The sequence below is a fragment of the Narcine bancroftii genome, chromosome 7 (genome assembly GCF_036971445.1).
Source record: "Narcine bancroftii isolate sNarBan1 chromosome 7, sNarBan1.hap1, whole genome shotgun sequence".
Lineage (NCBI taxonomy): Eukaryota > Metazoa > Chordata > Chondrichthyes > Torpediniformes > Narcinidae > Narcine > Narcine bancroftii.
Window position 1 is genome coordinate 80,090,076 of NC_091475.1, and position 460,910 is coordinate 80,550,985.

Consider the following 460,910-nt stretch of genomic DNA (forward strand, 5'->3'; position numbering starts at 1 on the left):
CTTTGTCCATTCCTGGAAGTATGAGTGAGGGGGAAGAGATTTAACAGAAACATGAGTGGTAACATTTTTACACAGAAGGTGGTAGGTGTATGGAACGGGCTGCCAGAGGAGGTGGTTGAGGCATGAACCATCGCAATGATTAAGACACATTTGGACAGAGGCATGGACAGAATGGGTTTGGATGAATATGTGATAAGTGTGGGCAGGACATTTTGGTTGGCATCAGCAAGTTGGGCTGAAAGGCCTGTTCCACGCTCTATGAAGTGGTATACAGACAGATGGGGTGGGCAATGGGAAGGCCTCTAAAATGAATATAAATAGATATTAACAAATAGAAAAAATCTATTCATGGGCTTGGCTGGGTTAGAAGGAACACTTCTCTCAAAGACCCAGTACATTGTGCACCTCGGCACAGGTACCAAGCTCTATGAGCCCACACCTCCCTCCAGTGTAAAGTCCTTTCCAGGAGGCATTAGACAGGGAGGTAGATTTGATCCATATGGGGAAGTGTAAAACCTGGCAATGAGAAGGTGATCTTCATAAAAGGCCAACATGTCTGTACCTGAATACAGCAGAAGCCAGGTCATCACAGTTCATCACCGGGGTTACTGACTCCTCATCCACTTCCAGATGAAGGGAACTAATGGAAAATCTATTTTTAAATTCATTTGATGTGGTCTTCTCAGGCTGAGCCAGCATCTAATTGCCCATCCCTAATTGCTCTTGATAAGATGCAGGGGAGGTGCCTTCTTGAATATCCACAGTCTTTTAGGTGATGGTGAACCACAAAGTGGTTTGAGATGGAATTCCAGGAATCCCAGTGATGGCAAAGGGAGTTCCAGTTCATTATCATCTGACTGTACATTTACAACCAGACAAAACAGCATTTCTCTAGAACTAGGGGTGGGTAATTTTTTAATTTGTAATTTAGACATACAGCATGGTAACAGGCCATTCCGGCCCATGAGCATGTACTGAGGGTGTAGGTTAATTGGGTGGCATGGACTCATGAGCTGAAATGGCCTGTTACCATGTTGTATGATTAAATTAAAAATTAAAAGGTTTACCACCCATGATCTAGTCCATGGTATACATACACAATACACAGCAGATAGTAATCACATATTTTACATACAATTATTTGTGTGTGTGTGCATGCATGCGCAAGAGGATGCTTGGGGTACGGGTGAAGTCTGGGCCTGATGTCCCGTTCAGCCAGGGAAAGTGCATACATAATAGATCGCCTCTCCTTTTTCAGTGTAGTGATCCCCAGTTGACAATCTCCAGTCAACTGTAGTGAAGGCTGACTTCCAGGTGAATCTTCAGTCAAGGCTTGAAGATTCTAGTTTCCCCCCAGACCCCTCTCCAGAAGTGCTTTGGGAAAACCTAAAAACTACCATCCTGCAGACCTCTGAAGAAGTCCTAGAGTTTTCCACTAAGAACAAAGACTGGTTCAATGAAAACAACCAGGAGATCCAAGAATTGCCGGTGAAGAAGAGATCCAGGTGCACCTTGCTCAACTGTCTTGTCTTGATGAGAAAGCAGTCTTCCACCCTGTATGCAGTGATCTCCAGCACAAGTTTTGAGAGATTCAGAACATGTGGTGGATCAACCTTGCAGAGAGAACTCAAATACCAGTGACTCCAGAGGGTTTTATGAACTCCTGAAGGTGGTGTTCGGCCCTTTGCATCAGGTCCAGAGTCCCTTGCACAATGCAGATGGCCAGACACTCTACACAGACAAGGCATTCATTCTGAACCGGTGGTTGGAACATTTCCAGACTTTCTTCAGCACCAACTGCATGGTCCACGACTCAGAAATTCATTGTATCCCACAACATCTAGAGAAAACAGAACTGGACAATATTCCAACCCTAGAAAAGACTGGCAAGGCCATGGAGCAGCTGAAAAGTGGTAAGGTGACAGGAATCGATGGAATCCCACCAGAGATTTGGAAGCATGGAGGCCCAGTGTTACCAAACTTTGCTGCTGGGAACAAGGCAACTATCACAGGACCTCCGTGATGCAGTCATCAGCACCCTGTACAAGAACAAGGGAATAAAGTCTGACTGCTCCAACTACCGGGGAATAACTCTGCTCTCCGCCACTGGAAAAATTATTGTAAGAGTACTCCTAAACAGACTGGTGGACATCATTGCTGAAGAACATCTCCCAGAGAGTCAATGTGGCTTCAGAGCCAACAGGAGCACAATCGACATGGTATTTGTTCTTAGGCATCTCCAAGAGAAGTGTTGGGAACAGAACAAGGAACTGTACGTGACGTTTGTCAACCTTACAAAAGCGTTTGACACTGTGAGCAGGAAAGATTGGTGGCAGATCGTGGAATGACTGGGATGTCCCCCAAAGTTCCTCAGCACGGTCATCCAGCTACATGAAGATCAGCATGGCCAGGTCAGAAACAACAACAACCTCCGAGAGCCCTTCTCAATAGGTAACAGTGTAAAGCAAGGCTGAGTCCTCGCGCCGACTCTCTTCACCACCTTCTTCGGTATGATGCTCCAAAGAGCCATAGAAGAACTTGTTGACAAGCACAGTTTCTACATCTGATATCGCACTGATGGCTGCCCACTCAACACGAAGACATTGGAGCAACTCGTTCAAGAGCTACTCTTCGCCGACGATGCTTGTTGCTTATTCAGAGACAGCTCTGCAGCATATAACATCTTGCTTTGTGAAGGCTGCCGAGCTCTTCGGACTGGGGGTCAGTTTGAAGAGGACAGAAGTTCTCCATCAGCCCACACCTCAGGAGGAGTACCACCCTCTCTGCATTACTATCAGCAAGGCTGAGCTGAAGACAGTCACCATCCTGTACGGCTCTAGGACTTCTTCAGAGTTCTGCAGGATGGTAGTTTTTAGGTTTTCCCAAAGCACTTCTGGAGAAGGGTCTGTGGGGAAACTACAAGCCTCGACTGAAGACTCACCTGGAAGTCAGCCTTTATTTCAGTTGACTGGAGATTGTCAACTGGAAATCACTACACTGTCACCACCTACAACTCCTTGAGCACTTCCACCAGCCCTGCCTCCATACCATCATTAACAACCATTGGAGTGACTTAATCACCAACATTGAAGACCTCAAACAGGGGGAAATTACCAGCATTGAGACCATGCTGATGAAGACACAGTTAAGCTGGCTGGGCACATCTTTAGGATGGAGGATCATTGCCTGCCCAAGATTGTGTATTATGGTGAACTCTCCACTGGCTACCGTAACAGAGGGGCTCTGAAAAAGAGGTACAAGGACTCTCTGAAGAAATCTTGTGGGAAGAAATCCTGTCACATTGACACTTTGCAAGTGGTCTAATCTAGCCTCCAATCACGTGGCCTGGTGGCACACCATTCACCAGTCTGTCTCCTCCTTCAAGAACGCACGCTGAGCTGGCCTTGAGGACAAAAGGAGATGGAAGAAGATCTTTGACTCAGCAGCACCAAACCCTGAACAGAATTACCCTTGCAGCCGTTGTGGCCTGGCATATCTATCCCACATTGGCCTCGTCAGTCACCTGCAGCAGACTTGGACAGCCCCCATCCTAAATCTTCGTTCGTGAAGTCAAGCCATATAAAAATATATATCACAAACATTCATATAAATATTTTGGAATTAATTACATGATATAGGATCTTAGAACCATAGAACATGGCAGCACAGAAACAGGTCCTTTGGCCTATCTAGTCTGCACCAAACTAATATTTTGCCTAGACCCATTTACCTGCACCCAGACCATCGCCTTCCATACCCCTCCCATCATGTCCCTGTCCAAATTTTTCTTAAGTGTCGAAATCAAGCCTGCATTCACCACTTCAGCCGGCAATTTTTTCCACACTTTCACCACTCCCTTATGCCAAGATGCCAAGATAAATATTTCACCTTTCACCCTTAACCCACGTCCTCTCGTTCTTCTCACCCAACCTCAGTGGGAAAAGCCAAGTCAGGATGGAGGGCAACTTCCAGGTGGTGATGTTCCCCAGCTTTTGCTGCTCTTGTCCTTCCAGCTGGTGATGGTAGTGGGTTTGATAGGTGCTGCGTAAAGGATCTTGGTGGGTTGCTGCAATGCATCTTGTAGATGATGCAAACTACTAGCATGGGAAGAAAGTATATTAGTTTTCTTCCATATTTTAGAGTGTTTTATGGCATTATTCACAATCACAGCCAGTCATGGGTCACACATTATGAGAAGAGATCTTTCAGCCCAACTTGCCCATGCTAACCAAAATGTCCTACCCACAATGGTCCCCTCCACCTGCATTTGGCTCCTCACCTAAACCCATCCTATTCATGTATCCATCCAAATATTTCTGCCTCAACCACCTCCTCCGGCAGCCCGTTCAAGACACCCACCACCCTCAGTAAAAAAGTTAACTCTCACGATCCTGTTTAAACTCTTCCCCTTATCTTAAAGCTTGTCTCTGATCCTCTGCTTACCAATGTCCTCTGGCTACCAATTCCCAGAAGACTCTCTGAGTTCACCCTATCTATTGCTCTCATGATCTTGTACATGATTATGTCTTTGTGCTTTTTAATTTTCTATGGAGAAGGGATGCAAAGATGGACAGGTTGGTAGACCAGTGCTGTGATGTTAGAACAGGCCAGCTGAATGGAGGAGGGCATTCTGCAGCCTCCTGATGTGCCTCATAACTGGTTGTTTCTCCTGATGCCTCCATCTGCACATGAGGTACAAACAGTGAACACCACAGGAACAGGCTATTCGATCTTTCTGTTCTGTGGTAGGTTAACCTGCTCTGCCTTCCCTTCCCAAATCTTCAATCCTTTTCTCCCTCGTGGGCTCACCCCCTTAAAGTCAGCTATGCTTTTCACCTTAACCCTTCCCTCACGGAGCAAGTTCCACACTCATCCCAGTCCCTGAAGAAAGTTTCTCCTGAATCCTGATCCCATTTAACAGAGATTGAATTATGTTGAAGACTCCTAGTTTTGGGGTTCCTTGTGTGGAAATCTTCCCTCTAAGTCTGTTTAATCAAATAATCTTGACTTGTCAGCCATGATGTGGTGGGCAGAGCAGACTCTATGGGCTGAATGGCCTCATTCTACTCCCACATCTTATGGTATTGAATAGTAAGATTTCTACCCTTTTCCCCACAGGCTCTGGCTTTCCATCGCAACACCAACCTTGTGGGTGCTGTGGCATCTTTCCCAGTCTCACTAAAGAGGGCAACCCTTCCTGCTCCCATTGTGATCTAAATGCTGGTTGGGTGAAGGCAAGTGCAGGGACAATTGAGGCCTAACGGATTCCATTTCACTTCTGTATCATGGGTTGGCTAAGATGGAATATGGAACAGAAATTGGCAAGTGTTGGTGAAGTTACTGGACAAGCAACCACTAGCTCTGGGCAATTGATCCAGGAATGTGGATTGAAATCCCACCACTGCAGTCAAGGAATTAAAATGAGTGTAGTTAAATAATTCAGGAATTGAGGGAGAAAAATACATCTCAGTCACCACAAAACTATCAGATTATTGTTCAAAACCATCTGATTCACCATTTCCTCGAACCTGGGGCACTGGTGCTATAATTGCATTGCACCAACCACTTCACTAACTGTGCCACCCTTACCCACTATGTGGCCCCAAGACCCACCAAGATATTTTCTTAGCTTGGGGACAGTTAAGGATAGACAATAAACATCTGTACCACCAGAGCCTTTGAATAAATGACTCACCATAGTATTCAGGATTAAATAAAAGACTCAAAGAGTCATTCAGCTCAGAAGAAGGCCTGTTAATCCATCATGTCTGCACTGACCATCAGTCACCAATTTACACTAATTCCATTTTATTGCCTCACATTCTCATCAACATCACCCTAAACTCCCTCAGGTTTGACCCCTCTCCCATGCACCTGAGGGGGCAATTTACAGTGGCCAATTAATCAGCCCACCTGGATGTAGGGGGGAAACTGGAGCACGCAGGGAAGGGACCAGCATGGCCAATGGGAAATAGTTGCAAACTCCACAAGAACAGTGCTGGAGGCCCAGATTGAACCCCTAGCATTCTAACTCTGAGGCAGCAGCTCCACCCATTGCAGCAGTGTGCTGCTCAGATCTTTGAGCATTCAATATCACATGGCCAGCCATTTTTTTTTACCTCCTGTGGTAAAGCATAGAATTAGAAGGGTCTCACTCAGAACCACACTTCCCAATGCTGGGAAAGAGTGATTTCCCCTCCCTCTTCTCTGCTTTCATGGAGCATTTGACCACAGGTTGGATTAGCCACTCTCAACCTTTTTTCAGCTATGCCGCCCCTGCCCTTAGCATTCTGCTCAAAGTTTATGGGCCCTTTTCCCAGTGAAGCAGTCAAGTTTTGGTTCCTCCTCTACTTCTTTCCTACCGACTATATAAAAAAAATTGTTACTTGAGGTGAAAAGAAAACAAGGCTTTTACTTAAATGTGCTTTCCCCCCCCTCCCTCCCCACCACCCCACCCCCCCACCCCTCCAAGGGGCCTGTTGAGAATGGCTGGGCTAGGTTATATTGAAAGGGCTTGGTCCCAACCATCTGATGTTTTGCTCTTCCAGCAGCATCCCCCGCAAAGCGCATCTCCAGCTCCATCCTGTTAATTTAATGAGAAGCATTTCTTCCTTTGACTGAATGTTCTTTGAGTCGCAATGTCGAGGCAAAGAGCCCATCCCAATAATCAGGATGAATTCTTCTCTCAGGAAAGCTCTATTGCCTTAATGCATCAATTTCAAAGTGACTAAATCCGTCATAAAAATGAATTTGGTTTTCTGTGCTGGTACATTAGCTCCAGATCTCAAGGACATTTCCAACTTTAAAAGGAAACACCTCACACTTTTCTGTTTAATGGATCTGATGTACAATGTCCTCAATTTATTGTATTAACCTTGTGGGGACTGAATAAATGCTTAGAGTACAAGAGTTTCACAGCATAGAAACAGACCCGCAGGCCCACCTTGTCCGAACCAAACAACATGCCCTCCTGCTTTAGACCCACTCACCCGCATTAGAGCCAGACACCTCTAACCCCCTCCTATCTGTGTAATTATTCAAGAGCTTCTTGAAGGAAACTATCATTGCTTGCCTCCCCACTTTGTCTGGCAGCTCGTTCCACGTGCCCACCATCCTCTGAGAACTGTCCCTTCATGACCCTTATAAATCCCATTTCTTCACCTTCCCTCATCTTAGATTCTCCTACTGTTGGGCACTATCAGCTGCCCCAATAATTGCAATGACAAAGACTTGAGGGTAACGATAGGCTTTATTGCATAGAAGACTAGGGAAGTGCAGGGAAGGAAAAGGTGGCCCGACCTTTATGGCCTGGATCCCAGGGGAGTAGTCCAGGTAAGAGTGTCATCAGGGTGTGGGCCAGCCTGAGCCAATTAGCATACACAATCCATACCATTACACCTACCCTAGGAAACAAACTATCATTATTGGTCTTGTATATATAGATAAATATTTATATATATATATATATATATATATATATATGTCCCTCTTAGTTTTAGAGAAGTCAACAATTTTTAGAGCTATGAAGAAAGAGCAGGAGCATGGATATTTTTTCACAAGCTGGAAGGCTCCACAAGGTTTGACCTCCAACTTATTAATACGTAGTCATGATTCAGAGGTAGAACTGCTGGGTGAGGTCTCCCTCAAGAGGACGAGCACAGAAATTCAGGCTGACACTTCAACTTCTTTGAGAGGGGTGTGGCCTGTCCAATGTGTAGTCAAACCAAGACAAACTCAACAACTGATGGAAATCAAAAAATGTTGGGGCTTGGACATAAAAGCAGATAATGCTGGAAACACTCAGCAGATCAGCCAGTGTCTGTGAGGGAGAAACATAGAGATGTCTCATGAAGGTCGGAGACCTGAAATGTTGACACTGATTCTATCTCCACAGATGCTCCCAGGCCTGCTGAGTATTTTCAGTATAATCTTCTCCTATTTCAGGTCTAAGCTGAACTAAAGATTGACCAATTAATCAATGCTGGAGGCAAGAGATCATTAGGCTAAAATGCCCGTCACCTTAAGGCCATCAGTTAAAAACAGATCATAAATGCAGTGTGTCTTTGCTGTGTATCGGATAGCTGCCTTATCCCCTGTAGCATAAAAATGAGTACACTCCAAAGTTTTTGGTTGCTGGATGAAATGGCTGAAATCCAAGAGTAACATCAGAAAGATGGATTCTAAAAAAGGAACTTGCCACTGAAAGTATGTAATTGTTCTTAATAAATAGAATGTGTTAAAAGAGATTGTCCTTGTAAGATGCATTATTTTGAAATAACCCAAGAAGAGTTTATGCACAATGTTGCATCATTTATGATCCAGCTGGCAACATACTTTTGTCACCTAGTTTTTACAGAGTTACTGTTAATGAGGAAAATTACCTTTTCATCTGCTATTGTGAAGTGAATCAATTTCTTGGAATTGCTTACAAACCAAAGAGGCTCACAAAAGGTGTAAAAGTGCCATTCATTTTATTTCAAAGTGTAAGTAAAGCTTTATAAAGCAGTGCTTAAAGATAGAGAATATTAGGAAGCTCTAAATGTTGCTTGAATTAGCCTCTGTATGAAGCCATGTTTACTGCAATAGTCATTTGTAGACCAATTAAAACTTCCAGCCACTTGTGGGTTTACTGTCAACAGTATTTCCTCCTAATTAACTATTCAGTCATTTAGTCAAATCTGAGGAACATATTGTGTTTGTGACCTCAATTCCTAAGTGTTTGCTTTGCATACAAGGAAACTGTTCACTGCTCTATCTGTAGATTATAAGTTACTGAAGCTAGGCATTAAAATGTGTCACTCCCGATAGTAATATGCTTGTCAGATTCCCGGGCTAATAACTATTTATTATTAAAGGTCAGCTTGCCACTTATGCTGGTGTGTTAATGATGAAACAGTATCTTCTGCTGGTACGTTGCAAGGAACAGTCCTAAAATGGAAGCATTAGCAAGTGAAAATGTTTTTTTTGGTAAGTGCATTTCAAGATATCCATAATCTTCTGTGGTAGTAACTAAGCCACCTGTGGTGTTCCTGATGAACCTTCAGCTCTCTGATCCAATCCAGATCTCACAAGCATTCCCTGTCCATTCAGCCCAGCAGTCACAGATTCCGCAGTTGCACACGCCATTCCCTGCAACGAGACAGCACCAGTGTTGCAATTAAATCACAGAGCAGTGACTCCAAAAGCAGTGTACCGGAAATCCAAAATCCAACAAAGGGAAATGCGGGGTCACAGATGCTGTCTGACCTGATAGGTAATTTGCAGTGTTTCAAATTATGAATTCATTTCATATTTTTTAAAATATCTCCATTTGTGGCTTATTAGCCCTGTATTCACAAAATGTCATGTCATTGAAACCCAGGGAGCAGTAGCAGAGACAATAAGCGATTGAACCAGTAATCCAGAGGACTTGATTGTTATCCAGATACACGTTCAAATCCCATCACAGCAGCTGTGGAAGTTCAACTCTGCTATGTCAAACAAATGACAAATAAAAACAATGTTGGAGTAATTCAGCCATCTGTACCTGGTCTCACTCAAATATAACTCCAGAGACACTGCAAGAGGACGCTTAATGGTTTGCTGAAATAGCCCTTTCAGGATAAGGCAATTAGGGATGGTCTTCCAGCACAAGGAATGCTGGCAAATAGCTTATTCAAGGCTGGAGGAGTACATGCAGGACCTACTGAGGGTTGGCGCAGACCAGGGCATTGTGGGGAAGGACCACCGTATAGGATCCTTCTGCTACTGGGCATTGAAGGGCTGAGACCAAAGGGGAAAACCCCCTCAAACAACAGAGGGAGGAGTACTACAAGGTGCAACAGATGTGGCCAGTACTATTTAACAAATTAGAGAATGAATGTAACAATGTACAGCTATGGAATGTATGACTATTACAGGTTAGGACTTTATTCTCTGGAGCATAGAAGAATGGGGGAGATTTGATAGAAGGATACAAAATTAAGAAGGGTATATATGAATAATGTAAGCAGGCTTTTTCCAGAGGTTGGGTGAGACAAGAACTAGAGGACATGGGTTAAGGGTGAAAGGTGGCCTGTTTCAAGGGAAAATTAGGGGGAACTTCATCACACAGAGAGTGGTGAGAGAGCGCATGGAACGAGCTGCCAGGGAGGTGGTGAAAGCAGGCATGATTTTGACATTTAAGAATTTGAATGGGTACCTGGATGGGAGGGGTGTGGAGGGCTATGGTCTGGGTGCAGGTCAATAGAACGAGGCAGAATAATAGTTTGGCACAGACTGAAGGGCCTTTTTCTGTGCTGCAGTGTTCAATTGACACAAAGGATTCAAAAAGACTTTGCTCAGTTTTTTTTTTGTGTATAGTTTTATTGTGAAAATAATCACGTTGCTCTCCATTGCAGGAAAAATCTTCGCTAGGATTCTACTAAATAGAATAATACCTAGTGTCGCCGAGAATATTCTCCCAGAATCACAGTGCGGCTTTCGCGCAAACAGAGGAACTACTGACATGGTCTTTGCCCTCAGACAGCTCCAAGAAAAGTGCAGAGAACAAAACAAAGGACTCTACATCACCTTTGTTGACCTCACCAAAGCCTTCGACACCGTGAGCAGGAAAGGGCTTTGGCAAATACTAGAGCGCTTCGGATGTCCCCCAAAGTTCCTCAACATGATTATCCAACTGCATGAAAACCAACAAGGTCGGGTCAGATACAGCAATGAGCTCTCTGAACCCTTCTCCATTAACAATGGCGTGAAGCAAGGCTGTGTTCTCGCACCAACCCTCTTTTCAATCTTCTTCAGCATGATGCTGAACCAAGCCATGAAAGACCCCAACAATGAAGACGCTGTTTACATCCGGTACTGCACGGATGGCAGTCTCTTCAATCTGAGTCGCCTGCAAGCTCACACCAAGACACAAGAGAAACTTGTCCGTGAACTACTCTTTGCAGACGATGCCGCTTTAGTTGCCCATTCAGAGCCAGCTCTTCAGCGCTTGACGTCCTGCTTTGCGGAAACTGCCAAAATGTTTGGCCTGGAAGTCAGCCTGAAGAAAACTGAGGTCCTCCATCAGCCAGCTCCCCACCATGACTACCAGCCCCCCCACATCTCCATCGGGCACACAAAACTCAAAACAGTCAACCAGTTTACCTATCTCAGCTGCACCATTTCATCAGATGCAAGGATCGACAATGAGATAGACAACAGACTCGCCAAGGCAAATAGCGCCTTTGGAAGACTACACAAAAGAGTCTGGAAAAACAACCAACTGAAAAACCTCACAAAGATAAGCGTATACAGAGCCGTTGTCATACCCACACTCCTGTTCGGCTCCGAATCATGGGTCCTCTACCGGCACCACCTACGGCTCCTAGAACGCTTCCACCAGCGTTGTTTCCGCTCCATCCTCAACATCCATTGGAGCGCTTTCATCCCTAACGTCGAAGTACTCGAGATGGCAGAGGTCGACAGCATCGAGTCCACGCTGCTGAAGATCCAGCTGCGCTGGATGGGTCACGTCTCCAGAATGGAGGACCATCGCCTTCCCAAGATCGTGTTATATGGCGAGCTCTCCACTGGCCACCATGACAGAGGTGCACCAAAGAAAAGGTACAAGGACTGCCTAAAGAAATCTCTTGGTGCCTGCCATATTGACCACCGCCAGTGGGCTGATAACGCCTCAAACCGTGCATCATGGCGCCTCACAGTTTGGCGGGCAGCAACCTCCTTTGAAGAAGACCGCAGAACCCACCTCACTGACAAAAGGCAAAGGAGGAAAAACCCAACACCTAACCCCAACCAACCAATTTTCCCTCGCAACCGCTGCAACCGTGTCTGCCTGTCCCGCATCGGACTTGTCAGTCACAAACGAGCCTGCAGCTGACGTGGACTTTTTACCCCCTCCATAAATCTTCGTCCGCGAAGCCAAGCCAAAGAAAAAAAAAAGAGTTTCATAGCTGAGAAGATGGCAGCAAATGACAATTGAAGAATGAAAATAAAATGCAGAAATATGATCAAGCCCTTCTACATATTTGGGCTGAGAATTGTATAGGACAGGAACAGTCTCTTCAGCTCCTAATCTAGCCATGATTTTCCACATATGCATATATCCTATCCTTACTGTAAGTAATAGATTTATATCTTGACGAATATGTTTTGCTGTAGGGGGTTGTGCATGAGCACAGGGAGAAGAACTGTGACAGCAAGCTGTAAGCTCGTTTAGCACAACTGATTTACTTTGAAGTTCACGCCGCAGCCTTTAAGGCCCTCAGGAGGGTGCCCCTCAGGTAGCAAAACTCACGTGATGCTGATACGAGTATTTCTGGTCTGTATCAGAAGGGAAGGTCTCGCGACGCCATTTTTGCCACGGCTGCTCCGCTGACCACGCGTGACAAGTGGGACTGGCTCACTGCTGCAAATATGTGTGCTGCCATACAATGCCCCTCCCCCCTCCCAAGAACCGGTGCCGGTGGACTCACTGCACATCATGGGTGAGGTCTTCTGCTTCGCTGGTCAACCCCTATGTGTTAGTGATGGGACCATTACCAGCTGTGACAAGTCTAAGTGTGCTGGTTTGAGGCAGTCCAGGGTGAAAAGTTCCTCTTTGCCCCCAATGTCAAGAGTTAATGTGGAGGTATTCCTCTGAAGTACTTTGTAGGGTCCTCATAGGGACACTGAAGAGGTGGCCTGTGTCAGCCCCTGCAAATGAACACATGGTCACAGGTGTCTAAGCCTGCAGGGTAAGCGGAAGGAGGGTGGCAGTGTCATGATGATGGTGGTGGTGCAAGTGATCCCAATTTATCTCTCAGTCTTTCCAATATAATGATGGTGCCAATGTCCTGCCCTGGTGGTGAAGAGAGGAACTGGCCCAGGACTGCTAGGGGTTCACCATAGACCAACTCTGCTGAGGAGGTTCTCAAGTTGTCCTTTGGCACTATGCCAATACCAAGGAGGACCATTAAGTTCGTCCACCCAGTTTGGCCTCTCCAGCCTTCCCATGAGGGTACCAAATGGAGGGGGGGAGGCCCATGGACTATCGGACTGGTGGACAATACCAAGTTCCTCCTTCTTTGGCGAGGTTGAGCTTGTCGGGAGCCAGACGTCAGGCGTGGGAATGTACTGGTGGCCGTGTGGTGTTGGACACTGAGCTTCGGCATGGTAACAGTGAACTGGGGATCCAATATGGAAGGATAGCTGGCAAGGAGGTGGCTGTATTGGCCATGCAAAATCTCCATAGAGGCAAGCTGGGTGGCTGGCTCATTTAACCTGCCGAAGGGTAGTCTCTGAGTGGACCATTTGTCTGCCCTGGAGATCTACCAGCAGGCAGTGTTCCCGCAAGAAATCTACTCCCAGAAGAGTCTTGTCCACGGATACCAGTGTGAATGATCAATTGAAAGTGGTTTCGCCAAAACCTTTAATGTGCCTCTTGCTAAAACCTTTAATGGTGGTGTTGTTGGCTGTGCACAGGGTGGGGCCGTGAGGTCTTGTGCGTGTCTTGAGCGACGTAAGGGGAACGACGCTTATCTCCAACCCATGTCCACAAGGAATCTGCGGCCTGAGATCCTGTCCCAGACATGGAGTAGGTATTCGGCTGGCCAGCTACCATGGCCACTAACAGTGGCTGGCCCTGTCATTTCCCTGAAATGAATACCGTTGGCAGAACCTGTGTGCTCCTGCACCTCACCGTTGGTGGTAGAAGCACCACTTTGGGTTGGGCTTCTCTGTTCATGGGCGGGCCAGTTCTGGCCCACATGTTAGGCTGGTCTAGAGCACTGGCTTTGTAACGTGGTTGATTGTCCCTGCGGGCTCGCGTTTCGAGTGGTAAAAGATGTCTGCCCGTGCCGCACCTTACGTGGGTCGCTGAAGTCCTCACCAGTCAGCATCAGCTTAATGTCTTTGGGCATTTGCTCAAGTAACGCCTTCTTGAACATGAGGCAGGGCCTGTGTCCCTCTGCCAGGGTAAGCATCTTGTCCATGAGAGCAGATGGTGTTCTGTCCCCTAGGCCATCCAGGTGGAGGAGCCTGGCAGCCCTTTCGTGTCTTGAAAGCCCGCAAGTGTTAATAAGGAAGTTCTTTAGAGCCATGTACTTATCTTCCTCTGGCAGTGCCTGGATGAGGTCATGGACTGATGAGGAGGCCTCCTGGTCCAGCGAGCTGATGACATGGAAGCATTTTGTCAAATCTGAGGTAATCTACTTAATCTGGAATTGGGCCTATGCTTGGTCGAACCAAGTGCAGGGCCTGTTCGTCTAGAAAGTTGGCAGCTTTAACACAATGGTGCCTAGAGCTGCGGGGTCCATTGTGCTGATTCTTCAGAACGTTGAGACTCGTCGGGGTCACCAATGTAAAGGGTTGTGCTTGAGTGCACTGAGAACTGAGACACCAGACTGTTAGCTCGTTTGGCATAACTGATATATTTTGAAGTTCACGCTGGAGCCTTTAAGGCCATCCAGAGCCCGCCATTCGCGTACTGGAATTCATATCATGCTGACATAAGCGTGTATGCGTACCTCTGGTCTGTAGCAGAAGAGAAGGACCCGCAACGCCATCTTTGCCACTGCTACTCAGCTGACAAGCGGGGCTGGTTCGCTGCTGCAAATATATGCGCCTCTACTTTTAACCTGAACATAAGAACTAAGAGTTGGAGTATGCCTGCTCCCCCATTCAGTTGGGTCAGGGCTGATCTGCTTGTAGCCTCCTGTCTGTCCAACTTCCACAGGTGTACTCTGGGAAGTATGCAGCCTGGCTTGGGAATTTGACTGCTTAGGAATGCAGAAGGCTCTGGAAGGTAGCAAACATAACCAGGACCATCATGGGCACTGCAGACATCAATATGAGGCGCTGCCTCAAGAAGAGAGAAAACATCATAAAGGACCCCCAACACTGGTCACAACCTCTTCTCACAGTTACCTTCTGGCAGATGGTATAGAAGCCTGAAAACCAGCACCTTGAGGTTCAAGCACAGTTTTTATCCAACAGCTATCACACTCTTAAACCTCCCCTTGTTACACTAATTGGGAACTTTTGTATATTATATTATATTATATAAAATAATGTCTTTCATGACAGTAAATGTTGATTCTGGTTGTTCTGACACCACAAAAGAGCTGCATGCACTATTATGAGTCACTTTTATTTCTTCCTCTAAGACAACTGTCAATATTTATTAAATCTGTATCTTTTTGCTTTTGACTTTTTTACTCAATGTAATGATTACTGCAGTCTTTTTTTTAATGATGTACCTGTTCAGCTGCAGAATATATGAATTGTACAATATATATGACAATAAACTTATTTTTGTCCAATTTCCTGCCTAACTCCTTGTTTGTCAAAAATGCATCTGCCGTGACCTTTAAAATATTCAGATTGTCCTTCACTCCCCTTTCAGGGAGTGAGTTCCAAAGACCCATATCTCTCTGAAAGGCAATATGTTCCCTTCATTCTGTAGTGGGCACCCTTATTTATAAACACTCAACACCCCTCATGGTCTTCTCTATTTCAATCAACTCCCCTCTCACTATCCAACTGATTCATGCTTAGCCTGTATAACTATCTCCCATTAGACAACCAACTCATTCCATGTATTAATCCTGTAAAGTTTCTCTGAACTGTGTCTAATACATTAACGTTCCTCCTTAATCAACTGTCACCTCTCACCCGTGAACTCTCTGTCCTCATCTCCAGAAAAAAACTATCCACAGACATCTATTACGAAGCCACAACTCTCACAGCTCGTTGAACAAGAAAATATGCAGGTGCTGGAGGTAAGTGCAAAACACAAATGTCAGCAGGTCACGCAGCATCCATTAGAGGTAAAAGGTAACCAACATTTCAGGCCTGAGCCCTTTGTCATGTCTAAACAAAAGCAGGCAGGTGCCTGAATAAAATGGTGTGGGGAGGGAGGAAGGAGAAGGGAGAGGAGCACAGACTAACAGGTAAGAGGTAATAGGTGGATACAGATGGGAGGGTAGAAAAAAAAGCGGAAAAGTGATGGGGAATAGATCTCTGATAGGAGAAGCAAGGCAAGGGGGTGGGGAGCTAGAGGAAAGAAGATGGAGGAACAGGGAAGAAAGAGAGAGACTCAGGGGAGAGGGCTAGCCGAAATTAAAGAAATTGATGTCACCTGGTTGGAGAATGCCCAGACAGAATATAAGGTGTTGTTCCTCCAATTTTCAGGTAGCCTTGGTTTGGCAGTGCCCGAGACCATAGACAGATAGTGAATGTGGAATTGAAATGGTTGTCCACTGGGGGGTTCTTGGTGTTGCAGCAGACAGAGCGAAGATGCTAAAGGAAATGATCTCCCAGTCTGTGTCCCGTCTCTCTGATGTGAGGACACAGCGGGAACAATTGATGAGCTCTGCAGATTCACAAGTGAAGTGTTATTTCACTTGGAAGGACTGTTTGGGGGGGGGCATATGGCGGTGAGAGGGGAGGTGTAGAAGCAAGTGCAGCATTTCTATTCAACAAAATTATCTCACAGCCTGCATCCAGTTTCACAGCTACCTGGATTTTTCCTTTTCCCACCCTGTCTCCTGTAAGGATACCATTCCTTTTCCCCAATTCCACCACCTCCATCACCTCCCCTCCAGGACATCAATCCAGGACCTCTTTAACAAAAGTGAATTCCCCTTCACCGTCATTGATAAGGTCCATACCAATATTTCTTCCATTTTTTTGTACTGCTGGCTTCACCCCACATCCCCCCAGGCAGATCCTCTGGTCCTCACTTTCCATCCCATCAGCCTCTGACAATTCCCACTGCCAGCCACATCTTCCTCTCCCCATCCCTTTTCACTTTTCACAGGGACAAATCTCTCTCCAACACCCCCCTGGTCTGCTCTTTCCTCCCCACCTACCCTTACATCCCCCTTAGTCCCTTCCCGCCAAAACCATAAAAAGTGCAAAACTTGTCCTTACATCTCCCCACCTCAACTCCATCCAGGGACACAAACAGATCTTCCACGTGAGGCAGAGCTTTACCTGCATATTGTCCAACCTGATCTATTGCATTCCTCTACATCGATGAAACCAAACATAGATTAGGTGACCACTTCATTGTACACCTATGCTCTGTGTGTGGGTCTCGAGCCCCCATCCATTCCTACAGTGACATGGTTGTCCTCTGCCTCATCCATTCCAGGGCGAGGCTAAACATAAACTTGAGGAAAAAACATTGTATTCCTCCTGGACAGTCAAATTTAATGGCATGAACATTCTGATTTTTCTTATTTTTGGTAGCCTCCACCCCATCTGATTCAACTGTTCCTATCTCTACATACTCCTGCACATAATTATATTTCTCTTCTTTCTAACTTGCCCTCCCCCTCCCCCCATTCCTAATAGTCTCTCCTTCGACTTGTCTCTCCACCTCTCACACCTTCTGCCTCAGGGCCCTGCCTCATCTTTTATAATATCACCCTCTTCCCTCTAGTCTTGATAAAGGGTCCAGGGTCGAAACATTGACTGACCATTTCTACCCATAGATACTGCCTGACCCACTGAGATCTTCCAGCAATTCTTTGTCTGCTCAAGATTCCAGCATCTGCAGATTTTCTTGTTTCACTGCACACCGTACGTCAGATGTAGTCTTGCCAATGCCCTCTATAGTTGGAAAATCACCTCCCTACTTTGGTATTCAATTCCCCTTGCAATGAACAGCAACATTCTGTTAGTTTCCTAATTACTAGCTGTCCCTGCACACTTAACCTTTTGTGAATCATGCATTAGAATATGTACATTTCTCTGTGGATCACACCTCTATAATTGCTCATGCTTCGATAACATGCTTTCCAAAACTTTTCTGCCAGAATAGACAGATATAGTCTTGACAAAAAAGGGGGTGAGTGCTTATTACAGGTAGTCAGGAAGGTGAGGTTGAAGCTATGATCAGGAGATTCACGATTTTGTACTCTGACAGAATTTTTCCCGACCGCTTGAATCTCCTTTTAGCCTGCTATAGCCTCTTTATGCACTCTTTGAAATTCCCTTTTCCATTTATCATCAGGTCATCAACAAACTTGGCAACCATGCTTTCAGTGTCATTGATATAATTCTTGCAGAGATGAGGCCCCACTTTCACTCATTACACCTTCCTAATCAGAAAAAGACCCAGTTACACCATCTCCCTGTTTCCAGCGAGCTGGACAATCTACACCCCTATCTGTTCAGACCCACATCATGGGTTTTCCACAATGAGCTTTGGTGCCACTCTCAAATGCCTCCTGAAGATCTAATTGTAGTACACCGCTCTTATCAAAGGTTCCCAACCTAACCTGCACTTTTTATTCATGCTCCCTCACTTCTGCTCATTAAACAATCCCCAGTCCAAGTTACATGCAGTTTAAATACATCATCTTCACTGCTTTCTCCTCACTGATGCTGCCAGTTAAACCCTCGTTAATAAATTTGTCAAACATGGTGGCTTCAATACCATTATTTCCTCAGTGCTGGTCAAGAAGTTAAAAACTCTAGGCCTCTGTACCCCCCTCTGCAACTAGATCCTTGACTTTCTCATTGGAAGACCACGGTCAGTACAAATTGGAAACAACTTCTCCTCCTCACTGATCATCAACACAGGTGCACCCAAGCCCACTGCTCTACTCGTTATACACTCATGTGTGGCCAGGCACAATTCCAATGCCATCTACAAGTTTGCCAATGTCACCACAGTTGTCAGCAGAATCACAAATGGCAATGAGGAAGTGTACAGGAGGGAGATAGATCAGCTCGTTGAATGGTGTAATGACAACAACAACCTTGTGCTCAACATCAGCAAATCCAAGGAGATGATCGTGGACTTCAGGAGAAGGTCAGGGGAACACGACCCACTTTTCATCAAGGGCTCAGTGGTGGAGAGGGTCAAGAACTAAAAATTCCTGGGTATCAACATCTCTGAGGATCTGTCCTGCAGCTTCCACATTGATGCAATCACAAAGAAGGCTCGCCAGCAGCTATACTTTGTGATTTGGTATGTCACCAAAGACTCTCATAAACTTCTACAGGTGTACTGTGGAGAGCATTCTGGCTGGTTCCATCACTGCCTGGTATGGAGGCACCAACTCTCAGGACAAGAATAAACTCCAGAGGGTTGTTAACTCGGCCTGCGACATCACAGGCACCAGATTTCACTCCATTGAGGACATCTAAATGAGGTAGTGTCTTAAAAAAGTATCTCTATCCTCAAAGACCCCCACCATCCAGGCCATGCCCTCTTCACTCTGCTACCATCATGGAAAAGATACAGGATCCTAAAGACGAGCACTCAGTGGCACAAGGACAGTTTCTTCCCCGCTGCCATCAGATTCCTGAATAATCAATGAACCAAAGACAAGGCCTTACTTTTCATGCACTTTTATTGTTCTTATTTTTTTTAAGTAATATTGTAAGATGGTTATAATATGAATGTTTACACTATGACGCTGCCACAAAACACAGAATTTCGTGACTTGTTCATGACAATAAATCCTGATTCTGATTCTAAATCTATGTTGACACTGCTCTATTCTATTATTCATTTCAACGCCCTGTTAGCCCTTCTTTTGTAATAAATTCCAGCATTTCCCAACTTCCGATGTCAAGCCAACTGATTTATACCTCCCTGGGACATTTGTTTAAGTGGTGGGGGTGGGAGGGGAGCTTAAAGATATATCAAGAAAGCTTTTTTACAGGGATGGGTGCCTAGAAGGGACTGCCAAGGGAAGCGGTGGAAGGAAAGAGGATAATAGCATTTAAGAAGCTTCCTGATGATTCACAGATTAGCATACAGGGAATGTTGGTGGTATGTATTATCTGCAAGTGCTGAAGTTTTTAGCTGAAATTTTGGCATCATGTTTGGTGCAGACATTGTGGGCCAAACAGCCTGATCCTGTGCTGTACAACTCTATTTCCTCAGCTAGTCTTCTGAAACAATGCAATTACATTTGCAAACATTTGTGATTTTCTGTGGGAACCATTTTGGAATCTATGGAATTTTGGAAAATGACTGGAATTCAAAACAGTGATCTGGAGTATGTTTGGACGAGTGGAGGCAGACATTTTGTGAGACTGTATGACAACTAGCATTTTAGGACCTGGAATAACGAAGCCAGTGTTTGACTGATCGGGTTTGAATGGGTCAAATTTAGGGCCAGGGCATAGGAAACATATGCTCAGGCTGGCACCAGGGAGATAAAACCTTGCAGTCTTGACAACTCCAGAGATCACCCATTGTGTAAGTAACTTACCCCCACATTGGAAATGTGGAGATTTTATTGGCAACAAGAGAAACAACTAGCCAGCGAAGACTCCTGTTCTCGGGTATCACCTTTTGTATTCTTTGTTTGTTTAGTGGAAAATCAGAGAAAATTCAGTGGGTGTGGGAACAGATTCTTGGTTTTGTCTGGCCTTGCATGCTTGTTGTTAACTGTATTAATGAAGGAATTATTTAAGACAGATTCTCCCTGTAGCAAAGCAATCATTATTGTTGTGGGAACAAAAAACAACACTGGGAATTACAGGCCAGTGAGCCTAACATCTATGGTTGGTAAGTTACCAGAGAGCATTCAGAGGGAGAAGATATGAATGCACTTGGATGCACAAGAGCTGATTAGGGATAGTCAGCATGGTTTTCTATCTGGGAGGTCATGTCTCACAAATCTAATTGAGTTTTTTTGAAGATATGACCAAAAAGGCAGATGAGGGGAGAATTGTAGATTATACATGGATTTCAGTAAAGCATCCAATAAGGTTCTGTACATTAGGTTAGATTGAAGGTTAGATCACATAGGATCTAAGGTGAGGTAGCAAAGTGGATAGAAAATTGGCTTCGTGGTAGAAAGCAGAGGATGATGGTAGAAGGTTGCTTTACAGACTGGAGACTTGTGACTTGTTGCGTGCCTCAGGGTTCAGTGCTGGCTCTCACTGATTTAGATTAAAATGTACATTGAAAGTTTATGGATGACACTAAAGTGTCTGGAATTGTAGATAGCGAAGACGGTTGCCAAACAAGTAGGATTTTGTCTGGTTGGACAGATAGACAGAGGAATGGTTGATGGAATTTAATACACAGAAATGTGAGGTGTTGATTTTGGGAGGTCTAACGTGGGTAGGTCTTACACAGTGATTGGTAGAGATCTGGGGAATGTTGTAGAGCAGAGTGTAGTACAGGTAGATAATACCTTGAAAGTGGAGTCACAGGTGGATAGAATGGTCAAAAAGACTTTTTGCATTTTGCAGATGTAAAAGATGTTGGTGAGGCCCCATTTGAGAATTGTGTTCATTTTTGGTCATTGTGCTACAAGAAAGATGTTGTCAAGCTGGATGGGGTGCAGTGAAGTTGAACAGGATTTTTCCAGGACTCAGAGGCCTGAGCTATAGAGAGAGGTGGAGCAGGCTAGGGCTTTATTCCTTAGAGGGCAGAAAGATGAGGGGTGATCTCTTAAAGGTGTACAAAATCATGAAAGAAATAGATCAGATGAATGCAGAGAATCTTTTGCCAAGAGCAGGAGAATCAGTAGCGAGGACAAAGGTTTATAGTGAGGGGGAGGAGAGATTTAACATGAACCTAAGGGGTACTTTCTACACAGAGGGTGGTGGGTGGATGAAATAGACTGCAAGAGGAGATGGTTGAGATTGGGACCATTGCAATGTTTTAAAAAAAATTGGGCTGCTATATAGATAAGATGGATTTAGAGGGATACGGGCTGAACATAAGCAGGTGGGACTTGTGTGGGTGGGACATTTTGGTCGATGTGGTCATGTTAGTCCAAAGGACCTATTTCCATGCTGTATGAATCTATAACAGCAAATTAAACACAATATCTCTACAGCCACCTCTTTCAAAAACTTGGAATACACTTTATCAGATCTTAGGTTTTTATTGGTTTGCAGGCCCAATAACTTCTCTCATCTTATTAACTTTTACAAATACTAAATTCTTTCAGCTTCTCATTCAATCTGATGTCATCCATTATTTCTGGGAGGGTTTATCGTCTGTCACGAAGTCCAAAATATTTAGAACATAGAATATAGAACATTATAGTACAGTACAGACCCGCCAGCCCACGATGTTGTGCTGACTGATTATATAACCCAAAAATTTTTTTTAAAAACTAAACCAACTCTAGCTCATAACCCTCTATTTTCCTTTAATCCATGTGTCTGTCTCAGAGTCTCTTAAATGCCCCTGTTGATCCAGCCTCCATCATCACCTCTGGCAAGGCATTCCAAGCACTCACTACTCTCTGGATTTTTAAAAAAATCCCTGTTGTCTCTTCTAAACTTTCCTCCCTTCACTTTGTACAGATAGTATTTCTAGTGTTTACTACTCCCACCTTGGGAAAAAGTGCTGACTGTCTAACTTATCTATGCCTCTCATAATCTTGCAGACCTTCTTTAAGTTATCTTTCACCTTTTTCTCTCTGAAGAGAAAAGCCTTAGCTCTGGTCATCTTGCCTCATAATATATATTTTTCAATCCAGGTAACATCCTGGTAAATCTCCTCTGCATCTCTCCATAGCTTCCACATATTTCCTGTAATGACATGACCAGAACTGAACACAATATTCTAACTTTTAGATTTATAGAGTTGCAACATTACCTCATGACTCCTGAACTCAATCCATTGATTAATGAAGCCCACCATACCATAGGCCTTCTTAACTGTCCTGTGCAACAACCTTAAGAGGTCTATAGATTTGGACCTCAAGGTCCCTCTGTTCTTCCACACTGTTAAGTACCCTATCATTAGCCATGTGCAGTACTCTGCCTTCAAGTCTGACCTACCAAAATGCATCACCTCGCATTTACCTGGATTGAACTCCATCTGTCACTTTTCTACTCAACTCCACATTCTGTCTATATCCTGTTATAACCTACGACAGACTTCAACACTATCGAAAACATCTTCAGCCTTCATATGATCTGCAAACTTACTGACCCCATCCCTCTACCTTCTTCATCCAGGACATTTATAAAAATCATAAGAGCATGGGTTCCAGAGCAGATCCCTGCTGAACTCCACTAGTCACTGACCTCCAAGCAGAATACTACCCATCCATTAATACTCTTTGCTTTCTACAGCAAGCCAATTCTGTATCCACACAGTCAAGGTACCATGGATCCCACGCCTCATGACTTTCTGAATGAGTTTCCCATGGGGGACCTTATCAAGTGCATTACTAAAATCAATATACAGTAAATCTCCTGGTAACTGGCACTGATGGTGATTGGGAGATGACAGAGAAGTATATTTTCTGGTTGCTTGAGACTGAGTGATGCTTGATTGGTGAGTTAACGGGGAGGTGCGCCAATTTTAAACTTTCATAATTTTTCCCTCAATTTGTTTTTCCCAGTTGCTTGAGGCTGCTGGTGCTTGAATTCTGGATAACATAGGCTTTACCGTACACCACATCTACTGCTCTACCTTCATTATGCTGTCTTTCTCATCTGGTCCCTGGGACAAGATATACCCCAGGTTACTATAGGAAGAGAGGGAAGACTTCCCTGCCATAACACCATATGATTGAGGAGTAGAAATAGGCTATTCAGTCCATTGTGTCTTCTCCACATTCAAATCATGATTGATGTATTTTTATTTTCAATTCCATTCTCCTATCTTCTCCCCATAACCTTTGGCATCCTTACAAATCTACCCTTGCTTTTAATTTACCCAATGACTTGACCTCCACAGCCGTCTGTGGAAATGGATTGCACAGATTCACCACCCTCTGGCTGAAGAAACATCTCCTCATCTCTGTCCTGAAGGAAAGTTCTTTTATTCTAAGGCTGTGCCCTCTGGTCTGAGATTCTCCCACTACAGGAAACATTGTCTCCAAATCCACTCTATCCAGCCCTTTCAATATTCATTAGTTTTCTTTGAGATCCCCCTCACCCTTCTAAACTCCTGTGATAACATGACCAGAGCCATCAAACACTTTTCACATGTTAACCCTCTCTCATCACCGGATTATTCTCGTAAACCTTCTCTGGACCCTTCCTTAGATATGGGACCCAGAACTGCTCACAATTCTCTCAATGTGGTCTGACCAATGCTATATAAAGCTTCAGCATTATATTCTTGCTTGTATACTCTATTCCCTATTCACCAATGTATTTTCTTCTATCTCAGTGTGTGAAGGACAAACATTAACTTTTGCTGTTTTTTTTCTTTTAATATCGATATGGAAAATTTCAAATCAGTTTTTACTTTTCTTACTTGACTACTCTTGCATTCGAGTTTTTGTTTCGTATTTTTTGACCATAGATGGGAAATTTTAAGAGGGCATCTGACTAGTTAGACAAGTGTGCTTTTCCAACACTAGGTGCTGTCCTTAAAAGTTCCACTTTCATGACTGCAGCACAGAATCAGACCATTTGACCCAACAAGTCTGCATCAACCATCCATCAATCACCAGTTTATACTGAAGCTGCACTGATCCCATTTTACTACCGCTACATATTCATCAATGATCTGATTCCACCTTTCCCCTTTCACATTGAGGCCACCTTATAGCAGCAAATTAACGCACATGTCTTTGAAGAAACCAGACCACCCAGTGGGAAACCCATGTGGTCACATGGAGAATGTGCAAACTCTGCAGAGACAGAAGTCAAGATTGATCCTAGGTCTCTGGAATTGCGAGTCAGCACCCCTGTCAGATGATCCACTGCACCATCCCTGTTGTGTAGAAGACTTACTGAAGTAAGTATGTGCGCCATTTCAAAGTAATCTGAAACCCATTCTGTATAAAATACCAGTTAAAGATCATTACAGCCACAGCTTCCAAGGATGTGTGCGTGAAGAATACCAACTCTCCAGGAAAGTTGCATTATAATTGAAATCAATAAAGAATTGGCAATCGAGTTCCAGCCAGCATTTTGGTTCCAATGAATTTTTAATTTGATGTCCTTAAATAGTTAACTAAATTTTCAATTTTCTTGTTGAAATGTCACATATGGCCACCTCCAAAATTATGCAATCAATTTATTGCAAATTGCACTATACCATTAAAGCCCTTCTTCAACAGAATATTCTGTAATTATGCAATTTTTCATCAGTAATTTACTTCCCTTTGCCTCCCAGGATTTTAAAAGGCCTTGCCACCTCCTACATAGTTTCCTAAAGGATTAACAGAAAGTGCAGGGAAGTCAGTTATTTGGACAAGTATCCGAAAGATCACAGGCATTGGGGATACTGTATGAAGCGGCAATGGATCAAATTGATGAGCTGACATTGCACAAACTAACAAACCAAACTAAGTGGTTTCTTCATGAGTAAAAATTTTCCCCGAATTTCCTTCAAACTTAAGTTTACATATGAACTTAAGTCAACATCAGTGATAAATTGAGGGAAATATATGCTCTTGTGACTGACTCCTGATCTCCTTCAACCTACAAAAGACATCTCTCAAAGACTTGTTTATCTTTTCAATGAGGACCCCTTCAATTCAGGGTAAAATCTACATCAGCATTTTCAGGATCTTAGGCTATCCCAATGACTTATTCTGTCCTACCTGTCATTAGTAGTTTGTATGTTCTCCCCATGACCTGTGTAGGTTTTCCCTACGGTGCCATGATTTTTTTTCTCACCCTCCAAACTGTATGAGATTTGGTAGGTTAATTGGGTGCAATTGGGCAGCACGGATTTCATGGGTCAGAAGGGCCTTCTATTGTGCTGTATCCTTTAAAATTTTATTTAAAATTCTATTATGTCCAGATGCAGGATCAGTTTAAGATCTTTTTCCTCCGACAGTGTAGCTAGCCTTTCGTACATCATTCGATCTTTGGTTTAGATCCTTATGCACAAGTTTTTAGGTGGACCCTTGGAATTGTAGCCTCCACACCATCAACTAAAGAACAGCCAGGACAGCAGAACGTGGGCTTCTGGGTTCTGCAGTTAGTTTGAATGGGGCCACAAATATTCCATGAACATGTCAAACACTAGAACAAAAAATTGCTGGAGGGACTCAGCAGTTCAGGCAGCATCCATGGAAAAGAGTAAGCAGTTGATGTTTTGGACTGAAAACCTTTCACTCAGGGGTGCCAAGATCAGGCAAATAATGGTGGGGGTGTGGGGGGAAGAGGGGAGGAGCACAGGCTTACAGGAGACAGTGGGAGGGGGGAGTAGGGAAAGGAGCTGTGAGATGATTGGGGGATGGGGCAAAGGATTGAGAAAGGCACTTGGTGATAGGATGAAGGAAAGGAAGGGGTGGGAGGATGAAAGGTGATGGGCAGGAGAAGGAGTCAGAGGGATGTGGGTGAGCTATGGGAGGGGAACATAAAGGAGGAAAAGAGTTACTGGAAATTGGTGGTCAATATTGATACCACCTGATTGGAGACTGCCAAGGCGAAATATAAGATGTTGTTCTTCCATATTATGTGTGGCCTCAACCTAACAGTACATGAGGTCATGAAAAAGACTCATGAAATTTAGGACTCTATTTTATCTCTGAGAAGCAGGAACAGATCTTTCTGCATCTTTTAATGAATTAATGCAGTCTTGGAATTAGTTCCATTAAGAACTGGAAATTGTTTATTCCATGCTCAGTTATTTAAATGTTTGAGATTGGAATTACTTTATCTGCCCTCCTCAAGTGCCTGACTCTTTTCCATTCAGAGCTAAATAATGCTGCTTTAACTTACTGATGGGTGGTGCCAAAGTGGTTAGGAAATTCCAATTTAAACATCTGATGACAAAAACAGAAGATATGGGATTGCTAATCATGTTCTGAGAGGAAATTACAGGCAAATTGTTCGTTTATCTTTACAACTATGGTGTCAGACGTTTTGGAAAAAATATCGGGCATGACACTGGCACAGTTGGTGTAGCAGTTAGCTTAATGCTATTACAGCGGCAGTAACCTGGGTTCAAATCCATAGGCTATCTATAAGGAGTTTGTACATTCTTGTATGTTCTCCCTGTGACTGCATGGGTTCTCTCTGGGTGCTCCAGTTTCAACTCATGTTCAAAAAATGCACAGAATTGGTAGATTAAATGGGCAGCATGGGTTTCATTGGGCTGTATCATTAAAAGTAACATTTTTAAAAACTTAAAATTGTCTGAAGATCTAATTAGTATCCAGACTGGTATCAAAGTGATGGGATAGTATTTAATTCTTTCCCACCCCATCTCCCTAATATGTCTTAAAGCTGACTCTCTTGACTGTTATAAAAGTTTCATGATGCTAAAAGTTATCTTTATATGCAAATTCGACAAAGGCACCTATCAATAAACAGCTCCATTCCCTTGAGCCCAAGTTCATACCTCAACCAGGATATAGATCATCAAACCATATTGTTATGCACTGACCGACTTCTGTGCCTCCCAAATTACAAAACTACAGAGGATATTTCAAGGACTCTGGGATTCCTACTCTTGTTAAAAGTACTTTAAAGGTGTGCCTTGATCCAGAATGCATTGAAAATCAGATCAAATCTGCCAAGGACGTTGCTTCCTCGTAACTCCACCCCGGCATTCAAAGACTATAAACATTTTTTTTAAATTGGTAAAAGAATGTTTTTAAAATATTGGGTCACAAAATGCTTTTTTTAAATCAAAAAGAAATTTCTATAAATTGCCATCTACTTTCCTGTTGCCCTTCTGCTCTACACTAAACTGAGAGTGACATAGTTTGAATGAGAGAGCTCAGACCTCCAGAGTCCAGCCAGTGGCCAATCAATTCCACACACCATTCCCACACCATGGCCTCATGTACTGCCAGTCTGAGGCCACCCACAAATTGGAAGAGCAACACTTTATATTGTCTTGGCATTCTTCAACCAGATGGAATTAACGTGGGCTTCTCCAAATCTGTTGACCTTTCCTCCAACTCTCCATCCCTTTCCCTTCCTTCTTCTATCAGAGAGCTCCCCTTCTTAGCCCTCTAACCCTCTCCTCATCTCTCTTCTGCTTCTACCCTCCCAGCTGTATCCACCTATGCTCTTACCTGTTTGCCTGTGCTTCTCTCCCCCCCCCCCCCCACTTCCCTTTAATCCCTCCTCCTCCACCTCCCCTCATCTTTTTAATCAGGCATCCAACTGTTTTTTTCCAGATTCCTGACAAAGGGTCCAGGCCCAAAATATTGAATATGCTTTACTTCTTTATGAATGCTGCATCACCTGCTGTGTTTCTCCAGCTGGTAACCCAATACTGCACGTAACACAGTACAAGTGTTGATAAAGGGCCCCATGATTCTGCTCTGTCAATGGTTCCAGTCAGGTGCTCATCCAGCAGGGCCCCGATCTTCTGCCTTCATGACTCTCAGGAGGTTGGGGTGGTGAGTATTTGATTGGCACACCACTGCCAACATTTGGCAGTAGGTTCCAGCATATTATAGCAGTACATTTACACCCTGATAATTCACAGTTTGACAAGTGGAGATGAGGAGAAAAGCATTTGCTCATCTTTTTAAGGAAAGGCCAAGACTGTGAAGACTCAGTGGGTCAGGCAGCATCAGTGGGCAGAGGGGCAGAGTCAGGGTGAAGACCTATCTTCTGACTGCTTTACCTTCACATTTTTAACTTTTTAAAATATTTGATTTTGAATACACCACAGTAACAGGACATTTTGGCTCACAAGTCCATGCCACCCATTTTACACTAATTAACCTACACCCTTGGTATGTTTTGAATGGTGGGAGGAAACTGGAGCCCCTAGGGAAAACCTACACAGACACTATCCTTAGAGACAGCGCAGCATTTGAACCCCTGTTCCGATCACTGGTGCTGTACAGGCATTGCACTAACCACTACATCAACCATTCCGTCCAATTCACAATTGATTTGAGCTCAACTACATTCACCAATTCTAATTTTTTTGTGAAGAGTTTTAGTCATTTGATGCTTCAGAGGCTATCAAGTTAAAATTGGATTTTTAGCTCCTGCCATCTTCAGAAAAAAAACCCAATAGCAGCAGTACATTGGTACTTGGTATCAGATGAAGCAGGCTATTTGATTGCTCTATAACTGATCGGTGAAATCTCATGCAGGTTATATCTAAATATTTGGATCTCATTTTCAGGAGGGTGATGGCATAAGTATTCCTGATTTGCAACCCTAAGCTATAGTTGGCAGAAACACAGATGTATTTAAATGGACTTCTTTTCATTGCAATAATGATTGCAGACTAACTTAGAACATAAGAAGAGAAGGAAAAAGAAGCAATTTCCTCCGACCATGCAGTAAATAACGGCCAATGGGAGCTGTTGCCTGGAGTCCTTCACTCCCCCTTTATCCAAACATCAGACAATCAATGACTCCAATCCAGAGTAAAGAATTCCAAAGATTCATCACAGAAGGAGTTCCTCGCCATCTATATCTGAAATGGACAACCCCTTATTCTGAAACAGTAAGAGAATTAGGCCATTCATCCAATCAATTCTGTTCTGATATTCAAAACTAAAGGCAACTCTTTGCCTTTGCGGAAGGCAAAAGTTGAACATCATGTATATTACATTTTATGCACTAACTATGTGACAATAAAAAAAGGAATCTAGAAATCACGGCTCATTTATTTTTCCCCTAACCCTAACCCTAACCATTCTCCTGTCTTCTCCCATTGCATTTGACACCCTTACTAATCAACAATGTTTCAACCTCCACTTTAAATCTACCCAGTGATTTGGACTCTGTGGCAATGAATTCCATAGATTCACCACCATTTATCTGAAGGCATTCAGATCAGGCGATTCAGAGACATGCAGCAAGACCAGGAACAACCTTTTGAAGGTACAGGTACATGATTCTTTATCCTGACTTCTAAAATCCGGAAAGCTCTAAAATCCAGTAAGTGGGGAGAGAGGTGCCCAGCACTTGGGGGAGGCAGCCGAGGATTGGTGCTTGGGGGAGGCGGCTGGGCGGCTGATGCTTGGGGGAGGCAGCTGAGGGACCGGAGCTTGGGGGAGGCGGCCGGGGACTGGCACATGGGGGAGATGGCCGAGGGACCAGTGCTTGGGGGAGGTGGCCGGTGCTTGGGGGAGCTGGCCGAGGGACTGGCACTTGGGGGAGGCAGCCAAGGGACCAGTGCTTGGGGGAGGTGGCTGGATGGCCGGCGCTTGAGGAAGGCAGCCTGGCTGCTGAGGGACCAGCGCTTGGGGGAGACAGCCGGGTGACTGGAAGGGGGTGGGGGTGGATATGGCAGCACAACTCAGGTGGGCTTTCTGAAATCTGTAAAAATCCGAAATTCGGAACACACTGTCCCGCATGGGTTCCGGATAAAGGATCGTGTACCTGTATTACAATACAATCCATCTCAGGCAGATGTTCAGCAGCTGTGATAGGGATGTCACAACATCACATCCTATCAGGTGAAATGAGGTTGTATCTTTAACTGCAATATCTTTTCCACATGAGCTCAGTGCCTTCTGCTTGTGCTTCGAGAGCGAGAACCATGATGTCCCCTCATGAGTCTGAACAGCCCTAGCATCTCTTTGCTTCCAGGTCTGAGGCCGACATGAAAGGAACCTTCAGGAGGATGTTAAACAGGAATGTCAGTAGATGTTGGGGTCAAGTGCAGGAGGGTGAATCCTCAGGAAGTGACTGGTCCAGGTGTGCCTCCCACGTCCTTAACACCTGTGTGAGTCAACTGGCTGAAGTTGGTACAGACATTTTCATCCTCTCACTGCTACAGTCTGAGGTCCCTACCTGCTTCAAACAGACATCCATCATACTGGCGCCCAGGAAGAGCAAGGTCACCTGCTCAATAACCATCAGCCAGTGGCACTTATTTATGACTACCACGATGAAGTGCTTTGAGAGGTTCTTTTTAGAGAATCCATTGATGTTTCAGGAAGGAACTGGGCCCATTTCAGCTCACCTATCACCATAACAGGTCAACTTTGCATATTATCTCACTGACCCTCCACTCTGCAACACATCATCTAGACCACAGGCACACTTATGTCAGGCTGTTGTTCATTGACTACATTTCTGCTTTTAACACCATCATATAGCAATACATAATCAAACTCAGGAAACTGGGACTCTGTTCATCGCTTAGTAACTGGATCCTCGACTTTCTCATCAGCAGACCATCACCTCTTCTTTGCTGACCATCAACACAAGGCCCTCCCCCACACCCCACCCCAGCTGTGTGCTCAGTACCCTGCTCTATTCCTTCTACACTCATGACTGCGCAGCCAAGTTCAGCTCCAATGCAATCAATAAGTTCACTGAACACATCATCATTGTTGACTGAATAACAGGAAATGATGAGTCAAAATACAGGAGGAAGATCGAGAACATGGTTGTGCAAAGCCAGAACATCAATTTTGTTCTCGCAAGGCCAAAGACTTTACTGTGGACTTTAGACAGGAAAGGGCAAAGACCATGCACCTGTCTTCACTGATGGGACAGTGATTGACACTGTTAGTTCCTTCAGGTTCATGAGAGTCCACAGATTGAAAGTCCTCTCTTGTAGCCAGCACATCGAGGCAACCTTGAAGAAGGCGCATCAACACCTCTCCTTTCCATGAAGTCTGAGGAGATTTGGCATATCCTCCAATACTCTCAAATCTCTATGGGTGTACTGAGGAAATTACCGTATATTAGCTGCTTCCATCATTGACTTGTTTGTAAACTCAAGTGCCCAGGAACACAGAGGGCTACTGGAAGTAACAAACCAAGCTAAGTGCATCACAGGCACTGACCTTCCATCCATTGAAGATATCTACGTGAGAAACTGTCACAAGAAAGCAGCCAATATTATAAAAGACCCCCATCATCCTGGTCACAACCTCCTCTCACTGCTACGTTTGGGAAAAAGGTACAGAAGCCTGAAGACCAGTTCAAGAATAGTTTCTTTCCAACAGCTCTCAGGTTCTTGAGCCTCCCTGTACTACCCTAACCTGAACCATAGACTACTCCAGGATCACCAAAAGATCAGTCTGAAATGTTGAAACATCACTTTTTTCTTGCGCTGTCTACAACTGTGAATATTTATTGATCTATCCTTTAATATTTATGATCTGTTTTTCTATCTTAGAATATTATGGTAAGTTAATATGTGCTACTGTTGTGGGTGTGTCTTTCATTCCTGTGAGGCTGAAGCAAGTTGGAATTTTGGTGTATCTGTATTTATGTATATGACAGTAAACTCTTCACTCATTAAAAAAGAATGTAGACAAAAAGGTTGAGACAAAGACCGGATTGAGGGGAAGCTAGATAAATGCACAAAGGAGAGGAATGGGTCGGAGGGTGGTGTGGGACAGTCAAATGACTTCTGTTTCCATGGTTGGTAGTGCTGCAGAATTGAAACCTTCTGCTTCTTGCAAGTTCCAAAACTGTGATTGTTCAATTCTTGTTTGAATGAAGGGTACAGACCAAGGCAGTAGATGGCGTAATGGTGAGGATCTGTACAGAGAAACTCGGGAAAACAGAAGCAGAGGCCATTTTGCCCCTCATGATAAATGTTGGTCTCAATCCCTCTTCTGTGCCCTTTGCCCAGAATGTTCAATTGCTTGATCATTCAAGTATTTATCTACCTTCACCTGAAGTACATTTAACAATCTGGACACAGCAATGCCAAGGCGAGAGAATGCTAAAGAATGACCATCATCTGAGAGAAGGAATTTTGATATCCAATGGTTTAAAATGATCAGTCTCCTATCTTGTAGTTATGACTTTCCCACATGAGAAAGAATCTCAACATCTACCCTGTCAAGCACCCTGTGGTTCTTACATAGAGAAGGTCCTCCTGTAAAGAATTATGAGAAGGGAGCTTCTGCTGTGGTAAGGGTCAACAAAGAGCTAATGTCTTAGTAGATTAAACAGTTCACAACTGCAAAGCATAGTTTGACTGGAATGGGACGGGAGTATTAAGTAAGAGATATGGTGTATCAAAAAGTTGCTGGGTTGTAAATCACAGAAACTGTAAAGTACAACAGTAGCAAAAACATTAGACTTCCAATAGTAAAAAAACATGTAAAACTACATGTAGGCATCTGTCTAAGGGACGATATAAGCTGTGTACTCTGAGTGGGGATCAGTGCAAAGTATGAGTTACATTGTTTCCTCTTTTTTGTACTCCTTACTCCCACGAGCATAATACAATAAAGTTTGTTGTACACTCTTTGATTCTGTTGTAGTTTTATAACAGTGTGGGTCAATTTCAACATTGGCAACATCAGCAGGATCTGGTAAGGACACCTTGATACCTCCAGACTGAATAAGTGGCAGATGGCGTTCGGCAGGCTGAAGGGAGAAATAAAGGTGCCTTCAGGTCTCTTGTGTTTGACTCCTACATCAGCCTCCATGGACACTATGGTGCCTCATCCAAGGTAGATCCTGGTTCCCTGCCGAGATCCGAAAAAGAACCAGAAAACATAAGAAGGAAGCATATAGGCTAGTAAACATTCATATGGAAGAATAATAAGAGTTTGTTTGGATTAAAAATTTGTTTGGAATAAGTTCATTTGGAAGATTACAGTAGCACTACAGGGTTCGTTTGGAATACGTATGAAGCAAGCAGAGTCTGGGTTAAATTTAAAATTTGACTGGTGGCAGAGAAGGCCGGGATAAATCGTAATTCGTACAGCAGACTTATGATAAAATGGGACAAGCGTTAGATAAAAGCGATGGGAATACCCCAGTGCAACAAATATGTTATTTGCACTCAAAATGTCAAAAGGAATATCGACAATTGTCAGCAGCATTAACAAAAAGGTTAGGCAACAAGAAGTGGCCAATCAGTGGTATGTGGTCTGTGAGGGTAATAGAGAAAGCAAAATAGTTATTGTAGAAAAAACATGTAGAAAATGAATGGAAGAAATGGATAAGAGAATGGAAGGAGAAGGACTAAAGGAATGGCAGAGGGCAAAGGAACTTCACTGGAGGGACAATGCAAGTAGAAAAGGGATAGAGGAATGTACAAAGGTGGGTGGACCCGAAGGTTGAGAAATATATGACAATGCTAGTTGATCAATAAAATGCCCAAGTATAATAGGAATGAGGTGACCCTGTGGACTTGTTGTCAGACATGGCAGAATGATGAGGATTAGGATTCCCTGTGGACAAGACCACCCCCAGCCGTCACAACCCCTGGCACAGCCACCAACCCCCCAAGACTCAGAAAAAATACTTTGAGCCCTGCCTTTGACTAGTTATGATGAAGGAGAAGCAAAAGTAGCTGAACGTGTAAAAATGAAGCCCAGACCTAGCAGAAGGCTGTAATGTGTCTGAAACAAAGATAGATCTGCTTCTCTATAGCTTTGAAGAATTAAATTGACAGATTAAGTAAGATCACAGGTCGACAATCAATTCAACGTAAAAGCCAATTCATGCAGCAGCTCCACAGCTTTTAACATTAAAGTGACAATCAAGAAATGGTGTTCCACTCATTCAGCAGTTACAGTCTGAACAAAATGCAGAACAAAGAGAATCAGAGAAGAAAAACTGTGCATTGAAAGAGCAGTTGAAATCGTGGCAGCAACTGTAGCATGACTCCTCATCGAGTTAATCTGGAAAAGCGAAAAAACTAAAGCATGAGGAGCTCAAGATTCAGCAAATTCCTTATCCTCCTCCAAAAGACATTAGAGCAGGTCCAGGAGAAAGCACAGGAAATATCTTTGGTGAGCCTGTGCCATTAAAAGAGGACCAGATTATTTAGATCACATCAAAAAGTCAATGAGTTTCCAAACAATGAAGAAACAGCTTGAAGGTTATCAATATCGGGCATTTGACCAATTTGAAGAAGATTTTAAAATTTGACTGTGAACATCTGCTAAGGACACAATATTTTACCGTACAGCAATTAAGCTAAGAGGGCAAGGAGGTGCAGTACTGAAATATGCTCGCAAGCAGGCAGAGAAAATTAGTTTTGATTATGAACCAGGGATGCATGTATCTAAACCAGTGTCACCAGAAAATATGGGTCAGCTTTTCTGGGAAGAAATAGATTGGCTGCTGGTGTCCGAAAACTGATCACACATCCCATTATCCCCTAAAGAGATACCAGTAGAGGCTGTAGCCTTCCATTACCCACTCTCTGCATCACAAGCTGAATTCTTTGCTCTAATGCGTGCCTGCATTAAAAGAAAGGATATACCCCTTAACATTTACACAGACCCACGATATGCGTTTGGAGTTGCCCATGATTTTGGTGCGTTGTGGCAGCATCATGGATTTTTGACCTCCTCAGGTGCCCCTATTAAATATGCAACATTTGTGTCTAACTTGTTGGCTTCTCTGTCCCAACCTTCCCACCTGGCAATAATTAAGTGTGATATGCCCACTAAAGCCCAGCAGCTCATTCCCTTAGGGAATGCCCATGCGGATGCTCCTGCTATCCATTCGACTCCTTACTATCTATTCAGGTGGAGATGAACAACTGTTGAATAGACCAACCCTGTCTGACATGGGGAGTGCATTAAAACTTCAGGGCGATGTTCCTGCAAATCAAATTGAACAATGGAAGGGGTGCACCAAAAATCCTGAGACTCGGCTATGGATCACCCCTGCTGGATAAGTTTGTGTACCTGATGCATTTTCACCTGTGTTGCTTAATTATATACATGCAATGACACATTTGGGTAAGCAGGAGTGGCACCTCAAATGTGGTGGCACCCTAATTTGAGAAAAGAGGCACAGGAATGTATTATCTGTCAGAAAAATAATCCTGGTAAAGCAATTAAGTGCCCTTTGGGTAGAGCACAAATGCCTATGGGACTGTTTGAGTGTATACAGACTGATTTGCCTAGAGTACACAGCTATAAGTACTGACTTGTTATTATTGATCTTTTTAGTAGATGGATAGAGGCAACGCCAACAGTAAAGGCCACAGCAGGAATATAATTCGGTAGGAATTATATTACAGGAAATAATACCTTGATTTGGACTCCCGACTTTTATTAACTTAAACAAGGGACCGCACTTTACTACTGAAGTAAATGAGGAACTATGCCAGCATATCAGAATAAAACAACAATTTCACTGCACCCATCACCCACAGGCAGCTGGAATTGTGGAAAGAGCAAATGGAACATTGAAAAAATAAGTTGGCCAAACTAACTAAAGAAGCGGGGCTAAACTGGTTGAAAGTTCTCCCTCTGGCCCTTTTTGAAATTAGAATTACACCACACTCTAGCACAGGACTAACCCCGGTGGAAATATTGTTTAGAAAACTGCTGTGTTCACCTTGGGCAGCAGATAAAAAAGACATACATGCCCTTAGTGAAAGTATTATTAATTATCTACAAGAACTAATTGAAATTCTTTAGGCTTTGCATTCGCAGGTACGTAACACTCAGAGAAAAAAGGACAACATAGAAAGACCGAAAATCCAGCCCAGAGATTACATTCTGATAAGGAATTGGAAGGGGAAAAAGTAGGCACCCAGGTGGAAGGGCCCTTTCCAAGTATTACTCACCACTGAAGTAGTGGCCTTACAAAACCAATCAGCTTTAGATTTACTTTTGGCAAAAAGAAAAAGTGTATATCATGGCTATTGTGATTTATGGTGTGAAAAAAAAAGTTAAAAAAAAAAGCCAAGTCATGCAATGAGGTGTTTCAAACAGCAGTGAAACAAAATGAACATATTTTCAGTTTCACCAGTAATAATTTGTGGAAATGCCTTGCTGGATTATCTATGTTTTCATTGTCTTCACACACACTCGTACTATCGTTTAGAATCCATCTGGAAATGTTTAGAATAGCAGCGATTCTAGATGGGAATAGTATCACAATGTAAAGTTTTACAGTTATTTTTTTCAATCCACCACCAGTGAAATCTGTCACACGAGTCAGCGCTGGAGACTTATTGGGCAAATAATCAAATGCAGATTTGTAAAAAGTTACATCTTTGTCATTGAACTGGATGAAAAAAGGCATCAGCTGGACAGGGGTTACAATTTTCACTGGTGCAGAGATTCTGCTTTTTGTGCAGTAGCATTTCAAAAATCCGGATGTCAGAAATACAGACCATCTGAGAATCTGGACTTTATGAAATCACAAACATTTAAAAATTTAATGGGCTTTTTTTGTGCATGCAAGCATGGCACAGATGCACAGCGGCATTTTTATTTTTATTTAAAATTGCTGGATTTGATAAATGAAGTGTGCTGTATTTGTTAATGAATAAACTATCAAATTTTACCTGAAAAAAAAAAGATTTACTTTTGGCAGAAAAAGGAGGAACATGTGCAGTAGTAGGACAGGAATCTTGTAGTTATATCCCCGACATTTCAGAAAATATTACCTATTTAGCAAACCACATCAATGAACGGTTACATAAAGTGCAGCAAATAGGAAAACAATTCCACAATTACAACCCCCCTGCGACCATCTTGGTGGCCTTTTTAAAGGAAAGTGGACAACATTCATCCAGAGATTATGCGTCCTCCTACTGGTTGTGTTGCTTTTGGTATTCTTTTGCATGATTCATCCATGTCTTAAAACTAACTTGTTATAAGTAGTTATCAAGAAATGATAAAAGGAGGGAATGTAAAGAATTGTGGAAAGGGGGCTTCTGCTGTAGGACAAAGAATTAATGGTTTTGTAGATTAAGTAATCCACACCTTCAAAGCATAGTATGAATGAATTGGGATGGGAGTATTAAGAGATATGGTGTATCAAATAGTTGCTGGGTTGTAAATCACAGAAACTGCGAAGGACAGAAGTAGCAAAAACATTAGATTGGCAATAGTAAAAAAGGTAAAACTGCATATTGGCATCTGTCTACAGACTATGTAAGTTGTACAAGGATGCTGAGTACTCTGAGTGGGGATCAGTGCAAGTACAAGTCACACTGTTCACTCTTTCTTTGTATCCCTCACTCCCGCTAGCGTAATACAATAAAGTTTGTTGAACACTTTCTAGTTCTGCCTGCTGTTTTATTACAGGGCGTGGGTTGACTTCAACACTCCCTCGTTCTAAGCTCCAAGGAATTCAGACACAATCTGTCCAGAACAACTCTCCAGAAATGAACCTGGCAGATCTCCTATGCACTGCCTCCATTCCACTATATACTTTTCTTTTTTGGTATGGGGATGAAAGCTGAGTGGCCTCACCAAACAAACCTCTCTATTCCTAAATTCTCACCCTTCCCCAAAGAAAGCAAGTGAAATAAGAACATCTGCAGATGCTGTGGTCCTGCTATACATCAAAGTGCTTGAGAAACTCAGGAGCTCATGCAGAAATAAAGACAAACATGCCATTTGTCTTCTGAGTGTCTTGTTGGGCGTGCCTGTCAATGTTGCAATTCATTCATGAGAAGACATTTTCCCACATTTGCCAGACTTTTGATGTTGATTAATAGAACAAGCTTGAGGGGAGAATGCCCCACACATTTCCAAGTGTTACAGAGCATTGTTTTTTTTAATTCTCCAGGAAATTAATGGCCACCTCCTCCATTTCTACATTTATCTCTTTCAACCTGGAAAATGAAAGGGAGATTTTCATTCTAAATATCATTTTCATGTACAGGAAATCTACTATCTGAAATAATAGCCGTGCAAAACAAATTTGTGACTCACTATGAAGGATGATCAATTAAATATAGGCTAATGATCCTGACTCCCAGAAAATGATCTATAAGTAAATAGGTTCATGCATGCAAAGTATCTCAATAAGGTGTGTAAAAATATGGCAGATTTTTCAATGTCACAGCTGCACGCAGAAAGTGGACATAGAGAGGATGTTTCTTTTACGAAGGGGGAGTTTGGACTAGAGATCACAGCCTCAGAATGAAAAAAATGTTACCCAGAAGGTGGTAAGTCTGTAGAATTCATTGCTGTGGACAGCTGTGGCAGTCAAGTCATTGGGTATATTTAAGACAGAGGTAGATATGTTTTTGATTAGGAAGTGTATCAAGAGTATAGGGGAGAAGACGGGAGAATGGGGCTGAAAAGGATAGTAAATCAGCCATGATGGAATGGAGTGGCAGATATGATGAGCCAAATGGTCTAATTCCGCTCTTAAATCTTACGGACTAAACCAGCCATTCTCAACCGTTTTTTTGGCTATGGTATTCTAAAGACTCTGCTCAAATTTATGGCTCCTCCTTTCCTGTGAAGCAGTCAAGTTTAATTGGTTTCTTCCACACTTCTCTCCTACCAACTACATAAAAATTATCAAAAATATTTTATGATTTTTGTCCATGGCCTCCCTTAAATGTGCTGTGGCCCCAGGGGGGCTGAACAGCCTCCATTGAGAATAGCTGATCTAACAGAGCAATTTTAGTGTATTCCTTCAGTTGATGATATATTGATGGTGGGGTTGTTGAAGGGTTCACTTATTACCTCAAATATGAGAGAGAGATTACGAGTCTCAGAGACTGATCAAACTGAGTCGCTTTTGTCTTTTAAAAGAGAGGTCTGAGCACTTACCAGTAACAGTGAAAGGTTTGGAAAGTTAAAACTAGAATCTTCTGCATGTGATGAACCCTGAAAATACAGCAAAAAACCTAATTACAGAGATTCAGGTAAGTGTAGGAGGAAGCAGGGGCAGAAATACTACCAATGCCCTACGATAAATTGGAAGGATGTGGTCGTACTGGAGTGGGTGCAGAGAAGACTGACCAGGATGTTACTTGGTGACTGAGGGTCTTTCACTGAGAAGGTGAGATTGGATATACTGTGTTTATTCTCTCTGGAGAGGAGGTGGCTGAGAGAGCCATAGTTGATCTAAGGCAAGAGGGAGAGGTTTAAGATCAAAGGTTGAAGATTCAGATGGGATCTGAGGGAGGATTTTTCCTCAAAAAGAATGAACATAGAACATAACAGCACAGTATATGCCCTTCAGCCCACAGTTAGGTTGACTCATGTAAACCTACTTCACAGCATCTAATCCTTCCTCACATCACAACCTATAATGCTCTATTTTTCTTCCATCTATGTGTCTGTCTAAGAGTACTTTCAATGTCCCTATTGTACCAGCCTCCACCATCACAGCCAGCAGTGCATTCCAGGCACCCACCACTCTCTGTGCAAAAGATTTACCTCTAACATCTCCCCTAAACTTTTCTCCATTCACCTAAAACATATATCCTCTAGTATTGGGCATTGCTGCCATTGGGGAAAAAAGGTGCTGGCTATCCACTCTATCTATGCCTCTCATAATCTGATACACCTTTATCATCCTTCATCGTTCCAAAGAGAAAAACCCTAGCTCTGTCAACTGCTTCAGAATGCATGTGCTCCAATCTAGGCAACATCCTGGTAAATCTCCTCTATACCCTCTCCAAAGCATCTAGATCTTCCCTGTAATAAGCAAACCAATGTTTTGTGCCTGCCTGAAATATTGGTTAACCTTTACTTCCTGTGGATGCTGCATGACCTGCTGAGTTTCTCTAACGTATTTGTATATTGCACTCAATCCAAACATCTGCAAATGCTCTTGTTTAATGTAATGTGATTAAATTGATTAAATACAGGTTATAGAAAATGTACTCATTAAATGCCGTTAAATTAAAGAAAGAAAATACTTATAAACCACTATAAACCAATAATGGGAACCCCAAATTATACCTATATGTATATGTACACATGAAACATCTCTCTCTCTCTCTCTATCTCTCTCTCTCTCTTTCTCCAGCTAGTACTGTGGATGCTACAGGCCAGGAGCTAATTTACAAACACACAAAGGAATACCTTGTTGTCCTCATTAATTATGGCACCAGCCTCTGCTTCTTTATCTCCCATTATTTTCAGCGCAGAAACAAAACTAAAAGACAGACATCACATCTGTGCCGAAAATAATTAGATTAACCTTGAGGTTCTGTATAATCTCAAAGTATGACTACGTTCTAAACTAAGCAGCCACCATTTTATGTCAGACAGCTTTTTGTGTTCCAAGGAGAAATCAAACTGTAAAGCTTTTTCCAAACTAAATCAGAAGCATCAGAACGAGTAGTTAAATCACCAAGGTGTAGAATGCTACAGACCAAGTGCGGGTTAGTAAAATGAGTGAAGCTGGTCACTTGGGTCTGTCTGAACATGGTGGATTGAATAGCCTGTTTCAGGACCGTGTATGCAGTGACATTGTCTTTCGATTCTCTGCATTAACTGCAGAGCCCACACTGGATCATTTCAGTTGTTCCCCGTAACACCGTCTTGAAGGTCTGCTCGCCAGCTGTTGGATGCTGTACTGTCCAGTGGAATGCCAACTGTGACACCAATGATCACGCTCTCACCTCCAAGTCTGAGGGAGTGCTACACTGCTGGAGGAGCTGTTGTTGGGACAAGTAGACAAGAGGCTGCCATTTCCTCTCCCTGATGGAGGTGAATCATCCCATGCCAATGTCCAGAGCCAAAATCTATTCCCCAATAAAAACCAATAAAAATCAATGGTCACGTTGTTGTTTTTCAGAGCTTTCTGTGCACAAATTCCTTCTCCTTCAGGCGCTGTGAAGCATCTTCGTAATCCCTGTAATGGTAAAAGGTGTACAGAATTGCAGTTGTTTTCTCCAGTTCACCACAGGTTAAGGCTGAAACTACTGTGATGTAATTAATGTGCAGTAAAATTTCACCCTCTTTAACACAGTGAAGGTTCTGGAGAGAGAGAGAAAGATGCTCCAAAAGATTGCTGGCAAGGATAGCACAGAATTTCAGCCAACTTGTGCTTCACACCAACTGTAACTCAGCCTCTTGAACCTTTCCAAGTTCACACTCATGCTGTCTGGGATGAGAGATGCATCTGCCACATCCCACCAGCTGTCATGTGCTCTGCTGGTGAAGTCTCAGCAGATATCAATGACATATCCTCAGGGCAGAAAACTCTCCGTGTTATATACCCACAGAGGGGAAATGAAGGTTACTCTTAGCCGAGTTATAGAGAGATACAGCATGGGGAAATAGCTCCTTCAGCCCACCATCCATACTAACCATCCACCACCCATCCATACTAATCCTGCATCTTCCCCTCACGTTCCCATCAACTCCCCCACAGTGAACCCCTCGCCTACATACCAGGGAATAACTACAGAGGACAATTGATCCACCAACCAGCATATCATGATGATGTGGGAGGCCACCCAAAGGAATCCCACAAATTCACAAGCAGAACCTACAAACTCCACGCAGTCAGCACCGGAGGTCAGGATTGAATGGGTGTCTGACGCTATGACACAATGACTCTACAAGCTACACCCTGGGATGCTCACAATGAGCCTCTGTGCTTAAACCATATAACCATATAACCATATAACCATTTACGGAGCGGCATCTTAGAGGAAAGTGAGAAAGACTAATCCCTATGTTGGTAAGGTCATACCTGGAGTGCTGCAACTGTTTAGGTTTTATTAATTTAATTTTCATTTTGCGATACAGCATGGTAACAGGCCCTTCCAGCCCAGAAGCCTGCACTGCCCAAATATACCCATGTAATCATATGTCTTTGGAACATGGAAGGAAACCAGAGCACCCAGAGGAAACCCACATAGGTCACAGGGAGAACAAACAAACTCCTTACAGACAGAGGCAGATTCGAACCCAGGTCTCTGACGCTATAATAGCACTATACTAACTGCTACTCTAACTGGACCACACTAAATTAATAAATTAATTAAGGAAGGATATACTGCCTCAGGGAGAATCCAGAAGTGATGAAGTTGGCTAATTCCAGGAAGATTCAGAATCTGAATAATGTGGTGAAACCATCTTCACTGGGTCTGTATTCCATGGAGATTAGAAGAATGATGGGTGATCTTATTGAAACCTATAAAAGAGATTCACAGGGGAGCGTCTGAGATGTTTCCACGAGCGGAGACATATGTTACAAAGGGATTTAATTTAAAACAAGAGGTGCATGGAAATATCTTATTTCAAAGGGTGGCGAATCCCTGGAGCTATCTGCACCATAGAGTGGTGAAGGTCAGATTAATTAAAGAGGCGAATATATTTTTTGAAAAATTGGGGAATAGAGGATCATAAGAATGTGGCACAGAGAAGGAGCAGAGGGAGATCAGCCAGAATCATACTGTGGGCCTGAGTGTAATTGAGTTCATCTTCCTGATTGTAATTGAGCCATCTTCAAGGGCTCAGGGCTAACCTGGAGAAACACGGTTGGACTGCAAGGATGGATGCCTTGCTTGAACTTCATCTCAGCTAAAATCTATGTCTGACACCAAACTGAGTGGGAAAGCAGAGGATGCTGAGGGCTTGCAGAGAGATATAAATAGGCTGCGAGTGGATGGGGTCCAATGTTGGTAGATGTGACGTCATCCACTTTGGAAGATAAAATAGAAGATCAAATTATTGTGTAAATAGCAAATGATTGTAGCATGATGTTGTTCAGAGGGATTTGTACATTGAATCACAAAAGGTTGGTTTGCAGGTGCAATAAGTAATCAAGAAGCAAATGGCCTTCATTCCTAGAGGAATTGAATTTAAGAATAGGAAGGTTCTGTTGCAACTGTACAGGGCATTAGTGAGGCCACACCTGGAGTACTGTATGCGGTTCTGGTCTCCTTACTTATATACTGGCTTTGGAGGTGGTGCAGAGGAGGTTCACCAGGCTGATCCTGGAGATAAAGGGGTAAGCCTATAGAGGCAGGAAAAGTATTTTCACTGGGAGGTGAGAATAGAACTTGGGAACATATCCTCAGGTTTTGGGGAGTAGGTTCAAGATGGAGATGAGGGGTGGAGAATCTGGGCAATTTTCTGCCCAAGAAAGCAGTAGAGGCTACTTCATGAAACATATTTAAAACATGGATGGATTTTTGCATAGTAGACAAATTAAGGGTTACGGGGAAAAGGCAAGTAGGTGGAGCTGAGACCACAGCCAGATCAGCCATAATCATACTGAATGGTGGAGCAGGCTCAATGGGCTAGATGGCTGACCTGTTTTATATGTATATTATATGCATATTATAATCTCTTGGTGCCTGCCACATTGACCACCGCCAGTGGGCTGATATCGCCTCAAACCGTGCATCTTGGCGCCTCACAGTTTGGCGGGCAGCAACCTCCTTTGAAGAAGACCGCAGAGCCCACCTCACTGACAAAAGGCAAAGGAGGAAAAACCCAACACCCAACCCCAACCAACCAATTTTCCCCTGCAGCCGCTGCAACCGTGTCTGCCTGTCCCGCATCGGACTTGTCAGCCACAAACGAGCCTGCAGCTGACGTGGACTTTTTTACCCCCTCCATAAATCTTCATCCGCGAAGCCAAGCCAAAGATATTCCTACATTCTTACAATTCTACTTTCCATTTCAGGACACCCTGCCATTCCCACAGTACTGGTGCAGCCTAGACAAGCAGAATATTAACTTCATGAAAATCAAAAAAAGTGTATAGGCTGTGCAGTGAACTGGAATTCACTGTCTATGTGTTGTCCTAATGGCTGGCTCCTCCCTTAGCTCCACCCTCACCTACCCCAATATAAACCCTGGTTTTCCCACCTTACCTCAGAGTCACTGAGGACTGTTGTGTCTCCCAGCCATTGATTGTAAGCTATTAAAATCATGTTTGTGCTTTTTTGAGTGCAGTCATGTTACAATTTTAATAGCTTAACTTTGAAGCAGGAAGGAAGCCATGTTGAAGCCAGGCATGATCCAGGTCGACCCTCTGTCCCCTGAGGCCCCAGAGGAATTCACTTTCTGGCTGGAGTGCTTCCAGTTCTACCTGACAGCCCCATAAGACGTCTTCAACTCCGATAGTCTACGGAGATCTGCACTTCTCTCTCAAGTTTGCCTCAAGGCATTCGCTGTCATCAGGGACTGTGCAACTTACGAGTCTGCCATAGAAGGCTTAAAGGCCTGTTATATGAGGTCTCAGATCGACGTGCTGGCGAGGCACCAACTGTCTCAACATTGGCAATATCCAGATGAGTCACTGGACGATTATGTTCTTGAGCTGTGGGCCCTGACCAGAAAATGCCAATATGAAGCAGTCACGGCCCAGGTGAGAGAGGAAGAACAAATACAGGACACTCTTGTGGCAGCAGTGAGGTCGAGATACGTGAGGCAGTGACTGCTGGAGTTGGGGAATAAAGACTTGGCCAGCACCCTAGAGCTGGCGGAAGCACTCGAACAGGCCCAAGTGGGAGCTGACGATCACACGGGTGAAAGCAGTGCCTTTTCAGAGGACCAGGTCATTGGGGCGCCGGCGACCCCCGCAGCCTCAGCGCCAACCGCTGCGGCTACGCATGACCAGGGATGCTACTTCTGTGGACAGGTACAGCATCCTTGTGCCTGATGCCCCACGAAGGTCGCCGTGTGCTCAGGATGCATTAAACGAGGGCACTGGATGAAGGTCTGCTGGGCCAAGAAGAACTCAAAGAGGGCGACTGTGTGTTCGACCCCTGAATCGGTGCTCGACCCATACCCGAGTCCCAAAATGCCGGCCTCAGCCTCTCCGTGCTGTTTGCCGCCAGCATCTTGCTGCACCTTGTGGCAAGACCCGCCACTGGAAGTAAAGCTTTGCAAGAAGCAACGGCGGCCATCTTGTTGTGCCTTGAGGTTGACGCCACTTAGTCCTCCTCAGATCGAGATGGAGGTCAGACATCTTGCTGCGCCTCGTGGTTGATGACATCTTGTCTGTCCATGGGCCAAGAGGAGAGAGTTGACTTCGGCATGGGGAACAATGGGGTTTCTGGAGCACTGGCATTGGTCATCCTGGATCAGGCAATACCTCACCAATTGAATAACTCGACGATGGAGGTAAGGTTAAACAGACACCTGACTGATTGCTTGGTAGATGCTGACTTCACTGAGAGCTTTATAAACTCTGCGACTGCTTTGCGGTACAATTTAGAAGTGTATCAGATAGACTATCATATTTACCTAACTTCGCACTCGCACTCTGTCACGATCCAGGGGTGTTGTATAGTGCATCTAACTGTAAAAAGGGGGGAATTTTGTAAGTTCTGATTGTATGTACTGAAGGATTGTGTGCTCATCCGTTGCTGGGCCTGGGACTTCCTGTGTCACCGTAAAAGCGTGACCATGGAGTACTCGGCCCCACACTTCCTCCAATCAGTGTGGAACAGAGGGTCCGAGAAGCCAGACGCCACATGCGGTCTCTCCTCCCTAAATATTGATCTCCCCATTGTTTCCGAACCTGACTCCTGATCGCAAACCAATAGCCACAAAGAGTAGGCGATACAGTGCAGGGGATCAGGAATTTATTAGAGCTGAGACACAACAGCTGCTCAAAGAAAATATCATTGAGCCTAGCAACATCCCAGGTGGTAGTTGTGAAAGGGAAAGAAAAGTCCAAGATAGTGATTGACTATAGCCAAACAATTAATTGTTTCACACTCCTGGACACATACCCCTTCCCTCGAATTTCTAACATAGTAAACGAAATTGCACAGTACCTGGTCTATTCAACCATCCACCTGAAAGCTACATACCATTAGTTACCAATCCGTTTCAAGGACTGCCCCTACACAGCATTTGAGACAGACGGAGGGCTTTATCAGTTCTGGAGAGTCCATTTTGGTATCACTAATGGGGTCTTGGTCTTCCAGAGATAGATGGACAAAATAGTCTAAATGTTTGAAAATGGTCAAAATGTTTGAAGGCCAATTTCCCTTAGCTGAACAATGTCACTATTTGTAGACACTCTCTTGAAGACCATGATGCCAACCTCCAGAAGTTTCTCCACACGGTCAAATCCCTGAATCTCACGTACAACTCCAATAAGTACTTGTTCCGGACTAAACGTCTGGTGATCGTGGCCTATGTGGTGGAGAATGGCATTATTGGCCCTGACCCCAGTATGATGTTAGATCTCCTGATCCTGAAGACCATGAAGGCCTTAAGGAGATGCCTGGGCTTTTTTTCCTACTATGTCCAGTGGGTCTCTCACTATGCGGAGAAGGTCAACCCCCTCTTAAAATCCACCTCCTTCCCATTATTGGCTGAAGCCCAGGCGGCTTTTGACTACGTTCAGAGCTACATCACAAAGGCCACCATGCATGTGGTGGATGAGAATGCACCCATCCAGGTGGAAAGCGATGCCTCTGACATAGCAGACCGGTTGTTTTTTTTCCCCGCACCTTACAAGGCCATGAGCTTCGGAAACCATCATGGAGAAAGAGGCTTAGGCCACTGTAGAGGCCATCAGGCACTGGAGGCATTACCAGGCCAGCAGAAAATTTACACTGCTTACCGACCAGCGATCAGTGGCATTTATGTTTAATAATGCAAAAAGAGGCAAAATAATGAACGATAAGATTGCCAGGGGGAGATCGAACTTTCCACCTATAATTATGACATAGCAGACAGGCCAGGTACTCTCAATGAACCTCCAGATGCCCCGTCAAGAAGAAGCTGTGCCTCTGAACACACTGGCCAGTTGTAGTCATTGCACAATGAGCTTTGCCACCGGGCATCACTCGCATGGCTCATTTCGTCAAGGCACGCAACCTTCCCTAAACATCTGGCGATCGTGGCCTATGTGGTGGAGAATGATGTCATTGCGCATGACCCCGATCGACATCAGGGAAATGACCAGGTCCTGCCTGGTCTGTTCGGAGTGCAAGCCGCACTTCTACTGCCCTGACAAAGTGCACCTGATAAAGGCATCCCACCCCTTCAAACAACTCAGTGTCGATTTCAAGGGTCCCCTCCCTTCCACCAATTGAAACGTGTACTTTCTCGACATCATTGACAAGTATTCATGTTTTCCGTTCACCATCCTCTGCCCAGACATGATCACCACCATGGTTATCAGGGCCTTGCACTCTATTTTCACCCTGTTTGGGTATCCCAGCTATATCCATAGCCACCAGGGATCATCATTTATGAACGAAGAGCTATGCTCGTAAGAGGCATTGCCTCAAGCAGGACAACTAACTACAATCCCTGGGGTTCAGACATGTTGAAAAGGAGAATGTGACTGTAAGGAAGGCCAGGAAATCGGCTCTCTGCTCCACAGGCCTTTCAGACTCACACTGGCGAGAAGTCTTACCCACAGCGCTCAACTCCATAAGGTCGCTCCTCTGCCCTGCAACCAACGTAACTCCTCATGAACTTATGTTCACGTTCCAGAGGAAATCCACATCCAGGACCACTCTCCCAGCTTGGCCTATGGCACCAGGGCCAGTCCTGCTAAGAAATCACATGAGGAAGAGCAACACAGACCCCCTGATCAAGAAGGTGCACCTGCTGCATTGCAACCCAACGTATGCCTACGTGGAATACCCTAATGGCAGAGAGAATACTGGCTCGATCGGAGACCTGGCATCCACTGGAACTAAGGATCCGATGCCTCAAACGAGCCAGGAATTACCAAGTACCCCAACCAGGGTTCTGGTCGTCTCTGCTCGGGAAGTGGTCCAATCCATTCTGTGATCAGAGTCGGAGGCCTCAAGACCCAGTTACCCTGTACCACAGGGGGTCCAGGAAGTTCAGGAAGCTCAAAGTCCTCCGGTACTGAGGCACTCAACCAGAATAACCTGACCCCCTGACAGACTCAACTGGTAAATATTTGTAAATTATTAGTTTATTTTTTGAAAGAATGGTCTCTGTTTTCACCCGCAGGTTCTATTCTGAAGGAAGGGGGTGAATGCAGTGAACTGGAATTCACTGTCTGTGTGTTGTTCTGATGGCTGGCTCCTCCCCTGACTCCACCCTCACCTACCCCAATATAAACCCTGGTTTTCCCACCTTACCTCAGATTCACCTGAGGACTATTGTGTCTACTGGGCATTAATTGTAAGCTAGTAAAAGTGTGTTTGTACTCCTCACATATCTCTGAGAGCAAACAGTCACGTTACAGGCTGGAATTCTAAATTTAAAAGAAAAAAGATGTAAATACCTATCAAGTCAGGCCACAGCTGTTGGGTGAGGAATAGAGTCAACAGTTCAGGTAAGATAACTCTTCATTGGAATGCAACTTTAAAAAGTCTCAAACATGCTGGCAAATTCCCACCAGATCAAGCTTCTCCACATCGTTGACCCTCCAGTTTCTGACCCTCCCCATTTCTAACCATCCCCCTCTGGTCCTCACCTCTTCTGATCCTCCAACCCTTGATCCCTCCCTTCTCTGATTCTCCCCTTCTCTGACCATCCTTTCGATCTCTGTCTGACCTCTCCATCTCAGACTATCCTCACTCTGACCATCCTCCTCCACTCCTGACCCACCTCTCTGACCTTCTCCACCTTGATCCTCCCCATCTCTGACCACCCTTCCACTCCTGACTCTCCCCACCCCCAATCCTCCCCATCCCTGACCCTTCCACCTTTGACCCTTCCATTCTCTGACCCTTCCCATCCCTGGCCCTCCTCATCACTGACTACCCTCCTCACTTCTGAATCTCTCTACCTGACCCTCCCTCTCTGATCCTCCTCACTCCTGATCCTCCCCATCCCTGACCCTCACTGCTCCTTGATCCTCCTTGTCTCCTGTCCCTCACCATCTCTGACCCTCTCCACCCCTGACCAAACCCATCTCTGACCACCCTCTCCATCTCTGACCACTCTTTTCACCTGTCACTCTCTCCTTCCCACCTTATCCTCCCCATCCTTGCTCCTCCTCATCTCTGACTACTGTCTCCATCTCTGATCAAGCACCTCTTCCAACTGTCCTGAGTTTCCACATTCCCCAAATTCAGATATTTCCTACTCTCCCAGCTGTAACCTCCTTCCACTGGTGGCCATGGGTTAGGAAAGTAGCAACATTCCCTACAGCCTTTCTCAGCATGCACTGAGGTTGGGGCACCTCTATCTAGACTCTGCTCACTGCTGTGGCTGCCCATCATTTCTGTGCCCTTCTCAAGAACAATCACAGATTTATAATGATTGAGCAACACCTGCTTTTTTGGGGGAGTTCCACCCTTCAAACTCCCTCTGAGTGAGGAAGAGTTCTCCATATCCTTGTGTGGACTGGCTTTAAGCTTACCAGACATCTTGAGAGAACGATGCTACAGAGATGGTGTTGAAGGAAGAGAAGGCCAGAGAGCTCCAGACTCTGACTCCAGGGATTACCTGTGCAAATGACACCTTGATATTCATCACACTGCCGGTCGTCGCATTCACAGAACTCGCCGGAAATGTACCACTGCTGGGGAGAGCCACACATACACCTCCCACAGTGGCAGGAACCTGGGAAGGGTTTGAAATATAAGGTCAGTGAGATCCAATACCAGTGCCACGAGTGTCCGTGCTTTGACCCCACCCACCATTGTCCCAATCAGCTGAGGTCCGGCAGCAACTGAGAACCTGACCATCTGCCGAGGCATTTGAGAGGTGTGCTCGAACTGAAGTACAATGGCAGGAAGGTGGGTGGCCAGGGGAATGAAGTGAAGGGGATCAGCAGAACCAGAAGATGGGGAGTGAAGTATAAAATCCTACGGCAGGCCCTTTGGCCAACCTCATCCACGATGACCATGATGCCCACCTACCCTAATCCCATTTGCCCACAAAAGGCTCAATACGATACACAAGGCTTGATATGAGAGATACCCTCAATTGTCCTCCTATGCCCTGGGATAAAAGGTACCAGCTATCTATCCTATCTGTGCCACTCATCATTTTAGAAACTTTATTTTCTTAGTCTTTAATATAATACTTGGTGGTTGGTGTGTTGTGGAGCAAACGAAAAATGAAAACCACACAGAAGCTATGGGTTGAACCACTTCTTTAATGGAACTCTCCGAGAGCTTACCCAGCCTGACTCCCGTGACCCTTTGTGGCCCATCTCCCCCCCCACTGAGACCACTGTGATGTCAGCCCAGTGCGAGCCTGCACCTCCGTGATCCAGTTCACTTGTGGATCAGTGCAGCCTTGACCTTTATTTGTTTTTTCTCTGTTTTAATTTTAGTATTAAATATGCTTATTATCATTCAACATGGATAAAGTAGGGATGGGGTTTAGATTTCTCTCTAATTGGAATAAAATTATTAATATGTTTATAAATTGTGGATATGTTTTATGATTCCTGTATCTTCTTTTTTAATGATTGATTCTGTTATTTACACTTAACACTCCACAATTGCTTTTTGTACTTTAATGTTTTTTTTCTGCTTTAAAATCAACCTAATAAAAATATTTTAAAAAGAAAAAGAAACAAACTTCTATCAGATAAACCCTCTTCCTCCTGCATTCTAATCTCTCTTTATAATGATAATCCTCTATTCTAGGCAATATCTCTTCTGCTCTCTCTGTTACACTGCATCTTTCCAGTGTTGCTGTGCTCTGGGGAGTGCTGCCTGAAAGGGCATGGAAGTAGGTTCAACAGAAACTTCGCAAGGAGAAATGTGTTCAAAAGGGAAATGATGGTGTGTGAGTGAGAGAGAGGGAGAGAGTATGAGAATATTCACAGTCTCTTCACCAGGTTGTGGGCATGGTACTATCCCCAGCAACACTAGCTGTAACACCAAGGATCACACACTCACCTCCAAGGGAGCAATAAAACAGGGACATTTAAAGGTCCCTTAGATAATCACATGGATATAAGAAAGATGAAGGGTTAAGGGCTGTGAGCAAGGGAAGGTTAGATTGATGGGGGAATATATTTATATAAGTCGGTAAAACATTGTGATGCACTGTTCTATGTTCTAAGGGAACGCTGCACTTGAGAGAAACTTTCGTTGGAACTAGAAGATAATCAGCTGCCATTGCAATATCCAGAGCCAAAATCTATTTCCCAGTAAAGATCATTAATGACCAACTGTTTGTGGGAGCTTACTGTGCACAAATCCTTGATCCTTCAGGGGCTATGAACCATCTTGGTAATCCTGTAATGGTAAAAACTTTGAAGAAATGTAGTCATTACTTATCATTACTATTGCTTCAGATTAGCCTACCTTTCTACTGCTGTCGGGCTGGGATTTGAACGCATGTCGGTGCTAATCTCCCAGTAACGTAGCCCTAATAAAACTACTGCACACTGATATAATGCACAGTTCTTTCAGAGAGACAATGTAGGGCCTTGGCACAACAGTGGAGGGGAGGGGGAGGGGAGAAGGAATGCTCTTTTTTTGGCGAGTGAGTCTGCAATACCAACGCGAAAAGGAAGAATAATCCTGTCTCACCTTTTCCAGAGCAGATTAATCCATCGGGAGACTCGCACAGACTCCTGCTCTGCAGCTTCATCAAGCTGCAGGCTCTGGGGTGCTCACAGTGTTTCCCGAACCAGTCATCATCGCAGATACACCGACCACATGAGCAGATGCCATTCCCTGTCAGGAGGTATAACCCAAATCAGTGACTGTTAGGGACAAAGCCAGGATGGGTGTGGGGGAGAAAACTATCATCTGCTGCAAGCATTGGATATGTGTGGGAATATCAGCTCCTGTAAGATGCAGCCGTGTGGAGATGTCAGCACTGGATCAGCCCATAAAATCAGTGGAAGTTCACCCCAAGTATATTCCTCAATGGTTAAATTTAAGTGTAACTGAGTACATTAACTTCAAGAGAAACTAGTGCTCGTTAAAACTACCACACTGTAACATTTTGAGAAATGTCCATTATCCCAAGTCTTCCAAATTGGTTTCTTTATTGACTTATCAAGTATATCCATCTGGGGCCCTTTAATGTTGTCTAGTCAAAGGTAGCTAACAGCTTCAATGAGTTCTGTCACCTCACCATTTCTAAATACTGTTACTGATAACAGGGCTCTTAACTTTAATATCCAATGAACTGTCAAATTAATCCTCTGCAGTGTACACAGTGACCAGACAGGATATTGCTTGTCCAATTTAAGATGTAGACACTGTCCAGGACGCACAGAATATTTTAGTGAACACCTCAACTGCATCTATTGGACAATGAAAGAGATATTTGTTGTGCCTGGTACAAAAGTTAACTGTGAAAGCTTGGAGACAATGAAAGCAACATAATATTCAGCTCCATACATAGAACATAGAACGTTAAAGCACAGTAAGGTCCATTGGCCCACCATGTTGTGCCAACCTACTGTATATAAAGTCAAGTTTATTGTCATCTGAGTGAATAAATACAACCCGCCGAAACAACATTCTCTGGTCTCAGTTTAAAAAAACATGCAGACCCACAACCAGTCAAAACACACATACAGAAAAACAATACATATGAAGGACAAGTATTCATATATGCACCAAACAAAAAAACTAAACTCTCCCTACCTCACAACCCAGTATTTTTCTTTCATTAATTTGCCTGTCTCTGAAATGCCTCTATTGTTGGAGTCTCCACCGCCAACCTTGGCAATGCATTTCAAGCATCGACAACTCTCTGTGTAAAAAACAGATATCTCTGATATCTCCCCACAATTTTCTTCCCTTCTCTTTGTAAAGATGTCCTCTGGTGTTTTTTTTGTCCCGTCCTGAAGAAGAGATGCTGACTGTCTACCTCATCCATGCCTCTCAAGTGTCCTCTCATCCTTTGATCCAAAGAGAAAATCCTCAGCTTTGCTAACCTTGCCTTGAAAGACATATTATCCAATCCAGGCAACACCCTGGTAAATCTCCTCTGCAGCATCTCCATAGCTTCCAAATTCTTCCTGTAATAAAGTGACCAGAACTGAATATATTATTCAAAATATTGTGATGTTTCTTTTATTGTAATAAAGAAATGGTACTTTTAAAATAACTATACTTTTTTAACTTTAGAACTATAGAGCTGTAGAACTTATGACCTTGTGGAAGCATTCACCTTGATTCCAACAAGCTGCAACAAACTAGTCTCTCACTCCCACTAGTGGTCAGGAGAATCATTTGCACTCTATCATTACATCCCCTTTCCTTGAGATGTTTCTTTTTCTTTGGCTTGGCTTCGCGGACGAAGATTTATGGAGGGGGTAAAAAGTCCACGTCAGCTGCAGGCTCGTTTGTGGCTGACAAGTCCGATGCGGGACAGGCAGACACGATTGCAGCGGTTGCAAGGGAAAATTGGTTGGTTGGGGTTGGGTGTTGGGTTTTTCCTCCTTTGCCTTTTGTCAGTGAGGTGGGCTCTGCGGTCTTCTTCAAAGGAGATTGCTGCCCGCCAAACTGTGAGGCGCCAAGATGCACGGTTTGAGGCGTTATCAGCCCACTGGCGGTGGTCAATGTGGCAGGCACCAAGAGATTTCTTTAGGCAGTCCTTGTACCTTTTCTTTGGTGCACCTCTGTCACGGTGGCCAGTGGAGAGCTCGCCATATAACACGATCTTGGGAAGGCGATGGTCCTCCATTCTGGAGACGTGACCCATCCAGCGCAGCTGGATCTTCAGCAGCGTGGATTCGATGCTGTCGACCTCTGCCATCTCGAGTACTTCGACGTTAGGGGTGTAAGCGCTCCAATGGATGTTGAGGATGGAGCGGAGACAACGCTGGTGGAAGCGTTCTAGGAGCCGTAGGTGGTGCCGGTAGAGGACCCTTGATTCGGAGCCGAACAGGAGTGTGGGTATGACAACGGCTCTGTATACGCTTATCTTTGTGAGGTTTTTCAGTTGGTTGTTTTTCCAGACTCTTTTGTGTAGTCTTCCAAAGGCGCTATTTGCCTTGGCGAGTCTGTTGTCTATCTCATTGTCGATCCTTGCATCTGATGAAATGGTGCAGCCGAGATAGGTAAACTGGTTGACCGTTTTGAGTTTTGTGTGCCCGATGGAGATGTGGGGGGGCTGGTAGTCATGGTGGGGAGCTGGCTGATGGAGGACCTCAGTTTTCTTCAGGCTGACTTCCAGGCCAAACATTTTGGCAGTTTCCGCAAAGCAGGACGTCAAGCGCTGAAAAGCTGGCTCTGAATGGGCAACTAAAGCGGCATCATCTGCAAAGAGTAGTTCACGGACAAGTTTCTCTTGTGTCTTGGTGTGAGCTTGCAGGCGCCTCAGATTGAAGAGACTGCCATCCGTGCGGTACCGGATGTAAACAGCGTCTTCATTGTTGGGGTCTTTCATGGCTTGGTTCAGCATCATGCTGAAGAAGATTGAAAAGAGGGTTGGTGCGAGAACACAGCCTTGCTTCACGCCATTGTTAATGGAGAAGGGTTCAGAGAGCTCATTGCTGTATCTGACCCGACCTTGTTGGTTTTCGTGCAGTTGGATAATCATGTTGAGGAACTTTGGGGGACATCCGATGCGCTCTAGTATTTGCCAAAGCCCTTTCCTGCTCACGGTGTCGAAGGCTTTGGTGAGGTCAACAAAGGTGATGTAGAGTCCTTTGTTTTGTTCTCTGCACTTTTCTTGGAGCTGTCTGAGGGCAAAGATCATGTCAGTAGTTCCTCTGTTTGCGCGAAAGCCGCACTGTGATTCTGGGAGAATATTCTCGGCGACACTAGGTATTATTCTATTTAGTAGAATCCTAGCGAAGATTTAATCTAACAACATAACACACTAATACACTAATACACTATTCATTTGAATTTATAGTTCAACGCAAATGTAAACACACACATAAGCAGCACAAACTTTTTAAGTGTGCATTTCTTTTTCTTTTAGAGATTAGGTCAGGTGCTTTGATAACACGTGTGGATCCTCTTAACTCAGGTGCTTGTGTCGGCTCTGCTGGTTCACTACTGTCTAGCACTGGTGGTGCTTCCTCTGTTGCTGTGCAGGCTGGATCTTCTGCATTTATCTGTACCTGCAGTGTCTCTTTTTTTTAATATTTTATTTATAACTTTTCAAACTCTGCCAATAATCCATAATAATAAAAACACACTACATTTTCCAATTATATACAAGCTTCACCGTTGAGTCCAATTCCACTACCCCCCCCCCCCCCATTCTGCCCCCTTATCTCAATTAATACATCCAGAGACAAAATTAAATAGACAATTACCCTAAAAAGAAAGACCGCAATAAGTTAGTCCTCGGCCCCTATTCCTGTAGAATTTTACAGTGTCCCTTTAACTTCCTGACAAATTAGGGACATAAGGACCAAAAAGTAAAATAAAACAATTAGACACAAAAAATTCCTACGAGACAGTAAAAACAAACTCACTGAAAGAACAGAGATTGAAAGATCGGGACCCAACCACCAGCCTCTAGGTCTTTGAATTTTCATGACTCAACCTGATTAAGATGATCCCCCTCCCCAACCCCCAAAGGAGAGGGTAGGACAGAGTGACAAAACACAAGGAACTACACTATATATTTTCCCCCATGTGATGCAGGTACGGTTGCTAAATTTAAAGGAAGGTGTCGTATTCCCCCCTTAAGTTGTTGGTAATTTTCTCGAGGGGAACAAAGCTCTGCATTTCCGCATTCCAGCACACAATGCCTAGTTGAGGGTCTGACTTCTAAGCAACCGCTATGCACTTTCTGGCCATCGCCAAAGCAATCAACAAAGATTGGATCTAAAATTTGGACAGCTTCATCGTAAGCTTTATGTCCATGATGTTTCCCAATGAAAACAACTCTGGGTCCTGTGGAAATTCTTTATCTATGATTTTTTTCTAGGACTTGGCCCAGTTCTACCCAAAAGGACCTCACCTTGGAGCATGACCAGGTTGAGTGCACAAAGGTTCCTGTCTCTATGCTGCATCTAAAACATCAATCTATAATTTCTAGTTTAGCCTTGTTCAATTTCTGCGATGAATTGTACAACTGGTTGGTGTTGAAAATTATACTGCACCAGCCTGTATCTAGTATTAATAATTGAGGTCATGCTGTCATGACACAGGTCTGAACAGCACCGTTCATCAATCGTTACACCTAAGTCTGACTCCCGCCTTTGCCTCGATTTATGAAGACCCGGCTTCGGGCTTTATGCTTGAAGTAAAAAATACATTGACGTAATAAACTTACGCATGTTCCCCTTTCGAATCAGGGCCTCCTTGCCACTGCACACCGGTAGGACCATAGCTAGACCTAATTTGTCCCTTAAAAAAGACCTTAACTGAAGATAGCAAAAGAATGTCCAGTTTAACAATTTATTTTTAAGTTGTTCAAATGACATAAGATGCCCCAGCTCATAACAGTCCTCAATACACTTGATCCCTTTCTGGCACCAGGTGTCCAGGATCTTGTTACCTATTGTCAATGTTATTAAACCAATCTGACTCAGGGGTGCTTTTGATGACAACTCCATTTTAACCCCAATGCATTGATTAAACTTGTTCCACACATAATGAATACGCTTTAATAAGAGGGCGTCTTCATTGCCAGATTAACAATTTAGAGTCCCATTTATAAATAAAGTCTTCTACTATCTTCTTGCCTATCGTGTGTAGACCAATTTGTGCCCAGGAGAGTATATCTCCTCCCTCAAAGAGTGAGGTGCCTATACCTCAACTGTGGTGCCCAATAAGTCTAGTAATCTCAGTCCACCCAGACTGTAATCCCAGGACAATATCTGCATGGAGACCCTGCCCATTCTCCTGTTCCAAATGAACCCACTTACCTGTGAATTAATATTCTGAAAGAATCTCTGGAAGAGGTACTGAAGCCTTGGAAACATGCTCATCCTGATATAATTGACCCTGCCCACCAATGTGATAGGCATGGTCATCCATCTGTTTAGGTCCTCCTCAATTTTTTTGAGCAAAGGGTTATAATTTAGCTTGTATAAATTTTGTAGATTATTGTCCACCCTGACTCCCAGGTTCTTTATTCCCTTTTGTGGCCACTTCCATTGACTGTTCTCTTTGAATTGACTATAGTTCCCTTTTGTAAGTGGCATAATTTCACTCTTGTCCCAATTAATCTTGTACCTGGAGATTTTCCCATAATATTCCAGAGTAAAGTGAAGGTTGGAGAGTGAGCTTGCTGGGTCTGTCAGATATATCAACATGTCATCAGCAAATAGGTTGATTTTGTGTTATTCCCAACCCACTCTGAACCCCTTGATGTCCGGATCTCATCGTAAGGCTTCAGCCAATGGTTCTATTGCCAAAATGAATAGAGCTGGAGACAATAGACACCCCTGTCTACTAGATCTCAGTAGTGGGAAGGCTGGAGATATTACCCATTGGTCACAACTTTAGCTTTGGGCATGTGGTGGAGCTCCCTGACCCAATTTATAAAGTTGGGCCTAGCCCCGATTTCTCCAGTACCTTAAACAGGAAGTCCCACTCTAGCCTATCAAATGCCTTTTCAGTATCAAGGGCCATGGTTACACTTGTGTCATCTCTTAACTGTTCCAAATGTATGATGCTCAACAGTCTGCTTATGTTATCTGCAGCCTGCCTCTTTTGTACAAAGTCCACTTTGTCTACATTTGTTAGCTTCAGCAAATGTTTCACCAATCTATTTTCCAGAAACTTCACAAACATTTTATAGTCAGTATTCAGCATTGAAATAGGTCTATAAAAGGACGGTTTCAATGGGTCCCTATTTCTTTTAAGAATCAGCATAATAATTGCCATTGAGAAAGATTCTGGGAGGGTATGGGCTTCAACTACCTGATCCACCACCTCCATGAAGATGGGCATCAAGAGATCTTTGAATTCCCTGTAAATTTCAGGGGGGGGGACCCATCCTCCTCTGGAGATTTGCCAGCTTGCAACAGATTCAATGCATTTCCTATTTCCTCTTCTGTGAAGGGGACATTCCTGATCTTCCTGACCTTAATTTGGTAACTCCAATTTTGACAGGAAATCATCTATTTTCTCAGTGAATCTGATTTATCCAATTTTTTTTCATAAAATTGTCTGAAGGCTTCATTTATCTCCTTCGGCTTATATGAGATCCTATCATCCCCTGACTGGACCCCATTAATCATTCTTGAGGTCTGCTCTGCCCTCAGCTGCCAGGAGAGGACTCTATGGGGTCATTCTGCCTCGATCTTAATAAGACCTTCTCTGTCACATATGTTTGGAGTGCTTAAGTTTTTTATTTGTGAAAGCCTTTTATCCTTGACCATCGTCTTTGCCCTTTTTCTCTTTTTAGCTGTTTTGGGGATTCATTCCGAGGCATCCTATTTATCCCAGATACAATTCCTCTCCCTCACCAATGCGTCCAATTCATCTTCCATCCTATTTATTTTGTCCTCATTTGTGTCCACTCTGTTCTCTACCTCTGCCATTCTTACAGTTAGGCCTGAGAGGGCACCCTGCACCTTGTCCAGTTTGTTGGCCATGTCCTGGGCTCTTCTGTCCACGGCATGGAACAGTCTCTCCTCCATGAGACCCAAGGCCTCCAATACATTGCATAAGGAGGGCTTCATGCACTCCTTTTCTCTTTGTCTTGCGAACAAGTCTTTTCCAGGACTCCTGGCCTCATGGCTAGCTTTTTCATGATGCTGTTGCTGCCTCCATCACCACTGCTGTCTCCAATGTCACTGTTCCCATTATTAGTGCTTGCTGCATCTCCCGACCTGACGCTGGATCTCCTTAAGCCCACTGCTTCCTGACTCGACTTGGTTCCCACGCTTCCCAGTCACTCCGTCCTGCTGCTGCTGCTCCAGCTGGCTGCAATGCATGTGTCATACCTGACGCAAATGCGCCTAACCTGGAGCTTTTGCAGCGGAAGGGGGCCCCGTGCCTGCCCCCCCCCACCCCCACTCCTACCACACTGCTAGCTGCTCCTCGGGGCAACTGCCATCTGTTGGTCGGACCAGGGTAGCATTACTTCCTCTCCCTTGTTCGGTCTTACCTGGACCTCAGCACTGCTGTGGGGCGGGCTGCACAGGCTGCGTGTTATCCTCCACAGTGGGCCTTGAGGTGACTCTGCATTTTCCCCACCATGAGGCACCTCAGGTCGATCTCCTAGCATCGTAGCTGATTCCTTGCTGCTCTTGCTGGCAGTTTTATTTCTTTTTGTCATCTTGATGTCCTGATATCCTGCAATGTCTCTTGAATTTTCAGCAGGCTCTTTCATTCCTTCTCAGTATTTGACCTTCCTCTGTTCTGATGGTGTAGGATCTTGGATTTACTACCACCAGAACAGTGGCCTTCTTGTCCCAGGTGTTGGAATCTTTGAGTTTCACTGTGTCATGTGGTGCCAGTGGCCCTAAGCCTACTGCTGACTTGTCATCTTTTGCTTTTTGTGTCTAAGGCAGACACTTTTGTTTCCATTTGACATCTTTGACATCTCTGTACTTGTTTGGGTCTGCAGAGTAGGGAAGTGTGGTGCATTGTCCACGTCCCATGAGAAGCTCAGCAGGTAACATGGCACATGCAAGTAGTGAAGCTCTGTAGCTCAACAGAGCTAGATAAGGATCTGAGCCACTGTCTTGTGCTTTCTTGAGCAACTGTTTAACAATGTGAACTCCGTTCTCTGCTTTATCGCTTCACTTTGGATGTACAGAACTTGAAGTCACATGTCGAAAATCATACCCTTCAGCAAAGTTCTGGAATTCTCTACAGTTTTAGTATGGTCCATTGTCACTGTAGACAATTTGAGGAATTCCATGTCTTGAAAAGATCGTTTTCATATATTTGATCACACAAGCAGCAGACGTATTAGGAAGCAGCGCAATCTCCAGGTAGTTCGATAGATAATCAATAACCAACAAGTAATTATCTCCATCCACGTGGAGCAGATCAGTCCTAACTTTCTGCCATTGCTCTGTTGGAACATCAGTTATGATTATGGGTTCCTTTGCCTGCTTTGTGTGATGTTTCAAACAGGTCTCACAGCTGGAAACCATCCTGTCAAGGTCAGCAGTTCTGGCCCTCCTCTTGGATTTTTCATTTCTATTTTTCTCATGCACTCTTTTCAGCATCTTTGTTGCAGTTGATTGATGAATGATAATCCTGCTCTGTCTGAGTAGAAGCCCATTGACAACACTCAGCTCAGCTCTGATGTTGTAATATGGCTGACATTCACCACTGGGCCACCCTTCATTCAGATTCTTGATAACCTTCTGTAGAACTGTGTCCTTTTCTGTTTCACCTGCATTTCATGTCAGATACAGGAAGAGATTGAGTGATCAGATTCACATGAAGATGTCTCTGTGGAACTCTCATTACGTACTTCACTCTCCATTTTTTCCCTGGATAATGCATCAGCTAAACAATAAGTTGCCCTGGAGTATACACCAATTCAAAGTCATAATGTTGTAGCTTCTTTGGATTCTCGAAGACATTGCACTGAGATTTTTCTTGATTATCACTATTAATGGCTTGTGGTCTGTCTCTGTCATGAACGTTGGTAGGCTATACATGTAACTGTGGAATTTTTTGAGTCCATAAACTAGACCTAGACACTCTTTCTCGATCTGTGCACATCAACATTCAGATGTTGTCATCATCCTTGATGTGTATGCTACTGGCTTCCAATCTTCTCCCACAGCCTGATATAGTACAGCACCTATTCCATCTTTTGAAGTATGCATAGATATTTTCATCCTTCTGGATGTGTCAAAGAATGTCAAAAGTACTGGTTTTGTAGTTGGAATAGTCTTCTGTTGTCCCCATTCTTCCTCGTGGTTGTCTGTCCACTTGAATTCACATTTGTCCTGTAACAATATCTTTAGGTACATTGTTTTGGAAGTCAGGTTTGGTATTAATTTACCAATGAAATTGATAATTCCCAGCACTCTCAATACCCCTTTTTTTGTCAGTGGATCTGGGCATCTCTAAAATTGCTTTCACCTTGCACTTATCTGACTCCACACCTGCCTCTGACATTTTATCTCCCAGAAAGATGATTTTATTCACACCACACTGATATTTTTCTCTGTTTAACTTTTTAATCCATAATTATGGATGCTTTGTAGCTCTTTGATGAGCCTGTTATTGTGTTGTCCTTGTGTGGATCCCCATAGAATCATGTCATCCATGTACACACGTACCCCATTTATGCCTTCTATGATGTGCTCCATTGTCCTGTGGAGTTGAGGAAATTCCAAAAGGCATCCTCAGACAGGAGTATCAGCCAAATGGTGAATTTTGTGCTATCATTATTCAATTTTATTTTCCAGAAGCCATGTGGTGCATCCAATTTAGTGAAAACTTTGCACCGGCCATCTCACTTGTAATTTCATCCCTGGTCGGAATCTGATAATGTTCTCTCTTTATATTGGCATTCAAGTGGTTTGGGTCCAAACACATGCATTTGTCACTGTTCTTCTTTTTGACACACACCATTGAATTCATCCATTCTGTGGGCTCCTCCACTTTCTTTATGACCCCTAGTGACATAATTCTGTCGAGTTCCTGCTTGAGCTTTTCTTTTAGTGGCGCTGGAACTCATCTTGGTCCATGCACTATTGGCTGTGCATTCTCCTTTAACTATATCTTATAGTGAACAGTAGATTCCAGACACCTTGAAGATGTCTGGAAATTGATCTAGTATTTCCTCTATGCTGTTCTGTGCATTAGCACTGTTAATGTGGTACATCCTCTTGACTAGACTTAAGTTTTCTCATGCTTTGTCACCAAGGAGAGATTCATGTTCATCTGGGACCACTGCGAACCAAAGCTGGTGCTCTTTATCTTTAACTTTCACCTTGAGTTTACATGTACCTTTTGTGTTGATGCTCTGTCCATTGAAGGTTTTGAGCTGTAAAGGATTTGCATAGATGTATGGCTTTATCTTCAGTGCCCTGATGTCATGCTTACAGATCAAACTGACCTTTGCCCCTGTTTCCAGCTTGAAAGGAATATTTGTTCCATTTGTATGTAATGACACAGTCCACATCCTGCTCGACTCTATTCACACTTGGCAGTTCAGTGTCATCTGTTGGTTTATAGTCTTTCTGCACTATTATGCCATTGAAGAGTGTTTCACTGAGCGCAGTTTCTTCTATAGTGTGTACAGTTTCACTTCTGTTTTGTTTCCCTTTGGAGAAACATTGTTTTGCATAATGATTCTGCCCTTTGCACTTATTACAAGCTTTTCCATGGGCTGAGCATAGTTTTAGTGCATGTTGAGTGCCACATCTTTTACAAATAAATGTCTCTCCATCTTTTTGTTGTTTCCTATATCTCATTTTTTTGTTTGTGTATGTGGACACACACTGTGGCTATGGCTACACCTTCATTTTCACTTGCTTTTTCACTCTCACCGAACTTTTTCGTATGCTGCAGAGCTATTTCATTGGCGTTGCACATCTTCACAGCTCCAGCCAAGGTAAGCTCTGTCTCTCGCAGCAACCTCTCTCTCACTTTCTTATCAATAATCCTGAACACAATTTGATCACGGATCATTGAATCTTGCAGTGATCCAAAATTGCATGTTCTTGCTTTTAATTTTGTCCATTAAAAAAGTATCAAAGCTCTCTCCCTGTAGGTGTGTGTGCAAGCAAAACATGCATCTCTGGAACGTTTCATTTTCCTTTGGTGAACAATATTCATCAAATGTCTTGATAACCTTGTCGATCTTGCCCTGGTCTTTATTAGCTATAGAACTATCGAGCTATAGAACTCATGACCCGGTGGAGGCATTCATCTCGAATCCAATGAGCTGCAACAAACTAGTCTCTGACTCCCTCTAGTGGTCAGGAGGATCACTAGCACTCTATCACTCCAAGTGTGATTTCACCAAAGATTTATAGAGCTGCAACATTATCTCCTGACTTCTGAACTCAATCCACCAACAAATGAAGCCCAGCATACCATAGGCCTTCTTAACTATCCTATCAACCTGCACAGTGACCTTGGGAGATCTAGGGATTTGAACCCTAAGGTCCCGCTGTTCTTCCACACTGTTAAGTGTCCTACCATTAACCATGCACTCTGCCTTCAACTTTGACATTCCAATATATATAATCTCACACTTATCCGGATTTAATTTAATCTGTAATATTTTTGCCCAACTCTGCACCCTGTCTATATCCTGTTGTAACCTATAACAACCTTCAACACTTTCCACAACACCTCCAACCTTCATATTACCCATTAATGTATTGTCCCTCCTTTCACTTCTTCATCCAAGTCATTTATAAAAATCACAAAGAGAAGTGATCCCAGAACAGACCACTGTAGTCACTGACCTCCAGGCAGAATACTTTCCACTACTATGCTCTTCTTTCTACAGGCAAGCCAATTCTGAATCCAGACAGGCAAGGTTACATGGATCCCATGCCTCATTACTTTCTGAACAAGTCTCCCTTGCCATTTCCCTGGAACTCACAGGGCGACCGGCACCGGCGGGCCTTGGTGCCCCATCTTTGGTGGTAGGAACACCATCTCTCCTTGGACTCATCCCTGCCTCTTGCCTGCTGCTCCTATCTCAGGTCTGCCTTGGTCTGGCTGTGAGACTTTGAGACGATCCCCATGGTAGCCGAGCATTTCTGTTTCTGCTTCCACAGAATATCTGCCCGTGCTGCGACTTTCTGGGAGTCACTGAAATCTGTGTCAGCCAGAAGCAGTTGGATGTCCCCAGGCAGCTGCTCCAAGAATGGCTGCTTGATGCACGGTTCATGGTCTCCCAAGAGGGCCAGCATCTCATTCATGAGCACTGACAGGGATCTGTCCCCAAGCCCATCTGCGAGAGTCCGAAGGTATTGGTTAATAGCTCTTTGAAGGCAGTGTAAGTGCCTTCCGATGGTGGCCTGTGTATGAAGTTGGCCACTCCGTCTGCAGTCTCTGGATCTAGGATGCTGACCACATGGTAGTACCGTGTGGTCTCAGATGTGATGCCCCAAATCTGGAACTGAGCCTCAGACTGGTCGAACCACACATTGGGTTGAACTGTCCAGAAGGTCGGGAGCTTGAGGCCGACTGTGCTGATCGCTGCTTCTCTATCCATCGTTGGGTTTAGATCCTGTCTAAACCATCGGGGTCACCAATTGTAGCCATCTGCTACGAAGAAACACACACTCGCAGTGTGGGAAGTTAAGCTCTGACTTTATTGAGGCTGGAAAGGTTCCTTTTATACAGTTGGAGTTCCCACCGTTTGATTGATTGGCTGACATCAGCCGCATGAATAACAAAAACGGGAACATTCTTGCATATGAATAGCCTTTTTCCCTGGCCTGGTGTTGCTTTGTTAGCTGGGTAGCCTGGCCAGTGCCATTTTAGGGCTGCTGGTCTTGTACCGTCTCAGCTTCCAACCGCGCTGGTTCGCGATGCTGGGGTTGCGTTAGTGAGTTACGCTGCTGTTTATTACCTTGCACTGTGCCAGCCCGATCTCTGCGGTTGTGGGCCGCCACAGTTTAATCCATATATCACACTCCACTAACTGACCTTGTAACTATGCTAATGCTGTTTTTAGAAATGGAAAAAGGCCCATGGATATTTACACATACAAGTTCTTATCTTACATACCTGAGTTAATCCCAAATGTCTCCTGACCTGGGCCAAGTCTTGTAAACTTGGTGCTCTCTGACCTATCCCAGCTCCCTGGACAGCCATGCTCAGTTTTAAAAGATAACCCCCTTGCTCTGTTTTCAAATCTCTTTGGGGCTTACTCATCTCAGGGCAGCAGAGTTAGCTTAGCGTTTAGTACGACTCTATTACAGTTCAAATGTTCAAATCCGCCACTGACCGTAAGAAGTTTGTACATTCTCCCCATGGCCTGCATGTTTTTTCCAGGTGCTCCAGATTCTTCCCACATTGCAAAGACACACGAGATTAGTAGGTTCATTGGGTGTCATTGCGTGATACAGGTTCCATGGACCAGATTTGCCTTCTACCATGCGATATCATTGTGACCTTCTCCTGTGCTCCTCCCATTCTGCCTGTTCATCTTAGATTCCCATCACTCCCCCAATGGCAGCTGTGCCTTCAGCTACTTGAGCCCACCCACCCCCCACTCTGCCTCTCTTTGACTGAATATTTGACCACCTACCCAGGTATTCCCTGTGCATTAATTATAGTTTCTATGACACCCAGTGGGGTGTTCTGCTGCATTAACTTACTATATAAATGCCATCTACTTCTGTTGTTTTCACCCAAACCATACATTAATGAAAACAGCTTTATTCTTTTCTTCATTTCCAGCCAAGTTATTTCTTATCTTATATTTCATATTTATGTTGACACCGTAGGCAGCTGTTCGGCACTTTGGGTCCATGCTGGCCTCCATGTAAGCCCCTACCATTTTGTTATTTTTCCCTGTAATCCAGCAAATTATTTTCTATATATCATGCCCGTTAACTGCCCTTTAATTACTTTTGCTATTCAGGGCAATGTACAGTGTCTAATGATCCCAGAAGCATATCGAAAGGATGTGGGAGGAAACTGGAGCTCCCTGGGGAGCTGATGCAATCTCAAAGAGATTTGTACAAACTCTGCATGGATGGCAACAGAGGTCAAGCTTGAACTCAGGTCAGTAGAGTTGTGACTAACTGGTGCTCCAAAGTAAATTAAATCAAATTACTCCACCTTCCCCGTAATTTGCTAAACAACATAAAATATAACATCACGGCACATCAAGCTTATGTACTGCAAGGTAAAAAATCGATTGTTAAACACAGTTAGTGCTTCACTGCGCATATATTTAAAGAGTGAACTGAATTTGCTTTACTCATCACACGTATGAGACATGACACACGTTTTATGTCCCTGCTGCTATCCTGAGAAGGAATGGAATTGGCCCAGAGGGAGGGCAGCAAAGATTCAACAGACTGGCTTTGTTTTTTGAGGAGAGATCGAGTAGATGGGAACTGAATTCTCTGCAGAGAGGCGATGAGATCTAATTGAAGCTCACAAAATTAAGGGTGGCACTGTTAGTGCAATGGTTAGTGCCACACTATTACAGCACTAGCGACTTGGCATCAAATCTGCTACTGTCTATAAGGAGTTTGTACGTTCTCCCCATGACTGCGAGGATTTTCTCCAGGTGCTCTGGTTTCCTCCCACCTTCCAAAAATGTACGGGATTCATACGTTAATTGGGCACCTGGGTGTATTTGGCGAGCACAGGCTCGAGTGCCAAAAGGGCCTCTCGCCGTGCTGTGTCTCTTAAGTTTAAAAAAGAACTTAAATCCTTACAGAGGCAGACATGCACAAAAGAGGTTCCCCCTGCTATGAGGAGTCTCAGTCTCAGAGAAAGGGATAGGCCATTTAGGGGTGAGATTATGGGAAATTTCTTCAAGCAGAACCTTTGGAATTTGCTACCTCAGAGGGCTTTGTGTGTTCAGTCCAACATTTTTCTGGATATTCAAGGGATATGGGGAAAGAGCAGGAAAATGATTCTGAAGATCAGCCCTGATCTTTATGAATAGTGGGAAGGACCGAGGAGCCTCCTGCTCCAATTCCTTACGCCCCTTTGTCAGACTATATTTATAGTGACACATGGAATGGCAACCACTGTGGGGAGGAAGCAGTGGGCCCTATGAGGGATCCACCATACATCCTGCCTCTTTGGACTTGGATTGTGGTCAGCCACCATGAACCAGTGTCTTGTGGCATGGAGTCAAAACAACAACCTCTGTCTCAACATCAATAAGATGAAGGAGATGATCACTGACTTCAGGAGAGGGGGAAGAGGCCATACTTCTGAATACATCAATGGTGCTGTGAAAAGAGAAGATATCTTCAGGTTCTTAGGAATAAATATGTCCAACGGCCTGATGGCTTTGGGAACGAAACTGATGGTCAAGAACACATCAAAGCCTCTACTTTCTTCGAAGACTATGGGAGTTTGACATGTTCCCATATCCCTCAAAGACTTTTATAAGTACACCTTCAAAAGTCGACATGCTGAATCCTTCCCGGCATGAGCTGCTCTGCTGAAAATCAGAAGCTGCAGAAGGTAGTGAATGCAGTGAATGCAGTTCAGAACTTCCCTCCCCACCATGGTCTCCATCTACATCTCCCCACTGCCTAGGAAAGGCAGCCAATGCACTGAAGGACCCATCCCACCCCAGACACACTCCCTTCTCCCTCCTCCCCTAAGGAAGAAGGCTCGAGTGAGAAAGCATGCACCAGACAGTTTTGTCCCCAAAGCCATCAAGTTCCTGAATGAACCCCAAAACAGTGCTACTGTGTTCCACCTGCTTCATACCAAACGATTTTTTTTCATTGTAACTCTATTCTCTGTAAATTTTGTTCTCATTCTTTGACTTTCTATGGATGTATTGTAAGACTGCTCATAGAAGAAACTTTCTCACTGTATTAGGTATAAGGTGACAAATAATCTTACTGCTCACAGGTGGGAGATCCAGAACGACAGGTTCCACATTACCAAAAGAAATTAACCCACTCACCACCGCAGATGATTCCCTCACTGTCCTCACACTGCCGATCATCACACTCGCAGAGTTTTCCGTGGACTCGGTCATCCCCAGGGGGGAAACAGAAGCACTGCCCACACATGCATTTTCCTGCAGGAAGATCAGTCTCAGGGTTAGCTTCCTTGAAGACAGAAATGTGAGACCAACACTGATAGCATGGTTGACAGGTTGTGGTGAGGCAAAGCTAAGAATCACCGCAGTTCCAACCTCCCTGGGAACACAGGAGCTTAATCCGTGAGTTGCCCATTAAACTCCCTGCTTCAAATGCAGACTGGTATTTAATAGCATAAGGAACCTTCTTTGCCTAGTTCCAGTGTATCCTGCCAGTGGAAATAGCCTCTCTGCTTCTACCTTATCTATTCCTTTCATAATATTATATACTTCTGTAAGATTCCTCCCCCCAATCCTTCTAAATTCTAAATAAAAGGGTGGCACAATTGGTGTAGCGGTTAGCGCAATCCCTTTACAGCGCCAGCGATCGGGTCCGAGGTTCATGTCTTCGTTGTCTGTAAGGAGTTTGTTTGTTCTCGCAATGTCTGCATGGGATTTCCCCAGGGGCTCCGGTTTCCTCCCACTGTTCGATATTTTCTGGGGGTGTAAATTAATTGAGTGTAAATTGGGTGGCACAGACTCGTGGGCCAAAATGGCCTGTTTTTTTTTATTTAAAATTTAAATTCCTGTATTTATTGTTTATCATTACCAATTAAACTTTAGAGCTCACAGCATGCATAACTAAATATATGAATCACATTATTACTGTTGAAAATTTTTAAAAAGTCAAACTCTTATTTTTGGTACTCTCTTTCCATCGGTGTTTCTCTCACTTTGGTCTTCATCTACACCTATTTCATCCAATCTCCATCACCATTGATTCTGATTGGTGAAGGAGTTCCGTGTGACAGTTTGTGAGCACCCCTTCTTGTAGACTTAGCTCCAATAAGGCCAATGGAGAACCCAGAAGCAGACAAAGAATTGCTGGAGGCACTCAGCAGGTCAGATATGGGTAGGAATGGTTACCTCAGTGGTCAGGGTCTGAATTCTTCATCAAAACTAAAATAAAATTATTAAAATAACATAGATAAAGGGGAAAGAAGCTGGAGGAAGGGTCTAGAAGTGATAGGACAGAAGGTGTGGAAGGTGCAGGCAGTAGAGAGAGAGAGAGAGAGAGAGAGAGAGAGAGACCATTGGGAAGTGGAGAGAATTGGGGAGAATGAAAAGTTGGAGACAGAGAAAAAAATAAAGTGCAGGAGTAGATAAAGAAGAGTTTGGAACAGTGGAATCAAATGAGGTGGCAGGTTACCTAAAATTAGAAAAATAAATGTTCATTGCATTGGATTTAAGGAGGAATATGATGTGTTTTTCTTCAAGTTTATGTTTAGTCTCACCCTGACAATGGATGAGGCCAAGACAGACATCTCACTGTACCGATAGGTGGGGGAGATGGAATTATTAGCGACAGGATGCTCAAGTTTAGACCTACACACAGAGCATAGGTGTTCGGCGAAGTAAATAATGAGTCCATTGGTTTAGTTTATGTTAATGATTGTATAATCATTCGCCTCCAGTCAGACCGCTGTGGGCGAATCCACAAACACTCAGTGACTCTGAAGGGACTCTCTTTTGCCTCTCTTTTTCTCTTACAGTAAGGGGCAGCAGGTGACACTTATAGCAAATATTTGCCTTTCGTCGGCAGAAGGCAATTTTGTGTAATATTACATGTTCTGTACGATTGATTACCTGACAATAAAGAAATCTTGAATATTGAATAAATTAGACCCCAAAATCTTGGTAGAACCCCAATTCTTTGAAACAGTGGCCAGGAGATCTCAGTGTAACATCTCATCCAAAAGACAACACTTCTGATAGAGTGGAATTCCTTCAATACTCCACCAGAATTGACAGCCTGGGTTTTGTTCTCAAATCTCTCGAGTGCAGGTCTCACTCACAAATCTGGGTCGGAATGCAACCCCCTGAGATAGTATTGATGAAGGGTCCACACCCAAAAAGTTGACGGATCATTTCTTCCCATGGATGCAGTCTGACTTGTGAGTCCTCTAGCAATTCATTAACCCCTTTTCCACTGAAACTTTGTCCCAAGAATTGACAGCCAATTTACTGGTTAAGGGTCCAGTGGAAAAGAAACAATCAGTACGTTGGCATCACATGACATAAAATCTCGTTGAGGATTGACAGCCTCGGCCCCTGCTTATATCTCTGGCATCAGCTGATGCTAGTGTGATGATAAAACCAGTGGACAAAGGACAAGATGTAGCCTTGAACTATTGTTGAAGGTAGACTCTCCTATCCCTGGGGATGATTTGTGGTCAGTGGGAAAGCAGTTTGTGTCCCAGTTAAAAGTAGCCCAGTGGAAACAGCAAAAATGGCTTCTTTAACCATGGCACTGCACATCCAATTAATTGGGATGTCAATGGAAAAAGGGCAAGTGTCTGCTCTGAGGTAAAAATCGATCAACAAAGCCAAGAGCTTTGCCTCCGTGTTCTGAGCTCCACTTAAACCAAATGGCGAATCTGCAGATGCGGTTGATTTGAAGGAGGATCACATCTGGAGACAGTGAGTTACTGTGATAGCTGTTAACATGAGTTGTTACAATCAGTCAAGAAGGCAGTGATGAAGAGCTCCATTCTGTGTCGACCTTGTAAGTGTCTCTCAGTCCCTGACATCATTAAAACATTCAGAAGATGAAATGCTTGGTATTTGGCTCAGCCTTGGATCTCAGTAATTCACTAATGAAGCATCTCTTTATGGTCAGTGTTATTGCAGAGAGTTTTGGCATGGCTCTTAAACTTTGCCCTTTCTTGGGTTTGCTGACACTCTGTCACAGTAGTTACCTCACCATGCCGGAAATGATTTAAGAAGAATCATTTAGAGAGATAGCAGGGTAACAGGTCCTTCTGACCCATGAGCCCACATAGCCCATGTGACCATTTTTGGAACATGGAAGGAAACCGGAGCACCCGAAGGAAACCCGAAGGAGAGCAAACAAACTCCATACAGATAGTGGTGGATTTGATCCTGAGTCGCTGGCACTGTAATAGTGGTAACCATGCCACCCTTTAGACTAATGGTAGAACAAAGTAAATTAGGACAACTAGCTCTGCAGGAGAGATTCAACCAGAGACCATGGAGAGCAGGGGATCAGCAGAAAAACCAGATGGAAGGGGAGGAGGGTTATCTTTATGCATCAAGCTGCTGTGTTCTGGAAGTGGATTCAACAGGAGAGTGGAGGGTTAATGGAGAAAGATGCAGAACTGTCACGGGCTTGATTAGCCATACACCCTCCCTCTGGACAGCAAGGTTCCATTAAAATCTCACAATCACATTTTGTGGCTGCCTTGTTGAGTACTATTTTACAAATAAATGTTGAGAAGCCAGACTCAGAATGAGGGGAGCAACAGCCCATATAGTCTCCCACTGAAGGATGAAATGTTGTGAGGCTTTAGTCTTGGCCATCAGTGGGATAAAAAAAATGGTTGACATTTTAGGCCAAAGTCCTTCATCAAAACCTGGAGTAGGTGCTGGTTTTCAGGTTTCTGTACCTTCTCCCTGAAGGTAGCAGCGAGAAGAGGTTGTTACCAGGGTGACGGGGGTCCTTTATAGTGTTAAACATTAAACATTTAAACACTACAGCACTGTAAAGGCCCTTCAGCCCTCCATGTTGTGCTGAACCATATAAAAGTGCTGAACCTTCCCTACCCTATAACCCTCTACTTTCCTTTTGTCCATGTGCCTATCTAATAGTCTTTTAAAGGCCCCTATTGTTTCAGCCTTTACCACCACTCCAGGCAAGGCATTCCAGGCCTCAACAACTTTCTGTGTAAAATATTAAACCCTGATATTTCCCCTATACATTTCTCCCTTAATCTTAGACATATGTCCTCTAGTGGTAGTTGCTCCCACCCTAGGAAACAGGTATTGTCTTTTTAACCTATCTATGCCTCTCATAGTTTTGTAGACCTCGATTAAGTACCCTCTCATCCTTCTACGCTCCAAAGAGAAAAGTCCCAGCTTTGCCAATCTTGCCTCATAAGACATGCCCTCCAATCCAGGCAACATCCTGGTAAATCTTCTCTGCACCTTTTCCATAGACTCCACATCCTTCCTATAATGGGGCAACCAGAACTAGACACAATACTCCAAATGTGGTCTCACCAGATACTTATAAAGCTGCAACATGACTTCTCTACTCTTATACACCATTCCCCTATCAATGAAGCCCAGAATCCCATAGGCTTTTTTGGTCATTGTTGGGTGCATTCTTGAAGCAGTGTTTCACGTAGATGCAGTCAATGGATGGGGTCAGCGCCTGAGATGGGCTTAACTCGTTTGTCACTCTTTTGTCTGCAGTCAAATCTCAAGGTGGCCTCATTCCCTCACACTTCAGCATTAAAGATTCCAATGAATTATTCCTCAGAGGTCTAAGAGTTCTCCTTGGTAACAGCCAAGAACTTCTCTATTGTGTGATCTAGGGATTTATTACATCTCATGAGTTCTGGTCCATGAAAGCTTGACTACTGAACTCAAAGGGTTAAGGTGTGGTCAAAGGGAAGCTGTAATGGGGGGAGGGGTGGTGATATTTCTTTAGGCCCTTTACCTCTATATTCCCTGTCCATTGCTGGTCTCATCACATGGAACTAGGAGCCATTTACTCTGATGTAGAGGTGATGATATAGTATTGCTCTGACCTTGGAAATAGGAAATAGGATTATTATTAAAATGATAAAATATTGCAGCATGCTGCAATTCCCAGAGAGAATTGGGAATGCTTGTGCATGAATCATAAAAGGTTGGTTTGTGAGTACAACAGGTAAGGAAGAAGTTAATGGAATATTGGCCTTCATTGCTGGACAGATTGAATTCAAGAGTAGAGGTTCTGCTGCAATTGTACAGCATAAAAGTCAGGCCACACCTGGAGTACTGCATGCAGATTTGGTCTCCTCATTTGAGAAAAGATATATTGGCTTTGGAGGTGGTGCAGAGGAGGGTCACAAGGTTGATTTTGGAGATGTGGGGCTTGGCCTCTGAGGAGAGATTGAGTTGCCTAGGACTATACTCATTGGAGTTTGGAAGGATGAACAGCGATCTTATAGAAACATACAATTATGAAAGGAATAGATAAGATAGAAGCAAGGAGGTTGTTTCCACTGGGAGTAAGACGTCATTGCCTCAAGATTTGGATGAGAAGATTTAGGATGGCGATGAGGAGGAACTTTTTTTTCCCGAAGACTCATTGATATGTGGAGTTCTCTGCCCAAGGAAACAGTATAAGCTACCTCATTAAAGGCATTCAAAACACAGAAAGATAGATTGTTGAATAGTGGGGAATTTAGGGTAATGGGGAACAGGCAGGTAAGTGGAGCAGTCAGTCAGTCCAGCTGTGGTCTTATTGAATGGAGGAGCTGGATGGCCATCTGCTGCTCCTATTTCCTATGGTCTTGCCTATGGTAGATAGTAAGTCAAGCTGTAAACCTGAGGTGGATCCAGATGTAATCCCAACAACATTGGCTTGAAATCCTACCTCAGATTAGCTCCCTCTGAAACACGGGGAGGATTTTGATAACCTGGGCTCCTGTCAATGCGTCACCAGACAATTTTTATCAGAATCACAACCCTTACCCAGGCAACTTGTCATCACTTAACACATGAAACAAACCAATTATAAACCAATTTACTCCTTAGCAACCATTGACGGTCAAGAGCAATTGCCATTTATCAGAAAAATAGAGGTATCATTTCATTTGAATTTCCTTTTACCAAACTGAAAAGTTGCATGCTATTATAAGGCTATGAGTCATGTTATCATTTGGCATATGGAAATTTGTACCAAACAGAACTGTCCGGACTATTATTGAAACACTGACTCAGTGTATGAAAGCAGTTTCACTGAGCCAGGAAACATACAATGGGCTGAATGGTCATCTTTTGGTTTGCAGGGCCCATTTCAGGTCTTTCATGATTAGAAATAGTAACTAAATACTAGAGAGATTGGAAGGGAGTAGAATAATAATCAGAGTGACCTTCAGTATTGGGAAAGAGGGACCAGATTGGGGGATGGAGGAGGGTGAGGGGTTAGAAAGCTGGTAATCTGTGAAAGACTGATTGGTTTGAACAAACTAGAATATATTGATTCCATCTATGAAAGAGAGTAGTGAATCTGTGGAATTCTCTACTCATGGAGTGGCTGCCTTGTTAAATGCATTTAAGACACAGATGGACAGAATTTTGAATAGTGGGGGAATTAAAGGTCACGGAGAACAGGCGGGTAAGTGAGGCTGAGACCATGGCCAGATCAACCACGATCTTATTAAATGGTGGAGCAGGCTTGACGGGCCAGAATATTGATTCCAAGAAAAGGATCTGGTTCGGACGGAGCACCAGCTAAGTATTGAAAACCTGTGCTGACCAACTTGTCAGTGTATTCACAGATATCTTCAACATCTCACTCTGGCAGGGTGTGGTCCCCACCTGTTTTAAACAGGCCTCAATCATACCTGTGCCCAGGAATATTGCAGTAATCTGCCTAAATGACCACAAACCAGTGGGACTCACATCCACAGGGATGAAGTGTTTTGAGAGGCTGGTGTTGAAGCATATCAGCTTGTGTCTGAGCAGCCACATGAATCCATTCCAATTTTCCTACAGGTCGACAGCAAATGCCATCTCACTGGCTTGGCACAAATCAATGGAACACCTGGATAGCAATGACGCACACATCAGGATGTCCTTTATCGAATACAGGGCGGCATACAACATCTGCATCACTTCAAAATTGATCTGCTAACTCCAAGAGCTGGGGATCAACACTCCACTGTGTAATTGGATCCTGGATTTCCTCATGTCAGTCAGTGAAGATTGGTTAAGAACATCTCCTCCACAATCTCTATCTGTACTGAAGCACCACAGGGCTGCGTTCTTAGCCCCTTGCTCTATTCACTTTACATGCATGACGGTGTGGCTCAGTACAACAATAACACCATCTACACACCACCATTATGGCAGCACAGTTAGTTAGCAGCTTGTGCGACACTGTTACAGTACCAGCAATTGGGACGGGGTTTTAATCCAGCACTGTCTATAAGGAGTTTGTATGATCTCCCCATGTCTTCTTGGATTTCCTCCGGCTCCTCCCCCACTCAATAATCTTGATGGGACCTCAGCAACACCTTATACATGACCTACAAATATCCATACTCAACACTCTGTCCTGGAGTACGGTGACCACACTTGCTAACCACTGGGCCCCTCAAGTCTGCTACACCATTCAAGATTATCAAGACTAATTCACCCCAGATTTCCCTGATCATTCAATAATTTAAGTCTTCTTTTTAAATATCCCTAGTCATCTAAGCTCCACCTTTGGGGTTAAGAATTACGAAGATTTGAACAGTGAATCTGACACCTCAAAGTTAAAATCATTAATAAAAAACAATTTTCAATGAAATTTTAATATAATGAAAATGATGTGGTATTATAAGTTAGGCAGGGGGAAGAACAAGGTGTGATTCTGAGATTATTAATCCAATACCTAAGTAAAGTTTATCGAAAAGCCTCATATCCCAGAAGTTTGAATTACTTTGTTAACTGCAAAAAGAATATCAGAAATAGAAGCTAGAGGACGCCAATCAAGCCTCGAACATGCTCCATCTTTCAATAAGATCACATGGCACCACTTGTCTGCACTGATGGTATAATCCCCGATTCCCTGAATAACCAAAGTCAATCTCTAGCTGGAGTATAATTGGCTGGGTATTTCACGGCCACTTGGGTACAAAAGCCATGGCATAAAGACATGAAATAGGAGCAGGAGTTGGCCACCTGGCCCATCGATTCTGCATCGCCATTTAATGCGATTAAGCCTCATCTGGTTATGGACTTAGCTTCACTTACCCGCCCGTCTCCATTAATTCCCCTAATGTTCAGAAATCTATCTGTTTAATGAGACAGCCTCTTCTACTTCCTTGGGCAGAGAATTCCACATAAACACTGGGAAAAGCAGATCTTCTTCGACCCCATCCTAAATCTACACCCATGAACTTTAAGACAATGTCCCCTAGTTCTAGTCTCACCTGACAATGGAAACTACCTTATCCATACCTTTCATAATTATATGTTTCTATAAGATCCTCTCGCATTGTTCTGAGCTCTGATGAGTATAATCCCAGGCTCCTCATCTGCAGAACCAACATGGTCAACTTTCTCTGCACTGCCTCCAAAGACAATACATCTTTTCTCATGTAAGGAGACCAGTAATTATCAGAGTCTGGCAAAAAAAAAAAATCAAAGTCACTTCTTGAAAGTATTGATAGATTAAGGGAAAGGTGATGTGTGAGTCTTCCTGTAGCATTCTCTCATGCCTGGCAGATGGCTATGGGTAGAGAGCTGGCAGAAGGAGCCAGGTGTCTCTGCCAGGTACTGCAAAAATGTTGGAGAGGTTTTGGGGAACAAACTGTGTGGAGTTCCAGAGAACTCAAGATAAAATCTGGGAAATAGTAATGTCTAAATGACTAATGATATCTAAAACAATCCCAATTTTAATTTTGAAGATATTTAAAACTATTGCCTTTCATTGCAACCTTCAGAATAATATGTGCTAAAATAATGAAATAAATTTGAATTATAACTAGTTAATGGTTACTATTAATTCCAGCCAGTAAGTCACAGCCAGTGCTAATTTACTGCCTCATTAGTGTTGCTCTAACTACTATCAGGAGTCCCTGACTCCAGACATCCTATGGTTCGCCATACCAACACCTCAGGAATAAAGTTACCAGGGGAACTTAGCATTGACACAGCCACAAATCCATCTGCCTTGTCTATTTTCACACCTTGCCTCCTTTGACTGCCTGTCTCATTCTATCCAAGGGGAAGGGCACAGGGGGTAATTGGAGAAATGTGCAAATGGGCTTCCAGTGGTCTGTGTGATTTGGGGCCACAGAAAGCAGCCAGATTATCAAAATCAAGATCAAAGAGACATCCAAAGAAGAGCCACACTGTCACTGGGGATAGTACCAAGGATATGGCACGCTATTGGGTATAGCACAGAGGGAGAGTCACGCTGTGGGAGAGGCAGTACTGAGAGTTCCACACTACTAAAGGGACAGGAAAGTGTTACATTTTGGGAGGTGGGTCTTTCAGATGAGACATGAACAGAGCTTCTCCTGCTGTGTCAGGAGGAGGGTGAGATTCTGATGCACATTTTGATGAAAGGTCGAGGAGTATGACAGGCATTAATATTAGGTACTAAGATATTTTGAGAATTGAAGGATATAGGATAGTCTAATGGTTTTCAAACCTTTTTCCACTAACATACCACCCTAAGTAATCCCTATGCCATCAGTGCTCTGTGATTAGTAAAGGAGACTTAAAGTGGCATGTGGGTGGAAATAAAAAGTTTGAACACCACTGTTTAATCGTCCCTAATTGACTCGTTATGTGCACGGTTTCATAACTCCAAAGGAAATGGGCCAATGACAATATTTCTCAAGCAAAATATTTCAGTAACAAGGGGGTCTGGAGCAGTGATCCTCAACCTTCCTGTCCCACTCACACACCACCTTAAGCAATCCCTGCCTAATCACAGAGCACCGATGGCATAGGGATTACTTAAAGTGGAATGTGAGTGGAAAGAAAAAGGTTGAAAAGCTTTGGGTTAACACAAGGAAAATGGGACTGAGGGAAAGAAACCAGTCAGAATCATTAAATGGAGGAACAGGATGAAGGGCTGAATGGCCTACTACTGCTCTTGTTTCCCAAAGCCCTAGTTAATATTTATTTCTCCAAGGAAAATGGGACCGAGGGAAAGAAACCAGTCAGAATCATTAAATGGAGGAACAGGATGAAGGGCTGAATGGCCTACTACTGCTCTTGTTTCCCAAAGCCCTCATTAATATTTATCTCTCCACCAAGATCTGAATTGCAATTGGTGGGACCATGTAGTGCTTCAGCCTGTTCCTGGTGACAGCAGCGAACAAAATGAAGCGAGGCACTAAGGCCAGGGTAGACTGGCTGGCATCGTTCAGTCTCCAGCAGGATGGCTCCCTGCCCCACCTTTGGTTTATAATTAATGGCTAGATTAGAAGTGTGAGGGTGTAACTGAAGTCTTGCGGCAATGTATGAGGGTGAGGTGACTCATCCTCTGCTTTCTCAGCCCTGCGTCCTGTGAGATTGAAGATTATGTATGATCATTACAGCCTACAGATACACGGGCAACATACTATTTATCTGCTGGAAGTCTATCCTTTTGTTTGACAGATTTGCAGCTTGTCTCCTTCATACCAGCAGCTGACTACCCGTTGAGGGAGATGAAAACAAAAATTACAATCTTTACACTGTGCATCAAGGGTGCAGTTTCAGGGCTCCGCTGGAGAGCATGTCCTCAGTAATTACTCTGTGCAGGAGTGTCGGTGAGTTGCTGCCACTAAATCAGCAGTCCGTCGATGAAGGTCAGGTCAAAGGTCAGGAAAATAGTTTGCACACAATTTAAAATGTTTCCAAGCCATTTTGATCTCGTCCTTGTGTTCCTGGACCAGTTTTTGTGCTTACACTTACACACACACACACACACACACACACACACACACACACACACGCACACACACACACACACACGCATACACACACACGCACGCACGCACACACACACACACACACAAGCAGACTCTCTCTCTCACACACAGACATACACAACAAAAAGACTCTCACCTGCACACACTCACACAAACATTCCTAAAACATACACTCTCATGCATGACCCACTCACCAACACACTCAAATCTACACTTACATGCATGTTCACGCATGTGCACACTCACCCACAAGCACACTCACTTGTATTCCAGTTATGCACACTGATGTACACATTTCATACACACATTTATATTCACACTGATATGTTCTCACACGGTTAAACTCATTCACACATACATCCATAATCATGTATACACACATCATGCATATGCTCAGGCACCCACACATACCCACATATAAACAAAACACACACATACTCTCACACACCTACACAAACACAGACACAAACACTCACTCAAAATCACATGCACTCTCACACATACAAACACATATACTGCTGCACACGCCTGCACTTACAGAAGGTAAACACAATATTCGCAAACACAGTCTCTCTCTCTCTCGCACACACACAGAGTAATTAATTATCATTTGTCAGCAATCACTAACAAATCTTGCCTTTGTGTCGAACCAGGGAAGCTGGTGAAGCATCAGCCGTGGTGATGCTTGTTAATATGGCTCCCAATATGAAACACTTCAGCTCCTATCTGTTTTCATCAACACCTCCCACTTGAGCATCTCGTCCAACCTGGCTTTCGAACACAAGACTGGGAGAGTGGTACACAGTCAAAGTGCTACTGTTGGGCAAGATCTGAGACTGCTGCTCTCAGTGGCCACATTTTAATCACTGCTCCAATTTTGCTTCTTGCACTGTTCTGAATATAATTGCTCCATCATTGACTAGGATTCTTCAACAGCCTGGAGTTAAACAGGAAAGTCTGCAGATGCTGTATTTGCAGTGTAATACGCAAAAGTGCTGGGGAATCTCAGCGGGTCACACAGCATCAATAGGAAGTAAAGGGTAACCTGCAGTTGGCCCTGAGCCCTTTGTCAACCTGAATAAAAACATGGGGGGGGGGGGGAGAAGAGAGGAGGGAGGGAGGGGAAGGGAGAGGAGTACAGAGCACCAAGTAAGAGGTAGGAGGGTAGAAGAGAAAAAAAGCTGAGAAGTGACGGGCAGGGATAGCTCCCTGAATGGAAAGTGAAGGGAAGGGAAGAGGGTGGAGAGCTAGAAGAAAGGAGACAGGGGTCAGGAAAAGAGAGAGTCTCGGGGGAGGGGTTTAATGATGTGGAAAAGTCAATGTAAATGCTGTCTCTGCCCAGCTGGACGTTTAGGTGTTGTTTCCCCAAATTTCCATGTAGCCTCAATTTGGCAGTGCAGGAGGCTATGGATGACATGTCAGTGTGGAAATGGTATGTGGAATTAAAATGATTGGCTATGGGATGTCCCTGTTATTGCAACAGACAGACAGAAGGTCCTCAACAAAATGATCTACCTGTTGACTTCCAGTTTCTTCTATGTAGAGGAGGTCAGAATGGGAATACTGGATGTAGTAAATGGCCCATGAAGATTCACAAGTGAAGTGTGGCTTTTTTCCCATAACCCTTAATTTCCCTACTTTGCAAAAATCTATACAATTCTATCTTAAATATATTTAATGAGGCACATGTTACTGTTCCCTTTGGCAGAGAATTCCACAGATTTACTGCTCTCTGGGAAAATTTTCCTCATCTCTGTACTCAACCAAGGCTATGTCCCCTAGTTCCAGTCTCACTTACCAGTGGAAACAATTTTCTTGCCTTGATCTAAAATTTCCCTCTCGTTCTTCTAAATTCCAGCAAGAATAACCCCTGGTGACTCAATCTTTCCTTATAGAGTAACCCTCTCATCTTCGGAATCAACCTGGTGAATCTCCTCTGCGCCACCTCCAAAGCCAAGTAAGGAGTGTGGTGGTACACCACAGGTCTACTGCAGGGGACAAAATAGCCTGGGGACAAGACAACACCTGGCCGCTGTCAATCAGCTGACCTGAATAGACCAAGCCCCACCCAGTCGGGTGTCAATTACCCTCCGGGATATAAGCCCGATCTGGCCCTTCAAAGGCACTCTCCTCACAGCTGGCTCTGTGGAAGTTTATGTCGAATAAAGCCTGTTGTACAGACTTTAGGTTTTGTGTTTGCACACCATAAGGAGACTAGAACTGCATGCATTGCTCCACATGCAGCTGCGCCAGTACCCTTTAGAGTTGCATCAGAACCTTTCTGCTCTTAAATTCAATCCCTCCAACCACGAAAGCCAACATTCCATTTGCTTTCTTGGCCAGCTGTTGCACCTAAAAATCGATCTTTAGCAATTCGTGCACAAGCACTCCCAAGTCCCTCTGCACAACAGAATTCTGCAATCTTTCACCATTTAAATAATAATTTGATTTTCTATATTTTCTTCCAAAGTGAATGACCTTCTTTCACACAGCCAAAATCAATTCTCACCTGTCCTCTTAACATATCCAATTAACATTTTGTCTGTTGATCTGAACTGCTCTCCCTCCCAATCTTCCCCCCCTCTCTCTCCCCAGTCTTTATTCAGATACCTGCCTGCTTTTTGTTTTGAAGTGCTGAGGCCCAAAACATCGGTAATATTTCTTCACCTCCTGTGGATGCTGTGAGACCAGCTGAGTTCCTCCAGCATTTCAGTGTGCTTCTACTACAATCACAGTTTCTCCAGACTATCATGATTCACTACAACCTCACATTGACCAACATTGTACTCCATCTGACAGACCCTGGCCCACTTACTGCACCTATCTATATCTCTCGGTAGGCTCTCTGCATCCTCTGCAGTTTTTTTTTTCCAATGAATATAGTGCCATCAGCAAACTCTAATACACGACACTCAATCCCCTCTTTCAAATCATTAATGTACATCCTGAATAGTTATGTGCCCAGCTCTGACCTATGTGGAACTCCACTCACCACTGATTACCATCCAGTGTTTCTCTGGGTTGGAGCTGGGCCTGTAACTATTCATGAAGTACATTAATGATCTGAAAGAGGGAATCGAGTGTAGTTATCCTAACCCTTTGTCTTCTATTAGATTACCAAACCGCTATCCATACTAATACATTACTCCCAACACCTTATGTCACATGTACATTTTTTGATGCAGCAACTTATCAAACTTCTTCTGGATACAACATTCGTATGTTCCCTTCTATCCAGTAAATTCAATGAATCTGTCAAACAGGACCTGCCCTTCCTGAATCCATGCTGCATCTGCCTGACGGAACAATTTCTATCCAGATGTCTCACTATTTCTTTCTTAATTATAGCTTCAAGCATTTTTTCAACATCCTTTTTTAAACAGTGGTGTGACATTTGCTGTCTTCCAATCCATCAGAACTTGGCTAGAATCCATGGAACTTTGGTATTATTTCCTATAATTTTTATGCATTACAGGGGCATTATCCATTTTTAGACCCACTAGTTTGTTCAGCACTACTTCTTTAGTGACAGCAATTGTACTAAGGTTCTCCCCTCCCATTGCATTCTAAACATCTCTCTTGGACACGTGAGACTTCTATGAAGACCGATACAAAATACAGGTAGTCCCTGACTTATAACCATAATTGGGACTGAAGGATTGGTCGTAACTCGGATTGGACATAAGTCAGATTCATACACTGTGCATGGCTTAACGAGGTCTTAAAGCAATTTAAAAAAAAAGATTTTCAACAAATGAACCTTTAATGAAGAATCTCAACATATGTACAGTACTTTTAATACAAAATATGTACCTGTACAGTAGTTTTAATAAAGATTGTCCACCTTTGAACTTTAATCAGAAGTCTCTTCATCTGAACGCGATCCCATCACTGCACTTGTACTGGTAATTGGCTGTGGCTCCTCACAGTCTTCTTCTTCTTCATGGCTTGATGGGCAGGGCGTTGATGAAGGACATTTGAGGGACATGCCTTAATTCATTTGCACTGTATGTCTTTTTTTCATCAGCACTTGCTGCTTCACCTGAGACTCATACATTCTGCAAGGTGTACCTTCTTTTAAATCTACTAAACTAGCCATGACTTGTGGTGAAGTTCTCAATGTAATCCTCTCTCACTTGCTGCTTCAATGCCTCAAAAAGACTTCTAGCCTTCGTCTGAATCATCCTTAAATTCAGTGACATGCATTACTGAATCAGGTCTTCCAACTACACCATTAATAACTTCTCCATTTTGTGAATGGGTTTCTTAGTTAAATTGTGCTCTTCAAACTTACAGATCCTCTTTCAGCCAGCTTCCATGACAGAAGGCCCTTGCAGCCCATATTCTCTCTTTATCCTTTAAAATCGTTGACACGGTGGAATGCAACAACTGTCTTCTTCTTTGGCTTGGCTTCGCGGATGAAGATTTATGGAGGGGGTAAATGTCCACGTCAGCTGCAGGCTCGTTTGTGGCTGACAAGTCCGATGCGGGACAGGCAGACACGATTGCAGCGGTTGCAGGGGAAAATTGGTTGGTTGGGGTTGGGTGTTGGGTTTTTCCTCCTTTGTCTTTTGTCAGTGAGGTGGGCTCTGCGGTCTTCTTCAAAGGAGGTTGCTGCCCGCCGAACTGTGAGGCGCCAAGATGCACGGTTTGAGGGGATATCAGCCCACTGGCGGTCGTCAATGTGGCAGGCACCAAGAGATTTCTTTAGGCAGTCCTTGTACCTCTTCTTTGGTGCACCTCTGTCTTGGTGGCCAGTGGAGAGCTCGCCATATAACACGATCCTGGGGAGGCGATGGTCCTCCATTCTGGAGACGTGACCTACCCAGCGCAGTTGGATCTTCAACAGCGTGGATTCGATGCTGTCGGCCTCTGCCATCTCGAGTACTTCGATGTTAGGGATGAAGTCGCTCCAATGAATGTTGAGGATGGAGCGGAGACAACGCTGGTGGAAGCGTTCTAGGAGCCGTAGGTGATGCCGGTAGAGGACCCATGATTCGGAGCCGAACAGGAGTGTGGGTATGACAACGGCTCTGTATACGCTTATCTTTGTGAGGTTTTTCAGTTGGTTGTTTTTCCAGACTCTTTTGTGTAGTCTTCCAAAGGCGCTATTTGCCTTGGCGAGTCTGTTGTCTATCTCGTTGTCGATCCTTGCATCTGATGAAATGGTGCAGCCGAGATAGGTAAACTGGTTGACCGTTTTGGGTTTTGTGTGCCCGATGGAGATGTGGGGGGGGGCTGGTAGTCATGGTGGGGAGCTGGCTGATGGAGGAACTCAGTTTTCTTCAGGCTGACTTCCAGGCCAAACATTTTGGCAGTTTCCGCAAAACAGGACGTCAAGCGCTGAAGAGCTGGCTCTGAATGGGCAACTAAAGCGGCATCGTTTGCAAAGAGTAGTTCACGGACAAGTTTCTCTTGTGTCTTGGTGTGAGCTTGCAGGCGCCTCAGATTGAAGAGACTGCCATCCGTGCGGTACCGGATGTAAACAGCTGTAGACTGCATGCAACATCATTGACCTTTCTACCTTAGACATGTTGGTTAATGACTTTCATTTTTACCTCCAAAGTTATGGTTAGCCCTGCGCAAATGCGTATTTTTAAAAAAGTTTGGTTCTCTGTGTGAGTGGTCGTAACTCACATAGGTTGGAAGTTGAGAACTACCTGTAGTCGTTCAAGTCATCTGCCATTTCTGCATCATCCAGTGTGTATTCACCCATTTTCATCTTCCAAAGATCTCTTTCCACGTTAACCACCCTTTTCCACTTTATACAATGATGAAAACTTTTACAATCTGTTTTTTATGTTGTACTACTTTTCTTTCATAATTTATCTTCTCTTTTTTATTGCTTTGCTTAGTGGTCCTTTGTTTGTTTTTAAAGTTTTCCCAATCCCACTACCTTTGCTGACTCTGTACAATTGAGCTTTTAATTCAATACCTTCTTTTATTTCTTGCTGCACACAACAAATCAATGTCTGAGACTGAAAGTATCCTGATTCAGGAATTATCAAATGATTTCTCTCTCATTCTGTAGCTTAACTCCAATCATAGAACAAACAAAAAAGAAGAGGAAGGTGTCCGATTTAATTTCAAAAAATATATACATATTGAAATTTAAATACCTTTCTGACCCACAAGTCCATGCTGCCCAAATAAGCACATCTGACCAATTAATCTACTAACCATGTAAATCCTTAGAACGTGGGAGGAAACTGGAGCAGCAGGAGGAAACTCACAAAGACTTTGGGAGAACGTACAAACTCATTGCACACAGCAGTATTTGAGCCTGGCTCTCTGGCACTGTGACAGCGTGGTCTAACCTTGCAGCCAGAGACAAATAGCAGAGGATGGTTTCGATCCATCTGGGGTATGGGTCTGCACCACTCTGCTAGTAAACTTTTTCCCTGATGGGGAACTGAACCCAGGCAAGGATACGAACCACTAGATTAACGAAGAATGGACTTAGCAAGGGAATTCCAGAGCTTGGAGCCTGGGCAGCTGAGAGCACAGTGGAACCATTTGGGCAGAAGACATAAAACATGCTCCAAGCTAGGCTGAAAATTAACCATGTGATTTTGCTTGCATAATGCACTCAAGTATTCTCAATATTACCAGGACACATACAAGCCTGAGATAATAATTTCCATCAGTAATCAGCCTGTGCTCACCTGTGGAATGCCTCTCTGAGGAAATTGGCTCAATAATTACTCACTTGTCAAGATTTCCAATTCACCAAGACAGCTCCAAACATAATGAGGATTTTCTTTTCGAGAAGTAAGCAGAGGAAGCTAACAAATAACATCAGCAAGTGTTAGGTTTTCTACATATTCGCTTTGGCACTGGTGAATAAGAATTCATTGGGCAATTTTGAGTCTGTCACTGTGTTTTGTAACCCAGGGGATAATTGTTCAAAGCCTGTCAGAATAAGAAGGAAATTAGAAAACATTGAACCATAACAATGGACCATTCCAATCTGAAATGTCCCCCTCCCCTCTTTCTTTACACCCCTCAATTTTTTTCTCCAATGAGTTTTAGAAGGTTCTGGAGCAATCTCCTTCCAATTCTTTCATGTTCCAGATCATAAAAGCTTCAGTGAAACCATTTCTCCCCATTTTTCCTCTGGTTCTTCTGCAGACCCTTGTCTCCTCACCCTAGTCACTATATTCTTGCTCCCTGAAAGAGTTTATTCCTTCACTGCCCCTGATGTGACCTCCTCAACATCAGCCAGACCAAGGGCAGACAAGGAAAATGGTCTGCAGAACACTTGTGTTCTGTCCACAATTGTCCCAGCCACAACCCATTCGACTCCTTTTCCGATGCCCACTCCGACCTGTCTATTCTGGGCCTCCCCACTGCCAGAGAGTGGCTCATTACAAATCAGAAGAACAACACCAGGGTAACAAACCAGGTCAATTTTTACTGACGTCCATAAGTCAAGTTTGTCCTTGGAAATACACTAAAATCTCTTGATATCGACCATTTTTCCACAATACTTCAATAAATCACGTCAAAACTACGTCTGATAAAAAAAAAAGAACAATTCCTAAAAGCAGAGAAAGAGGAACATAGTTTTGCCATTCCTGGAAATGAAACCACACAAGCATATCAAATATTTCAATTTAATAGTGTTATGGGAGAGGTTCTTAACTCAAGGGTGTCCCTAGGTCGAAGCAGATTTTACCTAGGGTTGGCTTTATTATACCTGAAATCATCAATACTGTTATTATTTCTGTTGCTCCACACTTTTACATGCACTCGCCCCTAGCCCCTGTGTTCACTGATCTATGCAAGTTCTCAGTTCATCTTTTTAATTTTATTTTAATTTTAACGATATTCCATGACAGAAGACCCTTGCAGCCCATGACACCTCTTATACCCAATTAGCCTGCCAACTCTGCACGTCTTTGGAGGGTGGGAGGAAACATGAGCACCTGGAGAAAACCCACACAGGTCACCGTGGAGACAAACTCCTTACATTCAGCACCGGATTGCTGGCACTGTAATAGTGTTGTGCTAAGAAATACCTCTGTATTGCTTTCATATTCATTCTTGCTCTCAAATCCTTCCCTGCTCTTGCCCCTGTAAGCTCCTCCAATTCCCCCCTCCCCCACCATCCCCCCACAAGATCTCTGAATTCCTGCAAATCCAATCACTGGGTCTTCTCTGATATAATTGTTCCACCTCTGGAGCCTGTGCCTTCAGCTGCCTTGAATTCCTTCCCGAGATATATACATTTAGATTTACAAAATCATGAGAGGAAGTAGGGGAATCGGTAACCAGAGGACATAAGTTTAAGGTGAGGGGAAGAGATTTACCAGGACCTGAGGGGTAACTTTTCCCAACAAAAGGTCGTGGGGTTTGAAACAAGCTGTTGGAGGAGATGATTCAGGCAAGACTATTGCAACATTTGAGAAACATTTGGACTGGCATATGGATAAGACGGGTTTAGAGGGACAGGTGCCAATGTAGGCAAGTGGGACTAGAGCAAGCGGGTCGTTCTGGTCCGCATGGGCATATTGGGCTGAAGGGCCTGTTTCCATGCTATAGGATTCCATGATTGTGTGACTCCTTTAAGCCACCCCACAAAACTGACGAGTAGTGCATGCAATAACAGTCCTGTGAAACACGTTCAGGCTTCGGTTTATGTCTCTCTTAAATCTTGAACAACAAAACAGGTAAAACACCAACATAGAGACTCTGGATCCATGACTTCCTTTGGACCCTTGTTTCCCAATGGGATTCACCAATGTCACCCTCCACTCCCCCTCATGCCCAGCTCCTCCTTCAACAGGGTATTTCCTTCATTGCTGGCAGATTGCCTATGTTGCTATTGGTGACCCAATTTTGTACATACTCCAACAGTAATTCTTCACGCTTCTCAAAAATATAAAAACAGACTTTAAAAGACATTTGAACAGGTAAGAGGGTAGGAAAGGCTGAGAGGGATTTTGGTCAAACACAGGTAAGCGGGTCTAGCTCAATTAGGCATCCTGGTGAGCATGGATGAGTTGTTTCCTGGCTGTCGGACTCCTTAACTCCTCAACTTCAATTGACCAGCAGGAAGAAGATTCAGCACTTCAACCCAGTCCCTTCATTCATTGAGGTCACTATATATCTAAACAATTACTTGAATCACCAAGGCATAGGAATAATGTACATATGCACCAAAATTCTTACTTGCTGCAGCTGAACAGATACTTAGTAAAATATATATGGTAATATATCAAATTAAATTAAAAAGAGACAATAAGTGCAAATGATGGATACATAATAAAATTGACAGTTACCACAGTGCAAGAGAAGTGGTGCTACGATATTGCAGACTTTGATTCTGTGATTAGTGTAATCATGGAAGTTCAAGCACCTGATGGCTGTAGGAAAGATTCTCAATACCTCTTTGTAAATTTTCAAGAATTTCCCAGCCCATATCATTCCCCAACCATGACCCCAACCATCTACCAAGTCTATTACTTTGATTACCTTGCAAGAGATTTCCCCATGGCCATTGATTTCAGTGAACAGGCTAGAACAGAGGGACTTGAGGGTAATTTATCTCCGCAGGAGTTGATGGAGTCTGGAACTTATTGCCTGAGAGAGTGAAGCAGGTAGAAACATGCTCAGGAAGGTGAGCATTCAGCTTGTAGCTATGGTCTGAGGACTAGGAGTGGGATGGTGGTTCTTTGTCAGAGATATAAGAGATTACATATGCTGGAATTAGAAGCAAAGACAAGCTGATGGAAGAACGTTTCAGGCCAGGAAGCATCTGTAGAGGGAGATGAATGGCTGATGTTTCAGGTCAAGATCCTGCAACAAGATTGAGAGCAGAGGGGAGATAAATTGAGAAGGAGGGGTGTGGGGGTGGATAAGGGGGAGAATGATTGGCAGATAGAACTAGGTGGGCGAGGGGATCGGAAAGGTCATCCAAGGGAGAAGAACCTAGTTATGTGAGTGATGGATAGTTATAATTAGATGAGAGGTTAACAACTGGCTCTATCCGCTAGTATGAAAGCAGAGGACTGAATGGCCTCAATTCCTTCATGCAGTGAGCTTCTGAATCTGTGATAAAATTGAAATTAAAACATGTTAAAACAGATTCCATATGCAAAAGAATTTGTGAAGTAGTCTAAGACACAGGAAAACAGAGCTTGCTTCAGAGTAGAAAAGGAAATAATATTGACTCCCAAGGCCAGGTGAAGATGGTGTGGCTTCAGCAAATGTGTAGTTACCCAAGCTCTGTACATTATGAACACTCTCAATGGTAATCTTGCACGACTGGTAACACAGCTTAGCCTGGAAACCACAGAGACAGAACAAGGGCCACTGTCATGGAAACCAGCTCATTGCTGAGAATGTAAATAAAGCAAGTCTGAAGAAAGTAAACATTCTGTCACCCAAAGTATGAGGGAGTGTGCAGGAGACTGGCTGCAGAAGATCCAGGTTTCCATTGGAATTTTATCACATACACGGATGTGATTGGAAGCTGTGCACCCTCCTGGAAATTCATTCCTGATCTGCTGTGGGAATGAGCCCCTGGGTACATTTGAACAGGATACGCGTTGTGATGGTGATCGATGCACAATGGAGAGCTGATGTCACCTGAGCAGGCACAATGACCGATAGAACATCATAAAAGTACCCTCTTAACCCTGGGCAGAAGGTACCCGAAGATCAGCACCTCCAGGTTCAACGACAGTTTCATTCCAATAGTTATTAGGCTCTTGAGCCTGCCCATACTATCATAACCCAAATCATAGACCTCTCCGGGACCACTAAAAGATCTGTCTGTACTATTGAAACATCCTTTTTTTTCTTGCAGTAGCTGCAACTGTGAATGTTTATTTATCTGTCCTTATTTATTGTCTCTTGGCATTAGTGGAAACTTAATTTATACTGTTGTGCCTTGTGTATCTTACATGCCTGTGTGGCTGTAGCAAGGAAGGCACTTGTTTCATCATCCAGATTGCTGGATTATTCAGATCATAGATAGGGAGTCAGAGGCACTGGTCTGCTTTGTTTCCCCTCATCTGTTTCTACCTATCACCTGCTACCACCCTCCCTCTCAAAATTCCCATTTTCCACCCCTACTTGGCCCCATTATCTTCCCTTCTCTCCCGACCTAGTTCCACTTACCAACCACTGCCTTATCCCTCCCTCTCATCTTTTTATACCAGCTCTCAGTCAATATATTGACCATCCCTCTACCTCCACAGCTGCTGTCTGGCCAGCTGTGTCTCACAAGCAGTTTGTTTTTGCTGCCTTCCTTGCTATCTGTTTCATTCGCCTGCATAACCTGAGGCTCCGTGTCCCTCATCAAGTCTCTCCTCATTCACCTCCCACTCCACCCTACTCCTCAATCTTCAAACTGGCCCAAAATAAAATAAAAAAACACTGGAAGCACTCAGCAGGTCAAGAAACTTCTGTGGCGAGAAAAATAATTAACATTTCAGGCCAAAGACCCTTCATCAGAACTGGAATTGAGAGAGAAGCAAATTAGTTTCAAGTGGCTGAGGTCAGTGGTCAGAGATGGTAGGACAAAGGGAATATCTCCAATAGAGTGGGAGAAGGATGTCATGGTGATAAGATGTTGGTGAAGCTGTGTGGTTGATAGAGAGAGGGAACACAAAGAAAGGGAGATGAAAAAGCTGTGAAATGCAGAGGAAATGTTCAATGGATCAGACAGCATAAGAGAAGGGAGACAAAATTAAGTTTATGTTACTGATGGATGACTGACATCAGACCTGGTGAGTTCTGATACAGAGGTAGCGAGCTACCTGAAATTGTTGAGTTTGATATTGTGCAATAAAGGCTGCAATGTGCCTCGGCAGGAGATAAAGGAACTCTTTCTTAAGATGATATTGGTCCTCATTTTCATCCTGTGGAAGGATAGGTCAGGGTGGGAGAGGACAGAAGAATTAAAGTATCAGGCAACTCAGAGTGCAGGGATGCTCCTGCAGGTAAAAACATGGATGCTACTCAAAACATCACCCACCCTGAATTTAGTTTCTCCAGTGTGAGGCAAGTCAGATAGTGAGCTCTGGATTCAGTACCCTGGAATGTAAGAAGTGCAGGTGAATTGCTGCATCACCCACAAGGACTGGATCTGAGGTTAGTGGAAGGGAAGGGGTGAAAGAGCAAACATTGCATTTTCTGCGGTTAGTGGGAAAATGCCGTGAGAATGGGGTTGGATATTAGAGATGGGAAAGTGGTCCAGGGAGTGACAAAAGGGCAGATGTGGTAGAATTATTCATACACATTATTTATTTTATATTACATTTTTATGTCTATATGTGATTTGCACTGGGGTCTGGAGAAACACTGTTTTGCCTGTTAAAAAAAAGAGGGAGTACTACAATAAATATAAAAAAACAGGGAAAAAAGAAGATGTTTGGGTGCTATATTGAATGTAAAAAAGAATCTTAAGAAAGAAATTAGAAAAGCTAAAAGAAGGTATGAGGTGGCGATAGAAAGCGGTGAAAATAAATCCAAAGGGTTTCTACAAATATGTAAATAGCAAAAGGAAAGTGAGAGATAAAATTGGTCCAATAGAGAATCAGAAAGGACAAATGTGTGTGGAGCCAAAAGAGATGGGGGAGGTCTTGAACAATTTCTTTTCCTCAGTATTTACTGAGGAGAAGAATATTGAACTGTGCAGGATAAAGGAAGCAAAGGGAGACTATAGGGTTTAAGAAAGAGGTAGTACTGGAGCTTTTGAAACATAAAGGTGGATAAGTCTCCAGATCCTGACAGGATTTTCCCCAGGACCTTGAGAGAAGTTAATGAGGAAATAGCAGAGGCTCTGGCAGTGATTTTTCAAATGTCATTAGAGACAGGTATAGTGCCAGAGGATTGGCATGTTGCACATGTGGTTCCTTTGTTTAAAAAGAGTTTGAGGAGCAAGCCTAGCAATTATCGCCCTGTAAGTTTGATGTCTATGGTAGGTAAATTGATGGAAAGCATTCTTATAGATAGTATATATAAGTAAATGGAGGGACAGGGTCTGATCAGGGACACAACACGGATTTGTGCATGGAAGGTTGTGTTTGATCATTCTTGTTGAATGTTTTGAAGAGGTGACTAGGAATGTTGATGAGGGCAGAGCAGTGGATGTTGTCTATATGGACTTCAGTAAGGCCTTAGATAAGGTTCCGCATGGAAGGTTAGTTAGGAAGGCTAAGTCCTTGGGTATTAATTTGGAGATAGTCAAATGGATTCAACAGTGGCTGGAAGGAAGGTGCCAGAAAGTAATAGGAAATAATTGTTTGTCAGGATGGAGGCTGGTGACAGGCAGTGTACCTCAGGGTTCGGTAATGGGACTGTTGCTGTTTGTCATATATATTAATGATCTGGAGGATGGGGTGGTAAATTGGAATAGTAAATAATCAGATGATACTAAAATAGGGGGAATTGTGGATGATGAAGATGGTTTTCAAAGATTGCAGAGGGATTTAAACTGCTTAGAGGAGTGGGCAGAAAGATGGCAGATGGAGTTTAATGCTGATAAGTGTGAGGTGCTTCATTTTGGAAAGAATAATCAAAGCAAGACATATGTCATAAATGGGAGGGCATTGAAGAATGCAGTGGAGCAGAAAGATCTAGGAATAACAGTGCATTTTTCCCTCAAGGGAGGAGTGCATATGGATAGGGTGGTAAAGAAGGCCTTTAGTATGCTTGCCTATATAAATCAGTACATAGAATATAGTTGTGAAGTAATGATGAAGCTGTACAAGGAATTGGTGAGGCCAAATTTAGAGTACTGTGTGCAGTTCTGGTCACCGATTTATAGGAAGGATATTAACAAGATAGAGAGAGTGCAGAGAAGATTTACAAAAATGTTGCCTGGGTTTCAGCATCTGGAATACAAGGAAAGATTGAGCAAATTAGGTCTTTATTCTTTGGAACGTAGAAGGTTGAGAGGGCATTTGATAGAGGTGTTTAAGATAATGAGAGGGATAGATAGAGTTGATGTGGAAAGGCTTTTCCCATTGAGAGTAGGAGAGATAGATACAAGAGGCCATGGGTTGAGAGTTGATGGGCAAAGGTTTAGGAGTAACATGAGGGGGAACTTCTTTAATCAGAGAGTGGTTACTGTGTGGAATGGGCTTCCAGGAAAGGTGGTGGAGGTAGGGTCAATTTTGTCATTTAAGAAAAGTTGGATAAGTATATGGATGGGAGGGGGATGGAGAGATATGGGCAGAGTGCTGGTAAGTGAGATTAAAGGAGGGTACTTTGATCAGTGCAGACTAGAAGGGCCAAATTGGCCTGTTTCTGTGCTGTAATTGTTATATGGTTATATGTACAGTCAGTTGATAATAAACTTGAACATGACATAGTGAAAGTTGTGACACCAGATCCTCTGGCTACCCTGTCTTATTGCAGTTTCCAGCACCTGTGGATGCAAGGAGCTCCTCTCCAAATTTCTCCTCAATCCCCTGACTTCCTTTCCAAATCAACATCATCCCCACCCCCCCACCCCCAGTCCCCAGTCTGTCCTCCATTGCCCAGTTTTATAACCAGATCCATTTCAGTGATCCCAGCTCTGGCAGGGAAGAGACAAGGAATGCTACAAACCAAATGTGGAACCTAAACCATGAAATATAGCACATTCAGCCCACAATGTTGGACCTGCCTATGTAAACTTAGTCCACAACAATCTAACCCTTCCCTACCTCACCCCATAGCCTATTTTTCTTACAACCATGTGCCCATCTAAGTGTCTTATGAATGTCTGTATTATACCATTCTCCTCCACCTCCCATGGCAATGCATTCCAGGCACCCATCATTCTGTGTGTAAAAAAAAACTACCTTTGACATCTCTACTAAACTTTCCTCCACTCATCTTAAACAGATGTCCTCTGGTATTTGCTCTTGTCATCAGGAAAAAGACACTGGCTGTTCACCTTATCTAAGTCCCCTCCTAATCTTATATTCCGCTATTAAGTCACCTCTCATCCTTCGACGTTCCAAAGAGAAAATCCCTAGTTATGTCAACCTTGCTTTATAAGACACATTCTCCAATCTAATTAACGTCCTGGTAATTCACCTCTCCATCCTCTCCAAAGCATCTACTTCCTTTCTGAAATGAGGCTTGAGGATTTAAAGGTGTAAAAAAATGATTTTGGGTTTGTTGCTGACATTTATTTACTTTGCTCAGTTCAGAGTATTTTTTGGTCTTTATGTTCCGTAAATTCAGTGCTCTGGTTGTTAAAAAAAAATCTTCAGTGAAGAGGAGTATTAACTCTTGCATTCCTAAAAGCGCAACTGAAATGAATTCAGAAATGCCTGGTCACAGTGCCTCACTGCGGCTTATGCAGGGTCGTAGCTAGAGGTCTGAGCTCTCAGTTAGACAGCCACATTTAGAGTAAGATTAGCAACGTGCAACGAAGATGCTGGAGGAACTCAGTGGGTCAGGGAGCATCCATGGAAAGCAATAAACGGTCGACATTTCAGCCTAAACCTATCCATTCTCCTCTCGGAGAGCACCATTCTCAGCCCTCTGTTTCTTTCCCATCCCCACCCCTTTTTCCCCCCTCCCAGCTGTATTCTCTGCCAATTGTGCTCTACCCCCTCCCACCAACCCCCACCCCGGCATGGTTTTTGCTACTCCTGATGAAAGGCCCTTGGCCCTAAGAATTAACTGTTCATTGTCTTCCATGAATGCTGCCTGACCTGCTGAGTTTCTCCAGCACTTTGTTGCATTTGCTGGAGTAAGATTAGTCTGTGTAAATTCTGCGCAGCTGACATAAAGTGTTAATGGCGACAGCAAAAGTAAATAAAAAGAAATAGATTTTCAAAGGTTTTTTGGGGTAGTTTTATTGCTCAAAAAACAAAAAAAAATCAACCCTGAGTTTTTCCCACTCAATGGACCAGAATCTTCAGGCTTGACTGAGTGTGGCGTTCAAATCTGACCCAATCACAGCAGTCCAAACCAATGTAGAACTTCCACAGGCCCACCCAGATCTCCATTTTATTCCTACATCCCAGAGACTTGCAGGTTGGTGGGCTAATTGCCTGCTGCAAATTGTCTCCCATGTGTGTGGGAGAGGAGGAGAATAATGGGGCAGATGATGGGAGGGTGGGGTGAACAGATAACAGGGTGTAACATCACTGATTTCAAGCGAGGAGTACAAACACATTTTAGTAGCTTACAATCAATGGCTGGTAGACACAATAGTCCTCAGGTGGATCTGAAGTAAGGCAGGAAAACCAGGGTTTATATTGGGGTAGGTGAGGGTGGAGCCAAGGGAGGAGCCAGACATCTGAAAAATACACAGACAGTGAATTCCAGTAGAACCTGTGAGTGAAAAACAGAGACAATTCTTTCAAAAAAAAACTAAGAGTTTACAAATATTTACAAGTCTGGTCGAGCGCCGCAATACTGGAGGGCTTTAGACTTCTTGAACTTCCTAGAACCCCTGTGGTACAGGGTCAGTGGGTCTTGAGGCCTCCAGCTCTGGTTGTGAAGTGGATTGGACCACTTCCTGAGCAGTGTCCTCCGGAACCCTGACTGGGGTATTCAGTTGTTCCTGGCACACTTGAGGCATTGGACTCAGTACCAGTCAGGTGCCAGGACTCTGATGGTGTCAGAGTCGAGATGGTGTCCTCTATGCCATCAGGGTATGCCACGTAGGCATACGTTGGGTTGGCGTACTGCAGTGTATCCTCACGATCAGGGGGTCTGTCTTGCTCCACCTCGCGTGCTTTCTCAGCAGGACTAGCCCCGGTGCCATTAACCAAGCCGGGAGAGTAGTCCCAGATGTGGATTTCCGCTGGAACGAAAACATAAGCTCATGAAGAGTTGCGTTGGTTGCCATGCAGAGGAGCGACCTTAAGGAGTGGAGTGCCAATTTTACAGCATTCCAACTTGTCCATTCCCCCGGGAATTGTAGCTGGTTGTCCTACTTGAGGCAATGCCTCTTATGAGCAGATACTGCCGTAGCTCTTCGCCATGATGAGTCTCGGTTGCTGGGATACCCAAACAGGGTGAAAATAGAGTATAAGGCCCAAATGACCGTGGTGGTGGTCATGTCTGGGCAGGGGATGGTGAATGGAAATCGTGGGTACTCATTGATGATGTTGAGAAAGTACACGTTTCCATTGGTGGAAGGGAGGGGACCCTTGATATCGAAACTGAGTCGTTCGAAGGGGCAGGATGGGGCGGTATAAGTGCGGTTTGCACTCTGTGCAGACCTGGCAGGACCTGGTCATTTCCCTGATGTCCTCATTGATGTAGGGCATGTTGTGTGCCTTGACAAAATGAGCCAAGCAAGTGATGGCAGGGTGGCAAAGCTCATCGTGCAGTGACCGCAACTGACTAGTATGTGCAGAGGCACAGTTTTCTCGACAGGGCATCTGGAGGTTCATTGAGAGTACCTGGCCTATACGCTACATCATAATTATAGGTGGAGAGTTTGATCTCCAGCTGGCGATCTTATCATTCATTATTTTACCCTTTTTTACATTATTAAACATAAATGCCACTGATCGCTAGTCGGTAAGCAGTGTAAATTTTCTTCTGGCCTGGTAATGCCTCCAGTGCCTGATGGTCTCTACAATGGCTTGAGTCTCTTTCTCCATTGATGGGTTCCGAAGCTCATGACCTTGCAGGAGAAAAAGGCAATCGGCCGACTGGCCTGCTTAAGGATAGCAGTCAGAGCTACGTCAGAGGCATCGCTTTCCACCTGGAATGGTGCATCCATCACATGCATGGTGGACTTTGCAATGTACCTCCAAACATAGTCGAAAGTTGCCTGGGTTTCGGCCAATAATGGTAAGGAGATGGATTTTAAGAGGGGGCAGACCTTCTTTACATACTAAGGGACCCACTGGGTTTAGTAGAGGAAGAAGCCCAAGCATCTCAAGGTCTTCATGGTCTTCGGGATTGGGAGGTCTAACAGGCTACACATTTGATTGGGGTCAGAGCCAATGCCATCATTCTCCACCACTTAGCCCAGGATCACCAGACATTTCATCCGGAATATGCACTTATTGGAGTTGTACATGAGATTTAGGGATTTGGCCATGTGGAGAAACTTCTGGAGGTTGGCATCAGAGTCTTCCAGAGAGTGTCCACAAATGGTGACGTTGTTGAGATAAGGGAAGGTGGGCGTCAACCATTTTGTCCATCTGTCCTTGAAAGACTGAGTCTCCATTAGTGATACCAAAATGGACCCTCTGGAACTAATAAGGTCATCCCTCTGCCCCAAATGCTGTGTTGGGGCAGTCTTCAGAACTGATCAGTAACTGTTAGTATGCAACTTTCAGGTCAATGGCCGAATAGACAAGATACTGCGTAATTTTGTTTACCATGTCCAAAATTTGAGGGCGTGGCTATGTGTCCAGGAATGTGAAATGATTAATTGCTTGGCTATAGTCAGTCACTAGCCTAGACTTTTCTTCCCCTTTCACGACTACCACCTGGGCTCTCCATGGGCTGTTGCTAGGGTCAATGATATTTTCTTTGAGCAGCCACTGTTCTCGGCTCTAATAAATTCCCGATCCCCCACACCGTATCACATGTTCTTTGTAGCTATTGATTTGCAATCAGGAGTCAGGTTCAGAAACAGTGGGGGGATTAATATTAGGGTGGAGAGACCGCATGTGGCGTCTGGCTTTTGGGACCCTCCATTCCACACCGTAATGAGAGGAAGTGGGCCAGAGTACTCCATGGTCACGCTTTTAAGGTGACACAGGAAATCCAGGTCTAGCAACACAGGAGAACACAAATCTTTCAGTACACACAATTGGAACTTACAAAATTACCCCCCCCCCCCTTTTACAGTTAGATGTACTATATAATACCCCTGGATCGTCGCAGAGTGCGAGTGTGTAGCTAGGAAAATACAATAATGCGTCAGGTACACTTTTAAGTTGTACCACAGAGCCGTCGCAGAGTTTATAAAGCTCTCCGTGGAGCAGTGCTGACCAAGCAATCAGTCAAGTGTCCATTTACCCTCACCTCCATCATCGAGTTATTCAATTGATGAGGTATAGCCTGATCCAGGATGACCAATGCTAGTGCTCCGGAAACCGGATCACTCCCCATGCTGATGTTGACTCTCCTCTTGGCCCGTGGGAAGACAAAATGGCCTCGATCACGAGGCGTGGCAAGATGGCCACCCTCCATCTTGATCCAACAAAGGACTAGGTGGTGTCAACCTTGAGGCGCAGCAAGATGGCCAGCGTAGCTTCCCATGATGCTTTATATCCGGTGAAGGGTTTCGCTACGAGGTGCAGCATGATGCTGGCGGCGAGCAGCATGGAGAGGCACAAGGTGAACAACAATTCAGGGATTGCACATGCAGTCGCCCTCTTAGGGTTCCCATTAGCCCTGCAGACCTTCATCCAGTGTCCTCACTTACCGCAACCTGAACACACAGAGTCCTTCATAGGGCAACGGACACAGGGGTGCTGTGCCTGTTCACAGAAGTAGCATCCCTGGTCGCACTTGGCCGCATCAGTTCCTGAGCCTGCAGGGGTCACTGGTGCCCCAATAAGGTGGTCCTCTGAAATGGCGCTGCTCTCTTCCGTGAGGTCATCAGCTCCTAGTTGGTACTTTGTATCAACTCGGGGAATCAAGCGCCGAGTCCCTTTGGGTCCTGCGAGCCCTTAGAGGGCCTGCGACTGCAAGGCTGTGACAGCCACAGTGAACACAGATGACGTGATCAGAGACATCTACGCTGTGGGCATAAAATCCAGTTACATCCATCAGATACTGATAGACCAAGGTGAACTCAATTTTCAGAAGACAGTTGAGCGAGCAGGCATGCTAGAGGTGGCCCTCCAAAATATGGAGAAGTACTCTGCCAACAACATGGCTGCCTCGTGGTTACCAAGGGCACCGCCCTCTTGGGAAGTGGGAGGGCCACAGGACAGCAGAACACCATCAGGTCCTGCCAGTGACCTGACTAGGACATCTTGGAACCGAATATCCGAACTCTCCAATATGTTTACGGAGCCCAACATCGAGTCAACACTGGCCTCCATCATACTAGACCAGGAGAGCCCTCACCAACTCATCATATCAATGATGGACCTCAGGGTAAATGGCCATGTGACAAGCTGTCTGTTCAATAGTGGAAGCATGAAGAGCTTCATCCACCCCGACACGGTGCAGTACTACACCCTCGCTGTAAGGCCAATAAAGCATAAAGTCTCCTTGGCCTCAAAGTCCTAAATGACAGATGTTCGCAGCTACTGCGTAGTGACTCTGATGGTACAGGACACAGACTACAAAGGACATCTACTCCTCGTGATGCCACAGCTTTGCTCTGCTGTACTGCTGGGGCTGGACTTTCAGTGCCACCTTAAGAGTGTCACAATGGAGTACGACAAGCTCCATCCCTACTTCACTGTGTGTAACCAGCAGATCTTAAACTGCCGACTGCGCTCCACCCACAGAAACCCCCTGGCTTTTCCTCCCATCATTTCCAACCAGCAACCACTTGATTGCCCACTACGTGCAACTTCTGGCATTTCAGTCCTCAAGATCACCACTGTTCGCTAACATTAACTCCAACTATAAGCCCGTGGCCACAAAAAGTAAGCGATACAGTTCTGGAGACAGGGCCTTTATCAGGTCAGAGGTACAGCGGCTTCTGAATGAGGGGGATCAGTGAAGGCAGTACCAGCCCCTGGAGAGCCCAAGTAGCAGTAGTTACGAATGGGGTGAAACACAGAATGGTCCTCGACTACAGTCAGACAATTAACAGATATACACAGCTGGACACGTACTCTCTCCCCCACATATCCGACATGACAAACCAAATTATCCAATATTGGGTATTTTCCATCATCAATTTAAAGTCAACATATCACCAGCTCCCTATCCGCCCAGACGGCTGCCAATGCCCTGCCTTTAAGACAGATACCATTTCCTGAGGGTGCCCTTTGGAGTCACCAACGAGGTATTGGTCTTCCAACGGGAGATGGACTGCATGGTAGACCAGTACAAGTTGCATGCTACTTTTCCATAGCTGGACAACGTCACCACTTGTGGCCATGTCATGACGCCAATCTCCAAATATTTCTCTAGACCGCCAAACTCCTTATCCTTACATACAATAAGGCATTGTCATCCTTGGCTGCAACGTAGAGAATGGAGTAATTGGCCCTGATCCCAACCGCATGTGCCCTCTGTTGGAACTCTCCCTTCCCCACAGCCTAAAGGGCCTGAAAAGGTGCCAAAGCCGCAATGCGCACAGCAGACGAATCCACCCATTTCAGGTGGAGAGCGATGCATCTGACTTCGCCCTGGCTGCCACCCTTAACCAGGCGGACAGACCCGTAGTCTTTTTCTCCCACACCCTCCAGGGCCCTGAAATCCAATACTCCTCAGTGGAGAAGGAGGCCCAGGTCATTGTTGATGCAGTATGGCACTGGAGACACTACCTTGCCAGCAAATGATTTACCCTGCTGAATGACCAACATGCAGCTGCTTTCAAATTCAACAACCAGCAGTGAGGTAAAATCCAAAATGATAAGATATTGAGTGGGAGAATTGAACGTTCCACCTACAATTATGATATCTTGCAGTGGCCCAGAAAATTCGATAAACCTCCAGATATTCTTTCCTGCTGAACATGTGGCAGTGCACAAATAAACTGCTACAGGCCCTCCACGATTACCTCTGCTACCCTGAGGTCACCAGGTTCTACCACTTTGTCAAAGCCCATAATCTACCTTACTCTACTAAGGAGATCAGGACCATGACCAGATATTGCCAGGTCTGATAAAGGCCACCCACTCCTTTGAATGCCTGAGCATCGATTTCAAGAGGTCCCTCCCCTTCTCTGACCGCAACATGTACCTGTCCGGACATGACCACTGCTAATCATCAAGGCCTTGCGCAATCTATAGCAAGAGTACCCTGTTTAAGTACTCTTGCTATATCCATAGTGACTGGCGGTCCTTTTTTATTATTGACGAGCTGCGTCAGTACCTGCTGGCCAGAAACATTGCTACAAGCAGGACCACCAGCTACAATTCCGAGGGAATGGGCAGGTGTAAAGGGAGAATGCTACCATCTGGAAGGCCATCCTCCTTGCCCTGAGGTCTAGAGGCCTTCTAGTTTCCCACGGGCAAGATGTCCTCCCCATGCACTCCAGTCAATCAGATCACTCCTCTGCACCACCACCAATGCCAATCCACGTGAAAAGATGTTTTCCTTCACCATGAAGTCTGCCTCAAGGACCACATTGCTATCCTGGTTAACATCCCCAGGGCTAGTCCTACTCTGGAAGCATGTGAAGAGCCATAAGTCTGACCCACTGGTCAAAAGGGTCCATCTCCTCCAAGTCAACCCCCAATATGCTCTTGGCTCATGATTTTGGCTGTGATAGTACAGATTCTATCACCAATGTGTATATGTACAGATTGTAGTGTAGGATGACTGTGATTGGCTGAGAGTGTAGCCACACCTACTGGCAGGTCTTAAAGGATTGCTCCTAGCCAGACCAGTTCATTCTGGACTGGTCAACCTACTTGTGATATGCTCCAGTCTTTTAGTTAATAAAAGCCTTGGTTTGGATCAACAAGCCTTTGGTTTTTTCGACGCACTCTACAGTGGTGTACCCCTGATGGGCGTGAGGATACAGTCTCCGTTCAGGACCTGGTGCCCTCAGGAGTCCCCAAGACCATTACCGAACACCCTGCACTCCCTTATCTATCACTATGCACGATGCACCAGTGTCACGGCATGTTACCTCTGCCCCAGTGGAGGATATGTCAGTTCTGGCGTGATGCATACACCAAACAATCGCTGACAACAATGTACAGGTGTCCCACACCAACCAAGGTTCCTGCACTGAAGCTGCCACTATGAGGGTAACAACGGCAGACCAGACCACCTGAAAGACTTAATCTGTTAGAACTTTTTAATCATTTCACCCCACCAGACTCTTTATAAAAACAAGGAGTGAATGTGGTCAACCACATATGTTTGGATGTGCTGTATATACGTATGGATGTACTAGGACATGGCCCTTGCTGACTGTGCCTAAGGCTCCTCCCACTGACCCCTGAATAAAGGCGACTGTGCCACAGACCCTCCTCAGTTCAGGGCAGTCAACCATCATGGATGGTCATCCATTCTGTTGTGAATAACAGCCTATCAGTATCTCTACATCTTCTAGTCGTTGAAGTTATTGATAGTGTATCAGTTCCCTGGAGAAAGTCCTGAACTGGGCCAGCACAATCCTGGCCAAAATAACTCCAAAAATTTTATCAGAAGAGTATGTCCAACAAAGCTGATGTGACACAGAGTCAGATCTCATCAGGTGGACATAACACCACCAGTCAGCATCAACCAACACCAACCAATCACTGGGACATCCCTCTCTGCAGTTATTGGTGAGGCACAGAGTGTGTAAATCCCTCATGACACTAGACTGGGGCTGCAGAGATACTCCCTTCCTCTAGCTACCCTCAGAATCTGAAGGCAGTGGGGTTGTCACACTCAGAGGGTGCCAGATTTTGGGTCAGTTGTCAGCCCAAGTGAAGGATCCCCTGACTATGCCTGTAACAATACTCATCCTTAACTCACAACTAACTGCACACATAATGGGTGGGACAGTTACCGTAGTGGTTAACACAACACTATCAAAGTGCCAGTAACCCGGATTTGAATTTAGCACTGTCTGTAAGGAGTTTGTACGTTCTTCCCCATGCCTGTTCAGGTTTCCACTGGGTGATCCAGTTTCCTCCTGCTTTCCAAAGATGGACAGGGCTAATGGGTCATGTGGTGCATTTGGGTGGTGCAGGTTTGTGGACTGGAAAGGCCCTATTACTGTGCCGTATCTCCAAATTAGTTTTTTTAAAAGCTTAATTTTAACACATTGCTGTAGGTGGTACATTAATTGGCTGCGTTCCACACTGATCCCACTAGCAGCTGCAGTATTGCTTGGGATATCCCATGGATTGGCGTGGAAGAGCAAGACAGCCACTCCTAGGCAGGACTGAGGGAGCTCCACTGTGCCCAAGATTGCATCTTTCAGATCTGCCTTCTGATGTAAAAATGGAAGAACTTTGGGGTTGTTTGGAGAGAGACTTCTTCAGCAGTCAATATTAACCCCCACCCCACCCAGTCAACATTGATTGAAAAGAATGATCTGACCACTGTAACTTGCTGATTGGAGGATTCGCGTGAGCTTGTCATGCAGAGATGTGTGGCTGCATTCCCTATCTCCCCACAATGATCACCAGGACCTCTTCATCGCCTGTGGAGATCTTTGCTACTGAGTGAGATCATGATAAGTGTTCGAGAAACACAAGTTCCTTCATTCCAGCATTAGCATCTGTTTAAAGATGGTCTCCCGGGGAGGATGAGATCTTGTCAACGTCACACCTTCCCTGAAGGAGCTGAATGTCCCCAAAATGCAATCCAAGGAATGTCTGCAAACTAATGTTGAAAGGGCTGGATAGTGTGGATGATGATGTTTCCAGTAGTGGATCAGAGAGCACAGCCTCAGAATAAAAGGAACTTCCTTTAGAACAGAGATGAAGAGAAATTTCTGTAGCCAGAAGGTAGTGAATCTGTGGAATTTGTTGCCACAGACGGCTGTGGAGGATGTCGTTGGATAGCTTTAAAGCAGAGGTTGATAGGTTTTTGATAAGTAAGGAGGTCAAAGGTTATGGGGAGAAGGCAGAAGAGAGGAAACATACATCAGCCATGATTCAAATGGTGGAAAAGACTCGACCTAATTCTGCTACTATGCAGACATGTATTCTGTTCTGGTGATGAGGCAAGGATGGAGTGTTGGGAAACTCTGGCTGTGCACCACCAACACATCTGGTGGAATTTTGTAGATTAAAGCAAATATGATTATGGTAATGAGCTTATTGTCAGCCACAAGTGCAATGTACACACATGCACCATGATTCTTACTTGCTGCAGCCGAACAATTACTAGTAAAAAGCAACTCCAATAGAAAACATTAAATTACCATATGGAAGGAAATATTAAAGTTAGGCTTAAATAGGGCTCAAAGAATTATTGAGGACCACACAATATATCTGACCCACTACGATTAAGAAGGAGGTACAGGAACATCAAAATCAGGACTGCCAGGCTGGGAAATAGCTTCTTCCTGCAGGTTGATGAACGGTTTGATGAATGGTTTCCTGTAACCTTGGGTTTCTTACGCATGAAACAAGTAAATTATTCAAAACATTTCTTATTTATTTTATATTATGTCTTTATGTCCATGTGATTATTATTTTTATGTGCTCTGTATTATGTGTCTACTTGTGTGCAACGTGGTCCGGAGAATTCCTGTTTCATCTGGTTGCACAGGTACAATCAGATGATAATAAACTAACTTAAACTTGAAAAGAGAGATAATAAATATTTATATTTGAAGTAGTTAAAACACAGAAATGCTGGAGGAACTGAGCCCTTCCTAGTGAAAGAAAAAAAGTAGAATTTCGATAGTGAAGACAGGTCATTTTGTGGTGCCAGAATGGTTTAAGTTTAGGGTAGTATGGGGAGATTGAAGAGCCTGATAGCTGTTGGAAATAAACTGGAGGACCTGGCCTTCAGGCTCCTATACCTTCTGCCTGAAGGTAGCTGTGAAAAGAGGTGGTGAACAGGGTGATTTTAGGTGATGTTGGATGAATTCAAAAGAACAAAACAGAAAGAGCAATCACCCACCTCTGCCTGAACAGGGCAAATTAGCATTCCTCTGGCATCTCTGCAAACTTTTCTCAGGTGACATGGGGCAAGAGATGGGGTGGTCGCACGTTCTTCCTGTCCAGCCTTCCCAGCAGTTACATTTCCCACAGTTGCATTGTCCATGACCTTGAGTGTAAAGAGGAAACATCAGAGGTTGTGGAAAAACAGTGATACCTACTTCCCAAACGACCTGGTACTTGGAATCCAAAGCAAAGTGCAATCTGCTGGAGAAACTCAGCGGGTTGAGCAGGATCAGTGAGAGTAAAAAAAGATGGGTGGCGTTTCAAGCTAGAACTCTTACCCCATGCTGCATTCTTCCAGCAGATTGTGTTTGGCTACAGATTCCAGTGTCTGTAATTGCCTGTGTGTCTCTAATTACATTCTCCCCGTAACCACGTGGGCTTCCTTCAGGTGCTCTGGTTTCCTGCCACTCTCCAAAATGTATGGAGTTTGTAGGTTAACTGATGTATTTGGGTGGCACAGGTTTGTGGGCCAGAAGGGCCTATTACTGTATTGTGTGTCGAGATTTTAAAAAAAACATGCAGTTCATGGGGAGAATGTACAAACTCTTTACAAATGGTGGGGGATTTGAAGCCAGGGTCACTGGTGCTGTGATAGCATTGCCCTTTCTACTACGCTAACTGTGGATATGGAGTCAACGGAGGAGAGGCTGGTTTGCAGTCACTGGAGAGAGGGCAGAGAGGAGAACCATGAGAGGACGTCCATCAGGAAAGGATGACAGAACTGGGACTCTCATCTCTTGACCAGTGAAAACCTTGTGGCTCACCTGTGAGCATTTTTTAGGTTTGGATGCAGAGAGAATGCATGTAAAAGTGTAGAATTGGAGGCCATCAATATGACGTGGTCAGCAAGAAATACAATCAGGAGGTCAAAACAAACCTCACCCCAATGAGCAGTGAGGATGGAAGTCTCACTGCCACAGGAAGAGCTTAAGGTGAATGGCACAGGTACCTTTAAGGGGAGGCTGGACTGGTGCAGGAGGGAGAAGATAATGGAAGGTCATGCTGATAGATTTAGGTGAAAAAAGGCAATGAAGCTCAATGCTAGCATGTGCTGTTTGGGCTGAACAGCCTGTTTCTGTGCTGTGCATCGATAGAATGTGGGTAATCTGCAAATGGTAGTGGTTCCTTACCTGAGCAGTAACTGTCGGAGTATCTGTCATGCACAGCATGACAGTTCCTCTCATCGCACTCACATGTCTCCCCATGAATATCACCATACTCCCCGCTGGGATCCAGGTCGTAGCACACACATGCACCACAGATACAGTTCCCTGAGGAAAGACACACAGCAGGAGGAACCGTTGAACTGTGTCCCACCACAACCACAATATGCAATCCACGCTCAGTGGTTCCAAATTAGATTTATTATGCAGTCACTAAGATAAAATGTACTTTCTCACCCTCCCATCACAGTCTCTTGTTGACAAGACATTAATTACTCATAATTAAGAAACATTAGCAAATCATCTCATTGCAACATAGATCCCTGAAGGAAACAAGTTAGAGGTAATGTTTCCATCTGTAACCCCATGTTCCTAAGTGAGTCACCATGTGGCTCTCTTCAAGCTTCTTCTTCAAATTCTGCATTTATTGCAACTGACACATTGGCCTCAAAGAAATAAGGATCTGCAACCTTGTCACTCCCCGTCATCTTTCCCCAGGTCTCTTTCTCTCTCCCCCTCTCCTTTTCCTTTTGACTCCTTTCACGGAGCCAAAATCATTTCTTGCCTCTCCTCTCGTCATATCCAATTAACATCTTTTGTTGGTCTTGTCTCTTCCCCCAGTCAATCTTCAGTCTTTATTCTGATGCCTTCCTCTCCTTTGCTTATTCCTCGAAGAAGGCCTCAGGCTCAAACGTCGGTAATATATCTTTACCTCCTATGGACGTTGCAAGACTGGCCGAGTTCCTCCAGCATTTCTGTGTGTTTCTGCTACAAACACTTTTGTGTTTTATTACTATGTTCTCCTCCAGAGAGTCATGTCCCTGAGTGTCTTTGTACTCCACATAAACTTCCTTCTCTCCCTGCAGCCCAGCTGATACCACTGCTCCAGCGTGTCACCACTACAGCTGATTTAAATTAAACCCAGCCAATGCACAAAGTGCCCTTGATCGGCTTTCATTAAGGAAAAGCCATCATCAAAACTGCCATTCCCAGTTTCCCACTTTCTCCAGAGCATCTCACACACTGCCCAGGTTCTAGAGAATCTGACCTGCCACCTTCTCATCACTGTGAACTTAAAAATCCTAGGTACGTGTAAGACTGTGAAGGAATCCAGTCACAAAAGCCAACTATTGAATGAGTCAAAAGATAGGTATTGATGTGACTCCATCCTTATCTCTACCGTTCTTCTTTCTCTCCCTGTCCTTCCTCCTCTGTTTATCTTCCTTCTCCTTTCTCTACTTTCCTCTCTCACACCATCTCCTCTCTCTCCTCCTCCTGTCTCTGTCTCTTTTGTTGCTCTCCCTCTGCCCCCCCCCCTCCTTCTGCCCTCGCTCTATTTGCACTACTCTCACCCCCTTCCTCTCTCTCACCCCCTCTATGGACAGTCACCACTCTTACTCTCTGCTTCTGCGCCTCACTTTCCTTGCAGCTCTTTCTCCCTCTCCCCTTATCAGTCAGCCTCTTCCTCTCATTGCTTGCTTTCTTTCCACCTCCCTCTCTTGTTTGTTCCCCCTACCTCTTCCTCTCACCTATCTCTCTCTCCCTCACTCTCATTCCTCCTTTCTTCTGCTCGCGTTGTCTCTCTCCCCCTCTCCCTCCCTCTCTAAGTCAACACTCTTTCCCCTCTCCCTCCCCTCTATCACCACTTTTCTCTCTCCCCTCCCTCTGCTGCTCTTACCCCCCTCTGCCCCTTGGTCTCCATTCCGCCTGCCTCTCTCTCCATCCTCGTTACCACTTTCTCCATCTTACCCTCTCCCTCACTCTCTTTCCACCTCACTCTTCCTCTTACTCTCTTATTTTCTTTCCATTTTTCTGCAACCCTTTGCCTTTAGCTCCTGATTTTTAAAGAAAGGCAGCAAATCAGCAAATAAAAGACTTGCATCACAGCCTCCCAATGTCTTCCAGTTCAGTTGTGATAAGAGATTATAGGACCAGCAAGAAGATGGCAGGCTCGCTCACTGAAGGAAATGTTTGCTCTTACCCAATCACATTATTAATTGCAGAAACATCATTTGAACTAGTTTCTCGTATTTTTCACATGCATCTTCTGCACTTGAAATGTTTTGAACACAAACCTCGATTACTACAGGTCTGACCACCTGGTGATGTGCACTTCCTCTTGCTCTCCCACGGGGTAATGTCACACTCATAGTCGCATTTATCGCCATGCCAACCGGGCATGCAGTAGCAGTTGCCACAGTAACACGCTCCATGGCCTTAAACCACAAGAAATATCGGGTGAAAGCAAATAAATCTTCATCTTGAGGACATTTCAGCAATTTGTTTTGTCCTTAATTAATTTTTTTGGCAATTATTTTTTTTGCAAGGAGTTTGCAATAGACACTCAGGTGCCTTCTGAAGCAGATAAACTAATCTTAACGCTGAGTATTAACGTGTCTGTAGCAGGGGCTAGAACGAACTGAAGGTAGACTCTCAGTCTTCAACTTCCCGACACATGCCCAAATAATGACTTGACACAAATGAACGGGCATTCTTGCTCAAACTAAATTGAGTCCAAGGTGGATAAAAATAAGCATGTTCAACAAGATATTTAAATATTCTCTTAAGAACCCCAGGTGTTTTCAAAAAGTATATCCTGGTGAAGCAATATTTATATATTTCTAGGTCAGCTTGACCAAAGTGACCTCTTCTGAAGTCTGGAATTCTATTTAGGATGGGTTAGGGTTACGGTAGTGCGAGCCTGTGTGTGTGCGTATGTGTGCCCACTGTCGTCCAGAGAAACACTATTTCATCTGCATGTAAATGTACAGTCTGATGATTATTAATTTGAACTTGAAAATTATTTCATCTCTAATTCATAGCCTTTAATCCAATGTGATTCATATCTGAATTGAGCCTAGTGGTGAAAAGGGCAGAAAGTTCAAAAACAGAGGCAAGAATTTAATGAAAGACATGCAATGCTTCAAAACAACACAATTTTGTTGACAGATGGTGAAAGGTCAGGAAGAAAGGCAGCAACTTCATATCAATCAGGATTTAAATAGCATTGTGTCAAAGAACACATTGCATTAATTTTCTTTCAACAAAAGAACCCAATTAAACCTATCTTCTATCATTTTATTCATTTAATACAAGTTTGTATATTTATGCACAGGTTATGGAAATCATTGATGATGCCAACATTTATTGTTCATCCCCAATTGCCCCAGAACTGAAGTTAAAATACATTGTTATACCTGGAGTCATATCTAGGCCGAATCATGGAAGGATAGAGAATGTCCTTCCCTGAAGGACACTGGTGAACCAAATGACATTTCACAACAATCAGGGGGATTTTTGGTTATTGTGACTATCTTATTTTATTTTCTAGGTTGGTTTAAAAAACTTAATTAGAAATTTGCCAGTTCCGATGTTGGGATTCGAACCCATGCCTCTGGATTAATAGTCGAGAATGCAAGAGTTCCATCAGGCAACATATCTGAAGTCTCAGTCTTACTATTGGCAAATGTGGTGAACTTTAAAATGGATGATGTTGGTGTATACCTCCACAGATCTCGCCGGTTTCATCGTCAATGCAATTTTCATCATTGCACTCACAAAACTTCCCGTATATGAAGTTGTCATTCCCAGAATTATTGCAGGTACAGGTTCCACAATGACAGGTGCCTATAAAACATCAACAGCAATGTTAATTACATGATTGTCAAATCAAACACAATTTGTTTCATTATAAAACACACAAGCAATGTTAAACACTACATAGATGAAAGAACTGGAGACACATAGACTGCAGAACTGGAGATACACAGACTGCAGAACTGGATACACATAGACTGCAGAACTGGATACACATAGACTGCAGAAATGGAGATACACAGACTGCAGAACTGGATACACATAGACTGCAGAACTGGAGATACACAGACTGCAGAATTGGGGAAACACAGACTGCAGAACTGGGTACACGTAGACTGCAGAACTGTAGATACACAGAGTGCTGAACTGGGACACACAGACTGCAGAACTGGAGATACACAGACTGCAGAACTGGAGATACACAGACTGCAGAACAGAAGATACACAGACTGCAGAACAGGAGACACAGACTGCAGAGCTGGAGATACACAGACTGCAGAACTAGAGAGAAGGGGGCCCTTCAAGTTCATGCTCAGGTGCTCGAAAGACCATGTAGCTTTTACCAGATGCATCCTATCTGGTTGGTTGAAGTTGGTAGAAGCACAGACCCAGAAGTCGCGAGTCATGTCTCTGACATCCCTGATGGAGTACGGCAGATTACGAGATTTGATGAAGTGGAAAAATCTCGTGATACCGTGGTGACAGATATAATTGGGAGAGATTTGAGGCAGTCTATTTGTGCACTGGCACATGTCCTTCGGGACAGGGCATCTGGGGGCTTGTTGAGCTTCCCCAGCCAATACACAATATAGTAGTTATAGTTGGAGAGTTCAATCCTCTACCTCAAAATTTTATCATTCTTTATCTTACCCCACTATGCTGTTTGTTGTTAAACATGAATGCCACGGCCCATCAGTCCATGAGCAGGGTAAAACATCTGCTGGCCAGGTAATATCTCCAGTGCTGTATTGCCTCAAGCAGGGGGCGCATGTGGTCGGGGCCAAGGCCAATGACTCCATTCTCCATAACATTGCCAAGGATCACCAGACGGGTAGCGCGGAAAACACATTTATCCCTTTTGTAGGTTAGATTGAAGTGTTTGACAGTTGTGAGGAATTTCTGGAGGTTGATGTCAAGATCTTGCAGGTTGTGGCTGCAAATTGTGACATTATCCAGGTAGGGGAAAGTGGCGCACAGGTCCACCATCCAGTCCATCTCCCGCTGGAAGACGGAGGCACCATTGGTAACACCAAAGGGCACCCTGAGGAAGTGGAAAGGTGGTGTATTTGCAATCCTCTGAGCAGATGGGGAGCTGGTAGTAGGTGGATTTCAGATTGATCGTGTAGAACACATGATATTGGGCAATTTGATTGACCATGTCCTCAATGCGAGGAGGGGATATGTATCCAACTGTGTATAGCAGTTAATGATCTGGGTATAATCAATCACCATTATGTGTTTACTTCCACTCTTGACCACCAGTACGAGCTTTCCTCGGGCTAGTACTGGCCTCAATGATGCCCTCATTCAAGAACTGCTGCACTTCCGCCTTAATAAATGTCCTGTCCCCTTCACTGTATGGGGGTAAGGTACACGAACAGCGGTGGGTGATCGATATGGAGAGTAGACAGACCATGTGTTGGTTGGGCTGGTGAGGTAGAGGGAGCAGGACGGCCAGCTGACAAACTGCGGGTTGCTAACTGTGAGTGGGGGGGAGGGGGGAGGAGAGGACCATCATATTGCAACATTACGCTCTTGAGGTGGCACAGAAAGTCCAACCCCAGCAGCACTGGCACGCAGAACTGTGGCACGATGAAGAGTTTAAAGACCTTGTAAGTCAGGCCCTGTGCAGTCAGTGTCATGGGTGTGTAGCTGCAGATCTCAGCTGAGAGGAGCTTTGAGGCCAGGGTGACTTTATAGCTTACTGGCCTTACTTTAAGGTAGTAACACTGCACTGTATTAGGGTGGATAAAACTTTCAGTGCTCCCTCTATCTTGTCACCTGATTGTTGATTGGATGTCCATCATAGACCAGGAGAGTTGATGCGGATTGTTTTGATCCAGTACCACGGAGGCCAGTGTCGGTTCATGGTCAGGTCTGTGCTGACTCATAGTCTGGGAGCATAATGGTGGCACCCATGTGGTGGCGTTGCAGAACAATAGGCTTTTATTTACAATAAACGAAGGTCATCCTGTGCTTTGACCCAGGCTTTCTGGGCAGGGGTTATGGTGTTGGAGCCTTTCTACAGGGTCAAGGGGGAGGAGCCACAGGTACAGTCACAGGATGGGGTGGAGCCAGATAAATGAGTGTACAGCAGTTCATCACAGGGCACAGATTGCAGAACAGGAGACACAAACTGCAGAACTGGGGACGCACAGACTGCAGAACTGGGGATGCACAGACTGCAGAACTGGGGACGCACAGACTGCAGAACTGGGGACGCACAGACTGCAGAACAGGAGATACACAGATTGCAGAACTGCAAACACAAAGACTGCAGAACTGGGGACGCACAGATGGCAGAACAGGAGATACAGACTGCAGAACTGGGGACACACAGATTGCAGAACTGGAGATACAGACTGCAGAATAGGGGACACAGACTGCAAAACAAGAGATATATAGACTGCTATATGAATGATGAAGTGATCCGATCCAAAATGTGGACCATTCTTTTTCACCCACTGATGCTGCTCAACCCGTTGTGTTCCTTCAGTGGATTGTGTTTGGCTTTGCACTCTGCTGCTCACCCCTATTTTACTCTTACCTGCTTCCTCAGTTCGTGGTGGAGTGAAATGTTTATGGTGCTTACTATCCAACAAGTCAAACCGTGCATAAGTACAGCAAATAAAAAACATTACCAGGTAGAGTTACAGAGAGAGATCAAATAGAATAAGCCCAGGACAACCTTCTTTTACAAATGTGAGATTTGCTGAGCAATCTGATAATAATGGGAAATAAACAGTCCTTGTGACCTCACATTTGTGAACCTTCTTCCTGATGGGATGGGTGTGAAGAGAGTATGGGTGAAGTGGGGTGAGTCTTTTAATACACTGGCTATTTTCCCAAGGCAGATGGAAGTGTAGGGAAGGGGTGTGAGTTTGTGATGGCCTGAACCATGTTCACCACTCTCTGCAATATCTTACGATCTTGGGTGGAACAGTTGCTGTCCCACACTGTGATGCACCCTCAAACCTTCAACATGCGCCACTAAAACAGTTCAGTATTTCTTAGAGCTTTCTGTACATAAAATGGCAGATGCATTTTCTGCAGTACAATGTGTACAGGAAGACCATTACCTTCCAAACACACCCCTCCCCCACTTGGAAAAATTAACATCTACCCTCCACTGTCACTGGGTCTAAATCCTGGAACTCCTTCCCAAATGCATTGCTGGAGTACCCTCACCAGAAGGACTGCAGTAGTTCAAGAAGGTAATTCATTCTCAGCTTCTCAAGGATAATTCGGGAATGGACAATAAATGCTGGCCCTGTCAATAGGCCTTAACATCCAGTAGAGACTTTAAAATGGAGGAACACATGCATGCTGGAATCTGAAGCCAAATACAATCAGTTGGAAGAACACAGCAGGTCCAGCAGCATTAGTGGGAGTAAAAAGAATGATCAGCGTTTTGAGTTAAACTTCTTCACCTGAAAAAAATTTAGATGAAGCTGTTGGTTCCCTTTCATTACATTTCATCAGCTTTGCTGAACAACGAGGTTGTTCCATGAATAAGCAAAGGCAATGGACCCAGGACCCCAACACCTGCTCCCTCCCCCCTCCGCACTAATGACCCTTATACCCGTCTCACTCACAATCTGTTTTGCATTGACTATCTGCAGAAATGTCAGGTCTTCCTCCAGAACATGCATCACATCTTGCAATTCCAGGCTCAATTATTGGCGTAAGGTGATGGGCCTAAATGGTCGACATGGCTAGCGCTGGTGACCTGTGGTCGAATTCAGCGCTCTCTACATTTTCCCTGTGTCCACGTGGATTTCCTCTGGGTGTGCTGGTTTTCTCCCACATTCCAAAAAAATGCATGGGTGTAATTGAGTGACACGGGCTTGTCGGCCGAAAGGGCGTGTTATCATTCTGTGTCTCCAAACTTAAAAATGAATGCCTACGGGCAAATATTGTTAAATCCTCAATCCTGTCAGCAACATTAAGAATTAATGATCCTCTGCTTCTGAAATTCACTCCCCTAATATCAAAGGAACTCTGACTTGGAGGGAATGTACTATACACTTGTGTGCTACCTGTGCAATACACCAATGTGCTGGAGAAACTCAGCACGTCACGCAACATCCATAGAAAGTAAAAGGTAACCAACGTTTTGGGCTTGGGCCGTTTGTCAGGTGTAAGGAAAAACAGACACCTGAATAAAAACATGGAGGGTGGGGAGGAGGGAGGAAGAGTAGAAGAGAAAAAAAGCTGAGAAAGTGATTGGAGGAGAGGCTACCCTTTACTTCCTATGGATGTTGCATGATCTGCTGAGTCTCGCTGACACTTTTGTGAATTGCACCCAGCATCTGCAGATTTTCTTGTTTAATCCTGTGTGTTTATTATCTAGGGATAAACTGAGACAAATGTTTTGTCATTGCATACGTCACCTAGGTCCCTCTGAAATCTCTCACATTTACTCAAGTTACTAAGCATGACATTGCATATTGTTTATGATTTGCCAAAAAATTATATGAATAATTATTATCACTGATTATCAGGGTTTTTAGCTGCTCTCAATTAATGTTTCACACCAAACCATCGATAAATTTTTCCATTCTTTGATCTCCTAGGAGCACCCAAATTTATCCCAAATCTCATTTGAGGAGTAGACATAGAACCAACCTCTAATGTCAGTAATTGTCTTTGATAATGCTTTCTTTCTTTCTGCAACCCTGGACCCAATGAAGGGTCATTTGTGCTCTAATCTCAAGGATTTTGATACTTTCTATACAGATTAAGAGTTAAATTTTAGTTGGTGCAATAACATTGTTGATGCAACACATTGAGTAATGAATAATGAGTTTATTGTCAAACTCATGGTACAATGCACTGTACATACAGTATGCACAAAAATTCTTGCTTGCTTGCAGTCGAACAGAAGAAAAACTACAATAGTACACATTACATTAAAAAGAGATCATAAATATATAGATAGATAATAAATACTTGCAGTTACCACAGTGCAAGAAAAAAGTGGTGTTACTCTATTGTAGAGTGGAGTCAGAACAGTTAGATTAAAAACAGCTCTTGAACCTGGAGGTGCTGGATTTCAGGCTTCTGTACCTTCTGCCCAAAAGTAGCAGTGAGAAGAGGTTATGACCATCGTGATGAGGGTCCTTCATAATGTTGGCTGCCCTCCTGAAGCAGCACCTCACATAGATATCTATAATGGATGGGAGGTCGGAGTCTGCAAAGAACTTGGCTATGTTTGCTACCTTCCGAAGTCTTCTGCATTCTGGGCATTTGAATGCCCAAACCAAAGTGTGATGAAAGCAGCCAGTATATTTCCCAAAGTGCATCTGTTGAAGTTTAAGGTGCTTCAGGAAGCAAACTGTTTTATCAGGGCTCATGCAGGAATAGAACTATGGGATTTTTAAAATTAATTTTTGGGCAACTGAGCATCACCAGCAAGGTACCGTCTGGGGAAGGTGCTCCCACAGTGCTGTTGAGGAGAGAGTCCCAGAGCTTAGACCCAGTGATATGAAGAACCAGTGATATGTTTCCAGGTCAGGATGACAGAGGGGAACTTGCAGGCAGTGGTTTTTCCAGTGAAAGAAATCCATCAGAACTCCATGAGATTTTGAGAATAGGCTGTGTAATGTTAGTGATCATGGTTGCGTTGCAACTAGTAATGCCTTACTATTGGATAAGACTTGGTTACCAGCAGGGGGCTGACACACAGTATGCAGATCTGTAATGGAAGCTTGCAGCCTCATGGCCTGCCTCATGGTACTGTTTATATCAACTTTAAAGGGTTTTCCTTCATTCATGTGTTGTCTTAAGAACTCGCACATATGAATACAAGATGAAACATGGTGTCAGAAGTGGGATGAAAGAAATTAAAAGGAAATACTTTAAAAGGTAAAATCTAAAATCAGCAATTGATCAGTAAAGAGAAGCTAACAGAGTGAAACATGGAAGGTTTACATCCACCAGCGAAATTTCAGCTGACAGGTAATGTGGCTGAAAATTGGTACAGATTTAAACAGCCATTTTGGATTGTATTTAGTGGACGGGAAAAATGATAAAGTGAAAGCATCAGTTTTCTTACATGTCATGTGTGATGAATCCCTGGAGGTGTATAATAGCTTCATATTTGCTGCTGAAGGAGACAAAATGAAACTGGAAAAAATAATGGAACAGTTTGAAGCATACTGCATACCTAAATATAACATGACATTCGAGAGGCACAGATTTTTCACATGTATACAGAAAACAGAAGAAAGTATTGATCAGTATGTGAGTGAATTGAGAAACAAGCAAAACGAGTGAATTTGGTGGAAGTGACCGACTTGCTGATAAAAGACAGAATTGAGTGTGGTATTCCAAATGAGAGTCTAAAGGAAAGACTGCTAAGAGAGCAAAATCTAGACCTGGAAAAAGCCACAGCACTTATAGAGCTGCAGAAACTGTAAAAACTTGGACAAAAGAGCTGTTCCGTGAAACTAGCTGCAACGTGGATGCAGTGAGCAAGAACAGACATAAATTGTTTGACAAAAAGTGCGCCAAAGTGGAAAGAGAGGATTGGTCAGTGAAAAAAAATGAAAGGGACAATCAAAAGCCATGTCATCGATGTGGTACACAACATCTACCAAAAAAGGGTCCAGTATATGGCAAAACATGCTATATGTGCAACAAAAGCAACCATTATGCCTGTTGCTATAGGAACCAAGTGCATCAAAGCAAGATTCATGCAGTAAATGAAAGGGAGATCAAGGAATTCGATGTAGATATTGTGAGTGAAAACAAGAAAGAAAACAGAGACTGGATGTTGAGATTAAAAGTGAATGACATATAAATTTCAGTTAAATTGGATACTAGAGCTCAAATTAATGTAATATCAGAGACTGATTTTAAGAAGATTAAACCCAGACCAAAGAAACAAAAGTGAAGATGACAGGATTTTCAGGTACTGATATACCAGTGCAAGGAGAATGCATGGTCAAAGTGAAACACAAGGACAAAGAGCACATGCAAGCATTCATCGTGGTACCAAAGGATATACAGGCCATTCTAGGTTTAACAGCCTGTGAGAAAATGAACCTGGTAAAAAGAGTCCTTGTTGTGGAAAGTGAAGGAGAGACGGTCTATGATGAACTCATGAAAGAGTACAATGATCTGTTTCAGGGTCTAGGCTGCCTTCGAGGAGAACACATGATCAGAGTGGATAAATGTGTGCCACCGATAATATATCCATGCAGAAAATTTCCATTTGCACTTCAAAAGCAACTAAAAGCAGAGTTGGATAGGATGAAAAGCCTGAATGTGATTCAGAAGATAGATGAGCCAACAGAGTGGGTGAGTACAGTCTTCGTTGTGGGGAAAAAGAATGGAAAGCTTAGAATTTGCTTGGATCCAAGAGATTTAAACAGAGCAATAAAGAGAAAACACTTTAAGCTTCTGACACTTGAGGAAATCATGTCACAGTTTGAAAATGTAAAGTTTTTCAACAAGTTAGATAATCATCAGGATTTTGGCAGTTGAAATTGGATGAAGCATGTTCAAGACTGCACGTTCAATAGTCCATTTGGCAGATACAGATTCCTAAGGTGACCATTCGGAATTGCCTCAGCTCCTGAAGTGTATCACAGAACTATCCATATGGTCTATGAGCACCTGGACGGAGTTGATACCTCAATGCATGACATCATAGTCTGGGGAACCACAAGAATGCAGCATGATGAGAGACTAAGGAAACTTCTGGAAGCAACAAGGAAAGCAAACCTGAAGCTGAATAGAGAGAAATGCTAGCTCGGTGTGACAGAACTAACATTTGTAGGAGATATTATTGGCAGATCCCAGAAAAGTGTCCGCCATTGGGAACATGCCAAAGCCACAATGCAAAAAGGACATACAGAGGTTTAATGGAATGGTGAACTATATGAGTAAATTCATATCCAACCTCTCAGAAAAGATGGCTCCATTGAGAAGACAAACAGAAAAGAACATTGAATGGGAGTGGATTCATGAGCATGAAAAGTCATGAAGGGAACGAAAGAAACTGCACACAGAGGAACCAGTTCTGAGGTTTTACGGCCCAGCAAGACCCATCAAGATATCATCAGACGCATCGCATAGTGGGCTCGGTGCAATTCTTCTGCAAAATTATGATGACTGGCAACCCATTGCATACGCATCATGCTCAACGACAGATGCGGAGATCAATATCCTCAAATTGAAAAGGAGCTGCTCACCATCACATACGCCTGTGAAAGATTTCATCAGTTTGTGTCAGGACAAGCAATCAGTGTAGAGACTGACCATAAGCCCTTGAATGCATTGTTGCAAAAGCCATTAAATGAATGTTCACTTAGAATACAAAGAATGATGATTAGGTTGCAACGCTATGCACTGAATGTAGCGTACACTCCAGGTAAGCTAATGTACACAGCAGACACGTTGTCTAGAGCTGTTGACATGAGAGACCCCGCAAACACCAAAATGGATGAAGGCATGAATGCCTTCATGGACATGATCACGTGCACTGCCCATATCAGATGCAAAAATGGAGCTCATAAAGTCAGAGACAAACAAAGATGAAACACTGGGACAACTGAGAAAAAAACATCATGGATGGATGGCCCAACATGAAGCAGGATTACTCACCTGATATTTGAGAGTACTGGAACTGCAGTGCAGAATTATCAGTGGTTGAAGACATCATCTATAAAGGAAGTAAAATCCTTATCCCAAAGTGTCTGAGAAAAGAGATGCTAAAAAGGAATTGAAAAGTGTAAGAAAAGAGCACGAGAGGTGATGTACTGGCCAAGAATCAACAATGATAAAACAAATGAAGTGTCAAATTGTACAATATGTCGGAAATATCCAGCAAGCAAACCTGTAGAACCACTAAAACCACCATACAGACCTTACCAGAAGGTAGACACTGTCCTATTCAAATGTCAAAGGAAGGATTATCTTGTAGTCACAGACTATTACTCCCTGTATCCAGAGGTGTGTAGACTGAACACCATCATTGTAGATGCTGTAATAACAGGTATGAAAGCCATATTCTTCAGATATGGCAAGGCAAGCAAGGTCTTCACAAGACAATCGACCCCTGTTTTGCAATTTAAAGTTCCGAGAGTTTGACAAAGAGTGTGACTTTGTACACACCACGTCAAGTCCTCATTTTCCACAGTCCAATGGTCTAGTAGAAAAATCAGTTCAGACAGTGAAAAGACTGATGAACAAGGCAAAAGACAGTAGAACAGACTTCTATCAGAGCATACTAGTATACCGCACAACACCGCTCGAGTGTGGTATGTCACCAGCACAACTCCTTATGGGACGTAGGCTAAGATCAAACCTACCCATTCAAGAGAACCTCCTAAAAACAAAAGGGGGAGAAAGTGAGGAAATTCAAAGAACAACAGGAAGAAAGGCAAAAGTATTACTTTGACAGAGGAACAAAAAATCCTACCAGACTCTATACTGGTGACCAAGTAAGGCTAAAAGACAATACCGACTTATGGTCTCAGAATGGAACTGTCCTTAGTGAAGTCCAACCAAGATTATACACCATTCAGACAGATGAAGGTGCTGTTCTGTGAAGAAATCGTTGAGATCTTCAAATAGTACCAGCCACAGTAGATGGAAAGACGGATACTGTTGAACAACCTGAATACACAGCTGAGAAGACATTGTCTGAGGCAACAACTCAAATTCAAGGACAATCAATCAGGAGATTGTCAAGACACGTGAGGCCTCAGAAGAGACTTATTGAGCAAACTTAAAGACTCCTGTAATAGAATAAAGTAGTGCTATCTTATTTGCTCTTCAAGTTTTAGTGTATGTAAACGTGAACACACAAACCAAGTTTAAAAAATGTTAACAATGTTGATAATAATGAAAATGTAAGTTCTCGGTGTTAAAGTTAAAACTGCAGAGTTATACAAAGAAAACATGTTAGTTAAAAGTAAGTTACTTTTGTTTTAAGAAAGGGAGATGTAATGATAGTGATCATGTTTGCAAGGCCACTAGCAAGGCCTTGTTTATAGTTCCTGTTTGATTAGACTTGGCTGCCAGCAGGGGGCTGACAAAGAGCAAGACACAGCTTGCAAGATCTGTAATGGAGGCTTGCAGCCTCATGGTGCTGTTTACAACAACTTTAAAGTAAAGACCCTTTTCCTTCATCCCTGTGTTGTCTAAGAACTCACACATATGAATACAAGATGAAACAGGTTGTTCATGAAAGGATGTGCCAAAGTCTGATGGCCAATGTAATAAATGTTTCACATCACAAGTGGTCAATAATACAAGAAGGATATTTGACAGGAACCTTGAGGAATCGTTTGTCTGCTTGATTTTTCCAGTGAGCACAGAATGCATGTAAGGCTTTGCAAAGTGATTCCAATATCTAACGTGAGCCAAAGCAAGTACTGGAGGGATGGGGATTTGTTTTCTTTGTGAATAGTAAGATTACTTGGATGCAAATCAAAAAACTTCATTTGCTAGAAATCTGAAATAAAAATAGAAAATTCCAGAAATACTCAACAGGTCAGGCAGCGCCTATGGACAGAAAAAATGGAAACAATTTGGTTTTTAACTTTCTGCCAAATGCCTGACTTAAAACATTGCTTCCCTCTTCACAAACGTTATCTGACTTGCTGAAATATTCTTGTTTTTATTTCAGATTTCCTGTGCCTGTATTTTTATTTTACTTCTAGTCAATATTTCAGGTCTGAGATTCTTCGCCTGAAGATTTTGATGTTGCACATAAAGAAAGACATGTTTAAAGTATGATTAATGTATATAAAAAGGGTGGCGTGGTTAGCACAACACTATTACTCCATCAGCGACCTGAGTTGAAATGCACCTCTGTCTGTCAGGACTTTGTAAATTCTCCCCATGACCCCATGGGTTTCCTCCAGGTTCTCTGGTTTTCTCTCACCTTCCAAAAATTGTATGTAGTTAGAAGGTTAATTGATATGTTTGGACAGCATGGGCTCATGGGCTAGAAGGATTTGTAACCATTCTGTATCTCTATGAATGAAAATGAGATGCTGTTCTCACCTGCGTTGGAACATATCAACCCATCTGCATTCCGACACATTTCATTGCTTCTCCTCCTTGGAATACTGCATGTTTTCGGATATTGACATGCATTCCCAAACCAGCTGCGGTTACATCTGCATTTTCCACAGTCGCATTTCCCGTGACCTGGTCACAGCAGGACAGAAACAAGATGGTGGTCAACATTTCTCAGAGTTGAGACATATCTCCAGAAATTGGTCCAAAAAACCCTTTCAATCACATTCAAGTACCCCGGGGTCCAGTGTTACACTGAGCAAAATATAATTCCCAATTTAAAAGTGAGAGGGAATTGCACCTTTGTTAAAATAAAGAGAAGAATGCTAAATTCATGCTAATCATAATTTAGTGGATCAACTTGACCAAAAACATCACAAGGGAAGAACATCTTCTTCAGTAACACCCAGTCTCAGGACATTATAGAGAGCCTTACAGAGGCAGTCTCTGGGTTACATTAGGGTCTTTATGTGGTGCGCTGTCGGTCAGAAGCAAACACACAAAACCAAAGACTGTACAACAGGCTTTATTAGACGTAAACTTCCACAGAGCCAGCTGTGAGATTGTACTGCTGTAAGATCTGAGAGTGACTTCAAAAGTGCCAGCTCAGGCTTATAGCCCAGAGGGTGATTGACACCCAACCGGGTGGGGCTTGGTCCATTCAGGTCAGCTGATTGACGGCCGGCCAGGTGTTGCCTTGTCCCCATGCTCTTCTGCAGGTAGAGGTTGCTCCCTGCAGTAGGCCAGTGGTATACCACCACACTTTATTCTTGAGTTTTTCATGGTTTCTCTGTAAATCAGATTCTAGTATTTTCTACCCATATTGCATTGCTCCACAAATAATTATTTCATTTCATTGAATAATTACCATGACATCACCCGTACATATTGAAGAGTGCAAGAACAACCACCTAAGTCGCAACAAGGACAAGATGAAGGGCCTGATGGTGGACTTCAAAAGGAAAAGGGTCAATCACTCTCCATTACATATCAATGGCTCCATCGTGGAGAGCACAAAGTTTATTGGTGTGCATGTAAAGGATGAGCTATCCTGGACCCACATCACCTCTTCATTACTCAGGAAGGAGCAACACTGCCTACACTTCTTAAGAAGGTTGAGGAGGGCAAGGCTACCATTCATATCTTGACAATCTTTTACAGGACCACAATTAAGAGTGTCCTGTCAGGCTGCATCATTGTGGTATGGTATTTCAAAGCATCAGACCAGAAGTCAATATTATCATGGGTGAGAAGAATATACTCTCAAGGATTATTAAAACAGTCGAGGTGATCACTAGTGTCTCCCTTTCCTCTATTGGTAACATTTAGCAGGAGAGTTGCTTAAATAGAGCTCAAAGAATTATTAAGGACCCTTTCCATCCAGCAAACAGGATCTTTATCCTAAGACTATCAAGAAGGATTATTGGATCATCCACATCAGGCTGCCAGGCTGAGATATAGCTTCTTCCCGCAGGCTATTAGTCTGATGAAAAGTATTCTATAACTGAGTAAATCATTCCAAAATATTTATATATATTTATTGTAAATTATGTCTTCATGTATATATGTGATTATTTTGTGCTGTGTATTGTGTGCTTATGTGTGTGCACTGTAGTCTGGAGAGGGGCTGCTTCGTCTTGTTGCATAAGTACAGTCAAATGACAATAATTTGAATATATACTGAATTCAGTGATTAATGAACCATGGAACCAGAGAACATTACAGCACAGAATCAGGCCCTGCTGGCCTTCTAGTTTGTGCCAAATCATTTTTTTCACCTAGTCCCTCTGACCTGCACCCATTCTATAGCCCTCCATACCTCTCCAATCAATATATCTGTCAAAATTCTTCTTAAATGTTAAAATTGAGCCCACATTCACCACCTCAGCTGGCAGTTTGTTCCACAGTCCCACTGCTCTCTGTGTGTAGAAGTTTCCCCTCATGTTCCCCATAAACTTTTCCCCTTTCACTCTTAACCCATGTCTTCTGGTTTGTATCTCACCTACCCTCAGTGAAAAAAGGCTATCTACGTTTACTCTGTCTATCCCCCTCATAATTTAAAAAACCCATCAAATCTCCCCTTATTATTCTATACTCCAGGGAATGAAGTCCTAACCCATTTAACTTTTCCTTGTAACTCAGTTCCTGAAGTATGGGTGACATCATAGTAAATCTTCTTGCATTCTTTCTATCTTATTGATATCTTACCTGTATAGTTAGGTGACCAAAACTCCACAAAATACTCCAAATTTGGTCTCACCAATTTCTTATACAACTTTACCATAACATCCTCGTTCCTATACTCAATACTTTGATTCATGAAGGCCAATATGCCAAAATCTCTCTTTACAACCCTATCCATCTGTGACACCACTTTCAGGGAATTATGTATCTATATTCCCGATCCCTCTGTTCTACCGCATTCCTCAGTGCCCTACCATTTACTAGTATGTCCTTTCTTGGTTTTTCCTTCCAAAATGCAACATCTCACACTTAAAATCCATCTGCCATTTTCAGCCCATATTTCCTCCTGGTCCAGATCCCTCTGCAAGCTTTGAAAACCTTCTTCGCTGTCTGCAGTGCCTCCAATCTTAGGGTCATCTGCAAACTTGCTGATCCAATTAACCATATTATCATCCAGATCTTTGATATTGATGACAAACAACAATGGCCCCATCAGCGATCCATGAGGCCTCCAGTCTGAGACACAATCATCCACCAGTACTCTGGCTTCTCCCATTCAGCCATTGTTGAATCCAGTTCACTACTTCACCATGAATACCTTGAATCTGAACCTTCCTAACTAGCCACCCATGTGGGACATTGTCAAAGGCATTACAAAAGTCCACATGGACAACATCTACAGCCTTTCCTTCATTAACTTTCCTGGTAACCTCCTCGAAAAACTCTATAAGATTGGTTAAACTTGATCTACTATGTTGACTATCCCTATTCAGTTTCTGGCTATATAAATAATTGTATATCCAATCTCTTGGAACACCTCCAATAATTTACCTACTACTGACATCAGCGAATCGGCCTATAATTTCCAGGGTTACTATTGGATCCTTTTTTAAACAACAGAACATGTAAGCTACCCTTCAATCCACTGGCACCATACCCGTGGCTAAGGACATTTAAAATATTTCTGGCAGAGCCCCTGCAATTTCAACACTAGCATCCCTCAAGGTCCGAGGGATTATCTTGTCAGGCTCTTGGAATTCTGCATGTTTTCAGATATTGGCATGCAGATCCACCCTTATTTGCTTTAAGACAGCAAGCATTTCCTCTTCTTTAACCTGTATAGATTCCATGACCACACTGCTTGTTTTCCTTACTTCCCATGACCTGTCCCTGTTTCCTGAGTGAATACTGATGAAAAAATTCAAATGATCTCCCCCATACAAAGCTGACCAGTCTGATCTTCAAGGGGACCAATTTTGTCCTTACTATCATTTTACTCTTAATATACCTGTAGAAACCCTTAGGATTTTCCTTCACATTGTCTGCCAAAACAACCTCGTCTTCTTTTAGCCTTCCTGATTTCTTTCTTAAGGTTAATCTTGTATTTTTTATTCTCCTCAAGTACCTCCTTTGCTCCACTGCCTATACCTGCTATACACCTTTCTCTTCTTCCAAACCAGATCCTCAATATCTCTCGAAAACTTAGTTGCTATGCTTGCTAGCCTTGTCTTTAATCCTGACTGGAACATATAAACTCTGTACTCTCAATATTTCACCTTTGAAAGTCCTCCTCTTACCTCGCACATCCTTGCCTAAAAACAACTTATCCCAATCCACGCATTTTAAATCATTTTTCAATTCCTCAGAATTGGCCTTTCTCTCATTTAGAATCTCATCCCAAGTTTGAGTCCTATCTTTCTCCATAATTAACTTGAAACTAATGGCATTATGTTCACTAGACCCAAAATGTTCCCCTACACATACTTCGAACACCTCTCCTTTCTCGTTCCCTAATATGAGATCCAGTATTGCACTCTCTCCAATTGGTACCTCTATATATTGATTTAGAAACTTTCCTGAACACATTTGTCAAACTCCAAGCCATCCAGTTCTTTTACCGTATGGGAGTCCCAGTCAATATGTGGAAAATTAAAATCTACTATCACAGCCTTATGTTTTCTCAGCTGTCTGCTATCTCTCAACAGATTTGCTCCTCCAATTCTCGTTGATTATTGGGTGGTCTACACTACATCCCTATGAGTGTGGTCATACCTTTCCCATTCCTCAGCTCCACCCACATAGCCTGAGTAGACAAGCCTTCTGGTCTGTCCTGCCTGAGCACACCGTGATATTTTCCCTGACAAGCAATGCCACTCCTCCCTTTTCATTCCAGCCCCCACCCCACTGTTCTATCATGTCTAAAGCAACAGAAGCCCTGAACATTGAGCTGCCAGTCCTGCACCTCCTGCAATCAAGTTTCACTAATGGCCACAATATCATAATTCCATGTACCAATCCATGTTCTAGGCTCATCTGCCTTTCCTATAATACTCCTGGCATTGAAATAGATGCACCTGAGAATATTTCCACCTTGTACAACCTGTTGACTTCAACCTAGCGCCTAACTCCCTGAACTCTCCTTGTAGGACCTCCTCCCCTTCCTACCCATGTTATTGATCCCTATCTGGGCCACGACATCTGGCTACCCTCCCTCCCTCCTGAGAATGCCATGAACTTGATCTGAGATATCTCGGACCCTGACACCAGAGAGGCAAAATACTATTGGGGATACTCAATCTCTTCCACAGAACCTCTTCATCTATCTCCCAAACAATGGAATCCCCTATCATTACAACAACATGAATTTTTTTATTATTATTTTTATTAATTGCTTGAAAAATGCTTTCAAAGTGTATGAGAGAATTCACATAAAGCCAGATTTGCTTGTCAGATCATTCCTCAGCTGAGGAGCCCCTGACCTTTGTGCAAAGCATTCCCTGTTGTCAGAGGCACTTTCACTCTGCAGATCCAATCAACTACCTCACTGGTCAGGAGCTGATGAACATTGGTCCAGGTCAAGGGAGAACTAAAGGTGGAGTATGGTTAATGGCAGGATTCTTTATTCTGTAGAAGAACAGAGGGTCCTTAGGGTCCAAATCTATAAATCTCTCAAGGTTGTTTGGGTAATTAAGAAGGTTTATATGCTGGGATTCACTAGTTGGGAGATTGAATTCAAGAAACATGAGGTAATTTGGCAGTTCTATAAAATTCTGGTTGGACCACACTTGGAATATTGTGTTCAGTTCTGGTCGCCACATTACATGAGGGATGTGGAAGCTTTGGAGAGACGGCAGAGGAGATTTATCAGGACGTAACCGGGATTGGAGAATGAGGCAGGGTTAACAGAGCTTGGGCTTTTTCTTTGGAGCAAAGAAGGTGTCTTAATAGAGGTCTATAAGATTATGAGAGGGTAACAGCACCAAACATCAGAGGGCATCTGTATAAGGTGAGCGGAGGAGTGTTGATGGGAGGAAAGTTGAGGGGAGATGTCATGGGTAATGTTTTTGTAAAGAGAGTAGTGGGGCCTGGAATGGATTGCCAGGGGTTCTGGTGGAGGCTGGTACAATAGGGACATTTAAAAGACATTCAGACAGCCAAACGGATGCATGAAAAATAGAGGATTATAGGTTTTAGGTAGAAAAAGTTGGCGCATTGGGCCTGTACTATACTATAATGTTCCAAATCCTACTCTTCTTCAAAGTCCTGACCCCTCAGATTGTTTACCAAGCCAACAGCATAGTTGGAACTTTCATGCTCTATGGCACTTTCTCAGTTCTACTGCATCGACTTTGGTTCTGAAATCTCCGGTGGGTGACTGAGAGGTCCCTTGACAGCACTCAGAGTTTTGTTTCTCAGAGTTAAGAGATATTTCAAATTATTAATCCACTAAACCGGGTGGCTTGTTTAGTGTATCGGTTAGCGCAACGTGCCAGTGACCTAGGCTCCAATCTGGCACTATCTGCAAGGAGTTTTTACTTTACATGGGTTTCTACCAGGTTCTCCCATTTCCTCTCATATTCCAAAGAAGTACAGAGTTAGTAGATAATTGGACACATGAGTGTATTTGGACAGTGCAGACTCATTGGCCAGAGGGGCCAGTTAATGTGTCTGTAAATTAAAATCAAATGTTAACCACATGTAGAGAGAGTGCTGTCTTCTATGGGAAGTCTGACAAGGCCAAGCTCTTTAAGAGTCATAAAGTGAGGAAAAAGGCCCTTTGGCCCAATTTGCCCAAGCTGACAAAGTTTCCCATTCATGCTAATCCAACCTATCTGCATTCCATCCATCCTATCCATGTGTCTGTCCAATATTTTTCTTAAATATTGCAATAGTTCCTGCCTCAGCCACCACCCCTGTAGCCTGTTCCATACACCCACCACATTCTGTGTAAAAAAATAACCCCCATGTTCCTATTAAATCTCTCCCCTCTCATTAAACCCATGTCCTCTGGTTACCAATTCCCTTACCCTGTGAAAAAACTGTGCATTCACCCCTTTCTTTCAGTTCCAGCTTATTCCAGGAATGGGAGAAGTTCAGCCACTGCCCCCATTACAGATCCAGTGAGAGAGAGGCAAGCCTGAATCTTCACTCTGTCCTTCTCCAGTCACTGAGTGGGGTGTAGGCATCACTGGCAAGGCCAACACATATGACCCAATCCAAACTGCTCTTGATTCTATAATAATCCCCAAACCCATCACGAATCTATCCATCTGAAATCTTCAACTAATACTGGATAATGAAACGCCTGGAAGAAAGAGTTCCCAACAACCTTCTCTGTGTGTGGGGAAGGTCTTTGTGATGTTACCTGGAGGGGGTGCTCAAATTCTCCAGACTCACAGAGAAAACCATTTCTCCCTCCCCACCCAAATCGTTCTAATAACGACCTGACACATTAATTAGGCGCCCCTCAAGTTGCAGACCATCCAATCCTCTCACAACTCCATACAACCTGTTGAGCAGATAAAATATTGCTGGAGGAACTCAGCAGGACAGGCAGCATCCACAGATAGAAATGATCAGTAAATGTTTTGGGTCTGGATTCATTCTGTTGCATCTGCATCTCTGACTTGTGAAAAGATGGTTATGTTGAACCATAGTACACTTCAGCAGAGAAACAGGCACTTTGGCCCATCTAGTCCAAGTCAAACTATTATTTTTCCTAATCCCATCAGCCTGTACCCAGACAATAGCCCTCCATACCATCTCATCCATGTACCTACCCACATTTCTTTTAAATGTTGAAATCTAACCCGCATCCAAATCTCCACTGCTAGCTCGTTCCACACTTTAACCATTCTCTGTGTGAAGATTCCTCCTAATGTTCCCTTTAAACATTTCACCTTTCGCAACCTCACTTGCATGTACCATCATCAATACATTTTATAATTTTGTATACCTCTATAAAATCTCCTCTCATTCTCCAGGGAATAAAGTCCTAACCTTATTCACTTAGGAATAAAGTCCTAACCTTATTCACTTAGGAATAAAGTCCAATGACAATAATTCTGCCCTTGTATCTGTGTATCTCCCTGACCTGGCATTCGAAACCAACCATTTCCAACATCTTTTGGATCAAGTGACAGAATAACTTTCTTTTGGTATTTTTAACTATTAGATTAAGACTAATTACAATACTCTGCCTTTCACTGGGAAATTTACAAGCAATAATCGCAAAATAATGAAGAAGCTCAAAAGGCTCTTTTTCAAAAATCATCATTTGCTGCTTCATTAAGCCTGACAATGAAGATTAGTTGCACTGTGATTATGACGTGCACATCTTAAACAGACTCATTGCTAAGGATGAATCAAATGAAAGACTACAACAGTGATCTTGAAGAAAACAGTTTTTCTTAATAGCCCTACAAATAATAAATTCTGTGACGTTTCTATGAGAAACATCAAAGAATGTGCAGGGCTCAGTAATGTCCCATTATTCTAACCGCTGTACAATATAATTAACAGCACTAGTATTCTGTAAGCAAATATCAAATGTATGTCTCATGCACAGCAAATGCATGGCCCCAGATCTCCCTGGTGTGATGCCAGAAATGTCAGAATCTGCCTGTTCAAGTAAGTGAGATGAATGGGAAAAAATTGCAAATGTGAGAAATGGAAATGGTCAAGGAGAGGCTGATTCTTCAGAACACCTCACTCAGATTTAAGCATTTTCTAGCTTTCATTTCAGATTTCCAGCATTTCTTGCTTTAGATAAACAACAAAATCTGCAGATGCTGGCGTCTAGTGCTGGGAATACTCAACAGGCCACGCAACAGCTATTGGAAGCAAAAGACAACACTTCATCTGTGAATTTACTGCATCTGATGCCCCATTGTGGCCGCCTCTGCATCTCAGGGAGACTGGATACGGACTGGGAGGTCATTTTGTTGAGCACCTTTGCTCTATCAGTGAAACAGCAAGGATATTCCAGTGGCCAACCATTTTAATTCCACACACTATTGTCACACTCACATGTCTGTCCATTGCCTCATATCCTGCTAAATTAAGGCTACCTGCAATTTGGAGGAACACCACCTTATCTGGGCACCCTCCAACCAGATGGCATAAATATTGACTTCCCCATTTTCTGTTAACACCCCCCCTCCTCCAGTCTCTCTCTTTTCCCCATCTCTCTATGTCCCTTCCCTCAGTTCCCCACTCCTTCTTTTCCTACCCCTGTAAGCGAGCTATCTTTCTTAGAGATCTACCCATTTAGCCCTCTGCTCTCTCCCCATCACTCTTCAGCTAGCCCGTGCTCTTCACTTTCCCCCCCCCCCACCCCCCACAAAACCTTTATATTCAGGCATATGCCTGACTTTAAACATTCCTGTTGATTGCTTTTTTACTTCTTATGGATGCTGCGTAACCTGCTGAGTTTTTCCAGAACTTTTATACAGTGCACGTCTTATTTCAGGTATGCTCCAAATAAAGGTCCAGCATGAGTCCATCTCTTTGTTTCACAGAAGTAGTTCACCCACTGCATGATTGTACCTACTCGATGTCCTGAGAGTCTCTGGGTCACAGAGTTGTTCAGCACAGAAACAGGCCCTTCAGCCCTCTGAGTCCATGCCAATCAACATGCTGATCTATGCTAATCCCATGCCTGCATTAATTCCTTGTCCCTCTAGCCCGACTCATTCAAGTACCTTTCCCACTGCTTCTTCAATGTTGTCACTGTTTTTGCCATCCGTACTATGGGAAACAGACACAGACTATCTATCCTATTTATGCCTTGCATAGATGTACCTTATAACATAAAAGATGTGACTCAGCCCCTCAGAGCAAAGCCATTCTCCCACTAATTATCCCTGCAAAATATTCCACTGAAAACCACTGTATGTATATTTAACTGACTGGGCATGCCCATTGGCTGACTGTACCCGTGGCTCATCCCACAGACTCCTGAATAAAGATGACTGTTTCACAGCCCCCTTCCCTGTCAGGATAGTGGACCAGCATGGGCGTGCCTCCATTCTATAGCCTGTCAGTTTTACATAACTTCTATTCTTTAGGAGTTATTGATGGTACATCACCCTGCACATTCACATGAACTTCCACCAGATTCTGTTCTCCACCTGCACACTCGACGCAATTTACAAGGCCAAATTAACCCATCAACTCGTATATCTCTGGGTTATGGGTGGAAACTAGAGCACCTGGAGAAAACCCTGTGTTCACAAGAAGAACATGCAAATTTCAGAAAGACAACACCTAAGTTCAGGATTGAACCTTGGTCTCTGGCAAAGTGAGACATCACCTCTGCCTGCTGCACCACAACATGTTGGGCAAAATGAAATGAAAATTCTCCTATTTTTAATAGACTCCAAAATGATGTCCTTGCACTGTGTTTAGTGAATCTTTCTCTGTACCCTGCACCTCTACATTTCTTGCTGGATTGCACCAATCCATGTGCATTTCTCGACTTTCTGTTACCTTGTTGGACAGCACCCTGATCCGTGTGCATTTCTCTACTCCCTGTTACCTTGCTGATAGCACTGATGGTGTACATTTCTCTGTTCCCTGATACCTTGTGGGACAGCACCAATCTTTTTGCATTTCTCTATACCCCATTACCTTGTTGGATAGGACCAATCCCTATGCATTCAGCCCTTCAAGGTTTTTTCAAAATTAAGATCTATATTTTAACTTTCACGTCACCATTCTTGGTCTCACAAACATTATTCCTTTCCCAACAAAAATATATCTATAAAAACACAATGCTGGAGAAACAGTGTACTTCATGTAGCAAAGATAAAAATATATAAACATTGTTTTGGGCTTGAGCCCTTCATGAAGGTATGAGCAAAATATGGGCAGGCACCTGAATAAGATGGTGGTGGGGGGGAGGAGGAGCAGGAGAATGAGCATAGGCCCCTAAATGTTTCAGTGTTCAATTAATCACCAAACTCTAACAATTTACAGACTTTCTGAATTGCAGATTTCTACTGCCCAATGCCAAGGAAAGAGCTTTCTGACAACATCATTAAAAGTTGGGCTCAAACATTAACATTCTGTCCCCTTTGTTCCGGACACCTCTTTAAAAGCAACAGAATCTTCATCTCTACAAAATCTTATTAAATGGCAGAGCAGTCACAATAGCAGATGGCCAGCTCCTGCTCTCACTTATGTTGTTATTATCAAATTCTTGGAAGTTCTCAGTTGGATCATCCCTTGCATGCTAATTCCAGAGATATACTGTAGGTGAGTGGGTAAGTAGATGAATTAAAGTACAATGTGGTACACCTTGGAGATTTACCCTGTTCCTGGAATTTGGTCTCATGCTATTTTTAGAATGGATTTCAGAAGCCATTCAAACCCCAAGGTGTCAGGGACTGGATTTGTCTAATTCACCCAATATCTTAAGCCATGTAAGTAAAATACAAAAAACAGGAGCCTTTCTGCTCTAATAGAGAACTAGTCTAGATAGGAAGAAAGAGTCCTTCTGAGCAAAAAAAGTAGACTTCAGAGGGGCTTGGACAGGTGGGGAGAACGGGTAAAGAAGTTGTAGGTGGAATACATCATCAGGAAGTGTGTTGTCATGCACGTTGGTAGAAGGATAAAAAGTAGACTATTTTCTAATTGGGGAGAGATTTCAGAAAGCAGAGGTCCAAAAGGACTTAAGAGTTTGTATCTTTTCCCCGAGTCTGAGTGGGTTTTCTGCTGGGGCTCCAGTTTCCTCCTATTCTTCAAAAATGTTCCAGAGTTTTAGGTTCATTGGGTGTAATTTGACAGCACAGGCTTGTGGGAAATGGCCTGTTTCTGTACTATACGTCTAAATTTACATTTAAAAAATTTTTTTAAAAGTTAACTTTCAGGTTGAACCAGTATTGAGGAAGACAATTGCAACTCAAGCATTCATTTTGAGAAGACTAGAATATAAAGGCAAAGATGCAATCCTCGGGCTTTACAAGGTGTTAGTCAGACCACATTTGGAGTATTGTGTGCAGTTTTTGGCCCCATAGATAAAGGGGGAACATCACATGTGCTGACATTGGAGAGGGTCCAGTGGAGGTTTACAAGAATGATCCTGGTGATGAAAGAGTTAATGTAGGAGTGGTATTTGATGGTTCTGAAGTTCAGAAGGATGAGGGAAGATCTCATTGAAACCTGCCGAATACAAAATGGATGTTGAGAAGATATTTCCAGTATTGGGAGAGTCTAGGATCAGAATAGAAGAATGTGCCTTTGGAACAGAGATGAGGAAAGTTTCCCAAAAAAAAGGTAGTGTATGTTTGGAATTTGTTGCTATAGATAGCTGTGGAGGCCAAGTCAATGGGTATACTTAAAGCAGAGCATAATAGTTTCTTGATTAGTAAGGGAATCAAAGGTTATGGGGAGAGGGCAAGAGAATGGGGTTGAGAGGAAAAATACCTTAACCATGATATGAATGGTGAGCAAACTTGATTTGCTGAAAGGCCTAATTCTGCTCCTATATATTATAATCTTACCCCTTCAAGTTATTTGTTGTTTACTTGCAAAGTACGAATTAGAAGTAGGAGTAGACCATTGATCCTCAAGCCCACTCAGTTATCGTGACGACAATACTATGCAGCAGCCTTTCACCCACTTGTGCATTAGGAGTCTATCTACCTCTGGCCTGGAATGTCCATAATTTCTGTGATCTAAGAGCAAATGCACGAAAGACTCACACTTCTCTGAGAGGAAAACCTTTGCCTCATCTCTGTAAAAACACCACGATAGAGAAACTCAACAGGTCAAACAGTGTAGATACATAACCAATGTTTTGAGTTTGAGCCCTTCATCAACTCACCTTGATGAAGGGTTCAAGCCTAAAGCTTTTGTTATGTTTCTTTATCTTTGCTCTATAAAACACAGTGTTTGACCAGCTGAGTTTTTCCACCATTGTGTTTTAACTTCAATCACCATGTTTGCAGACTTCATGTTCTACTTCTACACTCATTAACAAAATCTACTCGCTGCTCATTAAACTGACAGGAGGACACTTACTTCTGTCTTCTATGTCGAGCACTGTCTTGTCAACAGATTTTAACAGAAAGGCTTGGAGGAAAACCTGTTCATGGGAACTTGCCAATTCTAGTGAAAAGTCTGAGACATCAATGAGACACAGTCTTCACCCTGTTGGAATAGACTTTGTTTTGATAATCTAACACATCTGGATGTTTAAAGAGAAAACATTTGTACCATCCAAGCCTGCAAAGGAGATGTCAATCCATTGGATGTATGATTAACTGTCAGATTTACTATATTCCCTAACAACCCCTTGCCTCTTTGCAGTTTGTTTACAATATAGACACTACAACAGATGTGTGACAAACTCCCAATACACTTATAAAACACACAAGTAAGGCCATTTTAGGGGAGATGTCAGAGGTAAGTTTTTTTACATAGAATGGTGGGTGCCTGGAATGCATTGCTAGGGGGTGGTGGTGGAGACTAATGCAATGGGGATATTCAAAAATCTCTTTAATGGATGTAAGAAAAAAGGATATGGTTAGATATTCAGATTATCAAACTTCTGCAGGTGCACTGAGGAAAGTATGCTGGCTGGTTACATCACTGTCTGGTTTGGTAATTTGACTACCCAGACAGTGAAGATAGCCAGGTCCATCACGGGCTCTGACCTTCCAGCCATTGTAATAAGAAGACAGCTAACATCATTAAGGATCTCCATTAACCATATCACAACCTCTTCTCACTGCTACCTTTGGGCAAAAGGTACAGAAGCCAGAAGGTCAGAACTTTGAGCTTCAAAAATAGTTTCTTTCCAACAGCTTTCAGACCCTTGAACCTGCCATTGGTCCACTGTCTGCACTATTGCAAGTCACTTTTTTTTGCTTTAGGATTATTTATTTTCTATCCTATGTATTTATTATCTCAATTTAATTGAATTAGTTTACTATTATAGTTTTTCTGTACAAGTACCTGTTCGGCTGCAGCAAGTAAGAATTTCAGGGCATATATAAAATGTACAATGTGCATGACAAGACTCATTATCATCTCTCATCATCAGATTGATGTGGGGTAGGTTTATGTGGGCTTGTACAGATGCTGAAAACTGGAATAAGAATCCAGTGGGTTGACCAGCATCTGTGGTAGCAAAAGGAATTATCAGTATTTTAGGTTAAGACACTTTGTCCAAACTATTTCTTTGGAGTGTTGGTGGCTGAGGGGAGAAGTTTACAAAATTATGAGAGTCATTGAGGATAGACAGTCAGAATCTTTCTCTGAAGGTAGAAATCTCACCTACCAGAGGAGAAGTGTTTAAAGTTGGGGGGAGGGGGGTGGCGGGAGGGGTGGAAAAGGTGGGGGAATGTTTAATGATGTGTGTGTATATATTTTACACAGAGTGGTAGTTGCCTGGAAGGAATGAATTACCAGAATGGTGGTGGAAGGAGTCACAACACTGGTATTTAAGACTTTTAGATAAATCCTTGAATAGGGAATAGAGGGGTATGGATCCTGTGTAGGAGGAAGTTTAATTCACCATTATGTCCAGCCCGGACATGGTGGATTGAAGAGCTTGTTCCTGTGCTATTCTACCTTCTATCTAGACTCTCCTTATCATTCAAGCCCTCTAGCTCTCCATCCTTGTGAATCTTTTCATGCCCTTTCCAACAATGACATACTTCCTATCACAGGGTGACCAGAACTGCATGCAATACTCCAATGTCTTATTCAGCTATAACAAGATGTCTCAACTCCTGTACCTAATTCCCTATATGCTGTAGGCATGAGTGCCAGGCGTCTGTTTCAAAACCCCTTACCTGTGTTGCCACTTCCATTACTCCCCCACCCCCACACCCCCATCCCCCCAGTCTCTCTGTTCTACAACACAACACTCTCCACCGTCCTGTCATTCAATGTCCAGCCTTGGCTTGACTTACCAAGGTGTAAGACCTCACACTTGGCCTGGTCAACAAAGCATTTAACATTTTCTGTAAGAGAGAATCGAACAAACAGGCACAAGGGTGTGTGCTTGCTGATTAAAAGGTAGACCCCTTTGAACCTTGCACCTTGCTGTCCTCTGGACTCCTGCTGTGCAACTATCAGCTACTTTGTTTCCTCGCATTCAAAATCTAAAAGCATTTAATTGGCTGCAAAGTGGTTTAAGATGTGAAAGACAGCAGAAATAAAGGTTCAAACAGCAAAAATGTGGGTGATAGTTGGAGGAGGTACCATTCAAAACCATTGACAATATAAATAAGCAGAATTCAATAACTTTCTGGTAAGACTGATTTTAATGATTTGCTGATAAAAGTAAAATGTATTACATCTGAAGGTGTTTCTCAGTTGCTAAAATTACTTTTTCTCTTAAAATTCATGGTGAATGTGAAGGCAAACAAGAGTTCTGACCCTAAACGCCAACTGTCTATTGCCTTCCATGGATACTGCCTGACCGAGCTTTGGATCAACTCGAAAACAGCAATTATTCTTCATCAACTATGGCTCGGCCTTCAATACCATTATTCCCTCAGTGCTGGTCAAGAAGCTACAAACTCTAGGCCTCTGTAAGTGCACCTCCCCACCCCCCCACCCCCGGAAACTGGATCCTTGACTTTCTCATTGAAAGAGCACACTCAGTTCGAATTGGAAATAATGTCTCCTCCTCACTGATCATCAACACAGGCGCACCCCAAGGATGCGAGCTTAGCATCCATGACTGTGTGGCCAGGCACAATTCTAATGGTAACTACAAGTTTGCCGATTACACCACAGTTGTCGGCAGAATCACAAATGGCAATGAGGAGGGATAAGGGGTTTTGAAACAGACGCCTGGCACTCATGCCTACAGCATATAGGGAATTAGATACAGGAGTTGAGACATCTTGTTATAGCTGAATAAGACATTAGAGTATTGCATGCAGTTCTGGTCACCCTGTGACAGGAGGGAGATAGATCAGCTCGTTGAATGGTGTAATGACAATAACCTTGCACTCAACAACAACAAAACCAAGGAGATGATTCCCTGACTTCAGGAGGAAGTCAACCCACTTTTTATTAAGCGCTCAGTAGTGGAGAGAATCAAGAACTTCAAATTTCAGGGTGTCAACATCTGAGGTTCTGTCCTGAAGCCTCCATGTTGATGTAATCACAAAGAAGGCTTACCAGCGGCTATACTTTATGATTTGGTATGTCACCGAAGACGCTCATAAACTTCTACAGGTGTACCATGGGGAGCATTCTGGCTGGTTGCATCACTGCCTGATATGGAAGTGCCAACGCCAAGTCTCAGGACAAAAATAAACACCAGAGGGTTGTTAACTCGGCCTGTGACATCACAAGCACCAGACTTCACTCCATCAAGGACGTCTACATGAGGTGGTGTCTTAAAAAAAGCAGCCTCTATCCTCAAAGACTCCCACCACTCAGGCCACGCCCTCCTCACTCTGCTACAAAAGGTAGAGGAGCCTAAAGACGAGCACTCAGCAGCACAAGGACAGCTTCTTCCCCGCTCCCATCAGATTCCTGAATAATCGATGATCCAAAGACATTGCCTTACTTTTCATGCACTTTTTTTTATAGTAATGTAGTAAGATGGTTATAATATGAATGTTTACACGATGATGCTGTTGCAAAACACTAATTTTCACGACTTGTTCCTGAATTCTGATTCTGATTCTGTTGAGTTCCTCCAGCTCTTTGCAGGCAATTCCTGGGCTGCTAAAGTTTAAACCTGGATGAGATTTTATGACCTTTATAACAATTGATCAAGCTCTATCAATTTTCATACAAGGCGGCGATCTTTCTGTGATGTCTAATTGCATAATCTCCATAATTAAATTTTAAATTGCCTGAAACACATTCATTAAGATTTAAATATAAGGAAAAGACTTTGCTGCCTGAAATGTTAATTTGCTATATGGTCATTCAGAAAGATTTAAATGTTACTGATATTTTTCACCTGAAATTAGGTTTAGTAAATGAGATGATAGCTCTCTCAATTCTTGTTTGTGTAATTAGAATTATGCAGATTCATCTCAGCGAGTGCTTTGTGAGGGTGGATCACAGTCTAGATTTCTTCCACGACCAGACGGTAAGGGGCTGAGTCCCTCAAACAATGGAAGGGACAATAATGACAAGGAACCACATTAGTAGCAATGGTGCAATGTACAAATCAGAGGATTAGCCTGATAATATTCAACTCCATCGGGCACACAAAACTCAAAACGGTTAACCAGTTTACCTATCTCGGCTGCACCATTTCATCGGATGCAAGGATCGACAACGAGATAGACAACAGACTCGCCAAGGCAAATAGCGCCTTTGGAAGACTACACAAAAGAGTCTGGAAAAACAACCAACTGAAAAACCTCACAAAGATTAGCGTATACAGAGCCGTTGTCATACCCACACTCCTGTTCGGCTCCGAATCATGGGTCCTCTACCGGCATCACCTACGGCTCCTAGAACGCTTCCACCAGCGTTGTCTCCGCTCCATCTTCAACATTCATTGGAGCGACTTCATCTCCAACATCTAAGTACTCGAGATGGCAGAGGCCGACAGCATCGAATCCACGCTGCTGAAGATCAAACTGCGCTGAGTAGGTCACGTCTCCAGAATGGAGGACCATCGCCTTCCCAAGATCGTGTCATATGGCGAGCTCTCCACTGGCCACCGAGACAGAGGTGCACCAAAGAAGAGGTACAAGGACTGCCTAAAGAAAGCTCTTGGTGCCTGCCACATTGACCATCGCCAGTGGGCTGATATCACCTCAAACTGTGCATCTTGGCGCCCCACAGTTCGGCAGGCAGCAACCTCCTTTGAAGAAGACCGCAGAGCCCACCTCACTGTCAAAAGACAAAGGAGGAAAAACCCAACACCCAACCCCAACCAACCAATTTTCCCCTGCAACTGCTGCAACCGTGTCTGCCTGTCCCGCATCAGACTTGTCAGCCACAAACGAGCCTGCAGCTGACGTGGACATTACCCCTCCATAAATCTTCATCCGCGAAGCCAAGCCAAAGAAGAAGATATGAATGTGACATGAAGGATGTGAAAAGACTTTGCACAGTTTTCCTTTGTGCATTGTTTTATTGTAAATAAAGTTTTTTTTTAAGTTTTCTGTTCATGTGAATTAAAATAATGAAAAGAGGCTCCCTAATGTTTCTTTTATTGTAATAAAAAACTTAGGTTCTTTTATAACAACTATACTTTATTAGCTTTAGACTCAAGATCATGTGGAGGCATCCATCTTGAAGCCAATAAAAGCAGTAACAACTAGTGTCTGACTCCTTCTAGTGGTCAGGAGGATTTCTATCACCCTATCACTAGTCTCCAACTCTCTATAGTGCTCGGGAGGATCTCTAGCACTCTATCACTGCATCTCCTTTCCTTGAGATGTTTAATCTAACAACATGACACATTAATACAGTATTCATTTCAATTCAAAGTTCAACACAAATATAAACACAACATCAGCAGCACAAACTTTCAAGTGTGCAGCTCTTTTTCTTTTAGAGATTCAGTCTGTCAGATGCTTCGATAACAGTCGTGGATCTTCTTAACACAGGTGCTTGTGTCGGCTCTGCTAGTCCACTTCTGTCTCACACTGATGGTGTTTCCTATGTTCCTGTGCAGGCTGGATCTTTTGCATTTGTCTGTTCCTGCAGTGTCTCTTGCATTTTCAGCAGGCTCTTTCGATTCCTCCTCAGTATTTGACCGTCCTCTGTTCTGACAGTGAAGGATCTTGGATTTACTTCCTCCAGAACAGTGGCCTTTCTGTCCCAAGTGTTGGACTCTCTGAGTCTCACTGTGTCACATTGTGTCAGTGGCCCTAAGCTTCTTGCTGACTTATCATAGTTTGCTTTTTGTCTCCATTGCAAATGCTTCTGTTTTTGTTTGACATCTTCGACATCTCTATTCTTGTTTTGGTCTGCAGAGTAGGGAAGTGTGGTGCATAGTCTGCGACCCATCAGAAGCTCAGCGGTTGACATGTCACGTTCAAGTAGCGAAGCTCTGTAACTTAATAGAGCGAGATATGGATCTGAGCTACTGTCTAGTAATTTTTTGAGCAACTGTTTAACTATGTGAATTACTTTCTCTGCTTTACCGTTTGACTATGAATGTAGAGGACTTGAAGTCACATGTCGAAAATCATACCCTTCTGCGAAGTTCTAGAATTTTCCACAGCTGCGGCATGGCCCATTGTCACTGTAGACAATTTGAGGTATTCTATGTCTTACAAAGATCAAATTCCTATATTTCATCAAACATGTTAGGAAGCAGTGCAATCTTCAAATAGTTCGATAGTAATTCTTTCCATCCATGTGCAACAGATCAGTCCCAATTTTCTGCCATAGATCTGCGGTAAGTCAGTTATTATTATGAGTTCCTTTGCCTGCTTTGCATGATGTTTCAAACAGGTCTCACAGCTGGAAACCATCCTGTCAATGTCCGCATTTATCCCTGGCCAATAAACATCAGTTCTGGCCCTCCTCCTCCACTTTTCCATTCCAAGGTGCTCCTCAAGCACCCTTTTCAGCATCTCTTGTTGCAGTGATTGAGGAACGATAATTCTGCTCTGTCTGAGCAAAAGCCCATTGACAACACTCAACTCAGCTCTGATGTTGTAATATGGTTGACATTCACCTCTTGGCCACCCTTCATTCAGATTCTTGATGACCTTCTGTAGAACTAAGTCCTTTTCTGTTTCAGCTGCGATCTGCTTGGATTTCATGTCAGATACGGGAAGAGATTCAGTGATCAGGTTCACGTGGAGATTCACATCTGTCTCAGTGGAACTCTTATTATGTGCTTCACTCTGTGTTTGAGCAGTACAGGCTTTGCATGGATGTATGGCTTTATCTTCAATGCCTTGATGTCACACTCACAGAATCAAATTGACTTTTGCCCGTGTCCAGCTTGAAAGGAATATTTGTTCCATTTGTATGTAATGACACAGTCCGCTTCTCCTGCTCGACTCTGTTTACACTTAGCTGTTCAGTGTCTGTCAGTTTATCATCCTCCTGCAATACTATGTCCATGAAGAGTGTTTCACTGAGCGCAGTTTCTTCTACAGTGTATATGCTTCCACTTCTGTTTTGTTTCCCTTTGGAGAAGCATTGCTTGATATAATGATTCTGCCCTTTGCACTTATTACAGACTTTTCCATAGGCTGGGCATTGTTTTGATGCATGTTGAGTGCCACATCATTTACAAATAAATGTCTCTTCATCTTTTTGTTGTTTCCTTTATCTCATTTTTTGATTATGTGTGTGGACACACACTGTGGCTACGGCTATGCCTTTATTTTGCATTAACATTGAACTTCTTTGCATGCTGCAGAGCTAAATCATTGGTGTGGCATATCTTCACATTGTCTCCCGTAGCAACCACTCTCTCACTTTCTTATCAATAATCCAAAACACAATTTGATCCCGGGTCATTGAATCTTGCAGCAATCCAAAATGGCATGTTCTTGATATTAATTTCAAGAATTACAAGTCTGTTAAAAAAGTTCTCTCCATGCACCTCTCAAATGTTTCATTTTTCTTTGGTGAACAGTGTTTATCAAACATCTCGATAATCTTGGCTTGGTCAGCTGCCTCGGCAAAAACAAACATGTTGCAAACCTCTGGTGCTCGAGATCTTGCACAGTAAGTAGAAGTGCAATCTTCTTTGCATCAGATTTGCGATTGAGTCCAATGGCTTCTAAGTACATCATGAATCTTTGTTTGAACAACCTCCACTCGTGGTTGACATTTCCAGTCCAATTTAGAGCATCAGGAATATTTTCACTCTCCATATCTCTGCTGATAATGATTGATACACACCCTGCACACTCTTGGTGTTTCTTCCACTCCTAGTTCCATGTGATGTTTCTTTTATTGTAATAAAGAAACAGGTTCTTTTATAACAACTATACTTTATTAGCTATAGACTCAAGACCATATGGAGACATCCATCTTGAATCCAACTGAAACTGCAACAATTAGTGACCGACTCCCTCTAATGGTCGGGAGGATCTCTAGCACTCTATCACTACATCTAACATAACTGCTTTTGTGTGGGTATGAAAATCTCTGTGTATCTGATTATGCATGTGTGGGTGTGAATGTCTGCATGCATCTCAGTTTATGTGTGTTTGTGTGTGTGTGTGTATCTGTGTGACAGAGAGTGTTGGTGTGTGTGAGTGTATATGTGTATGTGCGCACGCACATGGTGAGTGTGCGTGTGTCTGCCTATGTGTGTGGTGCATGTGTGCATGTGTTTTTGTGTGTAGGTGTGTGTGAAAGTGTGGGTATATGTGGGTGTGTGTGTGTACATGTATTGTCAGTGCACGGGTGAGTATGTGTTTGTGTGCATGCGTGGCTGGGTATGTGTGATAGAGAGAGAGGGAAAGAGATTGTTTTTGTGTGTGTGTGAGAGAGAGGGAATGAGATTGAGTGTGTGTGTGTGTGTGTGTGTGTGTGTGTGTGTGTGTGTGTGTGTGTGTGGTGTGTGTGTGTGAGTGTGTGCGTGCGTGTGCATGTGCACGCGTGCGCACATTTAATCCTGTTTCTTCTTCATGCTAAAAGTGAAAGAAATATAATAATGCAAGCACAACATGATTGACAGATAAAAGGATACAATTACCATGAAGCTGTTTGGCAAAATTCGACTTATTTTCCCAATGAAAGCTGCTTTAAACACAATAACTTTTCTGTTAGTTCATTTTGCAATTAACCAAATGTCAGACCCACAGGCTACCTCTGCCTCCAATGCAGTCTCTGTCTCCAGAGAGGATAGAAGGCTTTGTGTCTGTCTGCAGGAAACGATTTATTGTATCTGTTTCTGACCTTTAGTTGGGGCTAATGTGGTTGTACAATGTGCTTCCTGTCACTGAGATCAGGTAGAATTAGAATGATGTCAGCCAGTCTTCATAATACTTCCAGGATCAGTCATATTAAAGCTAGATGATGTTTGCCTGTTGCAAAAAGTAGCTTTCTACGGCCTCTGTGACCTTGAACCAAAGAGCGAGGATAGAGCCGAGAAACCAATGGGGGGGAGACAGAGTGGTGACCTTCAACCACCTGGTTACATCAATTCTGTACTGTTCCCATTTCCCCACATTCTCATCAACTCCCCACTCCCCCTTAATTTTACTCCTCTAAGTGTAAATAGGGTGGCACGTTAACATAGCAGTTAGCTCAACACTATCACAACATCAGTGACCTGGGTTCGAATCCGGCGCTGGCTGTAAGGAGTTTGTACATTCTCCCCATGTCTGAATGGGTTTTCTCCAAATGCTCTGGTTTCTTCCCACATTCCAAAAAGGTACAGGGTTTTACAGTTAATTGCCCACATTGGTGTAATTGGGCATCGTGGGCTTGTGGGTTGGAAGTGGCTGTATCTTTATATTTAAAGTTAAATCAATTTAAAATTAAATTATAGTGGCCAATTAAACCACCAAGCCACACACATTTGGGATGTGGGGGAATATCAAGGATGGGCAATAAATGCTAACCTTTTCAGTGAAATAATCCCTAGACAAAAATTAAACCTAAAACTGAACTAGATGTTTTAATCCCGAGATCTCATGTCTGCATCAGAACTACTTCTGTTTTTTCCCCACTCTTCCATCACCTGACTCTGACAATCTGCAATCTTCTGTTTCTTTCAGTTACAAAGTTTAACAAAGTTAAATTTGGTTAATAAAGTTAGCAGTTTAATCTCTTTGGCTTGGCTTCGCGGACGAAGATTTATGGAGGGGGTAAATGTCCACGTCAGCTGAAGGCTCGATTGTGGCTAACAAGTCCGATGCGGGACAGGCAGACACGGTTGCAGTGGTTGCAGGGGAAAATTGGTTGGTTGGGGTTGGGTGTTGGGTTTTTCCTCCTTTGTCTTTTGTCAGTGAGGCGGGCTCTGCGGTCTTCTTCAAAGGAGGTTGCTGCCCACCGAACTGTGAGGCGCCAAGATGCACGGTTTGAGGCAATAACAGCCCACTGGCGGTGGTCAATGTGGCAGGCACCAAGAGATTTCTTTAGGCAGTCCTTGTACCTCTTCTTTGCACCTCTGTCATGGTGACCAGTGGAGAGCTCGTCATATAACACGATCTTGGGAAGGCGATGGTCCTCCATTCTGGAGACGTGACCCACCCAGCGCAGCTGGATCTTCAGCAGCGTGGACTCGATGCTGTCAGCCTCTGCCATCTCAAGTACTTCGATGTTAGGGATGAAGTCGCTCCAATGAAAGTTGAGGATGGAGCGGAGACAACGATGGTGGAAGCGTTCTAGGAGCCGTAGGTGATGCTGGTAGAGGACCCATGATTCGGAGCCGAACAGGAGTGTGGGTATGACAACGGCTCTGTATACGCTTATCTTTGTGAGGTTTTTCAGTTGGTTGTTTTTCCAGACTCTTTTGTGTAGTCTTCCAAAGGCGCTATTTGCCTTGGCGAGTCTGTTGTCTATCTCATTGTCGATCCTTGCATCTGATGAAATGGTGCAGCCGAGATAGGTAAACTGGTTGACCGATTTGAGTTTTGTGTGCCCGATGGAGATGTGGGGGGGCTGGTAGTCATGGTGGGGAGCTGGCTGATGAAGGACCTCCGTTTTCTTCAGGCTGACTTCCAGGCCAAACATTTTGGCAGTTTCCGCAAAACAAGGCGTCAAGCGCTGAAGAGCTGGCTCTGAATGGGCAACTAAAGCGGCATCGTCTGCAAAGAGTAGTTCACGGACAAGTTTCTCTTGAGTCTTGGTGTGAGCTTGCAGGCTCCTCAGATTGAAGAGACTGCCATCCGTGCGGTACCGGATGTAAACAGCGTCTTCATTGTTGGGGTCTTTCATGGCTTGGTTCAGCATCATGCTGAAGAAGATTGAAAAGAGGGTTGGTGCGAGAACACAGCCTTGCTTCATGCCATTGTTAATGGAGAAGGGTTCAGAGAGCTCATTGCTGTATCTAACCCGACCTTGTTGGTTTTCGTGCAGTTGGATAACCATGTTGAGGAACTCTGGGGGGCATCCGATGCGCTCTAGTATTTGCCAAAGCCCTTTCCTGCTCACGGTGTCGAAGGCTTTGGTGAGGTCAACAAAGGTGATGTAGAGTCCTTTGTTTTGTTCTCTGCACTTTTCTTGGAGCTGTCTGAGGGCAAAGATCATGTCAGTAGTTCCTCTGTTTGCGCAAAAGCCGCACTGTGATTCTGGGAGAATATTCTCGGCGACACTAGGTATTATTCTATTTAGGAGAATCCTAGCAAAGATTTTGCCTGCAATGGAGAGCAGCGTGATTCCCCTGTAGTTTGAGCAGTCTGATTTCTCGTCTTTGTTTTTGTGCAGGGTGATGATGATGGCATCACGAAGGTCCTGAGGCAGTTTTCCTTGGTCCCAACAAAGCTTGAAAAACTCATGCAGTTTGACATGCAGAGTTTTGCCGCCAGCCTTCCAGACCTCTGGGGGGATTCCATCCATATCTGCTGCTTTGCCACTTTTCAGTTGTTCAATTGCACAGGGAGCAGTTTAATAACCCCCATCTAAACTGCAGTCTCGAACACCATGGTTTATCAAAGTCAACCCACACGGCGTAGAGTGCGTCGAAAGAATCAAAGGCTTGTTGATCCAAACCAAGGCTTTTATTAACTAGAAGACTGGAGCATATGACATGTAGGTCGACCAGTCCAGAATGACCTGGTCTGGCTAGGAGCAACCCTTCAAGACCTGCCAGTAGGCATGGCTATGCTCTCAGACAATCACAGTCATCCTACACTTCTTTCTTTTTCTTCTTCTTTGGCTTGGCTTCGCGGACGAAGATTTATGGAGGGGGTAAAAAGTCCACGTCAGCTGCAGGCTCGTTTGTGGCTGACAAGTCCAATGCGGGACAGGCAGACACGGTTGCAGCGGTTGCAGGGGAAAATTGGTTGGTTGGGGTTGGGTGTTGGGTTTTTCCTCCTTTGCCTTTTGTCAGTGAGGTGGGCTCTGCGGTCTTCTTCAAAGGAGGTTGCTGCCCGCCAAACTGTGAGGCGCCAAGATGCACGGTTTGAGGCGTTATCAGCCCACTGGCGGTGGTCAATGTGGCAGGCACCAAGAGATTTCTTTAGGCAGTCCTTGTACCTTTTCTTTGGTGCACCTCTGTCACGGTGGCCAGTGGAGAGCTCGCCATATAACATGATCTTGGGAAGGCGATGGTCCTCCATTCTGGAGACGTGACCCATCCAGCGCAGCTGGATCTTCAGCAGCGTGGATTCGATGCTGTCGACCTCTGCCATCTCGAGTACTTCGACGTTAGGGATGAAAGCGCTCCAATGGATGTTGAGGATGGAGCGGAGACAACGCTGGTGGAAGCGTTCTAGGAGCCGTAGGTGGTGCCGGTAGAGGACCCATGATTCGGAGCCGAACAGGAGTGTGGGTATGACAACGGCTCTGTATACGCTTATCTTTGTGAGGTTTTTCAGTTGGTTGTTTTTCCAGACTCTTTTGTGTAGTCTTCCAAAGGCGCTATTTGCCTTGGCGAGTCTGTTGTCTATCTCATTGTCGATCCTTGCATCTGATGACATGGTGCAGCTGAGATAGGTAAACTGGTTGACCGTTTTGAGTTTTGTGTGCCCGATGGAGATGTGGGGGGGCTGGTAGTCATGGTGGGGAGCTGGCTGATGGAGGACCTCAGTTTTCTTCAGGCTGACTTCCAGGCCAAACATTTTGGCAGTTTCCGCAAAGCAGGACGTCAAGCGCTGAAGAGCTGGCTCTGAATGGGCAACTAAAGCGGCATCGTCTGCAAAGAGTAGTTCACGGACAAGTTTCTCTTGTGTCTTGGTGTGAGCTTGCAGGCGCCTCAGATTGAAGAGACTGCCATCCGTGTGGTAAACAGCGTCTTCATTGTTGGGGTCTTTCATGGCTTGGTTCAGCATCATGCTGAAGAAGATTGAAAAGCGGGTTGGTGCGAGAACACAGCCTTGCTTCACGCCATTGTTAATGGAGAAGGGTTCAGAGAGCTCATTGCTGTATCTGACCCGACCTTGTTGGTTTTCGTGCAGTTGGATAATCATGTTGAGGAACTTTGGGGGACATCCGATGCGCTCTAGTATTTGCCAAAGCCCTTTCCTGCTCACGGTGTCGAAGGCTTTGGTGAGGTCAACAAAGGTGATGTAGAGTCCTTTGTTTTGTTCTCTGCACTTTTCTTGGAGCTGTCTGAGGGCAAAGACCATGTCAGTAGTTCCTCTGTTTGCGCGAAAGCCGCACTGTGATTCTGGGAGAATATTCTCGGCGACACTAGGTATTATTCTATTTAGTAGAATCCTAGCGAAGATTTTGCCTGCAATGGAGAGCAACGTGATTCCCCTGTAGTTTGAGCAGTCTGATTTCTCGCCTTTGTTTTTGTACAGGGTGATGATGGTGGCATCACGAAGATCCTGAGGCAGTTTTCCTTGGTCCCAACAAAGCTTGAAAAACTCATGCAGTTTGGCATGCAGAGTTTTGCCGCCAGCCTTCCAGACCTCTGGGGGGATTCCATCCATACCTGCTGCTTTGCCACTTTTCAGTTGTTCGATTGCCTTATATGTCTCATCCAGGGTGAGAACCTCATCCAGCTCTAGCCTTAGGGGCTGTTGACGGAACTGGAGCAGGGCGGAATCTTGGACTGAGCGGTTGGCACTGAAAAGAGATTGGAAGTGTTCTGACCATCGGTTGAGGATGGAGATCTTGTCGCTGAGGAGAACTTTGCCGTCTGAGCTGCGCAGCGGGCTTTGGACTTGGGGTGAGGGGCCGTACACAGCCTTTAGAGCCTCGTAGAAACCCCTGAAGTCGCCAATGTCTGCGCTGAGCTGGGTTCGTTTGGCGAGGCTAGTCCACCACTCATTTTGGATCTCCCGGAGTTTGCGCTGAAGATGGCTGCATGTGCGACGGAAGGCTTGTTTCTTCTCTGGACAGGACGGCTTTGTAAGGTGAGCCTGGTGGGCAGCTCGCTTCTTTGCCAGTAGCTCCTGGATTTCCTGGCTGTTTTCGTCAAACCAGTCCTTGTTTTTCCTGGAGGAGAAGCCCAGTACCTCTTCAGTGGATTGCAGTATGGTAGTCTTCAACTGATCCCAGAGGGTTTCAGGAGACGGGTCCGTGAGGCGGGTTGCATCGTCGAGCTTTGCTTTGAGGTTTGCCTGGAAGTTTCCTCTCGCTTCGTCTGACTGCAGGTTTCCAACATTGAACCTCTTTCTGGGGGCTTTATTGTTCCTGGGCTTTGGCTTGAAGTGAAGGTTGAGCTTCCAGCAAACCAGCCGGTGGTCAGTGTGGCATTCCGCGCTAGGCATGATCCTGGTGTGGAGCACATCTCGTTTGTCACTTTCTCGCACCAGGATGTAGTCCAGGAGGTGCCAGTGTTTGGATCGGGGATGCATCCAGGTGGTCTTAAGGCTGTCCCTCTGCTGAAAAAGGGTGTTTGTAATGACAAGCCGCTGTTCTGCGCAGAGCTCCAACAGGAAGCGCCCATTGTCGTTGCACTTGCCGACGCCATGCTTGCCCAGGATTCCTGGCCAGGTTTCTGAGTCTTTGCCGACACGAGCGTTGAAGTCGCCCAGGATGACAACCTTGTCGGCTGTAGGGGTGCGTTGGATGAGGTTGCGCAGGTCGGTGTAGAACTTGTCCTTTTCTGCTGGTTCCGCCTGGAGGGTTGGAGCATAGACACTGATGAGGGTGATGTGATGCTTGTTTTGAAGGGGGAGTCGCATGGACATGATTCGGTCCGAGAGGCCTGTCGGAAGGTTTTCGAGTTTGGAGGCAATGAAGCTCTTGACCATGAAGCCTACACCGGATAGGCGTCGTTCATCCTACACTACAATCTGTACATATACACATTGGTGATAGAATCTGTACTATCACACACAGCTCACTCTGTTCTTAAGGGTCCAATGTGGTCCCCATGAGTCCAGTGTCTGCCTCAGTCACTGGCATCTTCTCTCTGCCATTGGGAGATGGAGCAGGGGAAAAGGATGAACAGGTGGTGTCTTTTAGTGACCCATCAAGTACAGGGAGAGCTGAATGGTCCTATCACTTTAGGATTCAATATCAAGATAATAAGCAGTTACCTGCTGCTAATGGAGAGCAGGATCACGGTCCAAGTCAGATTTCTATGGTTACAGATCTATACACTGTCAGTGCCATAGAACTTAAATAGAACATTGAACATTACAGCACAGTACAGGCCCTTCAACCCATGATGTTGTACCAACCTATATAAACCTAGTTCACATCAGTCTACTTCTTCCCAATCACACATCTATTTTCCTCATATCCATGTACTTGTTTCCACCACCACCCCCAGCAGTGCATTTCAGGGACCTAACACTCTGAGTATAAAACACCTCTGATGTCTCCGTGAACTTTATTTCAGTCACCTTAAACAGATGTCCTCTTGTATTTGCTATTGTTGTCCCAGGTAAAAAAAAAGGGGCTAGCTGTCCACCTTATCCTATGAAATCACCTTTCATTCTTTTTCACTCCATTGAGAAAAGACCTAGGTCTGTCAACTTTGCTTCATATGACATTTTCCAATCCATTCAACATTCTGGTCAATATCATCTGCACCCTCTCCATAGAACCACACCTTCCCTATAATAATGTCATTAGAACTGAACACAATACTCCAAATCGCAGAAAGTTAGGTTGCAGGTGCAGCAGGTTATTAAGAGGGAAAATGGAATGTTGGCCTTCATCACTAGAGGAATTGAATCCAGGAGTAGGGAGGTAATGTTGCAACTGTATAAGGTACTGGTGAGACCGCACCTGGAGTACTGTGTCCAGTTCTGGTCTCCATATTTGAGGAAGGATATACTGGCTTTGGAGACGGTCCAGAGGAGGTTTACTAGGTTGATCCCTGGGATGAAGGGGTTGACTTATGATGAAAGATTAAATCGTCTAGGATTGTATTTGCTCGAGTTCAGAAGAATGAGAGGAGATCTTATAGAAACATATAGGATTATGAAGGGTATGGATAGGATAGATGTAGGAAGGTTTTTTGAGCTGGCCGGGGAAACTAAAACGAGAGGACACAGTCTCAAGATTCGGGGGAGTAGATTTAGGACAGAGATGAGGAAAAATAGTTTTTCCCAGAGAGTAGTGAATGTTTGGAATTCTCTAACCAGAGAAGTGGTTGAGGCTGCCTCATTAAACATATTTAAAATTCGGTTAGATAAATTTTTACATGATAGAGAAATTAGGGGATATGGGGAGAAGGCAGGTAGGTGGAGTTAGGTTATAAATTAGATCAGCCATGATCGTATTGAATGGCGGAGCAGGCTCGATGGGCCATTTTTGGCCTACTCCTGTTCCTGCTTCCTACGTTCTTATGTTCCTAAATAAGTCATTGCTTCATCATGATATATCAGTCCCTTCCCCTGCACAACAGTGAGGGTGACACAAAGTCCATGCACAAAAACATAAAATAAACAATTATTTCCCCATTTAATGAACAGCATACCATATTTCACCCCTCCCACCCCCACCACCAACATCAAAAAAAGTGTTCTCTTTTCATTATTGCCACTCTGCCCCTACAACCAACAACATCCATGGCACTCGCTTGATATTCACTTTGGGCCGTCTCACCTTTCTCTGGAGATCCCACCATCACAGAAGCCAGTCTCTCAGCCAAAATGATTCACCCTGCAGAATATCAAGAGATGACTAAGAATGCAGGAAGCAGCAAAGGCTGAGGGACCACAGGACATCCCAATTGAAGTACTGATGGCTTGTGCTCCAGAGATAACCGCACCTCTTGCCAGTTCACTTACAACACTGGTGTCTACCCACAATATGTTAAGTTGCTCACGTGTCCTGGAAGATAAATCCAATTAAACTCACTCTAGCTTTGTGGTTACTTTTGCAAATTATATGAGGGGTAGTTAGTGTTGAGGAAGTAGGAAGTCTCCAGAGGGACTTGGATAGGTTGGGAGAACGGGCAAAGAAGTGTCAGATGGAATACTGCATAGGGAAGTGTATGAATCTTGATTGAAGGATTAAAGGCATACACAATTTTCAAAATAGGGAGAGGATTCAGAAAGTGGGGGTCCAAAGGGACTTGTGATCCTAGTGCAGGATTCCTTGAAGGTTAACTTGTAGGTTGAGAGGTGACTTAATTGAGGTATATAAGATTATAAGTTGTGTAGATAAGGTGGACAGCCAGTTCCTTTTTCCTGGAATGACAGTAGCAAATACCAGAGGACATCTGTTTAAAGTGAGTGAGGAAAGTTTCAAGGAAATGTCAGAAGCTTTTTACACAGAAAATGGTGAGTGCTTGGAATGGATTGTCTGGGGTGGTGGTGGAGGCTGGTAAAATAGGGACATTGAAAGACTCGAAGACAGTCACATGGATGTAAGAAAAATATAGGGTTATGGGTGTGAGGTCAGAAAAAATTAGAATGTTGTGGAATAGGTTTACATAGGTCGTCATAACATTGTGGATTGTAGGGCCTGTACTGAGCTGCAATGTTCATTTCGATATGACTAGAATTAAAAGCAAAGATGTTAAGCCAAGGCTTTCCAAGGTGTTAGTCAGTCTGCATTTGAAGTACTTTAAGCAGTTTTAGGCTTCATATCTTAGGAAGGATGTGCTGTTATTGGAGAAGGTCCAGAATGATCCTGGGGATAAGGAAAGTTTGATGGATCTGGGTCTGCACTCATTGGAGTTTACAAAGATGGGGGGGGGGGGGGTGGTGGTTGTGGAAGGATCATATTGAAACCTACAGAATATTGAAAGGGCTGGATAGAGTAGATTAGAGCGGATGTATGGAGGATGTTTCCAATAGTGGAAGAGTCTAGAACCAGAGGGCACAGCTCAGAATAAAAGGATGTCTAGAACAGAAATGAGAAGAAACTTCTTCAGCCAGAGGATGGTGAATCTGCGGAACTCCTTGCCACAGATGGCTTGTGGAGACCAAATCATTGGGTACATTTAAAGCAGAGGTTGAGGATCCTTGAATACAATGGCAGTCAAAGATTATGGGGAGAAATCTGCTCCTATGGGTTATGGTCTTATGGCTCCAACACAATTCATTCAACCATCATCATAGGAGAAATCACAGAGCATCCAAAACTGAAGGGATGTATGGGGCAGGAGGAGATTACAGGGAGAGAGAGGTTGAGTGGGATAGTGGAGAGGGTGGGGGGTGGGGGGGTGAAATACCTCAGGTGATTTTAAAACAAGGAGCAGAATTTTAAACTCAAGTGTTTGCTTGAAGAGTAATTGGAGGATCAAGGGGAGTGAGAGGCAAAGGCCACAAAATGGAGATCAATGTTTTAGATAATCTCACATGTATGGAGATGAGAATAAGGGAGAATGCCCAATAGTAATGAAAATGTTTATTGTCGTACACATTATACAAAGCGGCTCTCTTTTGCTTCTCTTTCTCCTATCATTAGTAGCATCGGGCAATGCTCATGGTGACTCTGCATTACGGCAGGCAAAAGTTGAGGTACGTCTGCAGATGCTGTGATTGTAGTAAAACACAGAAATGCTGGAGGAACTCAGCAGGACTCGCAGCGCACATATATAACCGATGATTCGGGCTTGATTCCTTCTTCAAGGTATGAGTAGCAGTGTCTGTATTAGAAGGCTGAGGAAAAGGGAAAATTGCGAGGGGGAGGAGTACCAACCAACAGACAAAAGGTGTTCATTGGGTATAAGAGAACTGGAGAAAGGAAAAGTGAGAATTCATTGGGGGAGGGGGGTTTGCTTTTGGCTCTGTGAAAGGAAACAGAGGGAAAAGGGAAGGGAGAGGGAGACAGATCTGGAGGAAGGGAGACAAAGGGATGGATGGAGGGGGGAAGGGCCTATGGAAACCAGAGAAGTCAATATTAATGCCAGCTGGTTGGAGGGTGCCGAGATGGAATATGAGGTGCTGTTCCTCCAAATTGGTCTCAGTTTGGCAGTGCATGAGACCATGGACAGACATTTTGACAAGGGAATGGGGGAGGGAATTGAAATGGGTGGCCACAGAGAGACAGGGCCGAGGTGCTCAACAAAGCAATCTTCCAGTCTACATTCAGTTTTGCCAATGCAGAGGAGACCTTAATGGGAGCACCAGATGTAGTAGATGACCCCTGTAGATTCACAACTGAAGTGTTGACTTGTTTCACTTGAGGTATATCATGTATATTACTTCTTTAATGTAGTATTACTTGACAATAAAAGGAACCTACTTTTCTGATGTACTCAGCACCAAAATTCTTATTTGCTGCAGTTGAACACATACTTCGCAAAAAGGAAAGTAGAATAGTACACATTGAATTAAATTAAAAATCGATCATACATAAGAAAAATAGATAGATAATAAATGTACACAGTTATGATCATGAAAGAAAATTACAATGTGCAGAGAGCCATCTTTGTGGTGTCGAAGTATTTGATCATTAGTGTCTAATCACAGCACTACACTAAAGGCAATTGTATTCATTGGTCATAGACTAACAAAGCACAAAGCAGGGATCCAGCAACTGAAGGAGTACAGTTTTGTTGGGAGCTAGTCCCTTCAATTAAAAAAAACTGGCTGGCAACTTTGCTCTCGTTAACATTTTTAATAGAGGATTGAAGGAGATGGCACGGACATTGGATCTGGGGATTAAGTCTGGTACAGTTTTAGGCTAATTTATGATAGGATGGAAAGGCCAGCATTTATTGTCATTCCTTGATTTCTATTGAGAAGGTGGGAATGTGCCATCCTCTTCAATAGTTAGGGCAGTGGTTCTCAACCTTTTTTGCTCTAGGCCCCACTTTAATTTTTCAAAAAAACTTACGCCCCACCATTAGCAGAAAAAAGTTATATATTCAAAGGTAGTTTTAATTAAATCATTTACTGCAAGTGTATCTCAATGCAATTAAGGTCGGGAATACACCAGAACACACATTTCATATTCAACTATTACTTCAATATGTCAACCATCTCAAACACACATTCAACAATTGTTATCATTTCAGTGGGAACCTTGCCCCTGATGCTGGCTGCAGATTTTTTTGATTCGAGGGACTAATTTTGTTAGTTTCAACCTGAAATCTCCACGTTTTGTGATTTCCAGTCGTTTTCTCTTAGCTTGTAGCAAATCATTAACAACACTGAAGCCACATTCTACTAAATAAGACAATAGAAAATGTATCAATAGTTCCCTTGCTAAAGTAGTCGAGTTTGGGTATTTTTTTAAATCTCGTTAGACAGCCACATCATGGTTCCTTTCACTTTGAACAGAGTTTTCACAGATTCATCATGTTGCAACTCAGATAACTCCTCTTGGTATTGCACTGGAACGTCAGATAAGTCCACCAGCATTTTTCCTACCAAGAGGGAAAATCCATTGCCTTTAAATCACAAAATATATCATTGAAGTCGCTAACCAACATTTTCAAATGATCGTCAATCACGTTTGTAGCATTAGTTACCTCACACTTATGCAACCAATAGAACTGACTGAAATTTCTTGCAGAAATATTCCTTTGGCATAATTCTAGAAGTGTCATGAATCCAAATATTTTTGTTTTTGCATCAATGAGCATCATACTTGGAGTTGCTTGTTCAATGTACTTAGTTTCTCAAAAATGTCCGTCAAGTAACTCACAAAAGCTTTGCCATCTGTTGTTGGCAAGAGCTTCATTTCAGGTTTGTCCTTCAAAGTCTCACCGAGGAGATCAAACAGTTCCATAAACCTTTTGAAGCAGTTTCCCTTTGACAACCACCTTATTTCAGTGTGAAGCAATAATCTCACATGTTCTGTATTTTTATCGTCACAAAACTGCTTAAACAGACATTCTCCTTTGGCATTAGCTTTGATGGCATTGATACACTTGATCACAGAATGCAGTATCTCGTGTAGAACAGGGGAAACTTCTTGGCAACTAAGTTTTCTCAGTGGATAACACAATGCACAACCAACATGTTCGGATTTTCATCCTTCATTCATTTTAAACATCCTGTTTTTTTACCCATCACAGCAGGTGCACCATCTACAGCACAAGATACAATGTTTCCTTTTGGTATTTCATTTTCATCCAAATAATTTTTGAACTTGCTGTACATATCAACTGCAGTAGTGATTCACAAAACATCTCTTCCTGATCATTATATCTCACGTATGCCAATAACAGAGCCTCACCGTCCTGTACGGTAGATCCATCCAATTGTATTGAAAACTTTTGCGATTTCAACTTATCAATAAGCTGTCTTTCAACATCTTAACCCATATCATTTATTCTGTTGCAGAGAGTACTATTGCTCAATGACATTCCTCAGACATCTTTGTCATCCTTTTGCAGAACTGTTTTGAGAAACAGTGATATTCCAGGTTCAATCAGTTCCTCCCCAATCGTATGATTCTCCTGATGTTTTGCCATCAGCAGAGAAATTTCATACCCAGCTTCAAGGGTACGATTCGGGGCTGTAGTTTGCACACCGAATAATGAAGTGATCTATTTTCACATTTTGCTTTCAGTGATTTAAAATATTCCGATTTTGAATTGACATGGTTGGGATGTTTTACCCTCAAATGAACTTAAGACTACCTGCTTTCATTGATTCATTTGTCAAAGTCTGTTGGCATAATAGGCAAAAAGGTGCACATTCATCATGTACAGCAGGTATAAACCCAAACTTCAAGAACTCCACTGAATATTGACAAACCTTTTTCTTGCTTGGTCTGCTCATTTTGAATATACAACAGCACAAGCTCTCTGAAACAGATTAATACAACAGCACGAGCTCCCTGAAAAAGATTAATACAACAGCACGAGCTCACCGAAACAGATTAATACAACAGCGCGAGCTCCCCAAAACGGATTAACACAACAACGAGCTCCCCGAAATGGATTAATACAACAGCGTGAGCTCCCCGAAACAGATTAATACAACAGCGCGAGCTTCCTGAAACAGATTCATCAATATTTTATTATGTATTATAATTGAAAAATGTAATAAAATTAATGATCGAATCAAAGGAAGAATACTGACCCTAAAAAAAATGAAAGAAAACACTAGAGCGGTTTCTGACATTATTACTTGCAGAGGGCATCAAAACTACGCTAGCCTCATACTTTGCTTTCTGGAATCCCCGTTTTTTTCTGATTTTGGCATCCCCCCCAGACTGGTGCCTGGGGCAGACTCCCCCGCACCCCCCCACCCCATCAATACGTTAGTGCACGAAGATACATCCAGATACAGGTTTCACTCACAACTGAACTGAAAAAGTAAAGGGGTATGGACGGAGACATGATTGTTGAGATAATTTGGAACCCTCGTTGCCAATGAGATAATTTGTGACGGATAATAATAAGACCAGCCAGAAAAAAATATAATGATAATGTTAACCAAGGACAACAACACTTAAAAAAAAGATAAACAACGGAGAAACAACTGAGAAACATCGGAAGAACAAAAACATGTAATGAAAATAAAATGAACAAAGTGATTTTACTTGGAAGTTACCACAATTGTGTTATACCAACAGTGTTACCAAGTCACATCTTTCACACCAATATAATAAGTTTATTTTTTCAACCAACTCCCTAATTATTTCCCAAAATATTCCTACGCCACACTAAAATATTCTTAAGCCTCACCAAAATATTCCCATGTCCCCAACTTGAGAATCTATGGGTTAATGTTCCAAACATGGTGTTGGCCTGGATGTAAGAATGTAAGAACAATAACATATATCCAGGGAAATGTATACATTGCAGGGAGAGAAATCAGTTAGGATTTATGATTGGAACAGGTGCAGCAGCTGGTAGAGCTGCTCCCTCTCAGTGTCAGAGACCCTGTAACCATGTGGGTTTTGTCTGGATTCTCCAGGTTTGTCTCTGGGGGAGGGAAGGGGCAGGAAAGTGGGAACAAGCAAAGAGCAGATACAATAGGATTGGGGGAAGGCATGAATAGAAATTGGAAAAATTCAATATTCACCCTGTTGGATATGAGGCTCTCCAGGCAGAATCTGATATATTGCTCTTCAAGCGAATATTCCCCCCCCCCCCCAGCCCCCACCACATATTTTTTGTTAGATCTTCTTCCCACTTTAGGCTCAAAAGAAGGGTCTACCCATGGAGGTGAGCAGACCGTTGCCTCCCTCAGTCTTCTCTTTGTTTACTTCAGACACCCACGTCTGCAGTCTTTATGTTCCTCTGAAAGCTTCTGTTTGCTTTGGAATCACATTCTGATTCACAGCCACACTGCTGAGAACAAAATTGCTCAGCAACGCACTGCAGCATGAGTGACACACAACTGATGCTTCATGTCAAGAGAGAAAACTTGGTGGAAGTGCTCTGCAAAAAGCCTCTCTAATCACAGCATCATCTTTACAGCATGCAATTACATTCAAGAAACCATAACAACTAAATATAACCCAACACCACAATGCTGTTAGTGAGAGTAGTTTTAATGGATTCTTCAGATTTCAGCTCTTGAAAGGTTATCCTTACAACTTAAAGCAATTTTGACAGTTACCACAGTGAAAAATTTGTCAACCACCTTCTTGTCATTTCAATTTTTAACAATGAAAAGCAGAGCAGGACACAGACTTTTCCATATTATGTGATAGGTGTGAGGCACAGGAGAGGATGCAGGAAGATGATTTACAGGGATGATTGCTATTGAAGGAGACAGACTGGGTGCTTGTAATGTGAAGAGTTGCCAGGAGACCTAGCAAAGGCCTTTAAAGACTCCAAAGTAACTCAATGGGGCATCACCATTTTATTTAGAGATAATACATGGTAAAAGGCCCTTCTGAACCATGAGCCCACACCGTCCAATTACAACCACGTGACCAATTAATGCGCTAAACCCTTTGGACTTTGGAAGGAAATCAGAACACCTGAAGGAAACACACTCGGTCATGGATGAACCTACAAACTCCTTACACACAGTGCCAAATCCGAACCTGGGTCACCGACACTTTAATAGCATTGTGCTAACTGCTACATTGACTGTACCAGCATTAAGGAGTTGGAAGACAAGGTCCGTAAAACTCAAGGGGAGGAGTCAGAAGAAAGTGTATGAACAAGTGCTTGACAGGCAAGTTCCATGATGTGAACAAAGTGTCAGATGACCGCTGTCTTCAACACAACTCATTTCCTGACACCACTGAAAAGATTCAAGGAATAAATCAAGAGCTTCATACAAACTTCTGGAGGAACCTTGTGGATTAGGTAGCATCTATGAGACACAGGGATGGTTGACATTTACTTCAAGGCCCTGCCTCAGAAGTACAATGTGATTATTATACCTTCAACAATTCTTCAATGCCATGATCATTACTCATGTCTTGTAACTCAAAAAGGAGAACATTCTGCTTGTGCTGTCCCAAGTTTAATTTAGCTGATGCTAAATTAACCCAACTCCACTGCTTGGAGCACCAAAAAAGGGGAAGAGGGACAAAGAGATTCAGGGGAAATAAAGCCCATACATCTAATGTCCAGAGAGCTTCTTTTCTGTGCTGGTTAGAGGCTTTTTACATTACTACAATGACTGCTCTTTTTGATAACCCTTGGATGAGAAAGGAAATGAGAGAATTCAAAATTGTTGTTTTATCAGGAGAAAAATTTCCGACATCTTCTGTTTCAAATAGTGCTGGTCTCCATCCCCAGCGACACCAAAGTGTGGATCAGATGTTTCCTCTTCCAATCAAATGATCATTGATTTATCATGGGGTTACAGCAGAGAAACAGGCCCATCATCCCACTATCCATAGCATCACCAAACAGAGCCAAGCAAGAAAGACTGCAGATGCTGGGTTTTAGTGCATATACAAATGTGCTGGAGAAACTCAGCAGGTAACGTAGCATCCACTGGAAATAAAGGGTAACCAACATTTTGGGCCTGAGCCCTTCATCAGGAATAAGGAAAAATAGGTGGAATGTCAGAATAAAAAGGTTGGGAGAGGGGAAAAGAGAAGAGGGGGGAGAGGGGAGGAGCACAGGCTAACAGGTAAGAGGGCATAGAATGATAGAGGTAGGTTGAAGTTTCCCTTCAAAGAAACTGAGGTGACAGCAGGAGAGGGTAGAGGACAAAGAAAGGTGGCTCTCTTCTAGGCAAAGGGAGAAGAAGGAAAGGAGACAGAGGGGTAGAGAAAAAAGAGATCAGGAGGGGGTTAACAGAAATTGGAGATGTCGATGTTAATGCTCTCTGGTTGGAGAGTGCCAAGATGGAAAATAAGGTGTTGTTCTTCCAGTATGCTGTTGGCCTCATTCTGGCAGTACATGAGGCTCTGAGATTTTACACTAATCCTTCACTGATACTATTTTGCATTCTTTCCACATTCCCCACCCACTACCCCCTAAAGTCCACCACTAATCTATACGCCTGAAACAATCTACTATGGTCCATTAATTCCACCCTCCTCAGCACAACCCCAAAAAGTCTTTGGGAGGAAACCAGAGCGTCCAGGAGAAACCCACAAGCAGGCTCCATGCATACAGTGGTCGAGGTCAGGATCAAACCCTGATTTCAGCAGCTGTGAGGAAGCAGATCTTACATGTCTATGTCATTAGTACATGTTGGTTCCAATGACACAGACAGGAAAAGAGAGGGGGTCCTGAAGGAAGATTACAGGGTGCTAGGAAGAAAATTGAAAAGCAGGACCTCCAAGGCAGTGAACTCAGGATTGTCGCCTGTGCCACGTGCTAATGAAGGCAAGAATAGCAGAATTAAGCAGATGAATGCATGGCTAGGAGACTAGTGCAGGGGACAGGGTTTCAAGTTCTTGGATCATTAGGATATATTTTGGGGGAGGTATGACCTATACAAAAAGGATAGGATACGCTTGAACTCAAAGGGTACCAATATCAACCATACATGGAACACAACAGAGAGGGCTTACCGTGGACCTCCACCCCCTAAAATGATAAAATGAGAAGAAGACAAAATGATCTGATCCAGTGGGTAAAAGTAGATGACAACTTTCTTGTTTATTTTCATTGTGTGATGACATTGTTTAATGGTTTTATTGTATTGTATATGTTGAACGTTTAATGGGTTTGGAAGGGGGTGGGAAGGAGGGAGGGAAGGTGGGGGGGGGGGAAGGGGAGAAAATGCCACTGTGTATATTTAAGAGGGAAATGTTTGTATGTATTTTGATTGATATGGTTCATAGTGTGAAAATTTAAAAATAATTTAAAATGGTACCAATATCCTGGCAGGGATGTTTAATATAGCTTTTAGGGAGGGTTTAAACTAAGTTGGCAGGGGGAAGGGAATCAGAGTGTTCGGGTTGAGAAAGAGGAAAATAGGAAAAAGTCAAAGATACTGTGCAACAAAGACGACAAAAAGGACAGGCAGGTGAAAAGACGGGATAATTTGTTGCACCATAGAAAAACAGCAAAATTGGTAACAGATGCTGGTCTAAGGGTACTGTATTCAAATGCATGTATTTTTAGAAATAAAGTAGATGACCTTGTTGTACAGATACAGATTAAAAGATATGACACTGTGAACATCATTGAGACATGGCTTAATGATGGATGTGATGGGAGCTGAATATTGAAGGGTGCACAGGTAGGTAGAGAGGGTGGCATGGGCCTGTTGGTAAGAAATGATATTAAATTACTAGAAAGAAGGGACATTGGGTCAGAAGTGATAGAATCCTTATGGGTTGAGTTTAAAAAATGACAAGGGTAAAAGGACCCTAATATATACGCACCCAAACAGCAGTCGAGAGGTGGAATACAAGTTACAGCTGGAAATAGAAAAAGCGTGTCAGAAGGAAAATGTCAAAATAATTATGGAGGATTTTAACATGAAAAGGGATTTAGAAAGACAGGAAGGTACTGGATCTCAGGAGAGAGTTTGGAGAATATCTACTGGATAGCCTTTGGGAGCAACTTGTCGATAAGCCCACCAGGAGATCAGTGGTTTTGAATTGGGTGCTGTGTAATGAGCCTGAGGTGATTAGGGAATTAAAGATAATAGAACCCTTAGGAAGTAGTGATCATAACATGAATGAGTTCAGTTTCAAATTTGAAAAGGAGAAGCTGATATCAGGTGTGTGCAACAAAGGTATGAGAGAGGAACTGCCACAGGTAAAAGTAAACTAGATGGGGGGGATGGCAGTGCAGAATTGGATGATATTTCTACAAGAAATAAGGAAAGTGCAGGATAGATATATTCCAAGAAAAAAGAAAATTATGAATGGAAAAATGGCACAATTGTGGGTAATAAGTGAAGTTAAGGTTAAAATAAAAGCAAAATGGAGGGCATAAAAGGAAGCAAAAATTATTGAGAAAACAGAAGACTGGGAAACTTTAAAAAATTTACAGAAAGTCATTTGGAAAGAAAATATGACATACAAAAGGATATTAAGAGTTTTTTAAAAATATACGAAGAGTAAAACAGAGACATGGGTAGATATTGGACCAATTGAAAATGATACTGGAGAAATTATAATGGGTAACAAAGAAATGGCAGAATGTAGTTCTGCTGTTTAAGAAAGGAGGGAGGCAGAAAAAGGAAAACTACAGGCCTGTTAGTCTGACATCAGTAGTTGGAAAGTTATTGGAGTTGATCCTCAAGGACAAGGTTATGAAATACCTCGAGGTACATGACATAATAGGTCCAAGCCTGACCATGGTTTCATGAAGGGAAGATCCTGCCTGACCAACCTATTGGAATTTTTTGAGATAATCTCAAGTAGGGTGGACAATGGAGAGGCTGTGCATGTCCTGTATTTGGATTTTCAAAAGGCCTTTGATAAGGTGCCGCATAAGAAGCTGCTTAATAAGACGAGAGCCCATGGAATTACAGGATAGATATAAGGTTGGGTGGAGAATTGGCTGATGGGCAGAAAGCAAAGGGTGGGAATAAAGGGATCCTGTTCTGATTGGTTACTGGTTACTAGTGGTGCTCTGCAGGGGTCGGTGTTGGGGCAGCAATTTATACTGATGATTTAGATTATGGATTGAATAGTTTTGTGGCTAAGTTTGCAGATGACACCAAGATAGTTGTTTGGGTAAGAAGAGTTGAAGAAATCAAAAGGAGGCAGGGAGACTTGGGCAGCTTAGGAGAAGTAGGTAAAGAAACGGCAAATGAGAGGAAGTTGACAAATAAAGTACAGAAGAATACCATGTTGAGAAATTCACGGTTGTACATTTTGGACAAAGAAATAAACTGGCAGATTATTATTTAGATGGGGAGAAAATTCAAAATTCTGAAGTCCAGAAGGACTTGGGGGTCCTCGTGCAGGATAACTTCAAGAAGAATAGTGTACAAGAGTAAGGAGTGTTGATGAGGCTCTATGGGGCACTGTTGAGACCTCATTTGGAAGACTGTGTGCAGTTTTGGGCCCCTTTTCTTAGAAGGGAGAGAGTTCAGAGAAGATTTACAAGGATGATTCCTGGAATGCAAGGACTAACATATGAGGAGCATTTATAGGCTCTTGGACTGTATTCATTGGAGTATAGAAGAATGAGAAGGGATCATGGAAAAATTTAGAATGTTGAAAGGATTGGAGAGAATAGATGTGAATATGATGTTTCCTTTGGTGGGTGAATCTAGGACAAGAGGACACAACCTTAGAATTAGAGGGTACTCATTTAAAACTGAGATGAGGAGAACTTTCTTTAGCCAGAAGATCATGGATTTGTGGAATTTGTTGCCACATACAGCTGTGAAGGCCCGATCATTGGGGGAGTTTAAAGAGGAGATTGATAGGTATCTAATTAGCCATGGCATCAAGGACTATGGGGAAAAGGGTTGAAATTGAAACTAAATGTGAGAATGGTGGTGTGGCAAAGCAGATTCAATGGGCCGAATGGCCTACTTCTGCTCCTTTAAATATTTTGAAAAAAATGAGCATACTTACCTCTGGTCTGTCCCGATGTGGTTGTTTACACAAGGGCACTTTTAGGGCACTTTTACACAGCCTTCTTGTGTTGTGGAGTTTGTCAGAGGGGGAGCATAGTATTCATTAGGCCTGTTTCTTATGGAGTAGCTGCAATCAATTTACACTGCAGCTGCTCCATAAAAATGTTGGGGTATAAGTGTAAAAATTATGGGATGGAATTTGCATTAAAAATTCTGTCAAGACATTCTTAACACTGCTACTGGAGTAGAAATTTTCCTCTGTTCAGTGTCTGTGTAAAAGACCCTAAAGAAACACGCCTAGCTGGAACTTACCTGGAAAACGGAACATGCAAGAGTTCACAAAATCTGATCTACATGACAATTACAGCTGAAAAAATGAGAGAACAGGGAAGGGGTAAAATTTTGTTTTTGATTTCAAAGACTGATTCAATGATCTGATTTTAAAGTTGAAACTCATTTTGTAGAAATGCAATTTTTAAAAAAACTAGTCAGAAAAGAACATCTGAAGGTGTAATTATCTTTTTTTTTTACAAAGGACAAAACACCATCTTTCATTGTCTGCTTTTCTTCATTCTATGGGAACAAGGAATTAGAATTTATTTTACAAAAAGCATAAATTGCAGAAATTAAATTTAAAAAACTCCCCGGAGCAGCCAATAGGTGGTATGTGAGTGGGAAGGGAATGCTGAGAATCACTGTTCTAGACCCAACTGTTACTGAAATATTTTGCTTGAGAAAAATTGTCATTGGCCCATTTCCTTTGGAGTTATGAAACCGTGCACATAAAGAGTCAATTAGGTACGATTAAAACAGTGGTTTTCAAACTTTTTCTTTCGACCCACATACTACCTTAAGCAATCCCTTACTAATCATAGATCACCTATGGCATACGGTATACTTAAAGTGGTATGTGAGTGGAAATAAAAAAGTTGAGAACCACTGCATCTAGCACAGTCAGGGATGGACCCAACTGTGGCTATGGCTTTGGACGCAGAGAAGGCCTTTGACAGACTGGAATGGGACTTTCTGTCAAAGAACTGGAGAAATTTGGACTGGAAAAATCATTCATTAATTGGGTAAAAATGCTCTACCATAAACCCCAAGCTAAAATTATAACAAATGTGCAGGTGTCTCCAGTATTCACGCTGGGTAGATCTAGTAGGCAGGGTTGTCCACTGTCCCCAGCATTGTTTACATTAACTATTGAACTGCTGGCAGAAGCCATCTGACAGGATCCAAAAATAAAGGAATTTAAGGTGGGCCAGGAGGAGCACAAAATCCATTTAATTGCGGATGATGTGCTAGCATATTTGACTGACTCGGAGGGATCATTGACCAAGGACCACACTGGAAGATTATAGCAAGATCTCTGGGTACAAGATAAATTTGGATAAAAGTGAAATCATGCCCTTGACAGAGGGGGATTACAGTCAGTATCAACAAGGAACCCAGTTTAAATGGCTGCAAGAGGGAATTAAATATTTGGGGATAAATGTAGATAAGGATTTGAATAATTTACATAAACTCAGTTATCTCCTTTTGCTCCAGCTGATTGAGGAGGATTTGGATAGATGGAAAACCCTGCCAATAACTTTGATGGGCAAGGTTAATTGTGTTAAAATGAAAGTGATACCAAGACTGCAATATCTGTTTCAGTCCTTGCCCATTCCATTGCACCAGGGCTTCTTTAAGGCATTCAGTGGATGTGTCAGGAAGTTTTGGTGGTTAGGGTCTCCCTGAAAACAAATGGGGTTACGAACTGGGAGATTTGAAATTACCAGACTTCAAAAAATACTATTGGGCAGCCCAGTTGAGGTTTATTACTTCTTTCTGTGAAGGAGGTGATACTCCTTCCTGGGCACAAATTGGATTGCACACAGTAGGAGAAAAGATAGCAGGGGAGTTAATATATGTGGAACACTAAATTGATATCAAGAGAAATAGATAATCCCATATCAAAACATGTATTTCAGACATGGCAAAAAATAAATCAATGCATCGGGCTAAAGTGAGGTTGTCTCCTAAAATGCCCTTGTCTCAGACAAATTAATACCTAGGACTCTGGATAATAAGATCCTGGACACCTGGTGCCAGGGGGATCAGGTGTATTAAGGATTGTAATGAACGAAGGAAACTCGTGTAATTTGAACAGATGAGGAATAAGTATGATTTGTCGAATAAAACCTTCTTCTGCTATCTTCAGTTAAGATCTTTCTTAAGGAATAATTTGGAACCATCTATAGCCCTACCCATGTGTAGTGAGATGGAGATTCTAATTACACATAAATTTATTTCTATGATGTATTTCCTATTCCAAAGTAAGGGCCCAAAGCTGAGCTTACATAATACAAGGGAAAGGTGAGAGACGGACTTGGGCACAACAATCCATGAGCGGTGCTGGTCAGACTTGTGTCTGGACAGCATGAGAGCAGTAATTATGCCAGGAGCTACAGGTTGGTGCAATGTAATTTCTTGCATCAACTGTACCTCACACCACAAAAATTACAAATCCAAATAACAAATGTCAGAAATGTGCTTTAGGTGTGGTGTGAAGATTGGAACCTTTGTTCATCCAACCTGGCTGTGTACAAAGGTGAGATCCTTCTGGGAGGACCTGGGGGACATTCTGAAAAAAATTACAAAGTTGGATTTTCCACAGGATCTGGAATTGTATCTTCTGGGAAACATAATCAATGTGAATTTTAAACTGAGTACCAAATTTAGTTTGTGAAGGTCTTGGCAGTAACCAGGAAGTGTATGACAGACACGTGGAAGTCAGACTCCCAACTAAATATTACTTAATGGAATATAGAAATGAAGAGTTGTATTGCCCTGGATAAAATTACGTATATTTTAAGGAGAAAATATGACACATTTATTGGGGTATGGCAGTCTCATCTTCAGTATATAGGTTCGCAGATAGAGCTACACCCTTTCCAAATAGAAGAAAGGTTAAAATCCGTACTAATAGTGGATTAAAGTGGGTCGTGGTGCAGATGACATGCGCTTGTTTCATATCTTCTTCATTTTACTTTATGTTACTCTGGGTTTATATTTGATTCCTTTAAGGGTCGGTGACTCTGTAGATTTTTGGTTCTTTATGTTTGTTGAATTTACATAATCTTCTCCTTGTTGTATTAGGGTATAGGAGGGAAGGGAGATGGGTGAGGGGGGAATGGACTCTGAATGTAATTTAATATAACATTGTTGAGAAGGTTTTGGATTTGTGTAAGTCTTGAAAAATCAAAAATAAAATATTCAAATAAAACAATGGGCCAAGAAATATTGGAAAATCTGCTTTGGTTATCCCAGATTTGGGGGAAAATGTTGATGTGCTGAAGACCTTGCCAGCAATTCAGCATTGGAGAATCAACTGGGCTCTTTATGGCAAAAGAGAATTTGGACAATGACATAGGAACAGAAGAAATAGGAGCAAGAATCAGCTATCTGGCCCGTCAAGCTTGTTCCACCATTCATTAAGATCATGGCTGATCTGGCTGTAGACTCAGCTCCATCTACCCGCCTGTTTCACATAACACCCTACTATTCAAAAATCTATGTAACTATGAATTAAATGTATTTAATAAGGCAGCGTCTACTGCTTCTTTGGGCAGAGAAGCAGTGTCTCCTCGTTTTCGCCCAATATCTACTTCCTCCACTCTTGAGGTTGTGTCCTCCTGTTTGAACTACATTTGAAATTATATCCTTTGTGCACTGTGAAAAAGGGAAGTTCATTGAAACAGTGCCAAAAACTTCAAAGTAGAAGAAGATGCAGCCATTCAGCCCCTCTCCCCTATCCCATTCAGTGAGATCTTGGCTAATCAACAAGTAAACATTGATGGAATCTGTGTATTATGCACATGATAACAAAGGAACCTTGACTACGCAGAGGGAGTAAAACACAGAACTGCTGGAGAAACTCAGCAAGTATCCCAGTGTAATAAGAGGGAAAGATAATATAACCTACATTTCAAGCCTGGGTACTTCTTCAAGGTACAAGTAAAAAGCAGGCAGGCGCCTGAATTGAAAGGCTGGGGAGAAGGAAAGAAAGGCAGAGGGAGGAGCACAGACCGACAAACAAAAGATGTTAATTAGATATGGATAACAGGACAGGTGAGACCACAGTGTCTGCAGACTTTTGTGTTTCACTCCATTCAGTTGCTCCACTGCAAACTATCTTCTAGGGATGCCTACCCTGAAAAAGTTCTCCTTCTCTCTCCGAAGGGAGTTCTGTGAGAGTTTCTCTAACTGCTCCCCATCTTCACTCCCTGCTGCTCACAAGCTCTATGGCCATGATCTTACCCAGACCTCTTTCTTTCCTTCTCCCCATCCTTTTAATTCAGGTGCCTGCCTGCTTTCAACTCATCCCTTGATGGCTCAGGCTCGAAACATCAAATATATATCTTTATCTCCTATGGATGCTGCAAGACCTGCTGAATTCTGTGTTTTTACTCTAAACACAGTGTTCTGCAGATTTTCGTGTTCACACTCTACACAGAGGAAGCACCAAAGAGGAGTGTCACCAAGATATCAAGTTATCATTCAGGTGGGAATTGTGGGAGTTACTTCTACTCAGAGGTGCGGAATTCATTGCTGGCAAGGGTGGTGGATCAAGAACCCCTCACTGTATTTACCAGTGCAAGTTGAACCTTTGAGAGTTGGCATACAGACAAAGAAGTTTAGAGTGGGAATAACCTAAACCTCGTTGCATCATTCCCTGTTTCAGAAACTCAAGTGCCTGGGATGCAGAGGTTGTAGGAAATGACAAACATATCTATCACAAGCTCTAACCTCTCATCCATTGCAGATATCTGAGGCACTGTCTCAACAAGGCAGCCAACATCATAAAGGACTCTCATCACCCTGGTCACAACCTCTTCTCACTGCTACCTTCGGGTAGAAGGTTCGGAAGCCTGAAGTCCAGCACCTCTAGTTTCAAGAATGGTTTTTATCACCCAACAGATATTGAACTCTTGAACCTCCCCATACTACGCTAATCCTAACCATAAACTACTCTAAAACCACCAAACAATCTGTCTATACTATCAAAATGTCTTTTTTTCTTGCATTAACTAAACTGTAAATATTTATTTATCTATTATTTTACATTTATTATCTCTTTTTCTTTGCCTATTGTGTCATTTTTAGATTATTGTAGTTGGTGTATTCTATGTACCTGTGTGGCTACAGCAAATAAGAATTGTAGTGTATCTGTACAGTATATAAACAGAAACTCAATCATCATGAACAGCTCCAGTTCAGGATGGAATGAACAAGATGGGCTGAATTGCCTTCATTTGTGCTGTTAATGTCTGTAATACAGAAACATTTTGAAGTGGAGATTGACAGGTTCTTGATTAGTAAGGGTGCTAATATGGAGAGGGCAGAAGAATACTTCAGCCATGATTCAATTGACAGAGCAACTCGATGGACTGAATGACCTAATTCTGCACCATTGTCTTGTGGTCTCATATGGAGGTGAGCTGGTGTTTTAGTGAGGTTAACAGCCTGCCAAATTATAGGCAACCTTTCCCTTTTAACATTCGATAAAGGTAGGCACCACTCATTAGAAGATCTGCAAATTCTGGCCTTAAGCTGCTTATCTTTTGATGCAGACTTCACACCAGCAGCAGACAACATACCCAGAGATAGGAAAACTCCCAGGTGGTCTCTCTATCATCACACCGGAACCTATTTGTTCATTTTATCAATCACACAAGAGACTCTGGACTAATAGCAAATGTTCTCAGTAGGCAAAGCAGAATACATTATCGGGAAATGTGCACAATCAGACACAGGCCAAGAGACGAGAGCAAATCTTGATGAAATATGGATTTAACAGCAGGTTTCCGAGGCTGAGGTAGCTTTTAACAATGTTCCATACAATAAACTGTAAAACCCTGGGCTCTGATGAAAGCGTGCCATCTGGAACTCAACATGGATTATAACGCAAATCATGAAAGGGAAACTCCATCACAACTCACTGCGGCAGCTGTGTCCAATCAACATACTACATAGAAACAGATTTAATCCATCACTACGCTGCAGAAAATTAGGGCTAGGGTGGATTCCCAGCTGCGTTGGCGGTTGCTGCATTGTCTAATAATTCTATATTCTTTGTTCTCACAGGCTCGACAGATAAACCTTAACAAATGGAGCAAAGAAATTACAAGATGACTTAGATCATTGGAAAGACTACCACTAACACTGATAGGAATGGTAAATTGCATTAAAATGAATATCTTCCCAAGGATGCAATACTTATTTCAGTTGTTACCAATTCACCTAACAGAGAAATTCTTCAAGGAGCTAAAGAAAATAATAAGGAAATTCTTATGGAAAGGGGGGAAACCGAGGATAGCGCTAGATAAATTAACAGAATGGTACAAACAAGGGGGCTTACAGCTACCAAACTTTAAGAATTATTATAGAGCAGTACAATTAAGATACCTATCAGATTTTTATCAAACAAGGAAAAAACCAGATTGGACCAGATTAGAGCTAGATAAAATAGGGGAGAAGGTACCTGAACATATACTATATAAGTGGGATGAAAAGCTGGTGCAACATAGGAATTCACCAATACTGCACCATCTGCTCAACATTTGGAAGAAGATTCACGTAGAAAGGAAAAACACAAATTACCAACTACCAAAATTAATATTGACACAATATCAACTAATCCCTTTCACAAAAGATAACCTTTCCTTTAGAGAATGGGAGAGAAAAGGGATCAAAAGAATAGAAAATTGTTTTTTGGGAAATAATTTATTATTATTTTTTGAACAAATGAAGTACAAATATGGTATAACTCACGGTTTGCAGACCACCAACTGAAACCCTACTTGAAGGACAAATTGGGAAGCAGGCTGAGGTTACCAGAAGGAAGCAGTTTTGAATATGTGATCACAGACACAATGATAATTAAAAGATTTATAACAAACATGAACATCAAACTGCAAGAGAAAGAGAACGATTAAATAAGCTGTAAACCCAAACAAAAGTGGGAACAAGATCTAAACATAAAGATAAAGAATGAAACATGGGAAAAACTATGCTCTAGAACTATGAGAAATACAATAAACATGAGGTTACGCATGATATAATATAATTGGTTACACAGGCTATACACCATGCCCCAAAAGTTAAATAAATGGGACCCAACAGTATCAGATAGATGTTTTCGCTGCAAGAAGGAAACGGGAACAACAGTACATGCAATTTGGGCATGTGAGAAAGTGGAAAAGTTTTGGGAAGATCTAAATCAGGAATTAAATAAAATCACAAAAAATAACATACCAAAAAATCCAGACATCTTTCTTCTAAGTAATGTAAGAAGTAAAGAACTTGGCCTCGATTTGGATGAAGCACAAAAAAGATTTATTATGATAGCTTTAGCTGTAGCAAAAAAATGTATAATGTCAACCTGGAAATCAGAAGATAGCCTGAGAATACAGCAATGGTACATAGAAATGAATAAATGTATTCCATTGGAAAAAATAACATATAATTTAAGAAATAACATCATAGTATTCGAACAGATTTGGGAACTGTACATGGAACATAACAGAGAGGTCCTACCGCGGACCTCCACCTCCTAAAATGACAGAATGAAAAGACGATGAAATGAACTGACCCAGTATGTAAAAGTGGATGACACAATTTTCTTGTTTATTTTCATTGTGTGATGACATTGTTTAATGGGTTTAATGTTTTGTATATGTTGAACGTTTAGTGGGTGGGGAGGGGGGTGGGAACAAGGGAGGGGAGGGGGGGAAAAGGGGAGAAAATGACACTGTGTATATTCAAGAGGGAAATGTTTGTGTGTATTTTGGTCAGTATGGTTCATAGTGTGAAAAATAAAAAATTTTAAAAAAACAAATGCTGCAGAGCTGAGTTCGTTGACAGAGAGGCTTTGAATGGTACAGTCGCCATGGCCACTGCAGAGGGTTGATGAGGAACCGAGTTTGGTCTGGAGTTAGTCAGAGCGTTCATCATTGGGCCTAGTGTCAGGTGACAAGCTGCCAAAACTCCCTGCCCAGTGAGTGACTGAAAAGCTAGAGGGGACCCATGGAAAGGAGGCTGACTGTCACAGATAGGGGAAGCAAGTCTGGATGACTGAGAAAGAGGACCCTTCAGGTCCTTTCCTCTCTCCCTACTTCGATCTTGGGATGTAGACTATTTTTAAAATTAATTTAGACATACAGCACAGTAACATGCTCTTCGGGCCCATGAACCCATGCCACCAAAATACTCCAATTAACCTACAAACCCCATATATTTTGGCCTTACTTGAAAGGTAGTTGTTGAGAGGGATCCACTACTAGGAGAGTCACCATCAAGGGGACACAGCTACAAGATAAGTAGGCAATCATTTATAATTAGGATGCCAAGAAGCCTCTTCCATCTCAGCAATCTCCAGCCAGATGGCATCAATGTCAACTTCTCCAACTTTTGTTAACACCCTTCTCTCTTTTCCTCATTCCTCTGCCTCCCATCCACCAGCTCTGAACCCCCTTCTCCAATCAGAGAGGATCTTCCTCAGCCCTCTGTCCCCCCATCATCTCTCTTCTCCTTCCCCCTTCTACCTGTATTCACCTATCACCTGCCAGCCTTGAATCCTCCCCTTTCCCCTTCTCTCCCTCCCTCCTCCATCTACTTATTCAGGTGTCTGTTCAATACACCTGAAGAAGGGCTCAGGCCCAAAATGTTAACTGTTTACTTCTTCCCATGGATTCTGCCTGACCTGCGGAGTTTCTCCAGCACTTTAGTGTATTGCACTAGTTCCCCAGCAGATGCAGGCTTCTCGCTTACCTGTATCTAATAATATTCTGTCCTTCATCAATTACAGGACACTTTGTTCTCACACCTGAGATACCTTATTGCTCAAGATGCAATCAAACAAATCACTGCATGGATAAAATTAATTGTGACAGGCTTTCAGTCTAATTATAGCAATATGGACACTCAGCATCTTTATGTTATGTGATTGCAGCTTGTATTTTATTGGTAAAACCGTTCTCAATGCTCTCCAACCTTAAACTGTCTGACTCTTTAAGCAGAGAATAAATCAAATACAAAGGAGCAGCTGAATATTTTTCAATGTTGATCAGCAAAAGCAGCTCATAAAAAATAACGAGACTGATGAATAATGGCAGGGTATCACTACGAGTTCACAACAACTTCCATTTGTCAAATGTAGCAAAACAATCCAAGGGCCTTTATAGGAGAGCTGTCAGACAATAACGGAAGCAAGGAGATATCAGAGCTTGTGACCAAAAGCTCAGTCAATGAGGCAAGTATTAAGGAGTGCCTCAGAAGGAGAGAGATGAGCCATGAGGTTCAGGAAAGGAATTCAAGAGCTCAGGAGCCCAAACAACAGAGCTCCCTGTATTAGACAGGGGAGGTTCTCCCATGCTTGGATCACCTGCTGATTCTAGCCACAAAGCCGGTGTCCCAAGGCCACAAAGTAATTACAGCCCACTCTCCCCAATGTTTCTGCACCCACCCTTCCACCCCCTACCTCCCATATATTGCCCCATCCTCCCTCTTGCACTTATTCAGATTCCTCTGGTTATCAAAGCATTTCATCTCGCATTTAGCCACAATTTCACCAGCACTTTTTTGTCCATTTCTGGTTGTGCCTGATTTGAGGGGGAGTTCAGACAATCACAGTGATGGGATGGACCAGGTCAGGACTGCAGACTTCCCTTCAGAAAGAATATTATCAATGACAATAAGTTTATTGTCATGCACATTGTACAATGTACATTTGCACCAAAATTCTTACTTGCTGCAGCCAAGCACACACTTCTTTGGAAAAAAATTATAAAAATATGAAAACAAAATATACTAAATAAATTTAAAGGGCAATATATACACTTATAAAAATTAAAATAGCAAACTAATCAAATTAAATTAAAAGAGTCAATAAATACATAAGATAGATAATAAATATTCACATTTATCCTTGTGCAAAATAAAAGTGATTTGCAAGAGTGCAGACAGTCCTTTTGTGGTGTCAGAGCATCCCTGATTAGTGTAATAAGAGAAGGGGGCTTCAAGAGCCTGATAGCTGTTGAAAATAAATTGTTCTTGAATCTAGAGGAGCTGGTCTTCAGACTTCTGTACTTTCTGCCAAAAGATAACAATGGGAAGAGGTTATGACCAGGGTGATGGGGGTCCATTATGATGTGAGCTGCCTTCTTGAGGCAGTAGATGGGAGGTCAGAGGTGGTGATAGACTTGTCTACATTTGCTCCTTTCTGCAGCCATCTGCATTCCTGGACAGTTGAATTCCCAAAATAGGCTGTGATGCAACCTGTTAGTACACTTTCCACAGTGCACCTGTTAATATTTGAATGAGCTTGCGAGGGGATTCAAATCCATATTTCAGGTGACAGATTGGTTACCCAGTTACCTCCAACGTCACATCTGAGGAAGGAAATTCCATCCTAAGGAAGTGGTAGAATTGGGGACAATTGTAACATTTAAAAGATATATTTGGACAAGTTTAGAGGGATATGGGCCAAACACAAGCAAATGGGATTAGGCATCTCACCTGCAACACCTCTAGTTTTGGTGCTTGAAGGTGAGCTATCATTTCCTCCAATGGCAATGTAGGCAAAATGAGCAATATGAAATAGTTTGATTTCAGATAAATCTCGAGACAGCATGCTATGAGAAAGAATGGAAAAATCCAACTTATCACTGTAATTGTATTGCACAGTTTGTTTACATGTTTACATTGTGTACGGTTTTAAAGTACTACCAGTAAGTGGTCATTCTGTCGCGCCCGCAGGAAAAAAAGAATCTTATGGTTGTATGTGATGTCATGTATGTACTCCTGACAATAAATCTGAAGAGAGGGTGCATATGTTGTGTCATGAGTGGTGGAGGAGGTTCAGAGGGAATATAACTGAGGTGCATAAAAAGTCAATGTCAATGAGAGTTTATTGTCATACACACAACTACAATGTACAGCCACATTGAAATTCTTACTTGACGCAGACAAACAGGTACAAAAGGTGCACCAATGATAATAAAGTTACCACAAAAAACAAAAATACAGTAACCGTCGTGAGTACAAAGAAAGATGATGGTGATGCTAAGAGTTTCTTTTCATGCACAGATATACCACAATTCTAACTTGCTGCACCCACACAGGTACATAGGATACACCAGCTCCAAGAATATAAAAATTACCACAATATGTAAAGACAGAAAAAGAGAATAATAAATATAAAATAATAGATATATGAATATTCACAGCAGTAATGCAAGAAAAAGAATGACACTTTTGATAATGCAGACAGATCTTTGATGGTCTTGGAGTAGTATGTGGTTAGGTTTAGGGAGGTTCAAAAGACTGGTAATTGTTGACAGAGGCATCACTACGGTTGGTGTCACCCTCCTCCCATACCAGACCATATAGAATCCTTAGTAATGTTTTTTTGTACTAATGTAACTTGTAAATCGTAATTCTCAAATATCACTGAATGCAACGGCAAAATTAGTTACATTATTAGAAACTGAGTGGACACCTTTTTTGATTTTTCTCCTCCTTTTCCTTTAATTACTACTTCATTCTCAAAAAAAGCTATTAATATAGACTTTCAAATACCAATTACCACAATATTGTAGCTAAAACATCCAAACATTTGACAAAAGCAGCGACTATAAAAACACCAGCAACAACGAAAACAACAGCACATGCAGATGAAACTATGTGATTCAAAACATCATTGTAATTAGGTAATAATGACAGCTCCGAGCAGAGTGCATTAGAAGGTTCAAAAAGTAAATTAGCATAAAGTTGTTGGTGTGCCTTTTCACATTTGTTTCAATGTGCTTTCTTCAGGAGAAGTCCTTCAATACTTGGATTTGTAGGAACCCTCACCATTTACTTTCCATCAATGCAGAGAGGTGCATGGTCCCTCAGTCTCTCCTTCCTATTGACCACAATAGGCTCTTTGGTCTTGGTGACTTTGAAAGCAACGTCATTGTTCTGGCACCAGCCAACCAGATTCTCAGTCTCCATTCTCTTTTCTGACCCATTTAAAATGATGAGAGGCATAGAGAGGGTAGATTGCAAGAAACTTTTCCCCGTTTCAGAGGTAGATAAAATTACAGGCTATAGGTTTAAGGCTAGGGAGAAGAAATTCAGAGGTAATATGAGGGGAACCTCCTTCATTCAGACAATGAGAGTATGGATGCCGCTGAATCAATGACAGCATTTAAGGAGTGTCCAGAAGAGCATTTGAATTACTTAGGCAGAGGGTTATGAAAGGAATGCTGGGAGATGGGATTAATGCAGGAGGATTCCCACTGATTAGCATGGATACTGGCCTGTTTTCATGCTGTCCTGTTCTATGAAAACCCTACAAGTAATTTCATAGGCAGTGAGGAGATGGTTGGGTTACAGGTGAGGCAGCAATGAAAGGAGCCACCTGCACTGGCAGCTGGGACAAAATCCTGCAGGAGGTGGAAATGTTTCAGAGTTGTGTGTGAGTCATCTGCAAACTGGATCCATTCCGAGCCATTAAGATTCAAGACTCTGTGTGGGGTTTCCTTTCAGTTTATCATTCACCGACAGCACCAAACAGCTCGAGAAGTTAAACAAGAAAGTCTGCAGATAAAACTCAGCAGGTCATACAGCATTCATAGCAAGTAAAAGGTAACCAACAATTCAGTCCTTGACAAAAGGCTCAGGCCCAAAACATTGGTTGCCCTTTAGTTCCTATAGATGCAACATGACCTGTTGAGGTTCTCCAACATTTTTGTGTATTGCACCAAGCAGCTCAAACCACGAAGCCCCAGCTATCCTGGACTTTAGAGAATCTAAGTTCCATCAGGTATTGGGGGCAGGGTACTATAGAGTCATTCATTAAAATCAGGAAAATTCTAACTCCAGATTACATCATATATTTTCTTGGTACATTGAGAGAAGCCATTCACCCCTCTGAGTCTATGTTGGCTTTTTTCTTATCAATCCCATCTATCCCATTTTCCCACATATGGCATCACTGTTGGAGTCACTGTAGCAACAGCACTGCCACTGGTGTGGACCCACGGGGAGCAAAGGAGAGGAGATGCAGGGTCCAGCTGCTCAACCGACTGCTGTCGGTTCTGCGCGGACTTTGAATGGCCTGTTGAGGAAGCCTATTAATTGGCAGTGAGAAATGGAGAACTGGAGCAGGGCATCAGAGGACGGAAATACCAACCCGTGTGAAAGGGAGAAGCAGAGGAGATGGCCTGTGGGGACAGTGATCACAGTGGCAGACCAGTGAGGGGGCTCTGCGGCTGAGGGACCAGTGCATGTGGTGGGCTGCTGAAGACTCAAGGCGAAGAGCCCGCAGAAGCTGTGGGATGCTGAAGACTGCTGTCAGGAGACTCGCGTTGGGCTGTGGACTGCTGGAGAAGGGCTTGAACAGGCTGGAGGGGTACCAGGTATATGCGAGGAGGTGCTGAGGGCTCTGACCGTGTCAGAGGTTTGGATGTGGAGCTCAGGTTGTCAATGGTTTGGATTTGACTCTATGTAGGGGCTGTGTAAGTGCTGGAGGCATATCCTTGGAGACTCGATGATTCTAGGGAGACTTACTTTTGCTTCTCTCTCTCTCTCTGACTGTAAGTCTGACTGTAAGAACTGTAAGAGTTGCTTAGGCAATTTCTGTCGGTAACTACTCTGTCTGCTTTGCAACAGGTAAAAAGAAATTTCATGTAATATGACCCTGTTTTATTACTATGATAATAAATTGAATATTGAATATTTTCCTGTAATGTATTCTCCCTCACAGGGTCATCAATTCCACCCCACCCCTCCAATATTTCTACTTGGTGACACTGTGGGGAAAGTTATAGCAGCCAATTAACCTACGCACCCACCTGTCTTTGGGATGTGGGAGGAAACTAGAGCACCCCACATGATCAGAGGGAGATTGTACACAGACAGCACCCAAGGTCAGAAATGGTCCCTCGAAAGACAGCATCTCTGTCCACTGTACTACTGTGCCACCTGATGAGAGACAGATAGGCAGCCATTCATTTTAAGACTAGTTCAACTTCACTGGCTACCTCCTTTGGAGAAAAGACTCGAGACCTATTCTGCACCAAATGTGACTTCAGTCCCAAAATGACTTCAGTTAATAAAAATCCAGGTGAATTTAAAATAGAAAAATGCTGGGAACTCTTTTTTACAGTACTGAATGGTCCCACACCTAAAACTTTAACTATTTCTCTCTCCACAGATGCCGCTTGACCTTCTGAGTGTTTTCGGCACTATTGTTTTTCCAGTTGACTCAAGCTGATCCCCTAATGATAATATTGTCAGACACGTGGTACAATGTACATATGCACATTTCTTACTTGCTCTAGGCAAATAAGTATATTTAACTTTTAGTTTAGGGATACAGCACAGTAACAGGCCCTTCTACCTCATCTTCTGAATGTATTATTTTTCTAGATGCTGATAAAACATTTAATAGGATCGAGTAGAGACATCTTTTTTGTGTATTGGAGAAATTCAAAATAGGTTTCCAAATTATTAATTGGAATAAATAATATATTCATATTTAATTAAATCTAAACCTCAAACTATTTCAGGGAACCAGACAGGGTTGTCCTTTAAGTCCACTCTTATTTAATTTGGCTTTGGAGCCACGAGCATTGGCTTTTCAGCAATCAGTTAATATTTCAGGAATCTTTAGAGATCCATAAAGTATCTCTTTTCACTGGTTACCTTTATTCAATCCTGACCATTCAATTCCAAGGATCTTATCACTTCTCAATCAATTTGGTCAATTCTCAGGTTACAAATTGAATTTGCAGAAGAGTGAATTATTCCCTTTGGATTCTTCATGCTCTTTTGATTTTGATAATTAGAAACCAATTTAATTATTTAGGTAATATTTCCTCTTTTATATGGAAAAATAAGCACCCTGTGTGAAAAAAAATCTTCCTTCAAAATTCTAAAGGAAATGGATGCTTGACATTACCTAATTTGAGATTCTATAACTGGGAAGGGAACATTAGATAAATTGTTCTTTGGATACATCATAATGAATTTTCAGGTGCCTCAAGATGGACTGATTTTGAGATGAAATCCATTAAAAGACACTCTCTTATCACAATATTTAGAGCACATTTGCCTTACTCGCTCTCCAAACTAACTAATAATTTGGTAGTTAGACATACTTTGCGAATTTGGTTCAAATTTAGAAAGCACTTTGGTTATTGTTTCATCTTGTATTTGTATGTGTGGGTTCTTAGACAACACATGGATGAAGGAAAAGGTTCTTTACTTTAAAGTTAATTTAAACAGCACCATGAGGCTGCAAGACTTAATTACATACTGCACTCTACTGCTCTGTGTCAGCCCCCTGCAGGCAACCAAGTCTAATCAAACAGGAATTATAATCAAGGCCTTGCTAGTGGCCTTGCAAACATGATCACTATTATTACATCTCCCTTTCTTAAAACAAAAGCAGCTTACTTTTAACTAACATGTTTTCTTTCTATAACTCTGCAATTTTAACTTTAACACCAGGAACTTACATTTTCATTATTATCAACATTGTTAACATTTTTTAAACTTGTTTTGTGTGTTCACATTTACATACACTAAAACTTGAAGAGCGAATAAGATAGCACTAGTTCATTCTATAACAGGAGTCTTTATATTTGTTCTCTGAGTCTCTTAGGAGGATTCACATGTCTTGATGATCTCTTGATTGATTGTTATTGAATCTGAGTTGTTGCCTCAGATGATGTCTTCTCAGCTGTGTAGTCAGGTTATTTAACAGTATTCATTTTTCCATCTTCTGTGGCTGGTATCATTTGAAGGTCTCAGTGATTTCTTCACAGAACAGCACCTTCATCTGTCTGAATGGTGTATGATCTTGGTTGGACTTCACTAAAGACAGTTCCCTTCTGAGTCCATAAGTTTGTTTTGTCTTTTAGCCTTACTTAGTCTCCAGTGTGGAGTTCCGGTAGGTTTTTTATTCCTCTGGCAAAGTAATATTTTTTATTTTCTTTCTGTTGTTCTTAGAATTTCCTCACCTGGGAAGACCCTTTGTTTTTAGGTATTAAATCTTTCTTGGACTTGTGTATAGATCAAAATTTTGCCTCTTTCAACCAATTACTATCAGAATGGTCACCCTTATCTATTACAATGATGGGTTGGTTGTATTCATTCAATTAAAATGAACATTTTGCCTAAACTTCTCTATCTTTTTCAAGCATTACCTATTTTTATTCCTACATCTTTTTTCATTTTTTCCCCATCAGCTCTTGTCCATTGAAGAAATCTATGTGAGGCACTGCTTCAAGCAACAAGCCAACATCATAGAGGACCCTCATCACCCTGGTCACAACCTCTTCCCGCTGCTACCTTCGGGCAGAAGGTACAAAAACCTGAAGTCTAGCACCTTGAGGTTCAAGAACAGCTTCTTTCCAACAGCTATCAGGCTCTTGAACCACTTCACCACACTAATCAGGAACTACTTTTTTGCTTCCCCCTCTCACCTATCACCTTCCAGCTGTGCTCCAGCTGCTCCTACACATTTATTCAGGCCTACACCCTGCTCTTTTATTCCTCATGGATTTTCATCTTGAAACATCGACTGTCTATTACTTTCCACAGATGCTGCCTAACCCATTGAGTTGCTTCAGCATCTGATCAAGTGATTCATGCCCTGAAGCACTTGAGTACCAATGAGATTCCTCTGCATCCATTACTAGAATGCAGGATACATAGCATGCTATTTACACACACCAAACTCCCTCAAACAGCATTGATCATCTGTTTACATCAATAGTTGTGTGATAGATGTGGCCTCAGAACCGCAGAGATCCCTCCAGTTTGGAATAGTGGTGTGGGATTTGCCAAAGGTTCAACATCTAAAAGTCAGCAATGAAAAACGCATGCTAAAGCCTTCACTTTCTATGAAGTCTACAAATTTTCACAACTGTACAGATATATATATATATATATAGATATATATATATCTCTTCTTTGGCTTGGCTTCGCGGACGAAGATTTATGGAGGGGGTAAAAAGTCCACGTCAGCTGCAGGCTCGTTTGTGGCTGACAAGTCCGATGCGGGACAGGCAGACACGATTGCAGCGGTTGCAGGGGAAAATTGGTTGGTTGGGGTTGGGTGTTGGGTTTTCCTCCTTTGTCTTTTGTCAGTGAGGTGGGCTCTGCGGTCTTCTTCAAAGGAGGTTGCTGCCCGCCAAACTGTGAGGCGCCAAGATGCACGGTTTGAGGCGTTATCAGCCCACTGGCGGTGGTCAATGTGGCAGGCACCAAGAGATTTCTTTAGGCAGTCCTTGTACCTTTTCTTTGGTGCACCTCTGTCACGGTGGCCAGTGGAGAGCTCGCCATATAACACGATCTTGGGAAGGCGATGGTCCTCCATTCTGGAGACGTGACCCATCCAGCGCAGCTGGATCTTCAGCAGCGTGGACTCGATGCTGTCGATCTCTGCCATCTCGATATATATATATATCTATATATATAGATATATATATATATCTCTTGGTGCCTGCCACATTGACCACCGCCAGTGGGCTGATATCGCCTCAAACCGTGCATCTTGGCGCCTCACAGTTCGGCGGGCAGCAACCTCCTTTGAAGAAGACCGCAGAGCCCACCTCACTGACAAAAGGCAAAGGAGGAAAAACCCAACACCCAACCCCAACCAACCAATTTTCCCCTGCAACCGCTGCAACCGTGTCTGCCTGTCCCGCATCGGACTTGTCAGCCACAAACGACCCTGCAGTTGACGTGGACATTTACTCCTCTATAAATCTTCATCTTCAAAGCCAAGCCAAAGAGAGAAGATATATATATATATATATATACATACTGACTGGATGTATCACAGGCTGGTTTGGAAACTCAAGTGCCCAGAAATGCAAAAAGTGGCGAACCTTAGAAAGAAGGGACAGAAACCAGAATATCAGTCCTCTTGTTTCAGGAACAGTCTTCTCCAACAGCTTTCAGGCTTTTGAACTTTTCCATATGACTCTAACACTAACCATAAACTACTCTGGGACCACCTAAAAATCTCTCTTCATAATTGAATTGTCACCTTATATTCTGGTACCAGTCTGATATGGGGACATTAATACTCTTGAGTGGAAAGTTCTGCAAAGGTCCCCAGGACATCCAAGGAAAAATTCTCACCACCATCAAGTACATCTATAGGGAACGCTGCTGTCGAAGAGCAGCAGCAATCATCAAGGATCCATACCATGCAGCACACACTCTGTTCTCACTACTACCATTAAGAAAGAGGAAGGGTGCCACAAGACCAACACCACCAGCTGCTACCCCTCCACCATTTGACTCCTAAACAACAAACACAATCAGAGACTCATTTAAGGACTCTTACTTTGGTACTTTGTTTTTCTCCCGTCCGCCTTGTACCTTCAGGCTCTGCCCCTTTCTGTTACATCCCCAGAACCTATCTCCTCTCACGGCACTTCACCACCCCCAAATGATAGAACAACTTCCTACTGCCAATGAACCAACTGTGGATTCAATCTCCTGCTTTCCCTTGGATCCCAGAGGATTTGAACATTTAGACCAGCCTGGCTCCCGGGGCAAGATATTGTTGAATTACTGGCCAGTCCTCCACTTAGGTATATTCCACCATGGCCCCACTTTGATTCATCTCTGCCTTTCCAAATGAAAGTTCACTCTGTCTCTGGAAATAGGTTCATAATTTTCTGAGCACTGGAATCACACACTCGCATCTTGTTTCATTCAGTGCACATATTCCTCACCTTTCACACCATGGGGTGTTCTCATCTGCCACTCCTCCAGCCCCATTGTCTGCAGCCAGAGAAGAGTGAACCCCCCCCCCCACTGGTCCGATACCCACCCCCCTGATAAACCAGTGCAGCCTGCCATTCAACCACTGACTTAACATCTGGTAAGTGTTGTGGTCGCTCCCCCTAACATTAGATCCTGCCCATCACGCTGAGTAGTGGCGCCCCTCAGGACTGTGTGCTCAGCCCACTACTGTTCATGCTGCTGACTCACGACTGCTCTGCCAGATTCAGTTCCAACAGAATCATCATATCTGCAGATGATGTAATAGTAGTTGACCTTATCATCAACAATGATGAGTTACATTACAGAGAGGGCATTGAAAGGCTCATAAAATGGTGCAAGAGCAACAATTGAGTCTCAATGGGAACAAGAGGAGATGATTGTGGACTGCATGAGGGCAAAGATCGACACTCTCCATTATACATCAATGGTTCCATCATGGAAAGAATGGAGAGCACAAAGTTCCTTGGTGAATATATAAGGGATAACCTGTCCTGACTTACAACACATTCACATTGGTCAGTAAGGCACAGAAACGCCTACACTTCCAAAGGAAGCTGAGGAGGGCATTTTGACAATCTTTTTACAGGAGCACATTTGAGAATTTCCTGTCTGGCTACATCATTGTGTGGTAAGGTAACTGCAAAGCATCAGTTCAGAGTCTCTCATTAAAAGAAATGAGAGGATCATTGGGGGCTCCCTTTCCTCTATTGACAACATTTACTGGGAGCATTGTCTTAAATAGCTCAAGGAATTATAGAAGACCCTTTCCATCCAGCACCCAGTATCTTCATCTTCAGGACTATCAGGCTAGAGAATAATTTCTTCTCACAGGATTTAGAAAACCTATATAAACTGAACTAACCCCTATGCTTGAAAAGACCGAAAAAGATCTGATGAGGTGGAGGGATTTGCCCATTACTCTAATGGGAAGGGGTAACTGAATAAAAATGAAGGTGATGCCAGGTCTTCAATACCTCTTCCAATCATTGCCAATTCTACTCCCACAATTATTTTTTTAAATGCTGAATGGCAACATACGGAAATTTATTTGGAATAGGAAAGAAAATGACATAGGACTACAGCCCAGTAGGGTTAAAATTTCCTGATCTTTGAAGAGAGGGAGACACCCACTTGAGTGCGAATGGGATTACATGCAATGGGGGACGAGACAGTGAAAGATTTCATACACAAATGGGACCCCAAATCAATAACAAAAAAAAACGAGCAAATCAAAATTTGGCACGAAAATATTGAAAGCACAGGGGAAAAAAATGAAATTTTCACCTAAAAATACCCCTCTATATGATGGGCTCAGTTTAGTGGTGGAACACTCCAGCATGTCAAATTCCCCATACAAGTCAAATGATGACCTGCAAACACTACTGAAGAACCCAGAATTGATTGCCATCCACATCAGAACATCACTGAACAATTTAATCAGCTCAGGCAGAATCTGAAGAAATAGAAACAGTTACTGATTTCTGATGACAGGTCGTCAACCTGAAATATTTGCTCTTTCTCTTCCCTTGGAGACGCTGCCTGCCCTGCTGAGTGTTGCTCTCCAATTTTATTTTGAATTTCCTGCACCTGCACACTTTTGGCTTGTTTATTATTGGGAATTCAGATTCCTGCCCCGAGGAGTGGAAGGGATGAGGCAGTTACCCCCACAGAAGGGGTCAAGGTGGAGATCAGAGGTGAAGCTGGTTCGAGACACAAAGGGGAGAGGGTGATGGGGTGACATGGAGAGGAGAAAGAAGACTAGTGCCCAGCAGAAAAAAAGCAGCATAGAGAAGAAGGGATGAATGACCTGTAATTTTAACAAGATGTCTGAATCTTTAAATGTTTACATCAATAAGGAAATTGGATGGGAACTAATAAGGCACCTGTACAAAAGTAGTATTATAAATAGTTGTAATCTGTGTTACTTCTGGAAGCAGAAGGAATCTCTATTAAAGGCCCAGCACTCCTGTGAATTCTCCTAAAATACAACGGTTGCAAATACCTTCACACGCACTGTGTAGTACTGGAAGGGAATCCGCAGGAACTATCAGTAGCAGTCCAGACCTCTTCTTGTGGGAGGAGTTCTTCATTCTCCAGATCAACAGGCTGATAATAAATACCCAGTTAAAGAATCATCAAGGCATGCAACATGAAACAGGCCCCTCGGCCCAACTCACCCATGTTGGTCAAGTTGTCATCCCAGGCTAGTCCCATTCACCTGCACTTAATCCATCTCCTTTTGAGATCTTCCTATCTGTAAACCTGCCTGGATGTCTCTTGAATGTCGACATTGTACCCAATTCTCTTGCTTCCTCTTGAGCTTGTTCTGGACACAGATCTCCATCTAAGTGGGAAAATGTACCCTCTGGTCTCCTTTAATCTCTCCCATCTCACCTTAAACCTGTGCCCTCCAGTTCTGGAATGATCTACCCTTCACTTTATTTATGCCTCTCATAATCTTATAAACCTCTCTAAGATCACCCCTCAGTCTATCCAACCTTTTCCTATAACTCAAGACCTCCAACATTACAGTGAATTAAAATCCAGGAGTTCCTACATTTATTTTCATTACGAAGCTTTGTTTCAAACTGTTGTTAAAACTCAATCGCCCAGCGTAACAGAAAGCAAAGCATGCTTTGGAAAATGATGGACACTCTCAATGTTATATATTGCAACATCAGCAAGAGACATTCACAGAGCACCTTGAATGTGGTATTGACCAAGAATTATTTCAGCAATATTTGGTGGGGGGAGAAGGGGTGAGCAAAAGTTTGGTTGCAGAGGAAGATTTTGGCATTGTCTGAGAGGCAGAGGAATATCCGTAGCTCGGGGTCCACGCAGCTGAAGACGTGGAGTGATTAACCTCAGGCATGAACTAGAGAGGCCAGAAATGAAGGAAAGTGGAGACGTCTGATGGTTTTCTAGAGTAAGAGAATCTAGGATGAGGTGAAAGTAAAAGATGAGGGGAGTCTGGGATTTAGAAGGGATGTGAGGAGACAGTTCATCACAGAGAAGGTGATGGGCATGTGGTATGAGCTGCCAGACAAAGTGATGTGGTGGGGGCAGGTATGTTATTTTTCTATACTGATAGGAGGGAATTGGAAGAGTCTGGGCATAATGTGGGCAAGTGGGATTAAAGCATGTTGTTCAACCCAAAGCCATGTTTAGAATAGCTGGGGACCCTGGCAGAGCTAGTGAGTCAAGACAAGACCTAAATATTATCCTGGAGTGTTGGCCACTACCAGTTGCCCCAATAATCACAAGGACAAAGACTGAGGGGAACGATAGGCTTTATTGTTCAGAAAACTTGAGCTGGCCCAGATCCAAACTAGGGAAGTGCAGGGAAAAGCGAGGTGGCCCAACCTTTATGGCCTGGGTCCCAGGGGAGGAGCCCAGGTGAGTGTGTCATCAGGGGGCGGGCCAGCTCGAGCCAATTAGCACACACAATCATACCATTACGTGGAGAAAATGAAAAATTTTTGTAATTGCTTTACAGGCATCAAAATTGCAATGCGAGACATGTCAGAGAGGATGACAGAATTTAAGGACACTGTTGAAGATTTAATGCAATGAATGGCCCCAAGTGGAAACTGATTTGGCAAAACCACAAGAAAGTTAAAAGCTATGGAAGAAAATGAAAAGAAATGGGATTTGGACAGACAAGGTATGCTGGACAAGATCGACCACATGGAGAATTTCAGCAGAGATAACAATGTCCGAATTATTAGGTTAAAAGAGGGGATCAAAGGGAGAGACCTGGTGAACTTCTTTGAAACATGGATGCCACAAGTGCTGGGAGAAAATAAATTCAAAGAAAATTACATATAGAACCCTTAGACCCTGTGATAGTACAGATCTATCACCAATGTATATAGTGTATATAGTTGCAGTATCTAGATTGTGCTTGCAGCAATTGGCTGAGAGCTAAGCCACGCCTACTGTCTGGGCCTTAAAGGGTTGTGTCCTGAGCCAGTTCGCATCATTCCGGACTGGTCGGCCACCTGTGAAGAGCTCCTATCTTTTGCTAATAAAAGCCTTAGTTTGGATCAACAAGTCTTTGGTTCTTTCGACGAGCTCTACAGACCCAGAAGAGCCGGTGATCAACAACCACAACCGGTCCTGGTAAGACTTTTGAGTTACTGGGAACAGCAGACAATACTGGGAGCAGCATATGAATACTCTTAAGCAAAATAATGGTCTGCCTGAGATTGAAAAAGTGCTATTCTTTCATGATTTTAGTCCTACTTTGATTAACCAAAGAAAGTAGTTTCACAATGTAAAAAGACAACTGTGTTCTAAAAATTTGAAATACTCTATGATATACCACTCGACTCTGAGGGTTGAAGTAGTGGAAGGTAATCAGCGATTTTTCAAGACTAAGAACAAGGTAGAATTTTTTTTTTAAATGAAGATTATGAAAAGATTAAGGTTACCAAATAAGAAGACCGAGAAAAATGTTTACAATGGGACGAAGTAAAAGTTATATTTTTGAACCATCTTGTATTTATTGTTTGAAAGGAAACATTATCGAAATGAACACAGAGAGCTCAAAAAAACGAGCAAAAACTTGGTAAAAGCAATTACAGGGTGGAGACTCTGGTCGAAGGGGGAATAATGGTGCCGGGAGAGGAGCATTTTTACATGATGGCGCAAAAAGGAGGAGTTCTTCTTCCTCGGAAGATTCCACGGGCTTTTTTCACGGGCTTTTTTCACGGGCTTTTTTCACGGGCTTTTTTCACGGGCTTTTTTCACGGGCTTTTTTCACGGGCTTTTTTCACGGGCTTTTTTCATGGGTTTTCAGGGTTTTCTGTTTACATCACTGTAAGGGCAGGGATATTATATGTGTTTCTTAAAGGGGAAAGATCACTATCATTTAAACAACCAAAAAAGGTTTCACTGATAAACAATATTTGTTTAGAAATTGGTATGGATAGAATGTTAAAGTTTATTAGTCTTAATTTTAATGGGCTAAACAAGCCAATGAGGAGTAAGCGGGTCTTGGCACACTTAAAAAAAATTTAAGGCAGATGTAGTCTTTCTACAAGAAAGACATTTTACAAAATCAGAACATGCCAAATTAAAAAGAGGATGGGTGGGACAAGTAATATCATCTTCATTTGACTCAAAGGCAAGAGGAGTAGCAATTTTAATAAATAAGGATACACTATTAATAATACTAGACATATTGCCTAACCAAACCGGAAGATTTGTACTGGCACATTGTAAAATTTATGCAGAATCATGGGCGTTCATGAATATATATGCACCAAATTATGACGATGAAGCCTTTATGAAGGATACTTTTTTAAAAGCAGCAGAGGGGAAACAAAATATATTGGTTGTGGGAAACTTTAATTTCTGTTTGGATCCAGTATTGGATAAATCAGCAAGAATGGTAACAAGGGCAAAAGCTACAAAAATGACACTATCATTTATGAATGATTTAAATTTGATTGATATATGGAGGCAACTTAACCCTGTAGAAAGGGACTATCGTTCTAGGGTACATGACTCTCATACAAGGATTAATTTGTTTTTAATGTCTGCCCAGTTAAAAAGTAGAGTGATAAAAATGGAATATTTGGCAAGACTTCTATCATATCACTCACCATTAATCTTAACTATTGCAATAATGGAAAAACAAGAAAATATATATAGATGTTGTCTCAATGCCACACCGTTGAGAAGGAAAGACTATTGTGAGTTTATTAAGAGACAGATAGAACTGTTTTGTGAAACTAATCTCCCTTCCACTGATAATAGCTTTTTAACAACATGGGACATGCTTAAAGCTTACTTGAGAGGACAAGCTATTTCTTATACAAAAAAAATCTCAAAAGAGAATATAATACAAAATTGGATGATCTGGGGAAAGATATAACAAAACTGGAAAAAGAATATCAAAGATAATAGATTTAAATGAAAGACAGATGGAATCAAATATTTACAAATAATGACAAATAATAATTTACAGAATTTATACAAATTAAATTACACTCCTCTTTTTAGAAAAATTAGAGAAAGGGCTACAGAAATTGAAAGATCTGTCAATTACTCTAGTGGGAAGAGTAAATTACATTAAATGAATGTGATGCCAAGATTGCAGTATAATTTTCAGTCACTGCCTATTGCACTACCGAAAAAAAAAAAAAAAAAAAATTCTTTAAATTATTAAATAATTATAAGGCAATTCCTATGGAATTATAAGGCACCAAGAACTTCACTGGAAAAATTAACATGGGACTATAAACTGGGAGGACTAGGCTTCTGGATTTTAGGAAGTATTATTTATCAGCACAAGCTACATTTCTTTCATTCTTCTTTGAAGAAGATACCACTGTCCCTGTGATAGTACAGATTCTATCACCAATGTATATATGTACAGATTGTAGTGAGGGATGACTGTGATTGGCTGAGAGCATAGCTACTGACAGGTCTTAAAGGATTGCTCCTAGCCAGACCAGGTCATTCTGGACTGGTCAACCTAGATGTGATATGCTCCAGTCTTTTAGTTAATAAAAGCCTTGGTTTGGATCAACAAGCCTTTGATTCTTTCGACACGCTCTACAGTCCCCACCTCTTGGATCCGAATAGGATTGTATTCAATAAGATAGGGGACAGTGAAGGACTTTATTTATAAGTGGCATGTTAAGTCAATAACAAAAAAGACAGATAATACATATGATCAGAATATGGCAAGAAATTAATGAGTGTATTGGAAAAAAAAGGAGGAATCTCACTATTATGTAAAAATATGTTGCTGCCCACAAATCTGGGCAACAGGATACTAAACTCCTAGTATGACAAAGGAATAAAATATATTAATGATTGCTATGCAGAGAGACTTCTTATGTCTTTTGAACAACTAAGACATAAATATGAGCTAATGGAACTTTCTTCTGTTTTCTACAGCTAAGATCGTACCTGAGAGAAAGATGGGGGCCAATGTTGGTCCCACCTGAAATTAGTGAAATAGAACAAATGATCTGGCTGGGGAATACATCTAAATTTATAACAAAAATGTATTATGCTCTCCAGAGTGAAAGTGCAAAACAAGGTTTACAGAGATCAAGAGAGAGATGGGAGTCAGACCAAGGTGTTGCAACATCAGAAAGATGCTGGTCTGACTAGTGTTTGGATAGTATGACATCAATTATAAATGCAAGATACGGATTAGTTCAATAGAACTTCCTCCACCAACTATATCTTACACCACAGAAGTTGCATCAAAACCTGAAATATCAGAGATGTGTTTTAGATGTGGGACAGAAACAGGAATGTTTTTACATGCAATATGTGTGAAGGTGAGACCTTTTTGAATATTAAATAAACCATAAAGGATAAAAGATAAAGAATAAAAATTAAAATTAAAGCTAAAAATTAAAACACATCTTCTGTGCCACAACCTCAATTCACCCTCTCCTATATTTACCTGGTGGGATGGTTTGTTTCTTATCTCATTACTCAAGGGGGGTAGGGAGGAAGGCGGGTGGATATAGATCATGTCTGCACACCTATGTGCATCAGATAAGGCTGCCACACTTGAATGAACGTGTCATACTTCTTTCTCAAGTTATAAGTAATATTCTCCAGAGGAATGCAACTCTGCATTTTCATATTCCATCATGCAATACTAAGTTGAGAGTCAGACTTCCACACCACTGCTATACACTTCCTGGCTATTGACAAAGCGACCTTTGCAAATTGAATTTGGTGATTGAATAATCTAAACTGCACTTCACTAATATCTCCCAGAAGGAATAATTCCGGATCCTGTGGAAAGTCCACTTTTGTAAATTTTATCAGAATGCCCCCTAGGTCTAGCCAGAAGGATCTTACTTTCGTACACAGCCAGGTGGAGTGGACAAAGGTTCCTATCTCTACACCTAATCTAAAGCATATTTCCAAAATTTCTGACTTTGATTTTTGTGATGTGAGGTACAACTGATGCTGGAAGTTGTACTGTACAGGCTTGTTTCTGGCATTGACAATTCCTATCAAGCTATTCATACATAAGTCTTCCCACCAAGGTTCATTAATTGTTTTCCCAAGTCTGACTCCCATCTTCCCCTTGACTGGTGTAGTCCTGGCTTCGGGCCCTCACCTGAATAAGAAATACATCCGAGAAATAAATTTAAATGCATTCCCCTGTTAAATTAGAATCTCCACAGCACTGCACTCTGGTAGAGTCATTTAATGCCCCTTTAATGCTCCTTATGAAGGTGGTGGATCAGGCAGCGGAAACACATACCCTCCCAGAGTCTTTTTCGACAGAAATTATCACAGTGATCCCATAAAAAGATGAGGATCCATTGAAGTCTGCCTTTTACAGGCTTATGTCACTATTGAACGCAGATTTTAAAATTATAGCAAAAGCATTGAACAATAGGTTGGCAAAATATTTACCAAAATTAACAAATCCAGTTCAGGCTGGATTAATTCAATAAAAGCAAACTGCAGATAACGTAGCTAGGTAACTTAATATAATACATCTGGTGCAGTTGGGGGATGGCTGTATCTTTGGAAATGGAGATGACCTTCGACAGATTGGAATGGGTCTTCCTGTTTAAAGTAATGGAGAAATTTGGACTGGGACAAATATTTATAAATTGGATGAGAACATTGTATCACAAAACCAAGGCCAAAATGATTACAAATGGGCAGATGTCTCCAATGTTCTCACTAAGGAGATCTAGTAGGCAAGGCTTCCCTCTGTCGCCAACTCTGTTTATATTGGCCATTGAGCCACTGTGGAAACCATTCAGTGGAATCCTGACATAAAGGGGTTTAAGGAGGGTAGGTGGAACACAAAATCAATCTATTTGCTGACAATGTGTTAGTATATTTGATGGACCCTGGGGCATCATTGGCCAAATTGAAGACCACGCAGGAGGATTATGGGAAGGTCTTGGGAAACAATGTAAATTATAGACCTTACCATCAGGGAACCCAATTTAAGTGGTCACAGGAAGGCATCAAGTACCTGGGTATAAGAGTGGACAAAGACTTATGCAATGTATATGTTAAATTATCTCCCTTTGCTTGGAAGATTGAGGAGGACTTGGTTAGATGGCGAGCTCTGCCCATAACATTAGTGGGCAGAGTAGATTGTATAAGAATGAAGGTGACGCCAAGACTGCAATATCTTTTTCAAATGCTGCTCATTCCATTGCCCCAGTGCTTCTTCAAGATGCTCAATTAATGTGTCAGAAACTTTTTGTGGAGTGCGAAGGTGGCTAAAGTCTCCATGGAAAAAATTAACATGGGAATATAAATTAGGAGGTTTAAAACTGTCAGATTAAAATAAATATTATTGGGGTCCCAAGTGAGGTTTATTGCCTTACTGTTTGAGGGAGGTGGCCCCCTTCTTGGGCACAAATTGGACTAAATGTGATAGGGGAAAGGATAGCAGGAGAGTTTATATACAAATAGAACATCAAATCAATTTGAAAAAAACATAACCTCATGTTAAAATATGTATTACAGACTTGGAAAAAAATACATCAATGTATTGGATTGAAGGTGGGGTTGTTTCCCAATACACCCTTGACCCAGAACAATTTAATACCCAAGACACTGGGCGACAGGATCCTGGACACCTGGTGCCAGAAAGGGATCAGGTGTATTGAGGATTGTTATAATCAGGGGTAGTTAATGTCATTCAAACAGTTGAGGATCAAATTTGGATTATCCATCAGAACATTCTTCTTTTTCCTGCAATTAAAATCTTTTTTAAGAGACAAATTAGGACCAAGGTGAAACCTTTTTGGCAGGATATTGCTGAAATATTAACAAGGATAACAGGGAGAGCATTCGCGGACAACCCAGAGCTTTATCTTTTAGGTAACTTTATTGAAATAATCAATAAATTAACTAAATTCCAAATTTCATTTGTTAAAATATCTTCAGCAGTGGCTAAGCAATATATTGCAATTACTTAGAAATCTGACTCCCCTCTTCATATAGCATGATGTACTGCTGAGATAAATAGTTGCATACCTATGGAAAAAATTAAATATAATTTAAAGAACAAATATAACATATTTGTTAAGCTATGGCAGCCATATTTGGATCATACAGAGGCCCAATTATAACTATAATAATAAAATGGACAATAATAGATCCTGCTAAGGTATCCTGCATGCGACTTTCCCATATAGATTTTTATAGTCAATAGAAATGTGAAACCTGACTGTGTGCAGATTTATATTATGAAAGGGGGGATGGGCTGTTTTGTTGGTTTTTAGAAAAAAAGCTTAATATATATATATTGATACTGGAGTTTATTATGAATATTTGTGAAAAAAGATTCAAAAAAACAAATGCTGAGTTCATCAGTGTGTGGTGGTCAGTGTGCCAATGAGAGCGCTCCGTGTGTTCCCCAGCTGTAATCCGTGACTGAACTGTCAGGTGACCCAGATCCAGGCATGACCAAGGCAAGGCCATGAGAGGCAATAACGAACCAGGGACTGAGCACCAGGTGATTCTCACAGACACTGGCCACCTGAGACAGGGCCCACATTCCATCATGGGAGAATAACAAGCAACAGTGCATCCCTTCCTGATTAGCTCAGTATGTTCTCCACTCACTTCGAGCAGGAGACCAGCAGCACAAACCCCCTCAACCTCAGACATACTCTTACCCATGGTTACTGCTGCAGATATCAGATTGGCCATTGGAGAATGAATTTCCAAAAGCAACAGGTCCAGATGGAGTACCTGATGTGTCCTCCATCTATAAATTTGCAGATGACATCACTATTGAAGGCAGGACCTCTAACAATGATGTCTAAATCCTGAGGGAGGTAGAGGAACTTGTGGCTTTGTTTCAAGGACAACATCTCCCTCAATGTCAGCCACACTAAGGAGAGAATTATAGACTGCAGGAAGACCTCACTCGCTGGTCTGCATCATTAAAGCTCAGGTGGAGATAGTGGACAGCTTTAATTTCTGAGGGTAAACATCTCCACTGATCTGTCCTGGTTTACCCAGGTTGATGCAATGGCCAAGAAAGAGCATCAGTCCCCCTACTTCCTCAGAAATCTGAAAATATTTGGCATGTCAAACAACTTCTACAGATGCACCATTGAAAGCACCCAGTCAAGGTGCATATCTGCTTGGGGCAGGAACTGCTCTGCCCAAGACTCCAACCAACTGCAGAGAGTGATGAATGAGGCTCAGACCATCATACAAATCCCTTGCCTTTGATACACTTTCTGTAAAAGTCATATTACCCATGAATGAGATTATTGTATAAGAAAACCAGACTGATTGACTGGAAGAAGGTCCACCCCTTTAGGAAAGGAATCCTGCCCTCCATACCATGGGCATTTAGCTGGTGGAACCTTACACGCTTCCTGTCTAGGCTCATACAGTATGCGACTCCAGACCTCACCAATTTGTTGGGCTCCAAACTACCCCTGAAACAACTCCATAAGGTTTGAAGCACCAACAACAATAAATCCCAACCTTCTCTGCACATTTGAATTTGAAGAATGAACATTTAAAATTGTAAGAATAGCCCCTCAATGATTTACATCAATTTAATTGAACGAGATAGCCACTTCCTTGGCTGTTCCTATCAACGGCAGTGCTATAATTGGCAGACTCTAACTACAAGTTTTGTGTACCCTAGTTTATCCCTCACAACATCCCTAAAAATATTGTCTGGTCATTAGTGGCTCAGTGGTCTCAAGATTGCACAACACAGAAACAGACCCTTTGACTCACTGTGTTTCATGCTATCCATCAACCACTCAGTTTCAGTGTTCCCATTTTATTCTCCCCCACATTCTTGCCAACACTCTCCCAGGTTCCACCACTCACCTACACACTAGATGGCAACTTGCGACAGCCAATTAACTTACCAACCCACTCATTTGTGTGATGTGGGAGGAAACCAGAGCTTCCTGGTTGGGGGGTGGAGTTGAAGGCAGAACCCATGCCACCATGGGGAGAATATGCAAACCTCATGCCTGAGATGAGGACTGAATTAAGTTCACCGGACCGGCAAAGCAGCTACAAGCCAAAGTCCTCAAGCAAATGGAATCTTGTCGTGCATGAATTGACCACTGTCTTTTCAACATTGCTTCAGGATTGCATTTTTCGTCCTCTTCATTCTAATGCTCATTGTGCAAAAATGAAAGGGATGCTAAAATCCTATCCATTCTTTCCCCACACAGATCTATCTAAATTTGGAGAGTTTGAGTTGCCTGAACAAGCAGATGGAGTACCAGTTCTTGGGGGTTCATCATTGCCTACTTGGTTGATTAATTGTTACTATGCTCCACCTATTCACCGACCCACAGCCAATCAAAAAGCAAAGAAAAAAACTACTATGACTTTATTGGATGACTTTTGGCTATCAGTCAGTCAATGTCAACTTCTGCCAACAAATCTTGATGCAAATGGAATGAAACTTGGTTATAGAAACTGAAAAATAACTTTATTCCTTTCTCCTCATCTCTCCTGAGCTTTACCAGGAGCTTGCTGTTAATTCCTGGAGAATTGAAAGCAGTTCCGCACGTTGGTAAACTGAACTAAAAAGGTACAACTCACGATTGTTCCTGCTTTGAAAGAAAGCTTAAAAATGATTTGCTGGCCAACAAATTAGTCCTCCTGCTTGGAAAACTGAGGTAGAGTTCCATCAGGATACAGTGCCCTCCATAATGTTTGGGGCAAAGGCTCTTTTTCCCTTTATTTGCCCCTATGCTCCACAGTTTAAAATTTTGAATCAAATGTAGAAGGGAGTCAGATTTCCAAGTAATTGCAATATATTGCTTAGCCACTACTGAAGATATTTTAACAAATGAAATTTGGAATTTAGTTAATTTATTGATAGTAAAATAGTCATATTTAGTACTTTATTGTATGTCCCTTGCATGAGTCTGTGATACATAAACATCATCAGGTGCTGTGTATCTTCTTTGATGATGCTCTGCCAGGCCTCTACTGCTGCCATCTTCAGCTCCTGCTTGTTTTGGGGACCACAGATAAGTAGGTTGGTAAGTTAATTGGCTGTCACAAGTTGCCCTCAAGATTTATCTTTAGCATATCAATTGGATTTAGATCAGATGACTGACTCGGCCATTCAAAAATTTTCCAGATTTTAACTTTGAAAAACTCCTTTGTTGCTTTAGTAGTTCATTTGGGATCATTGTTTTGCTGTCGGACAAAGCACCGTTCAATGGGTTTGGAGGTATTTGCTCTAACTTGAGCAGATACACCTCATTTTGCTACTGTCATCAGCAGTTACATCATCAATGAAGATAAGTGCACCAGTACCTGGAGCAGCACATAGAAAAATTATATTATTGTGGAGTAGGTTTCCATAGGTCAGCACAACATCTTGGGCCGAAGGCCTACACTTTGCTGTAATGTTCTATGTTTTACTGCAGAGTGGCGCTCACTTCAAAAATAACACACAGACATCTGCTGTTACTTGTGGAGTCAGGAACCATACATCTGTATGCATCTTTGAGCAAGTTGGTTTTGGCAGCTTCTCAACAATAGGAACAAAAACGTCCAGTTGGAAAGCTTTCTGTGGTTGCTTGATCTATTGCAAAACTTTCACACATCTGCAGCAAGTTTGCTGAAATATTATTCCAAGTCGAGAGGTACAGAAGAGAGTTTCTTCTATTTAAACACAAGGATGATACCAGAAAGATTGAATTTGTTGAATCATGTGGGATCCATGAAGGTATAGACTGACTTTCAACTTTTTATTACACCATAAAAGTTAATTTGACCCAGCTCTTAGAGGAACCATCCACATAGTCGCATTCACCCCTCTCCCTGACTCTCTCACTTTCCCTATACCTCTCTCCTTTTCTCCACCCCCACCCCTTCCCTCTCCATTCAGCAAGCTACTCCTCTCCTAATCATCTCAGCTTTTTTCTCTTCTGCCCTCCACTCATCCTCACCTATGACCTCTTGCCTGTTGGTCTGTGCTCCTTCACCTTCCTCTCCCCTCCTCCTCCTTTATTTAGGCACCTGCCTGCTTTTTCCTTAATGCTTTGACGAAGGGCTCAGACCCAAAATATTGGTTATATCTATTTGCTTCCAATATATACAGTGTGATCTGCTGAGTTTCTCCAACATTTTTGTGTTTTGTATCCCTACTACATTCTTTTTTCTTTGGCTTGGCTTCGCGGACGAAGATTTATGGAGGGGTAAATGTCCATGTCAGCTGCAGGCTCGTTTGTGGCTGACAAGTCCGATGCGGGACAGGCAGACACCTTTCTCATATGCCTGTCATTTCCCCGTTCATTCTTTGCTCTGCTGCCTGAAACAATTTACAGCAACTAATTTTTAACCTTCCATGTGTTTGGGATGAGGGAGCACCTAAGGCAAAATATTGATAGAGTGAATGTGGAGATGATGTTCCTAGCAGTGGAATAGTGTCAGACTGGAGGGTGCAGCTCAGAATAAAAGGATGGCCTTTTAGTACAGAGAGGAGAAGAATTTCTTCAGCCAGAGGGAATTTGTTGCCACAGATGGTGGTAAAGGGCATGTATCTGGGTAGATTTAAAACACAAGTTGTGATTAATAATGGTGTCAAAGGTTATGGGGAGAAGGCAGGCGAATGGGTTTGAGAGGAAAAAAAAATACATCAACCATGATCTGAATGGCAGAATAGACTCAAAGGAGCAGAATTCACCCATTTGATATTTGGCTTAAAGTCTTATGGCCTCACAAACATCTGGGGACTGGGGGCTAAGTTGGGAGAGCTGTCCCACAGACACCTCTCATTATCTCCTTCACAGAACCTTACCTTACAACCACAAGACGAACAAATGCTGGATACAGCAGATTGGGCAATATCTCTGGGAAAAGATGTAAATCAAACATGGTTTGAATTTGCAGAAAAGGAGGAGGGATGGAGAGAACAAAGAGAAAGTGTGTAAATAAATGCAGACCCAGAAGCCCTGAATGGCACATGAATAGAGGTGATGGTGGCTAAGATACAATGATAGCTTGCATTTGTCCAATTTAGTGTCTACAATCACTGTTCTCTGCACCAGAGGAAGCAAATACAGTTTGGGTGAGTCCTTTGCAGAACACTTCCTTTCATTCAGTAAGTCTCTGCCAGTTGCCTGTCCCTTCAGGACATCACCCTCCTCTTTGACCTTATACACTGTCCAATGAAGCCCACAGCAGCCCTCTGAATCAGTGTCTCAATCCCATGGCTTTTTAGAATATTGCATTCAACAACTTTAGATAACAAGTCTTCTCACTTTAGATCAGAGCTGAGTATGTGTGGGAGCTGGTGAGGTAATGCTGAGGGAGACCCAGATGGTCAAAGCAGCTATACTATGGTTCACTGCAAGTGGGAAGCGCATGTAAAAAATGCCACACTGTCATAGCAGAGCTATATAGAGAGGAAGAATAAAGGAGGTGCTGCACATTTGCAGGGGATGTGCTGAGGGAATATTGCACTGTGGGGTGGGGGGGGGTAATGTGCGAAGGAGTGTCACACTGTGGGAAGGGGAAGTACTGGGAGGGCAGTCGATGGCATGGGGAGAGTTGACTGCTTGACTTTCAGGGATATGCTTGGGCCCATGTGGTGTTGGAGTGGTTATGTGTTGTCTGAGGGGATGGTGTCCTTGTTCAGGGAACAGTGAGCCCCCCAGGAAATCATGTGTGTGGTTGATGATAAAAATCATGTTTTAATTTGATGTGTAATATTGTGTAATAGAGAGGTGGTCAAAATTACTGCTTCTCACAGTTTTGTTGCCACATGTTATGGTAGTTTTTGGCTTTCGTTGTAGCTCTATGTGTCTTTTCTGTTTATAATGTTGTAGTTTGAATAAAGTTTGTATATTTCAATAAAAAAGGGAAGTACTGGGGAATATCACACGATTATTGGATTGACTGATATATTGCAGTGCAGTACTGAGGGATCACTGAGGGAGAGCTGCAATGTCAGAGCATCAACGATAAATGTGTACTTTCAGAGGGTAGTTCTGTTGAGAGATACTGCTGGAGGATCATTGCACTGTCAAGGCACAGGATGATGTGAGTGGTCTTCACATGGTGAGTTGCTAGGATCTGGAACCAGCCGGGTGAAAGTATAGTGGGATCAGATTCAGAATCCGAAGGGACTGAGAGCATTACTAGAATGTGGATAGGAAAGGTTAAATTGGGGAAAGGACCAAAAGCAGGTAAATGGGATAGGCTCAGGTAGGCAACTTGGTCGGTATGGATGAGTTGGCCCGACCAACTAGCTGGAGTGTTCACGGATATTTTCAACCTCTCATTGTGGCAGTCAGAGGTTCCCACCAGCTTCAAAAGGGAATCAATCATCCCAGAACCCGAGTAGCATGGGCTGCCTCAATGACCACTGCACAGTAGCACTAACTTCTACTGTGATGAAATGCTTTGAGAGGCTGGTCATGGCCAGGATCAGCATACACCCAAGTAAAGATCTGGACCCCCTGAAATTCTCCCATCATCACAATGGCTCCTCAGCAGATACAATATCACTGACTATCCGTGCAGCTCTTGGTTACCTCAAAACAGCAATTCATACATACGGCTGCTCTTCATAGGCAAGAGCTTAGCCTTCAACACCATTATTCCCTCAGTGCTGGTCAAGAAACTCTAGGCCTCTGTCCCCACCTCTGCAACTGGATCATTGACTTTCTCATCAGAAGACCACAGTCAGTACAAAATGGAAACAATGCCTCCTCCTCACTGATCATCAATGCAAGTGCACCCCAAAATGTGTAATTAGCCCATTGCTCTACTCGTTATACACCCATGACTGTGTGGCTGGGCACAATTCCAAATCCATCTACAAATTTTTCAATGACACCACAGTTGTCAGCAGAATCACAAATGGCAATGAGGAAGTGTACAGGAGGGAGGTATTCAGCTCGTTGAATGGTGTATCAAAGACAACCTTGCGCTCAACGTCAGCAAAACCAAGATGATTGTGGACTTCAGGAGGAAGTCAGGGGAACACGACCCTGTCCTCATCAAGGGCTCGGTAGTGGAGAAAGACAAGAACTTCAAATTCCTGGGTGTCATCATCTCCGAAAATCTGACCTGGAGCCTCCACATTGATGCAATCACAAAGAAGGCTTGCCAGCAGCTATACTTTGTGAAGTGCCTGAGGCAGTTCAGTATGTCAGTTAAGACTCCCGTAAACTTCTACAGTAGTTCACGGACAAGTTTCTCTTGTGTCTTGGTGTGAGCTTTCAGGCGCCTCAGATTGAAGAGACTGCCATCCGTGCGGTACCGGATGTAAACAGCGTCTTCATTGTTGGGGTCTTTCATGGCTTGGTTCAGCATCATGCTGAAGAAGATTGAAAAGAGGGTTGGTGCGAGAACACAGCCTTGCTTCACGCCATTGTTAATGGAGAAGGGTTCAGAGAGCTCATTGCTGTATCTGACCCGACCTTGTTGGTTTTCGTGCAGTTGGATAATCATGTTGAGGAACTTTGGGGGGCATCCGATGCGCTCTAGTATTTGCCAAAGCCCTTTCCTGCTCACGGTGTCGAAGGCTTTGGTGAGGTCAACAAAGGTGATGTAGAGTCCTTTGTTTTGTTCTCTGCACTACTCTTTGCAGATGATGCCGCTTTAGTTGCCCATTCAGAGCCAGCTCTTCAGCGCTTGACGTCCTGCTTTGCGGAAACTGCCAAAATGTTTGGCCTGGAAGTCAGCCTGAAGAAAACTGAGGTCCTCCATCAGCCAGCTCCCCACCATGACTACCAGTCCCCCCACATCTCCATCGGGCACACAAAACTCAAAACGGTCAACCAGTTTACCTATCTCGGCTGCACCATATCATCAGATGCAAGGATCGACAATGAGATAGACAACAGACTCGCCAAGGCAAATAGCGCCTTTGGAAGACTACACAAAAGAGTCTGGAAAAACAACCAACTGAAAAACCTCACAAAGATAAGCGTATACAGAGCCGTTGTCATACCCACACTCCTGTTCGGCTCCGAATCATGGGTCCTCTACCGGCACCACCTACGGCTCCTAGAACGCTTCCACCAGCGTTGTCTCCGCTCCATCCTCAACATCCATTGGAGCGCTTACACCCCTAACGTCGAAGTACTCGAGATGGCAGAGGTCGACAGCATCGAGTCCACGCTGCTGAAGATCCAGCTGCGCTGGATGGGTCACGTCTCCAGAATGGAGGACCATCGCCTTCCCAAGATCGTGTTATATGGCGAGCTCTCCACTGGCCACCGTGACAGAGGTGCACCAAAGAAAAGGTACAAGGACTGCCTAAAGAAATCTCTTGGTGCCTGCCACATTGACCACCGCCAGTGGGCTGATAACGCCTCAAACCGTGCATCTTGGCACCTCACAGTTTGGCGGGCAGCAACCTCCTTTGAAGAAGACCGCAGAGCCCACCTCACTGACAAAAGGCAAAGGAGGAAAAACCCAACACCCAACCCCAACCAACCAATTTTCCCTTGCAACCGCTGCAATCGTGTCTGCCTGTCCCGCATCGGACTTGTCAGCCACAAACGAGCCTGCAGCTGACGTGGACTTTTTACTTTTTACCCCCTCCATAAATCTTCGTCCGCGAAGCCAAGCCAAAGAAGAGAAGAAACTTCTACAGGTATATCCTGGAGAGAGCATTCTGGCTGGTTGCATTAATGCCTGCTATGGAGACACCAACTCTTAGGACAAGAATAAACTCCAGAGGGTTGTTAACTTGGGCTGCGACATCACAGACACTAGACTTCACTCCATCAAGGACGTCGACATGAAGTGGTGTCTTAAAAAAGCAGCTCTATCCTCATACCCCCACCACCTAGGCCATGCCCTCTTCACTCTGCTATAGGTATAGGAGCCTAAAGATGAGCACTCAGTGGCACAAGGACAGCTTCTTCCCCACTGCCATCAGATTCCTGAATGATCGATGAACCAAAGACACTGCCTTACTTTTCGTGCACCTTTATTTTTTTTTATATATGTAGTATTGTTGTAAGATGGTTATAGTACGCATGTTTGCACTATGATGCGGCAGCAAAGCACCGAATTTCATGACTTGTTCATGACAATAAATTCTGATTCTGAATGGCCTGTTTCTGTGCTCCATGACTTGGAGTTAGATTTGTGAACAGCTGAGCCTGCAGCTTGATCCTTGAAGTTCTTCACCAGTGACAAATTCCAAAACCAAAACTGACTTGTTTACTCCTCCTGAGCTTTCTAGTTATCATCCAATTCTCAGAGAAAAGCAGGCTGTAGAGCTCGTCGAAAGAACCAAAGACTTGTTGATCCAAACCAAGGCTTTTATTAGCAAAAGACAGGAGCTCTTCACAGGTGGCCAACCAGTCCGGAATGATCCGACCTGGCTAGGGACACAACCCTTTAAGGCCCAGACAGTAGGCGTGGCTAAGCTCTCAGCCAATCGCTGTAAGCACAGTCATTACATACTCTAGATACTGTAACTATATACATTGGTGATAGGTCTGTACTATCACACAGGCAAGCGAGACAAATAGCACAGGCTTTTTGGGTTGAATGGCATCAACCCCCTTCCCTCCCCTGTACGATATGGCTCTATAATGGAAGGGTGAGCTGGCTCATTCTCTGACTTTCTACATGCCAGCAGATATACCATTCCCTTGATGAATTCTTGATGCTAGGAGTTGGATGAAGAAAGTTCCTCCAGAGGAGGTGAGGAAACGAAGCCTGAAGCTGTCATCCCTGCTCCCCACACCAGGCTGTCTGGACCTGAGCATATTCCTCTCACTCTGTCCCAGAATGAGAGGGCAAAATTCCATCTGCACTTCACAAACAGTAGCTTCACAATGCCAACAGACAATACAAGGACAGAACCTTATAATTTAACAAAGCAGTCCCGTTAGCAATGACAATTCACTCTGTTATGAGTGTGTGATTACCATCATTATTTCTGTGGTCGGTTAGGGTAAAAGCCATAATCTCAAGGTAACTGGGTTCTAAAACCACCAAGTGAAACAACAAACAGCTGGCAAATCACATCCAGGATATAATTAAATTACACTCCTCAACCATGTTTCTATTCTGTCCATGACTCAGGATAATATTAATAGTTCACGCAACACAGCTCAACATACATTAGTAAGAAAAACAGAGGTCATTAACCCGTATCTCACAATTAACCAGATCTAAAGTGGGTTAACCTCCACTGACAGTATAATTTTCTCAGAAGCATGGAGGGCTTTGACAAGGAAACTCTAGAGAATTAAGGCATCTGGGTTCCTGGAGGGCATCAGACTTAAGACCATGAAGGGAACATTGAGAGGGATTTAAGCATTTGATTACTTCAGAAACTCTGCTTATGGAAGGTCAAGTGAAAAGGAAAGAGGGGAACTGTGAGGGGAAAGGGGGAGAGAAAATGAAAGACAAAAGGAGGGGAAAGAAATGACAGCACTCACCAATGGGATATTGCAAACTTCAAGGGCAATCTTTGAGTATTGTGGATAAAGTTTGTATATTTCAATAAAAAAGGGAAGTACTGGGGAATATCACACGATTATTGGATTGACTGATATATTGCAGTGCAGTATTTTTTTCCTTGCAATTTTCCCTTGCAACCGTGTCTGCCTGTCCCACATCGGACTTGCCAGCCACAAACAAGCCTGCAGCTTCGTCCACGAAGCCAAGCCAAAGAAGACTGAGGGATCACTGAGGGAGTGCTTCAATGTCAGAGCATCAACGATGAATGTGTACTTTTAGAGGGTAGTTCTGTTGAGAGATACTGCTGGAGGATCATTGCACTGTCAAGGCACAGGATGATGTGAGTGATCTTCACACGGTGAGTTGCTAGGATCTGGAACCAGGCGGGTGAAAATATAGTGGGATCAGATTCAAAGGGGACAATCAGAAGGGACTGAGGGCGTTACTAGAATGTGGATAGGAAAGGTTAAAGAGGGGAAGGACCAAAAGCAGGTAAATGGGATAGGCTCAGGTAGGCAACTTGGTCGGTATGGATGAGTTGGCCCGACCAACTAGCTGGAGGGTTCACAGATATTTTCAACCTCTCATTGTGGCAGTCAGAGGTTCCCACCAGCTTCAAAAGGGAATCAATCATCCCAGAACCCAAGAAGAGTAGCATGGGCTGCCTCAATGACCACTGCACAGTAGCACTAACTTCTACTGTGATGAAATGCTTTGAGAGGCTGGTCATGGCCAGGATCAGCATGTACCCAAGTAAAGATCTGGACCCCCTGCAATTCTCCCATCATCACAATGGCTCCTCAGCAGATGCAATATTGCTGTATCTCCACGCAGCTCTTGGTTACCTCAAAACAGCAATTCATACATACGGCTGCTCTTCATAGGCTAGAGCTTAGCCTTCAGCACCATTATTCCCTTAGTGCTGGTCAAGAAACTCATGGACATAAGCAATTGAGGCTAGAAGGTACGTGGATCACCTTCACTTTGATTGCTTGAAACATAGAAACATAGAAGATAGGAGCAGGAGTAGGTCATTCGACCCTTCGAGCCTGCTCCTCCATTCAACGAGATCATGGCTGATCTTAAAGTTCAGTACCCCGTCCCCGCCTTCTCTCCGTAACCTTTAATACCCTTATACTGAAGAAATATATCTAATTCCCTCTTAAATATATTTAATGAACCTGCCTCTACTGCCCTCTGTGGCAATGAATTCCACAGATTCACCACCCTCTGGGTAAAGAAATTCTCTTCATCTCAGTCCTAAATGGTTTGCCTATTATCCTCAAACCATGGCCCCGGGTTCGGGATTTTCCCATCATTGGAAACATCCCATCTGCATCCATTCTGTCCAGTCCTGCCAGAATTTTATATGTCTCTATGAGATCCCCTCTCAATCTTCTAAACTCCAGCGAGTACAATCCCAATTTGCGCAATCTTTCCTCATAAGTCATTCCTGCCATTCCAGGTATCAGCCTGGCGAATCGCCTCTGCACTCCCTCCATTGCAAGAACATCCTTCCTTAGATAAGGTGACCAAAACTGCACACAATACTCCAGGTGTGGTCTCACCAAGGCCCTGTACAGCTGCAGTAAGGTATCCTTGTTCCTATACTCAAACCCTCTTGATATGAAGGCCAGCATACCATTTGCCTTTTTAACCACCTGCTGTATCTGCATGCTCACCTTCAGAGACTGGTGTACAAGTACCCCCTAGGTCTCTCTGCACTTCCCCATCTCTTAATCTATTGCCAGTCAAATAGTCATCTGCCCTCCGGTTTGTATTACCAAAGTGGATAACCTCACATTTATCCACATTGTAGTGCATTTGCCATGTATCTGCCCAGTCCCTCAATTTATCCAAATCACACTGGAGCTTCCTGACCCCCTCTTCCGTGCACACAACCCCTCCTAGCTTAGTGTCATCTGCAAATTTGGAGATATTACATCCAATCCCCTCATCCAGATCATTAATGTAAATTGTGAACAGCTGGGGTCCCAGTACAGATCCCTGTGGTACCCCACTGGTCACCGCCTGCCACTCAGAAAATGAGCCATTTATCCCAACTCTCTGTCTTCTACCTGCCAGCCAGTTCTCAATCCACATCAATACTTTGCCCCCAATCCCATGAGCCTTGATTTTGGAAGTCAGTCGTTTATGCGGGACCTTATCGAAGGCCTTTTGGAAGTCCAGGTACACCACATCCATTGGCTCTCCCCCATCTATTTTACTTGTCACCATCTCAAAGAATTCCAATAGATTTGTCAAGCACCATTTACCTTTTGTAAATCCATTTTGACTCCGTCCGATCCCTTCTCTGCTAGTTATATGCTCCACTATTACATCCTTAATAATGGATTCCATCATTTTGCACACTACTGACGTAAGGCTCACCAGCCTATAATTCCCTGCTTTTTCCCTACCCCCCTTTTTAAATAGTGAGGTAACATTAGCTACCCTCCAATCCATGGGTACTGATCCTGAGTCTATCGAGTTCTGGAAAATAATTCTTAAAGTATCTGCTATCTGAATGGCCACTTCCTTAAGTACCCTAGGATGTAGATTATCAGGCCCTTGGGATTTATCTGCCTTCAATCCCATCAATTTCCCCAAGACCATGTCCTTAGAGATACTGATCTCATGATGTTTTACCTTACATCCCTTGCATTAGTCTCTATGCTTCCCAACATCCTTAGGAGGTTATTTGAATCCCCTCTTGTAAAAACAGAACTAAAGTAAGAATTTAATTGGTCTGCCATTTCCTTATTCCCCATTATATATTCCCCTGATTCTGACTGCAAGGGACCTACTCTGGATTTCACCAGTGAAGAGCAAGGATGTATAAAAGGAGAAACTAGTGATTGAAACAAAATACTATGGATTCTGGAATCATAATGGAGGGAGATGGAGAACACGTGGGAGGATGCTAGTGTCAAACAGATGAGGGGGCCAAATGGCCTGTTTCAGTGCTGAAAAGATTTGGAACACACATAGAATACACCAGTTAATAGCTCCCTGGAACTGGCAAACAAGAGGTCAGCACTTGAATTCCCACTCAACACACTATACACCCACTCTGTGTCTCTCTGTAACCAACATCTTTCCTCCTCAGTGATGTTCTTCACTCATATCTTGAGGAAGGGATCAGGCCTGAAATGTCAGTAATACATCTTTACCTCCTATGGACACTACGAGATCGGCGGAGTTCCTCCAGCATCTCTCTGCTTTTAACCACCTCCCTCCCCTTCCCCACCACTGTCCCTGGGTAACCAACCCCTTCCACACCACTGTCCCTGGGTAACCAACCCCCTTCCCCACCACTGTCCCTGGGTAACCAACCCCCTTCCCCACCACTGTCCCTGGGTAACCAACCCCCTTCCCCACCACTGTCCCTGGGTAACCAACCCCCCTTCCCCACCACTATCCCTGGGTAACCAACCCCCCTTCCCCACCACTGTTGAATCATTCAAACTACCCTGGCTAGGTACCACTTACCTGGCTCATCAAGTGCACTATAAGACACAGTGGGGGAAGGGGAAGTTCATCACTTGTTTCCCCCATCTCCAGCTCCCTTTTACCTCAAACTATCCTGTTTGGCCCATCCAACAAATCAAACCTCCTGTTACCTTCCTGCACCCCTTCAAAGTGAATGGAATCCATATCATCCACACTGGTGATAACAAGCCCAGTTAGAGTCTGCTTTGCCCATCACTAATGGCTGAACAAAAGATTAGCATTGCCTTAAGGCAACTCTATTTCAGTTCCTGTGATCTGGGTTCGAATCCTCTGCTGCCTATTAAGGGTTTGCATGTTCTCCCTATGCCCACATAGATTTCCTCCAGGTGGTCCTTTTTCCTCCGCGTTCTAAGGACGTACACAGTTAGTTGGTCATATTGGTGTATTTAGGCAGTGTGGGCTCATGGACTAGAAAGGCATGTTACCATGAGCATAATTAGGTGGGTTATTTACCTTAAATTTTTAATTTAATCATGCTCAGGTCATGTTTAAATTTAGAGTAGATTAAATGTTCAATTTCTGATTTGAATTTAAATTTTCAAACATTCTGGGACCCTTTTGAATTAATTGTATAATCTTTGATTTGTTATGAAAGTAGAACTGTTGATTAATGAGGTAATTTATCAATCTGATAAGAATTCTGTCTTTTTTTGGCTGTCTTTCTTGGTTGTGGGTTTAGATTTTCCTTTCTTTTTTATAATAAAATATCAATATAATCTGTTTTATTAAAATGAGGGTAACTTGGATGATATATGATTTAAGTGTAATGCATCTTTTGACTCTTAACATGTATCTGTATGTACTCTGTACTTTTAGATGTTAAATTTTAATGTTAATAAAAATATTGAAAAAGAAAAAAATTCAATTAAAATAAACTGCACATCTCGATATTGTTTACCAAGTCCAATGGAAATTTTGTCCAGATGACAAGCCTAGAATTCCTGAGAACTGCTATAATTGTGGGAAGACAGGCAATCGGCTTTGTGATGGAGAGCAGGTTTGAAAGTATTTACCTCCACAGACTTTCCCATTGTATCTCTCGCAGACCCAGTCCTGGCACTCACATCGAGAACCGTAGAATCTCCCTGACTCAATGATGGGGCAGACACATCGTCCACAGTCACACCATCCTCGGCCGCTGCAGGTCAGACCATCCAGAGACCGGCACTGGCGTTCAGATTCCCTCACGGAGAGCTGACAGGGACTGGAGTAGGGTCATCCCATCACATAACCAGCAAGAGAAAAGTGACAAGTTAAACACCAGATTCTCCAAATTCCATGACAGTCAGTTAAATAATCTAAAAGCTAAAAAGTTTACAATATCTACTTGCTATGAATAATCCTATTAACAGTGCACACAAGTGTTGGAGGAACTCACCAGGTCATGTAGCATGGATGGAAAGCAACAGGCTGTCGACATTCCATAATTGTATTATTAGACAAGGACCTTATTCCTGAGCATAGAAGAATGAGGGGAGATTTGATAGAGGTATTTAAAATTATGAGGGGATAGACAGAGTAAATGTAGAAAGTTTTTTTTTCACTAAGGGTAGGTGAGATACAAACCAGAGGACATGGGTTAAGGGTGAAAGGGGAAAAAAGTTTAGGGGGAACATGAGGGAGAACTTCTTCACAGAGTGGTGGGAATGTGGAATGAGCTGCCAGCTGAGGTGGTGAAGATGGGCTTAATTTTAACATTCAAGAAGAATTTGGACAGGTACATGGATGGGAGAAGTATGGAGGGCTATGGACTTAATGCTCCAGAGAGACTAGGCAAAAATGGTTCAGCACTGACTAAAAGGGCCAAAGGGCCTTTTTCTATGTTATAGTGCATTATTATTACATTTTTCTTATCCTTTTCAGCATTATCAACAATGGCACATTGGCAATTAAGTAGAATCTCTGTGATAGAGGGAACCTGGCAGCCAATTTGTACGAGTGAGATGTCACAAACAGTAAAGTGCTTAGGATCAAGTTGTCTGCTTTAGAGATGCTCATGGAGGACAAATATTGACCTCAGGACTGGTGATTGTTTGCAGAATGGGATCCATATAGTCCACTAGGGAGACAGTGCTCTCCATTTCATACACATCAAACATCTGCACTTCTGACTATGGAGACCACCCTCAGCACAGCCATGAGATCATCAGCCTCCTTGTGTATGACTCCCAGGCACCTGCCACAATGGATAAGAGTGCTGCTTCAGAGACACAGATCAGACCATCCCAAGACCTGACCATCGCATCGTAGAAAGAATGTGACTGTGCTTGAGGAGGGGAAGCGGAGGAAATTTCCAATATTGTCTGGGATGGAGCATTTTGAGGAGAAATTGGGTGGGTTGGGTTTGTTTTTTTAAAAATTACATTTGGAAATTCAGCACAGTAACAGGTCCTTCCAGCCCATGACCCATTGCTGCCAAAATCCACCAATAAACCTACAAACCCTGTAGACTTTTGGAGGTTGGGAGGAAACCAGAACATCCCAAGGAAACCCACATAGACACAGGGAGAACATACAAACTCCTTACAGACAGTGCCAGATTCAAACCTGGGTTGCAGGCACTGTAATAGCATTGCACTAACCACTACGTTAACCATGCCACCCATTGAAGGAAGATAAATGGTGATCTGATAGAGGCTGAGGGGTTAGAATTTGAAATGCCCCTTGTAATGATATGGTTTATTGTATGTACTGGCCAGTACAGGCACAGGCTGGCCCACCCTCCTGATGACATCCTCTCCTAGACTCCTCCCTGGACTCCTCCCCTGTGACCCAGGCCATAAAGGTCGAGTCACCTCTTCCTTTCCGGCACTTCCCTAGCTTGGACCGAGGCCAGCAAATTTTGTGTGTAATAAAGCCTATCATTCCCCTCAGTCTTTTTCTCTGTGATTACTGGCGAAACTGGTAGTGCCCAACACCCCTCATGGGATTTGGTGAAGACAGAGACTCACACATTTTCAAAGCATCCAGACCAGCCAATCTCATCTTTGTTTTAGCTGTGGCCTCCTCAGGACTCTGCTCAAAGTTTATGGGCTCCCTTCCCTGTGAAGCAGTCAAGTTTAGTTGGTTTCTTCAGTACTTCTCTCTTACCGACTAGGTAAAAAATATTTTATGATTTTAGTCTGTGGCCCCACAGCAGTTTGTGGCAACAAATTCTGCAGATTCATTACTTTCTGCTGAAGAGATTTCTCCTCATCTCTTTTCTAAAGGAACTCCTAGTCTGAGGCTATGCCCTCCAATCCTAGACTCTCACTGATGGAAACCTCTTCCCTTCTCCTCCTCTCTGCCTTCTGTAGGGACCACTCTCCGTAACTCCCTCGTGCACTCATCCCTCTCCATCAATCACCTCCCCAGCACTTTTTCGTGTCTGCAGGAGGTGCCACACTTGTACTCACACCTCCTCACTCATCACAGTCCGGAGCCTCAAGCAGGCCTTTCAAATGAAGCAACACTTCACTTATGTATCTGCAAGATTGATTTACTGCATGTGGTGTTCCCTTTGTGGCCTTCTCTACATCAGAGAGACTGGGAGAAGATTGGGAGATCACTTCGCTGAGCACCTTCGCTCCGTCTGCAACAGTGTCAGAGACCTCCCAGTGGCTAACCATTTCAGTTCTGTGTTACACTCCCACACTCTCATGTCTGTTCATGGACTCTTGTACTATCCCATCAAGACCACCTGTAAATTGGAGGAGCAGCACCTGATTTTCTGTCTAGGCACTCTCCAGCTGGATGGCATTAACATTTATTTTGTTTCTGCTCCCCTTCCCCCTGTCAGCTCCCCACCCCCTTCCCTCTCTATTCACCTAGCCATCCCTCCTCCCATTGCTTGCTACTGTGTCCTTCCTCCCTCCCTCCTCCACCTATTACCTCTTGGCTTTGCGACCACGCCTCCCCTTCTTCACCCCCCCCCCCCCCCCACCTATTATTCGGACAGATGCGACATTTTACCATGCCTTGATGAAGGGCGCAAGACTGAAACATCAGTTATGCAATTTTATCTTTGCTACATAAAGGACACTTTATTTCTCCAGCATTGTGTTTTACTTCAACTACAGTATCTGCAGACTTTCTAACATCTTCACCACGTCCTCTCTATCCCACCATTTCAATAGTCAGTAAGTTTTGATGAGATCCCTGCTCATTCTTCTAAACTCCAGTGAGTACAGGCCCAGAGGCATCAAACACTCCTCATAGTGTTAACTCTCTCATCTCTGAGATCATTCTCATAAACCTCTTCTGGACTCTCTCCAGTGGTAGCACATCCTTCCTGAGATTATGGAATCCAAAACTGCTCACAATACTCCAAATGCAATCTGACCAATGCCTTATAAACCCTCAGAATTACATCCTTGCCTTCATATTCTAGTCCTCTTGAAATTAATGCTAACATTGCATTTGCCTTCTTTACCTTCAAGTTGACCTTCTGTAATCATTCTAGCCATTTTGAAAGATTATTGCTAATGTATTCACAAAATCTTTTCAGGAGTCTTGCATGAGGACTCCCAAGTCCCTTTGGACCTCTACTTTCTGAATTCTTTCCTCATTTAGAAAATAGTCTGTGACTTTAATCCTTCCACTAAAGTGCATGTCCATACACTTTCCTATGCTGTGTTCCATCTGTCACTTCTTTACCCATTCTCTGAACCCGTGCAAGTCCCTCTGCAAACTTTCTGCTTCCTCAAAACTAGCCACTCATCCACAAACCTGACCACAAAGCTATAAATTTCATCATTTAAATCACTTACATGTAGCGTGAAAAGTAGCAGAGCCAACACCAACCCCTGTGGAACACCTCTAGCCAGTAAAGGTTCCTTTTATTCCCACTCTGCCTTCTGCCAGTCAGCCAACCTTCTATCTATGCTAGTATCTTTCCCATAATACTATAGACTCTTATCTGTTTTCACGGCTTCGTGTGCGGCCCCTAGTCAAAGGCCTTCTGAATATCTGAATAAACAACATCTGCTGACTCTTCTTTGTTTGCCCTGCTTGTTACTTCCTCAAACAACCAACAGATTTGTAATGCAGGATTGCCCCTGAAGGAAAACATGCCTCTTAAAGTCTATTTTTGCCTTGTGCTTTCAAATCCCAAAACCTCATCCTTGATAAAGGACTCCAGAATCTTGCCCACCACTGAAGTTCAACTGGCTGTCTTTTGCCACCTCCATTTTTAAAGCGTGGTGATGTTCCAATCCTCTGTAATCATTCTAGCCATTCCTGAAAGATTATTCCAAATGTATTCACAATTTTTTTTCACAACCCCCTTTACAGAACCGTGGGTGTGGGCCATCCAGTCCAGATGACGTCTCCACCTTCAGCTTCCCAAGCACCTTCTCTTCAGTAACAATGACTACATTCACTTCTGACCCCTGATGCTCTTGAATTTCTGGCACATCACTGGTGTCTTCCACAGTGAAGACTGATGCAAAAATACCTATTCAATTCACTCATCATTTCTTTGTTCCCCATTACTACTCCTCCAGCATCATTTTCCTTTTTAAAATACTTTGAATTTAATATATAAACTTGTATACAAAATTCAATGAGATATATGACCAGTCATCTCATATACATGTAAAGAAAGTCAGAAAGAATAATATAACAGTGTTAGCTAGTTGCCTATTCATATGAAAAACAAAGCAATTAAAACATAGCCTTAATGTACATAATTAAACCCATTTACTAAATTATTTGCATTAAAAAAGAAAAAGAAAGCCGATAAAACTAATACTAATCTTCCTCCTCCCTCTAATATAATACTAAAGGAAGTTTGGAATCAAATAGCAACCTCCAGGCATCAGATGGCAAACTCCCAGACTCTTCAGAGCTCTTAATTCTTCCAGTCATAACAGTATTCCAAGAACGGGCTCAACATCTTTACAAATTGAAATTTTGTATCTAATTTTCTCCAAGCTTAAGTAACCCCTGGGTAGGTGAGGAATCATTCTTCCATTTCAATAAAATTGCTCATCTGGTCATCAGGGTAGTAAAAGCTAAAACTTTTCCCTGAGTTGCAGACAGAGCTACATCTGATTTAAACAGGGCAAGGCTCTATTTTGATTTTTAAAAAATCATGGATAAAGTTTGGAAAATGTCTTTCCAAATACCCTCTAAATTTTGGCATTCCCAAAACATGTGGATCAGTAAAGCATCATTTTCCACTCTTGCCTCTCTGTTATATATCTGAAAATACTTTTGGTGTCCTATTTTATATTATTAGCCAGCTTACCTGCATATCTCACTATTGCTTCATTTATTAACTTCTGTTAGTTTTTAAAAACTATCAAATCCTTGGGCTTTCCAATATGCTTTGCACTATCTTTTGCCTTTGTGCTGTCTTTGACTTACCTTATCATCCAGTTTCATTGAAGTTCATTTTAGAATGCTTCTTCTTCTATGTGATGAATTCATCCTACAGCTTTTGAATTATTCCTAGAAACTCCTGCTCCCTCATCTTCCCTGCGTGAGACCCCTTCCTGTCAACCTTGACCAGCTCCTCTCCCATGTCACCGTAGTTACCTTCATTCAACTGTAACACCAACAAATCTGACTTTAGCTTCTTCCTCTCAAACTGCAGAGTGAATTCTATCTTCTTGTGATCATTAATTCCTCAGGGTTTTTGTTGCCTTAAGATCCTGAATCAAACCCAGTTCATTGCTTAGAACCAAATCCAGAATCGCCTTTTCCACAATGGGCTCAACTAAAAGCTGCTCTAAAAAGCCATCTCGTAGGCATTTCACAAATTTCTTCTCTTGGAATCCAGCACCAACCTGTTTTCCACAGTCTTCCTGCATATTAAAATCCCCCATGACCACTGTAACAGCCCCATTTTTACATGTCTTCTCTATAATTAAAAAAACTAAAAATGCTGGAGGAACCAGCAGACATCACTGCATTCACAGGAGGTGAAGATACAGTATATAACTGACATTTCGGGGCTGAGCCCTTCCTCAAGATATGAGTAAAAGCCACAGTGGAATGACGTTGCTGTAACAGCAGCGCTGCCGTTGGTGTAGACCCATGGAGAGGAGGGATGGGAGGCAGTGTTCCTCCACAGGGTCCAGTCTGACTATCGTCAGCTCCATGCAGTGTTTAAATGGCCTGTTAAAGGAGCTGATGGTGGTATTACTGAAAATCTTGCATCCTCGGGGTCTATGCCCAAGATGGTGGTACCTAAGATCGAGGGGTTGCAGACTCCAGAAAAGCAGAGAACTGGCGCATGGCACTGGAAAACAGGGTGAACATCTAAGGAGAAGCAGAGGAGGAAACCGACAGGAAGATGACCACGGTGGTGGATCAGTGAGGGGCTCTGTGGCTGAGGAACACACAGGCAGTGGTTCATGACTCGAGGAGAGGAACCAAGCAGGCTGGGTGAATTGCTGGAGACTGGCTGAAGAGGTATCAGAATCGGGATGCAAGAGGGTGCCAAGTGCACTGTAGGGTTCATAATCGTGGTGGAGGTTCAGATCTGAAGCTTGGGTTGCCAATGGTTTGGACTGTGGCTGTGGAGGCTGCAGAGGCGCTGGAGGCAAATGCATGGACACTCAAGGATTCTAAGGGGGACTCTTTTTTTGCTTCTCTTTCTCTGACTGAAAGAGGTGCTTCAGGCAATTTCTGCCAATGGCAAAAAGGCAAATTTGTGTCATATAACACTGTTTTTATAATATGACAATAAACTGAATCTTGTAATTCCTGTTTAATTTGTTCCCCACATCCTGGCTGCTATTTGGAGTCCTGTATGTAACTTCCATTAGGGATGTTTTAATCTTGCAGTTTCTCAACTCAACCCACAAGGAATCTACATCTTCTGATCTGATGTCCTTTCTCATTGAGGAATTGAAATGATTTTTTTCATTATCAGAGCCACCCCCTCTCTATCCTTGCCTGTCTTTTTGATAGGATGTGCTCCTTGGATGTTCAGTTCCCAGCTGTGATCCTCCTTCAGCCAAGTCTCCATTTTGCCAACAATGTCATCCCTGCTTATTTCTAACTGCATTTAAGCTCATCTACCTAGTTTCATATATTGTACTGCATGCATGTAAATGCAAAACCTGCAGTCAGCACCCTTCTCACATTTGTCTCCGTCCTCCCTGCATTGAAATTCTTATCCAGTTCTACATTTGTCCTATTTATTTTTTTCTGGAGACTTCAATTATCTATCCTGTGTTCTCCTTTACCAATCATTTGCATCTCTCAACCATTTTAGTTAGTTTAAAGCTCTATCATTAACAAAGGCACTAGATCTTAACGACCCTCTGAAACAGCACAGAAAGGCTCCCAGTTCCAGTAACAGGGTCCTGGAAAGATTGCTGGCCCACTCACTAACACTGACAGAGTCATACAGTGAGGTAATAGGCATTTAGACCCAAACTACCCATGCCAACCAAATGACCCAGCCATACCAGTTCCACCTGCATTTGGCCCATGTCCCTCAAAACCCATCCTATCCACATATCCATGTTGCAATAGTACCTGCCTCAACCACCTCCTCTGGCAGCTTGTTCCATACATCCACTACCCTCCGAGTAAAAAAAAGTTCTGAAATACAGAATTACTTCAGATTTAAGGTAATTAATTGTGGTGTTAGTGCACAAAAACAAGAAGTAGCTTGGGTGGATGTTACTACCAACTGATGAAATAGTTTAATGAAACATAGATTTGTAAATGTATAACTTTTTTTGCTTACATTTTATGCACTCATCAGTATTTGTGTTTTACTATTAAATTGACTGATTATTTCAAAAGATCTGATTGGTAATTTTCAGAGTTATTTATTCTTGTTGCCCCCTTGATGTTGAGGGTAGGAATTAAATAAATCATTGAAAACAGATTTGTGGCTACTGGTTTGTTTAGGAAGGGTTTGGATGGCTTTAGACCCAACCTACCCATGCCAACCAAATGTCCCAGCCATACCAGTTCCACCTGCATTTGGCCCATGTCCCTCAAAACCTATCCTATCCACATATCCATGTTGCAATATTACAGTATATGAAACTAGGTAGATGAGCTTAAATGCAGTTAGAAATAAGCAGGGATGACATTGTCTGGCTGGGATTGGAGGTGGAGCAGGCTAGTGGTTTATTCATCCTAGAGGATGAGGGTGATTTCAGAGACATGTATAAAATCATGAGAGGAACAGATCAGGTGAACGCAGAGTCTCTTGCCCAGAATAAAGGGAATTGGTAACAAGAGGACATAGGTTTAAGGTGAGGGGGGAGAGATTTAACAGGAACCTGAGGGCATCTTTTTACACAGAGAGTGAAGGCTGCTGGAGGAGGTGGTTGAAGCAGATATTATTGCAAAGTTTAAGAAGAGCTGCATGGATAGGATGAGTTTAGAGGGATATGTGTCAAATATAGGAAAGTGGAACCAGTGTGAGTGGGTCATTTTGGTCAGTGTGGGCAAGTTGGGCCAAAGGGCCTGTTTCCACACTGTTTGACTTGAATAGGTGGGGTGTGGAAGTGAAGAAAAGAGTGGAGCAGAAGGATAATAAAAAATAAATTATAACAATAATTAATGTCATACACATTGCATAATGTAAATATGCACCAAAATTCTCTCTTTATAAACAGAACTGCAAAAAGTAACTAGAAAACAACTACAATAGTATCCTTAATGTAATTACAAAGACAATAAATAAACAGAAAAATAGATAATTAAAAATTTTCAGTTACCCTTGTGCAAAAAAGTGACTTGGCAATAGTGCAGACAGTCCTATTATGGTGTTGGAGCAGGGAGGTTCAAGAGTCTGATAGCTATACACGAGTAGAAAATGTTTAGAAGGATATGGGACATATGAAGGAAAATAAATGGGACTAGCTTGGGGCAACAACTTGGTCGGCATGGACGGGTTCAACCAAAGGACCAGTTTCTGTGCTGTAAAACTCTACCTTGTCATTTTGTTTTGTTGACCAGTGGTCAATCAACATGTTAGGTTTGGTTTTTGCATTGGTAATTCTTTTACAAGTGACAATTTTCTCCACCAGGTGAAATGAAATGCAACCAGTTTGGGTTCTGTAATTTTTTAAACTTTGGCATACAGCACAAATCCATGCTGCTCAGCTTACACCCCATTAACCTGCACCCCCCCCCACCCCCACCCCCACCCCCGTACATTTGTGAATGGTGAGAGGAAACCGGAGAACCCGGAGAAAGCCCACACAGACACGGGGAGAACGTAAAAACTCCTTACAGACAGCGAGGGATTTGAACCCCAGTCCTGTCCTGATTGCTGGCACTGTAAAGGCATTGTATTAACCACTATCAACCCTTTGTCTAATTTTGCCTCATTTGCTTTCAGCAAGAAGCCTCAATGTCACCTACTCAAGGGCAGTCAAGGAAGAGCAATGAATCCTGACTCTGGGGTCAAAATTACATCCCAAGGAGAAACCTGTGCCAGACCCATTAGCCAGGGTCAATTTTTGGCTTCCTGTTCTTGAGGTCCAATAAGTTATTGAACCTCAAGAACATGTCCAATACATGTAGTAATAAATTAATAGATTGTAAATTAGAGTGGTATTTTACCATGAAGCCAAAACTGTTTAGTTATCTTTACAAGATGTAGTTTCCTCTGTCATTGGTGAATCTGTCCCTTGTATATCTCATTCACTCTGAGCCTTATCCTTTAAGCCAACAGTGAAGATCTTTACTGACAGCCCAAAATGCATACGCATGATATTTTAAAAATGAATTAATTCCAAACACACACAACTCTTAAAAATCTGACCTGATATGCTCAATACCTATTCTAATACCTGTCAAAAGTAGATTCAAACTTTGAAGACTGGAATGCTCCTGCTGATCGATTGAAGGAATGCTGTAGCAATCAAATACCCAAGATGATATAATAAGCCTGTCTCAATCATCAACATGGACAAAGAAGATGGATTTATGGCTTTGATTGATAACAAATAAATGCTGCTGAAACACAATCTAAACTCAGTCTTAGAAAACAAAATTGGCCAATAACACTGTGCAATCAGAAACTGTCAATCGTGGAGTGGACAAAGAGGTGATGTTCAGACCCATGTATTCCTAAACAAATTTGAAAGTTTGGATCTTTGTTGCAGCAGTCTGCAGCACCAGTTCATTTAAAGAATCCCTACATAGCAGACTGGAGAAATTTCTCTGATCCTGAATGCTTGCAACCCCAATAAAAAGATCCTGGCAGAAGTTTATAAATACAGAAAACAATTGCAGCAGGAACTGAACTCACCTTGTTGGATCCAGGAGGTATCCAGGGATGCACACGGCAATCAGCAAGACGACAGGAATTACCAGGACGTCGGCATGCATGTTTAAGCTGAAAGTGACAAAATTAAAGTTTTATTGCATGAGGTTTTCTCGTACATTCTGTAGAGAGTAATCTGCAAATTGTGAAGTCAGTTTCAGCTAATTCACGACTGCCTCCAAACTTTTATCAGCCTACTGCTCGCCTCTTGCAAGTGTATTTGATTAGTTCAGACTGTGTGCGTTAGCAAGGTAGATTTCTTAGAGCCAAAAGAAGCAAATTCCAGAGACTTTGCTGCAGTAATTGGAAACATTTGCAGAACCAGATGCTAGTTGCTTCCAGTCAGCAATATGGGAGTTATCAGCAATATGGAAAAATCGGGTTAGCTGATTCTTCTTTTAACAACTTGGCTGGGGAAAAGGAACATGATTCTGGCCTGCTATTAGTCATCAGGAGGATAAATTATTATCATAAGGTTTCCATCGGTGCCTTAATTGTCCTCCCTCCCCTTCCCTTCCCCCCATCTGCAAGATCCACTCAAAGCAACACTCTCACACCAATCTACACCAATTTAAGTGAGCAAAGGCTGCTTACTGAAATTTTGGAAGTGCTTAAAATTCTACTCTCTTCCCTTGCAGGGAGTTAGAAGGCCCCTGGAATTCTCAGCAGTGGGCTTTCATCCCTGGCACCTAGGAGAGAGACTAGCCTTTGACTGCTGCATTTATCCAGCTACCCTTCTTTACCCTCTCCCCCAATCACTTCTCAGTTTCTTCTTTGCCCTCTCCCCCAATCATTTCTCAGCTTCTTCTTTGCCCTCTCCCCCAATCACTTCTCAGCTTCTTCTTTGCCCTCTTCCCCAATCACTTTTCAGTTTCGTTCTCTTTCATCCATTGCCTGTACATTGACCCCTTCCTTCCTCACCCCTACCGTTTTATTCAGGTGACAAAGGGCCGAGACCCAAAATCTTGGCTAGCTTTTAATTGGTTGCTGCGTGACCTGCTGAGATTCTCCAGCATGTTTGTATATTGCACTCGGCCACAACATCTATAGATTTCCTTGTTCAATGCCAGGGTTTGCAATACCAGTTGTACCTACTCGCACCTCACGGGTCAACAGGGAGGAATTACAACTTAAGTCACAAATTCTCTCACAGTTCAGCACGTGAAATTGTGAAGTCAAACATCAGCAACAAAATCAGGGACACTTCTCACCAGCATTTCATCTATTCTTTGCTCTACTCTGTTGCAATAAAAGTGATTAACTTGAAACCTGTGAATTTGCAGGGGTGATTTATTTCATCAGGTGCTCCCTACAATCAGGGAAAATGGAAGCACAATGGAAGATTGTTTGGTTGACCATCATCATTATCTATTTCAAGAGCAAGGACCTACCAGTGGCCAACCATTTCAATTCCACACACTATTCCCACACGGACAAGGTTCCGTGTCCTTCCAAATCAAGGGCACCTGCAAATAGGTGCAGCAACATTTTATATTCAGTCTGGGCACTCTCCAACCAGACAGCATCAACAGTGACCTCTCCACTTTCTGTTTACCCCCTCCCCCATGTTTCTCTCTTCCTCCCTTCTTTACTTTCTACCAGAGTGCTACCCTTCTTAGCCTATATCACTTCTACCCTCCCACCCGTATCCACCTCTTACTTGTTAGCCTGGGGTCCCTCGTCCCTTCCCCTTTTTATTCAGGTGCCCGTCTGTTTTGCTTCTATTTGACAAGGGGCAAAGGAATCTGCAAAAACAGATAGGCAACTGATAAATGTCCCAGGTCCTTTACTTCCTATGGATACTGCATCCTCTAGTTTTGGACATACCGTGTTAGCAGGTTAATTAGAGATAATTGGGCAGCTCGAGTTTCTACTGTGTTGTTTCATTAAAATTCAAAATAATTAAATTTATCCAGGACACAAAACCTCACTTGATAGTCATCCCAGCCCACTCATTATGCAAAGATAACAGACAAGTAAGATTTAAGTTAAGTCGTTAACAAACTATAACTTGGGTCATGTTTATTGGCTGATGCTCTTGCGAAAGGCAACTCCAGCTTCAGGAACTTGTGGTCACTGATGAAGGACCAGGTAAGGCTCTCGCAATCGCACCTGCCATTGACCGGAAGTCCCTCCCCTTCTCGCTGGAAACCGGGGCAGTTCCGGTGCCAAGTTTGCTGATGGACGTGCGGAGAAGAGAGGTAAGGTTGCAGGATTGCTGCTTCAGGTGGTCTCCGCGAGCTCGGAGGGAGGTGGTGAGGCCAGTCGTCCGTCGGCGCCGGGTCTGCGGTACCATTGGAGACAGGAGCGACCTTGCGAAGCACAGCGGAGGGAACTGTTGCTTCTGATGAGCTGCAAAGGCGGTGAGGGCTGCAGCATCCGCGGACCGGACGGGAGAGGCTGCGGATCCTCCCGGCATCAAATGCTCTGCATCACTCGGCAAAAGCCCATCGACAGGCCCGGACCCGCAGCCCTTCGGTTTTAATTTCTGATCATCATCATCATCAAAATGCGATTCACCTTTCTTGCCCCAGCAACACTCTCTAGCCAGTGGTCCAAACCCGGCTGCTTTCGTTATCCTGCATGTTAAATACGTGTTGCACGAAAACTCAGCGCAGGAAATTGCATACATTTAGGTTTTAGTCTGCTGCAGTTTAATTCTTCCATCTGAGCCAGGCTCCTGATTGACCAGAGTGGAGACTCTGATTGACCGCTCCCTGGTTTCACTGTTGACCACCCACGTACTCTGCTCTTCATGAACATTGGCAGCTCATTGAAAGCCCCGAGGTCTATCACAGGGACCTCTGAATCACATCCCTGGCTCTGGGTGGTCAATCAGGGTCCATGTCCTTTTAAAACTTCTACTGTTTGTGAGGCATTGCCTCAAGAAGGCAGCCAACATCGTAAAGGACCCTGGTCCCAATCTCATGTCAGTTACCTTTGGGCAGAAGGTACTGAAGCCTTAAAAACCGGCACCTCTCGATTCGAGAACAGTTTTTATCTGACAGCTATCAGGCTGTTGAACCTCCCTGTGCTAGCCTAAACTATACTCTACCATAAACTATTCCAGTATGACTGAAATCTGCACTACTGTAATGTCAAGTTTTTGCATGAACTGCAACTGTGAATATTACTTTTATTTTCTGTCTGTCTTGCATTTGCAATCATTTAATTTTTTGCTATTGTAGTTCGTGTATTTTGTGCACCAGATTGTGACAAGGAAGAATTTTGATGCCTCTGTACAAACAAGACAGTTTTCTGTATGGAAATCTCTTCCTCAAAGGGTGGTGAAACAGGGCCTTGTAGTATTTTTCAACGTAGATACATTGACAATTAGCAATGGGTTGTCCTGGGGAGGTAGGAATGTGTTGAGGTTGCTCTTTTCTTCCCCCTCTCTTCAAGCAGAAGATTCAACGGCACTTTAATGATCAGATTCTTGAACAGTCTTTTCATTAGTAAAAGATGATGCTTTGCAATGTTTAAATGTACATTTCTTTTTTATGCTATACCCTGCACTTTTGTTGTTAGACTTTTTATCCTTGCACCATCAGTTGCACTATATAGATAGAGGTTGACTTGCCCAGATAAAGTGCAAATAATGTTCTTCACTGCATTTCTGCCCTTATGACAAAAAAAATGGTCTTCTCAAGCAGGTCCTGCCATGAAAATTGTCTGATCTCGTCTCCTTTACTTACCTCAAAATCATTCAGCCTTAGCTATACTCAGACCACCCCTACTTCCCCTCCCCTCCTTGCACTCTGGAGAGGAAATTCTGGAATTCAACCCACTCTTATCCTAGTCCTGAGTGGTTTCTCCCTGGTTCTGGGTGGTCAACTTTAGCCAGGATTTTGTTTCACTTTGATCCATTGGTGTCTGGGGCAGGATCATTATTATTCTGAGGTGAGGGAAAGCTCTTAATTGGATGTTGTCACAAAGCTGAATGTGATAGCATTTTAAAAATTGTCAACTAAGCAGTTAACAATTTTAATTTTAATTGTGAATTAAAAGTGTGGAAAGCAAGTGTTAATTGTAGTCGTGAGTTTTTTTTCCCTCTGGAAGTGCTCGTTGTTCGTCTTTGATTAGAGTTGAGAAGGATGTACAAAGGCTGCCCCTCACTCCAGATTCTGATGTAAAGGCTATAAGACATAGGAATGAATTTAGGCCATTGGCCCATTGAGTCTATCCCACCATTCCAAGATGGCTGATTTACTATCCATTTCAAGCCCATTCTCCTAACTTCTCCCCATAACCCTTGATTTCCTTCCTAATCAAGCACCTACCCTCCATCGTTTTAATTATACCCAACAGCAGCCTCCACAGCCATCCGCAGCAAGAAATTCCACAGATTCACCACCCTCTGGATGAAGAAATTCCTCCTCACCTCTGCTCTAAAGGGATGTTGTTATATTCTGAGGCTGTGCCCTCTGGTCCCAGACTCCCCCACCATAGGAAACACCCTCTTCACGTCCACTCTGATTTAACTGTGCTTTGCGTTTTAGAAATTACTGCTTGGAGGAAGTGTACGTCAAAGATGTTGAAACGGAAGCAGAGTTCGAGAGTGGAGTCTCAGCCAGTGACGGACTTTGGTCCAGATGAAATGCTGACAGACAATGCAGACATTCTGTGGATTAACAAACCGGTGAGTTGGCCTTGACCCAGCCTTCTCCCCCTAATCCTGAAGGATTAATCCTTGGTTCTGAGTCACGTCCCTGGCTCTGGGTGGTCGATCAGGGGCCATGTCCCGAGCTGCGTGAGATCTGCTGCTCCCCCCTGTGGCATTGTGCAGGCTCTTGCCCCGTGACTTCCTCCCTGACTCACACTCAGTGTTCCTTTCACAGAGGATCACCTTGCAGTGATTTTTTTTTATTCAAGGTGCTATGCAAATGCATATATTGATTCTTAAGGTTTTCTTCTGTGTTAATCCTGGACATCCTTGAACCCAGTGCCAAGGTCACCATTTTTAATGTTAAATAATCCCCACCTCTGGTTCCACTGTTTCCATCTCCTCTTTACCTATTGAGTGGCCATCTGTTATATGTGGATTGTGGTTTTTGTATTTGGAAGGTATCAGGTTTGGTGGGTTCACAGAGAGATGAGTCTGGACACAAGTGTTACAGTCACAGGTAACTTTAATGAACACACAGGAGTTAAACAGGGGAGGAGGTCAAAAGATACTCAATTAGTATATTACTAAACAACTATATAGAAATTCACACCAGACCCAGGTTGGACTCTGATACCAATGGCCACCTATCTTCTACACTCTCACAGACAGGGACTTCAGCAGACACTCCTGGTCCTTGTACCTCAGGGTGTGGCTCAGTGTTAAGTAATATGCTGTTACTAAGACAGGGATTTTAATGCACACTCCTTGTTCCCTGTACCAATGGGGGGGATAGGGGAGCAGATGTCTGCAAGCATTGACCTATTGCAGTACTACCTGTTAGGTAAAAACATCATGAGCTGGGAATGTAGAGGGAATCACCCAGTGCTGGGCCGTAACAAGATGCAGTTGTGACCTTGTACTCTCAAGATAAGAGTGGGGATGACAAATTGATGTGCAGGAGGCTAGCAGAGAGGGACAGCAACAGTTTATTCATTGGACGGTATTATTCAATGGTATGATAATTTACTAAGTACGTATCCTAAGGTATATAAAAAACACCCCTTGCTGATAACGGCAGAATGCGCCTTCTCCAACTAACACTGTTAGTTGCAAGTGTTACAATCCGGCAATAAAGAACAAAGAACCTTGATTTCGACTCAGTCTGGTGTTTGACTCACTCATTCATGAACAAAGCAGACCTAACATACCGCCTGCTTAAGTAGTGCATACCTTACCCACGACACTTCCAGCGATGTCCACAGTAGTGACATGATGTCGAGGGAGAGAGAGGGAGAGAGAGGGAGAGAGGGAGAGAGAGGGAGAGAGAGGGAGAGAGAGGGAGAGAGAGGGAGAGAGAGGGAGAGAGAGGGAGAGATGGAGAGAGAGGGGGAGAGGGAGGGGGGAGAGGGAGGGGGGGAGAGGGAGGGGGGGAGAGGGAGGGGGGAGAGGGAGGGGGGGAGAGGGAGGGAGGGTGAGGGAGGGAGGGTGAGGGAGGGTGAGGGAGGGAGGGTGAGGGAGGGAGGGTGAGGGAGGGGGGGTGAGGGAGGGGGGGTGAGGGAGGGGGTGAGAGGGAGGGGGGGAGAGGGAGGGGGGAGAGGGAGGGGGGAGAGGGAGGGAGAGGGAGGGGGGGAGAGGGAGGGGGGAGAGGGAGGGGGGAGAGGGAGGGGGGGAGAGGGAGGGAGGGTGAGGGAGGGAGGGTGAGGGAGGGTGAGGGAGGGAGGGTGAGGGAGGGAGGGTGAGGGAGGGGGGGTGAGGGAGGGGGGGTGAGGGAGGGGGGGAGAGGGAGGGGGGGAGAGGGAGGGGGGAGAGGGAGGGGGGAGAGGGAGGGAGAGGGAGGGGGGGAGAGGGAGGGGGGAGAGGGAGGGGGGAGAGGGAGGGGGGAGAGGGAGGGGGGAGAGGGAGGGGGGGAGGGAGAGGGGGGGAGGGAGAGGGGGGGAGGGAGAGGGGGGAGGGAGAGGGGGGGAGGGAGAGGGGGGAGGGAGAGGGGGGAGGGAGAGGGGGGGAGGGAGAGGGGGGAGGGAGAGGGGGGGAGGGAGAGGGGGGGAGGGAGAGGGGGGGAGGGAGAGGGGGGGAGGGAGAGGGGGGGAGGGAGAGGGGGGGAGGGAGAGGGGGGGGGAGGGAGAGGGGGAGAGGGAGAGGGGGGGGGAGGGAGAGGGGGGGAGAGGGAGAGGGGGGGGGAGGGAGAGGGGGGGGGAGGGAGAGGGGGGGGGAGGGAGAGGGGGGGGGAGGGAGAGGGGGAGAGGGAGGGGGGAGAGGGAGGGGGGAGAGGGAGGGGGGAGAGGGAGGGGGGAGAGGGAGGGGGGAGAGGGAGGGGGGAGAGGGAGGGGGGAGAGGGAGGGGGGAGAGGGAGGGGGGAGAGGGAGGGGGGAGAGGGAGGGGGGAGGGGGAGGGGGGAGGGGGGAGGGGGGAGGGGGAGGGGGGGAGGGGGGAGGGGGGAGGGGGGAGGAGGGAGGGGGGAGGAGGGAGGGGGGAGGGGGGAGGGGGGAGGAGGGAGGGGGGAGGGGGGAGGAGGGAGGGGGGAGGGGGGAGGGGGGAGGAGGGAGGGGGGAGGGGGGAGGGGGGAGGGGGGAGGAGGGAGGGGGGAGGAGGGAGGGGGGAGAGGGAGGGGGGGGAGGGAGAGAGAGCTGGGGGGGAATGTTGGAAGGGAGGAAAGAAAGAGAGTTGAATAATGTGGCCTCTTACTGTGAACATACACTTCCTGAAGGCTACACTGTTGTTTGGCTTTAAGTGAACAGTGAATAAATAAATGCCCCCACCTCCTTGGGTTGCAATTCTGCCCAATGTAGTCCAACTGGCTCGTACCGTCTTGGTTGATCTTAAGTTGGTGCACGATGTTGTAATAAAGGGTCTACCAGCCAGAATATTAACATTAGTTCTTCTATGAATGCTGCCCTGCTGATTGATTTTATATAACCTGATTGGGTTGGAAAACTTACTAAGACGATAAATCCTTGGTTAAACATCACTAAGGGTGCTGGGTGTTTCTGGGATCACACTTGAAGAGAAACATCAAGAGCTTGGAGATATAGTGGAGAAGGTTTACTGGCAGGGTCCCAGGGCTGAACGACTTTTGGGCTGTGGTGAGACTAAGGTCACTGAGAGCATAAGGTATGCTCTCCAATCCAGGCAACATCCTTGGAAATCTCTCTCACTCTCTATAGCAACCACATCTCTCCTGTAATGAGGTGACTAGAACGGAACATTATATTTCAAGTGGGGTCTAACCAATGTCTTGTATAGCTGTAATGTTGCCTCACAACTTTTTGAACTTGATCCCACTGTTAATGCAGGCCTTCTTGACAACGCTATCAACCCGTGCTACAGCTTCGTTTGTCCTATTGACATGGACTTCTCAGTTCGTCCCCACTACTCCAAGTCTTTCCATTAATATTGTATTCTGCCTACCAAAATTAACCACCTCACACTTTTCCGGGTTAAACTCCATATGCCACTTCTCAACTCAACCCTGCATCTTATCAATTTCCTTTTGTAACTTCTGCCGACTATCCACAACACTGCCTATGTTCATGTCATCTGCAAACTAACCCACCCTTCAACTTCGTCATCCAATCATCCAAGTGTTTCTTGTCTAACACCAGCTAGTGTCTCCCCTTTTCCCCCCCCCCCCCCCCCCCCGCCCAACCCCAACCATTCCCCTGTAATTCCAGTGGCTCCCAATTCTGACGAAGCTATTCAGGAGAATATGTGTAGCAGAGAGGCCACACCTGGAATACGGTATACAGTTTGGTCTCCTCGCTTGAGAAAGGATATGCTGGCTTTGAAGGTGGTGCAGAGGAGATTTACTAGTGATTCAATCTCACTTCATAAACTAACCCCCTTCAATCTCTCTTCATAAACTAACCCCCTCTGGAATCAACATGGTGAACCTCCTCTGCAGCACCTACAACATCAGTATATAATTTATAAGGGGACCAAGACTGCATGCAGCTCTCCAATTTCATCAGTGGTCTGTACAGTTGCAGCAGAACCTCCGTCTTCTTAAATTCCATCCCTGTAGCTATATGCAAACCAGTGAATTAGGCAATATGTGTAAAAGTACATCTTCTGCAAATAGCAGGGCTGGGGAGAGCTGGACCAGATGTTACCATAGATAGGCCATAGATTCAAGAGATGCCTTCTTCCAAAGCTCCCAATGCATATCACAGCCAGTCGAAACATTTGCCAAAATTGAGTCGCTTTTGTACGAATTGTGACAGGCAGGTAAATAACGGGGCTTGTAATTTGAGGCTTTGACTCGCAATCCAGAAACACAAGTTAACTTCCCAGCTGGAAGATATAGACCCTTTGAGCCCATGCTGCCCAAATACACCCATGTAACCAAATGACCCTATCCATCTTTGGAATGTGGGAGGAAACCGGAGCACCTGGAACTGGGGAGAAGCTTGTACACTCCTTACAGATGGCAAAGTTCAAACCCGGTCACTGGCACTGTAATAGCATTATGCTAACTGTGATGCTAAGTTAATAGTTAAGGGGTAAAAAGATGGGGAGTCATGTGATGCGTAGGACGTAGGATCCTAAAAACTCACAGGAAAATAGAAGAAAATGATTATTTAGCTAAAATAAACAGATTCAGAAACAAAGGAAGATGAGAATAGTCCATTTACTTTTTAAAGTGCCTTTGAAGAAAGGAATTGTTGCTGGAGCAGATGAAGGAGTTGTTCCTGGAGATGAAAAGTGGCTCTGACACAGAGAAATCCCAGATCTGGAGTGACAACTAAGGCCCATCAGAGAGTTGAGTCGCTGGGAGTAGCAGCAAGTGTGACCAGCTTTTCAGCTGGTGAAGATGGCGTCAGGCCGAAGAAAACAGATCCTTTAAGTAAGGTCAGAATCCCGAGTTTGAGTGAGATGATTGATTTCAGTGGTGAATTAGCAAGCATTGTAGAACAAGAACAGACAAGGTTTGGAGATGTTGCTTCAGTCTATGAAAATGTTAAACAAGTTAAATATAAAACTAAGACTATGCAAAATGATAAAGAGAACTCTGATGGTGAATTGCAACAGATGGTGTGGGAAATGTGGGATTATATCAAAATAGATTATTTAAGATCTGAGGTTAAAAATATGAATGAAAAATACGAACAGTTATCAACACATATGATGGAAGTACAAGAACAACAGAATGAGGAAAATCAGAATATTATGAAGGTTTACAAAAAGGGTAAACCTAAAGGAGAAGCTGAAAAATTTGAAGTCTGAAGTTGAGGAAGAAATTGTTGAGAGGAAGATAAATTTGGAAAAAATTGATAAGATGGAAAATTTTAGTAGAAGAAGCAACATTAAGATTGTTGGTTTGAAGGAAGGAGAAGAAAAACATGACATGATTCAGTTTCTCCAAGGATGGACACCTAAGGTTCTGGGGGTAAATCAATTTGAAGGTCCAATTGAAATTGAAAAAACACATTGAGCCCTAAACCACGACCGCAATCAGATGAGCAAGCTCGCTTCATAGTAATTAAGTGTTCAAAATATCGAGACAAGGAAAAGATCCTAGCCTTAGCAGCAAAAAAAAGTAAGAATAAAGAAAAGTCCACTTGAATATCATGGTTCGAAGATTTTCTTTGATCTGGATATTACTACACAGCTGTTGGTTAAGAGGAGACAGTTTAATGAACTCAAGAGAAGCCTTTAGGAAAATCCAGTGACGATTAAAATTGTATTACTGGATGGCAAAAATATTTTTTTTTACGGATTACAAACAGGCATCAGATTTTGTGGAAACTTTGCCTTCTAACGGGCCGAGTAAATGAGAAGGAATTATTTGCAATGAGACAATGGACTAGTAAATTAGAGATTCTGCTTTGATGTAATACCTGGGAGGTGAAGGGTGCCGGAGTCCATCGGCTGCTGTTTATAGGCTAGTTTGTGGCAATGAGCCACATCCCGTACAAGGGGGGGGGGGGAGGTGCTTTTTTCCTTAGTGCCAATGTTGGGGGGGGGGGGTTGGGGGGAGAAAGGAGAGGTAGTTCCACTATTGTATATATCTATGAAAAGAGTTGTATTGATTTTTTTTCTTTAGAGAATTAATTCAATACTGAATTTAAATTGGATGTTGTAGAGATGTAAGATTTTTAATGGATATATGATTAATTAGGATTATTGTTAGATATTTTGGAATTTAACATTTAGAATCGATTTAAAATATGAAGTCCAATTGAAATTGATGCAATATTTGGGAGGTGAAATGTGCCAGAGTCTGTCGTCCGCTGTTTAATTGCTGGTTTGTGGCCATGAGTCGCATCTTATATGATAGAGGGGGGTGGTGCTAGATTCCTTAGTGCTGTAGAGGGAGTTTTATTATTTTTAAATATACGTTTATGAATGGAATTATATTGATTACATTGATGTTTTATTTTACTTTAGAGAATTGATTCAATACGGAATCTAAATTAGATGATGGAAGAGATATGAGATTCTTAATAGATATATGATTAATTAGAAGTAATATTAGATATATTGAAATTTAACATTTAGAATTGATTTATAACATAAGATTTGCGTGTTTGGATATGTTATAATGTGTTGGCTTATGTAATCTCTTTTTTAAAAAAAAATCTACTCCATTTTTTTCTTTTGTGCTTTCTTTTTGGGGGAGTGGGATTAAAAACAAAATCATGTATCATTTTGCATTGGTTTTATGTATTGTTCAAAATGATGAAATAAATGTTTGTAATTAATAAAAAAAAAGAAAAGAAGTGAGAAGATATTAAAGCTTAAAAAAATCAATTAAAAATTCAGGAGGAGAAAAAAAGAGGTAAAAAGATGTGTTCATTAATGTTGAGCACCAAACCACTGGGATGTTGCAACAATAAGTTTGGGACACCATTGTCCTTCAGGGAAGAATCTCCTTTGTCCATTCCCAGACTGATCTCCCAAATTGGAACAGCCCTCCAAAATGACTACACAGACTGTGCTAATACTGACCATTAAAGCTATTTTTAAAAGTGAGATTTAGAGCGGACAGAAAAGCAAAATACAGCTAGCTGGAAATCTGAAATAAGATCATGGAAGTGGAAAAGAACTGGTGAGGTCACTGTGCAAACAAGTTGACTGCTTAGCTGTCTAATGGCAGCAGAGTTCCTTCAGTGGCTTGGACGTAAATTATTATTCCCAGTATTGCAGATCAGTGGTTGGCAGGCAGTGGGATCAGCATTTGTGTGAGTGCACGTGTGATGTACATTGAAACCTTTGCAAACAGGCAGTCCTGAAAATAAAGTGTTTATGAGTAGATCACATTACAACTGAACAAGATGTTGGTGAGACCACACTTAGAGCATTGTGTGCAGTTCTGGTTGCATCGCTATCGAAAGGATGTCATTAAGCTGGAAAGGGTGCAGAAATGATCCACCAGGTTGTCGACTGGAGTGGAGAGCTCGAGTTACAAGGGGAGACTGGAAGTGTAGGAAGCTGACCGGTGACTTTTATAACATCATAAGAGCATGGTTAATGTGAATATTCACAATTTATTCCCACATGCTTGTCTCTGTGTCCACCATCCCTTCAGGCAAGAGTTTAAGAATAGAAGTTCCATTCTATTATTAAACTCTTGTCCTCTGTTTTAGGACCACTCTGGTGTGGAGAAGAGATTTCCTTCTATCTGTACTACCTATGCTTTTTATTACTTTGTATACTTGTGTCAGGTCCTTCCCCAGTTCTTGTTCCTGGCTCACAGTCTTTTCAACTCAATGTATGTTGGTGGCAGTGCTATCACCTCCAACAAAAGGTTGTGGGTTAAATTCCCACACTAAATACTTAAGAACAGATCATCCCGTGTAACAGGGCAACAGCCCAGCAGTGCCATTAGCACGAGACATTAAATCATGGCCCAGCTTTGTGGCAACATCGGAGATCCCATGACACTATTTTGAGGAGCAGGAAACTTTCTCCTGGGGTTAAACAAGAAAATTTGAAGAGGCTGAGGTCAAGTGCAACACACATATATACTGAAGAAACTTAGCAGATGACACAACAGCCAGAGGGAGTAAAGGTTAACCATCATTTTATACCTGGGCCATTCATCAGAAGTACAAAAGAAACAGGCAGATGCCTAAACTAAAAAGTTGGGTTGGAGGAGTGAAGAGAAGAAGGATCCCAGGCTAACAATAACAAGTAAGAGGTGATAATGAAACAGGTGGGAGGGTAAGAAAGAGAAAAGCTGAGAAGTGATTGTGTAGAGAGCAGAGGGTTAAGAAGGTTCGCTCTCTGATAAGAGAAGAAGGGAAGGGTGTGGAGAGTTAGAGGAAGGGAGAGAGAGGGATAGGGTAAGAGAATGACTGGGAGAAATTGGAAAAGCCAATGTTAATGCCATCTGGTTGGAGTGTGCCCAGACAAAATATAAGGTGTGTCCACTAGATTTTGCAGTAAGAGGTTGATGTGGGAATGGAGTGTGGAATTAAAATGATTGGCCACTGGGATGTCCATGTTATTGTAATAGACAGAGTGAAGGTATTCAATAAAACGATCTCCCACTCTGCATTTGATGTAGAAGAGGCTACATTGGGAGTGCTGGATGCAATAAATGACACTGGCAAATTCACATGAAGTGGAGTTTCTCTAGCAAAGTTGTGTGTTGCACCTTTTACCTGAGATCGTTATTTAACCCTCAATAGATTGAAGCAGGAAGGATAGTCACTTATCACAGTTCTGTTTCGGGGATCTTACTGGGCACAGCTTGGCCGATGTGTTTTCCTGTTCCAAGAGCCAACTACACCAGTGTATGAAATGCATGTTGGGGAGATGGGAAGGGGCTGGTTTAAACTCCCTTGTTGGAAGGAAGGGGTCGGAACTGACCTGTGCTTCTTCTTGTGCAGTGGGTCCACTCTCTTCTGCGGGTTTGCGCCATCATCAGTGTGATTTCCGTCTGCATGAACACACCCAAGACCTTTGAGCACTACCCACCGCTTCAGTACGTAACATTCGCCCTGGACACTCTGCTCATGTTTTTGTATTCTTCGGAGATGATTGCAAAGATGCATATTCGAGGCATAGTCAAGGTATGATCACCTATGATTGTGATAATGTGTTTATTGCCATACACACTATACAATGTACATATGCACTGACCTCCTTACTTGCTGTAGCCAAACAGCTTTTAAAAAAATATAATATAGTAGTAATATAATAGTTCCAGCAATGAAGGAACAGAGATAAATCCTCATTTTGGAGTGCTCTGAGATATGGACGTGTTTATGTTCCCCCAGAGTAACTCCGTTCTCCAGTAGAACTGACAGAGCAAGATGACATTTGAAGAAAACTGATTTTTTTTTTATCCTCCCTATAATCTACTTCAATTTTTTTTAAAATTACCAAATGATACAATGCGGGATTCCTTGAATGTGCCATGGAGATAGATAGGATGGTGGAAAAATGTGTTTGGCTCACAATGTGTTCATTCGCCGAGTGGGATGTTGTTGCAATGGTACAAAACAAATGCTGGAGAAATTCAGTAGGTCACAGCATACATTTCAGGCCTGGGCCCTTCTTCGAGTGCTGAAAAATCAGGCACCTGAATAAAAAGGTGGGGGGGGGGGAAGGAAGGGAGAATGAAGAGGCACAGGCTAACTGGTAAGAGCTAATAGGTGGATGCAGGGGGAGAAGTTAGAAGCAGCTGAGAAGTGATGGGGAGAGGGCTAAGAAAGACTGCTGTCTGATAGGAGAAATCAGGAAGGGGAGAGAGTGGGGAGCTAGAGGAAGGGAGAGAAAAAGATGGGGGAAGAGGTTAATGGAAATTGGAGGTCAATATTGATGCCATCTGGTTGGAGACTGCTGAAACAGAATACAAGATTTGGGGGTAGCCTCGGTTTAGCAGTGCATGAGGCCATGGACAGATGTGATTGTGTACTAATGGGGTGTGGAATTAAAGTGGATGGCCATTGTGAGGTCCTTGTAGCGGACAGAACAAAGGTTCTCAATGAAACCGTGCCCAAGTCTAGACTCCCCAATGTAGAGGAGGCAGTATTGGGTACAGAAAATACAGAAGATTTACAGGTGTGCGGCAAATGACAGTAACTTGCCTCTTTCCTGTTAGCCTGTGCTCCTCCCTCTTCTCCTGCCTATTAGCTACCCCATCTTTTTATTAAAGTCTATGCTTAATTTTTGTTTTTTTTTCTGAAACTCCAGACCAAAATGTTGTCTGTCTTTTACTTCCAATGGATGCTACTTGACTTGCTGAGTTCCAGCTCTTTTGTGTACTGCACTTGACCCCAGCACCTGCAGATTTTCTTGTTTACTTCCAGTTATAAAAAGATTGGTTAAGCCACACTGTGTAATTGTGGTAGACCATAAGACATGGGGGCAGAAATAGGCTATTTTGCCCAGTGAGTCTGCCCCGCCATTCAATCATGAGTTGATCTATTCTCTCATTCAACCTTCTCCCCATAACCTTTGATGCCCTGGCTAATCAAGAACTCTGCCTTAAATACACTCAATGACTTGGCCTCCATGACTGCCTTTGGCCACAAATCCTTAAGATTCACCACCCTCTGGCCAAAGAAATTTCTCCATATCTCTGTTCGAAGTGGATGCCCTTTAATCCTGAAGTTGTGCCTTCTTGTTCTGGACTCTCCCACCTTGGAAAATAACCTTTCTACATCTCCTCTGTCCATGCCTTTCAGCATTCAAAATATTTCAATGAGATCCACCTTCAATAGACAATAGACAATAGGAGCTGGAGTAGGCCATTTGGCCCGTTGGGCCAGCACCGCCATTTTAGAACATGGCTGATCATTTCCATCAGTACCCCTTTCCAGCCTTATCCCCATAACCCTTAACTCCGTTACCCACAAGAGTCTTATCTAACTCTCTTTTGAACATAGTCAGCGAATCCGCCTCTACCACCCTCTGTGGCAGAGCATTCCACAGATTCACACTTCTCTGGGTAAAAAAATGCTTTCTCATCTCCGTCCTAAAGGGCCTACCCTGTATTCTTAAACTATGCCCTCTAGTCCTCGTCTCCCCCATCATCTCCTAAATTCCCATAATTACAAGACCTATCAAACATAGCTCATATGATAACCCTTTCATCCCCAGAATTGTTCTTGTGAAACTCCTCTGCACCTTTTCGAACATCAGCAAATTCTTTCTTAAATGAGGAGCTAAGTGAGGTCTCACCTGCCTTATAAAGCCTCAACATCACACTCCTGCTCTTGTATCCTATTCCTCTTGAAATTAATGCTAGCATTGCATTTGCCTTCTTTACCACTGACTCAATCTTCAGGTTATCATGCACAAAGATTCCTAAGCCCTTTTGCATCTGGGAATTTTCAGTTTTCTCCCATTTGGAAAATAGAGTGCCCATTTTATTTCTTCTACCAAAGTGCATGACCATACATTTTCCAACATTGGGTATTACTGGCCACTTCTCTGTCCACTCCTAATCTGTCTATGTCCTTCTGCAGTCTCTCTGTTTCCTCAACACTACCTGCTCCTCCACCTATCATCCATTCCATTTCAACCATTGTAGCAACAGATCTTCAGCAGATGCCATCTCACTGGCTCTACACAATTTATGGAACACCTGGACAGCAAAGATGCATGTATCAGGATGCTCTTTATCAACTACAGTTTGGCATTCAACATCATCATCCCCTCAAAACTGATCAGCAAACTCCAAGGCCTGGGCATCAATACTCCACTGTGTAATTGGATCCTGGATTTCTTCACCTCCAGACCGCAATTAGTGAAGATTGGTAAGAACATCTCCCCCATGATCTTCACCAGAGCACCACACAGCTGCGTACTTAGCCACCTCCTCTAACTGTTATACACCTATGACTGTGGCATGTTTTGAGAACAACACCATTACAAATTCACAGTAATGGGTTGTATAAAAAGATGTGATGGGTTAGCATGCAGGAGGGAGATTGAAAACTTAGCTGGATGGTACACCAACAACCATCTCTCATTCAGTGTGACCAAAACCAAGGAGCTGATTGTTGAGTTCAGGAAAGGAAAACGGGAGATGTACGATCCAGTGATCATGGGAGTCCAAGATGGAGAGGATGAAAGTAGTTGGGCGTCACTACCTCAGAGGATCTTTCCTGGACCCAACACACTATTCACATCATGAAGAAAGCTCATCAGTGCCTCTACTTCCTCAGGTTTTCGGAAGTTTCTACAGATATGTGGTGGAAAGTGTGCTGACTGGCTGCATCATGGACTGGTATGGGGACACTAATATCCCTGAACGTAAAACTCTGCAAGAGGTAGTGGACACAGCCCAGGACCTCACCATCAAGAACATGTACAAGGAATGCTGTCGTTAGGCAGCAAGGATCCACATCACCCAGCACATGCTCTGTTCTCGCTGCTACCATCAAGAAAGGGCCACAAGACTTGCACCATCACATTCAGGGACATCTACTACCTCTCCACAATCAGACTCCTCAACAATAAACTCAATCAGGGACTCATTAAAGGACTCTTACTATTGATTTTTTTTTCTCTGTATTGCTCGGGCAGTTTATTTACATTTGCAGTACAACTCCGGTTATCCAAAATGCTCATTCGAATTTTTTTTAGACCCGGAAGTGACGTCTGTTCGGCTCAGAAAAATCATAAATCCTCATTTATCTGAAAATTTTCAAAGCTGAAAGACCTTATTTTATTCAGGTTGTTTTTTTGGTGAGAATTAAATATTTTAATGCTTAAAAAGCCTTCCCTTGTTTTTTTTTTTTGTTTTTTTTTTTGTTTAAACACTGTTACAAGTGATTTGCTGTTGCTACTATGCTGTTTTTAAAAAATGACCAGTTTTCTGACAAAACTGTTTACCCGACATAGGCCCAGTCCTGACCATTTTGAATAATGGAGTTGGACTACATTTGTTTGCGTGTATGTTGAGTACAGTTTTTTTGCACTATCAGTAGGTGGTAATTCTGCCTCATCCACAGGAAAAAGAATCCAAAGGTTGTATATAATGTCATGTTATGTATGTACTCTGACAATAAATCTGAATCTAATCATCTGCAAACTTGGCCACAAAACCATTCATTTCTTAATCTAAACCAGTGATGTACAACAGTAGCCCAGTTAAAGGAAATATATGATTAAACTAGAAAGAATCCACAAGGATGTTGCCTGGATTGGAGGACTTGAGTTGTCAAGAGAATTTGGATAGTCCAGCTCTTTTTCCCTTGGAGCAAAAGAGACTGCAGGTGACGGTCGAGGAATGTAAAATTAGGAGAGGCATTGACACGGTAGCTCATCAGTTTGTTTTCCAGGGAAGGGTGTCTGATAACCGAGGGGCCTAGTTTAAGATGAGAGGCAGGAGGTTCAAAGGGGATGTGAGGGGTAAATGTTTTTCATGAATAGTTGGTATCTGGAATGAGCTGCCAGAGAAGGCAGGAACAGTGGAACAGTACTTGAATGAGCTGGGCTTGAGGGACATGGAAATAATCCAGGCAAGTAGGATTTGTACACATAGGCATATTGGTCGGTATGGACCCAGTGGGTCCATGACTGTGGCTCTACACTGGAATCATCATTCACAGTCATTGCATTGCACACAAAGTTTCTATTGCATTCCTTTACCTCCAAATACATTCCTTGAGGAGCAAAGAGTGAAGGGTCCTGTAATGCTCATTCCAAGACTATTTATGTGCACATTATACCTGTTCCATTGAGAAGGGTTCATATGCGAGCAATCCAGCAAGTAAACTCACACATTCATACTGCTCTACCAAGTAATTGGCAAGGATATATTGTTACAGGGAAAGATCAATAAGTACATGGCAAGGGAAGCGTAGTAGCACTGTTGTGGAGTTCATTCAGAAACCTGATGGCTACAGGGAGGAAACTCTTTATGGCTATTCATGTGCACTTTTGGACCTTGAAGCCTTCTCTCCAGTTAGAGAAAAGAGTGTGTGGGGTATGATGGGCTTTTCAAAATATTGGCTACCTTTCCTAGGCAGCAAGAAGTGTGGATGGAGTTATATGGAGGGAAATGTGTGTTATATTTCGAGCTCCATTCTCCACCATTCTGATCTTGGATCCAGCAAGTGTGTTTTTGATGGTGCACCTATAGAAGTTGTTAAGGAACATGCTGAGTCTCCTCCTTCCAAGGAAGTCGAGGCATTGGTGCAGTTTCTTGACTGTCACATTGACATGGATCTCTAGGTCAGGTCACTGGAAATCTCAAACTATCGACTGTCTCCACTACAGCACTGTTGATGAGGATACCCCCTGTGATCAGTTACTTTGTTGTACTAATGCTGTGAGGGAGGTTTTTACCTTGGAAACTAGCTGCTTTGTGTCGATTGGCAGGGAGTCCTCTTCTCCCGCCCCCCCCCCCCCCCCCCCCCCCCCATCCCACTTCCACACACTGGGTTCTTTGCAGTGGTTTTCCTGAGCTTTGGAGCATCCCTCAGCTTGTGGTTCCAGTGTGGAATGTGCCCATCAGCAGCACTGGCTTGGGACCACCTCCCACCCACTTGCACAGACAGACCCCGGCCTCTCCTCAGCTTGGGATCCTTCGACAACAGTTGGTGTTTGTTGTTACTCTACAGAAGTGCTAGAGAAACTCAGCAGATCCTGCAATGTCCATAGGAGCCAAAGATATTTAACCAGTGTTTCCAGCCTGAGCCCCTCGTCAACATATAAGCAAAAAGTAGGCAGGCCCCTGAATTAAAAAAAAAGCGGGGGGAGGAGGGAAGAAGGGGCAGGGAGAGGAGGGAAGAAGGGGCAGGGAGAGGAGGGAAGAAGGGGCAGGGAGAGGAGGGAAGAAGGGGCAGGGAGAGGAGGGAAGAAGGGGCAGGGAGAGGAGGGAAGAAGGGGCAGGGAGAGGAGGGAAGAAGGGGCAGGGAGAGAAGCACAGGCCAACAGGCAAGAGATAAGGAGAGAAGGGCAGGTGAGAAAAGCTGAGAATTAATCAGGGGAGGGTTAGCTCTGAATGCAGAGCTAAAGGAAAGGAGACAGGGATAGGGAAAAGGAAGATGAAGGGACCTAATGTAAACTGGATAAGTTGATGTTAATGTCATCTGGCTGGAGGGTGCCCAGATGATATATGAGGTGTTGGTCTTCCAATTTGCGAGTGATCCCAGTCTGGCAGTGCACAAGATCGTGGACAAGCATATCAGCATGGGAAGAGAGCAGGGAACTGAAATGGTTGGCCACTGGAAGATTCCCTCTGTTACAGCAGACCGGGCAAAGGTACTCAATGAAGCAATATCCCAGTTTGCATCCAGCCTGTCCGATGTAGAGGAGGACACAACGGGAGCACCAGATGCAGTAGATGACCCCTACCCATTTACAAATGAAGTTGCTTCACTGGGAAGGGCTGTTTAGGGCCCCGAATGGTTGTGAGGAAAGAGGTGTAGACACAAATGTAGAATTTCTAGTGGTCACAGGGTTAGGTACCAAGGGGGCAATTGATAGGAAAGAATAAGTGGATTAGGGAATCACAGAGAGAGCGGTCCCTGTGGAAGGCGGAGAGGGGAAGATGTGTCTAGTGGTGGGATCATGTTGTGGGGGTTGAAATGAGAGGATGATATGTGGGTGGAGACTGGTGGGTGGTAGGTGAGGACAAAGGGAATCCTTGTTGCATCTGGGAGCATAGGGGGCCAGGGCAGATGTGAGGGGAAATGGGGGGGGAAGTCACATTTTTTCAGGGAGCCCACGCTGCACCCAGTGGTGTGCTCCCTTTGGTGACCATTCTGCATCTTGGCAAGTGCATGTTCAGGAGAGGCAGGGGTCACTGTTAATGAAGGTAGCTCTGAACTTGCTTTTTTCACCACCACCCCTCCCCCCACATCCCTGAAAATGGCAAACTCTAGACATCTGCTGGTCAAAGCTGATAGCTCTCCCATTGTAGTGTTTGAGTTTATTTTTCACATTATACCTGGTGCAGTGAGGTGGCTTCTGGGAGCAGTTTGACCAGTCGATTCTAAAATTTAAAATTCATCAGAAAATTCTTATAAAGTAGAATTTTTTAAAAAAGTTAAGAGATAAAGCATGGAAACAGGCTTCAATGAGCCCATACCGCCCAAATACACCCATGTGACCTACTGACCCCATATATCTTTGAAACGAGGGAGGAAACCAGAGCACCCAAAAGAAACCCTCACAGTCTTGGAGAGAACATGAGGGAGCCCAGTACATCACGGTCAAAACTTTCCCTATCATCGAGGACATATACAGGGAGCAGAAGCAATCATCAAGGATCCACATCACCTAGGACATGCTCTGTTCACACTGCTGCAATTCAGAAAGAGGTATAGGTGCCACAAGACTCACACCACCAGGTACAGGAACAGTTGCTAGCCCTCAACTATCAGACTTCTAAACAACAGACCTGTGCAGGAACTCAAATTTAAGGACATTTACTTTGCACATTATTACTGAATATTAATTTTTTTTTCTGTATTGTACAGTCAGTTTGTATACATTTCTTTGTTTACATTTTTCTCATTTGAATACATATCTTCCTTCTTGGATACAATTCAGATTTACCAGTAAGTAAAAATTCTGCCTGACTCACAGGAAAAAGGATCTCAGGGTTGTATATGATGTCATGTATGTACTCTGACAATAAATTTGAACTTTAAACTCCTTACAGATAGCGATGGATTTGAGCCCGGGCCGCCGGTACTGCGATAGCATTGCACAAACCATGAACAAGAGACAACTCTTTCCCCAACACCATTCCCACTCCCTTGACTTCTCTGGAATTCATCAAACAAACTCTACTGTTGTGGTACCTTCCCGTTTTATAGATGTGCAATTGAAATGATCCTGTCCGGGTCATCACTGCAGGAACTGCCCTGCCCAACCAAAACCACAGGAAATGAGAGTTAACTAAGAAAGTCTGCCGATGCTGGCGTCAAGTGCAATACACAAATGTGCTGGAGAAACTCAGCAGGTCACGCAGTATCCATGGGATGTAAAGGACAGGACCCAAAACATTGGCTGCCCTTTACTTCCCATGGATGCTGTGTAACCGGCTGAGTTTCTTGAGCAGATTTGTGTATTGCACAGAAAATAAGAGTTGTGAACCATCACATAAACCACCCTCCACTGACAGTCTCAGCTTTCTGCTGTTTCAGCATAGTATCCAATGTACTAAGGACTAATTCTACCCCAGTCACACTCTCTTCTCTTCTCATCCCACCCCTCCTCTCAGGCAGAAGATGCATGAGTTAATTGATAAAAATGTAATACATTTGCAACATGGTAGAGCCAATTTTGGTCATTGAAACCCATGCCACCCAATTACACCTACCAACCCCATCCATCTTTGGAATGTGGGAGGAAACTGGAGCACCTGGAGAAAATACAACCACAGGAAGAATGTGCAAACTCCACACGGAAGTGCCGGATTCAACCCCCTGTGCTGCCAAGTGTCAAGGACCGGTTTCCCCCTGCTGTTATTAAATCAGCCTTCACTGTGGAAGACATTAGGAGTGTACCTGACTTTCAAGGGTGTCAGAGAAGAGATGTGAGTGCAGTCACAATCACCAGAGAGAAGGTGCTTGGGAAGCTGAATGGTCTAAAAGTAGGTAAGTCTCCCAGACCAGATGGAATGCACCCCCAGGTTCTGAAAGAAGTAACTATAGAGATTGTGGAGGCAATAATAATGATCTTCCAAGAATCAATAGATTCTGTTATGGTTTCAGAGGACTGGAAAATGTTAAAGGTCATTCTCCTATTTAAAAAGGGAGGGGGGGCTGCAGAAAGGAAATTATAGTCCTGTTAGCCTAACATAGGTGGTTGAGAAGTTGTTGGAATCAATTGTCAAGGATGTTACAGAGTACCTGGGGTGGGTGGGGGGGAGCAACCATGCCCCCCACCTCTGAAATTTGGGCAAAACAGTGGAGAAAATTTGGACAAAGCTGGGGATACAGAAACCTGAATGATTCAGGTCTCTGTCTCCTCGGCTTTGCCCAATCTCACCTTCCCTCTTTACCTCACAACTGCAGACTTAGTTTATAGTTGACAGCATCCTGGGCTTTATTCTTTTACACGTGCATGAGTGACGTCAATGAATTTGAGAACCGGGGCTGGCAGATAGGATGAGCTGGCACCAGGCAGAGTTCGGCCACAGGGGCTTCATGGTGGGGTGCCTGGCTCCATGCCTCAGACCCGGTGCCCAGGGTGAGTGAGCACCTCGATGATGGCTCCCCTGCTTGGCCACCAGCTCCCCCTGTTCAGCAACTCCTCCCCCAGCCCGTTCAGCACCTTCCCTCCCCGCCCACCACCACCTACACCCCTGCTCAGCACACCCCGGCAGTTGGTTTGCAGAGGATGCAGTTGCCTTTGTCCGGACCCAGAGATGAGATGCGAGGCTTGGGAGCCGTGCAGGCCCCATGTAAAATTTTAGGCAAATCAATCCTTATACCCCCTTAACCAAAGAGTCTCCATAAGCTTATGCCTGGAGGTGCATATATGGTCTCCTTTAAGGGAAAATCTTGACAAACCTATGACAATTTTTTTGAGGAAACCACAAGCAGACTTGTCACAGGAGAAGCAATGGATGTTGTACAGTTGGATTTTCAAAAAGCCTTTGACAAGGTGCCACACATGAGGCTGCTTAACAACATGTGAGCCCATGGAATTACAGGAAAAATACTAGCATGCATAGAGCATTGGGTGACTGATAAGAAACAGAGAGTGGGAATAAAGAGATCTTATTCCGGTTGCCTAACAGTTACCAGTGGTGTCCTGCAGGGGTCAGTGTTGGGGCCACTTCGTTTACATTGTATGTTAATGATTTGACTGCAGAATAAATGTCTTTGTGGATAAGTTTGCAGATGATACAAAGATAGGTGGGGGAAGATAGGATGAATAAGTGGAGAGGCTACAGAGAGACTTGGATAGTTTAGGAGAACGGGCAAAAAGGTGGCAAATAAAATGCAATGTTGGAAAGCGTATCATAATACACTTGGGTAGAAGGAATAAAAAGGCAGACTAATATTTGGATGAGGAGAAAATTAAAAATTCTGAGGTATAAATAGACTTGCTAAATAATCTCCACGTTGAGATGGTGGTGAAGAAAGTGAATGCAGTGTTGGCATGAATAGGATACAAGAGCAGGGATGTGATGTTGAGGCTTTATAAGGCACTGGTGAGGCCTCACTTGGAGTGCAAGGTATGGATTTGGGCTCTGTTTGAGAAAAGTTGTGCTAGCATTGGAGAGGGTTCAGAGAAAATTCACAAGGATGATTTATGGAATGAAGGGATTAGTATATGAGGAACATTTGACAGCTCTTGAACTGTTCTCTTTGGATGAGGGGAGACCTCATAGAAGCATTTCAAATGTTGAAAGGCCTGGGTTGAGTAGATGAGAAAAGTTGTTTCCTGTGGTAGGGAAGTCTAGGATAGGAGGGCACACTTTCAGGGTTGAAGGGTGCCTATTTAAAACCGTGATGTGGAGGAATTTCTTCAGCCAAGGAGTGAACTTCTGAAATATGCTACCATGTGGGCAGCCCTAGAGGCCAGGTCTTTGGGTGTATTTAAGGCAGTGGTTGATAGCTATCTGAATAGTCAGGATATTAAAGGTTATGGGGAGAAAGCAGTGAGAGGGGCTGAATGTGAGAATGGATCAGCTCATGATGGAATGACTAAGCAGACTCAATGGGCTGAATGGCCTACTTCTGTTCATATATCTTATTGTCTTATGAATGAACCTCACAATAAAATGATACTGCCTTTGCATGGTTACAACTGAACATTTTCTCTGTAACACGATACTCTGCGATTTTGTTTTATTTGTCCCCAAGGATAGATTGACTTCTCTGAACAACATGCAAAATAATTCTTCACTGTCCACTGACAATAAACAATTTAATTCACCAGTGATGGAACTTGTTCAAAACCCGCAACTGAGGAAGAGTGGAGAGGATTGCTAATCGTCTGATCAACAGTCACTCAAGGAGGCTGAATTATGACCAGATGGGGTGTTTTGCTTGCATTAGATTTGTCTGTGATCTTTTTGTCACTAAATATTTCTGCAAACTACAAAACTCACGAGCTACAATTTTTCAGCAAAGAATTGGAAAAAAAGGAGTCACCTTGTCCACTCTTCTTGATAAATCCCACCTGTTACCCCAGCCACGTTGCTGAAACAGATTGTTATTTTAAACAGGTGCTCCAGTAGCCAATAGATTGACTGTGATGCCCTGTTGACCAATGAGTCTATTTTCACCCAGGACTGATTGTTGACAACCCTTTTTCTTTCTCTTTCCCCCTACCTCCCCACAGGGCGATAACTCGTATGTGAAAGATCGCTGGTGTGTGTTTGATGGGTTCATGGTCTTCTGTCTCTGGGTGTCCCTGGTTTTACAGGTGTGGTTCAATGTTAACTGTTCATTCATAAAAGTTGCTTTCTGTTGCTATGAACTTCCTGATCCCTCCAACCCTTTGGTTTTCAGGTCTTTGAAATAGCTCAGATAGTTGATCAGATGTCCCCACTCAGCATGCTCCGGATTCCGAGACCTCTGATCATGATTCGTGCATTTCGCATCTACTTTCGATTCGAACTTCCCCGCACAAGGATCACAAATATTTTGAAGTAAGAACAAAAGATTTGCATTTTTTTTCCATTGACGTCCCAAACCAGGTTACAACACTTTGGTCCCTATGGTAGGGCAGAGATCTGGCGGCTTAGTTTGCATCTTATAGAGCTGCTGCCTCGTGGATTTCATTCTGATCTCGGGTGCTGTTTATATGGAGTTTGCGTGTTCTTACCTGTGACAGTGAGGTATCCTGGGTATTCTGAAGTCCTCCCATATCCCAAAGGTGTTCTGGTTGGTAGATTAATTGGATCACTGTAAGTTACTCCCAGTGAATGGTTGAGTGGTAGGATCTGAGGGAGGGGCAGAATTGATGGGAATGTGGGGAGGATAAAATGGGATCAATGTAAATGAATGCATCATGGTTGGGGTGGATTTGGGATGAAGGCAGAAATTTGGTCACTATAAGTAGTGGGGGACTACTGGGGGAAATCCTTACACCTCTTTCGTTCAAGTTTATTGTCATCTGACTGTACATATTCAACCAGATGAAACAGCATTTCTCCAGACCACACACAATACACATAAATATTTAGATGTAAAATAATAAGACATAAATATTTTGATATTATTTATTCACTCTTCATCAATCTCACAGCCTGTGTGAAGATTCTGTTTCCTACCCTGGCAATCCTGATCTTGATGCCCTTATACTTTCCTCCTGATTGAAGTAGGTCAAAGATACTGTGTGCTGGATGGAAAGGGCTGTCACTAATTCTTTGAGCCCTATCTAAGCAACGCTCCAGTTGAATGTGGTCAATCGAAGAAAGGGAGACCCAGTGATCTTCTTGGCCATTTTGAAGATTCTTTGTATAAACTTCCAGTCCAAGGTTTTGCAGCTACCATACCACACAGTGATGCAATAAACTCATTCCTGCTCTGGGAATTGGTTACGACCACCACCTCAGATACTTGAGCTCCACTCCCTGAAGAGGCCTCGACCCTGGACCAAGCATTTGGAGATGACTGGATCACAGTGGTCACCCGTTTAAAATTTTATTTTAGTATAGAGATACAGCCAAGGGGTAACAGGCCATTCAACTCATGAGTCCAAATAACCAAATGTGACCAATTAATCTAGTTACTCTTTATAAACATGGGAGAAACCAGAGCACCTACAGGAAACCCATGCAGACACAGAAAATGTGCAAACTCAAATCCGGGTCACTAGTGCTATAATCGCATTGTGCTAGCTGATACACTAACCATGCGATATGTGTTGGGTTTTTTTTGTTCAGCCCATTACTGTTGGGAAAAACAGGGTCTTTTATCACCAATGTGGATGATATGGGTTCCATTCACTTCCATCAGATATGGGAAGGCAACAGTAGGTCTGATATGTTTGGTGGGCCATTTGGGAAAATTCGGAAGTGCTGGAGATGGGGGAGCAAACTCATTGCAGACAGTGAAAGATTTAAACCCAGATCGCTGACACTGTTCTAGCATTGCATTTACTGTGCCGCTCTACTCTCTTGTTAATACTGCCTATTTTCCTTGTGTTCCTTTTGCTCTAGGCGATCAGGTGAACAAATCTGGAGTGTCTCCATCTTCCTCCTCTTCTTTCTACTCTTGTATGGAATTTTGGGTGTTCAGATGTTTGGTACCTTCACCTACCATTGTGTGACGAACGACACTCAACCTGGGTGAGGAGACTATGATATGTGGCTGTTCCAGGCTATAAACAGTCCAAGATCTGACAAGTCCCAAGTTGTTACTTGCTTCCATGTTGGGTCTGTAGAATTGATAGTTAAATAACTTTTTACTTTAAATGAAATTTACGCTTTCTCTACTTTCATAAGGTCGTGCGAGGTACATTTTTGTAAGATTGCTCAAGGCCATTCTTCCTTTGTCTCTATTTGCCTCTGTCCCGATGGATCCCTCCTCCGAACTTCACCTTATCCCTCTGGGAGGGAGTTCCACATTCTCTTCATCCTTTGTGTGAAGTGGTATTTCTCCTGAATTCCCAGTGTATTTGACTAATTTATACTGGAAGCTTTTGGTGACCTTATCCTCACCAGTGAGTATTCAAGGACTGCAGTGCTTTCCAAATATTCCATCATTTGAAAGCCCTCAATTAGTTACCTCTGATCCAGAGGGTTCTCGGCTAGAGTGGGGTAATATTTGTGCTGAAAATTCTTCCACCCTCTATCATGTCAGAACTACGAGACCGAGATGTCTTTAAAACAGATCAGAAAGACATAAGGTGTTTTCATGTTCAATGACCATAAATATCAGAGTAATCAATAAATCCCATCAAGACAACAAGGATGCGGGAAGGTGGAACTTGCTCCCAGTGGGAGCTCCCAGCTGGTTAACAAGGGGGAGGGGGAGGGGAAGAGTTGGGAGGAAGCACAACCACTGCTTTGCTAGGTAAATTGGACTCCCTACTCTTTGTCTTGCACCTGGCTCACAAACCATTTTCCTGCTTGTCCCTGGCTCCACTTACGAATAAACTCAGCAAGGAATTTCTAAATAATTGGGAGCATGGAAAGAATGTGGAATCTGCTGTCTCTGGAATGTTTTAAAGTGAAAAACAAAGATGGATTTGAGGGGAAGCTGAATAAATGTACAAGGGAGAGTTGGGAGGAGACTAGCGAGGGATAATAGCTTGGACATGGGGGAATCCTCAGTCCGCCCTGACTAGGGTTGGTGGTTACCTGGAAGTAAAACTGAGATAAATGATGCTGGGGTCCAGTGCCATAAGCAAACCTGCTGGGAGAACTCAGCAAGTGGCACAGGATACAGGTGGGAAGGGATGAACAGCTGAAAAAGTGATGGGGGAGGGACAGAGCTGAGAAGGATACTCTCTGATGGGAGGGGGTAGAGAGATGGAGGAAGGGAGATTCAGAGGAAGGGAAAAAAAGAGACGAAGGGAGGGGTAACTAAAAATTGGGGAAGTCAACATTGCCATCTGGCTGGAGACTGCCAAGATGGAATACAAGATGTTGTTCCTCCAATTGATGAATGTTATTCTGCAGTTATGAAGTTGGTGAAGGAGGATGTTGAAATCTGTGTTCTCTGAATTTTGCAGGAATGTGACCTGGAATAATTTGGCTATCCCAGACACCCACTGTTCACCAGACGGAGAAGGTTACCAATGTCCCCTGGGTTTTAAGTGTATGGATCTGGAAGAACTTGGACTGACCAGACAGGAACTGGGATACAGTGGATTCAATGAACTTGGTCAGTCCTGAGCTTTATTACATGGTTCTCTGGTAACTGATGAGCTTTTCTAATCTGGCTTTCTATCCGAATGCAGAAGATGGTTTTTATTGCCATGAAAGGTTCTGCATTTAAGGAATGATGAAAAAAACTTTTTTATTGATTAATTGGGGAGTTTTGCTTCTCTTACCTTAGTAGAGACTAGTGACATCTCTTTGCATGCCTTTATGGGCAATCATTGTGGATTACCCTCATACCTATTACCTTGTACTCCTTCCTTTTCCAACCTTCTCCCCCCACCAACATTTTTATACAAGTGTCCACCTGTGTTGCTTATAAATGAGAAAGGGCCCAGGCCTGAAATATTGGTCATTGGTTATCCATCACTTCTGATGATGCTGTGTGACCTGCTGAGTTTCTCCAGCACGTTTGTGTACTGCAGTTGACCATCTTCCTCCCCAGATGATGCCAGACCCACTGATCCCTTCAGCAGCTTGTTCTTTGGTGTTATTCAGAAAGCAAATAATTTACACAGAACATGGTTGAATGACAACATTTCCCTGCACATTGGAACCAAAACTGGTCAGGTTAAGTTGATATTAAATGCCAAAGCATAATTATTTTTAAAATTAAAATATATGATGGTATCCTCCAATAGACTCAATGAAGTGACTGCCCGAGTCATGTCACTAAGCTGCTTGTAGCTCCTTGATGTACGTAAATTGGCTAATATAATAGCAGGTTATAAGTTGGGGTGGTGTGGTTAGTACAACGCTATTACAGTGCCAATGACCTGGGTTTGAATCCGCTGCTGTCTGTAAAGAGTTTGTAAGTTCTCCCTGAGATTGAGTTTCCTCTAGGCTCTCTAGTTTCCTCCCACACTCCAACAACATATTGGATTAATAGGTTTAATACTTGTGGGCTGAAGGGTCTGTATTTCTAAAATTTAAAAGTGATTCAAGGCTTACAGGTGAGCTTGTGGCAAATGCTATAGAAATGTAAGCCTTCCTTTATAAGTTCCATGTACCAAGATGCAGTGAGAAAGTTTGTGAGCAGTCCAGCTAGACATCAAATGAAATACAGTATGGAATTGGAGAGTTACAGAGAGAAATCTGTTGTTATGGAGCAAAGGCAGCAAAGCTGTGAATGCTAGATTCATTCAGGAGTCTGATAACAGTGGGAAAGAAACGGTTGTTTGAACTCACACTCGAGCATCATCTTCCCAATGGGATGGTGGTTGAGGGAGTGTGGCTGGGACATGATGAGTCTTTTAATATGTTGTCTCCTTTTCCAAGGCAGTGGGAATTATAGATGGAGGGGAGAGAAGTGGTGTGTGTGATGGACCAAGACACATTCACAACCCTCTGCAGTTTCTTGCAGTCTCAGACAGAACAGTTCCGGTCCTACACAGTGATGCACCCTGACAGGATTCTTTCAGTGGTGCATCTGTAGAAGTTGTTAATGGATGCTGGTGACATGTCAAACTTCTTCAGGCTGCTGAGTAAGTGGAGGCGCTGATGCTTTCATGGCCATTGCATTGATGTCAATGGACCAAAACAGGGTACTTATTCTCTTCAATTGAGAGATTCTTCGGCTATTGTTGGAAACTGTGTTAGTGCAGTCACATGTTAAATGGACAATCTGTGCATCCTCTCGTTCAGTCTTTTTTTTTATTGTAATTTTTTATTTTTCACACTGTGAACCATATCAACCAAAATATGTACAAATGTTTCTCATTAAGTTTACACAGTGGCATTTTCTCCCTTTTTTCCCCCTTTCCCTCCCTCCCCTCTTCCCACCCCCCACCAAAACCCATAAATATTCAACTTCTTCTTTCTTCTTTGGTTTGGCTTCGCGGACGAAGATTTATGGAGGGGGTAAAAAGTCCACGTCAGCTGCAGGCTCGTTTGTGGCTGACAAGTCCGATGCGGGACAGGCAGACACGGTTGCAGCAGTTGCAGGGGAAAATTGGTTGGTTGGGGTTGGGTGTTGGGTTTTTCCTCCTTTGCCTTTTGTCAGTGAGGTGGGCTCTGCGGTCTTCTTATATTCAACTTATATTAATGCAATAAACCATAAAACAATACACAAAGGAAAATAAATAAGAAAAATGCATCATCTATTTGTTACAGACTGAATCTAGTCGTTTTGTCTTCTTAACATTTTCTTTTTGTGTGATGGGGGTCCTAGGCAAGCTCTCTCTGTTATGTTCCATGTATTGTTCCCAAATTTGTTCAAACAATGTGACTTTATTTTTTAAATTATATGTTATTTTTTCCAATGGAATACATTTATTCATTTTCATGTACCATTTCTGTATTCTTATGCTCTCTTCCGTTTTCCAAGTTGACATTATATATTTTTTTGCTACTGCTAAGGCTATCATAATGAATTTTTTTTGGTGCTTTATCCAATTTGAGGCCTAATTCTTTGCTTCTTATGTTACTTAAAAGAAAGATCTTTGGATTTTTTGGTATGTTATTTCTTGTAATTTTATTTAATACCTGATTTAGTTTTTCCCAAAACGTATTCACTTTCGTACATGCCCAAATTGCATGTACTGTTGCTCCCATTTCCTTCTTACAGCGAAAACATCTATCTGATTATGTTGAATCCCATTCTTTTAATTTTTGAGGAGAGATATATACCCTGTGTAACCATTTATCCTGTATCATGTGTAACCTTGTGTTTATTGTATTCTTCATAGTTCCAGAACATAACTTTTCCCATGGTTCATTTTTTATCTTTATGTTTAAATCCTTTTCCCATTTCTGTTTAAGTTTATAATTTATTTCATCATTTTCCTTATCTTGCAGCTTAATGTACATGTTCATTATAAATCTTTTAATTATCATTGTGTCTGTAATCATATATTCAAAGCTGCTTCCTTCTGGTAATCTCAATCTGTTTCCCAATTTATCCTTTAAATAAACTTTCAACTGATGATATGCAAACATTATACCATGACTTATTCCATATTTGTACTTCAACTGTTCAAATGTTAATAAATTATTTCCCAAAAAACAATTTTCTATTCTTTTGATTCCTTTTCTCTCCCATTCGCTAAAGGAAAGGTTATCTATTGTAAAAGGGATTAATGGATTTTGCGTCAATAATAATTTTGGTATATGGTAATTCATTTTTTTTCCTTTCTAAGTGGATCTTCTTCCATGTATTAAGTAAATGGTACAATACTGGTGAGCTTTTATATTGCACCAACTTTTCATCCCACTTATACAGTATATGTTCCGGTACCTTTTCCCCTATTTTATCTAGTTCTATCTTAGTCCAGTCTGGTTTTTCCCTTGTTTGGTAAAAATCTGAAAAATACCTTAATTGTGCGGCTCTATAATAATTTCTAAAGTTTGGTAACTGCAAACCACCTTGGTTATATCTCTCTGTTAATTTATCTAACACTACCCTTTGTTTCCTCTCTTTCCACAAGAATTTCTTTATTATTCTCTTTAGTTCATTAAAAAAAAATCTGTTAAGGGAATTGGTAACGTTTGAAATAAGTATTATATCCTTGGGAACACGTTCATTTTAATGCAGTTTACCCTCCCTATCAATGGTAGCGGTAATTTTTTTCAATGTTCTAAGTCTTCCTGCAATTTTTTTATTAGTGGCTGATAATTTAATTTGTACAAGTGGCTTAAGTTGTTATCTAACCTGATACCTAGGTATCGAATTGCTTGTGTTTGCCATTTAAATGGTGATTCTTATTTAAATTCTGTATAATCCGTGTTACTCATTGGCATCACTTCACTTTTATTTGCGTTGATCTTGTACCCTGACATTTCTCCATATTCCTTCAATTTCTTATGTAATTCTTTTATTGATATCTCTGGTTCTGTTAGGTATACAATTGTCATCTGCAAATAAGCTGATTTTATACTCCTCCTTTATTTTTATCCCTTTTATTTTATTTTCTATTCTTATCAGTTCTGCCAAAGGTTATATTGCTAAGGCGAACAATGAGGGGGATAATGGACATCCCTGTCTAGTTCACCTACTTAATTTAAATTGATTCAATACATATCCATTTACTGCTACTGTAAGGTAAAACATCATGAGATGGGAATGTGTAGGGAGTTACCCTGTACAGGGCAGTAACAAGAAGGGGAGGTGTCCTTGTACTCCTGTTAGGTAAAACATCATGAGATGGGAATGTACAGGGCTGTAACAAGATGTAAATGCATCCTTGTACTTACAAGATAAGAGAGACATTGATGGATTGAGAGGCATGAAGCTAGCAGGGAAAGGATAGCAACAGTTTTAGTCATTGGACAAGTAATGATATGATGATGTTCTAAGCATGTATCCAAGGGTATAAAAAATCACCATTTTGCTGATAACGGCAGAATGCATTCTCCGACTAACTTTGTTAGTCGCAAGTGTTACAATCCGGTAATAAAGAACAAAGAACCCTGATTTCGACTCAGCCTGGTGTTTGTCTCACTCATTCATGAACAAAGCAGACCTAACACTACCTTCGCCAACGGTCCATTATACAATGCTTTAATCCAATTAATATATTTTTCTGGTCAATTGAACTTCTGTAATACTTTAAATAATTAGTTCCACTCTACTATGTCAAAGGCCACTGTTGGTTTCTTATTTCCTTGATCTGCATGAATTAGATTAATAAGTTTACAGACATTATCCGCTATTCGTCTTTTAGTAAATCCAGTTTGATTTTGTTTTACTATTTTTGGTACGCAATCGGCTAATCTGTTTGCTAATAATTTCACTATTATTTTATAATCTGAGATAAGTAGGGATATTGGTCTATATGATGCTGGTGTTAATGGATCCTTCCCTTCTTTGGTATTACTGTAATTATTGCTCTCTTGCATGAATCTGGCAAGTTTTGTGTTTCTTCTACCTGGTTCATTATTTCCAGGAGAGGAGAAATTAATAACTCTTTTAAATGTTTTACAAAATTCTATTGGAAATCCATCCTCTCCTGATGTTTTATTGTTCAGCAGCTTTTTTAATATATCCTGTACTTCCTCTATTTCAAATGGTTTTATTAGTTTGTTTTGTTCCTCTTCTTGCAATTTCGGCAGTTCAATTTTAGCTAAATATTCCTCTATTTTATCATCTTTCCCATCGTTCTCAGTTTGATATAATTGTTCATAAAATTCCTTAAAGTTTTCATTGATCTCTGTTGGGTATATGTAATTTGTTTGTCCTTTTTCCATGATGCCAATACAGTTCTTTTAGCTTGTTCTGTTTTAAATTGCCAGACTAATATTTTATGTTTTTTTTTTCTCCCAGTTCATAATACTTTTGCTTTATTTTCATTATGTTCTTCTCCACCTTGTACGTTTTTAATGTTTCAGTTTTTTTTTGTCCACCAATTCTCTCCTTTTCATTATATCATCCCTTTTTACTAATTCCTTTTCTGTACTTACTATCTCCCTTTCCAACTGCTCTATTTCCCGATTGTAATCCTTTTCATCTTAGTTACATAACTTATTATCTGTCCTCCGTTGAAGGCTTTCATTGTATCCCATAATATAAATTTGTCTTTCACCGATTCCATGTTTATTTCAAAATATGTTTTAATTTGGCATTCAATAAACTCCCTAAATTCCTGCCTTTTAAGTAGCATGGAGTTTAACCTCCATCTATATGTTCTTGGTGGGATGTCCTCCAGTTCTATTGCTAATAATAGGGGGAATGATGTGATAGTAGTCTAGCTTTATACTCAGCTTTCATAACTCTCCCTTGAATATTGGCCGACAACAAAAACATATCAATACTTGAGTATGTTTTGTGCCTACTCGTAATATGAATATTCCTTCTCTCTTGGGTGTTGCGTCCTCCATAAGTTTCATTTCCTGCATTGATTTAACCATAAATTTGGCTACTTTATTCTTTTTGCTTGTCTCTTGTCCCAGTTTTATCCAACATTGGATCCAAGTTAAGGTTAAAATCCCCTCCTATCAATATATTTCCTTGTGTGTCTGCAATCTTCAAAATAAATCCTGCATAAACGAGGATCTTCCTCGTTAGGTGCATATATATTGAGCAAATTCCAAAATTCTGAGTATATCTGACATTTTATCATTACATACCTCCCTGCTGGACCTATTATTTCCTCCTCTATTTTGATTGGTACATTTTTGTTAACTAATATGGCTATACCTCTAGCTTTTGAATTATAGGATGCTGCCGCTACGTGTCCTACCCAGTCTCTCTTTAATTTGTTTTGTTCCACTTCAGTTAGATGCATTTCCTGCACAAATGCTATATCTATTTTTTCCTTCTTCAATAAATTTAGTAGCCTCTTCCTTTTAATTTGGTTATGTTTTCCATTAATGTTTATAGCCTTCCCTGTGCCCGGACCGGGGCCGCTGCCTCCTTCTTTCTGCCCGGACTGGGGCCTCCGCCTGCTTCGCTCTGCCGAGGCCGGGGCCACTGCCTCCCCCTCGCTTCTGCCCGGACCGGGGCCTCTGCCTGCCTCACTCTACCGAGGCCTGGGCCGCCACCTCCCCCTCGCTTTTGCCCGGATCGGGGCCGCCGCCGCCTACCTTCTGCTCAGACCGGGGTCGCCGCCTCTTACCCTCTGCCACAGCCGGGGCCACCGCCGCCTACCCTCTGCCTGGGCCGGGGCCTCCGCTCAATGAGGCAGCATAGCTACTAGACAAAGCTCTAGACAAATAATGATATATATAGTGTTATTAATTATGCACGGCTTCTGAGCGCCGATCCTCCTAGGCCTTGACTTTCAGAGTCAGCTTAGGAGCGTGATTATGGCGTTCGGAGGTCCCAACCACCATTGACAGTTTGGATTGCGACCAGGTATGGTCTGACCTAGGAGGGGAGGAGGCAGACCCCTCCAGCCCGGGTAAGAAACCTGCATAGGAGAAGGCCACTCTGATATAAAACCTACGACCCAAGGACCTCGCTGCCACGTCCCAGCTTCCATCGCGCATGCAGCCATCTTCAGCGCAAACTCTGGGAGATCCAAAATGAGTGATGGACTAGCCTCGCCAAACGAACCCAGCTCAGCGTCGACATTGGCGACTTGAGGGGTTTTTACAAGGCTCTAAAGGCTGTGTACGGCCCCTCACCCCAAGTCCAAAGCTCACTGCGCAGGTCAGACGGCAAAGTCCTCCTCAGCGACAAGATCTCCATCCTCTACCGATGGTCAGAACACTTCCAATCTCTTTTCAATGCCAACCGCTCAGTCCAAGAATCCGCCCTGCTCCAGCTCCCTCAACAGCCCTTAAGGCTAGAGCTGGATGAGGTCCTCAGCTGGATGAGGTCCTCACCCAGGAAGAGACATATAAGGCAATTGAACAACTGAAAAGTGGCAAAGCAGCAGGTATGGATGGAATCCCCCACCCCCCCCAGAGGTCTGGAAGGCTGGCGTCAAAACTCTGCATGCCAATCTGCATGAGTTTTTCAAGCTCTGCTGGGACCAAGGAAAGCTGCCTCAGGACCTTTGTGATGCCATCATCATCACCTTGTACAAAAACAAAGGCGAGAAATCAGACTGCTCAAACTACAGGGGAATCATGCTGCTCTCCATTGCAGGCAAAATCTTTGCTAGGATTCTCCTAAATAGAATAATACCTAGTGTCGCCGAAAATGTTCTCCCAGAATCACAGTGCGGCTTTCGCGCAAACAGAGGAACTACTGACATGGGCTTTGCCCTCAGACAGCTTCAAGAAAAGTGTAGAGAACAAAACATCACCTTTGTTGACCTCACCAAAGCCTTCGACACCGTGAGTAGGAAAGGGCTTTGGCAAATACTAGAGCGCCTCGGATGCCCCCCAAAGTTCCTCAACATGGTTATCCAACTGCACGAAAACCAACAAGGTCGGGTCAGATACAGCAATGAGCTCTCTGAACATTTCTCCTTTAACAATGGTGTGAAGCAAGGCTGCGTTCTCGCACCAACCCTCTTTTCAATCTTCTTCAGCATGATGCTGAAACAAGCCATGAAAGACCTCAATAATGAAGACGCTGTTTACATCCAGTACTGCACAGATGGCAGTCTCTTCAATCTGAGACGCCTGCAAGCTCACACCAAGACACAAGAGCAACTTGTCCGTGAACTACTCTTTGCAGTCGATGCCGCTTTAGTTGCCCATTCAGAGCCAGCTCTTCAGCGCTTGACGTCCTGTTTTGTGGAAACTGCCAAAATGTTTGGCCTGGAAGTCAGCCTGAAGAAAACTGAGATCCTCCATCAGCCAGCTCCCCACCATAACTACCAGCCCCCCCCACATCTCCATCGGGCACACAAAACTCAAAACGGTCAACAAGTTTACCTATTTCGGTTGTACCATTTCATCGGATGCAAGGATCGACAACGAGATAGACAACAGACTCGCCAAGGCAAATAGCACCTTTCGAAGACTACACAAAAGAGTCTGGAAAAATAACCAACTGAAAAACCTCACAAAGATTAGCAGAAACAGACCCGTTGTCATACCCACACTCCTGTTCGGCTCCGAATCATGGGTCCTCTACCGGCATCACCTACGGCTCCTAGAACGCTTCCACTAGCGTTGTCTCCGCTCCATCCTCAACATTCATTGGAGCGACTTCATCACCAACATCTAAGTACTCGAGATGGCAGAGGCTGACAGCATCGATTCCACACTGCTGAAGATCCAACTGCACTGGGTAGGTCACGTCTCCAGAATGGAGGACCATCGTCTTCCCAAAATCGTGTTATATGGCGAGCTCTCCACTGGCCACCGAGACAGAGGTGCACCAAAGAAGAGGTACAAGGACTGCCTAAAGAAATCTCTTGGTGCCTGCCACATTGACCATCGCCAGTGGGCTGATATCGCCTCAAACCGTGCATCTTGGCACCTCACAGTTCGTCGGACAGCAACCTCCTTTGAAGAAGACCGCAGAGCCCACCTCACTGACAAAAGACAAAGGAGGAAAAACCCAACATCCAACTAAATTCTAATGATAACCATTCTTTTAATGATCTAATTTGTTTTTCAAAAAAAGCTTTATCTATATTCTGTCCATCTGTTTTACCTTCTATTTCTCTATGAAGATCTTAGTCTTCTTCTTCCTCTTCTTCTGTATCTGCACCTGTGTTTGTGTCTTTTCTGTTTTTCCTGATGAGCTGCTTTTATCTCTTTGTTGGGCCTCCTCTTGCTGGGCCTCTTGCTGTTGGTCCTCCCATCCTGGGCTGCTCGCCTGTCGGCCCTGTCGTTGATCCTCTTGTCGGTCACCCCTCCATCTTTCTCCCTCGTCTGTTTCCTTGATCCCTCCTCTGCTGCCCTCCTCATCCTCCAGCTGAGCGCCCTGGTGTCGGGCGTTTCTCAGCTCTTCGTGCTGTGGCTGCCCGCTCCTCTGCTGAGCCCCCATCCCATCGGTGTCCTCTTTTACCTTTGATTGCGCAGTTGCGCGCTTTTGTTTGGCTCTGAGAGCCATTTTTGAAGTCCACCGGCTGGGAGGTCGTGACTCTGCAGGGCAGGCACTGACCTCAGGGATCGGGCGTTCTTCGCCACCACAGCTCCCTGTTCCATCGTGCAGGTAAGGCCTTCTTTCTTCTCTGGCAACTTTTCTACTTTTTTTTCAGTTGTTTTTACTTTCTCCTTCTTGCATGCCATCCTCTTTCTTTTCTCTGTAACTTTATCTTCTATTTCTTATATTTTGTTTTTGTTGTGCTTTGTCTTCTCCTAACTTTTTTCCTATTTTTCTGGAGAGGGGTGGTTTTCCCGACCGGCCACTACTCCATCACGTGACTCCTCCCCTCTCAGTCTTGATCAAACCAAGACACAACTTGCAGTTGATGAAGAGTCCTTCACCTGAAAAGTTATCTGTTTCACTCTCCACAGATGTTACCTGACCTGCTGAATATTACCAGCAGTTCAGTTTTTGTAGATGTTGGAATCTTTATGCAGGATCTTGTGCTGAAATGTCAACATCTCTCTTTCTCCCCCTCACCCACCACAGATGCAGCTCACCCCCGCTGAATTCCTCCGGCACTCCTTATTTTAGATTTCCAGCATCTGCAGTATTTTGATTTTGTTTCCTCGCCCTGCCCCTCACCCCCTCTCCAGCCCTCATTTACAACTAACTGGCTGCTTTGATCTTGGAAGCATTTTCGTTCACCACTTTACATCCAGTCTGCAGGCATTGAATGAATTGTAAAATTCACCATTCTTGTAGCTTGGTTTTTCAACTTTATCTGCGTTGATGTGTAATCCAGCTGTGCTGTCTATCCATTTGGAAAATTTCCTCATCCAGACTTTTCTTCTTGTATTTACGCCAAGTTATTGTGGAACAAGATTTGGATTCCACAGTGTTTCCATTTAGTATATTGTGTTATCGGATAGTGAACCTCCCCCTTGTATTTGCTCTCGTGGCTCTGGTTATCCTGGATTAATTCCATTTGACACGATTCGAGGATTCCAACATCAGCAGTGAAATTTCCAACAAACATTCTGCTATAAATTCTTCTTGCAAATCTAGTCTTGGGTGGAGTTCTATTTCAAATACCATGACCACTGTGCTTGTTGAACTGGTATTGAAACTTCTGTACAAAAGTCCTATTTTTGACTTATTCTTGCTTCATTCTTGGGACCCAGAGAGTGGTGTCTGTTGTGACAGGTCCAGTCACCTTCGTCAGGGAACTGTGGGTGGTGTAAATGGGACCATTTTGAAGAAGCGTAGCGAAACCTCTCCCAAATACTGATCAATGTCACTAAAACATATTAATTACTGTTATTGACCTTGCTGAGCCTCGAGTGGGCAGTCATTTCTACTAATAACACCCACTGCAAATGCGATTGGAGGTTCTGGAGTGGGTCTTAAACCAGTAATGGAGTGAGGCAGTGGAGCTGTATCCATATGGCAGTGAGAACCTTTTGGCATTTCTTGGTGTGTGACTGCTCTGAGCCCTCTAATTGGCTCTGTTTAGGGCATAGAGCAGGATTGCATTGATCCTAAACCATCACTTCTCCCTACATGGTTGACATAGTTGAGCAGACCACATTCCTTGCTAATTCCCAGCCCAGTATCACTGCCTCAATCATGTATGCCTGCCGTCTGCTAACATGGCTATTGCAAGGCTTTCCCAGTTACCCAACTTGCCCTGTTACCAGGGGGTTGTTTGGATGCTCAACTATCCCTTCCTCACCCACATTGTTCTCCAATTGTTCGTTGATTGGAGAACACTTTTTAAAATTTTTTTAAAATTTTTCACACTATGAACCATACTGACCAAAATACACACAAACCTTTCCCTCTTGAATATACAGTGTCATTTTCTCCCCTTTTCCCCCTCCCTTCCCTCCCTCCTTCACCCCCCCTCCCCACCCACTCAACATTCAACATATATGATACATTAAGCCCATTAAACAATGTCATCACCCAATGAAAATAAACAAGAAATTGTGTCATCTACTTTTACATACTTGGTCAGTTCATTTCGTCTTCTCCTTCTGTCATTTTAGGTGGTGGAGGTCTGTGGTAGGACTTCTCTGTTGTGTTCCATGTACGGTTCCCAAATTTGTTCGAATACTGTGATGTTATTTCTTAAATTATAGGTTATTTTGTCCAATGGAATACATTTATTCATTTCTATGTACCATTGCTGTATTCTCAGGCTATCTTCTAATTTCCAGGTTATGGAGTAGGTTTACATTTTTTTGCTTCAGCTAAGGCTATCATAATAAATCTTTTTTGTGCTCCACCCAAATCGAGTCCAAGTTCTTTACTTATATTACTTAGAAGAAAGATCTCTGGATTTTTTGGTATGTTGCTTTTTGTAATTTGTGAATAGAAAATTGTTTTTCGGGAAATAAATTATTATCTTCTGAACAAATGAACTGCAAATATGGTATAACTCACGGTACAATGTTTGCATACCACCAACTGAAAACCTATTTGAAGGACAAATTAGGAAGCAGGCTGAGGTTACCTGAAGGAAGCAATTTTGAATATGTGATTACAGACACAATGATAATTAAAAGATTTATAACAAACATGTACATCAAACTGCAAGAGAAAGAGAACGAGGAAACAAGCTGTAAACCCAACCAAAAATGGGAACAAGATCTAAACAAAGATAAAGAATAAGACATGGGAGAAGCTATGTTCTGGAACTATCGGAAAAACAATAAACACGAGGTTACGCATGATACAATATAACTGGTTACACAGGCTATACACCACATCCAAAAAGTTAAATAAATGGGACCCAACAGGATCAGATAGATGTTTTCACTGTAAGAAGGAAATGGGAACAACAGTACATGCAATTTGGGCATGTGAGAAAGTGGAAACGTTTTGGGAAGATCTAAATCAGGCATTAAATAAAATCACAAAAAGCAACATACCAAAAAATCCAGAAAACACTTCTTCATGAAACAAAGTTAACAGAGCTAGGGATTTTCTCTTTGGAGTGGTGGAGAATGACAGGTGACTTCATAAGGATCTTTCAGGTGGCCAGAATACGTGAATGTAAAGCCACCTAAAATACTCAAATGAGGCTGTCAGTAAGCCACCTAAAAGTGGAGAACCCGGCCCCGAGGAACACTTACCTAATGCTCCTCGGGGAGGTATATTCTCCAGCTTGGAACGTTCCCCCCAAGGCATCTGAAGGCAGCAAGGCAAAGCGGCTAGCAGCTTTCAGGTGCCTAGCAACAGGAAGGCAGTTGGCAATCAGGTGGCGACCTGCTGACAGTCACCCTCCCCTCTGGTAACAGCTACCCTCCCCGCTGCTGACACCTACGCTGCTGCTGCAGACCGGGGACAGTGTGGGACAGGAGTTACCATGCAGACCAAGGTCAGTGTGGGGCAGTGTGGGTCAGGAGTCACCGTGCGGACCGGGGACAGTGTGGGTCAGGAGTCACCGTGCGGACCGGGGACAGTGTGGGTCAGGAGTCACCGTGCGGACCGGGGACAGTGTGGGGCAGGAGTCACCGTGCGGACTGGGGACAGTGTAGGATAGGAGTCCCCGCTGCCGACACCTACCCTCTCCGCTGCCTGATGGTCCCCTGGCGTGGGACTACGGGGCTGGGGCGGCTGGCGTGGGACTTTGGGCCCCTGACGTCCCATGCCGACCACTCCAGCCCCATAGTCCTGCGCCGGGGGGGGCTGTCAGGCAGCGGAGAGACGAATTGGCGTTTGCTCCGTGGCACCTCTCCCCACTTTGGACCTTTCAGGTGGCAGAACACCGCCTTCAGTGCTGCCACTTGAACATCCCTTCGCAGAGAGCCGCAGCCTCTCCGGAGCCTCATTCTCCTTGTGATTCCACATAAAAGTGGCTATAGTTATGAGAGGCCTGGATAGGACTAGAAAAACCAGCAACTTTTTCATGGGGATTCGATAGAAAATACCAGAAGATATCTGTTTAAAATGTGTAGTTTAGGAGAGATATCAGAGGTTTTTTTTACTCAAGAGTAGTGGGTGCCTAGATTGCATTGCCAGGGGTAGTGGTGGAAGCTAGAACAACAGCGACATTCAAAAAAGACATACAGATACATGGATATAAGAAAAATAGAGAGTTATGGGTGTGGGGAAGGGAAGGGTTAGATTGTTGTGGAATAGGTTTACAATATCATGGGCTGAGTTTCTCATTGTGTGTTCTAATGTTCTATGAATTTATTGTCATGAAGAAGTCACGAAATTTCATTGTTTTGCAGCAGTATCATGGTACAAGTATAAACCACCTTACAAAATAAATATAAATAGTGCAAGAAAAAGTCGAAAGGTCATGCATTAATCCCAGCCTCTCTTCTTTGACTGCCTTGTCTAGCATCCACACCTGTATCACCCATGTGATACAGTAAACCTCCTAGCCGTGATGTGTCCCTTTCCCTTCTCACCCCCCCCCTCCCCAACCATTCTTGAGCTCTAGTTCTACATATTGCCCATTGGCCTTCAGAAAATCGGTGAGATTGTGGAGTGGGAGAAGAGCCACTCTTATAATGGGCCCAGTGCTGACTCTCTCAACCATTTTACTGCATCATTGTTTGTATTTAAAGCTGGTTGGTTTCTTTGAACGGTCATGAACTTGCGGCTGAGAACAGATCCTACTTGTGCCTCTTGACAGCAATGCCCTGCCTTCAGAAGAGAGCATCTTAAAGCAGGGTTGCTATAGCTACTCTTATGTTACTATTTTGTTTCATGTTAAGGACGCAAGAAGTTTGAGAGTACATCTAATGTTGGATCCTTATCAGCTTCCAGTGAAAATAACATTGCACAACTCCCTGCCTGGATTTTGGCTCCACCACGTTATTAACTCCCGAGCCTTAGACCACATCTGAATGCTGAATGAAGATTTAGTTCTGTGTTCAACTCTTCGTTTCTTTGCTGGTCACCAATAGCCAACGTTTAACCTTAGGAAGATGTGACAAAAGGTTTCTCCTAATGCACATCTGGTCCACCTCGTTTGCACATCAGACCCTTGAGTTTTGTAATGCTTTCCCTCCTCAATGTCATGTTTTTCATTCCATTCAGGAATGGACATTCTGTGGGGAATAGTGAGAATTTTATGATCAGTGCACATGTTGAATGAGTACAATGTTTCTCGAGAACTAAAGAACCAGATGTCTTTTTTCAGTTGAACAGAAAGTTGGCAAAGCTATTGAGCAATATTTTCACTTTGAATTCCGGTTTTATTTCTTTTCCTCCCTCCTGTTTTATAGAACATACGAGCATCATAGTGCTGTGTGGGTGCTGTATTTTTCGATGTGTCATCTCTCTTTCCCATTGTTAACCCAAAGCCCCATCTGATATAAATATCCATATGGTTGATGAAGAGTAATGCCTGGTACCATGCACCCTTGATCACCATTATCAAACCAGATGATGTCACCCTCATTGTGGTAGAGTTGAGGGAGCTTGCTATGTCCAAATTAGTAGCCTCATTTCCTATTTTAGGACATAGAACAGGCCTTTCTGGCTGTGCTGAATATGATGTCCTAATCAAACTAAAACTCTGCTGCTTGCACCTGACAGGTATCCATCCATTTCCTTCATATTGACGTTTCCATCTAGAAGCCTTTTAAAAACTGCTATTGTATCTGCTTACACCATTACTCCTGGAATCACGTTCCAGACACCCACCACCCTCTGTGTAAAATATTTGCCCCACACATCTCTCCCCCTCCTTAAACATATCCTCGTGTGTGCTTTTACCCTGATGAAAAGATTCCGATGGTCCACCCGATCAATCCCTCTTATAATTTTATACACCTCCCTAGTGATTTGTTCTTCGAAAGCTTCTTGGAGTGGTTGTACAGTGCTGTGGTTCAAAAGGTTATTGATAATGGATTATTTTGTTCCTGAAACCTTTTAGTAAAGTGGCACAGCTCACAACTTCCCAGGTTCCATCCTGACCTTGGGCTATGTCTGTGTGGAGTTTAAATGTCCTCCCTTTGTCTGCATGGCTTTCCTTTCATATTAGGTCTGTCAATTGCCAACCACCCCCCCCCCCCCACCCCAAATGTCTCGGGTTGTATTTGAGTGATGGATTCTTTGGAGAGAGTTGATGAGAATGTGGAGAGAATAATTTTTTAAAAAATTATGATTAATGTATCTGGGTGGTTGATGGTCAGCATGGACTCATTGGGCTGAAGAGCTTGTTTCCACTTAAAAAGCATGGTATAGGAAGTATGGTATTAAGGTGGATAGAAAATTGGTTGATGGACAGGAAGCAAAGAGTTGGTATAAATGGGTTCTTTTCAGAATGGCGGCCAGTGACTAGTGGGGAACCACGGGGCTCCGTGCTGGGGCCACAATTGTTTACAATATATATCAACGACTTTGATATGGGAATAGATAGCAATATCTCAAAATTTGCAGACAACAAAAAGTTGGGTAGCGGGGTTGATGTGTTGAGGACACTAGGAGGGTGCAGAGTGATTTGGACAAGTTAGGCGAGAGGGCCAAGACATGGCAGATTCAATATAATGTGGATAAATGCGAGGTTATCCACTTTGGAGGTAAGAACAGGAAAAAGGACTATTATCTAAATGGTATCTGTTTAGGAAAATGGGAGATGCAGAGAGACTTGGTTGTTGCTGTGCATCAGTCATTGAAAGTAGGCAAGTAGGTGCAGCAGGCGGTGAGGAAGGCGAATGCTATGTTGGGATTCATAGGAAGAGGATTTGAGTACAGGAGTACGGAGATCCTGCTACAGCCACACAGGGCCTTGGTGAGACCACATCTGGAGTACTGCGTGTAGTTTTGGTCTTATCTGAGGAAGGACATCCTCGCCATAGAGGGGGTGAGGAGAAGATTCACTAGAATGATACCAGGAATGGAAGGACTTGCGTATGAAGAAAGGTTGGATAAACTAGGCTTGTATTCTTTGGAATATAGAAGATTGAGGAGGGAAGCTTATAGAAACATAAAATTCTTAAAGGGTTTAGACAGACTAGATGCAGGTAGGTTGTTTCCAATGCTGGGAAAAACCAGAACCAGGGGTCACAGTTTAAGGGGGATGTTTTTAAGGACTGAGATGAGGAAAAATTTCTTCTCTCAGGGTGGTAGATCTGTGGAATTCTTGGCCACAGGAAGTAGTTGAGGCCGGTTCCTTGTCAATATTTAAGAGTAGGTTAGATTTGGGCCTTATGGCTAAGGGATCAAGTGGTATGGAGAGAAGGCAGGAACTGGGTACTGATCAGCCATGATCATATTGAATGGCGGTGTTGGCTTGAAGGGCCAAATGGCCTACTCCTGCACCTATTTTTCTATGTTTCTATGATGTGCATCTCCAAGTGTCCAATCATTTACAATAATAAAATGAAAGCTTGAAATTGTTCAAAGAAACCTAGCTCAGTGATGATATGGGTAGTTGACAGTAACAGCAATATGCAGTATTTATTATTGGTGCTGCGCTCTGGGAATGCACATTGCAGTCACCCCTCTATAAGTACGTCCATTCATTTAAATAGCCATGTACATGACAGGAGTAAGCCAAGTTGTAAAGATGTCCTTCTGAGTTGAACAGCAGAGAGAATTTAAAGGATAAATAAGAAACTGGGGAAAGATCCTCTATGGAGATACTGGATCAGTTATGCAGCATTTGCAGTTAAGAGAGCTGACCTTGAAGGGGAGGAGAGAGGAGGTCCTTAATGGGATGGAAGACAGGAGAGGAGAAGTGACATGGGTCTGATAATGGGGAAAGCAAAGGATGACGGGGAAAGAGGGCCAGAGAAAGAGAGAAACCGCTGTCTGAAACTTGCTCACGGAGTGTTGGATTAATGGACCAGAAAATGGTTAATTTGCAGAGTTTGATGGCCCTTCAGCCCAACCTGTCCATGCTGTCCAAGTTATCATCTGGCTGTCAATATGTAAGCAGACAAAACAGTGTTACATCCACATATGCACACCTTCTCTTTACTGTTTGGGACAAATATACTTTTTTCCTTTATTTGCCCCTGTGCTTCAAGGTTTTAAATTTGTAATCAAACAATCACGTGATTAAAGTGCATAGTTTTGATTTTTTTTTTCAGTTTATTTGTATGAATATTGATTTGACCATGTAGAATTTACAGCACTCTTTATACATAGTTCCTCTTTTTCAGGGCACCATAATATTTGGGACATTTGGCTTCACAGGTGTTTGTGAGTACTCTGGCATATTTAATTGCTTCATTGGTGCAGGTATAAGAGACCTAGGCTTGCTTCTAAGCTTTTGATCACTTTGGGAGTCTGTAGTTGCCATTTTTCAACATGAGGACCAGGGTTGTGCCAATGAAAGTCAAAAAAGTCACTATGAGGCTGACAGAACAAAAATGAAAGAGCAAGAGACACCACCCAATCCTTAGGATTACCAAAATCAACTGTTTGGATCATCATTAAGAAGAAGACGCATTCTGGTGAGCTCAGTAATCGCAAATGGACTGTTAGGCCAAGGAGGACCTCCATTGCTGATGTCAGAAGAATTCTCATCGTAATGAAGAAAAATTCCCCAAACGCCTGCCAACAGATCAGAAAAACTCTTTAGGAGGCAGGTGGGGATGTGTCAATGATGACTGTCTGCAGGAGACTTCATGAACAGAAATACAGAGGCTACACTGCAAGATACAAACCACTAGTTAGCCCAGAAGTAGGATGGCCATATTACAGTTGACAAGAAGTATTTAAAAGAGGCTGAAGAATTCTTGAAAAAGGTTTTGTGGACAGATGAGACCAAGATTAACCTGTATCAGGGTGATTGCGAGAGCAAAATGTGGAGGCATTAAGGAACTGCTCAAGGTCCAAAGCTTAGCACCTCATCTGTGAAACACGATAGTGGGGTGTTATGTTATAGACACACACACATCTTCATTGATGATGTAACTGCTGATGACAGTAGCAAAATTCTGAGGTGTAGAGAAACATCTTTTCAAGTTTTCCTCCAAACTCATTGGGTGGGGCTTCATCCTAAAGCAAGACAATAATCCCAAACATACTGCTAAAATAACAAAGGAGTTTTTCAAAGCTTAAAAACTGGAAAATTCTTGAATGGGTGACTGACTTACCATATAACCATATAACCACTTACAGCACAGAACAGGCCAGTTCGGCCCTACTAGTCCATGCCGTAACAAATCCCCACCCTCCTCGTCCCACTGACCAGCACCCGGTTCATACCCCTCCAGTCCTCTCCTATCCATGTAACTATCCAGTCTTTCCTTAAATGTAACCAATGATCCCGCCTCAACTACATCTGCCAGAAGCTCATTCCACATCCCTACCACCCTTTGCGTAAAGAAATTTCCCCTCATGTTCCCCTTATAATTTTCCCCCTTCAATCTTAAACCATGCCCTCTAGTTTGAATCTCCCCCACTCTTAATTGAAAAAGCCTATCCACATTTACTCTGTCTGTCCCTTTTAAAATCTTAAACACCTCAATCAAGTCCCCTCTCAAACTTCTACGCTCCTAAGAAAAAAGCCCCAGTCTGCACAACCTTTCCCTGTAACTCAAACCTTGAAATCCTGTCAACATTCTCGTGAACCTTCTCTGCACTCTCTCTATTTTGTTTATATCTTTCCTACAATTTGGCGACCAAAACTATACACAGTACTCCAAATTTGGCCTCATCAATGCCTTGTACAATTTCATCATAACCTCCCTACTCTTGAATTCAATACTCCGATTTATGAAGGCCAACATTCCAAATACCTTCTTCACCACACCATCTACCTGAGTATCAGCCTTGAGGGTACTATTTACCACAACTCCTAAATCCCTTTGTTGCTCTGCACATCTCAATAGCCTACCATTTAATGCATATGACCTATTTAGATTTGCCTTTCCAAAATGTAACACCTCACACTTATCTGTATTAAATTCCATCAGCCATATCTCAGCCCACACCTCCAGCCTTCCTAAATCACCTTTTAATCTACGGTAATCTTCCTCACTGTCCACAACACCACCAATCTTTGTATCATCCGCAAACTTGCTTATCCAATTCTCCACCCCTACTTCCAGATCGTTAATATATATAACAAACAATAGTGGACCGAGGACCGATCCCTGAGGAACTCCACTAGTCACCGGCCTCCAATTGGACAAACAATTTTCTACCACGACTCTCTGACACTTCCCATCCAACCATTGTTGACTTAGTCAATCTAAATCCAATTGAGCATGCTTTGCATATGCTGAAGGGAAAACTTGAGGGGGAAGCCCTCGAAACAAGCAGGAACTGAAGGTGACTGCAGTAGAGGCCTGCAGAGAATCACCAGAGAAGATAACTCAGCATTTGGTGATGTCTGTGAATTACAGACTTCAAGCAGTCATTGCATGCAAGGGACATGCGACAAAGTGCTAAACATGACTGCTTTAATATACATACCATTGCTATGACCCAAATATTATGAGTCATTCCCCTGAAATGAGGGGACTATGTATTAAAAGTGCTGTAATTTTGACATGATCAAACCAAAATGTACACAAAACCCTTGAATAAAATCTGGAATGTGCACTTTAATCACATGTGAATTGATGGATCACAAATTTAAAACTGGAGCACAGGGGCAAATAAAGGAAAATAATGTCTTTGTTCCAAACATTATTGAGGGCACTGTAAAGATAATCGTAAAGGCTCCATTATTGTCACTTAATTGTACATTTGGAATGTAACATACATGAAATTCTTTGACTTTTATCTACTGCAAGGCAGACAAGAGAGTCGCCACTTTATCCAGCACCCCTCACAGGAACCTACAGCATCTGGTGTTCCTAGGCACTTTCCCCTCCAAGTACTGACTAGGCCTGAGCCTGCTTAACTTCCAAGAGCAGATAATCTCATGCATAATCAGGCTATTGGGCTTCTGCTCAGGCTATTAAGCTTCTGCTAATAATTTAAAATAAGTATAAATATTTGGGAATGATTTAATCGGTTACATAATACTTGTTACGACTTACGAAAGCACTTTTAATACATAGTCCCCTCATTTCAGGGGAATGACTCATAATATTTGGGTCATAGCTATGGTATGTATATTAAAGTAGTCATGTTTAGCACTTTGTTACATAATACTTGGAGGCTAAGTTAGGTGTTTGTATCTGAGATGCATTTTTAATTGTTTCCAATACAAGTTCAATTGTATTTAAATCCTTTATTTATAACACACAAAACTTGCAACCACCTTCTTTGTTCTATGAAAAGTCTTTAAGTAACGTTGATTTTTTTTTTGAATATTTTATTTTGGATTTTACAGACTCATAAAGCAATTCAAACAGCCCATCATACGATCTTTTTCAACGTTCATGTAATGTACACAATCTATTTATTCCCCCCCCCCCCACCTTGCCCCAAACATACAGTTTATACAAATGCTAGTGAGGTTCACAGCCCCCACCAAAACCTAAGAAAAAACAACCTGCCTAACTAAATTACACTGGTAATAAATAAAAAGAAAAGACTAAAAAAAAATCAAAATGTTAATAAAAACAAACTAAAAAAATGCATGTCGCCTGTCCTATGTCCCACTTCCTTAACTCCACTCCTTTCCCTGATGGGACACATTTTTATAGTGTTCATAATTCGAAGGGAAGGGAAAATAGTCAATCTGCGTGTCCATGTATTGCAAATAGGGTTGTCACACTTTAACAAATGTGTTGTAGTGGCCCGCAGCCATCACCGCAGGCCGACACAAAAGGCACCGTTCAAACACTGCAATCGAGTGGGCTGCATGAGGCATCAGCGGCCTGTTCCCATAGGCTGCTGAAAAACGGGCTCTGTCAACCAATCACCAGCAACAGATCACAAAAAGGCCAATCGGCACCCAGGGCAGCACAAACCACACCTGTAGACGACACTGCAGCAAAACATGCTGATCCCACCAATCAGAACCTGAAGGAGCACGGGTTATGCCTGTCAGTCACATGGCAGCCAGGGTCTGCCTGACCATATATTTAAAGAAAATTAAAAGCAAGATCAATCTTTAACTTGTTTCTATTAATTTAACCCCTTCTCATTCTAAGTGCAGGTGTATATAATGTGTAAATGTTCAGGAAAGTTCTTTGCTTTAATAGTCCAATTATTCACTTCTCAGTTCTCTAAGTTCATCGGTATCAGGCAATTCTTGTACTGTGAACAGAATTTAACATTTATGAATTTTCACCAAGCTCTGGTGCTTAAAGTTAAATGGTTACTGCTCAGGAAGATTCTTGTTGGTTTCAGAGAGAGATTTGTTGCTCATTGGACATACACACAAACTGATTTCCTCCATTCAATCACTTCAATGTCTTGCCGAAGAAACTTGCCCCATCATGGGTTTTCCAAATGATGACCTCTTCTTCCAAGTCACCACAGAGTTCCTCTTGTTTCCCTTATTTCAGGAGAAACACTCTAGCCAGCCATTTCCTCTTGAAAGGACTACAAGGGTTTTCAACAGGCTTAACTCAGAACTCACAACCCGTCTTCAAAATGCGGTCTTTCAGCAAGCCTGCCAGCTTACCATTTTGGAGCCTCAACTGCTACTGTAGAACTGACTTCTCTCTCCTTTCGTTAAGAAGAATTATGTTTGTTTTTTTCCTCTCTCTGCATGTAAAAACCAAAAACCTCTCCCAAGGCTCCAAACCTAATCTTTAAAAGATCTTATCAATACTCCTGAGCCTGGTCTTTATTGCCCATATGCAGTAGATCGGTGTTCTTCATTGCTTCTGCAAAGCCAAACGGAGCTTCAATGTCTAGCTTCGGCAAAGCTCTTGCATTTTAAATGAGATGTCTTTTGTGAAGTGTTAATCTGTGAAGTGACCTACACTAAACCCCTCACGATCTATTTCTTTTAAAGTCATTTATCCATAACCATAATAATATAACCTGTAACACTCTTATGTAAAGAAACATACAACTCCCGTAGTCTCCACATTTTCAATATTTATAATCCATTCTTTCCCTGAATCTGTTTCCCCTTTACTGTATATTTTGGCATATAAGTCAACCCTAATTTTTCAGCCTAATTTTAAGGGTTTTATCAACACATCCAGCATGTGTTGACCACCATTTTTCAGGCTGTCCAAACCTCCCAGGAACAATGCAAATTTTTTTTAAAAACACCCCAATCGCAAGTAACAAAGTTGTAAATTAAGTAAGTAAATAAAAACCCTCGACCTACTGGGCAGGAGCAGCGATGTTCAACGGAGTTGGAACGGTGACATTATGCTTCTGGCGGCAGTAGAAACCTCTGCCTACCTGGAGCTGAAGTATTGACATCATGCTTCCGGCAGGAGCAGCCTACCAGGCAAGAGCGGTGACAGCGACCTCAGGATCCCAGGTAGGAGCGGTTATAGCAGCACCTGGCAGTGGGGAGGTGCTTCCACCAACAACTTCTACTCCAAATTGACGTCAATCTAGTTCTTTTGGGGAATTTAAGGTCGCAAAAGTATATCCGGTGTATAAGTCGACCCCCCGCCCCCCAAGTAATTTTTTAGGGTTTCATGACTTCAAATTATACGCCAAAATATACAGTGCGTATTTTTAGTCTCGTAGTGTTGGCAGGGTTCTTACAATGTTCTTTGGGTCCTTAAAAAAAACCTTTTTTCCCTTCCCACCATTACTACCTTCACCATTGCCGGGTGAAGGAGTGTAAATCAATTCCCTTTTGTTTCAAACTTTTTTTTTACTGAATCAAACTCCCTCCTCTACTTCAACATCACCCCACTTATGTCCAGATAGAATAAGACCTGTCCATATTCCTAAGTGGTTGATTCTTAATAACAAAATAATGGTATAAAGGTTAACCAGCTTAATGATATTTAACATTGCTCAATGACATTTAACGTTTTAATGATGTTCATCATTCTTTAATGTATAGGGTGCTTAACTTTCTTTAACGATGCTTAAAGGTTGCTTAAACATAGTTCAATGCTATTAACTGTGTTTTACGGTCAACAGAAATTGTTGACACCTAACTCACCCTCCTCAAATCTCCAACTGACCATTCGCGCAGGGGAACCTATATTTAAACTCCCACTAGCGCAATGAACACTGTGCGAGTGTAATCATGCTCCTCTGGCACCATAAATGGTGCTGGCCTTCGCGCATGCACTTGCCGGCAAAAGCCCAGTTATCAACATGGCCACGTATGGCCTACTAACCTCCAGGACGCTGCCAACGCCTGCAGGGACGAACAGGACACCACTCAACAACAGATAAAGAGAGAACCTTTGTCTCTTACATCGGCCCCTAATTATTATAATAAGACACTATGGCTATAATTATAATAATTAGGATCATAAAGAAGTAAATACATAGAATATATAAATATAATAAACAATTAACTATGTAGCATTCGAAATGTTACACAGGGTTTATTTTATCATCTTTACCCCCACTCTGCAGTCATTGTAATGGGCAAAGTACAAACACAAAATTCCAACAAAATAAAGTCAGTTTGTACTTATTACAGTTCCTCCATCTTCTTTAGAATCCTTGAGTTATAAACGTCTACCAGTAAATCTCGGATCTTCCTCAGAAGGAATAGTCACGGCTCCCCTTTTGAGTTTACCATGAGGTACATAAGCATGTCATTTGGATTTCTATCTTTTTCCAGCATTCCACTTCTCATAGTAAGAATTTGAACTTTCAGAACTAGATTTTGAAGATTTATCTGATTGTCTCGATTTCAATGAATGAGTCTTCTTAACCTTCCCTCCAAACGGTTTTCTCATCTTTTTCTTCCATTCCTGCAGTTGGTCATAGATAAGGTCAAATTTGAACGACATTTGTTCTTCAAACTCATCAATGGTTACAGCATATGTAGAATACTTCTGTAAAGAAATAGACTGGTTCCACTTTTGACTCCTACAGATTTCTTTAACTAGAACTGCAGCCTTTTCAACATCTCTGACTTCGATTGCCTTTTCCTGCAATTTCAGATCCAATTTTACAATTTCCAATTCAATCTTATTTTCTGATGGTTTATTTTGAAGCCTTTCACATCTTGATAAAACTGAATCTCTTTCCTCTTTAACTATATTCATTTCTTCACCAGTTATTCTTCTGTTCTCTGGCGGCTTGCAAATTCTATGACCTATTGAATCTCTATTCTTGTCATCTGTTCTCTGGACCTTTCCTTTGGTCAATTTCAAAACTGAAGAATCATTGGATTCATTTTCATCCTTTTGAAATCCAGTTTTGTGTCCAAATACAAAGTTTAAAATCTTTCTGTTCACTGTTTTCGTGATTATCCAATATTTCCAAGTCCTCTTTCAACATTTCATTCCCTGAAGGCAGTTTTTGTCACCTTGTCAGTTGCATGCTGCTTCATTCCATCAGTGCAATTTTCTGCATTGCCAGTTTTGCAGCATGTTGTGAGATTGTCTGCTGGAGCCTCTGGGCTACAGAAGCTACTTTCAGATTTGTTCTCAGTCATTTATTTCAGTCCTGCCTCAGATTCAATTATACACGAAAAAAAAATCACCAGTAGTATTTGCAACACCTAATACCCAATTTTTGTCTATTGTTGATAAAAAAATAATTCCTTCAGTATTGGTTAAGGTGCCTTTGATTTATTTTCACATTGACCTGATTTCTTTCGTCCAGAAGTGAATTTCTTATTTACGGTCCTTTGCTATTCTCATAACTCATCAAGTTTCACAACCGAAGTTCTGTTGACATTTGTCGCTAACTGTTCCTGAGCAATATCATTCTTTCTTTCGAATGATCCACTGATTGTCCATTCAAGTATAGTTCCAATAGTGTATGGTCCATCTCTCTCACTCGGTATTACTTCTATTGGTTCCCGAGCCTTTGGTACAGTTAAACCAATTACTTCAGAGCTATCTTCCAGCATATAAACCTTCCTCATATATGACTACCAATCCACATCATCTTGATGTGGGATGTTTCCTTTATACACAGACATAGTCGACTGTGTGTATATGTCTGGAAGATCACAAACATCGGCACTGTGTATTCAGCACCCTCTAACCCTGAAACCATCTTAGTTTCAATTACCCTTTTTTTTCTTTGGATTCCAATAAAATCTTTGTCTTTTTTCCTTCAAGATTAAGCCTTTTTCATAAGCCTCACAGTGTAAAATGATGCAGTGTTTCCTGAATGAAGAAGTACATGTGTATGTACCATTGCATACCTGTTATTAGCCTTGACTTGAACAGTTAGGAGTTTGCAGTTATCCTTACCGGTCCCAGTAAGACTACTTGTCGGAACTGAGGCTAACACTTTTTTTTCTGCTTCCTTTGTTTCTGTTTGCTCGTTTTCTGTTCCTTTGGTGAATATCCAGCATTCTAGGATGCTTCAAATTACATATGTTACATATAAGTCACTTCTTGCAATTTTTACTGATGTGCCCTTCGCACATATATCCAAAACATAAACCTTTTTCCTTTAAAAAAGCAATCTTCTCATTACATTCCTTCTTTTCCAATTGTGAACACATTTCCAAAGCATATCCACCTTCACAAAACAAACAGCTCTTCTCAGCAGGCAAACTCTCCTTGGTATTTCCAAATACTCGTACAGTTGTGATCCGCACGTGCCATTCAAGGAACTCCACAATATCCTCAAAGGTAGCATCCCTTCTACATTTTGTCTGAACTTTGCAAACTCTTGTTCTCCACAAATCCTTCAGCCTATAAGGTAATTTACTTGTGATGATCAACATATTAGAAAGTAAGTCAAGCTCACACATGCGGTTGGTATCTTCCATGGCATTTACAACATCCTCTCAGAAAGAGGGCATATGCTTGTAAAGCCTTTGCATCCTCCAATTTTATTGATGACCATGAAAGAACCTTATCGATACAGGCCCTTGCATTTTACACTCATTGTCAAAATGATCTTGTAGTAATGCCTTCACCTTAGTGAATCCCCTTTCTGGATCCATATGCAGGCAACTCCTTACCAGTTGCTTTGGCTGTCGTACTGTTCCAGGTAATAAAGATGATCTCTGGCGTTTTTATTCTTACTTTCTATATTATGATTTAATGAATGATTGATACTGAAGTGGATTTCTGTTAAAGATTTGATTCTTATTCTTGGGTAAAGAATAGAATATATATTGTTGTTGCATCAATAAAGTATTTTCCTTTTGCTTTGCCATGATTGACAATATATTTTTTTCACCGTGGGTTCTGTAGCTGAAAATGTCACCTGTCTTTGTTCATCCAGATTTTTATGTCCTGACAGTGGTGATTAGAAATTCTGGCTGATAATTATTGGTGTTTAAGCTCCAGCAACACCTTGACTTCACCTGGTTTGTTCGGGTCCATACACATTTCGTAACCATAACACCGGCTCTTCTTTGGTATTAAATATTTTCCTTTCCTGTTGTCCTTCCTCAAAACATGAGTCTAAGACGTTAAACGCTTTAGATAGTTTACTTCGAGCACCAGATATCTCTGAGCCTTCTGGTACCCTTGACCTGGTCTCATTAATGGCCATTTTTTTCTCAGTTCCATTTTTTTCCTTTTGCTTCCTTAGCTGCACCTCTTTCTTCCGTAGCTGTTCCTCTTCTTTTTGTAGTTGCTCTTCCTCAAGTTCTTCTAAGGCATATTTATTCTTAAGCCATTCTTATTCTGCTTCAAGAGTAGCCATTTCAGCCCATACTTTTGCACGTGTGGATGCAGCACTTGAAACATTTGAACTTGCTCGATAACCCCTCTTGCTTCTCCTGCTGCCAGTATTTGATGCACTATCAGTTGATCGTATATCATCCTCTATTTCAGAGGCTGCCTTGATATCTGAATCCTTTTCCAATGCGATCCGTACATACTCTTCCCTTTCGTCCTCTTCTTTAATTGCCATCTTTAGTCTAGCGATGAAAGCATTTTAGTCACCTGTTGTATCTAGCCCCCTTTGGCATAGTTCTTTCTTAAGATCTGCATTCTTCCAGGTTTCAATACATTGCTCCTCAACAGCAGTCCCGGCAGTAGCTGCGGCCATTTTATTCTTCGTGTTCCATTTCCTTCAAGTTCAAGCACCAAGCATGCACATCACAAGCCAATTCCACAGAACCTAATGGACTAACAGCAGCAAATCTATACTGTGTTCAAACCTTGCCACAATAAACAGAAGGAGTCCACAGACGTAAGCTTATCGCTTCTAATGGCTGTAATGTGCTGCTATTAACAAGCGAGTTTCCACCGCAGTATCAATGATTTTCAAAAAATGGCTTCATCTTGTGTCAACAAAATTCTCTTCCAAATTAGGTTTCATATTTTTTCTGGCCACTAGGGTGGATGGATGTGGATTGCAAACTACAAGGCAACTCTACTTTTCTAAGATGGCCACCATATTATTTTCAATATAATTCCAAAACAGGAGGAATTTTCTATCTTCTATCCTTCTTTTTTCCATTTCAACAATTCATTTATGTCGACTTAGTACAACAAAATTTCTGTTGATTTAATGTTGCAACTTCATTCCAATAAAATATAGTCAACTTAGAGGCTACGTTAGGTGTTTGTATCTGCGATGCATTTTCAATTGTTTCCAATACAAGTTCAGTTGCATTTAAATCCTTTATTTATAACCCACAAAATTTGTAACCACCTTCTTTATTGTTCTATGAAAAATCTTTAAGTAACATTCTAAGTAGTTGATTCTTTATAACAAAATATTGGTATAAAAATTAACGTGGCTAACGACCCTTAACAATCTTTAACGATATTCAATGTGGTTCAACTATGCTCAATGTTGCTTAAACATTTTTCAATGTTATTAAACATGTTTTAACATTGTTCAGTGTTATTAAACGTGTTTTAACAGTCAACAGAAATTGTCAACGCTTAACTCAAATCTCCAACTGACCATTTGTGCAGGGGAACCTATATTTAAACTCCCACCCGCGTGTGTTCCTTTGTGCATGCGCTGGTCCTGGCTCCAACGGTTCACTGCTGGGGCCGAGTCAACTTTGCATATGCAACCATGCTCCACCAGCACCATAAACGTTGTTGTCCTTCATGCATGCGCCTGCCGGCAAACACACAGTTATCAGCATGGCTGCGCATGGACGCCGCCAACACCTGCGGGGACCAACAGGGACCGCCCAACAACAGGTAAGATGTGACCCTTTGGCTCTTACAAGTGGTAACACATCCCTCAAAGATATAGAGCAGGTACATCAATTCAGGAAGGATGCCGTCAGTGGCCTTAAAACCATCGACAGAACCACACTACCTGACAAGTTGAATCTCTGGTGTATGGAGTTTGGGCTGTATGAAGTTCCAGTCTCAAACATGGAAAAGATAGAGAGACTGATCAACTCTCACGTAAGGAAGTGGCTTGATCTTCCCAGGTGCCTTAGCAGCATAGGGCTTTACAGCAAAGAAGTCCTAGAGCTTCCCATTTCCAGTCTTTCAGAGGAATATAAGTGTGCCAAAGTAAGACTGGAGATAATGATAACAGAGGTGAGTGATCCATTTGTCGCTCAAGCTATCGTCATCCTGGATGCTGGGAAGAAATGGATTCCACCAGAAGCAAAGGCAGCATCAAGCATAGGGAGATCGTCGGCCGAGTGCAGCAAGGGAGGAATGGTCTTGGAGCCAGTACATCAGCCTGGAACAAGGCTAGTCCATCTCAGAGACATAGGCTTGTGTCGCAGGAGAAACATTGGCAGGAGACGACGGCAAGATACACAAGGCCATCGCTCAGGCAAAGCAAGGGCAATGGATGAAATGGGAGGGAGTGGAGAAAAGGAAGATTTCCCGGAAAGAGCTATGGGAAATTGAGACATTCAGAGTGAGGTTCACCATCAGGGCTGCGTATGATGTCTTTCCATCTGCCACAAATCTCAGCCAGTGGTATGGAGAGGACCCTAAATGCTCCCTCTGCCTGATTTCAGCAACATTAAAACATATTTTGGTGGGTTGCAAGACCAGCCTCATTCAAGACTGATATACCTGGCGTAACAATCGGGTACTATGGTGTCTTGCAGCAGTACTGGAAAATCGGCAGACGAATATCAATGCTCTACCTCCCCTTTATCCTGCTGGCCATTAACAGCATTTTAAGGTGAAGGTCAAGCTAGAACTGCCACATCAAGATCAGACTTCAGGTGGTTAGGAGCGACATGTGATTAGAATATGGTGGCAGACTTAGGCCAGAGGCTCTGCTTCTCAAATAAAATCGTGGAAACAAACCTCAGACCCAGCCTTGTGCTGTGGTTGGCCTCACTCCATCTTGTTTACATTATCGAGCTTATGGTGCCCTGGGAGGATACAGTGGAGGAGGCCTATGAGCACAAGAAACTGAGGTAAGCTGAGCTTGCAGCTGATGTGCAACAACTTAGCTGGAAGCCAAGGGTCCAACCGGTTGAAGTCGGCTGCAGAGGATTTGAGGCTACATCGACATCAAGGCTACTCCGAGAGTTGGGAGTGCAAGGAAAGATACACTGACAAGCAGTCAAAGATCTCTCCAGAGCTGTTGAAAAGGGTAGTCAATGGCTCTGGATGAGGAGAAAGGATTGAGTGAGTGAATGACATCCAGGGGGTGAGCTTGAGATTCACTACTGAACCTTCCGGAGGTGTCGTGGGTCTATCAGCGAAACACTGAGGATGGAGGGCACCCACTTGATTACCCAGAAGATTCTACCACTCAGTTGCTACCCCACAGAGTCTAGGCAACAAGTCTCAGGAATGCAATAAGGGATATTAATATATAGTCCTACATAACATCCATTCCTGTATTAAATCATCTCTCATCCTTCATTGCTCCAAAGAGAAAAGCCCTAGTTCTGTCAACCTTCAAATTTCAATTTATTGTCTGAATACATTCATGACATCATATACAACCTGAGATTATTTTTCTCTTGCAGGCTATGCAGAATTTCTACTTATCGGTAACTGTAAACTGTGCCCAAGAAAAAAAAAAGTTACATATACAAAAGAGAGAAATGTAAATGAACTGCAATACAGAAAAAAATATTCAGTAATAAATAATGTGCAAAGTAAGAGCCCTTAAATGAGTCTCTGATTGAGGTTATTGTTGAGTCTGATGATGGAGGGGTAGCAACTGTTCTTGAACCTAGTAGTGGGAGGCTTGTGGCACCTATACCTCTTTCTTGATGGCAGCTGTGAGAACAGAGCGTGTCCTGAATGGTGTGGTTCCTTGACGATTGCTGCTGGGCTCTGACAGCAGAGCTCCACATAGATCTGCAAATTCCTCAGCACGTGGAGATGCTGATGGGCTTTCTTTAAAATGACATGAGAATGTTAGGTCTGAGAAAGGTCTTTTGAGTTAATAGGCTTTTTCAGGTGTATTCTACGCTAAGAATGTGCCTGAAGAAGCAGAAACGGCCCTTTAAATTGCCGTCCAGGTGGCAGCGTTTAAAGCGCAACGCTGGCCACCTGAAGGACACGGCTGCACAGGATGCGGCTCTGAGCACACTCCGGCTCCTGCCCAGTGTCAGCTGTGATCAGCAGCCTGATCCTTTAACATCCGCTTTCAGCCAGCTGCATTCAGGTGGCTGGGTGAGCCACTGAGCTGAACTGATTATCCCTCTCGGAGGAGGGTTACGTAGCTCGCCCGTTGATCAGCGCCTCCTGCACATTCAGGTGGCCTCAAAACAGCCGCATATTGCCTAAACATGCGACTTTACATGCGGGGCAATTGGCCACCTGAAAGTGCCTCGTGATTCTAAAGAATTTTAATTTGCCCACCCTCTCCACCTTTGAACCTCCAATGTTCACTGGATCATGCACCTCTGGTTTTCCCTTCCTAAAGTCTACAATCAGCTCCTTGGTTTTGGTGACATTGAGCGAGAGGTTGTTGATGGTGCGCCATTCAGACAAGGTTTCAGTCTCCTTCCTGTACGCTGACTCGTTCTCTCTTTTTATGCAGGTATCATCAGCAGATTTGTAAATAGTGTTGTTGTCGTACCAAGCCCCACAGACTTTTGGGTAAAGTGAATAGAGCGGGGTGTAAGTACACAACCCTGTGGTGGTCCAGTGCTGATGGAGATTGGGGTGGAGGTGTTCTTACAAGTGGTAACACATCCCTCAAAGATATAGAGCAGGTACATCACTGATTGTGATGTTGTGGTGAGGAAATCTAGGATCTAATTAGACAGTAAGCCGTTGAGGCCCAGGTCTTGGAGTTTGCTGATTTGTTTTGAGGGGATGATGGTGTTGAATGTAAAATTGTAGTCAATAAAGAGCATCCTGATAAATACATATAACCACTTACAGCACAGAACAGGCCAGTTCGGCCCTACTAGTTCATGCCGTAGCAAATCCCCACCCTCCTAGTCCCACTGACCAGCACCCGGTCCATACCCCTCTAGTCCCCTCCTATCCATGTAACGATCCAGTCTTTCCTTAAATGTAACCGATGATCCCGCCTTGACCACGTCTGCCGGAAGCTCATTCCACATCCCCACCACCCTCTGCGTAAAGAAATTTCCCCTCATGTTCCCCTTATAATTTTCCCCCTTCAATCTTAAACCATGTCCTCTAGTTTGAATCTCCCCCTTTCTTAATTGAAAAAGCCTATCCACATTTACTCTGTCTGTCCCTTTTAAAATCTTAAACACCTCTATCAAGTCCCCTCTCAATCTTCTACGCTCCAGAGAAAAAAGCCCCAGTCTGCACAACCTTTCCCTGTAACTCAGACCCTGAAGTTCTGTCAACATTCTCGTGAGACATCGCGTGAGAAGTTCATATTGCTTCAACATCAGTCTCTCCATACACTTCATCACTGTGGATGTGAGTGCCACAGGCCAGCAGTCATTTTGGCAGGTTGTCACTCTCTTCTTGGGCACCAGTACAAATGTGGCCAGTTTGAAACAGGTGAATACCACACCCGGTCAGAGTGAGATGTTGAAGATCTGACGTATACATTTTAGAACTGCGGAGTAGGAGCTTAGCCCTCTCATTTGTACTGAGTAAAAGCCTGTAATGATTATAGGCAGGAAATGTGGAGCTCAATACAGACCTATTGAGAGAGATGGAGGTGGATTTTTTAAATCTAATATGTGCTCTTCAAACCCTTTAACCCAAAGGGCTGAATTGTTAATTTTTGCTTTTACAAAGAGATAGTGAATATCTGTTTTGCATGCCACCCAGGCAGATCAATATATCCTTGCATACAGCCTGTAATGCAAAATAAAGCAAAGATGTGATAGAGAAAAGTCTAAGTTAAGACTGCTTCTTCAGGACTGGATTTTTTTTTACAAATGAGAGGTCAGTTTTAGAGTTTGATAACAGCATGGAGGAAACTGCCCTTGAATCTGGCCTATTGTGTTTTCAGACCCCTGTATGTCGTTGGGGTGGGGGTGGCGTGTGTGTGAAGGGAGGATAGTTGATTTGATTTTTTTTACTGCAGTGAGATCTCTCTGGAAGGGGAAGCAGTAAAAGATTTAACAGAAACTTGGGGAAAACTTTAGAGAAATTTTAGCAGGAATGTGTGGGAAAAGAGCAGGAGAGTGGGATTGCCTGGAACCTGGATGGGCAGAATGGCCTCCTCCTGCCTTGTACAATGTTTCTATTTCCCTGACATAAAAATCATTTCACAAAATCCCTCCCTGGTTTTCGCCCACAGTTCTGTGATCTTGTGACCCGTCTCAGAGCTGCTGCCTCACATCTCCAGTGATCAACGTTGGATCCTGACCTCTGAGTTTTCAGTTCTCCCATGTGCTCTGATTTTCTTCTATATTCCCAAATAGTGTTTGGGATAACTATTATCCTAGAGCTGTTGAAGTTAAATTCCATCTGCCCTTCCTTGACCCACCTTCCCAGTTTGTCTAAATCCCTCCATGATCACTGGTTTTAGATACCCTTACTATGGGAATCCTAAGTGGGCCATGTACCCTGTCTTTGATCCTCATTGTTTCTTGCTACTTCTCATCATCATGGGAAATCCGACCCAGACTATCCAAACTTTCCCTGTAACAAGCCCTCCAATTCAGCCAACATTGTGTGGAGGCACAGGAGTCTGTAGATGCTGGACTCTAGAGCAAAAGAAAACAAAAACAACCCATTAGAGGAACTCATTGGGTTGAGCAGCATCTGTGGTGTTTCAGGTCAAGAACATGCCTCTTGCCCTCTTGTGAATTGTTTCTCTCTCTCCCTCTCCCCTCCCCCCCTCACACTTTCTCTCTCTCTCTCTCTTTTCTTCTCTCTCTCTCTCTCTCTCTCTCTCTCTCTCTCTCTCTCGCTTAGGAGTATTTGTTCTGTATTATCCTCCGAGTAGCACTTAATACAACGATAACGTGATGGCCCTACTCTTGCACTCATTCAATCAACTCATGAAGGCGAGTGGACAAATACCTTCTTCACCAAGCCATCTTACCATGTTGATGTGTTCAAGGACTTTTACCACTAAGAACTTTTATAAACACTGTCCAAATCTCTGCCCTTCACTGTGGTCTTGGCCTGGTTTAACTTCCCAAAAGGTATCACTTTGCACTTGTCTGAATTAAATTCCCTTTGTCGTTCTTTTGCCCTCATTCCCAATTGCTCTTGATCTTGTTGCAACCTGAGACAATCTTCAACACTCCACTATACAGCCAATATTTGTTTCACTGACAAACTTGCTAACCATGCGATCTACTTATTGACATTAAACTCTTCTGGTAACTCTGTCCAGTCTTGCAACCTGTCAGTTTATCCATGATGGGAGATGAGGTATTTCACACCTGGAGGAGACATTGGAACTAGGAGATATAGCCTCAGGATTTAGGGGAGGAGATTTAGGATGAAACTGCAGAGGAACTGCATTTCCCGAAGGGGAGTGAATCTGTTCAATTCTCTGCCCAAGGAAGCAGTAGAGGCAGCCTCATTTAATGTCATTTAGATTTTTGTATATTAGGGGAATTGAGGGTCATAGGGATGGATGGCAAAGTGGAACTGAGTCCATGGCCAGATCAGCTATGATCTTATTTGATGGTGGAGTTGGCTCGACAGGCCAGATGACCAACTCCTGTTTCTGTTGAATAGAACATTGCAGCGCACCCTTTGGCCTATATCAACAAACTTAACAATCTAAACCTTTCTTACCTCACACCCATAACCCTCTATTTTTATTGCACCCATGTGTCTGTCTCAGAATATCCCTATTGTACCTGCTTCCTGCACCTCCCCTGACAAGGCATTCCAGGCACCCATCACTCTGTGTTTAAAACCATACTTCTGATATATCCCCTGTTACAAGATCAAACCAGCAACCACAAAGAAGGCATATCACACAGGGGTAAAGATGAACAATAACTTTATTTACAAAAAATTAATCTTCAAACTTTAATTCAAAAAATCCCCCCCCCCCTTTATAACAATGCCCACTGGTTACTATGCAAATTTCTATAACAGTGTAAAATTAATAAATTCCCCAGCCTAAATATAACGTATGTAAACAAAGTCTGTTATATTTCCAACCAGCCCACAGAAAAACTTAGACACAAAACAAGCATAAAACACACAAGACTCACAAAACTTCGATCTCAACCGAAGCAAAGATCATAAACAAAATCAGTTTGTTTGGTAAACTGAAGCCAAAGATCTTAGAGAGAGAGAGAGAGCACAAAATTTGAAGTTGTCTTGTGTTGCTTGCAGAGAGAGGAACCACTGGCTTGGTCCAGATCCTTCTGGCTGCCTTCGGAATGATCATCCTTTTTTGAAATCCCAACATTCTAAACTGTCCTCCAGACCATGACTCATGCTCTGGGCAACCTTCCACTCCACAGCACCACCCAGTGGTGGTTTATCATCCAAGTCCAGAAATGTTTTCCATTTTCTGCACATGCTCAGTCCATCTCCTACTCTCTCAGCAGTCCACCTTCACCTTGGCTCTCTAAGGCAAACTGTCACTTTTTAACATAAAACCACACAACACATAGGCCAATACACAACACAGAACTCTGTAACACCTCCCCTGCTAAAAAAAAAAAATTGGTCCACAAGAACAAATTTTTAACAATTAATGGAAGTATTACATAAATAAAATAAACACCACTTTTTTTTAACAATAAGTATGTGATTAGATTCATATCTACCCAGATTAACATCTTGACAAACAATCTGCTATTACATTATCTTATCTTACACACCTTTATGTGTGTAATAATTAAATCATACTCTTGTAACATTAAGCTCCAGTTCACTAACCGTCTGTTCTTATTTTTCATTTTAGGCAGAAAAACTAATGGATTATGATCAGTATATATTATTAATGGTTTTTGAGTAGTACAAATATACACATCAAAATGTTGCAACGCTAAAACAAGTGCTAATAACTCCTTTTCAATGGTTGAATAATTTTGTTGATGGTCATTAAACTTTTTCGAGAAGTACGAAATAGGATGTTCTACTCCATCACCATCCTTCTTCTGTAACAGTACAGCACCAACCACTTCGTCACTGGCGTCCACGGCTAACAAGAATGGCTTTTCAAAGTTAGGGGACCAAAGTATAGGCTGATGGCATAAAATGGCCTTTTAACTTCAGAAACGCTTCCTGGCATGCATCTGACCAGATAATTTTTTTCTTTCCAAGTAATTTTGTTAATGGGAGTGCAATTTTTGCAAAGTTTTTACAAAATCTATGATAGTAGCCAATCATACCTAGAAATCTCTGAAGAGCTTTCTTATTACCGGGGATAGGGAATGCAGTGATAGCCAATACTTCCGCTCCAACCGGTGCCACCTGTCCCTGTCCTACCATATAGCCCAGATAAATTACAGTGGCATGTCCAAACTCACTCTTGTGCAAATTCACTGTGAGGTGTGCTTCCACCAGTCTCTGAAATAACTGCTCTAATTCAAGCATGTGTTCTTCCCATGTATCTGTACTAATTACTAAATCATCAATATAGGCTCCTGTGTGCTCTAAACCTGAATTACTGCATTAATCATTCTCTGAAATTTGCCAGGTGAATTTTTCATCCCAAAAGGCATAGCATTATACTCATACAATCCTGAAGGTGTAACAAATGCAGAAATCTCCTTACCTTTCTCTGTCAAAGAAACACCCCAGTATCCTTTTAAGAAATCAATCTTTGTAAGAAATTTAGCCTTCCCCACTTTATCTATGCAATCATCTATTCTGGGGATAGGGAACGCATCAGTATTTGTCACCATGTTTACCTTTCAATAATCTGTACAAAACCTAATTAAGCCATCTGGTTTATGCACCAGAACACAGGGTGAACTCCAATTTGAACTTAATTTTCAGATAATGTCATTTTTGAGCATATAATCCACCTCTTGATCCAACAACCTGCTCTTTTCCTGATTAACTTGGTAAGGATGCTGCTTAATAGGCTTAGCATCACTGACCACATCATGACAAGCCACAGAAGGTCTTCTTGGAACATCTGGGAATATATCCTTAAATTTCATAAGTAATGTCTTCATTTCTTCCCTTTCTGATTTAGTCAAATGCATTAACTTGGTGTCTAAGTTTTGCAAAACTATAGAATTTTCCAGCCTGGGGCTTATCACTTCCTGTGCTCCATGTCCTTCCACGAAACTTAGCTCCTCCTTACTTTCCTCTATAACTAGCACCTTGGTTGGAATCTTAGTCTCTTCCTCAGTCATTTTCTCAACGTAAGGTTTAAACATGTTCATGTGACAGACCTGTGTCTCTCTTTGACGATCAGGCATCTCATTGACATAGGTGACCTGGTTAATTTTTGATTTCATCTTATATGGTCCTGAAAACTGAGCTCTCAAAGGGTTTGACTGCATTGGAAACAAAACCAATACTTTGTCGCCAGGTTTAATGTCCCTAATATTTGCTTTTTGATCATACCGAATTTCCATTTTTCCCTGAACAGTTTTTAAATTTTTCCTTGCCATCTTGCAAACCTGATGTAATCTGTTTTTAAATTTGAAAACATAATCCAACAGATTTGATTGTATATCATTATGTATCCACTGTTCCTTTAACAATAATAATGGACCCCTGACTTCATGACCAAACACCAACTCAAATGGACTAAAGCCAAGAGACTCCTGAGTTGCCTCTCTAACAGCAAACAATAACAAATGATTCCTTCATCCCAATCCTTATTATTTTCCACGCAATAAGCCCTCATTATATTTTTCACAGTTAAATGGAACCTTTCCAAGGCCCCTTGACTTCAGGATGATAGGCAGACGACACAATTTGATGGGCTCCCAATTCATACACCACCTGTTGAAATATTCCAGACATAAAATTACTCCCTTGGTCAGATTGAATTTCATTTGGTAGGCTAAACAGTGTGAAATATTTTAGCATAGCCTTCACAATTGTCTTTGCTTTAATGTTTCTCGGGGGAATAGCACATGAGTGTTAACAAATATTCATTTCCCGCTTTGGTTTTTGGCAATGGGCCAACAAAATCCACTATCACTTTTGGGAAGAGCTCCCCAAAAGCAGGGATGGGTTGTAAAGGTGCCACTGGTGGTCCTTGATTAGGCTTGCCCACCTGTGACAGGTTCTACAAAAGTTCACAACATCCTTTCTTAATTTTGGCCAATAAAACTGTTTCTTTATCTTTTCTACCGTCTTCTTCACTCCAAGATGACCTCCTAAAGGTGCACTATGAGCCAACTTTAATATTTCATTCCTGTAAGTTTTGGGAATTTCAACTTGCCTTATTACCACCCAATTTTCACTGGCAGGTATCACTTGTGGTCTCCACTTTCTCATCAATATTCCATCTTGAACAAAGTAACCTACTGGCACAGTTTCAATTTCCTGGTTAGACAGAATCTTATCTCTTATCCCAGCAAGATCAGGATCATGCTTTTGTCTAGCTATTAATTCTTCTCTTGACAACAGCAAAGCTGGATCCTTCGGTTTGCCCTCAATGCTTGCCTCCACTACATCAAAGACTTTCTCTACCTCTACCTTTTTTCTAGACATGGCTCTAGTAATAGCACATGCAGGGTAGATTTCCAAATCCTTTTCGGACTCATAAACCAATGGTTTTCTTGTGAGTTTCATCTTAGGTATGAGTTTACCCTCTGCTAAATAATTTCCTAACAAAAGAGAAACTCCATCCATCGGCAGACTTGATCTTATCCCTATCGTAACCGGGCTGTTAACTAAGTCTGATTTCATCACTATTCTATGCAAAGGTATAGACTCTGCTTCACCACCAATGCCTTTAATTAAATTCACATCTCCAGTATCGGTCTCCTCATCAAAATTCAAAACGTTGCTTAATACAAGCGATTGGGCTGCTCCAGTATCCCGCAGGATTTTAACTGGCACTTCATTGGATCCTTCTTTAACCGAAATGAAACCTTCAGTCATGAATGGTTTAAAAATATCCTAACTTTCTCACTCTGAACACAGGCAGTTGGTACCACCCCTTTGTCTTTCTTCCTTTTCAGTACAGGACAATTTGCTATTATGTGCCCTAGCTTCTTACAATAGTGGCAAACAACACTCGAAAAATTTTCCTTCACCCATTTCTCTTCCTCTAACCTCACTTCTAGATTTTCTTTCTACTCTACTTGGATTATCAGCAGTATTCCTTTGAATTCGTAATCAGCTGCTTGTACTGTGAGACACGAATATCCCTGTTGGACTTAACCTTTAAGAACACTTTGTAGCAGAAGTGACCGCTGGTCTGGTGGCCATTTTAAATTTACAGCTACTTTCTCAAAATGCTGAAAATACTGGTCTATTTCAGCTTCCTCAAATGGAGGAACTAACCTCACTTCTCTACTGACCAGAAACCTCTCCTCCTGATCAGCACACGTACTTTGGGCTTCTCCCTCTCCTTGCATTAGGGTCAGCTTTAATTTAGCTAGCTCTAGCTCATGTTTCCATTCTTTCTCTCTCTCCTCCCTTATGGCTACTCTCTCCTCCCTTGCGGCTGCCCTTTCCTTCATTTCTGCCTGCCTTACTGCTTCCCATTCGGCTTTACTTTCTGCCTCTCTTTTTTCCTCTAACTCTAGTTTTCTCAAAGCCTACTTTACTTCCTCTGAAGTTTTCTCCTTTGGAAACTGTTCTAATGCAGCTTCTTCAAATACCCCCTTCCCTACAGAGTGCTTAACAATCTTTCGGGCAATTTCCTTTTTTTTCATCCCAGTTCTTACTGTAAGAAGTTTTAACTTGCCAACTATAACCATCAGTTCTGACTTTTTAGCCATTTTTAAATTAACCACTGAAGGGTTCGCTATGAATTGGTCAATATTCATAGTTGATGGTTTTTCTGCTGGTGATTTATACACTCACCGTTTATTTTTAATTTCAAGCTGGAACTTGAGTTAAACACAGACGATTGATAACTAAGCACAAGTCAATCGCCCCTAAAGCTTCCAAATTGGTGTGATCCCGGATGATGTCTATGTTATAACTATGTTATAAGATCAAACCAGCAACCACAAAGAAGGCATATCACACAGGGGTAAAGATGAACAATTACTTTATTTTCAAAAAATTCATCTTCAAACTTTAATTCAAAATCCCCCCTTTTATAACGATGCCCACTGGTTACTATGCAAATCTCTATAACAGTGTAAAACTAATAAATTCCCCAGCCTAAATATAACATATGTAATCAAAGTCTAAGTTATATTTCCAACCAGCCCACAGAAAAACTTAGACACAAAACAAACACAAAACACACAAGACTCACAAAACTTCGATCTCAACCGAAGCAAAGATCATAAACAAAATTCAGTTTGTTTTTTAAACTGAAGCCAAAAGATCTTTGAGAGAGAGAGAGCACAAAATTTGAAGTTGTCTTGTGTTGCTTGCAGAGAGAAGAACCACTGGCTTGGTCCGGATCCTTCTGGCTGCCTTCGGAATGTTCATCCCTTTTTGAAATCCCAACATTCTAAACTGTCCTCCAGACCATGACTCCTGCTCTGGGCCTTCTTCCACTCCACAGCACCACCCAGTGGTAGTTTATCATCCAAGTCCAGAATTTTTTTCCATTTTCTGCACATGCTCAGTTTGTCTCCCACTCTCTCAGCAGTCCACCTTCACCTTGGCTCTCTAAGGCAAACTGTCACTTTTTAATATAAAACCACACAACACTGAACACCCCTTAGTCTTCATTTCCTCACCTTACGCAGATGTCTTCTGATATTTGCTAGTGTCACCCCAGGAAAAAGGGTGCCTGCTGTCCACCCTGTCTATTTCTCCCATAATCTTGTGGACCTCTAGTAATTCATCTCTCATCCTTTGCTCCAAAGAAAAAATCCCAAGCTCTATTAATTTTGCCTCATAACACATGCTCTCCAATTCAGGCAACATTCTAGTAAATCACTTCTGCACCTTCTCTAAAGCTTCCACATCCTTTCTTAAATTAGGTGACCCAAACTGAACACAATACTACATATGTGGTCAAACTAGAGTTGTATAGAACTGCAACATTATCTCATAGCTCTTGAACTCAATCCCCAACTAATGAAGGCCAGCATTCCATAAGATTTCTTAACTACTCTATCGATTTGTTCCTCAGATTGATTTCTTTGATCATTGCTGTCTTACAGTAGGTTGTTTTGTCTCCTGTCACCAGGCACCAGTATATTCACGGTATACGAGGCTGCTTCACAGGAAGGCTGGGTCTTCTTCATGTACCGTGCCATTGACAGCTTTCCTCGCTGGCGATCCTACTTCTACTTCATCACCTTGATCTTCTTCCTCGCCTGGCTGGTTAAGGTGTGTCCTGCTCAACATGTGTACGTGGGGGTTGTTCACCGTCTGCTCCATGGGGGCACTGATCTCAGCGAGGAGGTGGGGTGTTTTTAATTTAATTTTTTAAAAATATATAGATGTAGGTCAGTAACAGGCCCTTCTGGCCCATGAGACTTAATTATTACTAACCTCCTAAGTCTTTGGAGGATGGGAAGAAGCCAGAGTACCTGGAGAAAACTGCAGGGAAATCATGCAAACTCCTTACAGATAACAGTAGATTCGAACCCGGGTTGCTGGTAATAGTGTTACACTAACTGCAATGCCCTTAATCTGGGTTAATCCCAAGCGTTTCATCTTCATGCCCACTGGAAGACTCCCTGTGCGTGCTCCTTGTTAAGTCCCTACAGCCAAACGGAGGAGTGGGAGCTGTCCAAAGTACACATATCTGGATCAGGTGTGCAGGTTCTGGCCACTAGCCTAGCACTGACAGTAATGGAAGCCAATTTCACTCTAGATCTTCAGTTCCCTCCGGGATCCAAACCCAGCGGATCCTTCAGTGCTATTACACAGACCATTCAGAGAGTGAAGGGAGTTGAAGCTAAACAAGATCCTCACCCACCCAATTTCACTGCCTCCTACTGGCACTGTTGATAATAGCACTCCCAATAAACTTCCTGGTACCTATGTCCAATGCTGTCTGTGGTCGATCACCAGTGAGCAGGGAGGGGTGGAGAACAAGAGACAGAGATCTGAGGACTAGGATAGGGGAGGTCATAGTCACACAGACATACACATTCTTAAATTATGCCACTGGATCGTTATAGCAAAGAATATTCAACTGGTCCCTTCAAAAGCACTGACGCTTATTCAGTAGTAATAATTATAACTCTGATGGATTACCTTGCAATTAATTTTCTTTAATCAGGCAGCAGTTCTGATAATTATCTGGACTTCAGTGGTTGGTGAGCATGCTAGGATATTCTGGGATTCATATTCATGGTCAGCATGAATGCGTAAAGAATCTCGCAGCCATTCAGTTCAGAGGCTGTTCAGCCCATTGAGTCTCTGCTGGATTTGTGAGTAATCTTTGCAAGCATTTCTGATGGGCCTCTACTTCTCTTGTTGTAGACCTGTTCAGTATCCTTTGGAATGTTGCGTTGGATCTATGGCTATCACCCACCTGGGCAATGTTAAAATACCAATTCATGAACTATCAGTACTCAGCCCCCTCCACCATGACTTGTCTTTTTTAAGAAATGCATCACAGTAACAGGCCCTTCCGGCCCATGAGCCCATGCTGCCCAAATATACCTGTGACCAATTAACCTATGAACCCCATAAATCTTTGGGATGTGGGATGAAACCTACGCAGTCACGGGAAGAACCTACAAACTCCTTACAGGCCACTGGTGCTGTAATAACATTGAGCTAACTGCTGCCCTTGTGGACTGAGAATTAAAAGCTAATGAACTAATGGAAATCAGTGCCGAAACAAAAGGAGACTATTCAGTCCCTTCAACCTGTCCCACCATTCAGTATGGAATGTCTGCCCCCCACCCCAACCTTGATTCCCTGACTTCTGATTCTCCAAACCCAACAGACTTAAGTCATACCTTTAACTTGTTTAACTAACCATTAGCCCTCAGCGTTTTGACCACAAGAGCTCCAGATTCCCACTGACCTGTGCCCCCTCTGAACAGCCGGGCTTGAGCTTGTTGCTGGGGGATGTGTTCAGGATGTCAGGAATATCTGGAAGTGTACAGAGAGGAGTGGACTTTGTCCAGCAGAATTTTCCCAGTCCTGTTAAAAGGTGCTGAGGAAACTCAGCAGGTCATGCAGCATCCATAGGAAGTAAAGTTTCCTTTCCTCCCGCTCCCCACCCCCGCTTCCTTCTCCCATCAGTGAACTACCCGAGATCTCCCCCTATCACTTCTCAGATTTTTTCTCTTCTATCCTCCCATTGTTTGATTGAGATAATTAGAATGTTAACAGGCCCTTCCAATCCATTGAGATCGCACTGCCCAAATACACCCACGTGACCAATCAACCTATCAACCCCATATGTCTTTGGAAACTGGAGGAGCTGGAAGAAACCCAAGAAGGTCACAGGGAGAATGTACAAGCTCCTTACGGTGGCGGAATCAAACGCTGTTGTTGTCACTGTAATAGCATTGTGCTAACTGTGTGCCACCTAGGATCTCTTAGTTATTAGCTTGTACTCCTCCTCCTCCCCTTCCTCCCTTCTCTCCTCCTCCCTCACCTTTTTATTCAGGCTCCTGCCTGTTTTTGCTGCACTGCTGCTCATGGGCTCACACTTCCTGTTTGCAGAATGTCTTCATCGCCGTCATCATCGAGACCTTTGCAGAGATCAGAGTTCAGTTCCAGCAGATGTGGGGTCCACGGAGCAACACCACCTCCACCACCACCACACAGGTAACTGTGTCCTGGGACTACTTCGTGAGCTGATGTGAACTACCCCTCTCCGTTTCATTTCAATATTTTTATTGCCATTAAAGTTGAAATTCCACTTTAAAAAATACAGAGTACATAAGAAGAATGCAAGCTAAAGGGAGGTTCTTCCTTTTGTAGTGGACAGAGAATAGGGGCTCAACAAAATAATCTCCAAATCTGCGTCCAGTCTCCCCAATGTAGAGGAGGCCTCATCAGGAGCACCAGTGCAGTAAATGACCCCGAAAGATTCACATGTGAAGTGTTGCTTCATTTGGAAGGCATAGGGAGGGTGGGTAGAAGGGAGGAAGAAGGGGGAGAGGAGTAGAAGGGAAGAGGGGATAGAGGAGGTAGAAGGGAGAGGTGGTATAGATGAGAGGTGGGTAGAGGAGGGGTAGAAGAGGGAGGCATAAAAGGGAGAGGTTGGAAAAGAAGAAGGGAATGGGAGAGGAGAAGGGAGGTAGGGTAAAGAAGGAATGGGAAAAGGGGAGGGATGCAGAAGGGAGAAAGAGAGGGTGGGGAGGGAGACAAGGGGCAGGTGGAAAGGGAGGGGAATGGGAGGAGGAGAAGAGGAGAGAGTGGAGGTGAGAAGGGAGAGGATGGGGAGGATAGGGGAGAGAAGAAAGGAGGGGGAGGGAGGAAAGAGGAGAGGATGATGAGAAAGAGAGTGGGTGGAAAGGAGGGGAGAGGAGAAGGGAGAGGTGGGGAGGGGTGGAGAAGGGAGAGGGGCTAGAGAAGAAGGGCAGGGGAAGAGGAGAAGGGCTAGGGGGAGGTGGAGAAGGGCGAAGAGGGAATGGATTTTTTCAATGGAGGTTAGATTGGTGTTCAGATTCAAATCACGAATGTTATGCAGAATTATAGCAATGACGGTGAGCTGTATTTAATGACCGAGAATATGATCTGTGACTTATCACACTCTAACCGGACAGATGATGAATGGTGGATCTGTTTTGTCTTGATCTTGTTGGCTTTGCTGTATTACTACCCAGAATCCAGATTATTCATGTGACTGCAATGTCAGACACAAGAGCTGCCTAAATACCACATGGGGGGGGGAGGGGGGGAAGGGGCAATATGCAGAGATCCATTTAAATCCCCTATAACGATTCAGAAAGCAATTATCTTTTCCCTTTGATAATGACTGGCCTGCTCTAGGCCATTAACTGTTGCAGATCATATATGCTGTTGGAGATGGAAGTTCTCATACATCATCCCACTCCAATCTCCAGCTCTGCTCTAGGTCTCCCATCTCCACAGGAATAACTAGAAGCAGAGATGGCTTCACATGCACAACCTCTTAGGCAGAAAAAGAGGAGGGCATTTTTGAAGCCCTTTCCTTTCAGGAAGTTCCAGCCTCCTCTATGTTTGGACTTCTGCAATTTCAGATATGGCGCAGGTCCCACGGACTAATTTGAGAACGATTGAGGGATCAGCGGTGGCATCAGAGAAAATGTAGCTCTTCAGCAAAGTGCCATGAGACATTTGACATTCATGGAGGGAGCCTTGGTTTAATGTCCAATGATCCTTCCCACCAGCCTGACTCCCACACTTCTGCTGTTCCCACTCCAAAATTGACTGAGAGCACTGAAGCACAGTAAAATAATGGTTCAGATAATTATTCCATGATTAATTGTCTCCTCCTATGGTATATGATTCATTGTCATTCCAATATTAGCTCTTGAAAGTGTGTTCCAAGTACATTTATAGTCAGAAAGAGAGAGAGTGAGTGAGAATGGAAATAGGTCATTTAGCCCACTGAGTCTGCCCCAATCATCAGTCTCCTATTGATATTCTAGTTCGGGGTGGCCAAACTTTTTTGGTTGTGGGAAATATATAAGGAGTCATGGGCCAACAGTATTAAGCCCAGCAGTTTTAACCAGTTACACTGCAAGAAAAACTGTGTTTTTATACCAGAAAACCACTATGCCATCGAAAATTAATTCTCTGTTAAAATAACTATACGACACTACTGAACAGTTTAATTGTTGACATTACAGTAGTCTATTGATGTGCTCACAGGCATTTCTGTACCTGCTGCTCTTTAATTGAAATGAATGCAATAAAACTCTTTAAAATTCTCATTTTAAAAAACAGTTCAAAATAAAAAGCTGGGTGCAAAATATGAATAGGTGAAAAAATCAAGAAACAGACAAGGCAGTCCCCCAACATTTCTCCACAACTCTCAGTGAATACAGTTTATGGCCCAAGTTTCCACCTTAATGATTATGATGCAATGTGTAAATCTATTAAAGTTAACAGATTCCTCGCAAATCAAACAAATACACTTTCCCTTGACTTCTGTGAAAAAGTATTCATTTTCCCACCATGTCTCAAATTTTTGGCACACCCATGCTATTTTCCATCTTTGTGATTCTGCCATGTTTAATCAGCTAAGATAAGTGTTTTTTATTTACTGAGGTAAACGTTTACATCAATGAAACGATCAGTCTAGTCGTTGTTCAAAATGGCAGCGACATCTAGTGTTGAAACTAAGAAGTGCAATGTACATTCCACGCATTTTATTGTTAGAGACCAGGTTCCATTTTATTTTGGGCCACAGACCAGATTTAGCCCAGGGGCCGTAGTTTGGCCACCCCCCTATTTTAGCCCTATCCTGACCCATTTATTCTCCCCACAAGCAAAAAAAACCTGCTGGTGGGAGAACTCAGCATCATCTGTGGAATGAGATGGTCCATCAATTTTTTTTCCAAAAATAAACTTTATTCACAATAAATTATTTATTGTGAAAACCATTTAAAGTCTTTTCCCATCCTTAGTGTCATATCCATACATTTCCATCAATGTACATTATTATCTTTCTTCTTTGGCTTGGCTTCGCGGACAAAGATTTATGGAGGGGGTAAAAAGTCCACGTCAGCTGCAGGCTCGTTTGTGGCTGACAAGTCCGATGCGGGACAGGCAGACACGGATGCAGCGGTTGCAGGGGAAAATTGGTTGGTTGGGGTTGGGTGTTGGGTTTTTCCTCCTTTGCCTTTTGTCAGTGAGGTGGGCTCTGCGGTCTTCTTCAAAGGAGGTTGCTGCCCGCCAAACTGTGAGGCGCCAAGATGCACGGTTTGAGGCGTTATCAGCCCACTGGCAGTGGTCAATGTGACAGGCACCAAGAGATTTCTTTAGGCAGTCCTTGTACCTTTTCTTTGGTGCACCTCTGTCACGGTGGCCAGTGGAGAGCTCGCCATATAACACGATCTTGGGAAGGCGATGGTCCTCCATTCTGGAGACGTGACCCATCCAGCACAGCTGGATCTTCAGCAGCGTGGACTCGATGCTGTCGACCTCTGCCATCTCGAGTACTTCGACGTTAGGGATGAAAGCGCTCCAATGGATGTTGAGGATGGAGCGGAGACAACGCTGGTGGAAGCGTTCTAGGAGCCGTAGGTGGTGCCGGTAGAGGACCCATGATTCGGAGCCGAACAGGAGTGTGGGTATGACAACGGCTCTGTATACGCTTATCTTTGTGAGGTTTTTCAGTTGGTTATTTTTCCAGACTCTTTTGTGTAGTCTTCCAAAGGCGCTATTTGCCTTGGCGAGTCTGTTGTCTATCTCATTGTCGATCCTTGCATCTGATGAAATGGTGCAGCCGAGATAGGTAAACTGGCTGACCGTTTTGAGTTTTGTGTGCCCGATGGAGATGTGGGGGGGCTGGTAGTCATGGTGGGGAGCTGGCTGATGGAGGACCTCAGTTTTCTTCAGGCTGACTTCCAGGCCAAACATTTTGGCAGTTTCCGCAAAGCAGGACGTCAAGCGCTGAAGAGCTGGCTCTGAATGGGCAATTAAAGCGGCATTGTCTGCAAAGAGTAGTTCACGGACAAGTTTCTCTTGTGTCTTGGTGTGAGCTTGCAGGCGCCTCAGATTGAAGAGACTGCCATCCGTGCGGTACCGGATGTAAACAGCGTCTTCATTGTTGGGGTCTTTCATGGCTTGGTTCAGCATCATGCTGAAGAATTATTATACATGTTCTCTAATTACACTTTTGCCATCACTGTGACCCATTGTTATTACTTACCCCTCTGATGTTTGAGGGGCTTCCCCTCAGTCTCAGCCCCTCAATGCTGGTGACAGAAAGACTCTAGACTGTGGTCCTCCCATTCTCAAACCTATAGTCATTAAGTTAATTGGTCACATGGGTATATTTCCTTTCTTCGTGGGCTGGAAGGGACTTTTACCATGCTGTATCTCTAATTTTTAAAATGAAATCAGATAAGGGATCTCGAGCCGAAGCATCAGCCGTGCATTTCCCCACCACGGATGTTGCTTTTTCCGCTGAGTCCCTCCAGATTCTAGCGTCTGTCTATATATCTCGTCTTTATTCTCTCCACATTCTTTACCAGTTGCCCCGGGTTCTCCTGCTCACCACCACATTTGGGGTGATTTACTGTGGCGCATTGACCTGCCACCTTGTGCTTTTTCAGGAGACACCAGAGTACCTAGGGATGATCCACGCAGGTCACCAGGAGAATGTGCAAATCTTTGCCCTGGAGGCTGAGATCGAACCTGGGTTGCTGGAAGTGTGAGGTTCCACTAGCATCACTGTCCTGCCCCTCTTCCAGTCCTGTTACTTCTGGGAACCCTTCCTGATTTTGACTGGCTCCATAAAATCTCACCTTAACCTTCACTGTTCTGATGACAACTTCTCCACTGCTCCCTGGGAAATGGTGTCCCTTGGACCACTCCAGAGCACCCTCTCTGCCCCAATTGTCCTGCACAGGGCTGTGTTTTAACAGTTGTCGAATCCATACTCTGAGGGGATTTTCAGTGGAGTGGAAAGTACACAAAGTGCTGTAAGAACTCAGCAGGTCACAAAGCATTCATGCAAAGCAAGGACCAGTCGAAATTCCAGGCCTGAGCCTTTTGTCAGGTGATATCTGAGGAAGACTCTCACCTGAAGAAAGGCTCAGGCCTAAAACATTGATTGTCTTTTAAATCCTATGAGTTTATCCAACACTTTTGTGTGCTGCATTGGGCCAAAGCATCTGCTGACCTCCTGTTTATCTTCAGTGGTGTCATATTCTCTTGTCTTTGCAGATGTTCCATGAAGATTCCACTGGTGGCTGGCAGCTCATAGCAGTGGATGTCAACAGGCCTCAGGGCAGAGCTCCTGCCTACCTACAGGTAAATTGGGGCATGGGTAGGGAGAGTGTTTGGAGGAAGGGAATGTATGGTTCTCTTCAAGCCAGTATGCCCATCCATGAGCCTCACCATTTGGACGTGACCTTCAGTGTCCTTGAAAAGCCCTTCTCTTGCCAAAGCTTAACCAAGCCACACCAAGCTATGGGGAGGGTGGGGGTGGGGGGGGGGGGGCAGGTGGTCAAGGACTCACACTCAGAAGGAAGTGTTGATGAGCAGCATAAAGGGGAAGAGAGGCAGTGAAGGGAATCAGAGAGCTCCAATACTCCCACTGTGATGTCAACAAAGATCTGTATAATTGCAGCAAGATTTCCTGAGTGAGCTATCAAAGAAAAGCTTCCCTTTGTAATTTAAGTGCAGGATAAGATAAAGTGGTGAGGCAAAATGAAGGCATTCACATCAGTAAGGTTAGAAGCAGAATAAGGTAAATTGGCATGGTTTGTGAAAATATTCTCTTGGGCAGCTGTGCTGTTATATTCAATTGACATGTTTTGGAACAAGAGGAATAGCCTGTGACATCGAACAACCTGAATGAATCTAATTTATTCTTGGAAGGAAACTCTACTCAACTGATTATGCATTGCCACTTCACGTTGCTTTTAAATTAAATTGGCTTTAAAAAGCATTAGGATATAAGTGAGTTGCTCTTTTTTTTGTTTGCTGCATTCATTATGTACCATTAGAATCCTCACTGCAATTCCCGCAGCCAGCGTTGCAATCTGCTCTTCAAGAATGGCACCCCATGGATTCTCTCCGCTGATGTTTGCTGACCTGCTGCACAATTGGCTGCTCGCATTCCCAATTTTGCTGTGGCCACAATATTCTGGAATGTTTCCTGGTGTGCTCCTGATGGATGGTCACAACTTGTCTCTGTTAATTTGGCATCTCGTGCAATGTCCTGCATTATATTGAATTGGAGGCATGAGAGTGGCCTGCTAACAACATGGAAACAGACCTTTCAGCCTGACTTGTCCATACCAGCCAAGTCTGAGATAGACCCATTGGCCCATATCCTTCTAATCCTTCTCTATCCGTGTCCCAGTCTAAATGTCATAATTGTACCCCCCTCTACCACTTCCTCTGGCAGCTCGTTCCGTATACCCACCACCATCTGTGTGGAACAGAATGAATATAGGAGTTCAGATATTAAGTTGTACAAGACATTGGTGAGTCAAATTTGAAATATTGTGTGGTGCTTTGGTCACCTAACTACAAGAAAGATATCAATCAGATTGAAAGAGTCTGGAGAAGCTGTTGTTGGGACATGAAGTAACTAGGTTAGGATTTTATTCTCTGGAGTATCAGAAAATGAGGTGAGATTTGATAGAGGTGTAGAAAATTATGAGGAATATTGATAGAGTAAATGTAAAAGCTGGCCTTTTCAAGTGAGGTTGGGTGAGACAAAAATAAATGAAAGGATATGGGTTAATGGTGATAGGAGAAATGTTTAAAGGGAACTTCTTCACCAAGATAATGTCCTTGGTTTGACTGCAGTGATTTCCTGAGCAACTTTTGAGGCAGTCGCAGCATGAGCAAGGGAGGTGCAAATAAAGCAATTTTCACCCTGTGCTCCAGGCATTGTGCTACAATCTCCACACTACCTATGTCTCCCCTGTCCTCTGTCACAATATGTGCCCTTGGAAGTCCTCTTTTAGTTCCCAGCTGCCATGAGGTCAGAGGGTTGCAGGCCACCTGCATCCATGAAGTACCTTTTAATAAACAGATGTGCTGAGATAAATGGGGGACCCTCTTTGTACATTACAAGATCCAACAAGCTGCAAGGTAGCAGACCATTGGGTATAGGAGCAGAATTGGTTCTTTCGCCCCATTGAGTCTTCTCTTCCATTTAAATCATGTCCAATGTGTTTTTCCTCTCAACCTCATTCTTCTGACCTCCCCATAACCTTTGTTGTCTTTACTAATCAAGAATCTATCAATTGCTTTAAAGTAGAAACTCAGCAGGTCAGACAGTGCACTCTATATTCAGGGCTTGGGCCCTTCATCGAGGTATGAAGAGAAAAGTGAGGGTAAAATGACAGGTTTGTTACATAATGAGAGGGAGAACAGGATGGACAGAGGTGATGTTCCAACCTACAGGAATTGCCAGAACTAGAAACCCCAGATAAATTCAACTAGGAAGTCAGGGACGCTTGAGTGAGAAGAACATGGAACTCTCTCCCTTGTGGAGAACTCAGGATAAACAGCAGTGATGGCTTTAAGAGTAATCTGGATAAACAGAAGAGAGACAGAGGAATAAGAATTCAGGGTTATGGAACAAGGTCGATGTAGAACAGTCACTTCAATAACCAATTGGTGTGTGACTTTGATGTTATTGCCTCTACAATCTTACCTTGATGAAAGGTTCAAGCCCGAAACATTGATTATGTATCTTTATCTTTGCTATATAAAGAACACTGTTTGACCAGCTGAGTTTCTCCAGCATTGAGTTTTTATTTCAACCACTATGTCTGCAGACTATCGTGTTTTACTTCTAACCTCAGCTTAAAATTTACATGATGACTTGATCTCCAGAGCCGCAGATGGTAATAATGATCAGTTGATTTTAGTAGATCACCGGTGTGCACTGTACTCGATTTCTGCTCTTTGCAATTGCACCCACAGAGAACACGCCATTTAGCTTGGCTTCTGAGAGTTGGCGCCTCTGGCAATACAACACTCCCTCATCTGAGTGCAGTGTCAGCCTGGATTTTACGCTCAGGTCTCTGGAGTGGAATGTGAACCCACGGCTTCCTGACTCGAGGTGTTGAGGGTGGCTCCCTTAAACACAACTGGTCTGGCGGTGAGGGGGAAGGGTCAGACAGTGAGCAAGAACTAGGTCCGGCCTTCCATAGGACAGCTGCCCATTCTGTGCCCAAGCGTGTTGAAGCATTTTGTTGCTATGGATCACAGTAATTAGCTTGTCAACGTTTACTGTCTCTTGAAGTATTCTTCTCCAAGTATCACAGCAAGACACGATTCATTTGATGGACTTGAATACCTAATGAACATCAACTCATTAGGAATGCAACTCTAGTAGTTTCACTTAATCTAAATGAAAGTATTTATTCAGCAGCGATAATGTTTCATCTTTAAAGCCTCCTGGAACATTTTTATAAATATAGAATCTGAACTTCAGCTTTACTTGAAGCCTTATGCCATTTTGATATACAGGTATTGTACTTTTATTTCTGGTAATTTGTTTTGAATCCTGGCCAATATCAGAGGACATCAGTTTAAGGTGAGTGAAAGGAAGTTTAGGGGAGATGTCAGGGGCAAGATTTTTACTCAGAGACTGGTGGCTTCCTGGAATGCATTGACGCGGGTGGTGGTGGAGACTGGTGCAATTAGGGACTTTAAAACAATTTTAGACATGCATGTGGATGTAAGAACAATGGATGGTTATGGGTGTGAGGGAGGGAAGGGTTATATTTTTATAGAGTAGGTTCACATGGGCTGGCACAATATTGTGGGCTAAAGGCCCTGTACTGTGATGTAATGTTCTATGTCCAAACTAAAGACCGTCACTAAATGTAATGTTTGCTGTATAAATTAAACCCGTAAATTTGATGGTCGCACATATAATTGTGCTGGCTTTCTGAAAGAGTCTCCGGTTAGTTTCTCTTCACTTTCCTTGTGGACCCTTTCCCAAATTCCTGTTGAATCAGTTCCTCTGCAGGAACTGCTCTACCCAAACACCGCAAGAAAGTGCAGAGAGTGTGGAGACTGCAGCTCAGGCTGTTGCACACACTGACTCTATCTATACCCCCTGCTGTCTTGGGAAATCCTTGTCACACTCTCTTCTCCCCCTCAACCCCACAACGGGAGGTAGACATGCACTTCCAAATTCAAGGATGGTCTCCTTCCTGCTGTGACAGGCCTCACATTGGTAAAACTATGATGCACTTGCATTATTTGTCGTTGAACACCATAACCTGAAGTCTTTGACTTACTGTAACACTGTAGTTTTGCTTTATTATCGCACTACATACTGTAATTAAGTATGGGTTGATTTGCCTGGAGAGCACACAAAACAGCTTTTCACTGTGTTTTGTACACGTGACAGTAAAACAATCCATGTCAATTCAATGTGCTGCAACCATTCTTATTAGGCAACGTGTTCCAGGTCACAGCCATTCACTGCAGAGAAACATTCTCCTCCTCTCCCCTCTACCTTCACTCCATGTCCTCTAAGCACAAATCTTCCTGCCACTGGGGAAAAAAAATTATCCATTCCATCAAAACCCCACCTTGCTTTTGAACCACATCTATTAAATTTGCCCTTAACCTTCTCTAGCTTAGAGAGGAACAACCCCTTCATCTCTGGCCTTTCTTCAATGCAGAGATCCATCTACCAATTGAATTTAAGCAGTAAATTCCTAGGATTATTCTGAAGATAATCACCCAAATATGGATGATGGCTGGGGGAGGCAGATCCCTTTGCTCCAGGAAGCACTGTGTGATGTAACTGCTGCCATACAGTGAAAGGTGTGGCTCAATGAGGTTCACTGTTGCTTTGGATATTGCTATTTTGAGTTTTACTCCAGAAATTTCAACAGGATAATCCAGGCTGAATCATCAGAACAATTTGTTCACTGTGTGGGAGACGTCATTCTCACAATAAAGTATAAAACAGACACCTGCTGCTCTTGCCAATGGGACAAAAAAGATCCATGGCTCGATTTAAAGAACAGCAGAGTTCCCCAGTGTCCTGGCTAAGATTTAACCCTTCATCCACAACACTGAAGCTTTGCTTGAACATTATTGAATGGCTGTTTGCAGGATCTTTCTGTGCCGAAGTCGACTACTACATTTCCTTCACTATAGCAAAGTGTGTGGTGCAAAAGCACCGGAATATTTCGAGTTAGAAGGGAATTCCAATTTATCATTTCTGTGGTTTTCCAGCACAAATCTGTCCACATTTATCAGGTTTATCTGACTTCCATCCCTAAAATGTGCAGCTGGTAGAATAATTGGTCGCTGTAAAATGTTCCAGGAATACACATGTATCTGGGAAGAATGTAGAGAGAATCAATTCACAAGAATGTTATTGTAGGGGCAGGGAAGGGGGTGGAGGCAGCTTGAATTATAAGGATAGGCTGGGACATTTCTGAAACATAGGAGGCTGAACAGGGCCCTTAATGATGATGAGTTTATTGTTATATATATTGTACAATGCATTTATCCATGGGATTTCTTATGAAAGTTTGTAACATTATTAGGCAAGTTTATAAGATAAATAGTTGTCTTATTTTCCCCAGGGTGGGCATTGTAAAACTAGAGGGAGAGATGTAAAAGGCAGCTGATGGGCATATCCTTCAGAGTGGTGGGTGTGTGAAATGAGCTGCATCTAAAAGGCATTTGGATGTATATGGATAGGAAAGGTTAGAGGGCTGTGCGACAAGTTTGGACAAGTGGAACTGAATGGCCTGTTTTCATGCTGTAAATATTCTTGACTGATCAAGTGGGCTAGGGTAGGACGATTGTGAAAAAGGGTACTTGACAGTCAGTATGAACGTGTGACCATCAAATTTACAAGTTTAATTTATACAGCAAACATTATATTTAGTGACGGTCTTTAGTTTGGAACATAGAACATTATATCATAGTACAGGACCTGTAGTCCATGATATTGTGCCAGCCCATGTGAACCTACTCTATAAAAATGTAACCCTTCCCTCCCTCACACCCATAACCATCCATTTTTCTTACATCCACATACCTGTCTAAGATTCTTTTAAAAGTCCCTATCGCACCAGTCTCCACCACCACCCCCGTCAATGCATTCCAGGAAGCCACCAGTCTCTGAGTAAAAATCTTGCCTCTGACATCTCCCCTAAACTTCCTTCCACTCACCTTAAACAGATGTCCTCTGATATTGGCCAGGATTCAAAACAAATTACCAGAAATAAAAGTATATCAAATGGCATAAGGCTTCAAGTAAAGCTGGAGTTCAACTAGAACATAGAACACTACAGTACAGGCCCTTCAGCCTATGTCCTTTGTAAACCTACCCAACAACCTGAACTTTCCCTACCTCACACCCATAACACCCTTTTTTTTTTTGCATCCATATTTTAAATGCACCGCCTTCCTTCATCACCGTCAGCAATGCATTCCAGGCACCCACCACTTTCTGTGTTTAAAAACTTGCCTCTGGCATCTCCCCTAAACTTTCCTCCCCTCATCTAATACAGATATCTTCTGAAGATTGGCCTGAGAAAAAGATGCTGGCTGTCCACACTATCTAAGCCCTTCATAATCTTATAGACTTCTTTTAAGTCACCTCTGCACGGAAGAGAAAAGCCCTAACTCTGTTACCCTTGAATATCTCTATCTTTTTGATGTGGTCTAAGGAGCAAGATGTGAATAATTTGTATGTGTCTTTTTATGAGGGGGGCTGGAATTACCTGTGAGTCTTAGTGACATAGGGAGAGTCTGTTTGCCTGTTCACCATCAAGCAGCTGCTTCTCCCAGCCTGACTTGAATACATTTCTACCAGATGCAGGGAAGATGAAACCTACCCACTCCTGTTTTCTTTTGAGATATTAAATTGGTTGTAAAACTGTTTCTAATGGTCCATAGGCCTGGCGTCAATTAACTGTATGAATCCAATGTGTATAATATCCCTGGAGTGATGAGGTAAATGCAGGGTATTTCCCCATGAGAGAGTAATTGAATTTGCCTAATGATTCCCCTCTCATCCATTAGATGAATCAGCAAGAGAAAGGAAATTATTAATTAAACTGCACATTGCGTCTGCACAAGCTGTAGAAAGTTCATCATGGAACTGTGTCTTACCTGGGGAACCAGGGACTGATCAACATCAAGATATCGATAGATCATACTTTCAAACCAGATAAAAGCCCTTGAAGCCCATCGAGTCTAGTTTGGCTCCCAGAGAAATCCTATCCCTTCCTAGCTTCTTTCCTTCCTCTCTGTTCCCCACAATTCCCCCCCTCCCCTAGCCTGAAGATTCCACTTCTTGCCTGCACACTTGGGGGGGGGGGGGCACAATTCACAACAGCCAATTTACCCACCAGCCTTCTTGGGAGGAACCCAGAGTGGTGTGGGAGGGGCGAGCTTAGCAACCGCATTTCCAACAATTTAACTGACCATGTTGCAAAGTATCTTACTTGGCTGTGAAGTGTTAGGACGCCACAATATGTGAAATATTAAACTGTTTATTTTAAGTCTGTTCTTGCATCACCCCTTTGGAGAAAGTTGGGAGCCATCATTCATTTTTTTCAAACTGACCACCACTGCATTTTATTATCCTGCAGCAAAGTTTTGGAAAATAAATGTAAAGCAATAGGCAGTCAAGGTTTCGGGCCTGGGCAACTTCTTATTTGGGTTCCGTCTGATTTTTAGCATTCCTGATGAGTGTTCCAGCCCAAACTGACGGCTGTCTGTTGCTTTCCACTGATGCTACCTGACCCACTGAGTTCCTCCAGCATTTTGTGAGTTGTTCCTGTTCTCCAGCATCCGTGGAGCCCTTGTTCACCTCCGATTTCCTTCTCAATCTCTGGAAACCCCTCCCTCTCCCACCCCAATTTTTTCTCTTTGCCTCAATCCTCTTCTTCCAGCCCCCACCCTCAACTCCCATCAGAAAGCATCTTTTTCAGCCTTCTTCCCCCCCCGAACATTTTTCAGTTCCTTGCCCCCCACCTGTATACACCTCTCACCTAAGCCTGTGCTCTTCCCTTCCCTCGTCTTCTCATTCAAGTGTTTGACCACTCTTTGGCAGCTCTGATGAAGGGTTCTAGCCCAAAGTGTTGTCTGCCTGATGCTTTTCATGAATGCTGCTGACCACACGGAATCCCTCCAGCTCCTTTGAGCTCGGTTCCAGTTTTCCAGCATTCACAGACTTGACGCTTACCTTTAGGAAAATAAATATTTCTGGGAATAAATTAATCTTCAGACCATCTGCTTTAGTCTTGCTAGATAAGGACCAGGAACATGAGAAGGCCATCCAGCCCTTCAAATCCATTCTGCTTTTCAGTGAGATTCTGTTGATCATTAAGCTAGCACTTTTTCCCTACTTTTGACCTATCTCTGAATATTTAATTATATCATGAATTTATTGTCTCTTTTGATTTCATTTGATGGTTTCCCATTATAGTTTTTCTTTACAAGTACTTGCCTGGCGGTCGCAAGTGAGGATTTTGGTGCATATGTGCATTGTACAATATATATGGCAAGTTATTATCATTATCTGTTAATGTTGGGCATCATCCAGTTTGTTAGCTCTAAAATTTACAATTGACTGTTGGAGATAGAGAGTTTTGAATTTCTGGAACATACTCGATATTAATAGCCCCAAAAGACATGATTCTAATTTTTACATGTTGTCCCTTGTTGGTTCCCCAGTTTTGCAGTGGTAAAGCCAAGGGATTATTCTAGACCAAACTCTTAGAATGTGGACTCTGGGATGTATTTTTCCTTGCAGTGTCCACACACAGACAACTAAACTCAGATTCCCACTGGGAACCATTGACTTCAATTGCTAACTCAGGCTGGCTCAGTATTGGACATCTTAACATTGTTTGTAGTCCCCTATCAGACTTGCCCCTCTCTACCTCTATAAACTGCTCTAACCTTCAGATTTATTGTTAGAGTACATACAACCCTGAGATCCTTTTTCCTGCTGGCCAGGCAGTGCAAAAAAAAACTAAACTATACATGTAAACCAGTGGTTTTCAAACTTTTTTCCGTCCACCCCAAGTAATCCCTCTGCCACAGGTGCTCTGTGATTAGTACTGGATCACTCAAGGTGGCATGTGGGTAGAAAGAAAAAGCCTGAAAACTAGTGTTTTAATCAAACCTAATTGACTTGTTATGTGCACGGTTTCATAACTCCAAAGGAAATGGGCCAATGACAATTTTTCTCCAGCAAAATATTTCAGTAATGATTAAGTCTAGAGCAGGGGTTCTCAACCTTTTCTTCCCACTCTCATACCATTCGAAGCAATCCCTTACCCATCAACAACACCTATAGCATAGGGACTACTCAAGGTGTTATGTGAGTGGAAGGAAAAAGCTTGAAAACCATTGATGCAAAGAACTGTAAAGAGATAAACAGATTACTCTGCTACTCAACCTTGATTCCTATTCACTACCATTGTGGGACCATGACTACCTCAAGTCGTAAGGAGTAGGATCTGAATTAGCCCATTCAGCCCATCAAGTCTACACTCCTGTTCAAATTATGCCTAATGTATTTTCCTCTCAATCCCATTCTCCTACCTTATTTCCATAACCTTTGATATCCTAACTAATCAAGAACATATCAAGCTGTGCTGTACTTTAAATCTACCCAGTGACTTGGCAATGAATTTCACCCTCTGGCTGAAGAAATTTCTGATCATCTGTATTCTAAAGAGATGTCCTTTTATTCTGAGGCTGCGTCCTCTCCTGCTACTGGAAATATCTCCCCACATCAACTCAACCCAGCCCTTTCAATATGCATCATGTTTTTATGAGATCCTCCTCTCATCCTTCTAAGCTCCAGCAAGTAAAGGCGCAAGGCCAACAAATGCTCCTCGTGTTAACTGTCTGATTCACAAGATTATTCTTGTAAACCTCCTCTGGACCCTCTCCAGTGCTAGCACATTCTTCCTTTGATATGGGGCCCTAAACTGTTCACAATACTCCATTTGTGGTCTGAACAATACCTTATAAAGTCTTAACATTACATCTGATTTTGTATTCTATCCCCCTCTCAAAATGAATGCTTATATTGCATTTGCCTTTCTTACCACCTGCAAGTTAACCTTGAGGGAATCTTCATTGAGGACTCCCAAGTTCCCCTCTCTTGCATTTGTGGTAATTAAAATTTTTATTGTGGTAATTGGTGAAATGTATGTACCTGTGTGGCTGTAGCAAAAATTTTAAAGCACCTGTGCATTGTTCATTTATATATAACAATAAGCTCTAATTGCACTATTGAATCATAGAACAATATAGCCCCTTTGCCCTTCTAGTCTGTGCCAAACCATTTTTTTTGCCTAGTCCCACTGACCTGTACTCATTCCATGCCCTCCATACCTCTCCCATCCATGTACTTGTGCAAATTCTTAACTGCTAAAATTGAGCCCACATTCACCAACTCAGCTGGCAGCTTTTTCCACACTCCTCCCACTCTCTATGTGAAGAAGTTCCCTTCCTTTCACTCTTAACCCATGTCCTCTGGTTTGTATCTCACCTACCCTCAGTGGAAAAAGCCATTTTTTTTACTCTGTTTATTCCCCTCATAATTTTAAATACCTCCCTCAAATCTCCCTTCATTCTTTTACACTCCAGGGAATAAAGTCCTAACCTGTTTAACCTTTCCCTCTAACTCAGTTCCTGAAGTCCAGGCAACATCCTAGTAAACCTTCTATGCACTCTTTCTATCTTATTGATATCTTTCCTGAGGTAAAATAGATGGGGGAGAGCCAGTGGATGTGGTGTACCTGGACTTCCAAAAGGCCTTCGATAAAGTCCTGCATAAACGACTGGCTTACAAAATCAAGGCTCATGGGATTAGGGGCAAAGTATTGATGTGGATTTAGAACTGGCTGGCGGTAGAAGACAGAGAGTTGGGATAAATGGCTCGTTTTCTGAGTGGCAGGCGGTGACCAGTGGGGTACCACAGGAATCTGTACTGGGACCCCAGCTGTTCACAATTTACATTAATGATCTGGATGAGGGGATTGGATGTAATATCTCCAGATTTGCAGATGACACTAAGCTAGGAGGGGTTGTGTGCACGGAAGAGGGGGTCAGGAAGCTCCAGTGTGATTTGGATAAATTGAGGGACTGGGCAGATACATGGCAAATGCACTACAATGTGGATAAATGTGAGGTTATCCACTTTGGTAATACAAACTGGAGGGCAGATTACTATTTGAATGGCAATAGATTAAGAGATGGGGAAGTGCAGAGAGACATAGGGGTACTTGTACATCAGTCTCTGAAGGTACAGCAGGTGGTTAAAAAGGCAAATGGTATGCTGGCCTTCATATCAAGAGGGTTTGAGTATAGGAACAAGGATACCTTACTGCAGCTGTACAGGGCCTTGGTGAGACCACACCTGGAGTATTGTGTGCAGTTTTGGTCACCTTATCTAAGGAAGGATGTTCTTGCAATGGAGGGAGTGCAGAGGCGATTCACCAGGCTGATCCCTGGAATGGCAGGAATGACTTATAAGGAAAGATTGCGCAAATTGGGATTGTACTCCTGGAATTTAGAAGATTGAGAGGGGATCTCATAGAGACCTATAAAATTCTGGCAGGACTGGACAGAATGGACGCAGATGGGATGTTTCCAATGATGGGAAAATCCAGAACCCGGGGCCATGGTTTGAGGATAATAGGCAAACCATTTAGGACCGAGATGAGGAGGAATTTCTTTACCCAAAGGGTGGTGAATCTGTGGAATTCATTGCCACAGAGGGCAGTAGAGGCAGGTTCATTAAATATATTTAAGAGAGAGTTAGATCTATTTCTTCAGTATAAGGGTATTAAAGGTTACGGACAGAAGGCGGGGACGGGGTACTGAACTTTAAGATCAGCCATGATCTCGTTGAATGGCGGAGCAGGCTCGAAGGGTCGAATGACCTACTCCTGCTCCTATCTTCTATGTTTCTATGTTTCTATGTTAGGTGACCAAAAATGTACACGATACTCCAAATTTGGCCTCATCAATGTCTTATACAACTTTACCATAACATCCCAACTCCTATACTCAGTACTTTGACTTATGAAGGCCAATATGCCAAAGGTTCTCTTTACAACCCAATCCACCAGTGACGCAACTTTCAGGGAATTTTGTATCTGTATTCCCAGGTCCCTCTTTTCTACACCACTTCTCAGTACCTGCCATTCACCATGTACATCCTTCCTTGGTTTGTACTTCCAAAATGCAACACCTCACACGTCTGCATTAAATCCATCTGTCATTTTTCAGCCCATTTTTCCAGCTGGTCTAGATCTCTCTATAAGCTTTGAAACCTTTGCTGTCCACAATGCCTCCTATCTAAGTGTCATCTGTAAACCTGCTGATCCAATTTACCACATTATCATCCAGATCATTGATATAAATAACCAAACAACAAAGCAATCCCTGAGGCATACCACTAGTCACAGGCATCCAGTCTGAGAAACAATCATCCACCACTACTCTCTGGCTTCTCTCATCCAGCTATTTCAAATCCAGTTCACAATTTCACCATGAATACTTAGCATCTGAACCTTCCTGACTAACCTCCCATGTGGGACCTTGTCGAAGGCCTTACTAAAGTCCATGTAGACAACATTCACAGCCTTTCCTTCATCAACTTTTCTGGTAACCTTGAAAAATTCTATAAGATTTGTTAAACTCGACCTACCTTGCGCAAAGCCATGTTGACTATCCTTAATCAGTTTCTGGCTATCCAAATAATTGTGTATTCTATCTCTCAGAACACCTTCCAATAGTTTACCTACTACCGACATCAGGCTCACTGGCCTATAGTTTTCATGGTTACTCTTGGAACATTTTTTTAAACAATGGAACAACGTGATCTACCCTCTGTCACATTTGTGGCCTGAAATGTGAAGTTAATAAAACATTAAACACAAGTTATATCAGGTAAACTTCTCCCAGTGGCTTTATTCTCCCGTTTCCTTTGTTCTCCTGCTTGAGTTCTTATCTCTCTCATACCACGTGACTTCCAGTACATCTCATACATATTCATTATCATGACACCCTCCATTCCTCTGGCACCACACTCGTGGCTATGGACATTTTAAATATTTCTGCCAGAGCCCCTGCAAGTTCTACACTAGCTTCCCTCAAGGTTCGAGGGAATATCTTGTCAGACCCTTGGGATTTACCCACCCTTATTTGCTTTAAGACGGCAAGTACTTCCTCCTCTTTAATCTGTATAGATTCCATGACCTCACTGTTTGTTTTCCTTACTTCCCATGACTATCTGTTTCCTAAGCGAATACAGATGAACCATATAACCATATAACCATTTACGGAGCAGAAACAGGCCATATTGGCCTTTCGAGTCCACACCGGTTCACTTCTTTTTTTCTTTCTTCTTCTTTGGCTTGGCTTTGTGGACGAAGTCCTCAATAATTTCCTGTAGATTAGTTATGTCTTCCTTGCTCCATTTATTGTTACTTGATACTTGTAACTTGATATTAACTTACTTTATTATTACTATATGTACCTATGTATTTTGCATATATTAAAACCAATAAAAAGATTGAAAAAGAAAGAAAATTAATCTTGTGATGATTTAAAGCACAGGTACACGCTAACAGCCCCATGAAAAAAAAATTAAATTCTCCCCAATTTTTTGTAGCACAGTACAAAGCCAACCACTTGTTGATCTTCAAAGGGACCAACTTTGTCCCTTACTATCTTTTGCTCTTAATATTACCTCTAGAAACCCTTAGGATTTTTCTTCACGTTGTCTGCCAAAGCAACCTCGTGTCTTTTTTTTTGCCTTCCTGATTTCTCTCAAGGTTTTCCTTGCATTTTTTTATATTCCTCAAGTACCTGATTTGCTCCATGTTGCCTATACCTGCTGTACACCTTTCTCTTCTTTTGAACCAGATCCCCAACATCCCTCAAAAACCAAGGCTCCCTATACCTGCTAACCTTGCCTTTAATCCTGTCAGGGACATACAAACTCTATACTCTCAAAATTTCACCTTTGAAGGGCCTCCACTTACCCAATCCACTCATTCTAGATTCTTTCTCATTTCCTCAAAATTGGCCTTTCTCCAATTTAGAATCTCAACCTAAGGACCAGACCTATCCTTCTCCATAATTAATGAAACTAATGAAATTATGATCACTGGACCCAAAACTTTCCCCAACACATACTTCTGTCACCTGTCCTGACTCGATCCCTAAAAGGTGATCCAGTATTGCATTCTCTCCAGTTGGTACCTCTTTATATTAATTTTTAAAAACTTTCCTGAACACATTTGAAAAACTCCAAGCCATCAGCCCTTTTATAGTTTGGGAGTCCCAGTCAGTATGTAGAAAATTAAAATCCCCTACTGTCACAACCTTATTTTCCCTGCAGCTGTCTGCTATCTCTCTTCAAATTCACTCCTCTAATTCTCTTGACCATTGGGATGTCTATAATATAACTCCATGAGTTTGGCCATACCTTTCCCATTCCTCACTTCCACATATTTAGCCTCAGTAGATGAGCCCTCTGGTCTGTCCTGCCTGAGCATAGCTGTGATATTTTCTCTGATGAGCAATCCCACTCCTCCCCATTTCATCCCTCCATTCTTTTGTGTCTAAAGGAACAGAAGCCCAGTACATTGAGCTGCAAGTCCTGTCCCTCCTGCAACCAAGTTTCACTAGTGGCCACAATGTCATAATTCCACGTGCCAATCTACGCTCTAAGCTCATCTGCCTTTTCTACAGTACTCCTTGCATTGAATAGATTCACTTTAGAAAATTTCCACCACATACAACCTATTGACTTCTAACAGTGCTCGTAATTTTCACATCATCTTTTACCTCCTCCACTTCTCTTTCTGCTCTGGCCCTCTTGTTCCTGTCCCCTGCAAATGTAGTTTAAACCCTCCAGAGCCACACTAGCAAACCTTCCTGCAAGGGTATTAGTCCCCATCCAGTTTTTCAGATGCAAACCGTCCCATCGGACAGGTCCCACCTTCCCTTAAAGAGAGCCCAATGATCTGGAAGCCTGAAGCCCTCACTCCTACACCATGTCTTTAACCACTTGTTAAGCTGTATTATCCTTCTATTTCTAACCTCACTAGCACGTGGCATGGGTCGCAATCCTGAAATCACAACCCTTGAGGTCCTGTTGTTCAATGCAGTGCCTAACTCCCTGAACTGTCCTTGCAGGACCTCTTCACCTTTCCTACCCATGTTATTTGTCTCTATATGGTCCACGACATCTGAGTGCTCACCCTCCCTCCTGAAAATGCCATGAACTTGATATGAGATATCTTGGACGTATCTCTGGAATACTCAATCTCTTCCACAGAACCTCTATCTGTCCCCATAACTATGTAATCCCCATCACTACAACTCACCTCTTCTCCCTACCCTTCTTAGCCACAGGACCAGACTCCGTGCCAGAGACTTGGTCGCCTTGACTCGTGACTGGTAGGTCATCCTCTCCCAACAGTTTCCAAAATGAGATACTTGTAATTGAGGGGAACAGCCACAGGGGTACACTGCACTGCCTGCCTGTTCCCTTTCACTCTCCTATGATCCATCTACTCTCCTTCTGCATCCTAGATGTGATAGTGCCCCTGTAACTCCTGTCTATTACCATCTTTGCCTCCTGATTGATCCAGAGTTCATCCAACTCTAGCTCCAATTCCTTAACTCAACTTGTCAGGAGCTGCAGCTGGATGCACTTCACGCAGATGAAATTGTCAAGGATATTGCTGGCTTCCCTGGCGACCCACATTCTGCAAGAGAAGCCTTTCCTGTCTTGACTGCCATTCCCTCTGTTTATGACTAGAGGAACAAAATATATGATATCTAAAACCTTCCCTCACCCGTGCCTACCTGCTGAATCCGTTTTGTTCCTTGAAAAGAGTGGCCCTTCCTTATTTCAACTCCTACTATTCCTCACCTCTTACCTGTCCTTTCCAAAGCTTGTTGAGCCAAAGGCTTACCGCTCTGACAATGACTGCTCCCTCGATCTGGAAGTTCATCGAAGATTGAATCTTGTACCCCCTATGTTATGTTAAACCTGTGCCCTGTAGTTGTTGGTAAAGTTTCCTATGAACTAGAATAACCCTCAAATATTTGTATTTATCTGTCATGCCCCTCCTTGCAGTACTCGCCTCATAACTGAAACACTCCATTCCAGGCGGAATTTCCACTGCACCCTTTCCAATGGAGTTACGTCCCTCTCATGTAGTGACCAGTATTGGCTAAAATACTCCAGCTGCACCCAAACCAATCATTTATAAAGTTGTGCCATAACCTTCTCGCACTTGTATTCCATGTCCCAATTAATGAAGGCAAGCATAACATTCACCACCACCTTCAGGGTTCATCTGTCCCTCAGTTCTCTCTCAGGCCTTCCCGTCCAATACATCAGGCCTGAGCCCGAAAGAGGTTGGGGCAGGAGAAGGAGAGGGAAGGAACACTAGCTTCCAGGTGATGGGTGAATGACAGTGGAAGGGGGGTAGAAAGGAAAGGAGCTAATAGGAGGAGGGGGCACAGGAAGGTGCTCTCAGCTAGGAGGAAAGGAGGGAAGGGCTGGGGAGTTGGAGGAAGGGAGGGGAAGCTGAAGAGTTGATGGGTAGGGGATAGAAAGGAAAGGATAGGGGTCAGAGGGATGAGGAAAGTGAGGGAAAGGGGAGGAAAAAAAGGAGGATGGAGTTACTCAAAATTGTAGATCACTGCTTTGATTTTGTTTATAAAGCCCAAGACCCCAAGTGGGCTTGCACAGATGTCGTTACATGGTGTTCCAGGAGTGGAAGTGTCTCACGTTTCATTGCACACCTTCCATAACTATTGCCTTTTATTCCCTGCCCCTCCTCTTTCTTCAGAAAATGATGCAGTCTTCCATTTTCCACATGTTTGTCCTGTGTATGGTTGCTGTGGACGTCACTGTGGCCGCCAGCAATTACTACAAGGAGGAGAGTTCCAGGAGCCATTATGACATGTTTTACTTGGCAGAGGTAAGAATGATAAGCCAACACCACAATCCCGGTGGGCAAGGGGGTGGGAGGTGGGGGGGGAAGAGGTGGTGGATAGAGGGTAACAGGAGTATGGGAAGTAGGGCGCTGTGATGGAGCATTGAAACACATGCACCCTTCAACCTGACTCAGCTGTCCTCTACATTTGCCTCTGTCAGATTGCCACAATTGTACAGGTGCAGAATACTAAGTGAGCTGGGAGGGTGTGTCTTTTTCCTTGTCTACTTAGTGGAATATAATATGGCCATGCAATACTCAAATGTGCTGTAGAAACTCAGCAGGTCACGTAGCATCCATGGGAAGTAAAGGGAAACCAAGGTTTTGGGCTCTTTGCTTCCTGTGAACACTGCGTGACCTACTGAGATTCTCCAGCACTTTTATATATCGCACTTGACCCCAGCATCTGCAGATTTTCTTGTCTAACTTGGAATATTTTGAGCAGTTTTGGGGTCCTTTTTAAGGAAGGATGTGCTAGCAATGGAGATGAACAATTGGAGGTGAAGAGAATGATCCCTGAAATGAAAAGGTTTTCATTAAAAGCATTTGATGGCTCAAGGACAGAACTCTCTGAAGTTTAGAAGAATGAAGTGGAATCTCATTAAAACCAATTGAATATTGAAAGGACTGGAGAGAGTCGATGCGTTGAGGATGTTTCCTGAGGTAGGGGAGTCTGGGACCAGAGGGCACAGCCTCAGAATACAAAAATGTCCCTTTGAAACAGAAATGAGGAGGAATTTCTTTACCCAGAGGGTGGTGAATCTGGAATTCATTGCAGCACATGTCTGTGGTGGCAAAGTCACTGGATATATTTAAGACAGGGGTAGATTGGTTCTTGATTGGGAAAGGTATCAAGAGTTATGGGAAGAGGGCAGAAGAATGGATATAAAAGGGAGGTAAATCAGCCATGATGGAATATATTGGGTCAGACTTGGTGGCCCGAATAGCTTAACTCCGTTTCTATATCCTATGGTGTATTCTCCTGAGTAATGTTATTTTGAGTTGAAGCTTACATCTGAGATGATTCACCACTGTCAGTGCTAAGAGTTGTATTACATTCACGGCTCCTCCCTTATAATATAACACTAAATGATGCTTTATCAGTGTTCTCGCCTTCTCCCTCCCTCCTCATCTCCCTCCCTCCCCATATCTCCCTTTTTCTCCCCTCTCCCCCAAAATTCCATCTCCCCCCGATCCCACCCCTCTATCCCCTCTCAACCCTCCTGCACTCACCCCACCCCAATTCACAACCTTACCCCTGTGATAGTACAGATCTATCACCAATGTACATAGTGTATTTTCTTTGGCTTGGCTTCGCGGACGAAGATTTATGGAGGGGGTAAAAAGTCCACGTCAGCTGCAGGCTCGTTTGTGGCTGACAAGTCCGATGCGGGACAGGCAGACACGATTGCAGCGGTTGCAGGGGAAAATTGGTTGGTTGGGGTTGGGTGTTGGGTTTTTCCTCCTTTGCCTTTTGTCAGTGAGGTGGGCTCTGCGGTCTTCTTCAAAGGAGGTTGCTGCCCGCCAAACTGTGAGGCGCCAAGATGCACGGTTTGAGGCGTTATCAGCCCACTGGCGGTGGTCAATGTGGCAGGCACCAAGAGATTTCTTTAGGCAGTCCTTGTACCTTTTCTTTGGTGCACCTCTGTCACGGTGGCCAGTGGAGAGCTCGCCATATAACACGATCTTGGGAAGGCGATGGTCCTCCATTCTGGAGACGTGGCCCATCCAGCACAGCTGGATCTTCAGCAGCGTGGACTCGATGCTGTCGACCTCTGCCATCTCGAGTACTTCGACGTTAGGGATGTAAGCGCTCCAATGGATGTTGAGGATGGAGCGGAGACAACGCTGGTGGAAGCGTTCTAGGAGCCGTAGGTGGTGCCGGTAGAGGACCCATGATTCGGAGCCGAACAGGAGTGTGGGTATGACAACGGCTCTGTATACGCTTATCTTTGTGAGGTTTTTCAGTTGGTTGTTTTTCCAGACTCTTTTGTGTAGTCTTCCAAAGGCGCTATTTGCCTTGGCGAGTCTGTTGTATACTGCAATCCACTGAAGAGGTACTGGGCTTCTCCTCCAGGAAAAACAAGGACTGGTTTGACGAAAACAGCCAGGAAATCCAGGAGCTGCTGGCAAAGAAGCGAGCTGCCCACCAGGCTCACCTTACAAAGCCGTCCTGTCCAGAGAAGAAACAAGCCTTCCGTCGCGCATGCAGCCATCTTCAGCGCAAACTCCGGGAGATCCAAAATGAGTGGTGGACCAGCCTCGCCAAACGAACCCAGCTCAGCGCGGACATTGGCGACTTCCGGGGTTTCTACGAGGCTCTAAAGGCTGTGTACGGCCCCTCACCCCAAGTCCAAAGCCCGCTGCGCAGCTCAGACGGCAAAGTCCTCCTCAGCGACAAGATCTCCATCCTCAACCGATGGTCAGAACACTTCCAATCTCTTTTCAGTGCCAACCGCTCAGTCCATGATTCCGCCCTGCTCCAGCTCCCTCAACAGCCCCTAAGGCTAGAGCTGGATGAGGTTCCCACCCTGGATGAGACATATAAGGCAATCGAACAACTGAAAAGTACATAGTGTATATAGTTACTGTATCTAGACTGTGCTTACAGCGATTGGCTGAGAGCTAAGCCACGCCTATTGTCTGGGCCTTAAAGGGTTGTGTCCCTAGCCAGGTCGGATCATTCTGGACTGGTCGGCCACCTGTGAAGAGCTCCTGTCTTTTGCTAATAAAAGCCTTGGTTTGGATCAACAAGTCTTTGGTTCTTTCAACGAGCTCTACAATTTTATTAGCAAAAAGAATTTTTTTGAAAGGGATGGAGCGTTTTACTTGGCCAGAAAAACTTGATATCGACCCACAGTCAGCTACAGCCTTCAAAGCCTTTAAGTTCTGGCTGCTGAACTTTGAAAACTTCCTGAGATTCATTGAGGTGGAGGAGGATAACCAGCATCTAACAGCATTGCTGTCTATGGTGTCCTTGAGAGTCTACGAGAACATCCAGGATGAGACCACTTACACCGCAGCCATAAAGGTACTGAAAGAACTGTATAATCAACCGGTGAACAGAGTTCATGCCCGGCTCGTGCTTGCTTCGAGGAAGCAACAGCCCGGCGAGTCCAGCAGGGCATATTTACAAGTATTAAAGGCATTGGGCAAGGACTGTAACTGTGTGGACAAAACTGCTGCCGAGATCACAAATGATCTCGTCCGGGATGCCTATGTGGCCGGGCTCCGATCGAACGAAGTGAGGCTGCGCTTGCTCGAGCAAGGGGTAGAAAAACTAGAGGACGTGGCCCGGATTGCAATTACAATGGAGGATGCAGCCTTAAAGTCCACCGAGTTCTCTAGGGACTGGACCCCACGTTTTGATGTGAGTAGAGTGCCCTTCTACCCTACCACTGACGGCCTGTTGGCTGCTGCTACCCTGCCCCCTGCGAACCCAAAATGTTATTTCTGCGGGAGGGACAAACACAGCAGATCCCAGTGCCCAGCAAGAAAAGCCAGGTGCCAGAAGTGCCTTAAAAAGGGCCACTTTGCTGCAGTCTGTAGGTCTAAAATGGCCGCCGGCAAACACAGTGCCTCGTGTGAAGCCCAATCGCCACTATCCCATTCAAACTCTTCTTCCCCAGAGCTCTCGTCCAATGAGAGCGAGGGCTCCCCTGCACGGCAACGCCTGACGTCACGGAGACGCCGAACCCGGAAGGGGCAGCCCACCCTCACAACCATGGTGTTGGCCCGCCTCTCGCCCCCGTGCGGAACACTCGACGCTACCGCTGCTGCTGCCGCCGCCACAGACACCCCCAGGGCCGACGCAACCGCCGCTGCCTCCGCCGCCACAGACACCCCTGGGGCCGACGCTACCACCGCTGCTGCCGCCGCCACAGACACCCCCGGGGCCGACGCTACCGCCGCTGCTGCCGCCGCCACAGACACCCCCGGGGCCGACGCTACCGCTGCTGCTACCGCCGCCACAGCCACCCCAGCGGCCAACCAGATACTCACCCTAGCGTCCATCGCCGACGACCGCCAGGACCCAACCGCCGCGACCAACGACCTAGCCACCGCCAATCACGAGCAACTACAAACCCCACTACTTACCATTCACCCGCCGACGCCGCCACAACAGCACTTCCAGGAGGTCCTCCAACCTGCTCCTCGAGCGTTGACTACGTCATCCCGTTGCGTGACGTCATCGCGCAAAGCTCCCCTGTCAACTGCTTCAATAACACTAAACCAGCAATGCTCTCATCCCCTCACCAGAGCAATGGAACTGATTAAAATGCATGGACACTACACCAATTGCTTATTTGACTCTGGGTCAACTAACAGTTTTATCCAGCCAGATCTGGCCCTCCGTTGGGGACTTGACATTATCCCCACTACCCAGAGGATCTCATTAGCGACGAGGTCGCACTCGACTGGGATAAAGGGGTATTGCATCGCCACGCTGGAAGTACAGGGCGTAACGGTCACCCACTTCAAATTATTCATCCTTCCCCAATTGTGCGCCCCAGTGTTGCTGGGATTAGACTTCCAGTGTCAGTTCCAAATGGTGTCCCTACACTTTGGGGGACCCCACGCTCCCCTCTCGGTCTGCCATCGCCCCACCCCCGAAGCACCCGAGCAACCTGCCCCCGTGCCCCGGGGCCAATCCTGCGGCCTTTCCACACTCCGGATTGCCCCGCCAGCACTCTTCGCAAACCTCACCCCTGGCTGGAAGCCTGTGGCCACCAAAAGTCGGCAATATAGTTACGAAAACAGGCAATTCATTAGGAGTGAGGTGCGTAGATTGCTGGATGAAGGGATCATCGAACCCAGTTCAAGCCCCTGGAGAGCCCAGGTGGTGGTTGTCAAGAACGGGGAAAAACTATGGATGGTGGTCGACTATAGCCAGACCATTAACCACTTCATGCTCCTGGATGCGTCCCCCCGCCATGCATCACGGATGTGGTGAACCAGATCGCCCAATACCACATTTTCTCCACTATTGACCTACGTTCAGCCTACCACCAGCTCCCGATCCGCTGCGAGGACCGACCATTCACGGCCTTTGAAGCAAATGGGCGGCTATATCAATTTCTCAGGGTACCATTCGGGGTCACGAATGGTGTCGCGGTCTTCCAGCGGGAAATGGACAGGATGGTGGACCAGAAAGGGCTAACTGCTACCTTCCCATATCTGGACAATATCACCATCTGCGGCCACGACACGCAGGACCACGACGCCAACATAGACAAATTTCTTCAAACTGCCCGTCGGCTGAACCTGACTTACAATTTGGACAAGTGTGTCTTCCGGACCACACGACTCGCTATTCTAGGTTGCGTGGTGGAGAACGGGATAGTCATGCCAGATCCTGACTGCATGCGTCCCCTAATGGACTTACCCCCCCACCCCATACCCAGAAAGCTCTCAAACGCTGCCTGGGCCTTTTCTCGTATTACGCCCAATGGGTTCCAAACTACGCCGACAAGGCGCGTCCTCTTATCAAGACCACCTCCTTTCCCCTCTCGACCGAAGCCACAGCGGCTTTCGATCGAATCAAATCCGACATCGCTGCTGCGACGCTGCCCCTCTTCCTCACCTATGGCCTTTGATCGCCGGCCCTCCCCCTCGACCCTCCCCTCAACCCTTTCCTTCCCCTTCGCTCCTCTCCATGCCCACTCTCCTCAATTTTTCCCTTTTTCCCCACACTTTCATCCTGTGTTCACTGTAATCATAGGAAACAGGCAGTATGAGTGTTGTGATGACACAAATCTTTCAAAATCTCAATCCCAATCTCTTTTCCTCAGTGTGTTGTACCAAGAGATTGAAAACTTGCTGTAAGCAGATGTGTCAGATCCATCTGCAGTAAGGCTGCTGTAACCGTCTGGCAGTGTTGGGATCCATTAGTGAATGCCTCCTGGGTACGGAGAGAGCTCCTGTCAACACGTGCTCTCATCTTTTACGGAAACAAGTTCCCAAACTCCCCAGGACTGACATGATACTGTGTGGTGTAAAATGATCTCTGAACATACACAAGTCTCCCTCTGGATGTCAGGATGAGTTTGAGATGGATTGATCTGGGAAAAGATATCTCTGCTGATGTGTGCTTGGTGGAAGTTTGTGGACTAGAGCCGATGGCTCGTTCAATTGGCGAGCCTGCCTAAGATGGCAACGAAACATCAAATTGCTTACCTGTATACATCAATCACCTTGCCTACCTGTGCTCTCCCCCTCCCCCACCACCATCCTTTTATTTGGGCATCTGCCCATTTCTTGTAACAAGAACTTGTTTTCATTAACATAATAATACTTTTTTTTTAATTATCCTCTAATTTTGTCCATACTGAATGGATGGAACATTTTGCAAACCTTAAATTGATGAAAATTATTCACTTTGAAAGATTAATTATCTTTAGGCAGGCAAAGCCACTTTTATTGTCCAATCTATGATAGCATTCTGGGTGCACTTGTCAAAAACTCAGCTAATTAGGTGATGGGGCACTCCCTCCATCCCTTGGCCCTCTGGTTGAGCACTTCCTCCCTTGACCCCAAGGCGGGGTGCTCCTTAATGCCGCAGTTTTGGTGTGCTCCCTCAGTCCCACTCTGAGGTGCTCCCTTGGATCTATCCCTCTGGACCCTACTCTCCCACCCCAGCCGTGTGTATTGTTTCCTCTACACCCTCAGATCCATTTATCTGGTGGTGAGCTCCCTCAGGTCATGCCCTTTTAGCCTAACATTCCCTTTGGCCCTGTTCCTCTGTACCTCTCCTCTGGCAAGATGCTCCCTCAACCCTGCCCTTGAGTTCCTGCTGGAGATCTCTGCACTGAGACTTGAACCCACAACCCTTGATTCATTGTTGAATGGTGTGACCCATTGAACCATCAGTAGCTCCTGCAACAATAGAATCTCGTAGAAGGGCTCAGGCCCCAACTTCCCAATTTTATGAACTATTTCAAAGCAGCCCAGTTGCGATTTATTAATGAATGCATGACTTAGACAAAATTCCAGCTTGGATGAATATAGAATTTAGTAAAATAGGGGAAACAAACCCACAAGACTTTATTTCTAAATGGAATTTAAGATTGTTAATAACAAATAGAGAAACTTTTATATATTGAAACAAATTGAGCTTTGGAATAAGGTTGATAAAGAGATTGGAGGTTTAATATCAAGAACACCCATATTTCAAAATAGATTTCTTCCATTTTCTATGGGATATCAAATTTTAAAGATTTGGCAACGTCGGTGTATTAAGAAGAATGAGGATTGTTTTGAAGCTTGGAAATTTATCACTTACAGTAGAATGAAGAATTTCAAGGTATCTGAGAACACCAGGTCACAAAATGCTTAAGTGAAAATTTTGCTCAAGGTCCGCTATTGCCAGCAGGGACAGAAGTGGAGTCATTGTTGTGTAATGGAGACATAAAGAAATTTATCTCAATAATGTATATATAGGTTGATACAAAAGAAAGCTCGGAAAGTAGGGGTTCATAAATTAAGACAAAGATTCGAATAAGCAAAGAGATGAGCATCAATTGGATCGAGTTATGTAAAGAAAGTATGAAAAGCACAATAAATGTGAGGTATCGGTTAGCACAATATAATTTTTATTCATCAGTTATATTTGACAACATAAAAGTTAAATAAATTGGACCAGATCTTTTTGGTGTAATGTTTTAAATGTAGACAGGAAGTTGGTAAATTTCTGCATTCTGCTTGGCAGTGTCCTAAGATTAAACCCTTTTGGTTGGAAGTAGGAACGAGTAACAGGAGTTAAATTCCCGCAGAATACAATGTTATTTTTATTGGGTGATATTAGAGGGGTTAAATCTAAATTTAGAGGGGTTAAATCTAAATTAAAATTGAACATGTATCAAGTGAAGTTTGTTCAAATTGCTTTAGCAATAGCTGGAAAATGTATTGCTATAACTTGGAAGTTTGATACAGATTTGGGAATGGAGAGATGGCATGTGCACGTTCGGAGTTGTATACCACTTGAGAAAATTACTTATAATTTAAGAGATAAATACCATCTATTTTGGAAAATAAAGTGTGGGTACGAATATTTAAATGAAACAGACAATCCCTTTTTCCTAAAGGTCTTTATATATCAGAAGAAGGAGTGCTCCTGCTAAAGATCTCTTGTCCTATACTTTTTTGCATTGTATGGGGTTAGGGGGGGACTCTTTCTATTCTTTCTTCTTTCCTTATATACAACAGATGTATTTGAAATGGATTTGCAGTGTTGTAAAACGTGATTTTTTTTTAAGGGCTCGGGCCTGAAATATATCTTCACTTCCTATGGATGCTACGAGACCTGCTGAGTTCCTCCAGCATTTCTGTGTTTCTAATAGAATCATACAGCTCAGAAGCAGATGATTTGATTGCTTTTATGAAAACTCCATTTACACTGTACTAGTCATAACTCCTTCATGACACGCCCAATGGATCCAGGGAGACGGTCGAATTTGAAGTGATCATTTATGGTCAGATTCTGCAAACTGGGATTGACTGGGGTTGGTGACTCCTGGAACATGCTCATTCAGTTCTTGTGATAAACATTTGGCACTTCCTTCCCTTAGGTGGCCTTCACCATTCTGTTTGACCTGGAGGCCCTTGTGAAGATCTGGTGTTTGGGGTTCACGGGCTACATCAGCTCGTCTCTGCACAAGTTTGAGCTGCTGCTGGTTCTGGGCACCACCTTGCACATCTATCCAGATCTTTACCATTCACAATTCACCTACTTTCAGGTAAACCTTGATTCTGAAGCACAGAAAGATGTCAAGCTGAAATCTAACATGTGAAGTCAGGGGGCAGGTTTGGCTGTGCAGAGTAGACCACACAACCCCCCCTTCCCCCCCCCCACCTGCTGTACATTCAAAGCATCTTGACTCCCCAAGAATTTAGGAAACCGACTTTGGGATGTGAAATGAGGCAGAAACACGTGCTGACAGTCCCTGGAGCATGGAGGAGGTTTACTGGAGAGATCCCTGAAGCACCCTATTGTGTGCTCAGAAGGTTTGAGAGTGAGGGGGGAGGGGGTTGTGGTTTGATTCATGGAGGTGCTCACAATCAGGAATGGCTTTGATGAGAAAATATTCTGTGATCTCATTTATGACAACTGTCATAAGAAGAGTGGGCCAGGTACAGCTACAAAATTCAGGAGCTGGAGATTCACTGGGTCACATTCTCCCAATCAAGAAGTAGTGTCAGAGACATCCAGCAAGAAATTAAGGTCATTTCCAGGGGTTGGTTGATTTCCAGGAGTGGGTGGGTGAGAGACCACAGGACATAGAGTGAAGAGGATCGGCGGAGGAAAGTATTTTTACACAGTGAATTGGGTAATCTGAAAGGCCAGGTAACAAAGCTAAAACAGGTCTGAAGGAAGAGCACAAAGATGTACAGTAAAACACAAATGTGTTGGAGGAGCTCAACAGGTCATGTAGCATTCATAGGAAGTAAAGGGTAACCAACGTTTAGCACCTGGGTCCTTTGTCAGTTGAAGCAGAATCCGGTAAGCTCCTGACGAAAGGCTTAGGTTACCCTTTTCTTCCTATAGTTGCTGTGTGACCTGCTGAGATTCTCCAGCATGTTTGTACATTGCACTCAACCCCTGTGTCTTCAGATTTTCTTGATTTACTGCACACAAAAATGTGGAACTTTGACCATTTTAATTGGACTTCAGAACAAGGTGAATGGAGGCAAATTGGTTTTAAAAAGTTTAGCTCCCTCCTTGGTTGACATCTGTCTCTTATCCCGTCAGGTCCTGAGGGTGGTCCGTCTAATAAAGATTTCTCCAGCGCTGGAGGATTTTGTCTACAAGATATTTGGTCCAGGCAAGAAGCTAGGAAGTTTGGTGGTCTTCACCGCCAGCTTGCTCATTGTCATGTCATCTATCAGCCTCCAGATGTTCTGCTTCGTGGAGGAGCTCGACCGATTCACCACATTTCCTCGGGTGGGCACAGCTGGTGTTTTTACTTGAGCCTTTTAACGTATCCACACCATGCTCTCTGTATCCCTGCTTATCTTGTAATTATTGAGGAACCAAAGAAAACTACAGTGCAGAAACAAGCTCATTGGCCCGTCTCATTCTTGTCAAACTATCTTTCTGACCAGGACTGAAACCCTTCATACCCTACTCTTCTTTCTTTCTCTCTCACCTCTCTTTCACTCAATCTCTCTCTCTCTCTCTCTCTCTCTCTCTCTCTCTCTTTCTCTCTCTCTCTTTCTTTCTCCTCTCTCCCTTCTTTATCTCTCTCTCCTCCATTTTGCTTTACCCCTCTTTGGTTCTCTCTGCCCCCCTTTCATCCTCTCTCCCCCCCTTTTGCTCTCCCCCCCCACCACATTCGCTCCCTCTCCCACCCATGTTCGCTCCATCTCCCCCCCATGTTCGCTTCCTCTCCCCCACTTTCACTCTCTCCCCACTATCGCTCCCCCCAACTATCACTCTCTCTTCCCCACTTTCGCTCTCTCTCCCCCACCTTCACTCTTCTTTTCCCCCATTTTTGCTCCTCTCTCCCCACTTTCACTCCTCTACCCCCACTTTTGCTCCTCTCCCCACTTTCACTCCTCTCCCCCCACTTTCCCTCCTCTCCCCCCCACTTTCACCCTCTTCCCTCCATTTTCGCTCCTCACCCCCCCCCACTTTTGCTCCTCTCCCCCCACTTTCGCTCCTCTCCCCCCACTTTCACTCCTCTCCCCCACTTTCGCTCCTCTTCCCCCACTCTCGCCCTCTCCCCCCCACTTTCACACTCTCCCCCCCACTTTCGTGCTCTCCCTCCACTTTCGTGCTCTCCCCCCACTTTCACACTCTCCCCCCCACTTTCGCGCTCTCCCCCCCACTTTCGCTCTCTCCCCCCCATTTCCGCGCTCTCAACCCCAATATCATGCTCTCCCCCCCACTTTCATGCTCTCCCTCCACTTTCGCTCCTCTCCCCCCACTTTCGCGCTCTCCCCCCCACTTTCGCACTCTCCCGCCCAATTTCGCGCACCCCCCCACTTTCGCGCTCTCCCCCCTACTTTCGTGCTCTCCCCCCACTTTCGCGTTCTCCCCTCACATTTGCGCTCTCCCCCCACTTTCGCGCTCTCCCCCCACTTTCGCGCTCTCCCCACACTTTCGCGCTCTCCCCCCACTTTTGCACTCTCCCCCCCACCGTGCGCTCCCCCACTTTCGCACTCTCCCCCCATTTACGCGCTCTCCCCCCCACTTTCGCGCTCTCCCCCCACTTTCGCGCTCTCCCCCCCACTTTCGCGCTCTCCCCCCCACTTTCGTGCTCTCCCCCCCACTTTCGTGCTCTCCCCCCCACTTTCGCGCTCTCCCCCCCATTTTCACGCGCTCTTCCCCACTTTCACGCGCTCTCCCCTCCCCACTTTCACGCGCTCTCCCCTCCCCACTTTCGCGCTCTCCCCCCCACTTTCGCACGCTCTCCCCTCCCCACTTTCGCGCTCTCCCCCCCACTTTCGCACGCTCCCCCCACTTTTGCGCGCTCCCCCCACTTTTGCGCGCTCCCCCCACTTTCTCACTCTCCCCCCCATTTACGCGCTCTCCCCCCCACTTACGCACTCTCCCCCCCCACTTTCGCATTCTCCCCCCATTTTTGCGCGCTCTCCCCCACTTTCGCGCGCTCTCCCCTCCTCATTTTAGCGCTCTCCCCCCCACTTTCGTGCTCTCCCCCCCACTTTCACATGCTCCCCCCCACTTTTGCGCGCTCCCCCCACTTTCGCGCTCTCCCCCCCACCGCGCGCTCTCCGCCCTACTTTCGCGCGCTCCCCCCACTTTCTCACTCTCCCCCTCATTTACGCGCTCTCCCCCCCATTTTTGCGCACTCTCCCCCACTTTTGCGCGCTCTCCCCCCACTTTTGCACTCACCCCCCCCACTTTCGCAATCTCCACCCCACTTTCGCGCTCTCCCCCCACTTTCACACTCTCCCCCCACCACGCTGCCCCCCACCTTCGCACGCCCCCCCCACTTTCGCGCTCTCCCCCCACCGCGCGCTCTCCGCCCTACTTTCGCGCACTCCCCCCCACTTTCGCGCTCTCCCCCACCGCACTCTCCCCCCCACCGCGCTCTCCCCCCACCTCGCTCTCCCCCCCACCGCGCTCTCCCCCCCCCGCGCTCTCCCCCCCCCGCGCTCTCCCCCCCACCGCGCTCTCCCCCCCACCGCGCTCTCCCCCCCACCGCGCTCTCCCCCCTTTGTGCTCTCGCCCCCTTTCTCTCTCTCCCCCACCTCCTTTCTCTCCCACCTCCTTTCTCTCTCTCTCCCACCTCCTTTCTATCTCTCTCCCAACCCCTTTCCCTCTCCCACCCCTTTTGCTCTCTCTTCCCCCACCCACTTTCCCTCTTTCTCCCCGAGGAAGAATCCATCGTTCTTGCCTCCTTCTTCCCTCTCACTGCTCACACTGCCCAAAAGTTATAGGAATGTCTTGTATTAATGCTGACTCACTCCTCGGCAGTCACATCCTACTGCTGTGAAGATTCCGGCCTCTCCCCCGCCTCCGTGAAGGCTCTGTGATAGCATTAAAAGAGCATCCTAGAGGAGCTGCTGCTCTCCGCTGTTATAAGCCAAACTCCTGGAACTTAGTTCGGGCATCCATGGGGTGATTCCAGCATGGATGGGTCACTGTGGGGACTGAGCCTTCACTCATGCTGACAAGTTTCTACCTTGCTGCTTCTCCAGGCCTTCATGTCCATGTTCCAGATAATCACGCAGGAAGGATGGGTGGATGTGATGGACCAGACACTGATTGCAGTCGGACGCGTTTGGGCCCCTGTCGTTGCCATTTACTTCATCCTCTACCACCTCTTCGCCACACTGGTGAGCCCTTCCCAGCGCTCTTGTGTGCCTGCCGGTTGCATCGTCTCACATTCCTTCCAGCAGACAAAGTTTCTGCCAGGAGGCAAAAAAATCAGCAAGGCAAACAAGATCCCACAGCCATCTGCAGCTGGTCAGATGATCTGTTTAAGTGATGTTGACCATGAGGGTTATTCATTACTTATTGAGAGTGACCCTTTTTATAATAGGGACATTCAAAAGATTCTTAGATAGGCACATGACTGTGAGGAAAAATAAAGGGTATGAGTGTGAGGGAGGGAATGGTTACATTGTTGTGGAGGAGATTTACATTTGGTCAGCATAACGTGAGCTGAAGAACCTGTCCTGTGCTGTAATTTTCTGTTTTCTGTCGGTTCAAGGTGCCTGGTGGGAAGTTTGGGGGAGATGACAGGGATGTTTTTTTTAAACTCGAGGAGTGGTGAGTGCCTGGAATACTTTGCTGGGTGTGGTAATGGAGACTGGGTACAATAGGGGCATTGAGAAAGCTCTTGGATGGATACGTCAACGTAAGGAAAATAGAGGTTTATGGATGTGAGGGAGTTAAGGGTTAAACTGTTTCTGAGTGGGTTTACATAGATCCTGTGCAAAGAGCCTGTGTTGTAATGTTCCATTTTCTATCGTGGCCTATCCCTAAGTGGCCCTCGCATTGGTTCACCTCCACTGCCTCTTAGCTCCTATAGTGGCGCTGGGAAGGGAGATTAGCATGCAAGTGCAGCACCTTGGAGGACCAGGGGTATATTATTTATCTGGAAGGTGTGGAGGGGACGGGAGCTTGCAGGTGGTGGGGTTCCCTTGAGCCTGCTGCCCATTACTCGGGGGACCAGTTCGGGAGGTGCTGGCGGAGGATCCTGGGTAGGGTGGGGGGCAGCTGCTACATCATGCGTCGGAGAGGATAGACACCGTCGACTTATTGGTGGAGGGAATGACTTTAGACTGACAGGTGACCAGTCGACCCTGCTTTGTCTCGGATGGGTCCTCTGTGAGTTGTTGGAGCTGCATTTGTCTACATGTGGTGAGACTGCCTTCGTACTCCTTGTGGCATGGTGGGGAAAGCAGAATGGGGGGGTTGGGTGGTGTGTCACTCACTAAGAAGAAGCCCCTTAGGCACAGCCCAGGAACAGGCTCTTCGGCCCACCCAGTTTGCACCGACTCATTTGGACTCATTCTTTATCCATCCCCTTCCTTTTGTTTTCCATGCATTCTTATCAAATTTCTCCTCATTCAACATGCTGGGGGGGGGTGGGTTGTTTACAGCAGCTGATTAACCTCCTGACCCTGCACGTCATTTGGATGTTGGAGCACCACTGGGTCATAGGGAGAACGTGAAAGTTCTGCTCGGAGAGCACCGAAGGTTGGTAAAAAACCTGGGTTTCTGGAGCCTAGAGGCTGTGCTGTCCTGTTTCTCTGGCTGGTCCAGCTAACTTTCTGCACAACGGAGACCCCTTCCCACTCAGGATGTTGCTGGCAGGGGATGGTGCTAACATTGAATGTCTTTGACTTGTTACTTGGAAAGACCCAAGCTGATGTCAGCCACAACCTCTAGTGGTGGAATGGTTCAATTCATGGACGGTCAGAGTGAAGTGAGATTTGAGGTCAGAGGTATCAAGGTTAGGGTGGGGGGGGGGGGATTTGCAGACAAGGAGAGGAGCTTACAGTCAGCTCTGGCACTGAACAGCACTACTCCCTCACAGAACAAGAAACACTGGGTTTGATCCCAACTTCCTCTGCTGTCTGTTTGGAGTTTGCACGTTTCCCCTGCAACTGTGTGGGGCTTACTTCGACTATTCCTGTTTCCCCCTTATATCCCAAAGGCATGTTGGCTGGTAGCTTAATTGACCACTACAAGTTGCCCCTCGTGTGTGGCTAATTTGCAGAATCTCAGGGGAGTTGATGGGAAGGCGGCGAAAATGAAATGGGATTAATGTAGGATTATTGTAAGTGGTTGGTTTGTGGTGAGCATGGGTTCGATGGGCCAGAAGGCTGTTTACCTGCCGCATGTGGCTTCAAACTCTGGGCAGTTCTGGACTGGATGCCATAATAAGCAACTGAGGATGGGATGAAGATTGGATATACATTGAAGATGAGGAGGGGCTTCAGGTCAACATCTCTGGAAGGCAGAATCTCACCAGTGCAGTGTCAAGACACGGGTGTGCATTGAGTTGGGAAGGAAGGGCAGGATTGGAAACAGGCGATGTGAAGAAGGCAGCAGCAAACTCACTGCACTCTGCCCTAGCTCCCTCAATAAGCATCACCCACTGGCATGGCTGGTTGAGTCTAATTTGGGAATCAATCTGTTAATATGCAAGGGTTGAATGCAGTTAGTTAATTTCTCCATTGATTAATGACTTCATGAGCACACATCTTGAAACTGGTCTTCAGCTGTCAATCTTTGCTGTTTTGTGCACAGCCGCCCCCAGCAAAAGTTGAGCACTCTTCTCTCTGACAGGGTGCAGCAGGGAGACATCAGAGATGGAGATCATCCCTCTAGCACTTCAGTCCTATCACCCTGCTCGTCTACCTCCCTTCCCCCATATTTGCACTTCTCTAAAAATCACCCCCCATTTCCAATCCCACTCCCCGAGTCCCCACCCCCAACTGCCAACGCTTGCACCCTAGTGAATACTGCTTTTTATTTGAGTATCTGTCTGGTTTCTTGCTTTCCTTGATGATGGATTTACGGCCTTCCGAGGATGTTTCCTGACCAGCTGAGCTCCTCCAGTACTTGGTGTGTTGTTCCAGCAACTGTGTCTCTGCCTCTCTGGCCCCTACATCACACACCACCTGACCCGAACTCTACCACAACGTATTTTGAACTGTGGCTAAAACCCTTCCTCTCTCCCACCCCTGTCCTTGGGTGAGCTAAATCTCAGTGAGTGGCACACCTGTTGCTGAGTCAGAAAGCTGTTGGTTCAAGTCCCGTGCCTGAGAATAGAGCACAACAATCAAGGCTGACGTGCCCAATTAGTTACTGAGTGAGTACTGCAGGGTCGGAGGTGCCATCTGCTAGATTAAACATTCAACATTCCTGATCTGTCCCCAGACACCTGGGCATGAGCATTGTCTCCAGTGCCCCAGCCAACCAACACTCAAAGCAAGTTAACTGAGCTTTATAGGTTGTGGGATCTTGCTTTTTGGCTGCCTTATTGCCTGCATACAACAGTGACCACATTCCATTGGATGAAACGCAAAGGATGTGAAGGATTCTATAGGAATGTAAGTTTCCTATTTCCTCTTTACAAACTCCTGGTGACCTAACATTTTTAATCAGTCATCCTCAGTTCCAGATTCTCCCACATTGCTGTGAAAGAAATTTGGTAAATACTAAAGCGAAGTAAATATTTCAAACCTATGTACCATATGTCGGAAAGTAGGAACTACAATAGGCTATTCGGCCCCTCATTTCTGGCCCCTATTCAATATGATCAGAGATGATCTGACCCTGGCCTCAATTTATTTCTTGTGTCAGTTCCCCACACCCTCAATTCCAGGATCTTTAAAAAATAACAACAAACGTATTTATCTCTCTTCAGTAATCCATAGAACACCACAGCACATAAGTAGGCCCTTCGACCCTTTTACTCCATGATCTATTATTCTTCCCTGGCCTATTGACCTGCACACAGACCATAGCCCTCCATTTCTCTACCCCATCCATGTACCTGTCCAAATGTCGATGTCAAAATCGAGCCCGCATCCACCACTTCTTCCATTGTCAGCTCGTTCCACGCTCTCACTACCCTCTGTGTGAAGTTCTCCCCAAAGTTGCCTTTCAACATTTCCCCTTCACCCTTAACTGATGTCCTCTAGTTCTTGTCTCACCTAACCTCAGTGGAAAATGCCTGCTTGCATTTACCCTCTCTATACCCTGATAATTTTATCTATCTATCAAATCTTCCTCTTTCTCCAATGCTCCAGGGAATAAAGTCCCAACCTGTTTAACCTTTCCCTGTAACTCAGCATCTCAACTCCTGGCAACATCCTTGCAAATCCTCTCTGCACTCTTTCAATCTGAGTGATACTTCCACAAACCTTTCGGGTGAAGAATTCCAGAGATTCACCACCTTCTGTGAGAAGAAAATGGTAGGAGGGTTTGGGAAGAGGGGAGTGTGGTGGGGATTGACTATTATTAGTCTTGCAGAGAGTCAAGACATGCCCAATGCTTGTGGTCTCTGTTGGATCACTGATGAAGGGTTACGGCCCAAAACCTTCTGAAGATGCTGCCTGACCTGCCTAGTTCCTCCAGTATTTTGCACATTGCTCTATTGTGCTCTAACAGTTCTGATCGAGATCGGTGATACCCACAGAGTTCTACCTGCTTAACCAGAATCTCCAGGGAATACAGAGGAGAAAGAGAGTATACTATCAAGAGGCAAATCCTTTAATCTATAGCATTGTATTGTGTGTCTTAAGAGGAACTAACCAGCTCCCCTACTTCAAAATGCAGAAGAATATTAATTGCAGTAATGCAGCATTTGCTCCTTGTGGTTTATTTGTGTTTTGGTGTTTGATATTAAGTGACAGGTAATGAAAATTAATTGAAAAACACAAAATTAATCTCATGTTTTCTTGACTACAAACCAAACAAGCAATAAAGCAATAAAGTGCCTCTTACTTGGTGACAGAATCCCAGCCAAGTTCAGGGATTCTTTTTGTCAATGCATGTTTTGCACCAGCCACATTGGAGGCAATGAAGGAAGATTTAAGGAAAATCATAAAGAAGGAGCGATGTAGAGGCTGAGGAAAGGAATCCAGTGTGGAGTGTTATGGGTCAAATGCAGGTCAGTGGGACTAGGTGGGAGAAGATGTTCAGCACTGGCCTGTTTTTGTGCTATAGATGGTTATATGGGAGACTTTTCCTCTTCCAAGGAACCACATCTGATTGGGAATCCAGGAGAAACCTCCACTCATACATTAATGAAGTAGTGCTGCTGCTGTTCTCGAGTTCCTGGTTCAATCCTGACCTCCAGCGCTGTCCATGTGGAGTCCTCCATGTGACTGCCTGGGTTCTCCACCCCCCACCCGGAACCCTGAGTGCTCCGGTTTCCTCTGACATCCCCAAGATGTGCTGGTGCGTTAACTGCCTGCTGTAAATTTCCTCCTAAGGTTACAGAAGATGTAATAGAACCCACAAAGAGTGAAGGGCAAGCAAGTGGCAGAGAAAGAAAGGGATGTTGGGTCCAAAGGGTTCTCCCACTGAGAGCAGCACTTAAATAGGTAAGAAGGATACAGTCCCACTGCAGACAAGTGGGATTACTGTATGTGGAACATTGGTATAGAGGCCCTTCAGCCCATGATGTTGTGCCGATCTATTCCACATTCTAATCCTTCCCAATCTCACCCCTAACTCTCTATTTTTCTTACATCCATGAACATATCTAAAAATCTCTTGAATGTCCCTATTGTACCAGCCTCCACCAGCACCCCCTGCAAAGCAAATACATTCTGGGAACCCACCACACTATGTTGGGAATATTAAAAAAAAACAAATTACCTCTGACATCTCCTCTAAACTTTCCTCCTTTCATGTTAATCAGATGACCTCTGGAGTTTTTTATGGTCACTCCTGTAAAAGGGTGCTGGCTATCCACCCTATCTAAGCTCCTCAAACTATTATATACCTCTATTAAGTCACCTCTCATCAGTCATCTAGTGTAGCTAGACAAAAGGGTCAGTTTCTGTGCTGCACAACTCTGACTCCATCATAGTAAGTAAGAACAAGCAGGAAGAACATTCACCCGCTCTCAAAGAGCAGTGGAAGGAAGGAATAGCGACTGGTTCAAGGTGAAGCTGGAAAAACAGCACTGGAGAGAGGGATGGCGGGACATGAGGGGTGGGATGGAGAAGAACGCACCAACATAGAGCAGGGCGGTCAAATAGTGTGAGCCTGCTGAAGATTATGTTATTGTGTGACATTTACACAAGTCTCATGAAGTAGGAAAAAATTTACAAATTGTCAAATCAACTGCTAGCTTGTATTGGTATCCCTTTTCCAAAGTTGGACCTGATATGTTGCACATGTAATTCTGTGTTGAGGCATTGTGATGGACAGTAGTCCACACTGTTTTTTTATATTGCGTTCAATCTTGCATGCTGAGATGTGGTTTGGAATTATTCCTGAAAAAAAGGTTTGACTTTTGCTGCAGATTCTCCTGAGCCTGTTTGTCGCCGTCATCCTGGACAATCTTGAGCTGGATGAGGATCTGAAGAAGCTGAAGCAGGTAATGCCTTTTTGTCTTTTTCGGGCATTTGCAATTTGAAATGTTTCTCCAACATGATTTTCTTTCTCAGCCTGTGTGAGTGGCCGGTTCCATTGTAAGGTGGTGCCACAGTTGACGGGAGTAGGGCAATCTTTGACGGGTTTGGGGCATGGTACATGGGGTTGGGGCACGATAGACAGGGTTGGGCAGCGGCTGATGATGACAGCTGATAGAGTTAGGGTTTTCCTCTTTAGAGCAATGAAACATAAGAAGGAAATTAATTAATATTTTTAAGATTGAGGTGCTCAGCCAGTACCTTTTCCCCGGGCAACATTGGCAAACACCAGAGGGGTGGGGAGGAAAGTTTAGTGGAGATGTCAGAGATACACAGAGAGTGGTGGATGACAATATTTACTGGGAGTGTTGTCTAAATCAGGCTCAAGGAGCTGTAAAAGACTCTTTCCATTCAGTATATAGTATCTTTAATCCACTACCATCAAGAAGAAAAGGCACAAGCAGCAAAATCAAGCATGGCAGACTGTGGAATAGCTTCTTCCTGCAGGCTGTGGGATTGGTGAACAGTATGCTGAAACCATGCAAAAATCATCCTCAATATTTATGTATTTTTATTTTGTTTATTTATATGAACATTGTGACCTGTGTATTTTGTGTTTTTTTTGTGTGTGTGTGCGCCATGGTCTGGAGAGGCGCTGTTTTGTCGGGTTCTACATGTACAATCAGGTGATAATAAAATGTAATTTGAACTTGAAGGTACAATACGGAGAATTGAAAGACTAATATCGGCACATGGTTGTAATAAAAATAGAAGGTTATGCGTGTAAGGGAGGGATTGATTAAATTGACGTGAAGTAGATTTACATAGGTTAGCTCAACATTGTGGGCCAAAAGGCCTGTGCTATCTTGTAATGTTCCATCTATGACTATTCCAAGCTTACTCCATTATCAATCTGACCTTTCCCTCCCTCTCACCCATTAAAACTGTACACCCTCCCCCCTGCATTTTGGTTACATCCACGTGCATGTCTAAGAATCTTTTGAATGTCCACCTCCACCCCTTAAAAGCCATTCCAGGCACTCATTCACCACTCTGAGTTTTAAAAAAAAGCCTCACTTTGACATCTCCCCTAAACTTTCCTCCACTCCTCTGGTATTTGTTGTTGTTGCCCCAGGAAAACAGTACTGGCTCTTCACCCTATCTTAACCCCTCATAATCTTATTTACCTCTATTAAGTCACCTTTCATCCTTCGTAGCTCTAAGGAGACAAGCCCTAGCTCTGTCAACCTTGCTTTATAAGACATATTTTTCCAATCGAGGCAACATCTTGGTAAATCTCTGCACCCACTCCAAAGTATTGACATCCTTGTCAGAGAACATTACAGCACAGTACCTACCTAAACCAATGTACTCCACAACAAACTAATCCTTCCCTCCCTCATTCCCAGCTGTCTTGTAGTCATGTGCCTATCTAAGAGTCAGATCCACCACCAGTCCTGGAAGATCTGCTCAAAGATCAACTTCTCTCCCCACTAAGGTTTTGGGTGGAGTGAGGAATACTTTGCAGGAGAATTTCTGGAGTAGTGGAATGGTTGAGGAGCGAGTGGAATTTCTGTATCTCCTCACCACCTGGGGACCATAGAACACTACATCACAGAATCAGGCCCTTAGGCCCATCTGGACCTGCTCCCAGACAACTCTCCATAGCCCTCCCATCCATGTACCTATCCGAATTCTTCTTAAATGTAGAAATTGAATCTAGCTGGCAGCTCGTTCCACACTCTCACCAGTCTCTGTGTGAAGAAGATCCCTCAAATGTTTCCTTTAAACATTTCCCCTTTCACTCTTAACCCATGTCCTCTCATTCTTGTCTCACCTAACCTCAGTGGAAAAGCCTGCATCCATTTACTCTATCTATACCCCTCAATGTTTTGTATAGCTCTATCAAATCTCCCCTCATTTTCTGATTCTCCAGGGACTAAAGTCCTAGCCTGTTTAACCTTTCCCTATAATTCAGTTCCTCTTGTTCCAGCAACATGCTTGTAAATCTACTCAAAATTTAGCCTCATTAAGGTCTTATGCAACTTCACCATAACAACTCATGTACTCAATTCTTAAAGCCAGTGTGCCAAAAGCTTTTCTTTACGACCCTACCGACCAGTGATGTCACTTTCAGGGAGTTATGTATCTGTATTCCCAGATCTCTCTGTTCTACTCCTCTCCTCAGTCCCCTACTGTTTACTGTGCATGTCCTAATTTGGTTAATCGTCCCAAAGTGCAACACCTCACACTTGTCCACATAGAATTCCTGCTGCACAATCCTGTTGCATATGTGTTTGTAGTGGTTGAAACTTGGTGAATTCTGCATTTCAAATATTTAATGTCATGGTTTTGTAATTATAATTAGCTGAAAGTTAAAAGTTTTAACCTGCGCGGATGTGATGGCCAGTTGGTGTGCTTTATCCATGCAAAACATTCAGTGGGTCGCTGCGGTCCTTGTGGTGGCAACGTGGATCTCGTTCCACCAGTCTGTGTATCGACACAGCACCACTATCCCTCAACCAAGTCTCCATTCTGGCAGTCAGTGCATTGATGCAGCACCACTGCCCCTCAACTGTGCGTCACGATGTGGAAGGATAGCAGAAGTTACTGAAAGCACGAGGACTGCTTGGAGATGAGCTGATGCTCAGAATGGAGCAGGCAGTGCATCAGGATGGCTCAGAGGATTGGCTGCAGCAGCCAGAGCAACGGACACTATGTGAGAATACAGTGATCTCTGCAGCTTGACTGCTCTTGAATGAAGCTGACCTAAGGAAACATAAGGAACTGATTGTGGACTTCAGGAGGGGAAAATCAGAACACAGACCAGACCTCATCAAGGAGTCAGCTGTGGAAGAGATTAAGAACTTCAAATTCTTGAGTGTTAAAATCTCTGAATGTCCACCATTCTGCAGCGCATTTGGGTAATGCACAGGTTTTGTCCAGGCGTTCTAATTTCCTTCCACATTCCAAAGGTGTATGTTGGAAGGTTGATTGGGAGAGATTAATTACCCTGTGTGTTAATAAGGGGTAGAATCTGCAAGACAAGAATGAGGAGAAAATAAAATCAGATTAGTGTGGTATCAGAGTAAAAATGGATGGTGGATAGTCAGCGTAGATTCAACCTGGAGGTTTAACCTGGGTAGGACCTACACAATGAATGGTAGGAATCTGCGGAATAGTGGAGACTGACACAGGAGTACAGGTACCTAGTACCTTGAAAGTGGGGTCACAAATAGATGGGGTGGTCAAAAAGTTTTTCGGCCTTCGTCAATTGTGTTGAATGTTAAAGTTGGGAGGACGTTGCCGTTGAAAAGATCTTGGTGAGGCCCAGATTGGAGTATTGTGTTCTTTTTTTGGTCACCATGTTATAGTAAAGATATCGTCAAGCTGGAGAGGGTGCAAAGAAGATTGACGAGGATTTTGTCAGGACTCGGGGGGGGGGAGGTGAGCTATAGGGAGGAGTTGAGCTTTATTCCTTGGAGTGATGGAGGATGAGGGGCGATCTTATAGAGATGTACAAAATCATGACAGGAATAGATCTTTTACCCAGAGCCAGAAAACATAGGTTTAAGGTGAGGGGGGCAGAGATTTAAAGGAAGCTGAGGGCTAACATTTTTTTTCCACAGAGTGGTGGATGTATGGAATGGGATGCTGGAGGAGATGGATGAGGCAGGTACTATTGCAATGTTTATGAAATAGAGAGACAGATACATGGATAAAGTGGGCCAAATGCAGGCAGGTGCGACATTTTGGTGGTGAGGCAAGTTGGGTCGAAGGACCTGTTTCTACTCTGTGATTCTATGAACCTTAAAATTAAAGTCCTGCTTTTCAGGAGTGAAATCAGGAGCGAGGCATGGAGCAGTGGAATCTGAAATACTCACATCAAGGGTAGGGATCCTATGGAAACTGGTGAATTTCTCTGAAATGAGAATTGAGCCAGATAATCTGATCTATTGATTTAATTTTTTTTCCTCCCCACCATTGCCCAATGGCCTCCCACATTGGAAGGAAAATGGTTACCTGCCTCACCATGCCTGGAATATCGCACATGAACGTGTTTGTCCAACAATAATTACTGAGTGAGCAAATTTGTGATACAGCCTTCTCTGCCATACCGAGAGTGGTCATTTGTAGAGTGGCACAGAGACATTTCTTCACTCCCCCATGTTCTGTAACGACTGTCCCATCCTTTGGGATCCAGTTACACAGGCCATTTTATTTTACTTTGGGAATCAATCACATAATTAAGAAGACAAGAAACTGCAAGGAAGATTTGAGTGTAAGAAGGAAGGAATTAGAGCTGAATATCATTGTACATTCTAATCACCTCTAAGCCTATAGTTCCTTTTTAAATTGTGATTTCTCATGTCTGCAATTCTAAGGATAGTTAAATTCAGTCAGTGTTTGTGATGAAAGCAATTCCTGGATAGACCCAGGTCAGGGTTCTGCCCAAGCCAAATCTGCACTCTGATAAAGCCCAAACAATGCTCTCCCAAAGTCAAATGGAATTAAATAAATTGCAGCCAAATCCTACGTGAGGCGGATTGGTGAATTGTTTATTTCATTTAAAACAGCACAAAAACTCTAGTGTTTTGATTCTTTTTTTAAAATATTTTTTAATTTTTCACACTGTGAACCATATCAACCAAAATATGTACAAACGTTTCTCATTAAATATACACAATGGAATTTTCTCCCTTTTTATCCCCCTACCTTCCCTCCCCCCTTTCCACCCCCCTCCAAAACCAATAAATATTCAACATATACAATACAATAAAACCATTAAACAATGTCATCACCCAATGAAAAATAAACAAGAAAAATGTGTCATCTTCTTTTACACACTGGATCAAGTCGTTTTGTCTTATCATTTTAGGGGGTGGAGGTCTGAGGCAAACCCTCTCTGTTATGTTCCATGTATGGTTCCCAAATTTGTTCAAATAATGTAACTTTATTTTTTAAATTATATGTTATTTTTTCCAATGGAATACATTTATTCATTTCCATGCACCATTGCTCTATTCTCAGGCTCTCTTCCATTTTCAAAGTTGACGTTATACATTTTTTTGCTAATGCTAAGGCTATCATAATAAATCTTTTTGCACTTTATCCAATTTGAGGCCTAATTCCTTACTTCTTATATTACTTAGAAGAAAGATCTCTGGATTTTTTGGTATGTTATTTTTTGTGATTTTATTTAATATCTGATTTTGATCTTCCCAAAACTTTTTCACTTTCTTACATGCCCAAATTACATGTACTGTTGTTCCCATTTCCTTCTTCCAGCAAAACATCTATCTGATAATGTTGGATCCCATTTTTTAACTTTTGGGGCATGATATATAACCTGTGTAACCAATTATACTGTATCATGTGTACCTTGTGTTTATTATATTCTTCAAAGTTCCAGAACATAACTTTTCCCATGTTACATTTTTTATCTTTATGTTTAAATCCTTTTCCCACTTTTGTTTGGGTTTATAGCTTATTTCATCATTTTCCTTATCTTGCAGCTTAATGTACATGTCCGTTATAAATCTTTTAATTATCATTGTGTCTGTAATCACATATTCAAAGCTGCTTCCTTCTGGTAATCTCAGTCTGTTTCCCAATTTATCCTTTAAATAAGCTTTCAATTGATGACATGCAAATATTGTACCATGAGTTATTCCATATTTGTACTTCAACTGTTCAAATGTTAGTAAATTATTTCCCAAAAAACAATTTTCTACTTTTTTTTATTCCTTGTCTCTCCCATTCGCTAAAGGAAAGGTTAACTATTGTAAAAGGGATTAGCGGATTTTGCGTCAATAGTAATTTTGGTATTTGGTAATTCGTTTTTTTCCTATTTAAGTGGAAAGGAAATATATATATTCCTTCCATATATTGAGTAAATGATGCAGTACTGGTAAGCTTTTATATTGCACCAGCTTTTCATCCCACTTATAAAGTATATGTTCCGGTACCTTCTCCCCAATTTGATCTAGTTCTATCTTAGTCCAGTCTGGATTTTCCCTTGTCTGGTTAAAAATCTGATAAATACCTTAATTGTTCTGCTCTATAATAATTTTTAAAGTTTGGTAACTGCAAACCACCTTGGTTATACCTCTCTGTTAATTTATCTAATGCTATCCTCGGTTTCCCCCCTTTCCACAAGAATTTCCTTAATATTCTCTTTAGTTCATTAAAGAATTTCTCTGTTAAAGGAGTTGGTAACGATTTAAATAAGTATTGTATCCTTGGGAAGACATTCATTTTAATGCAATTTACCCTCCCTATCAACGTTAGCGGTAATTCTTTCCAATGTTCTAAGTCTTCCTGCAATTTCTTTATTAGTGGCTGATAATTTAATTTGTACAGGTGGTTTAAGTTATTATCTAACCTAATACCTAGGTATTGGATTGCTTGTGTTTGCCATTTAAATGGTGATTCTTTTTTAAATTCTGTATAATCCGCATTACTCATTGGCATCACCACTTTTATTTGTGTTGATCTTGTACCCCGATATTTCTCCATACTACTTCAATTTCTTATGTAATTCTTTTATTGATATTTCTGGTTCTGTTAAGTTTACTATGATGTCATCTGCAAATAAACTGATTTTATACACCTCCTTTATTTTTATTCCTTTTATTTTATTTTCTGTTCTTATCAGTTCTGCCAATGGTTCTATTCCTAAAGCGATCAGTGAGGGGGATAATGGACAACCCTGTCTAGTTGACCTACTTAATTTAAATTGGTTCAATACATATCCATTTACTGTTACCTTCACCAATGGTCCATTATATAATGCTTTAATCCAATTAATATATTTTTCTGGTAGATTGAACTTCTGTGAAACTTTAAATAAATAATTCCATTCTACTCTGTCAAAGGCTTTTTTCTGCATCCAAAGCAACAACCACTGTTGGCTTCTTATTTCCTTGAACTGCATGAATTAGATTAATAAGTTTACAGACATTATCCACTGTTTATCTTTTTCTTAATAAATCCAGTTTGATTTTATTTTACTATTTTTGGTACACAATCGGCCAATCTCTATGCTAATAATTTCGCTATTATCTTATAATCTGAATTAAGTCGAGATATTGGTCTATATGATGCTGGTGTTAGTGGATCCTTCCCCGTCTTTGGTATTACTGTAATTATTGCTGTCTTACATGAATCTGGCAAGTTTTGTGTTTCTTCTCTCTGGTTCATTACTTCCAGGAGAGGAGGAAATAATAACTCTTTAAATGTTTTATAGAATTCTGTTGGGAATCCATCCTCTCCAGGCATTTTATTGTTCGGCAGCTTTTTTAATATATCCTGTGCTTCCTCTATTTCAAATGGTTTTATCAGTTTGTTTTGTTCCTCCTTGCAATTTCGGCAGTTCAATTTTAGATAAAAACTCTTCTAGTTTATCATCTTTCCCCTCGTTCTCAGTTTGGTATAATTGTTCATAAAATTCCTTAAAGTTCTCATTAATCTCCATTGGATTATATGTAATTTGTTTGTCCTTTTTCCTTGATGCCAATACAGTTCTTTTAGCTTGTTCTGTTTTAAGTTGCCAAGCTAATATTTTATGTGTTTTTTCTTCTAGTTCATAATACTTTTGCTTTATTTTCATTATGTTCTTATCCACCTTGTACATTTTTAATGCTTTTTATTTTATTTTTTGTCTGCCAATTCTCTCCTTTTCGTTATATCATCCCTTTTTACTAGTTCCTTTTCTGTATTTACTATCTCCCTTTCCAACTGCTCTATTTCCCGATTGTAGTCCTTTTTCATCTTAGTTACATAACTTAATATCTGCCCTCTAATGAAGGCTTTCATTTCATCCCATAATATAAATTTGTCTTTCACTGATTCCGTATTTATTTCAAAATATGTTTTAATTTGGCGTTCAATAAACTCTCTAAATTCCTGCCTTTTAAGTAGCATGGAATTTAACCTCCATCTACATGTTCTTGGTGGGATGTCCTCCAGTTCTATTGCTAATAACAGAGGTGATTGATCAGATAGTAATCTAGCTTTATATTCAGTTTTCCTAACTCTCCTTTGAATATGGGCCGACAACAAAAACATATCAATCCTTGAGTATGTTTTATGCCTACTTGAATAATATGAGTATTCCTTCTCTCTTGGGTGATGCCTCCTCCATATATCCATAAGTTTCATTTCCTGCATTGATTTAACCATAAATTTTGCCACTTTATTCTTTTTACTAGTCTTTTGTCTAGTTTAATCCAAGATTGGATCCAAATTAAGGTTAAAATCCCCTCCTATCAATATATTTCCTTGTGTATCTGCAATCTTCAAAAAAAATCTTGCATAAACTTTTGATCCTCCACATTAGGTGCATATATATTGAGCAAATTCCAAAATTCTGAATATATCTGACACTTTATCATTACATACCTCCCTGCTGGATCTATTATTTCCTCCTCTATTTTGATTGGTACATTTTTATTAATTAATACACCTACACCTCTAGCTTTTGAATTATATCATACTGCCACTACATGCCCTACCCAGTCGCTCTTTAATTTGTTGTTTCACTTCAGTTAGATGAGTTTCCTGCACAAATGCTATATCTATTTTTTCTTTTTTCACTAAATTTAATCGCATCTTCCTTTTAATTTGATTATGTATTCCATTAATGTTTATAGTCATATAGTTCAACGTGGCCATCTCATATCCTGTTTGCACCTCATTTCCGCTTCCTCACCACCATCATCCCCCTTTTCCCCATTTTGATCTCTCAGTTTTACCTTTTTAAACTCAATGTATGACAACACATTTAAAATATAAAATGCTCCAACAACTCCCACATCCAATATTCCCTTAACCCCAAATATCTCCCCTCTCTCTGAGTTGCCCCTTATCCCTTGCCGGGCAACCACAACTCCCCTTTCCATTTGGATTGTGAACCTGCTCGCAAGCGTCAACTGATTTCGCAGTGACGGTTATTCTCTCCCCCCCAACTCCCCCCCCAGAAAACACTTTTATTTTTACACATATAACAAAGTTCTCTCCTTTTTTTTCCCTTACTTTCTTCCTTCCCTTCTCTTTCCCTTCTTTAGTTCTTTACATATACATTGTTTTTACATCTTGATATATATATTTTATTGCCGTTCTTCATTCTTATTACATCTCTTCATCTCTTCTTCTGTCCTGCAAGCATTCTGCAAATTTTTGTGCTTCCTCCGGATCCGAGAACAGTCTATTTTGCTCCCTGGGGATAAATATTTTAAGCACAGCTGGATGTCTTAACATGAATTTATAACCTTTTTTCCATAGGATTGATTTTGCTGTATTAAACTCCTTCCTCTTCTTTAAGAGTTCAAAACTTATGTCTGAGTAAAAAAATATTTTTTGATCCTTGTATTCCAATGGTTTATTGTCTTCTCTAATTTTATTCCTTGCCTGCTCCAGTATATTTTCTCTTCTTGTATAATCTCAAAAATTTTACTAAAATGGATCTTGGTTTTTGATGTGTCTGTGGTTTCGGAGCTAGTGTTCTGTGTGCCCTTTCTATTTCCATTCCTTCCTGCATTTCTGTCATCCCCAGGACCTTCGGGATCCATTCTTTTATAAATTCCTTCATATCTGTGCCTTCTTCATCTTCCTTTAGGCCCACTATTTTTATGTTGTTTCGCCTACTATAATTTTCCAACATATCAATTTTCTGAGCTAACAACTTTTATGTCTCTTTAATGTTTTTATCACTTTTTTCCAATTTTCCTCTTTAGTCGTTTACTTCCATTTCTACAGCCGTTTCTCTTTTCCCTATTTCTGTCATGATCAGTTCTAATCTTTGCATTTTATCTTCTGTTCTTTACATTTTTCTTGCTGCTGCTCTTCTTTCCTTTCACCCCGTCGACTTTCTTTCTCACCTGGTACTTCACTCCCTCTCCTGCCGCTTTCCTCATCTTCCATCTGAGAGCCCTGGTGTCGGACATCCCTCAGCTGGTCACTCCATGGTTGCCCGCTCCTCGGCTGAGCCCCGTTCCCGTCGGTGTTTTTCTTCACCTTAGATTGCGCACTTTTGTTTGGCTCAGAGAGCCATTTTTGCAGTCCACCGGTCAGGGGGTCGCAACTCCGCACGGCCGTCACCAACATCGGAAATCAGGCGCTCTTCTCCACCACGGCTCCCTGTTCCTTCGTGCAGGTAAGGCCTTCTTTCTTTTCTGGTGTCTTTTCTTTTTTTCTCATTGTTTTTACTTTTTCCTTCTTAGGTGCCATTTTCTTTCTCTTCTCTGCAACTTTATCTTTTATTTCTTATATTTTGTATTTATTGAACTTTGTCTTTACTTAACTTTTTTTCTTCTTTTCTGGAGAGGGCTGGTTTTACCCTACCAGCCATTACTCCATCACGTGACTCCTCCCCTAGTGTTTTGATTCCTGATGGAGATACTAATACAATTGATTACTAGCCAGGGACAAGATTTAGAATTCAGTTCAGATCCAGCAATGCTTTCCAAAAATCATACTTCAATATCAAACACTGAAAATGGTTCCTAAATCAGCGACGTGTCAAGATTTTCTTTATTTTATTCTAATGTTATCATTTTGGACATATCCCCAGGTGTAGTTTATGAGGCACAGCAATCGGCTCACAACTGAAGCATCAGGGATCAGGGCATGAATCAACTAGCGGGAGAGCTTGCTATTTCCAATATGGTCATGATAATGAGTTTATTGTTATCCCGTATTGTACAATTCATACATGCCCAAAATTCTTACTTGCTGTAACTGACTGGTGCATCATATAACAAAAAAGCTATAATAGTATACATTAAATTGAAAAGAGATAATAAATACAAAACCTAAATAATAAATATTTACAATTTCCATAGTGCAAGAAGATAAAGTGTCTTTGCATTAATGCAGACAGTCCTCTTGTCAGAGCAATCCATGATTAGTACCTCAAGGGGATGTTCAAGGGCCTCATAGCTGTTGGAAAGAAACTGTAATTGAACCTAGAGGGGCTGGCCTTTAGGCTTCTATACCTTTTGCCTAATAGTAGCAATGAGAAGTGGTTGGGACCATGGCGATGGTGTTCCTTCATAATGTTGGATAACTTCTTGAGTCAATTAAAAGACATTGATGCCTTCACTGGATGGAATTTGAATCTGGATAAGATTGTTGCAAAAATGAAGTGGAATAAATCAATAATTTGTCCAGTACATAAATTAAGAACCTCTTTGCACGTATCTATAATCTCGGGATGTACCAAACCATATTTGAGCCAGTGAAGGCTTCTGTAATGTTTGAAACTTGCAGTCTAGTTCTGCACAGCAAGCTCTGACAAAGTCTCTGAGTAATCTCGGTCAGGAAGAGGATCTTCAGCCCTCCACATCTTCCATTAGAGAAAGGATGTTCAGGCTTTGCTAAGGATACCTGGATGTTGATTAGAGGATATGAGCTATGGAGAGAGGTAGGACAAATATTGTTGTCCAGAGGCTGAGGCCAAACCTGATCGAGGAGTATAAAATGATTCAAGGCATTGATAGGGCAGACAAAATCTTTTTTTCCCAGGGTAGAAATGTAAGTAGCTGAGGACGTGCATTTAAGGTGAGAGGGAGAAAAGTTTAAAGGAGATGGGCAGCCTAGTGGTGGATGCCTGAAACAGTTTGTCAAGAGTAGTGGTGGAAGCCGATACGATAGTAGAGTCTAAGAGGCTTTTAGATAGACAGGAATGTGCAGAACATGGAGGGATAGGAATCATGCAAGCAAAAGAGAAATTTGGCATTGTTCAGTACAGACATGGTGGGGTGAAGCGTCTGTTCCTGTGTTGTACTATTCTCTGTTTATCCAAGCCAATCAAGTTGCCCTCCTGAGCTCATCTCATTTGCCTATGCTTGATCCATATATCTCAAACGTTTCTTCCTTTATGTCGGCAAGCAGTTCTGTTAGAGGGACAAATGTTGGCCCTTATCTACTGTGGAGAACACCTTGCATGTAGTGCCATGAAATTTCTTGAGTTCCAGAGAAAGCCTGAAATTAAAGTTTTCTTATAAAGTCAGCACCTCTGAAGTTTGCGGCACTACCTCAGAGCTGCACCAGAGGGTTGGCCGGAATATTAAGTTGAAGTTTCTCGTTGGGACCTGAACACACAGACTCCTGACCCACAGGTAAAGGTGATATCTCCACTGGGCAGCACAGTGGAGCAGCAAGTAAAGCTGCTGCCTCACAGCACTGGAGATCAAGGTTCAATTCTGACCTCTAATACTGTCATTGTGGAGTTTGCATGTTCTCCATGTGGGTTTCCCCTGGTGTTCGGTTTTTAATTTAAAGATGCAGCTCAGGAGCAGTGTGTAGGTGAAGGTTAGAATCTGGAAGAGTTGATGTGTATGTGGGGAGAATAAAGAAATGGAATTTAGGGCAAATGAGTGGTTGATGATCAGTACAAATTGTATGGGCTAAAGGGCCTGTTTCATGCTGAATCTCTCTGAGATCAACTGGACAAATAGAGATCACTTCCAGTTGGATTAAATAAAACCAGAATGAAGATTCACAAGCAAACTTCAGAGGGTGAAAATGTGTAGGACAGCAATTTAAGTCATTATGATTAATGCACCCTGAATCTCACACCTTCCCGATTTGGCATCTACCTTTTGAATCAATGATCTCCCTTTAAAAAGACACACCATATTGTCTCTCCTTTGAGACTAAGTGTTCAACATCAAGATCATAAAATAATTTTCTTGGAGGATGTTGCAAGTCCGTTCAGTAATAACTTTCAAAAAAAGCCCCTGCTTGTGTACTTGTCTAAAAAAAATAGTTACTGAAAGTCAAGGATGAGAAATCAAAATATGCCCGAAACTCCAATAATCCGAGCTTGGAAAGAGAACACACTTACCCTGCTCTACATTCCAAGACCAAATGTAACTGAGAGGCCATTGAGAGAAACCGGTCCTTCGGCCCATGAAGTCCAGGCCAACCCATTTACGCTAATCCTATTCTAATCCCACTTTTTATTCTCCCCACTTTCACAACTCTCTCCAGGTTCTCACAAAAGATCAAATTACAGCAGTTAATTCACTTGGTATGTCAATTTATTCCTTGACAAAACCTTTCAGTTAACATTGAAGGTTACATGCAGATTTAGGAACAAGCTATATCCCCCTCAACCTTGCTCCACTATTGAATAAGGTCATGGTCAATCAGTCAGCATCTTTAATTCCACATTTCTGTTGATCTTTATTAAACTTTCACACCCTTTTTTATCCAGAACCAATCGAACTCTGTCTTGAAGATAGTCTGGCACTATTCACACACTCTTTGAAGAAGAAACTCGTGATCCTCTGAGAGAAACAAATTCATCCCATTTCTGACTTTAAAGGTTGACTCCCTATTTTTTTTTAAACTGTTCAAGAGAAAAACCACTTTTGTCAAGACACCTCAAAATCTTCTATCTTTCAATCAAGTCGCCCTTCACCTCCTAAGCTCCAGTAAATACAAGCTGAGCACATCCAACTGCCTTCATAAGGTAACCAGTCCATTCCAGGTATCACTCTTCATAGAACATAGTACAGGCCCTTTAGTTCACACCCTGTGCTGACCATGGTGCCATTAAGCTAATCCCAACTGCTTTCACATGATCGATTTCCATAGAATACAGCAGTGCACGACCAGACCATTCAGCTCATTTAGTCTGTACCAAACTATTATTCTGCCTAGTCCCAATGATCTGTATCTGGAATATAGCTCCCTCTCCCACCCCCATACCCTTCCCATCCATGTATCTATCCAACTATTTCACGAGTCAAAATAGAGCCTGCATTCCATGCTCACACAATGGTTCCCCCTAATGTTCCCTTTAAGCATTTCACCTTTCATCCTTAACTCATGACCTCTAGTTCTTTTCTCACTAGATCATACATTCTTCTCTCCCTCCCTGTCCACATGCCTGTCTAAATGTCTTTTAAACATCCACATCATATCATAGCTCCCACCTCTGCCCTGGCAATCAACTTCTGGCACCCACCACTTTCCATGTGTTTAAAAAAATATTCCCCTACATATTACTTTTAGCCTTTCCGCTGTCACTCACCTCAGAGCTTCTAGTATTTCATATTTCTACCTTGGGGGGGGGGGGGTGTGGGGAGATAAAAGACTGTCTTCCTTATCAATTCCTCCCATAATTTTATAATCTTTTATCTGGTTGTGTCTGATGCCCCAGTATTTTCTAAACATCCTCTGAACGGGCTGCAATGCATTGATATCTTCCTCAAATGAGACCAATGCTGTACACTGCACCCCAAGTATATATAATCATTCCCCTGTGTATCTGAAGGACAATCTCCTAACCTTTGCATTCAATTTGTTTTCATGTTAGCCGTTCAATCATCTGTCCAGCCAAAGTGCTAAACCATAAGCTTTTTTTTTATTTTCCACTGCAACTTACAACACAGCAATCTGATAAATGCCCGTGAAAGTTTAAGTTGAGTTTATCCCTTTATCCTCAGTACGTTCAGCAAATAATTTGCAAGTGAGGCTGATGCCCCAGCTGCACCTTCACAGGAGCGCAATGTGGAGCGTGCACAGAACTTAATAAATGGCCACTGAAGGGCAATAACTCATTGCTGAAAGAAGATGGAAGTAGCAGTGTGACAGATCTAATTAAGTGCCCATCAGAGAGTTAAAAAAGGCAGTCAGCACAATGGGCTTCAGCAGTCAAAGTATTGAGTATAGAAGATGGGAGGGATTGTTGCAGTTGTCTAAGATGTTGGTGAGCCCCCATTTGGAGTATTGTGTTTAGTTTCGGTCACCATGCTATAGGAAAGATGTTGTCAAGCTGGAGAGAGTCCAGAGTCCAAAGATTTACAAGGGTGCTGCCAGGACTTGGAGGCCTGAGCTATCAGGAGAAGTTGATCAGGCGAGAGCGTGATTATTAAGGATGATCTCATAGAGGTGTGCAAAATCATGAGAGGATTAGATTGGGTGAACAGAGTCTTTTGCCCAGAGGAGGGAAATTGGTAACCAGAGGGTATAGTTTTAAGGTGAGGGGAAGAGATTTAATAGGAACCTGAGAGGTAATTTTTTTTACACAGAAGGTGGTGGGTGTATGGAACGGGCTGCTGGAGGAGGTGATGGAGGCAAGTACTATTGCAACGTTTAAGAAATACAGTAAAACCCCTGGTATCCACAATGCTTTTGTGCACCCTCATCAGACAACAAGCCTGGTAGATCAGGTTGATGGAGGGAGGAAGAGACTCTAGTGATCCTCTCTGCCACTCTTATGGTTCTGTGGATGACCTCTAATCCATTGCTCTTCAGCAACCTGCATGCATTGTGATGCAGCCAGCCAAGACGCTCTTGATAGAAGTCCTGTAGAAAGTTAACAGGATGGTGGCCTGTAGCCTTGCCGAGCTTAGTCCTCTTAGGAAGTGTAATCGCTGTTGCACCTTCCTGACAAGTGAGAACTCCAGAGAGATGGGCTGAATGGTCTGATGTATATTCTGCACCTCTGTCAGACTGCAAGATATTTTTTTTAAACATACTCCTGTCATATACTGAATGTGCTTGAGGAATGTTTTAAATTGTTTGCTCTTGAAATGCAAAAAGGGGGAGGTACATGTCAATCACAAAGGCACTTCGTGTCAAATGCAGGGCACACGCTCTGAACAGCTTAATGAGGTTCTATACTGGTGTTTGATTTTTTTAAATGTGCAAGAACATTAATGAGTGCAGAATTATCCAAATCTCCTCATTTTAAAGAGGTAATGCCTGAGAAAGATAAGTAACTGTTAACTGTTTGTGTAGGATGGGGCCCAAGCACCTCCAAACAAGAGTTGCCTGTTGAGTAGGTGGTGGAGCTGCCCTCGCTGCTGAACAGATGGAGATCTTGAAAGGCACAATGGGCTTGAACTCACCTCTCACTACCTGTCCCCTTTCCCCAGTCCACACAGGATACACATGGAAGCTCCACCCAAGTTCCAGGCAGACTCAAAGATCCCTGAGGCAACCATGAGAACCTGGAAGGACTCGGTGGGTCAGGCAGCATCAGTGGAGGGAAATGGTCAGTCAACGTTTTGGGTCGGGACCCTTTTTTAAGATTGACCATTTCTCCATGGATGTTGCCTGACCTGCTGAGTCCTTGCAGCTTCAATTTGGTCACTGAAGATTCCAGCATCTGTCATTTTCACATTTCTCGTGAGACTCAAGATTCCTTTATCATCAGGTACATAAAATTAGTTTTGTATTGTTTGCCCTGTGAAGCCACACACACAGGCACCACCAGTTCAGACAGAATGGTTATAAGGGCTTATTCTTCAGAAGTGGGTCCAAATCCTCAGTGTTCTGGCTGCAGTTGGAACCACAGAACAGACCCTTCAGCCTTTCTGGTCTGTGCAGATCTATTATTTTGCCTAGTTCCATCGATCTGCATCAGGACTATAACCCTGCACACCCCTCCCATCCATGTACCTATCCAAATTTTACTTTAATGTCAAAATTGAGCCCACATTCACCACTTTGCACGAAGAAATTGCCTCTGGTATTCCCTTTAAACATTTCAACTTTTACCCATGTCCTCTAGTTCTTACCTCACCCATCTCAGTAGAAAAAGCCTGTGTACATCTACTCTATCTATACCCCTCGTTGACATTGGTGAGATAGTTACAGGGTCCCCTTGTGTTGTTCTCCATCCACTGAGGCCCTTCCTCTCTAACACCTCATGCACATACTCCTCATCTGGGCACCCTATGCATCCCTTACTCACTGATACCTCTTTCCCCAGTCATGGGTGACCACACTGGGTCATTGTGAACTTGCCTTCCCTGTGTATCATGGGTTCCAGTTCCACTCTAGAGATGAGGACAGAGTGCAAGCCAGCTCCCCAGAGCAGAATAGAGGGAATGCTGCCCTGTCAGAGATTGAATGTTTAGGCAAAGCTCTCTCTCACCGCTCCAACAGATGGAAAAGAGCCCATGGCACTACTTGTGGAAGGTCAGGGGCTAGTTTTCCTCAGCTGCTCCATCAATATATACCCGGCCATCAGGATGACATAACAACCGACCATGAGGTCGATAACTCCTACCTGGATATGGGACCTCAAAGCACTGGGCACCCCTGAAGCACTGCACTAACTGAGATCCAAATGCCTCTCAGTCCTTCCAACATTTTCTGTTTAATTTCCATGGTTGTAAAGGGTTTTAAATCATTTTGTGAGGTATTAAAGAAATATAAATGTCTGTCCTTCCTCAATCCTTCCTTCATTCCTTTCACCCTCTATCTCCCCCTCTCCCTTTCTCTCTCCTCTCTCCCCCTTCCTCTTCCATCTCCCCATCCCTACTTCTCCCCTCTCATCTTTCTTTCCCCCTCTCACTGACCTCTCCCTCTCCTTTCCTCTCCCTGATGGCTCCCTCTCCCACCTCCACCCCCAGTTCTCCATGGGGAACCTCAATAAATGATGATTTGCACATTGAAGGATTGCAGATCCAGTGCAGGTACCATGATTCATCAATCACATCTCGTCCTTGATAATTTCTCTGCCTCACATTAATCTCACTGCAGTCCACGTGAACCAAATGTCAGGAGTTTTCATGAGGTGAATGAAGTGAGAAACGGTGATGCTAATAGAAAGGGCCACCTTATATTTCTATGCCATCTTGGAGTTGTGGTAAAGGGACTCTCAGCCAATGAGAAAACATGTGGATGCAGCCACTTTGCACACAGCAAGCACCACAACCTGAAGGTTCAGTATCTTACAAGCAGCACTCCCTGGGGGTGTTGATAGGATGAAGTGTGCTCTTCAGCTACTTTACATATTTTTCTTACTGGGCGTTCCCATTAGTCAGTGATAGCATTTGAGGAATATCTGATGGGTGAGAGGTGCAGAGGCTAGGGGTGAATCCTGGAGCTCAAATGCCTCTGCCACCGGTGGTGGAACTACGGAGATCAGGGTGATTAAGGCAAGAACTACCAAAGAAAGTAAGAGATCTGAGCATTCACACCTAGTGTGATTCAGGAGGGCATTCAGGTTTTTGACAACTGTCTCATCAGCCCCATTTTCATGCTGCCTTGCACACCCACCAACTCCCCTTGCATAGATGCAAGGGAGAGGGTTGGGTGGTTGGCCTGATCAGGGGGGACGATGAGACGACCTATAGGGATGAGGTCCAGCACCTGGCTGTGTGTTGTGCTGACATCAACTTGGCACTTAACACTCAGAAGTCCAAGGTGATCATTGTGGACTTCACGCTAGAAGCCACACTCATGTCCCTATTTACATCAATGGAGTTGTGGTGGAACATGTATCAAGCATCAAATTCCTTGGTGACCACATTTCCGATGATTTCACTTGATCCCTGAACTCTTCCATCCTGATCAAAAAAGGTAAAACAGGAGATTACGTGATAACGGGAAGAGAGTAGCAGCGAAATCTCAGAGCTCCAGAGAAGAGAGAATAAAATACAGAAAAAATAGCCATTAAAAAAATCTAAAAAGTGCTCCAAGCCACACAGGAAAAGAGAAGAAAGTATGGGGAAGAAAGATAAGAGACCCCCTCAGAAAGAAGCAGCGATTCCACCACCGCAGGATGACGGGCAGCAGCGACCTCGTGGCGTGGAGATTGGCGTGCGGCTCACCTCAGGAGGAGAGTTATCCAGCAATGAACCAGGAGGAGATAGCAGGCAATGAGGAGCCTGTGAACCATGGAGAGTCCAACAGGCCGTCGCGATGATGGGAGAATGTCGGAGGCAGCGGCGACATGACAAGCAGCGGGAAGGCTGGTAAAGGCATGGGCGAATGTGGGCCGGCGGCAGCAGGCAGGAGCAAAGTCGCAGATAGCATCGGCAATGAAGAGACTATGAATCGCTGATAGCCCAGTGGGCCGTCGTATTGGCTGAGGAAGGTCAGAGGTGGTGACAGTAAGGCCGGTAAAGGCACAGGCATCTCCAGGCCAGTGGTAGCAGGCGGGAACAGTGTCACAAGCAGCGTTGGAAGATGCAGCTCAAATGGAGCCCCACAGGCAGCAGGAGTGATGCGGGAAGTGCGAGGTCGAGGAGTAGCAGCACTGGGACCGGCTTTGAGGGAGAGGAGGAAAGCAATGGGGGGGGGGGGTGCAAGGAAGAAGCAGTGAAGCCCTCTGAGGAGGGTTTCAGGAAAATAAAGAAGGTGGTAGTGGAGGCCTCCAAAGCCAGATTGAAGAAGGTATTGCGGGGACTCTCTGTGGACATGGAGGAGGTAAAAAGGGCTATGGCTGACCTGTCAGGGAGGGACACTGGCATAGAGGAAAGAGTAGAGCCCTTAGAGAGTGAGAGGAAGGAAACTTTGGAGAAGCTGGGCATGTTGGAGAACTTCAACAGGAGGCAAAATATTGTGGGGGTGGAGGAAAATGACCCTGTTAAATTCTTTAAAGACTGAATCCCAGGGGTTCTGAGTAGGAATAGGGTGGAGGGAAAATTGTGGATAGAGAGGGCCCACCAGTCCTTTTTCCTTAAACCAGGTCTGGGGCAGTGGCCCTGGTTGATTTTGATAAATTTGAGTGTTTTCAGGATAAGGAAAATGTTCTCCAGGTGGTGGCTGAAGAGGCAAGGGAGAGGTGGAGTCCAGTCGCGGTTCGGAGCAGCAAGGGTTTTTTTTTACCCCCGACATCAACACGGCATGTTGAAGAGAGAAAGAATTTGACGCAACTAAAAAAAGTGCTGAGGAGCAAAGGAGTGGGTTATGGATTATTGCGCTCAGTGATATTGAAGGTGTTGTTGCCAAGGTGGGGAGTGGGGGGATAAAAATTCTACGTGGAGACGAAAGAGGCATTGAAGTTTGCAAACTCCCTGGAAGCCACGTGGGAAGACATCCAAGTGCGGCAATAAGTCAGACAAGAGGGGTCTGGCTGTGCATATATACTATATAAGTAATGTTTATTAGGTTTTGTTCAAGGCAACAATTAGAAGTTTAATGATGTTTATATGTGGGAGCTCGGAAATGCCAGGAAATGCCATAGAGGTGGGAACTAGATGGGGGCTACGGGCATATCTCGGTCTGGTTGGGGAATTGGTGCCAATTTTATAGTTGGGATGCCAGAAGGGGTTGGGGAGTTTAGGGGGAAGGGACGAGGAAGAAGGGATTATTGGGGGTACTGTATTGTTTTGATTCGTTGAATATCATTTTTTTTTCAATTTTACATAGGTAATGAGCACAGGCGTCTACGACAAAGGTTGGTGGAGGACAAAAGGGGCAGAAGATATAGGTCAAAGGAAGGTGGACAAGGGGGATAAGGATATGGGGATAACCCTGAGGTAATGGACAAGGAAATTAAATTCATAAGTTTTAATGTCAACAGGATTAATGGGACAGTAAAGAGAGAGGGTCTTGGCACACCATAAAAAAAAATGCAAGTGGACATAGTGTTTTTACAAGAGACTCACCTTACACAGTTAGAGCACGTAAATTTAAAGAGGGGACAGGTGGGTCAAGTAGTAACATCCACCTTTACTTCCAGAGCCAGGGAGTGGTTTACCTGATAGGGAAGAATGCTCCAGTGAGGATCCGGGAGGTGGCCACCGACCCATCGGGAAGATTCGTGATGATGCATTGTCAAATATACTCATGATGAATGTATATGCCTCGAATTTTGATGACGAAAAGTTTATACAAGAAATTGAAAGTATCTGAAGGGTGTGAGAATGTCTTGATTGGAGGGGATTTCAATTTTTGTCTGGATTTAGTTATGGACAAGTCAGCAAAGAAAATAACAGGGGTGAAGGCAGCTAAGTCTATCTTGTCCTTTATGAAAGAGCTGAATCTTATAGATGTCTGGAGAAGGCTGAGACAACAAGACTCCTACACTAGAATTGATTTATTTTTGGCATCAGCCCAATTGGAGGGTAGGATAGTGAAAACCGAGTCCATGGTTCAGCTACTATCGGACCCTTCACCTTTGACCTTATTTATCATAATCCCAGATAAGCAGGCCTCAGTGTATAGATGGCACTTGAATATGTTGCTGTTGGGAAAACCGGAATTTTGTAGCTTTGTTAGAGCTAGAATTGTTCCATGAGACGAACTGCCCCGCTACTGAGGATAACTTCCTGATATGGGACACATTGAAGGCTTATTTAAGGGGCCAGATAGTTGGATACACCAATAGCATCAAAAAAAGAGCATATGAAAAAGATCAATGATTTGGAATTGGAAATAGCCCAATTAGAAAGGGAATACCAAAGATCAAGCATGGAACAGAAGAACAGAAACTTGATGAATAAGAAGCTCAAGTACAATATGCTGCAAACATGGGATGGAAAAATTGATCTTGAGATGTAGGCAGCAGTACTGTGAGCTGGGGGAGAGAGCCCTAAAGTCTTGTCCTGGAAGGTGAGGGGGGAGGAGGCCTCAAGAACAATCAATATGATCCAGACGGAAGGCGAGATCTCATTTAAACCAAAAGAAATAAGGATGCATTTAGAGGATTCTATAAAAAATTGTACAAATCGGAGGGTGTGGCGTGATGGCGTAGGAGAGAGATATGGGTGGTCATCTCTCTCAATAGATTTGTATAAAAATCTTTTTAAATGCCCTTTTAAATATATGAATTTCTACAGTGTACTTTTGGACTAATTGAATATAAGCATGAAAAAAACGAGAGCCCAAACGATTAAAAATTTGATTTTGAAGCAATCGGTGAGCTTGGAAGAAGTTCGGCCAACCTTGGAACTGGAACCAGGTAACTCAAGGGGTCTTCCTACTCGCTCCCAGTGACGACAGCCAGCGATTCTGAGAGTGATGCCAGCGCCTGGGCTGCAGAGCCCCGGTCAAGATGGCGCCGACAGGAAGCAATGTTCTGTGGAAGCAGAAGTCTTCGTGCATGCACACAGAAGTGTGCGTGCTCACCATTCAGAGTATTTATCTCCCGGGGGAGTTGGTGCTCGCCAATCCAGTGAGTCGGGATCCTCAGAGGATAAGCCCAAAACCCGAGGGGGGAGAATAAAAGAGTTACTGAGGTGGTGGTAGGAGAGATGGGAGCAGGATTAATGGAGGGATTTCAAGAAACCAGCTCAGAAGAAAAAAATACAACTCAGTGGCCAGGAAGAAATACAAGAGAAACCTATTACAGCCCAGGGTTCTCATCCATCTAAACATATATGAAGACTATTTTGAGTTATAGTTTCAAGCAATGTCACAGCAGATTTCTTTGAGTTTTACATCTGTTAATAATAAGCTTGCAAATGTGATAGAAGATATTTCAACTATTAAAGCTGATGTTGCAAAATATGCAAAAGTGGTGGATAAATTTCAAGAGAAGGTTTAGAAGTGGAAGATAAGTTGGAAGGTTTTGTGTTTGTGATATTATTCAGTGTCAACAAAAGTTGAAATACTTTTGATATTACAGGATCGAGGTTTGAGAAGAATGATTTATTCAAGAAAATTGATTCATTGCAGAATCAGAACTGTAGAACTGTAGGAATAATGTGAAGATAGTGGGGTTACCAGAAGATTTTGAAGGCTCTGAACCAGTTAAATTTTTTTCAAAATTGGATACCTGACAGTTTGGGAGTGGAAATGTTCCCAAATGGACTAAAATTGGACAGAGCCCATAGAGCATTGAGAAGGAAACCGCTGCCTGGACAACCACATAGATCTGTTTTGATTAGATCTTTGCAATATAAGGATAGGAAATTTATTTTAAGATTGGCAGTTCAAAATGCAAGGCAACATGGAGGTCCACTGATGGTTCAGAACAGAAGAGTCTTTTTCTATGCAGATCTTAGTCAAAATATTATTAAAAGACGTAAAGAGTTTAATTCGGCTTTTAGATTCACTGCTGTCTTAAAAGCTTTTTATGGGGAATATGAATCTCAATTTTCTGAACATGATGGAGATGCACTGATTTTTGCTAACTCTTTGCCGGATCTTAAGAAAGGTCAGTCTTTGGTTTCTCAAGTGCAAAAACCGAATGGAGTTACTAAGAATAATGGTAATGTGATTCAGAAGGAAAGAAAGAAGATGCAGAAGGAAAGAAAGATCAGTTGGAAGAGATGCAACAGAAAGATTCAAGTGATTCTGAAGAGGTTTTGATTGATGATGAGCAACAAGTGAACAAAGATTTGGAAGAAGCTTATATGGTTTATATATTTTTTTGGTAAATCTGTTTGGGGGAGATGCAAAATCTCATTGTAGCTCAACCGACACTGTCGTTAGTGGCTTAAGCCACTACCCGTGTTTAAAGTGGAGTAATACTTAGGGGGGGAAGGGGGGGATCTTGTTTTTTTGGTGTTTTAGAATATGTTTCTATTTATTTTCTTCCTTTTTTCTTTATTCTTTGAGGAGAATTGGTTATTAATTTTTATGTGGATGGAGACCCAGCTGCACAGATTGAGATTGCTACAATCTAGATGGCTAATTTAAAATTTGCTACATTTAATGTGAATGGGCTTAATAATGCAATTAAAGGTAAAAGGATGTTAACATATTAAGAAATTAAAAGTTGATATTGTGTTTTTGCAAGAAACTCATTTAAAGGAAATTGAACATCAAAAGTTGAAAAGAGATTGGATAGGTCAAGTTTTTTATTATTATAATTCTAAAGCTAGAGAGGTGGCAATTTTAATTCATAAAAAATTTCCTTTTATTTTGGTATCAGTATATGGGTCAATAGGGAGGGTTTTGTTAGTTAATTGTAAAATTTATTCTGAATCTTAGACTTTGGTTAATATTTATGCACCAAATGTGGATGATAAGATATTTTTTCAAGATATATTGCTTAATTTATCACATTCTAATGATCAAATTATGATAGGGGGTGACTTTAATTATTGCTTAGATCCTTTAGTTGATAAATTAGGTAAAGTGATGCCCAGAATTAAGATGGTTAAAAAATTGTTATTTTTGATGAAAGAATTTAATTTAATTGATATATGGAGGAAATTAAACCCAAGAGAGAGAGAGAGATTCATATTATTCAGCTCAGTATGATACTTATTCTGGAATTGATTTTTTTTTATTGTCGACTCAATTACTGGATAATGTAGCATTGATTAAATATAAATCTAGAATTTTGTCGGATCATTCATTGGTTCTATTAACATATGCGGAAATGGATAAGATGGTTTCTTCTTATTTCTGGAGGTTTAATTCTTTATTGTTGAAAAATGATGAATTTTGTAAGTATATTAGTCGTTTTTAGATATAAATAAGGGATTCTGTGAATAGTAAATTTGTAGTATGGGATGCTTTAAAAGCTTTTTTAAGGGGTCAAATTATTAAATTATTAGTTTTACAGTTAAACAAAAACAATATTTAGCTGAAATTGATAAGTTGGAGAAAGATATGTGTTTTGGAAAAAGAATTACAGAGGAGTATATTAGATTGAGAGAAAAAAGTTCAATTAGATTCTTTGAAACTGAAATACAATACATTACAAATTATAGAGTTAAACATTTATTGCAAAGATCTAAACAAAAATATTATGAGTTGGGGGATAAGGCACATAAGGTTTTGGTGTGGCAGTTAAAATCTGAACAGATATCTAGAACGATTAAGACAGTTAGAAAATTTTTGAGAATTTCTTACAGCCCTCAAGATATTAATGAACATTTTAAGGAATTTTATTTAAAAAATTATATACTTCTGAAGTGCAACAGGACTATAATAAAATAGATGTTTTTTTAAAATAAGTTGCAGTTACCTATATTGAATGATTGGATTAGGGAAGAACTGGAGAAACCAATTGATTGAAAGAAAGTATGCTGGTTCTTAATTCAATGCCAAATGGTAAATCTCTGGGTGAGGATGGTTTTACTATTGAAGTTTACAAGGAATTTCAAAATTTGTTACTTCCAGTATTTATTGAAGTTTTACAGCAAGTTAGGGATACACAATCTGTACCGGAATCTTTTTCACAAGCTATTATAACAATGATTCTTAAAAAGTATAAGAGCCCTTTGAATCCTGGGTCTTATATTTCATTATTAAATGTTGATTATAAGCTTTTGACTAAGGTTTTGTCTAATAGGTTAGCACAATATTTACCTAAGTTGATTCATAATGACCAGACAGGTTTTATTAAGGGAAGATATTCTGCTGATAATGTACTTAAATTAATTAGTTTAATAAATATTTCTCGGGAGAAATCCAACTTACCAGTGGTCCTATCATTGGATGCTGTAAAGGCATTTGATAGGGTGGAATGGAGTTTTTTAAAGTATTGGAACATTTTTGGTTTGGATCAATGTTTATAAGTTGGATTAAGGCAATATATAAACAACCCAAAGCTAGAGTTAAGACAAATGGGATTTTGTTTGATTCTTTTAATTTACAACGATCTACTAGACAGGTTTGCCCTTCATTACTAGCACTATTTGCATTGCTGATTGAACCTTTAGCTCAACTAATAAGGCAGGAAAGAAATATAAAAGATATAAAATAGGATTGGATGAATTTAAGATTAGTTTATTTGTGGATGATGTGTTAATTTACTTAACTGAACCATTGGAGTCATTGAAAGTGTTACAGGAAAAAATTAATACAGTATGGACCAATCAAATTAAGTATTTAGGTATTAAAATAGACATATAGATCATTTATATGTTTTAAATTATTTGCTGTTATTTTCTGTAATTAAAGAGGATTTAAATAAATGGAAGGATTTACCGTTAACTTTAGTTGGAAGGGTGAATTGTATAAAAATGAATATATTGCCCAAATTTCAGTATTTTTTTCAAATTATTCCTTGTAATGCTCCTAAAAAAAATTTAAAGATTTGAATACAATAGTTAGGAATTTTTTTATGGAAGGGTAAATTAGCAAGAGTGTCTATATACATAAATTAACATGGAAATATGAATTAGGGGTTTACAACTTCCAAATTTTTAAAATTATTATAAGGCTGCTCAATTAAAATTTATTAATAGAATGTTTAATTTGGAAAATCCTTTGATTTGGGCAGATATAGAACTAAATAGAATTGGTGAAAATAGAAGAGATCAATTTGTTTATAAATGGAATATTAAATTATTGTTTTTATAAATTGCCTATTTTATCTCATTTGATAGGTATTTGGGAGGGGATAAATAAAGAAATGGTAATCAGGGTAAAATATCTAGATATACTCCTTTGTATCAGAATAAATGTTTTCCTTTTACAGTTAATAATTACTTTCTTGAGATTTGAGATCAGAAAGGGATTAAGATGATAAATAATTGTTATGAATTAAGTCATTTTTTTTATAATTTGTAAGAAAAAAGGAAAGGTGTCATATACCAACTCATGCTCTTCTTTGTTATTATAAAACTAAATAATTGTTGTATGATTATTTTGGGAAGAATTTGCTTTTACCTAAAGAGTTGAAATTTGAAATGTTGGTTTGTTATGGAGGGAAGAAAGGTTTTGTTTCTGAAATGTATAAATTATTGCAACAGAAAATGCCTAAAATTGATTTTTATAAATCAAGGCTTAAATTGGAGAAGGATTTGGGAGTTAATTTTGATAATGATCATTGGAAGATTATTTGTTAGTTAATTGTAAAATTTATTCTGAATCTTGGACTTTGGTGAATACTTATGCACCAAATGTGGATGATGAGGTGACAAAAATTATAAATGTTAGGTATAGGCTTGTAACTTATAATTTTATACATCAATTATACTTGACTCCGGTGCATTTGAAAAGATATAATTTGAGTTATTCTGATTTGTGTTTTTGATGTAATGGTCAGAGAGGTTCGTTTTTACATTCAGTATTGTCTTGTGATAAGATTAAGGAGATGATGAGCTTTTTTTTCTGTTTAGATTTTTGTCGGGATTGATGTCTGTATTAACATAAATTACTTGATGGTCTATTAAATTGTATGTGGGAGGGGGTGGTGGAGTGGAGGAGAGGATAAATATAGACTCTATATATGCAGGAATGTAGGAAAAATTTCATTTTTTTTAGTTTTGTGAGTCTATGAAAATCATAAATAAAATATTTTAAAAACATACCACAACGCTTTTATTTTCTGCGGAGCATGAAGAAAGTACACCTCCATCCCAGGATATTGATGGATGTTTACCGCTGTTCCATTGAGAGCATACTTACCTTTGGCACCTCAGTGTGGTATGGCAATTGTCTCATATTGGACCTAAAGTACTTCAGTGAGTGAAGTACCCAGTGGATTATCGGCATCCAATTGCCCACCATTGAGAACACCTATCAGGAACACTGTCTGGGCAGGGCGAAGAGTATCATCAAGGATGCATCTCACCCATCCAGTAGGCACTACAGGTGCCTTTGCTCTCGAAGCAGCGGGCTCAAGAAGAGCTTTTTTTCCCCAAGGCTGTGACCCTGCTGAACCTTAAGTCACAGTGCTGAGAGGTGCTGCACTCACATTGTACTGTATAATTGTTTGCTTGGTGAATGCACCTGTTTTTATTTGCACGTGGTTATTTGAATACAGCACTTTTTTGTTCTGGTTGAATGCTAATTGTATTTCATTGGCTTGTATTTTACTTGGCACAATGACAATGAAGTTGAATCTAATCTACAACAGCCAATTAGCCCACCAGCACATCTGTGGGATGGAGGAAGAAATTGATGCCTACCTTGGGACCTCAGTGGGGCCAGCAAGGTACCTTTCACTGACTCGGAACAGTTTGTCTGCATCATTCTGCTCAAGTCCCTGGAGTGAGACTTGGATGCAGAACCTTCTGACTGAGAAGTGGAAGAGTTCTACCAGTCAGTGCCACAAACAGCATCAAATGGAGCAAAAGCTAAACGCAATCTGCTGAAGGAACTTGTGGCCGAGCAGCAACAATGGGAGTCGACTAAATATAGAAGAGAGGCAAGTCCCTCTGCCACATGTAACCAACCTCAATGAAGGGTTTCAGCTTGAAATGTCAAACATTTTTGTTCATTGACACTTCAAGCTAAAACCCTTCATTTAAACTGGTTAAATGTGGCACAAGCCTGGTCTCTCCACTAGTCTCAATGAAGGGTTCCAGCCCAAAACATTGACCTTTTTCTCCCACTGATGCTGCATGGCACACCGAGTTCCTCCAGGAGATTTGTTTGGTTTCAGATTCCAATCTCCTGTGTATCTCCTATGGAGCAAAGTTTGATTCCCTTGGTTTACTGGTGATTGGAGACTTTCAAATCTTCCATCTGTTTAATGCTTCAGTGTTGTAGTGATAGGTCTTTGAGCAATCTGTAGCCTTTGCTCACAGTGAGATGGAGGGGCCCGGACAATTGGTTTGCAATTAGTCCCTAAAAATTAGATCAGCAATGACAAGATTATGGGAACAATGAAGTGGCCATTTCAGATATTGCTACTTTTTCCTTGATATCGGTGTTACTGCACACTTGTTGGAGACATGAGGCTGCAAGACAATAACAAATTTATGGTGATACGGATTGTACAACGTACGTGTGCACTGAAATTCTTAGTTGCTGCAGCCAAACAGGTACTGTAAGAAAAAGACAATAAAAGTAATCACAAATTAAATTAAGAGATATTGAATGCAGACCGATAGATAATATTCACAATTATCCTAGTGCAAGAGCCAATAGTGATTTGCAAAGGTGCACAGTACATTTGTCGTGTCAGAACAGTCTGTAGTTCGTGCAACAAGGGAAGATTCAAGAGCCTGATAGCTGTTGGAGCCTGGAGGTGCTGAAGGTAGCAGAAAGAAGAGGTTGTGACCAGGGTCATGTGGGTCTTTTATGATGTTGGCTACCTTCTTGAGGCAGTGCCTCACATAGATGACTTCAATGGATGGGAGGACTGAGCCAGTGATGAACCTGGGTATGTCTGCTACCTTCTGCAGCCTTCAGTCAAATTGGCAAACCAGGGTATGATGCATCCAGTCAGTATACTTTATACAGTGCATCTGTAGAAATTTGACATAGAATTCAAAGACATGCTAAATCTCTTCAGACTCCTTCTTCACTATTGTCTCAATACACTGGCTTCAGGATAGGTCTTCTGAAATATGGACTCCCAGGAATATGATGGTACTAATCCTTTTCACCTCCATCCCATCAACACAGATAAGTGTGTGGTCCCTTCCTAAAATCCACAATAACTTTGTTTTTCTTGGTGAGGTTGAGAGCAAGATTGTTGTTCTGGCACCAACCAACCAGGTTCTTGATCCCCACCCTGTAATCTGACTCATCCTTTCCAGTTCTTAGGCCAACAAGAGTCCCTGGACGAGGTTTTCATTGAGCAGACTGAAAATTGTGGTAGAGGAGAAGGTGTTCCACTGATGGCAGAGCCTTCTGGTTCCTGGGCCGTGGGTTCTGAAGTCTTATCTTGGACCCACGACACCTCCTCATTAGTCAGGAAGGTGCACCAGCACCTACATTTCTGAGGGAGGTTGAGGAAAGCAAGACCTCTGGCTTCTATCTTGACAACATTTTGCAGGAGCACAATTGAGAGTGTCCTGTGTTGCTACTTCTCTGTGTGGGATGGTAGCTGCAAAGCATACGACCATAAGTCAATACAGAGGATCATCAAAATGGCTGAGATCACTGGAGACTCCCTTTCCTCTATTGATGACATTCACAGAGTGTGTTCTTAAATAGGACACAAAGAATTACTGAGGACTCCTACCATCCATCACACAGGACTTCGTACCACCACCTTCAGGAAGAAGGTACAACAGCATCAAAATCAGGACTGCCAGGCTGGGAAAGCTTCTTTCTGCGGGCTGTGAGATTGATCCTGTAACCATGGTCTCTCATAAATGAAACGAGGAACTTGTTCCAAAATATTTATACATATTTTATATTTTTATTTTGCGTAAGATGATTAAGTTTAGTGTAATATATGTATGTGTGCACTGTGGATCAGAGAAAGGCTGTTTCGCCTGGCTGTAAATGTGCAGTCAGATGATAAACAAATTTGAATCCCACCCCACTCCCCACCCCGCACCTCCGAACTCCTCTGCATCTTCCCAGAGCTCCTGTCGCTGGTTCTTCCTGAAGCCCATGTTACCCCCCCCATCAGATTTCTCATCACGAATACTTTGGAAACTGTTGCAGAGCAGCGTGTTCTTTTGATTTCAGATCAAACAGAGTGAAGCCAATGCCGACACCAAAGAGAAGCTCCCTCTTCGGCTCCGCATCTTTGAGAAGTTCCCAAACCGGCCGCAGATGGTGAAAATATCCAAACTGCCTTCGGACTTCTCCGTCCCTAGAATCAGGTGGGTGTCGATCAGCCAGTGTGCATGAGGTGCAGCTTCCAGAAAACAAGCAAGGGGTAATTACAACATTTGGCTACAACCAAGAAATTTACTGGTTGGAGTTAACCAAGGTTCCTGACAAAGAGACCATTGGTTACCCTTTACTTCCTGTGGATGCTGTGAGGCACTGTATGCTGATTGGGTCCGCTTCTATCTGGAGCCACACTGATGAACCAAAGTATGGAGATGTTTATTGACTTGTATTGACAGGGAAGGATTCTCTTCAGCCCATTGGGGTCTACGCAAGCTCCCAGCTGTTCAATTCACCAAACAGCTATGCTCTGAGTGTGGGTCTAAATTTCAGCTTCCTGTAGCCCACCATTTCAACTTCCCCATCCATACCTATAGTATTACATTTCTCCTCGGCCTTGTCCATTGTCAAGAGGAGCAACATATTCCCCCTGACAGGCTTTAAACCTAACAGCATGAACATAATTTTTTTTCCAATTTAAGGTAATCCCGTATCCCAATCTGATCGCACAGCTTTCATCACTACTTTACCTACTCCTGTACTTTTTTCTTTCTCACTTTTCTTCACCCTTCCCAGTGGTCTCTCCACCTCTCAACCCTTCTGTCCTATCACCTCCAACCCAAGCCCCTCCCCCAGCTTCCTTCCCCCTTTATGTACGTAATTTCACCTCTTCTATCTTTGTCTTAATAACAGGTCCCAACTCGAAACGTCGACTGACAATTTCTCCCCATGGATGCTGTCTAACCTTTAATTCTTTGTTTGATCAAGATTCCAACATCTACATCTTTTGTGTTTCTCCGATGCTGCTTCTATTTTGTTTCAAGATTCCAGGCTTGAGTGTTTGCAGCACATGAAATAGTCCATTCAGCCCTGCAGCTTAAGCTGATGATGCTACGTAAGGTGGGCAATCTATATTCCAGTAAAACATGAGTAATTTTTTCTTGTTTGGGTAGAATTCCCTAATTTCTCTAAAGTTCTTGTTCTCCTGAACTTCACTTTTCGTCTGCAAAATGCCAAAAACCAATTGTCTTAATTGTCTGAAGGAACTCAGCGGGTCAGGTAGCATACGTGGTATGCAATGGGGAGTCGATGTTGCGGACAAAAAATCCTTCATTGGAATAATTTTTCCACTATTTTTTCAATACACAAACATGCTGAAGAAACTCAAAAGGTCATGCAGCATTCATGGGAAGTACAGGGTAATCAACATTTCGAGCCTGGGCCCTTCATCAGGGGGTGTAATTAAAAACTTTCTTGTTTACGTCCAGTATCCCGTCATATATTGATCCATTCTCCAACATCTGAGACAACTTAGAAGAGAGAACATTACAGCACAGTACAGGCCCTCTGGCCCACATTCTTGAGCTGACTTGTGTCAACCTACTCCACATCAATCTCACCTTCCCTCCATCACAGCCCAGAACCCTCAATTTTTCATTCATCCATTTGCATTCTAAGAGTCTTTTAAATGTCTTGTTTAACCTTGTCTTCATGCACACAGTTCTGTTTTAAATTGTAGAGCAACCACCTGGCCTTGTGTTTTACCGATGTTTAATGCTTAGGGAAAGCTTTATGAAGCAGTTTATTGATCGCCAGCAACAAGACACCAGTTGCCTGCTCCGCCGATTACCATCAGGGTCATCATCATGTGACCATTCCAAGCGGTCTTACATTGAGGACAACAAGTACAATGACCAAAAGGTAAAACAGTTATGAACAATTCCCCTCATGAAAGACAAGGTTAATTTCCGCAAAGCAGTTGTCCAGAAATTGCAGGCAGGTGCTTATTGCCAAGAATTTGACCTTTGTTTTCAGACATTATTAGAGTGATTGATTTTTATAGAAAATCGATACCCTGAGAAATGTAATAAGTTTGATGAAGTAGAAGAAGCACTCCCCTTTAAACACAGCTGAGAACATCACATTACAGCCAATGAAATGTTCCAGTACAGGAAGACCACAGTTAGTGCACAGTGAGGTTCCACAGGAAGCAGAGAAATAAGAGACCAAATAATCTGCTTCTACAATGTTGCCGGAGGGATAAATATTAGGCAGCACATCAGCTCTTGAGTTCGGTTTTTCTGCAAAGCAGGGCCACGGCAAGCTTGCTGGTCTCATAAGCAGGTGGGCAGCTAAGTTTAATGGCTCACCTCAGCAGAGCAGTATTACAGAGTGGGCGTAGCCACTGGCTCTCAGTTCCAGAGGCCCAGGTTTCGACCTTGGGCACTATCTTTGAGGAGTTGGCACATTCTTCCTGAGACCGCACAGGTTTCCTCCTAGGGTGCTCTGGATTTCTCCCACATCCCAAAGACATGCAAGTTGGTGGGTTAGTTAGCTGCTGTAAATTACCCCCAGTGTGTAGGTAAAGGGTAGATACTGGTCTTGTATGTGGGAGGAAACCGGTCACAGGGAAGTCAGTGGGGGATGGAGTTGATGGGGCTGCTCTTGAGACCTGGCATAGATGCAAGAAACTAAATATCAGCTGGACCTTTCTGCTCTGATCTCCTACGACCCATCTCCTGCAGACCCCTCCTTCGAAGGAATGGGTCTCCACCACTCATCCACATCCCACCCAAGCCCCTCAACAGAGGGAACAGGTCTTCCTGACCCATCCCCATAGAGAATGTGTCTTCCTGACCCATCCCCATAGAGAATGTGTCTTCCTGACCCATCCCCATAGAGAATGTGTCTTCCTGACCCATCCCCATAGAGAATGTGTCTTCCTGACCCAACCCATAGAGAATGAGTCTCCCTGACCAATCCCCAGGGAGAAAGGGTCTCGCTCACCCATCCCTATAGAGAATGGGTCTCGCTCACCCATCCCCATGGAGAATGGGTCTCGCTCACCCATCCAATAGAGAATGGTTCCTACTTACCCATCTCCCTGACCCATCAACACAGAGAACAAGACACCCTGAGCCATCCCCATGGAGAACGGGTCTCGCTCACCCATCCCCACGGAGAACGGATCTCGCCCACCCATCCCCACAGAGAACGGGTCTTGCTCACCCATCCCCGTAGAGAATGGGTCTCACTCACTCATCCCCTTAGAGAATGGGTATCGCTCACCCATCCCCATAGAGAATGGGTCTCGCTCACCCATCCCCATAGAGAATGGGTCTCGTTCACCCATCCCCGTAGAGAATGGGTCTCACTCACCCATCCCCGTAGAGAATGGGTCTCACTCACTCATCCCCGTAGAGAATGGTTCTTGCTCACCCATCCCCATAGAGAATGGGTCTCGCTCACCCATCCCCACAGAGAATGGGTCTCGTTCACCCATCCCCGTAGAGAATGGGTCTCACTCACCCATCCCTGTAGAGAATGGGTCTCACTCACTCATCCCCGTAGAGAATGGTTCTTGCTCACCCATCCCCATAGAGAATGGGTGTCGCTCATCCATCCCCATAGAGAATGGGTTCTATTACCCATCTCACCGACCCATCACCACAGAGAGTGAGTCTCCCTGATCCATCCGAACAGAGAATGGATCTCGCTCACCCATCCCTATAGAGAATGGGTCTCACTCACTCATCCCCGTAGAGAATGGGTCTCGCTCACCCATCCCTGTAGAGAATGGGTCTCGCTCATCCATCCCCGTAGAGAATGGGTCTCGCTCACCCATCCCTGTAGAGAATGGTCTCGCTCATCCATCCCCATAGAGAATGGGTCCTACTTACCCATCTCCCTGACCCATCACCACAGAGAATAGTCTCCCCTACTCATCTCCATAGAGTTCGGGTATCCCCCACCCATTCGCACACAAAGAGAACAGCCCAGCCTCGCTCATCTCTCCTGCTATCCCCAACTGTCGTCCCTTGCCCCAGTAACCCTTCACCTGGACTCAGGCCCCAAAGGTTCTGCTACTGCTGGTACAATGATAGAATTCATCTGAATCCCAGGACTGGAAGCCCCCCAAGCTGTGGGAGGGTCAGAGGTGTGTACAGAGGAGGGAAACAGGATGGTGTGGTCTGAAAAGCAGGCTGTGGATTCTGATTGACAATTAAACCAGAGCAGAAGAACTGACCTGCCGCAGCAACAGAGCTGGTGGGTCTCTGTGCAAAATCCCACCTCTCAGATCATTCCCCTCCCTTTCCCAATTTCTGGGAATCCCGATTTAACTTCCCTCTCGTGTTTCTGATCAATTTCAGTTGCGAAGATCTGTTTCCAGCATCCAAGCTCGAAACCTTCTCGAAAAGGAAAATGCCGTCAACAAAATCTTCCGGTAAGGTTCACTGGGTACAAGACTGCTTTGTGATTTCTGTCTATGAGTTTGCAGGGGATGCATATACCTATTATCCCTCTTTTTTTATTCAAATCTTAACATTGGTGTAGAAATCGTAACAGTCAGAGGCATCAGGAGTTGCAGTGACTTTCTGTGGGCTGCAGAACCCTTGTTAAATATTCCTTTAAAATACTCACCTTCCCAGTTGCTTTTTTCATGACTGACCAGCTGCTGAACACAGTTAACAACCTGATCTCCTGCTTAATGGCTTGAGTAACGAACAGGCCGGCTGGAAGGCAGAGGCCTTAAAGGTACAGGCCACCACCAAGGTCAACATCGGAAACGTGGATTGAGGGCTGGGATCCAAACAAAACCGAAGCCCAGATCTCCGTGATGTCCCCTACCAACAATATTACTAGTCCAGTCACTAGAGAACAAAATTGATGACCTGAGGGCAAGGCTACTTTATCAGAGACAGGTAAGATGAATCTCAGTTGTTTGCTGCACCAAGACCTGGCTTCAGAGAACATACTGGGCACTGCTATCCGACCAGATGGTTTAACCTTACATAGATTGGATCCTGGAAAAGGGAGTGCCTTTTCGTTAATGTTGGGTGGTGCATGGACATTGGAATTATGTCGACCTCCTGTTCTACTGCTTTAGAGAAAATCTCAATTAAATGCAAATCCTTCTATCTTCCCTGAGCGTTCTCATTAGTGATTTACACTGGAGTTTATATCCCCCCCATGCCGATTATAAGCAGACGTTTGCGGAATTACATGATGTGGTCAGTAACCAAGAGATGACCCATGCGGACAAACTCCAAATTTTAGTTGGTCTCTGTCAAGAAAACCCTGCTCAACTACCACCAGCATGTAACTGCTGTACCAAAGGTACACGCAATCACTGCTCCACCAAGATAAGCAAAGCCTACCGTTCTTTCCTGAAACTGCATTTTGGCAAGTCTGATCACCTGGCTGTGCTCCTTCTGCCTTCATATGAACTGCCTAAAAAGAGTTACTTTGGAGATCATGACAGCTAGAATGTGGTCACAGGAGGCTGAAGAACAGTTATAGGACTTCCTCAAGTCAGTGGATTGGGCCGTGTTCAAGGACTCAGCTGAGAATCTGAACGATTACACCAAGACTGTCACAGACTTTATCAAAACAGCTGTGGATTAGTGTTCCCCCACAAAATCATCCAGGATTTTCCCAACCCAGAAGCCCCGCATGAACAATGAAATCTGGTACCTGCTGAGAGCCAGATCCCGAGCACTTAAGATCTAGATCAATACAAAAGGAGCAGATATGACTTTCAAAGAGCTATCTCCTGGGCAAAGTGGAGATTCCAGATGAAAATGGGAACAAGGGACACCCGACAACTGTGGCAGGGCCTAAATGACATAACCTGCTGCAAAACTAAATCTGGTGAAGCAAAGCGTTGCTCCCAAAGGAACTCAAACCCTTTTACGCCCAATTTAACGGCAGTAATAGTGAAGAACCACTCCTCCACACCTCCTCATCCCCTGATGATCCCATCCTGTCTGTATCTGAAGATGACATACAGGCTGCCTTCAAGAGAGTGACTCTGAGGAAAGCAAATGGCCTGGACTGACTGATTTACCATTGTATTCATGGATATCTTCAATATCTCACTCCAGGAGGGCATGATACCCATTTGTTTTAAACAAGTGTCAATCACGCCAGTGCCCAAGAAAAATGTTTTATCCTTGGGTGTGAGGGCGATCTGGCTGCAACATCTGTCACTCCATTAATTGCTAGGGATGATTTGGCTGATCCCTCACAGCTCCATGTGCATCCCTCTCGAAGCTCAGCGCTTGGTCGCAGAGGATGGCCCCCTAGAAGAGGACTGCTCCACCTGTCTAGGGTATGCAACACAGCTACTCCTTTGATAATCTAAACCTTAAAGAGCGTAGTAACCTTCCTTAATAAGTATTGACCAGTAACACATTAACAGTGATGGTGTTTTGAAAGGCTGGTGTTGAAGCATATTAGCTCCTCTCTGAGTGGTGACCTGGATAAGTTCCAGTTTGCCTATCATAGTAACAAGTCAGCAGTGGATGTCATCTAGCTGACTCTACATGAAGCCCTGGAACACCTGGACAGTAAAGATTCATACATCAGGATGCTCTTTATCGACTACATTTTGGCATTTAACACCATCATCCCCTCAAAACTGATCAGCAAACCCCAAGACCTGGGAGTTAACACCCCACTGTGTAATTGGATCATGGATTTCCTCACATCCAGACCACAATCACCTCCTCCCACAATCTCCATCAGTACCAAAGTGTGTTCTTAGCCCCCTGCTTTACTCACTTTACATCTATGTTTGTGTAGCTTGGTACAAAAATATCATCTAGCAATTTGCCAACGATGGTAGTAGGTTATATAAAGGAAGGGGATGAATCAGTATACAGGATGGAGATTGAAACCTTGGCTGAATGGTGCACCATCAATAACCTTGCATTCAATGTCACCAAAACTAAGGAGCTGATTGATTGTTGACTTCAGGAAAGGAAAGCCAGAGGTATGCAATCCAGTGATCATTGGGGGATCAGAAGTGGAGAGGGTGAACAAATTTAAGTTCTTGGGAGTCCTGGACCCAATGCACTAATGGCATCGTGAAGAGGGGACGTCAGTACCTCAGAAGTTTGTGAAGGTTTGGTATGACACCAGAAACACAGGTAAATTTCTACAAATGTGTATATCACAGTCTGGTATAGGAACACCAATACCACTGAGCATAAAACCCTCCAGAAGATAGTGGATGCAGCTCAGGACATCACAAGCAAGATGCCCCCTACTATCGAGAACATCTACAGGGAACGCTGCCATCAGAGAGCAGCAGCAATCATCAAGGATCCACACCACCCAGCACACGCTCTGTTCTCGCTGCTGCCATCATGGAGGAGGTATAGGCGCACCATAAGACTCCCACCACCAGGTTCAGGAACAGCTGATACCCCTCCACCATCAGACTCCTCAGCAAATTCAATCATGTAATCATTTAAGGATTCTTACTTATGCACTGTATTTTTTAAAATTCTCTCTGTATTGCACAGTTTGTTTACATTTGTTATCTGTTTACAATTCTTTACTTGTTTACATGTATATGCTGTATTGAGGTTTATTTCTACCAACATGTGGTAATTCTGCCTTGCCCTCAGAAAAAGAATCTCAGGGTTGTATGTGATGTCATGTGTGTACTCTAAAAATAAATCTGAAATACATCCTCTTTCTTAATATCAACATATACAAGCTCCTCAGGCCACTTCATGTCATCCTCACAATTGTCAAAGTCCTTTTCTCTGATGAATACTAAAGTGAAGTATTCATTAAGACTTCTGCTACCTCCTTCAACACGTTTCCACTAACATCCCTATCTTCCTGCGATTCATCCTCTTGTTCTTCAAATAGAATGCCTTGGCGTTTTCCTTAATCCCGCTCGCCAAGGTCTTTTCATGACTGCTTGTAGCTCTCCTAAGACATTTCTAGAGCTCTTTCCTGGCAATCTTGTAATTCTCCAGAGCTCATTGGTTCCTATCTTAAACATTTGGTAAACTTTTCTTCTTAATTAGATTTTCTACATCCCTTGTAAACATGGTACTTTCACCTTACCATATTTTCCCTGCCTCAAAGGAATATACTTGTGTAGAGTGCCATGCATATGTTCCCTGAACAAATATCTCTATTTCCAATTGATGTTCCCAAGCTCCTGTCTAACAGGAGAATTTTCCCCTACCCTAATTAAATGTATTTTCCCAAATTGCCTATTTCTGTCCTTCTCCAGTGCAATGGTAAAGGAGAGAAAATTGTGATCACTTTTTTCCTAAATGTGACACGTGACCTGATTCATTTTCCAATACAAGGTCAAGCATAACCTCTCCTCCAGTTGGCTGATCATCATATTGTGTCAGAAAACCTTCCTGAACATATATAACAAATTTAACTCCATCTAAACCCTTCACTCTAAAATGGTGCCAATCAATATCTGGAACATTAAAATCACCCATGGCTACCACCATATTATTTTTCCACATTTCAAGAATCTGTCTCCCGATCTGCTCCTCGATTCCTTTGTTACTATTGGGAGTCTGACTTCCACCCACACAGACTCAGTAGACAATCCCTCCACTGCTTACCCCTTCTTTTGCCTCCCTCCCTGTGCTTTATGAAGTAGCTAAAGCCTGGCATGTTCAGCAGCCATATCTGCTCCTGAGACAGCCTGTAATGGCCACCATGTCAAATTTCCACAAATTGACTGAGTTTAGTTGCTCTATTCCTAATACTCCTTGCATTAAAGTACACACAAAGAGACACCACTAGTCTTGCCCAGTGCTCCTGCCAATAAGCGATAGAGAAGCAAGAGAGTCCTTTCAGAGATATTGGGTGTCCATGGATTTGCATCCTGCTCCCACAAGCTCTGCAACCACACAGCCTCCCGAGCTCTCGGTTCCTGACCTCCGATACAATCAGGAAACTATCAGTGCCTGAGGCCTTGAGGAGCCATTCTTGCCTTAGCATTGCCTTTGCTCTGTCCAAACTGATCTCTCTCTCTCTGTGACTCTGTACTCTGTTAACATTGCAGTACTAGATATGGGTACCGCTGCAATCGTGTCTGCCTGTCCTGCATCGGACTTGTCAGCCACAAACGAGCCTGCAGCTGACGTGGACTTTTTACCCCCTCCATAAATCTTCGTCCGCGAAGCCAAGCCAAAGAAGAAGAGATATGGGTAGATTGGCTAGACTCTTGCAAATCAACTTTCTCACTGCATTTGGGTAGATGTGACAGTAGACCAACTTAGAAGAACCTGCTGTACACTTTGCAGGTGTAATTTTCATTGATGTTAACATCAGGTCTCTCGCTGGTGATGAATTGTTAATGTGATTTTAAAACACTTGATAGCTTATGTTGAACAATTTTTACAGCTGGTACAAAGTTCAGTTTAAACTGAGAATTGTGAATGTTTTTGAAGAACTGAACCAAAAAATAATTGTACCATGCAGGGTGTGTACCCGCCAGCGTCTGTTGGGAGGATCCTTCGAGGGACAGCCTGCAAAAGAACGCTCTATTTTAAGTGTGCAGCACCATATACGGCAGGAACGCAGGTAATACAACATTGCAAAGCCCCAGTGAAATGTCGGCCTGATTTTAGTTGCCTGGCAGAGAATGCAAATCCAAAAATGATTGTTGTGTTTATTAATGAAGATGGTAATGTTGCTTGCTTTACTGGTTAGTACAGCAAGTTTTATCGTCCTTAGAATTGCAAATGAACTTGAGTCTGAAATTTGGGAGAAAACGAGGAGAGAGAAAGGAAATATGCTCCACAGGGATGGGATTTCCAGAGAATTAGACAGACACACAAGGGACAAATGGTGATGGGAGAAAGATGAAGAGGGTGGAGCATGATTGCTGGCATGGAACAGAGGGGAAAAATGGCCTATGCAATCAGTTTATTTCTCCATAAGTTGCACATAAATATGAGAAATGTTGGGGTTAAACACACAACATTGTTAGAGAAACTCAGTAGATCCCGCAACGTCCATAAGAGGCGGAATATATAACCAATGATTTGGGCCTGCACCCTTCATCAAGAAAAAATCAAAAAGAAAAAGGTGGGGGGAGTGGAGAAGAAGGAAGAAGGGGCACAGGGAGGGGCTCAGACCAACAGCCCAGAGAACTTGGACAGGAGAGAAAAGCAGAGAAATGATCAAGAGAGAGGGGGTGGCTCTGTGAATGCAGAGCTGGAAAGGAGACAGAGAGAGATAGAGAGATAAGGAGTGGGAGCTGGAAGAAAGAGACATGGATGAGGGGGTCTAACAGAAACCAGAGAAGATGATATTAATGCCGTCTGGTTGGAAAGTGCTCAGACAGAATATGAACTGATGTTCCTCCAATTTCCCAGTAAACTCAGCCTGGCAGTGTATGAGACCATGGACAGACATGTCAGCATGGGAATGGAGTGGGGAATTGAAATGGGTAGCCACTAGATGATCCCTCCTATTGAAGCAGACAGAGCAAAAGCGCTCAATGAAGTGACCTCCCAATCTGCATCCAGACTCTCCGATGTAGAGGAGACTCCAACAGGAGCACCAATTTCTCTGTCCACTGTAATAGCGTGGATTTCCCAGTGTTAACCCATTTCAATTCCCAGCACCATTCCCATGCCAACATATCTGTCCACAGTCGCCTTCACTACCATACTGAGACCACCCACATATTGGAAGAACCACCCTCATATTCCATCTGGGCTCACTCCAACCAGATGTCATTGTCAACTTCGCAGGTTTCCATTAACCCCCACGCCCTCCCCCCCATCTCTTCCCTTCCCCTATCCCTGTCTCCTTTTCTCTAGCTCGTGCTCTCTTTCTTTTTCCCTTTCCCTTTCTTTGTGTCTCCCTTTTCTCCACCTCTGTATTCACAGAGCCACCCTCTTCCCTTAATCAGTTCTCAGCTTTTCTCTCCTGCCCTCCTGTCCATGTCCACCTGTGGTCTCTTGGGAGTTGGCCTGTACTCCTTCCCACCCCCCTCCCCCACCCCTTCTTCCCTTGTTTCTTCCACCTAACTTTTTTATTCAGGTGCCTGTCTATTTTATGCTCATAGCTTGATGAAGAGTACGGGCCTGAAACGTTGGTTATATATCTCTGCCCTCTATAAATGCAGTGAGAACTGCAAGTTTCTCCAGCAGTATTGTGTATTTACTACAATCATGGCATCTGCAGATTCTTTCAGTTTATGCTCTGTGCCTTGTTCAACTTTGAGGAATGTATGACTGAGCAGAGGAATGGGAATGGCTACTGGTGACAACACAGATACTGCACAACTACTCCCAAGTGTAATGTTTCACACATTTTGTTCGTCCTTGGCAAGTTTTTATTTCCTGTTTGCCTTCTGCAAAATAGTTTTTGTTCTTCTTGCTTCTATTGCATGAGATCCCACAATGTCAAGAATGCACAGTTACATTTAAATAAAGTGATCAGTGTTCATTTCTGTGACTTGAAGCCCTGGCCTTGCATGGATGGGGAAGGTCTATGAACCCAGTACTTTGGGCATTATTCCTCTTTTTTTTCTAGGTCCCTCCGCCATGGATCAAGCAGTCAGAGAATCAGCCGAGGCAAATCGCTGGAAACACTGTCACAAGATGTGGGTGAACATTAACTCACTCAGACCACAGAGTGCAAAGAGAGTGCTAGTCCCCAATTATTGGCAATGTGTTTCTGTGGCCCTGCGGGTGTGGTTTAAGCTCAAGGTTGGAATGAAATGCTGGGTGTAGCAGCAGCAGAGCTCAAGTGCCCCATGTTAGAGTCGGCTGTTTTCGTTGGTCCCATGCTTCCCACCCTGTCCTCTCCACATTGCTTCTGTTCTAACTTTCCTCAGTCTCAGCTTGAAACATTGACCATTTCTTTTTTTCCCACTGATGCTGCTTGAGCTGCTGAGTTCCTTCCGCAGATTGTGGTTGGCTTCAGATTCCAGCATCTGCAGTCTTCATTCTGCTGCCACCAGCTTGTATTATATCAAGTCTGAAAGTCCAACCACAAAAGGGGTATCTCCCCCAACCTGCTGCTCTCTTTAGAACAATAGACACCATGGTTCAAACTGTGAATGAAATTGTTTCTGGTAGCTTGACAGCATTTTTGTTCCAGAGTGTTAATTGATAAGTTTTTCACACCTTTACCCTCTGAAATGTGTGGTCAACATCTTTATCTCTCACTCTTTCTCCCTCCCTTACTGTATCTCTCCCTCTCTTCCCTCCCATCCCCTTTTCTCTCACACTCCCTCCCTCTCCTCACTCCTCCCCTCTCCCTCTCTCACTCTACCTCCCTCAACCTGCCTCTCTCTCCCCCTCTCTCCATCTCCCTCCCTTCCCCACTCCCCCTGCTTCCCTCTCCCTTTTTCTCTCTTCCCCTCCCTCTTCCTCTCTCCCTCACTCCCTCCCTCTCTCATGCTCTCTCCTTTGTCACATAGCACTCCAGTACAGTTCGATACCGGAACGCACAGCGGGAAGACAGTGAAATAAAGATGATACAAGAGAAAAAGCAGCAAGCAGAAATGAAACGGTAACTTTGCAATTTCCCTCTGACATTTCTAAGCCTGGTTGAATTCTGCTGACCGAGAAAATGTTTTGCTTTACCTGTTCAGCAAGGTCCAAGAAGAAGAATTGCGTGAAAATCACCCTTATTTTGACAAGCCTCTCTTCATAGTAGGGCGGGAACACCGGTTTAGAACCTTCTGTCGTGTGGTGGTCCGAGCTCGGTTCAATGCGTAAGTCTCCCTCTGCCTTCCTTACCCACCCTCACTCTTTCTGCTTCAACCTTCTTTACCCATCCATACTAATTCCACTTCTGCCACCACCCATTGACCCCTCCTACATCCACCCTCCTGTCCTATGGCCCCCCCATCCCCACACTCTCCCCTCCCTTCTCTTTCTTTCTGTTTCATGTTTTATCTCTCTCCCATGTCTCACATCTTCTCTCTTGTGGTACTTCACCCTCTTGGCCAATGACTGACTGGGATTCAGCGTTGCTGCGGCCTGTTCATACAGAGCATCACAAACACAATTTTGTCTTTTAGATCAAAGACTGATCCAATTACAGGAGCTGTAAAGAACACCAAATACCACCAGCTATAGTAAGTCTGCTCTCTGTCCATTCATCCATTGCTTTAAGCATTGAAGCATCTTAATTATATCCATTAAGAAGAGTGTCCTTTGCATCTAATAACCACCTAACCCATAGTAATGGCTGATCTCTGACCTGAATTAACACGAATTCCATAAGGTTGAATTTTTTTCAGTGATTTTTCTGCATTTAAAATAATAAGTGTCATGTGTGTGGGTATATGCACATCTCTTGCTCTACCTTCCACAGCACTGGGATGCTCAAGTTCCAATTATAGTATAGCAGTAAGTGTAGCCATTCAGCCCATGATGGACCTTTCAGAACACTCTGTTCCAGCTATTCACATCAATCTTGATACTGACATTCCTTTTATGTATATTAAAGCTCAATACATTCATGAAATCGTCTATTAGGTTCTAGTGATAGAGCTGGGTTGCAGAAAATAGTCAAAAGCTCCAGTTTCTAACCTGTCTTCAGGGATGTACAAACATTAGAAATAGCAGCAGGAGTTGGGGATCTGCCCATAGAGCCTGCTCCATTCATTAAGATTGTAGCTGATCTGGCTGTGGACTCAGCTCCATCTATCCACCCGTAACCATTAATTTCCATACTATTCAACAATATTTATATACTAACTACATTTAATGAGGCAGCTTCTACTGCTTCCTTGGGCAAAGAATTCCACAGATTCAATACTCCTTTGGAGAAGCAATTCTTCCTCCTCTGCATCCTTAAATCTACTCCCTGGAACCTTGAGGTTATGTCCTCCAGTGGAAACAACCTCCCTGTTATCTATCCTTTTCACCATTTTATATGCCTATAAGATCCCTTCTCATTGTTCTAAACTCCCAGTATTGTCCCAGGTGACTTAACTTCTCCCCTTAGGCTAAACCCCTCAGCTTTGGATTAATTCTGGTTAACCTCTTCAGCCCTTCCAAGCCAGTATATCTGCCCTCAAGTGTCCATATTCACGTGATCTCACAGCACTGAAGATGTGGTGCCAGCCCCCCCATTAGATCCAGTGCTCACAAGCATCTCGTTTTCAGCCCTCTCCCTAATTTCCTTCGGAAAATTCCTGCTGTGTCTGCTGTTTCAGGCCACACCTTGCAGTTCTTTTGTTAAATGAAATTTTCCATGTTTGTTTGACTACCTTTGTGTGTGTGTGTAACTGTTTCCTTGTGCTGTCTGCTAGTGATCTACTGGGACTGGTCACCTACCTGGACTGGGTGATGATTGCAGTAACCATCTGCTCCTGCATATCCATGATGTTTGAAACACCATTCACAACAGTCATGCACACTCCGATCTTGCAGGTAAAATCTCATCAGTAATGCTCTTCAATTAATAAATATTGGCTACTCACCCTTGTTTATAATTAAATCATACACTGAATAATGAAAGCATCAACTTCAAATTAATTCTATTATTAGTATTTTACATTTTAATTCAATTTTAATTTAGAAATACAGCACGGTCACAGTTCCTTTTGACCCACAAGCCCATACTACCCAAATATGCCCAGGTGACTAATTAATCCACTAACTCCCTATGTCTTTGGAACGTGGGAGGAAACCTGAGCACCCAGAGGAAACCCACACAGTTCACAGGGAGAACGTACAAACTCCTTACAGACGGAGGCAAATTAAAGCCCGGGTCATTGCGCTGTAATAAGGTTTAGCAGCTCGGTATTCAGGATGAAATAGTAAATTGGATTAGACTTTGGCTTTGTAGAAGCCAGAGAGTGATTGTAGATGATTGCCTCTCAGACTGGAGGCCTATGACAAGTGGTGACCTCAGGGATCAGTACAAGGTCCATTGTTGCTTGTCATCTATACCAACAATTGCTTTAACCTCTACACTAAATGTGTCGTCCCAGCTCATTATGACAACGAGTTTATTGTCGTACACATTGTACAATGCTTCAAAATTCTTATTTTCCTAGCTGAACAAGTACTTGTAAAGAAAAACTATGAGTTAACTAATTGAGTTAAATTAGAAGAGACTATAAATACATTAGATAGATAGATATACAGGTGCAATGTTTATTTATCACACCAATAGTTAAGTCTGTTCGACTTTCATTTTTAGATTTCAGATTTTTTAACAAATCCATCGACCATGGCTCACGGGTATCACTTCTCAGTTCTGACAAAGGATCTCCAACCTGTTGTTGTTTATACGCCTGCTACTTGATCTGGTTTCAGATTTCTAGCACCTGCTGTTTGGTTTTTTTTTAATTATTTCTTCTTTGCGAGTATAAGACACACTCCAGAGAGTTGAGCGCAGGCCCAGGCTGCTGTATGGCCAGGGAAGCCATTTTTCAGATGTGGTGTTGAACCAAGTTCCCACCCATCCAGCCAAGTGGATATAATAGATCCTGCAGTGGGGGAGGGTGGGGTGGGGGGGGTCGGTAGTGCAGTAGCTCATTTACTTGCAGCCAGAACTATAACGGCATGAGTTCAAATCTCACCACAGTGGCTGGGGAATATAAATTCAAATAATTAAATACATTTAAAATTAAAAATATGCAAAAATAAAACATTGAGATGATGAAATGTCTGAATTGTAAAAACTCACCCAGTACATTAATGCCCCGTCAAAAGAGGAAATCTCCTGAGAAATACAAAAACACTTCAGATGCTGATGGAGGGACTCAGCAGGTCAGGCAGCATCCATGGGGAGAAATGATCAGTCAAGGATTCAGGTTGGGACCGCTTATCAAGGATTGTATGAGAATGAGAGGTATCAACTGTCTCAAGGGTTGGAAGTAGCAGGGGAAGAGATTGGATAATTACAACAGGTGGGGTAAGTTGGAGAGACCACTGGGGAGGGGGAATGGGTCCAAGAGGAAAGTAAGAATCCAAATATGTTAAAAGGTTAGGGAAACATTGGAATCAGAGGTGGGTAAGGATTATCTATAATAAAAATTGATGCTCTACCAACTCTTGATATAGTTGATACCATTAAGTTAAAGACTATCCAGGAGGAATTTGATATGTTGTCCCCCAAGTTTATGTCTGCCCTCACCCTTGCAATGGCCAAGACAACTCAGTACAGGGGTGGTGAAGAGAATTGAAAGGATTGGCTGGAGACACAGGAGATGGCAGATGCTGGAATTTGAAGTCAAAAACCATCTGCTGGAGAAACTCAGCAGGTCGAAAAGCATCAGTGGGAGAAAAATGGTTGAAATGACACCTCACAACATGGACCATTCTTTTTCTCCAACTCTACCTACTGAGTTCTTCCGGCAGATGGTGTTTATAACAGTTGGCTACAGAAAGCTCAAGTTGAGATCCACAAACAGAGTGTAGGTGTTCGACAAAGCAACCTCCGAATCTGCATTCTGTCTTACTACTGTAGACGCCAGATCGAGTATTCTGAATGTAATAGATCAGGTTGGACAATGAACAGGTTAAGGTTTGCCTCATTTGTAAGGTCTGTTTGTGGTCCTGGATGGAGGTTGGAGGGGGGATGGGAGGGAGATGTAGGGACAGGTTTCACACTTCCTAAGGGAGCAGGTCTGGGTGAGGAGGGAAGGGCCAACCAGGGAGTCTTGAAGAGTGAACAGTGGATAAGAGTGGGGAGGGGAAGATGTAGTTGGTAGTGGGATTACACTGAAGTTGCCAGAAGTGTTGAAGGATAATGTGCCGGGCCCGGAGGCTGGTAAGATAGAAAGTGATGACCAGAGGGACTCTGCCTTTGGTCTTCCTGTGGGATGGGGAAAATATAGGTGCAGATTTCGTCAATGACAGAAAGAGAGAATCCATGTTGATTAAAGAAAGAGGATGTGTTGGAGTGGAAGGCTTCGTCCTTAGAATATATACAATGGAGACAGATGAATTGTAAGAGAACAATAGTGTCCTTACAAGAGACAGGTTGGGAAGAGGTATAATCCAAGTAGGTGTGAGCATCAGTGGGCTTATGATACTTTGTCCCCTGAGATGTAGACAGGAGAGGAAATCTGGTGTCCTCACTCAAGACACTTTCAGTTGACCAAATTCCCCACTTGTAAAGCTGCATATTATGGCAATATGTGGCTGTCGGGAGGCCACTTGAATGCTCAGGAGGCACCTGTGAGATGAACTTTGTAATCCTCCTCCGAGAGGGATAATCGCTGCAGTGCAGTGGTCCCCCCAGCCATCTGAATGCTCCCCTCCCAGCTGCCCCTGCCCCCGGAGCGGGACGTCAGGGCAGGGTCAGCTGGCATGGGCTGTCAGCGCGGGGACGTTCCCACACTGATCCTACTCTCTCCCAACAACCTGATATCAGTCCCCACACTGTGAGGCGACTGGCACGGGCATTAGTGGTTAGAATGGCCGATGCGGTCTGTAGAGGATGGAACGGCCAGCTTGGGCTGCAGCGGCAGGGGTGCCGGCGTGGGTTGTGCTGCAGCCTGTTCTGGCCATTCTATCCTCTACAACCCGCACTGGCCGCCTGAACCTCTACAGCCCCTGCCAGCCATTTCATCCTCTACAGCCTGCGCTGGCTGCCCCAACCACTGCAACCTGCACCGGCCTCTCCAACCCCAAAACCCCATGCCGGCCTCTCCAACCCCAAAACCCCACACTGTCTGCCCCAACCCCAAAACCCCACGCTGTCTGCCCCAACCCCAAAACCCCATGCCATCCGCTCCAACCTCTACAGCCTGCGCCGTCCGCCCCAACCGTTGCAGCCCGCGCTGGGCCCCCCCCCCCCCCAGTGTGGTGACTGATATCAGGCTGTTGGGACAGCGGGGCAGCAGGATCAGTGTGGGGCCATCCCCGCACTGATAGCCCACGCCAGCTGTCCCAACTCTGACAGCCCGAAGGGACAGGAGCCGGAGTACACTCAGAGGTGCATCCCGTGCAGCTGTCCCTTCAGGTGGCCAGCACTGCACTTTTAGCGCAGCCACCTGAACGACAATTCAAAAGTCCACTTCCTCTACTTCAGGCACATTCTTAGTGGAAAATGCACCTGAAGAAGCCTTCAGTCTAGATGTCATCCTGACCCCCCAATGTTCTTTGTCCTTAACTGCCACCTCAGTCTTGGAGCAATAAGGGATGGGCAATAAATGCTGGCATTACCAACAAATGACTAAATACGAAACAGTTTGAAAGAAGGGTAGATCTCCCAAGTTCCCAGCCATCAGATTTCAGATTTATTGTCAGAGTACATACATTGGATAATCTACAACCCTGATATTCTTTTTCCTGCGGGCCAGGCAGAATTACCACTTAGTAGTGCAATGAAAAACTGTACACAACATGCACAAGTAAACAAATAAACAAATGTAAACAGCTGACTGTGCAATAGTCCCCACCCTGCTGACCAATAGCACACCACCCCTCCCTACTCCTCCAATCCCACCTTGCTGATCAACAGCCCCTCTTTGCCCCTTCCACCCCAATGGTACTGGCTAATACCATAGAACACTATCTTCTTTGGCTTGGCTTCGCGGACAAAGATTTATGGAGGGGGTAAAAAGTCCACGTCAGCTGACAAGTCCGATGCGGGACAGTCAGTTGCAGCAGTTGCAGGGGAAAATTGGTTGGTTGGGGTTGGGTGTTGGGTTTTTCCTCCTTTGCCTTTTGTCAGTGAGGTGGGCTCTGCGGTCTTCTTCAAAGGAGGTTGCTGCCCGCCAAACTGTGAGGCGCCAAGATGCACGGTTTGAGGCGTTATCAGCCCACTGGCTGTGGTCAATGTGGCAGGCACCAAGAGATTTCTTTAGGCAGTCCTTGTACCTTTTCTTTGGCGCACCTCTGTCACGGTGGCCAGTGGAGAGCTCGCCATATAACATGATCTTTGGAAGGCGATGGTCCTCCATTCTGGAGACGTGACCCATCCAGCGCAGCTGGATCTTCAGCAGCGTGGACTCGATGCTGTCGACCTCTGCCATCTCGAGTACTTCGACGTTAGGGGTGTAAGCGCTCCAATGGATGTTGAGGATGGAGCGGAGACAACGCTGGTGGAAGCGTTCTAGGAGCCGTAGGTGGTGCCGGTAGAGGACCCATGATTCGGAGCCGAACAGGAGTGTGGGTATGACAACGGCTCTGTATACGCTTATCTTTGTGAGGTTTTTCAGTTGGTTGTTTTTCCAGACTCTTTTGTGTAGTCTTCCAAAGGCGCTATTTGCCTTGGCGAGTCTGTTGTCTATCTCATTGTCGATCCTTGCATGTGATGAAATGGTGCAGCCGAGATAGGTAAACTGGTTGACCGTTTTGAGTTTTGTGTGCCCGATGGAGATGTGGGGGGGCTGGTAGTCATGGTGGGGAGCTGGCTGATGGAGGACCTCAGTTTTCTTCAGGCTGACTTCCAGGCCAAACATTTTGGCAGTTTCCGCAAAGCAGGACGTCAAGCGCTGAAGAGCTGGCTCTGAATGGGCAACTAAAGCGGCATCGTCTGCAAAGAGTAGTTCACGGACAAGTTTCTCTTGTGTCTTGGTGTGAGCCTGCAGGCGCCTCAGATTGAAGAGACTGCCATCCGTGCGGTACCGGATGTAAACAGCGTCTTCATTGTTGGGGTCTTTCATGGCTTGGTTCAGCATCATGCTGAAGAAGATTGAAAAGAGGGTTGGTGAGAGAACGCAGCCATGCTTCACGCCATTGTTAATGGAGAAGGGTTCAGAGAGCTCATTGCTGTATCTGACCCGACCTTGTTGGTTTTCGTGCAGTTGGATAATCATGTTGATGAACTTTGGGGGGCATCCGACGCGCTCTAGTATTTGCCAAAGCCCTTTCCTGCTCACGGTGTCGAAGGCTTTGGTGAGGTCAACAAAGGTGATGTAGAGTCCTTTGTTTTGTTCTCTGCACTTTTCTTGGAGCTGTCTGAGGGCAAAGACCATGTCAGTAGTTCCTCTGTTTGCGCGAAAGCCGCACTGTGATTTTGGGAGAACACTATAGTGCAGAAACAAACCCTTCGACTAGAAATGCACACATTACTCCAAATTGGGCCTCATCAATATCTTATGCAACTTCAACATAATATCCAAACTCCTATATTCAATACTTTGATTATAATTTTTTTAAATTTAAACATGTAGCACGATAACAGACCATTTCAGCCCCAAGTCTTGCACCCATTTACACCCAATTAACCTACAGTACACCCCCGGTACATTTCAAATGATGGTAGATAACTGGAGCCCCCGGGGAAAAGCCGACGCAGGCACGGGAGGAACGTACAAACTCCTTACAGACAGCATGGGATTCGAACCCTGGTCCCAATTATTGGTGCTGTAAAGGCATTGCACTAACTGCTATGCCAACCGTGCCACTCCTACATGCTAAAAGCTCTCTTTACTACCCTATCTACCTGCGACACCACTTTCAGGGAATTATGTATCTATTCTCAGATCCCTCTGCTTTACTACACTCCTCAGTCCCCTATCATTTACAGTGTGTGTTATGCCTTGGTTAGTCCTCCCAAAATGAAATACCTCACACTTGTCTGCATTAAAATCCATCTGCCATTTTTCAGCCCATTTTTCCAGCTGGTCCAGATCCCACTGCAAGCTTTAAAAGCCTTCCTCACTGTCCATTACACCACCAATATTGTTGTCAACTGCCAATTTGCAATTTACCTCATTATCATCCAAATTGTTGGTATAGATGTGTCTTGGATAAACTTATACCTCTCATTTTGTTCGTTTTAGATTGGTCACAGTGTTTGAGCTACCGAAAGAAAATAGACACACACACCGAGAGCAGTTCAGTTTATACAAATGTTTATTACAAATTCAAAAGCTGATTTCACACTACAATATGCAAACCTTCCCATCTATACTTATCAACACTTGGACTGGTCCCAACTGCCAAAGCAAGGCAACGACTGCACACTTGTAGTTGGTTGTCAGGACTCCGGTAGCCACTTCTCCACCTCCCCTGACCGGGACGTTGGCTGGACTCCAGAAGTTCTTCTTCTTGCTGAGAGATGTTGCCACCTCTCGGAGAGTCTCAAACTTCAGCAGCGGGACCATGACTTATATTACCCAAAAACTGCTTACCCAAGCACCTATTCCCAGCACAGCAAGAAAGATAAGCAAGCAAGCTAGCATGCTAGGCTATTAACGAATAACATAATTTTCAGCTTATCACTTTGAATACAATGGTTTATTTTGCATCAAGGCTAGGCCTCTGACAGTCTGTGACCAAAACAAGCAGGAAGATTAAATGTTCTTGGTACACAGATGTCCTTTCGTCAGATAACAGCATCTCTGGCCCCTTGGTGGAATTTAGCTTATGTCTGCTGATTCTAAAACACAAGCAGGTTCTCAGCCTTGCAGAACCCAGAGCTGCAAGTTTTAAAAAAAACAGGTTAGAATCTTCCATTACATTCCACCCCTTGGTCACAGGCTGTCAGACACGAGACTTGACAAGCATAAGAGTACAAAAAGAGCATAAAAGAGAAATTAAAACTACAATAATCACAAAAACAAGCAATAAAACGAGCAACCAATGGAGAATATTGTGGCCCAACCACCCAAATGTACCAGCTAACCATGAAAAAGGATTCCAACCAAGGCTCACATTATCCTTGTTGGCCACAATACCCAGACACTGGAACTCACGAACAGATTTTGAAACATGCTGAACAATAACATATTTATATAAGCTGCACTTGAGGCGGGTGACCGAGGACTTCCTTGATGTAATGCATCGGACCATGTCTCCCACGGGCAACTCACTCGCAGTATCCTCGTCATTACAAATCCAATTGTTGGCACCAAAGCAGCTGTTAAGCTAGATCACCAGGAGCGTAAAATGGAGGACCTGGAACAAAGAAGCCTGACACATGTCATTCACAATGCCGTAAGCATTCAGTGTTTAAACAGACTAAATTATCCTGTGCCTCAATAGCTACCCACCGAGTGTTACCCTGGGCAGGTGTCACTATTTCCCCTTTTACAGGAAGGCCACTACCTGGTGGTGCCATCCATACCTTTTGTCCAGCATTCTCTAGTTCAGGAGTGGGGGGGCAATGATTGTTTTTCCTCTGGAATAGGCTGTAGTTCAGAAGCGTGAAGAAGTCAGTGGAAAGGTGTACCTCCTTTTAAAGGGCGATGATTTAAATTGTCGACTGCTTGCTGCAGCACATGACACCACCCCTTCGGGGTTCCTAGTGTGTTAACAAACTAATTTGTTCCTTTAGTAAGCCATTCATTCGTTCAACTAACCCAGCAGCCTGCGGGTAATAAGGAATATGGTGAACCCATAAGATACTGTTGTCATTTGCCCAATCACAGATTGCCTTCCGGAGAAGTGCGAGCCATTATCAGACTGAATCTCCTCTGGAACATCATAACGAGAAATTAAATGATTTAGTCCTTGGATAGTGCTAGCTTGGTCAGCCGTCTTGGTGGGAAAAGCAAAAACCAGGCCCGAAAAGGTGTCAACCATTACTAGGATGTAACGTTTACCCATACAGTCTGGCATAGGGCCTATGTAATCAATTTGTCAAACCGCATCTGGGCGAGCACCCCGTTTTATTCGGCCACGCGGACCAGGAGGAACGACATGGGACTTCACAAGTTGACATTCTGGGCATGTACGCACGACCATGCGGACATCATCCTGATGGACGGGTAAAGCATGTGTTCGGGCCCACATAGCTGATCCCTTCTCTCCCAAATGACCATTCTGTTCATGTGCCCATCGAGCCAGGGGGACGGTATCAGCACGACTGATAGTGGCAAGCTGATCTGCAACTGCATTATGTTGTGCCATGTTAGTCGCCACATTAGTATGGGCATCAACATGATACACAGTTATCTCACGGTGGTGGGAAGCATCCCACAACAGCTGCCACAACTCTTGTATCATGTATCATCCAGTCATTCTTTTGCCAATCAGGCATCCATACCACAAGTCCATTAGCCACAGCCCAGGAATCAGTAAACAGGCGAAGAGGGTGATCATGGGGATCTAGTGGTAAAGTGACTGCCTTCAACTCAGCATACTGACTGGAGCCACCATCCCCCTCCTCTGATAAGTGAGTTCCTGACTTGGGATGGTAAGCCACTGCCTTCCACTTTTGCTTTCCTTGCACCCACCGGCTGCTACCATCAGTAAACCAGGCATCCTCTTGTTCTGCTGGAGTGAGCAAATCATATGGTTTACCCCACTGAACTGGTGAAGGGGGTAAAGGAGGGGGCAAGGCAGGTTCAACGTCCTCATGACGAGACGGAAGATCGCCCACCTGTTCGTGTATGCGGCCCACCCCTTCAGGCCCTCTGGTTGCACGACTCTGAATATACCACTTCCATTTAACAATAGAAGACTGCTGCGCCTGCCCAATCTTTAGATTAGGATCATTAGCCAGAACCCAATTCATTATTGGAAATGCAGGTCGCAATTGAACATCTGCATCACCTGTCATTCTTTCAGTCTCCAGCAGGGCCCAGTAACAGGCTAGTAACTTGTTCAAAAGCAGAATAATGAGTGGCAGCCTCGGGCATGGTACGTGACCAGAATCCCAGCGGGACTCGGCGACCCCTTGTTTCTGCCAGAGGCTCCAGCAGGCCACATCATCAGTAACGGAGACCTGTAGTTTGTAGGGGGTATCTGGGATGCGGGGAGCAATGGGCAGGCCTGAAGAATAGCCTGCTTGGCGGACTGGAACGCCCTTTCCTGATCGTCACCCATACAAAGTCTGTTTTCTTTCGGGTAACTTTATACAGAGGACGTAAAAGCAATGCTAAGTGTGGAATATGGCGTCGCCAGTATCCCAATTACCCTAGGAAACGCTGGGTCTCTTGTTTGTTAGTAGGAGTGGCCAAGTCTGCGATTTTATTGCAAACTTTATCGGGAATCACTTGTTCTCCAGCATGCCACTGAATTCCAAGGAAAGTAACTGTCTGGGACGGGCCCTGTACCTTGGCGGGGTTAATGGCCCACCCTCTTTGCATCAGGGTATCTTGGACACTCTCCAAACCTTCCTGTACCATCTCTTCTGTGGCCCCTTGGATCATCACATCATCAATATAATGGTGAATCGAGAGGGAAGGCGATACTGGCACCGTCTCCAGGTCACGGGCAATTAGGCTGTGGCAAATAGTGGGAGAATGTACATAGCCCTCAGGGAGGCGGGTGAACGTATACTGGCCCCCCTTCCAGGTAAAGGCGAACTGATCCTGTGAGTCCTCAGCTATAAGAGTACTGAAGAAGGTGTTAGTGAGATCAATAACAGCATACCATGTTCCTGAGTTCCCAGTAGCAATGTTTTCAATAAGGGTAACAATGTCCGGAACTGCTGAAGCAAGTGGTGGGGCATGTTTGTTCAAAAAACGATAATCAACTGTCATTCTCCAGGAGCCATCCGGCTTCTGGACCGACCAAACAGGGCTATTAAAGGGTGACGTTGTGGGGCTCACTACCCCTTCTTCTTGCAAAGCATCAATGGTGGCACTAATCTCTTCTTGCCCTCCAGGGAGGCGATATTGTGGAATGCACACTGGTTTCATGGGGGCTGGCACCATCACAGGATCCCACTTAGCCCGACCCACTACTAGTTTTTTTGTAATAGTCCGAATTCCAAATGCAAATCCCCCTTGGCTAGTATTAAGGGCCGTACCGGCCAACATATTAATACCCAGGATACACTTGTCAGTAGCAGCCACCAGGGCATGTAACCAGATAAGGGAAGGGCTATCACCCACTGTGGCACGGACTTTTATTTCCTTTGCCAGAGTGACCGCTCCTCCCAACCCCTCTATTCAAAAGGTCAGTCCAGTCCAGAGGTCGGGGTTACCCGGAATCACCGAGTGCTCCGCACCGATATCGACCAAGGCCAAATATTGGCGGTCATTACCCCCACCCCAATGGATTGTTAACGGTATGTAGGGCCGCGGGTCCCTGTGTATCTGCCGTATCTCAATGGAGTAGACACGGGAACCCTGCCCACACCCTCATGCCTAAGTAGGGTTCGGGGACTTCCAGTACCACATGCTACTATTATCCATTAGAGCTTTTTTAACCAATTGTATCTCATCACGGGTAACTGGAGCAAGAGAAGCTGGCTTGATAGGAGCAGCAGTTGGAGCAGAAGGCACAGCTGGACCAGGAGGACTCGGCAGCTGGAGATGATGTTCCCCTGCCTTCCTCTTATAAACGGCATAAAGGGCCGCGGTAGGTTTCCCATCAATATCACTTTTAGGTAGGCCCAACTTTAACAAGGTTTGAAAAAGGTCCTTTCTTGTCGGTCCGTTATTAGCAGCAGACCCTCTCTTTTCATCCTGCTTGTCTGATTTAACCTGGGTTGTACATGAGTGGATTTTACCTCCCAACTCTAATTCTCGAAACCCAGAAACCCTCAGACACAGGGTGCCCAATTAGCGGGCTAGTTACGGACAGAACCAGTCCCCGTATAGTGGGTTGGGCGGAACAAACCAATCGGGTATGCATTCCGGCAGTGAACGTCTCTTCGTCAGGGCTTCCCCCCATGACCCACAGCCTCAAACGCCCTGCATACAAGGCAGAGGCCAGGGCCTGTTGACGAATTACTGCTTTACCCTCCTTTGGGGTGCCCCAGTTGTTCTGCAAATGTAAATCCCAATCTACTGGTGACGGGTAAACTCGTAATAGGGCATCCACTAGAGTGGCAAGTAAGTAATCCACCCCTCTCCTTCTACCACGTAGCTCAGCAGTGACCCGGATATCAGTTGTCAATGTTCCTAATCCCAACAATTCCTCAGGGGTTAAATATACATTACCCCCTCCTTGTTCCCAAACACGCAGGAGCCAGGCCGCCAGAGTTTCTCCCATCTTTTGCCTAAATCGATCTCCAATGGCAGCAGCTCTTTTATAGAGAAGTCACGTATTATTGACGGCTTCCAACCCCTGTTCCCACTTTGGCCCACAGGGCCCTTTATCCAGTCTACGGGAGGAGGCCAAGGCCATCCCGTAGAGGGGGTGGGCCATAGAGCATAAGCAGGGGTTCGGGTATCTTCCCCTGGGTCCGCTTGGGAGACCAGGGTCTCTATCCTTTCAATCTCTACCCTTACATCATACCCCCTTCCATCTCCGTCTGTTTGGGAAGTCTGCTCCCTTACGGGGCAGGCATGAACAGCGGGTGGAGAGGATAGTATGTCAGGCACATGGCAAGGGGTATCTGCAATATTACCATTGTCATCATTCCAGATATTCCCGTCCCAATCCTCAATTACATCAGGATCGTCGCCATTCCTTATCATGGCATGAATACGATGTGGATCGGGTTCTACTCCATGCCCTTCCTTATCTGCACAGAGCTACTGCCGGAGTTTAATATTACGGCAGATCGTTTGGACATGCTTATCTTCCCATTCTTTGGCTCTGTCCTGACTGGTGCGAACAATCTCACTCATCATGGAGCAGCGTTGTCGCATGGTTTCTAGCTCCTCCTCTAATTGCTTTCTCTTGCGCTGAGATTCTACTTCTCTTTGAACTGATTCTGCTTCACGCTGAACAGAGTGGCGTAAGGCTGTGGCCAGCAACCAAAAACCATCCGTCAACGTCCCCTTTTTATCAGGAAATTTCCTTTCTCGAAGGAGAGTGGCAACCCGCTCTCCCAGAGGTGCACTTGATGAATCTAACTTCTCATCCTAACTAATGGGTGGTCCCAACAAAGACAGGGTATTGGCCAACATGCCAAACTCAGCGTCTTTGGAAGTCCATCCTGGAATCAAGAACTGCTCAGGGCTCACCTCTTTCTTTCGGTGAAACATCTTGAGACCAACCCTGCTCACTGCGCCAATTGTCTTGGGTAAACTTATACCTCTCATTTTGTTCGTTTTAGATTGGTCACAGTGTTTGAGCTACCAAAAGAAAATAGACACACACACCAAGAGCAGTTCAGATTATACAAATGTTTATTACAAATTCAAAAGCTGATTTCACACTACAATATGCAAGCCCTTCCCAACTATACTTATCAACGCTTGGACTGGTCCCAACTGCCGAAGCGAGGCAACGATTGCACACTTGTAGTTGGTTGTCAGGACCCCGGTAGCAACTTCTCCCCCTCCCCTGACCGGGACGTTGGCTGGACTCCAGAAGTTCTTCTTCTTGCTGAGAGATGTTGCCACCTCTCGGAAAGTCTCAAACTTCAGCAGTGGGACCATGACTTATATTACCCAAAAACTGCTTACCCAAGCACCTATTCCCAGCACAGCAAGAAAGATAAGCGAGGTGCTAGGCTATTAACGAATAACATAATTTTCAGCTTATCACTTTGAATACAATGGTTTATTTTGCATCAAGGCTAGGCCTCTGACAGTCTGTGACCAAAACAAGCAGGAAGATTAAATGTTCTTGGTACACAGATGTCCTTTCATCAGATAACAGCATCTCTGGCCCCTTGGTGGAATTTAGCTTATGTCTGCTGATTCTAAAACACAGCCTTGCAGAACCCAGAGCTGCAAGTTTAAAAAAAACAGGTTAGAATCTTCCATTACAAGATGACAAGCAACAATGGACCTAGACCGATCCCTGAGGTACACCACTTGTCATTGGCCTCCAGTCAGAGAGGCAATCATCTACAACCACTCTCTGGCTTCTACAAAGCCAAAGTCTAATCCAATTTACTATTTCATCCTAAATACCAAGCTACTAAACCTTGATGATCAACCTCCTCTGCGGGACCTTGTCGAGGCCTTACTAATGCCCATGTAGAAAACATCCATGGTCTTACTTTCATCGACATACCTGGTAACCTCCTCAACGTACTCTAAGATTGGTTGAACACAGCTTACCATGCACAAAGCCATGTTGACTATCCCTAATCAATCCCTGACTATCCAAATACTTGTATATTTGATATCTTAGAATATCTTCCCATAACCTACCCAATACTGGCATCAGGTTCACCATGCTAAAATTTTCTGGATTATTCTTAGAGCCTATTCTAAACAGCAGAACAGCATTAGCTATTCTCCAATCCTCTGGCACCTCACCGTGGCAAAGAATGTTTTAAATATTTCTGCCAGAATCCCTGCAATTTCTACATTAGCCTCCTTCAATGTCCGAGGAAATAACTTGTCAGGCTATGGGTATTTATTCACCCTTATTTGCCTCAAATATGCATCAAGCAAACATCTCCTTTAATCTACATGTTCCATGACCTCACTGATTTTTTGCCTCACTTCTGTAGACTTTGTGTCCATCTCCTGAGTAAATACAGATGTAAAAAACATTTAAGATGTCCCCAATCTCTTTTGGCCCCATCCATAGTTGGTCATGCTGATCTTCAAGAGGACCAATGTGGTCCCTTGCTATCCTTTTGCTCTTAATTTTCCTTGTCATAGGAACATAGGAAGTAGGAACAGGAGTAGGCCAAAAATGGCCCATCGAGCCTGCTCCGCCATTCAATACGATCATGGCTGATCTAATTTATGACCTAACTCCACCTACCTGCCTTCTCCCCATATCCCCTAATTGTCTTCTAAGCACTCTGCCTTTTAGCCATACTGATTTCCTTCATGCAAGTTTTTCTTGCATTTTTCATTCTCTTCAAGTACCTTTGACTTTAATTTTAGGAACATACAAACTTTGTACTCTCAAAATGTCACCTTTGAAGGTCTCCCACTTACCAACCACACCCTTGCCAGAAAACAACCTCCCAACCATGCTGACCAGATCCTTTCTCATTCCCTCAAAATTGGCTGTTATTCAATTTGGAAACTCAAGCCAAGGACCAGAATGTAAAACACGAAAGGAGACACCATGGTTGAAGTAATAACACAATGCTGGAGAAACTCAGCAGGTCAAACAGTTTACTTTATTATAGCAAAGATAAAGACACAAAACCAATGTTTTGGCTGCCCGGAACATTGTTTATGTAACTTTATCTTTGTTTTACCAAGGACCAGAATGATTCTTTTTACATAATTATCATGAAGCTAATGGCATGATGATCACTGGACCCAAAGTGTTCCCCTACACACACCTCCATCACTTGTTTTGTCTTGTTCCATCAAAGAAGATCTAGCATTGCACACTCTCTATTTGGGTGCTCTATATATTGATTTAGGACACTTGCCTGAACTCATTTGACAAACTCTAACCCAGTGGTTCTCAACCTTTTTCTTTCCACTCACATCCCACTTTAAGTCATCCCTATGCCATCGGTGCTCTGTGATTAGTAAGGGATTGCTTAAGGTGGGACGTGAGTGGGAATGGAAGGGTGAGAATCACTGCTCTAGACCCAATTGTTACTGAAATATTTTGCTTGAGAAAAATTGTCATTGGCCCATTTCCTTTGGAGTTCTGAAACCGTGCACATAATGAGTCAATTAGGTACGATTAAAACAGTGGTTTTTAAACTTTTTATTTTCACCCACATACCACCTTAAACAATCCCTTACTAATCACAAAGCATCTTTGGCATAGGGAATACTTAAAATGGTATGTGAGTGGAAAGAAAAAGATTGAGAACCACTTCCCTAACCCATCCAGCCCTTTTACAGCATGAGAGTCCCAGTCAACATGTGGAAAGTTAAAATCACCTACCATCACAACTTCATTTCCTGCAGCTTTCTATCAGATGGACATCTTCATTTACCTTGCAGATTTGTTCCTCCTATTTTCTCCTGATCATGTCTCCTTCTCCTCTGGTCTGATGCTGTACGTAGTTCTCAGTGCTCTTGGAGAATCCAAAGATGAAGGGAGGGAGACTATCCATGAATCCCATCTGGTGTGCTTTGAATGGTAGCATCATCAGTTGGTACCATTTCATTATTACCACAAGCAGGAAGCAGGAACTGCCCAAGCATATTTGAGATTATTGTAATCAAAACTTGTTATCATTTAATAGTTTGTATAAGCTGGTGGATGGAATTAGTATAGGTGGGTCCATTAGCATGGCCCAGGTGATCCAAAGTCCTGCTGTAGGTCCTTATGAATCTAAAACTCTGTCTAGAGGTTGTACTCTGCTTTCAATTGTCTTTATTCTGGCAATGATCTAACTTTAAATTTAGATTTTATCAAAAAGTAACACCTCAGCTCATGACCTTCCCTGCTCCTTTGAAACATCTTTGTGGTGTTTTTTTCTCCCCCTTCCTGGTATTTACCCAGCTCCCTTTCTGAAGTCACAAGAGACTGCTGGTGCTGGAGTCTGGAACAAAGTCTTGATGAAGGATTCCAGCCATTCTTTTCCTCCTCCTGTTGTTGCTCGACCTGCTGAGTTCGTCCAGTAGACTGTGTAATCGGATTCAGGCAGTATGGGGTTCCAGGTTACAGCAGCTCACTGCACTCTCTTTTTAAAAAATATATCTCCTTGTTCACTCAGCTCCTTCAGTGTTAGCCAATTTCCCAGTTAATTGACAGGAGTTGTTTGTGGCATTTTGATTTGTGTTCACTTTGGTGAATGTATCCTAATCTTGACACAGCTGTGTCTTCAGATTGCAGAGTACGTGTTTGTGATATTCATGAGCATCGAGCTCAATCTAAAAATCCTGGCGGACGGGTTATTCTTCACTCCCACAGCTGTTATCAGGGATTTTGGAGGAGTGATGGACATCTTCATTTACCTTGTAAGTTTTCAGTTACACATTTATCTTAAATCTAAGTTGCCAGCAGCATTATCTGACAATGGTGCAGACTCTGGGAACTGTCCACCGTTGTGGGAACTTTCTTAAAATCATGAAAGAGCTGGAAAAAGAAGGGGACAGAAGGAAAGTTCATGGAGATGATGCCAGGTCTGAGGGCCTCTAACTACCAAAGTCTGAGCACGCTGATGCTCGCTTCCCCGTGGGAAAAAGTCTTGAGGCATTACCGGACTGAGACCTGTACAATTACAAAAAGATTCAGCAGGGTAGAGTTTGCATGCAGAGGGATCTTAAAAACTGAGGGGGGTGGTCAGGGGGAAGCATCAATTAATAATTCAATTCGGGAGTTCAGGAGAACCATCTTTGTGCAGGTGCCAGAGAGAAGTGAGAACGCAGGGTTGAGGTAAAGAGCAGAGGTGGGGTTAAGAGAAATCTAGTGATAGGGGCAAGTTGGAAAGGGGTGGGCAGAAACACCAACATGGAACAAATAGCTTTTTTCTCTCCAGTTTTTCAACCAGGTTTATAGGGTCATAAAGAAAGTTTTTGGCATGTTGACCTGCATAAATCAAAGAAATGGGTATTGGAGTTGGGATCTTATGGTGAAGTTGCATAAGACATTGGTGAAGCCATATTTGGAGTATTCTGTGCCGTTTTGATCATCCAACTACAAGAAAGATATCAATAAGTTTGAAGATGTGCAGAGAAGATTTACACGGATGTTGCTGGGACTTGAGGAGCTGAATTTCAGGGAAAGCTTAAACAGGTTAGGATTTTATTTCCTGGAATGTCAGGAAATGAGGGGAGATTTGATAGAGGTGTATAAAATTATTAGATAGAGTAAATGCAAGAAAGCTTTTTCCACTGAGGTTGCGTGATACAAGAATGAGAGTACATGGATTATAAGTGATAGGTGAAATGTTTAAAGGGAATATTAGGGGGAACTTCTTCACCTAGAGAGTGGTGAGAGTGTGAAATGAGCTGCCAGTTGAAGTGTTGAATGTGGGCTCGATTTTGACATTTAAGAAAAATTTGGAAGATACATGAATGGGAGAGGATTGGAGGCCTACGATCCTGATATGGGACTGGGCACAATAATAGTTTGCCACATACTAGATAGACCAAGCGGTCTGTTTCAGTAATGTAGTGTTCTATGGTTTCAAGATTCAATTTATTGGCATTGTAATAAAACAGTGTCATATTACATGAAATGCTTTATAAGGCAGACATTCACCATTGGCAGAAATTGCCTGAAACACCTCCTGACAGTCAGAGAAAGAGAAGCAAAAGAGAGTTCCCCCAGAGTCACTGAGTGTCCGTAGATTTGCTTCCACAGCCACACAGAATCCAGTCCAAACCAATGGCAACCTGACCCAGTCAGGAGCCCTTCACCACCACCCACCCCCCCCCCCCCCCCCCCAGCATCCTGGTTCCGATATGTGGTAACCCTTCACCCAATTTCAAGCCAGTCTCCAGCAGTCTGCAGCAGCCCACAGCCTCTGGGTTACTCACCTCAAGTAGCCAGCAGCCCGCTACGTGCATGGGTCTTTCAGCTGCAGAGTCCCTCACTGGTCCGCCACTGTGGTCACCGTCCCATCTCCTCTGGCTCTCCTTCTCAGACAGGGGATGGTCTCCCTGTTTTATGGTTCCCCGCACCATTCCTCTGCTCCCCTGGGGTCTGCAACCCCTCGTCGCTGCTGCTGATCAGAGGTGTCGCCATCTTGGGCGCAGACCCTGCGGTCACAGGATTTTAAATAAAACTACCATCGGCTCCTTTAATGGGCCATTCAAAGCCTGTGCGGAACTGATGGCGGTCAACTGGGCAGTTGTACCCTGTGGGAGTGCTGTATCTCCGCTGCTCACTCCCCCTGGGTCCACACCAGGAGTAGCATTGCCATTTATTCATGGATCTGTGGTCTCTGAGAAATCTAATGGGGAATTCTGGTGGGTCACACTGGTAGATTATGAGGAAGAGTGGCAGGAGAAGGGCTGGGTGGAGCATGAACGGCGGCTTGGGCTCACTAGGCAGAGTGGTCTTCTATGTGGGTGTCCTGTTTGCACTGCGTGTACAAGGTGTCACTGGGGTTGCTGGCCATCCACAGATACCGGAACTGAACTAGGCTGAGATCTTGTGCTGGGAGCCGCCTGCCCTGCCCGGAGAGAGATGTGTCCTTGCTGACCTTGCCCCTCTCACTCTGTCATTAGCAAAGCCTGATCTTCCTGTGTTGGATGCCACACACCGTTCCTGCCCAGTCAGGGGCACAACTACTAATGATGTTGAGGTGCCTGCGACCACTCCGCATATTCAAGCTGGTTCCTCAGATGAGAAAGGTCCTGCGGGAACTGTTCAGCGGTTTCAAAGAAATATTTCTGGTAAATAGCCACAAATGTGAAAGAGGGATGGGGTGGTGCGGGAGTGGCTGAGGATGCGGGGGACAGGGAGGGCACTGCTCACAGCGTCTGCACTGAAATATTTAATCCCACTTCCAGTACAGTACATCACAAGAAAAGGCCCTTCAGCCCACCTGTCTGTGCTGAACATGATGCCCAGATTAAACTATAACATCTTTTTTTCTCTTCTCCCTCCTACCTCTTATCTTGTACTCCTCCTTCTGCCCTTTCCTCCCATCCCTGCCTCAGAATTTTTATTCAGGCGCCTGCTTGCTTTTTGCTCATAACCTTGATGAAGGCTCAGGGCAGAAAGTTGGTCACTCTTTGCTGCATGACCGGCTGAGTTTCTCCAGCACTTTTCTGGATTGGACTGCAATCCCAGTGACAGCAGACTTTGCTGTTTAATGAAACTAAAACTCGGCTGCTTGCACATGAAGCATATCCCTCCACCCCTTGTATCTTCATGTGTCCATTCCAGGCACTCACCACTCTCTGTGTAATTCTGACTATCCACATTACCACTGCCTCTCATCATGTTATTTATGTTTATCAGTTTTCCCCTCAGACTTCTACACTCCATAGAAAACAACCCAAGTTTGTCCAACCTCTCCCCATAAATCATGAAGCGGGCAACGTCCTGCTGAACTTCTCCTGTCCCTTTTTCAAAGTCTCCACATCCTTCCTGTAATGTTGCACGGTTCTGTCTCTTCTACTGCTTGTCTTTATGTGTATGTGGTTGTGCCTCTCTCCATCCCCTCCCTGTTGGGCAGTGAGCTCCACAACCCCCACACTGATCACTGTGAAATAATGTCTCCATATCCCTCTTATCCCACCACCGATCAATGAATTGCTGCACCTGTTTTAATATGTTTATTTCTTTAATTTAGCAATACTGCATGGTAACAGGTCTTCTGGCCCATGATCCTGCGTTGCCCAAATATACCCACGTGACCAATTAACCTACTAACCCCATACATCTTTCAAATGTGGGAGGAAACCAGAGTACCCAGAGGAAACCCACACAGGTCACGGGAGATCATGTACAAACTCCTTATGGACTGCGGAGGATTCAAACCCAAGTCATCCCTTCCTGAGCCCTCCGCGAAGAGAGATGTTTACCCAGTTTGACTCTCTGGTCACTGTGTATAGACGACACTTTCCAGGTTCTAGTATTTCCTAATTTCAAACCACGTCATCTTCAAGGCAACGTGGGGACGAAATTCCAAATTACTATCTCTTTCATCCAATAAACCAAACTTTGTAGATTCAGCTTTAATTCATGGATAAAACGGAAAACATTTTGCATAACTTCGCATTAAGATTTCCATAATGATGAATAAACAAAGGATTTACTGTATTTTTTAAAAAAATAATGATATTCGAATTTAAAGAAAGAAATAGGACGAATTAGAAGAAAGTTATCTCGAGCTCACGTCTCCTTCATAGTTCATCGAAGAATGAGATGCAAGCTCTTAGTCTGTGGATATTACAACATATCATGTTATTGTCACTATGGTAACACTACAAACAATACTTAAAGAGATAGGCACAAAATTAACTAAGAATCAAAATCACAAGGTTTTAACCTTTTACACTGCATATTTCGGCATCTTCCATCCAAACCACGGTGAATTATTTAGCTGGAAACTTCTCACCTCTTGCCAGGAGCTTACATCAGAGAATTGGCAATGCCCTCCTGAGGGTTAGTTCGTGAGGAACCTGCTCTTTAAAATAAGAAAGTCAGGGACTAGCTGGATGTGAAATGTTAGCCAAGCTGGCCTCTCCTTCTTGTACTGGAGCCCCCACTGACCCCAGCACATGTCCTGAGTTGAGGAGTGAGTCAGATGCCACTCTCTTTCTGCCAGGCAGGACTGACCTATCAATGGAGGAGGAGGCAATTCAACCCATACTGGTTCTTGAAGGAATCCCCCTCAATCTCATTTCCCCACATCCCCTCACTCTAATTTCCCCATACCTCCCTGTTATCTATTCCATGTCAAGTGCTCATTACACCACCACCCCCCACTGATTCTTCTGCACCCACCTTCTCATAGAGTCCTTCACAGAGGCCAATTAACTGATCAATCTGCATGTCTGTAGCATGTGGGAGAAAACTGGAGCACTTGGAGGAAACTGACCTGGTCACACGGAGAACATGTGGTTCTTTGACCAATTTCTTCATAAACATCCTTTTCCCCACAGCCCTGCACATCTCCTATTCCAAAAGTAATCCTGACCACTTATTGAATGTAACTTAAATACGCAACTTCGCCCCAACTTGTCCTTGCTGTCCAAAATGTCCCACCCACACCATCCCACCTCCCTGTGTTTGGACCAAATCTATCTTATCCAAGAATCTGTCCAAATGTTTCTTAAACGTTGCAATACTATCTACCTCAACTACATCCTTCGGCAGCCTGTTCCATACACCCACTTCCCTTTGATTTTTTTTTTAATTACTCCTCGAGTTCCTGTTAAATCTCTCCCTCCTCCCACTTCACCTTATACTCGTGTCCTCTGGTTACTGATTCCCCTACTTTGGGCAAGACTCTACCTTCATTTTTCTCATGGTGTGTTGATCTCAAGCCTGCTGTACACACCTGACACCTGTCTGTTGTCTCTCTGCTCAGGTTTCCATCTTGCTGCTAACACTCATGCTTGTGTTTGCAAGCTTTGGGGTTCAGCTTTTTGCTGGGAAACTGGCCAAGTGTAACGACCCTCGTGTCACCAGAAAGGTAAGCTGCTGATCTCCATTCAACCCCTAACGGTACTCCAACGTTCTTGCTGTCCCGCTGATTCTTCCAGCGATTCCTTGTTTGCGCAAGATTCCAGCATCCGCAGCTTTTGTGTTCTTCCATCTTTCGTGGCTATTTTAATATCTGTTGTGGTATTCGTGTTGAATTTTCCAGTGTCTGGTAACCCACTCCCCGTGTGCTTCTTTCCCATTCATCCTTCTCACTGCTACCTTCGGGCAGAAAGGACAGAAGCTAGGGGTGCAGCACCTTCAGGTTTAAGAACAGTTTCTTTCCAACAGCTATCAGGAACTTGTACAGTATATAGGACAATAAAACTCATCATCATTCCCACCAGTCTATCCAAGGTATTCTCTCCTTTTCGATCCCTGTCCCCTCTCCACACACTTGCTACCCAGATCCATCACTTCTCCAGTTTCTATTAGCTCCCACGTCGTCTCCTCTCTCCCCTTCCCCTTCCCCTATCTCTTTGTCTCCTTTCCTCTAGCTCTGTTTCTCCTTCCCTTTCCTCTTTCTCCTTTTCTCCAGCTCTGTATTCACAGAGCCGCCCCTCTCCCCGATCAATTCTCTCCTGTCCTCCTATCCATGTCCAATTCTCACCTTTTGCCTGCTGGCCGGAGCTTCCCTTCCCCCAGCCTTTATATTCAGGTACCTGCTTCTTGCTCATACCTTCATGATCTCAGAACCAAAACATTGGTTATACATCTTAACTTCCAATGAACACTGCAAGACCTGCTGAGTTCTGCCAATATTTTTGTGCTTTTACCATCATCTCGCCCCCACCCCCAACCTGGTTCTATCTTCCCATCCCATCATCCACGTGCCTACCTACCTGGGTTTCTTCACCTTCCCCATTCTCTCTCCCACCATCTGCCCATTATCCCTTCTTTATATGAATCCACAAATCACCCACCTGCCTCTGTCTCAGCCCCTCCCTCCTTCTTGCTGGCCACTTTCCCTAAACCTTCAGCCTGGATGCAGAGTTTCAACCTGAAACGTTGCCACCAATTTTTCCAGAGCTCCTCAATCATCAAACATTATGAAGGGGCCAGGTCAAATCGATGGTCACCCCTCATTTCCTGTGGATACTTCGTGAACTGTTGAGTTTCCCCTAGCACGATTGTAAGTTGCATTGGAGTTCTCTATGTTTGTTTCCCAGTGACATTTGCTCACAAGGCATAATCTTTTGTCATTCATGAGCTTGTCTTATGGCCAGAGCTGCGTAATCTCTGCTCTCTCACTCCACTGGTCTATGGATTTATTCCATCTGCTCAAAGGTACAGGTTTTCATTCCAGCAAATCCCTTGTCCAGTTTGTGGTGCACAGTATTGTCAAGTTCAACTTTATTATCATCTGACTCTATATCCAACGCACATAAACACACAATACCAGTACATAATAATCAGCAATATACACAAAGATATAATTTTAAATAAATACTGTATCTAAATATTTTAGGATGATTTACTCAGTTACAGGTTCATCAATCTCAAAGCTTGCAGGAATAAGCTATTTCCCAGCCTGGCAGTCTGGATTGTAATGCTCCGACCTCTTTCCTGATGGTAATGGATCCCCACTAATTCTTTGAACCCCACTTAAGCAAAACCCACAGTGAATGTCATCAACAGAGGAAAGGGAAACCCCAGTGACTTTCCCCGCCATTGGCTTGGCCATATCAGAGCTCCTTTCCTATGGCCTATAGTTATGGGAAATTCCCATTAGTTCCTGGGAGCTCATATTTCAGAAGATCTCTCCTGGAGCCAACACATTGAAACAATCACAAAGAAGGCACACCAACACTTCTACTTTCCAAGGAATCTGAGGAAATTTGTCATATCGTTGAATACTCGATCAGACTTCTGTTGAAGTATACAATCTGGTTGCTTCGCACCCTGGTTTGGCTATTCAACTGCTCAAAAATGCAGAAGGCTACGAATGTAACAAATGTGGCCATGTACATCACAGGCTTCGACCTCCCATCCATTGCAGACATCTATGTGGAATGCTACCTCAAGAAGTTATGAAGGACCCCTCTCTCTAGGTCATGTCCTCTTCTCACTGCTACCTTTGGGTAGAAGATACAGAAGCCTGAAGTTCAGCACCTCTAAGCCCAAGAACAGTTTGTTTCCAACAGCTCCCCTTCTTCAATCTTACCTTTTTTTTTGAAAGGGTGTCCAAGAGGGCTTTGCATAGTTTAAAGGAAATGGGGAAAGATTTAAAGGAGATGCAGGGTAACTTTTCACGCAGAGGGTGGTGGGTGAATGGAACGTGATGCCAGCAATAGTGGTGTAAGCAGGTATATCTAAAACATTTAAGTCATTGGGACAGGTTAATGAATATGAATGGTTCAGAGGTGTGAAGGCCAAACAGGTTCAAATGGAACTACCTCAGGTACAGGTGGTTGACAGGTGGTCAGCATGGATGAATTGAGCTAAAGGACCTATTTCCATGCTGCGTGGCTCTATGACTCTGATCCTGAATTAGCCTGGAAGAAGTGAGTTCCTTGAACAGTGGCAGTGGGGTTAAGTGTTCCTGCAGTGATGGAGCAGAAAGAATGTTAGCATTTAGACCCAGTCTAATCATTGCTTAATAATCTAGGAATCTCCAATTTAAAATGGTTCAGTATCCGTGGCTATTGACAGGAACAAGTTCAGAATCTCTCTCGCAGCCTCCTTATGTGAATGTGTCTCCTCACTTCACGTGAGAGGTGAACCTTTGAAGCATAGGCTCCCGTTCATGCATACTATGATATGCTATAGAATACTGGCAAGAGCTAATTTACCCTCCTTTCACCCAAGGTAGGACATGCTAAGTCAGACTCACACGCTACCCATAAATGGTGGAGACAACTGGTATTTTTGAAGGTATAATTGTAATTATTCTACATCCTATTCTACATACAAGGGCTCAGGCCCAAAACATCAACTGTCTTTTATTTCCTCCAGATGCTACCTGACCCTCCAGGGCTTTTGCACCAGACCCCAGAATCTGCAGACTTTCTTGTTTTACCTCCACTCTGCAGTGAACAGTGAGCAATGGGTGTCCTTTGTTTTGCAGCTCCAGGCTGATTCTGTGCCTGTGTTTAGCATGGATGATGTTGATAACAAATTTCTTGCCAGGCATTGGATGGTGGGGCTTGCTTGCTGATTTTTTGTGCTTGTGTGCTGGGTTTCAGGAGCTATGTCATGGAATGTTCCGGATCAATGTCAGCGTGTCAAAGAATCTCAACCTGAAGCTGAAAGACGGGGAGAAGAAGCCAGGCTTTTGGGTACCCCGTGTTTGGTGAGTTCCCTGCTTTTTTATTAGTTTTATTTTAGGGGGGATTTTGGCTAGTGAGACCAAGTTCAGGTTTATTATCATCTGACTGTACATGTGCAACCTGACAAAACAGCTTTCTTTGGACCCCGGTGCACACACACACACACCCATATTGTGCACAGCACACAATAATCTCATAAAGATATACTATAAAATAAATATACATAAATATTTTTGGGATGATTTGCTCGGTAACAGGATGCTGTCCATCAATCTCACAGCCTGTGAGAAGAAGCTATTTCCCAGCCTGTCAGTCCCACTTTAGATGATCCTGAACCTCCTTCTTGATGGCAGTGAGCTTCTTGAAGGCTGCGCTCACCAAGCAAGTGGAGAGTGTCCCACCTGCCTTTTGGCGCGCATTGTTGATTTAAACAAGAATGTCTGGGGATGAGTGCAATACACACAAAATGCTGGAGAAACTCAGCCAGTCACCCAGCATCTATAGGAAGTAAAGGGTAATTAACGTTTCTGGCCTGAGCCCTTAAAACAAACAGGCACCTGAATAAAAAGGTGGGAATGGGCGGAGAGCAGAAAATGAAGAGGCAGGGAGAGGTTAACAGGTAAGGTCATAGATGGATACAGGTGAGAATACAGAAGGGAAAGAATCTGAGAAATGATGGGGAAAGGATAGCTCCCTTATAGGAAGGGGATGAAGAGCTAGAGGAAAGTGGACAGAGGGATAGGGAAAGAGAGATACAGGAGGGATAGAGGGTCAGAGACAGAAGAATGTGAGTCACTCAGCATGGAATAATCAGCTTCCAATTGCACACACACCCCACCTCCTTCCTTCTGGATATGGAGATGATCTTGAAGAAAAAGCAAGTGTAAAATCAATGGATTGCCATATATCTTCATGCAGAGATGATCCTCTTCAGTACGTTCTCTGGTCACCCAAGCTCCTGCCCCAGAAACAATCTCTCTTCAGGAGCTCCAGAAAACCCTCCTGATTTTAAATGCCTCTGTTTAATCTCCCCTTAACCTTCTCCATGGAGAATGAACCTAGCCTCTGCAGCCAATGAACATCAGATAGTTTGCAAACCAAAACTGCAAATCGGTTTCATCTATACTCTGTTCGCATGGGGCATAGCCTCAGATCAAGGAGGGAGACCAATATCTCGGGATTCTGTAGAACCCACCAAGGGTTGGTGCAAGGAGAGGTGCAGTGGCAGCTCAGAAGAACGCTGGTACCTCTGGTTCTCCTGAGGCAAAACAGTTGTATCTACCCCCTCGCACCATCTCTGCTCCGATCAGCCTCTGGTCCACTGATGTTTTTAAAGACAGCATGGTTGGTGTGGTGGTTAGCTCAATGCCTTTACAGTGCCAACGACAGGGACCAGGATTCGAATCTCACACTGTCTGTAAGGAGTTGGTATGTTCTTCCTGTGTCTGCATGGGTTTTCCCTGGCGGCTCCGGTTTACTCCCACTGTTCAAAATGTACCGGGATGTAGGTTAATTAGGTGTAAATTGGGCGGCACAGACTTATGGGCCAAAATGGCCTGTTCCCATGCTATATGTCTAAATTTAAAAATAAGAAGGAAACCACTCCAACCTAGAAATCTTAAACACATTTCTGCTCTAAAAATTAGAGAGATTGGATAAAGGTGTACAAAATGATGAGGGATATAGACAAGAATAAATGCAGGTAAGTTTTTCCACTGACCTTGGGTGAAACAAGAACAAGGGGACATGGGTTAAGGGTGAAAGGTGAAATGTTTAAAGGGAACAATAGGGGAACCTCAGGAGTGATGAGAGCATGGAACGAGCTGCCATCTGAAGAGTTAAATGCAGGGTCGATTTGACATTTCAGAAAATTTGGCATGAGTACGTGAATGAGAGAGGTGTAGAGGGCTATGGTCCAGGTCATTGGGACTGGACAGAATAATAGTTCAGCATGGACTAGATAAAATGAAGGGCCAGTTTCTGTGCTGTAGTGTTCTTGAATTCTATGGTTCTTAATTTCCTGTGTTTCAGTGCAAAGGTTTACCTGTGATTTCACCCCTATGCCTGTGTGGCCTGGTATGACAACAACACTATCTACAATTTCCTGACAATACCACAGTGGTGGGCTGTATAAAAAGGGGAGATGAGTCAGCACACAAGAGGGGGATTGAAAACTTGACTGAATGATGTACGAACAACAACCTCGCGCTTAATGTCATCAAAGCCAAGGAGCTGGTTGTGGACTTCAGGAGGATAAAACCAGAGGTGTACGATCCAGTAATCATTGGGGGATCAGAGGTGGAGAGAGTGAGCAAATCTAAATATCTGGCAGTCACTATCTTGGAGGATCTTTCCTGGACCCAACGCACTAATGGCATTGTGAGTAAAGCACGTCAGCGCCTCTACTTCCTCAGGAGATTGCGGAGATTCGGTATGACATCGGAAACCTTGATAAACGTCCCTAGATGTGTAGTGGTAAGTGTACTGACCAACTGCATATCAGCCTGGTGTGGGGGCAGCAATATCTCTGACCAGAAAACCCTGCAAAAGGTAGTGGACACAGCCCAATACATCACAGTTTAAACTCTCTCCACCATCGAGAAAATCTACATAGAACGCTGCCATCCAAGAGCAGCAGCAATCATCAAAGATCCACACCATCCAGGACGTGCTCTGTTCTTGCTGCTGCCATCAGGAAAGAGGTCTAGGTGCCACAGGACTTGTACCACCAGGTTCAGGAACAGTTGATATCCCTTCACTATCAGTCTCTTCAACCGCAGACTCAGAGTCTCATTTAAAGACTTACTTTGCTTATTATTTGAAACTATTATTTCCTATTGCACAGTATGTTTATTTACATTTCATTCTTTATTTACATTTCTCTCTTTTGGATATGTATGTTTTTCTGGAGTACACAGGAAAAAATCTCAGGGACTTATGTGATGATGTCATGTGTGTACTCTGACAATAAATCTGAACTTTGAACTTTAAATCCCATCTTGAATTTATGATTGACCATCTTATTTTTACATGCCTGAGTTTTTCCAATCAAACCATTCAGGAATTTTTACACCAATGGCAGGTGTTCCTCATGAACAAAAAAGAACTGCAACGTGGCTGTGAGTGAGGAAACAGGTTTGGACTCTGAACACAGGTTTTTGTAGTGAAGCATTTTATTTACAGCAGGCCAGTGTAGGAAATGGTAATTGATGCAACACAGACACACACTCACATACACACTTTCAATGAACTAGTACATATAAGAAATAGCAGACAATTAATAACAAACGTGGGGAAAAAAGTGTGGGAATATAATAGACACACACACTCAAACAATGATCAAGGAAAAATCACTACAATGCCCCACCAGTGCAGACACGGCTCTATGCTACAAAGGACACTAATTAAACGCTCCCAACCCTTTTAACAGTGCACATCTTACCAAAAGTTTATCCAGCGCCCTTCCACATTTCTAGGCCTGGAGTGAAGCAAGCTGGCAAAGAGAGAGAAAACAAAGGACATGTGGCACCTTTATAGTACTGGAGAGTCTAGCCCAGGTCATTTATGAGAATCCAATCGCTTGGTGCCAGGAGGGTTAATCCATTTACAACAGTCAGTGGCCCATGGCCAAGTACAGGCAGGCTGGAGAGTGCAGTCCACATAATTTACATGGGATCAACGGCAAGGTGTGCACTAATGGGTGGGCTAGAACCAAACTTTGATTGGCAATTAGTGTGTCCTCCGACTAGGTGGGGGGCAGTGCTGTCAAATGACAGCCGCAACCCTTCCCAATACAAACATACAACTACATCCCACTTCTCCCAGTGTGGTCTCACCATCTCTCCCTACCATTCACCACCCTGACCAAATCTATACTATGTGGTCTTACCTCTTCCTTTCCCTAGAACCACTTGTTACCCTACAACCCTCCGAGATCTCTGTGCCCTCCAGTTCTAGTTTGAATTTAATCTCTTCACCATCGATGGCTGTGTCTTTAGCTGCCTTGGCCCTGGGTTCTGATACTCCTCTGCCTCTTCTCCTTCCTGATACTACTCCCCCATCAGTCACCTGCTTCAGTACTTGGCTGGGAGAAACCTCCTGTGAAACTCCACCAGATTATCCATGACCATGGGATCTCTGTCTGGCCTCAAGCCCACCCCAGTTCACAATTGGACTGCTGCATAGTTGCTGCTGGAGAACCAGCAAATCTGTTATGATTGATAGAATCTGCAGGACATAAAAATCAACTGCACAGTACAGGCCCTTTGACCCACAATGTTGGGCTGACCTATCTGCCTTGAATTTCCCCACTGCATAACCATTTTTCTCTGTTCCTATCTAATGTACCTATCTATTAGTCTCATAAAAGAACCTCTTGTACCTGCACCATTGCTGGCAATGCATTCCGTACACCCACCACTTTCTGCGTGAAGAGTGTATCTCTAACATCCTCCCTGTACTTACTCCCCCTGGTGTTACACTTTCGGACCTGAGGAAAAAGCCTCTGGCTATCCACATGATCAATGCCTCTCATCAACTTGTACACCTCTATCACTCCAAGGAGAAAAGGCCAAGTTCATTCGACCTATCCTCAAGGGACATATTCTCCAATCCAGGCAACGTGCTTGTAAGTCTCCTCTGGAGCTGCCCTGTAGCATCCACATCTTTCCTGTAATGAAGTGTCCAGAACTGAACAAAATATTCCAAGTGGGGTCTAACCAAGATCTTATATAGCTGTAACATTATGTCACGCCTCTTGAACTCGATCTCACTGTTAATGAAGGCCAACGTTCCATAGCTCTTCTTGACAACACTATTAACTTGTACAGCAGCTTTGAGTGTCCTGCAGACCCCAAGAGATCTGTTCATCCACACTACTCGGAGTCTTGCTATTAACATTGTATCTTGCTTTCAAATTTAACCAACCGACATCTTTCTTCATTGCAGGGCCAACCCTCGGAACTTCAACTTCGACAACGTGGGAAGTGCGCTGCTGGCCTTGTTCGAAGTGCTGTCGTTGAAAGGTTGGGTAGAAGTCCGTGATGTCATCATTCATCGAGTCGGCCCGGTATGGATCACTGATCTCTCATGGTGGGGATGATTGTGTTGGTCTTGGCCTGGTTTTATCATTTGGCAGTGAAGAAACAGTTGCCCATTATTTATCCTACTCACAACTCCATGACCTTCTCACGAGACGAGCTCCTTTCAGGAGACCTGGACACATGACATGTCTGTATATAAGATGCTACCGTTTTTCCCCTTTGTGGCTTCCAAACTAGTTGCATGTGTCTAGTGTGTGTCCAATTTATGTCACAATTTGATCTTTATGTATTTGCTTTACACAAATAACTGACATTTATGGAATATAACAAAAGCACGTTCAGTATTGCAACTGCCCCAAAAGCAATTTCACAAGAAGCTTTGCTGCTGTTTTGCCCCTCCTGAAAAGATTTGGACTTTTTCCACGAATGTTAACGGTAAGTGGGTACAAATTGTTTTTTTGGTCACGAGCACGAAGGTCCTTCCAGGAGAGTCCGCCTCCTGGTGCTCTGCAACATGAAAGCATCCAGCTCCTGTCACCAAAGACTCACCTTTCCTCAAAGAGAGTCTAAAGTTAGTATACAGAATTCAATAAAGGGAGACAAAGGAACATGGAATTCTGAGAGAGATTATAAAAAGTTAATGAAATTAATTTCCCCCTTTTTTTTAAGCCCGAGTAGTAATTAAAACTGATCTTTCCGAATATCTTCAGGACACGTGAGGCTGTTTCTCACAATTCAATACACTTGCACCTGAATATACCAGGGAGGTTAGAGTTTAAGAAGCATTGACTGTTGAGGTTCCACAATCTCGATGCTCATGGAGGGGTAGTTCAATGGGGGGAGGGGGAAAGGACCCATGTTGAACTACACGCATGTGGGAATGGGGAAAATGCTGCTTAAAAATTCATTTTGCAATAACTCTGACAACGTTAATCTCAGCATCAAATCTGAGTCACCCAGCTAACTGCAAGCTCTCTTCTTGCAGATCCATGGCATCTACATCCACGTCTTTGTATTTCTGGGCTGCATGATTGGACTGACTCTCTTTGTTGGTGTTGTCATTGCCAATTTCAACGAAAATAAGGTGAGCCCTACTGCTGCCATGATAGAAGGTTCTAGAAGTTCCATCAGGGTTCCAAGCTGCAGTCATGGATTGCATCCAATTTGTGGGATGGTTTGATCACCATTCCAGTGCTACTGATATTTATGTTAATACAAAGTTCTTTATGTTATCATGAAAATAAATACACAAAGTCTCTTTACTTTTGTCCGCCCCATGAAGAAATCCCACAAGTCCAGCGGCTTTACTCCGAAGAGAAAGAGAGTCTCTTCAGAAGCACCAAATGTCCGCAGATCCCACCTATTCTGATGTCACCACCTCCCACATCCCCCGTAACCCCCACATGGCTTTCTCTCTGGTCCTCCAGTGAACCCGAGCTTCAGTCACCCTCCTAAATCCTTGGTTCCCAACCCCTTTGAGATGCTCAGGAAGCCATCAGCGCCTGAGGCCCTTTCAGGATCCCCTGCTTGCCATCAGCACCCTCACAGAGACCGGTCGCCAAACCTGGTTCCCAGAAGCCGGTGTCTGCAGGCAGCCTACAGCCTGGCATGAATCCTTTGTCCACTGAGCAATCAAATCACACACTGTATTGCCCAAGGTCATCCCACAAAACATTTGCTCCTTTTACTATGAGCAGCACTATGAAGAGATTTGCAGTGTTAGGGGGCAGCAATTGGTCGTAGCACTAAAGGAGCAATGCAATGCTGGCTGCCTTTGCCCTTGCTGAGGTAGATTGACCAGTGAGCTTCCTGCTGGTTTCCCAGGGCACTGCGCTACTGACTGTGGACCAGAGGCGATGGGAGGACCTGAAAAGCCGTTTGAAGATCGCTCAACCCCTCCACCTGGCGGCTCGACCTGGTAAACAAGTTTCCATCTGACTGGGCAGTGCATACCTTACTGCTGTTTGTCTGCTAGTTTAGTCAAGGGGAGCCCCATGATTTCAGCACCAACTTAAGCTCAAATCTACCATTCAAGAACCAATGAGCTCCAGTGTTTTTTTTTTCCCTTGCCTGTGTATTCCATCACCATCTTCACCCCCACTACTCCCCTCACCCACAACCTAGCTGGAATTACCGGCCCTCAACTGCACACTGTAAACAATGCCTTGTTTCTTTATTGCCTCTTGCAAGATGCTGGGTATGATCAGAAAAATTCAGATATTTAAAGAGGAAATGCACAGAGTAATCCTTAAAGAGAAATGTTCTAACACAGCTTGACAATGAGAGAGCGACACAGCAGAGAACAGGCCCTTCAGCCCAATTAATCCATGCTGCCCAAGTTCATATTCCAGGCTAGTCCCATTTGCCAGCATTTGCTTCATAACCCCTGAAGTCCCTCCTAGTCATGAATCTCTCCAATGCCTTTTGTCACTGTGTCTGCTTCTACAGTTTACTCTGGCAGCTCGTTCCAGGTATGGACAACCTTCAGAGTGAAATTCTCTCTCTTCTCACCTTAAACCTCTGCCCTCCAATTCAAGAATCATCTACCCTGGGAAAAGGACTTATCCTTGGCCCTCATGATTTTATAAACCTCTACAAGTCTCCTCTCATGGAGAAGGATTCAAGCTGTTTTATAAATGGAGTAAATGTGTAGAAATGTGCACAAAACTCCAAGTGTCGCCTCACCCATGCCTTGTACAACTAAATCATGAGGTCTTCATACTCAGTACCGCAACCAATGAAGGCCAATATAATAAACACCACCCTATCCACCTGACAATGAACTGTACACCTGTTCCCCAAGGCCTCAATGTTATACAACACTCTGCAGAGTCCAACCATTGACCATGTAAGAACTTCCCAGGTTTGATCTATCAAAGTGCCACACCTCACACTTGTTTGAGTTAAATTCCACTTGCTACTCCTTGTCCCATCCTCTGAACTGATCCAGATCATGCTGTAAACTTAGATATCCTTCCTCACTGTCCACAACATCACTAATTGTGTGTTGTATGCCTTCTTACAAATGAAGTTAACTACACTGCCATCCCAATCATTACTTCAGATGACAGACAGCAGTGGACACAGTGCTGACCCCTGCAGTGCACCATTACTTCCAATCAGAAAAACATCCTTCCAGTTAGCTAGTTTTAAATCTATTGGCAGCTCACCTGGGATCCTATGTAATCTGACCTTCCAGACTAACCTGTCATGCGGGACCTTGTAAAGAAAGTCCTTGTTAAAGTCAATATGTACAACATTCGCTACCCTTACCTGGTCACCTCTTCAAAGAACCATCAGATACATGAGATATAAGTTGCCACACATAAATCCAGGTTTACTACCTCCAATCAGTTCCTGACCGTCCAAATGCTAGTAGATCCTGGCCCTTAGAATTCCTTCCAGCTATCTTCTGACCACTGACGTCTGTCTGTGTTGTCCTTGCTGCCCTTTTTAAATAACAAAACAATATTAGCCACAACCCTCACCCCAGTCTTCAAGCTCATTGCCCGGAACTGACATGACATAAATATCTCATCAAGGGCCTCCCCAGTGTCTTCATGGTTTTACCACAAGATGTGAGAGTGCACTTCATCAGGTCCTGGGGATTTGTCCACTTTAACAGGCTCCAAGCCTGCTAAGACCCCTTCCCTGGTAATTCTAATGTGGTTCATTACCTCGTCACTTGTCTCCTCCAACTCCTTGGCTTCCAGGATATTCTCCACAGTAAAGACTGAAGAAAATTCTTCATTCAAAATCCCACTCATCCCTGTGACTCCACATAAAGACTGCCCTGTTGATCTTTGCTGGGACCAATTCTCTTCCTTGCCACCTTTTTACTATACCTCTGGGAATTCTCCTTTATCCACCTGCCAGCTCCATCTCACGACGCCTTTTTTCCCCCTCTTAAACACACTCCTCCACGCCTTATAGACACCAAGGATTTAATTTGATCAGACTGCTTAAATCTGACCAGAACATCACTAGCCTTCGACATCCAGGTTTCCTTAAACTTACCAGTCTTGCCCTTCACCCTCACAGGACCATGTAGTCCTGAGCTCTTGCAGTCTCACCTTTAAAAGCATTTCACTTTCCATCTGTCCCCTTACTTTCAAACATCCTCTCCCTTCAACTTCTGCAAGTTCCTGTCCTATTACTTCAAAATCAGCCCTTCCCCTATTTAGGACTTCAACTTCTGGACTAGTCCCATTTTCTCCAAAGTGCTCCCTCACTGACACTTCAATTACTTTCCCTATCTCGTTCCCCAAGAGGAGGTCCAGTGTTGGGCCATCTCCAGTAGGAACCTCTCTTGGACACACTTAACATATTCCATCCCACTCCGGCCCTTTGTACTCAGGGTTCCCTGGTCAATATTCGGGATATTAAAGTCTCCCAGCAATACCATCCTATTATTCTTACCCACACATCTGTTCTTCCAATTCCCACAGACTCTATAGAAGCCCATTATATAGCCCCATCCAGGTGATCTTTCCCATCTTGAGGTTCTACCCACAGAGCTTCACTAGATCATGTCCCAGGAATATCCTCTCTCAGCACTCTAGATCACAGCTGTGCCATCTATCCTGGAACAATGAGCTGCCAGTCTTGCCCTCCTCTCAACTACATTTCTGTTGACTATAAAATCCCCGTCTCCCAAGTCAAACCACACTCTTGAGTTTATTTGCTTTGCCTGTTAGGTCTCTTGATTTGAAATAAATGTAGTTTAAACCAGTTGTTTTCAATGGTGGCCCTAAGCAGCCACCACCACACACCCCCACCCTCGGGGCTGCAGCAAGTTTATTTAAAAGCTTTGTGTAGTCAGTAGGAGAGAAGTACAGAAGAAACCAAAACTTGACTGATTCACAGGGAAAGAGGCCCATAAAGTTTGAACAGCATCGTAGGGGGCCATAGGCAAAGAACAGTTGAAAATGGCTGATTTAAACCATGGATCATTGCTCCCTCTTTGCCGTACTTCTGCCTGTCCTGTCCAATACACTTGCTTTCTTTGTGTACAGTATTAGCCCCCAAACTCCCCCCTGCTTCATCTCTGCTCTGAGCCCCGCTCCCCTGCCAATCTAGTTTTAACCTTTCCAAGAAGCCCAAGCATATTTCCCTGCCAGAATACTGGTCCCCTTCTAGTTCAGATGTAACCTCTCCCTGTGGTACAGTTCACCTCTTCCCAAGAAGAAATTCCAAAGATCCAAGAACCTGAATCCCTGCCACCAGCTCCTCAGTCACACATTCATCTGGCCTATTTTTATATTCCTAACCTGAGTGGCATTTGGCCTCAGGAGTAATCCAGAGATAACTACCTTCAAGCTCCTGTTTTTAACTCTCTAAACTCACTCTTTAGGACCTCATCCTTTCCTCCCTACATCATTGATGCCAATGTGCACAACAACTTCTTGCTGCCCCTCCTCCCCCTTGTGAAAGTCTGTAAGCCTTCAAATACCTCCTTGACCCTTGCATGCAGGAGGCCACACCTCATCCTGATGTCTCTCTCACCACCACAGTAGCTCCCATCTGTCCCCAATGATGCTTAAGTAAGGGCAGATCCAAAAACCAGCAATTACTCCATCAGGAATTCAGTAGACAGCGAAACTCGCTCTCACAGGGAGGAATAGCGGTGAGGTGCAGAGATGGGAAGTTGGGGAGTTGGAGATGAGTGGTGGGTATAGGAGGAAATAGACATGAATTAGGACAGCAGCGTGGAACAAGAGGGATGGAAAGGAGCTTGTGTATGCAGTTTGATGCTGTGTTGTGTTTTTCAGATAATGGCGGTCTCCGAGCCAAGATGTATGATATAACCCAACACCCATTCTTCAAGAGAAGCATTGCCGTGTTGGTCCTCGCACAGTCTGTGCTCCTGTCGGTTAAGGTATTTACATTTTTTTTAAATTTAGAAATGCACCACAGTAGCTGGCACATCTGGCCAACGAGCCCACACTGTCTTTGGAGGGAGTCACGACACCTCTGCACTGGGAAAGATCAAGATGAAGTGGAGATAACGGGGAGAATGAGACATGTGGGGCATTAAAACGGAGGAGGAGATGTAAATGTGGAGAGTAGAATCATTGAATGATGTTGAGTTCAGGAGCCTGTTATATTGTGATGGTGGGGGGACCAGGATCTGCCTTTTTCATTCTTGCTTTGAGGCTGAGAGTAAACAGGGGATGGAAGGAGGAATGAAATTGGCAGGTGACAGAGAGTGGGGAATCCATGGAGTGGAGGGGACAAGGGAATTCCAGTACGTGGGTCCCCATCATTGCAGGTATGCACTTGTGATCTGGAACACTAAGAGACAGGAAGAGGAGTTCTAGAATCATGCAAGACAATATGTGTGGGAACAGAATCAGGCCATTCGGCCCATTGAACTGCTCTGTACACCATTGCTGATGTATTTTTCCCTTCAACTCCATTCTCCAACCTTTTCCCAGTAACCTTTGACACCCTTACTAATCAAGAACATATCCATCTCCACTTTAAATCTACGCAATGACTTGGCTTCCACAACTATCTCCGGCAATGAATTGCACAAATTAACCACCCTCTGGCTGAAGGAATCCCTGTTCTAAAGGGTCTTCCTTTTATTCTGAGGTTGTGCCCTCTGGTCTGAGACTACGGGAGATATCTTCTCCATGTACCTTAATTCATTAGGTTTCAATGAGATCTCCCCTCATCCTTCCAAACTCCAGTGAGTACAGGCCTAAAGCCATCAAACTCTCCTCATACATTAACCCTCTCATCCATAAGATCCTTCTCATAAACTTCCTCTGGATCGCAACACTGTGATATGCCCCTTGAGTCTGTTATTATCTTCCTTCAAATTGACCCCAAAGGCTGTGAATACTGCAGTGTTGTGAATTGACCTTATTTCTGTGTTTCAGTGGGATGTTGACGATCCGGTCACAGTTCCTCTAGCAACAATGTCCGTCATCTTCATCTTCATCTTTGTCCTTGAGGTAATATTATCCTTAGTATATCTTTGCACCACCCACATCCCAATCTCCTCCTGTCTCCAACCACTGTTTTTATAATGTGTCCAGAGTATACACCATCTGTAGGAACACCCCCTCACTGCCAAACAAGGCCTGCTTGCCGAATAGTTTTTTTTAATTAAAACACCATCCAAGCAAACTGTCCTGCATAATTTATTTATTACTTAATTTAAATTATTAATTTAGAGATGCAGCATGGAAACACACCCTTCTGTCCTATGAGTCCCTGCTGCTCAAATACCACCATCACACATTGTACAACCATGTGCAGGAACACCACCGTCACCCACTGTACAACCGTGTGCAGGAACACCACCATTATCCACTGTACCACTGTGTGCAGGAACACTACCCTCACACACTGTACCACTGTGCGAAGGAACACCACCATCACACTGTACTACTGTGTGTAGGAACAACACTGTCACACTGTACCACTGTGTGCAGGAACACCACCGTCACACACTGTACCATGCCTTCTCCTACAGGAAGCAGTATGGTAACAGAGTCCAGGCAATTCTCTCTTATTAAGACAATAGGTGCTGGAGTAGGCCAATTGGCCCGTTGAGCCATCATCGCCATTTATCGGATCATGGCTGATCTTTCTCTTTCAATAACCATTCCCAGCCTTATCCCCATAACCCTTAACTCCCCTGCCCACAAGAGCCTTATCCAACTCTCTCTTAAATCTCTCCAGCAAATCCGCCCCCACTATCCTCTGTGACAACACATTCCACAGATCCACAACTCTCTGGGTAAAAAAAATTTTTTCCTAATTTCTGTCTTAAATAGCCTTCCCTGTATTCTTAAACTATGCCCTCTAGTCCTAGTCTCTCCCATCATTGGGAACATGTACTCTGATTTCACCCTGTCAAGCCCTTTGATAATCCTAAATACCTCAATCATGTCTCCCCTCATCCTTCATTGTATGACAATCCTGCCATCCCGAGAACTAACCTTGTAAACCTCCGCTGCACTCCCTCTATAACAAATATGTCCTTTCTTAAATATGGGGACCAGAACTGGACGCAGTACTCCAGGTGAGGTCTCACCAGGGCCCTGTACAACTGCAGGAGGGCTTCTCTACTCCTATACTCCAATCCCCTCTTTATGAAAGCCAACATACCGTTCACCTTCTTCACCGCTTGCTGAATCTGCACGCTAATTTTCAATGACTGGTGAACAAGTACGACCAGATCCCTTTGCATTACCCCCAATTCTTTTGAGCAATGCCTTTGCCTTACATTTGTAGCCTTGTTATGTGGGTTTTTCCTGTAGAAACCATTACTCAAAGCATACTGACTACCTTCCACTGACAACTCTGGAGGTCAAAAATTGATTTACTTAAAACTGAGGCACACCACCCACTTCGGGAAGATCCAATAACAGTCCAAAATTCCATGCTTTCAAGGTGGAGATGGCTTGGAGTTTATCCTCATTGGTACCAATGATTACCACCCATCCCTCTTTGAATGAAAGCCAGACATTGCAGATGCTGAAAGATTGATCTAACACCAGAGACAAAGACCAGTGGTGCAGAGAATGGACCACCTCCACACAGCTCCAGAGACCCAGGTTCCATCCTATCCTCGGGTGAGGAATTTGAACGATCTGCTTTGTGACCGCAGGGATTACCCATTTATCTGGTGCCCCGATTTCCCTCCATGTACCTAAGACAAGCGGCTCGCTGAAAAAAGTAAACACAAACCAAGATGTTAGAGGAACTCAGCCAGTCTAATCAAGACAAAGGTACATTGCCAAGGTTTCAGGCCTGAGCTCTTCATCAAGTAATAAACAGAGTAATCAAGAAGTAGAAAGTCTCAAAGTTTTAGAAGTCAAACAATGGGGGAGGAATCCAGATCAACAAAGGGTGTTAATTGGATATGATGAGGTAAGAATTTATTATGTCTGTGCGAAAGAAGGCAGGGAATGGAGAGACGATGGGGGAAGAAGGGGGGCAGGGGTGGTTTAACAAAAGCCAAAGAAGTCAATATTCTGCCCTCCAGTTGGAGGGTTCCCATTCAGAAGATAAGGTGTGGTTCCTCCAATTTATGGGCGGTCTCACTCATGAGACCATTGACAGACAAGTCAGCAAAGGAAAGGGATGGAGAATTGAAATGGGTGGCCACTGGGAGATCGACGCTATTGAGGAGGACAGAGCTGAAGCGCTCAACAAAGCGATCTCCCAGTCTGCACCCAGTCTCTCCTCTGTAGCAGAGACCACATCGGGAGCATAGGATGCAGAAGATGGCCCATGCAGGTTCGCAAGTGAAATGTTGCTTCACTGGAAGAATTGTTGGGGCCCTGAATGGTAGTGAGGAAGGAGGTGTGGGCACAAGTTGAGCATCTCCTGTAGTCACAAGGGTAGGTCCCAAGTATAGGGTGGATTGGACAAGGGAGTCAAAGAGGGAATGGTCTATGTGGAGAGTGGAGAAGGAGGAATATGTGTCTAGTGGTGGGATTACGCAGTATGTAATGGAAATGGCAGAGGAGGATGTGTTGGATGTGGAGCCTCATGGCATGGTGGGTGAGATCAAGAGGAAATCTGACCTTGTTGCGCACAGGGGCAGAGGGGGCCAGGGTAGATGTCCCGGTAATGGAGGATATGGTAGTGAGTGGTTTAGAGAAAGCCACATCCGTGGCTACCCCTTTAACCTGGACAAAGCGGGATGAGTCAAAGGAGAAATTATTAAGGGTGAGGACAAGTTCTACCAATATGACGAGTGGTGGTGGAGGAGGACTGCTCCACGAGTGATATTCCACCCCTTTTCCCCAGTTTATATTGATTTGCGCTCTACCCAACCATCCATCAATTTCCCGACTTAAATATTGTCTACAGCTGGGAGGAGAATTCAAAATATTCACTGTTACCTGAGGGAATAAATTCCATCTCATTCCGTTGGTCATTTAAATTGGCCGGACAGCTTCCTGCCACGGTCAGGCTTCTGAATGAGCTGCACATTGGTAAATAATACTGCCTTTGCTCTGTTCTCACTGATCTCTCTCTGTGACTCTGCACCGTGTTGCACTTGTTGTACAATGTATGGAATGTTTACTTGGCTGCTCTCTAAACAAACTTTCCCACTATGCCTCAGTACGTGCGACAATCACATTGAACCACGGAGAGGGTTTGGTTCAGACTCTCTCACTTTAATGCCATGCCATTTTCTTCTGGAATGGTTTCTCTCCCTATCCACCCAATCAAATACTGGGGTCATCCTAAACCCTGACTCCCATAGTTAGTTTGCCCTTCAGTCAACAGTGTGAGAAAACAGGGAGAAGGTGAAGCAAATCTGGAAGCAACCATATAGAGAGATGGTTGGTCAATGATCTTCATTAGAACACCCGTAAGGGGATCACAACCGGGATAGCACACACTAGTACAATCCGTTTCACTCCCTACCAATGACTCCTCCAGTGTTGTCCACAGCAGTGTTCATCTCAGGGCCAAAGAGCAAGAGCTACTGCACGCGGTTGACTTTATAGTACAGCAAGGTGGAGGGTCCAGCCCAGGTAATCACCAGGTGAAAAAAGGGGCCAATGGTCAGGTGTACAGAGTCCAACCTTGATTGGCAGGTGATGTGACTTCCAACTAGGTTTAGACGAAGTGGTACGTGACCCTCTACAATCCACATACTCACCAGGTTCCAGGCAGGAAATCACATGTCCCTTCACAATCCACACTAAAGCCGCATTAGTGAGAGTGGAGGAAGGATCCCAGCTTGAACAGATTTCTCCCCATGGATGCTGCCTGTCCTGCTGAGTCTATCCAGCAAATCTTTTTTTTAATTGTTGAAGTTTCTAGCAGTACATCTTGCAGCGTACAAAGAGCAGTATCCTCACACCTGCTTTGTCTGTGAATGAGTGCAGCTACAACAACACTCAGACAGCTCAGTGCCAACCAGGGCAAAGCAGAGGGCCTGATTGGCCACCCTAAGTTCACCTCCTTCACCACCAATACACAGCGGCAGTAGTGTGCACATTTTACAGCGCTCTCTGCGGTTACTCCACACCTGCTGCCTCTACCACCAATAAGATCGAGGGCAGTAGACGTGGTTACTCTACCAGCTGCAAGTTCCCCTCCAAGTTGTGCACTCTTCTGACTTGGAAACGTGTGGCCGGTTCCTCATCACAACTGGGTCACCCTTCAGGACAGCATGGGGAGCCCTGTGGAGAGACTTCTGCAGCTCACCAATATGGCTCAGCAGCGCCATCTCTAGGGTAGTTAGTTGTAAATGCTGGCCTTGGCAGCTACTGATTAGGAATGCATCATCCCTTGATAACCTGGTAAAAATCTAAGCAGTATCCTACCTATTGGTGATGTGTGTGTCTGTACATATATGGTTTGTGGTTTATGCATGTGCTTGTGTGTGTATGTGCGTGTGTGGATGGGTATATGTCTTTGGCTTGGATTCGCGGACGAAGATTTATGGAGGGGGTAAAAAGTCCACGTCAGCTGCAGGCTCGTTTGTGGCTGACAAGTCCGATGCGGGACAGGCAGACACGGTTGCAGCGGTTGCAGGGGAAAATTGGTTGGTTGGGGTTGGGTGTTGGGTTTTTCCTCCTTTGCCTTTTGTCAGTGAGGTGGGCTCTGCAGTCTTCTTCAAAGGAGGTTGCTGCCCGCCAAACTGTGAGGCGCCAAGATGCACGGTTTGAGGCGTTATCAGCCCACTGGCGGTGGTCAATGTGGCAGGCACCAAGAGATTTCTTTAGGCAGTCCTTGTACCTTTTCTTTGGTGCACCTCTGTCACGGTGGCCAGTGGAGAGCTCGCCATATAACATGATCTTGGGAAGGCGATGGTCCTCCATTCTGGAGACGTGACCCATCCAGCGCAGTTGGATCTTCAGCAGCGTGGACTCGATGCTGTCGACCTCTGCCATCTCGAGTACTTCGACGTTAGGGATGAAAGCGCTCCAATGGATGTTGAGGATGGAGCGGAGACAACGCTGGTGGAAGCGTTCTAGGAGCCGTAGGTGGTGCCGGTAGAGGACCCATGATTCGGAGCCAAACAGGAGTGTGGGTATGACAACGGCTCTGTATACGCTTATCTTTGTGAGGTTCTTCAGTTGGTTGTTTTTACAGACTCTTTTGTGTAGTCTTCCAAAGGCGCCACTTGCCTTGGCAAATCTGTTGTCTATCTCATTGTCGATCCTTGCATCTGATGAAATGGTGCAGCCGAGATAGGTAAACTGGTTGACCGTTTTGAGTTTTGTGTGCCCGATGGAGATGTGGGGGGGCTGGTAGTCATGGTGGGGAGCTGGCTGATGGAGGACCTCAGTTTTCTTCAGGCTGACTTCCACGCCAAACATTTTGGCAGTTTCCGGAAAGCAGGACGTCAAGCGCTGAAGAGCTGGCTCTGAATGGGCAACTAAAGCGGCATCGTCTGCAAAGAGTAGTTCACGGACAAGTTTCTCTTGTGTCTTGGTGTGAGCTTGCAGGCGCCTCAGATTGAAGAGACTGCCATCCGTGCGGTACCGGATGTAAACAGCGTCTTCATTGTTGGGGTCTTTCATGGCTTGGTTCAGCATCATGCTGAAGAAGATTGAAAAGAGGGTTGGTGCAAGAACACAGCCTTGCTTCACGCCATTGTTAATGGAGAAGGGTTCAGAGAGCTCATTGCTGTATCTGACCCAACCTTGTTGGTTTTCGTGCAGTTGGATAATCATGTTGAGGAACTTTGGGGGACATCCGATGCGCTCTAGTATTTGCCAAAGCCCTTTCCTGCTCACGGTGTCGAAGGCTTTGGTGAGGTCAACAAAGGTGATGTAGAGTCCTTTGTTTTGTTCTCTGCACTTTTCTTGGAGCTGTCTGAGGGCAAAGACCATGTCAGTAGTTCCTCTGTTTGCGCGAAAGCCGCACTGTGATTCTGGGAGAATATTCTCGGCGACACTAGGTATTATTCTATTTAGTAGAATCCTAGCGAAGATTTTGCCTGCAATGGAGAGTATATGTATGGTTTCAGTAATGTACATGATTTGTGCATTCACGTGTGGTTTTTGGTATATGCATGTGTGGTTTGTTGTGTGTGTAGGTTTTGTTTATCTGTGCATGCACATCCTCTCACTCAGCACAAGAGAGGTCCTTTCTTGACCATCTTTGATTATCTATTAGATGTGCCTCCAGAATTGGAGAGGGCAACCTGTAAAAGGTAACCAATGTTTCACACAAATGTGCTGGAGAAATATCGGTTACTCTTTTATTGTGAATGGAGACTGCATGACCTACTGCGCACCTGTGTATTGCTCCCAGCATTTGTCCCGCTACCTTCTTTGCCTCGCCCATTCAAGTGCTGGCCTAAACACTTCTTTAAATGTCTCTCAGTGCCTCTGCTTCTCCCAATCTCTCTGCAGTGGGTTTCAGGTACCCACCACTCTGGGTGAAGAAGGGCACACTCAGTTCCCCTCTAAATCACCTCCTCCTCACCTTGAACCTATGTCCTTTAGTTTTATACAGGTCTGATAAGAGGAATTGTTTCCTGCACTCTGTCTATTCCAGTCCAATCTCACTTCTCATTCCTCCGAGTTCACCGGTATCAGGCAATTCTTATACTGTGCACAGAATTTAACATTTATGTATTTTCACCAGGCCATGGTGCTTTAAGTTAAATGGTTACCACTCAGGAAGGTTCTTGTTGGTTTCAGAGAGAGATTTGTTGCTTGTTGGACACACCCAAATTGGTTTCCTCTGATCAGTCACTTAAGTGTCTTGCCGAAGAAACTTACCCCATCATGGGGTTTCCAAATGATTATCTCTTCTTCCAGGTCACCACAGAGTTCCTCTTGTTTCCCTTATTTCAGGAGAAACACGCTAGCCAGCCATTTCCTCTTGTAAGGACTACAGGGGTTTTGAACAGGCTGAACTCAGAACTCACAACCTGTCTTCCAAATGGGGTTTTCAACAAGCTGCCAACTTGCCATGTTGCAGTCTCAAAAGCTACTGCAGCACTGACTTCTCTCACTTTCTAAGAGAAATTTTCTCTCTCCCTCTCTCTCTCTCTCTCTCTCTCTCTCTCTCTCTCTCTCTCTTGCTCTCTCTCTCTCTCTCTCTCTTGCTCTCTCTTGCTCTCTCTCTCTCTCTCTCTCTCTCTCTCTCTCTCTCTCTCTCTCTCTCTCTCTCTCTCACTCTCTCTCTCTCTCTCTCTCTGTGCTGGTACAATGACCTACACTAAACCCCCACAATCTACTTCTTATAAAGACATATTTATATATTATATATAATGTGACACAACACACTAACAACTTGCATAATTTACATGCAAGAAGAGAACAAAAAGGTAATAAATAGAAGAAGAAGAGCAATAAATAGATTTCATTTAGAGAAACAGCGCAATAATAGGCCCTTCCAGCCCATGAGCCCACACCGCCTAACTACACCCATGTGACCAATTAACTTACAGACCCCGTAGGTCTTTAGAATGTGGAAGGAAACCCAAGCATCTCATGGGAGAACATACAAACTCTTTACAGACAGCAGTGGATTCGAACCTGGGTGGCTGGCGCTGTGATAGCGTTGTGCTGAAGACTATGCTAATTGTGCCACCTCTACAATGTTGAAGCAGTCTCTCAGCTCCCAACCATCGCTCCCAGAGCATTGCCTGGATAAGAGCATCCCTCTGTCCTCAAAACTCTGTAACCAGGTGATCTTCAGTCTCCCTTCCTGGAGCTACACCTTACCCCAAACCAATCCCATGAATCCGTACTGTGTTTATTGCAAGGCAATGAGGCCTCTCTTCAGCAAGCCCTCAATGAATGGCCCTCAATACCTGAATGGTCTGTGGACTCTGTTTCCTTCAGGTCACTATGAAGATCACTGCCATGTCCCCGTCTGGATTCTGGCAAAGTCGGCGCAACCGTTATGACCTGTTGGTGACGTCGTTGGGTGTTATCTGGGTGGTTTTACACTTCGCTTTGCTGGTAAGTCATCTGGGTTTTACCGCCTCCAAATGGAGTGTCATAACTCAATGGAGACCAAATCAGCCCCAGCTGGAGTCTGAAACTTCCCAATTCTGCTCCTGACAGATCAATAGGAAAGTTTTGAAATTAGGTTTTCCTGTGAACATTTCAGATCACGTAAATCTGGCTCAGTTGACCATATTCTCACCTGAATCACAAGATCGTGGATTCAAATCAGACCTGAGCACAACAGTGAGGGTTGGTTCTTCAGCACAGTTCTATTGGGGGGGTGGGGGGGGGATGCTGCACTCTTTGGGTTCCTGATGAAGCGACACCATCAAGATCCTCCATTTGGATGCAAGAGGTCCACTGTGGGCATGAGATCAGGCTTCTCACCTGCTGATCCTCCTCCCTCAATTAAGATCATTGAACATCCATTATCACCTAGCTGTTAAGACCATGAGACATAAGAGTAGAATTAGGCCATTCAGCCCATCGAGTTTGCTCCACAATTCAAATCATAGCTGATGAACTTTTCAACACCATTCTGCCTTCTCCCCATAACCTATTAATCTCCATTTTGAACATACTCAATGACTTGGCCTGCACAGCCGTCTGTGGCAACGAATACTACACATGCACCACCCTCTGGATGAAGAAATTTCTCCTTACACTGTTAACAAGACATCCTGTTATTCAGAATCTGTGCCCTCTGGTCCAAGACCCTACCACTGCTGGAAACATCCTCCCCACATCCACTCTGTCTAACTCTTTCAATATTCAGTTAGTTTCAATGAAATCCCCCTCATCTTTCTAAACCCAGTGAGCACAGGCCCAAGGCCATCAAATTCTCTGCATATGTGAACCCTCTCATCTCTGGGATCATTCACGTAAACCTCCCCTGGACCCTCTCCAATGCCAGCACATCATTCCTTAGATTCGGGGCCCAGAACTGCTCATAATATTAGTTTGACCAATGCCTTGTAAAGCCTCAGCATTATATCCTTACAACTATATTCTTGTTCTCTTGAACTGAATGCTAACAAAGCATTTTCCCCCCTCACTACCAAATGCACCTACTAGTTGACCTTCAGAGAAACCTTCATTAGGGCTGCAAAGATCAATTGAACCTCCACTCAATGCATGAAAAGGGCCCTCAATAATTTTTTGAGCCCTATTTAAGCAATGCACCCAAAGAATGTCGTCAGTCGAGGAAAGAGAGACCCAAGTGATCTTCTCGGCCACTTTGATAACCCTCCATATTGACTTCTAGTCCAATGCTTTGCAGCTACAATGATGCAGCCAGACAGGACACTCTCAATGAGGTCAGTGGCCTTTCCCTCCTCAACCTCCTTGGGAAGTGTAGGCACTGCAACACCTTCCTGGCAAATGAGGAGGTGCCTTGAAGGCAGGAAAGGTGCGGTGCGCCAAGGAACTATGTGCTCTCCAGTCTCAGCATCAAAACCATCGATGTGTAATGGAGAATGGCCTGCCTTTCACGATCATCTCCTCTATCTTGTCCATGATGAGACTCTCATTGTTCTCACACCATTTTACGAACCTCCCAACCTCTTCCCTGTATAAGCTGACACATTATTGTGACCAAATGAGACCAACGTCTGATGTATCATCCGCAAATTTGATGATTCAGTTTGAACTGAAGCTGGAAGTGCAGTCATGAATCAGCAGTGTGAACAGTAGCAGGATGAGCAGTGCAGCAGTGTTCAGAGTGAAAGGACTTGATAGGTTTTGCTGCCTGCCCGAACTGACTGTAGTCTCCAGGATGTTGAGTTGCAGTGAGAACAGTTTATCTACTAGCCTCTGAGTATTGTATACAGTTTTAGTCAACCAGCTACAAGAGTGATATCATTAAACTATAAAATGTGCAGAAAATATTCACAAGAACACTAGAGGGGCTGGAGGGGTTAGCTAATTTTAATTTAATTTTGACATATAGCACGGAAACAGGCCATTTTGGCCCATGAGGACGTGCCACCCAATTTACACCCGCGGTTCATTTTTGAACAATGGGAGGAAACTGGAGCTCCCGGGGAAAACCCACGCAGACATGGAGAGAATGTACAAATCCCTTACAGACAGCATGAGATTCCAACCCCTGACCCGATCGTTGGTGTTATAAAGACGTTATACCAACCGTGCCGCCTGTAGTTATAAGGATACAATGGGACTTTCTTCCCTGGAGTGCAGGAGGCTGAAGGTGACCTTATGGAGGTATGTAAAACCATGAGGGCAGAGATACGGTGAATGATCACTGTTTATTTCCCAGAGTAGGGGGAGTATAAGGGCATAAATTTAAGGTAAGAAGAGAAAGATTTAAAAGGGACCTTTTGGACATAGTGGGTACACAGAACAAGCTGCCAGAGGGAGTGATCAAGGCAAGTAAAATCGCAATGTTTAAAGGACATTTGGACAGATACTTGGATAGGAAAGGTTTAGGAATATGGGCTAAATGCAGGTTAAATGGGACTAACTCAAGTAGGCTGACATGGATGAATTGGGCCAAAGGGCCTGTTTTCTGTGATGGATAACTCTATAACTCTAATTTACAGAACGAGTACACTTACATGATGGGCGCCTGCGTCATTGTGTTCCGGTTCTTCTCCATTTGCGGGAAGCACGTGAGTACACGCCTCTCATGAGGCGCAATGCGCCTCCCCAGATGGAGCGTGTCGATCGGAGAACTCAGCCGTGCGTCGCCATCAGTCTCTCAGCGTGTCTTGTGCTGCTGTCACCCCATGTGCCGTGTACAATGCGCTACATGCTTCTTGTCTGTTCACTGCAATCATTTGTGTATGTGTATGTGTTTCTTTCTTTGCCTCGATGTGTTTGAGCACCCGTGACGAGATGCCGGGGGTGAGGGTTTCCACGTCCGTCGCCTCTGGTGACCAAGGAGAGGCGGAGATTCGATCGCGGGAAGGAGTTGAGCCATTTCCATTTCAGGTCCATTTCTTAGTCGAGCATAGGTCATCACACAGTAATGATTAATTTGCATTTTCAAATTAACTCGTTTCCTTGCTTTTGTAACCTAAAGCCTCTCGCTCAGAAATCTTCATGTACTGTAGCCAATAGGGTTACCATTCATTTATTGAGATTCTTTGCATTGTGAGGAATATTTAGTGGGAAGATTGCCTGTCAAGGTGTGTAAAGATTTTGTAGTGAGTAGAAACCTCCTCAACTCGGTGTTTGCTGCGTTCTAAGTTAGTTTAATTAGTTAGTTAACCTATTCCATTGATGTGAGGATACTTTATCATTTGGTTACAGGTGACACTGAAGATGTTGTTACTGACAGTAGTTGTCAGTATGTACAAGAGCTTTTTCATTATAGTGGGGATGTTCCTACTGCTCATCTGCTATGCCTTTGCTGGTGTGGTCCTGTTTGGAACTGTCAAGTACGGAGAGAACATCAACAGGTATGTTTAAACCTTTCTCCACTCTGATGTCCTGACGCATTTTATTAATGTCAGTCCACCCTGCCATTTCATCATGGCTGATTTACTCTCCTGCCTTCTTCTCGTAACCCTTGATTCCCTTCCCAATCAAGAGCCTATCCACCTCCGTCTTGAATATACCCAAAGACTGCCATCTGTAGTAAAAAATTCATCAATTTACTACCCTCTGGGTGGCACAGTTAGCGTCGCAATTAGTGCATTACTATTACAGCGCCAGCAGCTCAGGTTCAAATCCAGCACAGTCTGTCAGGAGTTCATAAGTTCGTCCCTTGTCTGCGTGGGATTCCTCCAGGTGCTCTGGGTTCTTCTCACCCTTTAAAATGTATGCGGATTGTAGGTTAATTGAGGCATTTGGGCATCAAGGGGTAAAAGCTCGTGCTGTATATCTTTTTTTTGTTTGATTCTCTGTTCTAAAGGGACATCTTTGTATTCTGAGGGTGTGCCCTCTCCCCCCCCCCACCCACCCCCCACCTTGGGAAACATCCTGTGCATGTCCACTCTCTCCAGTTCTTTCAGTATTTGATAGGTTTCAGTGAGAGCTGCTCCCCTATCCTTCCAAACTCCAGTGAGTATAGTCCCAGAGCCATCAAAAACACTCCTCATATAATAACCCTTTTCTTCCAGGGATCATTTTTGTGAACCTCTTCTGTACCCTCTCCAATGCCAACACATCCTTCCTTATATCTTTGGCTTGGCTTCGCGGACGAAGATTTATGGAGGGGGTAAAAAGTCCACGTCAGCTGCAGGCTCGTTTGTGGCTGACCAGTCCGGTGCGGGACAGGCAGACACGATTGCAGCGGTTGCAAGGGAAAATTGGTTGGTTGGGGTTGGGTGTTGGGTTTTTCCTCCTTTGCCTTTTGTCAGTGAGGTGGGCTCTGCGGTCTTCTTCAAAGGAGGCTGCTGCCCGCCAAACTGTGAGGCGCCAAGATGCACGGTTTGAGGCGTTATCAGCCCACTGGCGGTGGTCAATGTGGCAGGCACCAAGAGATTTCTTTAGGCAGTCCTTGTACCTTTTCTTTGGTGCACCTCTGTCACGGTGGCCAGTGGAGAGCTCGCCATATAATACGATCTTGGGAAGGCGATAGTCCTCCATTCTGGAGACGTGACCCATCCAGCGCAGCTGGATCTTCAGCAGCGTGGACTCGATGCTGTCGACCTCTGCCATCTCGAGTACCTCGACGTTAGGGGTGTGAGCGCTCCAATGGATGTTGAGGATGGAGCGGAGACAACGCTGGTGGAAGCGTTCTAGGAGCCGTAGGTGGTGCCGGTAGAGGACCCATGATTCGGAGCCGAACAGGAGTGTGGGTATGACAACGGCTCTGTATACGCTTATCTTTGTGAGGTTTTTCAGTTGGTTGTTTTTCCAGACTCTTTTGTGTAGTCTTCCAAAGGCGCTATTTGCCTTGGCGAGTCTGTTGTCTATCTCATTGTCGATCCTTGCATCTGATGAAATGGTGCAGCCGAGATAGGTAAACTGGTTGACCGTTTTGAGTTTTGTGTGCCCGATGGAGATGTGGGGGGGCTGGTAGTCATGGTGGGGAGCTGGCTGATGGAGGACCTCAGTTTTCTTCAGGCTGACTTCCAGGCCAAACATTTTGGCAGTTTCCGCAAAGCAGGACGTCAAGCGCTGAAGAGCTGGCTCTGAATGGGCAACTAAAGCGGCATCATCTGCAAAGAGTAGTTCACGGACAAGTTTCTCTTGTGTCTTGGTGTGAGCTTGCAGGCGCCTCAGATTGAAGAGACTGCCATCCGTGCGGTACCGGATGTAAACAGCATCCTTCCTTATATAAGGAACCAAAAACTAATCATGATACACCAGATGAGGTAAACATTTAGGCAAGTGTATCTGTAGTTTAAAATGAGACCTCTCACTGACTGCTCGCTGCTCCTGGGGTACACTGGTGCTCACTACACTGTTGGTCAGTAAGTTCCCTGCAGCCCATGTACAGGTACAAGACCCAACCTCTCATCCCTCTCATCCACTGCCTAACCCCATCTGGATTCATCCTCACTTAAAAAAAATCCCTCTATGGCCAACACCCCTTCATACTTCCATAACCCCCACAACCCCACCTCATAGAACCTCCTCCGATCTAACTCTCCCAAGTCCTGACACCCCTCCTTGTCTCTGTAACTCCCTCCAGTCCCTACACACTTCCCTATCTCTGTAACCCACTCCAGTCCCTGGAGCCCTCCATATCTCTGTAACCTCCTCCGGTCCCTACAACCTTCTTTATCTCTGTAGCCCTGCAGTCCCGACAACACTCCTATCTGTGTAATTTCCTCCAACCCTTACACCCATCCCTATCTCTACAATGACCTCCAGTTCTTACACCCTTCTCTGGCCATGGGATCTTTCATATTCACCGCAGAGAGCAGGCAGGGCTTCTTATCCTCAAGGAAGCCCACCTGAGACCCAATTTAAATGGCAGCAAATGGGGTAAAATATTTAGGGATACAGGTTGATAATAATTTCAGTAATTTATACAAATTGAATTATTCAACTTAAAAAAATTGGAGAAGATTTGAATAAATGGATGGCATTGCCACTAACATTATTGAGCAGAGTTATCTGGTTTAAAATGAATATATTCCCTAGAGTAAAGTATCTTTTTTCAAACATTGCTAATACTGTTGCCACAAAAGTTTTTTCAAGAATTAATTAAATATATAAGGAGATTTCTCTGGAAGGGTTAGATGTCAAAGGTTTCTTTAGATAAATTAACATGGAAATTTGAATTAGGAGGCCTACAGCTTCCAAATTTTTTAAAAAATATTATTTCAAGGCAGCTCAAATGAGGTTTCTTGCTTCATTTTTTGAAGGAGAGAAGTCAGCATAGATTAAAATAGAAATTGATAAAACGGGAGAGAGAATGCCAGAAAACTTATATATATAATATATGGGAATCAAAATTAATATTGGGTGAGAGGGAGACCCCTTCGTTAAAACATTTGATGAATGAATACCTGGAATAAGATAAATTGGAATAAGAAATTGGAACGTAGGGGGTTGTGCTCGCTATAATGCCTCTGACTCAAAATCGACTTATTCCATTTACAATGGGTAATCAATTTTTAAATATTTGGTCTTGTAAAGGGATTAGATTGTTATGAAGGAGGAAATTTAATGTCATTTGAATAATTAAAAAATAAATATGGGATACAAAATAATACACTTTTTTGTTATTATCGCTAAGGGCTTATTTAAGAGATAAATTGGTCCAACAACGTTATTACCAAAATGTAATGATGTGGAGATGTTGATTTGTAATATACATATAAATAAATTTACTTCAGCTATGTGCATTTTATTGCAAAAGGGAACTCCTAAGCAGGGGATCCATAGGTCCAGACAGAGATGAGAGACAAATTTAAATATTAATATTGCTGAACAAAATTAGTCGAGTTATGTCGACAAATACAATAAATGTTAGATATAGATTAATTCAAATTAATTTTCTATATCAATTATATTTTACGCTGCAGAAATTAAATAGATTGAAGTCAGATTTATCAGCTCAATATTTTAGATGTGGCTAGAAGATAGGTACCTTTTTACACTCTATTTAGTCCTGCCCTAAAATCAGACCTTTTTGGATAAACTTCGGAACTTTTTTAAAACAGGCTACAGCAGTGGTTCTCAACCTTTTTCTTTCCACTCACATACCCCTTTAAGTAATCCCTTACTAGTCACAGAGCACTGATGGCATAGGGATTACTTAAAGGGGTACGTGAGTGGAATGAAAAAGGTTGAGAACCATTGGGTTACGGGAACTAAATTTCCACAAAATCCAATGGTAATATTGTAGGAATAAGACGTAATTTTAACTATTTATATATCAAAAAGAATTTATAAAGATTGCATTAGCAGTAGCAAGAAAATATATATCAGTAATGTGGAAATCAGACACCCATATAGGTATGGTGTGATGGAATGCAAAAATGCATAGTTGCATTCCCCTTGAGATTACTTAAATTTTAAGAAATAAATATGTTTTATTTTTAAAAATTTGGCACCCATATTTGCAAATTGTGGGAATTAATTTATTGATATTTTCCTTAAACTTTGAGAACCTTGTTAACCTCCTTGGAAGAGCTAAAAAATGTAAATGGTTAGAACCGTGTGGTGGGTGGTGTCTACTTGGCAATCAGGCTTCTTTTCTTTCTTTATTTTCTATTTTATATCTTGTTACTTTCTATCATTATTTATTTTCTTTATTTGGGGATTCTTTGCTGGGGGAGGTTGTGTGCTTTATATCATCATGTTTAATGGAACGGACACTATTAATTGATGATTGTATTTTGCTATTATTATACGTATAGATAAAAATATTTAAATAAAATATTTAAACAAAAGCTAGCCCATCTGTCAGTGTAGCATTCCCTCGACATGCAGCATCAGTTTTGTGCTCAAGTTTTTGCAAGAGAATTAAACTCTTGACCTTCTGACTTGGCCAAGGTTTTGACATTGTGGTGCTCAATCAGCTTGACTTTTAGTTGTAATCATTCAGTTGGATGGTGGCATAAGGATGAATTGTTGAAAAAAAACTATATTTCACAGATTATGTTAAACTCATCAACTAATCCATGAGCAAATAGTTGGTCCTTATGCACATTAGTGGTAACAAAGGCTATAGTTCAAAGAAATAAAATCTTGGGGTTTTTTTCACATCGAGCTGGTGTTTTGAATCCTTTCATAATTTTGCCAGTATGGTTAGCCTGGGCTGTTTGTCAGACCATTTGGTTTGCTTCACCGGTGATTAATGTTGCCCCTTATCTTCCATACAGGCATGCAAACTTCTCCTCTGCTGGTAAAGCCATCACCGTCCTGTTCCGCATCGTCACAGGGGAAGACTGGAATAAGATCATGCATGACTGCATGGTGAGTAGAGAGTTGCCCCTGCTCAAGGTTAAAGGCATCCCCCAAAGGATCTGTAGGCTAGGAAAAGCACACTACCACTTCTGTGAGGGCAGACTTGTACATGTTCAGTTCTTTTGCATATATGTTACAGATCATGTATGATAGGATTTAATGGACTGATCGAAAAAGTTATTTTCTATGCGAAGGAATATCCAGTGCATTGTGGGTAACCTTACAAGTCCAAGGGTTGATGTTGAGCAACTGTTCCTCCTACATCAGAGAATGGGAATCTTAACTCCCTTCCCCAATAACCTGTTGAAACTTGGGTGGAGTTGGAAAGACCAGGATCCTTCGAAAATATCCACACTTGAAGTTGAAATATCGGCATTTAAGTGCAAGAATTGAGGGTGAAGGAACTAAGGTGGGGAGGTGGAGTTGATGTACACACCAACCACTGTCTGGTCAAGTGCTGGAGCAGGCATGAAAGGCTGTGGCCTCCTCCAGCTCTTCTGCATTATAATTGGCTAAACTGCCATTGATCTGGGGTCGTATCATGTCCTGAAATTGATGCATGTCAGGCGCAGAGGAGCCAAGGTCACAGCCTGCATCAGGTAGGTGTGGTGGCACCTGGAGTTCATGTGGGTCTCGTCTACCAATCCTAGAACCATTTAATAATGATGATGAGTTTATTGTCATACACATGCACCAAAATTCTTACTTTGTAAAATAAAACAACAAAAAATTAACTAAAACAACAATTTGGTGCATGCTTTCTCACTCTTGACCTCCCTAATGGAAGGAAGGCGAAGACTGTGTTCAGGGTGCGTTGGCTGCCTTTCCTAGGCTGTGGGAGTTGTAGATGGAGTCCGTGGAGGTGAGGGAAGTTTGCGTGATGTTCTGAGCTGCATTCATCACCTTCTGTAGCTTCTTCCGACCTTGAGCAGATCAGCTCCCTTCTCATGCTGTGATGCATCTAGCAAATGTGCTTTTGATGGAAAATGGGGGAAGAGGAGAGGAGGAGATTGATCTTTAATCCTGGGTCCCTGGTTGGTTATTTGGTTGCCTAGAAAAGTAAACATAGCCAGATCAATTAACGGCTCTGACCTCCAATCTATTGCAGACACCTTCGTGAGGTGCTGCTTCAAGAAGGCAGCCAGCATCACAAAGGAACCCCATCACCCTGGTCACATCCTCTTCTCACTGCTATCTTCGAACAGAAGGTACAGACACCCAAAGTCCAGCACCTCCAGTTTCAAGAACAGTTTATTTCCAACAGCTATCACACTCTTGAACTTCCCTCACTACACTAATCATGAGCTACTCTGACACCACACAAACGACTTGTTTGCACCATTTTAACACTATTTTTATTTTCCTCTAGCTCTAAGGAAACTGACTATATCTTTTCGACTTATTTTCTCTATTTAATGTGTATTTTTGTAGTTGTTTTAGGAAATATCTGTTCAGCCGCAGTAAGAACGTCAATGCCTTTGTATCCTGTACAATATATGCAACAATAACTTGTTATCACTGTTAGTGCTGGAGGGAATGCAATGCTGGGTCCAAGACTCTTGCCCTTTTTCCACAGGTCCAACCACCTTTCTGTACCCCCAACGATGAGAACTACTGGGAGACAGACTGTGGAAACTACGCTGGAGCCCTGATGTACTTCTGTTCCTTTTATGTCATCATTGCGTACATAATGTTAAACCTTCTTGTTGGTAAGTTTGTTTTAAGTTTGCTGGGAGGGGCACAGCACAGTTGTTACTGGAGTCGGCCATTACTGGGGATACCCAGTTTGTCAAACGGCTCTCTCAGCTTAAGGGGAATGTGCGCTGTTAAGATGCTGGAAATTATACATCAGAAGCTCTGTCCAAGAGAGGGGTTGCCCTCCAAAGATCACTCCCATGTGGGCCATCAAACGGTGGATGGGTTTGGTGTGTGGACATTGAATTTCTCTCCATGTGACCCTGCATAATTCACCCATTTTCTTATTTTCCCCAAGGATTCTGTTCTTACAAACTCATGGGGTCACACAGCGTGCAACGGGTCATTCAGCCCAACTTGCCCACACCTCGTAAAATGCAGCACCTCACATTTCTCTGTATTAAATTCCATCAACCATTCCTCTTCCCTGGTATAAGAGTGAATAGAGACAATGAGCATACATGAATGTATCTGTACTTAGAGGAAAATATAGATAGTATAGACAAGAATTAATAAGGGAAGGTAATGGAATAGAGAGAATAAGGAGGGAATTAAAAGAGTGACCTTTGTGACATATGAAAAGTGAAATCTTTTCTGGGGGAGGCGGGGTGGGGGGAAATAGCGGTCACTGCAAAATCAGTTGACGCTTGCGAGTGGATTCGCAAATCCAAATGGAGAGGGGAGATGTGGTTGTCCGACAAGGGATAAAGGACAACTCAGGAGGTGAAGGGGAGATTGGGGATAAATAAGATAGAAATAGGAGAATAAGGAAAATGTTGGATGTTGTAGGAATGTTGTCTTATAAAGAGTTGAAAATAAGAAAACAGAAATGGAAAAGGAGGAAAGGTAATGATGGAAAAACGGAAAGAGAAGATAAACAAAATATAAAAGGGCTACGCTGAACTATATGTCTTTAAATATTAATGGAATACATAACCAAATTAAAAGGAAGAAACTACTAAATTTAAATGAATAAATGTATTCCATTAGAAAAAATAACATATAAGTTAAGAAATAATATTGAAATATTCGAACAAGTATAGGAGCCTTACATTAAATACAATAGCGAAAACCTACCGGGGACAAACATTACCTAAGTTGATGGAAGGAGAAGGAAAGAAAAGAATGGACTCAGTAGAATTTCTGGTGTAATTTTGTTGAATGACAACATTGTCTGACTGGCTTAATGCAACCTAGATTGTATACCTAAAATGGATGAGGGGGGGGGGTGGGGGGGTGGTTTGGGAGGAAAGGGGGGGGGGAGAAAAAGTCACTGTATATGTGTGAAAAAGAAACAGTGTATATCATGGCTAATGTGATTTATGGTGTGAAAAATAAAAAATTTAAAAAAAAACATTCCTCTTCCCACCTGCCCAACAGATCAAGATCCTGCTGCAATCCTTGGCAACTGTCTTGTTCATATTCCAGTTCAGGCCTTTTAATTGTCCTGAATTCTCATTGTTCCTGCTGTCTGGACTGAGTTCTAGAATCAGTCACATTCCACCTCTCAACTGTTGCCCAATGAAACTCAGCACACAGTAACCCTGCCTAATAAACATGCTTCTTTATCAATCGCTGTTCGTTCAGACAGCTCAGACATTCACAGTGCAGTTTCAAAGAAGACTCATTAACTGAGAGAAACACAAGAACTGCAGATGCTGGGATCCTTGAGCAAACGGTGAGAAGGTGGAGGTTCTCAGGGGGTCAGGCAACGTCATGCAGAGAAATTGTCAATGTGTCATGTTGGGACTCCACAAAGGGACCACAGCCAAAACACTGACTGACCACTTCTGTCCAAAGATGCTGCTTCACCTGCTGAGTCCCTCCAGCCTCAATTGTTTGCTTGAGACTCAATAACTCATCAGTTCATTTCACACCTACCAAAGCCTTGTGCTTGTGTTCAGGTGTCACCAATTCTAGATGAATTTGGCCAGGGTTTGATGCTGGGAGTTTCTCTCCCAGGTTCTTCCTCATTTGTTTGATCTACTGAGTTATTGCTGCCAATTCTCCTGTGAGGCATCTTTTTACATATTTCTTTATGTATCTCCTGGATGTTGCCAATTGCACGCCCATCACTTTCCTTTTATGAACTTATTTCTTTCATTTCCTTCAAACTCCCACTGCCTTCCACAGTGACATTATCCACCTACTCCACAACGATCAGAGTTCAGACTTGAACAGTTTGTCAGACTGCCCCTGGTATACAGTATCCCACTATCTCTGTGAACATATCCCCATTTGTTTTCCTCCATACCCAGGGCAGTTAGTCTAAGTCGGCTGAAAACCTGCATCAACTACGTTCCCATGTTGACACTAACCAAGTGTCTAAGTGTCATCATGGTCCACTTCACCGGGTCTCTTAGCTTCCCATCCTTCTCTCTCTCTCTCCCCCCCTCTCTCTCACCTCCCCCTCTCTCCCTCCTCCTCTCTCTTCCTCTCACTCCCTTTACCTCCCTCCCACTCTCCCTTCTCCCCTTTCCTTCACTCTCCCTTCCTACCTCTCTCCGTCTCCCCTCTTTCTTTCTCCCTCTTTCCCTTCTCTGTCTCCATCTCTCCCTCTCTTTCTCTCTCATGTCTAAACAACTCAAATGCCCCTTCAAACAGACATCTTTGATCAAGCTTTGCCTCACCTGTCTATTCATGATAGCACTCCTGTGGCTTGGTTAGCACATGGAGCTTACTGCTGTTGTGGTCCCTGTCAATCAAAGTCACAAAAGATAACCATTGTCACATTTCTGGGCAAATTGGCTACCATGTCTCCCACATCGCATCAGTGTCTGCACTTCAGATGTATTACACTGCCCATAAAGTAGCCCATGAACATTGAGAAGAGACTGCAGAAAGATGCAGCCTGTTCTTTACACTAAGAGTCAGTGTGCACAACCAAAGAAAGGCACGTATTTTCAGCGCAGACTGCTTGTTAACAAAAGCAGTTAGCAACAGGGGCAAGCAATGAGTTGGCGATGGGGATGGCAAACAGGGATAAACCAAAAACATTTAGTTTAAGACCACAAAATATTGAAGCAGAATGAGGCCATTCAGCTGATCAATTCACCCTGCCATTACATCATGGTTGATTTACTATCCTTTTCAACCCCATTCTCCTGCATTCTCCCTGTAACCCTTGATTCCCTTCCTTATCAAGAACCTATCTATCTCTGTCTTAAATATTCCCAATGACTTGGCCTCGACAGCCATCTGCAGCAACGAACCTCACAAATTCACCACCCTCTGGATAAAAAAACTCTCCTCACTTCTGTTCTACAGGCACAATTTTGTATTCTGAGGCAATGTCCCCTAGTCTCAACATAGGAAACATCCTCTTCGCGTCCACTCTAACCAGGCCTTTCAGTGTTCGATAGGTTTCAATGAGATCCCCTTCATCCTTCCAAACACCTGCAAGTACAGACCCAGAGTCATCAAACACTCCTCGTATGATAACCCTTTCATTCCAGGGATCATTTCAGTGAACCTCCTCTGGACCCTCTGAATTGCCAAAATGTATTCCTTGGATAAGCAACCCATTACTGCTCACAATACTCCAAGTTCAGTCTGGCCAATGTTTTATAAAAGCTCAACTTCACATCTCTGCTTTTATATTCTATCCCCCTCGAAATAAATGCCTTCCTTACAAATGACTTGACCTTTTGGGAATTTTCCACGAGGATTCCCAAGTCCCTTTCCAACTGTGATTTCTGAACTTGTCGCTTGGTTAGAAAATAGTCGACATCTTTATTCCTTTAGTCATTTAGTCAGAAAACAGTGTGTAAAGGGAGCAGAAGATTTCAGCAATATCACCCAAGCAGGTGACTTCCTCAGAAAAATGTAAAGATAGTTACATCTAAATTCTGTACGTGAAATTGTGATCACTTTGAAAAGAGTAATAACCAGCTTGATTGATTGATTGGAGAATTACCCAATTAGCCTGGATATAGAGTTGAAATCGCATGCAACCTTATTTCAAAAATCATTGATGTTTCTTTGTTGACTTTCACTAACTGGTAATTAACATGAACACGGGGATTCTGCAGAGGGTGAGTTCAATAACAAAACACTTCTTCCCACATCAAGTCATCTCCCCATTCATTTAGCACTGTGGGTAATTCCTATGTACAGAGTTTTGTCAGGCTCATCATGGTTGACAATTTTCTAACAAATGTTCACCAGAGGGAATTTGCCCTGGTTTGCCGAGGATGTCATTATCCATAGTTGACAGTTGTAAAATATTCACAGCATAGTTTCAACTGCAGTTTGTTTCCATGGTAATACTGGAGGGACTGGCTCAGCGCACAGAAGGTGAAGAGGAGACTTAATGGAAGTGTTCAAAATCAGGGAGGTTCAGCTAGTACAAATCAGAAGATGTTCCCAGGGGCGGGAGGATGGGTGACTAGAAGACACAGGGAGAAGGGGATCAGAGGGAGAACCAAAGGCTTTTATGCAGCGAGTTGCTGTGAACTGGGATGCACTGTCTGGAAGGGCATTGGAAGTATATTTAACAGGAACTTTGAAAAAGAAATTAGTTAAATACTTGGGATGACATGGTTGGCGTAGCAGTTAGTGCAACGCCTTTGCAGCACCAATGATCGGGACCAGGGTTCAAATCCCACGATGTCTGTTGGGAGTGTGTACGTTCTCCCCATGTCTGCGTGGGTTTTCCCTGGGGGCTCCACCGTTCAAAATGTACTGGGGGTGTAGGTTAATTGGGTGTAAATTGGACAGCACGGACTCGTGGGCCAAAATGGCCTGTTACCGTGCTGCAGGTTGAAATTTAAAATTTAAACCATTCGAGGGCTGTGAGGAAAGAGAAGGGAGGCAGATTGATTGGAGATTCTTCTGAAGTGCTAGTCTGATGAATGAAAACTAAGTGGTTATTGTTAAGCATATGAGCTACCAGAAGACTGAAAGGTGGCTCATAGTCATAGAATCATACAGCGTGGAAACAGGCTCTTCGGCCCAACTTACCCACACTAACCAAAATGTCTTGCCCAACCTAGTCCCACCTGCCTGTGTTTGACACATATCCCTTAAAACCTATCCTATCCACATACCTGTCCAATGTTTTCTTAAGCTTTGTGATAGTATCTGCCTTAACTACTTTTTCTGGGAACCCACCCCCACTGTTTTTTAAAAAAAAACCCACAGGTTAAATCTCTCCCCCCTCACTTTAAACCTGACTTTGTCCACCTCATACTCCTGCACTCCAAGGAATAAAGCCGCAACCTGTTTAATCTCTCCCTATAGCTCAGCACCCCGCCCCCAAGTCCTGGAAACATCTTCATAAATCTTTCTGTACCATGTTGTGTACTATTTCAAAAGGCTGTAAGAATCAACCAAGGAATTACAAGCCAGTGAATTTAATGTCTGTCATGGGGCAGTTACTGCAGTGGATTCTGGTAGACAAGATCCATGGGCAGTTACAGTAGTGGATTCTGGTAGACAGGTTCTACCAGCATTTAGAAAGGCAAATACTGATGAGGGATTGTCAGTGTGTAGCTTTGTGTGTGGAAACTGTGTCTCATGAATCATTTGAAGAGGTGACCAAGATTTACGGAGGTGGGGCAGAATAAGTGGTCTATTTGGAAGCTGATAAGGGTTTGCATGGGAAATGGTCTAATTGCATGGGATCCAGGGTCAGAGGGTCAATTGGATCCAATTGAATAGCTTGATGGTTGGAGTCAGAGGGTGACAGTGAGGGTTGTTTCTCTCATCGGATGCCTATGGCTTGTGGTGTGCATTTGGTACTGCTTCTGTTGTTTGTCATTTAAATTTAGACAAACAGCACAATAAAAGGTCATTTTGTCCCACAAGTCTGTGCCGCCCAATTAACCTACACCCCTGGTATGTTTCGAACGGTGGGAGGAAACCTGCGCCACCGGGGAAAATCCACATGAGGAGAGCTTACAAACTCCTTACAGAGAGCACGGGATTCAAACCCATTGGTGCCGCTTTAAAGGTGTGGTGCCAACCATACCACCCAATGTTAATCACTTGGACGTCAATGTTAGCAGATGAAATTTAACTCGAACAAGAGTGATGTGTTGTACTTTTGGTTGGTTAAACCAAGGTAGGACTGACATCATGAAAGGTAGAGCCCTGAGGAATGTTGTAGTACAAAGAGACTTGGGAGCACAGGTACTGTATATAGTTCCATGAATGTTGTGACAGGTAGGCAGGTTGGTGAAGGAGGCATTTTCTTTCATCGATCAAGGAAATCATGTAACATTGTACAAGAGGTTGGTGAGAATATTGTGTATAGCTGTGGTCATCCAGCTAAAGGAAGAGCTAAAGCTGGAAAAGGTTCAGAAATGATTCATGAGAATATAACTGGAATTGGTAAGGTTGGCAGGCAAGGAGAGGCTGGATAGGCTGGGATTTTTCTCCTTGCAGCATTGGAGGTTAACAGGCGACCTTGTCAGAGTTGATAAGATCATTAGGGGCACAGACAAGATAAATAGTCAAAGTCATTTTCCCAGTGTTGGGGAATCTAAAGCTAGAGGCCATAGATACAAGGTGAGAGGGGAAAAATTTAAAAGGGACTCTGGGACAACCTCACATAGAGGGTGATGGGTAATGCAGAACAAGTTGCCAGAAGAAGTGGAGACAATTGTGATACTCAAAAAGCATTTAGACAGGTGCATGCATAGGAAAGATTCAAGAGGGACATGGACCAAGGCAGGCAAATGGGGTGCTTAGTCGGCATGGACAAGATGGGCAGAAGGGTCTGTTTCCATGCTATGTCTGTTTTATACTCCTGAGAGTGTGACTGGGAGCTAGACACGCCCCATTACTGGACCATAACACTTTCATGAAAAGAAAGATTTGCATTTACCTTTCAAGATATCTTAATACCTTGCAAGCAAATTAATAATTTTATTTCCACTTTCTATTGTAATGTGAGAAAAATGACAGCCAGAGAGTGCAAAGCAACCTCCAGCAAAAAACACAGTGTGTTTTTTCAGTTTTGCATGGTTGACTGAGTGGTGAATGTTGGGCAGAACATTGGAAAGTTCCCTCCTGTCCTTCTCAAGTAATTTTTTTTAAAAATTTTAATTTAAATTTAATTTTTTTTTAATTTAAATTTTGGCATACAGCACAGTAACAGACCATTTCGGCTCATGAGTCCGTGCTGACCAATTTACACCCCGAAAACCCATGCAGACACGGGAAAAGTGTATAAACTCTTTACAGGCAGTGCAGAATTTGAACCCCGGTTCCTATCACTGGCACTGTAAAGGCGCTGCGCTAACCCTATGTCATTTGTATCATTTCCACAACATTCCCTGCCCACACAGTCAGGGCCCAAGGTGGTCAAGGCCTACAATAATCAGTGCCCACTGTGCTGCCCCAAAGTAGAATCTTTTTGCCCCTCCAAAAGCAGTGTGTCACTATACTGTCACCTCACAATTTCTAGAATAGGAACCCCATTCTCCTAGTACAGGCGCACTGATTAGAGCTGGCATGTGTGAGGGAGCAACCATCATAGCGGGATCACGTTAGCTCCGAAGGATTCTTTCAGCCTCATCGTAGGTGATGACCCTTGTACTTTTTCCTGTCAGCAATCATTGTGGAAAACTTCTCGCTGTTTTATTCAACCGAAGAGGATCAGCTCCTGAGTTACAATGATCTTCGCCACTTCCAAATCATTTGGAACATGGTTGATGACAAGAGAGAGGTAGGTAACCAATTGCAGCATAGACAAGGGATCATGGGTGCTGAAGTGTTCGTCAGGATCAGAAACACACAGAAGAGAGCTTGGATGGAACAGAATGATGAGATGGCAGGAAGGGTAAATAAGTTTTGCTCGGGGATCGTGGAGTACAGTAAAACTCCAATTATCCAAAATGGTTGGGATCGGACCTATGTTTTTTCAGATCGCTGGTCATTTTTTTTTAAAACAGCCCAGTAGCAACAGCAACTCACTTGTATTAATGTTCAAACAAGAAACAACAGGGGAAGGCTTTTTAAGCATTAAAATAATGTTTAATTCTCACCAAAAAAATGCTGGCTGCAGCTGATCATCGACACATCCCCACCACTGCCGTTGATCCCCGGAGAGGCTTCCCATGCTGGTGGAATACTCACTGGTGAGTCGGTGGGCTCCTGTCTACCTGGTCACTGGAGCTCCTGATGCCCGAGTCCCAACTCTTAATCCTCCCCAAGGCCTTCCCAGTGTGCGTGTGCAGTAGTAGGCCGAGGGGAAGGTTTGGAGTTGGCGTTGGGAGCTTCGGTGTGCCGAGGTGGGAGGGAAGCAGATAGGAGAAAGGAGAGGGGAGGGAAGGTCACTGAGCCCAAGGTCTTGCTCCTGCTGAGAGTTTGCTCTCCTTGATGATGCCAGGACAAGGGATTCTTCTGACCGCTTTGGGCTGGGAGACAGTGACATGTATTTTGAAAGAGAGAGGTGGAGAGAAAAGTCAATAGAGGAAGGAAAATAAGAAATGGAAAGAGAGAGGGTAGGGAGTTACCTAAAACAAGAGCAGTCAACATTTTAATTTCATGTCGGGTAAAAAAATTTTCAACCTGTGAGCTCATGTGGGCTCCACAAAAATTTCAGATAAATGAAGATTTCTGATTTTTTTCAATTATCCTTATTTATCCAAATTTTTTTTAAATTCGGATAAATGAGGATTTTGGAGAATCAGATTTCAGATAATTGGAGTTGTACTGTACAAATCAGTGGGTGCTGCTGAACCATAGTCTGTGCCCACAATATTCCCTGACTGTACAGCCAGTCCCCACACCATTCCCTGTCTGTACAGCCTATCTCCACACCATTCCCCATCTGTACAGCCTGTCCCCACACCATTCCCTGTCTGTACTGTCTAACCCCACAACATTCCCTGTCCATAAGCCTGACCCCACACCATTCCCTGTCTGTACAGACTGTCCCCACATCATTCCCTGTTCATACAGCCTGTCCCCACAACTTTACCTGTCCGTGCAGTCTGTCCCCACACCATTCCCTGTTCACACGGTCTGTCCCCACATGGTCAATGCCCACATAATTTCCTATCCAAGGTTAGTACACAGTCGTAGACGTATCTAGGGAATGGCATGTGGGGCAGGGGTTGCTATTGTCCTTGCCTTACAAGCCCCTGAAGGCCCTGCCAGCCACCCGCTGATGGCCTCGCCAGCTGCCCCCTGACAACCCCACCCACTGATAGGCCCACCAGCTGTTCACTAACGCCACTGCTGATAGCCTGCCCTGACCATGTGCTGACAGCTCATTTTTTTAACCTGGGAGGGGGAAGAGGTGCCAATGTCAGTGGCAGCCCTAGGGTGTCATTTCCATAATATTCCCTGCCCACACGGTCAGGGCCCAAGGTGGTCAATGCCTACAATAATCAGTGCCCACAATGGTCAGTGCCAAAATCATTCCCTGCTCATGTTCAGTGCCTACACCACTTCCTGTCTATGGTGGCCAGTGGTCACTGCTCATGTGGTGATTGCCTGTGATAGTCATTGCCTATGGGTATGTGCAAATGGGTATGTGTCCAGCAATAATCTAGACATAGTCGAGGCAGACTATATTATCAAGCTGGGTGTATAAGGGATGGTTTTCCAGATCTACTGTATATGTTGAGGAACCAATGAGAAAACAGGATGCTCTAGGTAGAAAATAATGGTTCATTAATAATCAGGTAAATTAGGACTATTCAGTTTTAATTAGTTCCATTTGGAACCACGGTCGTAAATACAAAGAAATAAAATTATGAAGGCATGAGACGCGTTTATATGGCAAAGTTTAATGAATTAACATATTGTTTAAAACAAACATATGCCCCTTTAAGCCACAATAAAGTGATCCAAAATTGGCAAATAAAAGAAGTTAAACCTGCAAGGTAAATGTTTATAATGTTGCTGTAACAAAAGCAGTAAACACTTTCCAGAAAATTTCAGAGCATAAAGTCAGGACTGATCTCATGATTTATCGACGGTATAATTTTATTCTGAGTAAACAGAAAAAGATTAGCAAATGTCAGTGTGGGTGTCCAACAGACTAAGGTGGGAGAAATTATAAAAACTGAGAAGTCTGCAGAGACTGGAATTCTGAAACAAAGCCTGAAATGCTCGGAAGGCTCCACAGGTCAGTCAACACTTTTCAGATGCTACTGACCTGCTGCGTTCCAACACCTTTTGTTCTAGTTTTCACAGGAGGTGTATGAGGGAATGAGGCAAAAGTAGAAAAAGAAAAAAATATCAGGACTAAGGAACCAAATAAAAGTAGCAGCAGTGATAGTACAGGTGGTGGAGAAAGCCGGGTTTAATTCTGGCCTTGGGGACTGCCTTTGTGGAGTTTGCACATTCTGTCTTCATGCGTCTTGCTGGGTGCTTTGGTTTCAAGTTTAAGTTTATTACCATCTGGCTGCGCGTGCGTGCACACGCACGCACGCACGCACACACACACGCACACACACACACACACACACACACACACACACAAAACTTTAAAGAAAAATAAATATAAATATTTTGGAATAATTTACTCAGTTACAGGGTGCTGTTCATCAATCTCACAGCCTACGGGAAGAAGCTATTTCCCAGCCTGGTAGTACTCATTTTCATGCTCCTGTAAGTCCTTCCTGGTAGTAGGTGATCAAAGATACTGTATGATGGATGGAAAGGGTCCCCAATAATTCTTTAAGTCTTATGTAAGCAATGCTCCAGGCAAATGTTGTCAGTAAAGGAAAGGGAGACCACAGTGATCTTCTCAGCCATTTTGATGATCCTCTGTATTGACTTCAGGTCCGATGCTTTGCAGCTACCATCCCACACACTGATGCAAACAGACAGGACACTCTCATTTGTGCTTCTGTAAAAGGTTGCAAAGATGGGGGCCGGTAGCCTTGCCCTCCTCAGCTTGCTTAGGAAATGTAAGTGCTGCTGGTCCTTCCTGACAAATGAGGAGGTGATGTGGGTCCAGGATAGATGCTTGCACACCAAGGAACTCTGTGCTCTCCATTCACTTCACAGTAGAGTTGTGTAGTGGTGAGTGATCCTCCCAATCCAACAGATGGGAGGTTGGTTGGCTGCTGTAAATTGCTTCAGTTACAAATAATTAGAAGACTGAGGTTGTTGATGGGAACATGGGGAGAATAAACTGGGATCGGAAGGATTTGTATGATTGAGTGCTTGAGGGCCAACACAGACCTGGTGGCAGAAGAGGAGCCTGTGGCTATGACTCCATGGGTGCAATGGGCCAGTAGGGCTAAAATTAGAGTTGTAGTCTACAGCACAGAATCAGACCCTTTAATCCAATGTTTCCATGCTGACTAAATCAGTCCCATTTACCTGGATTCTTTCCATATGTCTCTGAACCTTTCCTATCCACAGCCTGTCTAAATGTCCTTTGAACATCACAATTATCCCCGCCTCTACTTGCCCTGGGTAAAGGGCTGTGACTATTCATCTTATCCTTGCCCCTCATGAGTTTATAAATCTGTATTTTGTACCTCCTCCAACCACTCCCTCACCCCCCCCCACCCTTAGCCTCTAAATTTCATAGGAAAAAGTCCCAGCCTTTCCTTATAAGACAAACCTCCCCCTACCAGTCTCGGAAACACTTTTATGAATCTTTTCTGCTCCCTTGATTGATAGGATTGGGTGTTTCAATCCCTGACATTTCAATATTGGTCAGATTGATCCTCTCTCATAGAATTAGTACAGTCGGTGGCCTCAATGACAATAATGCAGGGAATATTATCTGATATTGGACACATCTTCAGGTGTATTCCCTGGTAGGGGAATACAAAACACCCTCTGCCAAGGCAGGCCCACCACAGGGTGATCAGACCTGTGGGGGGTGTCCCATATCCGTTTCTCCTGTTGGTCATTTGCAGCCCAGGTAGGATCCCTCCTTTTCAGCCAGAGTCAGAGGGGGATTTCATTGCCCTGTGATTCCTACTTCCCTCAGAAGCTTGGTCATGCATTTGTCAACAAACCTTCTGCCACCGACTTCAATCGGGCATGCCCTGACTTTAAAGCTTTATTGTTCTGCTTCTGCTACAAGATTAGTATAGCACAGTGTCTTCTGTTCTTGCACCTCATCCATGGTACCCTCCCAAGGAATCATCAGCTCAATAATGAAGGCAATCTGCTGAGAACTGGACCAGAGTACCAGATCTGATCTCAGGTTGGTGCTGGCAATTTCCTGAGGAAAGATTACTCATTGACCAAGGTCTGCAAGCAATTTCCAGTCTCTGACTATGTTCAATTTGCCCGTTTTTCTGCATGGATCCTGTGTCTTATTCCCTCCCGGATAAAAGGTATTAGGCATGGGAGGGCATCTGATTTCTGGGTGTTTGACAGCAGGGTATTCGAAGTTCTTATTTTTTCTTTGAGTTCAACTGCTAGACTGCACTTGACTGTATCGCCAGGTATATCAGCCTTGAGTGAGACTGACGTTGTATCCAACGAAAATGTGCTTGAGGGTAGCAGCAACTATGCAGAGGGGACATGCTGGGTCCTATCCGAACCATAGATTTAGGTTTGTGGGAGGGGGCAGGACATTATAAGTGGGCTCTGATGATAAAGCTTGTTCTTTTTGACTCTTTATTCCATAGGTCCTTCTGGGTTAGTCTCTTCCTTTCATCTTGACCATTGCCCTTGTTCTGGTTGAGATATGGCTTTGGCAAACCTGGCTGCTGCTTCTTGTCACCACACTTCCTCCACCACTAGGTGCCATTGTTCAGATGGACTTGCTTTTAGCAAGGTGGGTTTGCTTGTTTCTAAGCCAAAGCCCCCTCCACCTTCCGGTGTCGGAGTGCTGATTTTGCATTCTGTTCTGCTGCAGTCGGTGCCTGTTGATGTCCATTCTTTGCCTGTTGATAAGGCTGAGGCAGCACCTCTTATGCACAGGTCCCGTGATTCTCTGAGTGTCATCTCCAGCCTCACCTTGGTACATAATTATTCCTCTACAAGGCGAGACAATGGCAATGACAGGATTCCCTCCCCATAAAGCCCAACTCTACTACAACATTTGTGAGCTAATCAGACTCTCCATTTTCTCAGTGTTTGATAGAGGTGCTTCATATATTGTTAATGGTCACTTGAATTGTGGTAGCAGCCCAAACTGGAGCCGACTCTGGTAGAGCAATGTTGTTGATTTGCTGAAGGCCACCGAGTGTATGCTGTCTGAGATGTTCATCCTGCGCAGTGTCCTTTAGGGTTGCATTATACCAATGTCTGAGGCTTTTGATCGGTTTCTCCAGGATGGTTGGTATCGGTTCTTCATTAATGCAAACCTTTCATCTGCAAGCCTTCCCTTGACAATGGAAATACTGTGAGATTTGCTTGGTTTGATTCCCATTCATGCCCATTTGATATTTCCATGAAGCCTATTGAGGAAGTGCTTAGTGCAGGCCTTTGTGGTTGTTAATATTGGCAGGTTGTTCACGCATCCTCTAATTGGAAGAAGGCATACCCCACATGCTCCCCTCCTACCACCCAACATGATGCATGGATGATGAGCAAGGGAAGAGATGGTGCTGCCAAGCAGTGGTGTTTTCCTGTGTTGTTTCGGAGAACAGGAGATCCTGAAAATACGCTTGGATGAGATGCGTGATGGCCTATGGAAGTTGAAGGCTGTCCAGAGCATCTTAAGAGGGACTGATCCAAAGTCATGAGCTGGATCTAAAAATACTACGTGCAAATCTTTGTTTTCCCTTTCTGCTGTTTGTATCTAGTGTTGTGCTAGTATGTTCTAAGGATCCTAAAAGTCCTGCCTTCTGCTCTGATATATCAGCAAACTTATTGATCACCAGGTACGTAGAGAGTTGTTGAGCCACGACACTGAAGAAAATTTTTCCTTCCACGTTCAGAAGACTGAACTGTCAGAATTGACTGATGGCTGAGTAGTTATTTGATTTGAGAATCAAGATCCCTCCTGCTCTCTGCAATGCCTTAGGTATGATTCCTTTCCCCATGCCCCCCTCTTCAGCATCCAAAGAAACTTCAGGATACCAGGGGTGTTCTTATACACCCTGTATGAAATTCCATTGGGTCCTCTTTCCATGTAAGAGGCCTCTTGTCCAGCTGATGTTCTGGTCAGCATGTCGGTAGAAATGTTAATTGGATTATTCCTTGGCTATCTGCATGAGTCTTCCTCAAGTTCCCTCCATGTCTCACTCTTTTCTACAGTGAAAATGCCTTTGATGAACTTGTAAGCATCATTGTAGAAGTCGCTCATGCCAGATCTTTCTTTCTATGCTGCTTTCTCAGGCACTCTGCTCTTCACAGAGTGACAAGATGCTTCTTTATCTCTTCCTGTAAGAGATTTGACCTACTTCTTAAAAAAAAGTGGACAGTGTGAGTTCCCTCATTAAGCTCCCTCAAGCACTTTTTCTTGCCTTGATGAATCTTAAGGCCCCTCTCTTAAGGTTACCTTTGTCCAGCCACAGAAGCAACTCTGGAGTTTCTTTCTTACAAGAGTGGCCCCTCACCCCAAGTCCAAATCCCGCTGCGCAGCTCAGACGGCAAAGTCCTCCTCAGCAACAAGATCTCCATCCTCAACCGATGGTCAGAACACTTCCAATCTCTTTTCAGTGCCAACCGCTCAGTCCAAGATTCCGCCCTGCTCCAGCTCCCTCAACAGCCCCTAAGGTTAGAGCTGGATGAGGTCCTCACCCAGGATGAGACATATAAGGCAATTGAACAACTGAAAAGTGGCAAAGCAGCAGGTATGGATGGAATCCCCCTCCCAGAGGTCTGGAAGGCTGGCGGCAAAACTCTGCATGTCAAACTGCATGAGTTTTTCAAGTTTTGTTGGGACCATCATCACCCTGTACAAAAACAAAGGCGAGAAATCAGACTGCTCAAACTACAGGGGAATCACGTTGCTCTCCATTGCAGGCAAAATCTTCGCTAGGATTCTACTAAATAGAATAATACCTAGTGTCGCCGAGAATATTCTCCCAGAATCACAGTGCGGCTTTCGCGCAAACAGAGGAACTACTGACATGGTCTTTGCCTTCAGACAGCTCCAAGAAAAGTGCAGAGAACAAAACAAAGGACTCTACATCACCTTTGTTGACCTCACCAAAGCCTTCGACACCGTGAGCAGGAAAGGGCTTTGGCAAATACTAGAGCGCATCGGATGCCCCCCAAAGTTCCTCAACATGGTTATCCAACTGCACGAAAACCAACAAGGTCGGGTCAGATACAGCAATGAGCTCTCTGAACCCTTCTCCATTAACAATGGCGTGAAGCAAGGCTGTGTTCTCGCACCAACCTCTTTTCAATCTTCTTCAGCATGATGCTGAACCAAGCCATGAAAGACCTAAACAATGAAGACGCTGTTTACATCCGGTACCGCACGGATGGCAGTCTCTTCAATCTGAGGCGCCTGCAAGCTCACACCAAGACACAAGAGAAACTTGTCCGTGAACTACTCTTTGCAGACGATGCCGCTTTAGTTGCCCATTCAGAGCCAGCTCTTCAGCGCTTGACGTCCTCCTTTGCGGAAACTGCCAAAATGTTTGGCCTGGAAGTCAGCCTGAAGAAAACTGAGGTCCTCCATCAGCCAGCTCACCACCATGACTACCAGCCCCCCCACATCTCCATCGGGCACACAAAACTCAAAACGGTCAACCAGTTTACCTATCTCGGCTGCACCATTTCATCAGATGCAAGGATCGACAACGAGATAGACAACAGACTCGCCAAGGCAAATAGCGCCTTTGGAAGACTACACAAAAGAGTCTGGAAAAACAACCAACTGAAAAACCTCACAAAGATAAGCGTATACAGAGCCGTTGTCATACCCACACTCCTGTTCAGCTCCGAATCATGGGTCCTCTACCGGCATCACCTACGGCTCCTAGAACGCTTCCACCAGCATTGTCTCCACTCCATCCTCAACATTCATTGGAGCGCCTTCATCCCAAACATCGAAGTACTCGAGATGGCAGAGGCCGACAGCATCGAGTCCACGCTGCTGAAGATACAGCTGCGCTGGGTGAGTCACGTCTCCAGAATGGAGGACCATCGCCTTCCCAAGATCATGCTATATGGCGAGCTCTCCACTGGCCACCGTGACAGAGGTGCTCCAAAGAAGAGGTACAAGGACTGCCTAAAGAAATCTCTTGGTGCCTGCCACATTGACCACCGCCAGTGGGCTGATATCACCTCAAACCGTGCATCTTGGCGCCTCACAGTTCGCCGGGCAGCAACCTCCTTTGAAGAAGACCGCAGAGCCCACCTCACTGACAAAAGGCAAAGGAGGAAAAACCCAACACCCAACCCCAACCCACCAATTTTCCCCTGCAACCGCTGCAACCGTGTCTTCCTGTCCCGCATCGGACTTGTCAGCCACAAACGAACCTGCAGCTGACGTGGACATTTACCCCCTCCATAAATCTTCGTCCGCGAAGCCAAGCCAAAGAAGAAGAGAGTGGCTGATCTATCAGGTCCAATGTTGATTGTCTGGCTCGTGGTCATTTCCGGTCCTAGATCTTTTGCCATGTGGTCTGCCATTGAGTAATCTTACTGACTCCAGGGGTATTCTTTGTTTTGACATTTTCATAGCCATTAGTCGATAGATCCAACACGCTGTACAACAATGGCTCCTGGTGGCACTCTCTGCCAAGGCTTAATGATAATAATGACTTTATTGTCATATACATTTTACTATGTTAAATGGCGAGCTCTCCACTGGCCACCGAGACAGAGGTGCACCAAAGAAGAGGTACAAGGACTGCTTAAAGAAATCTTTTGGTGCCTGCCACATTGACCACCGCCAGTGGGCTGATATCGCCTCCAACCATGCATCTTGGCGCCTCACACTTTGGCGGGCAGCAACCTCCTTTGAAGAAGACTGCAGAGCCCACCTCACTGACAAAAGACAAAGGAGGAAAAACCTAACACCCAACCCCAACCAACCAATTTTCCCCTGCAACCGCTGCAACCGTGCCTGCCTGTCCCGCATCGGACTTGTCAGTCAACAACGAGCCTGCAGCAAACGTGGACATACCCCTCCATAATTCTTCGTCCGCAAAGCCAAGCCAAAGAATTTACTCATATCTGAAATTCTTATTTTCTGCAGCTAAACAGGTACTCATGAAGATGAGTAAGTTAATTGAATTGATTTAAAAGAGACAATAAATACTTAAGACAGAAAATAAATATGTATAATAATCCTGGTGCAGAAAGTGACTTGCCATAGTGCAGACTGTCCACGATTCCCTCCACCTCTCAGGCATTTCTCTGATATTCTACATTCCTGACAAATAGCTCAGGCCTCAGACTTCACCTGCCTTTAACCTCATATGGATGCTGGATGGCCTGCTGAATTTCCCTAGCACTTCTGTGAACTGCACTATACCCCATCATCTGCAGATTTTTTTTTCTTTACTTCCCCCATGATTGCGCCAAGGGGATGTTCAAGTGCAATTGGAAAGAAACTGTTCCTGAACCTAGAGATATAAAGGTAGCAGAGAAAAAAGATTGTACCCAAGGTGATGGAGGCCCTTTGATGTTGGCTGTCCCCTTGAGGCGCTGCCTCACGTAAAAGTCTTCAGTGGGCGGAAGGTCAGAGCCTAAAATGGACCTGGCTATGTTTGCTTTCTCCTGCGGTCTTCTGTGTTCCTGGGCACTTAAATTTTCAAACCAGGCTGTGATGCAATCAGTCAGTATACTTGCCACAGAGCACCTGCAAAGGTTTTATCCTGCAGCATGACAGATCTCCTCAGACCTCTCAGTATGTAAAGACATTGGTGTGCCTTCTTTACAGTTTCCTCGATATGCTAGCTCCAGGAGAGGTTTTCTGAAATATGGACCCCCAGGAAGAATGTGAAGGTTCTGACCCTCTCTTGCTCTGTCCTATGAATGCGGCCAGGCGCGTGGTCCCTCAGGCTCTCCTTTATGTTGAAGTGTTCATAAAATTACTGACTTCCCACAAAAGATGAAAAGAGAAAAATAAGCAGAAGTCAAAATAATGCAATGATAAATTGACAGTGTGAATTTCAGAAAAGCAAATCACGTTCTACCAATGTCATTTAGCGTGGAAGCAGGCCCTTTGGCACAACTTGCCCGCGTTGACCAAAATATCCCACCCACACTAGTCCCAGCTACCTGAGTTTGGCCCATATCCCTCTAAACCTATTCTATCCATCTATCCAGCCAAATGCCTTAACCACCACCTCCGGCAACTTATTCTGTACAAACAAAAATAGAGCACAAAAATCTGTAGATACTGTGGTTGAAGTAAAAACACAATGCTGGAGGAACTTAGAAGATCAAACAGTGTCCTTTATATAGCAAAGCTTGTTATGTACACCCACTACCCACTGTAAAACAGCTACCCTTCACGTTCCTGTCAAATCTCTCCCTTCTCTCTTTAAACTTGTGTCCTCTGGTTACCAGTTCACCTACTTTGGGCAAAAGGACTCTCTACATTCACCCATTTGACTTATGATTTTGTCCACCTCTATGAGATCACCCCTCATCCTCCTGTGCTCCAAGGAATAAACCTTGGCCTGCTCAACCTTTCCCTATAGCTCAGCCCACTGAATTGTGGCAACAAACGTATAAATCTTCACTGCACCCTAACCCACTTGAGAACCTCTTTCCTGTAGCACAGTGACCAAAGCTGGGAAGCTAGAGCCCAGGACCAAAGAATCTTATAGCTGTATAAGGTACTGGTGAGACCGCACCTGGAGTACTGTGTCCAGTTCTGGTCTCCATATTTGAGGAAGGATATACTGGCTTTGGAGACGGTCCAGAGGAGGTTTACTAGGTTGATCCCTGAGATGAAGGGGTTGACTTATAATGAAAGATTAAATCATCTAGGATTATATTCGTTCAAGTTCAGAAGAATGAGAGGAGATCTTATAGAAACATATAGGATTATGAAGGGTATGGATAGGATAGATGTAGGAAGGTTTTTTTGAGTTGGCCGGGGAAACTAAAATCTCAAGATTCGGGGGAGTAGATTTAGGACAGAGATGAGGAAAAATAGTTTTTCCCAGAGAGTAGTGAATGTTTGGAATTCTCTAACCAGGAAAGTGATTGAGGCTGCCTCATTAAACATATTTAAAATTCGGTTAGATAAATTTTTACATGATAGAGGAATTAGGGGATATGGGGAGAAGGCAGGTAGGTGGAGTTAGGTCATAAATTAGATCAGCCATGATCATATTGAATGGCGGAGCAGGCTCGATGGGCCATTTTTGGCCTACTCCTGTTCCTACTTCCTATGTTCCTACTTCCTATGTTCCTATATGTTCCTAATGAATCAGACCATATTATTCCCTTCTCAGGAAAACAGCTAACATGTCCAAGGACCCTTCCCATCCTGGACACCCTCACTCCTTCCCTCTCCCATCAGGCAGAGGTACAAGACATGTACCAGCAGATTCAAGAACCTGATTCTTGAATGGACCTCTCATCAGTGGAAGATGATTTCTTGATCTCACAAACCCTACTTCCTCATGACCTTCGCACTGTTTTTATCTGTATTTTTCTCATTGACACTAGATTCTTCACTGCTGATTTATTTTTTTTAATTGTTAAAAAGTTTATTGCCATACGTATTGTACAATGTACAGATGCACGAAACACCCACTTGGTGCAACCAAACAGATACTTTGTTTTTAAAAACAAGAGAAAAAAAACTCAAAGTAACATGATAAATATTCACCATTATCCACATACTTTGTCTTTCAGTTCAACTCAATTTTTCTGCTATTATTATTCATCTTGACAAGTGACTGTTTGGCTGCACCAAGAACCTTGGTGCATCTGTACATTATACAATGTGAATGACAATAAGCTCATTATCATTATTCTAGTTTTTTTGCACCGTTTTCTGTACTTTACCATGGGTTGGCTTGCCTAGATAGCATGCAGAACAAAGTTTTTTCACTCAATACCCAGCCAGAGAGGCCTGTGGTCATTTCCATCCTTAATGACGAGTGAGTGCAAAGGGCAAGGGTGTGTCCACTGGTGGTGAGCTCAGAAGAAGCAACAGGGTCATCAGAAGACCAGGTGATTGGCTCCATCTGATTCCAAGGGATGGTTCCTGTGGGAGTCACCATTGGCTGCTGAATCCTTGGTCCTAGCATGGGCTAAAGCGCCACCTTTCTGTAATCAGGGAGAGTGACTGCCTTCACCACTGAGTCAGTGTTTGGCCACGTGCTCCAGGATAACTGAAGGAGGGTAAATGCTTTGCAGGCTAATATCATAAATGCACAAAGAAAGATGGTGGAGGCTTCCTATCATCTGTTATCTCAGTCCCAAGACAGGTCGCTCACGTTTTCATGAGGTAGCAGAGAAAACGGTAATGCAGGAAAGGGTGAAGGGAGGAGCTGGAAACCTTCTTGCCCTCAGCACTCTCTTGAATCCCAGTTCCCGTGAGCCAGAATTCAGCAGCCCACAACCTGTGTGAGTCCTTCAGCCACTGAGCCCTCACTGGCCCACTACCTGTAGCGTTGTCTTCCGTACTTCTCCTTCTCAATGCGTGGGGTTCGCCCCGTTTCAGGTGCCTTGTGCCAGTCGACTTCTTCCCCGGAGTCTGCAGTCCTTTGTGGTACGCTGCCCAGCACAGGCGCTGCCATCTTGGGCACAGACTTCCATGGGATTCGTTCGAAACAAGGATGCGAATTGTAAGAACATAACATGAAACAGGAGCAGAAGTCAGTCATCTGGCCCATTGAGGCTGCTCCAACTTTCAATAAGATTCTGGGTGATCTGGCTGTGGACTCACCTACCCGCCTGTATCCCAAAACCTTAATTCCCCCAATATGCAAACAGCTGAAGTTTAAATATATTCAATGAGGCAGTCTCTACTGCTTCCTTGGGCAGAAAACTCCACAGATTCATTACTCTCTGGGAGAAGCGGCTCCTCCTCATTTATGTCCTAAATTTTTGTTGTGGTGTAGGTTTACATAGGTCAGCACAACATGTTGAGCTGAGGAGTCTGTACTATGTTGTATTTACTTAAGTCAACTCCCCTGAATCTTGAGACTATATGCTCTTTTAAGACTCACCTACCAGTGGAAATAACTTTCCTGCCTCTATTTTAACTATCCTTTTCATAATAGTAAATGTTTCTCTAACATCCCCCTCATTCTTCTGATTGAGATCAAAAGGAGTCATTCTAGGGATCTGTGTGCACATGGATGTCGGCATCAGCAGCAGAACTTGGGATGAGCTCAGGTTTCTGAAGGGTGAAACAAGGGGACAGGAGATAGTAAAAATACAGAACTGGAGAAACTCAGCAGGTCAAACAGTATTGTTTATATAGCAAAGTTAAAAAATACATGGTGTCTATGGATTTTCATGTTTTACTTCTGGACGGGCGATAAGCCCATCGAGTCTGTCTTGGGTCTCTGAGCAATCCCTTTCCTCGCCGACTTCCGCACGCTCATCTATGCCCCATGGGTTCTGCCACCAGCCTCCACATCGACGTAATTCACAGCGTTGGTTGGAAGGTGAAATCAACCCACCCACTCGTCTTTAGGATGTGGGAGGAAATGGGAGCACCCGGGGGAAGCCCGTGTGGTCACAGGGTGAACATGCAAACTCCACACAGTCAGCGTCTGAGGTCAGGACTGAAGACAATTTTTTTGTTATATGCATTGTACAGTGCGCATATGCTCCGAAAGTCGTACTTGAACTCAAGTCTCTGGAGCTGTGAGGCAGCGCTGTGAGTTGAAAGAGTAGGCAGGGAGCTAGACATATGTTTCTGGTGGAAATAGACTGCTGTGGGAGGAGCTGAACAGTGTTATCGGTATAGAGATTGACACACACATTCTGGTTCAAATGGCTGTACTAATAGTTACTTGGGTGGCTGTACCTGTTGCTCCAGGGGGCTATCCCGACCTCCCGTGTCAAGTTCCTGCTCCGCCTGTTGCGTGGGCGGCTGGAAGTGGACCTGGAGAAGGATAAGCTGCTATTCAAGCACATGTGCTACGAGATGGAGAGGCTGCACAATGGAGGAGACGTCACCTTCCATGACGTCCTCAGGTAAAGGGAAGGGCTTCTCTGCATATCATTCAGTGGTCTGGGTCCGTCCGAGTGAGAAGAACTGAGCACTTCAGTAGGAGAAAGTTGAGGAATAACCCTGTGAAACCCATCAACATTATCGAAAGGTTTTGATGGGATTAACACCATGACTGCAGTTACTCACGTGGATATCTCCTCCCTGAACCCACCACCTGGAGCCGCACACCAAGAGCTGGAGGAACTCAGCAGGTCAAGCAGCATCCATAGAAGATGGCAAACAGTCACCATTTGGCCCCAAGTCTACTGTCTGATTCGCTGGGTTTCTCCAGCACCTGCAGACTTTGTATTTGCCATCCATAAGGACAAGAGGTGCAGTGCAGGGGAGCACAACCCTCTGCTGGTTCCCCACCAAGGCACATGTCAACCCGGGACGAGGACGTTGTCCAAACCCTTGGTTCCATCCTACAGACCTAGATGGCCCTTAGGTAATCTGGCTCTTCCCCATGCACCTTCACCCTATCTCCCCACCTTTCTTCCTCATCCCCTCCTCTTCAAAAAATAAATCACCAACATCAGTTTAGGAGTTTCCAGTGAACCAAAGATTTATGGGAGAATTGCAGACCACCACTGAGGAAGGGGTTCCTGACATCATTCCAGGATCAAATGTTATACCCCTCTCACACTCCCTCCGCCCCCATTCCATTTGCCAGAAGGAAGTGCTTCTCTCTCTCGTGACTCCCTCACCACCCTCTGGAGGGAGAACCATCCCGGTTCACTAACCCGTCCTTTGAAGTTAATCCTATGTGGGCGCAAGAGCAAGTTGCTCCATAATGCCAGACCCCACAGGTTTCATTCATATCTGTTAGAGCCATTAATTTAAATAATAAACCAGCCTCCCTGCTCCCTTGTGGCAGCATGCTTTCGTACAGGTCAGTGGACATCAGAAAGAGCCTTCAGCTGGAAGAACTGCTGGCCAGAGAACAATTGGAATACACCATCGAGGAAGAAGTGGCGAAGCAAACAATAAGAATGTGGCTGAAAAAATGTTTGAAGCGTATCAGAGCAGTAAGTAATTCACTCCTTCATGCCCACAAATAAAAATCCACAGCCCCTTGGACAAGTAAATCATTGAACGTTTTACATCGAGCTTTGGTCAGCTCTTAAATACTCCTGGGACCAGCTCTACTCCCTGTACCCAAGATGAGATATTGGACAGAAAAGAACCATTAGAACTTCAGAGAAAGTGATAGTTTAGGGACGGGGTTGTAGCTGACCTAGATGGGCTTTCCTCCAGAACAAAGTCAGGAGGGTGTCCGTGACTCCAGGATAAAATCTGCAACACTTTGTGTTCAGTGACTGCACAAAGACTACTTTCTAGTCTGCATCAAGATGACAAATTCTCAATGCAGGGACTGGCTCCCATATTTCCACAAAGATAGAAACCATGAGTATTAGTATAAATCCTTCAGGATGTCTCAACTTAAAACCGACAGGTTTAGAGAAACTGCAGCCAGTTCACAGCTGGAGGGAGAGTGATTAGATCACAGAATCACACAGTATGGAAACAGGCTATTTGGCCCATCCTGTCCATACTAATCTATAGGCACTCCTTGTAATAAACCAATCCTCCACCACTTAGCCCCTAACCCTCTATCCTTATTTGATTCAAATACTGGTCTTAGTAGTGGTTAGTGCAACACTTTTACAGAGCCAACAACCTGGGTTCGAATCCATCACTGTCTGTAAAGCAGTGGTTCTCAACCCTTTTCTTTCCACTCACATACCACTTTAAGTAATCCCTATGCTATAAATGCTCTGTGATTAGTAAGGGATTGTTTAAGGTGGTATGTGAGTGGGAAGGGAAGGTTGAGAATCACTGCTCTAGGCCCGATTATTACTGAAATATTTTGCTTGAAAAAAATGGTCATTGGCCCATTTCCTTTGGAGTTATGAAACCGTGCACATAACGAGTCAATTTGGTACGATTAAAACAGTGGTTTTCAAACTTTCTATTTCCACCCAGCTTACCACCTTAAGAAATCCCTTACTAATCACAGAGCACCTATGGCATAAGGATTAGTTAAAGTGGCATGTGAGTGGAAAGAGCAAGGTTGAGAACCACTGCTGTAAAGAGTTTATACATTGTATTTGCGTGGGTTTCCCTCGGCTGCTCCCTCCTAAGCATATGGGATTGGTAGATTAATTGGATGTAATTTTGCCAGAAGGAACCTTCTACCATGCTGTATCATTTTTTTTAAATTTAATAAGATGTTGTTGGTGCCTCTGCTTCCCCCACTCTCTCCGGCAGTCTGTTCCAGGTACCCACTCCTCTCTGGGTGAAGAAAATCCCCCTCATATCCCCTCTAAATCTCCTCACCTTTACGCTAAACCCATGCCTTCTAGTTTTACCTACTTCCAATATCTTGGAAGATTACCAAAGTTGTTATACTTCCCATAATTTTATATCCCTCAATGATTTATGCTCCGAAGAGAACAGACCCAGCCACTCCAATCTCTCCTCAAAACTAAAATACTCCATGGGATGTTCTGGTGAAGCTGTTTTGCACCCTCTCCAGCCCTGTCACACTTTTCCTCTTCCAAAGTCACCAGAAGGTCTGATCAAGGTTTAACCTGGGGTAAATCTTCCTGCCATTGTACTCAATGCTTTGTCAGATGAAAGTATCCCAAATTACAGCTTAACCACAAGAACTTCTACAGAAAGTACTCCTTTGGACTCTTCCATTCATGGTGGATATCCTAGCCTCAGTGTTCCAAAAATGCATCACCACACATTTATCAGAATTAACCTCCATCCGCCATTTCTCAGCCCATTTTCCCAACACATCAATATCACCCTGCAGCCTCAGAGGGTCATCCTAAAAGATCTTCTGCTGGTGTTAGGTTGGATCCAGAAAAAATAATCTTGTTTCTCAGGGGATCAGGGTGGACAGAGGCTCTTCTTAATGCAGTGGTTCTCAACCTTTTACTTTCCACTCGTATCCCACTTTAAGTATTCCCTAGGCCATCGGTGCTCTGTCATTAGTAAGGGATTGCTTAAGGTGGTATGTGAGTGGGAAGGGAAGGCTGAGAATCACTGCTCTAGACCCAATTGTAACTGAAATATTTTGCTTGAGAAAAATTGACATTGGCCCATTTCCTTTAGAGTTATGAAACCATGCACATAACAAGTCAATTAGGTATGATTAAAACAGTGGTTTTCACACTTTCTCTTTCCACCCACATCACAGCTTAAGCAATCCCTTACTAATCACTGAGAACCTATGCCTTAGGGCATACTTAAAGTGGTATGTGAGTGGGAAGAGAAAGGTTGAGAACCACTGACCTAATGTCTAACAATTATATTCAGTTTTGGTCACCATGCTGCAGGGGAAACGTTGGCAAACTGGAAGGGGCAGAGAAGATTTATGAGGATGTTGCCAGGACTTGGGGGACTGAGCTATTGGGAGAGGTTGAGCAGGCTAGAACTTTATTCCTTGGAGCGCTTGAGGATGAGGGGTGATCTCATAGTGGTGTACAAAATTATGAGAGGAATAGATCAGGTGAACCAGAGAAGGGGAATCAGTAACCAGAGGACATGACCTGAGAGTAACTTTTTTTACAGAGAGTGGTGGCTGTATGGAAAGGCTGCTGGAGGAGGTGGTTGAGGTAGGTGCCATTTGCAGTATTTATGAAACAATTGAGAGGATGGGTTTAGTGCAGTGGTTTTGAAACTTTTTTTTTCCATTCACATACCACCTTAATTAATCTCTATGTCATAGGTGCTCTGTGATTAGTGAGGGATTATTTAAGATGGTACGTGAGTGGAAAGAAAAAGCTTCAAAACCACTGTTTTAATCGTATCTAATTGACTCATTATGTGCATGGTTTGATATCTCCAAAGGAAATGGACCAGTGACAATTTTTCTCAAGCAAAATATTTCACTATCATCTAGAGCAATGATTCTCAACATTCCCTTCCCATTCACATACCACCTTAAGCAATCCCTTGCTAATCACAGAGCACCGATGGCCTAGGGATTACATAAAGTGGGATACGAGTGGAAAGTAAAAGGTTGAGAACCACTGGTTTAGATGGATATGGGCCAAAGGGACTAGTATGGGAGGGGAATTTTGGTCACCATGGGCAAGTAGGGCCGAAGAACCTGTTTCCACATTACGATTTCAGCACTCCCACTGGAGAGGTCTACCTGCTTGCAGGGGAATGGACAATGACCCCCATTGCAATCCCACGGGGGTTCACAGGGTTTTCCTGGCTGACCAGCTGTTCTCTGCTGTCCCCAGAAGCAGCAGCAGTCGTGCAGCATCATCCACAGCCTGCGGGAGAGCCAACAGCAGGAGCTCAGCAGGTTCCTCATCCCTCCCAGCATCGAGACAACCCAAGCCAGCGAAGAGATGCTCGCCAGCAACCAGGACAGCGAGACTCAGCCTGAGGTGGGTAGTTCACTCGGGTACATGCACCGCTGCAAATGCTGATATTTATTGTTCATCGCAGATTCCTTGTACTGAACCATTTTTCAGAGCTGTTGTGAGCCAACATCCTGTAATTCTAACATTAACATGGAAACCAGATTAGGCGAGGACACCCTGACACACGCCAGTGGGTTTTTAACGAGAGTCCGGCAACTGTAAATTGTGTTAGCCAATTTAAATACTGCAACTGGCATAAACCCATTAGTCCGGGCCTGTGGATAATAAATGAGCAACTGCAAATGTTGGAATCTGGAGCAAACTGCTGGAGGAACTTGGGACCGAACAGCTTTGTGGAAGCAAAATGAGGGTCAGTGTTTGTGATCAGAACTCTGCTTCAGGACTGGGAGAGAGGAGGCAGGAGGTGACTGGGCAGATGGGGTGAGATTGAGAGATGAAGGCAGGTGGAAACAGACCAAGAGAAGAGTGATAGATAGGGCCAGCACGGGGAAAGGAAGGTGAGCGTGGAGTTGGCTGCTGGAGGGTGATAAGTGGGGAGCAAAGGGCTACCATGCTGGAAGGTGATAATGGAATTCGTTCAGGGAGAGGTGAAGGGCAGATGGTGGAAGCGGTCTCATGGATGAAGTGTGGGGATAGTAGGTGAATGGAATGAAGGGAGGGAAATGAAAATGGCTGATGGTGGCTAAGGGCCCCCCATATGAGATTGGAAGGGGAATAGAAGTAATGAAAGCCCAACATGGAAAAGAATGAGAAGGTGAGGAGTTACCTGAAATTGGAAGATTCAGCTTTCATCCCCATTGTCTTGTAGACTGCCTGGGGAGAATATGAAGCAACACTTCACCTGTGAATCTGTAGGGGTCATCTGCTGCATCCGGTGCTCATGATGTGCCCTCCTCTACATCAGGGAAACTGGATGCAGACTGGGAGATCTTTTCATTGAGCTCCTTTGCTCTGCCCGCTCCAAAAGCAAGGACCTCCCAGTGGCCAACCATTTCAATTCCACATTCCATTCCCACACCAACGTATCTGTCCATGGCTGCATACTGCCAAATCAAGGCCACCTGAAAATTGGAGGAGCCACTTCTTGCATTCTGTCTCAGCATGACCAACCAGACAGCATCAATATCAACCTCCAATTTCTGTTAGCCATATCCCCTGGTCTCTCTCTTTCCCTACCCCATCCACTTTCTTCTTCTAACAAAGAGCTCCCCTTCTTAGCCCTCTACCTTCTCTCCCATTACTTCTCTGTTTCTTTCTCTTCTACCTGCCCACCTGTACCAACTATACCTCTTACCTGTTAGTCTGTGCTCCTTCTCCTCCCCTCTGCTCCTCCCCTCTCCATCACCTTTTTATTCAGGCTGCTGCCAGGTTTTGCTTATAACTGACAAAGGACTCAGGCCTGAAATGTTGACTGCCTTTTACTTCCCATGGACATTGCATGACCTGCTAAGTTCCTCCAGTGTACTGCACTGGACCCCAGCATCTGCAGATGTTCCTGTTTACCTCCATGAGGTGTGGTTTCTCTGGCTTGCATTGGGCCTCCCCCCTCCCAGTGGGAAGGGGAATTAAAATCAGCTGGCTGCTAGTAGGTTGGGATGACCATTGCAGACTGAGTATAAGCACACTGCAAATCAGTTGCCTCGTCTGCACTTGGTCTCACCCACAAGGAGAGCTCAGAAAGCAGTAGACAAGGTGGGAGGCAGTAACACCAGTCTGATATATTTCAGATTTCCACTAAATTAATTTGCATAATCTCAAATGTAAGATCTTCCCTGTATTAGCACGGGCGAGAATCAAATCTTTCCATTATTGAGTCTTCCTTATTAAATTTCAGGAGGCAAATAAATTAATTCAACAGAAAATGAGATTCCCAACCAAAATACAGATTTTAAACTAAGTTGCCCAATGTTAAAATCACTGAGTGACTTTAGCAAAAACTGTGCTGAACTATTGAATTATTTCATCAATATTCAGTCTCCCAGTAAAGAAAACATTGTTAAATAGAAGATGTTCAATTTTGTACCAATGGGCTCAGAGCGAGAGATGTTCGGAGTCTTCCCACAGAGTGGAATTGATGGGATCTTGTCATCTTTAGCTGAGGGTGGGGAGAGCAGGAGAGAAAAATCAGCATCGTGGGTTGGCTTGGTGCAGCCAATAGAATCTAAAAGGTTCACTAGGAGGAGAGATTGCAAATATTTAATGTTCCCTGGTACTGGTTCAGACACTATATAAAGGAAGCCCTGCACACCCTGTGGTGGCTGGCTGGAGTCTCAGTGTCTACAGACCAAGGGAGGCCCTAGCTTGGATCTCTTTCAGGTTTTCAGTAGAGTACAGCATCTCCAACTCCAACAAAAGATCGGTCTTCAGTAAAGTACAGCATCTCCAACTCCATCAAGAGATCAGGCCTGCACATTGAGTCAGGTGCCCATGGAGACTGGATGACACTGTCTGGAAAAAGCAGTTAAAAAATAGTTAAAAAGCAGACAATTATGGGCACACACCAGAGCACTTGCTTACAAACTACAAATGTTGTATGATTTTTTTGATTGCACGGTGGGACATTTTGCTAGTTAATGGTGCTCCATGAATGGAATTTGTTGTTGTTGTCCATGTCCTTGAGACACTGAAGTTTAAGAGGGTATTGTCATGTACATGTAAGTACTTCGAACAAGTGCATCAATTACTTAAGATGCATCAACTACAATCATAGAAAAATACCACAATCTGTCTTGAGACAGAAAAAGAAATAACAAATATAAAAAGATAAGTAAATATTCACAGTTGGAGTTAGTGCCAGAAAAAAAGTGATGTTTTGGTAATGCAGACAGATTTTTTTTGGTGGTCACTGAGTATTTATGGGTGGGGCTAGGTCAGTACAGGGAGTTTCAAAAACCTGATAGCTGTTGGATTAAAAACTATTCCTCAACTTACACCAGCCATTCTCAACCTTTTTTTTTGTCTATGGCCCCCACTAGGACTCTGCTCAAAGTTTAAGGGCCCCCTTCCCTGTGAAACAGTCAAGTTTTGGTTTCCTACTGACTACACAAAAAAAATGTTTTGAGAGGTTAAAGGAAAAAAAGGCTTCTGCTTAAATGTGCGGACTGTATTTCACTTACACATGCTCAGTGGCTAAGGGATATTATGTCTTGTTTAAACTTTGAAAAAATTAAATATGGTGTTATTGATTTAAATATCAAATTCCAAACGATATGGGGCTCGTTTATAGACTACCATCATAACCTTAAGAGTTGGCGTTGATTTGGAATTTTGGCACGGAGCTGCCTCTCTCCAAGGGAACATTTTAAATGTCAACCTTCAACCTTGTTTAGGGGAAGAGGCTTAGAATTTTTGTTTTCTTTTTTGTTAGGTCCTATTGCATCATGTTTGTGCTATGTGCTTCAGAATTTCTACATATGATCACTGTAACCTTTTACTAGTTTTGTAGCATGTATCGTAATTGTATTCACTTATTTTCTATTGAATAAATAACAATAAAAATATTTATAAAAAAGAAAGAAATGTGAAGCGGCCCCCAAGGGACCAAAAGGTACACTGTGCCTGAAGGTGGCAGTGAGCGGGGGTTGTACCCAGGATGATTGGGATTCGTTATGATGCTGGCAGCGCCTTACATCGTTCTCCTCTCCTGTGGCCCAGTATTCCCCATCAGTAATTTAACAACGTGTCACTACTAACCACTGTTCATCTCTCGCACAGACCAGTAGTCAGCAGCAACTGCTCAGTCCAACGCACTCAGACCGAGGAGGATATCGGAACGACACCGGGGATGCTGGAAGGCCTCAGAGAAAGTTTGGTCAGTGGCGTCTCCCTTCAGGTACTTGAGCTGTCCTTGGGTGTTTGTCATAGCAACAGTGAGAAGAACAGCAAGTGAAGTGAGAACAGCGGGGGCTGAGCCGTGGGTTCCCTGGGACCGTAGACAGGTTGTAATCTTGGGAACTGGGATTACGCTCTGATCTACTGGAGAGCTGGGGCTCTCCTCACCATTACTGGGACCACCCCCCACAACCTTTCATTTTGTGGTTTGTTATTCCACTGGAAAAGTGGGAGGGACGGGTATTCAGGCATACTGGTATTTGTTATAAGGGCATAGAGTCACACAGTGTGGAAACACTGGCCACGGTATTCCACCCACACTAGTCTCATCTGCCTACATTTGACCTATATCCCTCCAAACCCATGCTATTCATGTATCAGCCTAAACTCCCCCGTCTGATTATACCAGCTGATTATGCCTGCCTCATGCCTCCATCTTGTTCTTGGCCAGAGCCTGTGTCCCTCGTCACCAAACTTCCCTAACCCAATACGCTAATAGGAACATGTATACCCACTTCCCTGTGAAGCAGTCAAGTTTTGGTTTCCTACTGACTACACAAAAAAAACGTCCCTCATGATGGATTGCACCCACCCCCACAACTTGGAGGCAAAGGCAAGAGTGAAACCCCAAAAGAGTCTCCCTTCAGTTGTCTTTTTCAACTGTTCCCAATGGACAGAGGACTGATGTTCAAACGGCTGTAAACCCGTCCAGTCGTGAACCTTGACCTCGCCTCTGCCAAGAAAATGAGCCAGATCGGGCACTGTCAAGCTGAGAGGTGACTGACACTGGAGTCGTAGGGTGCCCAATCATAGACTCTTTCACCAGCGTATCAGGCCATTCAGCCCATTGACTCTGCTAGCCCTATGGGAGTCTCCAATCAATCTCAGTGTGGGATCTTTTCACACCTTCCACTCCACCCTCATGGATCTGCCAATGTATGGCCTCTGGGTACCCACCTTGGTACCTATGGAGACAGTTTCTTGCACAGACTCTGTCAAAGCCTCTCCTAATTTTGAACATCTCCATTAAATCTCCTCTTCATGTGCCAAAGATTCCAACCCAATCCCTTCCACTGGCCTGAAGTCCTCATCCTGGAACCAGTCCAAGGAACCCACTCCAAAACTTTCCCTGCAGTTTTGATGACCTCCCTGAAAACACATATATAGTATGTGGTGCTGGGATGAGGTGAAGAGCCAGGAGCCTGGGGCACAGAGGCACCAGCAGGGAGCTGAGGGAGGAATGGCATGTTTTCATGAGCCTGGTTGTGCTATGTTTGCTCCATACTGCCTGTCTCGATTTGAAGGCCGAACCCTGACCTTCTCTCTTTCTCTCCCCCTCTTTCTCTCTCATGTTCTCATGTCCTTTCAGCTCCAAAACCCATCACCCACTCGGTATCTACAGTCAACCTCAGGTTCGGAGGTCGGACAGCCATTCGGTCGGTCATGTGCAAAATTAATCCAATGTCAGACACCGCCTTCTCGGGTTCGGACGTGAAGAAATGGTGGACCCGCCAGCTGACCGTGGAGAGCGACGAGAGCGCAGATGATCTCTTAGATATCTAACAGGAGGTGAAGGGCTGTCCCCAGTGATAGCCTCATAAATTTCCATCATATAATGCACAATGTACTTCAAGTTCAAGTTTATTATCATCTGTGCATATACACCCTGAAGAAGCAGCATTTCTCCAGACCACGCACACATACAACATACTGCATATAACAATCACATATATACAAAAAGTTATCTTTTTTTTTTAATTTAAATATTTGGGTATGACTTACCCAATTACATCTGTCTCACAGCTTGCGGGAAGAAGCTATTAACCAGCATGTCAGTCCTGATTTTGATGATGGTAGTGGGTCAAAGAAGCTGTGTGTTCAATAGAAAGGGTCCTCAATAATTCTTTGAGCCCAATTTAAGCAATACTCCTGGTGAGTGTTATTAGTAGAGGAAACGGAGACCCCAGTGATCTTGGCCGTTTAGATGACCCTCTGTTGACTTCCACTTCGATGGTCTGTAGCTACCATCCCACAAAATGATGCAGCCAGACAGGACACCCTCAAGTATGTTTCTGCAAATTGTTGTCAAGATGAGGGCCAGCAGAAGAACAAGAAGGTTCATGAGATCACAGAGCTTCGTATTTTCAATGAGTCAAAACCTCTCTGCCTCAAGCTGAAATCTAATAACTAGCCCTGGGGATGTGGAAGTATAGGATATGTTTGACTGCAGAAAAGAGTTGGATTGGGACAAGGCGAGGAAAGGAACAGCTGGAATTGTTCTCCTCGAACTGAAGAAACCAAGTGGCCTTCAAAGAGTCGACCAAAGTAAGTGGCGAAAGTAGAGGCCTTCAGCTTCAAGGCAAGATCATAGAATGACTTGGAAGCAGGCCCTTCAGCCCACCTAGTACATGCTGGCCCTCAACAACCCAAATACACTATTCCTGCACAGTATTATACTAGCACGGTTGGCGTAGCGGTTAGCACAGCACTTTTACAGCATCGGTAATCATGACCAGACTGGGTTCAAATCTGTCTGTAAGGAGTTTGTATGTTCTCCCCATGTCTGCATGGGTTTTCCCCAAGTGCTCCAGTTTCCTCCCACCACTCAAAACGTGCTGGATGTAAATTGAGCGGCACAGACTCGTGGGCCAAAATGGCCTCCTACCTTGCTATATGTCTAAATTTAAATTTTAAAATTCCCATCAACTGCTTCCAGATCCTACCACACAACTTACAGGGATCAATTGACCCATTGCCCCACACGTCTTTGGGAAGTGATAGAATCATCGATGTGGCCAAAAAGATCACTGGAGTCTCCCTTTCCAGACAACATCCTTAAATATGGCTCAAGTAACACTGGGCATGAAAATTTTGCTTCTTGAACACTTTTGGGTGTATTTTGTGGATTTTGAGCTGCTTATCATGAAAATTACCTTAAAATTTTCCTTTCACGGGCTATTTTCTAGATCTATTATTGTGATTTCCTGTCATATTTTGTCTACTACAGGCAGTATATTGCCCACAAAGCAAGCTGTGTTGGTCACTCAGTGCAGGTGCTAGGCAAATGTCGGTCTGGGCATGCTTGGAAGGCAACTACAGAACACCAAACTACATATAGCTGATTGATAAATGCTTCAGGCAGACAAAACCATGAAATGCAATGTCATTGAAAATTTAATTTCTGCATTCGTATTTGGACCTATTCCTTGCCGATCTTCGTGAAGTCAGTGATGAACATGGGGAAGGTTTTCACCAGGACATTGTGTCCACGGCAAAGCGGTTTCAGGGCAACTGGAATCTATCAATGTTGCCCGACTCTTTTTGGACATTGACACAAGAGGCATCAGATGCTGCGTACAAATGAAAATCAGCAGCAAAATATTATTAGGTCAGTTGAACGAACGCAAGTGTCAACGTTATTATGCGATTAAACACGCTAAATTCAATAAAAGTTCATGTTTCTCCAACTTCCGACGTGATAGAGCAGATCTCAAATTATCTTTCTGTTCAGCTTGAAGTTGTCTATCATAATACCCAAAATTTTTTTCAGGAAGCAAACCTTTTGAAAATATTTGTTGTCCAGTGTAATTGTTGAGAACCTTTTCCATCCAGGACATAATATCTCTGATCTGTGGCCATCAGGAAGTAGGTACAGGAGCACAAAATCAGGATTGCCAGGCTGGGAAATGGCTTCCTCTTGCAGGCTGTAAAATTGATGAAAGCTCCTGTAACCAGTAAATTATTCATAAATATTTATATATATTTATTTTAAATTATGTATTTGCATATTTGTGATTATTATGTACTCTGTATTTCTGTGTATATATGTGTGCACTTTGGTCCGGAGAAACATTTTGTCTGGTTGCATATGTACAGTCAGATGATAAACGAGTTTGAAACAACAGTACCTAGGAGGGGGAA

General features: G+C 43.6%; 2 protein-coding genes across 3 annotated transcripts; one reads left to right on the forward strand and one right to left on the reverse strand.

Moving 5' to 3' along the window:
- Nucleotides 1-8,454: 8,454 nt before the first annotated feature.
- itgbl1 (integrin, beta-like 1) lies at nt 8,455-217,508 on the reverse strand. Of its 2 annotated transcripts, none has more exons than XM_069892397.1 (12): nt 217,413-217,508; nt 215,286-215,372; nt 205,084-205,274; nt 120,066-120,212; nt 108,732-108,854; nt 107,303-107,443; nt 105,195-105,335; nt 104,021-104,167; nt 67,767-67,883; nt 51,866-52,012; nt 49,818-49,934; nt 8,455-9,129 (listed from the first exon to the last, which is right to left on the reverse strand). In XM_069892397.1, the coding sequence occupies exons 2-12, from the start codon at nt 215,363-215,365 to the stop codon at nt 9,041-9,043; spliced, it is 1,440 nt and encodes a 479-aa protein (XP_069748498.1). In that variant the 5' UTR covers nt 215,366-215,372; nt 217,413-217,508; the 3' UTR covers nt 8,455-9,040. The 2 variants fall into 2 exon arrangements, with proteins under 2 accessions (XP_069748498.1, XP_069748497.1); XM_069892396.1 differs by lacking the exon at nt 217,413-217,508 and adding an exon at nt 217,128-217,379.
- A 2,295-nt stretch (nt 217,509-219,803) lies between these two features.
- Nucleotides 219,804-460,660, forward strand: nalcn (sodium leak channel, non-selective). The gene is made up of 43 exons (XM_069890481.1): nt 219,804-219,939; nt 228,738-228,920; nt 240,118-240,201; nt 240,288-240,427; nt 241,943-242,071; nt 243,460-243,611; nt 284,451-284,593; nt 286,898-287,002; nt 292,061-292,147; nt 308,698-308,829; nt 317,412-317,579; nt 318,593-318,784; nt 321,508-321,645; nt 327,807-327,881; nt 357,889-358,025; nt 359,598-359,736; nt 362,187-362,260; nt 367,291-367,392; nt 369,358-369,427; nt 370,250-370,341; nt 370,424-370,546; nt 370,856-370,912; nt 372,095-372,215; nt 388,253-388,384; nt 390,602-390,769; nt 393,418-393,522; nt 396,716-396,822; nt 401,747-401,867; nt 402,827-402,925; nt 403,666-403,759; nt 407,613-407,719; nt 408,729-408,803; nt 416,634-416,753; nt 419,303-419,371; nt 420,015-420,163; nt 424,991-425,084; nt 426,652-426,784; nt 434,327-434,442; nt 448,573-448,730; nt 449,624-449,774; nt 453,012-453,161; nt 456,873-456,990; nt 458,359-460,660. The coding sequence occupies exons 1-43, from the start codon at nt 219,832-219,834 to the stop codon at nt 458,550-458,552; spliced, it is 5,211 nt and encodes a 1,736-aa protein (XP_069746582.1). The 5' UTR covers nt 219,804-219,831; the 3' UTR covers nt 458,553-460,660.
- Nucleotides 460,661-460,910: the final 250 nt, after the last annotated feature.

Coding starts and splice junctions, on each gene's coding strand:
- itgbl1 (XM_069892397.1), bottom strand. CDS start 215,365: ATGCATGCCGACGTCCTGGTAATTCCTGTCGTCTTGCTGATTGCCGTG. Junction 205,275..215,285: donor TACCTCCTGGATCCAACAAG/GTGAGTTCAGTT, acceptor ACCCTACTCCAG/TCCCTGTCAGCTCTCCGTGA. Junction 108,855..120,065: donor GTTGATATGTTCCAACGCAG/GTGAGAACAGCA, acceptor GATGTTTTATAG/GCACCTGTCATTGTGGAACC.
- nalcn (XM_069890481.1), top strand. CDS start 219,832: ATGTTGAAACGGAAGCAGAGTTCGAGAGTGGAGTCTCAGCCAGTGACG. Junction 240,202..240,287: donor GGGTGTCCCTGGTTTTACAG/GTGTGGTTCAAT, acceptor TTTGGTTTTCAG/GTCTTTGAAATAGCTCAGAT. Junction 284,594..286,897: donor TCCTCGCCTGGCTGGTTAAG/GTGTGTCCTGCT, acceptor TCCTGTTTGCAG/AATGTCTTCATCGCCGTCAT.